The 564,930-nt window shown below is 38.1% G+C and overlaps 4 protein-coding genes, 1 long non-coding RNA gene and 1 pseudogene across 19 annotated transcripts; 3 read left to right on the forward strand and 3 right to left on the reverse strand.

Annotated features, from left to right (window-relative positions):
- Window positions 1-70,510: 70,510 nt before the first annotated feature.
- LVRN (laeverin) lies at window positions 70,511-146,305 on the forward strand. Its single transcript, XM_031666413.1, has 20 exons — window positions 70,511-72,843; window positions 99,562-99,704; window positions 100,834-100,973; window positions 104,074-104,200; window positions 108,364-108,518; window positions 110,005-110,118; window positions 116,366-116,506; window positions 117,031-117,096; window positions 117,191-117,256; window positions 117,665-117,837; window positions 119,425-119,501; window positions 119,827-119,966; window positions 122,196-122,251; window positions 127,603-127,756; window positions 129,219-129,313; window positions 131,257-131,364; window positions 132,094-132,261; window positions 132,452-132,589; window positions 139,510-139,585; window positions 143,406-146,305. Exons 1-20 carry the CDS (start codon window positions 72,149-72,151, stop codon window positions 143,544-143,546), a joined length of 2,973 nt encoding a protein of 990 aa, XP_031522273.1. The 5' UTR covers window positions 70,511-72,148; the 3' UTR covers window positions 143,547-146,305.
- A 23,032-nt stretch (window positions 146,306-169,337) lies between these two features.
- Window positions 169,338-175,873, forward strand: ARL14EPL (ADP ribosylation factor like GTPase 14 effector protein like). Its single transcript, XM_003900015.5, has 3 exons — window positions 169,338-169,616; window positions 171,523-171,662; window positions 174,646-175,873. The coding sequence occupies exons 1-3, from the start codon at window positions 169,521-169,523 to the stop codon at window positions 174,866-174,868; spliced, it is 459 nt and encodes a 152-aa protein (XP_003900064.1). The 5' UTR covers window positions 169,338-169,520; the 3' UTR covers window positions 174,869-175,873.
- A 23,240-nt stretch (window positions 175,874-199,113) lies between these two features.
- On the reverse strand, window positions 199,114-200,613 carry LOC103885345. Of its 2 annotated transcripts, none has more exons than XR_001903659.3 (2): window positions 200,504-200,613; window positions 199,114-199,836 (listed from the first exon to the last, which is right to left on the reverse strand). XR_001903659.3 is itself a non-coding variant. In XM_017959797.3 (2 exons), exons 1-2 carry the CDS (start codon window positions 200,338-200,340, stop codon window positions 199,521-199,523), a joined length of 483 nt encoding a protein of 160 aa, XP_017815286.2. In that variant the 5' UTR covers window positions 200,341-200,367; the 3' UTR covers window positions 199,114-199,520. The 2 variants fall into 2 exon arrangements, 1 of the variants encoding a protein (XP_017815286.2); XM_017959797.3 differs by lacking the exon at window positions 200,504-200,613 and adding an exon at window positions 200,174-200,367.
- COMMD10 (COMM domain containing 10) lies at window positions 199,846-447,518 on the forward strand. 14 transcript variants are annotated; one of them, XR_002522695.2, is made up of 12 exons: window positions 199,846-200,432; window positions 202,816-202,906; window positions 206,702-206,812; window positions 208,140-208,295; window positions 274,811-274,921; window positions 333,702-333,763; window positions 434,371-434,430; window positions 435,302-435,411; window positions 440,298-440,444; window positions 444,446-444,817; window positions 445,580-445,733; window positions 447,478-447,518. XR_002522695.2 is itself a non-coding variant. In XM_021939605.2 (8 exons), exons 1-8 carry the CDS (start codon window positions 200,392-200,394, stop codon window positions 435,303-435,305), a joined length of 636 nt encoding a protein of 211 aa, XP_021795297.1. In that variant the 5' UTR covers window positions 199,846-200,391; the 3' UTR covers window positions 435,306-436,453. The 14 variants fall into 14 exon arrangements, 7 of the variants coding, with proteins under 7 accessions (XP_021795297.1, XP_003900065.1, XP_021795300.1 ...); XR_002522694.2 differs by lacking the exon at window positions 447,478-447,518 and having other exon boundaries at window positions 445,580-447,464; XR_002522696.2 differs by lacking the exon at window positions 447,478-447,518 and having other exon boundaries at window positions 444,446-444,647; window positions 445,580-447,463.
- On the reverse strand, window positions 328,422-328,513 carry LOC116275100 (annotated as a pseudogene).
- On the reverse strand, window positions 353,394-379,630 carry LOC108586389. The gene is made up of 4 exons (XR_002522698.2): window positions 379,460-379,630; window positions 376,803-376,857; window positions 373,322-373,409; window positions 353,394-353,477 (listed from the first exon to the last, which is right to left on the reverse strand). It is a non-coding gene; the product is annotated as an uncharacterized LOC108586389 (long non-coding RNA).
- Window positions 447,519-564,930: the final 117,412 nt, after the last annotated feature.

Consider the following 564,930-nt stretch of genomic DNA (forward strand, 5'->3'; position numbering starts at 1 on the left):
TTTCATTTTCCACTGTTGACCAATGCCTTTCCCTCAGCTCCTGGGTAAGACAATGGTGAGCAGAAACCCGTCCAATGGGCAGAACTTTTGAGTTGTACACATGGGCGTCCACTGGGTAAGAAAGTAAAAGCGGCCCAAGGTAAAACTACATGTGGAAGCATAGCTAATGACTTGGCTGGTTAGTTAACGGATCAGATCAGAAACAAGGAGGTTTGGGTAAGAGGCATGTGGGTGAGTCTACGGGAATAAACATGAAAGTAAAATCTTTCTTTTTGTTTGGTATCTGAAAAGTCTGAATCGTATGTTACCTGACAGAGAGCATCTATCACAAAAGAGGTGCTTACACAATGGAATAGACAGAATGGCTCACCAGAATGTCAGTCTGCCTCTGTTATTGGCCACTGCAGTGTTGGCACAATAGGAACATGAGTAGAGAAGCCATAGTGACGGGGATGGAGGCTGCACATGGGCCTAACAGCAGGGGCTCCTGCTCTCCAAGGCTGATTAAGCTACTGCTTATGTCAAATATCCCATCTACCACTAACAGAGAGCAAGGCTCAGCCCCTGATTCAGCACCTTCCTTTGAGGAAACCAAGCAACCACTTGGTGTCAAGTAACTTTGGCCATCTTGAAAAGGGAGCAAATTGATTCTGACTGGAATTGATACATATTCTGGGTATGAACTTTCCCTTCCTGGCTGCATGGCCTCAGCCAACCTCATTATCCAAGGACCTACAAAGGGTTTGATCCACCTACCTAGGATCCTACCTAACCTCACAAAGGACCAAGGAATTCACTTTACAACAAAGGAGGTACAGCAGTGAATATAGATCAGTGAGACTGGTCTTGTCACAAGCCACGAAACCTAGAAGCTGCTGGATGGAGTAATGAAATGGCCTTTTAAAGGGACACCTGAACACCAGCTTGGAGATGAAACCTTGTGAAGGGGGACATATTCTACAGGATGTAACATATACCCTAAATCATAACAAATCTATGGTGCTGTTTCTCCAGTAGGTAGACTCCATAGGTCCAGGCACCAAGAGGTAAAAGTAGGAGCGGCCCCACTTCTGCCAGTGATCCGCTTGGGAAATTTGTGCTTCTGGTCCTCACAAGTCTAGGATCTATGGGTATAGAAGTCTTAAGCAGAACAAGAGTCATATTAGCTTTTAGTCTACAGCTGCCCTCTAGTCCTCTGGCTCCTCAAATCAGGAGACCAGTAGGCAAAGAAAGGAGTTCGCATCCGCTGTTACTCCACAGCTTACTGAAGATTGACCAAAAGAGTGTCTTTCAGAGTACCATAAATAGTAGCTATAATGGCTCATCTAGTGGAAATCACAGCCATTTTGGAGACAGATTTCATTAGGACTCTGCTACTACTGACAATACAGCTCACTCAGTAAGATGCCAGAACCAAAATATTTAACCTACTTTACCTCCTCACACTATATGTGTGTGTGTGTGTGTGTGTGTGTGTATGTATATATGTGTGTGTATATATATTATATATAACCTATCAAGTTACCCACTACATATATATATGTATGTATATATTATAACCTATTATATATTAGGTAACTACCTGTGTAAGATCACAGGATTTGGGAAATATAGTTTCCATGTTATAACTAGCTTCTATAATAGATTGCTTAGTAAAATGAACAGAACTGGGAAAAAAATAAAAAGAAACTTACTGACGGCTGGGTGCGGTGTCTCATGCCTGTAATCCCAGCACTTTGGGAGGTCGAGGCTGGCAGATCATGAGATCAGGAGATTGAGACCATCTAGCCAACATGGTGAAACCCCGTCTCTACTAAAAAATGCAAAAAATTAGCTGGGCTTGGTGGTGGGCGCCTGCAGTCCCAGCTACTCGAGAGGCTGAGGCAGGGGAATTGCTTGAACCCAGGAGGCGGAGGTTGCAGTGAGCAGAGATTGTGCCACTGCACTCCAGCCCAGCAACACTGCAAGATTCTGTCTCAAAAAAAAAACAAAGAAAAAAGAAAAAAAAGAAACTCACTGATATTTCTCATTTCAACCATCCACACCATAACAATTCCCTTTACTTTGAGCCCATCATAAAATAAACCATTGACAGTGCTTGAAAGAATTCCATGTACTGCATATCCCAGAGTGATTCATTACATGGCTTCTAGAGTCAAAAACACCTGATTTCTAAACCTAGTTTCGTCTTTTAATGAAACCAAATAATCTCTGTAAGCCTGTTTACTCATCTGTAAATGGGAATGCCAGTGGTACTTACCTCATAGAACTATTGTGATGATTACATGCCATATAGAGTGCTTAGCACTGTGCCAAACACAAAGAAGTTCAGCATTTCATAAAATGGTAGCTTTTTTTTTTTTCTTTTAACTTATATGCCTTTGCTTCAGCAGTAAGACCATACAAATACAGAAGGAACAAGTCACTGGTTACTAAATAGTTTTTCACTTTCAATTGTTTGTTCCTTGAAACATGCTCATCTGGAACCTTGTCTTTCTGATACTGTTCGTAACTATTCAAGCTCCCGAATTTTGGTGTGCTAAGACCTTTCCTCACCACCACTCCAGTCTCTCTTAGGATTGGGGAGAGACTGCATATTGCAACACAGAAATTAAGATCAGAGTATTTTCCACAGTAAAGCTATTTTAGTTTGAAGGGGCAGAGGTTCTAATTATTACGTTTAAAACTCCCTTTGTAGTTTATCTTCCACTTCCTGGAGTTTATTTTTATAGGCTCTTTCATGTTCCAATGAAACTAGAAGAGATACTATACACAAACCTAAAAAACTTTTATTCTAGGATTATTAGCAATACATGTTACATTTGTTTTTGAAAGACCTCTCCCCTCAATATGGAGGCTAAAATAGATTATTTTCATATTCCATCCTTTGACACTAACCACCACCACTCTGTCCCCACCCCCACTCCAACGAGCTGGCCCTGGAAATGTGGCCTGGACCTCCCAGAAAGTTGTCCCTCGATGGCTTTAATTAGATATTATTTCCCAAGCATGAGGTATATTTTATGCTAGTTATTAGTGGAAACAACAGACGCTGGTTACTGACTATTCCTTCTACCTTTAAGCTGCCTTCTAGTGCCCTACAATGGGCCATATAGGATTAGAGACACTGGTAAAGTTATTTTTTGAGCAAAAAGAGCTTCTAAACAGCTTTATAATGTGAAAGTCATTATCTTTTCAGTTTTCACTGGACTAGTACTACCTATGCCCTGTTCAAATGATCTTTAAATGTACTTTAAATGTGATTGCAGTAAAATCTACTAACCTAAAATGTATGTTTAGATGACAGATATTAGCTACCCTGCAGTTCCGGAGATTTGAAACAATTTGCAGATTTGTTTGTTTAGTTGACTGACAGTGGCAACCTGGAATAGGCCACCATGTGCCAAGATGATCTTTTGCACATATCCACAATCACCACTTTCAGATTCACTATATAATAAACTCTTTTTAATGCAGTCATCACTTATCAAAAACCTAATTCATAAGAGCTTATAATGTTTTACACCAGGTAGTAGAGGCATAGTTTTGGAGCACAGGGAAGACACAGCCGGGGAACAATTTCAAAAGAGATTGAACTACTGCTGGACACAACTGACTGAGAGAAGATCCAGCTAGAGCAGGATCTTTCAACCTCTGCACTTACATTTTGGGCTGGATAATTCATCATTGTTGGGGGGTGTCCTGTGCATTGCAGGATGATTAGCAGCAGCATCCCTGGTTTCTACCCACTAAATGCCAGTAACAGCACACCCTCCAAGTTGTAACAGCAAAAATATCTCCAGACACGCCCAACATTCTCTGGGTTGCAAAGCCAACCTCAGTTGAGAACTACTGACAGAGAGAATTCAGAGTTCTAGAGAAACACTTGGTATATAGTCTGTACTTTATTAGAGCCCTGATGGCAGTGGCACCAACTATGAAGTAGTAGCACCAACCAGCTACTAAGAGGCATTTATCATATGCTGTCAAGAGGCTGACATTTAAAGCCCCTTTCAGTTGCATCCCAGTCTACACTTCTCAGAGTCTACTCTCTTCCTTGAATGCCAGTGTTTCATACTCATTCAGGGGTTATGCAATCTATTTAGTGGGTCCTAATCAACATTTTTAAAAAAATGAAATAATGGAATAGAATAAAATAATACAGAAAATATCAATACATTTTGTGGAATAATACTGATTTGCAAGAAATTTTTTATTCTGTGTGTGTACACAACTGTATGTTTATTCATATTGTTACCAGAAAGGAGTCCGGATCCAGACCCCAAGAGAGGGTCCTTGGATCTCATGCAAGAATGAATTCAGGGCAAGTCCGTGGTGCAAAGTGAAAGCAAGTTTATTAAGAATGTAAAGGAATAAAAGAATGGCTACTCTATAGACAGAGCAGCCACGGGGGCTGCTGGTTGCCCTTTTTTTTTGCCATTATTGTACTCTTTAAGTTCTAGGTACATGTGCATAACGCAGGTTTATTATGTATACTTGTGCCATGTTGCTGTGTGCTGCACCCATCAACCTCGTCAGCACCCATCAACTCGTCATTTACATCAGGTATAACTCCCCAATGCAATCCTCCCTCTCCCCCACCCTCCCCCATGATAGGGGCCCTCCCGGTGTGTGATGTTCCCCTTCCAGAGTCCAAGTGATCTCATTGTTCAGTTCCCACCTATGAGTGAGAACATGCAGTGTTTGGTTTTCTGTTCCTTGTGATAGTTTGCTAATGATGGTTTCAGCTGCATCCATGTCCCTACAAAGGACACAAACTCATCCTTTTTATGGCTGCATAGTATTCCATGGTAGTATATATGTGCCACATTTTCTTTTAATCCACTCTGTCACTGGATGGACATTTAAGTTGATTCCAGTCTTGTTATTGTGAATAGTGCTGCAATAAACATACGTGCATGTGTGTCTTTATAGCAGCATGATTTTATAATCCTTTTGGGTATATCCCCAGTAATGGGATGGCTGTCATATGGTACATCTAGTTCTAGATCCTGAGGAATCGCCATACCGTCTCCAGCAATGGTTGAACTAGTTTACAATCCCACCAACAGTGTAAAAGTGTTCCTATTTCTCCACATCCTCTCCAGTTAACCTGTTGTTTCCTGACTTTAATGATCGCCATTCTTAACTGGTGTGAGATGGTATCTCATTGTGGTTTTGATTTCCAGAAATTTCTGATGGCCAGTGATGATGGTACTTTTTCCTGTGTCTGTTGGCTGTATGAATGTCTTCTTTTGCGAAACGTCTGTTCATATCCTTTTGCCCACTTTTGATGTGGCTGCTTGTTTTTTCTGTAAATTTGTTTTGAGTTCTTGTAGGTCCTGGATATGAGCCTTTTGTCAGATGAGTAGATTGCAAAAAATTTTCTCCCATTCTGTAGGTTGCCTGTTCACTCTGATGGTAAGATTCCTTTTGCTGTGCAGTTTCTAGTTTAATTGTGATCCCATTTGTCTATTTTGGGCTTTTAAGGTCGCTTGTTTTTGGTGTTTGCACATGAAGTCTTTGCACATGCCTATGTCCTGAATGGTACTACCTAGGGTTTTCCTCTAGGGTTTTTATGGTATTAGGCCCAACATTTAAGTCTCTCTAATCCATCTTGAATTAATTTTTCAGATAAGGAGTAAGGAAAGATCCAGTTTCAGCTTTCTACTTATGGTTGGGCCAATCTTCCCAGCACCATTTATTAAATAGGGAATCCTTTCCCCATTTTGCTCTCTCAGGTTTGTCAAAGATCAGATGGCTGTAGATGTGTACTATTTCTGTTCCATTGGTCTATATCTTCTGTTAAGTGTACCAGTACCATGCTGTTTTGGTTACTGTAGCCTTGTAGTATAGTTTGAAGTCAGGTAGCTGGATGCCTGTGCCTTTGTTCTTTGACTTAGGATTGTCTTGAGATGCGGGCTCTTTTTGGTTCCATATGAACTTTTAAAGCAGGTTTTTCCACCCTGTGAAGAAACTCATTGGTAGCTTGATGGGGATGGTGGCATTGAATCTATAAATTACCTTGGGCAGTATGGCCATTTTCAAGGATATTGATTGTTCCATCCATGAGCATGGTATGTCTCTTCCCATTTGTTTGTGTCCTCTTTGATTTCACTGAGCAGTGGTTTGTAGTTCTCCTTGAAGAGGTCCCTTTACATCCCTTGTAAGTTGGATTCCTAGGTATTTGGATTCTCTTTGAAGCAATTCGAATGGAAGTTCATTCATGATTTACTTCTGTTTGTCTGTTACTGTGTATATGAATGCCTGCATTTTGCACATTAATTTTGTATCCTGAGACTTTCATGAAGTTGCTTATCAGCTTAAGGAGATTTTTTGAGCTGAGACAATGGGATTTGCTAAATATACAATCATGTCATCTGCAAAGAGGACAATTTGACTTCTTTCCCAACTGAATAATTCTTGATTTCTTTCTCTTGCCTGATTGCCCTAGCCAGAACTTCCAACACTATGTTGAATAGGAGTGGTGAGAGAGGAGTATCCTGTCTTGTGCCAGTTTTCAAAGGGAATTCTTTCCAGTTTTTGCCCATTCAGTATGATATTGGCTGTGGGTTTGTCATAAATAGCTCTATTATTTTGAGGTAACGCTCCATCAATACCGAATTTATTGAGCAGTTTTTAGCATGAAGGGCTGTGCTGAATTTTGGTCAAAAAGCCTTTTCTGCATCTATTGAGATAATCATGTGGTTCTTGTCTTGGTTCTGTTTATATGCTGGATTATGCCTATTGATTTGCGAATGTTGAACCAGCCCCATCCCAGGGATGGCCTACTTTGATCATGGTGGATAAGCTTTTTGATGAATCCGTTTTGCCACAGTACTTTATTGAGGATTTTACATCGATGTTCACTGTATTGGTCTAAAATTCTCTTTTTTTGTTGTGTCTCAAGCAGCTTGTATCAGGGATGATGTTGGCCTCTTATAAAATGAGTGCTAGGAGACTCTTTTCTATTGATTGAATAATTTCAGAAGGAATGGTACCAGCTCTCCTGAACTCTGTAGAATTCAGCTGTGAATCCATCTGGTCCTGACTTTTTTGGTTGGTAGGCTATTAATTATTGCCTCAATTTCCTGTATTTTTCCGCTATTGGTCTGCTATTCAGGGATTCAACTTCCTCCTGGTTTAGTCTTGAAGAGTGTAAGTGTCCAGAAAAATTATCCATTTCTTCTAGATTTTCTAGTTTATTTGCATAGAGGTGTTTATATAGTATTCTCTTGATGGTAGTTTATATTTCAGGGTCGGTGGTGTATCCCCTTTATCATTTTTACGTATCAATTTGATTCTTTTCTCTCTCTTTTCTTCTTTATTAGTCTTGCTAGTAGCTCCATTTATTTTGTTGATCCTTTCAAAACTAGCTCCTTGGATTCATTTCGATTTTTGAGGGTTTTTTGTGCCCCCTATCTCCTCAGTTCCGCTCTGATCTTGCCATTTCTTGCCTTCTCTGCCAGCTTTGAATGCGCTTGTCCTTTGTTTCTAGTTCTTTAATTGTGATGGGAGTGTCAATTTTAGGATCTTCCCTATCTCTGTGGGCATTTATGCCATAAATTCTCCCCACACACTGCTTAAATGTGTCTCAGATTCTGCAGTATGTTGTATCTTTGTTCCATTGGTTTCAAAGAACATCTTATTTCGCCTCATTTCTGTTATGTACCCAGTAGTCATTCAGGAGCAGGTTGTTCTAGTCGTAGTTGAGCAGTTTTGATTGAGTTTCTTAGTCCTGAGTTCTAGTTTGATTGCACTGTGGTCTGAGAGACAGTTTGTTATAATTTCTGTTCTTGTACATTTGCTGAGGAGTGCTTTGCTTCCAATTATGTGTGGTTGCCCATTTTTATGGTTATTTGGGGTGCATTATTCATGCCTCCCCTTGTTAGACAATATAGGGTAACTTCCTGATGTTGCCATGGCATTTGTAAACTGTCATGGTGCTGGTGGGATTGTAGCAGTGAGGACGAGCAGAAGTCACTCTTGTTGCCATTTTGGTTTTGGTGAGTTTTGGCTGGCTCTTTTACTGTGTTATAAGGTTTTGGTGCACAAAAGAAATAGCACTCACATATAAATTTTTGTTTTTAATTCTCAGCAAGGCAAGGTACTTCTACAGAAGGGTGCACCCTTACAGATGGAGCAATGGTGAGTGCACACTTGGACAAGGGAGGGGAAGGGGTTCTTATCCCTGACGCACGTGGCCCCTGCTGCTGTGTGGTTCCCCTATTGACCAGGGTTAGACAGCACAGGCTAAATTAGTTCTGACTGGCTAATTTAAAGAGAGTGACAGGGTGAGTGGTTTGGCAGGAAAAATGGTTATGACAGAGCAAGTAATTGGAATGAGTCAGGGTGGAGTAGGTAATCAGAATGAGTCAGGGTGCATAAGGTGATCGGAATGAGTTAGGGTGGAGCAGGTAATCGGAATGAGCCAGGGTGCGTCAGGTAATCGGAATGAGTCAGGGTGGAGCAGGTAGTCGGAATGAGTCAGGGTGCATTAGGTAATCGGAATGAGCCAGGGTGCATCAGGTAACTGGAATGAGTCAGGGTGGAGCAGGTAATTGGAATGAATCAGGGTGGAGTGGGTAATCAGAATGAGGGTGCAGCAGGTAATTGGAACGAGTCGGGGTGGAGCAAGCAGTCGGGGTGGAGCAAGCAATCGGAATGAATCAGGGTGCGTCCGGTAATCGGAATGAATCAGGGTGCATCCGGTAATCGGAATGAATCAGGGTGCAGCAGGTAATTGGAATGAGTCAGGGTGGAGTAGGCAATTGAAAAAGGTTGCTTTACGAGGAAGTTAAGTTTAAAAGTAGGCAAAGAATTGAACGTACTGACATTGATTCTTTGAAAAGAAATTTAGACCTCATATCTAACAATTGCAACCTGTTTTATCAGCAAGGTCTTTATGACCTGCATTTTGTGCTAACCTCCTATCTCATCCTGTGACTTAGAATGCCTTCACCGTCTGGGAATGCAGCCCAGTAGGTTTCAGCCTCATTTTACCCAGCTCCTATTTAAGATGGAATTGCTCTGGTTCACACACCTCTGACAATATTGGATATTGATGTAAAATGTATTCCTTATCAAAAGTTGCAGTCAAAAAAGTTTGAGAATCCCTGTTCTATTTTAACATATCCCCTGGACATACACTTCTCCCCAATGCCTAACATATCAATGTCCTATTGCTGAAACAGATTATTACAAGTTTAGCAGCTTGAAACAAGGCAAGTTTATTCTCTTGCAGGAGGTCAGAAATCTAAAATCAGTTTCACTGCTCTAAAGACAAAATGAAAGGCTGGTTCCTGGAGGCTCCAAGGGAGAATGTTTTCTTTGTCTTTTCCAGTTTCTAGAGCTGTGTTCCTTACATTCCCTGGTTTATGGCCCCTTTCTCCATCTTCCAAGTCAGCAGTATAGCATCTTCAAATCTCTCTCTGCTTCTCTTCATATTGTCTCCTTTTTCTCTGATCTTCTGCCTCCCTCTTCTAGGGCCTCCTGTGATTACATAGAACCCCCTAGGATAACCCAAGGTAATCTCCCCACCTGAAGATCCTTCAATGAATCACTTTTGCCAAGCACCTTTTAGCATATAAAGCAACACTTACAAATTCCAAGAATTAGGACATGGACATCTTCACACCTAATCTGTGCTCTACTTGTGTGAGAAGCCCATTGTTCTCTGTACTGACTCAAATCAACCCCTCAATTAAGGCTTTCATCTCACTTCCCAGAATTGGACATGTTGAGTAAGAAAGGTCCTTATGTTTCTAATCCATAAGATGAGGCTAGGCTAAATCATTGGTGTTCAAGCTCCTTTTCTGAAGCTCTTGAAATTTTGGTTCACACACAATTTTTCTTGGTATGACAATATGCCAATAAGATGAAAGTTGAACTGCTCTGTTCCCCCACAGTGACCTGCCCAGTTTCTCATAGTGGAGCCATCCCACTTGCATCTCTAGCTGTTAGAGCCAGGGACACCTGAGAAATTTTCACATTAAATGCCTACCTTTGCTATGCAGTAAGTGAGGGCTACAGAGGTGAAATAACTCTGTGGTATTGGCTCTGCTGTTAATCGGTGGAGTCACTGGCATATACTCTCTGAGCCTCAATTTTGGTAGCTACGAAAAGGAGCTTTGAAAGACTTTGTAAAGAAGTGGGATGTGAGAGAGATTTTGAGAAGCATTTAAATAGATAGGAAGGAGTAGGATATTCTGATATGTAGAATTTTTAAGATAGTCCCCCAGATCCCGCATCCTAGTGTACAAACCCTGAATAATCCCCTCCCCGTTGTGTGGGCAAGATGTGGGAATACGAAACGACTTTACTTCTGTCACTAGATTACATTATGTGGCAAAGGTAAAGTGATTTTTGTAGATGTAATTAAGGTTCCAGTTGACTTTGAATTAACAAAGAGGAATATTTTCCTGGATGGATCCAGTCTAATCAGGCAAGTTTTAAAAAAAGAGGGTAGAGTCCAAGCATTTGGGGCAGGGAGAGATTTGAAGCAAGAGAGACATACTTTTGCTAGCCTCGGAGAAGCAAACAGCTATGTTGTAGAGTGGGCCACATGGCAGGAAGCAGCAGCTGAGGATAGCCGAGGAGGTGAGAGAGATGCTCAGTCGACAGCCAGCAAGACAACAAAGACCTTGATCCTATAGTGGAATTCTGCCAACTGAATTCTGCCAACAACCAATGAGCTTAGAAGAGGATCATGAGCCTCAGATGAGATTGTAGCCCTGGACAACACTGGTTGCAACTTGGTGAGACCTTAAGCAGAGGATGGATTCCAGGACCATGGAAACTTTGAGGTTACGATGGGAATTGTGTTAAGCTCGTAAGTTTATGGTAATTTGTTATACAGCAATAAAAAAGCTAATAATAGTATTCAAGGGATTCACCAGAGCAGAATCTAAACTATGCAGGTGTGGTATATGAATATGAATATTAAGTGATTTTATCCAACAACATGGAGAAATCTCAAATGCATTTTTGCTAATTGAAATAAACCAGACCCCAAAGGCTGCGTACTGTATGAGTCCTTTTAGATGACATTCTGGGGAAGACAAAACTATAGGGATGAAGAACAGTGGTTATCAAAGGTTGGGAATAGGGGAAGGAGTTGGCTACAAAGGGCAGCAGGCGTGAACAAAGGTAAGTGACCTGTTCTGTACTATGACTGTATGTTCTGTATTATAATAACATACAGGCTTATTAGAAACATGCCATGCTGCTTTGACCAGTGTCTCACAGCTGCATATGGCGATCAGGAACATTCATGTGGCACACATGCAAGTTCAGACTAACTGTGTTCCACTGATGGCCAAGGAGTCACTGGCATCACACACAGTTATCCAGTGTTCCTTAAGATAATATGACCCAATAGTGTAAATAAACAGGAAAAATGGTGTTAGTCATTCCTAGCAGCTCGGTCATGGTAATCATGACTGGTTATTCTTTTGAGATGGGAAGAGTAAAGTATGGCAGCTAAAATCTGTGAGCCAAGGTCAAGTTTATGCAATGCTTAGCCACAAGGCTTATCTTTGAAGTACTTAGTCTCCAACCGTAAATGCCATGTCTTTTGACCTAGCACTTGCACGCTTGCTTTTATTCACCCCAAAAAATCCCAAAGAATTCCATCTTCTGTTAAAATCAAGTTTAAATTATTCTGCAAACCTTAAAATGTTTTCCTAAAGCTTGCCTGCTTTGTAGGTCCCTCCATTACTTTTTAATACCACTAAATATAGTAGAACAAAGTTCTTAATGTGAAACTTCAAAGCTTATTTATGCCATGATGATAAAAGTGTTTACTATTAAGACATTTCCTTTTTACTCAATAAACTTCTGACTTATATACAAAGGATTCATTGCTCAAAACGATCACATTACCAAATAAAAATGAAATGATTTATTGTATTCTGTGGGCTGCATCTACAAAGATGAAAGTATCCTCAATAGAGAATTTATTAATTTATAAAGAATGTAGACTATCCATGAGAGTTCCCTGTAAATTAACAGTCAGGCAGGAATATTAAAATCCAGGGATTCAATTTCCATTTGCTGAGTGGGGAGGATGCTGCCCTACCTATCTCTGGTTTGATGACCATCGAAGTTTTCAATGCAGGAATCCCAGAGTTTGCAGCCAAATAGAAACAATTTTGTGGTAACCTTTACAGTAGCCTTTTCCCCTCATTTAATCTACTTTGTCATCGAGTGAATATAAAAAATAACTAACAAGCTAAATCCCCATACTTATTTCAGGGCTGGTCCTATATATGAGATCATCTGGCATTATGTGAGCAAGAATACCGAAGCTGGAATGAATTGGCTTATTAAAGCAAGGAAAGATCAGGCTTTCAGGAGTGGAAGGCTGCAGAGATGGAGTGGTGGGTGTGTTGTTTGAAAAGCAAACTAGACCTTGAAAATTAGGCTGAGGAGTTCTGATGTTATTCCCTGAAAGTTTTTAAGCACATTGACAATTTTTTTGATAAATGCACATTCAACCAGTGTTTGACTATCTAGCTTCATCAATTTGGAAAAGAAACACTTAAGAAATCATTATGTGTTCCAGTTAAACATAATTGAATAAGCATTCTTAGTACATCATTCTCCTCAAAACTCACTCAAAAATCTAACAATAATAGGACAGAAACAAAAAGATCCTCCCACTGCTGCAAACCAAAACCAAACCAAAACAAAAAAACCCTCTATCTTCAATAAAATAAAGAAATGGTCTTAAGTCCAGGCCACAAACTTAAAGCATACTTGAAATATCGTGAAAGCAAAGTGAGGGAGAAAAGTGAAAATTAAACCTACCTTCTAAGAGCTTTAGCTGGAAACATTTTCTTGCAAGGAATTGTTATGTTGTAGAAAGGTTTATCTAAAAAAATATTTTAGTGTGGTCATGCCTAAGGATGTCGATGGCCCGGGGGAGAAGCAGAGAATCCCTCGAGACAGTTTAGGAACCACAGGACGCCGGGCCGTGGGGCTGAAGGAGAGCTTTGCTGATGTGCCGCCCTCACCCACATCAAGCCTTCTTGTCTGGGGAGATCACATGAATCCACATTTGAAGACCTGCTCTTCGGATACCAGCACACAGAGCCTGGGTCTTCAAGCTTGGGGCACCACATTGCCTCTTGAATGCTAACATCTAAAAATTAAAAGAAGACATGCTTCCAAAAAAAATAAGATAAGTTATTATTGAAATAATCTGAGACAAAGAAGACAGCTGCCCTGGGTCACTCTCTCACCCCTCCTCACACTATTTTTTGACCCCAGTTGACAATATAAGCAATGATTTTAAACGAATAACATGGCACATATACATAGATACCACCATAAAAAGGAGTGAGAGAAGAAAAGAGCAAAATGCGCTCAAAGACATAGAAATTAATTAAGCTCTGTAGAGTTCCAAAGAAATGTTGGATAGTATGATTTCTCTAAAAAGAGAACTCGAAGAACAGACAAGAGAATTTAAAGAACATAAGAGAGGAGAAAATAAAAAGACCTGGAGGACTCAAAAAGAAATAAAAGAAAAAATAATTATACTTTAGAAGAGATGCAGGAAGGAAGGGAGGAATGGAAGAAATAAAGATTAGGACGAAAGAAAAAACTAGCTTGAGAAAAATCATACAATGAGACAAAAAAAACAAAGGACATAAAAATTGATTCTAGAGAATGTGATAATTATGGAAGATAAAGGAACTTCAACAGTCACACAATTAGTATTTCTAAAGTACGGAACTGAATAAATAGAACCCCAAACATATTTAAGAATATGATTTTTTAAAAATAAACTTTGTAGATGTAAACAAAATTTTGAATCTGCAGGCTGAAAGGGCCCGTGAGATGCAAGAAAAAAATATATATGCCCATATATACACAAATTCACTCCAGTACAGGGTCTGGTGGAGTTGCTAAATTTCAAAGGTAAGAAAATTGATAGGAAAAGTGAGTTATGTAGAAAAGGGGAAAATCAGGTTCTCTTTATACTTCTCCATGGTTGTATCATCTACAAAATATATCGTAATGGATTAGAATTGGAGACATCTGTGGGAACTCATGTTTAGCTGAATATAGATACAACTGGATATATAGAGAAATATGTATACATATGCTTATTGTGATACTATGATTATGTATAATCATAATATATATTATATATTTTATGTAGGTGTATATATATAATCATCATACTGAAAGGACACAAAGATAGATGTGTACCCGCCCCCCACCCGCTACACCCTTGTTCTGCTCTCTAATCTTTGCACATACCAGAGATTTCGTAAGTTCTGTGAGTACCTGGTTTTCTGCACGTACCAGAGATTTTGTTTTGCACATACCAGAGATTTTGTAAGTTCTGAGGCAAGGTCACAAGATGTGTTTAAGTAAGATAAACTCTTGCTGCCATAAACCCTTGCTGCCATAAACCTGCTCTCCCGCCTCAAAGTTTGAACCAAAATATCAGAAATGGCGGGAACCAATCATAGTTAGCCAAATCGCCTTGTTCAAACACTAGCCAATCATATATCTGATTTGTATAATAACTCTATGCCCACTTTTCTTATACTATATAACATTGTTCGGAGCTCAGTGGGGGGGCTCTCCTGCCCGTCTCGTTTCTCGAGCGAGGGAGAGTTCCAGGTTCGAACCTGCAATAAAGATCCTTGCTGCTTAGCTTTGACTCTGGACTCTGGTGGTCTTCTTCGGGGAATAAACGGTCTGGGCATAACAATACATATATGAAATAGGCTTTTGTCCAAATTTCCTGGCTCATAACTCCCATAGCCCTTGTTACACTTGTTATAGTCTTTTGTTATAATCTTGAGGCACTTCAGGCCTCAGGAAACAGAATCTCTCTCTCTCTCACCTTTTCCTGTCCTCCTCTTGATAGAGGAGGCATTCATTTGCCTTCCAGGCATTGCCACCCCTACGGGCTCAAAATCCTTTAAGTTTGCCTTGTCACTACTTAAAAATTTACTATTCTTTGTTGATGATGCTATTTAGCTGGAATTCAAAGCCACTTTTTTGAAAACTACTCATTCCCTGGGTGTCTCCCACGTATATATGAAATACATACATATATATATATATATATATATATATATAAACATTTGCTTGTTTTTCTCTGGTTAATCTGCCTTTTGTTACAGGGAGCTGTTCTAACTAAGAACCTATGAGGGTTGAAGAAAAATTTATTTTTCTTCTCCTACAACTCAAAGCAGCAAAGGTGGCCAGATCTCTCACCTTTCAAAATTTTATGTTAATTGGAGGTAGATTTTTAAACTGCAGAACTTTAGTACTGGTAGAAATAATCAAGATCAACCCAAGAGTCTAAGCCCTTCATGTTGCAGATGAGGAACAAAAGATTTTCATACTCACTTTTTGTTTTTGTTTTTTGAGACAGTCTCCCTCTGTCGCCCAGGCTGGAGTATAGTGGAGCAATCTCGGCTTACTGCAACTTCCGTCTCCTGGGCTCAAGGGATTCTTTTGCCTCAGCCACCCCAATAGCTGGGATTACAGCCGTGCACCACCACACCTGGCTAATTTTTGTATTTTTACTAGAGATGTGGTTTTATCATGTTGGCCAGGCTGGTCTCGAACTCCTGGCCTCAAGAGATCTGCCCACCTCAGCTTCCCAAAATGCTGGGATACAGGCGTGAGCCACTGCACCCATCCTTCATGCTTAGTTTTAAGGAAACCTGATAAACCTAATTCTGCTGGCAAAATAGATAAATTGAGGTAGATATTCATTTTACAAAATGATCCAATGCAGTATTCTTTTAAATATGCCCCCTGTATGTTTTAAAAGTATTATTCAATTTATAAAGATGTAATTCACACACAACTTTCAGGAATTCACCTACATTTAGCAAATACATTTCTGTAATGTCTCCTGTGTACAAAGCTCTGTGTTAGACACCACAGGGACTACAGAACCCCAGCTCCACTACGAAGTAATATATGACCTTGAAGAAAACTTTATTCATCCTATGAACTGACAATGCTCTCACAACAAGATGCAATGGTTTTCAGAAATCATCAGAGTCCAGGGACAAACAACAAAACCATTGTCTGAGCCTCACTGCCATTTCCTGGTGCCTTCGTCCTCCTCCACATCTCCTTCCCTGTCAATGCTTTCCTCCTGCACCAGGCCAAAAGCTTGCAAACATCTGAGTAAGAGGTCACACATGCAAATTTCCAAGAAAAAAAAAAAAAAAAAACCCAAATAGAAATGAACTAGAAAGGAGATAAATATTAAATAACTCCTTTACTCTTCAACTGGCCTTCATTTAGGGTTTCTATTGTATGGTGGGCATGTGTCTTAACATTTTAATTAACTCAGATGACTGGCATGTAATTTTCAGGAAATCCTACATTCTGGGATTCAATATTATTCTGCTGTTGGTCTTGCTAAAAGGAGTGTTTTAAGATTTTACTAGCAGGCGGAATGTGAAAACCATTGTAAGTATCAGGGCATTATCTTGAAGGTTTCACCTTATTCGAAGTTATTTGCCCGTAGATAATCATAGACTGTCAAAGTTCTATGATTATAAATTTATGAAACCAATAGATCAAATCAAATTTGATAAAATGAATTTTCTATGATTATGAATTTATAAAACCAATAGATCAAATCTAGGACTAGGGATAAAGATGAAAAGGAAACAAAATTTAATTCTTAATTTACAGAAGCAAAGCAGCTGTGTTTAAGTCAAGGTGTGATTATTCATAAAGGATCCATAATTGGGGTAGAAATGATAAAGGTAAAGTGTTCCTCATCACATCATTGTTACCACTCAGGCACTTTTTTTGTCTTCTTTTTGAGAGGGAGTCTCACTCTGTTGCCCAGGCTGGAGTAGAGTGGTGTGATCTCTGCTCGCTGCAACCTCCACCTTTCAGGTTCAAGCAATTCTCCTGCCTCAAACTCCCAAGTAGCTGGGACTACAGGCGCCTGCCACCATGCCTGGCAAATTTTTTGTGTTTTTAGTAGAGACAGGATTTCACCGTATTAGCCAGGATGGTCTCAATCTCTTGACCTCATGATCGACCTGCCTCGACCTCCCAAAGTGCTAGGATTACAGGCGTGAGCCACCACACCCGGCCCAACCACTAAGGCACTTTTATGGTAGTGGAAAGATCCAGGCAGATCCTATAGGAGTTTAATGAGATGAAATTCAAGTGTATATAACACATCTAGACCCATTTCTAAGTAACAGTAGAATGATCAGAATTTGTCTGATTGTTCTTGATTCTCTTCCCTGCCTCCCAAAGCTACCATCTTCCAGGCTCACAGAATCTGTGGTGGCAGCATTTTTCTTTTTGAGGTGTGTCCAAGGTCAAGGTTTGAAGTAGTTAGGAAGAAAATCTGACAAGAAGAAAAACAAAACCCAACAATGAAAACAACACACGGAATAGGGAGAAAAGTCAAGGAGAATTTACATTTCTAAAGATGCTAATCTTCTGGCCAGGCGAAATAATACATTTTGCCAGTTGGCTTCATGGTGTCCCAGTCTGGGCCCAGGCACAGATGGAACAGATGTTGGAGCTTCTTCCTGGAACTGTATGGCCAGACTCTTATCCCTTAGGATTCTCTAACTTAATTCTTGAAGAAATTGGAACTTCCTGGCCTCTGAATTCATGCATGTTCTTATCCAGAGGTAACAATGCTGGCTGTGCTCTGCTCCTATGGGACTAACAAGTGCACCATGTTCTTGGCAGTCTCTCTTTCTTTCTTTCTTTTTTTTTTTGAGATGGAGTCTCGCTCTGTCGCCCAGGCTGGAGTGCAGTAGCACAATCTCGGCTCACTGCAACCTCCACCTCCCAGGTTCAAGCAATTCTCCTGCCTCAGCCTCCTGAGTAGCTATTACAGGTGCCTGCCACCATGCTCAGCTAATTTTTGTATTTTTAGTAGAGACGGGTTTTCACCATATTGGTCAAGCTGGTCTCGAACCCCTGACCTCGTGATCCACCCACCTCAGCCTCCCAAAGTGCTGGGATTACAGGCGTGAGCCACCGCGCCTGGCCAGCAGTCCCTCTTTCTTAATGCATCCCTTAGATACTGCCGCTCCTGGGAAGTTGCTTATGTTTCAGCTTCACCCTTTCCCTCCCTCTTCCTGTCAGTCAGACATGCCTTTCTCACCACAATGGGAATTACCCTTGACTTTTGTTAGAAAGAGTCAGTGCACAGCCAACATTTGTGGGCCTAGCCATATCCACATGTCCTTAGCAAACTAGAAATCTCGATAGGCTTGAAGAAAAGTTAATGAAACATGAACTGACCACCCTAACATTTCACAACCAGGAAAGTCTTATAGAAATGAAATGGAAAATAAATTAAAATATCAATATTGAGGCTTAAAAAAAATGCGAGAAGAGCACTGACATCCCATGTGGAAAGCATATATACTGTTCCAGTTATTTTAGGAAGAGTCAGCTCACAACTGAGAGATGCTCACAGTTGAGTGTTCTGAGCAACTTGCACACTGGGGCAGGGGGAGGAAGGGCAGAAGGAGAAGATGTGAACTGTCGGCCCGAGCATTTCATGGACATTCATCTCATAGCAGAGCTCCTGAGCTGCTAGGAATCTTTAGTTCAAGTTGAGTCATCTGAGTTCATACTTAAAATAATAATGATAATAATAATAATAATAGCAACCTATATGAATCATATTGTACTTAAGTTTCAATTTCTTTTCTTTTTATTATACTTTAAGTTCTAGGGTACATGTGCACAACATGCAAGTTTGTTACATATGTATACATATGACATGTTGATTTGCTGCACCCATTAATTTGTCATTTACGTTAGGTATTTCTCCTAATGCTATCCCTCCCCCATCCCCCCACCCCACAACAGGCTCCAGTGTATGATGTTCCCTGCCCTGTGTCCAGGTGTTCTCATTGTTCGGTTCCCACCTATGAGTGAGAACATGCAGTGTTTGGTTTTCTGTCCTTGTGATAGTTTGCTCAGAATTATGGTTTCCAGCTTCATCCATGTCCCTGAAAAGGACATGAACTCATCCTTTTTTATGGCTGCATAGTATTCCATGGTGTATATATGCCACATTTTCGTAATCCAGTCTATCACTGATGGACACTTGGGTTGGTTCCAAGTCTTTGCTATTGTGAATAGTGCCACAATAAACATACGTGTGCATGTGTCTTTATAGTAGAATGATTTATAATCCTTTGGGTATATACCCAGTAATGGGATGGCTGGGTCAAATGGTATTTCTAGTTCTAGATCCTTAAGGAATCGCCATACTGTCTTCCATAACGGTTGAACTAGTTTACAGTCCCACCTACAGTGTAAAAGTGTTCCTGTTTCTTCACATCCTCTCCAGCACCTGTTGTTTCCTGACTTTTGAATGATCACCATTCTAACTGGCCTGAGAAGGTATCTCATTGTGGTTTTGATTTGCATTTCTCTGATGATGAGCATTTTTTCCTGTGTCTGTTGGCTGCATAAAGGTTTTCTTTTGTAAAGTGTCTGTTCATATCCTTTGCCCACTTTTTTATACAGTTTGACTTTTTCTTATAAATTTGTTTAAGTTATTTGTAGATTCTGGATATTAGCCCTTTGTCAGATGAGTAGATTGCAAAAATCTTCTTCCATTCTGTAGGTTGCCAGTTCACTCTGATGGTAGTTTCTTTTGCTGTGCAGAAGTTCTTTAGTTTAATTAGATCACATTTGTCTATTTTGGCTTTTGTCGCCATTGCTTTTGGTGTTTTAGTCATGAAGTCCTTACCCATGCCTATGTTCTGAATGGTATTGCCTAGGTTTTCTTCTAGGATTTTTATGGTTTTAGGTCTGACATTTAAGTCTTTAATACATCTTGGATTAATTTTTCTATGAGGTGTAAGGAAGGGATCCAGTTTCAGCTTTCTACATATGGCTAGCCAGTTTTCCCAGCACCATTTATTAAATAGGGAATCTTTTCCCCATTTCTTGTTTCTCTCAGGTTTGCCAAAGATCAGATGGTTGTAGATGTGTGGTGTTATTTCTGAGGGCTCTGTTCTGTTCCATTGGTCTATATCTCTGTTTTGGCACCAGTACCATGCTGTTTTGGTTACTGATGCCTTGTAGTATAGTTTGAAGTCAGGTAGCGTGATGCCTCCAACTTTGCTCTTTTGGCTTAGGATTGTCTTGGCAATGAGGGCTCTTTTTTCATTCCATATGAACTTTAAAGTAGTTTTTTCCAGTTCTGTGAAGAGAGTCATTGGTAGCTTGTTGGGGATGGCATTGAATCTATAAATTACCTTGGGCAGTATGACCATTCTCACGATATTGATTGTTCCTATCCATGAGCATGGAATGCTCTTCCATTTGTTTGTGTCCTCTTTTATTTCACTGAGCAGTGGTTTATAGTTCTCCTTGAAGAGGTCTTTCACATCCCTTGTAAGTTGGATTCCTAGGTATTTTATTCTCTTAGTAGCAATTGTGAATGGGAGTTCACTCATGATTTGGCTTTCTGTCTGTTATTAGTGTTTAAGAATGCTTGTGATTTTTCTGCATTGATTTTGTATCCTGAGACTTTGCTGAAGTTGCTTATCAGCTTAAGGAGATTTTGAGCTGAGACAATGTAGTTTTCTAAATATACAATCTTGTCATTTGCAAACAGGGACAATTTGACTTCCTCTTTTCCTAATTGAATACCCTTTATTTCTTTCTCTTGCCTGATTGCCCTGGCCAGAACTTCCAATGCTATGTTGAATAGAAGTGGTGAGAGAAGGCATCCATGTCTTGTGCTGGTTTTCAAAAGGAATTTTTCCAGTTGTTGCCCATTCAGTATGTTATTGGCTGTGGGTTTGTCATAAATAGCTCTTATTATTTTGAGATACATTCCATCAATACTTAGGTTATTTAGAGTTTTTAGCATGAAAGCCTATTGAATTTTGTCAAAGGCCTTCTCTGCATCTATTGAGATAATCATGTCGTTTTTGTCTTTGGTTCTGTTTATGTGATGGATTACATTTATTGATTTGTGTATGTTGAACCAGCCTTGCATCCCACGGATGAAACCAACTTGATTGTGGTGGATAAACATTTTGATGTGCTGCTGGATTCGGTTTGCCAGTATTTTACTGAGGATTTTCACATCAATATTCATCAGGGATATTGGTCTACAATTCTCTTTTGTGTGTGTGTGTGTCTCTGCCAGGCTTTGGTATCAGGATGACGCTGGCCTCATAAAATGAGTTAGGGAGGATCCCCTCTTTTTCTATTGATTGGAATAGTTTCAGAAGGAATGGTACCAGCTCATCTTTGTACCTCTGTAGAATTCAGCTGTGAATCCGTCTGGTCCTGGTTGTTTTTTCATTGGTAGGCTATTAATTATTGCCTCAATTTCAGAGCCTGTTATTGGTCTATTCAGGGATTCAGCATCTTCCTGGTTTAGTCTTGAGGGTGTATGTGTCCTGGAATTTATCCATTTTTTTCTAGATTTTCTAGTTTATTTGCATAGAAGTGTTTATAGTATTCTCTAATGGTAGTTTGCATTTCTGTGGGGTTGGTGGTGATATCCCCTTTATCATTTTTTATTGCATCAATTTGATTCTTCTCTCTTTTCTTCTTTATTAGTCTTCCTAGCAGTCTATCAATTTTGTTGATCTTTTCAAAAAACCAGCTCCTGGATTCATTGATTTTTTTGAAGGGTTTTTTCTGTGTCTCTATCCCTTCATTTCTGCTTTAATCTTAGTTATTTCTTGCCTTGGACTAGCTTTTGAATTTGTTTGCTCTTGCTTCTCTAGTTCTTTTGATTGCGATGTTAGGGTGTCAATTTTAGATCTTTCCTTCTTTCACTTGTGGGCATTTAGTGCTACAAATTTCCCTCTACACACTGCTTTAAATGTGTCCCAGAGATTCTGGTACATTGTATCTTTGTACTCGTTGGTTTCAAAGAACATCTTTATTTCAGCCCTCATTTCATTATGTACCCAGTAGTCATTCTGGAGTAGGTTATTCAGTTTCCATGCAGTTGTGTGATTTTGAGTGAGTTTCTTAATCCTAAACTCTAATTTGATTGCAGTGTGGTCTGAGAGACAGTTTGTTGTGATTTTGGTTCTTTTCCATTTGCTGAGGAGTGCTTTACTTCCAACTATGTGGTCAGTTTTGGAATAAGTGTGATGTAGTGCTGAGAAGAATGTATATTCTGTTGATTTGGGGTGTAGAGTTCTGTAGCTCTCTGTTAGGTCTGCTTGTTGCAGAGCTGAGTTCAACTCCTGGATATCCTTGTTAACCTTTTGTCTCGTTGATCTGTCTAATATTGACAGTGGGGTGTTAAAGTCTCCCATTATTATTGTGTGGGAATCTAAGTCTCTTTGTAGGTCTCTAAGGACTTGCTTTATGAATCTCGGTTCTCCTATATTGGGTGCATATATATTTAGGATAGTTAGCTCTTCTTGTTGAATTGATCTCTTTACCATTATGTAATGGCCTTCTTCGTCTCTTTTGATCTTTGTTGGCTTAAAGTCTGTTTTGTCAGAGACTAGGATTGCAAACCCTGCTTTTTTTTTTTTTTTTTTTTCTTTCCATTTGCCATTTGCTTGGTAGATCTTCCTCCATCCCTTTATTTTGAGCCTATGTGTGTCTCTGCACGTGAGATGGGTCTCCTGAATACATCACCCTGATGGTTCTTGATTCTTTATCCAATTTGCCAGTGTGTGTCTTTTAATTGGGGCATTTAGACCATTTATATTTAAGGTTAATATTGTTATGTGTGAATTTGATCCTGTCATTGTAATGTTAGCTGGTTATTTTGCCCATTAGTTGATGCAGTTTCTTCATAGTCTTGATGGTCTTTACAATTTGGTATGTTTTTTGCAGTGGCTGGTACCAGTTTTTCCTTTCCATGTTTAGTGCTTCCTTCAGGAGCTCTTGTAAGGCAGGCCTGGTGGTGACAAAATCTCTCAGCATTTGCTTGTCTTTAAAGGATTTTATTTCTCCTTTGCTTATGAAGCGTAGTGTGGCTGGATATGAAATTCTGGGTTGAAAATTCTTTCCTTTAAGAATGTCAAATATAGACTCCCATTCTCTTCTGGCTTGTAGAGTTTCTGCCAAGAGATCCGCTGTTAGTCTGATGGGCTTCCCTTTGTGGGTAACCCAACCTTTCTCTCTGGCTGGCCTTAATATTTTTTCCTTCATTTCAACCTCGGTGAATCTGACAATTACGTGTCTTGGGGTTGCTCTTCTCGAGGAGTATCTTTGTGGTGTTCTCTTTATTTCCTGAATTTGTATGCTGGCCTGTCTTGCTAGTTTGGGAAAGTTCTCCTGGATAATATCCTGAAGAGTGTTTTCCAACTTGGTTCCATTCTCCCTGTCACTTTCAGGTACACCAATCAAACGTAGATGTGGATTTTTCCCATAGTCCCATATTATGTGTAGGAGTTGTTCATTTCTTTTTACTCTTTTTTCTCTAAACTTCTCTTCTCACTTCATTTCATTAATTTGATCTTCAATCACTGATAACCTTTCTTCCACTTGATCGAATCAGCTACTGAAGCTTGTGCACATGTCACGTAGTTTTTGTGCCATGGTTTTCAGCTCCATCAGGTCATTTAAGGTCTTCTCTACACTGTTTATTTTAGTCAGCCATTCATCTAATCTTTTTACAAGGATTTTAGCTTCCTTGCAATGGGTTTGAACATCCTCCTTTAGCTCAGAGAAGTTTGTTATTACTGACTTTCTGAAGCCTACTTCTGTCAACTCGTCAAAGTCATCCTCTGTCTAGCTTTGTTCCATTGCTAGTGAGGAGCTGGGATCCTTTGGAGGAGAAGAGGTGCTCTGGTTTTTAGAATTTTCAGCTTTTCTGCTCTGGTTTCTCCCCATCTTTCTGGTTTTATCTACCTTTGGTCTTTGATGATGGTGACCTACAGACAGGATTTTGGTGTGGATGTCCTTTTTGTTGATGTTGATGCTATTTCTTTCTGTTTGTTAGTTTTCCTTCTAAGAGTCAGGTCCCTCAGCTGCAGGTCTGTTGGAGTTTGCTGGAGATCCTCTCCAGACCCTGTTTGCCTGAGTTTCACCAGCAGAGGCTGCAGAACAGCAAATATTGTAGAACAGCAAATATTGCTGCCTGATCCTTTCTCAGGAGGCTTCATCTCAGAGGGACACTTGGCTGTATGAGGTGTCAGTCGGCCCCTACTAGGAGGTGTCTCCCAGTTAAGCTACATGAGGATCTGGGACCCAGTTGAAGAGGCAGTCTGTCCGTTCTCAGAACTCAAACACCATGCTGGGAGAACCAGTGCTTTCTTCAGAGCTGTCAGACAGGGACATTTAAGTCTGCAGAAGTTTCTACTGCCTTTTCTTCAGCTATGCCCAGCCCACAGAGGTGGAGTCTACAGAGTCAGCCAGGCCTCATTGAGCTGCAGTGGGCTCCACCCAGCTCGAGCTTCCTGGCCGCTTTATTTACCTACTCAAGCCTCAGCAATGGTGGAAGTCCCTCCCCCAGCCAGTCTGCTACCTCGCAGTTTGATATTTTTAGTATCACTTTGCTCCAAAGAAGTTTATTCAGTGCTGATAGACTGAGTTCCCAAGAGGCATGTAGAAAACCCTTTTTCTCCATTTTTGGATAATACCAGGAATGCTACAGATTAGTATATTTATGGTTCCCAACCAGCTGCATGTTTAGAATTCCACTTTTGTATTTTATCAGCTGGTGAATCAGGAGGCAGAAATGGATCTCCCTAACCCTCTCTTCAGGGTCTAAGGAAAACCAAACCCTCAGAAGCAAACAGCATCATGCTGAAGGAGATTCTTAGAGGTCAGAAACTGCTGACATTCAACTAGGAGACCTCTGAACTCTTGGTCTGTTGGGATGAGCCAAGATAGAATGAAGGTATCTATAATGGTAGAAAGAAGACCCACAGGGACTGAAGAGCTAGCTGCCCTGTAGTGCAGAGGAGACCTTGTCAACCCTGTTATTCTTGAGGAAACTAAGGATCTCAACTCTTAGAGCATTCATGTAGTGTACCCATTTCCTGTCATGCAAATTCAGGGTATATCAACTAGGACAAGATTCCTTAATATATTTTCTCCTGTTCATCAAGAGTCACTCCCATTGTGACTGTATTTAAACTAATGGCCACAAACTGTGGCACGGATCACTTTTCATCTTTTCCACCAGAACAGAATAGTAGTTCTGGTATTTGAATATCACTTTGCAACTTTAAAATGCACTAGGGTTGAATTTATGCCGCAGATGCCTGGTAGACAAAGTGTCATCTGTTTGTGGGGACAGGGTGTAAGGTATAAGAGAGGAGTCCTTGGGCTGTATTTTTTGCCTAGGTATTTTTCAGCAAGGATTTTAGCAATCCTTAAGGCCAAGAGTTTTCGGTTGTTTCTATGTTCAACAAGAGCAGCTTCTTTTCTTCTTTTCTTTTTTAAAAAAATGTTTTGAAGCCAAGTGTAGTGGCTCACGCCTGCAATCCCAACACTTTGGGAGGCCGAGGCAGGCAGATAATGAGGTCAGGAGTTCAAGACCATCCTGGCTAACATGGTGAAACCCCATCTCCACTAAAAATACAAAAAAATTACCCGGGCGTGGGGGCACATGCCTGTAGTCCCAGCTACTTGGGAGGCTGAGGCAGGAGAGTTGCTTGAACCTGGGATGCAGAGGTTGCAGTGAGTTGAGATTGTGTCACTGCACTCCAGCCTCAGCGACAGAGCACAACTCTGTCTCTAAAAGAAAAAAAAAAAGTGTTGAATAACAAGTGTTATGCTTTACAAGGAAAAATTTGAAAACTTCTGAAATACAATAATACCTTCATCCTCACAGATGACAACTGTGCAGTTCCAAGAGGTTTAGGCCTTACCAGGATGCTTGCAGCTGTCTCTCTTTGGAAGTGATGAGCTGGATCCAAGTGGCCTTTCTCTCAGTCCAGTGCTCTGGTTTCCACACTACTCTGTTTCTTGACATTCCATGCAAACGGAGCTAGTCTGCCTCTTGTTTTATTTCTTTCATCTGTTTGGAAAAGATGTCATTTTAAAGGAAGGGCACCGTTCATAGAAACCTGAAAGGAGCCCTGGCTGCAGAAGGGAAGAGCATGTGGCAAAGGAGAAATGGAAGTATGAACATCTGGACAGCTGACTCAGCCTATGCCTTGGCACCATGTCAGCCTAACATTTGACAAGCTCTCTTATCTTTCAGTATTTCCTCTGAGCCTCATGCTGAATTCTTTGGGGAGACTCCTGTTTCTATAATGTTGGAGGATTTAGGGGAAGGAGAAGGAGAGCATAGAGCTTAAGGCTTCCATAGCTTTAGGTAGTCCTGAGAGATCATGTCCACTATAGCTGGGTGCAGTGTAGTGCAAGCTACTTGGGAGGTTGAGGTGCATGGATTGCTTGAACCCAGGAGTTTGAGACCCACCTAGGCCGCATAGTGAAACCCTTACCTCTGGAAAAAAAAAAAAAAAAATCATGTCCACTGTCCCTTGGATCCCAGGTCACCTCTAGGCTTCTCTCCCAGTAAAAAGAATATATCCTTCTTCAAAGGAAAATAGAAAAGGTGATTGAGAATTGAGCATCTGTTGGAACCATTTTTCTCAATTTCCACATTGCCTGATCCAGAGATGGCGTAAATGATGCAGAGACACTGACAGGAAGCTCTCTGTTTGCTCTACATCATTACAGCTCAAGCCTGATATGGTGTGTATTGTGTGGTGGACTTCTAGTACCATCATTCCTTCTGTGACTACCCTCAATTGTTGACTCATTTTGTGGAGTTGGGAATTGTTGAGACATACCAGACCTAATTCAATGAATTAGCAAGAAATGACAGCAAGGAGGCCTAAAGAATATCTAAGTAAGGCACAGATAGGTAGGTGCTTATGGCGGAACCAGCTAGGGATCACCAATTGTCCATGAACTTGTCTACATTTCCCAGTCTCCTTTGCAGTTAAGATGGGACATGTGACTAGTTCTGGCCTATAGACTATGAGCAGAAGTAGAAGTCATGTATGGCACCTCTGGGCTGAGGAACTTAGGAGCTGTGGGCTTCCTCCACAATCTCTCTTCTCCTATTCCAATGTACTTGAGGACCACAGGTTCAAAGTGATGAAGCAACAAAATGGATAAACACCATTCAAGTTGCATTAAATATCTTTTCTCTTCCTGCCTTCCTTGGTTCCTAGAGCCTCTTTGAGCTTTCTTTTCTTCATGCACCCCAACTCCCTTTTTCTCCATTACATATTTCCTTGGTAAAGAGGCCAGGAGTAGCACTTTACAGAACAATATATGTGAGTAATATAAGACTCAGAGGCATACCACCCCGTGTGGAATTTGTCTATGCCACAATAATTTCATGTTCGCCTATGTTGCCTGTGTCTCTGTGAGGCTCATGATGTCACAGCAGAACCCCATCATGCATGTTTTTATTGTTACTTCTACAACTAATGCTTTAACATGATTCTTTTAACTAGGACTCATGTAATTTTAACTTTTCTCCAGGAGAATGCCCACTTGGTCAGATTTCTGCAATTAATGATAGGATATATTTACACGTCAATTATTATTTTAAGAACAATTTATTACTCTTGTTTTTTTCAAGCTAATAAAATTTTATTTCCATTTGATGATATTTATTGTAACTGAGCAAATCCTTAGTCTTTTCTAAATCAGGATAAAAATAAACATAGTAAGTTACTCTATTATATAGGTATCATCAAAAGAGTTACTGTTTAATCCACTGACTATGAAAAATCAGCCTCTCATACTCTTTTATCTGTATTCCAGACTGAAATTCTGTCACAGGTTAGCAAAAGTAGAGACCTTTATATATGACATTTGAACAAAGAAGAGCCTCAGGGCCCAACTGTAGATTTTCAGTGTTATATAAAATATGGACCTTAACTCCTAGCTCTGTATCCAACATGAATTCCCTCATGGTGCCTGGTGTGTTCTTCTGGCTGCTACTGCCCTTGCTCACTCCACAACAAGAACATCAGGACTCCAAGGACACCGTGCCTCCTGGATTCGACAGAGGATCCTGCAGAGCCTGGCTTCCCCATGGCGTCCACATCAGTCATTGTCCTCTTCTCTCATTCCACTCCACCCCCTTTTCCAGCTGTCATGTAGGAATACTTGCCAGCTCCTTGTTATTATTGCTTTTTGGAGTCTTTTCAGTTTAAGGATTGGGTAAGTTTGCAATTTAAACCTCATGGGTTTGAATTTTCAAGTTATGAATTTTGGTGATTACTCTTGTCCAAATGCAGCTCCTTGCCCTCGTGGAAAAAAAAAGTCTCCAGAGACATTTGGACATCTATTGCAAAAGATATTTGGACACCTATTGCAAAAGAACATATTGTTGATGATCTAAGTATAAAGGAACCAGAAATATATGGATTATATTTCCTCTTAAATGAGCATGATTTTTTGAAATGAAAGAAGTGAGTGAATTATTTGGCAATATTGAGTTTGGAGCTGGTCAATATTCAACTATTGGAAAAGTGAGACAGAAAACCAGGCCTGCTTTTAGGATTCTTCCTCCTTGGGTGGCAGGGAGTTACTATATTTTGTTCTGTTGAGGCCACACCCCAGCTGTGAGAACTATTGCACAGCCATCTCCTAGCATCCATTGGAAGACTGCCACAATTCAAGGTCATTATTGAGTGATGGCTTATCACTCAAATGCATTTAACCCTTGTAAATAAGTGGTTCGTAAATATAGGATATAACACTAATGGGAGTATTAAGCAGTTGAAGCCATTGTAACAGATCAGCTACCAGCTTAGTCTTTATTTTTTTAAAATATATTTTATTTTTTGGAACAATTTTAGGTTCATAGCAAAATTGAGTGGAAGGTATGGAGATTTCTCATATACTCCCTACCTCCATACATTTGTAGCTTCTATCATTATGAACCTAACATTGACACACCACAACCATCCAAAGTTCATAGTTTACATCAGGGTTCACACTTGGTATGGTCTGTTCCATGGGTTTGGACAAATGCTATGTGTCCACCAATATAGTATCATACAGAGTTGTTTCACTGCCCCAAAAATTCTCTGTGCTCCACCTATTCATCTGTCTCTCCCCACATCCCCTAGAAACTACTGATCTTTTTACTGTCTCCATGGTTTTGCCTTTTCCAGAATGTCATCAAATTGGAATGACAGTATGTAGCCTTTTCAGATTTAGTCCCATCTTTGTAAACAGAAAGATCTGGTTTCAAATCCTGGTTAAGTGACCTTGGACAAGTTCTTTTGCTTTTCTGGGACTGTTTCCTCATCTCTGAGAATTAAATAAGACAATGTTTATCAAGTGCCAGGTTCAGACCTTGAAACATTCATTACCGTGCAGATTTACTTGATTCCTCAATAGAGAGAGAGGTGATTTTTTTGGTCAAGGAGCACAACTATAGTAGGAAAAATCATTATAGCACTCCTTATGACCGACCCGATATGACATAGATGTGTGTTTCCAAAGTTTACACAATATGTAGAGATTGGTCAGCGACCTGACTTAGCAAGTATCTTCAGATCACCAAGTGGGGCTTCCTGCATTTCTCTTTAGGCATCATTAGTTATTGGCTTCCCTTGGAATTTTGTCACAAAGAAGGAAAACCAGATAGAAGAAGGCCAGAAATGCCATAAACCCATAAGATGAAGTCATCCAATACGTGTGATACTGTTCCACAAATATAAATGTCTTAGAATCAACAAGAACAACTATACAGATCATGCAAAGTCACAAAAAAGCAAGCTAAATGTGCAGAGTTGTAGGGCGATGCTGATGGGGCTGGGCAGGCATGAACTGATGGTATAACTATCTTTGTATTTCAAAGTTTGGTAAAATAGTAAAAGTGAAAAATCTACATTTGAAATTGCTACAAGAATTATTGAGCAGAACTTATGTGCAACACAGGGAGTTAACTCAGTGGGAATGCAGATATTGAGGTAAGCCAGCCAGGACCTGCATTCAACAGACAGAATTCAAGAAAGTCCTGCAGCAACAAAAACATTATATTATAAATGACCTGCCATTTAGCTCTCTGGGGAAAGTGGAAGCTTTCCTTCTACTTCTAAATTTCTGTGGGGTTGTAGCAGCCTCTGAAATCTGGTCCCTGATGTGTTCTGTCATTCTAAAACAAGCCCAGGTCCCCAAGAAGCAGGGACCCCACCTGGCCTTCTGTGGGAAAAGCAGTCTCACATCACCATTTTCTGATCACTTCATTAAAAATGTGCCTCCTTCACTGTCACTAAAGAGAAAACACGTTTAAAGCTGCCTTCTCCCACTGGCCCAAATAGGTTACCTTGGAAATAACTTGGACTCATTCCTTTACTTCATTTCCCATTGCACCAAACTGTCACACCTTGTTAACTTTTTTTTTTTTTGAGACAGAGTCTTGTTCCCATCTATGTTGGAATGCAGTGGTGTGATTATAGCTCACTGTAATCACAGTGATCACAGCTCAAAAGATCCTCCCACTTCAGCCTCACAAGAAGCTGAGATTACAGGCACAAGCCACCATGCCCAGCTAATTTTTAAATGTTTTGCAGAGACAGCATCTCATTATGTTGCCCATGCTGGTCTCAAACTCCTGGGCTCAAGAGATTCTCCTGCCTCGGCCTCCCAAAGTGCTGGGATTACAGATGTGAGCCACTGCACCCAGCCCTGTTGACTTAAAAAAAAAAAAACTTTATTGAGATGTAATTTATATATCCTACAACTCACTCACTTAAGGTATGCAATTTAACAGTTTTTAGTGTAATCACAGATATGTGCAACCATCACCATAGTTAATTTTAGAACATTTTCATCACCTCAAAAAAAACTCCGTATTTTTAGCTCCATGCTCTCCTGTGCCCTGTACCCCAGCCCTAAGCAACAACTAACCTATATGCTGTATCTATAATCTGCATATTCTGAATTTTCATATGAATATAATTACACAATATGTGGTCTTTCGTGACTGACTCCTTTCACTTGGCCTAATGTTTTTGAGGTTCATCCATGTTATAGCACATATCAGTACTCATTTCTTTTTATGGCCAAATAATATTCCATTGTATGGATATACACATTTTGTTTATTCATGCATCAGCTGATGGACATTTGGGTTGTTTCCAATTTTTGGCTATCATAAATAATGCTGCTGTAAACACTAGCGTACAAATTTGTGTGTGGAAATATGTTTTTCTTGTGCACATACTTGGGGTGGAATTGCTGGGTCATATAGTAACTCTAAGTTTAATCATTTGAGGAACTGTACCTCAATGATTAAGCTCTACCGTTTTACATTCCCATGAACAGTGTATGAGAGTTCCGATTTCTCCACATCTTCTTCAACACTTGTTATTATTTGATATTTTGATTCTATCTATGCTGTTGCCTTTTATAAAATTATTTTCCTCTGAAAAAAGGCAACATCTCTCTTACCTAGTTTTCTCGTTTCCTGATGTAGTCACCTCAGTCTAGCTCTTCATCATCTCATACAGAATTCTGAAGTCAAATCTGCTTTTTGTTTTCCCCTTTCCAGATCACATTGCAGCCCTGCCAAACTCTATGTGAGAAATATATTTTCATTTCCATTTAGTCTTCCTCAGATCTCTTCAGTGGCTTCTAACTTGCTATCACTCCATCACTGAACAACTCTTGTTAGCTTTCCAGGTACCCCTGGAAAATTTGCCCGCACTCATCCTACTTAGCACAGATCCTCCTCCCTGACGAATTTTCCAGATGGCGCTCACTCTCCTCACTTTTTTCTGCTCACTTTTGCAGTGATGCTGCCTGTTTACTTTTGCCTCCTCAGCATTAGACTCCTCAACCATGAATACCACCTTTTCTGTTTCCCTTGAACAGAAAACACCATAGCTTTCAAGAAGATTTCTCTGACTTTTTGCCCCTTCTTTTCCATGTCCAAGGGGTGGCTATAGCCAACCATGTGTTAAAGGTGTAGGCCAATCTTGTACTTTTTCCCTGGATTGCAAATCTGAGACAAGTGATACAGGATTGAAAAATGGTGACAGTGGTCTCCCAAAGACACTCCTCATTAATTTTATATGTATCTCCAAGGACATCTGCCCAGCAACTGCCTGTCCAACCTCAGACTGGCATTACCCTTGTTATTGATCTTCGTAGACAAGGATACATATTTTAAAATAATTATGTAATCCTCATTTTTTCCTTTAGAAATCTTTGTCTTCCTTTACCTTCCTAAATATGCACATGGTTTCTTATAGCATGCATATTCCCATTACAATGCTCTATTCCCAAATAAATATCTTTTCTATTAGAAAGCCCCTCTCTGTTACTTGGTTGACAGTACGAATCAATTTCTTTTTATTTGTTTGTTTGCTTATATTAGCCAAAGTCAGTCTCTATTGATTAAACCAGATAATCCTAACAGATACACCAAGCTCAATAATACTAGTAGGACTATTTCTTTTTTTTTTTTTTTTTAATTTATTTATTATTATTATACTTCCTTACCATGTAAAATAAAGTTTTTTTTTCAGCCAACCTGTAGGTTTGTTAAGCATATGTATATTTGTGCCATGTTGGTCTGCTGCACCCCATCAACTTTGTCATTTTACATCAGGTGGCACCCCAATGCAATCCCTCCCTCCTCCTCCCCATGATAGGCCCTGGTGTGTGATGTTCCCCTTCCTGAGTCCAAGTGATCTCTGCCGAAACTCAGTTCCCACTCATGAGTGAGAACATGCGTGCTTCGGCTCTTTTCTGTTCTGTGATAGTTTCATAAGAACGAGTGTTTCCAGCTGCATCCATGTCCCTACAAAGGATCTACAGAACTCATCCTTTTTTATGGCTGTGAGCAGGGGTATTCATGGTGTATATGTTACATTTTCAATTAATCCAACTATTAATTGATGGACATCTGGGTTTATCCAAGTCCCCAAGGAGTTAGAATAGTGCTGCAATAAACAGCATGTGCATGTGTCTTTATAGCAGCATACAATTTATAATTCCTTTTGGGGTATATCCCCAGTAATGGATGCATAATATATGGTACATCTAGTTCTAGATCCTTTTGAGGAATCGCCTTACTGTCTTCCATAATGGTTGAACTAGTTTACAATCCCCACCAACAGTGTAAAAGTGTTCCTATTTCTCCACATCCTTCCAGCACCTGTTGTTTCTAACTTTTTAATGACTGCCATTCTAACTGGTGTGAGACAGGTCTGTGGTTTTGATTTTGTACTCTCTCTGATGCACAGTACATGATGAGCATTTTTTTCATGTGTCTGCTGGCTGTATGAATGTCTCTTGAGTAAAATGTCTGTCATGCATCCTTTGCCCACTTTTAGATGGGGCTGTTTGTTTTTTCTTGTAAATTTGTTTATTCTTTGTAGGTTCTGGATATTCAGCTCCCTTTGTCAGATGAGATTGCAAAAATTTTCTCCCATTCTGTAGGTTACCACCACTCTGATGGTAGTTTCCTTTTGCTGTGCAGAAGCTCTTAGTTTAATTAGATCCCATTTGTCAATTTTAGCTGCTGCTGTTGCTTTTGGTGCTTGCATGAAGTCTTTGCCCATGCCTATATGTCCTGAATGGTACTACTCTAGTTTCAGGGATTTTATGGTATTAGGTCTAACATTTAAGTCTCTAATCCATCTTGAATTAATTTTATGTATATATGAGTAAGGAAAGGATCCAGTTTCAGCTTTCTACTTATGGTGGCTAGCCAATTTTCCCAGCACCATTTATTAAATAGGGAATCCTCTTTTCCTACTTTGTTTCTCTCAGGTTTGTCAAAGATCAGATGGCTGTAGATGTGGTATTATTTCGAGGACTCTGTTCTGTTCCATTGGTCTATATCTCTGTTTTGGTACCAGTACCATGCTGTTTGGTTACTGTAGCCTTGTGGCAGTTTTAAAGTCAGGTATGGATGCCTCCAGCTTTGTTCTTTGACTTAGGATTGTCTTGAGATGTGGGCTCTTTGTTGGTTCCATATGAACTTTTAAAGCAGTTTTTTTCCAATTCTGTGAAGGAACCATTGTGAAGCTTGATGGGGATGGTACTAATCTATAAATTACCTTTGGGCAGTATGGCCATTTTCATGATATTAATATTGATTGTTCCTATCCATGAGCATGGTATGCCTTCCATTTGTTTGTGTCCTCTTTATTTCACTGAGCAGTGGTTTGTAGTTCTCCTTGAAGAGGTCCTTACATGCCTTGTGTTGGATTCCTAGGTATTTTATTCTTTGAAGCTAATGGAAGCTCATCCATGACGGTTTGTGTTTGTCTGTTATTATGTATATGAATGTTGTGATTTTTGCACATTAATTTTGTATCCTGAGACTTTACAGTTGCTTATCAGCTTAAGGAGATTTTGGCTGAGACAATGGGGTTTCTATACAATCATGTCATCTGCAAAGAGGGACACTCTGACTTCTTCTTTTCCTAACTGAATACCCCTGATTTCTTTCTTTGCCTAATTCGCTCTAGCCAGAACTTCCCAACACTATGTTGAATAGAGGTGAGAGGGCATCCCCTGTTCCGCCAGTTTTCAAAGGAATTTCTTCCAGTTTTGCCCATTCAGTATGGATATTGGCTGTGGGTTTGTCATAAATAGCTCACATTTTGAGGTTCTCCATCAATACCGAATTTATTGAGCGTTTTAGCATGAAGGGCTGTTGAATTTTGTCAAAAGCTCTTCATCTATTGAGATAACGGCGGTATTCTTGTCTTTGGTTCTGTTTATGCTGGATTATGTTTATTGATTTTATGAAATGTTGTTCAGCTCTGCAATCCCAGGATGAAGCCCACTTGATCATGGTGGATAAGCTTTTGATGTGTTGTTGAATCCGGTTTGCCAGCATTTATTGAGGATTTTGCATCAATGTTCATCAGGGATATTGGTCTAAAATTTTTTGTTGTGTCTCTGCCAGGCTTTGGGTATCAGGATGATGTTGGCCTCTATGCCATAGGAGACTTTTCTATTGGATTGGAATAGTTTCAGAAGGAATGGTACCAACTCCTCCTTATACCTCTGGTAGAATTCAGCTGTGAATCCATCTGTCCTGACTTGGTTGGTAGGCTATTAATGATTGCCTCAATTTCAGAGCTCCTGCTATTGGTCTATTCAGGATTCAACTTTCCTGGTTTCATTCCTTTGAAGAGTGTAAGTGTCCAGGAAATTATCCATTTTCTAGATTTTCCAGTTTATTTTGCGTAGAGGTGTTTATAGTATTCTCTGATGGTAGTTTTGTATTTCTGTGGGTCGGTGGTGATATCCTTTTATCATTTTTATTAAGGCCGATTTGATTCTTTCTCTTTCTTCTTATTAGTCTTGTTAGTGGTCTGTCAATTTTGTTGATCTTTTTCTCAAAACCAACTCCTGGATTCATTGATTTCTTTTGAGTGGTTTTTGTGTCTCTATTCCTTCAGTTCTGTTCTTGATCTTAGTTATTTCTTTGCCTTCTCTGCTAGCTTTCTGAATGTAGTTGTTTTGTTTCAGTTCTTGACTGCTATGTTAGAGTGTCAATTTTTGATCTTTTCCGTTTCTCTTGTGGGCATTTAGTGCTATAAATTTCCTCTACACAATTTGCTTTTAAATGTGTCCCAGAGATTCCGGTATGTTGTATCTTTTGTTCTCATTGGTTTCAAAGAACACTTTTATTTCTGCCTCTTCATTCTGTTATGTACCCAGAACACCAGGGAGCAGGTTGTTCAGTTTCCGCCGTGAAGTTGAGCGGTTTTGATTTGAGCTCTTAGTCCTGAGTTCTAGTTTGATTGCACTGTGGTCTGAGAGACAGCCTGTTATAATTTCGTTCTTGTACATTTGGCCGAGGAGTGCTTTACTTCCACCTGGCGGGTCAGGCCTTGGGAGTAAGGCAAATGGATGGTGCTGAGAAGAATGTATATTCTGTTGATTTGGGGTGGAGAGTTCTATGATGTTCATTAGGTCTGCTTTGCGGCAGAGATGAGTTCAATTCCTGATATCCTCGGTTAATCCTTTCTGTCTCGCTGATCTGTCTTGTCGTTGATAGTGGAGGTGTTGAAGTTCCCATTGCTGGGAGTCTGGTGCCTCTTTGTAAGTCTCTATGATCGGTTTTATGAATCTGGGTGCTCCTGTATTGGTGTGCATATATATTTAGGATAGTTAGCTCTTCCTGTTGAATCTTTGATCCCTTTTACCATTATGTAATGGCCTTTAGTTCTTTGATCTTTGATGGTTTAAAGTCTGCTCTATCAGAGACTAGTATTGCAACCCCCTGCTTTTTTTGTTCTCCATTTGCTTGGTAAATCTTCCTCCATCCCTTTATTTTGAGCCTATGTATGTCTCTGCGTGTGAGATGGGTCTCCTGAATACAGCAGACTTCCGATGGGCCTCTTGACTCTTTATCCAGTTTGCCAGTTCAGGCTCCTTTCAAATGGAGCATTTAGTCCATTTACATTTGGCAAGTTAAGATTGTTATGTGAACTTGGATCCTGCCATTATGATATTGAATTTGTTATTTTGCTCGTTAGTTGATGCAGCTCTTCCCAGCCTCATTTTGTCTTTACATTTTATGTTTTGCAGTAATGGCTGGTACCCCTGCTTGTTCTTTCCATGTTGAGCGCTTCCTTCAGTGGTCTCTTGTAAGGCAGGCCTGGTGGTGACAAAATTTAAGCATTTGCTTATCTGTAAAGGATTTTATTTCTCCTTCACTTATGAAACTTAGTTTGCTGGATATGAAATTCTGGGTTTAAAATTCTTTTGTTTAAGAATGTTGAATATTGGCCCCACTCTCTTTCTCTGGCTTGTAGAGTTTCTGCCGAGATCTGTTGTGGTGAGTCTGATGGGCTTCCTTTGTGGGTAACCCTGACCTTTCTCTGGCTGCCCTTAAGATTTTTTCTCATTTCAACTTTTGGTGAATCTGGCAATTATGTGTCTTGGAGTTGCTCTTTCCTCGAGGAGTATCTTTGTCTTGATGATATCCTGAAGAGTGTTTCAACCGGTTCTCTCTCTCTCACTTTCAGGGCACCCCCATCCGACGGGGATTTATCTTTTACATCCCATACTTCATTTTTGTTTCTTCGCTTCATTTCATCCATTTGATCCTCAATCACTGATAATTCTTCCAGTTGATCGAGTCGGTTACTGAAGCTTGTGTATCGACACAGATTTCGGTCATGGTTTCATCTCTTTTCATTTTGTTTATGACCTTCTCTGCATTTTCACCACTTAGCTGGCTAATTCTTCCACTTTTTCCAAAGATTTTGTTTTTATGGGCCTGCAATGAATTCCTCCTTAGCTCTGAGAAATTTGATGGATCTAAGCTCTTCTCTCATCTCACAAAGTCATTCTCCTCATTCAGCTTGATCCAAGCAGCCATGCATGAGCTGCGCCCTTGGCCGGGAGATGTGCTCTTATTTTGAATCTCCAGCTTTTCTGCCCTGCTTTTTCCCCCATCTTTGTGGTTTTACCTGCCTCTCTGGTCTTTGATGATGGTGATGTACTGATGGGGTTTTGTAGGTGTCCTTCCTGCTTGATAGTTTTCTCTAACAGTCAGGACCTCAGCTGTAGGTCTGTTGGAGATTGCTGAGGTCCACCCAGACCCTGTTTGCCTGGGTATCAGCAGCAGAGGCTGCAGAAGATAGAATATTTCTGAACAGCTGAAAGTGCCCTGTCTATTCCATTGAAGCTTCAGGGGTGTACTCCTGTGAGGTGGGTGTCATCAGGACTGCCCTAGTGGGGGGATGTTCCCAGTTATTACCATGGGTCAGGGACCCTGGAGCAGGGAGTCTGTCCCTCTCAGATCCTTCAACCTGTGTGTTGGGAGTATCCCACTGCTCTCTCAAAGCCGTCAGACAGAGTCGCTTAAGGCCTGCAGAGGTGTCTGCTGCTTGTTATTGCTTACTGTGCCCTGCCCCCAGAGGTGGAGCTTCACAGAGACAGGCAGGTTTCTTGAGCTGCTGTGAGACCATGAAGCCTCGAGCTTCCCAGCAGCTTTGTTTACCTACTTAAGCCTCAGCAATGGCGCTCTCCCCCAGCCTCGCTGTTGCCTTGCCTGTAGATCACAGATCAAGTTGTGCTAGCAATGAGGGAGGCCTGTAGCGTGGGGACCCCTCCCGGCCAGGTGTGGATATGATCTCCTGGTGTGCCTCTTTGCTTAAAGCGCAACATTGGGGTGGGAGTTACCCGATTTCTTCCAGGTGTTGTGTGTCTCAGTTCCCCCTGGCTAGGAAAGGACTCTCCCCGCGAAAGCCTCCCAGGTGAGGCGATGCCTCGCCTAAGCTTCAGCTCGGGTTACAGCAGCTGAGCAGCACCGATCAGTCTGGCACTCTGGTGAGATGAACCCAGTACCTCAGTTGAAAAATGCAGAAATCACTGGTCTTCTGTGTCGCTCGCGCTGGGAGTTGGAGACTGGAGCTGTTCCTATTCGGCCATCTTGCTCAGGACTATTTCTTTAGCACTGCTGTGGACAAGGCACCATGTAGATTATTTTAGTTAATCTTCATAAGCAACCTGTGAAGTAAGCAGCATTTTTTCTCCCTTTTATGCACGAGGCAATTATATCTTTGAGAAGCAATAAACTTGTCCCAGACAATGCAACTGATTATTTGCAAAGATAGGTTGAATCCAGGTTTGCCTGGTTCCCAAGTCTATGTGCTTAGCTATTATGCAGTTAGGCCTCCCCTGGCATCTGTCTGACAGTCAGTGAAGGATCCTTTCTAGAGAGTGCCTTCTACTTCTTGGTGTTGTAATTCAATACCAAGAGCTATATTCTTGGTATTGAATGTAGCTCACAGTCTTCTGATCGCAATTGCATTTCATCATGTATTATAATTATTTGTGTACATGTCTTGACTTCCCTAGCCCAGAATCTGGCATATATATAACAAATATTTCTCAATAGATAATTGTGTCTAAAGAAAACCAAATGAAATTCCAATTATAATTGAAGTAAATTGCTTCGATAGAGCAAGTAGAGGGCCCTCACTGTGGCAAATATGGCAGCAGCTACTCTTTTCCCACGAATGTACTTATTATTTCTTTTTTTTTTTTTTTATGGTTTTTGTGTAAACATGTTTTTTTTTTTTTTTTTTTTTTAGGTTTTTGTGTAAACATGTTTTATTTCTTTTTTTATTTCTTTTTTCTTTTTTTATTTTTTATTTATTATTATTATTATACTTTAAGTTCTAGGGTACATGTGCATAACGTGCAGGTTTGTTATTTCTTTTTTAAAAAGCTTGTCATGGTTATTACAAAATACGTATCTCATTTCCAGTGCTTTTCACACAAACATTTAATAGTAGATTGTGGTTTTGGTCAACAAGGCCACTTTAATTAAATTCAGTAGCTATAGCAAATACTTGTGGCAAAATTTTCCCCAAGATATATCATCGGCCAGTGTTGCAAACTGCTTTTCACCAGCGTCTCTCTGCTGGGAGGTTTTCCTCCTTTGTTTTGTCATTAATTTTCTTTCTTTTCATCTTGCTTCTCCTGGACTTTTATGATGACCCAGCTGAACTAGCTGCTTCTCTCCTCATAACTTTAATGCTGAACCCTGGAGACATTGAATAAGAAACAGTTCCCCAAGTGACTATTGTTAAACATACTAATAAATGAAGGGGAGTGGCCCTGTTGGAATGAGATGATGCCAGGCTAGCTGGCTAGTCCTAAGTGGAATGAAGCAAGGTGGCACAGACCAGCACAGATGATGTCAGTAATAACATTGTAGTGTTTCCACAAAGTGCATGAGTTGTCTAATTGATTTTTTAAAACTTCCATGGAAAACATGCAAAATCTAACTTTTCCTTTTACATATCCCCAGCTGCTACCATTTATTCTCCAGGCTTTGGTGGTTTAAGGATTTATGTCCCTCATATTAGGGCCATGAAACACAACATTGTTTCATAACCCCTTTGGTAATATAGAATGCTTTAAACTGTTCCATCAGATTAACCTTGTGATACAAAACCAACCTAGAATGCTGCCATTATGAGAAAGTGGAACTGATAGTGTAACTGGAGATGAAAGAGAATGGCTGAGGCAGAGCCTGGACTCAGGTAACTTCAAGGAAAAAGGAAGTCAGTCAAAGAAGGTCAATAAGAATAATGAAACTTGAAGATATCAAAAAATCTCCTTTGTTTTTAAAAAATATATTCTACACATTTTAAATGTTTCTTTTTGCTTCATTTAAATGCCATTTTCAAACAGTAGTGAGTAAACAGAATAATTCTTAAGAGACACATGCTGAGTGATGGAAGTAGCATGGATTTCAGGCAGGGCTCAGAGACCTGGGTTTAAATCCTGACTCTGCCTTTTATCAGCTCTGTATTTTTGAGCAAATTGCTGAAATTCATTGAGCCCCAGTTTCCATTCTTGTTCAATGGAGATAAAAACAAAGGCCTGTAGAACTGTTATAAGGAATAAATGAAATGCATATACATTAAAGTGCTTGCTAGAGTGAGTGGCACATAAGAGCTCCACATGAGATAGCAATATATGTGCTCTTCTGCTACATATATTGGTAGAACCAGCACATTGGTAACAATTTGTCAAACTGAACACCAGCCTCTTTTTCCATGATCAATGAAGTGGGCATGATAGATTTACCATTTCTTATGCAAAGAAAGGAAGAAAGTTAAAAGATTAGGTAGAAATGCTTCTGTAACAAAGAACACTTTTAAAGACATATTTTTCTAGTTTATAATGTTTATGGCACTATAGAAGTGTCCAAACATCTCTTATGTAGCAATTGATGCAACTGCACCTTTCAAGCAGAACTGCAGACTATGTAGATCAAGTAAAGTTGAGCTGCCTAGTTTGTAAGGACTTTATGACCTCAATATAGTTGTAACAATTTTAATTCTTGCTAATTCAAGCCTGTGTGAACACTTAGAAAAGCTAAACTGGGTCATATGGCACTTCTAGTTCTAGATCCTTGAGGAATCGCCATACTGTTTTCCATAATGGTTGAACTAGTTTACAATCCCACCAACAGTGTAAAAGCGTTCCTATTTCTCCACATCCTCTCCAGCACCTGTTGCTTCCTGACTTTTTAATGATTGCCATTCTAACTGGTGTGAGATGGTATCTCATTATGGTTTTGATTTGCATTTCTGTGATGGCTAGTGATGATGAGCATTTTATCATGTGTCTGTTGGCTGTATGAATGTCCTCTTTTGAGAAATGTCTGTTCATATCCTTTGCCCACTTTTTGATGGGGTTGTTTGTTTTTTTCTTGTAAATTTGTTTGAGTTCTTTGTAGGTTCTGGATATTAGCCCTTTGTCAGATGAGTAGATTGCAAAAATTTTCTCCCATTCTGTAGGTTGCCTGTTCACTCTGATGGTAGATTCTTTTGCTGTGCAGAAGCTCTTTAGTTTAATTAGATCCCATTTGTCTATTTTGGCTTTTGCTGCCGTTGCTTTTGGTGTTTTAGACATGAAGTTTTTGCCCATGCCTATGTCCTGAATGGTATTACCTACGTTTTCTTCTAGGGTTTTTATGGTATTAGGTCTAACATTTAAGTCTCTAATCCATCTTGAATTAATTTTTGTATAAGGAGTAAAGAAAGGATCCAGTTTCAGCTTTCTACTTATGGCTAGCCAATTATCCCAGCAAAAAAAGGATGAGTTTGTGTCCTTTGTAGGGACATGGATGCAGCTGGAAACCATCATTCTCAGCAAACTATCGCAAGAACAAAACCAAACACCGCATGTTCTCACTCATAGGTGGGAACTGAGCAATGAGATCACTCGGACTCGGGAAGGGGAACATCACACACCGGGTCCTATCATGGGGAGGGGGGAGGGGGGAGGGATTGCATTGGGAGTTATACCTGATGTAAATGACGAGTTGATGGGTGCAGCACACCAACATGGCAGAATATACATATGTAACAAACCTGCACGTTATGCACATGTACCCTAGAACTTAAAATATAATTTAAAAAACCATAGACCTTTTGATTTTATCTTCAAAGACAGATTTAATTTAGATTTAAACATTTTCATTATATGCAATAATCTTATCTTCTCCAGCCCTCTGGTTTTTGAAAATGATTCTTAGTCTTAGTAATAACATTCTCGAAACTGAATCTATGCTAGTAGATGTAACTTCTGTGGCAATAGAGTTGAAACAAAGAAGAGAAAGTGGACTGTCAAAACCTGTTCATTGAATTTGTGACTTTTTCCATTAAACAATAACTTACAGTTTATCAGGTATTCCTAGGAAAAATGAACTGCTCTACCTAAACAAATTTTGTAGGCAAGAACCCTACCCCCCTCCAATTTTTTATATTAACTATTTCTGTAAGAAAATCTTACATTTTCAGTCTCCTAAAACAGGGTAGGCAGAATATAACGAAATACCTCTGTTGATTTTATCCTGGACAACTCAGGATAATCTCTTTACTACTCAGTGTGCTAGTTTCTACTCCCACCTCTACCTGTTTATAGCCTGCTGCTCCTGGTGAATGATAGTTATAACCTAGGCAGAATTCCAGGATTTCCAGGGGAAGCTAAATAAAGTGCTTAGGGCAGTAAGATTAAGTTTGTGTATATTACTGCATTAATAGGTCCTATCTGCGACAATGAGGGAAAAAGGGACTGGAATGGGAGCCGGAAGCCTGGAGTTCTAGATATTACTCTTCCACCAACCAGCTGTGTGATGGGGGCAAGTAACATGATTTCCCCATCTGTATCCCTCCTGCCCTCCAAGGTTCTGAAGATATCTTCATAGGACTGCGGTAATGCAAAGTACGTAAATTTGTGACATCTTTTGCTCTCATTATTGGGAAGATTTTTTTCTTGTTTTTGAATTTGGGCCTAAGTGAAAGATATGTTTGCTTAAAGTGAAATCGTAGTTAATTGGAATTCAAGAATCTTATATTCTTTCCCAAATTTTAGAAGAGATTTATTAGGCATATACTATGCCAAGCAGTGTAACAGGAACAGTAAATAAAGTGATGAATAGGACAGCTCTTATCTTTGCCTTCATGGAGTAAACAGTCCTGTGGATAAGATGGGCCTCGAAATGAGCAATCCTGTATGAGGAGAAAAGTGAAGAGGCTTTTGCAGTGCACAAGGTCAGGGGTGATGTTAGCCTAGCAGGGGAGTGTGTTGAGGCACTGAAGAGAGAGAATATTAAAGAGATATCTTGGAGGTACAACTGATAAACTTAGCAATTGATTCCATGTGAGGAGTGAAGAAGAGGGAGGAAACATGGCTAACTCCCAACTTTCTGGCTTGAGCAATTAGGGGTGGGAAGAGAGATACCATTTCCCAAGAGAGAAAACATTGGAGGAATTGGAAGAGCAGCAGATATTGTGGGGTGAGAGGTTGAGAGAAAGAACTGAGCCCAGTTCAGACTGAGGAGCCTGTGACACAGTCAGCACCAATGCCAAGGAGCCAGTGGATACAAGGGTTGAGGTTGCAGACATAAATGCAGGATTCATCAGCATATGTGTGGTTTCTGAACCTGTAGGACAGGATGGCATCACTCAGGGAAAGAGCACAGAGTCAGAAGAAAATATGATGCAAGACCAGGCCTTGAAGAACTCCTATATTTAATGTTTGGGTAGAAGAAAAGGCAAACAAAGGTATCTGAAAAGATGGGCCAGAGAAGAGAGAATCAACTAAGGGGAGATGGTCCCAGAAGTCAAACAGAAGGGAGGGATTCACTGTTATGAATGCTGCAGAGGCCAAATAAGGTGGGAACTTTGGCTTTAGCCATGTGGGCATTATAGTGATCTTAGAGTGTGGAGTTTCAAGAGATGATAGGATTGGAATATCATTGGGAATAATTTGAAGAGTAACAGGTGAGAAAATAGAGACAACAAAAGCACATACTCTTTAAAGAAGTTTTGCTATACAGGAGATAGAATAATAGATGGACAGGCATAGGAGATCAAGGAAGCATCTTTTTAAAAACTACAGACGTCAGCATGTTTAAATGAGAAGAGAGAGTGTGGCAGAGCGGGAGAGGAAAGAAAGTTGAAGTAAGAGTGAGAAAGAGTAAGATTAATAGCATAATATAGCTGGGCGAGGTGGCTCACGCCTGTAATCTCAGCACTTTGGGAGGCCAAGGCGGGTGTATCACGAGGTCAAGAGGATCGAAACCACCCTGGCCAACATGGTGAAACCCTGTCTGTACTAAAAATACAAAAATTAGCCGGGTGTGGTGGCGCATGCCTGTAATCAGCTACTTGGGTGGTTGAGGCAGAAGAAGAATCTCTTGAACCTAGGAGGTGGAGGTTGCAGTGAGCCAAGATCGTGCCACTGCACTCCAGCCTGGGTGACAGAGAGAGACTCCGTCTTAAAAAAAAAAAAAAAAAAAAAAGCATAAGATTTCCAAGAAAATGTGACAGAATAAAATTCAGAGCCTAAGTGAATGAACTGACCTTAGACAAGAAGCACATGTTATTTGTTGTGTCTGGAGAGAAAAAAAGATGGGTGTGGATGAAGATAGGTCTGGTATGGAAAGTTGAAGTGGTTCCCAGTTACTGACTTCCGTGTTCTCTGTGAAGTAGGAGGCAAGGGGGAAGGAGGAGGAAATTGTAAGTGAGGAAGGTGGTGAAGGTGTGAAAATAGTGGCAGATAGTGAAAAAGCAAGACGTTAGAGAAAAGTGGTAGGACTGGAGGCATAACAGGGGTTGGTCACTGGTCACTACGAATCCATAGCGTTATCAACCTGCCTTCTCCTGGAGCCCTGGGCAGGTGTGGAGACAGCTAGCAGTTGGATTCATGGTGCGTTGTGGCCTTGACCAGTGGTAGGAGGCATCCACAGGTGAGGAGTGGTGGGGCAGTATGCAGAGGATGGTAAGCAACTGAGGAAACACCTTGAAACATTATGGCTGATTTTTGTATCTTCATACTTCTCGATTTGAATTTTACAATAAAACAAAAGTTTGCAGCAGATATTTGTTGTTTGCTTACCCAGCATCTGTTCCCTGTCCTCCAGAAATAGCTCCAAATTTTCATTTAAAGACCCTCTCCCACCTGCTCTCTCAGTCCATAGGGTCCAGATGTGGCTCCAGGAGGAGGAACAGTGCAGTATGTGACTCATCCTGGCCAATCAAAGTACTACATCTTCTGGCCAGAGTGACAGGGGCTCGGATTGGATGATGTCACAAGCTGGCCCAATCAGAGTGACTATCAGGACTTTTGAGGAGGTGGGGAAAAGAGACCTCCGTGGGAAGAGGTAAGGCTGAAACTGCCGCAGCCATCTTGTGACCATGACAAGGCGCCAACCGAGCACTGACTGAAAGAGCAGATGTTGCTGAGGATGGAGAGAGAGAGAAATCCGGTTTTGGTGACATTGCGCCCTGGACCTAGCAATGCCTGAAACGATACCCTGTGCTTTTCAGATCCATAAGCCAATAAGTTTCCCTTTTTACTTGTGCTAGTTTATGTTCAGTTTTCAAGCGGCTTTTTCCCTGATGGAAGATTTTAATTTGTTTAAAAGGAGCTACCCCTATATCCCAGTCATCTCTTGTTTGGAGATACCTTTGCTGTCCATGCGAGTATTAAGAATCAGTGGGGATGATCATAGGTCCTTGTTAGGCTTAGAATGGAGATCAGAGGAATGTTATAAAACTACTAAAATAGTTGAGAAAAACCGTTTTTGGAATGATACTATGTTAAAAAAAAAAGTAGAATTTAAATTGTTTGTAAAATCTAATTACAATGCTGTTTTTAAATTAAAGATGAAGTAAATATAACAAACTCTTACAACGATTGTTTGGGTATTGAAACTATGGTTTATTTCCCCACTCCCACGTTTTCTGCTATTTTCTGCATCACTTGCATAGATTTATGTACTTATTTAACTTCGAAATTAATTTATATTTTTGCTAATGTATATACATAATTTTAAAAAATCAAATACTAAAAAGCTTATAATAAAAAACAGCAATCTTTTACCAGACCCCCTCTCCACACCCTTCCCAATGCTGTGTTAGTTGTTTGTTCTACCTTTGCCTCCATATGTCTAAATACTAGGCATAGACTGCTATTTTTTATTTGTCAATTTTAGAAAGTACCCTTTGAAATTCTGTTACATCAAATGGTGACTTAAGGTCTCTGCTACACCACCCTTTTTCAGTCCCTTTCTTCTCATCCTCCTAATATGGTTATACCACAGTTTAGGTTAGAACTGTAATGATGTATATGCACATTGTTCACTGCTAAGCCAACAGTAGAGTCACAAATATATTTGTTTTGAGATAACTTTTTTCTTCTTCCTGGAGTTAATGTTAGCTTGTTTTTTCATTTTCTTGTTTTCATTTGTTTCCAAGTATTCATTGCAATTTTCTTTAAAAGGTCCAGTAGAGCTGTCAAACTTGCGGCAATAATGTTTATTAAAGCATAGAATGCATTGGATAATCCTGCCATCACCCCACCCCTCACCTCTCCTGGAGCTGACACAGGTTTCCACGCTGCTGGGCTGGTTTCTTTCTAGGTGGGCTCCACAGCCTCACCCGCAGGATATTGGATCCCTTGTTTCCTGAGTCCCATGTCTTTATCTTTCTGCAGTGTGTGGGGAAGCACATTTTTCACTGGCTTTTTAAGAAAGAATGAAGCAATTTTTTTAGTACTTACATATTCGAAAATTTCAGATATTTACTATCATACTTGATTGATACTTTAGCTGGATATAGAATTCTAGCTTGAAAATAATTTTCACTATGAATTTTAAAGGAACTGCTGAATCTTATTCTGTCTTCTAGCAATATTGTGGGAAGTCTCATGCCATTCTGATTCTTGTTCATTTTGTTCTTTCTCTGGGTTCTTTTTAAGGTGGTCTACTTTTGGTGCCTTGAATTCACAGTGAAATGCCTTGGTGTAGGCCTTGAGTTGTTGTTGTTATTTTCCAATTAATTGTGCTGGTCATACAGTATGTGCTTTCAGTCTAGATTTATATGAATGTGTCAATAATTGTCTCCTTTATTGCCTCGATTCTCTTTCTAATCCTCTAATTTTCTTACCTATTTTCCTCTAATTTTCTATCTCTTTGAACACCTTGTTTCTCTCTTAGGAGATTTCTGTGATTATCTCTTTGAACACCTTGTTTCTTTTTTAGGAGATTTCTTTGACTTTAATATCTAAATCTTTATACTAAATATTTTATTTCAGCTACTATATGTTTAATTTCCAAGAGCTTAATCTTGATTTTCTATCGTTTCTATTTTCATTCTTGTTTTATGTTCACAATATTATTTCTTATCTCAATAGCAATATTAATTGCTAAGTTAAAACATTAAATTCTGCTTCTCACATTTTCTATTTCCTTAGTTCCTCTTTGCTATTCAATTTGGGTTTTTTTCTTCTTTCATTTTGGAGGTTTTTTTCAAATGACCATTGATTCTTAGCTACTATTCATATATAAGAACATGGTTCTACATTGTCAATTAGAAGTTTTGTGTGTTGAGGTGGGGAGGAAGTCCCTGGGGGGGATGGGTTGACTAGTGACCTTCACTCAGTGGTCATCAGGACACGCATGAGCTGCTCTTTCCTTAATGTCTTTTTCTAGAGATCTTCTCTCTGAATTGTTTCGTTTCTAAGGAGAAACTCCTCTCACCTTATGTCTGGGGTATATGCCCTGCTGCTAGAATTTTGTGAGCAAACCAGGAAGTCAGCCCTTCCATTCAGTGTATAGACTTTCCCTAAATCATTCACTATTTCATTAGCAAATACTTGTTTAATACCTATTATGTTCCAGGCACTATTTTATGCACTTTGAATCCATCAGTAAACAAAATAGGGAAGGATCCCTGTACTCATGAAGCTTAGTGTCTAGCAACCTGGAGACATACAATAAGCAGTATATACAGGAAATAAGCAAATTAAATAGTATCCTAGTAGGTCATAAGTTTTATAGAAAAGGAAAAATAATAGTGCAGAATAAGGGAGATAAGGAGTGTTACATGGTTGCAATTGTAAATAGGGTGGTCAGGATAGACCTTATTAAGAAACTGATTTTTGAACAAAAAGACTTGATGAAAGCAAGTGAGTTAGAGCAGTTGAGTCAGAGGAATAGGAATGGCAAGTGCAAAGGCCCTGAGGTGGAAGCAGATTTGTTATGTAAGAGGAACAGAAAAAAAAGATTGATATAATAGTTGGAGAGTAATCGAGGAGGAAAAAGGGAGAGGAGGGTGGAGAAGTGAAAGGAAGACCTTGTGAGTGATGGGACGACTTTTACTGAAGGTAGCATGGTGCTATTATGTGCTTTGAAGTGGAAGCATGACAGGCTCTGACCTCAGATTTCAAAGAATCACTTGGCACCAAGCACTGACTGAAAGAGCAGGTGTTGCTGAGGATGGAGAGAGATGTCTATGTTGAGAATAGACAATAGAATCAGGGAGACCAGTTAGGAGGCTATTCCAGTAATCCAGGAGAAAACCAGAAAGTGGCTTACACCAGGGTGGCTGAAATAAAGGTGGTGAGAAGTAGTCAGATTCTGGATTTATCTTATCAAGAGGTCCTGATAAAATAGGTATGAAGTATAGGAGAAAGAGAGGCATCAAGGAGGACTCCCAGGTTTGTGGGTTGTGCACCTGGAAGGAAGAAATTGCCATCTGCTAAAATGAGAGGAGGGTCCAGAGTTCAGTTTGTGTATGTTGAGTCTTCCTATTTCCATTCCCATGGCCTACCCTTGCCCTTTGCTGGGTGCAGTGTCTTGAGATCAGAGCCATTTCCGTTCAATTCTGCCAAAGAACAAGTCTCTAGTTTATGTGTATGTGTGGAGGTGGGTGGGGCTGTACTGTGAAGTCTTTGGGCCACAAAAAATGAATAAAATGTTGTGTGGGGAGTCAGGCTGCTCCATTTGTGTTCATGCAAGCCCCATCCCTATTCCCACAGCATATTGCTGCCTTCCATAGAAACAGATATGTCCAAATCCTAAGCCTTTCTGGGGTTCTCTGGAGTGGAGCCCCCTGCTTCTCATTGCTCTTCTCCTCACAGGAGTTTTAACATCCTGAGCTTTTTGAACTGTTCAAAAAATGTGTTGAAATTTCCTATTCACTCTTGCCTTTAATCATCCTTGTGCAATTATCTTTTAAAATTCGTTTTCTGTGTTTTGGGTTTGGAGAACAAGAGGATATAATGTGTGGGGCGATCTGCAGTGTTGAACTGGATTCTTGCATTAGAGGAAGAAAATTCTTTTTTTTCCAAATTATTATTTATTTCTTATTTATTTATTTATTTTTGAGATGGAGTCTCGCTCTGTTGCCCAGGCTGGAGTGCAGTGGCGTGATCTTGGCTTACTGCAACCTCCGCCTCCTGGGTTCAAGCTATTCTCCTGCCTCAGCCTCCCGAGTAGCTGGGACTACAGGCGCCCACCACCACACCCGGCTAATTTTTGTATTTTAAATAGAGATGGGGTTTCACCATATTGGCCAGGCTGGTCTCGAACTCCTGACCTTGTAATCCACCTGCCTCAGCCGCCAAAGTGCTGGGATTATAGGAGTGATCCACTGTGCCTGGCTCAGAAAACTCCTTTTAAAAAGCCTATTTGATTTTTATATCATCTCACTTTTTTCCTTTTTAAAGAATTTTTTAAATCCCACGTTGAGATTTTAATTATTATTGTTGATAAATTACTTGCAAGTTACCTCACAGCTCATTGAGATTCTGCAGTTCAGCTCCAGCTTTGAGCATAGAACAGAACATCATGAAACCACAGTTTTAGGACTTCTCTCATTCCCAAGAAAACTCTTTTACTGAGAGGCTAAACTCTGGTTTGGAGTTCAAAAATGAAACATGGTATTGTTAAGCAGGTGGTTATCATATTAAGTTCTGAGAATGCATTGTTCAGAGTGGATAACCTAAAATAACATCTTCAAATGTATTCAATTCCAGCAAAAGGAAGCTGAGCTATATTCCTGTGGATTGGGACATTTTTCAACTTCTGTTCTTCATGAATTAAATTATTATGAAAAGACATCTGTGCAGATGCTCATAACTTTTCTGTTTTTCCCCTTAGTATCTAGTACTTGACCTCTCTAATCAATTGATACAAACATCTCTCAGTTCCATCCACAAAACGTTTATTCTGAGCACCTTTGAAGATAGCTTGTTTTACCCCAGTTTGCCAAAGTAAACACAATCTCTAGTTTTGCTAGAATAATCTAATCTTCCAAAAGGAACAGTTGTAACTTCATCTGACAACAAACTTCTATTTTGCATGAAAAAGTACAAAGTTTATTTTAATATTTTCTCAGTGGAAGAGAAGCTTTCATAAGACCTATATTCAAGTAAAAGCATTGTTGATCCACATAGAGTAAATGGATTATATTAATTTATTATAGTTAATTGATAAGTTGAAAAACATTTGGATTGAGGATGTTTTAAAAATTTTTGTTTATATTTTGAAAGCATCTGATAGTGAGACACACTTGCTTATTAGGATTATGTTTGTATACTCTGTTTTACTACCCACAAGTAAAAAAATTGGTCTCTCTCCTTCATAGTAAAGATTTTTCTCAAATGTCTGGTGGCCCTTGGCCTATGCTTGGTGCTAGATGGTTTTCATTGTCCTGTGACACAAGGAGCTAAGCTGCCTTTTATGAAGAAAGGGTCTGCCAGAGTCGGTTTCTGGAGATGTGTTCTCTGTAGCTATTCAGTTTCTCCAGAGAAATATCCTTCAGTATCCTTCTTGCTTAAGACAAATAAATGTGCCTAAGTGACAGGATAGTCTGAAAGGAAAAAAGAACCTTTGTTTCCTATCCACTCTTTTCAGTAAATTTGCAGCCTGAGATTGTATGGGGTGGAGGAATGGAGGTGGGACAAAGTGAGGGTAAGGCAAAACAAACAGAAGAGTTGTCAACTTCTCTTTGATGTGAATACCTATATGTTGGCCAATCAACCAATTCCACCATGTCATACCTTCAGCTTTTCTCCTACTTTCTGTTTATTCCAGAAATAACCAATTTATTTAGCATTGCAAACTGAAGAATCACGAGGTTGATAAATTTGGAAAGGAGAGCTTTATTTTTCATAAAGAGTTTCAGGCCGGCCATCCTGCAGGCTGGGAAGTGTAGCCTCTGGCAGAAGCCAAGAGCAAGCACTTTGAGGGAAGGGTAGAAGGAACAGAAATTGATGCTGAGCAAGGTGGCCAACTATGCATATTTAATAAGCTATAGGAAGAGTCATAAGTATTTATGAAAGGAGAAGCATGCACATGCACAATTGAGCTTCATGCCTCTTCGTGGGGTACATGTTCAAAAAATAGCAGTGTTAGCATGATAGGAGGGTAGAATTTTCAGCCCTCTGATGTCAAAAGGTGAAGCAGAGGACAAAAAAAAAACCTCACTGTGCATTCTTTATGAGCTAGCCAAAACTGGTCTAGAGATGGTGATCAGTTTTTAGGAAACGGGGTCAAGTGGTAATTTCAGCAGGAACACTGGAGAACTGAAGGTGCAGTTGGCAGGTCTGACTTCACATTTTGGGGCCTATGGCTCATAAACTGTGTAACAAATGATAGCAGCACAGAGCACTTTCTGAGCATCCTTAGGTAAAAATAATGCTTTTCACTACACAACATTTTCCCGGAGGTTTAGCTTTGTGGGATCTTCCTTTTTATAAGTGTATTCTTTAAATCCTGAGTACAGAATGACTGTATTAAACTGCTTTTGTCAAGTATGGCAAAGACTGCTTATTGCTCCCCAATATCCATTCTTTCCTTCCTCCTTTTAATTTTTATTTTTATGCATTATTATTTTTTTCTATAGTACTTTGTTATGGCACTTCCTCCTTTTAGTAACAGAAATTCCCCATAGAATTTTAGAGGCATAGCTAGCCTTCCTTACAGCTAGATATGGCCATATGATTTCCTTACCATTGGAATGTGAACAAAAAACTGATGTGCAGCAGCATATGCATCATTTCTCTAAAACACTTGCCTTCCACTTTCTCTTTTTTCCCTTTATGGGGCCAACTTGCAGACATGGTGTTGGTGAGCCAGGCAAGGACCACCTCCATGGGGGGCGAATTATGTCATGGAAGAGAGCCACCTGCTCATCCTGCATCCTTTACTTACCTCTGAACTATAGTGTGAAAAAAATGAACTCCTGTCTTGCCTGAGCCAGTGCTTTGGGGGGTCTTTTTGTTACAGCAGCTTAGCCTAAACCTTAACTAACACATTAGGACTCATTTAGCAGTAACATATTGCAATTGATTGTTTCATGCAAATTTTGTCTGAGGAGTTCTCCAGTAATCCTTAATTTCTCATATACATAGGTGACCAAACAAAATATTTTATTGAAAATCAAATTTTAATGTGATTTAATATAACTAAATGGATAGCTAAAAAAAGAACACATATTTTAATATGTGTTCCTAGTATTACTATCTAGGATGCCTTGCTATTTCATGTATTTTTTTCCTTACCTTTTTGGTCAGTGTTTTTCACATTCATGGTTCTACACCAGATTGTGTGCTTGATACTGCAGAGAAGAAACCACCCATGATTTTACACTCCTCTTCTTTATGGTTAATTCTCAATCATATGTCAATTGCAAGTCAGGCAGTGTTTTTTTTTGTTTGTTTAGGAAAGAGGGGTGACTTACACACAGTTGATCTTTATTTAAAACACATTACTTTAGTGACTAAAGTAATTTTACTAGAGTGACTAAACATTTTACTAGAGTGACTAAAATGTTATATGTGGTATGACAGAGTAGGAGAAACAAAATCCTAGGAATCTAATCATTTGAATCCAATTATTCATTCCACAAACATTTACTGAAACTATTATACTATGAGGAAGGTAGCACAGTGCTTCATTAATACTTAAGCCATGGTCTCTATAACAAATGCCTTTAATGTATGGAAGGAAGGAGAAGCTATTTGCATGTGCCTTGTATAAAACTATGAGTGATTCAGTGGAGATGTCTTTAAGACAGCATCTCACAAGACCTCCTGATTGCAACCTCCCCCAGCTTGTCACTAAAATACCTAATCAGCTTAGAAAAGGATAAAAATACTCTGTTAAAAATTAGGAGTAACAACTATTGATAGGATTTGAAAAAGTTTCTAGTTGCTGCTGGATCCATGCAGTCAGAAACAGGGCAAATCTCCCTACCTGGAAGTAAGAAGGAAGCCCTCCAGCCCAACTAACCACTCCATAGATCAGAAACAGAACTATTCTAACTAGAGACTGACAGGTGTCACCTGCATTACAAGGGTGGCTTTTGGGAGCAGCCATTGCTTCCCAGTCCTCTTTCCCTTCGACCTTCTCTTTCCCTCTTTTATTACATTCAGTAAATAATTACAACTCCTAGGAAGCTGAGGAGAGGTATCCATGGAGTGATATACATCCAAGGTGATATCCCCAGAGACAGGAGTCAGTAAAGCCTTTGAGCATTATTGTTTTCTTTATTTTCCATCTGTTCAGTGTGAGAGAGTCAGACAGTGGTGATGGCACTAGTAGGGACAGGAAGTAGAGACTTCATTTCGGCCTCATGAAGCTGCAATAGATGACAGAAAGTTGTGTTAGACCCACTTTCATCGTCTCCAGGGGAGCAGGACTCTTCATTCCACTCCCTATCTACTTGGTTATATATTTTTCAGTACCAAACTTAAATACTGTCCTTGCCCAAGCTGCAATACTGAACAGGTTTTTTTCTTTTGTGTAACTACATTGTGCGAAGGAAACACTTGATAAATTCTCTAATAATTACAGAGAAAAAAATGACATACAATAAAAATAAAGAGAAAAGAGTAGGAATCAACATGGCAGACTAGATGCAGACAGGAAGAGCTGCTCCCACTGGCAGACCAGACCATCGTGGAGGACAAGTTAAATACGTTGAACGTGGACACAAACAATGGTCACCAAGTCCCGGAATGAATTGTGTGAGCCCCTTGAGGCATTCATCCAGCCCTGTTTCAGAGAAATCTCTATTTCAATCTATTCCTATATGTTACTTATGGAAAAACAACAGTCAATCGCAAAAGCAGGTTGACCTTTTTGTGTTCCTTGAGCCCAGTTGCAAAGGGCCCACGTGACTAGGCCTCATGCCAAACAACTCGTGACAAAAAGAGCCAGGGCCCTAGACTGCACCGAAGCTTCATGAGACCGCTCCTCGTCTGTGCGTGGACGATGACTCTAGGGCCCAGACTGGTGCCCTGGTCTGGTGTCGAATCCTCCATAGTCTGGTGAGTGTAAAAAAAATATATATATATATATATATACACACACACACACACACATATTTTTCTTTTCCTCCTCTTCCCATTGCAATTTGCTTATTATCATTTGCTTATTATATCTGTATTGCCATATACTTGGGATAAAGGCTGTTTACCCTTAAAAGTATTCTGTGTGCCTTTTCTTTTCCCCTCACGTGTTTCCCGCACAGAACAACCATCAAGAAGACCAGCATACACTGAACAGATCTTAGGAAAGAATTAAAAGGGTGGGAAGCTGGGAATGAAAGGGTGGGAAGCTGGGAACTCTGCATGAAAGCTGGGAACTCTGCATGGGGTTGCCGATCATCAGGACTCAGTCCTGGCCCCAGGCAACTCCTGGTCCAATGGGTTCATTTTGCCCACAGCCGGAAAGGGATGTCATCATCTTTGTTTCAAAGTTAAAGTATAAACTAAATTCCTCTGAAAGTTAGTTTGGCTTATGCCTGGGAATGAACAAGGACAGCTTAGAGGTTAGAAGCAAGGTGGAGACAGGTCAGATCTCTTCACTGATGATTTTTGCAAAGATGGTTTCATTAGGGAAGGGAGTGCGTGAAATAGGCAATTAGTGGTCCACTTCTTCCACAGACCTCCAGAATCCTAGCTAAAGGAGACCCCACACTCTCCATGGACACTTGAGCTGGCAGGGAGAACTGCCCAGAGCATTGACAGAGGCAGAACTCCAGCCTGCATGGAGCCCAGAGGGTTTGGCATGGGAATGGCTGTAGTGGAGCAGAGCCATGGGCACCCATCCCTCAAGGCCCACCATGCTCCTTTAGGTGGCTTTAGCCTTCGTTAGCTGCTACACCTGGACCTGAGCAGGGCTACCTTGCCCATGGGATGGGGCAGTGTGATCTAAGCACCTGTCATCTGTTGGCCTATCCAGGAGTCCCTGCCTAGCCGTGCAAGGCACAGCAGCATTCTTAGTTTAGAGGGTATATGTTTTGGTTAGAAAACTAAAAGAGAAATGTAAAAATTAAAAATAAATATAACAACAATAAAAAATAAAAATAAGATTGGCCCCTAAAAATCCCAGTAATAACACAGATTTTTCCATAGGCCCCTTACCTCACTGCCCATAGTGAATTCCAGTTTTACAAATACCCATGGCATTTGTTCTGTGGTTTAAATGCTCTGTGATTCTTTTTTAGGTCTCTGAAGAAAAGTAACCAGTAATCAGGAATTATTTGTGATTTGGGGAAATAACTTGTTTTATGAAGTCATTCAAAGGTCCTTTTCTTTTTCTTTTACTTGAATGTCCAATAACGATTTGAAGTTATCCCTTTGATAATTTCAATCTACTTATCATACTAACCTCAATCCTGCCTTTTTACTAGCAAACAACTTGGCTGATAAACTAGCAGAAAATGGAGGAATTCAATGAAAAATGCACCCAAATGTATTTTATAAACTATAGCAAGCATGAGGTATTTATGACACCTTGATTATTGAGATTTAGCTCTTTCGGTATAAAAGAACATTCCTGTTCCAAAAACCTGAGAAGGAAAGATGGCAGTAAGGATCGAACCAGTTGAGCAAGCAGCTGTTTAATCAACAAGAAAGACCTGGTATAACCCACAATTCTGATTAGTAAGAGCAAGAGAAAGGACACTAAGAAACCAAGGTGGCTACATAGGGAGTCCCTGAGGGGACAAGTTTTACAGGTACATATTTTAAAAAGAAAGTAGGAGCATAGAGTCTAGGAGAAATGCAACAGACTGACATGAATCTTTAAGAGTGTCTAGAAGATCAAAGTCAAAAATGGGCTGAGGCTTAAGAAAAAGTCAGAAAACAACAAGAGGGACCTTTTTGTTTGATCTGACAAAAAACAGTAAGAACAGTAGAACTCAAAGTAGATAAGGCTATGCTAAGGATGCACCTGCTTGCTTTGAATAAATGCAAACCTCCAAGCTCAGAGAAAAAATGGACACAATACAGCAGCAAATGTGAGTAAAGAATCTGTCAATAATTATTTGAAAAAGTACAGTGAATTAGAGACATAAAAGATCTGGACAAAAGAAAACATTGCCTCAGTAAGAGTGGTGCCTGGTACACTGATAATATGGATTTACCTTTGTGTCACATTGTTCATGTTCAGCCATCCTTATATGCTGTCTCTCACATTGTCATCTGTCACACATAAATCTGCTCCAGAATGGATGCACATATCATTTTCCAAAAGCTCTTGATTACCAGTTACAGAAGATGCTGAATGTATCCCCAACCACATAATGCAAATACTTTAAAATATAACGTGTTGTTCTACTTCCAAGAATTTTCTTTTGCTAATGCTCTTAGCTAAATATAATACCTGCTTCCAATAACTTCCCACCCCAGGGGTGATTTCTCTTCTATGTCTGCAGCTGAGCAGGCTTCTCTTCCATGTGTCTCCTCCTGTCTCTATCCCTCATCCTTTTCCTCTTTCATTTTCTCTTTCTGCTGAGAAGTAGAGTGCTTCATATTCCTTCCCTTTTTTGTTGGAGAGAATTAATTCCAGCTTTGAGTCTAAGGTCAAAACAAATTCTCCAATAGGCAGCACTGAGAGCATCTTATTTCCTGAGTACCACTAATAAGTATCCTATCCAACAAGGCCATCACCAGGGTATGAGGGGCACTTGGCAATTAATTTTGCAGGGCCTCATCTAAGGCTAGCAGTTTGGTTCTTTAAAACACAATACTAATTCATGGGCTCATGTAAAGTATGGTGATTTTTCGATGAAGGGACAGAATGATGAGTAGAAAAGAGAAACATATTAGTTTCTTTTCCAATCAGTGCATATGAAGATTCTTCTTAGTGTTCAAGCACCATCTCTTCCTGTCCAGGAACAGGAATCATCAATTCACATTCTTTATTGTCGTAGGCATAATTCCTGGCTCTTTCGTACTGCCTCCTGGGAGAAAAAGGTAGGAATGCTGTTATTACTCACAATGCTATGGCTCTTCAGACCTGTTTGTATTTTTTTTTAATATAGGCCTATCTTCTTCTTCAGTTCCTTAACTCCATTTATTTAATACTGATTACATTATTACTCCTGACACTGCATCATTCATTGTGCTGCCTATAAATACTGGCTTCTAATGACTCAAACAAAAGTTGTTATTGTGCTTCATTGACAATGCCTACACATGCAAGTTTTACTCATAGGATCCACAAAAATGTAAATGATAATTTATTTTCTGACTGTGTTAAATTTATTTCTCAAATTTGTATGGTGTAAAACAAAACAACACATCTTACAATCCTAGGTCTTCTTTAAACTCTTTGGAACGTAATCCTGGCATTCCTAGAATGTGGTCCTTTTCCATGTTGACCACACTCTTACCTTCCACACATTGCCACCCAGGTGAGGGCTAAAAGGAGTGTTTCCATTGGGGCAAGAAATGTCTCTTCGTTATCCAACATACCTTAAGACCAAGCTGGGAGAGCATGATGTCACCACGTCGATCAGAGGCAAGAGAGGACATCAGTTGGAAGGGCCCACTGGCACTGCAGAGCCACAGTCTGAAAATGCTTATGAGCAAATAGATGCCGCCACTCCCAGGGGTGGGCAAGTATATAGTATGGAGCCCATGGAGGGGATGGGGCAACTGTCTTGGTTGTCAGTAGCAGGGGGGTCATGAATAAATGACACCTGCCTCCCATCTTGCTGCCTTCAGATATTGCAGACTGGGGATGATCTTGCTGTCATAAAATGGATAAGCAAGAGCCAATACATGGATTCAGATACATAGCTCAAGTCCAAGGGATAGTAGTGGACAACAGGTACTCCAGGGCCCTGAACTCATCCTGTATACAAGATGTTTGAGAGTTACCCAGAATGATCACATGAGCGCCATTCTGGTAGCCAAATCTTGTATAAGCTCACAAAGGAAATACTACATGAGCTTTCAGGAGTGATCAGCTTATGAAGCTACCCTTCTGGAACCAGGGTCTAGTCATTTGAGCCCAGCCGTGGACCATAGGATGCTCCCATAGGTGCAAATACCACAGGTACTCAGGTCCTCTGGTTAATCTGTCATGTAGGTCAAAGAGCTGCAAATACCTCAAAAAGGAGAAAATGAGACTGAGGCTCATGCATGTCCCAATCCAGTCTCAGAGATCTCTGATTGGATGGCCTGCCAGCCCCTGCTTTCACTGTATCCCATAAGTGTTGGTATGTTGTGTTTTTGTTTTCATTCAACCCTAAGTATTTTCTAATTGCCCTTGTGATTTCTCTTTTGACCCATTGGTTGTTTAAGAGTATGCTGTTTAATTTCCACATATTTATGAGTTCTGCAATTTTCCTTCTGGTATTCTAACTTCATCCTATTGTCGTTGAAGATGTTTTGTATGATATATATCTTTTAAAGTATATTAAGACTTGTTTTCTGGCCTAACATATGGTCTATCCATGAAGAAGTCTCATGTTCACTTAAGAAGAATGTATATTCTGCTATCATTGGATAGAGTGTTACGTATATGTCTTTTAGGCCTAATAGGTTTATTGTGTTGTTCAAGTTCTCTATTTTCTTATCATGTCTGGTTAATCATCCATTAATGAAAGTTGGGTGCCGAAGTGTTCAACTATTATTGTAGAACTATTTGTCTCCTGAATACTGTCAATTTTTGCTTCATATTTTGAGAATATGGTATATAGGTGTGTAAATGCTTATAATTATATCTTGTATCAAACCTTTTATTAATATGTAATATCCTTGTCTCTTATATCTTTTTTTTATTTAAGGTCTATTTTATTTAATATTAGTATACCTGACTTAGCTCTCTTTTGGTTACTATTTGCATGAAATATCTTTTTTCCTCCTTTTACTCTCAACCTATGCATTTGGATCTAAACTGAGTCTCTTGTAGGCAGCATATAGTTAGGTCTACTTATAGATCTATACTATAGATCTTCAGATGTTTAAAAACATCTATTCTGCCAATCTCTTTTGGAGAATTTAATGCATTTACATTTGAAGTAATTAGAAATAAGGAAAGATTTACTTCAGCCATTTTGCTATTTGTTTATATATAGATGCCTTGTAGTTTTTTCTTGTTGTTCCTCCTTTCATCCATTATTGCCTTCTTTTGTGTTTAGTTGATTTTTTGTATAAAACATTTAGATTATCTTCTCATTTCTTTATGTGAATATTCTATAGATATTTACTGGTTGCCATAGGAATTATGTTTAACGTCTTAATATTATAATATCCTAATGTGAATTTATACTAACTTAGCTTCAATAGCATATGAAGACTCTGTTCCTATAGAGTTCTGTTCCCTGCTTTGGTTATTGATGTCACAGATTACATCTTTATGTTTTGTGTGTCCTGTAACATATATTAATAATTGTTTCTATGCATTTGTTTTTTAAATGACATAAAAAATCAAAAGTGGAGTTGCAAACCAAAATTATAAAAATGTTAGCTTGTATAATTGCCCACATATTATCTTTACCAAAGATCTTTATATCTTCATGACTTTGAGTTACTGCCTACTGTCTTTTCATTTTATCTGAAAAACTCCCATTAGCATTTCCTGCGGTTCAGGTCTAGTGGTAACAAACTTCGTCAGTTCTTGTTTATTTGGGAATATCTTAATTTTTCCTTCATTTTGAAGAGTAATTTTGCTGTATATAGAATTTCCAGAAATAGGACTTTTCTTTCACTACTTTGAATATATTAACCCACTACTTTCTAATCTCTAAGGTTTTGGAGAAATCAGCTGATTGTCTTATTGAGAATTCTTTGTATGTGACAAGTCACTTCTCTCTTGCTGCTTTCAAGATTCTCTCATTGTATCTAGCATCTATAATTTGATTACAATGTGTTTTGGTATGGGCCTCTGATTTTTATCCCACCTGAAGTTGAGCTTTTTGGATTTGTAGATTCATAACTTGCACCAAATTTGGGAAATTTGTGGCCATTATTTCTTCAAATAATCTCTCTATCTCCTTTTCTTTCTCTTCTACTGTTGGAACTTCCACAGTGTGTGTGTTGGTCTGCTTGATAGTGTCTCACAAGTCCCTTAGGCTCTGTTCATGTTTCTTCATTTTTTCTTTCTGTGCCTCAGACTGAATAATTTCATATGACCTATCTTCAGTTTCATTGATTCTTTCTTCTTTCTGATAAAACCTACTGTTAGGTCCACTTACTGAATTTTTTATTTCAGTTATTGTACTTTCAACTCCAGAGTTTCTATTGGTTTTTCTTAAATATTTTCTCTCTCTTTATTGGTATTACCATGAGAGAATATAATAATAATGAGATATTACTCTTATATTTACCTTTAGTTCTTTAGACATGATTTCCTTTACTTCTTTTAACATATTTAAAAAGCTAATTTAAGAGTTGGTTCTAAGGTGGCCAAATAGGAACAGCTCCAATCTGCAGCTCCTAGCGTGACTGACACAGAAGACGGGTGATTTCTGCATTTCCAACTGAGGTACCTGGTTCATCTCATTGGGACTGGTTGGACAGTGGGTGAAGCCCACAGAGGCCAAGCTGAAGCAGGGCAGGGCATCGCTTCACCTGGGAAGTGCAAGGGGTCGGGGGAATTCCCTTTCCTAGCCAAGGGAAGCCATGACAGACTGTACCTCAAAAAACAGGACACTCTGCCCAAATACTACGCTTTTCCCAAGGTGTTAGCAACCAGAAGACCAGGAGATTCTTTCCCACGCCTGGCTTAGTGAGTCCCAGGCCCATGCAGCCTTACTCACTGCGAGCACAGCAGTCGGAGACCAAACTGAAAGGCAGCAGCCTGGCTACAGGAGGAGCGTCTGCCATTGGTGAGGCTTAAGTAGGTAAACAAAGTGTCCAGGAAGCTTGAACTGGCCATAGCCCACTACAGCTCAGCAGCTCAGCAAGGCCTACTGCCTCTACAGACTCCAACTCTGTAAGCAGGGCATAGCTGAACAAATGGCAGCAGACAACTTCTGCAGACTTAAACATACCTGTCTGACAGCTCTGAAGAAAGCAGTGGTTCTCCAAGCATGGTGTTTGAGCTCTGAGAACAGACAGACTGCCTCCTCAAGTGGGTCCCTGATCCTGTGTAGCCTAACTGGGAGACATCTCTCAGTAGGGGCTGACAGACACCTCATATAGGTGGGTGACCCTCTGGGAGGAAGCTTCCAGAGGAATGATCTGGTAGCAATATTTGCTGTTCCACAATATTTGCTATCTGGTGATACCCAGGCAAACAGGGTCTGGAGTGGACCTCCAGCAAACTCCAACAGACCTGCAGCTGAGGGACCTGACTCTTAGGAGGAAAACTAACAAACAGAAAGGAATAGCATCAACATCAACAAAAAGGACATCTACACCAAAACCCCATCTGTAGGTCACCAACATCAAAGACCAAAGATAGATAAAACCAGAAAGATGGGGAGAAACCAGAGTAGAAAAGCTGAAAATTCTAAAAACCAGAGCACCTCTTATCCTCCAAAGGATTGCAGCTCCTCACCAAGAATAGCACAAAGCTGGACAGAGAATGACTTTGATGAGTTGACAGAAGTAGGCTTCAGAAGGTCTGTAACAACAAACTATTCTGAGCTAAAGGAGCATGTTTGAACCCATCACAAGAAAGCTAAAAACCTTGAAAAAAGGTTAGACAAATGGCTAACTAAATAAACAGTGTAGAGAATACCTTAAATGACCTGATGGAGGTGAAAACCATGGCACAAGAACTTCGTGACACATGCACAAGCTTCAATAGTTGATTCAATAAAGTGGAAAAAAGGGTGTCAGTAACTGAAGATCAAATTAATGAAATAAAGTAAGAAGACAAGTGAGAAAAAAGAGTAAAAAGAAATGAACAAAGTCTCCAAGAAATAAGGGACAATGTGAAAAGACCAAATCTATGTTTAATTGGTGTACCTGAAAGTGATGGGGAAAATGGAACCAAGCTGGAAAACACACTTCAGGATATTATCCAGGAGAACTTCCCCAACTTAGCTAGGCAGGCCAACATTCTAGTTCAGGAAATAAAGAGAACACCACAAAGATACTTCTCGAGAATAGCAACCCCAGGGCACATAATTGTCAGATTCACCAAGGTTGAAATGAAGGAAAAAATGTTAAGGGCAGCCAGAGAGGAAGGTTGGGTTACCCACAAAGGGAAGCCCATCAAACTAACAGCAGATCTCTCAGCAGAAACCCTACAAGCCAGAAGAGAGGAGGGGCCAATATTTAACATTTTTAAAGAAAAGAATTTTCAACCCAGAATATTATATCCAGCCAAACTAAGTCTCATACATGAAGGAAAAACAAAATCCTTTACAGATAAGCAAATGCTGAGAGATTATGTCACCACCAGGCCTGCTTTACAAGAGCTCCTGAAGGATGCACTAAACATGGAAAGAAACAACAGTACCAGTCACTGCAAAAACAGGCCAAATTGTAAAGACCATTAATGCTGTGAAAAAACGGCATCAATTAATGGGCAAAATAACCCACTAACATCATAATGACAGTATCAAATTCACACATAACAATATTAACCTTGAATGTGAATGGGTTAAATGTCCCAATTAAAAGACACAGACTGGCAAATTTGATAGAGTCAAGATCCATCAGTGTGCTGTATTCAGGAGACCATCTCATGCGCAAAGACGCATATAGGCTCAAAATCAAGGGATGGAGGAAGATCTATCAAGCAAATGCAAAGCAAAAATAAGGAGGGGTTGCAATCCTAGTCTCTGATAAAGCAGGCTTTACATAAACAGAGATCAAAATAGACAAAGAATGGCATTACATAGTGGTAAAGGTATCAATTCAATAAGATGAGTGAATTCTCATAAATATATATGCAACCAATACAGGAGCACCAAGATTCATAAAGCAAGTCCTAGAGACCTACAAAGAGACTTAAGACTCACACACAATAATAATGGGAGACGTTAACACCCACTGACAATATTAGACAGATCAGTGAGACATAAGGTTAACAAGGATATCCAGGACTTGAACTCAGCTCTGCAATAAGCAGAACTAGCAGACCGCTACAGAACTCTACACCCCAAATCAACAGAATGTACATTCTTCCCAGCACCACATCACACTTATTCTAAAACTCACCACATAATTGGAAGTGAAGCACTCCTCAACAAATGGAAAAGAACAGAAATCACAACAAACTGTCTCTCAGATCACACTGCAATCAAATTAGAACTCAGGATTAAGAAACTCACTCAAAACCGCTCAACTACATGGAAACTGAGCAACCTACTCCTGAATGACTATTGGGTAAATAACGAAATGAAGGCAGAAATAAAGATGTTCTTTGAAACCAATGAGAACAAACACACAACATACCAGAATCTCTGGGACACATTTAATGCAATTTGTAGAGGGAAATTTATAGCACTAAATGACCACAAGAAAAAGAAGGACAGATCTAAAATCAGCACCCAAACATCACAATTAAAAGAACTACAGAAGCAAGAGCAAACACATTCAAAAGCAAGCAGAAGGCAAACAACTAAGATCAGAGCAGAACTGAAAGAGATAGAGACACAAGAACCCTTCAAAAAAATCAGTGAATCCAGGAGCTGGTTTTTTTAAAGATCAACAAAATTGATAGACCTCTACCAAGACTAATAAAGAAGAAAAGAGAGAAGAATCAAATAGATGCAATAAAAAATGATAAAGGGGATATCACCACCAATCCCACAGAAATACAACCTACTATCAGAGAATACTATAAACACCACTACACAAATAAACTAGAAAATCTAGAAGAAATGGATAAATTCCTGGACACATACACCTCCCAAGACTAAACCAGGAAGACATTGAATCCCTGAATAGACCAATAACAGGTTCTGAAATTCAGTCAATAATTAATAGCCTACCAACCAAAAAGAGTCCAGGACCAGACAGATTCACAACCAAAGTCTACCAGAGGTACAAAGAGGAGCTGGTACTATTCCTTCTGAAACTATTCCAATCAATAGAAAAAGAGAGAATCCTCCCTAACTCATTTTATGAGGCCAGCATCATCCTGATACCAACGCCTGGCAGAGACACATACACAAAAAAAGAGAATTGTAGACCAATATCCCTGATGAACATAGAAGTGAAAATCCTCAATAAAATACTGGCAAATCAAATCCAGCAGCACATCAAAAAGCTTATCCACCATGATCAAGTTAGTTTCATCCCTGGGATGCAAAGCTGGTTCAACATACACAAATCAATAAATGTAATCCATCACATAAACAAAACCAATGAAAAAAAACCACATGATTATCTCAATACATCAGAAAAGGCCTTTGGCAAAATTCAACAGCACTTCATGCTAAAAACTCTCAATAAACTAGGTATTGATGGAATGTATCTCAAAATATTAAGAGTTATTTATGACAAACCCACAACCAATATCATACTGAATGGGTGAAAACTGGAAGCATTCCCTTTGACAACCGGCACAAGACCAGGATGCCCACTCCCATTCAACATAGTGTTGGAAGTCCTGGCCAGGGCAATCAGTCAAGAGAAAGAAAAAAAGGTATTCAATTAGGAAAAGAAGAAGTCAAATTGTCCGTGTTTGCAGATGACATGATTGTATATTTAGAAAACCCCATCGTCTCAGCCCCAAATCTCCTTAAGCTGATAAGCAACTTTAGCAAAGTCTCAGGATACAAAATCAATATGCAAAAATCACAAGCATTCCTATACACCAGTAACAGACAGAGAGCCAATCATGAGTGAACTCCCATTCACAATTGCTTCAAAGAGAATAAAATACCTAGGAATCCAACTTACAAGGGATGTGAAGGACCTCTTCAAGGAGAACTACAAACCACTGCTCAACAAAATAAAAGAGGACACAAACAAATGGAAGAACATTCCATGCCCATAGATAGGAAGACTCAATATCGTGAAAATGGCCACACTGCCCAAGGTAATTTATAGATTCAATGCCACTTCCATCAAGCTGCCAATGACTTTTTTCACAGAATTGGAAAAACTAAAAATTCTAAAAAAAAAAACAACAAAAAAAACCCCACAAAAACTAAACTAAAAATCTTAAAGTTCATACAGAACCAAAAAAGAGCCCGCATTGCCAAGACAATCCTAAACAAAAAGAACCAAGCAGGAGGCATCATGCTACCTGACTTCAAACTATACTACAAGGCTACAGTAACCAAAACAGCATGGTACTGGTACCAAAACAGAGATATAGACCAATGGAACAGAACAGATGCCTCAGAAATAACACCAGACATCTTCAATCATTTGATCTTTGACAAATCTGACAAAAACAAGAAATGGGGAAAGGATTCCCTATTTAATAAATGGTGCTGGGAAAACTGGCTAGCCATATGTAGAAAGCTGAAACTGGATCTCTTTTTACACCTTGTACAAAAATTAATTCTAGGTGAATTAAATACTTAAATGTCAGACCTAAAATCATAAAAACTCTAGAAGAAAACCTAGGCAATACCATTCAGGACATAGGTACGGGCAAGGACTTCATGACTAAAACACCAAAAGCAATGGCAACAAAAGCCAAAATGGACAAATGGGATCTAATTAAACTAAGGAGCTTCTGCATGGCAAAAGAATCTACCATCAGAGTGAAGAGGCAACCTACAGAATGGAAAAAAAATTTTGCAATCTACCCATCTGACAAAGGGCTAATATACAGAATCCACAAAGAACTCAAATAAATTTACAAGAAAAAAAACAACTCCATTAAAAAGTGGGCAAAGGATATGAGCAGACACTTCTCAAAAGAAGATAATTATGCAGCCAATAGACACATGAAAATATGCTCATCATCACTGGTCATCAGAGAAATGCAAATCAAAACTGCAATGAGTTACCATCTCACACCAGTTAGAATGGTGATCATTAAAATGCCAGGAAACAACAGATGCTGGAGAGGATGTGGAGAAATAAGAATGCTTTTACACTGTTGGGGGGAGCGTAAATTAGTTCAACCACTGGGGAAGACAGTGTGGTGATTCCTCAAGGATCTAGAACTAGAATATCATTTGACCCAGCAATCCCATTACTGCATGTATACCCAAAGGATTATAAATCATGCTGCTATAAAGACACATGCACACGTATGTTTATTGCAGCACTATTCACTATAGCAAAGACTTGGGACCAAACCAAATGTCCATCAGTGATAGAATGGATTAAGAAAATGTGGCACATCACATGGAATACTATGCAGCCATAAAAAAGGATGAGTTCATGTCCTTTGCAGGGACATGGATGAAACTGGAAATCATCATTCTCAGCAAACTCTTACAAGGACAGAAAACCAAATGCCGCCTGTTCTTACTCATAGGTGGGAATTGAACGATGAGATCACTTGACACAGGGCATGGAACATCACACACTGGGCCCTCTCGGGGGATGGGGGGCTAGGGGAGGGATAGCTGTAGGAGAAATACCTAATGTAAATGATGAGTTAATGGGTGCAGCAAACCAACATGGCACATGTATACCTATGTATCAAACCTGCACGTTGGGCACATGTACCCTAGAACTTAAAGTATAATAAAAAATAAAAAGCTAATTTAAAGCCTTTGTCTAGTTTTGTCTAGTGTCTGACATTCCTTAGGCACACTCATTGACTGCTTTTTTCCTGCTTATGGGCATACTTTCTTGCTTCTTTGCATGTCTCATCATTTCTTTGTTGGAAACATGACATTTTACATAATGTGACAACTCTGAAAATCAGATTATCTTTCTCCAGGGTTTCTTGTGGTGGCCACTGATGTCCTTGCTCAGTTTGGTTAGTAGTCAACTGATAATTAAACAGAGATTTCCTTAAGTGCCTAGGACCAAAAAGTCATCTCCCAGTCTTTGAGAAGGGGCTCTGTGTGTGTGCTGAGGCATCCCATCAACAGTTAGCAGGCAATTGACAACTCTACCTTAGTCTTCATATCCAGCTCTAGCAGTGCTTCAAGGTTAGCTAGAAGTGAGAGCTTAGGGACTTTTCAGGTATTTCCCGAGTACATATACAGTCCTGGTCATATGTATAGTTCTATATATGTATATGGTCTTACAGATTTTCAGAAATACTTTGGAGCTTTTCAAAGCCCCCTACAGATATCTCATTCCTGAGCTTTTCTTTTTAAGCTTTTTAATGAGTTTATTATTTACCCCAGTTGTTTGTCCATCTCAGGTAGTTGCAATGCTAAACAACTGCCTCTTGTTTTCAACCAATGACCCTGAGGAAAGGCTGTTCACACTGCATGAACTCTGAGTATATCAAATAAAGACAGCCTTGTAAATGAGGTCTTCCAGGAAATTACCAAATAGTTCAAATAATGACAATTCTGTGAGGCTTTAAAGGGACTCAGACACCTTTCTGCTCTTTCCAGTAGCTGCCAGTTTTTGATGTGGTGATGAAGGTCTGAAATTCTCTCTGGAACCTCCCAGGTTGTTTTTTAAACTTGATGGTTTGCAACTGGACTTATGGGTCTGAAAAACTTGGCTTGATTACTTAAAGGACTAGTAATTTCACCTTTTGATACTGCCTTTGCAAAAATTCTAACAGTGGGAAAACTATGACAGTGAAAGAGATCTGACCTAACCAACTCCATCTTGCTTCTAACCTCCAGTCTGTCCCTGTTTATTCCTGAGCATAGGCCAAACTAGCTTTGAGAGAAACTTAGTTTATAGGTTAACTTTGAAACAAAGATAATAATAACTTCCTCATGAAATAAACCTCCTTCTTACCTAGAGACCACACTGTCTTTGTAAGACTAATCAATTAGCCATAATATAAGAAATTATTGTTTCATGCAGCTAGAGGCCATAAGATTCTGAACCTCCCCAGTTGCTCCTAGGCATAACATCACTATTGCAAAACCTAAAATTGGTGCTTGAGATGTTTTTTGGACCCTAAGTTCTGAGATACTAGCTGGTGCCACCCAGACTGGTAATTTGGCCTACCCAGTTTTGCAATCCTACCCAGGAAAAGAAGACAGCAAGAAGAAGCCCCTTTCAGCCCCTATGACTTCATCTTTTATCCAATCAATCGGCACTCCCTACTCCCTGATCCCTACCAAATTCTCCTTAAAAGCCCTGGTCTCCAAATGTTCAAGGTGACTGTTTTGAGTAATAAAACTCTAGTCTCCCATTTAGCTGTTTGTCTGTGAATTAAATTCTTTCTCTACAGCAATTCTCCTGTCTTGATACATTAGCTCTATCTGGGCAGCGGGCAAGGAGAACTCATTGGGCCATTTCACTATAAGGTCTTTCTAGAAAAGATTCCTCTCACAGAGATTGGTAGCTCAAGTTGGTGACACAGCATGGTCATTTGTGCAAATAAGGGCTCTTCTTTCTTTGCACATTGGATGTCTCTCTAACCTCCGGTACTTGCCTGTACTCTCTTTCTCTTGCTATACCGTATCCTTTGCCTTTAAATAAACACCTATATGAATATACTCTGTGGAGTCTGGTGAATCCATGCAAATAACCAAACTGGGGAAATCTTTGCAATGGTATGTCTGTACAATATAATACTATACAGCTGCAGAAAAGTATGTGAAATGTATCTGTGGACTGATATGAAAAGATATCTAGAATATATTGTTAAATGAAAATGCAGGTGAGGAACTACAATATAATATACTGTTTTTCTTGTAAGAAAGAGAGAAATACAAGGGCATATAATTCTATTCTCTTGATTTGCATGAGGAAACACTGGAAGTTTACACAAAAAAATACTATTAAAAATGATTAACTATGGAAGTGGTGGAAGCAAGATATCTTAATGTATAAATTTTCATATTGAAGATACTTGCACACACATGTTTATAGCAGCACAATTCACAGTTGCAAAATCATGGAAGCAACTCAAATGCCCATCAATCAACGAGCGGATAAAGAAACTGTAGTGTATATATACAATGGAATACTACTCAGTCATAAAAAGGAATGAATTAACAGCATTTGGAATGACCTGGATGAGACTGGAGACTATTATTCTAAGTAACTCAGGAATGGAAAGAGACTATTATTCTAAGTGAAGTAACTCAGGAATGGAAAACCAAACATTGTATGTTCCCACTGATATGTGGGAGCTAAGTCATGAGGATGCAAAGGCATAAGAATGATATAATGGACTCTGGAAACACGCAGGAAAGAGTGGGAGGGAGTGAAGGATAAAAGACAACAAATATGGTGCAGTGTATACCACCTGGGTGATAGGTGCACCAGGATCTCACAAATCACCACCAAAGAACTACTCATGTAACCAAATACCACCTGTATCCCCAATAACTTATGGAAAAATAATAATTAAAAAGTAAAAAAATTTCATATTGTTTTGATTTTTGAAACTTATATTACCCACTCAAAAAATTAAAATTTCAGAGTAAACAAAAAAGAAAAGAAAAAATCAAGTTATGTGGTCTAAGAGATATAATAAAATATTATAGGGTTTCATAATAAGTACCAAGAAATAAAGATGGCAAAATAATAGACATGCCAAAGTATAAACATAAACAACAAAAGTAAACAGCAGCACAAGATACAAAGCTGAAGTTTTACCTGGGTAGCATGTAAAAGGATTATTGCTTTAGTTCAGGATTTCTGAACAGCAGCACTAATGACATTTTGGGCAGGATACTTCTTTGTTGTGGCAGGCTGTCCAGTGCATTATTAGAGGACAGCTAGCCTCTACTCACTAAATACCAGTAGCACTTCCTCCCCTGAGTTGTGACAACCAAAAATATCTCCAAACATTGTCAAATGAGGTGCTGAGAGTGGCAAGGGCACAAAAATTATGCCCAGTTGAGAATCACCGTTTTCATTGCTCTGAATAAGCAGATTTTCTGAGCAGCTCTAGAAAATGTTTTCCTAGCAACTGGTCTATATTCCCGAACTACTTTTTCATTGAGATGTCAAATATTTCATATAATACTTTTCCAGTTCTTTATTATTATAATCTTGACTCAACCAGTATGTTATTTTGCAACGTCTTTGGAGTGACATGATTTATCAGAAATATTTTCCCTTTAATAAGATACTTGAACTGCTGAATCATTTGGTGTGACTATTACTTTGAAACTTTTTGTGTGGAAGCCAATCTCTATTTCTTTAATCATATTAGAAAAATAGAATTAAATGCTAATGCCCATATACAATTAATGTACTTAATTGAGGGGAATACCTTTAATATGTTTGAAATAATAGTGTTACTGACTACCTTTCTTTTTTATCTTTCCTTGAGTGTCTGGAAATCCTTCGAAATCCTTCAAGAAATTGTCCACGGGTTGTTAAGGCCAGTAATTAGTTAATTAGTGCCACAGCTGTCACAATCCCAATCTGAACATGATCTAAACTGAGATGCCCCTGCTAGCGCAGTAGCTCACAATTCTGGCAGCACAACTTGTGGTAGGTATATAGAAATAGATGGAGCTTCTCCCTCAGCTGTATTCATGATCTTCTGAGAATGATGCATGTGGTCATAATTATTTTTAAATATAATCCTTAAGTTTCTGAAGAAAGCAAATCCAAAAAAATAAATCATACGGTCTTAATGTGGACTGGTCCACAGATTATAGCACAACTATCTGCGTGAGCTTGATGCCAAATCTTCTTCCACTTCCCTGTCTTATTCCAGAGGGTGATGGTGGTGGTGTTCATGTGATTCACTTCAGTTGAAGGAACAAGAAAGCACGCATTTCCCAGGAGAATCACCATGGTCTACCCCATCTCCGAACCCAGGCGAAAGGGTTTCCTCATTGAAAATGAGATACAGTCAAAGCAGTAGTAAAGCGAACACCGTTTTATAGCTGCTATGGAAAAAATTATTGTATTTTCGCTGTAACACACACACACACACACACACACACACACACACACACACACACTGCAGTCTCAAGACAGGATAGTTTAAAATCTTCAACTTGCAGTGGGATCTAACTACCTTCCCTTCCGTCCCCAGTGCCTCCTGATGTTTGCAATCTCATTTCCAATTCACCAGCGTGCATGAACGCAGACTCCAGATCCAGCGCAGAGCCAAGAATTCGCTCAGGGGCACCAGCTAAATAGCAAACATATGCCATGTCAAACATGTGAAAGCTTCAGCGACTAGGGTACTGCCGGAAAAACCAGTTCCAGCCCAGGAATTTCTAGGTGGAAACACTGACCGCCAAGTTGTTTTATTCTCTTTGCTTGATTCAGGCCGGTTTTGAAAGCAGGTGTCCCCTCTACCCCAGCTTCAGGAAGGGAAATCCCAGCCCCTGGCAGCTGCAGAGCTAAGAAAAACCATCCCGCCACCCCTTCCTGTGGTAACGTGGTCCTAACCCTGCTCTGCCCCACAACCCCACTTCACCCGGAGACGCAGACGCCAGGCTACCTAGCACTTAGTCGCCTCTTCCTCCAGCCTGGTTTTATAAGCTCTGGAAACCAGGACGTTGTTTCCATCTTCGCCTTCGCTGCCTGGGCCGCATGCCTCCCGGGCTTATTTAGGAAGCGACGTTAGGGCTACACTTTTGGCTCCAGGAATTTGTTCAGACGGCGCAGCCGACGCCCTGCAGGGTCATTTCCGAACGCATTCCCGAATATCCTGGTCCTCTAGCCCTTACCACCCCCTAGCACACGAAACCCCGCCTGGCGGTGAAGCAGGTGTGTTGCTGGTGGCTCGTCGCTGGCTTGGAGATAGAGGTGCTCCGTACCTGTCCCCTTTCTGACACCACCTGAAACCGTACCGGGGCACATCCCTCATCCAAACATCCACTTTTAAGGTGTACGAATTCGAGTTTGGCCTGAACGCCCCCGCCCCGTGCCGACCCTGGAGGCATCTTCCGTGGGGTCTTTCTCTTCGAACCCAAAGGGGTAAGCTCCTGGGTGCGCCAGGTCCGCCTCTTCCCTGGCGCTGGCAGGGGGCGGGAGTGGATAGGCTGGGACCTGTGTCTGATTAGCTGGGAGGGGGAAGCCATGGTCCCAACCGCTGTCTGCTGCGTTCCAGTCCGTCCAGGCTCTTCCAGGAGGAAGAGGCACGTTACAAGAGAGGAGGGGCAGGGGTCCCAGCACTGAATACCCTGGCCGGGGTTTTGACAGCTGCCACAGTCTCTGAGCTCCTGCCTCGCGCCCGAAGCCGGTCCCTGCCATGGGGCCCCCTTCCAACTCAGGCTTCTATGTGAGCCGCGCGGTGGCTCTGCTGCTGGCGGGGCTGGTAGCCGCCCTCCTGCTGGCGCTGGCCGTACTCGCCGCCTTGTACGGCCACTGCGAGCGCGTCCCACCTTCGGGGCTGCCTGGACTCGGGGACTCGGAAGCCGAGTCCTCCCCTCCCCTCAGGCAGAAGCCGACGCGGACCCCGAAACCCAGCAGTGCACGCGAGCTAGCGGTGACGACCACCCCGAGCGACTGGCGACCCCCGGGGCCCTGGGACCAGTTACGCCTGCCGCCCTGGCTCGTGCCGCTGCACTACGACCTGGAGCTGTGGCCGCAGCTGAGGCCCGACCACCTTCCTGCCGGGTCTTTGCTCTTCACTGGCCGCGTGAACATCACGGTGCGCTGCACGGTGGCCACCTCTCGCCTGCTGCTGCATAGCCTGTTACAGGACTGCGAGCGCGCCGAGGTGCGGGGCCCCCTGTCCCCGGGCACTGGGAACGCCACAGTGGGCCGCGTGCCCGTGGACGACGTGTGGTTCGCGGTGGACACGGAATACATGGTGCTGGAGCTCAGTGAGCCCCTGAAACCTGGTAGCAGCTACGAGCTGCAGCTCAGCTTCTCCGGCCTGGTGTATGAAGACCTCAAGGAGGGACTCTTCCTCAACGTCTACACCGACCAGGGCGAGCGCAGGTAAGGGCTGTACAGCCCGTGGCCCCTTTCGGCCCCCGCCCCTGCGTCCCGGTGCAGGCTGCGGGTCCAGCTGACTACCATGTCCAGGTGCGCGTCTGCTGCCTTTTCCAAAGCATCCCCTTGCGACGTTTTATTTATTTATTTATTTAATTTTTATTATACTTTAAGTTCCAGGGTATATGTGCACAACGTGCCGGTTTGTTACATATGTATACATGTGCCATGTTGGTGTGCTGCACCCATTAACTCGTCGTTTACATTGGGTATATCTCCTAATGCAAACTCTCACAAGGACAAAAAACCAAACACCTCATGTTCTCACTCGTAGGTGGGAACTGAACAATGAGAACACTTGGACACAGGAAGGGGAACATCAGACACCGCGACGTTTTCTTTCAAAGCCAAACAGAGGGCGAGCGCCTCCTTTCTCCCTTTTCCTAAAACCTTACTCCGAATAAAGAGACGGCGGAGACCGCGGTCCTTCCTCTGGCCAGTTTTCAACCCTGTATCTGCTCATCCAGTTTGCTTCTATTGCTGCCCCTTTTTAGGTCGCTGGTACCCCAGAAGCTTATCGTTTTCTTCAGAAAGCACCTTTCCTCTCTAGCAGGAAATTTCTTCACCCCATTCAACAAACCCCTTGCCCCTCAAAGGTTGGTCCTTGGACCAGCAGCAGCGGTAAGGGAGCTTGTTAGAAATGCAGACATGTGTTCTTTCTACACTCATTTGAGATAATATCTCCTACACGGGAAGTTTCCTGCCCCTGCACAAGAAGAATTGTCTCTTTCCACGCTCTGAGACCACAATACTGTCCTCCGGCGAACGCCGGGGAAATAGCTTAAGTGGGAGATATCAAAATTTATTTTTTTTCCAACCGGCGATCTCTTTGTCCACTCACACACTGGTGGAGCATTTGCGCCGAACACAACTGCATGTACTTTGCCCTTTATTATTAGAGAAAATGTTCTCAGATGTTTTCTGAGGGAAAGAATCCCACTAAATTACACCCTACACCATCTCCTGCACTACTTTCAAAATTTCAAAGGTTTTTAAAATAAATTTAAAGAGTTGCTCTCGTGGATGTATAATCTATAACTTTTGTTTTTAAGGGCAGCGTGCTTGGTTTTTCTTTTAAACAATACATCATTGCTTGAAAAACTAGTTTTGAAATTTTCTTATTCAGATGATGTGTTACTCAACTTGTGAAGGAATCTTTTGAAATTACTGTGTAGGTCAGGGTGCAAAGTATTTCAGAGGAAAAAATAGAAACACTTTACCTACATATCTGACTTTTTTTTTTTCTTGCTGTAGGTCGGTAAATCCTCCTCTGTTCACCTACCTCTTCCTTGGTCCTGTTTCAGTGGGACTATGGCCCAGACAAGCTTGCAAAAATGGGAAAGGAAAGTCCCATTCAATTTTTCTATTGTGTTGCTAACTCTAGTGTTAACTAGAAACCATATTTTCAGAACATTAAAATTCAAGCAAGAAGAAATCTTAATAAAGTTCTACAGATGTTCATAAACCAAGGTTAGTCTCCAAAACTGTGATGTTTTGGAAGAGTTGTTACTCTCTGGGTCTCTGCTTCTGAAACCACAAGGAAAAGACAACTAAGGTTAAGCTTGAAGCCAGAGTCATGAAGAACCTGCAACAGAAGGATGGCTTGTGGTACGCCAGATTCTGGGAGCCCAGCAGGCCTAAGTTTGAACCTGAGCTGTGTCAATTGAGCTAGTCTCTTAACCTCTCTGAGTCTGTTTCCTCATTCACAGAATAGATACAACAATTGTCAACTATTAGAGTACTGTGAGAATTAAATGAAAAAGGGAGTACACAGTGACACATACAGCCTGGGTAGTGGTAACTGCTATCCTTAGGTCAGATTATCATTATGATCAGCTTCTTTGCTATCTAAACACGGAACCTGCCAAGTTCCTGGTATATATGAGTCTAAGAAGATTCCCAGAGGAGAAGGCAAAGCCGGGGAGTGGGGAGTTATTGCTTAGTGGGTATAGATTGTAGTTTTGTAAGATGATAAGAGTTCTGGAGATAGATTGACAACAGTGTGAATGTTCTTAACACTACTGAACTTATACACTTAAAAATGGTTAAAGTGATAAACTTTATGTTATGTGTATTTTACTAGAATTAAAAGTTTTTAACAAGCAAAAATAAATTATAGATCAGTGAGTTTAGAATAGGGTTTAGAAATTTATATGTTTTGACAATTGTCACAGTTAATTCTGATGCCTACTATAGGCACCTGATATGGTTTTGTTGTGTCCCCACCCAAATCTCATCTTGAATTGTAGTTCCCATAACCCGGTGGGAGGTAATTGGAAAAAGGGGGTGGTTTCCTCCATGCGGTTCTCCTGATAGTGAATGAGTCTCATGAGATCTGATGGTTTTATAAGAATCTGACATTTCCCCTGCTTGCGCTCACTCTGTCTTGCTGCCCTGTGAAGAAAGTGCCTTTCTTCCCCTTTCTTCCCCTTCATCTCCTGCCATGACTATAAGTTTCCCAAGGCCTTCCCAGCCATGCAGAACTGTCAGTCAATTAAACCTCTTTTCTTTATAAATTACCCAGTCTTGAGTATTTCTTCATAGCAGCATGAATACGGACGAATACGGTATCTCATCCTTTTTTCTAACTTTTTATTTTGAAATAATTATAGATTCACCAGAAGTTGCAAAGATAACATAGAGAGGTCCTAGGTGCACTTCATCTAGTTTATCTTATATAATTATAGTATAATATCAAAAGCAAGAATTTGACATTGATACTATGCATATATATGTTTTTATGTCATTCATCATATGCATATATTTGTGCAAAAACTACCATAATAAAGATACAGAACTGTTCCACCTTAAAGATCATTCCCATACTTCTTTATATGCACTCATGCCACTCCCTAATCATCTCTAACTCCTGACAACCACTAATCTGTTCTCCATCTTTGTAATTTTGTCATTTTGAGAATGTTCTATAAATGAAATTATATAGCATGTGACCTTTAGAGACTGGTTTTTCTAACTCAGCATAATGCCCTTGCGATCCATCCAAGTATGCATCAATAGTTTGAGTCTTTTCATTGCTAAGTACTATTCCATAGTATGGATGTATGAAAGTTTATTTAGTCATTCATCTATTGAGCGGTATTTTGGTTGTTTCCAGTTTTTGGTTTTACAAATAAATCTTTTATGAATAATTGTGTCCAGATTTTTCTCTTTAAGAGGCAGGATCCCTCTATGTTGCCCAGGCTAGCCTCAAACTTCTGGCCCCAAGGGATCCTGCTATCTTTGCCTCCCAAAGCACTTGTACAGGTTTTTGTATGAACACAGTGTTCATTTCATTGGGACAAATGTTCACAATTATCATTGCTGGATCATGAGGTAGTTGCATGTTTAGTTCTTAAGAAATTGCCAAATTGTTTTTCAAAGTGGCTATACCATTTTATACTCCTACCAGCAATATATGAGTGATAGAGGTCCTCTGTATCATGGCCATCATTTGGTTTTGTCACTATATTTTAGCTGTCCTGATAAGTGTATGGTAATATCTCATTGTGGTTTTAATTTGCATGTCTCCAATGACTAATGATGTTAAACGTCTTTTTGTGTGCTTATTTGCCATCTGTGTATCAGTCAGTGAAATGTCTTTTCATGCCTTTTCCTATTTTCTGATAGATTTTATTTTTTACTGTTGAATTCTGGAAGTTCTCTATATATTCTAGATCTAAGTCCTTTGTGAGTTATATATCATTTGCAAATACGTTCTCCCAGCTTATAGCTTGTCTTTTCATCATCTTAATAAGGTCTTTCAGAGAATAAAATTTTTAAATAAAAGTTTCAATTTAATTTTGATGAAGTCCAAATTGTCTATTTTTTTTTTGTTTTTCCCATATACTTGTTTTTTTATTAATTATACTTTATGTTCTAGGGTACATGTGCACAATGTGCAGGTTTGTTACATATGTATACATGTGCCATGTTGGTGTGCTGCACCCATTAACTTGTCATTTACATTAGGTATATCTCCTAATGCTATCCCTCTCCCCTCTCCCCACCCCAGGACAGGCCTTGGGGTGTGATATTCCCCTTCCTGTGTCCAAGTGTTCTTATTGTTCAATTCCCACCTATGAGTGAGAACATGCAGTGTTTGGTTTACTGTTCTTGCAATAGTTTGCTGAGAATGATGGTTTCCAGCTGCATCCATGTCCCTACAAAGGACATGAACTCATCCTTTTTATGGCTGCATAGTATACCGTGGTGTATATGTGCCACATTTTCTTAATCCAGTCTGTCACTGATGGACATTTGCACTGGTCCAAGTCTTTGCTATTGTGAATAGTGCCGCAGTAAGCACTATTGTGCATGTGTCTTTATAGCAGCATGATTTGTAATCCTTTGGGTATATACCCAGTAATGGGGTGGCTGGGTCAAATGGTATTTCTAGTTCTAGATCCTTGAGGAATCACCACACTGTCTTCCACAATGGTTGAACTAGTTTACAGTCCCAACAACAGTGTAAAAGTGTTCCTATTTCTCCACATCCTCTCCAGCACTTGTTGTTTCCTGACTTTTTAATGATCACTATTCTAACTGGTGTGAGATGGTATCTCATTGTGGTTTTCATTTGCATTTCTCTGATGGCTAGTGATGACAAGCATTTTTTCATGTGTCTGTTGGCTGCATAAATGTCTTCTTTTGAGAAGTGTCTGTTCATATCCTTTGCCCACTCTTTGATGGGGTTTTTTTTTTTTTTTTTGTAAATTTGAGTTCTTCGTAGGTTCTAGATATTAGCCCTTTGTCAGATGAGTAGATTGCAAAAATTTTCTCCCATTCTGTAGGTTGCCTGTTCACTCTGATGGTAGATTCTTTTGCTGTGCAGAAGCTCTTTAGTTTAATTAGATCCCATTTGTCCATTTTGGCTTTTGTTGCCATTGCTTTTGCTGTTTTAGACATGAAGTCCTTGCCCATGCCTATGTCCTGAATGGTATTGTCTAGGTTTTCTTCTAGGGTTTTTATGGTTTTAGGTCTAACAGTTAAGTCTCTAATCCATCTTGAATTAATTTTTGTATAAGGTGTAAGGAAGGGATCCAGTTTCAACTTTCTACTTATGGCTAGCTAGTTTTCCCAGCACCATTTATTAAATAGGGAATCCTTTCCCCATTTCCTGTTTTTGTCAGATTTGTCAGAGATTAGATGGTTGTAGATGTGTGGTATTATTTCTGAGGACTCTGTTCTGTTCCACTGGTCTATATCTCTGTTTTGGTACCAGTACCAGGCTGTTTTGGTTACTGTAGCCTTGTAGTATGGTTTGAGGTTAGGTAGCGTGATACCTCCAGCTTTGTTCTTTTGGCTTAGGATTGCCTTGGCAATGCGGGTTCTTTTTTGGTTCCATATGAACTTTAAAGTAGTATTTTCCAATTCTGTGAAGAAAGTCATTGATAGCTTAATGGGGGTGGCATTGAATCTATAAATTACATTGGGCAGTATGGCCATTTTCACGATATTGATTGTTCCTATCCATGAGCATGGAATGATCTTCCATTTGTTTGTGTCCTCTTTTATTTCATTGAGCAGTGGTTTATAGTCATCCTTGAAGAGGTCCTTAACATCCCTTGTAAGTTGGATTCCTAGGTATTTTATTCTCTTTGAAGCTGTTGTGAATGGGAGTTCACTCATGATTTGGCTCTCTGTTTGTCTGTTATTGGTATATAAGAATGCTAGTGACTTTTGCACATTGATTTTGTATCCTGAGACTTTGCTGAAGTTGTTTATCAACTTAAGGAGATTTGGGGCTGAGACGATGGGGTTTTCCAAATATGCAATCATGTCATCTGCAAACAGGAACAATTTGACTTCCTCTTTTCCTAATTGAATACCCTTGATTTCTTTCTCTTGCCTGATTGCCCTGGCCTGAACTTCCAAAACTATGTTGAATAGGAGTGGTGACAAGAGGGCATCCTTGTCTTGTGCCAGTTTTCAAGGGGAATGCTTCTAGTTTTTGCCCATTCAGTATGATATTGACTGTGGGTTTGTCATAAATAGCTCTTATTATTTTGGGATATGTTCCATCAATACCGAATTTATTGAGAGTTTTTAGCATGAAGGGCTGTTGAATTTTGTCAAAAGCCTTTTCTGCATCTATTAAGATAATTATGTGGTTTTTGTCTTTGGTTCTGTTTATATGCTGGATTACGTTTATTGATTTGTGTATGTTGAACCAGCCTTGCATCCCAGGGATGAAACCCACTTGATCATGGTGGATAAGCTTTTTGATGTGCTGCTGGGTTTGGTTTGCCAGTATTTTATTGAGGATTTTTGCATCAATGTTCATCAGGGATATTGGTCTAAAATTCTCTTTTTTTGTGTATGTGTCTCTGCCAGGCTTTAGTATCAGGATGATATTGGCCTCATGAAATGAGTTAGGGAGGATTCCCTCTTTTTCTATTGATTGGAATAATTTCAGCAGGAATGGTACCAGCTCCTCCTTGTACCTTTGGTAGAATTCGGCTGTGAATCCGTCTGGTCCTGGACTTTTTTTCATTGGTAGGCTATTAATTATTGCCTCAATTTCAGATCCTGCTATTGGTCTATTCAGGGATCCAAATTCTTCCTGGTTTAGTCTTGGGAGAGTGTATGTGTCCAGGAATTTATCCATTTCTTCTAGGTTTTCTAGTTTATTTTCATAGAGGTGTTTATAGTATTCTCTGATGGTAGTTTGTATTTCTGTGGGGTTGGTGGTGATATCCCCTTTATCATTTCTTATTGTGTCTATTTGATTCTTCTCTCTTTTCTTCTTTTTAGTCTTGCTAGTATTCTATCAATTTTGTCAATCTTTTCAAAAAACCAGCTCCTGGATTCATTGATTGATTGATTGATTGATTGATTGATTGATTTTTTAAATTTATTTATTATTATTATACTTTAAGTTGTAGGGTACATGTGCATAACATGCAGGTTTGTTACATATGTATACTTGTGCCATGTTGGTCTGCTGCACCCATCATTGATATTTTTGAAGGGTTTTTTGTGTCTCTATCTCCTTCAGTTCTGCTCTGATCTTAGTTATTTCTTGCCTTCTGTTAGCTTTTGAAAGTTTTTGCTCTTGCTTCTCTAGTTCTTTTAATTGTGATGTTAGGGTGTCAAATTTAGATCTTTCCTGCTTTCTCTTGTGGGCATTTAGTGCTATAAATCTCCCTGTACACACGGCTTTAAATGTGTCCAAGAGATTCTGGTATGTTGTATCTCTTTTCTCATTGGTTTCAAAGAACATCTTTATTTCTGCCTTCATTTCGTTATATACCCACTTGTCATTCAGGAGCAGATTGTTCCATTTCCATGTAGTTGAGTGGTTTTGATTGAGTTTCTTAATCCTGAGTTCTAGTTTGATTGCACTGTGGTCTGAGAGACAGTTTGTTATAATTTCAGTTCTTTTCCATTTGCTTAGGAGTGCTTTACTTCCAACTAATTGGTCAATTTTGAAATAAGTGCGATGTGGTGCTGAGAAGAATGTATATTCTGTTGATTTGGGGTGGAGAGTTCTGTAGATATCTATTAGGTCTGCTTGATGCAGAGTTGAATTAAATTCCTGAATATCCTTTTTAACTTTCTGTCTTGATCTGTCTAATGTTGACAGTAGGGTGTTAAAGTCTCCCATTATTATTGTATGGGAGTCTAAGTCTCTTTGTAAGTCTCTAAAGACTTGCTTTATGAATCTGGGTGATCCTGTATTGGGTGCATATATATTTAGGATAGTTAGCTCTTCTTGTTGAATTGATCCCTTTACCATTATGTAATGGCCTTCTTTGTCTCTCTTGATCTTGTTGGTTTAAAGCCTGTTTTATCAGATACTAGGATTGCAATCCCTGCCTTTTTTTGTTTTCCATTTGCTTGGTAGATCTTCCTCAATCCCTTTGTTTTGAGGCTATGTGTGTCTCTGCACATGAGATGGGTTGCCTGAATATAGCAAACTGATGGGTCTTGACTCTATCCAATTTGCCAGTCTGTGTCTTTTAATTGGAGTATTTAGCCCATTTACATTTAAGGTTAATATTGTTATGTGTGAACTTGATCCTGTCATTATGATGTTAGCTGGTTATTTTGCCTGTTAGTTGATGCAGTTTCTTCCTAGTATTGATGGTCTTTACATTTTGGCATGTTTTTGCAGTGGCTGGTACCGGTTGTTCCTTTCCATGTTCAGTGCTTCCTTCAGGAGCTCTTGTAGGGCAGGCCTGGTGGTGACAAAATCTCTCAGCATTTGCTTGTCTGTAAAGGATTTTATTTCCCCTTCACTGATGAAACTTAGTTTGGCTGCATATGAAATTCTGGGTTGAAAATTCTTTTCTTTAAGAATGTTGAATATTGGCCCCTACTCTCTTCTGGCTTGTAGAGTTTCTGCCGAGAGATCCACTGTTAGTCTTATGGTCTTCCTGTTGTGGGTAACCTGACCTTTCTCTCTGGCTGCCCTTAACATTTTTTCCTTCATCAACTTTGGTGAATCTGACAATTATGTGTCTTGGAGTTGCTCTTCTCGAGGAATATCTTTGTGGCCTTCTCTGTATTTCCTGAATTTGAATGTTGGCCTCCCTTACTAGGTTCGGGAAGTTCTCCTGGATAATATCCTGCAGAGTGTTTTCCAACTTGGTTCCATTCTCCCTGTCACTTTCAGGTACACCAATCAGACATAGATTTGGTCTTTTCACATAGTCCCATATTTCATGGAAGCTTTGTTAATTTCTTTTTACTCTTTTTTCTCTAAACTTCTCTTCTCGCTTCATTTCATTCATTTGATCTTCAATCACTGATACCCTTTCTTCCAGTTGATCGAGTCAGTTACTGAAGCTTGTGCATTTGTCATGTATTTCTTGTGTCATGGTTTTCATCTCTATCAGGTTGTTTAAGGACTTCTCTACAATGGTTATTCCAGTTAGCCATTCGTCAAGTCTTTTTTCAAGGTTTTTAGTTTCTTCACGCTAGGTTTGTAATTCCTCCTTTAGCTTGGAGAAGTTTGATTGTCTGAAGCCTTCTTCTCTCAACTCTTCAAAGTCATTCTCCATCCAGCTTTGTTCCATTGCTGGTGAGGAGCTGCATTCCTTTGGAGGGGGAGAGGCACTCTGATTTTTAGAATTTCCAGCTTTTATGTACTGCTTTTTCCCCATCTTTGTGGTTTTATCTACCTTTGGTCTTTGATGATGGTGACATACAGATGGGGTTTTGGTGTGGATGTCCTTTCTGTTTGTTATTTTCCCTTCTAACAGCCAGGACCCTCAGCTGCAAGTCTGTTGGAGTTTGCTAGAGGTCTACTCCAGATGCTGTTTGCCTGGGTATCAGCAGCGGAGGCTACAGAAGAGTGAATATTGCTGAACAGCAAATGTTGCTGTCTGATTGTTCCTCTGGAAGCTTCGTCTCAGAGGTGTACCCAACCCTCTGAGGTGTGAGGTGTCAGTCTGCCCCTAGTGGGGAATGTCTCCCAGTTAGGCTACTCAGGGTTCAGGGACCCACTTGCGCAGATGGTCTGTCCATTCTCAGATCTCAAACTCCATGCTGGGTGAACCACTACTCTCTTCAAAGCTGTCAGACAGGGATATTTACATCTGCAGAGGTTTTTGCTGCCTTTTTTTTTTTTGGCTATGCCTTGTCCTCAGAGGTGGAGTCTACAGAGGCAGGCAGGCCTCCTTGAGCTATGGTAGGCTCCACCCAGTTCGAGCTTCCCGGCTGCTTTGTTTACCTACTTAAGCCCCAGCAATGGCAGGCGCCCCTCCCCCAGCCTCACTGCCACCTTGCAGTTAGATCTCAGACTGCTGTGCTGGCAATGAGGGAGGCCTCGTGGGCATGGGACCCTCTGAGCCAGACGCAGAATATAATCTCCTGGTGTGCCATTTGCTAAGACCCTTGGTAAAACCCAGTATTAGGGTGGGAGTGACCCGATTTTCCAGGTGTTGTGTGTCACGGTTTCCCTTGGCTAGGAAAGGGAATTCCCTTTCCCCTTGCACTTCCCAGGTAAGGCAATGCCTCACCCTGCTTCTTCTCTTGCTCATTGGGCTGCACCCACTGTCCAACACACCCCAGTGAGATGAACCCAGTACCTCAGTTGGAAATGCAGAAATCACCCGTCTTCTGTGTCGCTCACACTGGGAGCTGGAGGCTGGAGCTGTTCCTGTTCAGCCATCTTGGTGCCCAGTTTCCAGTTTGTCTATTTTTTAATGGGTCATGCTGTTGGTGTCATGCCTGAGACCTCTTCACCAAGCCCTAGGTTCTGCAGATTTTCTATATTGTCTTCCAAAAGTGTTTTACATTTAAATCTATAATCCACTTTGATAATTTTTTAAGATGTTATGTTTAGGTTGGAGTTAATTCTTTTGCCTCTGGATATCCATTTTTTTTCCAGCATCATTTGTTGAAAAGACTATCCTCCCACTATTGAATTGCTTTTGCACCTTTGTCAAAAATCTGTTGGCCACACTACTACTGGATTCTCTATTCTGTTCGTCAACATAGGTGTTGATTCCTCTGCCAGTACTACATAGTCTTGCTTACTGTAGCTATACATTAAGTCTTGAAATTGTCTTCTTTTTTTGGAATTGTTTTAACTATTTTAGTTCCTTTGTCTTTCCTTATATATTTTATGATATTCTTATATATAGCTACTAAAAATCTTATTAGGCTTTTGATAGGACCTATGTTAAACCTTTATGTAAATTTAGGGAGAATTGATAGCTTTGCTATCCTTAATCTTCCATTCTCTGAGCATGAAATGTCCATTTATTTAGATCTTTGATTTATTTCATCAGAATTTTATCATTTTTAGCATACAAAGCCTACATGTTTTGTTAGATTCACACTCAAATATTTAAGTTTATTTCAGAAATGGTATATGGTATTATATGTTTAATTTTGGTTTTCTACATGTCTTTTGCTACTATATAGAAAAACTGCTTTGTATGTTGATCTTGTATCCTGTTCCCTTGCTGAACTCATGAGATCTAGAGCTTTGTGTTTTTTATTTTGTAGAGCCTTTGGAATTGTCTACATAGACCATCATGTTGTCAACAAATAGAGACAGTTTTATTTCTTCCATTTCAATCTATCTGCCATTTATTTTCTTTTCCTGCTTTATTGTGTTGGCTAAAACTTCCAGCACTATGTTAAACATGAGTGGTAAAAATGAACATTCTTGCTTTTTTCTCCTCATTTTAGGGGGAAAGTTTTTAGCCTTTACTACTGAGTATAATATTAAATGTAGGTTTCTGTATATGTTTTTTATCAAGTTGAGAATGTTGTCTTCTATTCATGTTTTTTTCTGAGAGTTTTTTTTTGGCATGAATGCATGTTGAATTTTTCTAACACCTTTTCTGCATAAATTGATATAATCATGTGATTTTTTTTCTTCTTAAGCCTGTTAATATAGCTATTATATTGATTGATTTTTGAAAATATTGAGACAGCCTTAGTTCTCCAGCCTTTTTTTTTTTTTTTTTTTTTTCCCTGAGATGGGATCTCACTCTGTCACCCAGGCTGGAGTACAGGAGCACGATCATAGCTCACTGCAGCCTCAAACTCTCAGGCCCAAGTGATCCTCTTGTCTCAGCCTCCTGACTAGCTAGAAGGACAGGTGCCAATCTGGTCCCCCACCCTTTTTTTTTTTTTTTTTTTTTTGAGACTGAGTCTCCCTCTGTTGCCCAGGCTGGAGTGCAGTGGCGCAATCTCAGCTCACTGCAAGCTCCGCCTCCCAGGTTCACACCATTCTTCTGCCTCAGCCTCCCATGTAGCTGGGACTACAGGGGCCCGCCACCACACCTGGCTAAGTTTTTGTATTTTTAGTAGAGACGGGGTTTCACCGTGTTAGCCAGGATGGTCTCGATCTCCTGATCTCGTGATCCACCCTTCTCGGCCTCCCAAAGTGCTGGGATTATAGGCGTGAGCCACTGTGCCCCACCGCCCCCCCCTTTTTGATAAGAGTGCTTGCTATATAGTAGAGGAGAGTGGACAGTCCTTATAATGCAGGGAGGAAGGTGGGGGAAGACAGAGAAAAGAACAAATGGAGAAGGCAAGAGTCTACTTTCTCCCCTCCTCCTTCTGACAAGGTATAACCCTCAGACAAAGTTTTCTACGGAAGTAATTTTTCAGTAAGTATTCCCAGGAAAAATCAGCTGGAGAATGGGCAAGCGCGACTGAGAAACGAAGGAGGCCAAGCTGGGATATGCAGTTAAACAAAGTCCCATGGAGGAAAGTTCTATAGAGTGTGACTGGTTATCCAAGATGTGACTTGGAAAGGAATTACAACCAGGCTCAGAGACCTGGCCATTCAAGCAGTAGCCCAGATGAGGGCCCCATCATCAATGGAAAGCACTAAGCCTTGACTATTATGAAGCAATGGTTCACAAGTCACACCATCTGATGAATTCAAAGTCTTCCCCTTTCAAGAGGCCTCTTTCTTTCCCCTTTCTCAATATAGCCTTTGTGTACAGGAGGAAGTGTCTTAGTTCTCATGTCTTAAGGAAATAAGAGAGCCCTGGTTTATCCTGTTTTGGGGTTCACTGAGCTTCTTGTATCTGCGAATTTAAGGTTTTCTTCACATTTGGAAAAACTTTCAACCATTATTAATTTTTTTTCCTGTTTCGTACTTTTTTTCTCCTCTTATTCTGGGACTTCGATTACCTGTTAGGCTGCCTGACATTACAGGCACGTCCTGAGGTTCTTTTCATTGTTTTTTAGTATGTTTTCTCTGTGTGTTTGATTTTGGATAGTTCCCATTGTTCTGTCTTCAATTTCATTAATTATTTTCATCTGCAGTGTTTAGTTTGCTTTTAGTCTCATCCAGTGAAATTGTCATTTAAGATATTGTAATTTTTGGCCTGGTATGGTGGCTCACGCCTGTAATCCCAGCACTTTGGGAGGCTGAGGCAGGTGGATCATGAGGTCAGGAGATCGAGGCCTGGCTAACACAGTGAAACCCCGTCTCTACTAAAAATAAGACAAAAAATTAGCCAGGTGTGGTGGCATTTACCTGTAGTCCCAGCTACTCAGGAGACTGAGGCAGGAGAATCACTTGAACTTGGGAGGCAGAGATTGCAGTGAACTGAGATCATGCCACTGCACTCCAGCCTGGGCAACAGAGCGAGACTCCATCTCAAAAAAAAAGAAAAAGATACTGCAATTTTTATCTTTAACATTTCTACATTCTTATTTATATCTTTCATACCATCTTTCATACCATTATCCTTGAGCATATTAGACATATTTATAATAGCTGTTTTAATGTTCTTAGCTGCTAAGTTTAGCATCTCTGTCATTTTTTGTTTTGTTTCTATTGACTTCTTTTTCCTGGGTTATCATGCACATTTTCTTGCTGCTTTGTATTTCTAGTGATTTTTAAAACAGCTTTATTAAAGTATAACTGACATACAATACACTGCACATATTTAAAGTGTAAAACTTGGTAAGTTTTGGCATATGTATACATATGTGCTGGTGAAACCACCACTACAATCAACATTAATAAACATATTCATCATGTCCAAAAGTTTCTTCTGCTCTTTATAATCTCTCCTTTCTACATCACTATAACCTTCTTATCTTCAGGCAACTATGGATCTGCTTTCTGTAGATTAATTTGCATTTTGTAGTGTTTTATATGAATAGAATCATACAATATGTACTCTCATGTCTAACTTCTTTCGTTCAGCAGAATTACTTTGAAATACATTCTTTTTTTTTTTTCTTTTAAACAGAGTCTTGCTCTGTCGCCAGGATGGAGTACAGTGGTGCAATCTCAGCTCACTGCAACCTCCGCCTCATGGGTTCAAGTGATTCCCCTGCCTCAGCCTCCCAAGTAGCTGGGATTACAGGTGCACACCACCACACCTGGCTAATTTTTTTTTTTTTTGTATTTCAGTAGAGATGGGGTTTCACCATGTTGGCCAAGATGACCTCGCTCTTCTGACCTTGTGATCCACTCGCCTTGGCCTCCCAAAGGGCTGGGGTTACAGGAGTGAGCCACCACGCCCATCTGAAGTACATTCTTTTTGTGTGTGTCAGTTCTTTTGTATTACTGATAGCATTTCATTATATTGATATAACACAATTTGTTTATCCAACAAATTACCAAGACATTTTGGTTGTTTTCAGTTTTGAGCTGTTTACAAATAAAGCTTCCAGGAATACTCATATACAAGTCTTTTTATGAATTCATTTTTCTTGAGTAAATACCTAAGAGTGGAGTGGTTAAATCATATGAATATTTAGTTTTTTAAGAAAATACAAAACTGTTTTCCAAGAAATTTGGTCATTTAAAATTTTTATCAACATATGGGAGAATTCTAGTTGTTCCAAATCCTTATCAGCACTTGGTATTGCCAGATTTTTTCATTTTAGCCATTCTAATAGGTGTATAGTGTTCTTTATTACGGTTTTAATTTATATTTTCCTAATGACTAAAAATGTTGTGCATCACTTCCTGTAACTATTTGTCATCCATGTATTTTAGCAAAATGTCTGATAAAATCTTCAGTCCATTTTTCTCTTGCGCTGTTTATTTTCTTACTGTTGAATTTAGAGAGGATCTCTTCTCAAATACATGATTTGCAAATAATTTTTCAGTTGTGGCTTGTCTTTGTATTTTTTTAATAGTGTCTTTCAAACAGCAGAAGTTTTACATTTTAATGAAGTTCAGTTTATCAATGTTTCCTTATATATATATCAGGCTTTTGGTGTTGTATCTATGAAAACATTGTCTATCCCAAGCTCATACAAATTTTCTTCTATGCCTTCTTTCAGAAGTTTTATAGTTAGATGTATGATCCATTTTGAGTTAATTTTTGCATATTGTGTGAGGTATGGATTAAAGAGTTATTTGCATATGGGCATTGAACTGTACCACTGCCATTTGTTAAAAAGTCTATGCTATCTGTACTGAGTTGTGTCTGTACTTTTGTAAAAAAAGTCAGTTTTTCTCATATATATGGTATATTTTTTGATTATCTAGCCTGTTCTATTGATCTATTTGTGTATTTTTATGCCAATTCTGTATTGTCTTGATTACTGTAGCTTTATAATAAATCTTGAAACTAGGTGTTATTCATCTACCAACTTTTTTCCAGTTATTTACGATATTCTAGGTCCTTTGCATTTCCATATTAATTTTAGAATTAATTTTAGAATTAGAATTTCCATATTAATTAGAATTAGAATTAGATCCCCTGCTGGGATCTTGACTGAGATTATGTTGACTCTATAGAAAAATTTGAGGAGAATTCAAATGTTAAAAATATTGAATCTTCTAACCCATAAATATGGTATATCTCTCTACTTATTTAGGTCTTCTTTACTCAGTTTTGAGCTGTTACAAATAAAGTTTCCAGGAATATTCATGAATAAGTCTTTTTATGAATTCAGTTGTAAATTCAAGTATTTTTATTAATTCAGATGAAAATTTGTATGAGCTTGGGATAGACAATGTTTTCATAGATACAACATCAAAAGCTTGATATATATAAGCAAACATTGATAAACTGAGCTTCATTAAAATGTAAATCTTCTGCTCTTTGAAAGACACTGTTAAAAGAATACAAAGACAAACCACAACTGAAAAATAGGTTCATAACTATTTTATGAATTCAGGTTTTATATTTTTTACTGTATATATCTTGCACATATTTTGTCAGATTCATTCCTAGATATTTTATATTTTAAATATCTATTGTTAATGATATTTTTAAGAATTCCAATTTCTAATTGTTTGTTGCTAATTAATTTTTGCTTATTGATCTTGTATGCTACAACTTTGCTAAATCACTTCTTCATTTAGCATCTTTTTATTTTAAAAAAAGCTTTTAATTTTCCATTAAATTCTCTATGTATGTTGTCATACTGTCTTGAATAAAGACAGTTTTACTTCTATTTAGTTTTGATGCCTTTTATTTATTTTTCTTGCCTTATTTCAATGTCTAGAGCCTCTAATACAGTGTTGAATAGAAAAAGTAATTAAAGATATTCTAGTCTCATTTCTTATTGTAGGGTGAAAGCATTCAGTCTTCCACCATTAATTATTAATTATGATTTTTCCTGTAAGGTTTTTTTTTTTTTGGTAGATTCTTTTCATTAGGTTGAGAACATTTCCTTTTATTTATAATTTTCTGAGAGCTGTGATCAGGAATGGATGTCATATTTTTTCAAATGTGTATTCTGCATCTTTTGAGATAATTATATAGTTTTTATTACTTAATTTGTTAATATGGTAAATTAATTTGATTTTCTAATGATAAACTAGCCTTCCAATTTTTTTTTTTTTTTTTCAGTGTCTCACTTCTGGTACCCAGGCTGGAGTGCGGTGGTGCAATCACAGCTCACTGCAGCCTTGACTTCCAGGGCTCAGGTGATTCTCCTACCTCGGCCTCCTGAGTAGCTGAGACTACAGGCACATGCTGCCATGCCTACCTAATTTTTTGTATTTTTAGTAGGGATAGGGTTTTGCCATGTTGCCCTGGCTGGTCTCAAACTCCTGAGCTCAAGCAATCCATCTCCCTTGGCCTCCCAAAGTGTTGGAATTACAGGCATGAGCCACTGCACCCAGTCTACCTTGAATTCTTGAAATAAATTCCAGTTGTTCTTGATGCATTAGCCTTTTTATATATTATTAGATTTGATTTGCTAAAATTTTGCTTAGAATTTTTGCTCTATGTTCATGAGACTTATTGACTTGTAGTTGTAGCTTTCTTGCAATGTATTTGTCCGATTTTGATGTCAAAGTAACACTGGCTTCAAATATTGCATTCAGAAGTACTCCCTTTTCCTTGATTTTCAGAAAGGATTTATATAAAATTGGTAATATTTCTTCCTTAACCATCTGATTGAATGTAACGCATGAGGCTACCTGGGCCTGGAAATTCTTTGTGGGATGGTCCTTAACTATAAGTTAAATTTATTTAATAGATACAGGGCTATTTAGGTTATCTATTTCTTCATTAGTATACTAAGGTAGTTTGTCTCTTTCTAGGAACTCATCCATTTAATCAAAGTTGCCAAATGTATAAGTACAAAATTGTTCAAAATATTTCCTTATTATTTTAAACATCTATAAACTCTGTAGTGACATCACCTCTTTTATTCCTGATATTGGAAATTTGTGTCTTCTCTCTTTGGGAGCTGGAGCCCTTATCTAGTACCACTCTAACACTTACTAGTTGTCTAACCAGTTTCTTCAGTTTTCATAGGTTTCTTCAGCTTCTAATATTCAATAATTTTATTTGGTCTGCCTTGAGATTTATCTTTTTTCAGGCTGGTAAATATGGACTTTTTATTATGGAAAATTCTTTAAACATATACAGAATATAATAAGCCCCCATTCATAACCCAGCTTTGGGAACACCTTTTTCAAAAATACTTCATCTAGCATTTCTGTTGAGTTTGAAGTAGGAGGTAAAGTTTCCTGTTTTAACTCAGTCCACCATCATAGTAGAAAGTTCTTTGCTTTTAACACTTCATCTAGTCCCTTTCTAGACATTTCAGTTAGTCTTTTGATATACAAATATTTTAGACATACTTATAGAATGCATTCATAGAAAAGAAATTGCCAGATCAAAAGGCCTATGTATTTGTAATTTATACATTACCAAGTTGTTCATAGGAGGTTATACCAATCTATACACCTACCAACTCTAAAGATACATTCACTAGACTTTAGGTAGTAGTAAAAGAGTAACACCTAACAATTTATTATGTTAAAAACTCTTAGAGGTAATACCGATTGCAGTATAAACACTAATGAAGCCTAGTTTAAGAAAGCAGGCATTTGAAGGTATATGTGTTATTAAAGTTTTACATCTGGTAAGCTAGTAACACTTTTCAACAAAAGATCTTAATAAAACTTCTTGGGCCTTCCTTGAAGTCTTCCCATTTCCTTTTTAGTTGTTGATGTGCCTCGTGTCTCTCAGCCATTGATGCTAACTCCTTTGGAACATTCTGGTTTGCTGTTTCTAAAATATTAATCAATTGGGTGGCAACCCTCAAATCATTTCTAGTCACAGGTGTAATTGACACTCCAGTCCTTCCGGCTCTTCCTGTGCACCCTATTTAGTGTACATATTCTTCAGTGTTCCATGGAAAATTGTAATTATATATATCTGTAATATCATGGACATCAAGACCTCAGGAGGCTATGTCAGTAGCAATTAATGTTCACTTGACCTATTTTAAAATTCTCCAATGCTCTCTCCCAACCAATCTCTCTGTTCTCTATCACCATGCAGAGACTCTACTGATATATTTCCAAGTATTAGGTCACTTGATAAATGATCTGCAACTGCCTTTTGGGAAATGAAGACAATCACTTTGTCTCTGGGTGAAATACTGTCTAGAAAACTTTAGATATAAATTCATTTTTCTTCCTCTGTGGTGATCATTATATTTGCTTCACTAAACTTATGGCAACCAGATCCAGTGTACCAGCACAGACAAGCATGGGCTCTTTCAAATAAGATTGTATGAGTCAATGAACTGAATATGATCAAGTTGCCTGGTCATAATATTCTGCCTATCTGGGTGCACATCTAACAAAATCTTCATTGTCTTGGGTTCAAACCCCATGTCCAGCATCTTGTCTGCTTCGTCTAAAATCAAGTAGGTTATGCTTCGCAGGCTGACAAAGTTATTCATTTGCAGATCATTCAGTCTTTTGGGAGTTGCAATTATGATATCAACACCTTTCCTAAGGTCTTCTATTTCTTTGTCTCCATCTCCACCACCATATACACAAATACTTCTAAACTGTTATTGCATCACTCAGCTTCCACTTAAAGAGTTAGCTCCTGAGTAGGCATAAGGACTAACATGCAGGTCTATTCCTTTTTCCTCTATGTGTTGGAAGTCCAGATGAATATATCCAGGCATTAAATAGCATAATGTCTTTCCCGTCCTAGTTTGGGATACCACTCTCAGATCTTTTCCTCGCAGAGCAATTGGCCATGTCTGTGACTGAATAGGTGTTGGTTTTTGAAAACCTGCCTTTTTAATGTTTTCCATAACTTCAGAATAACATTGAAAGGCATCATCAAATGTGCAAGTAGAATTGGGGATAGGACATTTCTTATCATTTTTCAAGTCATCACACACTATATTAAAATTTTCCTTCCTCCAGTTGTCTACTTGCACTTGGGACATTGAACTTGTTGACTCTTTGTAAAAGGTTTTCTCAATTGGTGATAAATCAATTCTGCGTTCTGAATTGTAATTTGCTTTTTTAAAAAACACATTTATCTATTACTACTTTTGCTTTTGTTTGCAACGCCTTGCTGCCAAAAATGTTGACTAATGATTCCAGATGTCCTTTTATTATTTGGATTCTGATGTTTGTTGTGCTTTGGCTATCTTTCATTTTTGACCCACCATGACTGATCACTGCACCAACTAAGTCGTTCTTCAATCTGAAACAGAGCAGTGGCTCCCAGTGACTGACGGCTACAGCCTCCAGGGATATAGAGGGGTCTCTTCGGTGCCACTTCTGCCACCCCTATATCCTTCACAACCTCTTTGATTCAGTTCCTCTGCCAACCTCCTCTCTGGTGCTCAGGATACTGTTGAGCTTCACCAGGTAGCAACAACCCAGGTAATGGCATTGGCTCCTACTTTTTGGTTAGATGAGAGTAAGTGCATCTGACCAGCTCTGCACTACCTGACAGTGCTGTTGTAGGACTTGTGTCAAGATGTATCTATTTTACTAATCTTCTTGTAGAATCAGTTTTTGGCTTCATTGATTTTCTCTATTGATTTGCTGTTTTTTATTTCAATGATTTATATTTTGATCTTTATTATCCCCTTTCTTCTTACTTTGGCCTTTATTTTTACTTGTTCTGTATTATGGTTGACACAAACTCATTACTTTAATACCCTTTTATTTCTCATATAGGCATTTAATATGATAAATTTTCCCCCTAACTATTGCTTTAATGCCATGCCACAAATGATGTTATGCTGTTTCTTTTCTTTCTTTTTTTTTTTTTTTGGTAGTTCAGAATACTTTCTAATTTCCATTTTGATTTCATCTTTGACTCCTGTGTTTTTAGAACTGCATTATTTGCTTTCCAAATGTTTGGGTATTTTCTCATTTTTTATCGAATGTCTGACATTTAAACTTTTATGTTGTTGAATGCTGGATTTGGTTATATTGCTTAGAGAATGCTGGCCCTTTTGTATAGTAACTGAAGTTACTTGGTGATCCTGTTGATCCTTGTTTGATTCTCTTGAGCCGTGTTTTTAAGCTCTTTGAGAATGACTCTAAAGAAGACTTTACTCTAGGGCTACTTTAGGTGACTACTCAGGCATCACCCATCTGGACTCCCTCTGTTGAATAATCTATATATTCTGAAGATTTCAATACTCTGGCTTGAGAAAATTCCACCAACTCCAAACAGTATGTGAACTCTGGGAAGTGTTCAGCTTACCCTTCCCTGGTACGTATTCTTTCCCCAACAGCTTCTCTTTGCCTGACCTCATGATGATTAATATTTGACCAAAGATTTGAGGGGAATCCTATGCAGATTTCTGGAAGTCTTTCTCTGCATAGTTACCTCTTCTTTTATACTCTACTCTGCAAATTCTAGCTGTCTAGGTGTCCCTGAACTCTAACGTCTGTCTCTTCAACTCAGTGAGACTACTGAATTGTTTCAGTTTCTGTTTCCTGTGCTGCAGTTTAGAAACTGCTTCAAGGCAGAAAAACAGGGTAATTGGAGCCTTTGCCTTGTTTGTTTCTCTTCTCTTGAGGATCACAGTCCTGTGCTTCTGGTTATCTTATGTCTGAAATAGTTGCTTTATATATTTTGTCAGGTTTTAAAACTGTTTTCAGCAGAAGGCTGATTTGAGCCTATGTTACTCCCTTGTCGTGGCAAACAGAAGTCTCATTATCTTTAGATTTGGGAATGCTATTAATTATAAAGTTAATCTCTAGTCATCTTCATGACATCTTAGTTTAGTTTAGTTTTAGTATTATTACATTATGTACTTCAAAGCAGGCAATGCATTGGAAAGGACCCCAGGCTTGGGAGCTGGAGCCTTGATTCTGGTACCACTGTGCGCTTGCTGGCTGTCTAATCAGTTGCATAAACTCGTGGGGAGTCACTTTTCACATCTGTAAATTAAGATAGTGGGACTCTTTAAGGTGTCTTCACTTTTGAAATTTAGTAAGAGAACTCATGTAATCCCATTTTTGTTCAAAGATTTCCAGAATACTTCTTGCATTTTTGAGTCTAGCATTCCCTTGATTAAAGAAAAGAAGGAACTGAAAGATATTTAAAGAAATGAACATAGAAAGATCAAGATCAAATAAGGAAAGTGTGAAATAGTTGGTGAAAATTAGGATATTTTGTGGTGCCAAATAAAGGTGAAAGCAGCATGATTAAAATCAATAAATTTGTGCAGGTATAGACAGAGTGGACAGAGAATAGAAAGACTTCCTTGCAGTTGCAGTTTATGCTAGGAAATCTGGCATGGTGATTAGGGTATGACATACAAGAGAGAAATTTGAGCAGTATTAGCAAAAGAATTTGTAAGTCTCAAAACAAGGTTGGAGACCTCAAGTGCCAGACACATGATGCTGATGTCACAGAGGAAAATGTCATTTCATTATCCTATAAAAGTGTCAAACCCACATATTTCATGTGGCTGAGCAGTTCTCTCTGGGAGATGGTTTTGCACAGCAAAGATTCAGATCCTGTGTCTTTTGAAAATGGGTATAGCTAGCATATTGAAAAAGCACAGCTTATAGAATAGTAAAAACACAACTTTGTTTTTCTGTTGTCGTTTTACAGTGGGAAATTTAGTCCATGGGGTAACTTCTCTGCTCTGCATGAGGACCCCAGCAGCCTATAAGTTCCTGCTTATTCTTAGGTGACAGGTGATCTACAGTAGCTAAGTCACAAATAAGTTAGATGTGAAAATTAGAAAATCTAGTTCTGTGTAATATTCAAACCTTCAAACTTAATTTACTGTTAAACCTCCTTCTCCTCCACCTCCATTTTCTCCCATTCTCCACTCCCTACTCTTGGGCTGGTTTTTAGGATGGAAGTCTGCAGTAAGGTAGAGGGTGGTAGTCCTTCTTTTCTCTACCTCATGTTTCTACTGTTCTTTGCCTGTCTTGATAGCTGCTATTTTGATTCCATGGGGGTCCATGGGGCTGGGGTGACAGGGAGAGGTGATGCATAGGACTTCTTACTTGAGCTGGCACTGTTGTCATTTTTTCTCATTCTGGTCTTACAGATGCATTTTCCCCTTGAGATGTCATTTTCCTGGATTATTCATTGTTTTCCCTCTTTTTTCCTACAATTTCCTTGACTCAGCAACTTCTCCTATTTCTTTGTTCTGATAGTCATCATGACTTCTTCCTTAGCCCATAGACACCGAGCAGCATATCTCAAAGCTCCTCCCGACTCCTCCAGGTGGCTCTATTGGACTAACCCAAGACAGTCCCCATACTGGCTCACTTTGTGTGGTAGGGGACACAGCTCTTGCAAGGAACACTCATGCATCCCTGGCCTGAGACTGGCATGAGTCCCAGGGCAGCAGCACTCCAAAGAAGTCAGCCATTCTCATGCCTTTTAGATCCCCACCTGGTAGGAGTTAGACCTTGGCCATACTGTCAACTTCATCTTTCTCAAAAGTAAGTTGGGCTTCTAAGCCTCTCAGCCTGAGGAAACACTTTCACTGCTCTCTGAGGGATTCTCTCCTCCAAGCCCAGTTAGAAGGTTGCCCCTCCTCCCCACTCCCTGAGAGCATGGAAAGCTTGGCAAAATAATGCTTACCCCTCCCATCCATCAAGAGATATCTTCTATGATCTCTTTTGTCTCCATTCTCTGACCCTTCTTCTGTGGCGCTCATGTAGCTGAGAAGCCCAACAGGAAAACCCAGGTTCTCAAGGCCATTTATTTTGAAAATCTTCATAACATCTTTTGGCACCTTTCTGTGGAATTTTACATCTATTATGTTTTGTTGCCTGGTGAAAACTTCAGTTTTCAGATTCTATTACACAAGTAATAAACGAACATGATTCCTAAGCCAACCCTTGAACCACATGGATGTGGTTCACTGGATGTTACACAGTCCAGTAAGTGTAACATCTGGCTCTACTAAACATTTTGATTTCTGAGTGTGTTATTGTGTAAAAAAAACTGTGTGGGAGGACAACTTTCCTAAGAGTTTTATTTAACACTTGTCCAACTATGCTATTCAGCACCTGTTAACTGGAGCTGTAGGCATACAAAGTTCATAAAATAATTTGGAATGAAATAGCTTACTGAATGGATGTAGTAGATTTTTTTAATGTGGTAGTAGATTTATTATCCAAGGGTGTCATGTGGTTCTTGACTACAAAGAAACCAGTGAGTCCATGATCCACTTCCAGCACGAGAAAACAGTGAGTCCATGATTCTCTTTCTAGACAAGAGGGCAGTAAATTTGCTCTGCAATACTGACCCACAAGGAGACAAATTCTCCAAAATTAACTCCCTCACCAGCTGACCATTCTAAACACAGACTTAATGGACACCATAATAGCATGTTTCAGTGAGATTTGAAGGGAGGAGAGGCTGGTGGATGGTTCTATTTTCTGAGGTCAGAATATCTTTAGAGGGTTGCTTGAGTCCAAAGCACAGAGAAAAGGGAAGGAAACACCACTGTGAGGTTCCCAGAGGTGGCATAATTAGATCATATGTGCTGCTGGTTAGACCTGACTTCTGCAGTTAAGGTTGAGAGCCAGAGACTGTGTGTTGTAGGGATTTTCCCCTAACTTTTTGTTTGTTTGCATCAAACTAGGGAGGGAAATAGTTGAATTAAATTTGAGAGACTTTATTTTACTTATTTGGAGACCTGAATCATGGAATTGGAAGATGCTTGCTTGATGTTTGATTTGCTAAAGTGGTGACTCTTTAAGCTAGCATCTCCACCTGCTTTTACGCTCTAGGTTCACTTTTGGAATCTGTAAAATAAAGTTTCCCACTTCCTTAAAGAGTCTAATTTTCTCTCCGCTCCCCACCTTGCAGCCTTTTTGAGATTCATAAGCTTTGTGAGGTCATGGCAGCTGAGAACGTATGATCAAGCTTTACCTCCTATAGTTTCTGTTACAAAGACAATAGGCATTTGTTGGCTTTTAAAAAATACATAAGCATATATTTTTTAATATGCCACTAGTTGTACGAAATATCCTATAATTTCAGAGGGCTCAAAGACCTCCTGAAGGCCATGCATGAACCTGGAAGGGGGTTGTTTCTCCCAACTTTAGATGACTCATGGGCTCTTTTTCCATCTTGCTGGATATCTTAATCTCTCTTAGAATCACAGTTTTAGGGTTCTGAGTGGCCTTAGAGATCATCTACATTTTATAGAAAATTTAAGTGGTATATTAAGCAACTTTCCCAAAGTTACACAACAGCCTTTACAGATTCCAAGCAAGAACCTAGGTGGCTGAATTTCCTGTTCATGCCTGTCCTTTCTACTATATTGTCAATGGCTTGAATTTTCTCTACTTTGTCCCATCCCCTTACAGACAGTAACTAAAACCATAAAACAAATGCCAGTATAACAAACTCTGCCAAAGTACTTTATATTCTTTTGCATATGCTGATATCATGCTGCTTTTATTTTATATTAGTTCTCGGCTAAACAGATACTTATACAATTGCTGTGAACTCAGATTTCTGTCAACTCATACAGAAGAAAAAGATACATAACCTCTCATTTCTAGCAGTTTCAAATTTACTGGGGAGACAAATATAACTCATGTTTAACCTGTGGTCAGCTGTAGCCCCTAGAACATTTTTTTTCAATTTTGAATTTTTGTAGGTATAATAGTAGTTATATATATGTGTGGGGGTACATGAGATACTTCGATGTAGGCATGGAATGCATGATAATCACATCATGGAGAATGGGGTATGCATCCCCTCAAGCATTTATCCTTTATGTGACAAACTAATTATACTCTAGTTAATTTTAAAAGTACAATTAAATTATTTTGACTATAGTCACCCTGTTGTGCTATTAAATACTAGTTATTATTCATTCTTTCTGTTTTTCTTTTGGTACCCATTAACCATTCCCACCTTCCCTAACCCTGGGACATTTAAAGATGCATCTGAAACTAGTGATTTCCGAACCTCCATTCCATCCTGTAACTTATCCCTCTTTGAATTCTTCTATAGTTCATCTGTATCAAGAATGATTTATGAGATTGGAAGGGATATAGGAGAATTCAAAGGGGATTTATTGGTCAATTTAATTACCAATAATTTAAAAGCTCAAACAGCAGTACAAGGTAAATAGGGTCATTATTTTCTAGGTGGAGGAACTGGGACTTAACAAGATTATGTACTGTCCAGGATTTCTCAGTTGGTAGTAGATGGAGTGGAGTACGGTCTTGCAGTGAAAGTAGCTGATGTCAGAGCCCACAGGGCTCCGTCCAGTCTATGCAAGTAAGCATATAATGATGTGGGCAAGAGCAAATAAGCCAAACAGGCCTTACTATAAATTATTGTTTTTGTCAATACAATGAGGTTATGACACCTCAAAATAGCTGACTGAGAGGTGTTTGCATGTGCCAACTGTCCTGCGTGTCCTTCCTAAAGCTGTGTGAATTTTTATACGAGCAGCAGTCTTATGATGGTGAAGGAGGGATCACAAGGGTAAGTAATGGATGGCATACACTCTTGAGATATCTTTGTTGAATTCACCTTTCATTTATTCAAGAATTGGGCCTGATGCAAAAACAAATGTATCAGAGACTTTAAGTCTCAGGACCTTAGTTGAAAAAGGAATTTAGCATCCACAGTTGTCATCTAAAGACAGGTTCCCAGGTAAACAAGTCTTCACAAATGGGATAATGAGACTGCAGGGTTTGTGTGTGTGTGTGTGTGTGTGTGTGTGTGTGTGTGTGTGTGTGTTTGTTTGTTTTGAGAAGGAAGTTGTTTGCTGGGACCTATGCTGTCATCAGACTCAGGCAGTGGTAGCAGAGGGTATACCTGACATCTTCTTGTCTGCTCAGGGTATTCTTGTCCCTAAGTTTTTCCCTGTGAGTCACCAGTGTGTGGTGGGATTATGTCACTCTTTGTATTTTGTGTGGTGGGATAATGTCACTCTTTGCATTTTGCCATGGAGATAGAGGAACAATCAGTAGGGGTTTGATACATTTACCCATATATAATGGAAAGTTGTTTTGTTCAATCAGCATGTACCCATATTGTTTACTCCCAAGGGTGTCCAAAATGAAACTTTTTGTAAGTTTTTAGCTAGAAAGAAGAGGAGGCATGTGAGAAAAAGAAAAAAATGTAGACATTCTTCCACTGACTTTTACTTTAGTGGAAGATGAAAGCAATGGACCATTCTCAAAGACGTACTCCTAGCTTTATAAAGACCTGGTTCTCAAAAGACTGGTGTTGCATATTTGCTATATTTGTTTCTATTCTGTTTGTAAAAGGTTTTAAAGGTTTACGACGTAATAAAGCAAATACTATTTTGTGGTTGAAAAGTAAAGAGTGTGCTTGTATTTAGGTCTTAGGAGAATTCTAAGGTGCCATGATAATTGGAATGTGTTGGTGTGATGGGGTGGGCAGTGAGGAAGATGAGAGGAAATTTCCTCTAACACACCAGTCTAACTTACAAACCATCATCTCAACACTTTTTTTTATTCTACTGGGTTGAGATAAAAATAAATAAAAATTTCCCCAAAATGTATTTCAGGGCCCTGTTAGCATCCCAGCTGGAACCAACATTTGCCAGGTATGTTTTCCCTTGTTTTGATGAGCCAGCTCTGAAGGCAACTTTTAATATTACAATTATTCATCATCCAAGTTATGTGGCCCTTTCCAACATGCCAAAGCTAGGTAAGTAATGCTTTCTGTCTATATCTAGCTGTCTGTGTATATAAGTTTTGTAATCACATTTACACCAGTAGCTTTTTCAGGCAGTGTATCATGGTGTGTTACAATTACGGTCTACTATAATTAGGTAGAGCAGTCACCTGGGGTATGTGTCAGCATCCACATCTTAGAGATGGTAAATCCTGATTCCTTTCGTATTAGAAGCTGCGGATTTTATACTGTTCTTATATATAGGCAGTCTGTCTGCCTCTTAGTTTGGGCTTCAACTGTTGATCATTAGTGATAACAAGCTGGTGGGCTTAGACTGAATCTGGTGCACAGCTGTGTTTCATTTGGCTCATGTGCCGTTTTTTCTTTTTGTTAAATCAGTTTCCAACTTTAAAATATCCAGAGATTTTACATAAAAATTTAAATGTGAAAACTTAGAAGTTCTAACAACACTGTACCTACAGCTCTTACGTGGCAGTGATCAGTTACATTTGAGAAGAGGCTTTAAGTTAGTTGAAAGGGAATTTAGCATCCACAATTGTCATCTAAAGGCAGGTTCCCAGGTGGACAAGTCTTGCTGTCTCCAGCAGGAGGTTGGTTGCCTCCTGCAGCCTCTTCTCAGATGATCCTCACCACTCCCTATTAGCGTACACCAACCCATTTTACTTCAGGTGCCTGGCCCTTGTAGGCATTTGAGTTTGTGATTTCAGCTTTAAAGGCCCCAGATTGCTTCCACTAAAGTCTTAGTTGAAACCTGAGAGTAGTAGAATTGCACCTTGTTGACCTACCATGGGGCCTGGGCAGCTCTAGATTAAGTGTTGTGAGAAATTGGCTGGACTAGAAAACAATAGAATTAGGTGGGAGAGAAAGGAGGCAGATTGGGGACTAAGCTTATAGTGCTCATGGATTTGGCCCTCAATCAAGCCCATATTATTCGAAATGCTGATTCAGGCCCAAGATGCTGTTCTGAGATTTTCCTAATGTAGTTTTGGATAGCTTAGGAGTAGGTGGAGAAATCTGAACTGCTAGACTATGAGGAATAGCTGGAAAGGAGTAGCTGGGTGACAATTGACTTGACAAATTATTTCAAAGACATGTTATTGCTTAGATTTGCTGCGATTTGAACTAAAATAAATTTCTCTAGGTCAGTCTGTAAAAGAAGATGTGAATGGAAGCAAATGGACTGTTACTACCTTTTCCACTACGCCCCACATGCCAACTTACTTAGTTGCATTTGTTATATGCGACTATGACCATGTCAACAGAACAGAAAGGGGCAAGGAGGTGAGTGAGGAAGATTCTTTGGTAAGGGAGAGTGTACTGGCTGCAGATTATTCATCTATTCTTTTCTGTATCCAGTAGTTATGCCTGCATATCCCAAATCAATTCCTAGTTCTCTCTCCCAAGTCCTGTAAAAGTTCTTAGTGTGGCTTTGCAGAATGGGACATAACATTTCCTATTGCCATTCTTTGGATAGGTTTTCATGGAAAGACTCCATATTAAACCCACTCCTCAAGGCAAGGTCTGTGCCCCCTCTTCCCCATGTGTTTCTGCTTTTGCAGAAGACAGGAGAGAATGGGGAGCACTGCTGCACTGGCACCTTGATGTTTGGGTTTAGTGTGTGATGTGTACTTATCCCAGGGTTAATGGAGTCTTGAAGCTTGGGTGATATTCAAAACAGTTAGCAACCAGCGTGGCTGGGCATCAACCAATCAAAACAGACACCAGCCAGGAACAACTGCTATGGCTGAAATGGTGCATGCAGGTTAAAATATTATCCCTGTTGTTCTGTGAAAGGGCCATATAACAAAACGACCCCCAAATGCAGAAGGAGCTGAGAGACTGAGGAAGGAGGCAGACAAATCTAGTTTGTTGGTTTGGGATGTTTTATTAGGGGAACTTAAAGACAGAAGCATGGTCTTGACTGGCTGCAAGACAAGTAGATCTTTGCTGTGCAATTCCCCAGACCCAGGGCTTATATCTTCGGGAAAAAGCATACATGCTCTGGAAGAAATGTGTAGTTGGCCACATCACAGCCTATGATTTCCAGAACAACAAAGGTGGTTTTGAAGGAAACTTACTATGAATAGGTGTTTCTACATAATGAGTTAACACGTTAAGTAGACATTTAGAGGCACTCTTAGACTCAAGGTTAGTCAGAAGTTACATAGTGGATTAGCATTTAAAATAAAGTCGCTCTTGTCCCTATACCTATCCAGAAGCTGAACTGCCATATTCTTCAGTTCTGGAGCATGCAACGCTGTGTCTGAGTTGTGTAAAGTTGGCACTCTGTCCTGAAACAGCTGGTTTTCACCCAATTACCTCCTTTATAATAATCCTTTAGGAAAATATGGAGGTTATACTGGCAGTGCTTTATATACTGGTTCACTCCCTATCACAGTGGGCCTTAGGCCCAGTTCTTTCTAGACACATAGACTTCATCGAACTGAGAAAAATCAGGCCCTGTAGCTCGCTAACATACTCTCCTGGGCCCTAGATCTTCCAGGTTTGCACCGTTGACATGTGGAGAAAAGGAAGCTGTGGGTGAGCTAAGTCCCTCATCAGGGGAGAATCACTCAAAGCTACTCCTCCTTTACAACTCCTAACCTAGTGATGAATTAATAATATTGTGTTGGCTGAGCAATTCCCAAAGCTCCTCCTAACTTAATGAATTAATAATACTGTGTTAGATGCAAATGACAGCTTGTTATCTTCCTAAGCTGTTGGCTCCAGTTTGATTTTCCTATTGAATAATTACTAGTAGATCCTTGTCATCTACAGATATAACACTGGCCAAGTTAAACGTGCATGGCTCATATTGTTAAATCTGCTCAGGCATGATTTGGAAGCATGTGCTTTTAGTTTGGCAAGGAGGAATGGGCCCCATGGCTCCCATAGGTAATGACAGACCAAAGGTGATTCCTCGGCTTCCATTATCTCAAGTGCCTTGTTGTGGTAAGTGCTGCCACACAGTCAGCAATTCTTGTAGAGGGATGATATCTATTTATCGGTGAAAGATCACCCCGGAAAGGATGCCAGCTGCCATAGAAGCAACAAGGAAATGCAGCATGCCTAAGAAAGTCATGTTCTTAGCCAGCACACTGAAGTTTGGCATGAGTCTATCAGTGGAATGTGAACATTTGGCTACAGCTCAGCTTTACAAAGTTAATGAGTCCATTACACACTCTGCAGAGGAACAAAAATAAACACTTGGAATAGAGTCCAACCCGTTTACAAATTTCTCATTAAGTAACAGATAAAGATTTTGTGAAATGGAAAGTGTGGTTCATGTGTGGCATGAGAATAAACATAAGAAACATGTAAGTAGTTCAGAATTTACATAATTCTAGAAATACTTTTAAGCAGAAATAAAAGCACAGTAAGACGAATATGTTCTTGGAGGGCACAAATCTGTAAATACTGTGATTCTTTCATTTCCTTAGTATTTTCTCTAACGTTTCGCAGAGTGTTCTTTCTTAAATTAACTGCATTCACAACAGGGCGAATATTTTAATTATCTCACTTGGTAACTTTCATTCCAAGATCTTTAAGTTTTATGCATGTTCTTTAACATTAATGCTGGCAATTTTATTAAAAATTGCCTACCTTTTGTTTTTGTAGAGTTTACAATACTTTCAATTTACAGTAAAAATTAATGTTAAAACAATAGGATATTACTTACCAAAATCACACAAATAAGCTCCAATTACCCAAACAATAGAGTGGTCACACAAAACGGACAAAACATGGCAGAGATTTCCTTTTCCTTGCTAAAGTGGAAGTGTCATTTTGCAATAGAATAACAAAAGAATTATAATTTACTTGCTTCAACAGCTTTAAAATTATGAGACATTTGATGAACTTTTTTAAATTAGAAGAATTAACCTTATTTCAAATTTTGAAAGTAAAGTAGGACTATTAATGTTGTAACTGCCAAACCATTTTAAATTTGCATGATTTAAATATGCTTAATATGTACCATACTATATAACCTCCACTCACAGTGCAATTCTGTTTTGGATCATTAGTAATATATCCTAAAATGGGAAGCAAGGGCCTAAAGTGCACAAAATGCCTATAGAGTATACACTTACTGTAGGGATAGATGGTGGTACAACACATTCCAAGGGTTGTTTTATGATTCCAGATTGTACATGCTATTGTCAAAGATTGAAATACGCTTTCGGGGGAATCACTGTTCATAACTTAGTGAACAGCCTTCAGAGGTTTTCTCAGGACATGTAGGCATGCAAACATTTTATTGTGTAGCTTCTTCTGAAAAGGTAAGACTTTGACTCAGCAGTAGGGAATTGGAGCAAGCAGACTACCTTTTTACAAAATCACTACTGGTTTTCCTAATCACTGCTTAACTGTTTTGATTTAGATACGTATCTGGGCCCGGAAAGATGCCATTGCAAATGGAAGTGTAGACTTTGCTTTGAACATCACAGGTCCCACCTTCTCTTTTCTGGAGGATTTGTTTAATATCAGTTACTCTCTTCCAAAAGCAGGTGAGGTAATCTTTTCCTTTCAGTGCATTTGGTTTCCTGTTATTTGGGCCCTTGGTTGAGGCCTCAAGATACACAGACAAACCCATAAGGATCCACTGTCACCATTTAGCTGCTGTTTTGGACTTAGCCTCCTGACCTATGTCTTATACCTTCTGAAACACACAGAGGCCCGCCGGTTCTTTCTCTGTACAGAGCCATGTGCTCAGCAGCTGCTGGGGAGCTCTCAGACTTTTTAGGTCTCTCCTGGCTACTCAATGGAAGCCTCCCATCCTCTAGACCCTGCTTTCTCTTTCGTGTTCAGGCGTTTTCTCTCATACTGCAAGTTTGCAATGCTGTGTCTGGATCACTTTAGCTAGTGGGCTTTCAGAAGTTGCTTCAGTTCCCTTTACTAAGTTGTACTTTTAAAAATATCCATTAGCTGTGAATCACTGAATTAGGACTTAGTGGTCCCAACTGTGAATTTTCATTGTATAAAATTGGAATGATATGTGAATATGATATGATCCTTAAGAAAATACGTAAATATTTAACCTTTCATAGATCTATGTGGTATGTCCTTAAAATTGTATGAGTCACTCAGCTCAGAAAGTTGTTCAATGTTTTTTCTCTCTAAATTGAAAGTATCATGTAAATGTATTTTGTTCCTCTGACACCTTAGTTGAAGACTCGAAAAAAGTATGCTCTGCCTATACTGGCAGATAGTGGAAGAAGGTGGGGAGTAAATATTTGGGAGCTTGAGCCTTCTGAACCCCAGGAAGTCAGGGTCTCTGCAGCTTGAGCATTCTGGCTAAGGAGGAATGGGGAATGAAGGGATGGAAACCACCCTTGGCCCATACAGAAATCCTGGAGGTAACACCTATAATTCAGGGATTTGGACGCAGCAGGAGCTCAGGCATGGAGACTAAGCTCCTGGCATTTCTGGGGCTTGAAGCTCCCAAGATGCCCCCTGTCTTGGCAAGAAAAGTTCTATTTGTATTTATTTAGATGAGAAGTCCCGAGTCATCCTTGACACCCTGTTCCCTTGAAGCACACCCTCGATCTAATTAGTCGCCTTATCATCCCCTACATCCATCCATCCATCCATTCACTTCTTACTGTCCCCTTGGTTCTCCCTAGTTTTCATCATCATCTCCACAACAGCTGTACTCTCATAGCTTCTCCATATTCCCTCCAAGCCATCCTTCATATGAAACCAGAAGGATCTTTCCAGAGAAAATCTGATCATGTTACTGTTCTCTTTAAAACCTCTGTGTGACCTCCCATTGCCCTGAGGGTTAAGTCCGAAGTCAGTACCATGTCTTTCTAAAGGTGCTTCTCTTACCAACCTCTCAGGGCTTTTGGCAGTTCCTGAGTGGAAAGGATGCTCTAGCACTGTCTCTGCTCACTCCTATGTGTTCACCTTCCTCGTGTCTCCACCAGGCTCTTACACATGCAGTTTGCACATCCTGAAATGCCTTCTATCCACTGCTTAGTTCAATTCTGTTTCTCAACTCAGTGCCTCCTCATCCAGGAAGCCTTCCCTGACTTCTTTTCTCACACTTCCACAGCATCCTGCGTATTCCTCCATTTGAACTCTTGACCAATTGTATTTTAATTATCTCCCTCATTAGATCTTGGAGTTAGGATCTGAAGGGTCTTTTTCTTTGTGTCTCTAGAACCCATGGCAGTCAGGTGGTCAACAGCAAACTTTTTGGGGGATGGAGGAAATAAATATATGCGATTAGTTCAGTAATTCCACTTAAATTCTGACCAGATTATTAATTCCTGGACATCAGGGATACATTTGATACTTTCTTTGTAACCTTCATAGCATCTCAACTGATGTTACCCTATGAGCGCTCATAGGAGGCACTCAATCAAAACCTTATTTTTATTGATAGGTGATTAAAATAAAGAGTTCCTCTATTACTGGGTTTTTAGGAGAAAGATAACTAATGTTTCCTAATTGCTTTAACTCTTTGCTGAGTCACAAACAAAACAAAACAAATGCCTCCCCTACCAGCATTTCCCACATATGCCATACCCTTACCGTCAGTGAGCTGGGTGAAAAACAATTTGGTTTATTTCTTCTGTGTTGTTCTTTTAGCTTATTTTCTTGTAGCTTGCTCAGTGAATTCTAAACTTTAGAATCTAAGATTATATGAACGGTGTTCCTGTATCCCTTATACAGAACAGTATTTTTTCTCATGTTGCTATCATTTTAATTCACTCTCAAGTCAAAAGTTGGACTGAATATCAAAATATTATAGTGACTGATAGAGCTAGGTGTTTGGGTTATTATTGTGCCAGTTGACACTTTACCTGTAGGCTATGTGCCAAATTTCCTATACCTACACATATTAATTATTAGACTCCTATGTATTTTAAAGATAAATCATCTTAATTTTTGATTTTTGATGATTAATGATGACCATTTTAAATAAGATTTTTGGCTGTTTGAAGTATTTCTTTGGTGCATTGTTCATGTTTGGTTTTTTCTCTGTTTTCTCAGAGTTCTTTAAATATTAAAAAGTTGTCTAATTGTTTGTGGTATATGCTTTAAGTATTTTTCCCTATATTATTCTTTGCCTTTCAAATTTGTTTATAGTGTATTTTGGTGAACTAAAATATTTATTTTTATTTGTTCATTTTTTTGAGACGGCATCTGACTCTATCACCCAGCCTGGAGTGCAGTGGCGCAATCTCCCCTCACTGACACCTCCGTCCCCCAAGTTCAAGTGATTCTCCTGCCTCGGCCTCCCCAGTAGCTGGGATTACAGGTGCGCACCACCATGCCCAGGTAATTTTTCTATTTTTAGTAGAGACAGGGTTTCACCATGTTGACCAGGCTGGTCTTGAACTCCTGATCTCAAGTGATCCGCCCGCCTCACCCTCCCAAAGTGCTGAGATGATGCACATGAGCCACCATGCCTGACTAAAGTATTTAATATAAATAGACTATTTTTAGAGCAGTTTTAGGTTTACAGGAAGATTGTGTAAAAAATAGAGTTCTCATATATTCTCTCTTTCCTTCCATCTCCCTCCTTTCTCCTGTTGTCAACATCTTGCATTAGTATGGTATACTTGCTACAGTATTGAAACATTATTGTTAACTAACCTCCCTAGTTTATCTTACGGCTCAGTTTTTGCATTGTACAGCAATATGGGTTTTGGCAAGTGTATAATGACCAGTATCAACAATTGCAGTATCATACAGAATAGTTTCACTGCCATAAAAACCCCCTGTGCTCCATCGATTTATCTTCCCCTGCTTCCCCTGAATCCCTGACAACCACCAATCTTTCTATTATCTTTATAGTTTTGCCTATTCCCAAATGTCATATAGTTGGAACTGCATAGTATGTAGCTTTCCCAGACCAGCTTCTTTCACTTAGCAACATGCACTTAAAATTTCCCATATCTTTTCCTAGCATGATCCATCGTTTCTCATCACTGAATAATACTCTGTTGTATTGATGTACTGCAGTTTGTTTATGTATTAGCCTATTTAAGGGCATCTTGGTTGCTTCCAACTTTTAGCAATTATGAATAGAGCTTCTATAGACATTTGTGTGCAGGTTTTTGGGTGGGCATAAGATTTCAGGTCATTTGGGTTAATTCCAAGGAATGTAATTGTCAGATCTTATGGTCAACTTATAGTGACTGTACCATTTTGCATCCCCACAAGCAATGAATGAGAGTCCCTGTTGCTCCACATCCTCATCCGCATTTGGTGTTGCCAGTGTTTTGGATTTTAGCCATTCGAGTAGGTGTGTGGTAGTATCTCATTGTTTTAATTTAAAATTCTCTAATGACAATTGATGTTGAGCATCTTTTCATATGTGTATTTGCCATTTATATATCTTCTTTAGTGAGGTGTATGTTCAGATCTTTTGCCCATTTTGTAGTTGGGTTGTTTGTTTCCTTACTGCTGAGTTATAAGCATTCTTTGTATATTTGAATACAAGTCCTTTATCAAGAATATTTTATTTTAACATAGTCAAAATAATTTATTTGCTGGCTTTTGTCTTTGGTATTAGTCTTTAAAAAGCTTTCTCTGCCTTCAGTTTATAAATATTCTCTTGTATTTTTTGGCAATTTTATGATTTCATTTTGAGATATTTAAAAAATCCCATTTTTTGGAAAATATTATTTTATATTCTCCTCCATTTAAATCCACTTAGATATAATTGCCTTGCCTAGTTTTGACAACCGTGCAATGGAAAACTGGGGACTCATGATATTTGATGAATCAGTATTGTTGTTGGAACCAAAAGATCAACTGACAGAAAAAAAGATTCTGATCTCCTACATTGTCTCCCACGAGATTGGACACCAGGCATGTGGTAAAATGTTCTTTCTATTTCACGTGAAGTTATTTTCCAGGTGCGCTACCAAAATAGCATAAAAACCCCAATAAGACCCTGCCATCTTTTAAAATACCATATTTTAAAAAGAAAAACATCACAAAGTATGACAGTGAGTAAAAATGGGGAAGACTCAGATTCAGGGGGGATTTGAACTACTGGTGACAGATCATAGGAAGGAGACTGTACAGTTTGTCTGAGGGCTGGGTATTTACATCCAACAATTAACTTTGCTCCGCAAAGTCCTCTTCAGGAAAAGTAAGCCATGCAGACACAGGAGTATTTTATTTTCATTTCACCTAAACTAAGGGCTATTCAAAAGGATCACTGAAAGCTATGCACATTTCATCAGCAGATTGTTATAAATTTCTAGTTGTTGTTGCTGTTGTTGGAGAGAGGTTAAATGGATGCAGGTAATACATTAGCAAGGTGGCAATAATTAACCCTTGAGCTGCATTCCCAATGGTTGTGTAAACGACAATCCATTTAATCAGATCTATTTGCTTTTGCATTGGGATTTTAGAAGTCTAGCTGTTTAATTTGATGAAGATTTTCATATCTGCATTTCAGTGTCTGCTCCATTAATACAAATCTGTTAAGAAAGAAATAATCTCAACGATGTTATCTTAGTAATGAGGCTCCATAAGAAGTTTTGGAAAAGAGCGGTTTACTAGGATTGACTGATACCCTGGTGCACAGTAAAACACACACATTCACAAGTTTTATTAAGTCACCCAAAGTGTCCTTTTTTAATGATAGCCTAAGTGACACATTGTTTTGCAATACAGGCTATTAGTAATTATAGCTGTTATAAGAATTTGGTTAAATACCAGGCCTTGGGTTTGTTAGTTTGGAAATCATTGTTTTTCTTTCCTAATCCTGTTCATCATCCATTTGGCACTGTGTTTTTTTTTTGTTTGTTTTTTTTTTTCTGTTCAGTTCAAACAGAAAATAATTACAGCTGAACCATATTGCAGAACATATGATTACTTGAGTGATTTGTACATGGCACAGATCAAATTATGTTCTTAAAATATAAACAACTGCTTAAAGTAAAATCCAGTTGCAGCCTATTTAGAGTATAAGGTACTAGAATTAGTAGGTGGCAAGTCAGCATTCAGGGCTTCTGTTTTATGGAACTAAAAACAACTTTTGAGCCAAGTGGACAGTTTAAGAAATGCTATTCTAACTGACCTTATGTTTAAACATCGCAGTTTTAAAACAAAAATTGCTTTTAATCACTGAACATGGAATATTTCTGAGAAATGCATGACTAATATCTCCTTATGTGAAAACAACAACTTGTTTTTTTGCTGTCCTGTCTTCAAGTTTTGTTATTGATGACAAATAAATTTTAATTATGTCTTTTGACCTTACATTTACTTAACATGCAATTACAATGAATATAACTTAAAAATTAAATTTAAGAAAGCTCTTTTTTCTTCTCATTTCCAAAAGTGGTTTGGAAACTTGGTTACCATGAATTGGTGGAACAACATCTGGCTCAAGGAGGGTTTTGCATCTTATTTTGAGTTTGAAGTAATTAACTACTTTAATCCTAAACTCCCAAGAGTAAGTATGTTTATTAAGTTTATTTAACATTTTTTCTCCTAATTATAGAAGTAATGCATATTAATTCTTGAAAATGTATAAAATACAGGAAAATTCAAGAAATAATAAATTACCTATAATACCAAAAATAATTTGTGTTATCGTTTTGATATATGTTTTTTAAAAATTCCAGGCTTTTTATCTATTGTAAATGTTGTTGAAAGTGGGAATTACATAAAATTTTATATTGCTTTTTTTACTTCATATTCTACTTCATATTTCTACCTATTCGTATTTCCACTTCATAATCCTGAGCATTTCTACAAATCATTAGATCTTTTTTAAAAAGATTTTAAATGACTACCTAAGATTATTTTCACTTATTCCTACTATATATATTTCTTATTCCTACTATATGGACTATATATGTATATAGTCTAGGTCTTGCTCTGTCACCCAGGCTGGAGACAGGGTCTTGCTCTGTCACCCAAGCTGGAGTGTGGTGGTGCGATCTTGACTTACTGCAGTCTCGACCTCCTGGACTCAAGCAGTTCTCCCACCTCAGCCTTCCGAATAGCTGGGACTACAGGCGTGTGCCACGATGCCCAGATAATTTTTGTATTTTTTTGTAGAGATGGGGTTTCGCCATATTGCCCAGACTGGTCTCAAACTCCTGGACTCAAAGGTCCACCAGCATCGGCCTCCTAAGTAGTGGGATTACAGGCGTGAGCTACCGTGCCCAACCTAGACTTTATTTTAAAGCAACTGTAACAGTAGTGTATGGCTTTTATGATAAGTAATATGATACTTCATATTTAATACTATTGCTGATATTGTTTTGCTAATTTGAGTAAATAGTAATATTGAAAAATAAATACATCCATGTGCAAATCTAATTCTTTCAACTGTAGGTTTTACTTCTGATATTTAATTTATTTAGGGTAATTATGTAGTGCTTTTAGAATGCCATGATAAAACCAAATTGATTTGATTTAACTATCTAAATGTTTAGACTTAATGTTATCTTTTGGTATAAACCTCACTTCTTTTACAAACCAGAGGTCCTTTCTTGGTTTGCATCTTCTTCCCCTCCTCTCTTCTGTCTCCTGTAACCTCTCTGGTCCTCAGGATTGCTCCTTCCTGCCTCTTTGCTGGTCCCCGTCTCATCTCAGCTCCCGTTGTTCCAAGGCTGGATTATTGACCTCTTTTCTCCTCCCTGCCTTCACTCATTCAAAGTGTTTATTAATATTTAATGCTATCTCTACTTGCTGGATCTTCTTTACAGGCTAAATCTATTCATTCTGAAGGAAATTCTAAGATGATATTCTTTCTATTATTTTGGAAGTAAGCTTTCCTTCTTTTATGAAACTTGATAATGGACGGTAGGTAGATGGTACTTGTTTTGGTTGATAGTTTGGCAGGAAAAAGAAGTTGACAAGCCTATCTTAGTGCCACAGAAACCTTTTAAAAAATCTCTTTTTATCTGTTTGTGAAATCACAGATCTGGCAGGCACTGATGTAGTGCAGTCTTTTAACACCTGAGTTCCATGCCACCTCCCTGCCCTTTACAGACATCCTATAAGAGTCCCCCAGCCCAGTCACTCGGCAGCGCCTCTCTCTTCCTCCCCCTGGACTATGCACAGGCCCTACTTGTCCTGGAGGAAAGTTTGGATGTCATTATATAGATCAGGAGACTGAAGTACTGAAAGGTTAAATGACTTGCCCAAGGTCATTTGCCCAATCGGGACAGGCCTGATTTTATAACCAGCTATCTGGGTCTAGTCTGATGACAAGCATGATGATAACAACAATAATACTGTATTTACCATGCAGTGAGTACTTAGAACTTAAGTGCCAGGCAGTGTGAGCACTATACATACATCATCTTATTCAGTCCTCAAACCAACCATATGAGTGCTGTTGTTATTTCGATTTTAAACATGAGGAAACTGAGGTATAGAAGCATTAAGTAAGTTGCTCAAGGTCTCATAGTTATTAAATGTCAGAACTGAGATTCAATTCCAGGTCATGCCAGCTGCAAAGCCCATGCTTTTAACCACTGTGCTCTATGGCAAAAACACACTGGATTGTTCTTATCCTCAAGAAGCTAATGGTGTGTGTGTGTCTTCAATATACAATTCTTTTCATACATATACTTTATCTACATATAGTATGTGTTTATTGTCTTAGCTGTCTCCAACAGTCCTTTCCACTTACTCTATGCCTACAAAATCATTTCTATCTCTCTTTCATAACTTTTATTCACTCATGGTTAGTGCCATCTCTAACTTCTTTCAAAAGCAGTTGGATATGTCCTAAGTTAACTCTGTGGATAGAGTTAATAAGGGAAAAAGTTTAATTCCCGTAAGACAATGAAATTTACTCTATTTTCTTAAGTAGATAGAATACATCATGAACATCAATTTCAGTTACCTCTTATAACAACTAAAATGGTTAAGGTTTTATCAGTATCTCGCAAAACTTGCCAAAAACATCTTCCTGGTATTTTTGAAGCTAAGATTACAATGTTAGTCTCTTTTTGTACCTTTTAATTATTTCTTTTTATCATTAGTTTGTTAGTCACTCTTTTCTATATCTCTTAGTTGCTTGTGGAGCTGAGTGAAAGCGTCAGATCCTGGCGATTGAGGACATTGCCACGTTCTTTGTTCTTAAAAAGCTTAGCTTTCCTTTCAAAGATTTTTGGAGATCAAGAACTTTAACCTCCTTTTAATCTAATAATGTGATTGAAATTGAGTAACAGAATCATAGACCCTTAGGCAGAAACAGATTTTCAATTTCTTTCTATTTCGAGGTCTAGTTTCAGCTGATATGAATGGATTATGCTCAAGGGTCAGAACATTAAGGACAAAGGCTTTCTGGAACTCTGAAGCTCTAGCCCTGACATTGCCACTCACTGACTTTCCTCCACCTTCCTGCTGCCTGATCTAAGAAAGCAGCAGACTTGGTGAAGGGAAAAGGTACACATGGGCACTGCAGCCATCAGATGTTACTCTGCCTTTACTATGATGGTAAGCTGAGGCAGGCAGATGAACACCTCTGAGCTTTACTTCCTCATTTGTAAAATGGGTTTCATGCAGTCATTCAACAGATGATAATGGCATCTGCTAGGTACTGTTGAGGCAACTACCACTAACTAGGTGCTAGTTTTATGTACTTAAATAGAATTATTTATATTATCTCATTCAATCCTCAGAACAATTCTGAAGGATAATAATAAAAATAATGATAAGTAATCACCGCAGTGGTTAACCCTTATGGAGCATGTCCTATTTGCTATCTGTTGTGCTTGTAACGTTATGAAAATTAATTTAGTCCTCATAATAATCCTTTGAAGACATTGTTGTTTTACCCATTTTCAGATGGCAACTGAGTTTCAGAGAGATAAAGTTGGTGGTCTTTGATGAGTCACCTAACTCCTAAAGGACGGAGGAAGGATTTGTACACAGGCACTTTAACTCCAGATTCTGTGGTTTTTGTTGTTGTTGTTGTTGTTTTTTTTTTTGAGACGGAGTCTCACTCTGTCGCCCAGGCTGGAGTGCAGTGGCCGGATCTCAGCTCACTGCAAGCTCCGCCTCCTGGGTTTACGCCATTCTCCTGCCTCAGCCTCCCGAGTAGCTGGGACTACAGGCGCCCGCCATCACGCCCGGCTAGTTTTTTGTATTTTTTCAGTAGAGACGGGATTTTGCCATGTTAGCCAGGATGGTCTCGATCTCCTGACCTCGTGATCCGCCCGTCTCGGCCTCCCAAAGTGCTGGGATTGCAGGCTTGAGCCACCGCGCCCGGCCCAGATTCTGTGTTTTTAATCATCATGATACTCTGTACAAATTTATTACAATAAATAGTGTTATATTTCTAAGGATAACAGTAGATTCTATGCTGTGTGTGGTGGCTCACACCTGTAATTCCAACACTTTGGGAGGCCAAGGTGGGAGAATCTCTTAAGCTGAGGAGTTTAAGACCAGCCTGGGCAACATAGCGAAATCTCGTTTCTACTAAATTTTTTTTTAGTTAGCTGGGCATGGTGGTGCACCCTTGTAGTCCCAGCTACTCAGGAGGCTGCAGTGAGACGATTGCTTGAGCCTAGGAAATTGAAGCTGCGGCAAGCTATGACCACACCAGTGCACTCCAGCCTGGGCAACAGAGTGAGACTGTCTCCAAAAAAAAAAAAGGAAGAAATTTTAATAGGCCTTCTCTGACATATTGCAGCTCGTGGGACAAATTAATGGTGAATATTCAGATTCACATTATCTAATCACTATATGCAGTAGGTAGTTCTTTTTGTTGTTGTTGTTTTTGTTTTTTTTTTTAAGCTGACATCATGTTTTATGTAATGTTTCCCTCCAATAGAACTGAAACAGGCTACGGACAGCATCACCTTATGGGAGGCCCAGAGTAGAAAGACCTCTAGGGTGTTGAGGAAGAGGTGTCTGTCTCATTAATTACCTTGTATGGTTATAGTGATATCAAGAAGATTACATAAAACCTTATGCCAGGCAGGCAGAAGAAAGAAAAACAATCTGTTCTGATAGGGTTAAGGGAGACCCACAAAATGTAGAGAAGCAGTATGTGCAAAAATGTTCATTAAAACTGGTTAAAACAGCAAAAAGCTGAAAGTAACTTAAATGCCTAGCTAATAAAAGGGAAATGATTGAATCAATTATGGGCCATTGACCCGATGGGTTATTTTGCAGCTATGTATTTATATAGTTTAAGGTTTTTCTTTTGCAAAATTTTTATCTGCTGTACTTTGAAAAGAAGAAAATCATCTTGATTTGATCACACTGAGATAATCACTATTAAATTTTGGTTTGTTTTCTTTCAATTTATGTTTCTGTTTTCTTTATAATGCAGCAGCCATTATAAGGGATAATTATAAAGATGAGGTAGCAAAATTGTAAAATGCTATAATAAGTAAACGAGCAAGATAAAAAGTTTTTACAACTATGGGAATAAATAGTACATAGGAAAAATGATGGAAAAGAACTACACTAACATTTTAACGGTGGTGATCTGAGGGTGCGATATTACGAGTGATTTTATTTTCTCTATTTTCTACATTGTGCTTATAGGTCACCAGTGAGACACTCTCAAGATGCCTTGAGTGTTAAACTAATAAAATCTATGCTTACTGATGACTCCTCCAAATCCTTGCTACTCAGTGTGATTCTCAAACTAGCAGCATCAGCATCATCGGGTTGTTTATTAGAAATACAGGCTCCAACCCAAACCAACTGAATCAGAAGATGATTTTGACAAAATCCCCTGGTGATCCTTATTCATGTTAAAATTTGAGATGTATTGCTCTAAATGATAGGTTTCCTTATTTCCAGAAAAGCAGAGTTTGATAATAGCCTAATTAATGGTATTACTAGCCTAAAAATAATGTTCTTATAGAAAGGGATTGATAAGAACATTGGCAAATGGAAGTGAAACAGGTTTTGAAAATCTGACGCTGTCGAAGGCTGAGAGAGTCAACTTGCAGATCCCAAAGATAGTCAGTAGGGACTTGAGGGTTCCTGTGGATCATGAGGGGTTCACCTGGTTCTCCAGGCTATGAACATGTGTCAGTATAACTTCTCCACTGGTCTTTGCTCTAGCTCTGTCATCACAAGGCTCTCTGGCTATAAACTGGTTTTTCTTCTAGCTTTACTTCAGGGAGAAATTGCCCTTATCATGTGTCTGAGAGAGAGCTAGTCTTTTGAAGAGTCCTGTGATTCTCATTAAAGTGTAATAAATTGCCTTATCTTAATGCATGAGCCATAAACTGTAGTATCCAGATTTATTTTCAATTTTCATTTATTACATCAGCATCTTTGTGAATTTGTAGATCTGGCATGCTTTTAGTTTGTAAATATTCATGAAAGAGAGGCTGATTAATTTTAAGGAGTTATTGATAAAATTACTGATGAAATTTTAGATAATTAAAACCACCTTAAGGAAGGCCCTTTCAGGATGGCATGGACCTCCCTGTGGGAAATGTAGGTGGCTTTTGGAAACTGTATTAACTTTGTAATTGACTTTTTAAAAACTGAAATGAAAAAGGATACAAATGGGAAAGAAAGTGTCTTATAGTTTTGTTATTCAAGGAATCCTGACTTATTTGGCATCTTTCAATTCAATTGACACTTCTCAATTACTGAATTTTCTCCCTCTTCAATATCAGTTTTTGAAAGTATTTGAGGACCATAGAATTTTGGTTTTCTGTGACACCTCAGGAGTTAATGTTGCTCAATCTTTTCCTTTATAGAATGAGATCTTTTTTTCCGACATTTTACATAATATCCTCAGAGAAGATCACGCCCTGGTGACTAGAGCTGTGGCCTTGAAGGTGGAACATTTCAAAACAAGTGAAATAGAGGAACTCTATGACTTATTTACTTACAGCAAGGTAAAAGCAGTTAGAAATTTCCTTTGGCTTTGTACTCTTGTAGAAAGTTGCATAAAATGGATTCTAAGGGTCCTATATCAATATACAACTTAAAACTTTTTATGAAAATAACCTTATTTTAATTCAATACATAGGTTTCAGAAAACATGATTAAATTAATTCTCACCTTGCAAATATCAATCAAGCCCATATTAATGCTTGGATCCATCAACCATAGACTTTAACAACTTGCTACTTTTAAGGTGAACCCTTCTGCTTGATGGAAATTTATTCTTGCTATGTAAAGATCTCAATTTTTAAAAATGTTATGTACTCTGCACTCTTTACATGTAGGACATCTGCTTACCTTTTACCTCTTAATTAGTGTACTATTTTATTAGCACATTCCGAAATAATTCAAACATTCAACTAAAATGCAAAATGTAATCAGGAGCACAGCTCAGAATATTGCTTATAAATATGGAATGTGTCAGTATGGGGATATTGAATTTCGTTCAAATAACGGAGAGCTTCTTTTTTCCTAGGGAGCGTCTATGGCCCGGATGCTTTCTGGTTTCTTGAATGAGCATTTATTTGTCAGTGCACTCAAGGTGAGCTTGCAAAATAGTTGTTACCTGGATGGCAGTAAACAGAAATTGCTTTGGCATGTTATTTATTTTAACCTTAACTTTTCTATTTTTACAGTCATATTTGAACACGTTTTCCTACTCAAATGCTGAGCAAGATGATCTGTGGAGGCATTTTCAAATGGTAATTGTCCTACTTTCTGACATGTTCTTGCTGAGTTGTTTTGTATGATACTGGAAAAGACTGGGAGGCCATGGGTGAATGGCAGTTCCACAGAAAAACAACTTTGTCTTGTTGTAGAACTCCCTTAGGTCATGGGTAGTGTCTTTAGTCTTCACTATATTTCCAGTGCCCAGAACAGAGCATGGAACATGTTAGATCAATAAATATGTGTTCATATTTATTGAATGAATTAATTAAAGAACCATTCATATATAAACAGAGTTCCAAATTTGCCCCAGAGGATCACCCACTGCAGGACTACTACATAAGCGAGGAAGAGAATAGCTACCGAGCTTCTTTTTGGACATTGCTACTTCAAAATGTTTCACTGATAACCTTACCTGCTTTTGTGATGATTTTTTAAAACAGGCCATAGATGACCAGAGTACAGTTATTTTGCCGGCAACAATAAAAAAAATAATGGACAGTTGGACACACCAGAGTGGTTTTCCAGTGATCACTTTAAATGTGTCTACTGGCATCATGAAACAGGAGCCATTTTATCTTGAAAAGGTTAAAAATCAGACTCTTCTAACCAGCAAGTAGGTAGCTTTGCTCTTCTTTGTCTTCACTTTCCTTGGGGTGAGCTCTGACCCAATGGAATCCAGCCTGTGGGTGAAGAAGCATTACGCCCGCTGGGCATACACACTTCTGCAATGTGACTGTGTACTAGGGTGAAGCAGAGTCCTTGTGTCCAGGCAAGGCTAGAGACCCACAGTTAGGGATTCAAGACACAGTGCCCCTACCCTGGGATTTAGGGTTACATCAACGACCCAAGCTGTGGGGTATTGTGTGTTCCTCTTCGTCCCTCAGACAGAGGTAATGAATTACTTGGGATTCTAAGTTGGAGACAATAAGATAGAGCCATAGATTGCCACATGTTAGTGAAGAGGAAAGGAAGTCTTATTGCAGAGTAGTCTTCTCTTCCTTAAAAATGAAACTGAATGGTAACTATTTCCTTGAGGAATAGTTCTGTGCGGGGGTGTGCACATATGTGTGTGGATGCGTGCATTTGTGTGTTTGTAGCCATACCCACAACATTAGAATGATGGCCTTTAGATTCTGTTAGACCTGGGTTCAGATATTGACTTCTCAAAAATTCAAACCTTAGGTGTTATTTAAGCTCTGTGAGTTTCAGTTGCCTTATCTATAAAATACACGCAGTAGCATGTATCCCAAAAGATTGTGTAAAAGTGAAAAGAGTATAAAATAGCCTAGACTATATCCCTTTCTTCTTCTCTTCCCTTTCTTAATTTATTAGCTGATTTTCAACAGTTTTTGGTAGTTTTAATCTTCACATTTCATTGCAGTATCAGCACAAATGAGTAATTAATTTTCAAATACCATCACCAAAATTTTCAGATAGTTCTACTCTTTCTTTAAAGCCTTAGGAGAGAGAAATGGGACACTCAAAAGTTCCTTCTCCCTGTATTACTCTGCGATTTTTGAGAAGACCTGTGTGTCTTCGCTATGCAGATAAACACAGACCCACAGCTGACAGTCTTCAAGACACCAGGCTTGTGAGAGCTTAACAAGATTGGAAATATTGCCCAAACTCTGAGTAGAGTATCTCTTCCGATGATGAATGTGCTTCCTGTGGTTGGCTACTTCATCCAGGTCACATCCAGCAATGTGGGAAGAATGCAGACATTCAATAAATATAAATGTCATGGATGATTCCTGTTGAATACTTTTCAGATGGGGAGAATGCTTGAGGCTGAAAGTATTTTGAAGTGATTGTCAAGCTCTTTCTTCTAAACTACTTTTCACCTCTCTGGGCATGGATGGATTTGGGTCTGTTTGCAGCATTTGAACTACCCTTGAGTGAAGCCAGGTGTCTATAATTTAACATACACAGGCCTTGAAGGTTTCAGACATAAGAGTTTTAGTAGCTACCTAAGTTATAAAAGGAAGTAAATCCATAAGACATAACAGGAGAGAGGAGTAAACAATAGCGAAAGTAAAACTAGCTTGTAAAAACAGTGGTGAGTAATCCTCTCTGCATATCCAGGGAGAATGACCAAAGAACCCGAGTTCTGTGTGCTATTTCATCGTCTCTTTAATCGTGGCTCAGAGTGTATGTTTTTATGTGCGAAAAGTAACTAAAGTTTTTATTTTCTTCCAATAAGTGACACATGGATTGTCCCTATTCTTTGGATAAAAAATGGAACTACGCAATCTTTAGTTTGGCTAGATCAAAGAAGCAGTAAGTAACAAATTTTAAAAACATCTTTACATATATGCACATCTAAAGGCAGGGAATAAAATACTGAAATGTCTAGCTTTTGAAAAGCTATCTCATTTCAAACTTAAATATTCTTGTTGAACATAGAGTTTTAAAGAAAAGTGTCAAATCAAAAGCTATTACATGTGAAAAATATATAATGACCTGGTAAGAGCAATATATATTTTAGAATTCCTTTAATTTTTTGTTTTATTGTTTATTGTTTAGAATTGAGTATGTAGTATAAATAGGTATTAAAACCTTTTTTAAATGTACCATTTCAAATTATTCCCATATTCCTTTATAGAAGTATTCCCTGAAATGCAAGTTTCAGATTCTGACCATGACTGGGTGATTTTGAATTTGAATATGACTGGATATTATAGAGTTAATTATGATAAATTAGGTTGGAAGAAACTAAATCAACAACTTGAAAAGGATCCTAAGGTAACGTTACTTTTGATACTTTTAATTAAATATAATTTATAATGCCTTCTCTAGTGTTTTAGAGGTTGAACATTCTGGTAGGAAGAGATTCTACCTTCATCCCCGCCCCTCACCTCCAGGCTTACAAAAGATTTTTTTTTTCTTATTCTTAGCAAGTGGAGATTTTGATTAAATGTGTTGTGTTTTTGAACATTCATCTTGCTTTTCCAAAACAACCTTTCCAGGTAGGAATCAGGATGCATTTTCCTATTAATCATTAGTTTTGTGATCTTCGGCAAATGACTTAAATGTCCTGGTTGCATTTCTTCGTTTTAAAATGAGAATATTATTCTATTTTATTCATCATGAGGATTAGAGATGATGTAGGTGAAAGTATACTTAAAATTTCTAAACCCATAATAGGTACTCAGTAAATGCTAGAAAATACTAATTTTACTTCTAAAAACATATTTCCACTCTCCCTCAGAAGAGAGAAGTTAATTCACAAAACATCAGTAATAATCCAATATCACTTTATATCATAAAAAAACTGTAAGTAATTATGCAGTGTATAAACACTAAAATGTTGGCCAGTTCTAATCAATCAGATTTTAACTGGATTAAACTAAATTTCCATGAGTGGAGCTGGACGCCGGCTTAGGAGTCAGTACTGTTGTCTCTGCTGTGACTTGCTGTGAGCCCTTGGGTGGTTCATTTAGACTCCATTTACGAAACTGGAGTGTTGAACTAAAAGATGTCTCTGTGGTAAGTGTCTCTGTGTTTGAAGGTTCTCTGAGACACACAGCAGTTTCTCTAGCATATTGGTTTAGAGCTTAGATTCTGGGTCAGGAAGACTTATGTTCCTGTTTTGTTCATTGTTTGCCAGATGTATGGCACCTTCGAGCCAAATCTCCCCTTTTTAAGAATATGTGAAAAAACAAAACAAACCAAAACAAACAAACAAACAAACAAAAAACTCTCTTCAGTATTCCTGGAGGTGAGGGGTGGGAGTGGAGGTGGAGTCTCTTCCTAACAGAAAGATCAACCATTAAAAGGCTAGAGAAGGCATCCTGGTTGTACCTCAATTTCTTATATGTGTAATAATGGGTGTAATATACCAAACTTAAAGGCTTATCGTGAAAATTAAATAAGATAATATATGTATTATGTTTAACAAAGGCCTGACACAATTCAGGGATTCATAACATATTCTGTAATTAAAACAAATTATTGGGATTTTGAATAAAGCTACAAAGGCCACTTACAATAATATTTTCTTTTCAAATCTTTTCAAAGCGTCTAAATTCTTATTACATTTTGAAGGGCATTCTAAGCCATGAAAGCACGAGGTTATACCATTATAGTAATGATTTATTGAAACCATTATAGATTTACTTATTGAAAAACAGAGGCAAATTATTTCTACAACATAATTGGTGAGCAAATAAAAGAGAATCTTTATGATTAATATTAATCTAGAAAACGTGTTAGTATTGCCAGAAAAGAAATTAGACTATACCAGCTGAAGAATTTAACTTGACTTGCTCGGACCCTTAAAGAAATGCTGTGAAGATAAAGTTTTTGAACCAAATAGATCACAGTGCTGAGAGGTGCTGAAGGTATGATGTAGGAGGCCTTGGGCCCCCTTAGGGACTGAGCTGACAGCAGAGTCTTATGGCCTGGCAATGCCAGGGAATTCAAATAGGAGTCTAAAGAATTACACTGGCAATTGGCCCCTGCCGTTCCACAGATATAAAGGGAACTGTTGGTGGCATTCTGTCACATCAGTAAAATCTTAAGATAAATACCATGTGAAAAATTATAGTACCTCAATGTTACCAAAAGAGCACTAAATAATACTTATTTAAGGGCTTCTATGCCAAAAACGTCCCTGAAAATAATTTGGATGTTGAAATACAATTTAATGTATACTTGGTTTGGAGAGGCCTTTTAAAATTGGTTGCCTATTTTATTTTTTAACACGATATGTTTCCAGAGTATTTTGGCAAAACTCTCTGCTGTATTTAAACCTTATGATTGATATCCAGAGGGTTCATTTATTTAAAAAACAGATGTATGATAAATAAATTATGGGGACTATCCTCAGTAATTATTGTTTCTCTGCAGATGAGATAATTCACATGAAGGTGTTTTATAGGCAGCAGTAATCTTTAAATTGTTGTTATTTTGAAAATGTTACTGAAAAATGTTCTCATCTTCTTCTGGACATATTTGGGTCTAATTCTGCAGGCTATTCCTGTTATTCACAGACTGCAGTTGATTGATGATGCCTTTTCCTTGTCTAAGTGAGTATATTTTCTTCTTTCATGGTTTTAGAATATACCTCGAGACCTTTATAAAAATAATAGCTTCATCACTATGAATTTGATTATTTAGTATATATAGGCCATAACTGATTCAGAATAGGATGCAATTCTGTAGCTGCAATGGAATTTTATAATATAATGAGTTGCTGGAAATAAAAAGACTACCAATTGAGATTTGGCAGTGATTTCTGTTATCCAAAGGTGATGGCTACAATTTTAATGCAGTCTCGCCTGTATTTTAATATATTGCACAATTATTTATTTTATTTATATTAGATTTACTCAGTGTAAGATATGCTGCTAAGTGTTTATAACCAGGTAAATTAATAAATATTCAGAGTTTAAATTTTCAGTCAATAAAATTAGGAATATATGTAGTAAATTATCTAGTATTTTTTCTTTCTTTAGCCAGACATATTGCTTGAGTAAATGTCTACTTATTTTATCCTTCTTTACTCCTTTTTCCCTCTGTGACTTGCAGTACATTTCCTTGTCTAATACTTTGCTGAAATTTCTCTCTCTCTAAGATCACCATGACTTTACTATAATTGACTACATCCTCCTAAAATGTCATTTTGGCTTCCTTAGACTCTGATATGCAAACCTGGTTCTCCTTGTGTATCTGACTCCTCTTCTACTACTGTGAGCTTCTTAGGACCAATCATGGTTATATTACTTTCTTCTATCTTTCGTTTGATAACTCATTCACTCTTGGGTTTTGGTGACCATTTTATTGCGTATCTGTAGAGTGCCAGCAGATGTAAGGTCCTCAGTAAATGTTTGTGGAAGAACATGTTGATGACTTCCAAATCTACATTGTTACTTATCTTTCCTCCTGTCTTAGGTTTATCCTGTGGTCATATGAATTCAGTACCTTAAACCCTGAACTTCATTTTTGTCTCTACCTTGCTCTTGCTATCAATTTCTCCCTGCATGGCAAAGGTACTCTTCTTTTCATCACCCAAACTTGAAACCTCAGAGATATCCTTGATTCCTCTCTTTACTTCATCTTACATGCACAGTCACCAAGTCTTATCTCTTCATTCTTAGAAATGTCTTTCGGAGGCTCACTTTACCACTTTCACTGCTTCCACACTAAGCCAAGCTTTCTTCATCTCTTGCCTGGCCTATTAGATTGGCCTCCTGTCTTCAGTCCTTTTGAATTTCATTCTGTCTTCTGTAACACTATTGCAATAAAATTGTTAGACGTCAATTTCATTATGCTTTTCCAATTGTTTAAATGCCTAGAGTACCTTTCCACCTAAACTCTTCATCCTGACATTCAAGGATCTGCACAGGCTTGAGCCGACTTACCTATTAGGCCCTATTTCTCACTATACACAAAGGAAATCCCCTGCCTCAGTTAGCTTCATCTGCCCATCACACTAATTCCCACCTTATCTTATTTGTCCTGGGCTGCCCTCCTCTTTTTCTACCTATTTTAATCCTATGCATCCTTCACTGCTCTTCCCAAGTTTCTCCTCCATGAAGCCTTCCTTGACTTTTCTATCTTATCCCTGACTTTTCTACATGCATATTTTCCTTCTTTGCTACTTTACAGTATTCACTGCCTTTTCTGGGACTTTTCATTACTGGTTTCTTATGCATAAGTCTCAGCTCTTCATTGAAGCTCCTCAATGGTAGGCAAGTGCAGTGTCATATGTACTACAGGCATACCTTGTTTTATTGTGCTTCGCTTTAAGACTTCACAGATATTGCATTTGTTACAAATTAAAGATTTGTGGCAACCCTGAGTCAAGCAAGTCTATCGGCATCATTTTCCAGCAGCATGTGCTCATGTTATGTCTCTGGGTCACATTTTAGTAATTCTTACAATATTTCAAACTTTTTCATTATTGTTATATCTGTTACAGTAATCTGTGAACAGGAATTGTTGATGTTATGACTGTAATTGTTTTGGGGTGCAATGAATTGTGCCTGTATAAGGCTGCAAACTTAATAATTGTGTGTGTTCTGACTGCTCCACTGGCTAGCCATTCCTCCATCTCTCTCCCTCTTCTTTGGCCTTTCCATTCCCTGAGAATCAGTAATATTGAAATTAGGGCTGGGCGCGGTGACTCACGCCTGTAATCCCAGCACTTTGGGAGGCCAAGGCGGGCAGATTGTGAGATCAGGGGGTCAAGACCATCCTGGCTAACACGGTGCAAACCACGTCTCTACTAAAAATACAAAAAAATTAGCTGGGCATGGTGGTGGGCACCTGTAATCCCAGCTACATGGGAGGCTGAGGCAGGAGAAAGGAATGAACCCAGGAGGCAGAGCTTGCAATGAGCCGAGATCACGCAACTGCACTCCAGCCTGGGTGACAGAGCGAGACTCTGTCTAAAAATAAAAAATAAAATAAAATTAGGCCAATTAATAACCCTACAATGGCCTTTAGGAGTTTAAGTAAAAGGGGGAGTCCTGCGTCTTTCACTTTAAATCAAAAGCTAGAAATGATTAAGTTTAGTGAGGAAGGCATGTTGAAACTGAGATAGGCTGAAACTAGGCCTCTTGCACCAAACAGCCAAATTGTAGATGCAAAGGATAAGTTCTTTAAGGAAATTAAAAAGTACTACTCCAGTGAATACATGAATGATTTTTTTAAAAAAAGTGAAACAGCCTTATTGCTGATAGGGAGAAAGTTTCAGTGATTTGAATAAAAGATCAAACCGGCCACAGTATTCCCTTAAACCAAAGCCTAATCCAGAGCAAGGTCCTAACTCTCTTCAATTCTATTTAGGCTAACAGAGGTGAGGAAGGTACAGGAAAAGGTGCTAGTTTAAAGCTAGCAGAGGTTAGTTCATGAAGATTAAGGAAAGAAGCCATCTGCACAACAAAGTACATGGTGAAGCAGCAAATGTTGATGTAGAAGTTATAGTAAGTTATCCAGAAAATCTAGCTAAGATAATTGTTAAAATGGCTGCACCACTGGGCGCAGTGGCTCACGCCTATAATCCCAGGACTTTGGGAGGCTGAGGCAGGCAGATCACGAGGTCAGGAGATCGAGACCATGGTGAAACCCCGTCTCAACTAAAAATACAAAAAATTAGCCTGGTGTGGTGGTGTGCGCCTGTGGTCCCAGCTACTCAGGAGGCTGAGGCAGGAGAATGGCGTGAACCTGGGAGGCAGAGCTTGCAGTGAGCTGAGATCATGCCACTGCACTCCAGCCTGGGTGCAGAGCGAAAGTCCATTTCAAAAAAAAAAAACAAAAAACGGCTGCACCAAACAACAGGTTTTTCTGTTTTTTTTTTTTTTTTAGCATTATTATATTTTAAGTTCTAGGGTACATGTGCACAACATGCAGGTTTGTTACCTATGTATACATGTGCCATGTTGGTGTGCTGCACCCATTAACTTGTCATTTACATTAGGTATATCTCCTAATGCTATCCCTCCCCCCTCCCCCTACCCCAGGACAGGCCCCGGGGTGTGATGTTCCCCTTCCTGTGTCCAAGTGTTCTCATTGTTCAATTCCCATCTATGAGTGAGAACATGCGGTGTTTGGTTTTTTGTCCCAACAACAGGTTTTTCAATATGAAACAGTCTTATATAAGAAGAAGATGCCCTCTAGGCCTTTTATAGCTAGAGAGGACAAGTCAATGCCTGGCTTCAAAGTTTCAAAGGACAAGCTGACTCTCTTATTAGGGGCTAATGCAGCTGGTAGCTTTAAGTCGAAGCCCATGCTCATTTACCATTCTGTAAATCCTAGTGTCCTTAAACATTACCTAAATCAACTCTGCTTGTGCTCTGTAAGTGGAAAAACAAAGCCTGAATGACAGCATATCTGTTTACAGTATGGTGTGCTGAATATTTTAAGCCCATCGCTTAGATCTACCGCTCAGGAAAAAAAAAAAGAAGGTTCCTTCCAAAATATTACTGCTCATTGACGATGCACTTGATTACACAAGCACTATGATGGAGATGTACGAGATTAATGCTGTTTTCATGCCTACTAACATAACATCAATTCTTCAGTCCATAGATCAAGGAGTAATTTCTTTCTTTCTGTTAACTCTTACTATTTAAGAAATATATTTTATAAGGCTATAGCTTCCATAGATAATGATCCTTCTGATGAATCTGGCCAAAGTAAATTGCAAATCTTCTGGAAGGGATGAATCATTCCAAATGCCATTACGAACATTTGTGATGCATGAAAGGAGGTAAAAAAAAAATCAATATAAACAGGAGTTTTGAGGAAGTTTTCAATCCTCATTGATGACTTCAAGGGGTTAGGATTTCAGTAGAGGAAGTCACTTCAGATACGGTGGGAATAGCAATAGAACTAGAATTAGAAGTGGAGCCTGAAGATGCGACTGAATTGCTGCAATCTCATGATCAAACTTGAGTGGATGAGAAGTTGCTTCTTATGGACGAGCAAGGAAAGTTGTTTCTTGAGAAAGAATCTAATCCTGGTGAAGATGCTATGACCATTGTTGAAATGACATCAAAGGATTGAGAATATTATGTATACTTAGTTGTTAAAGCAGCAGCAGGGTGTGTGACAGGATTGACTCCAATTTTGAAAGAAGTTTTGCTGTGGGTAAAATGCTGTTAAACAGCGTTGCATACTACAGAGGAATCTTTTGTGAAAGGAAACTGAGCAATGTGGCAAACTTTATTGTTGCTTATTTTAAGAAATTACCATAGTCACCCCAGCTTCCGCAACTACCACCCTGATCAGTTAGCAGCCAAGGTTATGACTTGCTGAAGTCTCAGATTGTTGTTAGCATTTGTTGACAGTAAACTACTTTTAAATTAAGGTGTGCATACTGTTTTTCTTAGACATAATGCCATTGCTACTTAATAGGCTACAGTATAGTGTAAACATAAGTTTTATATGCACTGGAAAATAAAAAAATCTGTGTGACTTGCTTTATTATGATATTTGCTTTATTGTGTCTGAAACAGAATCCACAATATCTCTGAGGTATGCCTGTAGTTGGTGTGCACATCAGCAGCTGTCAGAGCATTAGATAGAGAATGACTTCTAATTAATACTTGTTGAATGCAAACTATGCTGTCACAAGAATGCATACAGAATGCATAACTGCTCTATTTCCTAATAATCAGTCCAACATTTGGCCTGAATTTTCTCTAGCCTTCAAGACTTTGGACACTTGAAAGTACCAAATTGAAATGGAAGGCCTGTCAACTTTGCTTGGGTTTCATTCTTTCTATAAGATGAGACAATTACCTTCTCATTTCTTGACTTATTCACATGCCTTATTGAAGTCAGGCATTGAATCATGGAACAAATATCGAACGCATGCAAATTACTTAGCAAGTGAAGGTTTTTTGAGTGTGTGTGTTTTTAAATCAAACAGAAACAATTATATTGAGATTGAAACAGCACTTGAGTTAACCAAGTACCTTGCTGAAGAAGATGAAATTATAGTATGGCATACAGTCTTGGTAAACTTGGTAACCAGGGATCTTGTTTCTGATGTGAACAACTATGATATATACCCATTATTAAAGGTAATTTCATTCTTTCTTATGTAGTTTTTAAATAAATCCTCTCTTCTTCTTTTTCATATTTTAGCCAGCATCTGTGAGACAGGTCTTTTCCAAAGTAATAGTCTTAGTTCCATATATATATATCCATTTCCTTAACAATGGCTGATTGATCTTGGAAGAAAATACCTTAGTCATAGACCTGGTCTAGGAGATGAGTGAGGTTTGGAAGGGTACTTCATTGTTGGTGAAGTGGCAGTGTGTCCTAAGAAACCAGAAGTGGATGGAAATGGTATGACTGTTTTTTTAGGGAAAAGAATAGTATTTATTAGCAACTATTTTCCTAAGAGATTGTTAGGTAACCAGAATGAATTGTAACAACTCTGTGTCTATAATTGCAATATTCTGACTCATAGGAACAGCACTTAAATCCAGAGAGATATGTTCCAGAAAATGTAAAAATTTGAAGATGCTTTTGATCTTTTGAAAGGGAGAAATCAGAATTACTGAACAGAGAAATGACATGCCATCATAAATTTAAAAATATATTTTCCATTGTTAGATCTTAAATAGTAATTACAGGAAAAAATAGCAAAGGTGAAATCAAAGCAAAAGTTAGGTAGCCCTCTTTGGGGAGTTACGGGTCACACAAACCAAAAAGTATGTTAGGTGATGATTTCAAGTGAATTTCTGGGCCATTCGGAGGGTGAGATCACAAATACCTCTAATGGTCCCAGACTTTCTTTTTCCTAGTGGCCAAAGTACCAACGGGAATTTAGCTGACCTTGGGATGGTGATTAATAAAAGAAGGCACTAAAATTTTGGTGAAATTGAGGAGGCTCATTGATAACATCTGATGACTTGTTCTGGGTAAAGAAGTAAAACTAATACTTGTTTTTAAAGAATTTCAATGAACAGCATCTAGTTAATTCTTAGGGATATATTAGTAAATGTCTAATTTCTATAATTTTATATTTACCAGCGGATAGCTTATGTTGATTTTAAAATTAGGGCTTCGGTTTGTCCAGGACATAAACCAGTTCTTTTTTTTTTTTTTTTTTTTTGAGGAATGTATACTTAGTATGGATGTTTTATGGTAGAAAGACTGTTTTATATTTTTACATTTCTTCTCTGTTTTGAACATAACTGGAAATGTATGCAATGATGTTAAATGATAATTATAGCTAATTTTTTTTGAGTTATTGCTTTGTGCCAGGCAATGTGCTTGCAATATATTATATTATTTAATCCTCATAATACACTGTAACATTGGTATTATGGTAAACCACGTTTTATGTAAAATGGAACTAAACCCAAAAAGGTTAAAAAATAAACCAGTTATATATTTAGTAACAGATAAAGATAATTTCTGAAGAAGTATCTGCCACTTGCCTATCAATGTCTTTTCAGATAAATAAATAGAACACAGTGAAAATTCAGTGTTTGCAAGCCAGAATTAATAGTGTATTTTCTTTGTTGTTTATAGAAGTACCTATTAAAGAGACTTAATTTAATATGGAATATTTATTCAACTATAATTCGTGAAAATGTTTTGGCATTACAAGATGACTACTTAGCTCTGTAAGTATGTTTTCAGAAGTGATAATTGAGTAAAACGCATTCATATTAATAGGCTTCCAGAAGTAATAAAATAAAACCTTCATACCTGTTATTCATTGAGATATTTTATATGCTATTATTATTTGAGAACAATAGCTCAGAGGTTGGTGGGCAACATGTATTCTAACAGAAAATAGTCGTTTTAGATCTTAATTTACCTGCAAAGCATGTGCATGTACACATAGGAACTTACAGCTCTATGTTCTCAAAGCCTAGACTACTGATTGAAATTATAAATGTTTCCTACCATTGGTGAAGGTGTGCTAAGCAAAGCTAGCCTATACCAGTGAGTTGAAGGGCATGGGGAAGCCACAGGGGAAAAGGTCCCCTCTGTATATTATTGTTAACATAAATTCAGTCATTATGCAGATAAGATGAGGTAGGTGGACAGTGATATAGATCAGTCACTGTGTGTGAGCACAGGTTAGTATCACAAATGACTTTTATATTACCAGTTTGGTGAGGAGAGTAAGCACATTGTCATGGTGGTCTAGGAAGGAGGCAAGAGGCAAAATGGGGTGGTAGTATTTCCGTCTTCCTTGTGTCCTAAGTTTTGTGCATAGGATGGTCTCTAGATTTAGGGAGGGACTCTGTAGCCAGTAACAGGATAGGGATTATACCTACAACTTCTGGCCAACATCAAGTTCAAATCAATTAGACCAAGCAAGAAATACAAAATATACAAAGTATGATTATTCTGACTCAATAGTACTATTCTGGGAGGGCAGAAATTTTAGTGCTAAGGGATGTGACTGGAAGGACATAAAATGTAATGGATGAGTAGGTGGACAATGGTAAGGAATAGCTGGGATCGAGAGTGGCTAGGCAATTTGTATGAATGAATGGGAAGGCAAAACTGTGCTCAATCAGGCAGCATATTTGTTAACCAGACATATCCTTGGCTCTCCTAAATCGGACTGAAGTAGCCTACTCTTTATAGCATCCCAGGGACAGTTCTCTTCAGAGCAGCTCTAGGGAGTTCGACTGCACTTCCACAGAACTCCAGCTTGTTGTTACCAGCTTTAGATTAGGATGGGTGAGGAGAGGGAGTGAGTAGAGTACGTAAATGAATACCTAGAACTGTCTCTCAGAGGACCTCCACCCTTACACATTCCTCTTCAGCTTATCAGAAGGTCAGGCCAGGCTGGGTTGAAACTGGAAGATGGAGTAACAGAGATTTGGCGCTTGCATTTTCTGGAAACCTATGGCCAATTTGGGTTTCTTTACCCTGACCCCAAACTGGAGTAGGGACCACAAGGCATCACTTACCTGGATTTATTATTGGTCTTCACTCTATTCTTTTGAACTTATTTTGTTTTAAAGTACAGTGTATACCCCTGCTCAGCTGTAAAAACAAACCAAACCAACCAAATACCTCTATTCTTCTTCTGAACATGTATATAACAGCCAGGAGGAGTAGAAGAAACACACTAAAGCAAGAGAAAGCAAATTGTAGAAGGGGAGAAATGAACTCTTCCCTTTCCCTTTCTTGTATAGAGAAAGAACTTTATTTTAAAGTCTATTAGATCAGATACTCTAAAATCATTTTTTATCCATAAGGCAATTCTAGTAAAAGAGAGGAAAAATAAATTGACAACAGCTGTGGAGTGTGTGTACACCCATGTGTGTTTGAGGGAGATGAAGGATGGCAGTAATTTGTTTCTCAGTTTCAAAAAATACTGGTCTTAGGAGCTTTTTTTGGTGCCTAGGAGCCTCTCAGTAAATATTTCTCTGAATCTTAAATATCTCTGTCATCCACAAAAGCAATTTTTTTAAACAAACCCAATGTCATTGAAAGGATATTTAAAAATACCCATCTTTTTATGAAACACACATTTTTGGAAGCAGAGAAAATGAAGGTGGTAATGCAAAATAAACTGTTTTTCTTTGACTTTTTCTTCAAGAATATCACTGGGAAAACTTTTTGGAACTGCGTGTTGGTTGGGCCTTGAAGACTGCCTTCAGCTGTCAAAAGAACTCTTCACTAAATGGGTGGACCATCCAGAAAATGAGTGAGAGTAATATTGTAATTCCTCTTGTTTTTGTCCTATTTAAGCACCAGCAATTTCCCTTTTTGATGTACTCACTGTGGGAATGAGTGTTTTGCTTTCACTTGGTTAGGCGCTCTCTCCTACTATTCTTTTCAAATACCTTTTTAAAAAAACCAATGTTTAATGTGGGTCTGTGTATAACAATAGACTAGAATTTATACAATGAATTGTCACCTAGGACCTTTCACTGCCAATGCATTCTTCCAATAAGCACTTATTTGGAGCTGTCTCTGCTTGATTTGAGTCTTAATAGGTTGTTCTTTATGATTGTTTGTGATTGTTATATCTATGAGTGCAGCAGAGCACCTCCCTCTCCATCTCTCTCTTAGTTTGTTGCCTCACTGAGCGCTGAGACTCTCATTTTGGTTTTATTACCTTTAATATACCACCTTAGATGGACTCTTAGGAAATGTGATAATGAGATATGAGATACAAGACCAACTTGTATTATCAATATACTCTATACTATTCTAATTTCCTTCTTTCTTAAAGCCCCTTAGTTTGGAATTGATGATCTCTTCTCATGGAATTAATGCTAATGACAGTTCTGACAATTGCCTCTCTAGATTCCTACTTTTGACCTTTATATCTGTGACTACAAATATTTTTTCTAGATTCATACTCTAAAATTTGATAACCTGGGGAAACAAAACTACTATGAAAAATATCATTTTATGTTATATTTTACAGAATACCTTATCCAATTAAAGATGTGGTTTTATGTTATGGCATTGCCTTGGGAAGTGATAAAGAGTGGGACATCTTGTTAAATACTTACACTAATACAACAAAGGAAGAAGAAAAGATTCAACTTGCTTATGCAATGAGCTGCAGCAAAGACCCATGGATACTTAACAGGTGATTATGCTCAACTTACCTTGAAAGTTCCTGGAAATGGAAAAAAATAGAAATGTGCTAATGTAAGTATTAAAACGATGCATATTTGTGCTGCACCATCTTAGAACCATGTGATTTTGATTTCATTTATTTAAATTAACTCTTTAGGTTAGATGTTTAAAATGTATTTTTTGCAAATGCACTTTTGCAGATTTATGGAGTATGCCATCAGCACATCTCCATTCACTTCTAATGCAACAAATGTAATTGAGATTGTGGCAGCATCTGAAGTTGGCCGGTATGTCGCAAAAGACTTCTTAGTCGACAACTGGCAAGCTGTGAGTAAAAGGTAAGAAGGAGAGTGAGACCTTTCTTTCATTTAGGTCACTGGTTTGGCGCTGGAAGCTCAGCTGTAGTCTAGCTAGGTCACAAAAGTCCTTTGCATTGACTAGAAAAGTGATCATTTTTCCTTCGTTTAGTCTCACTACAAACTGCCTGTGTTATGGAAGAGCAATGCATGAACTTTTAACTATGGCTTGAATATTTTTATCTTTTAGTTGACAACATGCCATACTCATAAAATAGATGCCTATGCTACTTCTGATAAATTTGCCTTAGTTCACTTTTCTTGCACATTCTGCACAAAAAGTGTTTCAGACTCAAATTAATTTGCTCTCTACATCTTATGCATTTGTTTTTAGGGCTTAGTTTATAGTCAGCAGTTTTGCTCAATTTTGCTAATACTTTTGTTTGAATAGACAGTAACATTATTTATGGATTGTAAGAAGGAAATAAAAGTTCAACTTAATAATTAAAATTTTATTTATAGTCAAAATGGCACAGGAACATTTACTTAGTTCTTTGTACATCTGAATATTTAATTATCACTAATTAAACAGATATATTTGACATGATAATATGTATGTCACTAGTCCTAATGTAATGATAAAGGTAGTATAAAATTATAAGTAAAAATGCTTATGCCAGATTAAATTTTATATTAATGATATGGAAAGTATCTATACTGAATTTGCTAAAATGTGACTGATCACTAACAAGTTAGCACTTCGTTTTTCTTACACATATTCCACTGTATGCTACTCTTGAAGATGGGGATGAAAAACCTTTTGGGACAGATGGAGACAATAGCTCCCTCAGTTCTGAAACTGTTTTAACCCTCACTTTTGCAGACTCACAGTGCATTTTAGCATTATAAAGTATCCAAGAAGCCCTGCAGAAGAAAACTTAGAGTTTTCCATACAGTTTGACTACACAACATCTTCTAGGTGTAGTTCTTCCAAACTCCAGCTTGGGATATGCTGATGTAAACAAAATGTCATTTTGCCAGTAGACCAGTTGTTCCAGAAGAAAGACAGATGGGAGAAACAAAATTTTCCAACCCTCTCATTTGGTTCTGAAACTTAAAAAAACCCATTAGTTAACATTTAGGCCTTGTTTTCTTCTTCTATAGAATAATAGATGTATTCGATAAATGTAAGATTCTTTCTAGTAATAAAAAGTTTTAGTTTTTCTACATCAAGATGCAGTTCAAATTGTTATTGGAGATGTAAAGGGATTAGGACTTGGTATCTGATAAATGCTGTAGAGGAGAGATGACAAGGGCTTTTGGGGATTTAAGGGGAAGAAAGGGATGTGCATGTGATTTGAACAAGCATAGTTGCAAATCTCCTCCTTCTTCCTGGAGGACAGAACATCAGGAAATGCCTGGAGGCAGAGCTGGGAGGCCAACTTGGGACTAGTCACAGTAACTGGCAGGAGCTTAGCGCACTGGAGAGGAGATGGGGTGGGAAGGTAAGTTGAGGGTCAGAGAGAAGGATGGGTGATAACAGGCCCTGAATATCATGTGAAGGAGTTTTATTTTGTGTGCTCTTCATTGGTGACGTCCTGTTTCTAACTGGTGTCGTATGTGAAACACACACACAGGCTGTCCTGATTATGACAGTGTGTTAACACTATTGGGGGTCAGTTCTAGAACTGGGGGATGGGGATAGACTTAACTAGAGCAGTATAGCAAAGTGGTGGTTTCTTCCTCTAAGAACTATAGAAAGTGTCTCTTCATTACTGTCCTTTGTCCTTTTATTTATTGTGCTTTAGTTTTTCATGTATCCACTAGAGACATGGTATGTCAAAGAGTTAAGGCAATAGAATCTAGAATCAGATCAAGCATAGGATAAGGAGAGTGCTAAATATGTAACCTTAAACAAGATTTTTAACCTAAGCTTCAGCTTTCTCATTCATAAAATGAGGATAATAATGAATAGGCTTTAAGATAATTTAATAATGTGCTATTTAAGGTGATTGGTACACAATAAATGTTTAATGTTCATTATTATTATCTTAGTGAGATAATATGATGTATGTGCTTTATTACAAGTCCCTATATCCTTCACTTTATTTCTTTTTCTCAATATTATCAATTTCTATTTTTATGTTATTGATAACATCCCTCAGCAGTATTAGAGTCTCATGTTTAGAATGAAAAACACACATTGATGTTGTTCTTTAAAATAACATGTTTAGTCTGGGCATGGTGGCTCATGCCTATAATCCCAGCACTTTGCGAGGCCAGGGCAGGAGGATCATTATAGCCCAGGAGTTTGAGAACAGGCTGGGCAACATAGCAAGACTCTATTTCTACCAAAAAATTAAAAAACAAAATAATGTGTTTATATATGCAATAATTACAGTTTTCACAGCCACCCATAAAATAATTACCAATTAATAACCAAGACTCAGAAGTTAAATAACTTAAAGTCAATACCTAGTAAATAAACAAACTTGAATTAGAAAGCGTGTCCCCTGGCTCTGATTCCTGGCTCTCTATTTACTTCCTCCTAAGTAAGAAAATGCATACTTCATAATTTTTTTTTTGAGAGTACTACTGAAAATATTTAATCTTTCAATGTGTTCTTAACTAATGCCTCATCTACATTTTCAGTGGCTCACGCCTATAATAATCCCAGCACTTTGGGAGGCCAAGGCAGGCAGATCACCTGAGGTCGGGAGTTCATGACCAGCCTGACCAACAGGGAGAAACACCGTCTTTACTAAAAATACGAAAGTAGCCAGGCATGGTGGCACATGCCTGCAATCCCAGCTACTCGGAAAGCCAAGACAGGAGAATCGCTTGAACCCGGGAGGCAGAGGTTACAGTGAGCCAAGATCGACCCATTGCCCTCCAGCCTGAGTAGGCAACAAGAACAAAATTCTATTTTTTTTAAAGATATGCTATATCCTTTAAACATTTTGAGATGCCAAGATTTGTTCAAATATTTTAAATTTGTTTTACTTAGAAAGCCCTTCTCATGATGTGATTTATTTATCTCAATTCCAGAAAATGTTTAAATAAATGAAGTGGCTTTTCAGTTGATTTTTAAAAAATTAATAAACTTAATTTTTTAGGATAGTTTTAAGTTCACAGCAAAATTGAGCAGACAGAGTTCCCATATATCCCTGTCAGCACACAGGCACAAGCTCCCCCTCTATCAACATCCTGCATCAAAGCTACACATTTACAGTCACATGTTGATTAACAACAGAAATACATTCTGAGAAATGCATCCTTAGATGATTTAGTCTTTGTGTGAACAGCATAGACTGTACTTACACAAACCTAGATGGTAGAGCCTACCACACACCTGGGTTCTAGGGTATAGTCTATTGCTCCTAGTTTACAAACCTGTACAGCATGTTACTGAATACTGGAAGCAGTAGTAACACAACTGTAAGTATTTGTGGTTTTTTTGTTTGTTTGTTTTTAGTTTATTGTTTTTTGAGAGGGAGTCTTGCCCTGTCGCCCAGGCTGGAATATAGTGGCGCCATCTCGGCTCACTGCAATTTCCGCCTCCTGGGTTCACACCATTCTCCTGCCTCAGCCTCCGGAGTAGCTGGGACTACAGGCGCCTGCCACCACGTCTGGCTAATTTTTTTGTCTTTTTTAGTAGAGACAGGGTTTCACTGTGTTAGCCAGGATGGTCTTGATCTCCTGACCTCGTGATCCACCCGCCTCGGCCTCCCAAAGTGCTGGGATTACAGGCGTGAGCCACCACACCCAGCCAGTATTTGTGTATTTAAACATATCTAAACATAGAAAAGGTAATGCATTATGCTACAATGTTACAATGACTATGACATTGCTAGGGGATAAGAATTTTTCGGCTCCTTTTTAATGTTGTCCATTGTTGACTGAAACATTGTTATGTGGCTCATAGCTGTACTATAATTGATTAACATAAACAGGCACATCATTATCACCCAAAGTCCCTAGTTTACATTAGGGTTTACTCTTGGTGTTGCACATTCTATGGGTGTTGATGTATTAATGTATAATGATGCATATTCACCATTGTAGCATCATACGGAATACTTTCACTACCCTAAAAATCCTCTGTGCTGTGCATATTCATCCTTCCCTCTGCCCATAGTCAGTTGCTTTTTTATGAAAAAGTTTGAATAATCTACTTCTTATTCCAGAAGTTTTCATTTTATTTTTGTTTTTGCTTTTTAATGTGTTGAGCTTTTGGTTGCTGGTTTGGTCTTGGCTGTGGGAGCTAGAATCAGGGGGAGTACGAGCAGAGCGGCTTTGCACCCCTCCCATAAGGTGGTATCTTGCTGGGATCTTATGCTCCATTTCTACAGGGTGAGAGACAGGCTGGCAGAGGCAGCTTGCCTAAATGCAAAAACAAAAAAATACCATCTTATGTCCAGCTTGGCCCTAAGCATGAAGTGACCAGTGCTGTGGTTTTGAGTACATCCCTCCCTTATCTCAGAGCACTGATGGGCATATGTCTCACAGTGACATGCAGGCAAGCTCACAGACATCGTCTCCACACCAAGGCACATGTTGGAGTTGAGTATATCGCCAATAGCGGCGCAGGAACCGCTGTTCTTTTCAGCCAGGCCCAGAATTCTTCCCAGGAAGCCTAATCTGGAAATACATTTTGGAATATTTGATTGAATAAAACAACTTTTGGCTTGGTCTTGCCCCTCACTGTCATGTACAGGGCATTGCACTGGTTGGTGTCGGAAAATTTAGTTAATTATTGGGCCAAAGATAATCTCTTGAATACTCATTCCAATGAGAAAGACTCCATTGGTCATGGAGCTATATTTCAAGTTACAGAAAAGTCAGTAGGTACACATAGCTATGAATAGGTCCTATGGAAGCATATGAATAGAGATGAAGCAATAGTATTTTTGGGACTTTTCAATGGATGTGGTAGAAGCATTATTTGTGTCATTATTATCTCTGTTAAATGGGTTTCACAGCATACAGAAAAGCCAGTTTTATCTCAATATAGGATACAGAGTATGATCAGTTTTAAACTCATCCTGTCCAAAATGAATCTTACCTTCTTATTAAGCACTTGATTTTTTTCTCCACATGTTATTGTATTGCTTAAAGTCTTAAGCTTAAAAACATGGAATCATTTTCACTTCTAGTTGGTTGTATTTCGTGATGGGGAACACAGCCGAAAAGGCTAAACAGGAGCACAAGCAAAGTGAGAGGTTATCAGAGTGGAGGGTCCAAGCACTGGGGAGTCTATTCCCACGGCATGGATCAGGCTGGATGCCTTGGTGTCCCCATGCTTGCCGTGTGGCCATCCTTGCCAGAAGGAATCTGACATGGCAGGGGAGATGAAGGGAGGGGTAATGTGAGAAGAGGGAGGGGCAGAAAGGAGAGCCAGACTGGAGTACTGAAATCACTGTTCCCACACTAATGTTAGATGTTATCAACTTTTTAAAAAGGATTACTATATTGACTCATATTGGCTTTTGACTTCATATTAATTAGAATGTATTTGAACACTAATGGGGGTAAACTATTTGTAATGCAGTTTTGTTGAGTAATATTTGAAAGAGATTGCCCTCTCAACAAGAATGATAAATCATCTGTTTCAAAAATAGCCACTCTTGAAGTTGACAAGAGCAGGAAGGAATGAAGTGTGCCAGGTAATCTAATAGGTGCTTCCATATACATTATCTCATTTACGCTCCAGAACAATGCTTCTAAGTATCTGTTATTCTCCATTTTTACAATTTATAAATTTTCCAAGGTAATGTCAAACCCAGCCCTGCCTCCTCAGGTACCTTTCTCCTGTGTCTGGCAGAAATTAACACATTTAGCACCATAGGTAGATTTCCTCTGTTTTCTATTTTTATTTTTAAGGTTGGAATTTGAGTTCTTTGGAACTCAAGTTTCTTGAGTCATTTTATAGGTTTTTTCTGCCTAGTTGGCCAATTAAAATAGAGAACTAAGAATGTTTACTCTTTCTTCATAAAAACAGTTTCGCTTGCCTCAATTATATGCAGAGTTCTATTGTCCTTCACGTTGCTCAGGTAGACACAGCGTAAGTTACAGCTAGGAACTTAGAAAAACAGCAGCACTATTTTCTCTCACCTTTATTAGTATATTATGCCAAAGTTAACTCTTATAATTTTTAATTTCAAGTACATATTTTTGAAGTAAATCAATTGTGTATATTAACTATTCAACCATCTCTTGGTCAGTCCATTATAATAACCCTATTTTAATTTTTCTTTCTTTTTTAATGCACCCAAAAGTCTTTTATTTACTTTTTTAACTACAGCCACACTTTGAGCAGGTAAGTATCTGCTCTTTTTTCATAGCAATACTTCACAGTTATTTTAAGATTTTTTTTGCTAGATATTCAGGGACACTAAACTAGAGGGAAAGTTTCCATTACCACACCTATTGAAACAAGCACAGGTAGGGCCATGGTGCTCAGCCTTCAGGGTCACCAACATTTAGAGAACATCGGAAGACACGGATCTTCTCTCCAAAAAAGCACGCACCGAAACAACATTTTAAATACACCTTCAGGGGGCTTTAGTCAGCAGTTCTGAAATGGATCCTCTATTAACTACTGTTTTTTACGGGATACAATTTATATATTTATTTATTCCTTTAGAAATTGTATTGAGACATGTGACATGTATTCCAACTACCTCATTTTAATAGATAATGGTTGTTTTTAAGAAGAACTTTTTAGATTTAGATAACAGATTTGTGTAACACATATAAGTATTTAACTATCAATATTTCCTTAGTGTTAATAGGATTTTCTATTGAAAGATGAAACTAAACTAGTTCATACATGTTTTTACTTAGATTTGGGACATAGGAATTAATAGGGGCCGTACACTTGGCATTCATCTGCTGTATAAAATATAGCTTTATTTTGCAAAATGCTTTCCACCCTTGATTAACATCTTATTGCCTTGTAGGTATGGCACACAATCATTGATCAATCTAATATATGCAATAGGGAGAGCCATAACTACAGATTTACAGATTGTGGAGGTAAGCACTTTAAATATTATGAAATACAATGATAATTTGGAAACCACTTTTTTTTTTTTTTTTTTTTGAGACAGAGTCTCGCTCTGTCGCCCAGGCTGGAGTGCAGTGGCGCAATCTCAGCTCACTGCAAGCTCCGCCTCCCGGGTTCACGCCATTCTCCTGCCTCAGCCTCCTGAGTAGCTGGGACTACAGGCGCCCGCCACCGCGCCCGGCTAATTTTTTGTATTTTTAGTACAAACGGGGTTTCACCGTGGTCTCGATCTCCTGACCTTGTGATCCGCCCGCCTCGGCCTCCCAAAGTGCTGGGATTACAGGCGTGAGCCACCGCGCCCGGCTGGAAACCACTTTTTATGCAATTTGGACTTGTTAAAATTAAAAATAATAATACGCTTATCTGAATTATTACAGTCTATGCTTCTGTTGCTGCTGTATCACTGTGAAGAAGTGTTTTTAATTGTATCCTCCTCCTGAAATAGAGATCACCTGTTCATGGAGGGTGGCACTTCATCCTTTCTCACCTGAATGCAGGGGACTCTCGCCCAGGGTTCCTGTCCCAGATTGGGCTTCCTTCTATCCCACCTTTGCCATCACTGCCAGTCATTGCTGTGTTCCAGAGCTTCAGTAGCTTTTCATAGTTTTTCAAAGAAATTTTGAAATCCTGTGATTAGCATGAGGCCCTTCATGATCTGGCCCCTATGCTACAGTTTGGCTTCATTTTTGCTCACCTCACCACCAAGTGTCAGAGGGCAAGAGAGATGGACAGACACCCCTAAACACGTTTCCTCTAGCTATACTGTACCACTTACAAATTTTCTTGAATTATTGTATAGCTTCACATTTTCTGGATTTCAGAAACACTCTACTTTTTGTCTAGAGAACATTCTTCATCCCAGTTCCTGGCTGGATAATTCCTAATCATCTTTTAAGATTCTGCTCCTATTATCTATTCTGGGAACTTTTTAATGAAGGATTTATACCCTTTCCTCACCTATACTTTCAAGTAATCCTATGAATATATTTTTACGATAGTGCTTATTACCTTATAGTGTAATCACTGGTAAATATGTCTACCCCATGAGGCTACAATAAGTTCCCTGAGGACAGAGATGATATCTTAGTTTTGTCTATTCTAGATTCTTACCGTTTCCTGGCTTTGCTTTCCTCTAGGCTGAATTTTTATTAGGCAGTCTTTTTCCATGTGGAGAGAAGCATAGCTCCCTGCTTATATAATCCTCAGCACTCCCAGCTGCAGAAGGAAGGATACTTTCTCACAGCTTCAAGAGTTCCTGCCCTGAAAAAAGCACTTTGGTTGGTCCTGCTTGGGTCAGAGGCAGCAATCACTGTGTCCAGGGGAAATGGAATACTCTGATTGGTCTAGCCAGGGTCGAACAGCCCCACCCAAGTCACAGGCACTGGGAAGGGGAAGGGGAAGTTCTGAAAGGACAAAGGGCTGTAACCAGAAAGTAAACGAAGCGGACAAAAGCAAATGTCTACAAAAAGATACTTTCACACAAAGTAAAACAAGGATACAATATAAATACAACCTGTACACACCCAGTAGCGTAGGTAAAATTAGACAGATTTATGGTACCAAATGGTGGCAAAGATATGGAGCAACTGGAACTCTTTTATCCTGCTGGGAGGAATGTAACATGACACAACCATGTCAGGAAACAGGCAGTTTTTTTAAATGTTAACTGGAAACCATCTAAATGCCCATCCATAGGTAAATGAATAAGGAAAAGTAATATACCCACACAATGGAATACTATCCTGAAATTTTTAAAATTTGTGTAGCAACATGGATGAATATCAAGGTGATTATGTTTGGTAAAAGAAACCAGTCACATTCTGGGTAATGCAAATGGATCTATAGTGACAAAGGGCAGATCGGTGGTTGCCTGGGACAGAGAGAGATGGACTGCAAGAGGGCCTGAGGACCCTTTTTCAGGGTAGAGGAAATGTACTTGATTGTGTCTATGGTTTCAAAGGGGTACACATTGGTCAAAATTCACTGACTTGTACAGTTTAAGTATATCTAGTTTATTGTACATAAATTAAATCCCAATAAAATTGATTAAAATTAAACACCAGGGCCTGAAACTATGTTAATAAGAACAAGAAGAGCCTTTGTGAATAAAGGTAAATCAACTCTCCCTAAGCAAATAAACAAATACATGTATAGGTCATAAAGGCCTGAACTTTGATCCTAAGCAAAAAAAAAGGACAAGTAGAAGTCATATAATTGTTATCATGAGAGAAGCAGAACTGCTAATTCCCAAAGAAATTATCTTTTTTTGAGTTTTGGCCTGCCTCAGGCTGAGCTGTCAGGACCTGATTTATCAGGGATTCCCTGGACAAGGGAAAGAAAAGCACACTACAGCCAGAACATGCTGATACAAAAGCTCCGCCAATCAAGATTCAGTGTGTGTTTTTATCTTCTAAAATTCGTTAGTTCAATCTTTGCCTCTACAGAATCTAGTGAAGTTTTGTTGTTGTTAATGAATAATAAATGAGGTTCGTATAAATTTAGCAATCTTCAAAATTTCAAAATTCTAGTCACTGACAGCTTTTCAAAATTGGAAAAATGGATTTAGCAGTAGTTAAATTGTTGCAATTTAAAAAAATAAATGAATGAGCTAAGATGAATATCCTTGCCAACAACTGTTAATGTCCAGCAGTCCTGCTAGGCTGCATCAGTTCACAGGGTGATATCTAAAATAAATAATAAAAAAGAAAGTGAAAATGAAATCATTTGCCTCCCTTGTCCCTCTCCAAAGGCACAATTTTCAAACACCTTCCGCATCTCTGGCTCTGGTTTTTATGTTCCCCTGCTAGACATACTCTCAAGCACACATAAAGCCCACCTACAAGCCGAAACACCATCGCCACTCCCCTCCCACCACTACAGGAGCCCAATCCTGGGCACACTGTCCGTGATGTGGAGTTGTGGGCTGTTGGTTACCACCTCCTGGCAGGTGTGAGCAGGGAAGGAAAGAGTGGAGGAGGATTGTTCCTGGCTCTTTAACTTACTTTTCCCTAAAACATTTCTTTCACATTGTAATTAGGCTTGATAGCCCTATTACTATGCAATTTTGAGTATATTAGGGTTGAAGTGAGCTGTTGTGAACTGGAATGCGCATCTTCATCTTACGGCTGTAAGTGTTTGGAGTTCTAATCCACTGATACAAAAAGAGACTTTTGGTAAAATGAAAATTGAAAAAACTTATAACTTATTTATATTTTGGAATATAACTTATTATTCACTTGGAGTCTGACTTATACATAATATTACAACAAATGTTCTGATAACTGAATGCTTGACCTGACCCAATGAGGTAATTCAGCCAATGGACGAATTCATTATCTAAGTGTTCTCAAATAAAGAATGACAGTTGTAAAGATGCAACTATTATGTACCAATTTTGAGCTTTGGAAGTTTCAGTTTCTTTTGAGATTAAAAAAAGTGAGGGGGTTCACTGTATCTCTGTCTGCAAATCTTAGAGAACACTCTATTTGCCTTCAGTAAATATTCATTGAGACTTAATATGTGCTTTGGGAATAGAGCAATGAATAAGGCATAGTTTCTGCTTCATGGACCTTCCTGTCTACATCTGCTTCTTTGGGGTAGGTGTGGTGTTCATCACATTGTCTCAGTCACAGTCTCCCCAGGGACACACAATCTGGGAGTATACATTTCTACTCATTCCAACCATCATCACCAATTTACAAAATCATGTTGCTGCTTAGCATTTAGATATTTGTTTTGTCCAAATGGGAAGTTAGATTGCACTGATCATCTGTCTCTCTGTCCTTCCAGCTGCAGCAGTTTTTCAGTAACATGTTGGAGGAACACTTGAGGATCAGCGTTCATGCCAAATTACAGACAATAAAGAATGAAAATCTGAAAAACAAGAAGCAAAGTGCCAGGATGGCTGCATGGCTAAGGAGAAACACATAGCTTGTGGCTATCTTTCAGCACTCCTCTTGCCTATTATAATGTAGTTTGCTCACAGTTTTGTCTTCCAATACTTTATGAGTCTGGAAAACCATACATTTTGTTTGTATTTCAGTCACATTTATTACTCAGAGTGCCTTTCTTCTCATATTGTCATGTTTGGCCCTGAGGTTGGGTGATTGCTGACAATTTTGCCAATGCTGCTGTATTTCTGGGAAAGATGTCACTTCACGTTGGGCTGTAATCCCACAGAATTCACTTTAAATGTTGTGTAAAAACAAATTAACCTAAGAAAGTCTTGCTTATTTTGTTGTGAAGGCCAGTGGAATATAAAATCATTGGCATTAATGAATAGCACATTCTTTGCTGAGGGAAATAACAGTTTAGCGAGGCCCGAGGGTTTATTTAGTTCAACATTGAAAATTGAAAAGACTAATGAGAAGATAACATGACAATATGAAAAGACAGAAACTCAAAAAGTATATTCACTGAAGATAGAAGAGCCAAAGAAAAGCAGTTGAAAAAGAAAGAGGAGACAATTTAACGAGCCCTAAAGGCAAGAAATGTGTCTTCTCCTGCCCATTTCTCTCTCCCACAGTATATCCTGCATTGAATCACGCGTTGCTAGTTACTGAATTTTATGGTGTCACAAAAAGACAAATGATTGTAGGATCCATGGAAGTGCACTTAGGCTTGCTGTGGTGGAGGCCACAGTGGAGATGAAGGCTTTGCTCTGAAGCTCTTGATTGTGTATTCACCAGTGGGATGGACACCCTTTCGGCCTAAGTGTATGAGTGAAAATAATGATGTCAAAAGACAATAGCAAGTATGGGCTACTATTTAGGGCAAAAGGAATCCTAAAATCAAGGAAACAGAACTACAGGCTAACTGGAGCATAATCTTACAGTTTTGCACTCAGGGGATTAAGTTTGAAACATGGTGTCTTTTGGCCAAATTGAACCTACTTGTAATGTGGACTAACTTACTTTACACATTTTGGTCAGTCCCAGTGTATGGAATTAGCTTAGTTTTCTCATGCTTGATTAAAACAAGACAACTAAAGCCAATCATTCCTCTTATAGACTTTGTGTATATGATTTAATCTTTTATTGTATTTTTATTTTTGTAGAATGGGGGTAAAACTACAGATCTCCACCTCAGGGTGATATTTGTAAAGGTTACGGAGTGTGACATCAATTAACAGTCTTTAAAGATGTTACATAAGCTCAAAGCAATGTGACCTAAGACGTTTTTCCTATTTCTTGTATAAGTTAAGGCAGCCATAAATGAAAATACGAAACAAAATTTTGCTTTTATATTTGCTTCACAAGAGGGTTCTCCCTGAGTGTCAGGGGGAGGCTGTGGGACTTCACCGTGTGGACAAACGAAAGCACAGGTCAGAGAATTTCTTCAAATTTAGAAATGTAAATTTTCAGCAATAAAATATCTGCATGCCTTCAAAGTGTTGTAGGTGAGACACTTTCCTGTTTTTTTTCTTAAACACTCATTCTATATTTCCCATATTTCCTCTGATAATGAATCTCATCTTTCAATAACTTTGTCTTCATGTGTCCTCTCAACTGCTTTTCTCTTCCTCCTCTTCCTCTCTGTCTTCGTCCATTTTGTGCTGCTGTCACAGAATACCTTAGACTGGGTAATTTGTGAAGAACAGAGATGTGTTTCTTATCATTCTGGAGGCTGGAGATTCCAAGGTCCAGGGGCCTGCATCTCACTAGGGCCTTCTTGCTGTGTCATCCCCCATGGTGAAAGGCAAGAGGGCAAGAGAAAGAAGAGAGAAGAGGACTGAACTCATCCTTTTTATCAAGAACCCTCTCCCATGACGACTAGCCAACTCCCATGATAAGAGCATTAATCTATTCATGAAGGCAGAACCTTCATGACCTAATCACCTCTTGAAAGTCCCACCTCTCAACATTGCATTGAGGATTAAGTTTTCAACACATCACCTTGGAGGGACATATTCAAACCATACATAGCTCTCTCCTCTATTTCCACTCCCGTTGTTTCTCTCTCAAGCTCCCTCTTCCCTTCTCCCCTTTTCCCCTTTCTCCTCTTTCCAGTGACCTCTGCCTTCCTTCTGCCTGGTTGTTCTTATCCTCACTCCTTGGTCTTCCCACGCAACCATGGTCTCAGTCCACCAAGTGTGCTTTGAAGCTGACACTCAGGGTCAAGAAGGCTCTGATGCCTGGTATTGGGTGATGCCAAGAACTACTGATCTTGCCAAAAGAGCATGTAGGCTGGTCTTTCCAGACAGTTAAAAGTTAAACTGAATCCTAGTACATCTTAGCTTCTGTGGTAATTAAATACTGCTGAAGGTGTTTCTCCAAAATCAAATGCCCAAATATTTGATTAATAGTCTTTCCTCTAAATATGAGAAAAAAAATAGATGATATAACATTTTTACTTACTTGGATGAAGCTGGTTACTTAAGCACTGCATTTTATTATGCTTTACCTTATACAAAGTATAAAAACAGGTAATTGTTGATTGGTTTCTGTGGTAGCAATAATGCAGTAACAGGTCAGGGAGTGGTACTGAGGCTGATTTGTCTGTGTGGCATTAATACTTTATTAACCAATAAAAACTGCTTGTCTATTATCACCCCAACTATAAAATGATTTCCCTGACCCAGTCCATTTATTGTATACCTTTCTTCCTGAAAATAATTAGCAATGTATACAATATAGTCATGATTTTTTCCAATTTCATTATTAGAAATTAAATTTTTTCTCACAATCTTACGCCTTTTTTTTTTTTTTTTTTTTTTTTGCCCAAACCCATTCAGTGACTTGTCATTGTTGACTTTAAATGAAAGAACAAATGCCTTAGTGTGATGTTCAACATCTTTTGTAATTTAGATCTCTGGGACCAATCTGTATAGCAATTTATTCTGGGGAAGGCATGAAGAAGCAAAGTGAGATGAGATTTAAAATGCAGTTCATCTTAGTTACTTCTCGTGTTTAATCCATTCTTTGCTCCAATAAAAGCTATTTTTTTCTCATGCAAACTGTAGCAGGATTACCATGTTCAAAGCAAAGCCTTAAGGGATGCTTACAAGTAAATATAACTGCCTCCCCCATGTAAAGAATGATTTAGCACAGTTAGCAGCATTTGAAACCATACATATGTTGCCTTTGGCTCATTCTTCTCTCTAATTCAACAAGATTTAGCAAAGGTTATCTCTACAACACACATTTTTAGGAGTTATTTGGGCTCTTCCTCTTCCCTTCCCTTCATAAATAAGTCAGTCCTAGAGGTGAAATAGAGCAAGGTGGCCTATGACTTGAAGTGGGCATTAAGAGTTTGAATGGCGTGAAGAAAGAATCCACACAGAGGAGGGGAGATCACAGCAGGATATCAGAACCCAGACAGGGTGAATAAGGTTACCACACGGTGGTGGAGGGGATTATGACATGGTGACTTAGAGCCCAGATAGGGTGAGAAGGGCATCTAATGGGGGTTGTGCAACCCAAAATGGGCAGTTCAAGTCCTTGTGGGGTAAAGAGGATATCCATATGTTGGAAGGTGGCCTAGTATGAGGTATCAGAGCCTGGGGAGGGTAAGGAGGGAATCCACATGGGGAGGGAGAGAGGCAGATATAAAAGGTGAGTTGCCATAGGGTTATGGATCAAACAAGAAAATACATCCATGATAATAGGATCCAGGCTTCTCATAGTTGGAGAAGGGAGTTGCAGATATTCAAATGAAGGGAACAAGAATGAACTGTTCTGGTATGGAATTGGAAGTATTTGTGTGGACTCATAGTTTTCAATATATAGATAGATTTATAAGTATTTGTGAAGTGTGTAATAAACAGCTGTAATATGTGTAGATATATTTTGCTCTTTATCTGAATATACATAGATATAGATATAGTTTTTGCCATTACTTTTAGTGGCAAAAACCACAATTACTTTTGCACCAATCTAATATATCTATATCTACATCATCTCTATCTATCTCTATTTATACAGAGATAGAGAAAGAGTAAAAGTAATGGCAAAACTTGCAATTACTTTTGCACCAACCTAATGGATTTAGACTCTAGCTTCCCTCCTGAGAGAGAGTAGCAGCAGCAACATCTAGTTATGGACTGAATGTATCCCCCAACAATTCATATGTTGAAGCTCTAACCCCCAAAGTAATGGTATTCAGAGGTGAGGACTTTGGGAGGTAATTAGGTTTAGATGAGGTCTTAAGGTTGGAGCCCACATGATGTGATAAGTGCTCTTACAAGAAGAGGAAGAGACACCAGAGCATTCTCTCTCCCTCCATGTGTGTGCACCAAAAACGGCAAGTGAACACAGAGAGAGGATGCGGCTGCCTACAGGCCAAGAGGAGCACTCTCACCAGGAACCGAAGCTGCTGGCACCTTGATATTGGACCTTCCAGTCTCCAGAACTGTGAGAAAGAAATGTCTATTGCTTAAACCACCCAGTCTATAGTATATTGTTATGGCAGTTCAAACTAAGACAACCCTAATAATAAGCACAGCTATTGCCCATATCTTGACTTCTAGATGCCATTCTCCACTAAAAGAGCCAAAGTTCCTTGAAGAAATGGCTGATTTCAGGGCCAGGACAGGACAGGAAAGGGGCAATTAAAAGTGGAACATGTTTTGAAGCAAAAAGTAAGGAAGTACTACAAAAAATAATGGGGACATACCAAATGGGCCCAAAAGCCAGCTTGAAGGAAACCCCACTGGCCTAATCTGGGAAAGTTTGAGAATCATAATAATAAAGGCAGTAAGGGAATAAAATGAGAAATCATGAGCTAAATAACAATTAAAATTTTGATGAGGAAGGGTATTTACACAATTTCAAAGTTCTTTCCCACAAAGTACAGTTGAATAATGAAGGCAAAATGAGTAATTTACAATGGGAAAAGCCTGGCAGATGTCACCTCACTCAAGTGATCAGTTCCAATGATATTCCATCACAGTGGGATAAATAGAAATTTTATTCCATTTAATAAGATGAAATGACAAAACTACATCATTATTCTTGTTCTACTTCTAACAAAGCTGCAAACATGAATCTAATAATGAAGAAAAAAGCAAATTGAGGGACATGCCGCAACAATAATACCCAAAAGTCTCAAGGTCATGAAAGTCAAGGAAAGACAGAGGATCCGTTCTAGACTGGAGGAGCTTAGAGACATGACAACTGAATGTTGTGTGTGGTCCTAAACTGGTTCCTTTTGCCATAAAAGACTAATGTTACAGGGACAATTGGCAAAACTTGGGTGGAGTCTGAAGATTAGATGCTATCATTGTTAATTTCTCAACTTTGATAGTTTGTTGTATTTATGTAGAAAATATTTTGGTTGTGAGAAATATACATCAAGGAGTGAAACAATAACCTGTTGATTCAGGAAAAAAATATTTTTATAGTAACTCCAGCTTTTCTATGAGTTTCTGAATAAATTAAACTTAAATAAAAGAGTTATTTGTTACTGGAACTGCAATGCACTTTCATTTCAAGTCACTTTTTTCTTTAAAATTTGGTAATGGCCACAGCCACAATCCTGAAGTTATCTACTAAACATTTTAATAATTATGTCCAAGTTGGAAATGCAAGTTGTCCGAAAAGACTTAATTTCTTGTTTCAGTCAACATTTCCTATCTTCAACCAGAGGGACTAAAAACTTAAAATTTTAAAATGTATTACTCAAAATCAACAAAGCTATATAAATGTAAAATAAACGTAAGTCATTACACTTTTAAATAAAGTTTGTTTGAAACTTTTATATAAAAATTTGTAGCCTTTATACTTCCAAAAGTATTCAATCTTACAATTTCACTAAGACTTTTGGGAAGACCTTTACATATATATGGGTGAATCATGTAACTTGAACTTATTATGCCAAAACTTGACTTAGTCCATGTTACAGTAATAGCTAATAATATTTTACCATTTTATATAATCAGTGATAAACAGTACACATCTACAAGTATAGTAAAGTAGTCTTCCCTTAGCTGCAGTTTCATTTTCCACAGTTTCAGTTACTCAGGGTCAACTATAGTTCAAAAATATTACATCACTACCCTGTGTTTTGGGGCCACTATTAAGTACAATAAGGGTCACTTGAACACAAGCACTGCAATACTGCAACAGTTGCTCTAATCGCCAAGGTGACTACATGGTGACTCATTGCCATCCAGTGGGCCGAAGCAGGAGGGCAAGAGATTTCATTGCACCACTAAGAACAGTGCACAATTTGAAACTTAAGGGTTGTTTATTTCTGGAATTTTCCACCTATGTCACAATACCTGTGTTATTGCCCTCACTTCATCCCATCACGTAGCCATTTTACCATTTTACATCATCACAAGAAGGGTGAGTACAGTACAATAAGATATTCTGAAAGAGAAAGATACCATATTTGCATATTTTTAATTACAATATACTGTTATAATTGTTCTATTTTATTGTTAGTTACTGTTGTTCATTTCTTACTGTGCCTAATTTATAAATTAACTTTATCCTAAGTACGTATGTACAGGAAAAACAGTCGTGTATATAGAGTACGATAATATCCACAGTTTTAGGCTGGGGGACCTTGGAAGGTAGCATATAATTCCTGATACATAGCTATGTATTCTGGGATTTTTGTTGTGGTGGTTTTTGTTTTTGTTTTTGTTTTTTTGAAACAAGGTGTCACTCTGTCACCCAGGCTGGAATGCAGTGCTGCCATCTCCGCTCACCGCAGCCTTGACTTCCTAGGCTCAAATGATTCTCCCACCTCAGCCTCCGGAGTAGCTGAGACTACAGGCATACACCACCATACCCGGGCAATTTCTTGTATTTTTAGTTGAGACGGGGTTTCACCATGTTGCCCAGGCTGGTCTTGAGCTCCTGGGCTCAAGTGATCCAACTGCCTCGGCCTGCCAAAATGCTGGGTGTGAGCCCCCACGCCCGGCCCATAGCTAAGTATTCTTAATTGTTACTATCTAGTAGAAATGAAATAACAACTCTCTGCTAGGTGCATATTACCACCTCCTTTCACTAAGACAATCCCGACTTACCGTGGTTTGAGTTACTATTTTTTTACTTTACAATGGTGCAAAAGTGACACAAATTCAATCGTAACCATACTTTGACTACCCACAGAGCTGTTCTGTTTTTTTTCATTTTCAGTGTAGTTTTCCATGAATTACATGAGATATTCAACATTTTATTATAAAATAGGCTTTGTGTTAAATGATGTTGCCCAACTGGAGGCTAATGTAAGTGTTCTCAGAGCATTTGAGGTAGACTATGCAAAGCTATGATGTTTGGTGCATTAACTGCATTTTCAACTTACTATAGGTTTATGGGGACATAACTTCATCATAAATTAAGATCACCTGTAATTTTTTCATTGAAGAAAATCTAACTAGATGAATAAAATTATCTTGATTTGGGTGCTACAACATGACTTCAAAATTCTAAATGGAATTTAGAGGCACAGAATGAAAAACACAGGTAGATATTATCTACTCTATTTTTAAAATGTAGATCCTTGGATCAGGATTTTCAAAATAATAAGTTTCAGGCTTTTTAATAGAAACTCTTTCTACCGGCCGGGCTCAAGCTGTCCCAACTACTGGGAGGTGGCAGAGGCAGGCCGGGATCCGAGGTCAGGGAGGTCCCGAGACCATCTGGCTGCTCCCGCAGGGTGAAACCCGTCTCTACTAAAAATACAAAGAAAAACCGGCAGGCCGAGGTGGTAGCCTGTAGTCTCGGGAGGCTGGGAGCAGAGAGCAGTGAACCCGGGCGGAGGAGCTTGCAGTGAGCGAGATCGCTGCACTCCAGCCTGGGAGCTGAGAGCAAGACTCGATCAAAAAAAAAAAAAAGAAACTCTTTCTACCCAAGCTATGTTCTTAAAAGTATGTTATAACTTATTTTGCTTGCTAAGGAACATTTGAAAGAGCTGTGTGTGTATTTATAATAGAGTATATGTTTGTGAGAATAGTGTGTATGTGAATACTTGCCTGTCCTTGGCTGAACTGCACTTTAATTATTTTGATTGCCATGGAAAAGAAATAGCAGGATATAAAGGCTTCCTCACTGTCTTTGCTTTCTTTCACAAACAATACCAAGCAATGAGATGAGGCTGTCACCTTCTCTGCTCTCAGGCTTCTACTGAAGGTGGACGATTTTGATGACGTGATGAGTCCTCTCAGGATTCATAGATACACATCAGAGGATTAAAGGGGCTCTAAGCATGGAGTTTGCAAGAGTTTGGGGTTTTCTATCCTCTGTGAAATGATCACCTTGTCTTTGAGAATAGTTCTTTAGTGTTTGCATGTCTTACTTGAGATCAACACAGGTGGTTAGTCCCATCATTTCCTATGGGTAGGGACAATCCTTAGTGATGCCAGGGCTCTTAGGGTTCATTTAGGAGATTGTCCTGAGAATTCTCCATAACAGAGAATAGCTCTGGTTTCTTCCAGAAAGTGTTCCTTTGACTTGTCAATAGTGAGCAGGAGACCTTTCTGATCACCTAGCACTAGAGGGTGGCCTCAGTGTTTATAGATTCCTGTGAGAGGGAGGCAGGGTGAAAGTACTAGTAGTAGCACTAGAAATGAATTATCATTCATTTCTTCACAAGGTTGATATTTTCCTTCATTTCCCCCAACACATACCCCCATTTTTAGAGAAATGTTACCTCCTTTTATAAATAAGTTCAGAGAGAAGTTTTGACCTGCTCGACTAGAAGTAGCACAACGAAGTAAGGAAAAGATGTGGTCAGCAGGGAAATTCTACTACCTGCTGAGTGTCTTCTGTGGCTGATATACCATACTGAGCTCTGTGCTATATGTGCCTTGTCTCAGACTCAAAATAACCCTATAAGGCAGTGTGTCCAGTAGGCTTCAGTTAGAAAAACAGAAGCCAGATCAATTTTATTTGCTTGTTTTAGCAAAGAGATTTTAATGTTAAGGATTTGTTAAACAAGTATTAGGGAAGTGAAAAAAACAAAAGAAGAACCCCAAGTTATAGTTCAGGAAGTAGTTCTCAGCCTCAAAACGGGGGAATAATGGGCAAAAGTTAAAGTTACCAGGATGTAGAAGTTTGGATGAAGGAGTATAAGATTTTCTGTTTTGTTTGATTTCACCCAGATGTCCTTATTCCAAATCTCAGGATCTCTCTCCTTCCCAACCAATCTTCTAATGCTCACACCTGAGCCTTGGCAAGGCTGTGAATTCAACTTGCATTGTAATGATGTATCCCACAGAGCAACTACAAAACTTAAGGGACTCTTTTACAGCTGCCTTAGAAGTTTTCTGGTTCTCTGACCATGTCTCAAGTTGGTCATTTTCATCTCGTAAGCACTCCAGTGCACACAGAAATAGCTATCTCACCATATGATCCTCATAGTGGTTAAACAAAGCAGCCACTTGGTCCCAGAAGGCACTTGCTTGAGTAGGTATTTCATTTGTAATCAACCACAGGTGATTGCTGATTAATCGTGGGAGTACTAGGAGTCAGCACTGTGTTCAAACCCAAAGTCATGATCAAGCCTAAGCTCAGAATCTTATCTTGAAAATCTATTTCCTAGAATTCTCTATAGTTGGTCAGGAAATCAGAAACCAAATCGGCTTTTTTGAATGAGAACTGTTTACAAGGAATTGGTATTGGAGAACCAAAATGACAAAAGAGTAAGGCCGAGATAACATCGAGACAGGAACTACAAGAAACAGTTAGCACTTCTAGGGCAGGGGTAACAAGGGAGGAGGTGGAGTTATTAGAACCTAGAAGCTGGTGTGGCTACTTCAGAATCTCAGAGACAGGGCTCAGCCCAGCCAGGATCCAGACCTTAAGGAGAGGGTCAGCTTGACTGGGGCTGATGCCTCAAAAACTCAGAGGAAAGCCCCTTGGAGCTGGACTCATACCTCTGAGGAGGCGGCTCTGGCCAGCTGCTGCTGGTATCTCTGTGGGGAACTTACTAAGCTGGTCTGGGAGACTGAGGGAAGAATCCTGAGAACTGGAATCCAACAGCCACTGCCAGAAGGAAAAACCATTGCTGGGGTGATGCCGACAGAAACTAGAAGCAAACAGGAAGGAGCAAGCAAGCCCCTTCTTTCTCTTCCAACCTTCCATGTCCCTTGAGAAGCCTGTTGGCAGAGCTGGCAAAGCTAAAATGTGGTTTACATAGTCTGAGTCCTAACATCACAAAGCAGAGCATTAAAAGGTGGTTTTGGAACTGAGAGACAATGGCTTATTAACCAACTCAGGTCAGTATAATTGTTCTGATCTCAACACTTGGGGAAATAGGGGTTTAAGGTCACAGTGCTAGCAGAAGCAGAAGCTAGAATTTAAGACCCATGCTCTCTACTGCTAAACCCCATTCGCCTTTGGGTTTTCCTTTTATTTATTAATTTAGGACATGGTTAAGATACTATTACACTCTGAGAAGCCTCTCTGAAAGCTTTAAAAAAAAAAAAACATACATCTTCCATAAACCAGAAATAATATAGTGTCAAGTGGGAAGCTCCTGGAAATAACACGCAGTGCTTCATATAGAAATGGGTGTTCAAAACAAAGGAAAATTTCTAAGATAATTATCATAAGAATAGTTAAATTTGGACTTGTTCTAAAAAGAAACTTTAGGTAAATGCATTTAAATAGATTGTTGCATCTACTTTGCAAACATTATTTAGATATATTTTTAGGAGCTTATAGAAACTCTAAAATGACTAGCTTCATACTGTCAAGTCACTATTTGTTTGGGTTTATAGTTGCATTGAAAAATTATAGACTGTGCAGGAATTACAACCTAGGGATTTTTTTTGATATAAATAAACTTTATTTGTAAAAATATAACCTAGAAATATGCTTACACTTCTCATGAAAGCTCATGTTAGCCGAAATGCTGTTTCCTATAGTTTTTGTAAACCATTATAACTATAAACCAGATTTAAATGAATCCAGTGTTTAAAATATGAGAAATTTAATATATCATAAATTCCAGTTTCAGATGTCAAATTTGTGAAAACATCTGTACTAAATTTATTGATGCATTTTGAATATTCTTATTGATGTTTTCCTTTAAAGGCAATTAAGACTTTTTTTTTTTTGCTTTTTATATGTTTTTCCATTTTTAATTTGCAACTCTCCTCTGAGCAGCCCTTTTCTCAGCAGTAAAATGAAACCACTGCATTAGGGGTTTTCTCTAGGGAAAACCAAGAGTGGAAGTATTTTATGGTTTCCATAAATGTTGATTAAGTATAGCCAGTTATTGACTATGTCAGCTACAAGGGGTGGGGCTATGCTGGGACAAAGAGAAGGACCAGCATGGCCCTTGCCTCCCATCCCATCCCCTGCTTTAAATAGGAGAGATTCACTTTTGTTGGTTTCATACATTGAAGTTTATTTAGGAAAAAAAATGGTAAAAACATTGTCTGAAAACACACGGACTATATGGGCTCCAAAGCCCTCTCCAGATGTAACACCGCATTAATACACAGCTTGTCCACTTTTCGAGAATGTTTTGCACAGTCCAACTTGCCCTGCAGCCTCTGCAGGTCCCACACATCCTGCATATCACAAAGGCCCCTTCCTTTCCTCTGGCACGACTCACCTTTGATTATAGCAGAGACAAACAAATCATACCTAATGGAGATGAAGATTCTGGAAGCAGTGTCCATTTTGGCTGATTCCTGGTCACTAAGATACATGCCCTTCACATGGCATTCTTCAAGTAGCAAGTTTTTTTTTGTTTGTTTGTTTTTTTAACTGTTTTAATTCTGGATTAGGGATTTTGTGCCATCTGCTGGACATACTTATTTCATACATACAGGAGAGTTCTACATTATTCTTAGAAGTATTTTTAAAATATTAATACCTTTAAAAATTGTGAAATATATGCTTATTATAGGAAATGAGTAAATACAGGAAATGATAAAGTATAAAAAAAAATCCAGAGATACCTACTATTAATATCTGTTTTCTTACCTGCACATAAGAATGTGCTTTGTTTGGTTTTAGTTGTGGTTTTTATTTTAACACCAATTTGAGATCAACACTGCATTGATATACGTTATAGCAATAGCAGGAAGAGCGGATGCATTGCAAATGTAAGGTTCATGGAGAGGAAATGCTCTCAGTCACTGTTGTGTTTGTGAACCTTAAAGCTTGCATTGCCTATCATGCAAAGCAGGAATCTTATGCTCCAATTTAACAGAGCAAGGTAGGAGGAGAGGTAGGGATGGCGGAGTGGGTTAGAACCTGAAAAAAAATGCCTTATATTGCTCAGACTCCTGGGAAATAGATCACTAAATTACTATTCACAGTGAAGAATGTGCCATTGATCCTTTCTATTAGTGGGTATGCATGAGTACCAATGTGCTAGTTGCTGTGGCAGATGATGCCATAGAAATGAATAAGTCATATAGATCCTGCCTTGAAGTGGGAGAGGTCTGATAGGGGAGACAAGTGTGTAAATAACTGTGAACAAGCTTGCAAACATAGAAACAGAGGTGCTTATTCTAACTGAGCAGTGGGGATGATTACACAATGGTGATTTTAGACATACACTGGGGAAAGCGTAAGTGGGTCCTGGAAGTGGGAACATTCTAGCACTCTAGCTAGAATTTAGTGTCAGGGTAATGGAAGGATGCAGTGACAATGAGGCTGGGAAGGTAGAGTTTGGTCATGTCATGGAAGGCCTAAAATCTCACACTGAGGACCACAAAGTACCACAAAGGTTTTGGAGGAGGAAAGTGACACAATGCAGACAAGAATTTTAAGGAGAATAACTTCAGCAGCGAAGTGTGGAGATTGAAAGGACTTAAGGCAGGGAAACTAGGTTAGGTTAGAAGTTAGCCTGGGAAACATGGGGTGGGGAGGGCGGGTGTGAAAAAGATGAAAATTCAATGCACTAAGGAAATAGAGCACATTCTGAAAAACACAATCTATGACTAACTACTTCTAAAAAACAAAATTTAGACCCAGTTGTTAAAGAAATCTGAGAGCAAATACATGTTTCTGTGGATCTTTAACAGGAGGCAGAACCTTCCAAAATTAAGTGGCTTACCCTGAGAGGCCAAATCTGTAACACTTTGTAATTACAAGCCCCAGACAGCCTTTCAGGGAGTCCCTGGGGCCCAGAGGCGGCGGAGGAAATGAAGCAGAATGAGGAAATGCACAGAAAAATCGTGTTTGCTTTCTGGTGGCAGGGTGGGGGAAGAAGGTGGGTGGCAGTCAGCTCTGCAGTTACTGGTCTTGACCCATAAGAGGACAGGAAACATTTTAGACTCAGTTGTACCCCAGGAGGGAATGTAAGCCTGGGGCAGAGGGTCATGTCCTGAACAGGGTTTGGTGGGAAGGCTTCCAAGTCAACACACCTAACCACTTGCTCTCTTAAGCTCATCCACTCCTGATCCCCGGTCCTCTTCCTATAATCTTTCAACATATAGGTGTCTCGGAAAGGATGGCCTTCGTGCAAAGATCACAGATTGAACAGAAAGAACCAGAATGGGGTCTCTACAAAGGTACCAGGAAAATCAAATAGCCAGTAAGGGACACATAGAAGAACAAATACACTATAAAGCAGAACAAAAGACCAAAAATCTTCTCCATGGAACAAAAACATTAAGAAAACACTTCTTCTTTGAAACAAGTGATCAGATCAAAGATAGAGATATGATAAAAGGAGAGATGATACAAAGCTGCGCAGGCAGGGAAAAACCTAATGAGATTTATATCCCCAAATACTTACATTAAGGGGAAAAAAAGAATGAAAACTAATGAGCTAACCATACATCTTAGAACAACAGAACATCAAAATATACTCAAAGTTCTTAGAAGAATATGACGTAGAAAAAAACAAGCTGAAACTCAGTTCTTTGAGAAGATGAGAAATCTCCGAGAGAAAAGGTACAAATAAACAGTGTTATGAATACATTACATAATTACAGATGCTGCAGACATCAATGATAACATGATGACATTATGAACAAATTTATGCCAATAAAATTGAAAACTTAGAAGAAATGGTTACGTTCCTAGAAAAATATGATATACTAAACTGTCTCACAAATTTTAAAGCCCTCTGCATTCTCAGACCTGCTTTTGTAACAACAATGTGTATCAATCTTTCTTCTTAACAAATATGTTTCCACAACATTATTTTAATGACTCCTTCATATCACATTATTTTGTTTTGACAATTAAGTTGCTGCCAAACTTTTTATTCTACCAACTTAGCAACTCGATGCCTGGCAATTAATACAAGATTTACTCTTGTAGCTAAATTTTTGCGAAGATCTTTATCTTTCCTTAGAATAAATTTCCCAAAGAGGAATTGCTGGGTCAAAGATAATGTCTATTTTAAAACTTTTGATATATACCAAATGGCTATATATGATTTCTATTATAGCCATTTGGTTTAATCACTCCTTTAATGCCTTCCCTTCACTCCTGTTATATACCAAATGGCCATAATAGAAATTATATAATTTATATAGAATAATAGAAATTATAGCCATTTGGTATATAACAAGAGTGAAGGGAAGGCATTAAAGGAGTGATTAAAGAGTGACAGGAAGGCATTTCTGGAAAAGAGAATAAAGGCACATTTAGGTACAGCAAGAACAAAATGTGTCCTAAGACTGGGACGTAGTGCACGATATTAGTAAGTGAAATTAGTAACACAATATTAGCATAATAGTTGTGTTAAAAGTAGTAGTAAATATAATAGTAATAATAGTAAAATAAGGAAAATAATTTCTTTTAATATAAAACAATTAAACTGAACATTATATTCACTTATACCATTCTCTGTTTCAAATTAGAACTTGTGTAAAAAGTTTTTATGTTGTGCATCAAAAAACACAATAGAATATTTTTTAGAGAGGTTTTAGTTTTATAGAAAAAATTGAACAAAAAGCACAGAGAGTTCTCACGTATTCTCTTATTATCCCCCAACAGTTTCCCTGATTATTAACATCACGCATTAGTATGGTACTTTTGTTATAATTCATGAGCCAATATTGATAAAGTTCACAGTTTATATTAGGGTTTGTTCTTTGTCTATTGCATCCTATTCTATGGCTTTTGGCAAATGTATAATGACATATATCCACCACTGAAGTATCATACAGAATACTTTCACTGCTTTATTATTATTTTTCAATATATAAAAATATATGTATTTATTTACTGGCATATAAGGCATGCCAGTTCTACAAGGAAGTTTTGGGGGAAAACACTGAAGCAGTTTTTAATCCTATTTTTTGTTTTGTTTTTGTTTCTTTGTTTTTTAAATTGTTTTAATGATTTTCCAAAATGGATCTGCTGGAGGTCCTGAAATTGCATAACTCTGCTTACTCTCCTCTCTGTTGACTTTATTTCATTTGCCTGCTGGCCACTCCATTTTTGTCACTGGGAATGATACTCATTAGAGTCTATATACACACACAGAAGCTACTGGAGTGCACTTTGCAGTTTAGCCATGTCAGAGCCCAGACAACCCCTAACACCCCCATTAGAGCACTCTGAAATCTGTAGATTTCTCCTTCTTTAAACTCTTGCTCACAGCAGCTCCAGTCACTTAGAATGTCCTTCTCCCTCCCTCTTTACCTGAGTTTTCCCTGTGCATTTTTCAAGATTCACCAACTGGCATCTTTTCTAGTGAGTCTTTTTTAAAACAAATTTTTTTGAGACAGAGTCTCACTGTGTCACCCAAGCTGGAATGCACTGACTCAATCACGGCTCACTGCAGCCTCAACTTCCCAGGCTCAAGCGATCCTCCTGCCTCGGCCTCCTGAGTAGCTGTGATTACAGGCATGAGCCACCATGCTCGGCTATTTTTTTTATGTTTTGTAAAGATGGGGGTCTCACCATGTTGTCTAGGCTGGTCTCGAGTGTCTGGGTGCAGGCAATTCTCCCACCTTGGCCTCCCAATATGCTGAGATTACAGGTGTGAGCCACAATGTCCGACCAGGAGTCTTTCTTGACACCTTGATTCCCAGGGACAGCACACTAGTCCCTCCACCCCCTCTGCCCCTCTCAGCTCCGCAGTGCCTTGAATACTTGTGATGCACATCTTGTACTTATTTGATTACATATCTTCTTCTTTTGGACCTGTAAGCACTTTGAAGAAAGGAACTGTGTCTTATTTGCCCTTTTATTATTGGCACATTGTCTGGCTCATTAAGAAGTATTGATTTGAAGGGCAGTGTGGACAGATACCCTTGAGTACATCCAGTGATGGAGCCACTGGTCCTGGCTAAGGTCTATAGTATTCTATATCAGTGCCATCCACTTCTGGACTCCCATGAAGACTCACACTAGAAAGTGTACCTTTTCAAAAATACAACTTGTAACACCTTCACAGTAGAATAGCAGCTTGATAAAACAGTAACCACAGCGTACCAGAAGTAATAGCACCCCGACAATAAGGGTTGTTTTTCTTGGATCCTTTCAATTAGAGGATTGGAGCAGCCCAGTGAGAGCTTGTTCAATAAGTGCTAAGAAAGATGCTAACAGCTTTAGGAAGATAAAACTAGAGAGTTTCCTACTGTAGCCCCTCCCTGGATGCTTATAACTCCCAAAGCCAGCAACTTTTTAATTATTTCACAAGCCACACCCTGTATCATATAGAATTTATTAAAATTACTTGGCTACAGTAAGAATTTTCTTATAATCCTTCTTCATTACATGAAGGATAGTATCCTACAAATACTCTTTGTACTCTGCTTTTTAAATTTAACAATATATTTTGGAAATTATCTTATACAACTCCATAAAAATCTTCCTTATTCTTTTTTTTTTAACAGATGTGTAGTACTACATGTTTATGGTACATGTGGATGTACCATAATTTTTTCAACCACTGTCCTATGTATGGGCAGTCGAATATTTCACAGCTATAAACAATGCTGCAATGGATAAGCTTATGAGTTGTGTCACTTTTAAGTACAGAGTATATTCCAAATTAATATATAGACAGCTAAAAACTGGTAAAATAAATTTAGTTTGGGGCAAAAGTAATTGCAATTTTGCCATTGAAAGTAACGGCAAAAACTGCAATCACCTTTGTACCACCAACCTGATAATACCACTCACAACTCATAAGCGTGAAGATTTTACTTTCTGAGAAGTAAAGGGTAAACTGAGGAGTGTTTTAGTATGTGAATCCTTCATTTGAAAAAGCAACCAATTTTACATTACATTCAACTTATTCTCTAAGAAACCTGAGAATATCTGAAGATGAAAAAATATAATTTTATAGCAAAAATCATGTCAGAAGTTCAATAATTTCTGGACTTGCAAATTTAATGAGGTATTATTACCTTTGAAAAATACTCTTCAGTCTTTTAAAAGGAAATTATCTTTTAAAAAGTGAGATAAAGTTCTCCTGAAGATTTATCAGTTAAACCATTATTTCAAAAACTATATTAAGTTTTGCTTAAGAAACTTGTAAATAGTACAGGATAATTATTTTGTATGACTTATTTTCTCACTTAAATTAGAAAAATAAAAGGAAGTAATGTTCAGTGCCGTGGTGCACTGTTATTTCCTGGCACTTTAATTTTAAAAAAACTTTAAGTTGGGACTTTTCTTGGTTGGTTACAAACCTTATCTGTTAGAAAATTTTCCTCTGTCTAGTTTTAAGAGCGTTGCTGTCTTTGCCCTCGGCCCTTGATGTGTTTGCTGTATTTCAGTGCTACTTTAGTACATTAGCTAAGACCCCCTTCTCCTGCTAATTGTCTAAAAGCAAAGTCAAACATTGTCCAAAGAATTTATTTTGTAGGAAGTGATTGACTGTGGAAAAGTCTGGTAGGATTTTTACCAGCTTTGAATTTTATCACTCTGGAACTGGCAAGATGGAACACATTTTTACTTATGCAAAATTTGCTGTGTAATCTCAAAATATAGCAAAGGCTTAATACATAAGCAGTGGCTTAATACATAAAAGTTCAGGTCAAGTATATTTATTCTGGAACCACCTTAGGATTTTTGCATCATTGCCAGATGGGTTGCAAGCTCTTATAATTGAAGACTGTTTCCTTTCCTTGTTCTTTGCAGTAAAAGTAATTAGTAATGAAATGGCAGTTTTTACCCTATAATTCACAAGTGAACAGAGCAAGTATTAGCCTGCCAGTGAAGTGGGTTTTAATGACTCACAACATAATGTCCAAATCCAGGTGGCAGAGGACAATGTTTAGAGGGTGGCAATTTAGAGATTAGTATATGTCTTAGACACAGTTTATAAACATGGTTTAGTTTTCTCTTGGGAAAACAGCTTTTTCTTAAATGGCTTTAACATTTAAGAAAAACATTATATATGTGTGTGTGTATATATATGTGTGTGTGTGTGTAGTGCTATTAGTGCTATTTGCACTGAAGTACAAAATAGCAAAGGGGACAATTTGGTATTAATATTAGTTAAACTTTTGAAGTTGAGATATGAGACTGAACAGTAGAGTAAAAACTTAACTCTAGATTAACTGGTTATTGTGAACGGAAGATGGGAGAGAAGGTGAACTCTCATAATCCGATTTCATATGATTTTAGAATGGAGTCATGGTGGAAGAGTGAGTTAAATTTACATCCATCCCCTCCTTCATTTTCTACCTCCCCTCATCCCAGCCATTATTATACAGGATTAAACTGTAGAAGCACCTTTGAGACCTTCTCATTTTCCCATGAGGGTTCTATGGTTTCTCAGCAAAACAAAGAAAAGAAGGCAGTACAGTTTTCCTTTCTTTCCAGTATTCTTTCCTTCTTTTTCATCCAACTTAAAGGTATGTGTTCTTTCTCTTTACCACCCTACTAGTTCATCTTCACGAGGCAACTCACATTAAGAAGCAGGAAGTAATAGAACTGTGAAACTTCATCATTTGAAAGGTGCACCTTTACAAATGATGCATCCTAAACCCGATGCCCTCTGAGGCTGGTAGAGAAGGAAGAGGTAAAACAAGCCACATTACATAGATTCTGAATATATATTGCTATATTAATGTGTTATACTTAAGAGTGAAAGACAATTGGAGTTCCTTTATTGCAGTGTAAATGAAAATAAAAATAAAAACTAAGAAATGAGCATAATAGGGCCATTGGGATTTGGAAGAAAGAACCGCCACACTTAAATATTTGAGATGAGTGCTTTTGAAGGATGTTTATCAGGAAAATGCTGAATATATTTACCAGAATAATGCTGAAAGTAGCACAGTATTCTGGTCTCATAGAAGAGTTTTCATCCTTTTCCACTCTCCATTAGTGGAGGAGGGTAAACAGACAGGGTTGGTTTTTTACAAACTTTAAAATTGCAGGAAATAATTTGAATGTATAATTCAAGAGATCCATGGTACAAATAAGGTGTAGTAGAGAGGCCCTTTTAGATGCTGATCTGTCAGTGACCCAGACAAGCCGTTTAAGGGAGTTGGTTTTAAAGTGATGCCAGACTGTAGCCTTTGTGGCATTAGCAATAGCAACTATTTGGTGGCGTTGTGTTCCACAGATGATGAAATTCTCTGCTGAGTGCACTTTCAAATTATTTTAAATATACTGTATGTGTTTTCACATTGTTTCATATTGAGCCACAGAAGTATGTGTGTGTGTGTGTGTGTGTGTGTGTAGGAAAATACAACTACAAATGTATCTCTAGTAATCTGTGGATATTGTAGATACAGTTGCTTCTAGAGTGTTAATATTGATTATCTAACAATGCTCTCAAAGGCTTAAATCAAAGTTACTTTTAATTCTAAAGGACAAATGGCAGTGGAGATTTTTTAGAGGTTATTGTCTTGTGGTTTTGAAAACAACTGAAACAGCTTGGAGAGGGCAGCAAGGGAATGACTTAATTGACCACCTGCACAGGTATCCTTTCTCTTTACCAGATATGCCCCTGGTGATATTGACTCATCTGTCAATTATCTCAGTGACCCATAAATTTAGCAAGTATAGGAACTCAGACTAGAGACCGAATGAGATTAAAATAGCTTGACTCTCTTGTCTTGTATATATGTGTGTGTATCTTTCACTTCCAAATATATTCCAAGAGATATCTTACAGATAGTGTCCCTGAATAAGTGACATTATCTGCTATGAGTAAGAACAGAGACCAACTTTTAGGCTAGAATTTAAATGGAACTTTTCTTTCTTTGATAATTTGCTAGTGTCCATAGGGGTAATGATGGAAAATTATTCATTCTATCCCATGCAAGACACAATCAACCGACGTAAATTCAACTCTACCTGCCACGGCATCCTAAACATAAATGGAAGCGATAAACGTATGAGTCATTTTGCCTAGAGTTCCTCTCAATGACCTGTGCCTCAGAGTTAGTGTGAAGATAGAGGTGTGGACCTGTGCCATTCCCTCAAGGGATGTGGTTCCTGAGGCCTCCACAGGATGAGCACCTTGCCAGGGTGTGGGATTCTGAGGCTTAAAAGTAAACATCATGTATCCATCATGGATAATTCAGCCATCATGGCTCCTATGTATAAGCCAGCTGCTTCATCTGATGCTGACCCTAAGGAATGACAATCTGTTCCAGTGCTAAAGAAATGCCTGGCTTTGTTGGGCTATTTCAATGTAGCATTTTCTGAAGGGATTTTCAAGGGTAATTTCATCTGTATATGACTGCTATTGACTTCACTGTGTCCTCTCCAAATTCATAATTGAAGCCCGAATTCCAGCATGACTATATTGAGATAGGGCCTTTGGGAGGTAATTAAGTTTAAATGAGGTCCTAGGGTGTGGACCTAATCTGATAGAATTGCTGGTCTTGTAAGAAGAGGAAAACAGCCTCTCTTTCTCCGTGTGCATACCAAGAAAAGGCCTTGTGAGGACTTAGCGAGAAGCAGGCACTCTGCAAGCCAGAAAGAGCCTGACCAAAAGCTGACTCAGTTGGCACCTTGATCTTGGACATCCCAGCCTCTAAAGCTATGAGAAATAAATGTCTGTTGTTTAAGCCACTCAGTCTGTGATATTTGTTATAGCAGCCTGAGAAGACTAATATAGTGACTTTCTTCAGAATCCAATCCTGAAGTCAGACGTGGCTCATATGCCCTAAACAGGGGGCTTTTCTTTCCTAGTATACGCTTTGAGTGTCGTGTTACTGAAGAAGAGCTGAAGGAGGAAAACTTGAGATTATTTATAGTGCATCCTTTACTATTCCTTCCCCAGGCTTCTGTGTAGAGATGGTAATCACCAATAAAATAAACCTTGGAGAAGTGTTTCATTCTTAAAAGGGCATAGTGTTGGGGGTCACCTAAATCTGAGATCCAAACTCATGCAGCCTGTTAGTATCTTTGTGACTCAGATGATCTTTCTGAGCCTTGGTTTCCTCAGCTGTAAAATACAGAAAATTGTACTGCTTAGGTTCAACAAGGTATGGACAGCTGTATAAAACTATGATTGGACAAAAATGTATGATCTAATGCTAATAGACCGAGTGGGGAAACCCAGCAAGTCCCATCTCTACATTCTCCCCGGCCCCTCTGAGCACGTATTCCTTCCTTCTGGGTATAAGGCAGGACCTGGAATGGGTCTTATGACCTACAGTCAAACAAGGTGGGTCAGATATTAATGATTTCTTTATGGTCAGTTTTTACACAGATGGGGTGGAGGGAAAGATAGAGTAATACTTTAAGGTTTTATGACTGGCCTTGGAGAAAAGGGGTGCTGGTTTCTCTAACCCACCTTGGGGAAGAGGGATTCTAGTTTCTATGGCCAGACTCAAAAGAGAATGGGACTGAGAGAGAAGAGGGCCTAAGATAGAGAGAGGCTATTTCTGAAGCCTTCATTTTGACAGATTGTTTTTAAAACCCCAACACTACCCAACATGCGTAATGAAGTGGTTGATTTCTATTCTGACCCAAGCTTCTTTTCTTTCCCTATACTGGTACTAAACAGTTGCCCCATCTTCAGAGCACACTTTGACCACCTCTGTTCTAGCAGTCTGTGTTAAAAGTCTAGGAGTCTGATGCTTGGGGGAGCCTCTTCTCTTTGTATTAGAACACTTTATGGCTCTTTCATAGGCAATCTGACATAATGTCAGGACAAATCAGTTTATTAACCCGATTTCATACTTTTTGTATCCCCATCAAATGCAATAGCTTAGCGTACATGTGGCCCTGCTTGAAGATGAGCATCTTCTATAGTTTGAATGATCCTGAGCTGGGAACTGTTGTTTCTCATCACCATCATCAGTGGAGATGGTGGCAGTAGGTTCTCCCTGCCTTTTGGCAGTTCTTAATCTTATTTTTGTATCACAGATCCCTTTGGCAGACAGTGATATCTATGGACCATTTCTCAGAATGTTATTTTTAATTGTATAATATAAAACCTGTAAGTTAAGAAAGGAAACCAATTATACTGAAATATGCTTATCAAAATATTGTGACAGTAATATATGTGTCCAATTGTTAACACATCAAACACGATCTAGTAGCATGTCTAAGAGCTGCTATTATCTTGAAGAAGTGGTGAACATAAGTAAAACTTTGACATCTATGGCAACTCTAGTGGGTTATGAAAATCTGTTTTCATACTCGACAATGTCACAGGTACTGCTAACACTACTGTGGTTTGTTGGTTACATTATAATAGAAGGAAACAGAAGAATTTCAGTTAGAAATTAGTGAAAACGAGTATGTACTTTTTACTCATTCAAGTTCAAGAACCCCCTGCATTCTCTGGTTAGGAATCCCTGCTTTGGGCATACCCAGTGAGAGAAAAGTTGGTGGGGGGTGTGGAGAGGGGTGCGTTCTGAAGCTTTTTACTACTTTTCCTGGGACAGATATTTTGAGCTTGTAATAAAATCCAATGACAATTTCAGTCCCCAGTGAAATTTTATTGTAATTTCCTTTTGCTTTATTTGGAATACACAGAAGCAAGTTTTGCTCCTAACTTGCTTGTAGAGGCCTACAGTTCACTAAAGATTTAAACAAAGGTACATCAGGCATCATAAGATATTCACTTTCTCCCAGTTAAGTCTATCTAATATATTTGCAGGAAAAGTTCTTGTTTGCAAAGATGCTCGTAGTCTAATGGTCACATCTATTCCCATGAGGAGGAAAATTTGCTACATGAGGAATCTAGAGGATTTGGGACCCCTTTCTGGGAATTTTATTGAAGAAGTTCCAAACAGCCCAAGAAAGAAAAGGATCTTTGTGAATCGGAAAGGTCTTCTTAGAGGATGGAGCAGAAGCAGAGCTTAAAATTGAAAGATTTAGTTAGGTAAGAATTAGGAGGTCAATGGGAGTAATGGGATCAGGTAGCTTTGGTCCAAGTGTAGGTATGACAGAATATGAGCCTATAAAGTTTAGAGACAGCTATGATGAACCTTCACTGATATACCAGAGGGGTGGGATATTATTGGCAGAGAGGAGTCATTGAAGTATTTTAATAAGAATGAGATAAAGAGATTCCTGATTTTGGAATACTCGCAGGACTGGAATGTATTAAATGAATTATGGTGTCGGGGATGGGGAGATAATACAGTGTTTCTCTATTTATGGTCAGGTTACGTACTGATAAACTGAAAATATTTTTAAGTAGAAAGTGCATTTTTGGCATATGATATTTTCAATTTACTATGGGTTTATTTGGACATAGCCCACGGCAAATCAAGGAGCATGCTTTCACACCATCATAAAGTCAAAAAGTTCTAAGTCAAACCATCTTCAGTCAGGGACCATCTATATGGACAGTAGTTTTACCATCAGACTGCATGGAGAAAATTACACCTATTTTTCCTACCCTAGTATTTCCTTTAATTGCCTAATGATAAGGTTCATCTAGAGAACTTATTAATTATGCAGAATACCAGATTCTTTCCTGCAAATTACAACTGCAGTAGGTCTGAGATTCAGAAGAAAATTGGTGATTTTTGAAACAACTCCATATGATTTTTATCTTCTACAAGTTGAAAAATTCTTCATAGGAATGTTTGGCTGATCAGGTCTGACATTGCATGTGAGGATATCAAAGTAGAAACTGATATAGACAAAGTGTAATTAATTAAATTTAATTAATTAATTTTTCTTTCCTTTTCAACTTTTATTTTAGAATCAGGAAGTACCTGTGCAGGTTTGTTACAGAAGTATATTGCATGATACTGAGGTTTGGATTATGATGGAACTCATTATCTTGGTAAAGAGCTAAGTACCAAATAGGTAGTTTTTCAGCCCTTGCCCTCCTTGCCTTCCTTGCCATCTTTTAAATGTGTCCTTTCTTTCATTCATAATATGTTAAGCCAACAAATAGTTTGAAGGACCATAAAAGAAATATAAGTTGGCTATGAGAGGGCAGTAAGAAACTCCAGCAGCGCTATAAAACACCACATGTAAGTCTTTATGGCACTGTATTTTCCAATTAGAAATAATAGTTATTATAAATTACGTTTTTTCACAGCCCTAAGTATTTATGTAACATGCACAAAAAAGTAAATTAAAATTCTCCAAAATAATGGCAGTAGAAATTATGGCAGCAAATGCAAAGACTGAAAAGTCAAGATAAACAAAATTAAATTAACCATTGAGGCTTCAATGTGTTTATTTCATATATACATATATATGTGAATATATATATCTGCTTATGAATTCTATTAATGAATAGATGCATTTTAAAATAGCTGTTATTTACTTTTCCTGAGAACGACTGTTTGAATTTTATAAGGAGAAATAAAAAGGTGATTTTTTAAAAAAATGTGAATATTGTATTTCTTTACTTTCAAGTTTTATTTTAGACACAGGGAGTACATATGCAGGTTTGTTACGGGGGATAATGCACCTAGGTAATGAGCATCGTACCCAATAGGTAGTTTTTCAACCCATTTCCCCCCATCCCAGTAGCCCCCAGTGTCTATTGTTACCATCTTTCTGTCCATGTGTAGCCAGGGTTTAGCTCCCACATAAGAAAGAACATGCAGTATTTGGTTTTCTTTTTCCGTGTTAGTTCACTTCAGATAACGGCTTCCAACTGTATCCATGTCGCCCAAAAGAGATGATTTAGGTCTTTTTATGGCTGCATAGTATTCCATGGTGCATACTTACACACTGTTGGTGAGAATGTAAATTAGTCCAGTCACTGTCGAGAGCAGTTTGGAGATTTCCCATTGATAGAAATGGAATTTCCAATTGGTCGGCAATTGGAGGTGCTGCTCAATGAGTCAAGCCAACATGGTAACACGTAACTCTTAAGTTCCTTTGGTAGAAATGGTACCCTGTAGTCAGCATTGGTAGTACATGAGAGTCAGGGAAAACAGCAGGGCTTGTGGAAGCTTCCTCTGGAGAGTGGTCTCTTCTGATAGAACATTGCAGACCACCCCTGGGCTGTCACTCATGATTAGCATCTTGTGTGGGCTCCATCTCTCTCTCTCTCTCTCTCTCACACACACACACACACACACACACACACACACACCCCCTGTATATATACTACTGAAGTAATTTAGAAGAAGTTACAGGTATTTTAGCAGTGGGGTTTTATGAAAAACTGATTACCATTTAGCACAAGTTGCGTTAGAAATTTATCAGTTGAATAAGGAGGTCAAGGCTTTGGGGAGTCACTGTGGGAATGATATATGAAGAGGTGTCAGCTGAAACCATGGGAGTGGATGAGCTTTTCACAACATTACTGGATATGTATGGCATTAACGTATCATACCTTTTCTTTCAAGAGTGTGTGTAAAGAAGGAAGAATGGAGTTCTAAAAACTCAGAGTCTTCTTAATCCTGCTTCAGAGAGGTTTATGATGCTAAGGACTGTCAAATGTACAGTTGATTTTTCTCCTGGAACCCCTGGCAGAGGAGAGCCACAGTAGAGTGGTCTGGGGGAGTCAGATGCAAGGTTTCACAGTGAGTGGGAGAAAAGGTGCTGGGAGTACAGATGGAGTCTGACTTTGAAAAAAGTGAGACGTGGAGGGAGAGTAGAAAAGAATCACCAGATAAAGTTACTGGGAATAGATGATACTAATATGTTTCGTTTTTTCCAATTACTTTTTTAGTGATCAGAAATGAGTGAACAATCAGAGAAAAACAATTCCATTCAAGAGGGACACACAGATCATAGTTTTCCTGAGAAGAACTGTCAAATTGGACAGAAACAACTGGTATGGCACACAGATGTTATGATTCCATGCTACTGGGGAGTGCTGCCTCGAGGATCTCTGAGATGCCCATGGATGTAGGTGGGAAGGTGGGCCCAGGCAGGGCTTCACAGAGAGGAGCTCTGCCGCCCAGGCTGATAGAGCTTTCCCTCCACCCCACTGCTCAGTGCGGGCTGCTCTCGCCTCACCTATCTCCTCTCCACCTCCTGTGTACCCTGATTTTTAGCCCAGTGTTCTGTACAGTAAAATTCTGCTTTTTGTGGAGAATATATACAAATGTTTTTATTTAATGAATCTTTATTTTGTTCTTATTATGTCATGTTATGGCTCTAAAACTGTATGTATTAACTCATCTAATCCTTTTCACACCATACTATTGTTAACTCCATTTTACAAAGGGAGAAACTGGGGCCTAGAGATATAGGAATTTGCTCAAGGCCCACCACTAGTACGTGGCAGAGCCAAGGCTTGAGCACAGGCAGGTGATCCTGCATCTCTATTCTTAACCTTACTGTGCTACTTGGAATAGTGATCGATGGTACTAAGTTGTACATATTTCATAACCATACCTAATGCAGAACAGTTTAAGGTTAAGTTTATGAAACAAACCCATATACAGATACCAAGATGACATTTAAAAGAAACATTGTATTATTTTAGACTGACTAGACTGGTATTAAACTAAATAAACTGCAGAAAAGCCCATGACATTCTGTTACTAATTTGTTACATTGAAATTCCTATATTGAAAGGTTCCCTTTTGTTTACAGGTGGAGTATTTCATGTATATGTCAGCCTATATGTTTTTGTGCTTCCGAGATTATTTTCTTCTATAATCCTTCAAAAGAGCATTTTCTTCCCTGATGACACGTGCTACATGTTCACAATAAGTAATCAGTACAATTTGATTGAAGCATTTTGTTGTTTGTCTTCCAGCTCAGGCCCCATTTAATTTCTAATTGTCTTTCAGCTCAGGCCCCATTTAATTTCTAATTACAGTGGCTCACACCCGTAATCCCAGTGCTTTGAGAGCCCAAGGTAGATCCCTTGAGCCCAGGAATTCAAGGCCAGCCTGGGCAACATGGTGAAACCCCATCTGTACTGCATATGTACACAAAAATTAGCCAAGCATTGTGGTGCGTCCTGTAGTCCCACCCACATGGGAGGCTGAGGTGGGAGGATCACTTTAGCCTGGGGGGAATGAGGCTGCAGTGAGCCATGATCATGCCATAGCACTCCAGCCTGGGTGACAGAGCAAGACCCTATCTCAAAAAAAAAAAAAAAAAACTCCGGAGACTTTTGAAAATGTCCCCCTGTGCCCTAGAAAGTCATCCTAGCAATATTTCTCTTGTTCCAATCTGGCTTTGACTGAAAGTCAGTCCTTCAGGTGGCTGAGTTCTGAATGGGAGCCCCACGTGGAGGCCAGTCCTGGGTAGGGAGTAGCTCCGAAATGCGTCCCAGGGCACTGAAGGGGAGTGCTGGATCTACTCTGGGTTCTCACTGTGGTTTGAGACACTACATGGGCTTCTTTAGCTAACAGCTGAGGAAGGGCCTCTACTCCTTTGTCCTTACCCACATCAAATGCTAGTTCTGATGTGCATCCTCATCAAATTTGGAAAGCTGAGTGCCGTTTTGCAGTTTTAAAGAGAATTCGTCTATTCCCCTTGATTGTTTTTCACATTTTATTTTATGAGTGTTATACTATTTCTTTATTCAGAAAGAATGGCCCAACTTGAGAAAATGTATACCGTCTTTTGAAACTTAATTAGATTAAACCGTTTATTTCTTTGTGTAAAACATATATACTTTCATGCCATTATGGTGAAAGTTACAGAAAGTTCATTTTGGGGAAAAGTAAAACTTAAAACTATCTGATTCTTACTACTAATACATTTTATTTGTTTAATAGCAACAAATAGAGCGGCAGTTAAAATGCTTGGCATTTCAAAACCCTGGACCACAGGTAGCAGACTTTAATCCTGAAACAAGGCAGCAGAAAAAGAAAGCCCGGATGTCAAAGATGAATGAATATTTTTCTACAAAATACAAGTAAGATTCTGACTTATTATATTTGGTCTGTGGGATTATGAAATGCATGAGTTCTCCTTGACAAAGCAATTAAAGGTTCCCTCTTTTTATAATTTATTATTTAAAAATATCTCTTCTAAAATACAATAGTATCCATGTGTCTGGACGTTAGCAACCTTAAGAAACAGAAAAATAGACTATAATCCCGATTTAGGAATCAATTTCTTTTAAAAAGGCTTCAATAGCCCTGTAATAGAGTAATGGCTTTAGTAGGAAAGATGATTTAAAAGTAACGAAGATGTATCATTAGAAGGATAAATAATATAACCATGGGAATGAATTCGGGATATCAAATGGGCACAGCACTTTCATCAAGTACAATGATTGTTAGCACATCCTAAGTATAAACTAAGCAAACTGGCTGGGCGTGGTGTCTCACGCCTGTAATTCCAGTACCTTGGGAGGCCAAAGTGGGTGGATCACTAGGTCAGGAGATCTAGACCATCCTGGCTAACATGGTGAAACCCCATCTCTACTAAAAATACAAAAAATTAGCTGGGCATGGTGGCACGCGCCTGTAATCCCAGCTACTTGGGAGGCCGAGGCAGGAGAATCGCTTGAACCTGAGAGGAGGCGGAGGTTGCAGTGAGCAGAGATCACACCACTGCACTCCAGCCTGGGTGACAGAGCAAGACTGCATCTCCACAAAAAAAATTAATTAATTAATTAATAATAATAAACTAAGCAAACTATAAAGGAAAAGGATAAATGTGACTATATTAAAATTAATATGCCCATTACAACTCCATAAAAACACTGAAAGACACATCATAAAGTAGGAGTTATTTATAATATAAAAAATCAGTATCCAAAATATATGAAGAATCTTACAAGTCAATAAGAAAACTATAAATATCCTAATAGAAAAATTAATAAACTGATAAACGCATTTCATAGAAGAAACAACAAATAAACATTCAGGATATAGAACCTCATCAGCACATGCAGAGAAGTGCCATACTCCCCAGGGAGTCAGAATTTAGTCTGTCGACATCAAAGCTGATGAAGCTATGGGATATAAATTAAGTGTAAAACGCTACAACCACTATTTAAAAACAGCTTAGTGTTACCTATGTGCCTTATGACCTAACATCTTCACTCCTGAGTATATATTAATATCTGGAAAAAGTCTAATACACGTATAGGGAAATATGTTTAAGAAGTTTCATGGCATCACTGAAATAGCAAAGAAAATAAACTGTTAATAATCCAAATGTCCATCAACAATTGAAAAGATAAATAACTTGTGGTATATTTATACAGTGGAATACATATAGAAGTGAAAATATTTGAACAGCTACATGTACCATCATGGAAGAATCTCAACTCATGACCAGAATTACAAAGAAAATTACAAAAGAAAAATCACAATATGTTTAGGGACACCTACATATGTGTCATAACTAAAAGCAAAACAAGGAAGTGACTTTTATAACATCAAGGTACAGTTCCTTTCTGAGGGGAGGGTAGAGGGATGCAATGGGTGGGGAATGAAGAAGACTTCACAGCTGTAACACTCTTTTGTTAAGCTGGACAGTGGGCACACCGGTTTGTTTTATTCTTCTTTATCTATGCATGTAGTATATATATTTTGCATGCTTTGATGTGTATAATTCAGGATTTTACAAAAAAAAAAAAAAAAGCATCAAATAGGCAGGAAACCATAAAACCTTACCAACACAGGAGAGTATTTGAGTTAAGGCAAAGGGAGGACAGAATCTGACCTGTGCTATAGGTTAGTTTCAGGGCCATCTACTCCATCATTCTTATAATAGATTTAAAATATCCTCTTCTGCTAAATTTCCTGGGGGGTGCTTAGGAAGAGTTTCATTCCACAAATAAAGCACTTCAAACGTGAATCTTCATTAGAAGGCATTCTTGCTAAAGCGTGATCATCAGGCAGCAAGTACACATAATGACTAATCAATCCTTTCCCTTCCCTGCATTCTTAGGAAAGGGAAGAGGATGGAACGATATTACTTAGCTGAATAGAAGGAGTGGAGGTATTGTGCCTGCTTGGGGACAAAGGGTTCAGGAGTATTATTTATAATTTTGTCATACTAGCTTGGGACCACCAGTCATTTGGACTCCAGTGGTAATAATGGCTAAAAGTTATACAGAGGTATTTTTGTTATTCTCAGGTTTTGAAGCAACTCAGTTTTGAAGGATTTATTTCAAAATGGTTGGGTTTGAGAATGTGGTAGGATTCCTGTGAAAGTCCTTTGTCCCTGGCCATGTTGTAGAGGCTGACAGAGAAAGTCTGGACTCTGCACTGTCCTCTAGGACAGAGCATCTCACCTTTGCTCAGAGCTTATGATGTATGATCCTCCATTCCTGATCACCTCCTTTCTGCCTCCACACTGGGTAAAAAGCAGAATCAGAAAGGAACAGAAGAAATGGCACTTGGAGACTGTTAGCAAAGGTGCTTTTCTTTCTTTAAATGATTATGGTGTAGTAACTGACAGTTCTAATTTTAGGTAACAAAAATGTGGTAGTTGCATTTGGCATGGTGCTTTTAAGAAAAAAAAAATAATTTGCTAGGGAAAAGTCCATCAAGAATGGTAATATTTTAAAGAAAACTTTGGAGCAATTTGTTGGAGGAAGTTTTAGTTCGGTATTCCTCATAATTTTCTTAGGTAGATCGCTGCATTTCCCAGCAATGCTAGAAAAATGAAGTGTTACTCTAGATGACAAGCCTGGCTGCACTGGAAGTTGTTTGATCTCATATTGACTGAATTTCCCATGACGTCACTGCCATCGAATATTCTGGAGTGTTTCTGGTAATCTCTGGAATTCTGGTCCAGCGTAGCAATGTTTCTAGTAATCTCTGGAGTTCTGGCTCAGGGTAAAATAGTCACGTGTATGATGTTTATTGTACACTCATTTATTCTCAATGTTGAGGATGATTGCACTGTCATGTTAATGTCATGCTTTTCCTTTGTAGAGTAATGAGGAAGTATGACAAAAGTGGCAGGCTCCTCTGTAATAATGTTGACCTGTGTGATTGTCTAGAGAAGAACTGCCTGGGCTGCTTCTACCCATGCCCCAAGTGTAACTCCAACAAGTGTGGGCCCGAGTGCCGCTGCAACCGACGGTGGGTTTACGATGCCATCGTCACCGAGTCTGGAGAGGTCATCAGCACGCTGCCATTTAATGTTCCTGACTAGGTGTTCTTGCATATGGAATGATTTGTTTCTTCTTCTTATACATTTAAGTCAACCTCTTTCTCTTGGGTGAATTTTAGGGCTTGGGGGAAATATTGAAAAAAACATACTGAAGACTCATGTTCTGTCAAGCCCCAGAACAATGTAGAATGGGCAATAATTCTGTAACCTTCTTAACTGTGTCAACAAGTTTCAAGTTCCTTAACTTACAACTGAAGAATGTAACAATGGAGGGATCAGCATTTCTCATCAGCACCCTCATCTCTACTCTGCCTTCAAATTAAAACTCTCTTCCCTCTTTGCTGATATCTGAGAAAATGTAGCTTTAAGATTTTGAAAACTCTGTGGCTGAGAGCTTTTCTTACATGGAACATAGAACCTTAAATGTATAATATCTAGTTATCCTTAGAATCTTATACATCACTAGCTGTAAATCAGAATTGACATTTGAATTAAAAAAAACAAACAAACCTGTGACTGCACTGTATACCCATAGCGTCATTTTTTATTGTTCATGTTTTAATAACATAAAAGTGAAATTTAGTAATACTTGGTAGTATTTTTAATCATTAAAAATTTGTATTGTACTTGTAAAATTGAGAAGTCAGGAATTTAATATCCTAAAAGCCAGGAGTTTACATATTTTTGATTTCAGAAATACTATTTCAGGATTTTTTCATAGAGAGGAAACAAGTTATACAAAAATGATTTTCTGTATGTTTGCTAATTGAGTCTGTTGATAAGCAATTGACTAGATACATGATGTGGTCTTTTCAATTTTGATACATTATCAGAGCTATAAAAATTGAATTCAGCTTTCTTTGAATTCATTTTTTTTATGACAGTCTTTTTTTAACCCTAAGTCAGTGGTTCTCATTCATCAGAATTGCCTGGAAGACTTGTCAAAACATAGATTTGTGTGGCCCCACACTCAGAATCTGGGCCAGAGCTCAATCATCTGTTCCATGTTCCCAGGTGATGTTGACGCTGCTGATGTGGGGACCACACTTTGAGAACCACTTCTCTAAATTATTTTAGATACTTAATGTAAGGAAGTATTTAAACCTCATTGACTATGATACTGCCACGGCACAAAGCTGGAAGTATTTAAATAAAGTAATGTAACAAAAATTTAAAAGTAAATAAGAGCATTTAAGTTTTAAAATAAATTAGAAATATTATAGAGGGGTTTTGTTGTTGTTGTTGTTTCTTCTTCTTCTTCTTTTTTTTTTTTTTTAGATGGAGTTTCCCTTTGTCACCCAGGCTGCAGTGCAGTAGCGCAGTCTCGGTTCACTGCAACCCCCGCCTCTGTGACTCAAGCCATTCTCGTGCCTCAGCCTCTCAAGTGCCTGGGATTACAGGCTTGCACCACCATGCCTGGTTAATTTTTCTATTTTTATTAGAGATGGAGTTTCACCATGTTGACCAGGCTGGTCTCAAACTCCTGACCTCAAGTGATCAGATCGCCTCACCTCCTAAAGTGCTGGGATTAGAGGTGTGAGCAACTGTGACCAGCCTTCTATAAATAGAGTTTTCAGGATTTATTTTTCCTTCATAATCAGTTTTTAACACTCACTTCTGCACAATCTACTTGTGCCAGGGAACATTTCTGACAATTCTGGATTTGTTGCTTAACGTATGCTTCAGGACTAAAATAAGCAAAGTCCTAAAAGTAATGGTGTGACTAAGTATACCTGTCCACAGAGCAAGAGAACTTACATTCTTCTGCATCATTCTCCATAGAATTTACTGAGTTTTCCAGATTCCACTTACTTTTACTGAGCATACACTGTGAACTAAACATTGTGTTAACACGGTAATGAATTGCATTACCTTTAACAGTCACAGTCCAGTAAGGAAGACATAAAATCAAATTACTCAACTCACATCCTTTGAAATGCTCACCAGGAATGTGCAGCCCGGAAACCAGTAAAAACAAGCAGGGCCTTTTTCAGTTTATATCTTGTTTTATTTTTGAGAATAATTATTATTTTGTAATTGGCAGACCAAATGCATTTATTACTTCTTCGTTTTAAAGTCATATAATCTTAGAGCCAAGAAGAGCCTTGTAGCTCATCCATATAGTGAATTAGTCGACAAATACTAACAGAGAGACTGCTCTGTGACAGGCAGCAGGCTAGGTGCAGGGGATCAGGCAGTGAACAAAATCTGCCTGGCGCCTGTCTTCATGGGGTTTGTGGACTACGGCCAAACTCTTTTTGTTTTTTGTTGTTTTTGTACCTTTGCAACTGAGGAGATTTAGACCCAGTAAGATTACATGACTCAGGTAAGCACGCACAGAAGAACTGGCAGCCCTGGTGTTTTGAACACTAATACTAGGTCAGAGTTCTTTCAATGATGCCACGTATTTCCTACACTGCACTCATTAAGTGCTTTTAATATAATACACATTCCTAAGACGCATCCCAAACCTCAGGAATCAGAACCTGTAGGAGTGAGACCTGGGATTCCATAATTTTAAACAAGCATTGCAGTTAAGTCTCATGATCTGATACATCTGAGAAACACTGCCCTATATCATCAGTTGTCCAATTTTCATGCTAAAAAATAATCCTAGGCAAATTAGCGTTAAAGCCTCCTTCCTTTCTGTCTCCTCTTGTCACTCAGTCTTAAGGATTAGATAAAGGAATCTCATTTAAAATGATCTGGCTTAAAAAGTGTGTTGAAAAATTATGTTGGTAAATTTTCCAAGTAAGGCAAAAAATAAAGTAAAAACCTGCATAATTAAGTAAGCAGACACCCTAATACTGCTATTATGGAAGCCTAGTACATTTGATGAAGTACAGTTTCAGAATCAGGTTATTTCTTCTTGATCTAATGCCACTTCAATGTATTTTTTAAAAGTCTCTTGCAATAAATAACTATTACAAAAATAAATTTATGTGAATTGTCCAAAACTTATTTTGCAAGTGTATAATTTTTATCACAAAGTGAATAAAGCTCTTTAGCTATTTGAACTAAATTCAGATTAACAAGGAATGCAGCTGTACTATCTGATTACATTACCCAAGGAAATTGTCTTGTCAGTGTGATAGGACTTTATTCTGCTCGGCTATCTTTCAATGCTGACAGCATGTCTTCATGAATATGTATAAAATGGAAGGAAACCTATTTTACAAAAGGTTATTTAAATTAAACCAGTGCATACCAAAGGATTTAGACAAATTATCCTGTGCCCAATTATGCAAGGATTTTGGACTAGAATGCCATATCACGTCAATTTGTGTGACAACTTTGAATGTAATTTGTAAGAGTTACAGAATATCTGTACACTGTCTGAGATAATCCTTCTGTACCTCCCCTTCCAGCTACCCCCACCCAAGACACAACATCCTGGATCCATTGCAGGTATAGATGTTGGGATGCTAACTCACAGAAAAATCGTTTAACGTCTATTTTTATAAAAGTGAACAATGCCATTTTGGATAGTCTGTGGATGTCATAGACGGTAGTTACGTAATGAAAGCTTTGGACATTTTTAAACATTTACACATGCAAGGCTTCAGTGTTTGGCCATGCAGGGACATTTGCTACTTAAGGGTAGAGCATGTATTGACATTTACTTTGTGTTAGACATTGTGTGCTTTAGGTTGGTTCATATTATTATATAAAATACTTTTTTAAAAACGCCTGTGTGTCCTCTCTCTTCTGTCTGCTTTTTCTTTTTTCCTTCATTCTCTGTAACATTCTTTACATGCTCTGGAACATGCTCTACGCTTTCCTGCCACAGACCCTGCAACACGCTGTTCACTCTGCCAAAAACATTCTCCTTTCTGAATGAAACATCATTCTTCTGATGTCTGTAACAGCAGAAGATAGTTTTGAGGTTACTTAGGACAAAAGTCTCTATATATGATTTAACATACACAGTTTTTCTACTACTTTTTCCTTGTCAGAACCTATATTTTAATCTTGGACTTAAAATACTCTTTTTAATGTTCACAGATTCCTAAAATTCTGTATTTTTCTTCACTCTGTGGAAGGGAAATGACTCTCTTATTACTATTCATGTCTAATAATGTATTACTTAAGATGCATATTCAATTTGAAAAATGTTTCTTTTGTGTTTACAATTTGTAGTTTTAACAGATTATTTTTTCCTCACTATTGTATGGCTGTCTGTATATTATTTTTAAGCTGGCCAAAGCTTAGGTCAGATACAATAAATTCAGCGAGATCAGTGACTGAGTTTGTTTTTCCTTCAATAGTGCAATCAATAGCATAGTGCACTTAATAGATACACTACTTAGTGACCCATTATTCATTTATTCATTCATTTACCAAGCACCTCTTATATGCCAGACAGTTTGCTAGGTGCTAAGGATACAATGGATAAGGAAAAAAATGCTCAAACATGGTCTCTACTCTTACAGACTTTTACAGAATAGTCATGTGGGGAGAGAGACATAGAATAATAATTTCATGACACAAATGAGTGTGGAAAGAGTAATGGGTGAGAGGAGTTATTAAGGACCTCTTTACATGGGTGGTCACAGAAGTCTTTCCTAAAGGAGTAATCACAGTTCCAGGGCTTGAAAAGTGAGAAAAAAGTCGCAGAGAAGATGGGGGTGGGGGAGAATGTTTTTGGCAGAGTAAAGAGCATGTTGAAGGGTCTATGGCAGGAAAGGGTAGAGCATGTTCCAGACACTAGAAGAAGCCTGGGTGGGTGGAGGGAAAAGCATGAGAAGCCTCTGCAGAGCAGAGAGTACTCATATCAGGGGAGGCCTTTTAGGCACATTAAGGAAGTTGAGGCCAAGTGTGGTGGCTCACACCTGTAATCCCAGCACTTTGGGAGGCTGAGGTGAGAAGATCTCTTGAGCCCAGAAATTTGAGACCATTCTGGGCAACATAGTGAGATCTTGTCTCTACTAAAAATAAAACTAAAAAATTTACTGGGCCTGGTAGTGCGTGCCTATAGTCCCAGATACTCGGGAGGCTGAAGTGGGAAGATCGCTTGAGCCCAGGAGATCAAGGCTGTGGTGAGCCATGTTTGTGCCACTGTACTCCAGCCTGGGCAATAGAGTGACACCCAAACTGCCAAAATGTTTTCCAGAGTGGCTGTACCCTTTTGCATTCCCACCAGCAATGTATGAGGGATCCCCTTATTCTAATCCTCACCAGCAATTAGTAGTGCTACTATTTTTTATTTTAACCATTTGGATTGGTAATTGGTGATATCTCATTGTAGTCTTACTTTGCATTTCCCTAATGACTGATACTTTCATGTGTTAATTTGCTATCTGTATGTAATCAGAATGAAATGTTTCTTCATATCTTTTGCCCATTTTCTAACTAGATTATTTGATGTTTTTAATACTGTGTTCTGAGAATTTTTTATATATTCTAGCTACAAGTTCTTTGTCAGATATATGTTTGCAAACATTTTTCTCTCTACAGCTTGTTTTCATCCTCCTAATAAGGTCTTTCACAGAGCAATAGTTTTAATTCTAATGAAGTTTAATTTATAAATTTTTGTCTTTTACAGATTGTGCTTTTGGTGTTATGTCTAAGAACTCTTATCCAAGCCCTCGTTACCAAAGATTTTCTCCTATATTATCTTCTAAAGGTTTTATGTGATCCATTTTGAGTTAATTTTTGTATGAGATGTGAGATGCGAGGTTTAGGTCGAGGTTCCTTTTTGCCTATGGATATCCAACTGTTTTTCGGCACCACTTATTGAAAAGACTATCCTTCCTCCACTGAATTGTTTTTGCATTGTTGTAAAAAGTCAGGTGGTCATACTTGTGCTGGGCTATTTCTGGGTCCTCTAGACTGTTACACTGATCTATGCATCTATTCATCTGACAATACCACATAGTCTTTGTGATGGCAGATACATAATACAGTTGGCCCTTGAACAGTGCAGAGGTCAGAGGTACCAATGCATATTTTGTATGTTATATATTTACAGACTGTATTCTTACAATAAAGTAAGCTAAAGAGAAGAAAATGTTAAGAAAATCATCACGAAGGGGAAATATATTTACTATTCATTACATGGAAGTGGATCATCATAAAGGTCTTCATCCTTCTCATCTTCACATTGAGTAGGCTGAGAAGGAGGATGAAGAGAAGGGGTTGGTTTTCTCCTGCTGAGGCAGGAGAAAATCTGTGTATATGTGGACCCAGGCAGTTCAAGCTTGTTGTTCAAGGGCCAACTGCAAGTTTTAAAATTAGGTAAAATAATTCCCCCCATTTTGCTTTTTCTTTCAAACATCGTTTTAACTACTATAATTCATTTACTTTTCCATATACATTTTAGATTAAACTTGTCTATATCCACAAAAAAATCTTGCTAGCATTTTAATAGGAATGTGTTAAATCTGTGTGTCAATTTGGGAAGAACTGACATCTCTACTACCTTGAGTCTCCCTTCCAGTTCATGAACACAGCATGTCCTTTCGTATATTTATTCCATTTATCACTCCATCCATATTCCATTATAGGTTTTTTCCATTATCATTTCATAGTTCTTGGCTTACAAGTCTTATATGTATTTTGTTAGATTTACAACCGCGTGTCTCATTTTTCTCGACAATTGTAAATGGTACCATATTTTAAATTTCAGTGTTTATTGATAGCATGTAGAAATAAAATAGATGTTTGTATGTTGATCTTGTATCCTGCAACTTTGTTGAAGTCCCTTATTAGTTTTAGAAGGCTGTTCATAGATTAAAAAAAATCTTTGTAAATTTTTTTGGAATTTTCTATGTAGATCGAATTTGTCATCTGCAAACAGGGACAGTTTTCTTTCTTTCTTTCTAATGTGTATGCATTATCTGTCCACTTCTCTCATTATTACTCTGGCGAGACCTCCCATTACTCTCATAGCAGTTGTGGGAGCAAACAGCCTTACCTCGTTCTTGATTTTGGGGATCTCATTTAAAACATTTTTTGCTACTTTCTTCCAGCTTCCAGTGTTTCTGAAGAGAAACCTGTCTTTTGAATTGTTTTTTTCCCAGAAGTAATGCATTGTTTCTCTCTGGTTGCTTTAAAAAAAATTGTTTTCCAGCTTTCAGAGGTTGAGTGGTGATATATGTTGGTGAGTATGTGTTCCGTTGTTGGGGTACTTCATTACAGCCTAGCCAGGGTGGAAGTCCAGGTTCCCTATTCAGCCTTTGCTGGTGGGAGTGAGGGCACAGTTTCCTTCTGTGATTGTTGGTGGAGTAGAGGGGTTATTGTTTAAAACTTTTCTGTCTTGCTGGGCTGCCTATTTCTTGGTTCTCTGGCTACAGAGACCAAGGTTTTGGGGGCTTTTTCCATCTGTGCCCATTGGCATTTCTGGCTTGCTGACATCTCCATTACCCAGTTTTCATACACCCAAGGATGTATGAAGTAAAAAGAAACCCAGGGTACTTACTGCTCTGTTGTTCCTCATGTCCCAGGTCCCTAGCCAGTCTGCCTCCTTCTCTCTGCCTTTCAGAGTCATCTTGTATTTGTTGTATTCATAATGTCCAGAGTTTGTAACTGTACGTAGTGAGAAGAATAGAAAAAAAGCATGTCTACTCATTTTTCTGCAAATGGAAGTCCTCGTTGGGCTTTCAGGTCAAGGTGATGCTCGCCACATAAAAGGAGACGGTGAACACTTTCTTTTCTCTACAAGTCTTTGTTTCAGGTGAAACTGTTCATCCTCACATGTTTATTGGAACTTGCCAGTGAGGCCAGTTGGACCTGAAGGGATTTTTTTTGTTGTTTTCTTTCTCTCTCTCTCTCTTTTTTTTAATAGGAAGGTTGTCAATAATACATTCGTTTTTAAAATAGTTATATTCTGTTTTCTTCTATTTTTGTTATGTATTACATATTACATATATATCTTTCTATAAGTTATCTATTTTATATAAATTTTCAAATTTGTGAACGTAAAGTTATACAAAATATATTGTCATTTTTAAATATCAACAATTTCCCCCAAATATTTATAAATTATTGAAAGGATAGTACTAACCAGCATTCTTTCAGTAAATTATTTCCCCCGCTTGGTTAGCCAGAGTTGGTCAGAGTTGGATTCTCTTACTTATAAACAAAACACCTTAACTAATGCAGTTATTGTCCAGAAAATGGAGAGACATGTATGGTGTAGTTGCGGCAAATTCTTTGTCAACAAATTTCCACAAAAATGATTTCCTTCTGTTTCCTGAGAGATACCTAGAGCCTGATTTAAGAGGTGTGAGCTAAGGCCCTCCCGTTTCTTTTCAACACACTGCTAACAATTGTGTTCTCAGCAATAGGAACTGAAAAAGTGTTCACATAACTCATAAAATGTTCCCACTTCAATAGAACACAAATTATTTTGCTTTTCAGGAGTTACTACAGAAAAGTCCTAGAGAAAGAAAAAAGAAAAAAACAAAAACCCAAAAAAGTCCTAGAGAGTGAGAGGAAGGAATACTTTTTCAGTTGCTTCACATTTAGAATCCCATTCTAGCTTTGAATTTTCCATACAGTACTTGGCATAGAGTAGCACTAAATATATGATTTCTATGATTTTTGCATATATTCTTGAATGATGAGGGTTATTTGCATTTTGTAATTTTTATTAATCCACTTTCCTAAAAACGATTTACAAATGAAATACATACATGGTTTTGGCTCCCTCTGCTGGCCATTTGTATGTACTTTAGGTTTTACACAGAACAAAATCAAGACCACTATTTTTCAAATGGATTTGGAATTTTTTCAAAAAGATTATTTAAGGCTGGGTTCAATGAGATTTTTATATTTTCTTTGGAATAAAAGATGATTTCTCAAGATTTTGTTTCTTTTTTTAAAAGTCAGGGTCTCACTTTGTTGCCCAGGCTGGAGTGCACAATCATAGCTCACTGTAACCTCAAATTCCTGGGCTCAAATGAGCCTCCCGCTTTAGCCTCCTGAGTAGCTGGGACTACAGGTGACAGCCACCACGCCCGGTTAACTTTTAATTTTATTTAGCTTTTTAAGATGAGGGCTCAAGCGCTATGTTGCCTTGGCTAGTCTCTAATGCCTGGCCTCAAGTGATCCACCTGCCTCAGTTCCCCAAAGCCCTGAGATTACAGGTGTGAGTCACCATGCCTGGCACTATTTAAACTTTTCAATTTAATTTTTCAAATTTATACTTTAAAAAACTTTAACATTATAACTGTTATAACATTATAACTTTAAAAAAGGATACATTTAGCACAATAAGTAAAGTTTAGAAAATGTTTTAGATAAAAGGCCTGATTCCTGCTGTGTCTCTTTCTCAGGCTGTCTGTGGTGAAGGTACCCAGTTATACAGACTGATGCCATTCCATATTGCCATAACAATGCCTCCCTCAGTCCAGTCAACTACTCGGCCATTCTCCAAAGCAGCTATGTAAACGTTTGGCCTCTTTAACTCCCCACTTCTTTATCCTCTCCTCAATGCTGCTGTTTTCTTGGAAATGATAGAGGCCATCTGATACATAACTTTGACAGGCTGATTCTTTCTCCTGCCCCCAATCCTAGTAAGAATCTCTATCCATACTTTTTTTTTTTTTGCCTCCATTCTTGTAGTTTCAGTGAAACAAGTTTCTCTCCTGTTAAAGGCCAGTCAGTTGGGATGGATCCCTTTTCCCTGGGTTCTTTAGGAACAGCACTGTATCAAATATTATCATCTCTCTCTTTCCTATATCTTTGCACTCTTATTCTTTGTTGGCTTTTCATGCTCATATGATTATATTCTTATTATTTATGTCAGCTGGGATCTTTCAACTGCAAACAGCTCTGGCTAAGTTACACACACACACAAAAAAAGGGGGCCTACCAGATCTAAGAAAATGTAGAAAAGCTTGGCCTCAGGACGAAAAGATACCAGGCCAGTTTTATGAGCTGGGTAGTCACACATCATGAACCAGGAACCAACCATCAGAAACCTTGCTGAGCTGGGGGAGAGAGAGCTGAACTGTCAGGTGTCAAACTAGTTAAAACCACAAGCCAAATATGAAAGAGGTAAGCATGTAATCACTTACTGTGAAGGTATATGCAAGAATCGAAAAGGAGATTGCTGTGAGATTTAAGGAAATAATGCTTGTAAAGCATCAGAAACAATCCTGGGTACACGGCAAACATAACTTGATAAATGACGGCTATCATCATGTATTCAGAGCATCCACAGTGCCCTGTACTCACATGAATCATGACACTTTTTCACTTCACTGTTGTTTTGTGGCCTCATACCGATGTGTAAGTTCCTTAGAATTGGGATGGTGTTTTTTAAGTGCAAGATCCCTAGCACAGAGCTTGGCACAAGGTAGATATTCAATAAATGCATGGTGGATAATGACAACATGGATTACATGTTAAGGGCATATGAAAGTAAAGTAAAATAGGCATGGTTACCAAAGGTCCTCTGGGTTTCCTAGAGAGTAGCATAAATTATTTTCATTAAAATATTTGGTTATTAACAGGCATGGAGGGGCATGCCTGTAATCCCAGCTACTGGAGAGGCTTAGGCAGGTGGACCCCCCTGAGCCCAGGTGTTTGAGACCAGCCTGGGCAACATAGTCAGACCCCATCTCAACCATCTCATCTTGTTTATCATTTTTACTTTTTCATATACTGACTCCTTGTTTAAATAGAATTCGAGAGTCTGTTAGACAAAAATTTTTCCTTTCCTTTGTTGTCCTATGACCACACCATCAGCATCATCATTGCCAAGATAATTGTCTTCAAGTACTTTAAGCAATCATTGAATAATAATCTTCTTGGTTAGTTTGTCCAGCAAGAAATCCCTGTTGCACGTTAGATTCCTCAGGAAGCAGAATCTGAGATGAGATTCACAGGCAGGAGGTTGAGTGCTGTTGAGTCAAATGCTTAGAAGGGATGGAAAGGAAGCAGGGTTGGGTAGAGGGAGAGATTGGGCTGCAATGCAGTCATAATAAGCTCTCAGCTGGCCCCCCAGGAGCTGTGAATTTGAAATGGCTCCTCAATGTTGTCCCAAGTTGATATCAAAAGGACACAGTGATGTGCTAGAGCCGGCTCATTCCAGCTTGGGAGGTGATTGTATGCATCTCTTCCCCAGTGGGCATTCATTGATCGCACTTTGGTACTTGATATGGGCTATAGTGGAAACATCAACACTATAGAAACTGGTTAAATGCTACAAACAAGGGCACTGGTTTTTCTCTCTTCAGAGATCTGGTCGTTAAATATTACCAGTCAGATACAAACTGCACTGAGAAGTGGACGTGGCCTTGTGCTAAGTGGTACTCTTTAGGTGAGACAATTCCTGAAGAGAACTGACAGCTCAGCAGTGTCAGCCAGCACCCTTCACTGCAGCTGTGGGAATACATCCTTCCTCCAAAGGGAGGCTTTGGGTGGCACCGCACAGCACTCACAATGGTACCCGTGACCTATTTGTGCTGCTACGGAAAGTGTAACAGTGATAATGTTTCTAAGTTTTGTAAGTGTCATTTTGACAGTAGTACTCCTTTCATAATTCAAAAAGTTGAAAATAGTTAATAGGTTTAAAACAAATATACTTTATCTTATACAACTGTTTTAGAAATAGAAAAATTGTGAAGACTGTAAAAAGTGGCCATATACCCCACACCCAATCTCCCATATTACTGACAAATGAGTGTGGCATATTTGTTACAGTAAAGGAGCTAATAATAAGAAATCATTGTTAGCCAAAGTCCACGCTTTATCTGTATTTCTTAGTTATTGCCCAATGCCCTTTTTGTGTTCCAGGATCCCACTGAAAATACCACATTACATTTAGTCATCATGTCTTTTTAGGCTCTTCTAGACTGTGGCAGTTTCTTGTGCTTTTCTTGTTTTTGATGACTTTGACAGTTTTGAGGACTCCTAGTCAAGTATTTTGTAGAATGTCCCCAAATTGGAATTTGTCTGATGTTTTTCTCATAATGAAACCAGAATTATGGGCTTCTGGAAGAAGACACGAAGACCAATTGCCATTTTCATGACACCATACCAAGAGTACTTACTACCAACATGATTAATCACTGATAATGTGGCCTTGATCATCTGGTTGAGGTGGTGTTTGTCAGGATTCTTCACCGTAAAGTGACTCTATCCCTACCACCCTTACAAACTGCACTCTAGAAAGAAGTCACTGTGTGTAGCCTGTAATGAAGGAGTAGAGAGTTATGCTTCCCTCTTTTTAGGGATGGCTATTTATATAAATTATTTGTAATTTTATGCAGGAAATTTTGTCTTCTCTCCTTATTTACTCAATAATTATTCAATTATTTAAATAATGGAATAATTTATTAAATGATTTGTTTATATCAGTACGGACTTGTGGATATTTATTTTATTCTTTGGTTTTAAGTTATTAGGAGTTTTTTTCAGTTGCGTTCTATGGTCCTTTAACATATCTGAATCATTATGAGTTTTAACATTTTATTTTAATTTCTCAGCACTTCCTTACTCCCTGCACTACAAGATGTCCCAGGCTCATTCTGTACTTACTGCCCCAGTCCTAGAATCAGCCATTTCTCCAACAAGTCCAGGTTTTTTTATCGGAGAATGATATTAGAAACCAAGATTGGGGCACTAGGTGTGATTGAGTTAATAGGCTTTCACACTAAAGTTATACCTCAAATCAAATGTTCCGCAATTATATATTTACCAAGTTGACCTTGATGAACAAATTCTGTCATACAAAAATAAGGAAAAGCCATGAGGAAATTAAAAAAAAAAAACATTTTATAGACACATTTGGAACAGAGTATTTTAACATTAGTTTGTCAAAACATGAAAGTATTGTGAAGTGTCTTGAGTTCTGGAAAGACAGCTATGAAAATACAGTATTGCAACTCATTTTTCAAGATCTCAATAAAACTTACTAATTTCAAAGTAGAATAAATCAAGGAATCACATAAAATATGTGTTTAGGGATACACACTATTTCTCTTTCAATATAGCATTCACAGATTTCTGCACCTTTAGACATACCATTTAACTAAATTGGCTGTCCAACTGAGATGTTAAATCTTCACTGTAAAAGGGTCTGAAATAGTTTTATTTTATCTATCCCAGGCACCCGTATGATAACAGGCATGACAAAGTCTCTGAAGAAGTCTACAATGGATCTATGCCTTTACAACAGTTGGCTAATGAAGAAAGGCAATCATATAGAATTACTTGCTAAAATGTTTGCTTTATATAAGAAACCCTCTCAAAGTTCCAGAGAAGAACATGAGTAGGTGGTGTACATTTTAGGAAGTGTGAACTGAGTTGGATCTTGAAGTCTTGAAGGTTTGGTTTCTCCACACAGATGCTATTGGCACTTTGGGTGGATAATTCATCATTGTGTGAGACTGTGATTCCTGTTATGTATCAGTAACATTTGCAAGGCCTTGGAACAACCCAAACACCTCTACATATTCCCTTCTGGAGAGGTAGGAACTGTGGGTAGAGTATATTACAAAGAAGAGAATACAAAACTAGACACAGAACTGAGAAGGGGTATGGCATGCTGGAACAACGAGGAGACTCGGTAGAGTCATTCAAATAATCTGTATTTACCTATGGCTCTAAGGGGCAGATTGGAACCTCTCGAGCTCTTTGGCTTGTTAGAAGCACCACTTTGTCTTTAGCAAATGCCACGCTGACTCTGATCCTGAAGGAAAGTAACTGCACCCATCTTGTTATTTTACTAATCTAAGCAAACATTAAAGAAAAAAACCTTTTAAAATCTTGTGTAAATAAAAAATAGGCAGTCACACTGAAGAGATACATGTTTGCCTTTTTTCCAAATGCAATAATATTAATAATTTACTTTAGATCTTTCATTTAACACACACAAATCTTAAGTATATTTTAATAATAATAAATTAATATTATTTACAAATTTCCATAAGACTGATGTTAATGTTAGGTCCCCCAAATAATTTTTCTTGGCGTGTAAACTATTTTAGCACCTAATATAAAATATCCTGGGCACATAACTAATTATCTTTGTCTTCATGATCTTTTGAATAGTAACTGATGGTGAAAATAATTAATGCTCATCATTGGAAATTTAAGTAATACAGAGAAGGTAAAAACTTACAGAAAATCTCACCAGCCTGAAATAATTGTGGACATTAACCAAACCTAATTCTAGTAATCACTGTATGCATATTTATATCTAGATCACAATCTATATGCTATATATCTAATATATATGGTACAGATATATAGAAATGATTTTATTAAAGTGGAAAAGAGAAGGAAAAGAAACTATAGAAATTGCTGTATATTAGAGAGTTGTTTCCTTAACAAAGAGATGTTTGTCCCTAAAGTATTCCTCTAAGATGGGGGTCATAAACTTAAATGCCTTTAGGCATAGTGACTATATGATTCATGCAGCAAACTAAAAAATTAAGTTTCTTCTATTGTTTTCAAATAAGAATCTCTCTGGTTACATTGTTTATGTCACTCCTGAGTAGGTTAAACAAAATAAGCAAGCACAGTATTTCTATAGCCCATGAGCCATATTCAGACTACAGCTCTCTACACTGCCACCTCTGCAAATGTTTAAAAAGATTATGGAAACATCTGGGGCCGGGCGTGGTGGTTCATGCCTGTAATCCCAGCACTTTGGGAGGCCGAGGCGGGCAGATCACGAGGTCAGGAGATCGAGACGATCCTGGCCAACATGGTGAAACTCTGTCTCTACTAAAAATACAAAAAATTAGCCAGGCTTGGTGGTGGGCGCCTGTAGTCCCAGCTACTCGGGAGGCTAAGGCAGGAGAATGGCGTGAACCCGGGAGGCAGAGCTGCAGTGGGCAACAGAGTGAGACTCCGACTCAAAAGAAAAAAAAAAAGATTATGGAAACATTTTAAGAAGTTATGATCAATTCATTTTTTAAATAATGTATTTCATTTTAATTTTTTAAAATTTTGTTGGGACATAGTAGGTATAGATATTTATGGGGTACTGTTGTATTTCTTTAAGAGAACGTTTGATTCATAGCATTTGCTTTGAAAGATAAAGAAATAAGTACTCTTAAAACTTTATTCCACCCAATTTTGTCCATTTAAAAATTAGTTCTCTAAGCTATATGTTGATTCCATATTATCAAACATTACAACATTTCTACTTAACTTCATAAATTAACTACATTTTAGTTTTATATGGATTTAATGTTCACTACATGTCACAGCATCTCTGCTCCTGAGTTCTTTATTTTCATTAATCTCTTGGTTGGCTTGTTCTCAACTATTAGTTTTTATAAAAAGAGCCCATGAAAACTATGAATGCAATCATATTTAGTAAGATCTGACTTTTGCTTTAATATTGAATAGCATGTTGGCAGGACATGATACACTTTTCTCAACACTTTGTAGACATTGCTATGAAGAAGTCTGAAAGTTGTTGATTATTTTACTCTTGTAAGTGGCATGCTTTTTTTCACCACGCCGCTTGAAGAAATTTTTCTTTATCCTTGGAATTTGATAATTTTACCAGAATCTGTCCCAGAATCATCATATTCTATCAGTTTTTCCAAAAAATAATTTGCTCTTTCATTAGACTGTATATTCAGTTTTTCTAACATTGCAGAGAAATCGTCTTCTATTAATTTGTTTTGATCATCCTACAGAGGCAAAATGGATTTTGTACCCTAAATTTGGTTAGGTGTTGATGTGGTTTGGCTGTGTCCCCACCCAAGTCTCACCTTGAATTGTAGCTCCCATAATTCCCTCGTGTTGTGGGAGGGACCCAGTGGGAGATAATTAAATCATGGGGGCGGTTCCCCCATACTGTTCTTGGGGTAGTGAATAAGTCTCATGAGATCTGATGGTTTTATAAGGGGAAACCACTTTCACTTGGCTCATTCTTGTCTGCTGCCACCTGAGACATGACTTTTGCCTTCTGCCTTCTGCCATGATTGTGAGGCCTCCCCAGCCACGTGGAACTATGAGTCCATTAAACCTCCTTCTTTTGTAAATTGCCCAGTCTTGGGTATGTCTTTATCAGCAGAGTGAAAACAGTCTGATACAGGTGTCTAGACTGATGATGCCATTCATGCAGCAGGGAGGTATGTAACAAGATTTATTACTTACATAATGAGGTTTTCTGGGGAGAGCAGAGCAGACTCTCAAGCAAAACCAAAAACGGCTTAAGACAGCAGGGAAGGTCAACTGGCCTGGGGCTTTATGGTGGTTGGGGTGCGGGCCAGGATGAGGGTTCCCTGATGCAGTCATGGGCTTATGTGGTTTGAATTTGCCATCAGTGCCAGAGAAGGAAACAGCTGGGCTTCTTTAACACTTTGCCCAGATGTGGGGCAGAAGGTGAAGAGGGAGTGGTGGGGCTTGAAATCTGCCAGCAAACATAAAAAATGGAGTCAGACTCTTTATTATCATATTTGAAAGTATTTTTGTGTCTATTTGTTGGGTTATTTGCCTTGGGGACACAGTAATCTTTAGGTTGGTTTTTGTTATTAGTATCTACTTTGTGTTTGTCTCATTCTTTGCATTCACTATGAATAGCCCCTCTGCTCTGTTCATAATTTAGTTTAAAATTGTGTGTAGTCTTTTCCTTGCAGTTTCTAATTTACATCACAAGAAATGATGTTTTTAGTCTTGACTTTCTTTCTTTGGTTTCTGTGCTCTACATCTAATTTTGATATTTTGTCAAGTTGTCTTTTAGCTCTTGTTTCACTGAATTAATTTCTTTCTTAAGTTCTATCTCAAGAGCATTCAGGTGGAATTTTTGTTTTTTGCATACTCTATAGCTTTCCTTTATATATGTTCCTGTAAAATTATTACACAACTGTCATGGCATTTCTTCCTATCCTACTTGTGTTTAGCATGAACAGCTCTGCCCAGACCTCTATTTTCTCTGATATGTCTTCTTTGTTCTTTTTAATGTGAGATTGATTTGTCTTTCCATCTATGCTAGCTTGATGGCTCAATATTCCATTCTACTATTTAATAAAAGCTTGGGGTTGAGGGTAGCATTTGTTAGTGGATTTAGTTTTTACTTTCTTAGCTCTGAGATTTTGTCAACTGTCCTGTATCAAGATTCACTTGACTGGTACAGGCATGTCCAATAGCTGATGGGGTATCCCCCAGGTTTCAGATCAGTCCTCCTTTAATTGTGGAGTACCGGAATCTCTGATTCTTCCTGAGTCAGCCCTGGTTTTTGCTTCCCCATTTCATTCTTTCATTTCCACTTAATATAGAGAAAGAATCAGAGCACCTGTGGGTTTCAGCCAGTGTTAACATTAAGGCAGGGAGGGTTAGGGAAGGCTATTTTCACTGTAGCTTCAATGTAATCTTTTCCACTGGCTTTTTGCATGGGTGTCTTTTTAAAAAATTTTTTCTTTTATCTTCAAATTTCATAGCTTCCTATTCATCATTTGAGATATCCTTAGATGTATTTTTTTTTTTCTGCCTTTTTGCTCTACTTTTTCCCTCACTCAGATACATCAAAAGAGTGACCCCTGGAGCTTCCTCTGGACTCCGCTAGTCCTGTGTCAGCCTCAGGCATCTATATTCTCCAGGGATTTCCCATGATTTCTTCTTGGCTGACTATATACCTCCAATTCTGCTCCTCTCCAAGTCTGGGGATATAAAGATAACTCTCATGGTTTTGTGGAAACCTTATTTTCCTAGCACAGTTTCAGAAAGTTGGGAACCACCTTTAGAATCCAGCTTAGCTAAGGCAGAAGTTCTGTTTCTTTTCTCATCAGATCATTTTTCAAGTGTAGTATTAACTTATGCTTGTTTCCTGTTAATGATTTGACTTCTTTTTCCTGTTGTCTATTTATGGTGTTTACTCTTTTTTTTACTAGCCGTGAGGTAAAAGGCAGTCTGTAATCTTGCCTTGCTCTGACATGTCCACCGATTCTTTTCAAATGGTGCTCACAGGTGAAAATTACTGAAGAAAGCACTTTGTCTTTCACACATCCTATGTGTAAATATCAGTCCTGTTAATGGCACAGGTCTCTGGGAGGTAGGACGGGGAAAACTAGGTGCAAATGAAAATGGATGAGTGATAATTTGAGATGGTTTTCAACTTTAAGTTTGAGAACACATTATGAGGGGATCTGTTCATATATTACAAAGTGTATTTTTGCTACATTTTAATAAATGTTTACCTCTCATCCTGTTCTTCCCCACCCTCCATTTGGTTAAGGGTGGGAGAACATAAATATTGTTTTTTCTGGGAAAATGTGGCCTACAACCTGGATACTATTCTCTTTCTGTTTCTTGCTTCTGTTTTTTTTTTTTTTTTTTTTTTTTTTTTTTTGAGACAGAGTCTCACTCTGTTACCAGGCTGGAGTGCAGTGGCACGATCTCAGCCCACTGCAACCTCCTCCTCCCAGATTCAAGCGATTCTCCTGCCTTAGCCTCCTGAGTAGCTGGGATTATAGGCGCGCATGTACCACCATGCCCAGCTAATTTTTGTATTTTTGTAGAGACGAGGTTTCACCATGTTGGCCGGGATGGTCTCGATCTCTTGACCTCATGATCTGCCCTCCTCGGTCTCCCAAAGTGCTGGGATTACAGGCGTGAACCACTGTGCCTGGCCATTTCTTGCTTCTTTCTACAGTACAGCCTGTTGTGCAAATATTCAGAGAATAGATTATGTTCAAGCATTCTTTATCCCCTATGTGTATCACGTTAAACAGGAATATTTACATACGTAACTCAAAAATAAAGATTATGTAATTTAAAAACTTTATCCCCCTAGGACTCTGGGGAGGCAATGTGAAATGAACAATTACATGTTTACCATCTAGAAGGCTGTTCTTCAGCTCCACTTCAATTGATTCTCTCACACCTATGAGGCAAGTGCTGACTGCAGAGCTAAAAACAGGGCTAGAAACTGCATGTGTGTGACGGTAAGGAGAGGAAGACCATGTGCACTGCAGGGTGGGAAAGAGGAAAACTGGGCCAACAGTGTCTGCAGGTGAATGTGACAAAGCTGTTGAATATGAAGTTTGTGTTTTATAGTCAGTCCAGCAGTCAGGCATGGGTAGCAGATAGTTTTAGTCTCCTGCCTTTATATGTCTATTTGCTAGATGCATCTGATGAACTCAGGATAAGTTGTAGGACTTCAGGCTTTCATAATGTTAAAGAACTGGGTCACATAGTTGGCCAATCCTTTGCCAGAACAATCTGAGGTATATAATAAAATGCCTGCATCCCCCTATTTGAGAATATACATCAAAAACTTATTTAAAAGATCATTTCAGCTGGACTAGGTTTCTGGGGACACGATTCTGGTGGGTGAATAGGTGTTACTCTTCCTCCAAAGATAATCATTTGCATTTGGGACTGGAATGTCGAAGGATAGATTTGGGTGAGGCTCCCTGGTGTCTTCAGAGTTCCCTTAGGGTTGGGGGAGACTTCTGGGAGAAAAACATCCCAGATCTTGGCTTTACTTCACTGGGTGTCAAAAATATAAATCATGCCTAATGGGGGGAGGGGGAGAACACAGTGGGGCTGTAGGTAGAGGCCACAAAGGAGCCCTTCCAAACAGGACAAAGCTCACACTCAGAGGAAGCGTTAGCTTCCAGGATACAGGGAGGGCTGACACCAGAGCTTACTCCAAGTTGTGCCATGATGTACTTTGGGAAAATTACGTGAATATGAATTGGAAAAGCTGCATAATAAAGACTGAAGCAGTTAGGGCCCAAGCAACTCCTGTTTTGAGACTCCACTAAAGGCTATAACTGTCTCTAAGTTATGTCCCTCCCCAGGTAAGTTCAGCCCCACTTGTTTCCAAGGCTTCAGCATGTTGTTCTACTTTCCTGACAAAATGGCCCCTGGAAACTCTTGATAGTCCCATGGTTTAAAGCCCCTGTCACTCACTGCCACCCTTGGCAGGGCAGAGGGAGGGGGATCGAGAAGGGGCTATGGGCAGGGATTGAACCACGGGTTCCTCTTCTGCTATAGCTTCAGGACTCAGTTCCTATTCTACTGGGCCCACGGAAGCTCTGCATTTTCCAGTGGGGCTGCCTAGAGGCACCAGGTGACATATCCTGGAAATCTAGGAGCATGAGATATAGGACAGATTTTGATGAAGAAAGAAAAAATTGGAAAGAGTTCAATTTCTTTCTTCCACTCCAACCCCATGTTGTTCTAAGACACAGTGATTCCGAATAGCCTCTCTGGAAATATCCCAGAGTACTGAGAAATAAGCTAGGTTTTGAAGCTGTAACCAGTTCGATAACATGCCACCCTGTATTTGCTTTCTCTCTACCTTTCCTTAGTTTCCTTTTGCCTGCATTCCTACTCCCTTGCAATTATAGTTCCCAATTGAGCATGTATAATAGCTAGGCTTATTTTCTAGAAAAGTCAGGCTAATACAGAATGTAATAAAAGGTGGACTTCATAAAAGTTTGCAATGGATATTTTACTTGGCTGGCAAGATGGCCGAATAACAGCTCCAGTATGCAGCTCCCAGCCAGACCAATGCAGAAAGTGGTGGTTTCTGCATTTCCAACTGAGGTACCTGGTTCATCTCATTGGGACTAGTTAGACAGTGGGTGCAGCCCACAGAAGGTGAGCAGAAGCAGGGTGGGGCATTGTCTCACCCCGGAAGCGTAAGGGGCCAGGGAACTCCCTTCCCTAGCCAAGGGAAGCCGTGAGGGACGGTGCCATGAGGGATGGTGCCATCCGGCCCAGATACTACTCTTTTCCCAGGGTCATCGCAACCTGCAGACTAGGAGATTCCCTTGGGTACCTACACCACCAGGTCCCTGGGTTTCAAGCACAAAATTGGGAGGCTATTGGGGCAGATACCTCGCTAGCTGCAGGAGTTTTTTTTGTACTCCAGTGGCGCCTGGAATGGCAGCGAGACAGAACTGTTTACTCCTCTGGAAAGGGGGCTGAAGCCAGGGAGCAAAGTGGTCTAGCTCAGTGGATCCCACCCCCATGGAGTCCAGCAAGCTACGGTCCACTGACTTGAAATTCTCACTACTAGCACAGCAGTCTGAAGTCGACCTGGGATGCTTGAGCTTGGTGGACAGAGGGGCGTCCGCCATTACTGAGACTTGAGTAGGCGGTTTTCCCCTCAGGGTAAACAAAGCCGCTGGGAAGTTCCAACTGGGTGCAAACCCACCACAGCTTGGCAAAGCCACTGTAGCCAGACTGCCTCTCTAGGTTCCTCTTTTCTGGGCAGGGCATCTCCGAAAGAAAGGCAGCAGCCCCAGTCAGGGGCTTATAGATAAAACCCCCATCTCCCTGGGACAGAGCACCTGGGGAAAAGGGTGGCTGTGGGTGCAGCTTCAGCTGACTTAAAACATTCCTGCCTGCTGGCTCTGAAGAGAGAAGTGGATCTCCCAGCATAGCACTTGAGCTCTGCTAAGGGACAGACTGCCTCCTCAAGTGGGTCCCTGACCCCCGTGCCTCCTGACTGGGAGACACCTCCCAGCAGGGGTAGACAGACACCTCCAGCTGTCATCTGGTGGGTACCCTCTGGGACAAAGTTTCCACAGGAAGGGGCAGGCAACAATCTTTGCTGTTCTGCAGCTTCTGCTGGTGATACCCAGGCAAACAGCATCTGGAGTGGACCTCCAGAAAACTCCAGCAGACCTGCAGAAGAGGGGTCTGTTAGAAGGAAAACTAACAAACAAAAAACAATGGCATCAACATCAACAAAAAGGACACCCACACAAAAACCCCATCTGAAGGTCAACAACATCAAAGACCAAAGGTAGATAAATCCACGAAGGTGAGAAAAAACCAGTGCAGAAAGGCTGAAAATTCCAAAAACCAGAATGCCTCTTCTCATTCAAAGGATCGCAAGTCCTCACCAGCAAGGGAACAAAACTGGATGGAGAATGAGTTTGACAAATTGATAGAACTAGGCTTCAGAAGGTGGGTAATAACAAACTCCTCTGAGCTAAAGGAGCATGTTCTAACCCAATGCAAAGAAGCTAAGAACCTTGATAAAATGTTACAGGAACTGTTAACTAGAATAACAAGTTTAGAAAAGAATATAAATGACCTGATGGAACTGAAAAACACAGCAAGATAACTTTGTGAAGTATACACAAGTATCAGTAGCTGTATCAATCAAGTGGGAGAAAGGATATCCGAGATTGGAGATCAACTTAATGAAATAAAGCATTAAGACAAGATTAGAGAAAAAAGAGTGAAAAGGAACGAACAAAGCCTCCAAGAAATATGGGACTATGTGAAAAGACCAAACCTATGTTTGATTAGTGTACCTGAAAGTGATGGGGAGAATGTAACCAAGTTGGAAAACACTCTTCAGGATATTATCCATGAGAACTTTTCCAACCTAGCAAGGCAGGCCAACATTCAAGTTCAGGAAATACATAGAACACCACAAAGATACTCCTCGAGAAGAGCAACCCCAAGACACATAGTCAGATTCACCAAGGCTGAAATGAAGGAAAACATTTTAAGGGCAGCCAGAGAGAAAAGTCAGCTTACCCACAAAGGGAAACCCATCAGACTAACAGCACATCTCTCTGCAGAAACCCTACAAACCAGAAGAGAGTGGGGGCCAATATTCAACATTCTTAAAGAAAAGAATTTTCAACCCAGAATTTCATATCCAGCCACACTAAGCCTCATAAGCGAAGGAGAAATAAAATCCTTTACAGACAAGCAAATGCTGAGGGATTTTGTCACCACCAGCTTGCCTCATAAGAGCTCCTGAAGGAAGCATTAAACATGGAAAGGAACAACCAGTACCAGCCATTGCAAAAACATACCAAAATGTAAAGACCATCGACACTGTGAAGCAACTGCATCAACTAATGGGCAAAATAGCCAGCTAGTATCATAAGACAGGATCAAATTCAGACATAACAATATTAACCTTAAATGTAAATGGACTAAATGCCCCAATTAAAACACAGACTGGCAAATTGGGTAAAGAAGCAAGATCTATCGGTGTGTTGTATTCAGGAGACCCATCTCGCGTGCAAAGACACACATAGGCTCAAAATAAAGGGATGGAAAAATATTTACCAAGCAAATGGAAAGCAAAAAGAAGCCAGGGTTGCAATCCTAGTCTCTAATAAAACAGACTTTAAACCAACAAAGATCAAAAAAGACAAAGAAGGGCATTACATAATGGTAAAGGGATCAAGGCAACAAGAAGAGCTAACTATCCTAAATATATATGCACCCAATATAGGAGCAACCACATTCTAAAGCAAGTTCTTGAAGAGCCTACAAAGAGACTTAAGACTCCCACACAATAATAGCAGGCAACTAAAAGGACTTTTCATGGACATAGATGCCTATACTCCAGAGAATGCAGAAATGTCTTGGGTGAGGTTCTCATTTGGGGTGTGAAACTATTCACAGCATCACGCCTTTATAGAAACACGTGGTAATAAGAAGTAATCAGTTCATCATTGAAAATGAAGAGAATTAGAGTAAGTGGCCTCTGTGTCTACTGGAGACTTGCTTTTGTGAAAACCTTAGAGGTCTGGGTTTTGTGTTCTAAGGAGGGTAGAGTATTTATTTTACACACGTATCACATTATTTAAATCGCATTAAGATCCAGAGGAACAGACATTATTCTCATCCCCATTACAGATTGAGAATAAGAAACTTGTTGAGGTTAAGTACTTTGTCCAAGGTTACATGGATTTGGGATTTGAGCTATCTTGATGCTCTTTTGCTCAAAATTCTGGCTGTATATTTTTAAGGCAATCAGAGGGTGAACTTCATTAGGGATTTGAAACAATTTTAGTTGGTTAGTGGTTCTACTTCAGGAAAGGAATCAAGACAAAAGGGAAATGATTCAAAGAATGAGGGAACTGGGACCCTTTTAAGTTGCAGATGAGGTAATCTGTGTTTGGATCAGAGACCTATAATTTATGTAGATTCACATACATCTTTTTCAGATATGCATACATTGGGGACCGTAGAGTGTTGTGGAACTAAATGTATTTGTATGTGTTCAACACATTGTATAATTGACTCAATTATCCATGTGGAGATTATTCACATTTAATTTGCAATCTGGTTTCTCCTTTCAGTTAGGTGGTTCTTGGGCTGCTCCAGGAATGCCAACTAATTTAAATAATAATTTAAGTAAAACATAATTAGGAAGGAAAATTCAATTTTTTGGCAGCTCTTGAATATTCTACTGCTGAAATGTAACTAATCCATCCACTATCTTTTAATTCACCAATGCCTTTTTAGTACCACAGGATTTTATTGCTTTCCATAGATTATTGCAGTAGTTTCCAGGTAGCCCTCCTGCTTACCTCTTTCCACTCCAATCATCATTCTGCTGACAGCAACCTTCAAAAAACCAACTCCCATTGCAAAATTTCTTCGCTTCAAAACATTTAATGGATAGAAAAAACATTTAATGGCTACCCATTTCTCACCAGATTAAGTGCACATGCCACAACCAGTCATTAAAGGCTTTTTCGAGTCTAAATTCCTGTTCTTCAAACGTCAAACCGTCCTTCTGCTCTACTGACTTGAAACACATTGCCTCACCCTCCACACCTCCACATCTCTGCAGACCCACCGCATTTGCCTCCTGCCCTAGGAAGCTTTTCCTGATCTTACCTCTGATGCCTTTCACTGCTCCCACATCTGAATTCCTTTAACTCACTCCATGTTTTTCTCAAAGGCAGATCAAGGTATTTATGCAAACATGGTGTCTCCCTAGTCTTGGATGAGGTCCTTGACATCACTCACTGCAGCGATTCATCTCCCCTGCTCTGTAGTGTCAGACTCTAAAGAAGGGTGCAACAAATACTTGTCCATTTAGACTGCTGGCAAACCCTGAGAGCAGGAATTTTGGCCTTTTGTATCTCCCGTGCCTAGAACAGCGCTTGGTACACAGTAGGCGCTCATTCATTGAACATTGCTGAAGGAATTGAACGTACATACTACAAGCCCTGCAGATGCAGATACAGGAGGGGTTGATGGCACGGTGCTTAGGGTGGAACTGGAGGCACCACCTCTCCTGAGGGGTGATGCGCAGCTTCCTGGGCAGGCTCAGGGGAGCTGGCTGAACCGCCTGCCTCTCCGCAGGCCAAACGCTGGAAAAAAAAATACCCACACATTACCTATCCAAGTATGTACACACAGGCTCACTTAAACCTGCCCTATTAAAAAAATACACCCACACACGCACACACCACGTATCCAAGCATCAAGCATGTACACATGGGCTTGCTTAAACCTGCCCTATTAAAAATAATATATATATATATGCACATACATACACACACGTATCTATCCAGGTCTGTACATGGACTTGCTTAAACCTGCCCTATTAAACACACACACACACACACACACACACACACACACACCTGTCCACGTATGTACATAAATATATGATACATAAATATAAAGACATATATATGCACAGACTTAAGTCCAACACGATTGTAGTGTCGGGAGGACAACTGGGCCGCCCTCTCCGCCCTCCAGGACTGCGGGACAGGTCTCCGGGCGTCGGGGTCGCAGAAGCCCCAGAGCGCTAAAGCGGCCCCGGCGCGGCTTGGGCCTTCCGGCTTTCCGTCCGCCGCGGCCGCCATTGTCTGGCTTCGGCGCAGCTGACAGACGGCGGCAGTGCGAGAAAATCGAGGATGGCGGTGCCGGCGGCGCTGATCCTACGGGAGAGCCCCAGGTAGCTGATCCGCTAAGCTCCTGCGGTAGCCGCGCCCAGGAAGGCGCGGATCAGGCTCGCATAAGGCTGACCTTGCTGCCTGCCGCCTGGCCGCCGCGGCGGACCCGGTTGGGTGGGGTGGGCTGCCGAGGTCGCGATGCTGGGTCTGCGGAGTGCGTGGGGCCGTGTAGCGCCTCTACCTTCACGGTGGTCCACCTGTGGGGCTCACAGTGCGCTTGGCAGCTGAGGTCTGTATGGAAGCGTGTGGTCTGCAAGCAGGGGGTCTGCGTCACTGTTTGCGGAGTTTGGTATCAGAAGTTCCCGGGCGCTGCCTTGAGTGCTGCTGAATCACGTGGGATGGTATTCCGTTTCCGATTTCAGTTCCGGTTCGGACCCTGTGGTGAGAAAGGCTCACACTGGTGCTGGACCAACATGTGTTAATACCCCTTTTAAATCAGGATCGAATATGGGACCGAATTTTTGATTGGTAACAGAATCTAGCCTGGCTTTGGTAGCATTTGCTTTTGTTTGCATTTTAAACAAATTTTTAGTTAATTTCTACTTACGGTAGATTAAGCTGGTTGTCCATGGTGGTGACATACAGTTCCCCTTTAACATTATTTAAGTAAAAAAAGACTTAATTTGTGAAAAAATAAGTAATAGTGCAGGTAGTGTGTGGATACAGAAAAAGTACTGAAGTATATAGGCAAAATAGTGTTCGGAAATAATTTCTTTGTGCTTGGATTGGGCGGGAATCTTCCAGAAGAAAAGAGTTATTTTAAAGTTTTTCCTTCTTCCTGGATTCCTTTTGTTACCAGTGGAGGGTGTCCAGGTTCTTGGCGTCTTGAACAAAGAATTGGAGAAGACGCACAAACAAAGCGAGGAAAGAATGCAGAAATTTATTGAAAATGAAACTACACTCTACAGTGTGGAAATTGCCTGAGCATAGGGGCTGAAGGGCCTCTACAGAATTTTTGGGAATTTAAATAACCTCTAGAGGATTCCATTGGTTACTTGGTGTACTCCCTATGTAAATGAAGAGGATGAAGTAAAGTTACAAAGTCATTTACTCTGCCTATGCCCTATATAGAGGACATTTCCTGTCATAGCTGAAGTGTGAATCAGCCTTATGTTCCCAGCCTCCCGACCCTATTTTCCTGCCTCACTTTGGTTCTGATTGCCAGTTTCTTTCCTCATACCAATGTCTTGGGGAACACTGCTACATCAATAAACAGTATCCAATATGGTGCAGTAAAGAATTGTTCTCATCACATCATTTAAAGTTGATTATTAAAGGACAGGTGCTGTGGCTCATGCCTGTAATCCCAGCACTTTGGGAGACTGAGGCGGGCAGATGTCTCTTTTTTTTTTTTTTTCCTGAGAAGGCGTTTCCCTCTTGTGCAGGCTGGAGGGCAATGGCGCCATCTTGGCTCACTGCAGCCTCCCCCTCTTGTGTTCAAGCGATTCTCGTCCCTCAGCCTCCCAAGTAGCTGGGATTACAGGCGCCCACTGCCTTGCCCAGCTAATTTTTTTTTGTATTTTTAGTAAAGATGGGGTTTCACTATGTTGGCTAGGCTGGTCTGGAACTCCTTGCTTCAGGTGATACGTCCTCCCTGGCCTTGCAAAGTGCTGGGATTATAGGTGTGAGCCACCGCAGGACTGATTGAGCTCAGGAGTTAAGAGACCAGCCTGGACAACAGGGCGAAACCCCATTTCTACAAAAAATACAAAAATTAGCCAGCGTTGTGGCCTGTGCATGTAGTTCTAGCTACTTGGGAAGCTGAGGCACGAGGATTCCTAGAACCCAGGAGACAGAGGCTGTAGTGAAGTGAGATCATGCCACTGCACTCCAACCTGGGTGACAGAGCGAGACCCTATCTCAAAATTGATTATTATTGTAATAATGAAGTTGATTATTACAATCGAAAGAGGGTTTTAAAATAACTATGTCCTTAGTGACCCCAAATGATTTTGTACGTAGTATTTGAAAAGTTACTTGCCTTGTAGTATTCTTTGTTTTTGGTGTAATTGCCATAATTGCTATTCCTCTCCTCCCACCACTTTCAGAGTTCCGTTTTTGGGTTAAGTGGTTATATAAACACTCTACTAGATTAATGCGCTTCCGCTGCAGAGTACAAGCTTTCCCTAGTACTCTGGTTTGCCCACAAGCAAGAGAAAATTTGCCAAATTGACCTTTTCAGCAGAAGTAATTTTGGGGGCATCTTTTTGGAAATGTTCAGGTTGCCCTGCCCTTTTTGCTGGCTGTCATCTGTTTTTCTTTATTTCACTCAGATTTACCATATAGCAATCAGAGTTGTTGGAATGAAAACTTATAGACAACTATAGAAAGTACAGTTCAACTTGGAAAGCTCATTTTACAACTTTGTTTTATAATTTTCTTTAGCATGAAGAAAGCAGTGTCACTGATCAATGCAATAGATATAGGAAGATTTCCACGGTTGCTCACTCGGATTCTTCAAAAACTTCACCTGAAGGTTTGTATTTTTGTGTTTCCACACCTTGTAATCTTCCTTCTGATTTAATTGAAAGTCTGATTATTTGGAGAACTTTTTGCAAAGCCCTAACTTTTCCAGTATGTTCTTAGGGACACTGGTTCTGTGGAAGATTTGATAATGTTTTGTGGTCAAAAGTTTGAGAAACTCTCTCTTCAATAAAGTTAAATTTTTTAAATTATGGAACTTTTCAGAGTATTTTAGATGCTAGTGTTTGTGGTACGTATGTGAGGGTGATTATGGCAGGTAACATTTTCCAAATGTGTTTTGACCTTGGATCTGTTTTATTTTGGTATGTATTTTGGGACTAATGTTCTACAAAATCTACTTTAGGGAAAAATTCTGATGTCTTGGTTTGATTTTTCCCCTTAAAAATAATTCTGTGGTTTTTTTCTATCAACTAGTATTTAATCTTTCAGTTAATTTTGTTCTTCTTTCACTTTTATTTTAAGGGTATGGTTGTTTTGGATATGCGAATGCTTTGTAATTCTCTACCTGACCCAATCCAAGTTAATTTCTTTATCAAGTTATAAAAATTTGATTCCATCTGACGTATTTATGGAGCACACACTAACTGCTCTATGCAGTGCCGGGTATCATCATCCAGTGAGAACCAAGACTCTTACTCTTTCCTCTTCTTTTTCCTCACCAAGAGCCAGCCTCAAAACCATGCCTTTCCCCTTCGAAGTGTCTTTCAAATCCAAGTTCTCACAATTCTAGGTCAAATCCTTATTACCTGTTTTTTAGATGACAATAGTTACCTTCAAACTGATTTCCCTGCCTATAGTCTTCTTGTTTTCTACTGCTTCATAATACTATGTAAATTACTTTCTAATTTTTTTTCCCCTAAAACAAAGGTGGATTATAATTTTCACAGTGTTCAAAACCATCAGTGACTATCCATTGCCCCATGGAGAAAAGTTTAAAATGCTTAACATTGTGTACAAGTCCCATTATAATATGGCTGCAGTCTACAGTCTCATTTTGTAAGTGCTCCAGTTACACTGGATGGTGCCTATTTACTACAACATGCCATGAACTTTTTCAGCAATGTATCTATGCATATATTCTTTCCCTTGCCTATAAATGGCCTTCTTCTCTTTACTGAGTAACCTGTTCATCCTTCAAGGATTTCACAGTCTCAGGCTCAGCAATTTGTTCTTTCTTCTGTGCTTTAATTCATTCTCACCTAATTTTAGTACTGCCTCATAAGTATTTGTTTCATGATTAGAAGGCAACCAAATCCCTTAAACCTATTAATGGGTCTTCCTCTGGTTTTAAATATCTTGAGGATTATGTCTTACTCATCTTTATAGTTCCCATTCCTAATACATTGCTACTAGTATAGTTGGCACTCAGTAAATATTCTTAGAGTTAATTATTTTCCTTGCTGTAGAAAACACAAAACAAACCTCAGTCTTCTATAATATATTCCTTTTTCTAAGGAATTTGTGATGTAGATGGAGAGAAAGGAGAAACTGCAATGATAGCAGCAACATTCTGTGGTATTTGCTATTCATAAAGTTACATTGGTTTCTTTTTCACTGGTGTGATGCTAATGGCTTTGTGTTACTAGCTCATCTAATCCTTACGGCAACTTGAAAAAGTAGGTACTGTGGTCATCTCTGGTCATCTTCATTTTATCTATGAGGTAACCAAGATAGAGACAGAGATTGGTTAAGTAACTTTCCCAAGGTCACACAGCTAGCTAGTAAGGCAGCTTGGCTCCGTAACTCTGTCCCTTATTACACGAAACCTCAAGAAAGGGTATAGAACATTTCATAAATTGGCCCAAAAGCGAATGATGTGGGCTATACAGATATTCTGCTTTATTTCTTGAGCTGGTGGGTGCTTGCTTGTGTGTAACAATATGGGACAAGAAACTCTTACACACATCTTTTGTTCTTCACACTGAGGGAGAGTGGAGCACTTGCACAGAAAATTGTGATGTTTGTCTTTGACGTTCTCAGTCATGTATGGAGTTGAGAATGAGTTAGTATCTATCTTAGAGTTAACTGAGTGGCTGAAGAATTCCATGGAGGAGCTTGAATGCTTTGTCATCAGAGGTAGGGGAGTGGAGAGGAATAGAGGTGCTTGTTGAAAAGTGAAGTTACCGGTCCTGCTGGCATTTAATGTCCAGGTACTTTTAAATAAAGAAACATATATATGTGAATACTTGCCTGCTAAGAAAATGTCAGGAAAGGTGTAATTGTTTTTCTCCTGTACAGTTTCAGGGGATCATCTTTTAGAGGGGCTCCTATTTTGATAAGGGCTCTTCAGTCAAGTTTGCACTGCATTTCAGGATCTGCCAACTTTCTTTTATGTGCCCCGACTCCATCAAGTTGGCCTTTGCCTTGAGGCAGAATTCTTAGAATAGTGAAACTGAGGCAGGCAGATTGGTGAAGAGGTTTTGGGATTTTGTTGCCCCTCTACTGGTACTTTTATTTTACCAAGTTTGATCTGTTTATGGGCAGAAGATATGTTTTTGTCCAGACTGATTCCTTGGAATCCCGAGTAGGAATCAGTATGAGGGAACAAAGACAACTTAGGTATAGAATGTGGGCATGCCAGATTATGGATCTGGGAGTCCTCTTTGGCCGTCTTCCTGGCTCATCCTGGCATATACAAATACATGGAGATTTTGTTTGTTTGTTTGTTACAATGTGTGGAGGCTGCTGCTGGTATTTAATGTCCAGGGACTTTAGAAATATTTTGCAGTGTTGGCCGGGCGCAGTGGCTCACGCCTGTAATCCCAGCACTTTGGGAGGCCGAGATGGGCGGATCACGAGGTGAGGAGATCGAGACCATCCTGGCTAACATGGTGAAACTCCATCTCTACTAAAAATACAAAAAATTAGCCGGGCGTGGTAGCAGGTGCCTGTAATCCCAGCTACTTGGGAGGCTGAGGCAGGAGAATGGCGTGAACCTGGGAGGTGGAGCTTGCAGTGAGCCGAGATTGCGCCGCTGCAGTCCAGCCTGGGTGACAGAGCGAGACTCCGTCTCAAAAAATATATATATTTTGCAGTGTTTAGGGCAGTCCTGCACAAAGAATTGTCTCATTCAGCGTGCCAGCAGTTTGCATTGGGAAATACTAATGGAAGTCAGATGAACTTCCATAGCTGGGAACTTGGAAATAAACATTCGTGGCCTTTGCACTTCAAAAATAACTGTCACAGCTCATGCAATGAAAAAACTCATGTACTTGCCTTCATAGGAGAGACTTTGAGGCCCTCACATGAAGCCTGTTGAGGTAACAGTGCTGTATATCTAGTTTTGAGAGGTCAGTTCTCTGGGTTCCTGACCATGGCACACTAAAAATAGCAAACTGGGGGTTGGTTTGAAGATGCTGTCATGGGGCATGTAGGCAGCTTTAAGAAATGACTGCTGATCATGAGATGAAATGGAAGAGTTATGACAATCAGACCCAAGAAACATAAAAGGACAGAAGTCTTAGATTTGTTTTTGCTCTAGTTAAAAATCATCCATGTATCTCAGCAGTTCTTTAGGATACATGAGCCCCTTAGCACAGGGCTCTGATGCTCGTAATTATGACCTGAGTCACCGCAAGATATTTGTTTAATCTAATTTATTTTGTTTACAAAGGTCTAGAAATGAGCATCATATATTTTATAAATTTACATGCACATCAATTTCTTTTCACCATGTATTTTCCTTTAAAGTTCTCATCTCATATACGAATAAATGAATCTTCTGTCAAGTATGAATTTTGAATGTCTGAATATGTGCTAATATAATAGATTGCTATTTGTATTATAGGCTGAGAGCAGTTTCAGTGAAGAAGAGGAAGAAAAACTTCAAGTGGCATTTTCTCTAGAGAAACAAGATCTTCACCTAGTTCTTGAAACAATATCATTTATTTTAGAACAGGTATTTTTGTTGCCTCAAATTTTCTAACCATGATTTGTTTACTGCATATTTGTATTGTTATGATATCTTTAACATTCTGTTTTTTTAATTAAAAAGTATGCAAGATGGAAGCTGTGAATATATTTTAGTTAACAATTTCAATGTAAAAATACCTGAATATTATAAGGTATTTGAAAATATGAATTGAGACTTCATTGATTTGAGACAGTTATGAAAGATTTTAATTCGTTGGTACTTGGTATAATGGAAAAATGGACGTATTTTACTTAAGATATTAAATGATTTGGGGGATGTATTGACTAGGCTGGTAAGACAGACATTTAGAAAAGAAGTATTGTCATGTTATGTGCTACTAAGCTGCCTTCTGCATCCCTTTTTCTCATCTAAATTCACTTCATGATTTAAGCTCCTATTCAAGGCTCATCTCCTTTACTTGAGCTGTGACCCCTTATACTTTCAGTCTTCCTTTATTTGGATTTTTAAAAATCCTTGACTCATCACAGTAGAGCACACTGTTAGTCTTTCAGCAGTTCATATATGTTAGTTATGCCTCCTTCACCAGATTCTAATTTGTGGGGAGGAGGATCATATTTTTGTGTATCTTATATAAGCCTAACACATTGGTGGGCTTAAAATAGATCCTCATAAATTCTTGTTGGTTGATTAAAAATAATATTTGTGAAATAAAAGTTTAAATAGTTTTGTAACTTCATGAGCATTTTAATGAACATATTAGGACAAGCTGCCAGTTATCTAGTACAGCCTTAAATATATTATAGATCACAAAGATAAATGCGGTTCTAATTTTTGGTGGGTGTTCAGTAGGAGAAAAGGATCATTGAGTAGGACAGCATAGCATGGTGTTCCAGAAGAATGTAAGAAACAGAACTGGTATCACTGTTTAAGTTTTTTACAACTTTTAATTATATAGCCTGTAGAAAATTGATAGATAAGGTAATTTTGAGAAAGTGCTTCTTGGAAAAAAAATGTTAGTTGGGAAACAAAACTGTTGTATACTTATTTGAAATGATTAAGTGAAATAAATGAAATTTTCATTAGGGTACTATTTACATAGCCAAAGCAAAGCATAGGCAAAAATGAAAAAAAAATCATCTTGAATAATTTAGGCCATTTAATCTTGAATCTTCCAGCTCTTGGTCGTGTATTTTATTATTTGTAAAATAACCAAAAATGTCTGTAATAGGACCATGAGGTTTTTTTTTTTTTTTTTGACTTAAGTCATTTAAAAATAATTTTGTATTTATTATAGTTTAAGGTTTCTGTATGAAGATGAGGGACATATGTAATTTTTTTTTCTTTTTAATAGGCAGTATATCACAATGTGAAGCCAGCAGCTTTGCAGCAGCAATTAGAGAACATTCATCTTAGACAAGACAAAGCTGAAGCATTTGTCAATACGTGGTCTTCTATGGGTCAAGAAACAGTTGAAAAGTTCAGGCAGAGAATTCTGGCTCCGTATAAGGTATAGAACATACTATCTTAAATATGTTTTTCAGTAATGTATGGCATGAATTATTACACCTGAAGAGTTTTTAAAGTGATAATATTTTGATTTGAAAGGTAGAGTCAGGCGAAAGAAACACAGATGCTCCTCAACTTACAGTGGCCTTACATCCTGATAAACCTGTTGCAAATTGAAAATATCCTAGGTCAAAAATAGGGTACACTCTAGAGAATCAGTGATCAGAACCTTGTCATCACATGACTGACTGGAAGCTGTAGCTCACTGCCATTGCCCAGCATCATGAGAGAATATCGTACATATTGCTAGCCCAGGAAAACAGAATTGCTAGCCCAAGAATTCAAAATTTGAAGTATAGTTTTTACTGAATACATATGCTTTCACACTGTTATAAAGTCAGAAAATTGTCTGATATGGTCCCTGACTTAAGTTTAGATTTTACAGTGGTGCAAAACTATTGCAATTTTGACATACTTTTACTTTTGATCTCTTCCTGGGCTAGTGATGTGTGGTACATAAGATACTCCTTTTTTTTGGAGGCTTTTGAAGATGGCTGACTAGAGGCACAGGACACTTCTCCACAAAGAAGAACCAAAATAGTGAGTAGGTAATCACACTTTAAATAAAACATCTAAAAGAGAATGCTAGAGTTCGGCAGAGAAGTGACCGGAAACACTTGAGGAGAGGGAGGAGAGGTGGACAGCCTTGCTAGGATCAACCAGAAGCCTGGAGAGGCTCCTCAGTGTAGAGTTGGGGTAAGTGAGAGATCCCTAGGTGTCCACATTCTTGCTGCAGACTCCTGTAATCCTAACTGTGGGAGAGTTCTTGAACCCCATGGGCCCCAAGACTGGCACAGGGAGCTCCCTGAAGTTCGTGCAATGGCATTGCTCTAGAAAGGGTGCACTTGCTGGATTCTATGCACCCCCTGAGTCTTAGGCAGCTGGAGCATGGCTCCATTTTAAGAGTCTAGTCCCTGTCAGAAACAGAATAATCTTAAAATTTGTGTGAAACCAAAAAATAACCCAAATAGCCAAAGCAATCCTAAGCAAAAAGAACAAAGCTGGAGGCATCATCTTCCCTGATTTCAACATTTATTACAAGGCTATAGTAACCAAAACAGCATGGTGTTGATATGAAAGCAGACATATATACCAATGGAACAGCATAAAATATCCAGAAGTAAACCCATGTATTTATAGCCAACTGATTGATTACAAAGGTGCCAAGAGCATACACTGGGGAAAGGACACCACCTTTAATAAATGGTGCTCGGAAAACTGGATAACTATGCAAAAGAATGAAATGGCCCTTCTCTCTCACCATATAAAAAATCAACTCAAAATCGATTAAAGACTTAAAGACTTAAACATAAGACCCACAACTATTAAAATACTAGAAGAAAATAGGAGAAACACTCCAGGACATTTGTCTAGGCAAAAGTTTTATGGCTGACATTCCTAAAACATGGACCAAAAAAACCCAAAATAGACAAATGGAAGTATATTAAACTAAAAATCTTCTGTACATTAGAGGAAACAATCAACAAAATGAAGACCCAACCTGACAAATGGGAGACAATTTTACAAACTATTGACTTAGCAAATGACTAATATCCAGACTATGCAAGGAACTTAAACACCTCAACTTCAAAGGAACTAATCCCATTTAATGTGGACAAAGGATCTAAACAAATGCTTCTTGAAAGACGATATATAAATGGCTTACAGGTATATGAAAAAATGCTTAACATCACTAATTATCAGAGAAATGCAAGTCAGAACCAAACATGCCGTATCATCTTACCCCAGGTAGAATGGCTATTAAAAAGAGAAAAAAATAATGGATGCAGGTGAGGATGTGGAGAAAAGGGAATTCTCATATGCTTTTGGTGACAGTGTATATTAGTACAGCCATTATGCAAAAGCAGTATGGAGATTTCTCAAAAAACTAAAATTAGAACTACCACACAGTCCAGTAATTCCACTATTTGGTATATATTCAAAGGAAAGGAAATCAGTATATTAAAGAAATATTTGTACCCCTGTGTTTATTGCAACAGTAAGAAATCAACCTAAGTGTCCATCAGTGGATGGATGAATAAAGGGAATTTGGTATAATTACACACGAGAATAATATTCAACCATAGAAGAGAATGAAGTGTTGTTTGCAGCAACATGGATAGAACTAGAGATCATTGTGTTACATGAAATAAGCTAGACACAGACAAATATAACAGGCACTCACTCCTATGTGGGAGCTAAACAAGTTGATGTCATGAAGATAGAGAGTAGAATGGTAGTCACCAGAGGCCGAGAAGGATGCATGGGATGTGGGGCCGGAGGGTGGATGAATGGAAGTTGGTTAATGGGTACAAACATATAATCAGAAGTAATAAGTTTAATGTTTGATCGTTTAGTATGGTGCTTATAGTTGACATCAATATATTGGTCATTTCAAAGTAGCTAGAATTGAGGAAGTGAAATGTTCTGAACATGCACAAATGATAAATGCTCATGGTGGTGAATATATTAAATACCCTGACATGATCATTACAGAGTCTATGCATACGAGAAAATATCACACATATCTCATAAATATGCAAAAGTGTTATGTATTGATGAATAAATAGGCTTTGTATTAGATGATTTGGCTCAACCATAGGCTAATGTAAGTATACTGAACATGTCCAAGGTCAGCTAGGCTAAGCTGTGATGTTTGGTAGATTAAGTGTATTAAATGCATTTGTCAATTATTATGTTTTAACTTACAGTAGATTAATTGAGGCATAAGCCCATTGTCAGTCAAGGAGCATCTGTATATTCTCTAGAAGTCTTCTGTGAGATATATGATTTGCACATATTTTCTCCTAATCTATAGTTTTCATTTTCATTCTCTTTAACAGTATCTTTCTCAGAACAAAACCGTTAACTTTGATGAAATCTGTTGTTTTTTTTTTCTCTTTTCGTGATCCTACTTTTGGTTTTCTAAGAATTTGCAGCCTAATCATGACACAAATATTTTCTCTTTTGTTTTCTTCTAAATGTTTTACATGTATATATTTTATGTTTGGATCTAAAATCCATTTAACGTTAATTTTGTGTGACACATAAAGTGCAGGTCAAAGTTCATTTTTTCTACGTGTGGATGTTCATTTGATCCAATGTGATTTGTTGTTAAAATTATCATTTTGTCATTGAATTACAATGTGTTTGTCTAACATTTGATATTTCTGTGTGAGTCTTTTTCTGGAATCTCTCTTTGATTTCATCGACCTATTTGTCTGTGCCAATATCACACTGACTTAATTATTATAGCTTAAAAGTAAGTCTTAAAATCAGGTATTGTGAACCCACTGACTTTTTTCTTCTTTTTCGTAATTGTTTGGGCAATCCTAGTTTCTTTGCCTTTTCGTATACATTTGAAAATCAGCTTTTGTATGTCTATAAAAAATCCTGCTGGGGTATTGATTGGGGTTGTGTTTAATTTGTAAATAACTTTATTGAGAAATGACTTTTTAACAAGTATTGAGTATATCTATTTATTTGGATCTTCTTTGATTTCTTTTATCAGTGTCTTTTATTTTCAGCATATCAATCCTGTACATATTTTCTTAGGTTTGTACCTTAAGTACTTTTTCTTTCTTTCTTTTTTTTTTTTTTTTTTTTGTTGTTGTTGCACTATTGGTAGTATTTTTCAAATTTTGTTTTCCAGTGGCTTATTGCTAGTATATGGAAATATAATAGATTTTCTATACTGATCTTTATCCTATAACCTTGGTACATTCACTAATTACTTTTAGCAGCTTTAGGTTTTTTTTTATTTCCTTTGTAGACAGTCACATTGTCTGCAAATACAGTTAGTTTCATTTCTTCCTTTTCAATCTGTACAGCTTTTATTTTTCTTGCTTTATTTTACTGACAAGGACTTCCCACATGATGCTGAATAGGAGTGGTAAGTCTGAATATCCTTGCCTTGTTCTCAATTTTAGGGTGAAAGCATTCAGGCTCTTACTAAGTAGGATGTTAGAAAATGCCCCTTTATTCTTTTCACTTCTCTACTTCCCTTTTTAAACATTCTGTATTCTTACTGCTCTCAAGTGTCTTCTATGTCATTGCCTCATTTTTTATCATTTTAAATTCTACTTTTTCCTATATCCTGTACAGATTTTAAGCCTTCCATTTCTTTCCCTGCAATTCTTTTTTTAAGCCATTTTCCTTTTTAAAAATTCTTGTTTTTTAATAGTAGCCTATTCTGTCTTTATATTTTTCCTATATTTTATAGTCCATTTTTTTCCTTGCACATTAGTTGTCAAACAGTTAAAAATACTTTTGTTTTCTACTTCTAATAGTAAGTTACTTTTTAGTGTCTTCATGATGACAGTTTGTTTTTTTAAAAGTAGTATTTTTCCCATAGCTGCATTACAGAAGCTTCTGTTTAAGAAATAAATTAATCATTTGTTATCTAAAATATGCAAATAAAGAGGTTGGAAGGCCCTGATTAATTGTACATTGTCCCATTGAGAATGCTGGACATTATCTTTTGGTAATTCTGGGTATATCATAGGATAGCTAATACACTCTTTTAAAGTCTGGAATGCTTAAATAAGATACTGTAATAATAACAAACATTTATTGTGCTTATTGTGGGTCAGATGTTATAATGAATTCTTTGTATTGTACAAAACCCATTCATAGTTCTAGTTTATACATGCACTTATAAAATTGAGGCTTAGAGAGGTTTAAAAAGTTGCCCCTGGTTGTACAGCTAAATAAGTAGCCGAGTTGGGATTTGACAAGAATAGTCACACTCCTAAGCTATTATACTATCCTGACACATAGATGTTAGCTGCGAAATTTTTCTGCATCAGGCATTATGCAGGGTGATTTATATAGTTGTTTGTATGTACTTCATATTAGTCCATTCTCGCATTGCTATAAATACCTGAAATAGGGTAATTATATAAAGAAAAGAGGTGTAATTTGCCCGTGGTTCTGAAGGCTGTACAGGAAGCATGATGTGCTGGCGTCTGCTTGGCTTCTGGGGAGGCCTCAGGAAACTTACATCATGGTGGAAGGTGAATGGGGAGCAGGTGTCTTTCATGGCAGGAGCAGGAACAAGAGAGAGAGGGAGGAGGGAGGTGCTACATACTTTTAAACAAGCAGATCCTGCGAGAACTCAACTACCACAAGAACAGCACTAAAGGGATGGTGCTAAACCATTCATGAAAAGCCTGCCCCCATCCCATGATCCAGTCACCTCCTACCAGGCCCCACCTCCAACACTGGAGATTACAGTTGCACATGAGATTTGTTGTGATCACAGATCCAAACCATGTCACATATCTTTGAAAGTGAGGAAATAAAACTTTAGAAAATATTAGTCACTTTATCATGTTATCCCAAGTGGTCCATGATGAAACTGAGGTGAGGATTGGATCTGTCTATCTAAGTCTTACTCTTTTTATATCTTGCTACCTCTGGCAGCTATAATGCTATCTTTCTTTTTTATTCTGAGAACTGTTTAGGATACTGTGGCCAAAATAGCCAGATGTGAAAACAGATCATGCCATTTAAATTGTAACAAAAATATATTACACTGACTTATATGATGAAAAAAGGTGTACATGCAATGACTTTAACTGTTTCATGGTAACTTAGGGTCTTACCCACATAAACTGTGTAAACTGTGTGGTGCTTGCAGCAGAACACATGTTGGTAGTACAGTCAACCCTCTGTATCCCTGGATTTCGTATTCATGGATTAAACTTGCAGCAGATCAAGAATATTTGGGAAACAAAAAATTCTAAAAAGTGAAACTTGAATTTGCCATGTGTCGAGTACTATATTAAATCCCCACAAATGAAGTGATGTGTTGTCATTGTATTAGTTATTATAAATAATCTAGAGATGATTTAAAGTATAAAGGAGGATATGTGGAGGTTATTTTCAAATACTATGTCATTTTATATGAGGGACTTGAGTATCTGCAGTTTTGGGTATCTGTAGGGGGTCCTGGAACCAGTCCTCCCTAGATACTGAGGAAAGACTGTAATTCTGAATTCAAAGAGGGTAAGATTCAATGAAATAATGTTAAAAAAATCAAAAGGTGTTTATTTTTATTCCGTTTTAAAAAATGCTTATTTTTAAAGCTTTATCAAGGTATAATTGATAAACAAAAAGTATGTGTATTCAGGGTGTGCAATGTGATGATTTGATAGCTTTATACATTGTGTAATGATTACCATAATCAAATTAATCAACATATCCATCACCACACAGTTACCCCCTTTTATGTGTGGTATGTGTGTGCGTGAGGACATTTAAGATCTGCTATCTTTGAAAACTTTAAACAACGTGGTATTTTTAACTGTAGTCACCATAATGTACATTAGATTCCCAGAACTTAATTTGTTTTAGGCTAAAAGTTGTACCCTTTGACCAGCATCTCCTCATTTCACCCATACCCCATTCCCTGGCAACTGCCATTCTGTTCTCTGCTTCAATGAGTTAAACTTTTGTAGTATGCATATAAATTAGCTCATACAATGTTTTGTCTTTCTGATCCTGGCTTATTTCACTTAGTATAATGCCCTCCAAGTTCATCCATTTTGTCACAAATGGCAGTGTTTCCTTTTTAAAGGTTGAGTAATATTCCATTAATTATCTATTCATTTGTTGACAGACACTTAGGTTGTTTCCATATGTTGGCCATTGTGAATAATACTGCAGTGAACATGTGGGTGCAGATATTGCTTCAAGATACTGATTTCATTTCCTTTGGATATATACCAGAAGTGGGATTGTTGGATTGTATGATAGTTTTATTTTTAACATTTTGAGGAACCTCCATACTGGTTTTCATAAATGCTGTACCAATTAACATTCCCACAAACACTGTACAAGGGTTTCTTTTTCTCTGCTCTCTTGCTATCACTTGCTATCTCTGGTCTTTTTGATAATAGCTATTTTAACAGATGTAAGGTCATCTTGTATTATGCTTTTGATTTGCATTTCTTTGATGATTAGTGATATTGACCACTTTTTTATATACCTGCTGATCATTTTTATGCCTTTTTTTGGGGGATAGGGGAGAATGTCTATTCAGTTCCTTTGCCCAGTTTTTAAATGGGTTATTAGTTTTTCTGTTATTGAGCTTGTGAGTTCCTTACATATTTTGTATATTAACCCCTTATACATGGTTTACAAATACAGGTTGGGTATCACATATCTGAAATGCTTGGGACCAGAAGTGTTTTGGGTTTTGGATTTTTTGGATTTTGGAATATTTGCATATACATAATGAGATGTCTTGGGAATGGTAAGCAAGTCTAAACACTGAATTCAATTATGTTTCAAATATACCTTATATACATAGCCTAAAGATAATCTTATAGAATATTTTAAATAATTTTGCATATGAAACAAAGTTTTGACTATGATCTGTCTCATGAGATCAGGTGGAAATTTTCTATTTACGGTGTTATGTTGGAGTTCAAAGAGTTTCAGATTTTGGAGCATTTTAGATTTTGGATTTTTGTATTAGGGATACCGAACCTCTGTTTTCTCACATTCTATAGGTTGTCTGTTCATTTTGTTAAGTTTCCTTTGTTGTGTAGAAGCTTTTTAGTTTGATGTAATCACGCCTGTTTGTTTTTGCTTTTGTTACGTATTTCATGTCCAAAAAGTGATACGCTTTTGGTGTCATATCCAGAAAATCATTGCCAAGGCCAGTGTTAAGGAGCTTTTTTTCCTGTATTTTTTTCCGGAAGTTTCATAGTCTCAGATCTTTCATTTAAGTCTTTAATCCATTTTTAGTTAATTTTTGTAGATGGTATAAGATAAAGGTCCAGTTCCATTTTTTTTACATGTAGGTTTCGAGTTTTCTCAGTACCATTACTTGAAAAGGCTTTTTCCCATGGTCTATTCTTGGTCCCCTTATGAAAGATTACTTGGAAGGCCCCTCTTGTTATCTTTTGTTGTTCAGATCTAATAAATGAGAGGGCCAGGTGAAAAATAACTTGATATTAATAGGTTTTTGCAAAATATGATTGAAGAAATTTTAAAATTTCATCTCATCTCACTTTTTAATACATCTGTTTTTTGCCATTTATTTTTATTTGGGTAAATTTATGGTGTCCAATTGAAATTTTGTTACATGCATAAATTTCATAATGGTGAATTCAGGACTTTTAGGTAATTTCTCATCACCCTCACAGCACCTCCTCTCCCTTCTGAGTCTCCATTGTCTATCATTCTACTCTTTACATCCATGTGTACACATTATTTAGCTACCACTTATGAGTAAGAATATGCAGTATTTGTCTTTCTGTGTCTGACTTGTTTCACTTAAGATAATGGCCTCCAGTTTCATCCGTGTTGCTGCAAAAGATATGATTCTGTTCTTTTTTATGGCTGAATAGTGTTCCATTGTCTATATATACACACCATATTTTCTTTATCCTGTCATCCATTGATGGACATTTAGGTTGATCCCATATTGTTATTATTGTGAATACTGTGATAAACATGAGTGTAGGTACCTTTTTGATATACTGATTTCTTTTCCTTTGGGTAGATGCCCCATTGAGGGATTGCTGGATTGAATGTAACTTATAGTTTTAGTTATTTGAGAAATCGCTATACTATTTTCCATAGAGTTCTGTTTTCTATACTATTTTCCATAAGAGTTTTCTCTTTTCTCCACATTCTTGTTAACATTTATTGTTTTTTCACTTGTTTTTGTTTGTTTTCGAGACAGAGTCTTGCTCTGTCACCCAGGCTGGAGTGCAGTGGTGCGATCTTGGCTCACTGCTCCCAGATTCAAGCAATTCTCCTGCCTCAGTCTCCTGAGTAGCTGGGATTACAGGCGCATACCAGCATGCCTGGCTAATTTTTTGTATTTTTAGTAGAGACGGGGTTTCACCATGTTGGTCAGGCTGGTCTTGAACTCCTGACCTCATGATCCACTTGCCTCGGCCTTCCAAAGCGTGGGATTACAGGCGTGAGCCACCATGCCCGGCCTTTTTTTCACTTTTTGATAGCCACTCTGACTAGGGTAAGATGGTATCTCATTGTGGTTTTGATTTACATTTCTCTGATTAATGATGTTGAGCATTTTTAAATGCATCTGTTGGCCATTTTTATGTCTTCTTTTGAAAAATGTCTATTCCTGTCCTTTGCCCTGTGTCCACTTTCTAACGAGATTATTTTTGTTGTTGTTGTTGAGTCGTTTGGGTTCTTTGTATATTCTGGATATTGGTCCTCTGTCAGGTACAAATATTTTTGCAAATATTTTCTCCCATTTTGCAGGTTGTCTTTGTACTATGTTGATTATTTCTTTTCCTGGGCAAATCTTCTTAGTTTAAGTTCCATTTGTGTATTTTTTTTATTGTTTTCTGTGCTTTTAAGATCTTAGTCATGAATTCTTTACCTAGAACAATGTCCAAAAGAGTTTTCGCTAGGTTTTCTTCTAGTATTTTAAGTTTCAAGTCTTCCATTGAAGTCTCTGATTCATCTTGAGATTTTTTTTATATGATCAGAGACAGGGGTCTAGTCTCATTCTTCTGCCTATGGCAAGCCAATTTTCTCAGCACCATTTATTGAAAAAGTTGTCATTTCCTCAATATAGGTTCTTGTTGACTTTGTCAAAGAAGACTTAAATGTTAATATGTAGCTTCATTTCTGGGTTTTCTATTCCATTCTGTTGATCTATGTGTCTATCTTTATACTAGTATCATGCTGTTTTGGTTATTACAGCCTTGCAGTTTAATTTGAAGTCAGAGAGCGTAAGGCCTCCAAGTTTGTTCTTTTTGCTTAGGACTGCTTTGGCCATTCAGGTTCTTCATTGGTTCCATATGAATTTTAGGCTTGTTTTTCCTAATTTAGTGAAAAATGACAATGGTTTTTTGATAAGGATTGCATTGAATCTGTAGATTGCTTTGGGCAGTGTAGTCATTTTTAATAATAATTCCTTTATTATATTTCTAGTTCTGGGAGTACATGTGCAGGATGTGCAGGTTTGTTACATAGGTATACATGTGCCATGGTGGTTTGCTGCACCCATCAACCTGTCATCTACATTAGGTATTTCTCCTAATGCTGTCCCTCCCTCAGCCCCCGACCCCCTGACAGGCCCCATTGTGTGATGCCCCCACCCCTTATGTCCATCTGTTCTCATTGTTCAGCTCCCCCTTATGAGTGAGAACATGTGGTGTTTGGTTTTCTGTTCTTGTGTTAGTTTGCTGAGAATGCTGGTTTCCAGCTTCATCCATGTCCCTGCAAAGGACATGAACTCATCCTTTTTTATGGCTGCGTAGTATTCCATGGTATATGTACCACATTTTCTTTATCCAGTCTATCATTGATGGGCATTTGGGTTGGTTCCAAGTCTTTACTGTTGTGGACAGTGCTGCAATAAAGATACGTCTGCATGTGTCTTTATAGTAGAATGATTTATAATCCTTTGGGTATATACCCAGTAATGGGATGGCTGGGTCAAATGGTATTTCTAGTTCTAGATCCTTGAGGAATCGCCACACTGTCTTCCACAGTGGTTGAACTAATTTACACTCCCACCAACAGTGTAAAAGCATTCCTGTTTCTCCACATCCTCTCCAGCACCTGGCGTTTCCTGACTTTTTAATGATCGCCATTCTAACTGGAGGGAGATGGTATCTCATTGTGGTTTTGATTTGCATTTCTCTGATGGCTAGTGATGATGAGCATTTTTTCATGTGTCTGTTGGCTGCATAAATGTCTTCTTTTGCGAAAGGTCTGTTCATATTCTTCGCCCACTTTTTGTTGGTTTTTTTTTTTTCTTGTAAATTTGTTTAAGTTCCTCGTAGATTCTGCATATTAGCCCTTTGTCAGATGCATGGATTGCAAAAATTTTCTCCCATTCTGTGGGTTGCCTGTTCACGCTGATGATAGTTTCTTTTGCTGTGCAGAAACTCTTCAGTTTAGTTAGATCCCATTTGTCAATTTTGGCTTTTGTTGCCATTGCTTTTGGTGTTTTAGTCATGAAGTCCTTGCCTATGGCTATGTCCTGAATGGTATTGTGTAGGTTTTTTTCCTAGAGTTTTTATGGTTTTAGGTCTTAAGTTTAAGTCTTTAATCCATCTTGAGTTAATTTTTGTATGGGTGTAGGGAAGGGATCCATTTTCAGTTTTCTGCATATGGTTAGCCAGTTTTCCCAACACCATTTATTAAATAGGGAATCCTTTCCCCATTTCTTGTTTTTGTCATGTTTGTCAAAGATCCGATGGTTTTAGATGTGTGGTGTTATTTCTGAGGCCTCTGTTCTGTTCCATTGGTCTATATATCTGTATGGTACCAGTACCATGCTGTTTTGGTTACTGTAGCTTTGTACTATAGTTTGAAGTCAGGTAGCATGATGCCTCCAGCTTTGTTCTTTTTGCTTAGGATTGTCTTGACTGTGCGGGCTCCTTTTTGGTTCCATATGAACTTTAAAGTAGTTTTTTCCAGTGCTGTGAAGAAAGTCATTGGTAGCTTGATGGAGATAGCATTGAATCTATAAATTACTTTGGGCAGTATGACCATTTTCACGATATTGATTCTTCCTATCCATGAGCCTGGAATGTTTTTCCATTTGTTTGTGTCCTCTCTTATTTCCTTGAGCAGTGGTTTGTAATTCTTGAAGAGGCCCTTCAAATCCGTTGTAAGTTGTATTACTAGGCATTGTATCCTCTTTGTAGCAGTTGTGAATGGGAGTTCACTCATGATTTGTCTCCCTGTTTGTCTGTTATTGGTGTATAGGAATGCTTGTGAGTTTTGCATCTTGATTTTGTATCCTGAGACTTTGCTGAAGTTGCTTAAGGAGATTTTGGGTTGAGATGATGGGATTTTCTAAATATACAATCGTGTTATCTGTAAACAGGGACAATTTGGCTTCCTGTTTTCCTAAATGAATACCATTTATTTCTTTCTCTTGTCTGATTGCCCTGGCCAGAACTTCCAACACCATGTTGAATAGGAGTGGTGGGAGAGGGCATCACTGTCTTGTGCCAGTTTTCAAAGGGAATGCTTCCAGTTTTTGCCCATTCAGTATGATATTGGCTGTGGGTTGTCATGAATAGCTCTTATTATTCTGAGATGCATTCCATCAATATCTAGTTTATTGAGAGTTTTTTTAGATTGAAGGGCTGTTGAATTTCATCAAAGGGCTTCACTGCATCTATTGCAATAATCTTGTGGTTTTTTCATTGGTTCCGTTTATGTGATTGATTATGTTTATTGATTTGCATATCTTGAACCAGCCTTGCATCCCAGGGATGAAGCCGACCTGATCATGGTGGGTAAGCTATTTGATGTGATGGTGGATTTGGTTTGCCAGGATTTTATTGAGGATTTTCACGTTGATGTTCATCAGGGATATTGGCCTGAAATTTTCTTTTTTTTGTTGTGTCTCTGCCAGCTTTCAGTATTAGGATGATGCTGGCCTCATAAAATGAATTAGGGAGGATTCCCTCTTTTTCTATTGTTTGGAATAGTTTCAGAAGGAATGATACCAGCTTCTCTTTGTACCTCTGGTAGAATTCAGCTGTCATTCCATCTGGTCCTGGACTTTTTTTGGTTGGTAGGGTATTAACTACTGCCTCAATTTCAGAACGTCTTTTTGGTGTATTCAGGGATTCGAATTTTTCCTAGTTTAGTGTTGGGAGGGTGTATGTGTCCAGGAATTTATCCATTTCTTCTAGATTTTCTGGTTTATTTGCGTAGAGGTGTTTATAGTACTTTCTGGTGATAGTTTGTATTTCTGTAGGATCAGTGGTGATATCCCTTTTTATCATTTTTTATTACATCTATTTGATTATTCTCTCTTTTCTTCTTTATTAATTTGTCTAGGGGTCTATTTTGTTGAGCTTTTCAAATAACCAGCTCCTGGATTCATTGATTTTTTTGAACGGCTTTTCATGTCTCTATCTACTTCAATTTTGCTCTAATCTTAGTTATTTCTTGTCTTATGCTAGGTTTTCAATTTGTTTGCTCTTGCTTCTCTAGTTCTTTTAATTGTGATGTTAGGGTGTTGATTTTAGATCTTTCCTGTTTTTTCTTGTGGGCATTTAGTGCTATAAATTTCCCTCTACACACTGCTTTAAATATGTCTTGGAGATTCTGGTATGTTGTGTCTTCGTTCTCATTAGTTTCAAAGAAAATCTTTAGTTTTCCTTAATTTCTTTTTTTACTCATTAGTCATTCAGCAGCAGGTTGTTCAGTTTCCACGTAGTTGTGTGGTTTTGAGTGAGTTTTTAATCCTGAATTCTAATTTGATTGTACTGTGGTCTGAGAGACTGTTCGTTTTGATTTCCGTTCTTTTGCATTTGCTGAGGAGTGTTTAACTTCCAATTATGTGGTCAGTTTTAGAATAAGTGCGATGTGGTGCTGAGTCGAATGTGTATTCAGTTGATTTGGGGTGGAAAGGTCTGTAGATGTCTGTTATGTCCACTTGGTCCGGAGCTGAGTTCATGTCCTGGATATCTTTGCTAATTTTCTGTCTTTTTGATCTGTCTAACATTGACAGTGGAGTGTTAAAGTCTCTCACGATTGTTGTGTGGTAGTCTAAGTCTCCTTGTAGGTCTCTAAAAACTTGCTTTATCAATCTAGGTCCTCCTGTATTGGGTGCATATATGTTTAGGATTGATAACTCTTGTTGCATTGATCCCTTTAGCATTATTTAATGCCCTTCTTTGTCTCTTTTGATCTTAGTTGGTTTAAAGTCTGTTTTATCAGAGACTAGGATTGCAAACCCTGCTTTTTTTAGCTTTCCATTTGCTTTGTAAATATTCCTCCATCCCTTTATTTTGAGCCTAGGTGTGTCTTTGCATGTGAGATGGGTCTCGTGAATACAGCACACCAATGGGTCTTGACTCTTTATCCAATTTGCCAGTCTGTGTCTTTTAATCGTGGCATTTAGCTCGTTCACATTAAAGGTTAATATTGTTATGTGTTAATTTGATCCTGTCATTATGATGGTAAGCTGTTTATTTTGCCTGTTAAGGTTTCTGTTGAGAGATCTCTGATGGGCTTCCCTTTGTGGGTAACTTGACCTTTCTCTCTGGCTGCCCTTAACATTTTTTCCTTCATTTCCACCTTGGTGAATCTGATGATTATGTTTCTTGGGGTTGCTTTTCTCAAGGAGTGTCTTTGTGGTGTTCTCTGTATTTACTGAATTTGAATGTTGGCCTGCCTTTCCAGGTTGGGGAAGTTCTCCTGGATAATACCCTGATGTGTGTTTTCCATCTTCATTCCATTCTCCCCATCACTTTCAGGTACACCAATGAAACGTAGATTTGGTCTTTTCACATAGTCCCATATTTATTGGTGGCTTTGTTTGTTTTTTTTCACTCTTCTCTAATCTTGTTTTCTTACTTTATTTCATTGAGTTGATCTTCAGTGTCCGATATCCTTTCTTTTGCTTGATCGATTCAGCTGTTGATACTTGTGTATGCTTCACGAAGTTCTCATGCTGTGTTTTTCAGCTCCTTCAGGTCATTTATGTTCTTCTCTGATCTGGTTGTTCTAGTTAGCAATTTGTCTTACCTTTTTTCAACGTTCTTAGCTTTCCTGCATTTGGTTAGAACATGCTCCTTTAGCTCGGAGGAGTTTGTTATTCCCCACCTTCTGAAGCCTACTTCTGTCAATTTGCCAAACTCATTCTCTATACAGTTTTGTTCCTTTGCTGGCCAGGAGTTGTGATCCTTTGGAGGAGAAGAGCCATTCTGGTTTCTGGAATTTTCAGCCTTTCTACTCTGGTTTCTCCCCATCTCTGTGGATTTATCTACCTTTGTTCTTTGATGTTGGTGACCTTTGGATGAGCTCTCTGAGTGGATGTCCTTTTTGTTGATGTTGATGCTATTGTTTTTTGTTTGTTAGTTTTTCTTCTGTTAGGCCTTTCTGCTGCAGGTCTGCTGGAGTTTGCTGGATGTCCACTCCAGACCCTGTTTGCCTGGGTATCACCAGTGGAGGCTGCAGAACAGCAAAGATTGCTGCCTGTTCCTTCCTCCTGAAGCTTCTTCCCAGAGGGGCACCCACCAGATGCCAGTAAGAGCTCTCCTGTATGAGGTGTCTTTCGACCCCTACTGTGAGGTTTCTTCCAGTGACTACTCCTTGAGGAGGCAGTCTGTCCCTGGATCAGAGCTCGAATGCTGTGCTGGGAGATCTACTGCTCTTTCCAGAGCTGTCAGGCAGGGACATTTAAGTCTGCCGGAGCTGCACCCACAGCCACCCCTTTTCCCAGGTGCTCTGTCCCAGGGAGATGGAGGTTTTACTTATAGGTCCCTGACTGAGGCTGCTGCCTTTTTTTCAGAGATGTCCTGCCCAGAAAGGAGGAATCTAGAGAGGCAGTCTGGCTGCAGTGGCCTTTTTGAGCTGTGGTAGGCTCTGCCCAGTTCAAACTTCCTGGTGGGTTTCCTATGAGGGTAAAAGCACTTACTCAAGCCTCAGCAATGGCGGATGTCCCTCCGCCCACCAAGCTTGAGTTTCCCAGGTCCACCTCAGACTGCTGTAATAGCAGTGAGAATTTCAAGCCAGTGGATCTTAGCTTGCTGGCCTCTGTGGGGGTGGGACCCACCAAGCCAGACCACTTAGCTCCCTGGCTTCATCCCCCTTTCCAGGAGAGTGAACAGTTCTTTTTCACTGGCATTCCAGGTGCCATTGGGGTATGAAAAAAAACACGCACACAAAAAAAACTCCTGCAGCTGGCTTTGTGTCTGCCCAAATAGCCACCCAGTTTTATGCTTGAAACCCAGGGCCTAGGTGGCGCAGGCATCAGAGGGAATCTCCTGGTCTGCAGGTTGTTAAGACCATCGGAAAAGTGCAGTATCTGGACCAGAGTGCACCGTTCCTCTGGGTACAGCCTCTCACATCTTCCCTTAGCTGGGAGAGGGAGATCCCCTGACCCCTTGTGCTTCCCAGGTGAGGCGATGCCCCATCCTGCATCTGCTCAGCCTCCGTGGGCTGCACCCACTGTCCATCTAGTCCCAATGAGATGAACCAGGTACCTCAGTTGGAAATGCAGAAATCTTTTGCCTTTTGTGTCGATCTCGCTGGGAGCTGCAGACCGGAACTGTTCCTATTCGGCCATCTTGCCAACAAATCATCAATAATTCTTTTGACCCATGAGTATGGGATGTTTTTCCATTTGTTTATGTCCTGTTCAATTTCCTTTCATCAGTGTTTTGTAGTTCTCCTAATCAGATCATTCAGCTCGTTGATTAAAAAATATTCCTGTGTATTTGGCTGAGCACTGTGGTTCATGCCTGTAGTTTCAGCACTTTGAGAGGCTAAGGTGGGTGGATCACCACTCCTGGGTGATCACCAGGAGTTTTAAGACCAGCCTGGCCAACATGGTGAAACACCATCTATACTAAAAATACAAAAATTAGCCAGGTGTGCTGGTGCATGTCTGTAATCCCACCTACTTGGGAGGCTGAGGCCTGAGAATTGCTTGAACCTGGGAGGGGGAGGTTGCAGTGAGCTGAGATTGTGCCACTGCACTCCAGCCTGGATGACAGAATGAGACTCTGTCTCAAAAACAAACAAAACATTTCTGTGTATTGTATTTTTCTTGTAGCCATTGTAAATGGGATTGTTTTCTTGAATTTGTTCTCAACTAGATTGTTACTGATGTAAGAAATGCTACTGACTTTTTATTTTGATTTTGTGTTGTGCGACTTTACTACATTCATTTATTAAGTATGAGAGTTTTTCATGAATCTTTAGCTTTTCCTAGGTATGTTATATCTTAAGTAAACAGGAATAATTTTCCTTTCTCTCTTCCAATTTAGAAGCCTTTTATCTCTTGCCTGATGGCTGTGGCTAGGACTTCCAGTACTCTGTTAAATAGGAGTAGTGAAAATGGGCATCCTTGTCTTGTCCAAGGTTTTAGAGGAAATGTTTTCAACTTTTCCCTGTTGAGTATGATGTTGGCTGTGGGCTTGTCATATATGGCATTTATTGTTATGATGCATATTTCTTCTATGCCCACTTTGTTGATAGTTTGTATCACGAAGGGGTACTGAATTTTGTCAAATGCTATTTCTCAGGCTATTGATTTGATCATATAGTTTTTCTCCTTCATTCTTTTTATGTGATGAATTACATTTATTGACTTGTGTATTTTGAACCACTCTTACATCTCTTGAATAAAACACACTTGATTGTGGTGTATTATCTTTTTAATATGCTGTTGGACTCTGTTTCCTAGTATTTTGTTTACGATTTTTGTGTCTGTGTTCATCAGGGTTATTGGTCTTTAGTTTTCTTTATTTTTGAGTCCTTGTTTGGTTTTAGTTTTGGGATGATACTGGAGAATGAGTTAGGGAGAATTCCTTTCCCCCGTTCCAACTTTTTGGAACAGTTTTACAAGAATTGGTATTAGTTCTTTGTATGTTTGGCAGAATTCAGGTGTGAATCCATCTGGTCCTACGTCTTTTGGGGTAGGATTTTGTTACTGATTTAATCTCACTACCCGTTATTGGTCTGTTCAAGCTATTTCTTCTTTGTTCAATCTTTGGAGGTTATGTATTAGTCCATTCTTACATTGCTACACAGAAATACCTGCGACTGGGTAATTTATAAAGAAAAGAGGTTTAATTGGCTTATGGTTCTGCAGGCTGTACTGGAAGCATGATGCTAGTAGCATCTGGGGAGGCCTTGAGAAATGAACAATCATGGCAAAAGGTGAAGGGGGAGCAAACCCATCACATGGCCAGAGCAGGAACAAGAGAGAGAAGGGGGAGGTGCTACACACTTTTAAACCACCAGATCTTGAGAGAATTCACTATTGTGAGGACAATACTAAGAGGGATGGTGCTAAATCATTCATGAGAAACCTGCCTCCATGATCCAACCACCTCCCAATAGGCCCCACCTCTAACATTGGATATTACATTTCAATATGAGATTTGGACTGGAACATAGATCCAAACTATATCAGGTTATATGTCGCCAGGAATTTATCTATTTTCTCCAAGTTTTCTAGTTTATGAACATATAGTTGTTCATAATAGTCTCTGATAATCTTTTGAATTTTTCTCATATCATTTGTAACATCTCCATTTTGATTTCTTATTTTATTTGGATCTTCTGGTTAGTTTTGCTAGCAGTTGATCAATTTTATCTTTTTAAAGAACTAGTTTTTTGTTTCATTAATTTTTTTAATTTTTATTTTTAGTCTCTATTTCATTTAGTTTTGCTCTGATCCCTGTTACTTCTTTACTTCTGCTAATTTTGTGTTTGATTTGTTCTTTCTTTTCTTGTTCCTTTAGGTGTGTTGTTAGATTGTTAATTTACAGTCTTTCTACTTTTTCGATGTAGGTATTTGTTGCTGCAAACTTCCTTCTTAGCACTGGTTTTGCTGTGTCCTGCAGGTTTTTGTATGTTGTGTTTCCAATTTCATTTGTTTCATAAAATTTTTAAATTCTCTTCTTAATTTTTTCATTGATCCAAAGGTCGTTCAGGAGCATATTGTTTAATTTTTCTGTATTTATATAGTTTCCAAAGTTTTTCTTGATATTGATTTCTTGGTATTGGTTTTATTCTGCTGTGGTCTGAGAAGATACTTGATGTCATTTGATTTTTAAAAATTTGTGGAGGCTTGTTTTGTGGCATAACATGTGGTCTATATTGGAGAATATCCCATGTGTTGATGAGAAGAATATTTATTATCCAGTTGTTGGATAGAATATTCTGTAAATGTGTGTTAGGTACATTTTGTCTGAAGTCCAATTTAAGTCCGATGTTTGTTGATTTTGTGTCTCAGTGATTTGTCTAATGCTGTGAGTGGGATGTTGATGTCCCCTATTATTATTGTTTTTCTGTGTATCTCTCTTTAGGTCTAACAATATATGAATTTGGGTACTCAAATGTTGGATGCATGTATGTTTAGAATTGTTATGTCCTCTTGTAGAACTGATACCTTTAATACTTTTGTGTTTTCCTGATGGGTTGCCCTGTTTCTTCCAAGTTTATGATTCCTTTGAATATTTATTGTAGAACTGGTCTAGTTTTGACAAATTTTTTTAGTGTTCTGTTGTCTGGGAAAGAAGATTATTTCTACTTCATTTATGGAGTTTGATATTTCTGGATATAGAACTTGGCTGATAATGACTTCCTTTATTATTTTTTACATTTTTATTTTAAAGTATGTTTTATCTGATACAAATATAGCTACCTCTGCTTGCTTTGGATTTTCGTTGACCCATAATATCAATCAATGCCTTTTTCCACCCCTTTACTTTTAGTCTGTGTGTCTTCGCAGATAAGGTGGGTTTCTTGTAAGTAGCATATAGCTGATTTTTTCTTTTTTTTGAGATGGAGTCTCACGCTATTGCCAGGCTGGAGTGCAGTGGCGCAATCTCAGCTCACTGCAACCTCCGTCTTCCAGGTTCAAGCAATTCTCCTGCCTCAGCCTCCCGAGTAGCTGTGACTACAGGTGTACGCCACCACGCACAGCTAATTTTTGTACTTTTAGTAGAGACAGGGTTTCACCATGTTGGCCAGAATGGTCTCGATCTCTTGACCTCATGATCCACCTGCCTCAGCCTCCCAAAGTGCTGGGATTACAGGCGTGAGCCATCACGCCTGCCCTATAGTTGATTTTTTAATTCATTCAGCAAATGTATATTTTTTAGTAGAACTTTTAATCCATTTACATTTGAGGTAGTATTTGAGATTTTGTTCCTGTCATACTGTTTTTTTCATCATTTTGTAAACTTTTGGGTTTTTTTGTCTGTCTTTATGGTTTGTTGAAATTCTGTAGTGGTTTCATTTGATTCTTTTCCTTCTTTGTATGATATATTTACTAGTGTATTTTATATTTTTGTGTGTTTTCACAGTGATAAATATTGTCCTATCTCTTCCAAGTTTAGGACTCCTTTGAGCATTTCCTGTAGGACTGGTCTAGTTTTCATGAATTCCCTCAGTATTTGATTGTCTGGGAAAGACTATTTCTCCTTTACTTATGAAGCTTAATACCACCTGGATATACAATTCATGGCTGATAGTTGTTTTCTTTCACACTTTGATTGTGTCATCCCATTTTTTTCTGCCTCGTAAGGTTTCTGCTGGGTAGTCTGCTGTTGGTTTGATGGACTTTCCTTTATAGATGACACTTTTCTCTTGATTTTATAATATGTTCTTTCACTTTGACATTAGACACTCATTATAATATGCTGTATTGAAGTCCCTTTTACACTGTATTTGCCTGCAGATCATGGAGCCTCCTGTATCTATTATGTGTGTATCTCTTGCTAGCCTTGGGCCACCCAGCTGCCCAAGAGCTCATGAACCCACTCACTTGCCTAGTACACTACTACCAAAACTGGTATTCAAGACAGCCACCCAGAGCCCCAATAATCAGCCTGCATAGAACTGCCAACACATGTGCCAGCACACGCTGCACCATATATAGACCTACTTAGACAACCACTGCTACCACTAAAACCTGAAGAAGGACTTATCAAGCATTCCAGTCCCTGGCAAAATTTCACCACATCTTCCATCAAAACCCACACCCTACCTAACACACAAAGGAATCCACAGATACCAATAACAATGTTTACAGCCAAGATTGTTGGGAGTTTTTAATGTATTATTTTGTCAGAGATTTTTGATGTTTCTGTCCCTTTGGGAATACCAGTAATTCATAAGTTCAATTGCTTTATGTAGTCCAAAAACACTTAGAAAGCTTTGTTCATTTTTTCTTATTTTTAAAATTTTCATCAGACTGTACTGTTTGAAAAGGCCTGTCTTCATGTTCTGAAATCTTTTCTTCTGCTTGGCCAGGTCTATTATTGGAGCTTCCATGTATTTTGTATCTCCTTCAGTGAATTTTTTAGTTCCAGAAATTTTTAAAAGACATCTATCACCTTGGTAAGTTTCTCATTCGTATCCTGAATTGATTTTCTGATTTCTTTGTATTAGTTTTCAGATTTCTCTTGCATCTCATTGAACTTAATTTAAATCAAATATTGAATTCTTTATCTGGGGTTGTAAGGATTTCTTTTTGGTTCTGCTCTATTGTTGGAGAATTATTGTGTTCCTTTGATGGTGTCATATTGCTGTGCGTTTTTATGTTTCTTGTGTTTTTATGTTCATTCCAGTACATCTGGAACAACAATTGCTTTTCTTTTTTTAATTTAACTTTTGTTGGAAGTAGACTTTGCTGCTGTATATGTGACTTTGATGTTGGTTGGGGAGGGCCACTTGTTTTTATTTCTGGGTGTGTGCATTGGTGAATATTTTATGATTTTCTTGGCTGTAAATATTGTTATTGGTATCTGTGGATTCCTTTGTGTGTTAGGTAGGGTGTGGGTTTTGATGGAGGATGTGGTGAAATTTTGCCAGGGACTGGAATGCTTGATAGGTACTTCTTCAGGTTTCAGTGGTAGCAGTGGTTGTCTAAGTAGGTCTATATATGAGGCAGTGTGTGCTGGCACATGTGTTGGCAGTTCTATGCAGGCTGATTATTGGGGCTCTGGGTGGCTGTCTTGGATACCAGTTTTGGTAGCAGTGTACTGGGCAAGTGAATGGGCTCATGAGCTCTTGGGCAGCTGGGTGGCCTCAGTGATGGTGGTTGCAGTGGTGGTGAGATGCTCTCCCCAGTGCGCTTGTGTTGGGAGTGATTGTAATTGGCGTGTGGGCTGACCTCCAGGCCATATGACACTTGCAGATAGAAACCAACTGAGGTAGTAATGGCAGGGTTTTTATGCCAAACACTGTCTCCTTGGAGAAGTACGTGGGTGTCTCAGGCAGTGGGCTGGACCGTGGGACCTCCAGAAGCCCAGATCCTGCATTGTGTCTCAGAGAGTAGGGCAAAGCTGGGTATATCTGGATTGGGAAAGCCTGGGCTTGTCCTATGAAATGCTTGCATGAGGGGTGACAACACCTTTGCTAAAGTACTGCCATGATGGGAGAGTGGGGCTACTGGTCCCAGTGGTTGCAGCATTGGCTGGCAAGTTGGGAATCTGTGTCCCTCTCATGTTCCAGTCCTGGTGGGGCTTCCTTCCCTATCCCCGTTCTTGCAGCTGATCCTGTAGTTTAGTCAGACTGGGCAGTTCTCACTTATCTCATAACTTAGCCCTGCCCAGGTCAGGTCCAGACTGCTTTGACGGCTGTTATGCTACTCACATCTTGGGGATTGCCTAGCTCCCAAGCTGGGGGCTGGAGTTTATGTCATGCTTGCTTTTCAGTCCTGGTTGCAGAATCCCATTTCCTACACAGGCCCCAGTTCAGCAAAGCACAGGCTGAGTTACTCTAATGCTCAGGACTGGTGCCATAGGTTCCCAGGTCACACAATTTGTTAAGCCCTAGGATTGAGAATGGCATCTTACTGTAGCTGCTCAGGGAAGGCATGGAACCCAGGGTGTGTTATTTCCCTGTAGCAGTTCCTTTATACAGTCGCCTGGTTGCTTCCCAAGTCAGATTCAAGGTTTGGGAGGGTCAAGATACACTCCCATGGCCTGGATTATACAATTGATTCTCCAGTAGGAAAGTGGACCACAGAAAGACACTCAGTTGCCTTCTCCCATGTTGCAGACTCCCTTTTGGTTGCCAGCCTGTCCCGTCTACATTAGCTGTTTGTTCTCCTCCTCTCTTGATTTTGGAGTTTCTGTTTGCTTTTCTGTTGAACGCCTGTTGGAACATTTACATAATAAGCATGACTTTAACACTTTATCTTAACCTCTTTGGAGACTTGAGACTGAAATGTCACTATAACTTATTAGAATTTGTATTCTTTCCTCTTGAATCCATGTTGACTGTTAGCAATGTTCTTCTAACAGAGTTTTCTGTTTGATTTTGTTGTTATAATACCTGTGTGTTCATAACATCTACTAAATCATGAATTCTTTTCAGACAGAAATTGAATGCTATGTTTAATTTTATTCCTGAAATTCTGTTCAGAGCTCTTTTACCTATATTTCTACCATACTAAATGTAAAAACTGACATGTCAAATGTTTTTGATGTCAATATTTCTTTTTTGGGAGATACCTAAAGGAAACAACTTGAGTTCTTTTACATATATTTTCTAAAATATTTTTACAAATAAGATTATGAGACATATATGTAAGTCATATTTTAAGCACTTCTGAGTAGCTTGCTCTTTAAAGCATGCATTTATTGACTCCTTTTCTTAAAATGCACTTATGGTTTTGTTAGGGAGTTTTAAAATATAAATTTAACAGTTGTATCTAGTTTGAATGTTTAAAATGTGTTTAATGTTATTTTCTTCTGTTAAGAATGTTCTTTACTTTGCCGAGTACATGGCAGATTTTTCCATAATATAAACTATTATATAGTGAAACTTTGTATTTTATTCTTACAGATTCTTGAGAAGTCTACATTAAAAAAATGGATAGACAATAGTTCTAAGATAATAATGTTCCTGTAACATTAAAAAATCCCCATTAAGCCATTGTAAGATTTACTGTTAACAACTAGTTGTTTCATTAATTATTGAATATCTATCTTTTATATGGAGTATAAGAAATTAGAAATTGTTACTTTAAAAACGTGTTCTCTTGTTTTATTATTTTCTTTAATTTGATTTCATTTCTTTTGGCATTCTATGGATGGTCGAATGGCTTCATCCTAAAGAGGACAGAAAAAGCATACTTTATGTAGCTAAAGCTTGAAGCACAATATGTAACTGTGAATACATATCTGAGAGCTTCTTCAAGATTTAAATGCTTCTGAACATTATTGTCTTTGTTTATCGCAAGGGTATTTTGTTATAATTATGTTCACATACAATTCAAATTTCTGCCGTTTTTGTTACTTTAGTGTCGGTATGTTATGTAAAAGGCATAGTTTTTCTGTATGCTTAAATTAACTGACTATATGTGGTTGTGAACTTTAAATGCTGCTATGTATACTCTTCACTACTTTTTACTGAAATGTTTTTCTGCAGTAAAATGCAGAGATTTTAAGTGTTCGGTTTGATGGGTTTCAGAAGTTATATACACACATTTAATTATGATACATAACAAAGTATAGAAAATCTTCATCAGCAGGAAAGTGCCCAGTTTTAGTCAATTCCTTTCAACCTCATCCTCACTTTTTTATTTCTGTCACCACAGATTAGTTTTGTCTGCTCTTGGATTTAGTGTAATGAACTCATATAATATGTATTTGACTGTCACTCAGAATAATTTTTTCGATTCATTCATATTATTACATTTATTAGTAATTCTTTTATTGCTAAGTGTCATTCCATTATAGGAAAATATCACAATTTGTTTATCCGTATTTCTGTTCATGTATGTTTGGGTTGTTTACAGTTTCTGGCTAATATGAATAAGATTGCTATGAATGTTTGTGTTCCAATCATTTTATAGATATTATGTTTTTTTCCCTTGGGTAAATATCTAGTGATGGGGATTGCTGACCCCTCGAGCCAAAAAGTTTGAGACTTTCTATTTGAGTTTTAGTCTCCCCATGCTACATGGATTGGGAAAGTCATATATATGTGAATCTCACCTTGAATAGTTTCCTTTAAGAGTCAAATTTCCTTTAACTTTTGCCTAACTTTAGTCATTTTTTTTTTTTTGAGATGGGGTCTTGCTCTGTTGCCCAGGCTGGAGTGTGCAGTGGCACAATTTTGGCTCACTGCAACCTCTACCTCCTGGGTTCAAGCGATTCTGTGTCTCAGCCTCCCGAGTAGTTGGGATTACAGGCATGCACCACCATGCCTGGCTAATTTTTTTGTATTTTAGTAGAGGTGGGGTTTCGCCATGTTGGCCAGCCTGGTCTTGAACTCCTGAACTTAAGTGATCTGCCTGCCTTGGCCTCCCAAAGTGCTGGGATTACAGGTGTGAGCCACCACACCCAGCCTGATTTTAGTCATTCTTAATGCATTCAAATTGTTGTTTTAAAAAAGCATTTTGTATAGAGATTATACATTTTTATCTTCAAGGAGGATATAAGCTATTTCCCAACCATTACTAGACTAAGAACTCCAAAAGTGATTTTTAAAAAATGTGTCTTATTTTATCCACCCCACTCCATTTCCATTTTAGGGTTTCCATGTTACTAATTGTAGAAGTTGGAGTTCTTACAATTGTCTTTAAGGACTGCATGATCTGTTGTCTCCTCAGCCCACAACCTACATTGTTGACCATCTCCTTTTAACATCCTCTATTCTGGCTTATTGAATACCTCTAATCTCCTTACTTCAAAAGTTCTACTGGATGTTCATAGGGCTGGCTTGCTTCCTTTCTCCAGGTGTTTGTTTAAATGCGACATTTATCAGTGAATCTTTCCCTGATAGTGCCACCTCCTCTGTGGCATTTTATTATCTTATTTTTCTCCATAATACTTATTTTTTTGTGGCCCACTATATATTTTGCTTATTTACTTTTTTGTCTGTCTCTACCACCAGAATATAAGCTCCTCCAGGGCAGGAATTTTTGTCTGTTTGTTTACTGCTGTTATTTTCACTATTTTTGGTCTTTGGGAGATAGTAGAGTGTCAATAAATATTTGTTCAATGAGTACATGTGCAATATCCCTGCCTTACAAACTGTGCTATTTTTAAGTTCACTTTATTCAGTTTTTTTATGAAGAGGGGTATTTTTATTTATTGATAGAGAAAAGGACAATTAAAGGAGGAGACTATGAACTGCATTTTGTATTTCCTAATATTCTTTTGTGTTTTCATTTTTGGTTGTACTTTAAGCCTTTTTGTGGTTCATTTATTTTATGACTCTTGAATTTTGCTAGAGTACTAGATTCTAGTCATTTAAAAAATTTTCTCTTTAAAAGTGAAAATATAGAAAGAATTGCTTTAGCTTGAAACAGGTGGAAATTCTCCAGAAAAAAAAAAGTGATGGACTTAGCTGTTGATGCAGAAATCAATTTAAAAAGCTTTAGATCTAAGAGACTCTTAATCATTCTTATTTGAAACAGAATGTATTTCTCCGCTTCATAAGTAATTGGCTGAAACCAGAACCATTAACAAATTGAATAAAGATTTCGTTAATGCCAGGGAACTGTGCTGTTAGCAAAATTACTCTTATTATGTCACAGTATTCAAAGGTGTGCATTTGTTAAATAGAATTGATGTACTTTTTCAGAGTGTTGCCAATTGTGAGAACATTTGTTGAATGACATTTCAGCGTCCTCAAACTTGTGCTATTATCTTCATATATTCTTGGTATGCAGAGGTGACAAACAGTTTGAAAAAAAAAATACATTGATGATTCCCCTCAATTTCTTCCATCTTGAATGTGAAGGCCAGTCTTATGATTTGGTACTTTGGTCAATTGATATAGTTAAGTTCCTTGTCACCCTAACAGTGGGACTAGGCTGACTTTTGTGGTGTCTGAACTTGAGGATATTGGTTAGGGAATATCCCTGAATTGTGTTTGTAATAAAGTGTTTGCACTTCTTATTATGATTTGATGTAGCAGCCAAATTAAAAGTACAGAGTGCCAAAATGAATGTGTTGGCTTAGTCACTGTTGGAGTTTTGCAGGGGGCAACAGATTCCTGAAGTCTTCTGGAGCCTGCCTAATCTCTGTTGGAGATTTGTGCAATATGTCTTATGAAAGTAGGCAGTCACTTGGGTGTAAGATATGGTAATAGATTCACATCTGTGTAATATAGGTTATATATTGTATACCAGTCATCTCTGATATCGTGGCCCTGGCATCTTATTGTTTTATTTTTTTCCAGAGACAGCGTTTTGCTCAGTTACTCAGTCTGGAGTGTGTGGTGGCTTGTGGTGTGATCATAGCTCACTGTAGCCTTAAACTCCTGGGCTCAAGGGATCCTCCTGCCTTGGCTTCTCAAGTAACCAGGACTACAAGTGTATGCTATCATGCCTAGATAATTTTTAAAAAACATTTTCACAGAGAGAGTGTCTTGCCATTTTGCTCAAGCTGGTCTTGAACTCTTGGCCTCAAGCAATTGGTCCTCCTGCCTCAGCCTCCCGAAGTGCTAGGATTACAAGTGTGAGTCACTATGCCTGCCTTGTATCTTTAAAAAATAATGTTCTAAAATTATAATTTGCATGGTATACCCTGTATTCTTTTGAATTGTATGGTTCCATGAATTTTGATTGATGTATGTCCATGAGATCACCATGGTAATCAAGATACAGGGCATTATGTTTATAGCGGCACGATTTGCAATTGCAATGAATGGAACCAACCTAAGTGCCCATCAACCAACAACTGAATAAAGAAAATACGGTATATATACACTATGGAGAACTACTTAGCCATAAAGAAGGAATGAAGTAGCATTTTTTGCAACAACTTGGGTGGAACTGGAGGCCATTATTCTAGATGAAGTAATTCAGGAATGGAAAACCAAATATCTTATATTCTCCCTTATTGGGAGCTAAGCTTCATATGAGGTTATGAGGGCATGAGAATGATATAATGGACTTTGGGGATTTGGGGGGCAAGATTGGGAGGAGGATGAGGGATAAAAGACTACACATTGGATACAGTGCACTCTGCTTGGGTGACGGTTGCACTAAAATCTCAGAAATCACTGCTAAAGAACTTATCCATGTAAACAAATACCACCTGTACCCCCAAACGATTGAAATAAAATTTAAAAAAATTTTTTTTAAAGACACAGATTATTTTCATTACCCTCAAAAGTTTCATTTTCCTTTGCAGTCCGTTCCTGCCCTAACCTGGCCCAAAGCAACCCCAGATCTACATTCTGTCACTATAGATGGCATTCTCTAGTATTTTATGTAAATGGACTTACAGATACACTTTTTGTATGTGTCTGGTTTCATTCACTGATTATAATGATTTTGAGACTGATCCATTTTGTTACTTGTCTTAGTACTTTGTTCTTTTTTTATTACAGAGTAGTATTCTACCATATGGATATACCTGCTTATCCGTTCACCTGTTTGTGGATATCTGGGCTATTTCTAGGTTTTGGCTATTATGAATAAACCTAATTAATGTTTATCTGTGATTAACATTTATTTTGTATGTTTTTGTATATGTTTATGTATATGTTTTGTATATGTATATGTATATGTTTTTGTATGGGCCCTTATTTTCTTTTTTAAAATTATACTTTAAGTTCTAGGGTACATGTGCACAACATGCAGGCTTGTTACATAGATATATGTGTGCCATGTTGGTGTACTGCACCCATTAACTCATCATTTACATTAGATATTTCTCCTAATGCTGTCTCTCCCCCTTGCCCCCACCCGACAACAGGACCCCGTGTGTGATGTTCCCCGCCCTGTGTCCAAGTGTTCTCATTGTTCAGTTCCCACCTATGAGTGATAACATACAGTGTTTGATTTTCTGTCCTTGTGATAGCTTGCTGAGAATGATAGTTTCTGACTTCGTCTGTGTTCCTGCAAAGGACATGAACTCATCCTTTTTTATGGCTGCATAGTATTCCATGGTGTATATCTGCCACATTTTCTTAATCCGGTCTATCATTGATGGACATTTGGGTTGGTTCCAAGTTTTTGCTATTGTGAATAGTGCCGCAATAATCATACATGTGCATGTGTCTTTATAGTAGCATGATTATAATCCTTTGGGTATATGCACAGTAATGGAATGGCTGGATCAAATGGTATTTCTAGTTCTAGATCCTTGAGGAATCGCCATACTGTCTTCCACAATGGTTGAACTGGTTTACACTCCCACCAACAGTGTAAAAGTGTTCCTGTTTCTCCACATCCTCTCCAGCATCTTTTTTTTTCCTGACTTTTTAATGATCACCATTCTAACTAGTGTGAGATGGTATCATTGTGGTTTTGATTTGCATTTCGCTGAAGACCTGTGATGATGAACATTTTTTCATGTGTCTGTTGGCTGCATAGATGTCTTCTCTTGAGGAGTGTCTGTTCATATCCTTTGCCTACTCTTTGATGGTTTTTTTTTTTTTTTTTTTTTTTTTGTAAATTTGTTTGAGTTCTTTGTAGATTCTGGATATTAGCCCTTTGTCAGATGGGTAGATTGCACAAATTTTCTCCCATTCTGTAGGTTGCCTGTTCACTCTGCTGGTAGTTTCTTTTCCTGTGCAGAAGTTCTTTACTTTAATTAGATTCCATTTGTCTACTTTGGCTTTTGTTGCCACTGCTTTTGTTGCTTTAGTCATGAAGCCCTTGTCCATGACTATGTCCTGAATGGTATTGCCTAGGTTTTCTTCTAGGGTTTTTATGGTTTTAAGTCTAACATTTCGATGTTTAATCCATCTTTAATTAATCCATCTTGAATTAATTTTTGCATAAGGTGTAAGGAAGGGATCCAGTTTTAGCTTTCTGCATATGGCTAGCCAGTTTTCCCAGCACCATTTATTAAACAAGGAATCCTTTCCCTATTTCTTGTTTTTGTCGGGTTTGTCAAAGATCAAATGGTTTTAGATATGTGGTGTTATTTCTGAGGCCTCTGTTCTGTTCCATTGGTCTATATCTCTGTTTTGGTACCAGTACCATGCTGTTTTGGTTACTGTAGCCTTGTAGTATAGTTTGAAGTCGGGTAGCATGATACCTCCAGCTTTGTTCTTTTGACTTAGGATTGTCTTGACTATGCAGGCTCCCTTTTGGTTCCATATGAACTTTAAAGTAGTATTTTCCAATTTTGTAAAGAAAGTCATTGGTAGCTTGATGAGGATGGCATTGAATCTATAAATTACCTTGGGCAGTATGGCCATTTTCATGACATTGATTGTTCCTATACATGAGCATGGAATGTTCTTCCATTTGTTTGTGTACTCTTTTATATCATTGAGTAGTGGTTTCTGGTTCTCCTTGAAGAGGTCCTTCACATCCCTTGTAAGTTGGATTCCTTGGTATTTTATTCTCTTTGTAGCAATTGTGAATGGGAGTTCACTCATGATTTGTCTCTCTTTTTGTCTGTTACTGGTGTATAGGAATGCTTGTGATTTTTGCACATTGATTTTGTATCCCGAGACTTTGCTCAAGTTGCTTATCAGCTTAAGCAGATTTTGAGCTGAGACGAGTGGGTTTTCTAAGTATACGATCATATCATCTGCAAACAGGGACAATTTGACTTCCTCTTTTCCTAATTGAATACACTTTATTTCTTTCTCTTGCCTGATTGTCCTGGCCAGAACTTCCAATGCTGTGTTGAATAGGAGTGGTGAGAGAGGGCATCCCTGTCTTGTGCCAGTTTTCAAAGGGAATGCTTCCAGTTTTTGCCCATTCAGTATGATATTGGCTGTGGGTTTGTCATAAATAGCTCTTATTATTTTGAGATACTTTCCATCAATACCTAGTTTAGTGAGAGTTTTTAGCATGAAGCGCTGTTGAATTTTATCGAAGGCCTTTTCTGCATCTACTGAGATAATTGTGGTTTTTGTCGTTGGTTCTGTTTATGTGATGGATTACGTTTATTGATTTGTGGATGTTGAACCAGCCTTGCATCCCAGGGATGAAGCCGACTTAATAGTGGTGGATAACTTTTTTGATGTGCTGGTGAATTCGGTTTGCTAGTATTTTATTGAGAATTTTTGCATCAATGTTCATCAGGGACATTGATCTAAAATTCTCTATTTTTGTTGTGTCTGTGCCAGGCTTTGATATCAGGATGATGTTGGCCTCATAAAATGAGTAGGGAGGATTCCATCTTTTTCTGTTGTTTGGAATAGTTTTGGAAGGAATGGTACCAGCTGCTCTTTGTACCTCTGGTAGATTTCAGCTATTAATCTGTGTGGTCCTTTTTTGGTTGGTAGGCTATTAATTATTGCCTCAAGTTCAGAACCTGTTATTGGTCTATTCAGAGATTCAGCTTCTTTCTGGTGTAGTCTTGTGAGGGTGTATGTGTCCAGGAATGTATCTATTTCTTCTAGATTGTCTAGTTTATTTGCATAGAGTTGTTTATAGTATTCTCTGATGGTAGTTTGTATTTCTGTGGGATCAGTGGTGATATCCCCTTTATCATTTTTTTCCGTGTCTATGTGATTCTTCTCTCTTTTCTTCTGTATTAGTCTTGCTAGCAGTCTATCAATTTTGTTCATCTTTTCAAAAAACCGGTTTCTGGATTCATTGATTTTTTTTTTTTGAAGGGTTTTTTCTGTCTCTGTCTTCTTCAGTTCTGCTCTGATCTTAGTTATTTCTTGCGTTCTGCTAGCTTTTGAATGTGTTTGCTCTTGCTTCTCTAGTTCTTTTAATTGTAATGTTAGGGTGTTGATTTTAGGTCTTTCCTGCTTTCTCTTGTGGGCATTTAGTGCTATAAGTTTCCTTCTACATAATGCTTTATTTGTGTCCCAGAGATTCTGGTACGTTGTGTCTTTGTTCTCATTAGTTTCAAAGAACATCTTTATTTCTGCCTTCATTTCGTTTTTTACCCAATAGTCATTCAGGACCAGGTTGTTCAGTTTCCATGTAGTTGTGAAGTTTTGAGTGAGTTTCTTAATCCTGAGTTCTAATTTGATTGCACTGTAGTCTGAGAGACAGTTTTTGTGATTTCTGTTCCTTTCCATTTGCTAAGGGGTGCTTTACTTCCAACTGTGTGGTCAGTTTTGGAATAAGTGCGATGTGGTGCTGAGCAGAATGTATATTCTGTTGATTTGGGGTACAGAGTTCTGTAGATATGTCTATTAAGTCCACTTGGTGCAGAGCTGACTTCAAGTCCTGGATATTGTTCTTAACTTTCTGTCTCGTTGATCCATCTGATATTAATAGTGGGGTGTTAAAGTCTCTGATTATTGTTGTGTGTGAGTCTTAAGTCTCTTTGCAGATCTCTAAGGACTTGCTTTATGAATCTGGGTGCTCCTGTATTGGGTATGTATATATATTTAGGATAGTTAGCTCTTTTTGTTGAATTGATCCCTTTACTATTATGTAATGGCCTTCTTAGTCTCTTTTGATCTTTGTTGGTATACAATCTGTTTTATCAGAGACTAGGATTGCAACCCCTCCTTATTTTTGTTTTTCATTTGCTTGGTAGACCTTCCTCCATCCCTTTATTTTGAGCCAATGTGTGTCTCTGCACGTCAGATGGTTCTCCTGAATATAGCTCACTGTTGGATCTTGACTCTTTATCCAATTTGCCAGTCTGTGTCTTTTAATTGGGGCATTTAGCACATTTACTTTTAAGGTTAATATTGTTATGTGTGAATTTGATCCTCTCATTATGATGTTACCTGGTTATTTTGCCCATTAGTTGATGCAGTTTCTTCCTAGCATCGATGGTCTTTACATTTTGGCATGTTTTTGCAATGGCTGGTACTGGTTGTTCCTTTCCATGTTTAGTGCTTCCTTCAGGAGCTCTTGTAAGGCAGGCCTGGTGGTGACAGAATCTCTCAGCATTTGCTTGTCTGTAAAGGATTTCATTTCTCCTTCACTTCTGAAGCTTAGTTTGACTGGATATGAAATTCTGGGTTGAAAATTCTTTTCTTTAAGAATGTTGAGTATCGGTCTCCACTCTCTTCTGGCTTGTAGAGTTTCTGCTGAGAGATCTGCTGTTAGTCTGTTGGACTTCCCTTTGTGAGTAACCCGACCTTTCTCTCTGACTGCCCTTAACATGTTTTCCTTCACTTCGACCTTGGTAAATTTGACAGTTATGTGTCTTGAGGTTGCTCTTCTTTAGGAGTATCTTTGTGGTGTTCTCTGTATTTCCTGAATTTAAATGTTGGTCTGCCTTGCCAGGTTGGGGAAGTTCTCCTGGATAATATCCTGAAGAGTGTTTTCCAACTTGGTTCCATTTTCCCCATCACTTTCAGGTACACCAATCAAATGTAGATTTGGTCTGTTCACATAGTCCTATATTTTTGGAAGCTTTGTTTGTTTGTTTTTACTTTTTCTCTCTAAACTTCTCTTCTAGCTTTATATCGTTAATTTGATCTTCAATCACTGATACTCTTTCTTCCACTTGATTGAATTGGCTATTGAAGCTTGTGCATGTGTCACGTGGTTCTTGTGCCATGGTTTTTAGCTCCATCAGGTCATTTAAGGTCTACACTGTTTATTCTAGTTAGCCATTCATCTAATCTTTTCTCAAGGTTTTTAGCTTCCTTGCAATGGGTGCGAACATCATCCGTTAGCTTAGAGAAGTTTGTAATTATTGACCTTCTGAAACCTACTTTTGTCAAGTCATCAAAGTCATTCTTCATCCAGCTTTGTTCCGTTGCTGGCAAGAAGGTAAGTTCCTTTGGAGTAGAAGAGGAGCTCTGGTTTTTAGAATTTTCAGCTTTTGTGCACTGATTTCTCCCCATCTTTGTGGTTTTATCTACCTTTGGTCTTTGATGCTGGTGACCTACAGATGGAGTTTTGGTATGGATGTCCTTTTTGTTGATGTTGATGCTATTCCTTTCTGTTTGTTAGTTTTCCTTCTAAGAGTCAGGTCCCTCAGCTGCAGGTCTGTTGCAGTTTGCTGGAGGTCCACTACAGATCCCGTTTGCCTGGGTATCACCAGCAGAGGCTGCACAACAGCAAATATTGTAGAACCGCAAATATTGCTGCCTGGTTGTTCCCCTGGAAGCTTCGGCCCAGAGGGGCACCTGCCTGTATGAAGGTGTCAGTCAGCCCCCACTGGGACGTGTCTCCCAGTTTGGCTATGTGGGAGTCAGGGTCCCACTTGAGGAGGCAGTCTGTCCATCCTCAGAGCTCTAACACTGTGCTGGGAGAACCACTGCTTCTCTTCAGAGCTGTCAGACAGGGATGTTTAAGTCTGCAGAACTGTCTGCTGCCTTTAGTTCAGCTATGCCCTGCCCCCAGAGGTGGGGTCTACAGAGGCAGCAGGCCTTGCAGAGCTGTGGTGGGATCTGCCCAGTTCCAGCGTCCCTGGCTGCTTTGTTTACCTACTGAAGCATCAGCAGCAGCAGACGCCCTTCCCCCTGCCAGGCTGCTGCCTCACAGGTCAATCTCAGATTGCTGCACTAGCAGGGAGCAAGGCTCTGTGGGTGTGGGACCCCCCTGAGTCAGGCGCAGGACATAATCTGCTTGTGTGTCGTTTCTAAGACATTTGGAAAAGTGCAGTATTTGGGCTGGAGTGTCCGATTTTCCAGGTGCAGTCTGTCATGGCTTCCCTTGGCTAGGAAAGGGAAAACTCCTGATGCCTTGTACTTCCCAGATGAGGCGATGACCTGCCCTGCTTTGGCTCGCCCTCTGTGGGCTGCACCCACTGTGCAAGCAGTTCCAATGAGATGAACCAAGTTACTCAGTTGGAAATGCTTCAACCACCATCTTCTGTGTCGATCACACTGGGCGCTGCAGACTGGAGCTGTTCCTATTTGGCCATCTTGGAATGGAATCCTCATAAGGGCCTATATTTTCATTCCTCTAAGGTGTATACCTAGGAGTTGATTGGCTGAGTTACAGAGTAGGGATAGGTTTAACTTTATAAGAAACTGCCCAACAATTTTCCAAGGTGATTATACCATTTTATATTGTAACCTGCACTTGCTGTTTTTCTGGCTAACACTTGGGTGGTATAGTGGGTGTAGAGTGGTATTTGATGACTTTTTTCATTTTCATTATGCTAAGGGTGTTGAATATCTTTTATGTGTTTATTGGCCACTGTATAGCTTCTTTTGTGAATTCTGTTCATATTTTTGCCCATTCTTGTACAGATTTCTGTTTTCTTATTATTGACTGGTAAGAATTCTTTATATATTTTATGTACAAGTCCTTTGTAGTGAATATTTTGTCAGTGAATATTTATAGTGAATATTTTCTCAGTTTATGGTATGCCTTTTCTTTTTCTTCATGGTTGCTTTTGAAGAACAGAATTTTAAAATATTGGTGAATTTCAGTTTATGTTTTTTCTTTGTTTTATGGTTTATACTTATAGTGTCCTAACTGAAATCTCTGCTTATTCCAAGATCACAAAGATTTTCTTTTGTGTAGAAGTTTGATAGTTTTATAGCATTTATGTTTAGGTCTGTGATCCATTTTGAGTTAGTTTTTATGTTTGCTGTGAGCTAGAGGTTGTTCTCTTTTCTGTACATATTTACAGTTTTAGCATTATTTACTTTGTCACCTTTGTCAGAAATCAATTGGTATATCTGTGTGTCTGTCCTAGCCAATGCCACATTATCTTAATTGTTGTAAGTATTGAAGTTAGGTAGTGTAACTCCTCCAACTTTTTTTTTTTTAATTGCTTTGGCTCTTTTATGTTATTCCATTTCTGTTTAAATGTTAAAATCAGCCTGTCAGTTTCTATTTTTTTAAAAATCCTTGCTGGGAATTTAATTGGCATTGCCCTACATCTGTTGATCACTTTAGGAAGAACTGACATCTTATGTCAGTTGAGCCTTCAAATTTATTAACATGGTATATCTCTCAATTTGTTGGTTTCTTCTTTAATTTATTCCAGCATAGTGTAGTTTTTTCATGATAATGACTTGCATAAATTTTGTCAAATTTATCCTTATGTATTTGTATGATTTTGGTTGCTACTATAAATGGAATTGCATTTTGTATGTTCTCCAGTTTGTTTCTAGTGTATTGAAATAGTATTGATTTTTCATATTAAACTTTTTGCTGTAAGCTTCCTAAAATCACCTATTAGTGTAAGTAACTTTTGTGCAGCTTTCTACCTATATGGTGGCATATTATATCAAAGTCATTTTCTTACCTGTTTATCTTTGCCATTAGACTTGGAGCTTTTTGGACAGAAATTCTGGGTTTGTTTTTGTCTCCCCAACATTCATGATAGTATAAAAGTCAAGTCCATACTCTTATGAGTTTTTTCTCCTTTCTAGGAACTTCTTTCAATCACATTTGCTACTTTCTCCTCATTTCCACAGTCTCTAAGTTTTGCAGTATGCCAGGACTCAATCCCTGGTCTTTTTTCTTCCTTTTTTCCCCCCCGTCTATATGTACTTCCTTGGTAATCTCATGTAGGCCTCCTTTAGTCTTTAAATTATTATTTCTTTTTTTCTGTATCCTGGGCCTGCCTACTTGATAACTTCATTGAATGTCTAATAGGCATCTCAAACAACACTAGAAAAATAAATTGAGGCCGGGTGCAGTGGTTCATGCCTGCATTCCCAGCACTTTGGGAGGCTGAGGCGGGCTGATCGTGAGGTCAAGAGATCGAGACCATCCTGGCCAACATGGTGAAATCCTATCTCTACTGAAAATACAAAAATTAGCTGGGCGTGGTGGTGCGTGCTGTTATCCCAGCTACTCGGGAGACTGAGGCCGGAGAATCGCTTGAACGTGGGAGGCAGAGGTTGCAGTGAGCTGTGATCGTGCCACTGCACTCCAGCCTGGTGACAGAGTGAGAGTCCATCTCAAAAAATAAAATAAAATAAACTGAGCTTTGGAGCTTTCTCCTTAAAACTGTTCTTCTTGTAGCTTTTCTATCTCAGTTAATGGTAACTCAGGTTTTTAAAAAAATTTATTTTTTCGTTTGCTGAGGCCAAAAGCCTTTGCAGTCATTATTGATGCTTTGTTTCAGTTACAGTATATATCCAATTCATTCAAATAGTTCTTAAAGTGTCCTGAGATAATCTGACATTTTCTCAGCACTTCCAGTGATATCTGCCCTTGGATCAGACTATTTCTTCCCTAGATTTTTGCAGTCACTTCCTAGATGATCCTCTCTGCTTCTATCCTTGCTGTCATCATAATAGTCAAACTGGTCCTGTCAAGACCTAAGTGAAATGATGTCATTTTTCTGCCCACAGTCTTTTGATGACTTCTCATTGCACTTTTAATAACCCGAAGTTTTTTCAGTGGCCTATAAAGTCTTATATGGCCTTACGTGGCCTATAAGAGCTTATTAACTTGTCTTTTACTACTCTGCCTCTTGATCACTCTGTTCTAGTCTTACTGTCCTCTTTCTTATTGTCATGCCAGCTTGATTTAAGGACTTTGCATTTGGTGTTTCCTCTGGCTAGAATGGTTTCACCCTAGAAAGCTAATGTTTACCCTCTTATCTTTTTTAGGTTTTTGTTCAACTTTGCTGGCTTCTTAATGAGGTCATTTCTGGCCACTTAAAAAAAAAATTACATACCCTCTTCATGACTTTTTAATCCCACTCTGTTTTTGTTTTCCTCTGTAGCTGTTGATACCAACTACATTGTTTACTCATTTATCTTTAATGTCTCTTTTGGCCCGCTTGAATGTAAGCTGTATGAAGGTAGTTATTTCTGCTGATTTTTTTACACTGCTATAACCTCCAGCCTAAAATAGTACTTAGGACTGAGTAGGTACTCAGTAAATCCTTATTGAGTTAATTCTTAGAAGAATAACAGCATGGAGAAGGCAATGCCAAAGAGTTTTGGTATCTAACAAACAATGGGAAGTGATAGTAACATACTGTCAGTCCAGAATATACTGATAGCTCTATGATGAACATCATTGCTTATAGCTGTGACAAGGGTGAAAGGGGTTTCTGAACTGGTAGGAGTGTCCAGGTTATAGATGTCAGGCCTTTGGCTTTAATGTGACCAACTTTTCAGCTACTGGTATCTCATTGGCTTTTGGGTGAATCTCAGTGTTAAGCTTCTATTCTCTCACTCTTTTAAGTCCCTTGATGGACAGGGTAGGTAGCACCTTTATTTCAATACCTTCATTTCTCCCAAAGGCGAAAAGAAGTAGAGGCCATGAACCGAGAGTGAATTTATTTACACAGGTGGTTATTGTTCATCCATACCACTAAAATTATTTTAGTTTGCTAAATGCAAACTTCCATTCATCAGCTAACTAATAAACGTTTTTAAGTATCGCCTTCTCTGTTTCTTGCAGTTAAAACTTAAACATTAACAGCATTGCCCACTTTATACTGCAGTGATGGTTGATGTAATTTTTATATCATTTTGCCATCTTTAAAAAAATTAATAGAAAAATTAAGATGAAAGTCTGATTCTACTGATAAATATAGGTTTCATAAACTTAATACAATTTACATAGAAGTAAGAATCATTAGTATCCTGAAAACACCAGGCTTTTTCTCAAATTGAATGCTTGTGCCTTTAGGACTGATATATGTGTATATAATATTTAAGAAAACCACATATATAAAATGCTGAAAATTAAAGATTTGTCTTAATGTCATGGTGTAATTTGTTTTTAGCTATTGAGTGGGGGTAGTGGAACCTCTTTTATTATTTTTTGAGTTTTAGACATTCCTCTGGTTAGGAATCTACTATATACAAAAAACCAGGGAACTACCTGCATCCTTTCTATTAAATTCATTGGTAATTTAATCACCACTTACAATGTTATTCTGTTTGCAAATTTGTTCTGACTTTCAAACAAGTATGCTTTTAGAATGCAACTTTGTAAGTTGAGCCTTGTCAGCCTAAAAATGGATAAATTTGGGATTTCCTGGAGGGCTTCCAAGTAACATTTTTAAAACTTTGCTCACTAGATTAGTGAACCTATTTTAGCTGATTGTAAATATCTTCCTTATATTCTATAGCATTTATTTTCCAAAGAAAATAAGATACAAAACTGAGGTGTGATCATCTGTGCTATAATATTTTGCTCTGGTATACAGAATGTTGTTTCCAACAACCTGTATTCCTAAATTGGTGGTGTCTTCTTGTTTCCTTTGGCAAACTTTCATTTCCTGAGGAAATTAGTCTTCATATAGTATGGTGGAAAGAATGGAAAATTCTTTATTTTAGACATATTCTCTTGGCTCAGCCCACTGCATGATCCTCCCTAAACTACCACAGCTGATGCTCTCTTGAAAGCAACACCTCCTGGCAGGAAGCCAACCAGCACAAAAATAATGCATTATACAACCCAAACTAAGGACCCTCAGAGTATCTTTCACTACCCTGCCACCTCCACAGGAGCAGGTGCTGGTATCCACAGCTGAGAGACCTGAAAATGGTTCACATCACAGGACTCTGTGCAGAAAACCCCCAGTGCCAGCCCTGAGCCTGGGAGTTCTGCTGGGTGGCCAAATCCAGAAGAGATACAACAATCACTATAGCTCAGCTCTCAGGAAGCCACATCCCTAGGAAAAGGGGGAGAGTGCTAGATGAAGAGAACACCCCATGGGACAAAAGAATCTGAACAGCATCCTTGAGCCCCAGATCTTCCTTCTGACATAGTCTACCCAAATGAGAAGGAACCAGAAAAATAATTCTGGTAATATTACCAAATAAGGTTCTTTAAGTCCCCTGAAAAAATTACTTTAGCTCACCAGCAATGGATCCAGCCAAGAAGTCGTCTCTGATTTACCTGATAAAGGACTCAGAAGGTCAGTTATTAAGCCAATCAAGGAGGCACCAGAGCAAGGTGAAGTCCAATTTAAGGAAAAAAAAAATTATACAAGAGATGAGGGGAGAAATCTTCAGTGAAATAGATAGCATAAATAAAAAAACAATCACAACTTTAGGAAATAAAGGACACACTTAACAAAAAACAAAATGTTCTGGAAAGTCTCAGCAATAGGATTGAACAAGCAGAAGAAAGAACTTCACAGCTCACAGACAAGGTTTTCAATTTAACCCAATCCAAAAAAGGCAGTGAAAAAAGAATTAATAAAAATGAACAAAGCATCCAAGAAGTTTGGGATTATGTTGAACGACCAAACCCAAAAATAATTGATGTTCCTGAGAAAGAAGAGAAATTTAAAATTTGGGAAATATATTTGGGGAAATAATCAAGGAAAACTTCCCCAGCATTGCTAGAGATATAGACATCCAAATACAAGAAGCTCAGAGAACACCTGGGAGATTCATCACAAAAGATACTCACCTAGGCATATTGTCATCAGGTTATCTAAAGTCAAGACGAAAGAAAGAATCTTAAGAGCTGTGAGGCAAAAGCACCAGGTAACCTATGAGGGGAAACCTATCAGATTAACAGCAGATTTCTCAACAGAAACCCTACAAGCTAGAGGGGATTGGGACCCTATCTTAAGCCTCCTTAAACACAACAATATTCAGCCAAGAATTTTGTACCAGTGAAGCTAAGCTTCAAAAATGAAGGAAAGATACAGTCATTTGCAGACAAACAAATGCTGAGAAAATTTGTCACTACCAAGCCAGCATTACAAGAACTGCTAAAAGGAGCTCTAAATCTTGCAGTAAGTCCTGGAAACATATCAAAATAGAACCTCTTCAAAGCATGGATCTCACAGGACCTACAAAACAAAAATACAATTAAAAAAAAGTATGCATGCAACAAATAGCACAATGAATGGAATAGTACCTCATATCTCAGTACTAACGTTGAATGTAAATTGCCTAAATGCTCCACTTAAAAAATACAGCATTGCAGAATGAATAAGAATTCACTAAGTGTCTGCTGCCTTCAAGAGACTCACCTAACGCATAATGACTAACATGAACTTAAAGTAAAGGGGTGGAAAAAGACATTCTATGCAGATGGACACCAAAAGCAAACAGGAGTAGCTATTCTTACATCAGACAAAGCAAACTTTAAAGCAACAGCAGTTAAAAAAGACAAAGAGGGACATTATATAATGATAAAAGGCCTTGTTTAACAGGAAAATACCAGAATCCTTAATATATATGCACCTAACACTGGAGCTTCCAAATTTATAAAACAATTACTATTATACCTAAAATATGAGATAGCAACACAGTAATTGTGGGGGACTTTAATACTCTACTGATAGTACAAGACAAGTCATCAAGACAGTCAACAAATAAAAAATGGATTTAAACTATACCCTGGGACAAATGGACTTAACAGATATTTACAGAACATTCCAGCCAACAACTGCAGAATATACATTCTATTCATCAGCATGTGGAACTTTCTCCAAGATGGACCATATGATAAAACCAGGAAGTGATGTAACAAAAACAAAACAAAACAAAACAAAAAACTACAGACCAGTATTCCCAATGAACATGGATGCAGAAATACTAAACAAAATACTAACTACCCAAATCCAGCAGCATATCAAAAAGAGATAATTCACCATGATCAAGTAGGTTTCATATCAGGAATGCAGGGATGGTTTAACATATGCATGTCAGTAAGTGAGATATACCACATAAACAGAATTAAAATAAATCACATGACCATCTCAAAAGATGCAGAAAAAGCATTTGACAAAATCCAACATCTTTTTATGATTAAAACCATCAGCAAAATTTGGCATACAAGCGACATACCTCAATGTAATAAAAGCCATCTATGACCAACCCGTAGGCAACAGAATACTGAATAGGGAAAAGTTGCAAGCATTTCCTCTGAGAATTGGAACAAGACAAAGATGCCTACTCTCACCACTTCTATTCAACGTAGCACTGAAAGTCCTAGCCAGAGCAGTCAAACAACAGAAAGAAACAAAGGGCATCCAAATCAGTAAAGAGGAAGTCAAACTGTCACTGTTTGCGGATGATATGATTGTATACCTAGAAAACCCTAAAGACTCCTCCAGAACTGATGATGAATTCAGCAAAATTAATGTACACAAATCAGTAGCTCTGTTGTACACCAACAGTGACCAAGCTGAGAATCAAATCAAGAACTCAAACTCTTTTACAATAGCTGCAATAAAATAAAATAACTTAGGAATATACCTAACCATGGAGGTGAAAGAACTCTACAAGGAAAGTTACAAAACACTGCTGAAATAAATCATAGAAAACACAAACAAATGGAAGCACGTCCCATGCTGATGGATTGGTAGAATCAATATTGTGAAAATGACCGTACTCACAAAAGCAGTCTACAAATTGAATACAATTCCCATCAAAATGCCACCCTCATTCTTTAGAATTAGAAAAAAAATCCTAAAATTCACCTGGAATGAATAAAGAGCCTGCATAGCCAAAGCAAGACTAAGCAAAAAGAACAAATCTGGAGGCATCATGTTACCTGATTTCAAACTATACTGTAAGGCAATCACCAAAACAGCACAGTACTGATATAAAAATAGGCATATAGACCAGTGGAACAGAATAGAGAACCCAGAAATAAACCCAAATACTTACAGCCAACTGATCTTTGACAGGGTAAACAAAAACATAAAGTGAGGAAAGGATACCCTCTTCAACAAATATTGCTGGGATAATTGGTAAACCACATGTAGGAGAATGAAACTGGATCCTCATCTCTTACCTTATACAAAAATCAACTCAAGATGGGTTAAGAACTTAAATCTAAAACCTGAAACTATAAAAGTTCTAGAAGATAACATCGGAAAAACCCTTCTAGACATTATCTTAGGTGAAGACTTCATGACCAAGAACCCAAAAGCAAATGCAACAAAAACAAAGATAAATAGGTGGGACTTAATTAAACTAAGGAGGTTTTGCACAACAAAAGGAACAGTCAGCAGAATAAACAGACAACCCACAGAGTGGGAGAAAATCTTCACAATCTGTACATCTGACAAAGGACTAATATCCAGAATCTACAAGGAACTCAAACAAATTAGTAAGAAAAAAGCTGACAATCTCATCAAAATGTAGGCTAAGGACATGAATAGACAATTCTCAGAAGAAGATATTCAAATAGCCAATAAACATGAAAAAATGCTAAACATTACTAATGATCAGGGAAATGCACATCAAAACTACAATGCAATACCACCTTACTCTTGCAAGAATGGCTATTATCAAAAAAAAAAAAAAAAAAAAAAAGATATTAGCATGGGTGTGGTGAAAAGGGAACACTTCTACACTGCTGGTGGGAATGTAAACTAGTATAGCCTCTATGGAAAACACTGTGGAGATTCCTTAAAGAAGTAAAAATAGAACTACCATTTGATCCAGCAGTCCCACTACTGAGTATCTACCCAGAAGAAAAGAAGTCATTATACGAAAATGATACTTGCACATGCATGTTTATAGAAGCACAATTTGCAATTGCAAAAATGTGGAACCAGCCCAAACGTTCATGAATCAACCAGTAGATAAAGAAACTGGTGTATATATATATGGTGGAATACTACTCAGCCATAAAAAGGAATGAATTACTGGCATTCGTGGCAACCTCCATGGGTTTGGAGACTGTTATTCCAAGTGAAGTAACTCAAGAATGGAAAATCAAACATTATATGTTCTAACTCATAAGTGGGAGCTAAGCTATGAGGATGCAAAGGCATAAGAATGATACAATGGACTTTGGGGACTAAGGAGAAAAGGGTGGCAGGGGAGGGATAAAAGTCTACAAACTACGAATTGGGTTCAGGGTATACTGCTTGTGTGATGGGTGCACCAAAATCAAATCATGACTAAAGAACTCATGTAACCAAATGCCACCTGTTCCCCAAAAACCTATAGAAATAAAACATTTTTAAAAAATCAACAATGCAAAAATAAAAAGTACGTATAAAAATAGTTTGCATAAGCATTTAACCTGGAAGGACATTTGAATTATTGTTGGCTGTTACAAATAAAGTTGCTATCAACATTTGTATATAGGTTTTTATGTGAGCATAAGTTTTTATATCTGTGGAATAGATGCTCAGGAGTACAAATTGCTGCATCATGTGGTAGTTGTAAATTTAGTTTGATAAGAAAGTACCGTTTTCCAGAGTGGCTGTATCATTTTGAAATCTCACCAGCACTATTTTAGGGATCCACTTTCTCTATATGCTTGCCAGCATTTGTGTTGTCACTATTTTTTATTTTAACTGTTCTGATAAGGTGTATAGTATTATCTCATTGTGGTTTTAATTAGCGTTTCTCAGATGACTAATGACATTGAACACTTTTTCTTGTGCTCATTTACAATTTGCATGTCCTCTTCAGTGAAATGCCTCTTTATGTCTTGCACATTTGCTAATTGGATTAATTGGTTTTTTGATGTTGAATTTTGGAGTTCGTTATATATTTTAGATACTAACCCTTTGTTGGATATTTGGTTTGGAAACATTTTCTCCTAGTCTGTAGGTTGACTTCCATCTTCTTAATAGGGTCTTTTGCAAAGCAGAATTTTTTCATTTTGGTGAAGACCTGTTAATTATTACTTTTATAGATTATGCTTTTGGTGTTGTCTAAGGATTCTTTTGCCTATCCCTAGATTTTCTGGAACTGTTACTTTTTTATAAAAATGAAATTGTCTAATTTTATGTTTTTATTTATGTTCATGATCCCTTTTGAGTTAAGTTTTTATATAAGTATGTGAGTTCAGTTGAGGCTGATTTTTTTGCTGTGGTTCTTGAGGTAGAAACTTGGATAATTAACTTGAGCTCCCAAAGTGCTAAGATTACATGTGTGAGCTACGGTGCCCAATCCTTTTCCCTTCTTTAAACAATCTTTCTCTCCCATTTTATCAAATGTAAGTATTTGGTGCTTATAGTTTCCCTTTTAGCATTGCTTTTGGCTGTAACCCACAAATTTTGATACAGTGTGTATTCATTTTCAATTAGTTCAATGTATATTTTTATTTCCTTTAAGACTCCTTGACAAATGGATTATTAAAAAATGTGTTGTTTATCTTTCAGAGTTTGGAGATTTTCCCATTATCTTTCTGTTATTGATTTATAGTTTGATACCATGTAGTCAGAGAACAGACTCTGTATGTGTATACAGAAATAACATACGTATATAGTAAATAGATCACACAGTGAGATTTAAATAGCAATAAAAGCAGAAAATGTAATATAAAATCATTCAGAACAGAGATCAGACATCTTTATAACAATGAATAGAAATGAGCAAATCACCTCCTTAAAGAAAATTCCTTGGACAGTGAATCATAAAGAACAACTTTGTGGGCTTTACACAAGAGATATATCCAAAACAAATTTATATAGCACATTTACAGACAAACAGGTATGTTATTTTCAAAGGAAACACATGTGAAGAAGGGAAACTGGAGTTCCATGCCAAGAATCAGAGAGTATGCTAATACATTGAAAGAATAAGGCTGGAACATAGTTACTGATTATCAGAGATTTGTTGTAGCAATGGCATTTAAGAGAAGTAAAGCGATATAAAGCTTTCTTTATGTTTAGAAGTGAATCCTGGAATTAAATACACAGGAGGGGGAGAAGTTTCTACCCTAAAGTACTTTTGAAGAGATCATTTTGATTACAGTTTTGCACAAAAAAGGAAAACCTGCCGTGAAATAAATTAGACAAACATGAAGAGGTATTGCTTCACTTGTTTACAATTTTTTAAAAGTCTTAAAAGAGACTGCACAGTATTACTATGGGAATAATTGATATTGATTTTAAAGGGAAAGGGGAAACTGTGAAGTAACTTGTATTTTGAATGTGTTTGTCAGATGATGTGCTGATACTTTTACATATTATTCTCTAGCTTATACCCACAAAAACTCAATGCAGTCGTTAAATTAGCATTCCTCTATTTTATCCAATGTCAAGAAACCCAGGATTAGAAGGATTAGTTTGCCCAAAAACATGAAACTAGGAGTAGTGGGCCAGAAATTTAAATACAGGTTTAGCTGGTTAAAAACAATGATGTTATGATGGAGGCTCAGAGATTTCACCAAAAACTAAAAAATGTTGGGTAAGTTCACATTCAGAATTTAAAACTTAGATTAAAAAAATCAGCCCTTAAGATGATTAAAAAAGAGGTTATACAATACTTGAGATTATGATTCCTATTCCCTGATGTTTGCCTCCATCTCTCAAGCTGTCATTTAAAAAAGATAGTTTAGGTTTGCCCAAAAACATGTTTAAAGAAATGTGCCCTAATGCAGCAAGTCTTGTTAACCTCTATCTTTGCAGTGTTCTTTGAAAATCTTTATTCTTCCTAACATACCCCTTCCTTCCTTCTTTTTTTTTTGTTCTTGTTTTGAGACAGGATCTTGCTCTGTTACCTAGGCTGGAGTGTGGTGGCACAATCGTAGCTCATTGCAGCCTTGAATCCCTGGGCCCAATCAGTCTTCCCACCTCTGCCTCCCAACTTGCTGGGACTACGGGTGCCTATCACTATGCCTGGCTTATTTTTTAAATCTGTGGAAATGGGGTCGTGCTGTATTGCCTGGGCTGGCCTTGGACTCCTGGCCTCAGGTGATCCTTCCACCTCCATCTACAAAAGTGCTAGTGTGACCCACTGTGTCTGGCCCCCTTCCTTTTCTTTTTTAAGAGACAGGATCTTACTGTGTTGCCCAGGCTGGTGATCATGGCTCATTACAGCTTCAGCCACCTCAGCTGATACAATCACCCAGCTTCAGCCTCCTGAGTAGCTGGGATTACAGGTACATGCCTCCACACCCAGCTAATTATTATTATTTTTTGGAGAAATGGTGTCTTGCTGCATTGCCCAGGCTGATCTTGAACTCCTAGCGTGAAGTGATCCTCCTGCCTTGGAATCCCAAAGTGCTGAGATTACATGTGTGAGCCATTGGGGTCGGCCCCTTTCCCTTCTTTAAATAATCTTCCTCTCCCATCAATTATCAGTATTGAAGAAAATAATAGATATTTCTTTCAAAATTTGTATACATGAAAAAAATAAGTTCTACTTTTTACCATTTCTCTTCTGTTATATGAAGTGTCAGGTTCCAGCCCAAGCTGAGGTCCAAGGGGAATAGGTAGATGGGTAGTGGGTAGCTGAAAGAACACTTTGGGGGCTGTAGGCAGGTGAAATATATGGCTTTATTATGCTCTCTCTCTCCGTCAATCTTTGTCTTGACTGCCTGCTGTGGCCGCACCCCTTCTCAGCAGCCAACTCTGTGACTCCTGCTGCCCCCACCCCTACAGCCACACTTCCTATTGTGTCTGCCCTTTCCTGGCTCCCCACTGTCCACCTGCAAGGTGGATAGCTCTGGCTCTATTATGCATGTAGTAGCAGCAGCAGCACTATTCGCAGCATCAGCTGTTTTGCTCTCTCTCTCTTTGCCCTCCCCCACCCCACTGTCCAGTGGCAGCAGGACAGTTACACTCCTTACAGACAGTAGTGGCTCAGAGCCAGGTATGAGCTTATACAAACAGGTTATATAATGAGCGGAGTTGTATGCCTGCACTCCATACTCGCTGAGTCATGCTGGACTGGATGTCTGCTTTGGCCTATTCTTGACTGAAGCACATCCATTTTCCTTACATCCACCCGCCAGGGGAAGTTGTATTATGGACCCAGATAGCCTATATACTGACATTTGAAGCATACCCTGTTTTATAATTCTATCAATTTTTTCTTTGTGTGTTGTAAGGCACATACATGTGTTTGATTATTATGCCTTACCTATAAACGATCTTTAAGAATGCTTTTTGACTTGAAGTCTGTTTTATCACGTATAAATACATGTATATATGTATATGTGTGTATGTGTGTGTATATATGTGATATAGTCAGTACAGCATTCTTATGCTTGTTTGCATGGTATATTTTTTTCCCATCTGTTTACTTTGATACTATCTATGTCATTTTATTTAAGATAAATCTTTGGCTGTGTGTTGTTGTATCTTGTGTTTTTAGATCCAATCTAGCAATTTCTGTCTTTATTTGGGACATTTAGACCCTATTAATGTTTAATGTGATTATTGATGTGGGTAGATTTAGGTATACAGTTTCATTATTTGTTTTCTGTTTGTCTTCCTCAGTGTTTTGTTCTGCTCTTTCCGTCCCCCATTTTTGTCTTCTTTTGGGTTGTTTTTTTTAAAAAAAGAATTTTATCTATTGGCTTTTAATTTGTATCTCTATGCATTATATTTTAGTGACTGTTTCAGAGAGTACTTCCTTTGCACAATCTTTTGATTCTGTTGTCACGTTTGTACATATGTAGTTACACTATATAATGTGTTGTATCATGCATATGTGTATATACATATGTACATATGTGTGTATATGTATACACACTATAATGTGTGTGTTATATATGCATACATTGTAAATCTCATAAGACATAGTGAGGATTTTTTAAATTTTACGCCATGTCTGTTTTAATGAAATTAAAAGGAAAAATAAATTTTATATTTGCCCATGTATTTAGCACTTTGAATGGTCTTTATTCATTCCTGAAGATCTGAGTTTCCCTTTGGCGTTATTTCCTGTAAACTTGAAAAACCTTTTTTGATGTATCTCTTTGTATTGTCTAATGGCAGCAAAATTCTCTTAAGTTATTATTTACCTAAAAGTGTATGTATTTCACTTTCATTTTTGAACATATTTATATGGAATATTGAAATCTGGTTTGATTTTTTTTTTTTTGTAGAACTCTAAAGATAATCCTTCCATTGTCTTTCTTATTCTGTTGTTTCTGATGGGAACTTCATAGTCCTTCACGTGAGTTTTGTGTGTTATATGTCATTTTTCTCTTGGTGTTTTTAAGTATTTTTCTTTACTTTTGGTTTCTAATCGCTTGTCTCTGGGGTACCTGCGTGTGGAGTTTCTTCCAGTTTACTATGATTGAGGTTTTCTGAGCTTCTTAAATGTGTAAATTTATATTTTTCACTGTATTTGGGATGTTTTCTGTCATTATTTTTTCCTGAAATATTTTTCTCCTCCACTCTTTCTTTTCTCTCATTCTTGGACTATGTTTGCCCATATTTTTTATCTTTTAAAATTGTCCCAAAGTTTCTTGAGATTCTTTAAATTAAAACAAAAAACGAAAAACTTTTTCTCCATTTTTTTCTTGAAAGACTTCATTTTATCTGTTTTCAAGTTTATTGAGTCTTCTGTCATCTTATTTTGCTGTTAAACTAACCTGATGAATTATACATTTAAGGTATTATATTTTTCAATTCTAAAGTTTTTACTTTTCTTCTGTAATTTTTATTTTACTGACAGAATTTTCTATCTTTTCTTCTTTTATGAACAATTTCATTTACTTGAGTGGATGTAGTTATAGTAGCTACTTTATAATCCTTGTCTGAAAACTTCAGTAGATTGTATTGGGGTTGGCACATATTGATTATGTTTTCTTTTGAGGCTAGATCACATTTGTCTGGCCCTTCTCATATTGATTAATTTTGCATTATATTCTAGACAATATGAATATTATGTTCTTGATTTTTTTTATTTTTTCCCTGAGACAGGGCCTCTCTCTCTCATTCAGCTTGGAGTGCAGTGGTTTGATCATAGCTGACTGCAGCCTCCACCTCTTGGGCTCAAGTGATCCTTCCACTTAAGCCTCCTGAGTAGCTGGGACTACAGGCATACTCTATTGTGCCTGGCTAATTTTTTCTATTTTTTTTGTAGAGATGGAGTCGCAGTATGTTGTTCGGGCTGGTCTTGAATTCCTGGGCTCAAGCGATCCTGTCACCTCATCCTCCCAAAATGCTGGGATTACAGGCATAAGCCACTAAGTTATAATTGGAAGTTATTCACCAAGTTATTGGTGGTGAATCTGCATGGGTCTGCTGTAACCTCAGTTCTTGCCCCTTCAGAAGAAAGAATTTGACTGAGGAGCATAAGGCAGAAAAAGATATCAGGGCAAGTTTCAGAGCAGGAGTGGAAGTTTATTTAAAAAGCTTTAGAGAAGGGGGAAAACAAAAAAGGAAATTTACACTTGGAAGAGATCCAAGTGGGCAATTTGAAGAACAAGTGTGGTGGTTAACTGTCATCCTAGGACTTTATAGGCTGACCCCTTTCCTGTGAATCCTCCTTTAGGGTGGGCTGCCCGTATATGCAGTGCCCTCCCTACACTTGGGAGGTGAGCGTGTGTAGTGTTTTTAGGAAGTTGTATGCATGCTCATCTGAGGCTTTTTTCCCTTTTCCGGTGGTGTGCCCCTGGCAGATCATACTCTGCCATTTTGTTTCTTAATGCTCATGCCCAGGAAGTTGCGTCTCCTTGGTGTCTCTGCATTCAATTAACACTTCAGTGCAATAGGTGAGGACCATCAGGAAATGGCCTCTCCCTGGGGCCAGCTGCCAATTTACTACTTTTAGAGAGGCAACGTGATATTTGCCAAACCCTTACCTGGCATTCCTAGTGGGTGGGAGAGAGTCCTCTCCTACCCTGTTCATGCCTAACTACCCGTAACACCTGTGCCCGGCCCTTTTCTTGATTTTGTTATGTTGCTCTGATATTTTTCTTTTAGGGCAGTAAACTTGGTGTGTCTCAAACTGCAATCTGCCATTCCTTTGTGAGTGGTGACTTAAATCTCCCTTCAGTACTTTAAATCTTAGCTGCAAGCTACTTTCTGTTTTCCACTTGTCTTTGTTAATGTAGGAGTCATCCAGACACCTGGGCTGAAATTAAAAACAGAATTTGAGGGTTCTTTCATCTCTTACTGAGATTCCCCTCTTACTCTCTGGAGGTTCTTGTTGTCCTGTGCTCCTTTGTCTAGTTCCTTCACCCACAAAGATGGCGAGCTCATATTTGTAGTTGTCTCCCAAACTGCTGCCTTAGTGACCAGTGACTGTGACTACCTCAAGGCAGAGTCACAAAACATGGGTAACTTGGTTTCATGGTATTTTGTTTCAATTCTTGGTATCTTGCTATCTTACATTATGTTTTGATTCTCCAAAATCAGTTTGCCTTATAGAGCTCTCAGGTACGGGTTTTTTTTTTTTTTTTTTTTTTTTTTTTTTTTTTTGGGGGGTTTTTTTAGTTTTTAGGGGAAGTTTTTTTTTTTTTTTTGGATGCAAACTTGATACCAGAACACATTGTTTTATAAGTTGAGAATTTTCTATAATCAATAGATTGAATAGGAAGAAGTCAATGAGGTCAGGAAAAAATGTTTGGAGTAAGATTTAGCTTAGCCTTATAAATAGTTATTCATGTTCTATATTAAACATTTAATCAACTTTGTAATTTTTACATTTCTTAGAAAGAAATAGTGGCATATACAGGCATACCTCATTTTATTTCACTTTGCTGATATTGGGTTTTTTTTTTGTTTTTGTTTTGAGACAGAGTCCTGCCGCTCTGTCGCCCAGACTGGAATGCAGTGGCGCCATCTCAGTTCGCTGTAACCTCTGCTTCCCAGGTTCAAGTGATTCACCTGCCTCAGCTTCCAGAGTAGCTGGGATTACAGGCATGCACCACCATGCCCAGTTAATTTTTTTTTGTATTTTTAGTAGAGATGGGCTTTTGCCGTGTTAACCAGGCTGTTCTTGAACTCCTGAGCTCAGGTGATCCGCCCACCTCAGCCTCCCAAAGTGCTGGAATTACAGGCATGAACCACTGCCCCCGGCCCGATACTGCATTTTTCACAAATTGAAGACCTATGACCACCTCACTTCGTGTCTCTGTGTCACATTTTGGTATTTCTTGCAATATTTCCGACTTTTTTTTACTGTGGTTATATCTGTTATGGTGATCTATGATCAGTGATCTCTGATGTTTCTGTTGTGATTGTTTTGGGATGCCACAAACCATGCCCATATAAGATGGTAAACTTACTTGATAAATGGGTATGTTCTGACTGCTCCACCAACCAGCCATTCCTCAGTCTCTCTCCTTTTCTTTGGGCTTCCCTGTTCCCTGAGACACAGTTTTGAAATTAGGACAGTTAAGAATCCTACAATGGCCTTTAAGTGTACAAGTGAAAGAAAGAGTTGCATATCTCTCAGTTTAAATGAAAAGCTAGAAATGATTAAGCTTAGTGAGTAAAGAGTGTTGAAACCTGAGATAGGCTGAAAGTTAGGCCTCTTGTGCCAATGGTTAGCCAAGTTGTAAATGCAAAGTAAAAGTTATTGAGGGACATTAAAATGCTACTTCAGTGAACACATGAATAATAAGCAAATGAAACAGCCTTTTGCTGATAATAGGAAAATTTGAGTGGTCTGGATAGAAGATCAGACTAGCCACAATATTTTCTTAATCCAAAGCCTAATTCAAAGGAAAGCCCTAATTTTCTTCAGTTCCATGAAGGCTCAGAGAGGTGAGGAAGCTGCAGAAGAAAAATTGGAAGCTAGCAGAAGTTGGTTCATGAGGCTTAAGGAAAGAAGCCATCTCCAGAGCATAAAAGTGTGAGGTGAAGCAGCAAGTGCTGATGTAGAAACTACAGCAAGTTAGAAGACCTAGCAGAGATCACTGATGAAGGTGACTACATTAAAGAGCAAATTTTCAATGGAGACAAAACAGTCTTCTACTGGGAGAAGATGCTGTCTAAGACTTTCGCAGCTACAGAGGTCAATACCTGACTTCAAAGTTTCAAAGGACAGACTGACTGCCTTGTTAGGGGCTAATGTGGCCATTGACTTTAAGTTGAACCCAGTGCTCATTTGCCATTTCAAAAATCCCAGAGTGAGAATTATACTAAATCTATTCTTCCTATAAATGGAACAACAAAGCCTGGATGACATATCTGTTTACAGCATGGTTCATAGAATATTTTAAGACTACTTTTGAGACCTACTCCTCAGAAAAAAAGATTCCTTTCAAAATATGACTGCTCATTGACAGTGCACTTGGTCACCTATGTCCTCTGATGAGGATGTACAGGGAGATTAATGTTTTGTTTTGTTTTGTTCTCCCAGCCTTTTAACACAACATTCATTCTTCAGCCCATGGATCAAAGAAAAATTTTGACTTTGAAGTCTATTACCTAAGAAATACACTTTGTAAGGGTATAGCTGCCATAGACAGTGATTACTTATGGGTGGTGATGAATCTTGGCAAAGTAAGATGAAAACCTTCTGTAAAGGATTCTCTATCTAGATGTCATTAAGAACATTTGTGATTCATGGGAGGAGGTCAAAATATCAACAAGAATAGATGTTTTGAAGAAGTTGATCCAGCCTTCATGGATGACTTTGAGAGGTTCAAGATTTTGTGGAGGAAGTCATTGCAAATGTGATGGAAATAGCAAGAGAATTATAATTAGAGGTGGAGCCTGCAGCTGGGACTGATTTGCTATAGTCTCATGATAAAGCTTGAATGGATGAGGAGTTGCTTCTTGTTGGATAGGCAATGAAATTGGTTGAGATGAAATCTACTCCTGGTGAAGATACTGTAAACATTGTTGAAATGACAAGAAAGATATAGAATATTAATAAATGTAGTCGATAATACAGTGGCATGGTTTGAGAGGATTGACTTCAATTTTGAAAGAAGTTCTGTGGATAAAATGCTGTCAAGCAGCATTGTATGCTACAGAGAAATCTTTCATGAAAATGTCACTTGATGTGAGGAAACATCATTGCTGTCTTCTTTTAAGAAGTTGGCACAGCCACCCCAATCTTCAGTAGCCACCACCCTGATCAGTCAGCAGCCATCAACCTTGAGACAAGACCCTCAGCCAGCAAAAAGATTTTGACTCACTGAGGGCTTAGATGATTGTTAGTGTTTTTTAGCAATAAAGTTTTTAAATTCAGGGGTGTATTTTTAAAGACATAATGTTCTTGTGCATTTAATAGACTACAGCATAGTGTAAACCAAAAAATTTATGTGACTCATTTTATTTCGGCTTTATTGCAGTGGTCAGAAAACTGAACCTGTGATATCTCTGAGGTATGGCTGTAGTTTGTGTAATGAACTATACATATATAGAATTTCCACTTATGGCATTTGGCAGTTATAAAATAAATGGTGGATTATAACAAAGTAACATAGATGATGTTTTCAGATTTAGTAGTTTTGGCTCTAACTTTATGTTTTTATGATTTATTATAATAAATAATAACTGTTTCATGAATGTTCACACATACATAGTTTTTACAACTCATTCAGTATTTCTAAACATTGTTTTTCAAACTGTAGATGACCTGTTCTATTAGTGGGTAATGAAGTCAATTTAAAGGTTTCTGAAATAGCATTTAAAAAAAAAGAAGAGAAACATAACAGAGATTATCAGAGAACACTGCTCTAGATAAAAATTGTTTTGTGAAACTTTTGTGTATGTGTATCAGTTTGCAGCATAAAAAGTATTCTTGCTGTGGGACATAGTCCAAAAAACTTTAATGCTACTATTTTTAGAGAGCTACTAGTAAAAATTTCGCTGGTAACTTTACATTTTCTTTTCATGTTTTAAAGAGTTAGTGTGACCCGGTGCGGTGGCTGACGCCTGTAATCCCAGCACTTTGGGAGGCCGAGGTGGGTGGATCACAAGGTCAGGAGTTCAAGACCAGCCTGACTAACATGGTGAAACCCCCATCTGTACTTAAAGATACAAAAATTACCCGGGTGTTGTGACGTGTGCCTGTAATCCTAGCTACTGGGGAGGCTGAGGCAGGAGAATCGTTTGAACCCTGGAGGCAGAGGTGGCAGTGAGCTGAGATCACGTCACTGCATTTCAGCCTGGGTGACAGGGCGAGACTCTCTCAGAAAAAAAGAGTTAATATAGTAATTTTGGCTAATTTGAGATGTGCTTAGAATTTTAATTTACAGAGCAATTGAAAGAATTTAAGATTATATTGAAATTATAATATTTTGAGCTGACATTTTAGTAACATTCTCAGGTAAAAGGTAATGTAAGTGAGATGCCTAACTATTGTGTTAACAGTTTTGGCATGGGTTGAAAACCATTGTAAATATTAGTGGCTTTCTTTCCTGTGTTTTATATTATTTTGATCATATTTAAACCTAGGACATTAAAGTGTAAGGACCCTCAGATTTAAATTTGAATATGAAATAATAAAACAAATTACATTAATATAGTTCACTGGTATGATATACACAGGGTAGAGTTTTATTTTAAATAGAAGCAAATATAATTAGCTAACTGAAGGCAAAACCCTATACTGAATTTTATTTCACATGTAACTAAAATATTGGTGATTGTCTTATTTGCTTAGTTATGAGTCTCAGGAATAATTAAATGGTATAAGATTTTTCACCTTAGCAGAGTAACTGTATCTTGTTTATATCGCCAATGCCTACTATAGACCTGGTAAATAGAATGTATAATAATATATAGTAAGCAATGTAAGGAATTACTTATTCCCTTAGCTTTTAGGACATTGATATTTCTGAAGGATACATGCCACTTATTTTATGGGGTATCCCTCAATTTTAATTTGTCTGTTGTTTCTTCGTGATCAGATGTAGATTCTGATTTTTTGGTTAGAATACTGTGTAAGTGACATTGTGACTTTTGCAGAATATCACACCTACAGGTACTAGATGTTCATTAGCTACTTTTTGGTAATGTTAATTTTGATCCCTTGGGTAAGGTGAGGTTCTCCACTCTGTTACTACTCTTTTGTTTTATAAATAAAGAGCAATCGCGGGTAGATACTTTGTGACTGTGTAAACATAAAATTCACATGAGACTTTCTCCAGTTTGATTCAGTATCTTCTGATGATTCTCACTTGACTGAACTTGTAACTTTTGATTTTGATAGAATTTTAAACTTACAGAAAAGTTGCAATAATGATGTAAGGAAGCCCCATATATTCTTTATCCTGATTCACCAATTGTTTACGTTTGTTTTACCTTTTTAATCTGTAAAATGGGGATAATAAGTGTTACCTGTCTCACAGGGTTGTTAGTTTTCTTTGTCTTCTTTTTTCATTGAAAAGAGAGGTTTTTAAATTGCATTATGTAGCTATAAAGTATTAGGTTGTAATACTAGTTATCCTTTCTATATTTTCTCTTCATTTAAGCTTTCTGAATACTGATTATTTTCTGTGAAACTTTTTTTTTTTTAGTAATTGTAAATTTGCAAAGAATAAGAAATAAGATTCATGTTCAGGAAATATTTTATATTGCATTATTATGGCTATATATGTGTACATATTATGCATCAAAAGGATGAAATCATTTTCACTTAAAAAATTTTACAACAGGCCGGGCGCGGTGGCTCAAGCCTGTAATCCCAGCACTTTGGGAGGCCGAGACGGGCGGATCACGAGGTCAGGAGATCGAGACCAGCTTGGCTAACACGGTGAAACCCCGTCTCCACTAAAAAAAAATACAAAAAACTAGCCGGGCGAGATGGCAGGCGCCTGTAGTCCCAGCTACTCGGGAGGCTGAGGCAGGAGAATGGCGTAGACCCGGGAAGCGGAGCTTGCAGTGAGCTGAGATTCGGCCACTGCACTCCAGCCTGGGCGACAGAACGAGACTCCGTCTCAAAAAAAAAAAAAAAAAAAAAAAAAAATTTTACAACTGTTGTCATGTTATATCTAATTTGTACCTATAGAGTATTTCTTTTTTTTTTTTTTATTATTATTATACTTTAAGTTCTAGGGTACATGTGTACAACGTGCAGGTTTGTTACATATGTATACTTGTGCCAGATTGGTGTGCTGCACCCATCAACTCATCAGCACCCATCAACTCATCATTTACATCAGGTATTACTTCCAGTGCAATCCCTCCCCCCACCCCCCTCCCCATAATAGGCCCCAGTGTGTGATGTTCCCCTTCCCGAGTCCAAGTGTTCTCATTGTTCAATTCCCACCTATGAGTGAGAACATGTGGTGTTTGGTTTTGTGTTCTTGCAATAGTTTGCTGAGAATTATGGTTTCCAGCTGCATCCATGTCCCTACAAAGGGCACAAACTCATCCTTTTTTATGGCTGCGTAGTATTCCATGGTGTATATGTGCCACATTTTCTTAATCCACTCTGTCACTGCTGGACATTTGGGTTGATTCCAAGTCTTTGCTATTGTGAATACTGCCACAATGAATATACATGTGCATGTGTCTTTATAGCAGCATGATTTATAATCCTTTGGGTATATACCCAGTAATGGGATGGCTGGGTCATATGGTACTTCTAGTTCTGGATCCTTGAAGAATCGCCACGCTGTTTTCCATAATGGTTGGACTAGTTCACAATCCCACCAACAGTGTAAAAGTGTTCCTATTTCTCCACATCCTCTCCAGCACCTGTTGTTTCCTGACTTTTTAATGATTGCCATTCTAAAAGGTGTGAGATGGTATCTCATTGTGGTTTTGATTTGCATTTCTCTGATGGCCAGTGATGATGAGCATTTTTTCATGTGTCTGTTGGCTGTATGCACATCTTCTTTTGAGAAATGTCTGTTCATATCCTTTGCCCACTTTTTGATGGGGTTGTTTGTTTTTTTCTTGTAAATTTGTTTGAATTCTTTGTAGGTTCTGGATATTAGCCCTTTGTCAGATGAGTAGATTGCAAAAATTTTCTCCCATTCTGTAGGTTGCCTGTTCACTCTGATAGTAGTTTCTTTTGCTGTGCAGAAGCTCTTTAGTTTAATTAGTTCCCATTTGTCAATTTTGGCTTTTGTCGCCGTTGCTTTTGGTGTTTTAGACATGAAGTCCTTGCCCATGCCTCTGTCCTGAATGGTATTACCTAGGTTTTCTTCTAGGGTTTTTATGGTATTGGGTCTAACATTTAAGTCTCTAATCCATCTTGAATTAATTTTCGTATAAGGAGTAAGGAAAGGATCCAGTTTCAGCTTTCTACCTATGGCTAGCCGATTTTCCCAGCACCATTTATTAAATAGGGAATCTTTTCCCCATTTCTTGTTTTTTTCAGGTTTGTCAAAGATCAGATGGCTGTAGATGTGTGGTATTATTTCTGAGGACTCTGTTCTGTTCCATTGGTCTATATCTCTGTTTTGGTACCAGTACCATGCTGTTTTGGTTACTGTAGCCTTGTAGTATAGTTTGACATCAGGTAGTGTGATGCCTCCAGCTTTGTTCTTTTGACTTAGAATTGTCTTGGCAATGCGGGCTCTTTTTTGGTTCTTTATGAACTTTAAAGCAGTTTTTTCTAATTCTGTGAAGAAACTCATTGGTAACTTGATGGGGATGGCATTGAATGTATAAATTACCTTGGGCAGTATGGCTATTTTCACAATATTGGTTCTTCCTATCCATGAGCATGGTATGTTCTTCCATTTGTTTGTATCCTCTTTTATTTCACTGGGCAGTGGTTTGTAGTTCTCCTTGAAAAGGTCCTTTACATCCCTTATAAGTTGGATTCCTAAGTATTTTATTCTCTTTGAAGCAATTGTGGATAGAAGTTCATTCCTGATTTGGCTCTCTGTTTGTCTATTACTGGCGTATAAGATTGCTTGTGATTTTTGCACATTAATTTTGTATCCTGAGACTTTGCTGAAGTTGCTTATCAGCTTAAGGAGATTTGGGCTGAGATGATGGGGTTTTCTAAATATACAATCATGTCATCTGCAAAGAGGGACAATTTGACTTCTTCTTTTCCTAACTGAATACCCTTGATTTCTTTCTCTTGCCTGATTGCCCTAGCCAGAACTTCCAACACTATGTTGAATAGGAGTGGTGAGAGAGGGCATCCTGTGTTGTGCCAGTTTTCAAAGGGAATGCTTCCAGTTCTTGCCCATTCAGTATGATATTAGCTGTGGGTTTGTCATAAATAGCTCTTATTATTTTGAGATATATTACATCAATACTGAATTTATTGAGAGTTTTTAGCATGAAGGGCTGTTGAATTTTGTCAAAGGCCTTTTCTGCATCTATTGAGATAATCATGTGGTTTTTGTCTTGGGTTCTGTTTATATGCTGGATTACGTTTATTGATTTGCGTATGTTGAACCAGCTTTGCATCCCAGGGATGAAGCCCACTTGATCATGGTGGATAAGCTTTTTGATGTGCTGCTGGATTCGGTTTGCCAGTATTTTATTGAGGATTTTTGCATCAATGTTCATCAGGGATATTGGTCTAAAATTCTCTTTTTTTGTTGTGTCTCTGCCAGGCTTTGGTATCAGGATGATGTTGGCCTCATAAAATGAGTTAGGGAGGATTCTCTCTTTTTCTGTTGATTGGAATAGTTTCAGAAGGAATGGTACCAGCTCCTCCTTGTACCTCTGGTAGAATTCAGCTGTGAATCTGTCTGGTCTTGGACTTTTTTTGGTTGGTAAGCTATTAATTATTGCCTCAATTTCAGAGCCTGCTATTAGTCTATTCAGGGATTCAACTTCTTCCTGGTTTAGTCTTGGGAGAGTATAAGTGTCCAGGAAATTATCCGTTTCTTCTAGATTTTCTAGTTTATTTGTGTAGAGGTGTTTATAGTATTCTCTGATGGTAGTTTGTATTTCTGTGGGGTCGGTGGTGATATCCCCTTTATCATTTTTTATTGCGTCTATTTGATTCTTCTCTCTTCTTCTTTATTAGTCTTGCTAGCAGTCTATCAATTTTGTTGATCTTTTCAAAAAACCAGCTCCTGGATTCATTGATTTTTGGAGGTTTTTTTTGTGTCTCTATCTCCTTCAGTTCTGCTGTGATCTTAGTTATTTCTTGCCTTGGACTAGCTTTTGAATGTGTTTGCTCTTGCTTCTCTAGTTCTTTTAATTGTGATGTTAGAGTGTCAATTTTAGATCTTTCCAGCTTTCTCTTATGGGCATTTAGTGCTATAAATTTCCCTCTACACACTGCTTTAAATGTGTCCCAGAGTTTCTGGTATGTCGTATCTTTGTTCTCATTGGTTTCAAAGAACATCTTTATTTCTGCATTCGTTTCGTTATGTACCCAGTAGTCATTCAGGAGCAGGTTGTTCAGTTTCCATGTAGTTGAGCAGTTTTGATTGAGTTTCTTAGTCCTGAGTTCTAGTTTGATTGCACTGTGGTCTGAGAGACAGTTTGTTATAATTTCTGTTCTTGTACATTTGCTGAGGAGTGCTTTACTTCCAATTATGTGATCAGTTTTGGAATAAGTGCGATGTAGTACTGAGCAGAATGTATATTCTGTTGATTTGGGGTGGAGAGTTCTGTAGATGTCTATTAGGTCCGCTAGGTGCAGAGTTGAGTTCAATTCCTGGATATCCTTGTTAACTTTCTGTCTCGTTGATATGTCTAGTGTTGACAGTGGAGTGTTGAAGTCTCCCATTATTATTGTATGGGAGTCTAAGTCTCTTTGTAAGTCTCTAAGGACTTGCTTTATGAATCTGGGTGCTCCTGTATTGGTTGCATATATATTTAAGATAGTTAGCTCTTCCTGTTAAATTGATCCCTTTACCATTATGTAATGGCCTTTGTCTCTTTTGATCTTTAATGATTTTTAAAGTCTGTTTTATCAGAGACTAGTATTGCAACCCCTGCTTTTTTTTGTTCTCCTTTTGCTTGGTAGATCTTCCCCCATCCCTTTATTTTGAGCCTATGTGTGTCTCTGCATGTGAGATGGGTCTTGTGAGTATAGCAAACTGATGGGTCTTGACTCTTTATCCAGTTTGCCAGTCTGTGTCTTTTAATTGGACCATCTAGTCCATTTACATTTAAGATTAATATAGTTATGTGTGAACTTGATCCTGTCATTGTGATATTAGCTGGTTGTTTTGCTCGTTAGTTGATGCAGTTTCTTCCTAGCCTCGATGGTCTTTACCTTTTGGCATGTTTTTGCAATGGCTGGTACCGGTTGTGCCTTTCCATGTTTAGTGCTTCCTTCAGGAGCTCTTGTGGGGCAGGTCTGGTGGTGACAAAATCTCTAAGCATTTGCTTGTCTGTAAAGGAATTTATTTCTCCTTCACTTATGAAACTTAGTTTGGCTGGATATGAAATTCAGGGTTGAAAATTCTTTTCTTTAAGAATGTTGAATATTGGCCCCCACTCTCTTCTGGCTTGTAGAGTTTCTGCGAAGACAGCTGCTGTTAGCATGATGGGCTTCCCTTTGTGGGTAACCCGACCTTTCTCTCTGGCTGCCCTCAAGATTTTTTCCTTCATTTCAACTTTGGTGAATCTGGCAATTATGTGTCTTGGAGTTGCTCTTCTCGAGGAGTATCTTTGTGGTGTTCTCTGTATTTCCTGAATTTGAATGTTGGCCTGCCTTACTAGGTTGGGGAAGTTCTCCTGAATGATATCCTGAAGAGTGTTTTCCAACTTGTTTCCATTTTCCCCCTCACTTTCAGGCACCCCAATCAGACATAGATTTGGTCTTTTCACATAATCCCATACTTCTTGAAGGCTTTGTTCATTTCTTTTTCCTCTTTTTTCTTTAGACTTCTCTTCTCGCTTCATTTCATTCATTTGATCCTCAATCGCTGATACTCTTTCTTCCAGTTGATCGAGTCGGTTACTGAAGCTTGTGCATTTGTCACGTATTTCTCGTGTCATGGTTTTTATCTCTGTCAGTTCATTTATGGCCTTCTTTGCATTGATTGTTCTAGTTATCTATTCTTCCATTATTTTTTCAAGATTTTTAGTTTCTTTGCGCTGGGTACATAATTCCTCCTTTAGCTCTGAGAAGTTTGATGGACTGAAGCCTTCTTCTCTCAACTGGACAAAGTCATTCTCCGTCCAACTTTGATCCGTTGCTGGTGATGAGCTGCATTCCTTTTGAGGGGGAGATGCGCTCTTATTTTTTGAATTTCCAGCTTTTCTGCCCTGCTTTTTCCCCATCTTTGTGGTTTTATCTGCCTTTGGTCTTTGATGATGGTGATATACTGATGGGGTTTTAGTGTGGGTGTCCTTTCTGTTTGTTAGTTTTCCTTCTGACAGTCAGGACCCTCAGCTGTAGATCTGTTGGAGATTGCTTGAGGTCCACTCCAGACGCTGTTTGCCTGGTTATCAGCAGCAGAGGCTGCAGAAGATAGAATATTTCTGAACAGCGACTGTTCCTGTCTGATTGTTGCTCTGGAAGCTTCCTCTCGGGGGTGTACCCCACCGTGTGAGGTGTGGGATGTCGGTCTGCACCTAGTGGGCAATGTCTCTCAGTTAGGCTACTCAGGGGTCAGGGACCAAGTTGAGCAGGCAGTCTGTTCATTCTCAGATCTCAGCCTCTTCTGTGAAACTTTATGTGTGGGTGTATGCATGCACAAACACATACGAGGTCAGCAATTTTATTTACTTTTTTTATTACTCTGTCATGTGGCCATGGAACAAATATTTTTCAATGACAAAATTTAGTAGAAAAGGCTCTGGAAATTAAGAAAGCCAATCCATGAACACCTAAAACCATGACTTTTAAAAATTACCTTCCTTGTGCATACTCTTTATTTCAATTCAGTTCTACAGATAGATGTAGAATGTGCCTACTGTGTGCTGGGCATTATTCTAAGTGCTCCAATATAGCACTGATAAAAAGGACAAAAACCTTTTTTCTCAAGGAGTTTAGAATATTAAGTGGTAGTCAACAAATAAATAAATACTATATGTTATGATAGATGGTAAAAAGCCCTAGGAAAATAAAGCAAGGCAAGTAGTGACACAGTTCACTTATTAGTTCTCTGTTATCCAGGGACTGAGAATACAGTTTGTTAATTTATTGACCCTGCTTCCCTGTCTTCTGGACATTTGTTATGTTAGTCATTCTTACTGTTAGTTGAAGTCAAAGAAACTCTAATCTAGAAATTGTTTACTTGGTTCTACTTAGGGAGTGGATAGTAAATAAGTCTTTCAAAATTTGATGCAATTATCCAAAATTAGTGAATGTGTATGCACTTTTCTGAGATAAATTTCTATACTTTTCATTCAGTTATCAAATAGTCTGTGACCCAAAATATTTTAGTGGTGACTCTAAGTTATCCTTTCTTCTGGCCACATGGCTAAGTAGTTTTGTGAATGAGTAACACAGTCTTGATTAACATGAGGTTTGCAGGTAGCCTTTGTGTACCTATCTGTAGTTAGTAACTTTTAAAATTAGAGTTGTATCTTTTTGTCAGATGGCTTTTTAATAATCTTCTAAAATGAATATAATAACGTTCTAAATGTGTTTAAAATATGCAATTTTGTTTGTACTTTTAAAATCAAAATACTTGATAGTTTCTTGTGTGATGATATATATTTTAAGTTGTATTTTCCAAAGACAATTTATAATATCAACAAGGAAGGCTAACTCATGGCCTGATATAAATACACACATATCTAGTTGGGGAAAGAATATACAGATTGGACAGAACACCTCATTGGAGAAATTGGGAAAGGAAGTGCCACTAACTCAATATTTGACAATGCACCATTTAACCCTTTACAACTTAGTGAGGCAGGTATTATTGTCTCCATTTTGCAGATGAGAAAACTGAGGCTCAAAGAGGTGAATAGAATATGTAACTTGCTTAAGGTCAATTAGTATGCAACTTCACAGCCCACACTCAGCTGCCACTTAGCAAACCAAATGAAAGCTAGGGTAATGTTTACTCATTATAAAAAGGATTTCTGGACATGCTTTGGCCTGCAGATAATATTGTATGTGTGACAGGTGGGGGTGTGTGTGTGTGTATGTATGTATGTATGTATGTGTATGTGAAGAACCAACCAAATATTAGCTCTATAGGTTGCAATCCTGCCTCCTACCAAAGCCATAGCCAAGTGGAAATAAAACTTTATTTTCTTCCTCTTTCATACATTCATTTTCATGTGAATACTTCTCCTTGAAAGTTTGTGTATGTTATGTGATTGATCACTTGTCTGAGAGGAATCTTTAATGTTGACTCTGTCAGAGGCTGTTGTAGGTCACAAGGATATAAAGGTGAATAAGACTCCAGCTGTCTCCTAATGGAGATTACACTCTACTCTGAGGAGATAGACATGTAGACAAATTATTGCAATAAACCGATCTAAATGTTTTTTTTTTTTTTTTAATTTATTTATTATTATTATACTTTAAGTTGTAGGGTACATGTGCATAACGTGCAGGTTTGTTACATATGTATACTTGTGCCATGTTGGTCTGCTGCACCCATCAACTCGTCATTTACATCAGGTATAACTCCCAATGCAATCCCTCCCCCCTCCCCCCTCCCCATGATAGGCCCCGGTGTGTGATGTTCCCCTTCCCGAGTCCAAGTGATCTCATTGTTCAGTTCCCACCTATGAGTGAGAACATGCGGTGTTTGGTTTTCTGTTCTTGTGATAGTTTGCTAAGAATGATGGTTTCCAGCTGCATCCATGTCCCTACAAAGGACGCAAACTCATCCTTTTTTATGGCTGCATAGTATTCCATGGTGTATATGTGCCACATTTTCTTAATCCAATCTGTCACTGATGGACATTTGGGTTGATTCCAAGTCTTTGCTATTGTGAATAGTGCTGCAATAAACATACGTGTGCATGTGTCTTTATAGCAGCATAATTTATAATCCTTTGGGTATATCCCCAGTAATGGGATGGCTGGGTCATATGGTACATCTAGTTCTAGATCCTTGAGGAATCGCCATACTGTTTTCCATAATGGTTGAACTAGTTTACAATCCCACCAACAGTGTAAAAGTGTTCCTATTTCTCCACATCCTCTCCAGCACCTGTTGTTTCCTGACTTTTTAATGATCGCCATTCTAACTGGTGTGAGATGGTATCTCATTGTGGTTTTGATTTGCATTTCTCTGATGGCCAGTGATGATGAGCATTTTTTCATATGTCTGTTGGCTGTATGAATGTCTTCTTTTGAGAAATGTCTGTTCATATCCTTTGCCCACTTTTTGATGGGGTTGTTTGTTTTTTTTCTTGTAAATTTGTTTGAGTTCTTTGTAGGTTCTGGATATTAGCCCTTTGTCAGATGAGTAGATTGCAAAAATTTTCTCCCATTCTGTAGGTTGCCTGTTCACTCTGATAGTAGTTTCTTTTGCCGTGCAGAAGCTCTTTAGTTTAATTAACCGATCTAAATGTTAATAGAGAAAGATATAGAGTGCTGAGGGAACAGAGTAGCAGACTACAGAGGGAAGGGAAAGGAAAAAATAACAGAGGAGGTGACATTGGAGCCAAAGAAGAGATATGTGAAACAGCGTAGTGTGTTCTGGGAATCTTATTTGGTTCACTGTGGCTAAATTATAGATAATTAGGAATATGTTTTAGAACATAGGACTGGAAAGGTTGTTATCACGTCCTGAGGGGTTTTGTATACTAGACTTAGGACTTTAGAGTTTGGATTTTATTTTGTAGGTAGTAAGGAGCTATTGGAGACTTTTAAGAAGGGAAGTGGGTGATGGGATGAGGTTCTATAGGAGGCAGGTAGCCCAGTTAGAAGACTATTGTGATAGTCTGGGAATATGTGGATGTGGATGATGAGAGTCTGAAATCAGTCATGAATTTTGGAATATATTTGAAAAATATTTAGAAGATACTATAGAACAAATTAGGTGACCAAAATGTCTTATATTTATACTACTTTATAGTTGCCAAAATCCTTTAAGTGTGCATGTTATTGGATATTATCAGTAACCCAGAAAAGTAGGTAGTTCAGATGGATTGATTTCCATTTTGTATGAGGAAATTGAATCTTGAACGATGTGGCTCAGCCATGGTCACATAGCTAGTGATAGTTTAAGCGTGAACCAAATCATAAGCTTCAAATTCAGGGTTCTTTTTAATTTGTCTGCATCATCTCTATGCAGTGCTTAAGCATACATTAGTTAATATCAAGGCCTGATCATGGTGGGGTGTGCGTTTTAATTTATTCACTTAATATTTCTCTTCATTAGTTATGTTAAGTGCCTAATGGAGAGGGATAGGATCAATTAAATAAGGTAAATGCAACATTTTACAGGTCAATGTAAATACCTAGAATGTGCTTTTCAATTAAGACGACATGTATGCCAGTGCTTTTTTAATATATGAGAATGGTTATGACATTTATTCCTATTTTATTGGAAAGTCTGTTGCATGGGACTTGATAATAGTGTCAGGCTGGTATCAGAGACTGTGCTTACTGCAATCAGTGTTAAAGATCAGTATATAAAGAATCCTTACTTAACATGTACCATTAAATTGATTTTGTATTAGGTATTATAGAGATATTGTAGATTATATCTCTACAACATCTTCCTTCTTTTTACCCATAACCTCTAAAAGGTTTAGTGCCAGAAGGAACAGAACTGTATCTTTATTTTCTCATCACATCCTCTCTCAAATAGATAATACTTTCTTTGCTCTCTTTCCAACTTGGCTTTGAGTCACTGCTGTGATTCTAGCTGTTGAACAGTCTTTCAAATTAAGTGATTAGTATTCTAGTCAAGGAAAAATTGTTGTGAGCCTGCCATTCTTACCCAGTATTGTTAAGGTAGTTTTACTAAATCTATTATATTAGGGTCATGTTCTCAGAGGCATATGACTATTGCGTTTCACAAAACTTCCCTAAATATTGATACTTGAGATTTACAGGAAATTAAATCTAAAACCTTACACTTTTGAAGCTGGAGGCACCAATAAGCTGCTGAAGTTCAGTATAAAGCCACATCTGTGCTCCTTAATACTTTATAAGAAAAGTTTCTCTGCCTTAGTCTTCCTTTACTATTTTTGTCTTACTTGATTAAAATTTTGCTGTTGTATTAACTAATAAATTCAAAGGAAATGTTCTGATTAGTTTCTGTCATAACTGGGAACGATATGTAAGAGTACCTTGGAAAGTATGATAGTCTGTTGCGTAACACTTGCTAGGTAGTAGATATGAGTTCTCTGCCTGACTATTTCAATCTCATTGTATCTAAAGGTGTGAACTTCTTACCATCTGGATACTTTAGTTTCCCTCTAAATTAAAAAGAAAAAAAGTAAATCTTACCTGTATAGTACCTAATGCAAAGGTTTTTGAAAGATGATGGGAAGTCATTAAAGTGCTTTTCAACAATTTATGCTATTTACTAGTTGAAATTTGTAACTATTTAAAAACCATTAGTTTTAAAAAATATTATTTTAAAATAGTAATATATTGTTTAATATTTAAAAACATTGGATCTTTTAATATATTTCACTGCTTGGTATTAGAATTTTTTATTTTTAGAATAGAGTATATTTAAAGATGACTTTTGCTGTTAAATTTGACAGGCGTGGCAGGAGGCCCATCTAGTAAGCCCAAAGGGAGAATTCGCAGAGTATGTAGGTTAAAGGAGCCCTGGAACTGACTTTCTATGAAGCCCAGCCTACCCATACACATTCCTGCAGAGTGGAGATTTGCTTAAAGTTGACTGTTTTCTTCCTTCTGTACCATCTGATTCAAATCTGCACCTGTCTTTTAAAGCTAGAGACGGTTGGATGGCAGCTTAACCTTCAGATGGCTCACTCTGCTCAAGCAAAACTAAAATCTCCTCAAGCTGTGTTACAACTTGGAGTGAACAATGAAGATTCAAAGGTAAGAAATGGTATCCCATTAAAAGGATGTATTTTGTTTGTTGAGACTTAAACTTTTTATTCTTAGCAGTCTTTGCTCTCTGGATTTAAATTTTAAACATAATTCAGTTAAACAATTATTAATAAGTGGATCTTTTTTGACAGATTTTGATGTCAGATATAAATATCACTGTTATTTATCTCAAGAAATAGCTTATCTTGCAAAGTGCCTTTCATACAAAAACATTTCATAATGTCTTCTTTTAAATTCTGCAGTGAAAAAAAATTGGTGAAGACCACATAAAATCATGATTTTAATGTTTTAGGTATTTGCGAATATTCCTGAGTGTTTCATGTTTTAAGCTGAATATATATGGTAGAGGGAATATTGTTTGCTGTCCAGCTAGTGCCTGGAACAATAAATATGATGGAGACCTGAATTGTATTTTTGTGTGTGTAGTAGTATAGTATGCTTGCATGTGTTTAAATCCCAGCTTTTGAGAAATAGAATTTTTTTTTAATACCACAGGGTGATTTTTACTTTATTATTAATTTCAGAACAACTTGAACATGATTATTAAAGATCAAAGCATTGCTATGAAATAGTTTTTGTTACTGCAACATATAGGGAAATATGTCTTTCAGATATGACAAGAGCTTTTTATCATATTTTATATTGTAATTGATTATCTTTTAAGATAGAAAAGGGGGAGTGACTTTTTCCTCCTAAGTAGATAAGACTATCTCATCTTCAGACAAAATAGAATTGAGAATGAGGTATTAGAGAATATCTGAGGAAGGAGATTACAGTGACTGAAGTGATAATAGAATAATGGAAGAAATGTTATTATTAATAACAGGAATTGAAGAATGGGAATATTATTACTTTTTTGTTAAAACTTTCACTATTCATTCTATTACGCATGTTTCTGGCTTCTTTCAGAAGTACCTAGCCCAGGTTATATGACAATAAAATTCTGTGGAATTGACTTGAGTCTTATATATAATGTATTAGTTTATTACAGTGTTTCAAAAGTATCATTTTATTTCACAGATTTTCGCTGGAAAGTAATATGAACTTAGTGGTTAGAGTCAAGCTGTTAGAGTATGTCTAGTGGTTTCCCTTTATCTGCAGTTTCACTTTCCGTAGTTTCAGTTACCCATTGCTGTTTGAAATAAGTGAGTACAGTACAGTAAGATGAGAGAAAGAGACTACGTCCACATAACTTTATTACACTATGTTGTTATGGTTGTTCTATTTTCTTATGACTGTTGTTAATCTCTTACAGTGCCTAATTTATAAATTAGACTTTATCATAAGTTTGTGTATATGGGAAAAAACAGTATATACTGGGTTCAGTATTATCCATGGTTTCAGGCCTCCACTGGGAGTTTTGGAATATATCCTCCCACCGTGGGCAGGGAGACTACTGTGTGCTCTGCAGTTTAGTGTAGTGTAACCTTAGGCAAATTACTTAATCCTTGATTCTCAGTTTCTTTATCTGTAAAATATAGGTAGCAGTATCTATCCACACAATCTTTATGAAGACTAAATACCTAGTATATGTAAAGTGTTTAGTCCAGTGCCCAGTAGTACAGCATGTGCTCAATAAATGCTGGCTGCTACCATGATCATCAATAAAACTGTTTTGTTTCTAGCTAAAATAAAGAAATCAATCCATTTGTTTTAATTCAAAGTTCTATTTCCTGATGAAATTATTACCTCTTCCCTTGTTCCTTGCATTCCCTCTCCCCCCTTTTTTTTTTTGATTATATTTTTCATATATATCCTTACTAGAAATTAGGGAGGGGAAAAGGAGCCTGGAAAGTCCCTTTTATTTCTTCTGTGAACTAAGTAAGGTATTCCTTTAGGTGTAGGATGATGATCTGGAACTCACTAGTGTAGACTGGAACTATTCCATGAGTGAAAATACATGCATACATGCACATTCCAAGTAGCTATATACTTCCTCTGTTTTACTTTTCATGACTACCTAATGTTAAGTCTACATAGCTAAAAACATTTTATATGTTGGAAGTATACTATTTTGACCACATACATTGGATATGCTTTAAGCATCATGAGTTCAGCAATGCTTGTCTTTGGGATTCTCAAGTCCTCCTAACTTCTTTGTTACATCTTCAAAGTATGCCTATGTGTCTGTTACATTTTTAGGCAGCAGGAATAAAAGAATAATGCTGCTTGTAAGACAGCCATGTTAATAAGACATTCAGATTATTCAGGAAGATGTGAATATCTAGATGTGAAATCTAACTCATTTGAAATATGAGCTTGAGTACATTTAAGTTTTTCTGTGTGTTTGTATTTTGAAATTTTGAATAAATGTATATATGCATCTTGATTAATCTTGTAACTTGCAGTTCTAGAGCACCGTTTTCATTAACAAATATGCTGAGGAAGAAGAGCAGAAGCACACATACGTAAAAGATATTTCCCTTTCATCTTGTATGTAGACTTAAGTGACTTCTTTGTATTGCCTTTCTCTTTTATGGCATTGTACACATTTTGTGCCTGTGTCTTTTATCTCCTAAAAAATAGACACGTAATGAGGTATAGAGCTACCATCACCTAGGCAGAAACATACCATCTCCAAGTGATACGGTGTGCCCTAGCTATAAAGGACCGGTTAACTACTATACCTGTTTTCCTCAATGTACTGCTGGCTGGAATTACTGCTTGCTCTTGTGTTTACCTTCTCCTTGATTTTAGGATTTTGTATTCTGTTCTTTGTACTCTTCATCTTGTTCCTTATGTTAGTTTTTATGTGACTCCTGTTATTAAGGACTACTAACTACTTTTCTCTCAAATAGTTACTCTGTTATGAAATGAGAATTCTTCACAGGTTGGAATATTAAGTAAAAGGAATGAGGGTATAGAGCATGTTTTAAAAAACAAGTTTATTAAGGGAAAGGAAAGCTTTTACCAAAAGGGAGATTAAATGTTATCACTGCGTAGTTTAGGATATAAAGTATCTTAAAGTACAAAACTGTCATACTTATGAAGTTGGTGTTTGTTTAAAACAGGAAGCATTGAGTACAGTTCTCACAAATGTGTATTTTACAGGGTAGTTATCCTGAAAATATACATATATTAAACTGTTGGGAGGATTAGAGTGACTGTAAATTGTGAGGGAGTATTTTGGTGGTGTTTACTTTCGAGCTGTTGAACTGAAAACTTACTGTAATTCACTGAAGAGTGTGGTTTATGAGGAGCTCCTTGTCTTCTTTTTCACTTCTAACATACACATGAAAAATGTAGCCTGCAGTGAAGTTTTAATTGCTATCACACTGGATAACACTGTTTGACTGTAGTCTCCTTTCTTAGAACACTTCTGTCTCGAGGCTTTCCTGTTTTGCTACTAATTTTATCACAAAAACTGGGTGATTGTAGCTTTCCTGCAGTATTTTGATATGTATTCTAGTTGTTTTTGGTTAATTGTCTTAGTGTTTGTCTACTGTGTTTAGGAAAGTGAGATTATTTTCCTGTTCCACAGATACCTCAAATTGAGTTTTCTGACTTAAAGTTTTTTTCATTAGGGGGCAGTAGAGTGCTTTGCTTACCGAGCCTTTTCTGGCATTCACAGTGTTATCTGAAATAACATTCAAAATAATTTGTAAAGTCAGTAGTTGAACAAATGCTAAGTGTTTACATTTCTAATCTGTATAGAACAATAGAGTTCCCTTATTTATTTCCATAAACAAAATTAATGCTTATTAATCATTTATGTATAGAACAAATAAATGAAATCATCATGATTTGACTTTTGAAATTTGTATATGATCATTTGCCAAAATGAAATATATTAAAAGCTTTCTGCATTATTGACTTTTTTGTTACATTATGTCACTTATATTAATTTCTTCATGAGAAAAAAGATAAAATAGTCCATAAGATAATTGAATGGCACTATTAGGTTATGATGTAACTAGTTCTAGGCCCATTGTAGTTTTATTTAGAGAGAGTAATGTCATTTGTAACAAATGTTGATAATATTGTCTGACACCAACACTTTAACTTTGAATATCTTAGAATACTTTAATTTTGCTATTAATCTTTGTACACTTTTTCCCCAGTAAATTTCCTGTTAAAGACAAACCTGTTTTGTTAATACAGGGATTCCAAATTTTATTTGTACATCTTTGAGGAAGGATCCTTGTGTTTCATTTTTTTTCTTCTGCAATAACTGTGGTAAAATCACCCTGATAGAACTTTTATTTATCTTAATGTTAAATTAGATTATAATCAGGTTGCAGAAAGTACTTTATGTAAAAGTAATTATGATTTTGAATGAATTTGGGACTCTTAATACTAATTTTCTGACTTAGAGCTCTTCATTCTTATTTCCAAAATATGTGACAAATTCTGTTTAGTGTGAAAAAAAATGGGCAAAAGTTCTTTTTTAAGTGTTTACTCTGTGCTATACATGGTATCACCTCTTTTTATGTTTAAAACATCTCTTCCAGGTATGATTTCTTATTATTCTTATTTTATTGATAAGTGGAAATGTAGAAGCACAGAGAAGTTAAATAATATTCCCAAGTTATACAGATAGTAAACAGTAGACCTAGGGTTTGAATCCAGGCAATTTTATTTGAGTTCCAGTTTATCAGTAGGATGCTGTATCATCTTGTTAATTTAATAACTTAGCAGTTGATCTTGTAATATGTGTATATGTTTCAAGGTGTTGAAAGCTATTCTAAAATGTAAGGTTGTTCATAGGATTATAGTTACACGGATTCTAGATTTAATTTTTCTCTTTCCTCTTTATTTGACTAAGTTGAAACAATTTTACATTTTTAGTCCATTAGAAACACCATTTACTCTCATGTAGTAAGTAAAGTTATAAATGATGTCAGTTCAACAGAGGCTGCCTTTTATTAACAAATATTATTGTAAGGGCTACATGACATCAATGATGTTGATGTCTTGTGAGCAAGTAAGCTATATCAGTTAAAAGAAAAGATGCCCTCAGATCTATTTAGGACAGATTTCTCAGAGACAAATATGTATGCTATTCAAATCATGAATTCTTGTTATAGAAATTTACATCTTTTCATCTTAAAGGTGGTGTTAGTATTAACTGATTTGGAAGGACCTTCACATTTTTTAGCCTTATGTAAGTTGGTCTGCATTTTCCTTTTTTTTTCTTGAGGTATCCCATATCATATCTTTATTAGAATAAATCACACTAAGGAGTACTTTCTCACCCTTGATTACACATACAAACGAGATAATTCAACTGATAGGACATAATTCAAATATAAATAAAATCATTCTCTCACATATTTAACATTGTTGAGTGGCTTTTTAAATTGTATATATTTAAGGTATACAACATGCTGTTTTGATATAAATATACATCGTAAAATGATTGCTACTATTAAGAAAATTAATCCATCCATCACCTGCCATAATTACATTTTTTTTGTGTTTGGCAAAAGCACCTAAAATCTATTTTCCTAGCAAAATTTCAGTTTACGATACAATATTATTAACTATAGTCCTCGTGCTGTACATCAGATCTCCAGACTTATTTATCCTACATAACTGCAAGTTCATATGCTTTGACCTGCTTCCCATTTTCTCCCTTTCCTTGTCTCTGATAATCACTGTTCTACTAGGCATTTTGTAAAAATTCCACATATAAGTGAGATCATGCAGTATTTTTCTTTCTATGTCTGGCTTATTTCACTTACCATAATGTCCTCCAGATTCATCTATTTTGTTGCAAATGGCACTATATCCTTTTTTCAAGGCTGACTCATATTCCTATGTGTGTGTATATGTGTCTGTGTCTGTTTGTATGTATGTATATGTATGCATGTATATATGGACACATATATATATCACAATTTATCCATTGATAGATACTTACATTGTTTCCATATCATGGCTATTATGAATAATGCTGCAGCAAACATGGGGGTGCAGATATCTCTTTAACATACTGGATTCATCTTCTTTGGATATATACCAAGCAGGAGATTCCTGGTAGTTCTAATTTGAATTTTTTGAGGAACCTTCAAACTGTTGTCCTTAATGGCTATACCAATTTACATTTCCACCATCAGTGTACAGGGATTCCCTTTTCTCCACATTCTCACCAGTGTTTGTTATCTCTTGTCTTTTTGATAATAGTCATTCTAACAGTTGTGAGATAATATTTCATTTTGGTTTTGTTTGCATTTCCCTAATGGTTAGTGATATTGAACATCTTTTCATTTATCTGTTGGCCATTTTTATGTCGTCTTTGGAGAATTTCTATTTAGGTCCTTTGTCCCTTTTAAAATCAATTAATCTTAGTACATTGTTATTATTTTGCTATTGAATTGTGTGAGTTCCTTATACATGTTGGATATTAACCCCTTATCAGATATGTGGTTTGCAAATTTTTCTTCCAATCCATAGACTGTATTTTTTGTTGATGGTTTCCTTTTCTGTACAGGAGCTTTTAGTTTGATGTAGTTCTACTTATTTTTTGCTTTTGTTCCTCAAGCTTTTGGTGTGATAATTCAATGACTAGGATGAACATCAAGGAGCTTTTTCTCTGTGCTTTCTTCTAGGAGTTTTATGGTTTCAGATCTTATGTTTAGGTCTTTTATCTCTTTTGAGTTTGGTTTTTGTGTATGGTGTAAAGGTCCAGTTTCATTGTTTTGCACGTGGGTATTCAGTTTTCCCAGCACCATTTATTAAAGAGACAATTCTTTCTTTATTGCATCTTCTTGGTGGTCTTGACAAAAATTAATTGAACATGTATGCTTGGGTTATTTCTGGGCTGTCTGTAGTATTCCTTTTGTCTGTGTGTCTGGCTTTATACCAGTACCATACTGTTTTGGTAACTATAACTTTATAATGTAATTTAAAATTAGAAAGTGTGATACCTCTAACTTTGTTTTACTTTCTCAAGATTATTTTGGTTATTCAGGGTCTTTCGTGATTCCATGTGAATTTTATGATTTTTTTCTCTATTTCTGTAAAAAATGCCATTGGAATTTTCATAGGGTTGCAGTGAATCTGTATATTGCTTTGGGTAGTATGGACATTTTAAGAGTATTAATTCTTCCAATTCATGAACATGGGCTATCTTACTATTTAATTAGGTCGTCTTCAATTTCTTTAATCAGTGTGTTATAGTTTTCAGATCTTTCACTTCTTTGGCTATATTTATTTATAGGCATTTTATTCTTTTTGCTCTCCTAGCAGTGTTATAGTAGCAGGGTCTGGGAAGAGTGGCGGTGGCTGGGAAAGTGGGGGCACGTAAATAAGATTGTTTTCTTGTTTTTTTTTTTGTTTGTTTGTTTGTTTTTCAGCTAGATCATTATTTTTGTGAAGAAATCCATCTGATTTTTGTATGGTGATTTTGTAAGGTGTATGTTACTTTACTGAATTTATTTGTTCATTTTAACTTTTTTTGTGGCATTTTAAGGGTTCTTTTTTTTTTTTTTTAAAAAAAAGAACATATAGGATAATGTCATCTGCAAACAGGAATAATTTTATTGTCCTCTCTCAAGTGAAATGATTTTTTAATATTGCCTGCCTTTTAAAAAAAACCATCATGATTCATTTTTCTGTTACCAAAGCTGTATGTGCTTACTGTAGAAAACTTAGAAATTATAGAAACATGAAAGGAAAAGCTGTTAGACTTACCACAAAGATGCAGGCAATTTGTTTTATTTTTATTTTTTTCAGTGTTTATTCGATACAAACTTCTCCAGAGTCTGATTGTAGGACTTGTTTGATTTTATATTCTGCCTTTTTTTACTTAATGCTGTGACAAATCATTTTTTATATTATCTCAAACTCATCATTAATATATTTTAAATTACTGCATTATATTATGGCTATGACAGACATATTAGGATTTCTTAATAATTCTTCCCCTGTCAAATAGTGGGTTTGTTTCTAGTATTTTCCTGTTACATTGTAATAAACATCTTTGTGTATATATACTTAGATGCTCAGTAAATCTTTATCCATTATGAGTGAATTAATGAAGCCTTCTTAGGATTTAGGGTTATTCCTCAAGAGGATGATTACTAGGTAAAAGGGTATAAACCAAAATAAAACAAAACATCTTACTTAGTTTGATAAATGGCTTTTCTGAAATCATTTTGGGGAATACACACAGAAACACAAACGTTGCATTCAGAAGATTTCATAGCTTCTAGAGAAAGATGTAACAGTATTTCAAAAATAGGTTCTTTAATAAGTGGGTAATTAATTAATTTGGATTTTAGGAGGCCAGTAAAAAGCCCAGATATTTTTGTAATACTATAACGCCCCCTCTTTTAAGCTTTTGTATTACATGAGTGCACGCATTAAACAAGCTTTTGTTATGTATATTTTGTTTTTATTATAGAACATGTAGAAACAATCTGATCAAATACTCAAGCAGTTAGAGAAAATAGAAATAACTCTTGTTTGTTAGATAATTGCCAAGATACTTTGAAAACAAAATCTGCTTCTTTGGAATCAAATGTGTTTAAATATTTTTAAGGCTTTGTGACTCTGGTTTTCTGATTCTTTGTTTTATATCCTTTTCCATTGTGATCAATTTCTCAATGAAATTATCCTTCAAGGTTTTATGTTTTCTAAATAACAGCAATACAGAAATGTTTTCCCTCAATTTAATGTTTTTTGTTTTTGGTTTTTGGTTTTGTGGTCAACATGACTTTTTAAAAGACAATATTATGTAGTCAAGTATATTGATAAAAATCATATGTGTATAACTTCTGCATAACGCAATGGAAACCTCCTCCATATATGTGGGTGTGTGTGTAAGTTTTTTTTTCCCCCCCATATTTCAGGCTGTCAAGTGGAGAGTCTGCATTTATCCATAGTAAGACTTTATAAGCTAACAAAAAATATTGTTTCAGATGCTACTTGTCTTTGATGAGTGAAAATACACAGTATTAATACACCATTAGAGGTTAGTATTTATGTGGAGAAAATAGAGACTTGGAAGAGAAAAATGTCTGTTAAAAATACTCCAAACATTTTAGGCAATTTAGAATTAAAATATCATTGTTTTACTAAAATTTTTTTTAAAAATTTTGTGGGATTGCGTAGTAAGGAAACAAATACTATCTTCACTTGTCTTTTCTAACTTCTGAATCCCGTAGTCTCTGAAACCCAGAGGCAGTTGATAAATACAGAATTTTTAAAACAGAATATGTTTTAGAAGTACCTTTAAATTTCATTAGATACCTTTTCATGTATTATAAATGACAATAATGTAAATGAATGATATAAATATTTTGATACAAAAGTATTAACAATGAATTAGACATCTGGACAAGTAAAATGCTAAATTCAATAAAGTAAATATGCACTAACTTTTTAAACATCTTGAATTCAGTTCAAGAAATATTTTTTAAACATTTACTACATGTGAGTTACTAGGCAAGGTATTTGTGATATAGGCAGGTTTATTTTCTGTCATGGAGCTTATGGGCTAGCAGGAAATACATACATTAAGCCAGTAAATGTAAGTTTGATTACTAGTACAAAGGAGGAAACATGGAAACCAATAGCAAGAAATTAGAAACTATGAGAGGCACAGAAGCTTTCAGATGGAGGAAAAAGCACCTGAAAGAGGACAGAGGTTTATTTTTTGAGAATTTCAAATATGGAGGTACTTGAGATATCCAGGTGGAGATTGTCAGGTTTGTAGTCTGAGACATGGGAGAAAATTGTAAACTAGAAATTGAGGTTTGCAAATCATTGCGATTATAATTTCAGTCTTGGGAATGGAAGAGATCACTTAGAAGATATAGTAGAACTAACATTTAAATGACAAGTAGAATTGAAAGAGCTTATGACAGTGATTGGGAAGGAACAGCCGAATACCAAAGGAAGAGAGCATCTTAGGGGTGAATCATGTCACATGTTGCGACTAAGTAAAGTTAGAGGGAAGCAGGGGCAGAGAGAGAAGATAATAATTCTGACAGCCATGAAGTAGGTGCTAGTATTTTCCTATTAAGTAGATCAAGAAACCCAGACTCAGTGGTTAAGTGTCTTTCTCTAAATTGGATACTAGAAAGAAAGTGATGGTGCCATAATTTGAACCCAGGTCTGTCTGACTCTCTAGCCTGAGCTTATAATCACTTCATAGTGTTAAAAAATGAATTTAGTGACATGGAGATCATTGGTGATCACTTTGTGGGACAGGAGAAGGAAATATTTCAAGATGGAGGGCAGTACTGAATGCTATTTGAGAGGTCAGAAAAGAGAAGAACAGACATGTGACTGTTGGATTTGGTAAAATGGACTTCTCTGATGACCTAGACAATTATGATTTCAATAGCAATTGAGAGGAGGAGAAAGAAACTTGATTGGGATAAACTGACTAAAGAATATGAGGTGAGAGTGGAAGTAGTGATACAGGTAACTGTTTTGGAAATAGGACAGTTCATGTAGGGGAATGTGGATTCAGTGACTGGAGGTATTAGAGGAGGTTTGTATGCAGATGCCACAGATCCACTGGGGGAGAAAATGATGCAGAATGGAGAGGGATATATTAATACATTTCTTGAGAAAGTGAGATGTGAGATTCAGAGCACAAACGGAAAGGTTGAATTCAATCAGAGTGGGAACGTTTCTTTTGTCTTCATAGAGGAAAAAGAGGATGGGTCAGGGAGGTGGTTTTGATGGTGGAAAGAGAAAGTTGTAATGATCTGATTGCTTCTATTTTCTCAGTGCTGCTGTCATGAGGTTGGGAGAATGGGGTGGTCCTAGTAGGTTTGAAAACAGAGGACAAAGTGTGAAATAGTTATTTTGGATATTGGACAATTGAACAAAGTAGGTAATTTTAGGGTATTTTACTGTTACTACACAGTGTTGATTGCCCAGTTGTGATTTGTGATCATGAATTTGAGATGAGAACTGTTGGCAGGTTGTGTATTTTTCTTCATCTATTTTTAATTGCTCAGGTGCACATGTGGAGTAGGTGGATAATTGGGTTTAATCATGCTTTTATCTTTGCCAGGTGTTTTTAGTGAAGGGTGAAAAGGACAAAGGGTGTGCCTATGTCTACGAAAGAGTAAATTTTAGTAACTGACCCTGGAGTCTAAATTGGGCCAGGTGGAAAGTGAGGGTATTGTGTATGTGTGTTCAGGGATAGGGTGGTAAGTGATGAGAGGGAGAAACTGTCTAGAAATATGCTGGAATGTAGCCATAGTCTCTGATATGATTAGGCTTTGTGTCTGCACCCAGATCTCATCTTGAATTGTAATCCTCACAATTCCCATAATCCCCGTGTGTCAAGGGAGAGACCAGGTGGAGGTAATTGAATCATGAGGGTGGTTCCCCCATGCTGTTCTCCTGATAGTGAGTGAGTTCTCACGAGATGTGATAGTTTTATAAGGGGTTCTTACCCCTTGCCTTGGCACTTCTCCTTACTGCCAACTTGAGAAGAAGGTGTCTTGCTTGCCCTTTGCTTTCTGCTATAATTGTAAGTTTCTTGAGGCCTCCCCAGCCATGCTGAACTATGAGTCAATTAAACCTCTTTCTTTTATAAATTACCCTTTCTTGGGCAGTTCTTAATAGCAGTATGAAAATGCAGTAATACAGCTTCCCTTGAGGTTTATAGAGGAGCCTCATGTAGATGCATTATTTTCCAGGATCACTCAGTGACTTTTAATTTGAGTCTTGAGATGTCTGTGGCTTGATCAGATGTATAGTTTATGTGTTAAGAGAGAGAAGTGGATACATGTAAAACTGGAAAGCTAGTCTTTTCCGAACCTTTACCCTGCATCAGCTTGGAAACTGAAGTGGTCTAATTATATGAAGATTTATTCTGTATCCTAGGAATTCACAATGTGTGTTTGGTGGCTACCCCTTGATCTCTTGCTTCCTTGGTTGATAATATACCCAGCATCTGCTGGAAATAGTGGAGTATTAATTTCATAATGAGCCCACTACGTCAGTGATACTATATCCAGAAATCAATTAAAATGTGAGAATTTTGTATGTTGTTTGAATTATATTAGCTTTTGAACATCAGTGGTGATTTTTTGAATTGCTTTTCTGAATCTGGTATTATAATTTTAGGGTATTATTGTAAATTTTACTTCAAGACAAAGATGTCTAGATTGTTTTCTTATAAGTAATTTGCATTATTGGATATTGAATCCAGTCCCAATTATTTTGGCAGTAAAAGGGGTTGAGAAACACTCTTTTTTCCTGGCATAGTTTAAATAAGATTTTAAGCATGTTTACAATGTTAGTTACTATGTGACTACTTAAATATGTCTTTAATGGATTGTGCAGATTATAGTCTTTTCAGATTTTTTCTTTCCTTCATATGAGAATTATTTAGAGGAAGTTAAAGTTATATGAAGAGGAAGAATAATTGTAACCATATATTTCTCAGAACAAATTATTGGGCACTTTTGGCCGTTTTGATGGTATTGGGAAAAGTGAAGGTTCTTCTATTAAGTTTTCATATAAAATATTTTTGTTTTTCAAAGTTTCTCAGCTGTCCTTAATATTTATGATCCAAAGCTGCAATCTTTCATAAATGCCATGTCCATATTTTAAAAAACTAAAATACTTTAAGGATTTAATCAGATCCTCAAGTCTTACATCATAGGACTTATTTGGAAATGTGGCCATCCCAAGATGCCTAATGATTATGAGTCTGGTTTGGGTGTTTTCTTTTTGGGTATTTAGCATCAGCCTAGCACCATCAGTTCTGTGTTTTTGGACTGTATCTGGATGATATATTTGAGGATCTGCTGAAGACAGCTGTTTGGTTAGTGCACAAGGAACAGTCAATTTTATTACTTTATCATATGCTGGAGAATGATATTCATAAGACAGTGGGAGTATACCATAACTAGGGCCATAGGTGAACAAAGGGATAGAAATAGGGTTGATGAAGCAGTGTTATCCTTTATCTCACCAATTATCCTACCCTTTGCTACCAGCACAAAGGAGAAACAGGCAGGATTAATATCTAATTTTTACAAACCCTTTTAACTTGCTAGTTTCATAAATGTTTGATTCCTAAGTATAGTCAATGAAATAGCAAATTATACAGTATTTTTTAAAATATCATATTTTAAGCTTTTAAAAATTGGTTGACTATCTGGAATTTATATAAATTTTGCTTATAGTCAATAACTGCTATTACAACATCAGTGAAACTATATGTTGTGATTGTTGTGGCTGGTTAACTAAAACATGTATTTCACAAATTACATATACTGGGTGAAGATGAAATGTAATAGTAAATGAATGTGTGGAAAGAAATTCTTGTTTATAAATTTCATGTTTAAAGAACCTTGATTTTATCTTTTTAAAAATTCTTTTGTACTTTTAAAAAATTAAGTAATTTACATTGAGGAAAAATCAGAAAATGTAAGAAAATAAAATTCACCTACAATCCTACCTAGAGGTAATCACTTTGAGTGACATATTTAATTGGCATATATCTTTCCAAATGTGTCCATTGTAAACTAGTTGTCTTTCCCCATAAAGCATTATATTGTAAACAACATCTTTTATTGTCAGTAAATGCGCTTCTACTCAGCAACATCATTTTAAATGACTACATAGGATTCTGTTGTTTTTATGTTACATTTCTTATTTCTTTTTTTGGTAAATATGATTTATTTATTAAAATAGTCCTTCAGCAGTGCATTTGCCTTTAAAGCCATATTTAAAATACTGTATACTAACATGTTGACTAAAGTGATGGAAGAAGATTTTAGAAATTCTATTCATGTAAATTCTGTTGGAATTCTAGTAATTGCTAAAATATCAGATTTTTATTGCTGGGAGACTTCCTTTTTCAGGGATTAACATGTTTAGACATATAGTTTAGAATGTCTAAACATAGTGTTAAAAAAACTATGTGTGTGTTTATTAATTCATGAGGTTTCTAAACCATGAGATTTTGAGATTTTGCTCCTTCCCTTTCCTCCTCTCTTTCTCTTTCCCCCTCTTGGTTTCTTCTTTATATTAGAGTAGATAAGAAGTCTCTTTCAGACATAAAGAAGTTCTACCCGCCGGGCGCGGTGGCTCAAGCCTGTAATCCCAGCACTTTGGGAGGCCGAGATGGGCGGATCACGAGGTCAGGAGATCGAGACCATCCTGGCTAACACGGTGAAACCCCGTCTCTACTAAAAATACAAAAAACTAGCCGGGCGAGGTGGCAGGCGCCTGTAGTCCCAGCTACCTCGGGAGGCCATGCAGGAGAATGGCATGAACCCGGGAGGGCGGAGCTTGCAGTGAGCTGAGATCCGGCCACTGGTATCACTCCCAGCCTGGTCGGCAGAGCAAGACCGCCTCAAAAAAAAAGAAGTTCTACCCTATCCATTATAAAGGGGTAATTTTACCATATTTAATGTGCTGCTGCTTCCTTGGTGAGAGCAGTACCATAAATATCCCAGCATAACATCTTTGTTGTTCTCAACAGTAAAATGACCAGAATTGTCCAGGTACAACTTGATTTATGGAATTAGCAAAGGCTTGTGGAATTTCCTAGCCGAAAGGGATCTTAAGTGGATTTGTCAATGGATTCTTTTTTTTTTTTTTCCTGCCAATGTATTCTTAATATGACACCAAAAAGCATTAATGATGAAACCAGTGAGAAAGATAAATTGACGATTAAATGGAAAATTTTTTGGTAGTATCAAAGAAATACTGGTCAAGAAATTATAAATCCAGGAGAATGGGAGAAAACATTTTAAAGTTACATAAATTATATTATGGGATTTGTATTTAGAATGAATAAAGAACTCTTACAACTCAATAACAACAAAAAAACATGAAACCCTAATTTTATTTATTTTATTTATTAATATTTTTTCAGATAGGGTGGCCCTGTCACCCAGTCTGGAGTGCAGTGGCATGGTCTAAGGCCTCACTTCCAGCCCCCAGCCTTCTGGAGACTCATGCACTCTCCCTGTCAGTGATTCCCAGGTAGCTGGGACTACAGGCACCTGTCACCATGCCTGGCTAAATAAATACAATTTTTTTGGTAAAGACAGGAGCTCACTTTGTTGCCCAGGCTGGTCTTGAACTCCTGGGCTCAAGCTATCTTCCCACCTAGGCCTCTAAGTGCTAGGATTAGAGGTGTGAGCCACTGTACCTGGCCAGCAACCTAATTTTTAAAATGGGCAAAGGACTTGAATAGACATTTCTCCAAAGAAGATATGCAAATGGCCAATAAACATGAAAAGATGCTCAACATCATTAGTCGTTATGGCAATGGAAATCAAAACCACAAGGATATATCATTTCATACCCACTAGAATGGCTATAATTTTTTTTTTTTTTGATAAGGAAAATAAGTGTTGGAAAGGATGTGGAGAAATTGGGACACTCATAAATTGCTGGTGGGAACATAAAATATAGCAGCTTCTGTGGAAAACAGTTTGGTGGTTCCTCCAAAATTTAAATATAGAATTACTCTAGGACCCTGCAATTCCACTCCTAGGTATATACTCAAAAGAATTAAAAACAAAGGCTCAAACATGAACATGTACACAGATATTTATAGCAGCACTATTCATAGCTAAAAGGTAGCAATAACCCTGTCTCAGTCCATTTGTGCTGCTATAACAAAATACCTGAGGTTAGGTAATTTATAAGAAACATAAACGTATCTCTTACAATACTGGAGGCTGAAAAGTTCAAAATGTAGGGACTGGCATCCAGTGTCTGGTGAGGGCCTTCTTGCTGTGTCTTTACATAGCAGAAGAGCAAGAAGAAGTGAGCACACCCTTTCCTTCAAGCTTTTTTTAAGTGTCTTAATCCCTTCCATGAGGGCTTTACCCTCATAACTGTATCACCTCTGAAAGGCCCCACCTTTTAATACTATTATGTTTGTGATTTTGTTTCAACATATAAGTTTTAAGGAATGCATTCAGATCATAGCAAACCCAAGTGTCTCTCAGTGAATGATAAACTGTGTTATATACATAGAATGGGATATTACTGAGCTGTAAAAAAGGTTGATGTACTGATATGTGCTATAATGTGGATGAACCTTGAAAATGTTATACTGTGTAATAGAAGCCAGACACAAAAGATCACTTATTGTATGAATCTATTTATATGAAAAATCCAGGTTAGGCAAATCCATAGAAATAGCAGATTTGTAGTTGCAGGATCTGGGAGGAGGAAAGAATGGAGAGTTGACCTTAATGGGTATGAGTTTCTTCTTGGTGTGGTAAAAGTGTTCTGTAATTAGAAAGCATTGTGGTTGTATTGGAAGCTACTAAATTGTACACTTTAAAGTGATTAAAATGGTAAATTTTATAAAAAGGCACACACACACACATCCCTCTTAGAAATAAATCAACCCTTTAAGTTTACTGATGAGAAAATTCAGTCCCAGTCCCAGTGAGGCTAAATGATGTGTAAGTTGATTATTGGCACAGCTAGATGAGAACTTAATCTGATATAATGGAGAGAACATTGGACTTGAAGTGAGAAAGCTGAATTTAAATTTTTAGACTGTGGGAAATTTTCTATGGTAAATACCCCAGTTTGAAAATGTGTTGGTAATACTTGCCTTGTAGGGTTGATAGAGTTAAATGAAATAATGTTTGTGAAATGCCTATTATGGCTCTCACATCGTGACTAAAGTTAATGTTAGTTGAATTTGAATTTGCAGTGCTGTAGTTTATTATTAGGAACATGAGTTGCTCTGGAAAATAATTTTTATGATGAATATATTATCTTGAAGAATAGCTGGATACTGGCTTGGTGGGTTATACAATAATTTGCTCTTTGAAAAAAACAAACAAACCTGTGCAGTAGTACAGTAATCTGCTTTTTAACCTGGCTATTAGAATTGAGACTGAGTTGTCTGTAGCCATCATTTTTAACAAATCACTGTTCCTTTTCTCTTTAGTAGAAATGATTCTTAAATGAATATAGAGGAAGAATACCACTTCCTTAATTACTAATATTCTATTGTAGGCTGCTTGAACTCCCTCCCTGTGGGATTTTTTTTCACAGTGACCTTTCAGAGAGTATGAGCCGTGAAAGAAGAAATCCACAGGGATAGTATGGCAATGTGCCAACTGTAAATGTAGATCAAAAATTTGGCTTCTATGTCATCATCCTTAATTTTAATACTTTGTATTTACTTAGTAGCTTTCAGCTATAGGACTCAAAAGTCTACACATAGCCTCAAAACACCGCATTGAGACAGGCATAAAGTAATAATTATTTTTTGTTAAAAGAGGAAGTGAATGGTATTATTTAATTTTCAATTTTAGATTAAGAGAATAAATCATCTTTTAAAAATATGCTGCTAGTTACAGCATGGTCTTTTTTAAAAATGAGAAACCAGAAGTTTTTCTCCATCATGTTAATGATAGTCCAGTTTTCATCCCCATTTTAATTTGGTTATTTTTGCCACCTTTTTACTGATTGTAATTATGTGTTGATCTCATTTGATTCTAAAATACAAGAAAATATGAAAATTTTGGCTGGGCGCGGTGGCTCACGCCTGTAATCCCAGCACTTTGGGAGGCCGAGACGGGCGGATCACGAGGTCAGGAGATCGAGACCATCCTGGCTAACATAGTGAAACCCCGTCTCTACTAAAAAATGCAAAAACTAGCTGGCTGGGCACGGTGGCGGGCGCCTGTAGTCCCAGCTACTCGGGAGGCTGAGGCAGGAGAATGGCGTAAATCCGGGAGGTGGAGCTTGCAGTGAGCTGAGATCCAGCCACTGCACTCCAGCCTGGGCGACAGAGCGAGACTCCGTCTCAAAAAAAAAAAAAAAAAAAGAAAATTATAAGCATACACCTTAAGTAGTTTCATTGACCTATTTTAATTTGTGAAATCTTTTTTTGCTATAAACAGATGAGTACAATAATTTGTAGATAGCTTTGTGAGTGGGTATTTTGTTTCCAGCTATACAGAAGTTGCATAATAGCTACCCACTCAGGTATTTTAGATTGACATGGTAGTGACTGTTTAATAATAAGACTGCTACCGCATAATAGCATATTTGTGCGTCTTTTCAACAGTACACATGAATGACCTTTATGAATAAAATAGTGCTACCTAATTCTATATATTTTGGCTGTATGTTTCCTAAAAGCGATAATCTTTGGAGACTGACAGATCTTATATAGGTTAAGATACAAGATAAGTTTAAAAATACAAATTAAAATGGAATCTAATTAATAGTCATTCCTGAAAAAGTATAAGCATTTCTCATGAGGACATTTTCTGTCAAGAGGTAAGTGTGGGTCAGGGCTCCCCTTTGGAGGCTGAGGGGATATCTGATTTCTTTATAATATTACATAAAATTTGCAAGTGGCTGAGCTACCTTATTGTTTCTTCTGTGGATAAGGGCCTGCTGCCTTGAATTCTAGTCAGCCTGGATGGGTGGGGCTGATCAAAGCTGAGGGTCTTGATACCTGCAGAGCATACAGTAATCACTGTACCTGATACCACCATATTCAAAGACAATAATGATAATAGATAAGCATTTATTGACCGATTAATACGTGCCAGGTATTGTTCTGTGGGCTTTTATGTTTTTTTTCTCATTGGGCCTTTGCAATTAATAAGCAGTGAGTTACTTCTTTTATTGGCCCAGAGCGCTGAAAATAATTTGCAGCTTAATAAAGTAGCCACTTTGCTTCCATAGTGATTGCTTTGCCACCTGTTTAAGTGTGGTCCATGGCTTCTCTAATAAACCCTATTCTCATAATCTTTATCTTGCTCTTAAACATTTTGTTTTGATACCCACGAAACCCTCCTCAGGGTAGATGATTTATTTCCATTTGCCAAATGTGAAGAGTGAGAGAATGACCTTGATAAAGGGTTGGGTTGAGAATTGTTCCTGTTTTTTTTTCTGGTGGGGCTTTCTGGGTGATGGAGCACTTATAGTACTAGAGAATCAGAGAATTTGGGGGCATAAAATAGAATCCATACTGGAGATTTTTAGAGCTTAGCTACTCAACTGCAATACAAGTAGGCAGGAGGTCAGCTGAGATACTGATTGACTTCATATGCCCTTGGGGCAGCCAGGCAGTGTCTGAGGGGACCTGAGTTCCCAGCCACCCAGCCTCAAGCTGCGTTGTTACTTAACTGCTTTGTAGAGTGTAAACATTATCATTTTCTGTCAGTGCCAGAATGTGAGTTAGGTTTGGGAAGCATAATTTCACTTAGAAATGGAAAGAAGAAGAAATTTTATTTTATTACTTTTATTTTTAACCTAGTTCTCTCTCCCATTGTTTAATTGCTGATCAGATATATAAACTATTCATATTGGATTTATAACTTGAAATTTATACTGGGTAGTTTATTGTTAGTGATCTCAAAAGTTAATAGCAGCGACTTGCATAAAAGTGTAAACATTTCCTGAGCAATGCATTATGTGACCACCAATCAGTTGTGTTAGTTGACAGAGGGCAAGCATGACCTGTTTTCTGAGAGTGCTGTTCACCTGGGTGCTTTTCATTTTCAATACTCCTTTTGGAGAAGTTTGGTTTACTAGTAGTTTCAGGAAATAGTTTAGGTAAGACTTATACATTAAGGGATTTATGTGGCAAGTTGGCCCAAAGCCATATATAAAGGCCACCTTTATTTGTCACACATAGTTTTCCTTAATCCTCATCTCTGCCAGCCTTGACCACAGAATTTACTTTTCTTTTTCTTTTTGCACATAATTTTAAAATGAGTGATAGCCCCCCCTTTTTTTCTTTATAATATACAGTGGGATCTCATTTTAGGGAGGGATGGAATTTAGGGTCTCACTTTAGTGCAAAAGGTGATAATCTCAGAGACAAGGCTGTTCTTGAGAGGGAGAGGGAGTGCCTTGGGAAAGTACCACATTGAATCCCAGTATAACATTTCTAAATAAGTCCGTGGCGGCTATGTTATGTTTCTTTAGCAATTTTGTTGGAACTGTTGCTATTTTTTTAGTTAAGCACTCAGAATACATGTATGTATCTTTTAACATTGGTGTCATCTTTAGCACACATGAGATCCTGGAAACATACAAGACCTTGGCATGCATTGACTGAGTAAACAGCAGATTCATGTTTTCCATCTTACACTCACTCCAGAGCTTACACTTTTTCAGGGGAAGTGTGGACTTAATTGTCTGTATTATTTAGTTATTCTATTTCTGGTTGCAGAGTTTATAGTTGAATTAATACACATGAATCATAGTTAAATTCACATAAATATGAAGTTTCTATTAACTAGTGACTTGGGTTGTTTGTGCGTTGTCGTTATGTTTTACTTACATATGCCATCAGAATCTTCAGATTCTCTCTCATTTCTTTGCATTTAAAAACACTACTATTTTCATTAAGAAAGCCTCCTATTTCCATTTTCTACTGATTTATAGCATCAGAGCCTGTTAGGAGAGATAAAAGGTTCTTAAATATATGTTCTATATTTGTTAGATATATGTTTGTAAAAATTTTGTAGATAAATAGGCATCCTGTGTATTCTGGTGAGAAAAAGAGGATAGTATAGATGATAGGTGCTAATTTTTAAATTGACAAAGGGAGGAATGTGACTATATTGTTTTAATGAGTGCCTAATTTGAAGAATTCTGACATGATTGTTTTTTCCCGTCCACATACATTGATTGTGATTCTTTTGCTTTCAGCCAAATTATTTTAATTAGATTTAGATTCAGGTATGACTGCCTCTCACAGTTTCTACTCTTGTAGGTTTTACTTACACTGCTTTAGACAATAGGGGTTTACCTTTATATTAGTAGCATTAATTATCCATTAATTTTTCTTCATTTAAAACTGTTAAATTTAATATATAACATTTATTAGTATAAGAAGAAATTATAGAAGTCAATTATCTTAAATTGAGGTCCTACAATTTTTGAGAAGTATAAGTTTATTATATTTAAAAACGTCTAGCTGAGGATTACTATTTGTGGTTTCTTTTTTCTTCATGTTAATAATAATGTAGAGAGTGCTTACATTTTGTTACTAAATAGCTGTGTGCCCTGAGACCAAAGCATTTCACCTCCCTGACCTTCCTGCATTTATGTACGAAATAAAGGGTTAAGCTGTCCTACTATCCAATTCCAAAATAACTCTGTATTGTATTTTTGACAAATAATAGAGAATAAGGTGAAGGACCAGTGGTGGCACTGGTATGTAGTAAAAACAGCACAAGCTTTTTATCACACTGTCTGACACTTCGGAAGTTGCTGGAGGTTGTCAAGCAGATTACTTACCTGATTGAGGCTCAAATTCTGATCTGAAAATTGGGACAATAGCTACCTCACAAGGTTGTTCTGGAAATTAAATATGATAGCAAATATAAAAGCATCTATTACAGTACAGTTTCATTCATTGATATCTTCATTTCCTTGAAGATGTCTTTCCAGATTAGGGCTGGAGAATTAAAATGCCCAGCTTCTTACATCACCATTATTTGAGCTGGAAAATATGCCCTTTAAGCAACATTTTCATCCTACTTCGTATCTATAGAAAGTTGGGGGCCTGGAGGCCTTTTGAATTTCGAATAGTTTCCATCTCTTTTAGTCTAAGTGGTATCACTTTGGCCAGTACAACTCTTAAGATTTTTGTAGGCCTTCTTTAATCTAATTCCATAACCCCCTCAAGTTGGAATAAGTTCTTTATAATTCTTTTAGAGACATTAACAAAGGGTTTTACAGTTACTCTTCTGCTTTGATCTACTGTCCCAGACTATATTGTATTTGGAGACTATTTTGCCAGCTTATACACTGGAGATGAGAAGCAGTTGTGTTTTGCAACCCCGCACAGTCCTTGCCCCCCTTTATTTTTTTCTAAATTCCCCTTGTAACTGATGAGTTTTCTGTTTAGCTTATTTCTTTGTTGCCATATTGCCTTATGGTGTACAGTTAGGAACAACCAGTTTATTTTCAATATTCTGCCTAGAGATCTCAGGCAAATCCAAATGTTTATTAAGTAAATATTTCATCCTCTGAGTTTTATAGGGAACACAATTTTGCCATTTTTTTGTTACTGCATGTCACAAGTTCCTATTTTTTCAGCCTCTGATAACAATTTTTTAATGAATTTCTAGTTTTTCCGAATAGATCGCTCACTGTTTTTCAAGCCGAAGGCCACTATTTAATTCCAAAGCCAATACTACATATTTTATTTTTAAAAAATTATGGCAGGACCTTACCTTTGGTAACATCAGTTAGCTATTGCTAATAACATACCATTTCAAAATTTAGTGGTTTAAAACAATAACCATTTATTATTGTTCACAAGTCTGTAGGTGGGCAAGGTAGTTGTCTGGCTGGGCTTGGCTGATCTAAGGCTGACTTACTCATGTTTCAACAGTTTGCCGAGTCTAGTTTGGGATGATTTTAATCAGTGGGATGACTGGACTTTATGTCTGTTATCATTTAGCAGGTTACCCTGGGCTGTTCACTTTGTTCAGAGAGAGCACAAAGGACATAGGATAGGCCTTTTGAGGTCTAGTACAGAACAGGCACATTGTTATTTTCATCATATTCTGTTGGCCAAAGGAATTTGAAAGAATAAGCCAGATTTAAGGAATAGGGAAATAGATTCTAATTGTTGATGAACATGCTGCAAAGTCATACTTCAAAGGTTATGTTTGTAGTGAGAGGTGAAGATTTGGAGTCATTTCTGCAATTTACCAAAATATATGTGTTTAATTTTAAAGTAGTTGTACAGTTTATACTCCCACCAGCAGCGAATACAAGTTGTGATTGTTCTACATCATTTCCAGAACTTGCTAGTAATAGTCTTTTTAGTTTTAGCTATTTTAGTGGGTGTCTGGTGGTATTTTATTGTGGTTCTAATAGTCTCTTAATTGCTAAGATGACTTGCCTTTACTTTTTTTTTTAGTCAACCATTTGAATATCTACTTTTGTGAAAGGATGGGGAGGTGTGCCTCCAAAGTCTGTGTTACCTTCTTGGGCTGCCATTTCTTCTAGATCCTGGCCTGTAAATCATTACTTTGTGGTTAACTCTCCAAGGCTTTCAAGCAGATCCTTGCCTGCCTGCCTGCCTGCAGATTCCTTCCTTCCTTCCTCCCTCCCTTTCCCTTCCCCCTTCCCCTCCCTCCCTTCCCACTTCCCCTCCCTCCTTTCCCCCTTCCCCTCCCTCCCTCCCTTCCCCTCCCTCCCTCCCTTCCCCCTTCCCCTCCCTCCCTCCTCCCTCCCCCTCCCTCCCTTCCCCCTTCCCCTCCCTCCATCCTCTCTCACCCTCTTCTCTCACCCTCCTCTCTCTCTCTTTCCCTTCTTCTTCCTCTTCCTCTTTCTCCCCCAGACGGAAGTGCAATGGCATGATCATAACTAACTGGAGCCTTGATCTCCTGGGCTCAAGCAGTCCTCTGGCCTAAGCCTCTCAAAGTGCTGGGATTATAGGAATGGGACACCATGCCTGGACAGCAAAAGTTTTAAAATTTACATTTTAAATTATATTTTCTTAAGTATTTTTACTTAATCCTTAGTGTGAAAATCTCCTATTACTGAAAGACTAATTCGTTTCTGTCTTTGTAGTTTTGACTTTCATTAATCTGATGGATTTGAGGATCCATATCTAAAGCTTTAAGAATTAATGTACATTATGTAAAGACCTTTGTAAATGAAGTGTCATTTGCCTTGCTAACAGTTGTTTGTTTTTGTTTTTGTTTTTTCTGAGATCAGACTAATTTATTGACAGTTTTGTTGTACTTGACAAGTAACAGGTGCTAACATCTTTTTCAGTCTTGTCACAGGGACTAGAGGGTCTAGGTCACCATGTTCATTAATGAAGTCCAGGAAATTTTATTTCTCCTGTGGCTAATCATTTACGTTTGACATGAATCTCTCATCTGTGCCTCTAGTCTCTCTGCTTCTACCTTTGTCTTCTATAGTGTGTTGCTCTCACAATAGTCATACTTTTAAAATATAATTCAGATTATTTCTTTGCTCTGTATATTTTACAGGTTTTCCTTGTAACTCGGAGTAAAACCCAAAGGCCTGTAAGAACCTACATGATCTAAACTCATGCTGCCTATTTGATTTCACCTCTTACCTTGTTCCCCCAGCCCCTCCACTCTGTTATGACCATAGAAGTTGCCTTGTGTTTCCTGACACTCCAAAATGTTCTTGCCTCGTGGCCTTTGCACTTTTCATTTTCTCCTCTAGAATGCTTCTTCCCTGGATATCCACATGGATTGCTGTTTCCCTTCTGTTAGGTCTCTACTTGAGTATCATCAGAGAGGCCTTCCCTGAGCATACATTGCAAATAATTGCAGTGTCCCTCCTGTCACTCTTTATCCAAGTTCTGAGGTAGGTGCTGAGGAGATAAAAAGGATATTAAGGTTCCTGCTCTGGACAAACTCAGTAATGTGAGAGAAAAAGGCTTTATGCAGTGCAGTTAATTGAGAAATGTGTCAAGCACCTAAAGTGGTGCCCCAAACACTGGATGCTTATACATGATAATGAACTATGGAGGTTTATTCCAAGTACAGGCTGAGTGCAAGATGCATGGGGTTGATATTGTCTAGATCCATAGAGAAGACTCCACAGAGGAAAACTCATTTGAATTAGGCCTTAAACAGTAAGTGAAAAAAGGAATACATGGTCTGGGTAAAAGGAAGAGTATACACAATGACTAAATTTATTAATATTGAAACTTAAATGTATTGCCTGGAAAAATGTTTAATTCACCTCCCTAGTGGCTTAAAAAATAGTTAGAAAACATGTCATTTACAATATGAATAGATTGTTCCAGTAACACTGTATTATGACTTTTCAGGATGGAAGAGTTATGGACCAGGAATTGGAGGCAGTGAAGTACCTAATGTGATGTTGATATGCTAGACGCTTATAAATGGTAGTGAATTATAGAGTTCCGTTTCAAGTGCAGTGAGATAGCAAACAAGAAGTTGTTTTCTGCCCATTTGCCTCCTTTACTAGACCCTTGAACTTATTTTCTGCCTAACAAGTAAATGAGACTAGAAATAGAGATATGAGAGAGACTGTAATGAGTATTTGGATATATGTGTTGCAGAATCGTTAACGACTTTTGCTGCAGGTTACTGTTTTGAGGACAAACTATGAATTTTTAAAAAATATAAATTTACTCTGAAAATTTAGCTCAAATTCATTTGTTAATGAATTTGTTCCTGCATTCGGCAATGAGCTGAATCCATTGTATTTTGACCTTCTCATAGTAACTTAGCATCCTAATATCAGATGCTGTATTAAAACATGAGGAAGACAAGGTACTCTTTTTAATTAAATGTGATAGATAAAGCTAGAAAGACAGGAATGCAACTGAAGATGGATGAGTCTCTTAGGTACAAGGTAATAGATTTATACTCTTTAACAGCTGTTTTGATTGCATCACATCTAAAGATTTTATTTGAAGAAAAAGCCTAAGGAAGAACTGCTCTCTGAAAGTACAAAGTAATACCTGTATTGAAATGAACAATCCGCTGATACCAGAAACTTCTTTATTTTTAAAGCCTCTATAATTTTCTTGGTCATCAGAACCTTGGCATATAAAAATTTAAGAAATCCCGTGGCTTTAGTGAAGACAACATGCATTCTCATCACCTTTGTAATGAAAGTAGGAAGAGGATGTAGGAGAATGTTTCAGGTTCTGTGTTCTGCCTCTCTTACGGGAAGCAGTGTGATTCAGTACAATTGTTCTCATTTGCCAGTTGGTGAACCTGTGCTCTTCTGTGTTGAAAATATTGGTATAAGGCTTTTTTCCCCAGGAGGCTTGTTTCTTAATTTCAGGTACTTTTTGTTCATGTTAATATCAGTTTTTAAAATAATACTGATGGTAAATAGTAGGGCTTTGAAAAAATATCTCATTTCTTGGGAAATAAAATATTGATGGCTCCATGAAGTCTGCCAGTTGGTTGGTTTGTTTTTGGTAAATGTGTATGTGCATGTGTATCTGTGTATTGTACTGGTCTGTGAAATCTAAATGTCTGGAAACTACTGATTACGTAGAAAGATCACAGGCTTTGGATTCAGCATACCTGGTTTAAATTCTTTCTCTGCTATGTTCTTATCTTTGTCATCTTTAAAATTGGGATGTGAATACTTATCTCCTAGGGTGGTTGTGAGAATTGACGAAGATAATGTATATATAATGGTGTAGTGCCAGGTGTACAGTAGAAGCTGAATAAATGTATTTCTTCCTTTTTCTTATAAGTGGTTGAGAATAGAATCTCAGGGGAACTTACAAGTACAGTTGACCCTTGAACAATGCCGGGACTAGGGGCACTAGCCCCTGTGCAGTGAAAAATCAGCATGTGACTTTTGACTCCCCAAGACCTTTATTACTAGTTGCCTACTGTTGACCAGAAGCCTCACCAATAACAGTCAACATATATTTCATATATTATATATATTATGTACTGTATTTTAGCAATAAAGTAAGTTAGAGAAAGGAAAATGTTATTAAGAAAATCATAAGGAAGAGAAAATATATTATTTCTTCATAAAGTGAAAGTGGAAGCAGATCTTCATAAAGATCTTCATCCTCATCATCTTCATGTTGAATAGTAGGAGGAAGAGAAAGGGTTGGTCTTGCCATCTCAGGTGGCAGAGGCAGAATAGATGGAGAAGGTGGAAGGGGAGGCACGAGAGGCAGGTGCATTTCATATAACTTTTATGGGGGAAAAAAACCCTCATGTACAAGTGGACCCCTGCAGTGCACACCTGTGTTCTGTGGGCTTTTAAATAATCTTTTGAAAATATGCTGCTAGTTACGGTGTGGTCTTTTTTAAAATGAGAAATCAGAAGTTTTTCTCCCTCACGTTAATGATGGTCCAATTTTCATCCCCATTTAAATTTGGTTATTTTCGCCACTTTTTGACTGATTGTAATATATGTTGACCTCATTTGATTCTAAAGTACAAGAAAATATGAAAATTATAAGCATGCACCTTAAGTAGTTTCATTGACCTATTGAAATTTATGAAATCTTTTTTGCTATAAACAGATGAGTACAATAATTTATAGATAGCTTTGTGAGTGTGGGTATTTTGTTTCCGGTTATACAGAAGTTGCATAATAGTCACCCACTCAGGTATTTTAGATTGGCATGGTAGTGACTGTTTAATAAGACTGCTACTACGTAATAGCACACACAGATAAGTGATATATCTATATATGTACATATATAGATTTTCTTTTTTTATTTATTCTCTATAATTGAACTTGCCAATTGAGAACTAATTTGGTTGAAAACATTAAATTGTAGATAACACTATAATTAACAACAAAAGTGTGTACTTTGCTTGAGAAATCTAAGTGTTTTAGAGACAGTGGTAAATGTCTCCATCAGTGTTTGGTTATCGCACAGAACACCTTATAGGGTCTACTTCAGAGTAGTAGTTTTGGAACTATTTTAGATACAACACCTTTTCAAAAAATTTATCAGATATTCAGAGTCTTAATATGTATCTGACAAAAATGGAGCAACTCTTGCTTGGTGAATGGGAGTGAAGGAGCCAGGCATTGTTAAGGATTTGTCCTGCTTATACTCCTCTGTCAGTTTCTAGAAACCTCTCTGCCACCTGTGGGGCTTCTTTACCAATTCTTTAGAGGTTCAGATAAGAAGAGTCTTGACTTAAGACTAAGCTAAAGGAATAAATAATTATTTTACTGTAGTGAGGAATTTTTAGATAATTCAGCATTAGATATATACAAGTAACTTTTAATATCGAGAGGTAAAACATATTTCTCTACTAGCTGGATCTTAGATTTTTAAAAGCATCTTTGTAATTAAAAAAATTGGCCTTTTCTTCTTAAAAATGTCTTATAATTTAAAAAAGATAAACCAGGGCCAGGCACGGTAGCTCACTCCTGTAATCCCAGCACTTTGGGAGGCTGAGGCAGGCAGATCACCCGAGGTCAGGAGTTGGAGACTAGCCTGGCCAACATGGTGAAACCCCACCTTTAGTAAAACAAACAAACAAACAAAAAATACAAAAAATGAGCCAGACGTGGTGGCGGATGCCTGTAATCCCAGCTACTCGGGAGGCAGGGAATCGCTTGCACCCGGGAGGTGGACGTTGCAGTGAGCCAAGATCGTGCCACTGCACTCCAGCCTGGGCAATAATAGCAACACTCTGTCTCCAAAAAAAAAAAAAAAAAATGGATGAACTAAAAAATCAACACAAGGAAACTATCTGGATGATTTTGTGAATAGTTTATAGTATATAGGATTAATTTTATGGTATGGCATTCTTGAATTAGTAGAGATTATTATTGTATTATTATAATATAAAGCACTAAGTTATGTCTTCTTCAACCATTTTTTGTTTAGAATGCTTTCTATGCTTTTGAGAAAAGATGAAATTATATGTCTCTTTTAATTTTTTAAATTAAATGATGTTCAAGGGAAAACCCACCCAGTTTCCATTTGTGTGAAATTTATGTATGTTTTTGGTGTTGTCTTGTATATAAGTAAATAAGCATAGTTTCTACCCTTTCTCATTAGAAGTTACAGGTTTATGTACAAAGGGGTGATGGAAATACTTTGTGTAACTATTTTCCTTAGTCAATATAACACTCTGAGGCCAGGCCTGGTGACTCACGTCTGTAATCCCGGCACTTTGGGAGGCTAAGAAGGGCAGATCACCTGACGTCAGGAGTTTGAGACCAGCTCTGCAAACATGGTAAAAACCCCGCCTCTACTAAAAATACAAAAAAAAAAAAATTTGTATTTTTTTTCTGGGTATGGTGGCACATGCTTGTAATTCCAGCTACCCAGGAGGCTGAGGCAGGAGAACTGCTTGAACCCAGGAGGTGGAGGTTTCAGTGAGCCGAGATTGGGCCATTCACTGCATTCCAGCCTGGGCACCACAGTGAGACTTGGTCTCAAAAAAAATAAAAATGAAAAACCACTCTGAATTAATTTCTGTTTTGTATTTCTGGTTAATTTTTCCCCGACTTCCAAATAATTGGGGGTAATTGACAGTTGTTCACACAGAAGTTTAGATAATTCTATGATTAATTTTTCATTGGTTTAGAAAACCGTCTCAGTGAGCATGCCTGTGTTGTCAAATGTTCATGCCATTACTGCTAATGAAATAAAAATGTTAAGCAAAAATAGTAACTGTCTATTTTAGTAACTGTCTATTTTCAGTTAGCTTTTAAAACACTAATTATAAAAGCTAACTTGTGGTTTACAAATGACCACATATATCTTTATTTCAAGGAAATTCTGGGTTACTTCATCTATTTACTCATAATAATGTCTGAAATAGTAAAAAGAGTGTGGATCTGGGTTTCACCACTAATTAAGAGTTAGTTGCAAAATTTTTGGGAAAAATTTATAACGTTCTTAGGTGGGTTGTGTTGTACAGCCCAAAGACGATATTTTACGTACTTTCACTTAATAAGCTGTAATGTGCCCTTGGCAAAGGAGGATGAAGAGGAGGTATAGCCTGAGCCCTGGAATTTGTCTGAAGTTCTTGGAGACTAAAGCACCCATGAAGACTTGGATCTACACAGAATGAATCATGGCCAAGACATGAAAAGTCAGTGATAAAGTCAGTATTGATCTCAGTCTATCGCTTACAGCTTTTCTAATTTTTTAAACATATTTAAAGAAAGTGTGTATCCTTCTCAAGTTTCTGACATGTCCTTATGCTGTTGAGGACCGAAGAGAATCCCTGAGACTAAGATGAGAATTGGCAATGAACAATGAAAAGGAATTAAAATGAGAAAAGTCTGAATTATCTGGTTGCATTGATGAGGGAGTGCCTATGGTGAAAAGCATACCTCAGGCTATTTTAAATATCCTCTTAATCAGGTTCTCCTGGCTTTCATGCTTTGCTTGAAACACAGCTCTGATAATGCGTATTGTTGGTAATTGTATTTAAGGAGTATTTTTGGTAATTGTAATTTCTTATTACAAATTAACAGCCACTCACATGCTGCTTATGTACTTGGTGTATTAGTTGGCTAGGGCTGCCAAAACATCACAGAGTGGATAGTTTGAAAAACAGGCATTTATTTCTCACAGTTCTGGAAGAAAGTTTAAAATCAAGGTCTTGGGAAATTTGGTTTCTGGTGAGGGCTGTCTTTCTAGCTTGTAGATGCCTGCCTGCCTTGTCCTCACATAATCTTTCCTAGGGGTGTGTGTGCGTGCACATGCGCGTGCGCAGAGTTGATAGCGAGTGAGCTCTCAGGTGTCTTTTATTTACTTAAGTTTCTTTTTCTTTTATCTTCTTATTTTCTAATCTAGTCTTCAGAGAGATGGTGTCTTTTCTTATAAAGGCACTCATTCTAACAGATCAGTGCTGTACCCTTGTGACCTTATTTAACCTTAAATACTTCCTTAGAGGCCCCATCTCCAAATGCAACCACACTGGTGTTTACGGCTGTAAAATGAATTTTGGAGTATACAAGAATTCAGTTAATAATACTTGATTACCCTGTATCTGCCCTGGAGAGGTAGTTTATCTTACCCTTTTTTAGTCTAATCACATTTGGTGACATGCATTGAGGTGGGTCAGCTATGGTGGCAAACTCACTAAGAGTGTCATCCTGAACTATCCTGCATCGCTTGTGGCATGCCTAGACATTGTATGGCTGAATAAGCTAGCACATTTAAATAATTCTGTGGTTTTATTCCTTGGCACATGGACTTCAGTCCCTTTGTCTGTAAAACGGTGATGATAATAGTTGTTCCTTAAAGTTGTTATTGGTCATAGTTGTTTAAGGGAATATATATTTTGAATTATAAGATGCAAAGATTATTTTTTATAAAAATGTACAATGTTCCTTTTTCTATTATTTGCAGAGCTTAAGGACTTGAATCCAGATCTTCTAATTACTTAGAGTATAAGACTCTAAGTAGCCAAACATAACCATTTTTTCCAGGATAATTGGAATTCTCCATAGACAAGCACTCTAAGGGAAGTTCTGGCAAGTTTTTATTTGCACCATCTAATGCATTGAAATAAATTGCACCATCTAATAAATTGATATGCTGTGCTTCTAGCACTCGAGCTCTGTTAAGGGACAGACTACCTCTTCAAGTGGGTCCCTGGCCCCTGTGCCTCCTGATGGGGAGATACCTCCCAGCAGGAATTGACAGGCACCTCAGACAGGAGAGATCTAGCTGGCATCTGGCGGGTGCTGCTCTGAGACAAAGCTTCCAGAGGAAGGAACAGGCAGCAATCTTTGCTGTTCTACAGCCTCCTCTGGTGATACCCAGGCAAACGGAGTCTGGAGTGGACCTCCACCAAACTCCAGCAGACTTGCAGCAGAGGGGCCTGAGTGTTAGAAGGAAAACTAAAAAACAGAAAGGAATAGAATCAACATCAACAAAAAGGACATCCACACAAAAACCCCATCCAAAGGTCACCAACATCAAAGACCAAAGGTAGATAAATCCATGAAGATGAGGAAAAACCAATGCAGAAAGACTGAAAATTCCCCAAACCAGAATGCCCCTTCTCTTCCAAAGGATCACAATTCCTCACCAGCAAGGGAACAAAACTGGATGGAGGGTGAGTTTGACAAATTGACAGAAGTAGGTTTCAGAAGAAATGGGTTATAACAAACTTCTCCGAGCTGAAGGAGCATGTTCTAACCCAATGCAAGGAAGCTAAGAACCTTGAAAAAAGGTCACAGAAATTGCTAACTAAAATAACCAGTTTAGACAAGAACATAAATGACTTGATGGAGCTGAAAAACACAGCACGAGAACTTCGTGAAGCATACACAGGTATCAATAGCTGAATCAATCAAGCGGAAGTAAGGATATCAGATTGAATATCAACTTAATGAAATAAAGCGTGAAGACAAGAATAGAGAAAAAAGAATGAAAAGGAATGAACAAAAACTCCAAGAAATACAGGGCTATGCGAAAAGACCAAACCTATGTTTGATTGGTGTACCTGAAAGTGGCGGGGAGAGTGGAACCAAGTTGGAAAACACTCTTCAGGATGTTATGCAGGAGAACTTCCCCAACCTAGCAAGACAGGACAACATTCAAATTCAGGAAATACAGACACCACCACAAAGATACTGCTCGTGAAGAGCAACCCCAAGACACATAATCATCAGATTCACCAAGGTGGACATGAAGGAAAAAATGTTAAGGGCAGCCAGAGAGACAGGTCAAGGAAGCCCATCAGACGAACAGCGGATGCCTCAGAAGAAACCCTACAAGCCAGAAGAGAGTGGGGACCAAGATTCAACACTCTTAAAGAAAAGAATTTTCAACCCAGAATTTCATATCGAGCCAAACTAAGCTCCACAAGCGAAGGAGAAATAAAATCCTTTACAGACAACCAGATGCTAAGGGATTTTGTCACCACCAGGGAGGGCTGCCTTACAAGAGCTCCTGAAGGAAGCACTAAATGTGGAAAGGAAAAACTGGTACCAGCCACTGCAGAAACATACAAAATTGTAAAGACCGTCGACACTATGAAGAAACTGCATCAACTAACAGGCAAAATAACCAGCTACCATCATAATAACAGGATTAAATTCACATGTAACAATATTAACCTTAAATGTAAATGGGCTAAATGCCCCAATTAAAAGACACACACTGGCAAATTGGATAGAGTCAAGACCCATTGGTGTGCTGTATTCAGGAGACCCATCTCACGTGCAAAGACACACATAGGCTCAAAATAAAGGGATGGAGGAATATTTACCAACAAAATGGAAAGAAAAAAAAAAGCAGGGGTTGCAGTCCTAGTATCTGATAAAACAGACTTTAAAGCAACAGATTAAAAAAGACAAAGGTCATTACATAATGAAAAGGGATCAATGCAACACAAGAAGAGCTAACTTTCCTAAATATATGTGCACTCAATACAGGAGCACCCAGATTCATAAAGCAAGTTCTTAGAGACCTATGAAGAGACTTAGACTCCCACACAATAATAGTGGGAGACTTTAACACCACACTTTCGATACTAGATCAATGAGACAGAAATTTAATAAGGATATTCAGGACTTGAACTCAGTGCTGGACCAAGCAGACCTAATAGACATCTGCAGAACTCTCCACTCCAGTCAACAAAATATATATTCTTCTCAGCACCACATCCCACACTTATTCTGAAATTGACCACATAATTGGAAGTAAAATACTCCTCAGCAAATGCAAAAGAATGGAAATCATAAGAAACAGACTCTCAGACCACAGTGCAATCAAATTAGAACTCAGGATTTAAAAACTCACTCAAAACCACACAACTCTATGGAAACTGAACAACCTGCTGTTGAATGGCTACTGGGTAAATAATGAAATGAAGGCAGAAATAAAAAGTTCTTGGAAACCAATGAGAACAAAGACACAACCTACCAGAATCTCTGGGACACAGCTAAAGCAGTGTTTAGAAGGAAATTTATAGCACTAACTGCCCACAGGAGAAAGCAGGGAAGATCTAAAATTGACACCCGACCATCACAATTAAAAGACCATCACAATTAAGAGAAGCAGGAGCAAACAAATTCAAAAGCTAGCAGAAGACAAGAAATAACTAAGATCAGAGCAGAACTGAAGGAGACAGAGACATGAAAAACCAATTCAAAAACTAAATTGATTCAAAAAAATCAGTGAATCCATGATTTAACAAAATAGATAGGCTTCTAGCCACACTAATAAAGAAGAAAAGAGAGAAGAATTAAATAGACACAATAAAAAATGATAAAGGGTATATCACCACTGATCTCACAGAAATACAAACGACCATCAGAGAATACTATAAACACCTCTACACAAATAAAGTAGAAAATCTAGAAGAAATGGATACCTTCCTAGACGCATACACCTCCCAAGACTAAACCAGGAAGAAGTTGAATCTCTGAATAGACCAATAGCAAGTTTTGAAATTGAGTCAGTAATTAATGACCTACCAACCAAAAAAAGCCCAGGACCAGACAGCTTCATAGCCGAATTCTACCAGAGGTACAAAGAGGAGCTGGTACCATTCCTTCTGAAACTGATCCGAACAATAGAAAAAGAGGGACTCCTCCCTAACTCATTTTATGAGACTAGCATTATCCTGATATCAAAACCTGGCAGAGACAAACAAAAAAAGAAAATGTTGACTGGGTGCAGTGGCTCATGCCTGTAATCCCAGCACTTTGGGAGGCCAAGGTGGGTGGATCATGAGGTCAGGATATCGAGATCATCCTGGCTAACATGGTGAAACCCTGTCTCTACTAAAAAATACAAAAAAATTAGCCGGGTGTGGTCGTAGGCGCCTGTAGTCCTAGCTATTCGGGAGGCTGAGGCAGGAGAATGACGTTAACCCAGGAGGCGGAGCTTGCAGTGAGCTGAGATCGTGCCACTGCACTCCAGCCTGGGTGACAGAGTGACAGAGTGAGACTCTCAAAAATAAATAATTAATAAAATAAAATAAAATGTCAGGCCAGTATTCCTGATGAACATTGATGCAAAAATCCCTATAAAATACTGGCAAACTGAATCCAGCAGCACATCAAATAGCTTATCCACCATGATCAAGTCAGCTTCATCTCTGGGATGCAAGGCTGGCTCAACCTATGCAAATCAATAAATGTAATCATTCACATAAACAGAACCAATGACAAAAACCACACGATTATCTCAATAGGTGTAGAAAAGGCCTTCGATAAAATTCAGCACCTCTTCATGCTAAAAACACTCAATAAACTAGGTATTGCTGGAACGTATCTCAAAATGATAAGAGCTATTTATGACAAACCCACAGCCAATATCGTACTGAATGGGCAAAAGCTGGAAGTATTTTCTTTGAAAACTGGCAAAAGACAAGGATGTCCTCTCTCACCACCCCTATTCATCATAGCATGGGAAACCCTGGTCAGGGCAATCAGGGAAGAGAAAGAAATAAAGGTATTCAAATAGAAACGGAGGAAGTCAAATTCTCTTTTTGCACATGACATGATTGTATATTTAGAAACTACATTGTCTCAGCCCAAAATCTCCTTAAACTGATAAGCAACTTCAGCAAAGTCTCAGGACACAAAATCAATGTGCAAGCATTCCTATACACCAATATAGAGAGCCAAATTGTGAGCGAATTTCCATTCACAATTGCTACAAAGAGAACAAAATACCTAGGAATACAGCTTACAAGGGAAGTGAAAGACCTCGTCAAGGGAAACTGCAAATGACTGCTCAAGGAAATAAGAGAGGACACAAACAAATGAAAAACATTCCATGCTCATGGATAGGAAGAATCAGTATCATGATAATGGTAATACTGCCGAAAGTACTTTATAGATTCAATGCCATCCCCATCAAGCTACCATTGAACTTCTTCACAGAATTAGAGAAAACTACTTTAAATTTCATATGGAACCAAAAAAAGAACCCGTACAGCCAAGACAATCCTAAGCAAAATGAACGAAGCTGGAGGCATCACATTACCTAACTTCAAACTATACTACAAGGCTACAGTAACCAAAACAGCATGGTACTGGTACCAAAACAGATACACACACACACACACACACACACACACACACACACACACACCCCCAGTGGAACAGAACAGAGGCCTCAGAAATAATGCCACACATCTACAACCATCTGATCTTTGACAAACCTGACAAAAACAAGGAATGGGGAAAGGGTATTCTGTTTAATAAATGATGTTAGTAAAACTGGCTAGCCATATGCAGAAAACTGAAACTGGACCCCTTCCTTACACCTTATATAAAAATTAACTCAAGATGGATTAAAGACTTAAATGTTAGACCTAAAACCATAAAAACCCTAGAAAAAAACCTTGGCAGTGCCATTCAGGATATAGGCATGGGCAAAGATTTCATGGCTAAAACACCAAAAGCAATTGACAAATGGGATCTAATTAAACTAAAGAGCTTCTGCACAGCAAAAGAAACCATCATCAGACTGAACAGGCAACCTACAGAATGAGAGAAAAATTTTGCAATCTGTCCATCTGAGAAAGGTCTAATATCCAGAATCTACAAAGAGCTTAAATAAATTTACAAGAAGAAAACAACCCCATCAGAAAGTGGGCAAAGGATATGAACAGACAATTCTTAAAAGAAGACATTTATGCAGCCAACAGACATACGAAAAACAGCTCATCATCAGTGGTCATTAGAGAATTGCAAATCAACACCACATTGAGATACCATCTCACGCCAGTTGGAATGGCGATCATTAAAAAGTCAGGAAACACCAGATGCTGGAGAGGATGTGGATTAATGGGAATGCTTTTACATTGTTGGTGAGAGTGTAAATTAATTCAACCATTGTGGATGACAGTGTGGCGATTCCTCAAGGATCTAGAACCAGAAATACCATTTTATCCAGCGGTCCCATTACTGGGTATATACCCAAAGGATTGTAAATCATTCTCCTGTAAAGACACATGCACATGTATGTTTATTGCAGCACAATTTACAATAGCAAAGACTTGCATCCAACCCAAATGCCCATCAATGATACATTGGATAAAGAAAATGTCCATGTATACACCATGGAATACTATGCAGCCATAAAAAAGGATGAGTTTATGTCCTTTGCAGCATCATGGATAAAGGTGGAAACCATCATTCTCAGCAAACTAACACAGGAACAGAAAACCAAAGGCTGCATGCTCTCACTCATAAGGGGGAGTTGAACAGTGAGAACACATGGACACAGGGAGGGGGACATCACACACCAGGGCCTGTCATCATGTGTGGGGATAGGGGAGGGATAGCATTAGGAGAAATACCTAATGAAGATGATGGGTTGATGGGTGCAGCAAAGCACCATGCACGTGTATACTTATGTAACAAACTGCACATTCTGCACATGTATCCCAGAACTTACAATAAAATCTGCCCATTATTTTGTGAATTATCGTATTTAAACTCAGTTGCTGCTGGTTGATGTCCAAAATAAGATTTTGCTTAGTGGTATGTCCACAGCTTACAAAAGATTAGAAAAATATATCTTTCAGCCCAGCAACTTTATATAGTACGTATGGTAAACTGTGTTGAATGTTAAGAAAACATCCCATATTGGCTTAACAGCTGCTATTTTTATAGCAAGAGGATTTTATTTAATATGTAAGGCTGAAGGGAGGGAGGAGAGGAAAATAAAGAAAAGCTTTGGATTATTAAAGGTGTGCGAAGGCTGTCACTTACACTGCTTCAGGGATAAACAGGAGGAAAGGAGTACTCAGAGGGAGTGAGCAATTAAAGAAAAATACTACGATGATGCTAATTGTGTTCTGTAGGAATATTGATGCTTCCTCTTTGTCTCTAAATGTGCTACCCTGAATTACAAGTTACCTTTAGCTTTTTGATTCTACAAAATCATAGGAGGTCCCTCAAATCTGGAGCATTTGCTCAGACTAACTATTGCTTTATGTTATCTACCCTAGGTAGGAAATATTTAAGTGTTTTTTCTTCAGTCCTACAGAGTTTTAGTCTGATACCTAGGAAACAGAGCTGAGTTCCTATTTGAAAAGATTTACTCAGTGTTTTGTGTTATGAAGTCATACTCCAGGGTATCTTTTAGAGCCATAGCCCTGAACCAAGCTAGGAGGCATGGAGAAGAGGAGCACAGGGCTTCTGAATCCTGGCTGTGCATAGATGTAGTTTAAAATTGAAATATTACTAACCTTTACTCATCTGAGATAGTAAGATTTTGGAGCTTAAACTCTTCATGCTTTTTAATTACAAAAAAATACGATGAAATTTCAATGTTGCTATTTTTGCAAAAATTTGAGTAATACAAGAATTGACAATATTAGAGGATGTCTTTAATAATTTTATGCAACACAATCAGATCTTTAACTTTTGCTCACGTAAAGTTTGTAAAATATAAACTGCTTAAAATAATGGCAGTATTAGAGTACTGAGATTCATAATAATGTAAATTAATACATATAATCCTTTCTTTTGTTTGTATATTATCTTTTAATATATAATGAAAATATTTAGGTAGTAAGTATTGAGGTTAAGGCAAAGTCATATAATCTTAATTCATCTAACAGCTGCCTCTTGTTTCATATTTATTCCATTTTTGAAGTAGTTACAAATGAAAAAAAATTGTATTAATGCCTTGGCATTGAACAGCAGTTCTTAGAAATCAGGAAATTTCTAAGTTATACTTCCTCTAGCAGCAATGTATCAACATTATTTCTATGAGTTTAGTTATATTCAATTTTCCTGTTATATATACACCTTTAAAATGTTATATAAGCCAATTTAAGCAAGTTACTATTAGAGTAGAAGTGTAAACTTCGGAATTTCCTGATTTTTAACATTTTACTTTCTATGTTATTTTGGTGAACTGGATCATCCAACTTAATTTATACAGTTAATATGAAAATACAAAGAGCTAGGTTTTTTCAGCCATCATATTATGAATAGCTTTTTTGAAAAAAATACTATTTCATCCTCTATAATGAAGTACTTAGTGTTTGCCCTTCACTTTTGGTAGCTTTTAATTTTTACCTCTCCAGCTATGATCTGAAGTCATTCCAAAACTTATGGTCGGTTCTTTGTTTTCAGTAGAAGAATTATAGTTTCATTAATTATCCACCTACTCTAGATGCATTGTAGAGATACAAATAGAATTGCATATACTAACTGCAGAAGCCAAAGCATTGGTTATCACCTTCCTTGTTGATCCATTTTTTCTCCAACTGTTTTGGGGTTTTTGTTTTGTTTTGTTTTTATTTTTTGGAATAAGGACAGTCATAGTAATATGAATTCATTCCTTAATTCTTCTATTCAACAAACATCTATTGAAAATGTGCCATGTGCCATATACTTCCAGGTATTGAAGATACAGTGGTAACCAAAGCAAAGTCCTTTTCTCTCAGAGCATTCATTCTAGTAAGTGGAAAAATAACGTAGATTGAGTAAGTGTATACTCCATCAGGTTGTGATAAACACTATGAAGAAAAATTAAGTAGGTTATGGAGATGGAGACCAATAAAGGTACTATTTAGACTGGGTAGCTAGGGAATGCTTTTCTTCCTGGTAAGATAATATCTAACTAGATACCCAAAAGAGATGTGCATGTCTTAAGGAAAAACAATCCAGTAAGTAGGAACACCAAATGCAGAGACCCTGAGATGGAAGTGTGCTTGCTAAATTCCCAGAAGGAGGCTAGTGTGGCAGGAGTAGAGTGTGTGGGAAGAGAGGTTCAGATGATAAGTTGAGAGTAATAATGGGTATGGGAGGACATGGAATTCTATATTGCCTTATAGGCCTTGATAAAGACTTTGAATTTTCCCCAAAATGGAGGATGTTGAGCAGAAAAGATACATGTTCTGAAGTATAGTCTACAAGGTTCACTATAACTACTGCACAGAAAACAGATTGCAAGGGAGCAATGATATAACTGATGGATAATCAATTAATAGAATAACCATTCAGTCAAGAGATGGTAGTGGTTTCGTCCAGAATGATGATGGTGGAGGTAGTGAAAGGGGAAATTCCAAAATACTTTGAAGGTGGAGATGATAGGATTTGTTGGTTAGATACAAAGTGTGGGACAAAGTGAGTCATTAAAGATAACTCCAAAATTTACCTGGATAACTTGTGTCTCTCTTACTTGCGTATAGTTGTCTTTACAGAAATCCTCTCCTAACCATTTTGGATTTTCTCTAGGTAGTAGCCACTCTTACTCCATTTTTAATCAAAGCTAACAGTTGCCTTTGAAGTCTGTTAATGTGTCCCATAACTTCTCTATAAAGAAATGGTCAATTTCTAAATGTTTACTTAAGTTTGAAACTCCTTTAAGCAATTTAAAACATCAGATTAACTTTTCTTTCTTTTAAATAATTGTACCTTATGGCAGATATAATATAGCTGGCTGATTAAGAGATGTGGAGAACCAGTTTGCTGGGGAACAGAGCTCTTTGTGGTCTCTCATAACTATTTCCTTCCTGAAGATCTTTCTAAATGCCACATTCAGAGTGACTTTTCTCACCACCACATTTCAAACACTCTCGCATTACTTTCTACCTCGTTACCTTGTTTTATTTGTCTCAGTTGTATTTAATATATGATATATATATTTGTTTTTAATTTTTGTGTCTGTATCACCTCACTAAAATACAAATTTCGTAAGGGCAGTGGCTTAAAAAAAAAAAACTGCTGCAGCTCAGTGGGCTAGGTAGTTAGTAACTTACTGTAAATGAATTGAATGAATAGTCGGTTTTAAGTAGATGTCCTTATGTCACATAATGGGTGTTTATTAAATGGCAGCATGAAAAGAATAATGGGCATCCTTGTACATTGCCAGTGTGAATGAATGTAAAAGTGTATAGCCACTCTGGAAAACAATATGGCACTTCATAAAAAAATTATATATAGAATTACCATATGACCCAGCATTGCTACTTCTGGGTGTATATTCAAAAGAATAGCAAGGACTCAGATATTTATACACCCATGTTTGTAGCAGCAGAATTCACAATAGCCAAAAGGTGGAGGCACCCCAGGTATCCATTGGCAGATGCATGGATAAACAAAATATGGTATATACATGCAATGGGATATTATTTTGTCTTAAAAAGGAATGAAATTCTGCCATATGCTGCAACATGGATGAAACTTGAAGACATTACGCTATGTAAAACAAACCAGTCACAAAAGGACAAATGTTGTATGATTTTATTTTATGAGGTACATAGAGCAGTCAAATTCATAGAGACAGAAAGTAGAATGGTAGTTGCTAGAGGCCGGGGGAATGAAGAGTAGGGAGTTATTGTTTACTGGGTACAGAATTTCAGTTAAAGAAGATGAAAAAGTCTGGAGATGGATGGTGGTGATGGTTGCACAATATGAATGTACTTGATGCCACAGAACTGTATACTTAAAATGGCTAATTTGGTAAATTTTATGTTACGTATATTTTACCACAATTTAGAAAAAGATAAAAATGTTCTGAGCTTGAATCTCACGTTCACCTTGTTGGCTTTTTGGACTTATTCACTGTTTGTTTGTTGAGACAGATCGTCTCTGTCTCCCAGGCTGGAGTGCAGTGGCGCAATCTTGGTTCTCTGCAACCTCCACCTACAAGATTCAAGCAATTCTCATGCGTCAGCCTCCAGAGTAGCTGGGATTACAGGCATGTGCCACCACATCCTGCTGATTTTTTTTTGTTTTTAGTAGAGACAGGGTTTGCCAGGCTGACCAGGCTGGACTCAAATTCCTGGCTTCAAGTGATCCGCCCTCCTCGACCTCCCAAAGTGTTCGAATTACAGGTGTGAGCCACCGTGCCCAGCCTGGACTTATTCACTGTTCTGCTTTAGGCTTTTACAAATAGAATCTGAAACATTTAACCTAACACCTGAGATGTGGGTTTGCCACTATTATTCCAAGTCCTTTAATTTTGTATGTCTTCATTTTAAAGTCCCTAAAGCTCATGTTATTAATGGTTATTTTCCTATATGTTTTACTTTATCTTGTATATAAAATTCATATTTTAAAGTCTTAAATTCTGTTTTCTGATGTTGAGGTCCTATAAGGTTGTACTCTTAATGGGTATAATAATAATTAAATAATTTTCTCATTTAATTATTATTTTTAAAAAATTTCCTAGTTACTGATTCTCATGTTGTTATTCTGTGTTATAAATTATTTATTTCTTATGATTGTTGTCAGTATCTCCCTAAATCTAATAAGGAGACAGAAATCACAAAGTAATTTTAAACAGGGGAAGTTTAATATAAAGGATTATGAAGCTGTGATATGTGAGTAACTATAAAAGTGTAAAGAGAACTGGAACAAACATACTAGGCCTGAAGGAGGAGAGTCTTTAAGGAAAGAACAACTTGGAAGAGGGTCCTTCCCCAAAGTTAAGAGTTCAGACCTTGTTAGAGAAGGTATAGTCTGCTGGGGCCAGAGTTGGTCTGTAGTTGCTGGACAAGCAGGAAACAATCTTTTTGGGGTTGCAGTCAAGCTGAGGCTCCTGCATGGGCTTGCAAAGGTAGTCACAGTGCCACTGACTGGTAGCATGTTCTAGAACACGTATTGTGTTGGAAGAGCCTTAGGTGATTAAGACAGGGATCCAATGGACAAAGGGTCTGAATGGAGATGGGAAACGGGAGGGATTGATGGTATTGGGTGGACCAGAAATAAGCTGGGACATTTGGAATGGTTTTTGAGAAAGGAAAGAAAGAGACGACTGTATTTTTCTTCCTCCTCTCATCTTATATTTAAAATACATGTAAATGTAAATGCTCTTTCCATTAATATGTTTTCATCTTCATTGCTTTAACTGAAGCTTTTATTATCTCCATCCTAAGGGACTGCATTATTCTCCTAATTTATCTTCCTGCCTTCAGAATCTTCCTCTTCCAACCTAGTGTCATTTTTCTGAAACAAAGTTCTGATATGATACTTTCCTGCTTAAAATGTCTAAGTGACCCTCCCCCCGCCAACTGCAGAATAATGAGACTTTGTAGGATCAGATCTCTGCCTACTCTGTTTCTTTTCATCCCACTTTCCCATAGTCATCCTGGGAACCTTCTGCATTCAATTTTTCAAAGATTTTCAAGCATCATTTTCTTCTCCTTTGCATATTTTATCTCTTCTCTTCTCCCTTACCTTTGCATCTGGAAAAATCTATCAGTCCTTTAAAACTTATATGCCACCTAGTGTTTCCTTGTTTGCCCAAACCTTCCTCAGTGCTAAGTGGCCATTTTACTTTGAACATGCTTTCATTTGTATATGTATCTCTCATCCCACTTCATACTGAGTTTTGTTTCCTTATTCATATTTTTCCTTTTGGAATTTACACAGCACATAGTGGGTGCTTAATAAACGTTTATTATCTGAACAAATAAACCTGCATTCTTGGCTTTAATATTCTTTTACTCAGATAATATGAGCATGTACCCTAACTTAAAAAGATAGGGTTCAGAATGGTACACATTATACTTGAGAGTTATTTGGACTCTTGTGTGTTTTGTGCCTGCAAAAGAAATAAAACCCTATTTCTATAATTACTTCATTTTCCTAATGTTTAGATATATAGCTGTATGATAGATAAAGCAAGTTAGAGATAAGGAAAGTAAGGTGAAAATGAGCCATCTGCTGAAATGAATGATGGAGTTGAAATAGAAACCATTTCATTTTGGATTGTCTTCCTTTATTTGCACTAGTATTACAAGATCGCTTAGATAAATATTTATTTATTGAGCCTCTACTATGTAACGAACATTGTGTTAGACCTGTGATTCTAGGTTCTTTCCCACCTCTAAGATTCTGTGATTAATTAGTAAGATTTAAGCCTTAAACAAAACTTACTGTATAAAATTGTTCCAAAGTAGATAATTACATTACGTATTTGGAGTTATTATACAATTACTATAAAATTAACACATATTAAAGTACAGTAAAACCCCTGAAGACACCAAAAATGTACCTTGGGTTTGCAAATGTACATGTGTAAATATTTATAATTTTAAAAATTTGTGCATAACTATAATAACGGGGATGATGCCCCCTGTTTGAGTTCCTGTTCCTAAAAATATTCACTATTCTAATAATTCCTAAGAAGCACTTAATATTGTATATAGCACCAGGAGATATATATCATCTCAGGCCAAGTTTACTTTCTAGCTAGATGGGCCTTTTGCAGTTAGTTGACTCTGCTTTGCTTTGCTTTTTTTTTTTTTTTCTTTTTTTGAGATGGAATCTTGCTCTTTTGCCTAGGCTGGAGTGCAATAGTACGATCTTGGCCCACTGCAACCTCCGCCTCCCAAGTTCAAGCAATTCTCCTGCCTTAGCCTCCTAAGTAGCTGGGATTACAGGCACGTGCCACCCTGCCCGGCTAATTTTTTTTTTTTTTTTGTATTTTTAGTAGAGACAGGGTTTCACCATGTTGGTCAGGCTGGTCTTGAATTCCTGACCTTGTGATCCACCCGCCTCAGCCTCCCAAAGGGCTGGGATTACAAGCGTGAGCCACCACGCCTGGCCCCAACTCTGCTTTTCTTAGTAGCATTAAGGAAAGTTGGTTTATAGTAAGGTTTTAGCACAAAGGTTAATGCCCTGATTTATTCTCAGAAGTGGTTAGCTGTAGTTGATGCAGATGGTCATTAGGATGTATTAATATAAATATCTTCCATTCCAAAGTGTTAAGAAAATATAACATTGTATACTTTAATTATTCAATTACATTAGATACATGTTATTTAATAATATACCTGAACCAGAGACTTAGGGATTTCAGATGCTCTTTGTTAAAGGAATACAAAATAAGCTTGTTTTAAAATGTAATACATCATGCTTCTGGCCCCATGTTTACCCATGTAATTTTATGATTCCATAGATAAAATAGCTGAAAGAGAACCATTATGTTATCAAACACTGTGTCATGCTTGCTGAGTTTGCAAAAATATAAAACATACAATACGTAACTTTTATCTTCGGGAAGTTTATAACCTAGTAAATAAGATTCAATACACATAAAATCTTTAATGTATGATTAAGTGATAAAGCATTAAGACTATAAGTGTTCTAGGAGTTAAATAATTTTAAAACAGATTTTAGAAACAATCTAATACCTCATTTTTTTGATGAGGAAACAAAAGTCTAGACTAGCTGTTTAACTCAAAAATCCGCCCAGAGTTACACTACTGGATAATGTCAGAACCAGAGTAAGAACACAGGTTTCCTGACTTTGGCCTGGTACTCTTTCCGTTTGTAAATACCCATGAGCCTGTGTGGAATGGGCTTGATTCAAAGCATACAGAAGAAATGAGACATTGAAGATATGGGTAGATGGTGGGGAGAAGAGCTCTTCCACAATGGAAGGAGCAAGAAGGAAGCTTAAAAGACCTGGCACAGAGCATAGGGGATGGCCTAATGAGAGTAGAAGGTACACAATAGGAATTAATTTCAGTTAGTAACCTGGGCCTGGATTGAAGAGGTCCTTGCAAACCAGGTAGTTTTTATGGGATAGGCACCAGAATGCTTTTATAGATTTCTTGAGCAGAATGACTTGATAAAAATTATATGAGTTTTATCAACTGGAAGGTCAGTGTGATGGTAACCATGAAAGACTGAAGTAATATTGAGGCAGGAAAAGGTAGTAGTAGTAGGAATGAAGTAGAAAACTGAAATCTATAAGATGTTTCTTGGAGGAAAATGATTGAACAAGATGGCAGTTTTCTATAGAAAATAAAGGGAAGAAGAGTGTAGCAAGCAGAATGCTATTTCCATGGACAGAAATAAAATAACTTGGAAGGAGGGCTGGGATGAATTGAGGTTTTAGGGTTAATAGTTGATTATATCTGTTGTATACACTCAGAGGCGCTTAGGTTATCTCTGTACATTTTCAGTTATATGTATAAAACATTTTTGAATGGAATAATACATTCAGGTTTATAGAAACCTTGATGGAGATGGTTTAATACAAATTAGCAATAGTATATCTAAATTTGTAATTGTCACTGATCTATTGCTTAGAATATATTTTAAAATGTGTTCACTAAATTATGTTTTCAGTTATTCATTTATCTTTTGTTTAGATCCTAAGCCACTGAAATGGAGTACGAGAGAAGTGTATATTTTTTCTAATTTGATTTTTTTCCTGTATTAGTCTTGGAATAATGGATTTGATTTTTATACATAATTTTAGTGCCTCATATTTTTAATAATAGTTGCCTAGAGAATACAATTTATTGTGAAATTTTCTATTAGCAATTCATTCTAACTGTTTAAGAAATTATACATTTTCTCTTTTTGTGACCTTCATTCTTAAAAGTTTGTTTGAAAAACAATTTTAGTGAAACTAAAATTAAAAAAAAAAACAAAAAAAACCCTGGCTGAAAAAATGTATTTTTAAAGCTATTTTTATAAAAATCAATTTTTTTTTGACTTGGGGTCATTTAGGGGGATTGTATATATTGTAGTATATCAACTGTTGACTACATTTTAATTCTTATCATTTTAATGAATTTTTTGTTGTAATTTTTAGGAGAAAATGAGGAAATGCTTATTTTAAAAGTCTTAATTATCCATATGTGGTGGCTCCTGTCTCTCATCCCAGCACTTTGGGAGGCTGAGGTGGGCAGATTGCCTGAGCTCAGTAGTTTGAGACCAGCCTGGACAACATGGTGAAACCCTGTTTCTACGAAAATTACCTGGGCATGATGACACACACTTGTAGTTCCAGCTACTTGGTGGGCTGAGGTGGGAGGATCACTTGAGCTCAGGAGGTTGAAGCTACAGTGAGCTGAGACTGTGCCGCTGTACTCTGGCCTGGGCGACAGAGTGAGACCCTGTCTCCAAAAATATAAAATAAAATTTTAAAAAAGTGTTTTATTATTCTTGCTGCACTTTCATTTTAATTAGAAATCTATTTTATTTCTCTAATGTACTTCTCTGTTGGATTACATTGAGATCTCTGGAAGTGGTATGTGAATGTATGGTCAGTTGATATTCAATATGTGAATTCTAAATGCTGACGTTTATGCTTTTGGGATGTTTGTTTACCAGCATTCATATTATTGACCAAGATTATGCTTTATATCTTCTGTTTTCTGAAGTTGTGTGAAACAGTGATACAGTGTAAATTAAAGCTGAACTAGTTTTTTACAACTAATATGAAAGAAATTAGCAGAAATCAGAGTAGTTTAAACCTATCTACATTATTGCTACTGGGTTTTGAGTCATAGATTTTAAAAAAAGTATGAAACATGGTTAATCATAAAAATCCACATAAAGAAGGAAATAATAATAGGAAGTCTGTTTTGTTGAATTCTAGAAATATTTTTAGAGAAATATTATTTTGAAATGTGCTGGATACTTCTGGTCCAAGGACCATACTTTGAGAATCACTGTTATAGATCATGGTGGAACCATTTGACCTAATCAAGATGAAAATGAGAAGGAAGGTTTTTTAATTTAAGAAAGTGATCTTTAACTTCCGGCACTGTGCTCTTGCTTATCACGGTAGTAGGATATTATAAAATTAGCCAACATCTCAGCATTTCTTTAGCTAAACTTTCTACTATATTCATTTATTCAGTAAATATTTAGTAAACATCTAATATGTGCCAGGCATATTTAGAACTGGAGATAGAGTAGGATAGACATAGCTCCTGCCCTCATGGAGTTTATATTCTCTTAGGGGACATATATATGGACAAAAACAGGTAAACAGGCAAATTATGTAGTTGCCAGTTGAAATATGCCATGTGAAGGACAAGAACAAGGTGATAATTGATACTGTTAGCAAACTATTTTAGGTGTGGTGATCTCTGAGGAGATGGCATTGCAATTGAGACCCACAGAAGAGAAGCAACTAGGTCTATTAGGAGGGAGGCGCAATATTCGAGTAGACAATTGAATGTATGCAGACTCTGAGGAAGAAACAAAGTTTCTTTAGTCTAAGAACTGATAGTACTCTAGCTCTAGGCTACCATTTAATATTAAGGTTATGGATGGAAGGCAGGGAGGGAGGTGAAAGAGAAAGGAGAGAAATTAAGAACAATAGGTTACTGGTTTATGTAAATTAACGAATGGTAGTATTGTTTACTGAAATGGGGAAGAGGTGTGGGGGATGGATGTTGGGGATCTCAGCTGTGTTTTGAGAGAGTTTGAGCAAAAAACAGTCAGTTGAGGTGATTAAAAATTGATACATTAAAGTGAGAAAGAAACTTTGTTGCTGAGAAATTTAGAATATTTCTCAGATATTAATAAAATTTAGAGAAAACAGCATTTTAGAGAAAACACAAAGATTATCAATTAAGAGGAAAACAATCTATTTGAGGAGGTTTAAGGGAATGTTGACATATACAAATCTTAAAAAGTTAGAAAGCCAAGTAAAAAGGGATTAAAATTCTATCTCCGAGTGGAAAAAATCAGATTGTCCAGAAAATAATAAATGATTGATGTGGTTTGACTGTGTCTCCCCAACCAAAATCTCATCTTTAATTGTAATCCCCATAATCCTCTCATGTCAAGGGCGGGATCAAGTAGATGTAATTGAATCATGGGGGCAGTTTCCCCCATGCTCTCCTTATAATAGTGAGTCTCATGAGATCTGATGGTTTTATAAGCATCAAGTATTTCCCCTGCTTGCACTCACTCCATCCTGCCACCCTGTGAAGAAGGTGCCTGCTTCTCCTTTGCCTTCTCCCATGATTGTAAGTTTCCTGAGGCCTCCCCAGCAATGCAGAACTGTGAGTCAGTGAAACCGCTTTCCTTTGCAAATTACCCAGTCTTGGGTATTTCTTCATAGCAGTGTAAGAACAGACTAATATGATGATCATAAAGAGATCGTTGATGAGAGAGGCCATTGACTCACCAGAGAACCTAGAAATAAATTACCATGGGCATATAATATCTAACATTATATTGAGTTAGTCAAAATATGAAATGTTAATATTTATAGGAGAGACTAAGGATGATGCAAGAACCGAAAGAAAAATGTTCCTAGAAGATCTAAAACCTAAAGATCTTAGCAGACTCCTTGAGAAAAATGTAAATGACCGAAGTAGTTTTGAAAATCTGGTTTTAGCTAGCTCATGCCCTAGAATTTCAATGACTACATAGACTCATTAAAATGAAAGTCAATCTTTTTTTTATTTTTAACGTATCTTTCAGTTATCCAAGGGACTATTAGGAGGACTTAAATAACCCATATCCTTATGAAAGTGAATTATAAGCCTCCTTGAAATTAATAAAAATCTTCAAAGTAGTATTTAATTTAAACTTGTAACTTTCTTTGTGTTCTGAGAGAATGCCGTTTCTGTATATTTTAAAGAAATAGACCATTTCTGTTTTGTTCACCAATATATTCACTGCACTTAGCACACTGCCTGCCACAGAGTAACCATTTAATAAATACTTTTTGAATGAATGTAGAAATATAAATTTTACATTTAGTTTTGAGTTACCTGGATAGCTGATAATTAATGAAGCAGTTCCTTTGTTGCCCTTAGGAAATGTCTCTACTGTGATCATACTCAAGTATATTTGGTGGCAGGCTATACGTGAATAGAACTAGTGCTTATTAGAAATGTGGTAGGATGTTTTTGAGATTTATGTTTCCATGCACTGCAGAGCATACTGGTGTTATTTTAAACAAAATATAACTTTTAGATGTTGTGTGGATTTTAATTATTTTAATCAGTCTCCTGTTAAGGGTTAATAATCACAGTTAACTATGTTGTTCTCAAATTCCAAATACTAAATTACTGAGGTCATGGTGCTTTTGGGAACAAATACTATTAATGACTAGTAAAATAAGTTTTATGGATCTCACATCGTTTCTGGAAGACCAATAGATATATTTATTACCATAATAACACATAGAAAAAGGACAGACATTTCTATGTGGTCCTTAGTTCTCGCTCTCTCTCTTTTTTTAATCCAGCATGTCATTCCTTTTGTATTCACTCCCTAATTATGTATTTACGTTTTCTTTAGTTTTCTTAACTATATATCTGACCTTTATTTTTTTTTCTGAAGGTCTTGATTAAAATCAGCTTTACTCTACAATGAGTTGAATTGATTTGGGCTTCTTTTTCTCATGAGCCTATTATTTAGTGACTGTTTTCTTCAAATATTTGTTTCCGTGACTTTTGTTACTTCTTCATAGACATATTTTTAGTAGTTGCAATTTCACCTCCACCCAGCCTTTCTGGGTTGATAATATTGGTTAACACTGACTCCTAGGGTACAATCTCATCAGTGTTGGTTTAGAATTAAGATATAATGAACACCAAACCTAAAAAATCAGTGTCAACTTTTACTCCAGTAGCAGTGGAGTTGTTATTTATCAAAAGAAAACAGATTCAGCAGTGATCTGTTAGAAATGCCTATGTTATGCCCTATTAATCTAAAATAGTTACATGATAATTCTCTAGGGTTGAGCTGTTTTTAATAGTATGTATGAGAAAACATTTTATGGGCTTTTAGCCAGAAGATTTTATATATAAATGGTAGTAGAGGAACATTGTTAAATTGATGAGTCTTGGAGGCAATGTGATATAATCAATTTTGGGGCTTTGAAATCAGCTTTGAATCCTGATCACTTCACTTATTAACTTTGTGACTGTAGGCAAGTTACTTGACCTCTCTGGGCCTTAACTTCCTATTTTGCAAAATGAGAATAATATCACTTCCTGAAAAGAATTTTGCAAGAATAGAAGGCAGTTATACAAAATGTGTGACAAAAGTTTTGGCACGTACAGGTTTCTTCCCAAAGATGAACAAGTCCTACTGCTAAGTATAGAAAAGGAGATACAAGTAAAGTTTCTTTGTTATTTCTTAGAGGTTTGTGCCCATAGATCTTTATATTGTCTTAACCTGTGTGATCTACAATGACCCATACTAGAATGTGTGTCTTAAGAAAGCATAGAATTTTTACGCTTTTGTTCAGTTTGAACAAAAATGGTCAGTTGTGCCCTGAGTCCTAGGTGTCTTCTAGATATAAGTATGTGGGAAGGACAAAGACAAGGGGCATTTAACAGAACCTTAGGTCCTACTTCTAACAGATACGTTTCTGTTTTACCATTTGTATTTCTATGTAAGATATTGATTGAACAAAGGGGTCTGTGTATTACAAAAAGGCTTGAAAAAATACAAGCAAGGTCAAGCAGTCTATTTCTTGGCTTTCCTTTTTCTCAGATCCCACCCTGCTTTCTCCTTGGCATTTTAAAGTTTGTGAGAATGGGTGGGAGTTAGAATGGGGAAGTAGGGAGGAATTCCATTCTGTCTTACTGCGTGGAGTTCTCAGAGAACAAAACATAGCAAAAGGACAAGGGTCCTGTGCAAAGAGGGCATTCCTGGTGGAAAAATTCCTTGACCTCCTTAGCTCTTGCGTTGAACTCTACCCACAAAGAGCCATGTTTTGAGCCTTCATTACAAATTTTACAACTGTTAAATAACAAATACAGATATCTTGCCTCTGATTACTTCCTCCTCTGACTACAATGAGATCTCTTTATTAGATCCTTACTATTTTCATTATTTTCTTATCTTAGACTCTAATCACTTTACTCTCATTTCAGTGTCTGCAAGTTCTTTTCTCATTAGTCTTATCCGTAACAACCAGCAAGAACTCTGACCCTGGATGAATCTTACCTGACTTTACTGCCATCAAGCATTTTTGGAGAAAATAACACATTGGGCTAATGGTTACCTATAATTTCCTGAGGTCTGGGTTCCACCCCTTTTAATCATCTGAGGAATTTTTCTTTCCTCCATCTTCATTATCTTTCTCCTTGTAGAATTTTTACTGTCAACATTTAAACATGTTCAAATAAATCCAAGCATCAAATGAAGGTAACAAATAATCAACTTGTTGGTTCAGCTGCAACTCTGTTTCTCACCCCACAGTCAAACTTTTTAAACAAATTGTTTATTTTCATTGTCTTTAGCCCATTCCAATACAGCTTCTGCTCCCATAAGCCAAACTGCTTTTGTAAATTTGTTTCACTTCCCTACTTAGCATTTAACAGATTTCTCATTACTTTCTGATAGTCTCATATCCCTAACATTATATTTATACAATTCTATCTCTCCTTTCTAGGTATAAGCACTTTTCTCATTTCATGAAATATAGTTAATATTCTCCTTCTCCTCTGGGTTTTTTCAGGTTCTATCCTTTAACTGGTGAACACTCTCTGCCTTCCTCAACTCCTCCCACCTAACTGTTCAGTTATCAGATGTCGTCTTCTGAAGGAGGTTTACCGTGACCTGAACTGGCTGAGTTCTCCTACTTTATACCTTCTCTTCACAGCACTTGTCACATTTGTAATAATGTATTTATCATTCTCCCTGTGCCTTTTAATGTTGGCTTCTAGAGAGTAGAGATCCCACTGGTTATAGGACTGGATACCAGAAAGGAGCTCAAGAAATATTTGTTGAAGAAATGACTGAATAAATTAACAACTGTAGCTTTTCCAAGTTCAGTGCATCAGTTGTGTCCTTGGCCTTATTAGAGTGTCTTTTCCTTAGCAGCATAATGAATTTTAAGTGGATAAAAACTATTAGTGATTCCACTAGAGTTATTAAGCACTGTAGCCAGTAATGCATCATAGGTGCACAACTATATACTTTTCCTATATTGTCCTCTCCTTTTTGCTTTAAAAATAACTATAAATATGTAATAATTTCAAATATTAGGAAGCTGAGTATTTTGTTTCTTATGGCACTTTTAATCAAATCTCATTATTTATTGAGTACTACTCAGTGTATATCCTAAAGTAAAAAAGAAAAAAAAAAAAAAGGTTTCTAAAAACCAAAACAAAACACTTTAAAAACAGTATAGGAATACATGTGTTCTAAAGAGACCCCAGAAAGTCTGTTTTCTTCCTGAATATATTAGACCCTTTTCAGCTCCCAATGCTGTAGAATAAATGAAATATTATGAAACTTAGGAACTATCTGAAAGCTAAATGTTTAGCTAAAATGTATGATAAATTAATGAACATACAAAGGAACAGATAGCAGTGGCAGTGTATTTGTTTTGTAAGTTTTATTTACATGCAAAATAATTGTATATGCATTTAAATATAATTGAATGGTATACATATGTATAGAGATTGCTGCCATATTTGATGGATTGATAAATAGTATTAGAATTAATTTCTGAAGAAATTTTAGTGTAAAGATTTTGATGTAAAAAAAATATCCAGCAACCTATCTATTTATGGCTGTAACAAGGAAGAGTGATTTGGACTACTGCTACAAAGTAGATTAAATGATCTCTAAATTTCTTCATGTATTAACATTCTCTAAATTACTTCATATATTAATATTTACATATAATATATTTGTAGTATATTCTAATTTAAATATGCAACAGAAATTTGGAAATGAATATAGTTTGTATTCAACTGTGTTGAGAAAGCGTAGTATAATAAATAAATTCTTCTTTTCAACCAAACATTTTTATAAATAAAATTGCTGGATTCCAAGTATTTACACTTAAATAACTTTATGTTATAAACAGTGTTTTTTAAAATACTTTCTTTATGTCTTATACTTTATTTTATTTAAGTTATAGTCATGTGTCTTGGGTAGAATTCTGAGAGAATAATAAGGGACTTTACCCTGTAATCACAGAAGCAGTTTGGTAATATAGGAACCAAGTGACAGCTTTTCTTTTTCAAGTATAGATTCAGATCTGGACCGGAATCTTTAGGGGTGACCTAAAACATCATTATGTCAGTTTACAGCAGAAGGCTTACTCTGTTAGTTTCTAGTAGCTATAATGGAAACTAACCTAGATGAACATTGGTACCTACTTTGCAGTTAGTGGCTGATTTTATTTGACCAATTAGCACTCATGAGGGAAAGGAAAATAAATTGTCCATGACCTGTCATGATTAACTCCTAAGGGACAAGCTTTGATTACCTGTTAGGTTTGTTGTTTTTGCCTTATCAAGTCTACTTGACTTCAAGTATGTTCTACAGGCAGAATACACTGGGGGTGGCAGGCATGGAATTTTTTTTTGCTATAATTAGAGCCAATAAGGTTGATTTAAGTAATCAGTTTTTGCCTCTGTTCTACCAACAATTGTGTGATGTTAGGAATATCTTTCTTGTGTTTCTTTTTAATAGTTTTTATTTTATTTTTTAAAAAATGGAACACTTCATAAATTTGTGCAGGGGCCATGCTAATCTTACCTGTACCTTTCCAATTTTAGTATATACGCTACTGAAGTAAATGAGCATATGATTTTAATCTTTCTTTTCTTTTTTCTTTTGCTTTTCTTTCTTTTCTTTCTGACAAGGTCTGGCTCTATCATCCTCCAGGCTGGAGTGCAGTGGCACAATCTCAGCTCAACTTCCACCTCTCTGCTCAAGCAATCCTCCCACCTCAGCCTCCTGAGTAGCTGAGACTACATCTGTGCACCACCACACTTGACTAATCTTTGTATTTTTTTGTAGAGAGGGGGTTTCTCCATGTTGCCCAGGCTAGTTGTGAACTCGTGAGCTCAAGCAATTCACCCACCTTGGCCTTCCAGAGTTCTGGGATTACAGGCGTGAGCCACTGCACCCAGCCCATGTGTTTGTTATTAATGAAGATTGTGCTATCAGTCACATAATGTCATTGTGAAAACAACATTTGCCACATAATTCCTTAAAGTATTTTACAAGAATAAAAATTTTCTTGATGCCTCATTGTATGTTAGGGTTTATGCTGAGTGCCTTAGGTTCCACCTCCCTCTGCGGGAGCCAAAGTGGGGCAGATAGTTCCTCTCATAACTCCTGTGACAGCTAGAGTTTGGGGCATATGACCTCCTGTGACAGCTAGAGTTTCTGTCAACCAGTTGGAAATCTCTGCATGAGACTTCACATCTAGGAAAAGTAATGCAAAGAAGTAGGGACAGTTTAGACTTTATTCTTCTAGTGGTTTCCAATTCCCGGGCTCAAGCAGTCCTCCCACCTCAGCCTCTAGTGGCTAGAGCAGCATCCAGTATCTCATACCAGTGGAGATACTGGTTCCAGCAGTGGTGGTGGTGCCATATTCTCAGCAGAGGCTTCCTAGGCTGTCCTTTTTTCCGGCATGATTTTGGTTGCAGTTCTGGCTTCCTCATCTTCTTTAGTGCCATCTTGTTTCCCAAGTCTGTTCTTCAGCTTCATCATTTTGTGTTCCATCTGCATTCTTTCCTGCTTAACTTAACCAGAAATCACTTCCATTCTTTGTGACCAACAACTGGACTAGTACAATTCCCTTGGAAAAAGCTAGGGTCTTAATGCCTAGCTGTTTGGAAATATCTTACTACCTTTTTATAGCCACAGCTGCCAAAACCCTAAATTTCAGTTAACACTGTAAAGGGAATTTAAGAAAGAGGAAATAAAAGTTTACATCATTTAAGTCATGGCATCAGAAGAAAACAGTAGTGAAAATCTAATGAACAGTACTGTCTTCAAGAAATTGTTCATATATTTTAGCAAGATGAAAACAACTTAAAGCATGTTTTTAGTTGTTACTGTTTATTAATATTATCTTTATTATGAAAGGAAATAATTTGTACTAGGCATGTACTCCTGACCTTCTGAAAAAACATCCCTTGATTTTTCTTTGAAGAATCTTTCCCTTTCCTGCTGTTAGAGTAAAGCTACCTCCACCAACTCAGAGATGATGTATGTGACCTATGCCTAAGCAGTCATCACGCTTTATCTCCTTCAACACAGTGATTGGTTGAGATTGGATGAGTATATATCAGGATACCTCCACTGAACGATGGCAGTTGCAGCTTCAAGCACCGCAGCCTCACACATCACATGGAGCTGAGAAGAAGACCAAAATATCAGAAAGTAGAACTGAGAGGATGGAGGGAGAGAAACTGAGTCCTGATGGTATATTTTGAGGCCTAAATATATACCTAGTAGAAAATGTTATGAAACTTTTATGATTAGGAACTGTTTGAAAGTTAAATATGCAGCTAAAATATATGATTGATTAATATACGGAGGAACAGATAATAGTGACAGTGTATTTATGTTGTGGAATTCTATTTATATACAAAATAATTTTATGTGCATTTAAATACAACTGAGTGGTACACATATGTACAGAAATTGCTACCATATTTTATAGTTTGATAAATATCCAGCTATTTCTAAAACTATTTCCAATCCTACAATTTCAGTTACATGACCCATTGCACTGCCTTTTTGCCTACGCCAGTTTGGGTTAGATTTTCTGTCATTGGCAACCAAGGGTTCTCTGTTTCTTTGGAATATAAATGCTAAATCATCTTGAGTTGGAATCGTAAAGTATTGCTACCACGTTTTGAGGAATACCTCTTATTTATATTTTAGTTACATGTAACTTTTGTACCTGAAATATTATTGACAAGGAAAGTAACTAATAATTTTAAGCTGAAATACTAATCCTGAAAGATAAGAATGAAAACTCAGACCTTAAGTTCTATAAAACTTTGAGATAGCTACATGTTTACTTTCAGGATAATTTAAATTGATAGAGTACAAGTTGGGAAACAAACACTTTAAGTGAATATTTAAGTCATGTAAAATATGTATTTTTAAAAGTCAAATTAAACATATTACCAAATTTGCTAGAACTAAATATTCTATTTATAATAAGCACTTTGCTACATTTTACACCCCGTTGCCTTATATAACTTTCCACAGTTTTGACATTATAATATTGTGATTTTCTGTCAAACATCATGAATGAAAATACGAGTTTATGGATGACAGAAGCATGCTATTTCCAGATTTTGGTATATATTCTAAGTAGGCAAATATATTTATCAATACTTTCTTTAACTTTCCCAACACCATTCATAAATGCCTGTATTTAGCATTTACTTGTCATTCCTGATCTGAAATTGAAATTTTCTTCATTTTCCTTCTTGCTTGTACCATATCTGTGGGTGTTGAAATGGGTAAAGAAAAGAACTTCCAAAAGCACTGCCTAGAAAACACGACCTCAAGAGTCTTCTAAGTGAGGGCTCTTTTGAGTGCTGGCACCGGAGACCTAACACAGATTAACGTAATCAAATATAGGAAACTGATTGGCTCAAACAGCTACATTGAAACAAGAGGTGAATCTCTAGCCTCAGCCATGGCAGAATCCAGGGGTTCCAGCACCACACAGTTTTGTTTCTGCATTCTTCGGTTTTGCTTTCCTCTGTGTTGGCTTTATTCTCTGACAGGGCTTCTCCATGGACTGCCTATGTGCACATGTGTATCATTCTTACAGTTCTGCATTTCAAATAAGTATGACTGACTGTTGTTTTCCCCAATGGCGATTAGTAATTTACAGGGGGGAAAATGTACTGGCCCTGCTTGGTTCTCATGACTACTAGAGTTTGTGTAAGGAAGGCCACATGATTGATGAGTCTCTCAGTATCACACTGAATGGCGTAGTGGTATTTCTGAAAAAGAAAAGATGCACTCAGACAGGTATAGATGTCTTCTTAAGTAGGGCTTAAGTTTCCCATTGAAAACTGCCCTCCTTACTTTTGTTTCACTACCTAATATACCATAATTGAATTCAGTTGGGTTAACTTGCTTTCTTTTTTAGATGATGAAAACACTACTTCTGGCAAGATTGAGTCATTTATATCCAGTGTGAATTAGATCAGAATGGTTTCTCCTATTATGTAGCTGGGATCACTTTTATTGAAGGATTAGGAATTTTGGCCATGGGAAGGAAGGTGGGTATTTTGAAGCCTGGCAGTGTAGGAAAGTGGTAGATGGCATGGACTTTAGAAGTTATGTGGACCTAAGTGTGAGTCCTGGGACCCTACCACTTCTAATCTATGTGACCTTAGCCAAGTCACTTAGTTTTTCAAAAGACCATTTTTTAACCTGTAAAATGAAAATAATAATACCTATCTCATAGAGTAGTTATGGAAATTAAATCAACTAGGTAAAGCATTTATTACGATCCTTAGACATGGTAGGTGTTCCATAATATTATTATGGCGGCTGATATTGTTACCACCGGTACTATTAATGGTACTAATAAACACTGCCCTTTTGCTACGCCTGTTCCTGATGGTCCCCAGCTAGCTAGAATTAAGAGGTCAAAAGTGTTCTGTTGTTCAACTAAGAACACATTAAATAAAATCTCACATTAAATTTTATAAACTAGTCTGGAAGTCTAACTACTACTCATAACATTATTTCTGTGGGGAAATTGGTTTAAAATTTTTTCAACTTAAAGAAAATATATTTTTGTAATGTAATGCATTTTTCAATGAGATGTGCCTGTGTGTGTGTTAAAAATCATGTATAGTTTTTCTTGTGAGGGGCAGCCAGTCAAGTAAGTGAGGGTCAGAATCTGTTTAAAAATAAACAGAGTCAAAGTAGATTCTATCAGAATAAAGTATATTTGCAGGGGCTGCTAACTGCTATACAAAGTTGCATTATGATCTTATGGCTTGCTTGGGGGGTCTGCTCAACTTGGACTAATTAAGCTACAAATAAAATTTCAAGCATTTTCATTTTGTTTTTGTATTCAGATATTTAGCACTTCACTTTAAAAGTCCTATCATAACTTGTGGCCCTTTAGAGTGGTAGGCTGATTGAGTCAGTATTAGGAAATGTTATAATAAGCAAAGAATTCCCCTTAATTTGAGACTGTGCATTACGAAAACCGATCTCAATGAAAGCTCCACAGATATGCCAGGATAAATGTACATAGCCACATAGATGGTGGGCAAGTCAGCCTATTGTCCTTGTTTTTATTAATAACGTACAGTACAGAGGAACATTTTAAAAGCTATTCATATTCACAGAATTTAGAATAATTGATACATATTTGAAAAAGATATTTACCACTTGCCACCGTTATCAAGGAAAATAAGTTCGTGGATAAATAATCTTAGACATACAGAGCTGTAATATTACTTTCTATATTAAAAAACTTGCTCTTGCCAGATTATGGCAGATGGGAGGCAGGACTAGATTGCAGCTCTGGACAGAGCAGCGTGTGGTGGCTTGCATTGTGAATTTTAGCTCCAGATTGACTACAAGAACAAACCAGCAATCCCGGAGGACCCACAGACCCTCTGAAGGAAGCAGACTGCTCCCGCAGGACCCAGGAGACACCCCAAATACTGCGAGTGCCCCAACTGCGGAAGTGGGAAAGGGAGACCCTCTTGTCCCAAACACACACCCCCACTGGAGAAGCTGAAGGTCCTTTTGTAGGAGAAGTTTCTGACCTTAATTAGAGCTGAGTCCATTTAGAGAGCTGAACAAAATATAGGGGTGAAGGAAGCAGCAGAAAGGCCCTGGAGCTCGCTGGGTCCCCTAGCAGGCCATTCCTGCATGACACCACAGGGATCCATCAGGAGAGTGGCCAGGGGAGCAGGGGATAAAACTCCACAGAGAGAAGGAAATCTCTAGCTGAACTTTGTAACAATTTGAACAGGGTGAGAAGCCTCCTGGCCAGAACTCAGGGGAGGACACAAATCTGGTGTGCACACTCAACAGGTAAGGGAACCAAGCCCTTTTCTTTTACAGCTGGGAGGCAGATAGCCTGGGGCAAGTTTTCAAGCCTGTCTCGCCCACCACCTCGAAACAGACCTGGGGCTGTTGGGGGGCTCTGTGGGAGTGAGACTGGCCCTTTGGTTTGCATAAAAGCTGGGTGATGCCTGTGACTGCCAACTTTCCCCCACTTGCCTGACAACCTGCATGACTCAGCAGAGGCATCCATAATCCTCCTAGGTACACAGCTCTAGTGACCTGGGAATCTCACCCCCTTCCCCAACAGCAACCGCAGCAGTGACCCACCCAAGGAGAGTCTGAGCTCAGACATACCTAGCCCTGCCCCCACCGATGGTCCTTCCCTACCCACCCTAGTAATGGAAGACAAAGGGCATATAATCTTGGGAGTTCTAAGCTTCTGTCTACCGCTGGTCCCTTTCCATACAACTATAGCTGATGGTCTCTGGGAAAATGCCACATCTTGGCAGGAGGCCAACCAGCACTAAAATAGAGAATTAAACCACCAAAGCTAAGAACCTTCATGGAGTCCATTGCACCCCCCACCCCCCAGTCCCCCATTCTGCCCCACCCCCGCTACCTCCACTGGAACAGGCGCTGGTATCCACAGAGAAGAGACCCATAGATAGTTCACGTCACAGGACGTGATACTGTGCAGACAACCCCCAGTACCAGCCAGGAGCTGGGTAGACTTGCTGGGTGGCTGGACCCAGAAGACAGTAATCACTGCAGTTCGGCTCACAGGAAACCACGTCCATAGGAAAATGGAGAGAGTACTACATCAAGGGAACACCCCGTGGGACAAAAGAATCTGAACAACAGCCCTCAGCCCTAGACCATCCCTCTGACAGAGTCTACCTAAATGAGAAGGAACCAGAAAACCAATTCTGGTAATATGACAAAACAAGGCTCTTTAACACGTCCCCACAAAATCACACTAGTTCACCAGCAATGGATCCAAACCAAGAAGAAATCCCTGGTTTACCTGAAGAAGAATTCAGGAGGTGAGTTATTTAGGTAATCAGAGAGGCACCAGAGAAAAGTGAAGCCCAATGCAAGGAAATCCAAAAAACAATACAAGAAGTGAAGGGAGAAATATTCAAGGAAATAGATACTTTAAAGAAAAAATAATCAAAAATTCAGGAAACTTTGTACAAACTTATAGAAATGCAAAATGCTCCAGAAAGTCTCAGCAATAAAATTGAACAATTATAAGAAAGAAATTCAGAGCTCAAAGACAAGGTCTTCAAATTAATCCAATCCAACAAAGACAAAGAAAAAAGAAAATATGAACAAAGTTTCCAAAAAGTCTGGGATTATGTTAAACAACCAAACCTAAGAATAATAGGTGTTCCTGAAGAAGAAGAGAATTCTGAAAGCTTGGAATGCATATTTGATGGAATAATCTGGGAAAACTTCCCCAGCCTTGCTAGAAACGTAGACATCCAAACACAAGAAGCACAAAGAACACCTGGAAAATTCATCACAAAAAGATCATGACACACTGTCATCAGGTTATCCAAAGTTAAGACAAAAGAAAGAATCTTAAGAGCTGTGCGACAGAAGCACCAGGTAACTAACTTATAAAGGAAACCCTATCGGATTAACAGCAGATTTCTCAGCAGAAACCCTATGAGCTAGAAGGGATTGGGGCCCTATCTTCAGCCTCCTCACACAAAACAATTAGCCAAGAATTTTGTGTCCAGTGAAACTAAGCATCATATATGAAGGAAAGATAGTCTTTTTCGGAAAAACAAATGCTGAGAGAATTCGCCATTACCAAGCCACCACTACAAGAATTGCTAAAAAGAGATCTAAATCTGGAAACAAATTCTGGAAACACATTAAAACAGAACCTCTTTAAAGAATAAATCACACAGGACCTATAAAACAAAAATACACATTAAAAAGCAAAAACAAAAAAACAAAGTATGCAGGCAACAAAGAGCATGATGAATGCAATGGTACCTCACATATCAATACTGACATTGAATGTAAATGGCCTAAATGTTCCACTTAAAAGATACAGAACCACAGAATGGATAAGAACTCTCAACAAACTATCTGCTGCCTTCAGGAGACTCACCTAACACATAAGGACTCACATAAACTGAAAGTAAAGGGGTGGAAAAAGGCATTTCATGCAAATGGACACCAAAAGCAAATGGGAAGCTATTCTTATATCAGACAAAACAAACTTTAAAGCAACAGCAGTTAAAGAGACATTATATAATGGTAGAAGGCCTTGTCCAACAGGAAAATATCACAATCCTAAACATATGCACCTAACACTGGAGCTCCCAAATATATAAAACAATTGCTAATAGACCTAAAAAATGAGATAGACAACAACACAATAATAGTGGAGGACTTCAGTACTCCACTGACGGCACTAGACAGGTCATCAAGACAGAAAGTCAACATAGAAACAATGAATTTAAACTATACCTTGGAACAAATGGACTTAGCAGATACATACGGAACATTTTATCCAACAACCACAGAATATGCATTCTGTTCAACAGTGCATGAACTCTATCCAAGATAGACCATATGATTGAGGCCATAAAACGAGCCTCAATAAATTTAAGAAAATTGAAATTATATCAAGCCACTCTCTCAGACCACAGTGGAATAAAACTGGAAATCGACTCCAAAAGGAAAAAAAACGATGCAAATACATGGAAATTAAATAACTTGCTCCCGAATGAGCATTGGGTAAAAACGAAATCAAGATGGAAATTAAGAAATTCTTTAAACTGAACGACAATAATGACACGACCTATCAAAACCTCTGGGATACAGCAAAGGCAGTGCTAAGAGGAAAGTTCATTGCCCCAAATGCCTAAATCAAAAAGACTGAAAGAGCACAAACTGACATTCCAAGGTCACACCTCAAGGAACTAGAGAAACAAGAACAAACCAAACCCCAACCCAGCAAAAGAAAGGAAATAACCAAGATCAGAGCAGAACTAAATGAAATTGAAACAAAAACAGTACAAAAGATACATGAAACAAAAAGCTGCTTCTTTGAAAAGATAAATAAATTTGATAGACCATTGGCAAGCTTAACCAAGAAAAGAAGAGAGAAAATCCAAATAACCTCACTAAGAAACAAAACAGGAGATATTACAGCTGACACCCCTGAACTGCAAAAGATCATTCAAGGCTGTTTTGAACACGTTTATGCACATAAACGAGAAAACCAAGATGAGATGGAGAAATTTCTGGAAAGATACAGCTCTTAGCTGCTTACATCAGGAAGAATTGGATTCCCTGAACAGACCAATAACAGGCAGTGAGATTGAAATGGTTAAGTTAAAAAATTACCAACAAGAAAAGTCCAGGACCAGATGGATTCACAGCAGAATTCTACCAGATATTCAAAGAATTGATACCTATCCTTTTGACACTATTCCACAAGATAAAGAAGGAGCCCTTCCTAATTAATTCTATGAAGCTGGCGTCACCCTAATACCAAAACCAGGAAAGGACATAACCAAAAAAGAAAACTACAGACCGATATCCTTGATGAACACAGATGCTAAAATCCTTTACAAAATACCAGCTAACCAAATCCAACAACATATCAAAAAGATAATCCACTATGATCAAGTGGTTTTCATACCAGGGATGCAGGTATGGCTTAACATACACAAGTCAGTAAATGTGATTCACCATGTAAACAGAATTAAAAACAAAAATCATGTATTTATCTCCATAAATACAGAAAAAGCATTCAGCAAAATCTAGCATTTTTTACAGTTAAAACTCTCAGCAAAATCAGCATACAAGGGACGTACCATAATATAATAAAAGTCATCTGTGACAAACCCACAGCCCACATAATACTGAATGGAGAAAAGTTGAAAGCATTTCCTCTGAGAACTGGAACAAGACAAGGATACCTACTCTCACTACTCCTTTTCAGTATAGTACTGGGAGTCCTGGCCAGAGCAATCAGACAAGAGAAAGAAATAAAGAACATCCAAATTGGTAAAGAGGAATTCAGACCATCAGTGTTTGACGATATGATTGTTTACCTTGAAAACCCTAAGAACTCCTCCAGAAAGCTTCTAGAACTGATAAAAGAATTCAGCAAAGTTTCCAGATACAAGATTAATGTACACAAATCAGTAGCTATTCTATACACCAAGAGCGACCAAGCAGAGAATCAAATCAAGAACTCAACCCCTTTTAGAATAACAAATAAATAAATAAAATACTTAGGAATATACCTAACCAAGGAGTCAAAGACCTCTACAAGAAAAATTACAAAATACTGCTGAAAGAAATCATAGATGTCACAAACAAATGGAAACACATCCCATGCTCATGGTTGGGCAGAATCAATATTGTAGAAATGACCACACTGCCAAAAGCAATCTACAGATTCAACAGAATCTCCATCAAAATACCACCAGCATTCTTCACAGAATTAGAAAAAACAATTCTGACATTCATATGGAACCAAAACAGAGCCCTCATAGCCAAGGCAAGACTAAACAAAAAGAACAAATCTGGAGGCATCATACTACCTGATTTCAAACTATACTATAAGGCCATAGTCACCAAAACAGCATGGTACTGGTATAAAAATAGGCACAGAGACCAATGGAACAGAATAGAGAACCAGAAATAAACCCGAATACTTACAGCCAACTTATCTTTGACAAAGCAAACAAAAACATAAAGTGGGGGAAAGGACACCCTTTTTAACAAATGGTGCTGGGATAATTGGCTAGCCACATGTAGCAGAATGAAACTGGATCCTTATCTCTCCCCTTATACAAAAATCAACTCAAGATGGATTAAGGACTTAGACCTGACACTATAAAAATTCTAGAAGATAACATTGGAAAACCCTTCTAGACATTGGCCTAGGCAAGAATTTCATGACCAGGAACCCAAAAGCAAATGCAATTAAAAAAAGATAAATAGCTGGGACCTAATTAAACTAAAGAGCTTTTGCATGGCAAAAGGAACAGTCAGCAGAGTAAACAGACAGCCCACAGAGTGGGAGAAAATCTTCACAGTCTACGCCTCTGACAAAGGACTAATACCTAGTATCTACAATGAAACTCAAATCAGTAAGAAAAAAACAATCCCATCAAAAAGTGGACTAAAGACATGAATACACAATTATCAAAAGAAGATACAACAAATGGCCAACAAACATATGCAAAAATGCTCAACATCACTAATGATCAGGGAAATACAAATCAAAACCACAATGCAATGCCACCTTACTCCTGCAAGAACAGCCATAATCAGAAAATCAGTGAACAGTAGATGTTGGCATGGATGCAGTGATCAGGGAACACTTCTACACTGCTGGTGGGAATGTAAACTAGTACAGCCACTGTGGAAAACAGTGTGGAGATTCCTTAAAGAATTAAAAGCAGAATTACCATTTGATCCAGCAGTCCCACTACTGGGTATCTACCCAGAGGAAAAGAAGTCATTATTTGAAAAAGATACTTGCTCACACACACGTTTATAGCAGCACAATTCACAATTGCAAAGTCATAGAACCAACCCAAATGCCGATCAGCCAACGAGTGGATAAAGAAACTGGTGTGTGTGTGTGTGTGTGTGTGTGTGTGTGTGTGTGTGTGTGATGGAATACTACTCAGTCATAAAAAGGAATGAATTAACAGCATTTTCAGTGACCTGGATGAGATTGGAGACTATTATTCTAAGTGAAGTAACTCAAGAGTGGAAAACCAACCATTGTGTGTTCTCACTGTTTTGTGGGTGCTAAACTATGAGGACACAGAGGCATTAGAGTGATACAGTGGACTTTGAGGACTTGGGGTGAGGAGGATGTGGTGAGGGGTAAAAGACTACAAATATAATGCAGTGTATACTGCTTGAGTGATAGGTGCACCAAAATTGCACAAATCTCTGCTAAAGAACTTACTCATGTAACCAAATACCACCTCTACCCCGATAACTTATGGAAAAATAAATATGTTTAAAAAAACAAAACAAAACTTAATAGCCAAATCTGTTAACTCTGTGATTCCTGCTTTGGTTAATGTATTATCACATGATATTAAAGAGTCAGGATTATGGAGTTGATGTTTTACTGGTGCTTTTTTTTTTTGAAAGAAAAAAAATGTTTATTATTTAAGGCTGTGCACAGTACATACTTATATTCAAACATCCCTTTTGCCGTTAGTCACAGAAATACTAAATATGTATATGAATGGCTTTTCACAGTCTGTATGATGACTGGAAAAATAGCTAATATAGTATATTCTAAATGATAAATCTTCATCTTCATATATAAAGACATCATATTACTAATTTTCAAATTTATCAAGAAGACACTGAACAAAACCTTAAAAAAGTGGATATTATTTTAATGTGATGTATGATTTACTAAATTAAGCTTAAGAGCATTGCTATATCTGTATTTCTCTCTTTCAATATGTGCTTACATACAAATAACAAGTTTGTGAGTATTTTCTCCTTACAGATTTTCAGTAATTTATATCAGAAGTATATAATCAAGAAAGTTTAGTGTTTCTGTCACATAAATATTTTATTTATTCTAAAGTAAACCGTTTTAGCGTTTTTTAATGTGGGGTTGCCTTATCAAATTTTGCATAGCCTACATTACAATCATAGAATTTTGAGTTTTGGAAGAGACTGTAAAATTCATTTCATTCATTCAGCATCCATTTGGTAGTAGTGTGCTTTGAAGACTTAGTAAGACATTAACACCTAGGACAACATTTATTACTTTGCACAATGTCATTGTATTAATATTTTACCCAAACAGTACATGAAATTACAGTACTTTTTTTCTTTTTCTTGCCAAATTATAAGTGGAGTTGAAAACAGAATTATTTTTTGGAGATATGATCTTGCCCTGTTGCCCACGCTGGAATGCAGTGGTGTGATCTTGGCTCACTGCAACCTCTACCTCCTGGGCTCAAGTGATCCATCCACCTCAGCCTCCTGAGTAGCTGGGACTTGAGTGCCACCAATCCTGGCTAATTTTTATTTTATTTTATTTTTGTAGAGACAGGTTCTCACTGTGTTGCTCAGGCTGGTCTCAAACTGAGCACAAACAATCCATCCGCCTCAGCCTCCCTGCATGCTGGGATTACAGATGTCAGCCACCGTGCTTGGCACCAGAATTTTATTTTCTTTGAAATAGAAAATTCATGGAAGGATTCTGCCACTTTATTCACCTTTCTGACAGTGTAGTAAAGTGCAGATTAAAGTATAGTTCCCTGTGAAATAGCCAATTACCCACTGAGTAGAATCACATAAAGAAGTACAGGGAGATCACATGACTTGCCTAGGTTATATATTGAGTCAGTAGGAGAAGTAGAAATACTAAGTGCAGATTCCCAAGTCAGTTTAGCCCAGAGCTGTGGGTACTTTCCTTGTGGTTATTACCCGGAAGGCTTTACAACCACTGATGCGCCCTCCTGGCTCCCTCGTCTCACTTAACACATGTGCAGTCTTGATTGTTTTGATAATTTTTCTACAACATTTATACACACCTCACACATAATTTTCATTGTTTTTTTAAACCTCAGTTTATAGCCTTAAATCAAGTTATACTCAGGAATGTACATTGTACCCTTAAGCAGAAAGACCTTAATATTAGTTACAGCTGAAGACAGAGCTTAATTTTTAAGTACATTTTGGTTTTTCCCTTTCTGTATGCCTTTTATAGGTGTTCATCTTTAGAAGCGAGTCTCTTGACTTCGCCTAATACTATAAAGAATTGCAAACATTGTATTGACATAATTGGTTGTTATGGAAGTCATTTTTAATAGAATGACCATACCTTATTTATTAAAAAATAATAGACTTTATTTTTTAGAGCAATGTTAGGTTAACAGTAAAACTGATAGGAAGGTATAGAGATATCCCATATATTCCTTTCCCCTATGCGTGCATAGCCTATCCAATTATCAATATCCCCCATTAGAGTGATATGTTTGTCACAATAGAAGAACCTATATAATTATCACTGAAGACCCCAGTTAATATTAGGGTTCACTTTTGGTATCATACATTTCATGGATTTGAACAAGTGTGTAATGACAATATATCCACCATTGTAGTACTATATAGCATAATTTCTACTACACTGAAAATCCTCTACACTCCTGTTTTGCATTTTCAGAAATGTCATATAGCTGGGATCCTACAGTATGAAGTCTTTTCAGATTTGCTGCTTTCACTTAGTAGTATGCATTTAAGGTTTCTCTGTGTCTTTTCATGCATTGATAGCTCATTTATTTTTAGTACTAAATAATCTCTTGTCTGAAGGTACCACAGTTTATTCATTCACCTACTGAAGGACATCTTGATTGCTTCTAAGTTTTGCTAAGTATAAATAAAGCTGCTGTACCTTCCATGTGCAAATTTTTGTATACATGTAAGTCTTCAACTCCTTTGGATAAATACCAAGGAACATGTTTGCTGGATTGTATGGTAACAGCATGTTTAGTTTTGTGAGAAACTACCAAACTGTCTTCCAAGGTGGTTGTATCATTTTGCATTTCCAATAACAATGAAATGAGGGTTCTTGTTGCTCCACATCCTCACCAGCACTTGGTAGTGTCAATGTTCTAGATTTTGGCCGTTTTAGTAAGTGTGTAGTAGTTTCTCATTTTTGTTTTAATTTGGATTTCTCTACTGACATACGGTGTGGAGTATCTTTTTATATATTTATTTGGCATCTGTGTAACTTCTTTGATGAAGTATCTGTTTAGGTCTTTGGCTCACTTTTAAGCTGTGTTGTTTTCTTATTGTTGAGTTTTGAGAGTTCTTTATATATTTTGGATAACGTTCCTTTATATCGGACATGTCATTTACAGATATTCTGTCCCAGTCATCTTTGGCTTGTCTTTTTTATTCTCTTAACAGTGTCTTCCCCAGTATAGATTTTTTGTTTTTAACTTAATGAAGTCCAGCTTGTCACTCCTTTCTCTTATGGACTGTAGCTTTGATATTGTATCTAAAAAGTCTGTTTGTTCAAAATAATAATGATTTGGATCTGTTAGATCAATTAAGAATGAAAAAAAGTTATTTTGCCTTTATGTGTTCTTTCCCTAATGCTCCCTCTTTATGTGGATGTGAGTTTCTGACGTATCTCCTTTAAAGTCATAGTGTAAAAATTCCAAGGCACATCCCTGCATGTTCTTTGCTTTGCTGTCTTTCTATCTCTTATCTTACTCTGTATGAATAAACACCTATTGCAACATTAGAGGCTGTTGATCACCTAATAAATTCTTCAAACTACCTCCTCCCTTGAGGTCTTGACATACTTCGCCTATGCACTCAAGTTACTCTCCTACTTTTTACGTCTTTTCAGTGGATGCCACCAAAAACTCATCCTTAAGATTATAGCCACATTTCCCTCTATAGCCACATATAATCTTAAGGGTGTCTGTGCAAATGAACATACATCTTTCCTTAACATCAAATCCAGTTTTCATTCTGTGCATATGACTTCCTCAGGTTTCCACAAATTCTAACTGATTATTTACCTCAAGTCAATTTTGATACCAGTTTCTGCATCATTCCCAAAATAAAACATTTGTCTTCACCTAAAAAAAAAAAAAAAAAAAAATAACATCTTTCTAAAGAACTTCAAAAACCATTTCTTGTGAGGCAGGTCCACTAGCCTAAAATTTTCTTGATTTTTATTTGCCTGAGAGGATATTTATTTCTCCTTCACTTTTTAAAATAAACAGGGTCTCGTCATGCTGCCCAGGTTGGTCTTCAACTCCTGGGCTCAAGCAATCCTCCCAAGTATCTGGGATTACAGGTATGTGGCACCATGCCTGGCTTTCTTCTTCACTTTTAAAGGGTAATTTCAAAGGGCACAGAATTTTAGGGTGGTGGGTTTTTTCCTCAACACTAAATATTTTACTCCACTCTTTTTGTGTTTTTAATATTTGTGGATACATAGTAGGTGTATATATTTATGGGGAACTTGTGATGTTTTGATACAAGCATGCAATGTGTCATAATCACATCGTGGAGAATGGGGTATCTTTCCTCTCAAAGCATTTATCCCTTGTGTTACAGATAATCCAATTATATTATTTTAGTTATTTTTAAATGCACAATTAAATTATTATTGACTGTGGTCTCCTTGTTATGCCATCAAACAGTAGGTCTTATTCATTTTTTCTACATATATATTTTTGTACCCATTGCTCCACCCTTTTTGCTTGCACTGTTTCTGAGGAAAAATTGGATGTAATTATCTTTGCTCCTCTGTAAGATTTTTTTTCCCCCACTCTGGCGTCTTCCAGGATTGGTCTTTATCTTTGATATTCTGTAATTTGAATATGATATCCTTAGGTGTAGTTTCTTTGGCATTTACCTCGTTTGGTGCTCTGTGAGCTCCATGGATTTGTGGTTTCATGTCTGACATTAACCTGAGGACATTTTTAGTCATTATTGCTTTACATTTTTTTCTGTTCTTTTCTCTTTCTTCTAGAATTTTTATCACACATATGTTATACTTTTTGTAGTTGTCCCACATTTCCTCCTGGGTTTTGTTTTTGTTGTTGTTGTTGTTGTGTTGTGGTTTTTTTTTTTTTTTTTTTTTGTCTTTGCATTTCAGTTTTGAAGTTTTCTTTTGAGATATTTTCAAACTCAGAGGTTGTTTCCTGAGTTTTGTCCATTCAACGGCATTCTTGATTTCTGTTACAGTATTTTTGGTCTCTAGCATTTCTTTTGGTTCTTTCTTAGATCTCTCTGCTTGTACTTCTCATCTGTTATTGCTGTCTTCTTTATCCCTTAGAGCCCTTAGCATATTAATCACAGTTGTTTTAAATTCCTGGTCTTATAATTCCAACATCCCTGCCATAGCTGTGTTTGGTTCTGATGCTCCTTCTGTCCTCTTCAAACTGTGTTTTTATGTTGGGAGAAGAGAAGTGTTCTATTGTCCTATGATTAAGTATCAGTTTTTTAGCAAGCCTGTGCCTCTTGACTGTGAACTTCACAAGTGCTTCTCAGTGTTTTCATCCCTTCTCCAGTTGGACAGATGGCTAGAGTGAGCTGGAGTTGGGTATTTTCTGTCTCCCACCTGGAAGGCTAGTGCCAACTGGAGTTGGATATTTTCCTTCCTGTAAGTCAGTTAGGCTCTGTAGAACTCCAATAGGTTAAGCTCTGTTTAAATAGTTTCCTCTGTGGATTGACCTTGGTGAGAAGAACAGAATGATCTGGCATATTTAAAAAATGGTGTGTCCTTTCCTTTGCTGGAAGCACGAGTGGATTTTTCTCCGGTATTCACTGTGAGAACCAGATCAGGCTTCTGGAGGTTAAACTCAACAGAAGTGAGGCGCCTCCTTATGGAGGCTCCTGCATTTTTCAGTTTTTACAGTTGTCCACACTGACTCCAGCAGTTAATTGCTGTTTAAGTTTTCTTACACTGGCACTAGTTCCCATGGAGGTTTCTGCTTCTGGGTTTCTACTCCAATAAGTTATAATTCTCTGTATTTATATCTGTCTCTCCAATCTGGGGGGCAATGGTTTACCCTATGACTTTACTTCTCTCATAGATCCAAGAAGAATTGTTGATTTTTCAGTTTGTTGAGATTTTTATTTGTTGTTAGGATGAAATGGTGACTTCGAAGCTTCTTACATGCTAGACCAGAAACCAGAAATCCCAGCTGAATGTCACAGACTGACATGGACTACACTGAAGCATTAAAGAGAATAATAAGTTGTGGTTAGTTGTGGTTGGGTTTTAAGTCGGTGAAACAAAGTAAGGTTTTTAATTTATCCAAAGTTACACATCCTGCTAGTGACACAGGTGGGAATAGAATCTAAATATTTGGACTCCCAATTAAATTATCTTTCTATGTCACTAAATTCTACTTTTCTGAAAGGTGGTATGAAGGGTTCATATAGGGAAATATTACAGCAAGGCTTAAGTTATTGTTTCTAATACCATATTCATTTAGATGTTTTCTCCCTCCCCCCTCCTTTTTTTTTTAACCTTCTTTAATAATTTTCCTTTTAGTTCTGGTTCCTGATGGTACTGAATATTAAGAAGATTATCTGCCATTTTTGAGGAGGAAATATCTAATAGTATAATCTTCCTCTGTGTTACAGCCAGAAGTATAACTGAAGCACCAATCTGCCTTTCCCCTTTATTTTGATTTACAGAATATGTTAAAATCAATAATAAGATGCAAACAAAAAATCATTCATTGAAACTTAATAAGCTTAATACAAATTCAGCACCATAATTGCAAGTTTAACATTATACTCCATTTTAATATTAATATTTGATCATACAATGGATGTCTGCATGTGAACCTTTTATTTACTGTGGAGGTCGTGGTATACGGTACTAAAGAAGACGTTTAACTAGAGCTCAGTTTTTTTGATGAGCTCCCAGGTTCCCATCGCAATTTTAGACAACACATGCTGTTTTACTGGAAGAGTAACTAGAGGATATAGTCTGATCACTCTCTACCTCCCGTGGTAAACCTTCTGTTTGTTTTGTGAATTTGGTAGTTAAACTTGCCATCTCTGTTAGATGCTGCTAAATCAAACTAATAAAATGACTGCCAAGCTCCAGCCGCTCTTTGTTTTATTCCTTTAAACATAGATTCCTAAATGGTCATGATCTGGTTTGTCCAAAACCACCTTAACTCTGAAAGCACTAATATCAAAAATATAAATTTTAAATTCTAAATGAAAGAGAGGAAGGAACCTCTTCATAAGTGAAAGCATTCCTTAAACAAATGAAAGCAAGCAGAATTTTTCACGGACATTTATTTTCACTTTTCTGACCATTATATGATTTTCCTAGCAATAAAAAACAATTCCCTGCAGTCCCTCCATATTTAGTTGTTTAAAGAGAAAAGTACATTAAATCTTAATGAGTATACTACCTGTATTAGCGTCTGGTGTTACTGAATTTTTACCGTCATCTAAAAGCAGTAATCATTCTTTACCTGGAGGAAGTTTCTAGTAATCTGTTTTATTAGCTGACTTTTCTAGCCTTCCTTTCAGTTACAGGATTTATTGAAAACTACCTCATATACATATGCACATATACACATATATGCATATATATATACACATATGCCTTTAGATCTCTGTGTATGTACACATATAGACACGTGCATGCATGTTTTTGTGTGTATATGTTTTATGTGTATCTGTATGCTCCTTTCTAAATAGCATTCTATTTCATACCTTGGAAAAATATAAAATTAAAAAATGAGGTCAAGATGGCTCCTTTTTAGAAATAAGTTGTTATAACAGTTCCTTTCAGCTTCACATCATAGGTGTTAAGAACACTTGAGTATTTTTAATTTAAACATATTTTAGCATCTATTTGATTTTTACTTTATTTTCTTGATACTTTCAGTTACATATTTGCTTTATATTATTCTCAGTGTTTCTTATTTCCCTAAAACACTTGGAATCATTTCCACTGATTCTTTTTCCTCCTTTGTTAATTTATGTGTATCATTTGTATGATAGTGTCTGGAAGTAAAAGAGCACTTTAGAAACAAAATTGAATAAAATTTCATCATACTTAATTCTGAAAATTGTTTTCTGAAATTATTAGCTCATTGCTGAAATATCTTCAAATCAAACGTTTGGGACATCAGCTCCCAAGGAGCTTCATATTTAATTTATGGTAGGGTATGATTGTGTATTTCACAAAAGTCATGAAGGAAATTTCTACAAATTTATTATGGATTTTAGGCCAGTAGAACTGTTTACGTTTCCTAATCTGTTTGTTCCATTGAGTAGCCTTAGAGTTGAAACAGCAGTTTCCATTTTTCTCATGGGTAGATAAACCCATATGCACATTTATCATTTATTTCTAGCACTGGAAAAGCATAGAAATTGGAGACAGTGGTCAGGCACGGTGGCTCATGCCTGTAATCCCAGCACTTTGGGAGGCCAAGGTGGGCAGATCACCTGAAGTCAGGAGTTCAAGACCAGCCTGGCTAACATGGTGAAACCCCGTTTGTATTAAAAATGCAAAAAAGTCAACCGGGTGTGGTAGTGCATGCCTGTAATCCCAGCTACTCGGGAGGCTGAGGCAGGATAATTGCTTGAATCCAGGAGGCAGAGGTTGCAGTGAGTCGAGATAGTGCCATTGCACTCCATCTTGGGCAACAAGAGTGAAACTCCATCTCAAAAAAAAAAAAAAAAAGAAAGAAAGGAAAGGAAAGAAAGGGAAAGGAAAAGGAAAAGGGAAGGAATTAGAGACAGTTGTTCATGTATTTGAAGAAAGAAAGAAATTGGAGGTAGTTGTTCACGTATTTAAAGGAGGGAGAATATTCTTGGAGAATATCATTGATGAAATAAAAATAAAATTCATATGTACTCTATGGAAAATAAACTGCAATAAGCAAACCTTTTTGGCAGATTTTAAAATCAGATACATATTCCAGCCAGTGTGGGATATTCAGTCTAATTTCCTTTGAGAACCCCATTCTGTTGGATTGGTAGGCATGAGGAAGCAACAGCTCTTCTCTCTCCATCTCCTCAAAAAATTGTAAATAGAAATGTTGTATGAAAAAAACTTCAAAGATACAATCTAGTTTTTCTCTTTTGCTATTTTAATAGGCTTTTTTATTTTTTTAAGAACTAAGGTTAGTGAACATTTGAGAGAATCAGAAGTACTTTTCATATGTTTTTTCCCTTCTTGAACTGAATTATTTGAATCAGGTAAATTTCTCTATTAATTATAATTATTATATCACGATGTGTGTTATATTCAATCTAGAATACTTGCTTTTTTTTTACTCCCATGATTTTGAAATAAGCATATAGGCATTTAAGTTTTATGAGTTATAAATGTCCAATAGCTTGTTTTATATTGATACGAATTGCATTTTGTTTTATTACTAATAGTTTAGATGAATCTGTATATCCAAGTTGTGAACCACTGAAATGAGTAATTCCCTGTCTTAGAGAAGTACATGAGTATAGTGAGAGATCTCTTACTTTCTAGATTCTTCTTTTTGGTCCTTCAAGAAGTTATACAAAGATAATATTGATGTTCTCTTTTATTCATCAGTTTATCTCAACTGGTTTCAGAATATTGCAGTATCAGAGAGGGGAAAGAAATCAGTATTTCAGCATTTTTTTTTTTTTTTTCTTGAGACAAAGTCTCACTCTGTCACCCAAGCTGGAGTGCAGTGGTATGATCTGGGCTCACTGCAACCTCCGCCTCCCAGGTTCAAGCAATTCTTATGCCTCAGCCTCCCAAGTAGCTGGGAACCCAGGCGCGCACCACCACACCCAGCCAATTTTTGTATTTTTAGTAGAGATGAGGTTTCACCACATTGGCCAGGCTAGTCTCTAACTCCCAGTGATCTACCTGCCTCAGCCCCGCAAAGTGCTGGGATTACAGGTGTGAGCCACCATGCCCAGCCAAAAATCAGTATTTTCTGTCTATCACACTGCCAACCTTTAACATTGCCTCCCATTCTTTCTTTTGGCTGTTATTTAATGAGAGTCTGCTATGGGTGGGACATTGTGTAAACCTCTGGGAATGAGAGACCTTCATATTCCTGCTATTATGCAGTTGCAGTTTAGTAGAGATGGTAGGTAAGAACATGGGCTCCTGAATTGCATTGCCTAGGTTCTATTCTTGGTTGTGGTTGTACTGCTTACTAGTTAAGTTGAACAAGTCACTTCATTATTTGTTTCAGTTTCCTTCTTGCTGAAATAAATATAACTCTACCTTAAATAAGAGAATGTATAGGTTAAACAATCCAAGTAAAACATTTAGCACTAATGTTAGAAAAGGGAACATACAGATTAGTATCTCTAACCATGTTGTAAAAGTGATTTGACCAGCCGTAGTCAGTTATAAACATTTTATTGCACTTTTGGAGCCTTTTCCAAGTCCTGTGTAGCCTTTGGAATACCCTCTGTTCACCTCCCCACACCAAAAAACCTCCTGTAAGTCCATCACTTCTTGGAAGCTTTCTCATTTCATATCTCCTGGCTAGCCATTCCTATACATGAAGGAGCCACGACTCCTCGTTATGCACTGTGCAGTAATGAACAGTTATTTCCTCCTTGTACATGTTGGTAATGTGGATTATTTATTTGAGTTCTGACTCTTTGTAATCCCTTTGTTTATAATTTTAAGTTCTTAGAAGGATAGGGACCATAGTAATCTACCTTGGTCTATGTGACATTTACACCTTAAGTATTTAATAATTGAAATACATAAAAGTAATTTCAGTGGAGGTGAACACAAGCTTTCTTTTTTCACTGTGTGAGTAGAGATAGAGGTGACCACATATTTTTTCTCATTTTGCTTTTTTACTAAGTTTTCTCTGATTGAGAACAAGCAGGGAAGTCTGAACAGTTTCCTGTTATTTTATCTTTTGGTTGTAGAAGCATACAAATTTCTGTTGAATGCTTTGTAAGGGTTACCTCTTTTATTATTTTTTTTAAATATATACTTTAAGTTCTAGGGTACATGTGCACAACGTGCAGGTTTGTTACATATGTATACATGTACCATGTTGGTGTGCTGCACCCATTAACTCACTATTTACATTAGGTATATCTCGTAATGCTATCCCTCCCCCCACCCCACAACAGGCCCCGGTGTGTGATGTTCCCCTTCCTGTGTCCAGGTGTTCTCATTGTTCAGTTCCCACCTATGAGTGAGAACATGCGGTGTTTGGTTTTTTTTTTTTTGTTTTTTTGTTTTTGTCTTTGCTTTAGTTTGCTGAGAATGGTGGTTTCCAGCTTCATCCATGTCCCTACAAAGGACATGAACTCATCCATTTTTATGGCTGCATAGTATTCCATTGTATATATGTGCCACATTTTCTTAATCCAGTCTATCATTGATGGACATTCGGATTGGTTCCAAGTCTATGCTGTTGTGAAAAGTGCCACAGTAAACATATGTGTGCATGTGTCTTTATAGCAGCATGATTGATAATCCTTTGGGTATATACCCAGTAATAGAATGGCTGGATCAAATGGTATTTCTAGTTCTAGATCCTTGAGGAATCGCCACACTGTCTTCCACAATGGTTGAACTAGTTTACACTCCCACGAACAGTGTAAAAGTGTTCCTTTTTCTCCACATCCTCTCCAACATCTGTTGTTCCTAACTTTTTAATTATTGCCATTCTAACTGGTGTGAGATGGTATCTCATTGTGGTTTTGTTTGCATTTGTCTGATGGCCAGTGATGATGAGCATTTTTTCATGTGTCTTTTGGCTGCGTAAATATCTTTTGAGAAGTGTCTATTCATATCCTTTGCCCACTTTTTGATGGGGTTGTTTTTGTTTTTCTTGTAAATTTGTTTGAGTTCTTTGTAGGTTCTGGGTATTAGTCCTTTGTCAGATGAGTAGATTGCAAAAATTTACTCCCATTCCATAGGTTGCCTGTCACTCTAATGATAGTTTCTTTTGCTGTGCAGGAGTTCTTTAATTAGATCCCATTTGTCCATTTTGGCTTTTATTGCCATTGGTTTTGGTGTTTTAGACATGAAGTCCTTGCCCATGCCTATGTCCTGAATGGTATTGCCTAGGTTTTCTTCTAAGGTTTTTATGGTTTTAGGTCTAACATGTAAGTCTTTAATCCATCTTGAATTAATTTTTGTATAAGGTGCAAGGAAAGGATCCAGTTTCTGCTTTCTACATATGGCTAGCCAATTTTCCCAGCACGATTTATTAAATAGGGAATCCTTTCCCCATTTCTTGTTTTTCTCAGGTTTGTCAAAGATCAGATGGCTATAGATGTGTGGTATTATTTCTGAGACCTCTGTTTTGTTCCATTGGTCTATATCTCTGTTTTGGTACCAGTACCATGCTGTTTTGGTTACTGTAGCCTTGTAGTATAGTTTGAAGTCAGGTAGCGTGATGCCTCCAGTTTTGTTCTTTTGGCTTAGGATTGTCTTGGCAGTGCGGGCTCTTTTTTGGTTCCATATGAACTTTAAAGTAGTTTTTTCCAATTCTGTGAAGAAAGTAATTGGTAACTTGATGGGGATGGCATTGAATCTATAAATTACCTTGGGCAGTATGGCCATTTTCACGATATTGATTCTTCCTCTCCATGAGCATGGTATGTTCTTCCATTTGTTTGTGTCCTCTTTTATTTCATTGAGGAGTCGTTTGTAGTTCTCCAAGTTCTCCTTGAAGAGGTCCTTCACATCCCTTGTAAGTCGGATTCCTAGGTATTTTATTCTTTGAAGCTATTGTATATGGGAGTTCATTCCTGATTTGGCTCTCTGTTTGTCTGTTACTGGTGTATAAGAATGCTTGTGATTTTTGCACATTGATTTTGTATCCTGAGACTTTGCTGAAATTGCTTATCAGCTTAAGGAGATTTTGGGCTGAGATGATGGGGTTTTCTAAATATACAGTCATGTCATCTGCAAAGAGGGACAATTTGACTTCCTCTTTTCCTAATTGAATACCGTTTATTTCTTTCTCCTGCCTGATTGCCCTGGCCAGAACTTCCAACACTATGTTGAATAGGAGTGGTGATACTTAAACTTTTACACAGTTACAGCTGTGTATTTATGGGATGCAGGTACTGTTTATCCATTGTAATTGTAGTTTGTTTGTTAGATCAAATATTGGGAAAATCTTTTGTTGTGAGTGGTGATTTTCTAAATTTTTACTTTTATTTTTTTATTTATTTGCCAGATTCTGTCTCTCTTTTCTTTGTTCTTGGTGTACTAATTTGATTCCTCTTCCATGGCTATTCCACTTTTTCCAAGTCTTACCCTAAAGCCTTTCAAAGCGATATGATTAGATCAACTTTTTTTTTCTTTTTGTTTGTGGTTTGCACATCATATGCTGTACTTTGACTAATTTAATAATTTTTTCTATAATTCTGTGGAAATTTTAACTTTAATTTTGTTTTCCCCGACCTTTATAAAAACAAGGTATTAAATATAATATTTTCTAGTTACTGATTCAGGCTTTGTAAATTTGGCACTTAATACTTTCACTGTTTTACAACAGAAAAGATTATCTTAACTGACCACTAACAACGTAATTGCCAGTTTGGTGCATGAAATCTGTAGTTAGTACTAATTTCAAAATAGTGTTTCTTGGCAGATAAACCCAAAGCTCAGAATATTCTGTATGATTTTTAGTTCTAAAGAAGTACCTTGCAAGTATTACTGTTAGTCTTGTTTTGTGCAGGAAGTAATAGACCAGGAGAGTTAAAAAGACTTATTTGTTTATTCATATGGCTAGTATGTGTGGTACTACTGAACTGAACCCATGCTTCTGCCTCCTAGTTAAATGGTCTTAAAACACTAAGAAAAAAAGCCAACATATAAAATTCAATAGCGGTTAGTAGCAAGGAATTCAGTGTTATCTGAAGTCATAGCATGCTTGTTAAAATATTTTCAGTTAATTTTCTCCATGCATCACTTAAATATGTTTTTATATATATTTAAAATTTTTTTGTACAGATCTATTTAGCAATCTTCTTTAAGATATTGTTAGCTACTCATTCACAAAAATGGTGACATCTTATTTTTAAAAAACATTTTATATAGTTACTCTATTCTGGTGCAATAATAATACTACACACTGGGTAATTTGTAAAGAAAAAAGATTTATTTGACCCATAATTCTGAAGGCTGAGAAGTCTGACAGCAGGATTCTGGCATCTGATAAGGGCCGTCTTGCTGCATCATTATGTGGCAGAAGGCATCACATGAAGAGGAGTTGTGCTTAGGAGACAGAGAAAAAATCGGGGCCAAACTTATTCTTTTTATAACTAACCCACTTCCTTGATAACTAACTCACTCCTGCAATAACAGTCTTAATCCATTCATAAGGGTAGTACTCACATGAACTAATCACCTCCTCAAGGTCCCACCTCTTAATACATTTGCAATGGCAGTTAAATTTCAATGTGAGTTTTTGAGGAAACAAACCATAGCAGTTACGTATTTTGTTAAACTTAAGCATTTTGCACTATTAAAATTATGTGTGTATATATACATATATATATGCACACAAGCACATATATACAGGCATACTAATGTGTTTATATGTGTGTTTATAGATCTTTTTCCTTGGAAGATGAATAATTATATTTTAAAAGTCATTAATGGTAGGGATGACAGCAGAGGAAGCTGTGAAATACAATCTAAGTAATATAGAGAATAAGGTAAGTATTTTGAAAACTGCTCAGTAAATTAGGGTGTATTTGTTGACAAGTAATAGATCACATTACAAACTTACCATTAGACATTGTTATTTATCTAGTAAGCATTTATGAATAGTCTGTGGTGATCTGTGTGTTTATATTCCACGTACGGTCTGTCAACAAATCCTGTCATCTCTACTTTCGGGTTATATGCTAAATGCAACTACTTCTTACTACGTTTATCTCTGCCACCTTATTTCAAAACCAGGTTTTACTTATTTACTATACAATCTCGTCCAAGTGTTTATAGTGTTGGGATTTTTCTTTTCACAATCATTCATCGTAGGTAAAGAACTTATTTTTCTCTCACATGGTACATTAAAAGTAGAAGCAAGCAGGTAATTTTCTTAAAAACATTTTTTTACTTTGTCTAATATTATTATTATTCCTCTAGAAAAAATAATAATAACACATAGTTACAAGAACAGAATTGAGGAAGGTGACTTAATATTTGGAATTATTATTATATTTAATACTATTTTAGCTTTTTATCAATGCTTGGTATATTTTTTTAATAATTTAAATGTTGCTAAATTTTGGGCAAAATTACAATGGATTCATTAGGTTAGAGTTCTTCAGATAAATTGAACCAATAAGAGATGGTTATATCTCTGTATAATTATGTTTATGTGTGTGTGTATGTATATGTACATATATTTGTATGTATATGCAGTTGTGCATCACTTAATGACAGGGATACATTCTAAGAAATGTGTTTTAGGCAATCTGATCCTTGTATAAATGTCATAGAGTATACTTACATAAACCTAGATGGTATAGCCTACTACACACCTATGCTGTATCATATAGCCTGTTACTCCAAGACTATAAACCTATACAGCATGTTACTGTGCTGAATACTATAGGCAATTGCAAGACAATGTTAAGTATTTGTATATTTAAACATAGAAAAGGTAATGGATTGCACTACCACATTATGATGGCTACAGCATCACTAGGCCATAGGAAATTTTGGTTCTATTTTAATCTTATGGGGCCACCATTGTATGTGCAGTTCATCATTGACCAAAACATCATTATTCAGTGCATGACTGTATGTATATATTTGTTACTTATTAGCACATTAATATGGATTTGTATAAAGAAATTTCTAGTAATGCCCAAATAACATACATAGATGCATTTTTAATTGCTTCTGGAATAGATGGAGAATTTTAAATAAGTAGATTCCAAAGGTCAAAACAAGTTTAATATATGCCTATTTGCAGCTACATTAAACACATACACACACACACTCTCACTCACATACTCACAGAGGCAGTCAACTGTTCATGAAATATTAATAAGATTATATTTTACAATGATATTTAAAACTTGAAACATACATACAAGACAATGAAGTGTGATAGCTCAGAGCACAGGCTTGGATCAGATAGAACAACAGTTGACTTCTAGCTCTGGACTTTCTGAGCCTTGGTTTTCTTATGTGTCAAGTAATGATAATATCTACTTCTTTGTGTTGATTAAATGAGAATATATGTAAACTACTTGCCATGGTGCCCTGTACACACCATACACAATAAACTATTGTCATCAGTATTTTAATTCAAAATTCCTTCCCCTGAACACAACTTGATAAATATCCTTTGGGTTTCTGTTCCAGCTTTCAAAAGTTGATTTAGTTTGTAATGTAACTTAGTGTAGTATAAATAATACCATAGAGTGAAACAACCATCTGTAGCAGTGGTTTGATGGGAAAATACAGTCACAACTACAGTTTGAAAAGCCAGAAACTGTATTTTTCCCTCCTGAAGTTATAAAAGTAGAAGTAGTAATCCTCTCTCCAGGCATCCTTTTATCTTTTGAAGAATAGAAGTAAATATATCTACATATCCAAGCCAGTAGTTGTCCTTCTGGATTGGGGCTTTTTGCAGAGCAGGCCTGCAAGGGGAATGAAGATCAGAAATGGAAATGAGGTTCCAATGACAGAAGGTAGTGAAATGCTGTGTGTGTGTATGTGTGTAGAATGCAAGGGGAGTTGGATAGAGAGGATCATGTGGGTGTAAAGTGGAAAGATAGGCCTAGGCCAGGGTGATAGATGTATAGAACTTCTTATGTTATGTTATGTTATGTTATGTTATGTTATGTTATGTTATGTGTAATGTTATGTTATGTTATGTTATGTTATGTTATGTTATGTTATGTTATTTTTTGAGACGGAGTCTCGCTGTGTCGCCCAGGCTGGAGTGCAGTGGCCAGATCTCGGCTCACTGCAAGTTCCGCCTCCCGGGTTTACGCCATTCTCCTGCATCAGCCTCCTGAGTAGCTGGGACTACAGGCGCCCGCCTCCTTGCTCGGCTAGTTTTTTGTATTTTTTTAGTAGACGGGGTTTCACCGTGTTAGCCAGGATGGTCTCGATCTCCTGACCTCGTGATCCGCCCGTCTCGGCCTCCCAAAGTGCTGGGATTACAGGCTTGAGCCACTGTGCCCGGCCCAGAACTTCTGATTTTAAAATAAGCGTGTAAGCTGTACACTATTTCATGAAGTTACTCTTGACATTTTGTTGAAATTAAATAATGAATTCATCATATTTTATGAGATCAACTTTAAGAAAACTAGCTGGATTTTTAATGGTTTGCTTCAACATAATAGTGGTATATAACAGTACAATCATCGAAGGCTATCAGAAAATCTATGTTAGAATTTTAATGATTATAGAAACTGGAATATTCTGTATATATCTAACACTTATAATTACTTGTTCTGGGGTATCCATAATAAAATTTATGTTATGTGGTTTTTGGGGTCAGTACTTTCAGGCATAAGCCTGGTGTATAACAGTGAATGCTCTTAGAAGATTGGGTCTGTATCTTTTATATCTGTAAATTACACAATGATAGGAAGTTAATATGTTAGGGATTTAATAAGTATGTTAATGATCTATAAAGATAATATGCTTTATTTTTTGATTGGTTTGTCATGTTTTATTGGTCTGCTTTCTGCGGGAATACCATTATGATATAACTTGCCAAGGAGTCCTAGGGTGTGAAAAAACAGTCTTCCCTTTTTTATTATGAGAAGTTCAGAGACCTTCTGAATATGTTAATGATTACCACTAAAGCAATTCTTTATAATTTTTCTACTAATATGGGTTGTAAAGTTGCCAGACTCACACAGATGTGAATACTAGGCTCCCTTGCTAGTTGAGTTCTTGTTACTGAACAGCAGTCTTACAGCTTTCTGTTAGTATGATTCAAATGTGGGTCTTAGCAAAATGACAAATTAGCATAGACCCTGGACCTCTGGGTCATGGTAAAAATAATCCCTGAATATTAAGGATCTATGTAAAGATTCTTAACCTGTGTAGGGTCTATATTCAGAAGATCTGTGAAACTCCTGAAATTGTCTGCCGTATTTTGTGTATATGTGCACACATTTTTTCTGTGAAGCATGTGTGAGTACTTTCAAGTCTATAACCCATGAAAGGTTAAGGACCAATGGATTTGTAACCTCTTCAGAAGTCTTTTACATTGAGTAACCATTTGCCATCTCATTTCCTCGCTATATTGCATATACTTCTGGAAAAATGTAGATACCATGTATTTTTTTATCAGTCTTATTTTTATTTTCCAGAAAATTGTGGCCTTTTCATAATATGGTGTTATTTTTTATGTGATTCGTATTTTAGTACAAATACCATGTTAATGTGATTGATAAAATGTGAATGATTTATGAAATTATACTTACATATCCAAATTTGTTGTTAAAAGGGACAAAAATGAATTTTTTTGTATTTTACATTCAGTCCTTTTCATGGAATAGAATATTTTAAAACAACTTTGGCTTGAATTTTTATTTATCATATTTAGAAAAACCTGCTTTTATGAAAATACAGAACCCCCACTCTGTGGCTCACAGATAGTAGTAGTGCATTATATAGGGTAGCCTAAACAGTGGTTGATTATTGTGTTTGGGAATGTTTCATTCTCTCTGAACTGCACTTGAGAGTCAAACTTTGTCTTTAAACCTTTAGCTATTGCTTTCTGGACCTTTGTATTGCGTAAGGGATGCAAACTTCTTGGAAAGTAGAACCACACAGTTGTAAATGAGCAAGGGAAGAAATAGAAAATATAATTATTATCTTCATTAATGTTTTTGAAGTAGACAATGAGTAATTTCATAATTACAGTATTCACTCTCATGAAATTTACCAACTACATTAATGAGCAAATGTGAAGCTGTTTTGCTAATTGTGGAAATTAAATTTTTGAAAACAAAAATTTTTTATTCTGTCACCAAAGAAAGCAGCACATTGGTTATGTTAATAAATAAAAATAATAGAATGAACAGTCATTCATTGGATGTTTAATTGTTACAGGCACTTTTATATATTACCTTATTCGATCTTAACCACTATAAGAATTAAATAATATTGCCATTTTGATGAGGAAACTAAAACATATAGAAGTTTCTTCAAGGTGTTGTATGTGACCTTCAAAACCAGGCAATAAATGGTTGCTCAGTATTTGCTAAATTAATTGCATTGAAACATCTTTTTATCTCTGATCTTTTCATTGGTATTTTCATTTCCTCATTTATCTGCACTTAAATTATGGCCTCAATTTTGGGACTCCAGACCTCAGTATACATAACATAGGAAATATACCCAGTTAAATGTCTACTGCATTGTTTCCTGCAGTGATTCTTCTTTTTATAATCAAAGCAGTGTGTAGCAAGCTTTTATCATAATATTTTAGAGAAATATGATCTCTTTTATAATCCTGTTAGTGAAGTGAAACAGATTTTCTATACTTTCATCCCCACTTATTAGTCACAAATTATGGGGCTGGAGATCAGTTGAGATATTAGAAGTCTTTTCTGCACAGTCTTCTATGCAAATAGAGAAGGATTTTCATTTTTTCTTAATAGTTCGTGTTGTTTTTCCTAAAAAGTAATCCTTAATATAGTTTTTACCCACATTGGTTTAGTTTGAAAGAAAATATATTTTATTGATATATAATAATTATACTTTTGCTATTTCTCATTTTAAGGTATTGGCATCATTTTTAAATAGTGTTTGAATCTGCAAATGGATATCAAATATGAGTGTTATCCAATATAAGAAAAAGAAATGAATACTTGTATAGTCAACATTTTATACAAATGTAAGTACATAAAGTTTATATTAAAGAAAATACTTCAAAGTATTTTAAGTATTATAGCTAGTATTGATGCAGTATGGTCAAATTCATTTAGTGAAGGAGTCATTACTGCTACATCTAGCTTTTATAAAATTTGAAAAATTCATGAAGATTATATTAAATATTTTACCAATTTGGGAGACCAAGGCGGGTGGATCACGAGGTCAGGAGATCCAGACCATCCTGGCCAACATGGTGAAACTCCATCTCTACTAAAAATACAAAAATTAGCCAAGCGTGGTGGCATGTGCCTGTAGTTTCAACTACTCAGGAGGCTGAGGCAGAAGAATTGCTTGAACCCGAAGGCAGAGGTTGCAGTGAGCCAAGATCATGCCACTGCACTCCAGCCTGGGCGAAAGAGCGAGACTCCATCTAAAATATATATACACGTATATATATAATTTATATAAATATAGTACTTAATTTAAAAATAGCATTTCCGCTTATTCTCATTTGTTTATAATTATACTTCTAATATTTCTTATTGTAATTAATATGGAGTCTTTTAAAAAAACATTGCTTTTGTGAAGAAAATTTGGAGATGAATATTGGAAAATATACTGAATACCTGGAAGGAAAATAATTTTTTTTTGTCCTTCTTAATATAGAGGTCAAAATAGAAAAGCAATTTCTAAAGTTGCCATTCGTGGGAAAGGAAAGGCCTTATCATTTATAGAATTTGATATCAAGGGAACAGTTCTGAAGTAAAACAATCCAGACCATTACCACACTGATAATTTTCTCCAATTAGGCAGATTAGAGGTTTAATCCTAAAAGAACCCCAGTATCCAATACTTTTGCCTACATTTTTAACATTAAGGAAATCCTTTTTTAAAATTTATATTTTTAACCATCACACGAGATTTTTATTATTGGAAAAAGAACAGACGACAAATTAGAAGGTTTCTCATTGAGGACGATTGAGTTTTTAAATGTATGTTAACAGAAAGTAGGAAAACTGATCACACTTAGCATGTATACAGTACTTATATGGACTGGAAAGTTTGTTCTTGTGCTTTCAGTAGAAACATAAAACAAATATGATGTTCTCACAGAAATAGTTTCATAATAGGTTATGTTTTTGTATAAGTCCCATATTTTCACCAGAACTATTACAAACATTATAGTCATCAGCAAATGTCACACATGTCTAGCATAGAAATTTCTTTTGTTGTTGTTGTTGTTTGTTTGTTTGAGACGCAGTCTTGCTCTGTCACCAAGCTGGAGTTCACTGGCGCGATCTCTGCTCACTACAACCTCCACCTCCCTGGGGTTCAAGTGATTTTCCTGCCTCAGCCTCCCGAGTAGCTGGAACTACAGGTGCACGCCACCACACCCAGCTTATTTTTGTATTTTTAGTAGAGATGGAGTTTCACCATGTTGGCCAGGATGATCTTGATCTCTTGACCTCGTGATCCACCTGCCTTAGCCTCCCAAAGTGCTGGGAATAGAGGCGTGAGCCATCGCACCCGGTCCTAGCCTAGAAATTTCTAAAGTGTATATAAATTAATCATATCAATTCTAAATTACAATTTTCTTAACATTTTTTAACCTGTTCTTCAGTTTTTACACTATATTTTTAGTCCAAAAAAAGATGATAGGATTTATTAGGATATTTTGAGGGGAAAGATTTTTAAATAGGTCATTTTGAAGATACTTTTGAGTAGACATAGTCATTACATAGTTATTAAAAACCAGAACTTTATATATTTTTATAAAAGGATTTCTAAATTCTAAAAGTAATAAATGACCTTAGGGAAGATTTGGAAAATACAAACAAGTATAAAGAAGAAAAAAAAGTTCCCCCAATCCCACTGTGCAAATCAACCACTCTTTTTTATTTTTTCCAGGCCAAACTGTAGCCAGCTTTATTAAAGATACTTTCCATAAACAGTCATGGTATTTCAGGCAGGACATGGGCAGACATTCATTAACAGTATACAACAACTTTCAAACTCCCTTCTTCAATGGACTACCGAAAATCAGAAAGCCACTATAAAATCCAATGAAGTCTTCATCTGATGCTCTGAACAGGCAAAGTTTGGAGTGAGGGTTGACATTTCACATTTAGCATGTTGTTTAACAACTTTTCACAAGCTAACCCTGACTTTCAGAAAGTGAAATGAAAATGGTAGAATTTATCTGAAGATCCACAATCTAGAAACGGAGCCACTGCTCTTTTGACAGGTGCCATCTCAGTGGCATCACTGGAAAGTCCAGATTGCCTGACACACTGGTAACCAATGAGTGGGGGTCAGGTCCCAACAGATGTCTGGGTTTAAGGGAGTTAAGTCTATGCTGAAAGGTGGAAAGGGAGAAGAGAACATAAAAACTAATTTGTTTTTCCATACCACAAGGCTTTTGTGCCAAAGTGGCCATGTGTGTCAAAGTCAGGGAATCCCTCCTCCTGGAAGCCAAGAGGACGTCTCTCAGAACTAAAAGGGAAAGGTGTTTTCCCCACATCAATCCAGCTTCGAAGACACTCTGTTAGTGACGTATGCCCCTTCTCCTCAAAACAACAATGAAGTGTTCTGTGTGCTAACAATATAGCTTAAAAAAAAAGTAAAACAAAATTCTGCATTTTTATGAAACTTGATAAAAATTGTATTTCAAACTGTACAGTCACCAGAAGTACAGTTATCAAAAATACACATACTTCACTTGGCATCTCCATCCAGCACCTTCAGCTTTCTGTGCCTGGTCTGTTTTGACATCCCCATTTTCCCCTCCTTGCCAGCATCAGCTTTTCCCTTTTTCCCTTTGGGTACCTTCTCTCCCTTCTTGGCAGGGGACTTTTTAGGCCTGAGCTCTGGCTTTGGAGGAGCAGTTTTAGCAGACAACCTCACAGATCTTCTCTGTGGTTCGTCTTTTACCTTGACTTTATCTCCTTTAGCATCCCCTTCAGTCTTTCTCTTGTGATGGTGGTAGAACATAGGTGCTGGGCATAGGATGCAGCGGCATGCGGGCTTTGGTCGGTCTAGGGGTCGTTCCTCCCTCTTCTTCACACTGCTCCAAATCAACCACTCTTAATAGTGAACTCTTTATAAATACCACTGTGTACATTTAAGTTGTTTATTATTTTTCACTGTTAAAAATAGTTTTTCCTCATACAATTTCTAAGGATGCTTCCTGATGACAGCAAAATGCAGTTTTCTAAAGAAATTTATCCAACTTGATAAAAGCAAGAGTTCTTCACTTAGGACAGGTATATGGGCTAGCTGTAAGCGCTTCCCTAATCTCTGTTTGACACAAATTTTCTTGGAAGTAAGGAAAGTAGAACCATATTCCCAGGAAGCATTCTCTTGGTGAGAGAGAATAGAAGAAAGAATACATACTATGAGAACATTTTAGGGACAATTCTGAATAGTAGAAGAGTAGTAAGGTCTCCAAAAGAACTTACATTCCTTCTTTTGTCACTGGAAAATCCCAGCTAGCTTTGAATAGGGCGTTGACTCTACCCCCATATTAATATTCTTAGAGTGTGTTATAGATTGAATTGTGCTTCCTCAAAATTTGTATGTTGAAGCTATCTTTCCCAATGTGTCTGTATATGGAGATAGGGCCTTTAATGAGGTAATTAAGGTTAAATGAGGTCATAAGGTAGGGCTGTAATCCAGTATGACTGGTGGCTTTGTAAGAAAAAGACTAGCTACCAGGTGTCTGCTTTAATAGAGAAAACCTATGAGACAAGACCATCCAAAAGCCAAGGAGAGAAGCCACAGGAGAAACCAGCCCTGCGGACAACTTGATCTTGGACTTTGAGCCTCCAGAACGGAAAGTCTGGAGACTGTTGTTGAAAATCTGGAGACTGTTGTTGGTGGCTGTTGTTTAAACCACCCAGTCTGTGGCGTTTTCTTATGGCAGCCCTAGCAAACCAATACAGATAGTTTTCTTTCTTCTTTTTTTTTTTTTTTTTAAACTAGTAGTGCTGTAGGCAGAATAACAGCTCCCCACAGATAGAAACTGCTAATCTGTGGACTATGTAAGCGTTAACTTAAAAGGAAAAAAGATTGGGAGACTCTCCTGGGTTATCTAGGTAGGCCATAAGCACAATAATAAATGTCCTTATAAGAGAGAGGCAGAGGGAGATTTGACACAGACATATGTAAGAGAAGTTGCTGCGATCACTAAGGCAGAGACTAGGATAATGGCCACAAGTCAAGAAATGCTGGCAGCTAGAAGGAGGAAGAGGCAAGAAGCAGATTCCCAAGAGGGAATGCAGCCCTCCTGACTCCTTGTTTTCTGCCCCGTGAAACTGTTTTTGGACTTTGTGAAGGAATACATTTCTTTTCGTTTAAGCTATTGAGTTTGTAGTAATTTGCCTTCAGCAGCCATAGGTAACTAATGCAAATAGCTGCTGAAAATACCAAATACTTTTCAGTGTCTAATGATGTAATCTTATGGTTTTTGAATCATATCATGTTTGCTTTCTAATTTGTGAAGAAATTAACTATGTCAATATACTTTTCTATTTTTTTGTAAACTCTAACTCATGCTGGTATTTTTTTTTCATACATTGACTGATTTGATAATATTTTGATAGAGGTTTTTTATTAAGGAATTAAATAGTCTCTACTTTTTCTTTTTTATACTGTCTTTGTCAGGTTTGACTCATAAGGTTATATGTTAAATTGTTTTGGATACACAGTGGGAGCCCCGGTTATTCTAACCTTGAAAGTCAGTTATCAAAGCTGAAGCTTCCTATGATAGACAATTGGGAGATAATTTTGGCTCTTAAGTAGAAGAAGCCATATTAAAGTGTGTTTTTAAGATAATAAGACATAACAGTACATCCAAAAATTGCTTATAGGTACTTAGGGAGCAAAATCAGGCATTAAAGTTTCAGAAAACAATCTAGGTACTGAGTTTCTCAAACACATTCTGCCTCATTCATGTTCTTCAGGAGTGAAGACTACGTGACTTGAGTTGGGGGGGATTTAATCAGGAAGTAAAGGAATTCTAAGCCCCTAGAGAATGTCACAGTAGATGACTGAGAGGTGATCATGTTTATCTTTTCCCTGTAATTCTTTTATTCCTTTGAAAGAGGTGAACATCATAGATAATAAACTTTGAGAATGTTAGGGTACGGCAGGGAACATATCTGTATAGGTCAGAATTTCTGAGCTTGGCAGCCTTGGACTTTTTGTGAGAGAAAGAAGAGTAGAGTTATAAGGATCCATGGATACATATGTAACCCAAGTATTGTATAAACACGGGAAAAATAATACAACTTACATGTCTATTATTCCAGATTTTCAAATATACTTAATTACTTCGTAAATCTAAATCATCAACGGAAAAATTATGTTTCTAAATTTGTGGCACCTTTAGTTAATGCTTTCAAACAACAAATAATAAGAGCTTATACCTGTTACCCTATGGGAATCTGTAAAGTGAGTTTAAAATAATTATTTTAAAGGTACCATCTTCTAAATGAAACCCTCCCTATAAACTTATAAAATTAATCAGGGAAGAAGGGATAGCGAGAAACAAAACCAAGCTTGCAGCACATTCAGCATTAATCACTAGGTCAGGCTTGCTCTCTGATCTGCTTCTTCACAGTTGTTTGGTGCCTATTGTCCTAGAATCACACGGACCTTAGATTATAGTTCTCCTTAACTGCTCCATAGATAACAACTTGAACATTATGAAACATTAAGTTTTCCCTTTGAGATATTCTTTTTTTTTTTTTTAAAGTGTTCCAAAGGCACATTGGCACCTTTAAGATATTCTTTCAGGTCCTGCATACCAGTGAAACTATAGGCACCAGCTGGTCTGATGGTGAGCTGACTCAGCAAAGAACACACTCTGTATCCTCATGATTTCATCTCCCTTACTCCAACCAATCAATGACCCCAATTTTCCAACCCCTTGCCCTCTACTATCCCCTTAAAATCCCTGGCCCAGAACTCCCCTGGGAGATGGATTTGGGGGTCTCCTCTCATCTCCTTTCTCAGCCACCCTGTAGTCATTAAATTCTTTCTGTGTTACAAACCCTGCTGTCTCAGTATATTGGTCTGTTACTGTACAGCAGGCATACAAATTTGTTGGTCTTGAATATAAACACCAGTCCCTTAATCTTATTACTGAGGATACTCTTGGCTGTATAGTTACTCATGGTTACATTGCTAGTTAGTTACAGAACCCTGGTGAGAGCCTGTGTTTTCAAGATCTCTTCAAAATGCTGTGAAGAAAAGATCTTAGGTTTAGGTCTTAGTAGTGATTATTTTGTTTGACTTTGGAAAAGTGTAGATACCTGCATCTCCTCACTGTGAGCTATGCACAGATGAAATGTTGCATTATTACTTTTTGAAAGATGCAGGATAGCTTCTGTTTTTGAACATTATGCTTTAGTAGTTGTAGCCACCATTCTTTATTTAAATGAGTAGAAAATCAAGAGGAAAGTAAGGATGGATTTTTGCAGTCCTTTGCTTATTTTCCAACATTTTTTCTTACCAGAGAAAACATAACTTAGATAGGTAGATAGGAAGGGAGGGAGGTAGATAGGCAGGTAGTTAGTTCAACCAGAAAAAAATAAAGTCTGTTTTAGCAGGTTGTGAGAAGATGAACTGAATCTGTCAATGTGCGCATCTTCTTTAGTTAGCAGGAGTGGATGTGGGTAAGCCTTGGTGCAGCAAATAATACTAATAAGTGCCTATGTTCCAAATAGAGATGTGGTCATAGGAGGGGGAAAAAATGTTAATGCTATCTGGGGTGTTAAGAAGTTAGGGAAAGGCACAGAGCATAATTGAGATGAAATTGCAACTTCTTACTCTCTTCAGTGATAGCTAAATCTAATTTAAGTCTGTTACTCTGTTCTCATGAAAATATTCTCAAGAGTTGAAGAAAATAGTAAGGCAATCTATGTGGACCTTAACAAAACTTAGTTTTGACTATTGGAATTAAATTTTAATATTTTAATTTGGAAATCTACTCATCCTGAAATCTCTTTTAGTAAAAACATGGAATCTTTTAATATGCATTAGAATTATTTTGGTCAATAATTATAGTTTCTGTACCAATTAGGGTATCAAACTCTTATATTTAAATTATATTAAATTGACTCATTGACTCATCTAGTTAAATGGGAATATGCTTTCAGAAGTAGAATGAAGTCTACTTGTATTTGTAAAGTTGACACAATGTTTTATGAGGGAATTTAATATTCTTTTCAGGAACATGAGGCTGGACAGAAAGATAGTCGTGCAAAAAATTATCTCAGTTTTTCATTTTGGCCTTTTGTTCACAAAAGAGCTAGAATTCAAAAGAAAACAACATTTAGCCTATTTATTTATTTATTATTTTTTGAGACGGTGTCTTGCTCTGTTGCTCAGGCTGGAGTGCAGTGGCACGATCTCGGCTCACTGCAACCTCCGCCTCCCAGGTTCAAGCAATTCTCCTGCCTCTGCCTCCTGAGTAGCTGGGACTACAGGTGTGCACCACCATGCCTGGCTAATTTTTTGTATTTTTAGTAGAGACAGGGTTTTACCATGTTGATCTGGCTTGTCTTGAGCTCCTGACCTTGTGATCTGCCTGCCTCGACCTCCAAAGTGCTGGGATTATGAGCATGAGCCACTGCTCCTGGCCCCCCTTTTTAATATTATGGTTATTTTAGTTGATATCTTCAGATTCCTCTTGATTGGAGTATATAAAATATGGAATAGCATTGTGTTATTTTAATTTTACTTGTCTATGTTCTTATTTCTTTGAAGTTGCTATTTTTCACTATATTTTGCCGTCACCTATAAATTATAAATATCAGTCTTAACAGGAGTCAGGTATTTTCTATATTGAATATTTTTTTTTAAAAAAGGAGATAGGATAAAATATGACGAAGTCAAATCTAAGAATTACTTTAGAAAAAAAAGTCAGAGGATTTTTATTTAGTATTGAGAAGTATAAGGTAAATTAAATTTATAGATCAGAGAAAAAAGTTTTTATTACAATGTAATATGTGAGACAAAAAAATAGGATATGATTATCTACATTTTATTTGAATATCATTTATTAAACAAATATTTACTTAGCTCCAAATTATGTAGTAGAAAGTGTCTCAGGCTCTGGGAATATATTTGCAAACATACTGGTCAGTGAAACATTAAATTTCTAATTAGAAATTTTAGAAGTTCTAAGAAAGCAGAAAGCTCATGGTCCTTTTGGAACATAGTCTAGGGAGATTTAACGTTATCCAGAGAAGCTCGGGAAAAATTTATGTGACAGAGACCATAGGGTTGAGTCAGAGAGGGACAGAAGGGGTTTGGAGAGAATGTTATTGGAATGCAGGAATCGTATGTTCAAAAACTCTGAAGAGACTATAATGTATCTTTCAGGTAAGATACCCTGAAAGAAGTTCATGATCACAGGAGTGGAGTCAGTGAGAAGAGGTGTAACTAGACTGGAATGGTTCAAAGACAACACTTGAAATTATCTGATTAAAATAAGCCACTGAACATAGCCTTAAGAATGATGGTTATTCCATTTGGTATTCTTTGCTGAACTGCTTAACAGTATTTTTATGTTTCCATGTGCTGGATTCATTTTAGAAATGTGTTAAAAAGTAAAGCATGTATTAGAAGCACCAGTATAAGACCATGGAAATAGTTTTACTGTTTGTCTCTTTTGTTTTATATTTTTTAAGAACAAAGCTTCCATTTTCAGCTTCCATCTCTTGGACTATTCATTTAACCTTGATCTTTTGGTTTCTCAATCCAAGTTCTAAGGATTCTGAGGTTGGTCGTTTAACTCTTAATCCTTTTAAAAAATTGAAGCAATGTATTTTTTCAGTGAAAGATAGTTCATAAATCTTGCTGCTCAAATAAATCATTAGTCTATATGAGGACTTCAGTTGGGAATTGGTTTATTCTTGTTCACTAGAATTAGGAAACCCTATGTAGATAGGAGCCATCTCTGTTTATACTTGTTGTCTCTACAGTTCCCAGCCATTGCCTAGTATATTAATCCATTTTTGTTGCTATAAAGGAATACCTGAGACTGGGTAATTTACAAAGGAATGATATTTATTTTAGCTCATGGTTCTGCAGACTGTACAGGAAGTATAGTGCTAGCATCTGCTTCTGGTAAGACCTCAAGAAGCTTACAATCATGCTGGAAGGCAAAGGGGGAGTTGGCATATCACATGGTGAAAGGGAACAAGGGGCGGCTCACTCTTCTAAACAATCAGATCTCATATGAACTCAGCGAGAACTCATTTATTGTGAGGACAGCACCAAGCCATTCATGAGGGCTCTTCCCCCAAGCCCCAAACACCTCTCCCTAGGCCCACCTCCAGCATCAGACATCCCATTTCAACATGAGGTTTGGAGGGGACAAAATATTCAAACCATGTCACCTGGGATATTATTGATGCACTTATTTGTTGATTGAATTAATCATAATTTTTGTTGGCATTACATTTTATTTTGACTTTAAATGCTGATTAGTATTTGATAGTTCCATGGTTCTGCGATAACATTTAGGCTTGTAGTGAATGAAACATTGCAATATTGTTTAACCTTTTCTTTTAAATTTAAATAAAAGATGGATAAGAATGTTACTTTAAAATTTTATATAATATCCTTTAACAATCTGTAGGCTAATCTTTAGTTTATGGGACTCCCCATAAACTAGGGTAATTTCTCCTAACCCATCATGCAGTTTTACTGATTCTTCTGCCATTTCCAATTTGTTGCTGTGCCCATTTGGTGAATATTTTATTTCACTTATTATACTTTTTAGATCTAGAGTTTTCTTTTTTTCGTTTCTGTTTTTCTCTTGAGATTTATTCTGTGTTCACTCACTGATAGCATATTTTTCTTCAGTTCTTTGAATATATTTATAATAGCTTTTTTGAATTATTTTACTTGCTAAATACAACATCTGAGCCCAGTTAGAGTCATTTGTATTGAGTGTATTTTTTCCTAATTTCTTGAAGACTTTCCTGTTTGTTTTGGGGGATTTTTGTTTGTTTGTTTGTTTGTTTTGTGGTGTATGTAGAAATTTCTGGTTAAAGACTAGACACTGGGAAACACGTGGTGAAATGACTCTGGGTTCTGTTATATTCTTTCGAGGACCTTGGCTTTTTGTTCTAGTAGGCAATTGACTTCCTTGGGTTGAAACCACAAACTGTCTCCTGTGAGGTATTCAGCTTACACCTTTCCTCTGCTGCTTTGTTAACCTGAACACCTGTAGGTCCCCCTTGTACATGCAGATGCTCATCTTCTCTGTTGTTTCTTTGTGTCTCAGAATTTCCTCCTAATTGACAGTAGCTATGCCAGCTTTGGGCCCTGTACTCTGACACATCAAGCCTGTCTAGATTCATCTTTCTACCACTCAAGCTGTAAATGATTGAAGAATGTTCTCAGTTAATAAAAGAATCACTGATTTTAAAATGTGTTTTTTTTTTTTTCTCTTCCTGCTTTTTCACTAGGCTTCATAGGCCTCCCTTGCTCATGTGTAATTTTTGTTGTCCGCCAGGAATTTGTGTAGTTTGTGCTCTAAATTTGAGTCTCGTGCCTTCTGAGATTAGCTTGGTGCTAAGATTTTTCCTTTAAATTTTCAGCTGTTTTTCCAGCTCTCAACTCTTAAGTTCTAGCATCTTTAGCCAGTGCGATGCCATTTTTTTCTTCTCCTTTTTTGTAGCTGTAGCTATGGAGTTTGGTCAGTGCCCTGGAGCCAGTATGAACTCTCAATTCTTACCCCTTCTAGTTTTCAAAATAAAACTCTCTTCAGCCTTATGTCTGCATTTGAAAGTTTAAAGTATCTTTAAGTAGTTTGTTTGCTTTAATCTAGTATCTTATTATTGGTATCTCTGGGGTTTTGTATGGCCACGTCAGTTTTTCTAATAACCAGAAGTTAAACTACTTCATCCCTATTGATTTCAAATAGTACATTTAAAACAAGAGCTTCTAAACATTCAATAAAATTCAAATGATATTTTAGACATTAACTTACATCTCAACTCTTCCAAGTTTGTAAGTTCATGTTTATACTTTGTACTTCCCCTGTTTTTTTTTTTTTTTTTTTTTTTAAGATCAGCAAATTATATTTTAGCTGATGGACTTTTCTCAGTTTGTGTTAATTACATGGGTATCTCTATTTAGTAGTGCATTTAGAGTCACTATTTTTTACTGCTGCAGGTATCTAGACATTTGATTGGAAAATAGTTTGTCATTGAACTTAGTAGCAATATTGGGGGACTTGGTACTAAAAGGCACCAATCAACTTAGAAAACCAAGCCCTGTAGTAACACAAGGAAAAAAAAAATTTTTTTCCTGAAGCCAATACCTTGGGAAATAAAGATAATAGAAATGAAATCACCTAAGTGGATGACCTTAATATTTCTGAATATGTTCCATAACCTTCACAGGTAATAGTGGACTGGCAGCTGGGAGACAGAGGACAAAACATAAATGTAGAATTTCAAGGATCTTCCTATTTTCTGTTAAAGTAGCAGGAAGTATGAATTACTAGAGACTTTAGGTATAGTCAGATTGCTGAGTTTCAGTTTCAGATATTTTTCAGACGTTCTCCCACTTCACTCTCATTTCGTATGAGTTCATATTATTTTATGCCCCAGGCCCAAAGGGTAGATAAGTGTACTGCTCTAATGTATACTGTTTAGCTGATTCACTCTCCCCCTCTTTTGCCTTCTGGTTTCACAGAGTGGTAAGCAGGAAAGCAGGGTCTGTATCTATCTGTACTATAGGTTCACTATCCTTGCCATAAATTAAGTTGATCACTTAAAAAGTATCACTACTTTAGTACTGGATTTAGCTCACTTTTAACAGAAATTTCATGGTGATCTTTTCTTATTTCAAGGCCCTTAGATCTTACCCAATTTTCTCGTTAATGAAGCATCTCATTCTCCTTCAACAGGGCTTGGGTTTCCTTTGAACAAACATTATTCCTACCAATAATTCTGATTACTTTCTGGTAATTTAATTGTGGTTACCCATCCTCTTTATTCTCCATCAGTTCATTTTAGATATCCTTCTGATTTCCTTTTGTCTTTCACAAGATCTTTGAATCTCATTTTCTCTACATCTTTAATATGACTTGCAAAAAAAGTTCGTTCAATTTGTATGTCCTGCCACCAAATAGTACTCTGCTTGAAATTCCACATTTATGTTTTGTCTTCTCTGACACAGGTAATAACCAGTCCACTATTATCTGTGGGGGTTATGGAACATGTCCAGAAATACTAAGGCTGCCCACTTAGGTGATTTTATTCTTATTATCTTCATTATCCAAGGTATTGGCTTCAGAATGTTTTTTCTCCTCATGTTTTCTGACTTGATTCGTGATACCAAGCATTCACACAGCTTTTCAGTTTCTCAGCTTAGATGCAAGGAATGTTCAAAAGTTACTATCAGTGCCTTTAATCATGAAAAAGACAAGTAGAAGGAATTAGTTCTCTCGCCCAGGGACATCAGTGTGTATATATACCAGTGGGAATCAGACATCATGTCTAGGTAAAATCACTTATCACACTGCAGCTACTTTTTTCAACTGGTAATTTTAGCCAAACTAGGTCATGTTATAAATGTCAGCAAGGCAAAAGAGAGAATAAAATGTCATCAGAATAATGCACATACATTTCAGTGGAGCTTAAAATCTTTTATAGGAGACAGGATTATGAGGTACGAGGTTTTTTTCATTGCAGTGATAAATGTGAATACAGTTACTATGATTCTTTCTTAAGGTATTCACTTTGGCCTCATTCCTGCTTTCCTTAAAAGTCAAGTTAGCTTGTAGATAAGAGTTTTAAGCCAAATAAATAACAGTTATTGTAGTGATTTGGTTGAAAAATACACTTCTGCCGGGCGCGGTGGCTCAAGCCTGTAATCCCAGCACTTTGGGAGGCCGAGACGGGCGGATCACGAGGTCAGGAGATCGAGACCATCCTGGCTAACACGGTGAAACCCCGTCTCTATTAAGAAATACAAAAAACTAGCCGGGCGAGGTGGCGGGCGCCTGTAGTCCCAGCTACTCAGGAGGCTGAGGCAGGAGAATGGCGTGAACCCGGGAGGCGGAGCTTGCAGTGAGCTGAAATCCGGCCACTGCACTCCAGCCTGGGCGACAGAGCGAGACTCCAAAAAAAAAAAAAAAAAAAAAAAGAAAAATACACTTCTAATTCCCCTTTAAAAACTGAGAAGAAATATAGTGCAATGTCAGCCACAAAATCATTATTTTGATAGCTAACATCATTTGTATTCTAGGCTAGAATTTTAAAACAAAGTTCAAAAAAATAAAATTTTATTCACATTGTTGATTTTACCAAATGACACAAGCTATATGTTAATATTAAATTAATATAGGCAAATTAAAGAAAATATCACATTTATCACTTTCATATGTAGTAATTTTTATTTCAATAACCAGAATTGTAGATTTTAAAAAACGTTTGAAAATTTGCTTTAATAGGTTTGACAAAGAACCTTTAATAGACCACCGCTTTTTATTTCAAATTTTCAGTTAAACCTCAAGAAATAATATGGTCCTGCTGTGATTTTTAAATGAATGCTTTTGTAGTTGCATAAATTGTGTTTTTTCATGAATATTAGGATTGTAAAAATTAAGTCTGAATTCTGATCCTTTTCCTTTCAGGCTTATTAAAATAAGATCTTTTAGGATCACTGTGACTCTCTCCTTGTTAGTCTTATGTTGTAACTTAGCCCTGATTATAAACAAACTTTAACTGTTTCTTAATTCAGTTTTTTCTTTTGTCATGAGCAAAGAAAAATTACTGAAATGAGTAAGCATTGAGACATATTCTTGTATTTGAAAACTTAATGTGGGAGTCATATTTTTGACTCCCGGCTCAGGATAGGATTAAGTAGGGTAGATTATTTTATCTTTTTATAAAATATGTAAAATAAATATTTGCCTATAGACATTACAATTTATAGTAGAGGAGTTTCACATTAAAAAGATGCTGATTTGCCTTTACATTTAGGCATAAAAGGAGTATATAGAGAGCATTTATAATTTATCCACTTTAAACATAATTATTTTTTATTATTTCCCTTTGTACTATTTTTAATCCTACTCATAGAATGAAAGATGGGGCATCAAACTTGTATCTAAGATTGATGATATGTTTTGAGTCAGGGGCAGACAAATACAGTAATGGCTTAGTCTGATATACAGGCATTTTGGGTTCAATCTCTAGGGACAGGTATTCATATGTAATAAAACTTACCACTTGAACTGGCATTGACTGTCATTGTTAAAAATCCTAGCAGGATCAGCATTCACCGAGTAAATATAAAGATCGAATTTACCTTCTTCTGGCAAAGTAGGCAGAGAAGCAGGACAAAGCATAAAGACTTGTTAGCATTACATCTATTCAACTGTACTTCAAAGAAAAGAAGTGGCAATGATTAAGGGTACTGTTCAATTCAACAAGCAATTATTGAGCAGTTCTATAGCCCAACATTGTGTTAGCTGCTAAAGGATACAAAAGGAGAAGACAGTATGATTTTGCACTAAAGTAGTTTATCATCTAATTTGGAAGACAAATGTTTCGTATATGAAACAGCTAGAAAATAAATTATGACAGTATGTAATTGAATGTAGTTGTTCATGCAACAGAATACAAGCACAATTTATTTGTCCAGCAAGTGAAAAGATATATCTTTATTATGTTAAATTTTGTGTGGCAACATAAAGTAACATAGCCTGAGTTAATTCAGATCTTTGGTTATTTAAGATGAAAAAAACCCCAGCAATTTAAATGGTATTTATTTAAAATATCCTTTATTTTATTTATAGTCCTTTATTTAGACCACCTAAAAACACTAATTAGATATATGATTACTCATACCTGAGCCACCCCCCCAAAAAAAATCAAGAATAGCTTACTCACTGTTAATGATACAGTCCATTGAGTATAAACTTTATTAGGTTTGGTTCACTATTGATTCTTTGCCTCATATATCATAAAGGTTCATTCTGTCTGTTTTGCAGTATTTTCCAATGTCTAGGTATTCTGAATTATGGTCATTGAAAAGTAGGTCTCAAAGAGCATAGTAGTCTCCTTAGGTTTGCATAAGGAAGCGCCATGTAGCAAAGCAGCCTTACTATGTTTTTGTTTTTGCATTTGTTTTATTTTTATCTCCATTACTTGTTAAGTGGTAATAGTGTAGTAGCGTCTTAAAATACCATATTATTAAGATTCAGCCGGGGAACCTTCTCCTATTCTTTGCTCCTCGGATATTTCTCTACTGTACCCCCATAGCTCTTGAACATCTTATGACATATAACATTGTATTTTAATTTAATAAATTCATTTGTCTATTCACTAGACTGGCTTCTTTGCATTATAACCAGGATTTCACATAGATGCTGGTACCTCGTAGATTTCTAATAAATACCTGCTGAATTAAGGAAACATGAATTTATGTTCTACGTCATGATGCTAGTGAAAATTTGTTACTGTGTTTATTTCTCACAATAAAAAAACATGGGGTGCATCCTGTAGTTGCGTCCAGTAGGAATCAATTATTGATACCCAGTGATGTAGACCTTGTTTTAAAAAAAGAAAAGGAAGGAAGGCAGCCTCTTCTTTTACCAGTCTCCACCTCAACTATATAATTTTCTTTAAGAAAACTGATTTCAAAAGCTGTGATATCCATTTCTCTTTACTATAAACAGTTCTTGAAGTTGCCTTGACAAGCACAGATTCCTTGAATCAGTCCAAATACATGATATATAGATATATAATATGTGTGTGTGTTGACATCTTTAGTAGAAACAGCTTTTCAGATATTGATTTCATATCGTCTTCCTCCCACCTTTCCTTGCCTTCATGATTTCAGATACAGTTTCAAACTGCATCTTAATTGTAGGGAGTGGGGATACTATTTAGCCTCTGGGTCCTCTTTTTAAAGGTTATTTCTGATACTGCCTTGGAGTGGTTCAAACCCAAAATAAATGCAGTTTACTGCCTATCACTCCATACTTTTAAGATAGTTTTGCCAGCTTTTAGAGACTCTCAGATGTTCTAAAGTAAGGTCCGGCTGATTCTACATCCTGTTGGTGGTAGGTGTTAGTGCTGTCACTTTGGCAAAGTGTTTTTGACTTGAGATAGAATCATTAATCCAGGGATATCTTGTTAATAAATTTACTGACCACTCACTTGGAATTTTTGATGTAGCAGTTTTTAATAATACAGCTTTTTCACGTCAACAAGAGTACATTCTGACTAGTTCTATTTATAAAAGGATACAATACTAATGTTTAATATTAGAACAGTTAGCAGTAGTTAACTTTGGAGAACAAAAATGGTAGAGGTAAGGGGTCAGTAAGAGGACTTCTGAGGATGCAAGTAATGTGTTATTTATTCAGCGAGAGGTAGTCATATGGGTATGTTTATTTTGTGGTAACTCATTGAGCTATATGAATGCTATACTTCACTAAAATCTATGGAGATCAAAGGCTACTTTAGCAGCTTTAGTCTGATGACAAACATTATTTCTTAAACAATGGGCAAAATTTTCTTCTGACTTGCAGATTCCTACAGTCTAAAGGGAAAGATAAAACTATTTTAGTATGATAGCTAAAATGCTTTTGCTCTTTTAAAATTGTCATTATAAAGTGTATTGTTTATTTTAACTTTCATATGACTGGTATTGGCTACTTAAAATTCTTTAAAGAAATTAATTGGGAAATAACAATTGAACATGAATACGAGAGTACTTACTTCAAGACAATCCAGAAAAAAAAAGCAGAATATAAAATGTAATGTGTTTAACAAAAAACAAATGTCATTTTGTATTTAAAGAACAGTTTAAGATATGTTTAAAACAACTACTTCTGGACTGAATGATATTACTTCACACCCCCTCCATGGCAAAGAGGTCATCTAAGTTAGTTGTAGTCAACTGCACCAAGCTGAAGAGCCACTTTACACTGAACTGAATTTTGTATGGCAGCTGGAAAGAACCACAGACTTTAGTAACACATTCTAATTGGCAGAAACCCTGCTTCTGATGCTAAACAGCATGCCAGGATTGCATACTATATCAATTTCAGAAGTCCAAGTTACATTTGGATTTATTGTTTATCCAGCCACAAGTAAGCTGCCTTTTGTAACTTACCCATTGGCTTACTGGGTTATGAATTTCTAATTAGAAATGGAGGACTTTGAGATGTTATAAGTGGGGGCCCAATAATGAGTACTGCAGACACACAGATTGAATATCACTGTCCTTAAAAAAAAAAAAAAAAAAAAAGAAGGTCTTTTAAATTGAAATATCAAAATCATGATTAAAATCAAAAAGTAGACAAATGAGGTAGGATAAATTCAATCCATGGTGTTGGTACCAGTACTCTTCACATGAAAAAGGACTTTGGCATAAATATTCAGAAATAACAAAGATCAACCACCTTGGCCAACATGGAGAAACTCCTTCTCTACTAAAAATACAAAAATTAGCTAGATGTGGTAGCGGGTGCCTGTAATCCCAGCTACTCTGGAGGCTGAGACAAGAGAATTGCTTAAACCCCAGGGGGCAGAGATTGCAGTGAGCCAAGGTCACACCACTGCACCCCAGCCTGGGCAACAGCAAGACTCCGTCTCAAAAAAGTAAAAATAAATAAGAAAAAAGATCAATAAGCTGAAAAATACTATAAATTTGATGTTGAATAATTCGTTAGACATAAAATTACAGAGTACTTACATTTGTCAGGTACTCTTTTAATTGCTTTACATATATTGTTTAATTCTCAAACAACCTATGAGATACAGGATAAACAAAGAGAAGTTAAGTACATGTATAAGGTCACCCAAATGACATTTAAATCCAGGCAGTCTGATTGTAATTCTGTGCTCTTACCCTTAAAGGGATTGGGCAATTCCAGCTAAATGGTGTGCCTGAATAAAATGTGGAGCACGATAGCATTTATAATATTTATTCATTCAACAAATATTTATTCAGTGCTTACGACTAGGCCAGGCACTATGCTGGGTATTTAGGATATAATATTCCCCCACTTATCCATGGTTTTACTTTGCACAGTTTCAGTTACCTGTGGTTATCTGTGGTCTGAAAATAGGTGAATACAGTACAATAAGATAATGTATGTGTGAGAGAGAAAGACTACATTCTCGTGATTCGTATTACAGTATATAGTTATAATTATTCTGTTTTATTATTGTTAATCTTTTACAGTTCTTAATATACAAATTAAACTTATCATAGGTATGTATAATAGGAAAAAACTTAGTATATGTAAGGCTCAGTGCTTCTGGCAGTTTCAGGCATCTGCTGGGGGACTTGAAATATATCTCCCACAGATAAGGGGGAACTACACATAACAGTTTATGAAAGTCCTTGACCCTTGTGAAGTCGTATTCTAGTAGAGGTTTACAGACAATAAGCAAAAAAGTAAAACAACTAGGTTGTCTAATAAAATATTTACTTTCAAGCTATGAAGGGGACTGTAATTTCATAAGGTGGTCAAGGAAGCCCTCACTGATAAGGTGACATTTGAGTAAAGATTTGAAAGATGTGAGAGGATAACCCATGAGGAATGTTCTTGAAGTAGAACATTCCAGGTAAAGAAATCAGCAAGGGCAAAGTCCCTGAGAAGAAAATGAGCTTGGTATCTTCATGAACAAGGAGAGAGTTTTACTGAAGCACAGTAAACAAGAGGGAGATTGGAAGAGGAGAGGTGAGAGGATTGTAGTAAGACAGATGATGTAAAGCCATTGTTAGGATTTTTAGCTATTGTTTTCAAATGGGAAGCCATTTGCATAGAAAATCAGACCTCAAAATGTTGAAAGAAGGGTTCTAGAAGAATCCTTGATAACTGGAAAGATGAAGTTTTTACATTAACAGAGGAGGTAAAGAGTAATAATCAAACATAGGAAGATCTTCAGTCAGTGATGCTAAAGTGTCTGAAGAGTCAGGGTCCCCAGTAGGGGAAGGAGGAGAAAGACAGTGAAAGGAGTCTAAAATTTTCACTGGCATTGTAGGTAGAAAGACTAGGCTTTGAGTGGACATCTGCTATGGAAGTCAGGTGACAGTGGAGGCCAGAGTAACAAAGGCAGGCAGGGAAATTCTCAGAAGCATCAGAGTAATACAATGAAATTCCTCATAGAAATACTATCAAGGAAAGACAGAAAAAGCCATTGGACAGCTATGTCAATCAACTAGGGCAGCTTTGCTAATGAACACACTCTTAAATCTGGCAATTGAAAGGCTGCCTGTTTCAAAACAAACAAAAAAGTAATGAATAGCAATGAAAAGAAAAACATTTCAATTTTAGAATAATTATTAGTACAAGGTCACATGGACGGGAACAATTACCCATTGTTTACATAAATTCTCATGGTAGCAATAATCTAATGCATATGGCTTTGAAGATGAGTAAAATTATTACTTTAATACAGCAAAACTGGTAAATCATGAATGATGTAGACTGCTTATGCAAATATATTTGAAGTAAAGTAAAATTCAGTGTTCAAATGGAGAAACCATTGAAGTGTCCAGTAATGATGCATTTAAATAAGGTAATTTGGCTGCAACTCCATTCATCCGTAAATAATTTACACACAGATCGAGTTAGGAACTTCCGAAAAAATAGTACTCATTCTAAAAACATACCCAATTGGATAATTTCACCTATAAAGTTAAAGAGTACTGATTTTAAAGGATTCTCAGAGTCCGTTTTGTGAAGAGATCCCTTAAAGTATAATGGTGGCAGAGCACAGGGAAGAGCTCACGTGCAGCCGCAGGAGTGCTGGGGGAAAAGGGCAGCAGCTCCACTAAGCAGCCACTTAGAAAAGAGTTGGATAAGAGCAGTCTCTTCAGAGTCTGACACCTTTCATTTTACTGGAAAATCCCCACCTAGTCTGTCTACATCTTACCAGTGAACTTCTTCAAATGTAAAGGTATTTGTAAGAGGACATAAAAATCAATCATTTGTGTAATATAATTTCAGATCTGTGCCTTTCATATGTATTTTTACCACTTATTTTTTCCATTTGTGAAATGTGCTGGCACCTACTTTAACAAACTGATACAATCGAGAAGAGAGAGTGTGGGCTACTAATAAGCTCATCAGTCAAAACATAGTCAAAAACAGAGAACAGGTTGATAACAAATACTTAATTCTTTTTAGGAGTGTTTTTGGTCCTACAGGATTCAGAATGATAAAAGCTGTAATTCCATTTGGCTGCAAATTGTAGGAATGTTGCTTGCTTGTTCCATTTTGAATTCCAGGTTGAATCAGTTGCTTTCTTGAACAGTTGGAAAGCTGTCATTTAAGCATTTCAGGTATTTCACTTTCCTATTACAGTCCTGGGTTAGATTTGTTATTTCATAGCTCTCACCTCTTCATCTATTACAATTTTCCCCGTCATTTAATTGGAGTATATCCTCAAAGATCTTCCACAGAAAAGGCACACTGGAGATACAATTTCAGAGTTCTTGAAGGTCTGAATTATCTCTGTTTGCTTTCATATTTAATAGATAGTTCGGGTATGTAGACTTCTGTTTTCAAAATCATTCTCCTGTAGAACCTTGATATTTCCTCCATTGTGTCCTGGAATTTAGGGTTGCTGATGAAAAATAGAATCCCAATTTGATTCACATTCTTTTGTTGGTAACATCTTTTTCCCTCCTTGGAATCTCTTAGGATTTTCTTCTTTATCTTCGGTGGATAAAACTTCAAGAGAGTATATTTGGATTCGAGTATTTTATTCATTCAGTCTGCTTGATAACTTGCTCAGCCTTTGCATCTTAAGATTAATAGTTTTCTTCAAGTCTGGTAGTTTTAAAAAATTATTTCCCTGATTTTCTTCTATAGCACACATACATTATTTGTGCCCACCTGTTATCTTTGGTTATCTTTGAACACTCTATGTTTCATTTGCCACATATATTTCCTTAGAAATAAGAACATTATATAGTTTGTTAGAAAATGATACATGTTATTGTAACAGAAGAAGTAGAGCAGAGGAGAAAACCTAGATAACCTTGGGTATGGAAGCATCCAAGATGTCTTCCAGAGGATAAGTAAACTTGGTATATCAGGACAATGGAATATTATTCAGTGCTAAAAAATGATTCGGCTGGGTGCGGTAGCTCACACCTGTAATCCCAGCACTTTGGGAGGCTGAGGTGGGTGGATCACCTGAGCTCAGGAGTTCGAGACCAGCCTGGCCAACATGGTGAAACCCCGTCTCTACTAAAAATACAAAAATTAGGTGGGTGTGGTGGCGGGCACCTGTAATCCTAGCTACTAGGGAGGCTGAGGCAGGAGAATAGCTTGGACCTGGGAGGCGGACGTTGCAGTGAGCCGAGATCATGCCACTGTACTCCAGCCTGGGCGACACGAGCAAGACTCCATCTGAAAAAAGAAAAATAAAAGAAATGATCCATCGGGCCATGAAAGACATGGAGACCCGTTAAATACGCATTACTAACTCAAAGAAGCCGATGTGAAAACACTCTATACTTCACGATTCCAATTATATAACATTCTGGAAGAGGCAAACCTGTGAAGAGAGTAAAAAAGATCAGGGGTTGGGGGTGGGAGATGAGTAGATGGAACACAGATGATTTTTAGGGCTCCAGTAAATACTATGTATGATACTTACAATTTATCCAAACTCACAGAATTTACAACACCAAGAGTGAACCCTAATGTAAACTATGGACGTTGGGTGATTATGAGGTGTCAGTATAGGTTCATTGACTATAACAAATGTACTACTGTGGTGGGGGATACTGATAGTAGGGGTTATATGGGAAATTTCTATATCTTCCTCTCAATTTTGCTGTGAAACTAAAACCAATCTGAAAGAGATTTTTTTAAGAAGTAGAACAAAGGAGTTAATGTATTGGGGTGGGGGTATGCAAATTGCGATTATTGAATAGAATGATCGAGGTAGGCCTCATTGAGAAGCTGACGTGAGCACTGAGCAAAGATTGTGGCTATCTGAATGAAGAATGTTACAGGCAGAGGATATAACTAGTACAAGGACCCTAAAGTAGCATGTTTCTGGTATGTTTGATGAACAGCAAGCAGGTTAATGTGGCTCAAGTAAATTGAGTGAGGGAGAGAGAATGGTGGGAAATAAGATCAGAGAGGTAAATTGAAATGGGCTACATCACTAGTCTAGACTTTGTAGGCTAGTGTAGAGATTTCTTAGTGTGAGAGAGATGGGAAGTGTTTACAGAGTAGAATAGTAATGGTTAACTTTGAGCATTTTTCTCTTTGGTAGTTTTATTAAAACAGATGTAACATTACAGTTTTAAAAATCACATGATTTTCAATTTAGTTCTATCATAAGTTCATAAACTTGAAAAAAAATACTACACCAAGCTTTTATTTTAAAATGTAGATAAATGTTACAGAAAAAAAAATTGCCAGGCACAGTGGCACATGCTGTAGTCCAGCTACTTGGGAGGCTGAGCTGGGAGGATTGCCAGAGCCCAAACGTTTGAGACTAGCCTGGGCAACATAGTGCTACCCTGCTTCTAGGAAAAAAAAAAAAAAAAGCAAGATTTGTAACCTGAAGTTCTCTTAAGAAGTATTTCAATCACATGAGCAGGTATTATCTTTAATCTGCTTTTTATTATGGTTAAATTATGAGCAAAGCTCATAAAATGCAATCAATACATTTTGTATGTCTTGCAAGTTAGCAGTGGTGTTAAATCTTACATCCTCTGATCTGTACTAATATCATCAACTCCTACTGAGAAGAGTTAGAATAACAGTAGAAACGTCAGGAAAGATTTTAAATGACAACAAAGCTAAGGGGTCAGAATGTCATTGTTTCAAAGCAATTTTCTTAGTTGTAATAAAGATAAATTTAATAAAAGTAAAAGCAATCTGCTCCCAGAATGTTACTGTATTTTGTTTTGAATAAATTTATATTATCTGTAAATCAGTATGGCTCATGTTGCACACAAACAAGGTCAGAAAATAGTAATGCCCTAGAGTACCAATAGGAGGCCATCTTCTTGAACTGTTTAGACCAATATGAAAGATTACTTCCTGGAAGAAACAATGCTTCTCAGCAAGATATGTCTTAAAATACCATTTCCAGAATTATTTGTAGCCACTATAATAAAACATTATCAGGAAATTGTCAGATTGTTCATGGCATTGGTGATAGAAAAACTGCTCATATTTACTGGACTGCATGACAATTAAGAACAGAATTTTTCATGATTAATGGGTTAAAAGGCAAGAGTTTTGAATGAACTTAAATTAGGCAATTCTCAAATCTTTGATGATTTTATTATATGTCATCCTGACCACTTTTAACTGGTTTAATGTAATTTTGAAATGTTTCCCTAAATGTTACATGTTAATAATTAGAAACCAGCTTAAATTCCCATGAAGTTTTATTCGACAAACCTCAGGCTTCTGTTCTGAGAACCTCATAAGTAAGTACCCTATGTGCCATAGAAGGACTAATATTATACTTCAACATTTTACAGTTGGTTTTGAAAATTAAAAAATATGTAGGCTCCCCAGGAGGTCATATTCAATTTAACAATATCAATTCTACTTAAGACATAAAAATCTATTTCTACTGGCAACAAGATGAAAACTCTCAGTTCATACTCCTTATATGGGGTAAACACCCAGGGAATGATTCCAGCAGAGCACAGAACCAGGTTTGTGAAGGAGAGACTGGGCTTTGACATAGTACCACTGGATAGTACATAAACCAGTAATTGTTTCTGTCACTTACAAATATGGATCTGTTTAATGTCTTCAGTTGTTTAGACTAACGATTTGGATGTTCCTAAATTTCTTTGAAACTTTTACATTTAGATTTCCAAAAATTTGTTTTTCTCCAAGATTAAAGCAATTCTAGCATAGTAGCAGCATACTGCATCAACAAGTTGATTTTTTTTTAAAGTGTATGTCTTCTATTGAAGAGCTCAATGAAGTTCTTAACTGTTGTCTCTTTAATTAAACAGAACAGCAAAGCTTGTGTTTTTGCCAATCGCAAATTTATACTCAATTTAAACCATGGCTTTCAACCAAAATTCCTATACCAAAATAACTCTTTTCACACAAGAATCATAGTGGATTTTTTATACGTTCTTGGTTAACCAGCAAAACTCACAAAATTTATTGGCATTAGTAACAAATACTTTTTAAATCAGCTTCTATTTCTCCCATCAAAACTTTGATTTCCCTTCAAAGAAGCCTCATCATAGACTTAGTCACACATTTGTGAGAGTTATTAGAATTGCCATAATCAATGGATACTGAAGAAAAGGGGAGAAAATTGGAGAGTTTTTTTTTCTTTTTTTAATTTTTAAAAAACTCATGATTCTGGAGCTAAAAGCAGCTCACATGGGCCTTATATGAGCTTTACCTCTCTTTGAGCAATACATTTTAAAAGTCAGGAAGAAAATAAAATCTGACTATTGTAACATTTAGCTTTGTATTGGAGTGGCCTTTTCAGGTAATGCCAACTTCCACGACATTTAGAAGATTCATAAAATGCTGGTCAAAACAATGGAAACAATAGCAGCTGTCATTTGATCAGAATCCATGTGCAAACCAATTAAAAGCCCTGTCATAACTATTTAAGCATATAAGGTGATTTACGATTACCTTTCATAAATTAATGAATTCTACCAATAAGAGGAGGGTGCTACGTTGGGTGCTCCTGTTCTCACAGAGTTTACAGCTATACATGACATGAGGACTGCTCCAGGTTTACCGTGTTTAAATGATTGACAAGGCAGAAACTTTCTCTTTTCTTCAACTGATTGGCACTATCTACTTATAACTTATAACTTAGCTTATTTTTCACTCCCCTCGAAGAGAATAGAGTCCAGAATGGCTGGTAGTAGTATCAGAGTAGAAGAGTTGAGGTGTCATAACATAAGGACACCCTGAATTTATTTCTCCTATACTTTGCTTCATAAAAGTGAGCACAAGGACAGACAGGCAGAAAATAGTAGATCGCTATGTGAGGCCAGAGTGAGTCCTCTTTCAGGTTCAACAAAGGAAAGATAGAAGGCAAGGGTACATAAATATAAGAACATAAAGTGTAGGCAGGCAGATAATGAAAAAAGAGAGAAATGGAAGAAGTAACAAAAAATAAAAAAAGATGAAGAAAAATATGGGAAGAGAGAGGTAAAGTGACATGAGGAGGGCAAAATAAACAGAATGGAGAAGAGAGAAAAGAATGGAGGCAAAGGAAAGAGGGGAGAATACAGCAATCTCCTCCTGAAATCTGCCTATCCCAAGCATAAAGATTAATTGTAATATTTTAATTATAAATTAGCTTTTCCTGAGAAAACTTCATAAACACATAATTCTTATAAATTGTGATATCTCAAATATTTAAAATATTTTCTAGTCAAACATTTGGCAGGGAGGGGGTGGGGTGGGCGGTCCATCATTCTCCAAAACTAGCTAACCTTATGCAGCTGATAGGAGTTCTTCACAGCTGTTCTTTAGCCATGTTGCATAAGAACTTTGCACAGAGAACCTGAGAAGTTCCACTTTAAGAGTTTCTCCCACTTCGGTGTCCTAGGCAAGAAATCAGGAGAAAGGAATGAGAAAGAAGAATCACTAGTGTCAACAGACACATCAAACTCCAGTAAATCTGGCTATTACTTAGGTCAACTAGCGTAATTCAACTTAAAGGTTAAATAGTGGTTAAGGTTTTAAAAGCCAAGTGGTGATTTCAAACTTGTAGCTATTGTTCTAATATGATGGGTAATCACTTTCTGCATAGTGTACTGTTTATAAACTGCTGGCTCCTTAAAATGTAAATAAAGAAAAATTATTCCAGGCTACAAGATTAATTTTCCTCTACATCTTTAACCTGATGTGGATCCATTTTTTGTTAAAACAGACTTTTTATATTTATTTAGTCAAATTCCTCATATGAAGAAGGAGGAATCTGAGGCCCAGTAAGATTAAGTGACTAGTTTATGGTCCTTGGGTAGAACAGGAATGAAGCAGAGGTTTCCATTCCTAGGTCACTTCAGGACTACTAATTGAAGTTCATCAGAAAAAAGACGTAAGCCAAAGAAATTAGAACATGAAGTTGAGTATCATCTTTAGTAAAAAGGATCTAGTTGTTGCTTCCTTATAATATTGAAAAGTAGTTTTAACTGTATGTGGACATTTCTTTGAAATAGTTTCTACCATTAAAAATAAAACTGAAGACAGAGGATTAGGTTAGACTCTGGAGCAAAATCAAAACAGCTTATTTCGCCTGAGAACTAAGGCAAAATTAACTAAACCGCAAATACCTACATATCTGTAATTTTGTGAGCCACCATAAAATCTGCATACTCTGTATCAAAGTAAAAAACTTCACTTACTGACACAACCTTTACTAAAAAGTGCCACAGACTGTATGTGAAATAAAATATAAGCAGTCTATTTCTTAATGTGGTAAAACTATCTTCTCACACTCTGCTTTAATTTGTTATTTATTTATTCGTTTATTTTTTTTATTTTGAAACGGAATCTCACTCCATCGCCCAGGCTGGAGTGCTTTGGTGCGATCTTGGCTCACTGCAAACTCCCCCTCCCGGGTTCTTGCCATTCTCTTGCCTCAGCCTCCCGAGTAGCTGGGACTACAGGCACCTGCCACCATGCCCGGCTAATTTTTTGTATTTTCTTTTTAGTAGAGACAGGGTTTCACTGTGTTAGCCAGGATGGTCTCGATCTCCTGACCTTGTGATCTGCCTCGGGCTCCCAAAGTGCTGGGATTACAGGCGTGAGCCACCGTGCCTGGCCAATTTGGCTTTTAGTGAGCCTGGGTAAATTTAACCTCTCAGAAGATCCCTCAACTTGTGAAAAAATCCTTAATAGTTTCTGTCTTACATTAAACTAAAAGGCAGACCTATGTCACCTGCAGTCATAGGACCCTGAGTTATCTCCTAAGGTGACTCTAATACACATTCCTTAACTCTGAAGATAACAGCTATGAAGGTGAATGCCGATAGCTGCTGTAGGTTTCATAGAGAGACTCAATGATTATGAAGATTCTGACCATATCTAATAACAGACAACCGATAATTGTACAGTAAGATTTAGGGGAAAAAGTCATTTCAGTTTTAAAAGTTTTGTTAAGGTATATATATGCATATCTGTTGCCTATTAGTATGATAATATAGTAGACAGATTGCCTTTGTCAGGTTTTAGTTTTGGCTCTGCCATTAATTAGCTATGTGGTTTTTGAGAATTTCAGTCACTTTAACAAATGTTTATTGAGGGTTACATACCAGGCACTGTGCAAGTCATTTTAACAGTTATCTTAGGAAATCCTCTCAGCAACCCTAAGGATTTGACACTATTATTATTATCATCTTACAGGTAATGGAACTGGAGTTTAGATTGAATTCTCAAGGTTCAATAGCTAGTGGCCTGCTTCCAAAGCTTATATTATTTTGAACAACAGCCAGTTTCTGGGACTATGTCCTTAACAGGTACTTTTGACCCAGTGGGAATGAAAGGGGAGAGCAGAAAGAGGTATATAGGATTCCAGCCCTCCTACTTCTGCTTCAGCCAGAGAAGTTGCCTGTTCATTGTTTTAATATATTGAGCTTTTCAGATAAGATTTTAGAGGTGAAAGGGTTCTGTAGCATAAAATACCTGATCTCACAATATTATGCTTCACTAGAATAAAGGTGTAAAAATAATAAAGGTGTTAAGATAATATAAGAACAGTAAATAATAATTCTCGTTGGATAGGCTTCAAAAAAGAAATGCATTTGAGATGGACCTTGACAAGCAGATAAAATCTTGATTTAGTTGAGGGACTCCATCTGGGGAAACATTAATGAAAGTGCTTAAGTTTTCAAGTGCTAATTAAAATGTTTATTTTTAAAATGTTTCTTTTGATCCTATTTTTCTTCATTAAATAATGCCCTGGACAGGATTAAGAGCACAGCCTGAAGTGATTGTGATGTCCAAGAAGTACTACTAATGGAACAGATAGACAACTTGTCATATTTCAAAATTAAATGCTGACTGCACTATGAATATAGAAAAGTACAGTGGTAACCACTACATTCTGTACCATGTAACATCCTCTATATGATTTCAGTTCCTTTCAAGACCACCAGACTATAGTTACAAGAAAGCCAAGATCTGACTGACTCAATTTGCATTACAAACGTGTTCAGGGATAGCCTAGTTAAGGAAAACAGAAACTTTAAATTTTACTCTTTTAAACTGAATTCAAGAATGTCTTATATCCACTGCCAGAAAATATCACCCCAGAAGTGAAAACTTAGATATTTTAATTTCTGAAATAATGACTTTGAGGAAAATAGTTAGAAATTATAAAACATACAAATTCCTATTTGTCAGACTATGGAGACGTTGGAGAATATGATTCTCCAAGTATCTTGATGTTTAAACAATTAAATAAAAATATAGTTCAGCCAGAAATAAACTAGCTCACATGAAAAAGCTGTAGTATTAAAAGCTGCTACATCAAAAAGTCCAAGTGAGTATTCAGTAAATTTATTAACAAGTTATCCCTAGATTAATGATTCTATCTCAAGTCAAAAACATTTTGCCAAAGTGACAGCACTAATACCTACCACTAATAGGATGTAGAATCAGCTTGACCTTATTTTAGAACATCTGAGAGGCTCTAAAAGCTGGCAAAACCATCTTAAGAATATGGAGTGATAGGCAGTAAACTGCATTTATTTTGGGTTTAACCACTCCAAGGCAGTCTCAGAAATAACCTTAAAAAACAGGAGCCAGAGACTAAATACCATCCCCACGCCCCACAATTAAGATGCAATTTGAAACTGTATCTGAAATCATTAAGTCAATGGAAAGCTGAGAGGAAGACAATGTTAAGTCAGTATCTGAAAAGCTGTTTCTACTAAAGATGTCTACACATACACATTATTATCTATATGTCATGTATTTGGACTGATTCAAGAAGTCTGTGCTTGTCAAGGCAACTTCAAGAACTGTTGATGGTACAGAGAAATTGATATCACAGCTTTTTTCTTAAATAAAATTACATGGTTGAGGTGGGGACTGGTAAAAGAAGAGACTGCTTTCCTTCATTTTTTTCTTTTTTAAAACAACTTGTCTACATCACTGGGTATCAATAATTGATTCCCACTGGACACAGGATACACCCCATGTTTATTCATTGTCAGAAATAAACACAATAACAAATTTTCACTAGCATCGTGATATAGAACATAAATTCATGTTTCCTTAATTCAGTAGGTATTTATTAGAAATCTACGAGGTCCTAGCATCTATGTGAAGTCCTGTTCATAATGCAAAGAAGCCAGTCTAGTGAATAGACAAATGCATTTATTAAATTAAAATACAATGATATATGTCACGAGATGTACAAGAACTATGGGGGTACAATAGAGAAGTATCTGAGGAGGGGTAAAGAATAGGAGAAGGTTCCCCAGCTGAATCTTAAAAGTAACGTATTTTAAGATGCTACTGCACCATTACCACCTAACAAGTAATGGGGAAAAAAAATCACACACACACACACACACACACACACACACACACACACACACACGCGCGCCATACGATTACACGGAAATAGAATACCTTCTCCTGAATGATTTGTGGGTAGATAATGAAATTAAGGCAGGAAATCAAGAAGTTATTTTAAACTACTGAGAACAGAGATACAAAATACTAGAATCTCTGGAACCCAACTAAGGCAATATTAGGAGGGAAATGTATAGCACTAAATGCCCATATCAAAAGTTAGAAAGATCTCAAGTTAACTTACAACTTAACATCACAACTAAAAGAACTAGCAAACCAAGAGCAAACAAATCCCAAAGCTAGCAGAAGACAAGAAATAACCAAAATCAGAGCTGAACTGAAGGAGATTGAGATACAAAAAATCACTCAAAGCATCAACAAATCTCGAGCTGGTTTTTTGAAAAAAAAAATTAATAAAATACATAGGTCACTAGCTAGACTAATAAAGAAGAAAAGAGAGAATATTCAGATAAACACAGAATATTCAAATAAACACAATCAGAAATGACAAGGGGAGATTACCACTGACCCCATAGAAATACAAATAACCATCAGAGGATGTTATGAACACCTCTGCGCACATAAACTAGAACATCTAGAAGCAATGGATAAATTCCTCAACACATCTTCCCTCCCAAGACTGAACCAAGAAGAAACTGGATCTCTGAACAGACGATACCGAGCTTGGAAATTGAGATAGTTATAAATAGCTTACCAACCAATAATGTCCAGGACCAGACAGATTCACAGCTGAATTCTACCAGATGTACGAAGAGCTGGTACCATTTCTACTGAAACCATTTCAAAAGTTGAGGAGCAACTCCTCCCTAACTCATCCTATGAGGCCAGCATCACCCTAATACCAAAACCTGGCCAAAATGAAACAAAAAAAAGAAAACCTCAGGTCACTATGCTTGATGAACATTGATACAAAAGTCCTCAACAAAATACTGGCAAAAGAAATCCAGCAGCACATCAAAAAGCTTACCTACAACCCTCAAGTAGGCTTTATCCCTGGGTTGCAAGGTTGGTTCAATATACGCAAATCAATAAATGTGATTCATCACATAAGCAGAACTAAAGACAAAAACCACATGATTATCTCAATAGATGCAGAAAAGGCATTTGATAAAATTCATCCCTTCATGTTTAAAACTCTCAGTAAACTAGGTATTGAAGGAACATACTTCAAAATAATGAGAGTCTTCTATGACAAACCCACAGCCAACATCATACTGAATGAGCAAAAGCTGGAAGCATTCCCCTTAAAAATTGGCATAAAACAAGGATGCCCTCTCTCACCACTCCTATTCAACATAGTATTGGAAGTCCTGGCCAGGGCAAACAGGCAAGAGAAAGAAAGAAAGGACATCCAAATAGGAAGAGAGGAAGTCAGACTATCCCTGTTTGCAGATGAAACGATCCAATTTCTAGAAAACCACATAGTCTCAGCCAAAAGCTTCTTAAGCTGATAAACAACTTCAGCAGAGTCTCAGGATACAACATCAGTGTGCAAAAATCACTTGCATTTCTACACATCAACAGCAGTCAATCCAAGAGCCAAATCAAGAACACACTACCACTCACAATGGCCACAAAAAGATGAAAATACCTAAGAATACAGCTAACTAGGGAAGCAAAATATCTCTACAAGTAAAACTACAAAACACTGCTCAAAGAAATCAGAAGTGACACAAACAAATGGAAAAACATTTCATGCTCATGAACAAGAAGAATCAATATTTAAAATGGCATACTTCACAAAGCAATTTATAGATTCAGTGCTATTCCTATTAAACCCCCATTGAGATTCTTCATAGAACTAGAAAAAAACTATCTTACAGTTCATATGGAGCCAAAAAAGAGACTGAATACCCACGGCAATTTTAAGCAAAAAGAACAAAGCTGGAAGTATCCTGTTACTTGACTTCAAACTATATGACAGGGCTACAATAATCAAAACAGCACGGTACTAGTACAAAAACAGACACATAGCCTAATGGAACAGAATAGAGAACCCAGAAATTAGGCCACATACCTACAACTATCTGATCTTCAACAAACCTGACAAAAGCAAGCAATGGGGAAATGATTTCTATTAAATAAATAGTGCTGGGATAATTGGCTAGCCATATGCAGAAGGTTGAAACTGGACCCTTTCCTTACACCATAAACAAAAATTAAGGTGGATTAAAGACTGAAATGTAAAACACAAAAGTATAAAACCCCTGGAAGACAACCTAGGCAATACCATGCAGGATAATGGCACAGGCAAAGATTTCATGATGAAGACACCAAAAGCAATTGCAACAAAAGCAAAAATTGATAAATGGGATCTGATTAAAGAGCTTCAGTACAGCAAAAGAAGCTATCAACAGAGTGAACAAAGAACCTAAAGAATAGGAGAAAATCTTTGCAAACTATGCATCCAATAAAGGTCTAATATCCAGTATCTATATGGAACTTAAATTTCCAAAGAAAAAACAAACAATCTCATTAAAAACTGGGCAAAGGATATAAACAGATACTTTTCAAAAGAAGACATACATATGGTCAACAGTCATATGAAAAAAAGCTCAGCATCACTGATCATTAGGGAAATGCAAATCAAAGCCACAATGAGATACCCATCTCAGAAAGATTATTATTGAAAAGTCAAAAAAATAACATTTGTTGGTGAGGTTGCAGAGAAAAGAGAACACTTATACACTATTGTGGAAGTGTAAATTGGTCGAACCATTGTGGAAGACAGTGTGGTGATTCCTTGAAGACCTACAGCAGAAATACCATTCAACCCAACAATCTCATTACTGTGTATATACCCAAAGGAATATATTAATAAGCCATTCTATTATAAAGACACATGTGTATGTTCATTGCAGCACTATTCACAATAGCAAAGACAGGGAATCAAGCTAAACACCTGTCACTGGATAAAGAAAATGTACATATACACCATGGAATACTATGCAGCCATAAAAAGAACAAGATCATGTCCTTTGCAGGGACAGGGATGGAGCTGGAGGCCATTATCTTTAGCAAACTAACGCAGGAACAGAAAACAAAAACCTTATGTTCTCCCTTGTAAGTGGGAGCTAAATGATGAGAACACATGGACACATAGAAGGGAACAACACACACTGGGGTCTATTGGAGGGTGGAGGGTGGGAGGAAGGAGAGGATCAGGAAAAATAACTAATGGGTAGTAGGCTTAATATCAGGGTGATGAAATAATCTGTACAACAGACCCCCATGACACAAGTTTACCTATGTAACAAATATGCATATGTACCCCTGAACTCAAAAGTTAAAAAGATAACACTTACAATATCAAAATTATGCAATAGCTATAAATTTAATAAAAGTTGTACATAGAATTATTGATGGAAATTTCAAGACCTAAGCAAACAAAAGAATCATATTCACTGACCAAAAATACCACTTTTACTGCTGTGAGTAGAAAATACTGTGCTAAGCCAAAAAATAAATGAGCATTTTTCTTTAAGCTCTATACAAGCCAGCATGTGCTCACATCAGAATATTTATTAAATAGTCATCCTTCTATGACCTTGAATTTCTCTTAATTACAATTTAGGAGTGTATAAATTGACTTAAGTGTAGCTTTTGGACAGCACTGAAAGTTTCAGTTCAGATACAGATGGATACAGATGGAACTACAAGGCAGCCCTGTGAGGGGTAATTAGAAAAAGTATAATGTTAAGAGTTAGGCATTTGTAAAGCAGGTAGCCTGTTTGACAGAGAAAGAATTAAAGTCATTTACAATGAAGACTTGGGAAAGGTAAAGGAAAATACGAGAAAGTAAAGCCCTTAATGCTGATCTATGCCAGGTGTGCCAGACCCTAGTAAGGCATCAAAATAGCCTGTGAAGTTCCGTTTTTGTTGTAATTTTGTTTTGTTTTGTTTTAATACATTTGTCCTGGTCTAAAGACTTGCACAATTTCTGGGAGTGGCCTTCCGTGTAGCAGTTATTCATACAGGTCTCTATTGGTTCTGTTAGAGACAAAGTTGAGTTACTATGGCCTGGCTGTGCAAATATTCTTGTTTTCCTTTTCTACCAACTTTAAAAAAACACTAAAATAAAAACAAAATCTGTCATGTGAAGCAACTCATGTATGTTGCTATCTCTTGGATCCAGAAATATACTGACAAAATTGAAATGGAATACCAGAGACAGAAAAAAACATAAAAGCAATTTCTCACCATGCATATTATTAGAAACAAAAGGAATTTAAGTTACTGACATCTTGTTTGAACATCCTGGAGATTTCTAAAACCAAGTAATAATAAGTAACAGTAAATGGTATTGTGCCCATTATTATAGTTTTAAGCTGTGTTAAATGTTAATGATATTGTCTTTAGCAATTTTTATTGTTTTTAGTGAAAGAAAAATATATTCACATCAGAGCATGGTTACCATCCATATTCTTCCTTTAAAGTCATATTTTTCATTTTTCATCATACATTCTCATTACCTTGGTATATTTGGGACTGCTATGGTTGGGGCTGTTTCAGATAACAGATAATTACAAAGAAGTATTTACTTTTTATTGAAATATTCTTTATTTTTGTTTTATGAAAATATTGAGGTATGTCCTCAAACATTATTTCAGTGATTATTGTGGATTTGTGTTTGTATCTTTTATCTGTTGGGTATCTGGATAAATCAAATGGCCTGGCCATGGCAAACCACAAAATCCAGTTTTGTAGTGCTCATTTGTTTCAATGGAAGATTTTAATTAATCATATTTGTTGCATCACAATGATTTGGAAGTTACTTTGATATTAAATAAAAAGGAATTCTTATTTGTAATGGTAGTAAAGTACTAAAGTATTAATAAAATATTGAGAATTTGAAATTGACTAGAGAATTTAGAAATGAGAAGAGACTAGTCAGGGTTAATTCCCCCATGTTCACATCTATACCTTATGGGTTACAAACATTTGAATTTTGAAAGATAATGCTGGCACGACTGTGATGGTCAATGGATTTATATCAAATAAACTGTATTATAGTTTATAAAATAGTTTTCTCTTACTATAGCCAATTAAAATCTTAAAAATAGAGTGTGTAATGTAGTACAGATTTTTAGTTGCCTTTATATGGCTTATGCTTCTTGTTATATTTGTGTTTTTTGGGGGAATTCTTGGCAACAGGTTAGGTCCACATCTGATTTTATGAAATGAACCAACAATGACAGTAAAGTAATAAAGTCAACATAATGATTTAATTACCTATGATTCACATAAGTCACTTAACAATTATATTTGTTTAGTGGTATGTTTATCATAAAGTTAATGTTTCCAGAATGTTCAAGTTTTATATTGTTATATTTTTCAAATTTCATTTTATGAATAATGATAATTTATATTCCCTCAAACTTCCATGTATTACCATAGTTGATCTTTTTTATTCATTCCCTGTTTTGAAAGAAATCTAGCTTTTTGCTCTCAAACATCTAGTTTTCATTATCTTGGAGCTAATTCAATCACTGTGATAACTGGAAAAAATTACATTTTTATCTTTTAGTTTGTAAGGAAACTTTTGAACCTGAAACAGAAACTGAATCTTTTTGAGATTCACTAGATGAATTGGTTTTCTTAATTATGCATTGGGTATAGTAATAATAATGTGTTATCTTTCAGGTATAATTTTCAATTCATATACAATTTATATTAAATTGAAATGCTGTGGCATTTTTATTTGTTCTTAGAAAGGGTAGCTGTTCTATGGGTTAGCAGACAAGATTTGTATACACAATTGGAGATACTACATGGAAGTAGTTTGGCTAAAAAGGAAAAAAAAATTCTATTTGATTGAAGATGGAGGACTGAGCATACATGATGACTTCTTATCCTTCCTGACACCTCACTAAAACAAAGGCATAGAGGCATATACATAAAAGAATACATCCATGGAGCAAAGAAAATCAGACTTACTAGCACTTGTATGTTTTCAAGAAATTACTAGAAGGAAAAATGGGAATGAGCTAACTGATGGAACAAGCAGTGCAGAGGAGGAGATGGGAGGGAAATGATCAGCCTGCCTGAACCCTGGAGAGTCTCTGGTCTGAGAATCTGCAAGGATGAAGATATAGAGCTCAAAACAGGAGACTCAATTAAAAGACCATATCTGAAACTGGGGCAATTGGCTCCCCTACTTCACTTTTGCAACCCAGATTAGAAACCAGTCTGATCTTAGTTCTTCTGAGCAACGAACCATATGGGAAAGAGTGACATTTCTGTCATGCCTCTTGGCATGCCACAACAAAGCCTACGTTATTCTGGCTTGGGTTGTGGGTGGGGGAGGTGCACTTTTCCTACCAGTTCATTTAAGTTCCTGCCTAAAGCGAAGCTTGCCAGTGTCCAAAGCTACCCATGTGCGCAGAGCTCCTAATTGATGCTACCAAGTAGGCAAGAAGATAGGTGCAACCTGTTTTTATTATTATGCTTGTTCATTGTTTTCTGAAGCTGGCTGTTTAAATGCTTGATTTTTCCATTATGTTCTTACCACCTTCAGTTTATTGTTCATTAAGTATTTGTTCCCCATTATACAGATATTTCACAAATTAAAGCAGACTCTATTTTCAAGAGAAGTAGTCGAATCTTAAGCGTCTACAGAAACTACTGTTTCCTCTGAAGACATTTGCTAATATATTGATGAGATATAATTTAGGAACAGTTAGATAGTCTTTATATTTTATAATCTTAGTTTGAATTTAATAATAGCATAAGCTAACACTGTTATTTAATAGTGTACATATATGCTAACTGAATATATGTATTCAGTTACTTATTCTTCATATCTTACAGGCAAAAAAGATACAACCCATGAATGCTTACTTTTTCGGATTGTATCTTTTTTGCCTGTAAAACATAAAGAATATTTTATTAAAACATTAAGAAATGTTAGTCTCATTAAGTAGAAAAGAAGAACATAATTCTTATCTTTAAACCATTTAGTAGTGGGAATTGAATGTAGTGTTCAGAAACATTGCAGTTAGATCCACTCTTAATTTTTCTCATTTTCTTAAATTTCATGGATATGCATATTGAGCTATTTTTGTATTCAATCTCAGCTAAATAAATTAGCCCAAATATGCATGACTGATATTACCTTCTATAAAAAATTTCCAAAAGCATTTGAAAAATATCCCAAGGGTGATGTCTGTAATATTTTATTTTATTAAAATGCTGTACCTGTCTTCTGAATGGATATCTAAGAAGAAGAAAAGAATCTACAATATAATGAGAGTTAACCATGTTTCGTCCAAAATGATTTTGAATCACCAAATGAGACTGATCTTGGAGACGAGTGGAAACTTCAAATGGTGGTATAGAACTTCTGTTCATTTTGAGGTTATTGAGTATATGAAGAATATTATTTTTCTGTGTCTGACAGTCAGTAGCTTTAATATGATTATAGTGAAGTTTAATTTAGGTGTTGGTTTTAATCTATAATAGACTGTAACACCTTGTATTTTGGGTGCTATAGAAATTCCTTTTGCATGTCTATGACAGTTAAGATCTGAATAATCTTGATTAAAGGTTCTTGGATTTATATTTAAAGAAATCAAAGGATGGGCATTTTTCTCATCTCCATCTTTGGCATTTGAAACAATATACAGGTTGAGTATTCCTTATCCAAAATGCTTGGAACCAGAAATGTTTCAGATTTTGGATTTTTTTGTATTTTGTAATGTTTTCATACACATAATGAGATATGTTGGAATGGGACCCAAGTCTCAACGTGAATTCATTTTTTATGTATACCATAAACATGTAGCTTGAAGATAATTTAATGTAATCTTTTAAATAATTTTGCACATTAAACAAAGTTTGCATACATTGAGTCATCAGAAAGCAAAGGTATCCCTGTCTCAGCCAGCCATGTGGACACTCTGTGGTGTTTGGCATCACTATCATTCCTGACTCTGAATTTGTATGTTACTGATAACCATTTTCTTAGACTTACACATATGTGCTTAACAGTGAAAAAAATGAGTTCAGAGTAACTAAGCAGCATAATAGCATCACCAGAATACCTGTGTCAGCTGTTAAAACAATAACAACAACAAACAATGGCAGGCTTTCAGACTTTACCTACAATGCTGTTTTTATTGAAAGGTTACTCTACACTGCATTTTTTTTTTATTTTTTAGATAAGAAGACATACTGGAAACACTTGAGGGACCAAGAAATGGGTCCTGTAGGGATGAGGAGACATTCTGAATAAACTATGTGCTGTGTTCCTTCATTTTGACTGCATCCCATCACATGAGGTCACTTACGGAATTTTCTACTTGTAGTGCCATGTCAGTGCTCAAAAACTTTCAGATTTTGGAGAATTTCAGATTTTTAGATTAGGGATGCTCAACCTTTACAAAGGGCCTTTATAGAGATTTTTAAATATATAGCTTGTTGTCTACTGAGTAAAAAGATGGACTGCTTCTGTTTTTCTCCTAATAATATTTTCAACTTCTATACTAACCAGTTCCAGATACTCCATGGTATAGAAGTATTTATTTATTTTCATATGAAATTTATGAAAGTAAAATGCATAGGAGGGCATTTAAGCGAAACAATAAGACAAAACAGCTTTTGACAGGTGGTTTGCTCTTAATGAGTACACAGGAGTACACAGTAAATAGAAGGCTCATTTAGACCCTCAGCATTTTTCTTAGCAGGGGGCCCTTTACCTGAAATCATGGTATTAGTTTAAGACTTCATGTTCTTTTTTGTAAACACATTTAAGGCGATCAACTCTTTTCAAAATTAGGTTAATTTTTCAGAAAGAAATAATATATCAAAAGGAATATTATGGTGGGTTCAGATCAATTTTAATTGAAATATCAGCAACAGAAAATTCTAAGATTCCTAATATGTGGACCACTTTGTATAATGTGCCTAGAAGATAAAGATTTTGTGGTCATCTGAATTTGGGGAGAAGTAATTTTCCAAGAATTAATCCTGAAGTTTTTTGAATCACAGTTTTATATACTCAATTTCATTATTTGGTTCTGTGCCATGTAGAATGTTCAAGGCTATCTGTAATCATTTTTGTCCAATTTGTTTTAAAGAGGGTTCAGCAGCCCCAGGAATGGTATAATGGTAAATAATGTTTACATATCAATACAGATCTACAAATGTGAGTATATTTGAAGAAAAGCAAATTCATATTGAATTTAAAGGCATGTAAATTGGATTTCTTTTCCATTCATGGACATCTGCTTGTTTAAAGAATAAAAATTGTATTTTGAACACATCTGAAACCTTCACTCTTACTGAATGTCAATACTCATTTCTAACGATGTCTTAAATTTTGTAGCATATCTATTCCTCCCCTAGACAAGATCTATAGCACATTTATTCTCTTCCTCCCTGTTACTATTCTAGAATACTTTTGTATTTTAATTTTAGATTATTTCCTTTTAAAATTATGCATAAATAATTATTTAAATTTACTACTTTTTGGACACCACCACATCTTTTTTTCTCTAAATTGATTTTTTTTTTTGTTTTACTAGACTTGATCATTTAATAATTCTTAGATTGTATCTGAAGGTATTAAACTAGCCTGTCTTTGCATGACTGAAAATGTATATTTATTCTCATTTCATTGCTAATTATACTTGACATAGAGTTCTGTGTTTAAGTAATTTGATCTCAGATCTTTGAAAATACTATTCTATTGACTTTTCTAATATTGCTAAAAAGAATTCTGATATCAATATAATTTTTGTACCACTGTAAATGATTCTTTTTCATCCCTTCGTCTTCTTTCTTTCTCTTTGGAAAATTTTGGAATTTTTATCCTTGGGGTTTGATATTATACTAGGATGCCATATTATTAATGCTTTTCCTTAGCTGCCTCTCCCTGTACCTCTGCTTTTTTCTGAAACCTGAATCTACCTTTAGCTAAGGGAAATTTTCTTCTTTTATTTCTGTGATTACTTTTTCTACTCAGTTCTCTCTGTTTTATTCTTTCATTCAGTAGCTACTAGAACTAGATCTATCCTCCTTTTCTCTTACTTTATATTTGCTCATTTTGCAGTGGATTCTAAATGATCTTTTGTCTTTGTCTTATAGCTCCTCTAGGTCCTTTATTTATTTATTTAGTTAGTTAGTTAGTTAGTTAGTTAGTTTTTCTGAGAGTCTCGCTGTGTCACCCAGGCTGGAATGCATTGATACAATCTTGGCTCACGGCAACCTCTGCTTTCTGGGTTCAAGTGATTCTCCCACCTCAGCCTCCAGAGTAGCTGGGATTACAGGTGCACACCACCATGTGTGGCCAATTTTTGTATTTTTAGTACAGACGGGGTCTTACCATGTTGGCCAGTCTGGTCTCAAAGGTCCTTTAATTTTTCAGTTTCTTTTTTAAGACTTTGTATTGTCATTATTTTGTTAGTCATGTTTTTAATTTTGTAGCGCTCTTTTTCATAATTGTTCTTTTTGTCAGTGTGCTATCTTTTCAAATCTCACTGAGAATGGCAATTATATTTAACATTTTCCTCTGTTTCTTTTACTCTGCTGAGTGTTATTTCTTCAATATGTTAAGTTTGGTGACTTTCTTGCTAATTTTTCCCCAAGTGTTTGGTGATTTTTGGTTGGTTGTTGTTTGCTGAATAGTTGAGAGCCTAGACTAAACAGTCTTGGTGGCTGGAGAGTATATATTTCATCAGCCCAAATGAGAATCCCTTTATACTTCTTGGGGTATGTAGATTCTCATTACAGAAGCCTTCATCCAGTAACTGTAGGGCAAAAGAAGTGGGTATGGCTGGGCAGGGTATTCCTGGTTGCAGAAGTTTTTCACGTGGGTTTGGGACTACCTTTGTATAAATTGGCTGCCACCTTGTTCTGTTTCTCTAATCTGGGACTCTCCACAGTCAGAAATCACATTTGGGAAAATATACTCCTGCTTTTGTTATTTATTGACCGTGAGCTTTGAGTTTCTCTGAGCCTCTATAGCAGACTCACACTTTCTTGTTTTAACTGCATTTTCTCAAATCTGATTTTGCCTTTAAACTAATCACATCTCCTCTGATTTTGTTGTTGTTGTTGTTTATAGAACTTCTTCAGAATTTTTGGTCTGCAGTGGTATTATTTTCCTGCACTATCATTGTGTCTTCTTTTTAGAAATATATTTTATATGGAATTTGAGGGGAAAGAAAAGAAGTATATGTGTCCTCATTTGCCATCCATTCTTTTTTAAAGTAAAACGTAAAAATACAGATTTTGAAATTAAGAGAACTAAGAGATGATGAAACCATTTCAATGGAGGCTTATCAACATATTTTAAAGGGAGAAAAATGTGCTGAATATTGCTGGTGTTTAATGAATTTAGAGAGGACATTTATTTAGCATTAGCCTCTATCACCAATTTATTATTTTTCCCTGTGGAAACCACTGACTTAGGAGAAATTTCTTGGGTAATGTTTATTGTTAGTCATCCTGTTTAAGAACACCTTGCGTAAGGTGATATTTTTATTTCTTGGTAGCAAATGGATAGTTTTGACGTATTCAATATTGAACCATTTAGTAGGCATGTTATTTTCAAAAGTGCCATGGCATGTCAGTATCTTGAAAATTTTAACTTACCAATATTAAAGAAGTAAACCCTCATGTACTTTAATGGAAATTATAAAAGAACCTCACTGTCTTGCTCTAGGCAAGATTTAGTAAAAAGAGAAAATTAGGTGTTATATTAATGGTCCTGCAGAGCAGTAGCTCATCTGTACAAGAAAATTAACGGTCTTCTAAAATGGGCAGAGATTTGTTTATAACCACATTTTAATTAATTACATTTTTGGAAAATGAATTTAATATTAGACCCCAGGCTTGAATTTGTCATATTTTTTATACTAGTATTTTGAAACAAAGTTTGCTAATAGGCATTTAAAAGAGAATAAGAAAAGAGTTTCATTTATATAGTTAGGGTTTATTTGTGGAATAAGTATTGTATGTTTGTCATTATTCAAAAATAGAAAAAAGTTGTGAAGAAACATGTTCTCTTTGTGAATGTTGAAAATTACTAACAAACCTTTGCAATTGGTTTTGTATGCCTTGTGAAGACTTGCCAAATCTGGCTTTATTTTTCTCTTTTACTTTTTTCTAGTAAAGCCAAGTCCTACTTGAGAAACATCAGTAGCCTATGGAAATTTGTTGCTTTACTTTTAAAAGTGCACCTGCATCCAAAACTGAGTAAAAACATATTTCACAAAGAAAACTGCTATAACTAATTAAATTTCTTAGTACTACCTAATTTGCCAACATAACTAGTTTTGGTTAAAAAGAAGTCGATTATAATGTTCACAACTGTTTATTGAACAGAAAAGCTGGATGCAATCAGAAAGCATAGGTGTACTCATGGAGATAAAAATTGTAGATGTGACCATTGCTGTTTCCTTTTAAGGTTTACTAATCTTGCCTAGGGTGTACCCACTGAGTTCTGTGGGTATTTGGAGGATTTTCTTGTTGCAGGTGGTGGTGATCCTCCTTATTTTATATTTATTTTTTGGTAAGGCTTTGAGTAATATAGATGTATATTCTTATCATAACTTAGTAAAACTCTTTTATCAAATTGGTCAGTGCAGCCTGCAGCTGGGTATCTCCAAAAACATGTTACCATGACTAGAAATGTTTATTTCAGTGCACTTATTTGACATCTTTCTGGTTATTATTGACCAAAACACCCAACTCCTGCCTCTTCTTTCTTTTTATCCATTTTGTTGTCTTTATTTTCCATATTTTTGTATATGTACAGATTTCTGGCTTCTTCATTCCTATAAACAACCAGACTTTTAGTGGTCTAACTTGTATCTTCGCTTATCAACTTAAACTGTTCTTTCTGAAATCTTACCAGTAGGTTCAGTGCTCCTGTATCTGTTCTCTGTCTTCTGGATCTCTCTTCAACCTTTGGTTCCACTGGCCAGCCATTCTTAGCTGTTTTGGTTTCAGAAATATTTTTTCCCTTGAGACTTATAATAATAATTAGCTAATTTTTATTGAGCACTTACTTTGTATCTTTGACTATTCTAAGCACTTTACATGTCATATGATCTTTAACACAATCCTTTGAGGTAAGTTTGTATTATTTTTTCCAGTTACAGGTAAGGAAAATAAGGCACAGAGAGGTTAATTACTTTGTTTGAGGCCACACTAATAAGTGGTAGAATCAGGATTCAGACACAGGCAGTCTGACTAAAGAGCTGGTACTTTTCCTCTTCAGATGCTATGCTGTTCTGATCAGTGTCTCCTCTGATCTTGTTCTGTTTGGATCTAGTTTTGTATATTTTCATTTGCCCTACACTTACCTGTTAGATTAAAATTTCTACACCCTCAAAACTGCTGAAGTATCAGTTAATAATATAGTTTTCAACAGAATAGAAGTTTAATACATGTTATGAACCAATTTCTTCGTGTTGCCTTTTGAAATTAACTTTAAAGAGAACAGTCATTAACGGCTCAAAGTTAGAACTAAGAGGATTTACAGGTGATGCGCATACGTGTTTTTGTTTTATCCATAATTCTTCAGTTTCTTAATTACCAATACTATACCAAAACAAATGCCTGCATTTCATCATTAGCAATTAAAATATGATTTTCTTAGAGTTGAAGATTGAATTTAGGGCCAGTTTTTTCAAGTATGTTAATTATGTTTAAATGTATAACTCTACTCATTATAAAAATGAATTATTTTGTAAGTGTTGGTTATTAAGTCATGTATTCCCAAGTCTTTTCACTCTAAAGTGAGCTGAAGATAAAATACGTAAGCATTTTGTCCTTTATATTTTGTACCAGCAAAATGAAGATCATTTTTTATAGCCTCATTATTGCTGATTCTCAAAATGATTTGAGGTACCAGTTAGGCCCATTTGCACAATATCTGGCAATATTTCTATGTCAAATATGTTACAATCTGGCATTTAAAATGGCCAATGTAAGTATTATCAGACACTATTGTTTCCTTTTGAAAAAAAGTATAAAATTTGAAAATAGTGCTTTGGAAATTGTATCTTTAGTGGCTGTAATATAAATAGTTAACCTTACAAAGGGAAAACATGAAATTGTTGGAAATTGGTTTATACTGGTTGTCATGCTAAACATATTTTTTAATTGTTTGCTTATTTGGTTTGATATTGGTTGCCATCATTTAAAATGTCTATGGTTGTGTAGAAATTCTTCACGAATATATAAGCAGTTTTTACTTATACATACATATATTTTAGAAAATGAATAGTTTATATTTTTGCTGTTGGAGGACTTTTTAAAAACATCTATGAAACACTAAGATACATTTGAATTGGAGCTGAGGACTAAGCTCTGATTTTTTAATCTTACCCAAATTCCTACCTAAGGGATCTAGAGAGTTATGCCCTAAAACAATAAATTCTCATCATGTGGGTTTTATTTGACTCTATGTATCGTGACTTACTTTTCAATCTGACTCTGGCATAACATTGTGAGACAAGGAAAAAATATTTAGCCCCAAAATATATTTCCTTGCCATACCTTGAAATTGCCCTGCAAAGTCTCTTGTGAGAAAAATCCACATCTTATAGAGAATCCCCTTTCCCGTTTGTTTTCCTTCCTTTCTTTCCAGATCCGGGAGATAATCAGCTAAGAGCCAGACAACCTTTTAGGTACGATAAGAATCTCTCTGAGAGATTCCTCTGCACAATAAAACTTGGTCTCCACAATCATTTATCTTAACCTGAACATTCCTTTCCATTGATCCCAGGTCTTGAGATAAACTCCACCAATTGTCAACTAGAAAATGTTTAAATTTACCTATAGCCTGAAAGCCCTCCCCGCCCCACCCACTTTGCTTTGTCCTGCCTTTCTGAACCAAACTAATGTATTTCTTAAAGGTATTTGATTGATATCTCATGCCTCCCTAAAAATATATAAAACCAAAATGTACCCCAACCACCTTGGGCACATGTTCTCAGGACCTCCTGAGGGCTATGTCACAAGCCATGGTCACTCATATTTGGCTCAGAATAAATCCTTTAAAATATTTTACAGAGTTTGACTCTTTTTGTTGACAGAGCAAACTGTACTTCCTGAAAAGATTTTTAGAGAGCCAGACTTTATTCAGAATGTGAACCTATATACCTATTATGTAAAATGCGGGAGCTTTAACTAAAGGAGTGGCCCCTAAATCGAGTCAAACTCTTCTATTTCCCAACTACCTCTTGCTGTATAGAATCCATCTGGTCCTGCTTTCTCAGGTGTACATTCTTCTTAGAGGAATTTTAGTGATTAAAGTACAGAACTTGGTGCTGGGGGAAGAAAGAGGGTTTTCTTCTGCAGGTTTGTTGAGCTGTAATTCAGGTCAAATTTTGAATATACGTGTGAAGCCATAGAAGTGTTTAATATTTTAGTTTATTCCCTTTAGTAGTTACAAAAATTACTGCTTAGTGAAAGCTCAGCATCAGGATGTCCCTTCACTAAAATCTAGGTCTGTAATTTGACAATTCATTTCACAGCAACTGATATTACTGTTACATTCACTGTAGCACTTAGCATGCAAAGATTATATTTTCTACAACTCTGTGTCTCTTCTGTTATCAGATCATGCAAGAGCGTTAACTACAAAGTCATGTAAAGGTCAAGTCAAGGCTTGATTTGAAAACAGAAGCCTGAGGCCCACCTGTTTACATAACAGACACAGCATTGTAATCTCCTATATGACTGATAGGTCTGAGCACTGCCCCATATTGCTAATTTCTCACATGCTTTTCTTAACATTTTTTTTCTTTAGGTGCTTGATGGAGAGATATACCATTTCTGTCAGATTTTGCAAAATATCTTGAGCTCCTTGAAAAATAGGTGTCATGTAAATGCAAAGTATGGTCAGTTCTTTTAGCCTAAGACATTATTTGATTTTTATAGCAAGTCCGTTCCATGTAAATGACATGCAGTCATATAGCTTATCATGAATATGTTCATGTCCTAAAAATCTCAGATACTGCCTATATTCAGAGTAGCTAACATTTCATTTTGTCTTCATGTGTTCTTTAAAAAAAGTAGGGAAAATGTTTTTGATATTATTATGGCTTAATCTCTGGATGTGGTCACCAGTGAAATGAATTTCATAGCCTCATTCTATTACAGGCATTTTGTCTGCTTCACAAAATAACACAATTTTGCATTATTGGTGGTCTGTGTTCAAGAGACATTACATCTAAAGAGAGCTAGAAATTGCAACTTAATAAGCAATGTGATGTGGGAAAGGAGGCCAGCTCTCCACATGCTCTTTCTGCTACAGCATAATATTCTGCATATTGGCTTTTTTTTTTTTACTGTCCCCAAAAGTCAAGATTTTTCATTAAATTCTGGTAGTACTGTTGAAATTGACCTTGATTATTTATGTAAAGGGCCTCTCAGACAACCTATAGGTATGAGAATAGCTGTCAGAATAGTAATCATATTTAGGTTATATTCAAGCAGTGATGTTACATACTTTCCAAAAAGTAATTTTTTGGGACATTTACATAACTATCTATGTACTTAAGTTTATCTACTTATTGCTTATTTAAAACATTACATATGAGAGTTTTTGTTTTCCTTACTCAGCATTTTCCGCATGGCTTTATTTTCCACTTAGTTTGAAAACTTAAAAAAATTCAAGTTAACAAGCATTTATTAAACATCTGTTGTATTCAAGGCCCTGGGCTACGTACATGTGGAACATAAAAAATGATGATGATGACAGTGATTGCAAACACTTGAAATAAGTCCTCATATCCCTGTCAAGTAGGTGCTGTTATTATCCCATATTACAAATGAAGCAGATGAGCCATAGAATATTTCACAATTTGCTCAAGGTCACACAGCCAGCGATTTGGGAAGACTGGCTTAAACACATGCAGTTTGACACCAGAGATCACACTCTTAACCACTGTGCTATACTAAAACGAAGACAAGATCCTACCCTTAAGAAGCTTTCATCCTACTAGAAAAGTGGTAATACATATTCAGGGGAAAAAAAAAAAGCAGTAAGGCAGTATGTGTTAGGTGCTGCATTACTGGCTCAGATATGGAAGACACTGGTGCTCAGAAAGAGATGCATTCCTTTTGGGAGGTGGGGAAGGCCTCATGGAAGAAATGTTTTAACTGATCCTTAAAAAATGGGCAGGATTTTGTCAAGTGAAATTAATTAGAGGAAAACCTTCTCCGTAAGGGAGCAATCAGAACAAAGGATTGTTTTGAGGAAAATGCAGTGCCCAAAGTTAATTTGACTATATGAAAAAGAAAAATATTTATGCCTATGCAGACCTTTGAATGTAATGCATGTTTTCATTTAAAATTAGAAATTTATATAATTTTTGAGGTATTATGGATTCAAATTATAGATTTTTTAAAAGTTAAGCTGTTATATTTTTCTTTTTGACTAAAGAGGTATATTTCAATGGAAAGGAGTTAACCAAACTGAAATCTGGCAAAGATGCTAAGGATTAACATTTATTTTATATGAAAATGTTATAAAATATTTTATGGGTATTATGTTTTACATCTAATCTTAACATTATCTGTAAGCTGATCTAATAGATCTGAGTTGATGCAGCAGTAGTAAACCTACTTTCTATAGGAACTACTTCTATTACGCTCTTTAATTTAAATCTCTTTCCATAATCTGTCAATATTTAAAGTACAACAAAAGATAGTTCCACTCAGAATAAAAATTTGTTTTTACTATCGTGAATTTTTCCCACATTTATGTTTGTTAAAAACTGACATAAACAAAACTTGTATAAAAAATACACTTTATTATACACTTTATTTCAAAGTACTGAAATAGTGTTTTCTGATCATAGTATTTCTAGAGGAAAGATTTTCTCCTAAGCCTTTAAGGGGAAAGCTAATCCACTTGGAGAAATTTTGGGCCACCCACCAAACCTATGATTTCCTGCCCCAATTTATGAACCAAGTTATACTGAGATTGTTAAATGGTATGATTTCTCCTGATGACTTTCACATTTTACTTTATAGGTTATATTGACTTTTAGATTTTAGGCAGTAAAATAAAAAATCTTATGTAGTTCAAGTTGGAAAAATTGGATTAGTCCAAGCCATATTTTTACCTGGTATTTTTTTCAGGCATTTTAGTGTTACTTTTTATGGTATTTGTATAATTATATGTTTTAAATTGTATGGTTTTCCCTTATCTTGTGTACTGATTCATCTCAAGTATTTTAACCTCTTAAGTTTCCCTTTCCTCCCAGCTTTTCCATAAGTGCACAAAAGAAAGCATGATTTTTGCCAATTATTTTGGTTGCTGAGGTTGTAAGCCATCTTGGTTCGCATACATATAGGTTATTTAAAGCACCCTTCCTAGTCTGACTTGCCAGTCTTCTCAACTTTTTGTTAGAGGAATAAGGGATGAGGATGAGAGAATTAATATATACTTTTTACCCCATTTCTGCGTATTTTAATCCCATCTCCAGAAACTAGGTTAATTTCACCTCTGTCACAAGTTTGAAAGGAAGGGAAAAGATGTATTAATTGCCATTTTTATTGTTATTTTCTGACTTTCAAGCCTTCTAATCTAAGGTTAGTAAATGGATAGCATTTTTAGAAATTATTCTTATTGTGACATAATGAAGAATTATGTTTTTATATTTTTAAGTATTTTGTTCCTTGTTTCTTATTTCCTACTTTACATTTTTATTTACAGCAAGGTTTTTATCCTTTTACTAAAGGGAAGGAGATGGGATAAATGGCACACTTTAACTGGATGCTTTATTTAGGCTTTTCAAAAGCAAAAAAGTTAATACGTTGTTATATCTCGGTGTTGGGTTACAGGGTATCTGTTATATTCATTTATTAGTTCCTGTTATTTTAACATTTTAAATATTTCATAATTGAAAAAGGAAAAATTAGACTGGGACCAGTTTATAGAAAGCTTTAAATTCTAGGCAAAAAAGGTAGAACTTTACAGTTGGTTATGGAAAAGATATTGACTATCTTTTGTAGAGAGTGGCATTTCGAAAAACTGAATTTGGCATCTGCATTTAGAATGGTCTAGAGAATGGAGATACTGAAGAAAAGGAATTTTAGCAAATTCAGCATTCTGATTTCTGAAGAATGAGTGCTTAGATTAGGTAGTGGCATGGGGACTAGAAAGAAAAGGGATGCTGCTGCTTTATGTAATCATTCCCATTATATAAAGGTTATATATAAATTAGGCTGGGCACGGTGACTCACACCTGTAATCCCAGCACTTTGGGAGGCCGAGGTGGATGGATCACCTGAGGTCAGGAGTTTGCAACCAGCCTGATGAACTTGGTGAAACCCCACCTCTACTGAATTTACAGAAGAATTAGCTGGGCTTGATGGTACGTGCCTGTAATCCGAGCTACTTGGGAGGCTGAGACAGGAGAATAACTTGTGTCTGGGAGGCGGAGGTTGCAGTGAGCCGAGATCACACCATTACACTCTAGTCTGGGCAATGAGTGAAACCCGGTCTCAAATAAAGATAATAAAGATTATATATAAATTATATATATACACATGTATATTTATGATTATATATAGATTCTATATCTTTATATATACTAATTCTGCTTAGTACCCTTTGTGTACTTTTATTTCCTATCTCAAATCTAGTTTCTACTACATAAGTATAAGTACTCTCCATGAATTGGATTAACATTCTAAACCATGACCAGACTGAGAGCATGATGTTTTTTAATGTGGTTTTTACTCTTAAGCTACCAGGATGGAAGATCAACATTTAAGAAGGGCATTAGTCATCTCTGTTACTAAAAATAATGGTTTCACATTAGTCTAGACCAATTAGAAGGAGCTTATGTCTGCTTGGAAGAGTTCTGATTTGCAGCATAGTCCTTGGCAGCTTCTACAAGATTTGGCAAACTTTTATTTAAGTCAGCCCCTGCTTAAATGTCTAAAAGGAAACTCTTAGGCCATTATTTCACCCTACTTTAAGTCATATTGCTCCATACAAACATTCCACTTTTACAAAATCATTTACTTTTTCTCAACTCCATGATACAAATGAGTTATTTTTGCGTAACCACCAACCTCTCAGTTTTATATTTGTTAGCTCAGATCTGACATGAAAGTAAAACTTACTTTCAACTACTTTGGGATTACACAAATTTAACCTGTTTCCATGTTGTATTCAGTCATCTATGGAATATGAGGGTACTTCAAAAAGGTCAAGGAAAAATTGAATTAAAATATAAAAATAAAAGATACAAATTTTATTTCTCAACATAGCCTCCATGAAGGTCAAGACACTTTTGTAAGCAATAATACCAGCCATTTAGACCATCCCTTAGTTCTTTTGGAATTGAGGAATTTAGCCATATCAGTGTAGTCTTTTTGTATATTACTAACTGAAGAAAAATGGATGTTCTTTATAGAATTTTTTAAGATCAGGAAATAAAAAGTCAGAGGAGCCTAATCAGGTCTGTAAGGTGGATGCTTAATGACTTCCTATTGAAATTCTTGTAAAATTGTTCTGTGTGATGAGAGGAATGAGCAGGAGCATTGTCGTGGCAGAGGAGGACTCTAGTGAAGCTTTCTTAGGTGTTTTTCTGCCAAAGTTTTTGCTAATGCTCTCAAAACACTTTCCTAATAAGCATATGTTATCATTCTTTGGCCTCCCAGAAAGTCAGTAGGCAAAATGACTTGAACATCCCAGAACACTGTTGCCATAACCTTTCTCGTGACTGGACCACTTTCATCTCTTGGTAGCCATTGTTCTGATTGTGCTTTGTCTTCAGGATCATACCGGTAATGCCATATTACATATCCTGTTACCATTCTTGGACAAAATGCTTCAGAATCTTTACCCCACTCATTTAAATTTTCATGGAAAGCTCTGTTCTTATCTGCAGTTGATCTGGGTGTTGTAAGAGTTTTGGCATCCATCTAGTGGACAGTTTGTTGAACTTATTTTTCAATCAGAATTGTGTAAGCTGAACCAATTGAGATGTCTGTGGTGTTGGCTCTGGTTTCTGCTGTTAATTTTCAGTTCTCTTAGGGCATGAACAAGATTATTTTTTTCCTCCTAAATGGATGTGGATGGTCTGTCACTGTGGGCTTCATCTTCAACGTTGTCTCATCCCTTCTTAAAACAAGTTATCCATTTGGAAACTGCTAATGTCTTTTGGGCATTGTCTCCATCAAGTCTTTATAATATAAACACCAATGATTTCACCACATTTCACCCACAATTCATCATAAATGTGATGTTTATTCTTGCTTCACTTTTAGAAGAATTCATTTTGCTCTGATAGGGGCTATTTTTAAATGGATGTCTTATCCTTCTTGGTGCCTCAAAGTAGATTCTGCTCAGACATACTGTAAAAAAGTTAGTGTATTTTGGTGCAAAAGAATTTTGAAATCCATGCATAGTTTTTTCTTAATATGCATTTTCCATGAGCTTTTTGAAGAACACTCCTCGTAATCTGTCTTAATTCCCTATTCCATTAAATATATGATTTTGAACCAGCCATATGTGACCTGTAATCAAAAAGCGATGTTTGATAGATGCTCTCACCATTCTGTCATTTTTCCTCATCCAAGATAGAAGATGTCTTTGAAACCTTTGTATATTTTCCAGCCCTATGAAAGAATTCTATAAAACAATTTCAAGTTCAAAATTATTATTGAGAACTTTTAAACAGGATATTTAAAAGTTTGTTTTATTAACTTGGCCTAGGTCACAAAACTCATTAATATTAATGACTAGACTACAGACGCATGTAGTCTGTCTAATCATTAACAGATACAAAACATTAAACCAAATTGTGAAGCTTCATTATGCTATGAGTCATTCCAGGCAAAGACCAGTATAACAAGCAAAAGCTGAACAGCCCAATTGAAATGTTTCTGATCTAAGCCTTTGACTTCTTTTTGTAGATGAACTGGAGTTTTAAAACTGACACTCAAATTTTTTATTGACTTCATGTGAATAAATGACTCATTAAAATAAAATACTTGAAACTAACTAAAGTCATTGTTCAAAAAAAAGTGTTTATTATTAATAAACTATAGAAAACAGAGAAAACTTAAGGGTACAATTTACTTTTTTTAAAGTATCAATCTGAAAATTGCATTTGTTTTCTCTTAGAGAATTTTAGATTATATCGGTCATTGCTAATGTCATAAAATGTATGTAAATATGAGCTAAGTGATGTATTTTATTTACCCAAAGATATGTTCTATCAACCTCTGCAACTGTCACCAACCTTTCTCATAAAACAGCAATATATTAAATGAGCGTGAAGAGGATCTGAAATTTCAGCCTTGAGATGAGCAATTAGACTGTATTCAGTACAGCAGATTTTTACTTAGTTCCACTTATATATCAACAACAGGTCTTTCTAACTGGCAAGTCTCATAGTAAACATGAGAAATATGGATGCTTATTAGGTCACTTTTGGTAAATAGAACTAATAACTTGAGACATTTGTCTACAATAGAGGTTGGCAAACTTTCTTCCGTAAAGGGCCAAATAGTAAATATTTTAAACTTGCAGACCATACAGCTCTGCTGGTTACAACATAAAAGTAGGCTTAGACAGTATATAAAAGAATGAGTGTGGCTGTGTTCCAATAAACCTTTATTTACAAAAACTGAAAGCAGGTCAGATTTTGCCCAAAAACTGAAAGCAGGTCACACTTGGCCTGCAGACTATCAATCTCTGATCTACATTTGCTTGATTTCCTTGCCGTATACTCATTCCTCTATTCAGCTGGGCTTGGCTTTTCCCCATCACTACACCAAAATACTTTTGCCAATATCAGTAGCATTCTCATCGTTGAATTAAAATGAAAACTTACTAGTCCTTGTCTCATTTGGATTCTTGGGAGCAGTTGACATTCTAATCAATCTCTCCTTAGAAGTTTTTCTTTCTTTAGTGTCCGTGAACTACCTCTAGTTTTTAACCTACCTCTCAAGGCAGTCTCTTAATTATTGGTGTGCCTTAAGGATTTATTATTGATCTTCTTGACACATTTGCCTTAGGCAGTACTTTGTGTTACTATAGTTCTAATTTCTGACTGTTTTTCTCCCTCCTGAGCACACTTAAGTATTAATCTGTATCAGATTCCTAATTTAAATACTGAGTTTGTATATCTAATGGCCTGCTGGTATTTTCTACATGCTTATCCAAAGATACTTTGAAATACATGTCTTAAACTGAACTCGTAATTCCCAACCTCTTTTTCATCCCCAAGATTACTTCCCTCAACCCACATTCTATCTTAGTGAATGGCCCTACCCTTCTTTCACTTGCCCAAGGCAGATACTTGTGCTTCATCTTTGATTCCTAACTCTTCATCTCACCCATTTCTTTCATCGAAAGAATCAGAGTTTTGTGGATGTGCCTCCAAAATAGCTCTTAAATCTATATATTTCTGTTATATTCTGTTGCTTCTATGCTAGTTCAAGCCACCATCATCACAAATTTAAATTACCAGTAGACTGGTCTGCTTTTCCCTTTCATGTTCTCTTTTGCTGGTAGGAATATCCTCCACCCTACTTTATTACCAATAATTTATCTTTCAGGTATCAGATTACATATCAGTTCTACTAGGAATCCTTTATTGACTCCAGAATGTAGGTGTAGTGTTTGTTCTCTGTGCCCTATACTTTGCCTGTTACGGCACTTACATTATTTTGTAACCTCAGTTTATTTGTCTCTATTGGACTCGTAAGCTCAAGAAAAGCAAAGATTGTATGCATTGTCTTCATCATTGCTGTAACCCCAACACTTTAGCATGTTGCTCGTAAATCTGTGTTGAAAACAAGTGAAATTAGTCTCAATATCCATAAAATACACCATGTTCTGTACAAATCAAAGCACCAGAACATATCTGATGGCTTAATTTGCAATCAAAGTAAGTATATAATTAGAAAGTTGAATAAATTAATGAAGTAAAGATGTCATACTTCACAAAGGTGTTTTGTTTTATGTAGAACATCAGATCCTAAATCATAAGGCATAAGCTGCTAATGGCCAGATTTGTTTCGCCATATGTTAATGAGCATACAAGTAATCACTGTGCTTAGAAGTAATATAAGTATCCCCTATTGTTATTTAATCCTGGCTCCTTTTAGAGGGAAAGTAAAGAAATAAACTACCCTTGACCTCAAGGAACACACTGTGTTTTGGAAGCCTTCATTGTAAAGTGATCATAAGTACTAACACAGGTATTCTTACTGTGCTGTACAGCACCAAAGCAAGCAACAGGTGGACAGAAGGGGGAAAGGAAATCAGGCGAGGTTTTGCAGAGGAGGTAACACTTCAGAAGAGTCTTAAAATACGAATAAGACATTGCCAGAAAGAAAAATAAAAATTAATTTCAAATACAATATATATAAGCATGTGAAGCATGATTCAGAAATACCCTTTTTTTTTTTTTTTCTTTTTTGAGATGGACTTTTGCTTTTGTCACCCAGGCTGTAGTGCAATGGCATTATTTCAACTTACTGCAACCTCCGCCTCCCGGGTTCAAGCAATTTTCCTGCCCCAGCCTCCCAAGTGGTTGGGATTAGAGATACCTGCTACCACACCTGGCTAATTTTTGTATTTTTGGTAGAGACAGAGTTTTACCATTTTGCCATCTTGGTCTCAAACTCCTGACCTCAGCTGATCCACCCACCTCAGCCTCCCAAAGTGCTGAGATTACAGGCGTGAGCCACCACGCCCAGCCGTATCTTCTTAATTGTCAAAGGAAAATCAAAGTGTGTTAGTAGCATTATCATATATTATGTGTAAGCATGTGTTTGTGTCATACATGACTTTTTTAATTCTAAATTTTAAAATCTAACCTTAACAATTCAGTTGCTTAAATTGAGATACAAACCTTGCTAAACAGAATTTATACTGATACATGATACAACATGGATACATCTCGAAAATATTATACTACATGAATGAAACTGGTCATAAAAAAACACATATATGATTCCATTTAAAATTGATAGGGTTTCCAGAATAAGCAATCTGTTAGAATAAAGTAGATTATTGGTTGCCTAGGACCTGGAGAGGAGGGAGCAGGGGGTAAGACAGGAGAGTTGGTGGAAAATAAGTAAAGGGCATGGGTATCTTTTGGGGATGATGAAAATGTTCTAAAATTAATTGTGGTGATAGTTGCACAACTGTATGAACATTCTATAAACCATTGAATTATACACTTTAAGTGGGTGAATTGTGTGGGACATGAATATTTCCATAAAGCTGTTACCAAAAAATATAAGTTAAATTCTCCAGTGTTGTTATTTTCATGAAGTTACGAATAAAACCCATGTTCCATCCGTTATTCAGATATCATTGTACAAACTGAACTATCAGCTGTTGCTGCATTGAATTCACAGTGGTACACAACAGACATTATATTTCAAACACAAAATGAAATCCTTATTTGTGAGCTTCAGATATACTAAGGATTATAGAAATATATCAACTCATTTAAACCATGTACTTTTTAGAATATGCATCATTTGTTCACTTGATTCCAAGAAGATTTTGTGAATCATAATCTGGTAATTAGGTTAGCAGAGAGCTAATGTGCATGGAAAAATGAATTCCAGTTTTTATCAGTCATATATATTTGGAAGAGCATCATTAGAGGTTAAAATTTTCTTCTGGATAGTTACTGCCTTAAATTAACCACATATCCTATCAAATTAGTTATTGTACCTGCCTGTCTTTAGGAATTTGATTCCACAAGTGTTGGAGGTAAAATAGGATGTTTCCTATTATTATACTACAGTTTACAATGGATTTTCAGTTGCCTGTTGTATGATAAACTCAATGCCCTTCATAACTTGAAGTAAATGCTGAACTCGCCCTTTTTATTTTGCTGAAACAGAGCTGCTATTCACCGATGAGAAGTGTAAATTTAACCAAATTGTCAAATCAACACTCATTTAGGTGCGCACATTGGTCCTGTTTTCCTTGAAGACTTATGTGGCAACACAAGATAGAAAAAAATTAAGCCTGCACATGTTTTTAATTACCTTTTTCTTACTCTGTGAATTACATTAAGTTATTTAATTTAGGATGCCAAATACATAGTAGCTTTTGAAAGTACACATGCATCATTTAAATTTCTGTTTATGAATCTATTGCAGTCATTTTATAAAGAAAAGAGAAACCTAAATTTGAATGTTGAGATCATAATCTTTAAAACTACACACTAGAAACAACAGAATTTCAATTTGTTATTTATAATTTACCTAGAATCCCTCAGCCAAGATAGTAACACATCTTGAGAAGTTCAATAATGTACCTATTACAAATGATAATGTTTCAGAAATCAGATAAATACTTATCCTTAGAATAAATTATAAATACTTATCAATAGAAAATATAGCATTACCTATAGTATTTAGTACAGAAAAAGGTCCATTGTTTTTAGCTGCCAATGCTCTTTTCAACCTAGTTTCTCACTGTTTGAAAAGCTTCAAATAATCATATTCAAAACCTCTTATCTTGCTGATTCTATTCAGCAACCAAAGCTAAATATTTCAGTACCAAAGCTGAAAATCATAATGGCAATATCAGCACACACATAATAAATTACAGTTAATACTGTACGAGGTGTGTTTTGATTGGCTCCAAGTTAATGATCTGCTCATGCATAGCACATTGTATTTTTAAGAGGAAGGAAAATATGGTGATGATATGACTGCCAAGCATATTTTATCTACACTGGAGCAAAGTAGTATTTTAGCCAAACCAAAAATATAATATATAGACAACAAGTCAAGTGACCTAAGAGCCAAAATGAATGTATCTAATTAAACATTTCATGAAAATATTTGACGCACACTCTTACACAGTTTTTATATTGAATAAAGGTTTCTGGTCAAAGACAGTTTGTTATGTTGACAGCTAAAAAACTGTTGTATTTTTTAGCTAAACATGTATAAAACACAAAAGCATTTGCTTTAACCATCTTGAGGTGGGGACCTTCAAGAGTGTGGTGCTACTTTTTAAGCTAACTACAGAATAAATACTTAGAGTTTAATTACTGCACTATTTAGCCCATGTATTTTCTGAGTAAACAAGACTCATAAGACCTGTAAGACTACTATCATTGGGGTCAAATACTACAATATAATTAGAAAATATTGAAATCATTTAGACAAAATGCACTTATTCTGGTATTTTCCATATCTGATATTTTTTTCCTTTGGGAAAAATGACATGATGTCAACTGAACTATACTAAAAGATCTAGCTAAATGAAATCACTGGTGTGTGCATGTGTGCACTAGGATGTGCATTCATGCAATTGGAAGCACTGTTGGGAGAACACAAGAGACAGCATGAAAAAGGACCCAGAGAGCAGTATGTAAAACCCTACTGGTACTTCCATACTGCCTGCACATGCAGTGCATTAAAAAGATATTGAGAGATGCGTCTGTAAGAGTCATGGGCCAGAGTTTGGAAGTCTTGAACGCTATGCTAACAAGTTTAGAATTTTTGCTGCTTACATTCTTAAATAGGTAATCATTTTGTTAAACTGTACTTTTCAAAAATTAAAAGTTATAAGTTGATTGATTTAACACTGGGAAAATGCCTTTTGTGGTGTATTCCATGTATTTGTTGCAGTTGTCCTTTTGTAACTTTTATCAAATGTTGATGTAAGCTCGGGAGTTTGTGTTTGTCCAGTGCCCCTCTTAAAGAGTGGGGACATTCCTGTGAGGTTTTGGAAACTGCTGGACTGCATAATATTTTAATGAAGTCTTCGGAATCACAGGGCTTGAGGTAGCAACAGAGATGAGCTGAAATTCAGGTGAAAATGATCAGTATGTAGTATATTTACTGGACTAACTTTTTTTATTTGTTTGGTATTAGAATTTTAACTTTAACAAAACCTGACTTTTTAAATTTGGCAATGGTATTGTATTAGTATTTGTAAAATATTCACAGTGGCTGTGAAAATGTTGTTAGTCTAATTGGTGTAACATACAAAGAGATTTGATTATATTTTTTCAGACCATTTTTGAGAAATTAAAGACTTTAACCTAGCATTACCTCTTATTACTTAAGACAGTGTGACACCCCATCAGCTATATTTATCAAAATATTTACCCTCAGCAAAGCTTTTACATATTTCTGTGTAGAATGAGTTATTTAATGGAAGTAATTGCACAAACTGATTAGGACCTAAGTTCTAAGTATTATCTTGATATACAGGTGAAAGTGCTGTAACAATCTCAAGTTACCATAGTAATGCAATGGAAAGAACAATGACATGTTTCACTTTTATATATTTTATATATTTTATGAGTTATTTCACCTTTACAGGCACCATTTTTCTCATTATTAAATAGGAGGATTGGGCAAGGATATTGCTTAAGTGTTTTCTTAATGACATTTCGTGGTTCTGCCTACTTCCATTCACTAGTTTAACTTGCATACATAGATGTACTTTTCAACATTCTTGAATCATAGAATTGGAAAGAATCTTGGGAGATCATGTAGTCAGGCTGCCTCACAGAAAAGTAGAAATTTGTTCATTCACTCTGCATAGGATGCTTTGCTTGTACCTTCTCATGCTGGTGCCCTTTGAGCCACAGCTGGTTGTGACATCAATTATTGATTGCCCCTTTGGTTGCCAAGATTGATTTCATGGATTGGAGGGATGGGAAGAGAATCCTTTTCTCCCTCACTGCCTCATGTACCGTTCTTCCCATATTTGGGAGCTTAGTTATAAAAGGCAACTTGCAAACATAGAGGAGGATCTTTCTTTGGTCAAGAGTCTATTCCTTGCCATGGCACATTCATCTTTGTATCATGAGCACGTTTCTTGGACAGCACTTGTTACTCTATTTGTTTACTGAATGACTGAATATAGTGTGTGACAGAAATGACTAACAGTTGTAATCATGAGTAGAGTTTCATGGTTTATTTAGCCTAAGGTGGAGCTGAAATTATATCTCTAGGTTTTTAAACAATAATACTTAGTAAATATTGTCAACAAATAATAATAGAGATACTGGAATATGTTTACAGTCTCTATATAGTTATAGGAGTATATCTGTAGACATATTTAATAAATGGTGCCTAATGAGTTTTGTTTTATAAACTCATTTAGTACGACTTGAATTGTTATTTACATTTTATCTCTGCCTTTTATTTCTATAACTAAAAAGAAAACTTCCTCTCTAAGTACCTAGCCAAGTATTGTTACATTCAACTTGGACAAGAGTTTAGTACTATTTCTTTTACTGAAATATTCTATCTCCTGATTTTCTAGGTGAAAAGATAATTGTATCATTTCTGATTCTGATATCCAATTTCAGGTTTAAAGCTAAGCAATGTAAATTTGGTTTAATTCTTATCTAGTTTATATCTGTATTATTTAGAGGATATTTTTGCTTGGGTAATTTGTGAAGAGGTTAATGCATTTCTCTCTTGAAAAATGTATATGTGTTCCTAATTCCTAACTAATGGGAAAACAGAGGGTATTTTTAGTGTCAGCTTTCATCAAGTCAGACTTTTCTGAAGACCTTACTGAATTCTATTTCCATGGGAATTGTGCTAATGGGTATGTGCAACATTATCTAGGTACTCATAGATAGGATTACAAATTAGAAATGAAAAGGAATGGGTGAACAAACACATCTTTCTTCTCTTTTAAGAAATTGACAGAATATTAATCTTTGCACTTTCATTTTCACTTTGCACTGTTTTTAGATTAGATGCAGAAAGTCCGAGTTTAGTACTAATGCATGACATCAGCATAGACAATATAAGTAATGGATTTATTAAGTAAGTTCTTAGTTGTAATCTTACATGTACAAGCAGAAGAGAGAGAGAAAGTCTTCAGTCTCTGTATATTTAGTTAACAATATTAGTGACTTCAATGGGTTTTACAGGAAAATGGAAGACTTAAAAATAAGCCATCCAGTTGTATTGCCTGTATACTCATTTACTGATTTGTTTTGATTCGTGTAATGCATGTCCACTGTACATTTCAAAATACTGTGCAGAAAACATTAATGAAGCTGATGATACTCAACATTTATTGAACACCTGCATACCCTGGATATTGGAATTTCCTTGTGGCTCAGCCTCAGGCTACCTCTCTTTTCATACTACTTTTTTTTTTTGGTCCCATATGATCTGGAAAAATACATTCTTTTCCTGGGCAATTTCATGCACTTTTGTGGTTTTAAATATCATCAATATATCAGTGACTTCCAAATGTATATCCCTTACCTAAATCTCCTTTTTGGCTCTCCAGACATGTATTTTCAAGGAAATCTTGCAGACATATCAAGCTAATTGTGTCTGAAACTGTATTTTGGATCCTGCCCTTCTTCAGATCTGCAGCTCTAAGAGTTTGTAGTCTCAGTTCCATCCCTCCAGCTTCTGCCAGAAACCTGAGAGTCATTTTTGACTCCTTTTATTTTTTCACTACCCTTCATCCCAATTCAAATCTGTCATCAAGTGCTGTCTCATCTCCCTCTAAACACTACTTCAAAATTTTTCGCTTTTCTCTATCATTGCTGCCATCACATTTGTCTTGCCTGGACTAATGTAGTAGCCTCCAAACTGGTTTCTCCACATACGGTTCAGGCAGTTCTAATTCATTTCCAAATAAAAACCAAAGTGAGTTCTTAAATATGTAAACATAATTATATCACTCATATATCTAAAACTCTATAATGGTTTTACATTGCTCTTATGATAAGGATCTCTTTTATCTATCCCAGAAGAGGTGATTGGTCTTACATTAGCTTGCTAGGGCAGCCATAACAAAGTAACACAAATGAGATAGCTTAAACAACAGAAAATTATTTTTTCACAATTCTGGAGGCTAGAAATCTAAAATCCATTTGGTTTCTTCTAAAGTCTTTCTCCTTGGCTTGCAAATGGTTGTCTTTCTCTGGTGCCTTTGCATAGTCTTCCCTTTGTATCCTTGTCTCTTAATAAGGATACCATTCATTTGGATTAGGGGCCATCCTCATGACTACATTTTACCTTAATTACCTCCAAGCTCTATCTCCAAATAAAGTCACCTCCTGAGGTACTAGGGGTTAGGACTTCCAACTTACAAATTTTGAGGACACACAATTCAGACCATAATAGAGCCTAAACTCATAGTTGATAGATGAGGAATAAACATATGCACATAGGAGTAGAGACTTCTGGTGGTTTTGTGGGAACTAAGAAAGTTAGATTAGACAAGATTCTGTAGAACCAAGAATGGAAGACTAAGAAAAATGTTATCCTGCTTTATTCTCCCTTGAGCAGGTATCATTTTGCAGTAGCCTCCAAAATATCTCACATATAAATACTTTTATCTCAAGAGGAATCATGCAATACTGCAGATGACTCAGTACAAATCCATCACCTCTCCTACAAAAACAACCATTCTACCTACAACAAAAACAATGACAGCAATAAAACAAAAACCCTACCTTATTTACTGACTTCATCTTTATGTTTTAAAACTTACTCATTTGTGTGGAAGGCTGTGTATGTATATCAGTATCTTGGGCTTTCTAGCTATCACAAATTTACAACCTTTTTTTTTTTTTTTTTTTTTTTTTTTTAAGACAGTGTCTTGCTCTGTCACCCAGGCTGAAGCGCAGAGGCACAATCTTGGCTCACTGCAACCTCCACCTCCCGAGTTCAAGCGATTCTCCTGCCTCATCCTCCCGAGTAGCTCTGATTACAGGCACCCACCACCACACCCGGCTAATTTTTGTATTTTTAGTAGAGACAGGGTTTCACCATGTTGTCCAGGCTGGTCTCGAACTGCTGACCACAGGTAATCCGCCCACGTTGGCCTCCCAAAGTGCTGGTATTACAGGTGTAAGCCACTGTGCCCAGCCTCAAAATAACTTTTTAACCAAATCTGATAAATGTTTCCTATTAGTCTTACTACATAATGGCAGTATCCATTGATATTGCTGTTAAACAACCAACAAAAAGTCCCTCCAGAAATAATTTGTATTACATATCCAGTTACTATATTCCTTTGAAAGACTTCCTGTTGCAATTATCAGCAAAGGCCAGGTGCAGTGGCTCATACCTGTAATCCCAACACTTTGGGAGGCTAAGGTGGGAGGATCACTTGAGCTCAGGAGTTTGAAACCAGCTTGGGCAATATAGTGAGACCCTGTCTCTACAAACAATAAAAATAACTTACTGGATGTGGTAGTATACTTCTAGTCCCAGCTACTCACAGGCTGAGGCAGGAGGATCGTTTACACCCAGGAGTCAGTACGAGGCTGCAGTGAGCTGTGATCATACCATTGCACTCCAGCCTGGGCAACAGAGCAAGACTCCATCTCAGAAAAAAAAAAAAAAAAGAATGATCAGCAAATTTAATTTCTTTAAAATCTTTTAACCTAAAATCCAATTTTGCATTATATGAAAATATCCTTGTATCTGGTTTCTGGAAGAATGGAGATGTAATGTCATTAACTTTTATGCTAAAGACAGCTATTTTTAAAAACTAGGCATAGTATCATCTAAAGGAGTGTGTGTGTGTGTGTGTGTGTGTGTGTACATATATATATATGTATGTATTTAGATAGACATACTTTCTTTGGTTTAATTCAAGATAGTTTTGGTTTATGGATGACAAGATGCAGATGCATTTTCATAACTCACAGCTATAGTTTCTGCCATTAGGGTATTTCTCTTCTTATTCAGTATGACATAATATCCTACATTTTATTATCCAGTCTTTCTGACTCTGAGGAAAAAAATAGGGCCAAATAGTCAAGTTCCATTATCTAATGACAGCGATAGGCAGGAAGCACATGGATAATTATATACATTGTCAGATTCAGCCTATAAAACTACTTTAACCAGGAGTTTCTACATTTTTCTCCATGAAGTCTGTTAGAGTTGCTACTGATAACTAAGATGACAGGTCTGAATTTCATTTTATTTTCTCTTCTTCTTCCCTTAACAAAGATACAAATGAACTGTGGGTTGACTCAAAGACCAGAAGTATATAAAATTAAGGATGAAATATGTAGAACCTAGACAATCCAAAGAGAAGCACCCTTTAATACTAGTAATTGAACTTTCATTGAACTCAATGCTTTTCATATATCTGTGGGGGCTGCCACTGATTTGTGTTCAAACTGAAGATAAATTATTTGAAAATATACTTAATTAATGGATAAAACCTTCCATACATTTTATGACAAGTAAAAAATGAAGTTAGTTGATTCTGGTTTTATAAGCAAACTTGCGACTTCCTAGTTATAGTCCTAAGGAAAGCTGAATATGTTTTCCTCCTAAAAATGCAGTGGCTCCAGGGTAGCTTTTGATCAGACCCACTCTTAATATTTGTAAGACCTGAAGCAAGAGTAAAAATGGAGACCCATATCATACATAAAAATGTAAAAGTCACACCTTAAATGTGCTCTACACTCCTTACTTGATAAGATATCTTCATGATATCTTAGAAAGACAGATTCAAATTTAAAAATTTTGGACTCTTTGGGGGATTCCATGTCAGAACATGATAATGTGGGGAGTTGGTCCTTGTCCTGCCACCCTTTCCTTTTTGTCTTGCACATCTAAGCTCCCCACAAAACAACTTCCCCACAAAACAACTGCCCTGGGCCACCCCTTGGAAGACTGTGGAGTGTATGCTGTCTAAATATAGACAAAACACTTACCACTGCTGTATTCCCCATGGTCTTCTGTAAGTCATTATGGATTGAAAGACAAATGGCAATGACTATGACAGACATAAGTCAGATGCTTTTCTGTATCAATTCAGGTGATTATGTGTCTTTCCACCTTTATTCTGTTAATGCAGTGTAATACATCAATCCATTTTCATATGCTGAACCATGCTTGCAATGTAGAAATAACTACTACTTGTATAATGATATTTATTATACCATGGTGTATAAGCCTTTTAATGTGCTCTTGACTTTAGTTTGCTAGTGTTTTGTTGAGGATTTTTGCATCAATACTTATCATGGATATTGGTCTGTAGTTTTCTTGTAGTGTCTTTGGCTTTGGAACCAGGATAATACTGGCCTCATTAGAATAAGGTTGGGAGTATCTCCTCTTTTTCAAGGTTTTGGAAGAGTTGCAGGACAATGTATGTTAATTCTTTCAATGTTTCGTAGAATTCTTCAGTGAAACCATCTGGTCCTGGGCATTTCTTTGTTGAGGGGTTTTTAACTACTGATTCAGTCTCCTTATTCTTTATTGATCTGTTCATATTTTCTATTTATTCATGATTTAGTCTTAGTAGGTTGGTTGTAGGAATTTATCCATCTTGTCTAGGTTATTCAACTTGTTAGCAAACAGTTGTTCATAGTGTTCTTTTATAACACTTTTTTATTTCTATGGCATCTGTTACAATGTCCTGTCTTTTATTTTTAATGTTAGTTATTTGGGTCTTGTCTCTTTTTTTCTTAATTAGTCTAGTTAAGGGTTTGTAAATTTTGTTGATCTTTTTAAAAAGCTAACTCTTAATTTCTTTGAATTTTTATATTTTTTTTTATTTTCTATGCCATTTATCTGTTATAGTCTATATTATTTTCTTCTTCCTGCTCACTTTGACCTGAGGTTGGTTTGGTTTTTTTTTTTTTTCTAGTTTCTTGAGTGTAAAGTTAGGTTGTTAACTTGAGATATATATATATATATATATATTTTTTTTACATTATACATTTAACAGCTATAAACTTAACCCTTTAACACTAGTTTCATTCCATCCCCAAATTTTGGCATGTTGTGTTTTCACTTTCATTTGTCTTAAGGTATTTTCCCAGTTCCAGTTACCCTTGTGACTTATTTGACCCATTGCTTGTATGAGAATGTGTTTAATTTCCACATATTTTTAGATTTCCCAGTTTTCCTTGGGCTACTGGTTTCTAGTTGTATTCCATTGTAATCAGAAAAGATACTTTGACTTCAGACTTCTGGAATTTAAGATTTGCTTTGTAGCCCAACGCATGGTCTTATCCCAGAGAATGTTCCATGGGTACTCAACAATATATATTCTGCTATTTTTGATTGGAGTGTTCTGTATATGTCTGTTAGGTCTCATTGGTCTATAGGGTTTTTTAAATCTTGTTTCCTTATTGATTTTCTGTATAATTCTGTTCACTGTTGAAAGTGGAATATTGAAGTCTCCTATTATTTATTGTGTTGTTGCCAATTTCTTCAATCCTGCCAAAGTTTGTTCCATATATTTAGATTCATAGAAATACAGTAAGTCCTCATATAACATTGTGATAGGTTCTTGGAAACTGCATCTTTAAGCAAAACAGTGTACAGCAGGCTTTTAAATAATGTCATTTTGTTCAATGTCCTTTCGTCATCATGGTGGGGGAAAAATGACTTTGTTATTTGTCATTGTACTTAAAGTTACGATTTTCAAAAACCTATGACAACATTAAGTGAGAAATTACTGTATTTATGCACCAAAGCTATGAGGTTTGGTACATAAATACTTATAATTGTTATATTTTCCTGGTAAATTGACCCTTTTATTATTATATAATGTCTTTCTTTGTCTCTTGTAATGGTTTTTTATTTAAAGTATATATATATATATTTTTTAATTATTTTACTTTAAGTTCTAGGGTACATGTGCATAACGTGCAGGTTTGTTACATATGTACACTAGTGCCATGTTGGTGTGCTGCACCCATCAACTCTTCGGCACCCATCAACTCGTCGTTTACATCAGGTATAACTCCCAGTGTGAACCTCCCACCTCCACCCCTCCCTAGCGATAGGCCCCGCTGTGTGATGTTCCCTTCCCCGAGTCCAAGATTCATTGTTCAGTTCCCACCGGTAAGTGAGAACAGTGTGTTTGGTTTTCTGTTCTTAAGGAGAAGTTTGCTGAGAAAGACGGTTTCCAGCTGCATCCATGTCCCTACAAAGGACACACAACGCATCCTTTTATGGCTGCATTCCATGGTGTATATGTGCCACATTTTCGTGAATCCAGTCTGTCACTGATGGACATTGGGTTGATTCCAAGTCTTTGCTATTGTGAATAGTGTGCCGCAATAAACATACGTGCATGTGTCTTTATAGCAGCATACATTTATAATCCTTTGGGTATATCCCCAGTAATGGGATGGTTGGGTCATATGGTACTAGCTCTAGATCCTGAGGAATCGCCATATTGTTTTCCATAATAGTTGAACTAGTTTACAATCCCACCAACAGTGTAAAAGTGTTCATTTTCCACATCCTCCAGCACCTGTTGTTTCCTGACTTTTAATGATCGCCATTCTAACTGGTGTGAGATGGTGTATCTCATTGTGGTTTTGATTTGCATTTCTCTGATGACGAAAGCATTTTTTTCATGTGTCTGTTGGTTACAAATGTCTTTGAGAAAATGCCTGTTCATATCCTTTGCCCACTTTTGGATGGGGTTGTTTTTTCTTGTAAATTTGTTTGAGTCTTTGTAGGTTCTGGATATTAGCCTCCCTTGTCAGATGAGAATTGCAAAAAATTTTCTCCCATTCTGTAGGTTGCATGTTCACTCTGATGGTAGTTTCTTTTGCTGTGCAGAAGCTCTTAGTTTAATTAAATCCTACTGTCAATTTCTGGCTTTCTATGCTAGCTTTTGGTGTTTTAGACATGAAGTCCTCAGCATGCCTATGTTCTGAATGGTATCAATACCTAGGTTTTCTTCTAGGTTTTGGTATTGGTCTAACATTTAAGTCTCTTAATCCATCTTGAATTAATTTCTCGTATAAGGAGTAAGGAAAGGATCCAGTTTCTTTGGCTTTCTACTTATGGCTAGCCAATTTCTCCCAGCACCATTTTTAAATAGGGAATCCTTTCCCCATTTCTTGTTTCCTGTGGTTTGCCAAAGATCAGATGGCTGTAGTATGTGTGGTATTATTTCTGAGGACTCTGTTCTGCCCCATTGGTCTATATCTCTGTTTTGGTACCAATACCAGGCTGTTGGTTACTGTAGTCTTGTATATATAGTTTGAAGTCAGAAGGATGCCTCCAGCTTGTTCTTTTGACTTAGGATTGTTCGTATAATGCGGACTTTTTGGTTCCAAATGAACTTTAAAGCAGTTTTTTCCAATTCTGTGAAGAAACCATTGGTAGCTTGATGGGGATGGCATTGAATCTTACAAATTGCCTTAAGCAGTATGGCCATTTTCATGATATTGATTGTTCCCTATCCATGAGCATGGTATGTTCTTCCATTTGTTTGTGTCCTCTTTTTTACTTCACTGAGCAGTGGTTTGTAGTTCTCTTGAAGAGGTCTCTGCACCTTGTAAGTGGATTCCTAGGTATTTATTCTTGAAGCAATGTGAATGGAAGTTCATTCATGATTTGGCTCTCTGTTTGTCTGTTACTGGTGTACAAGAATGCTTTGTGATTTTTGCAGATTAATTTTGTATCCTGAGACTTTGCTGAAGTTGCTATCAGCTTACGAGATTTTGGCTGAGACAATGGGGTTTTCTATATAATCATGTCATCTGCAACAGGGACAATTTGACTTCTTCTTTCCTAACTGAATACCCTTTATTTCTTTCTCTTGCCTGATTGCCTTAGTCAGAACTTCCAACATTATGTTGAATAGAGTGGTGAGAGAGGCATCCCGCGGTTCGTGCCAAGCCAAAGGGAATTTTTCCAGTTTTTGCCCATTCATATGATATTGGCTGTGGGTTTGTCATAGCCAGCTCTTATTATTTTGAGATATCATCAATACCTAATTTATTGTTTTAGCATGAAGGGCGAATTTGCCGCGCGCCTTTTCCATCTATTGAGATAATCAATATGTAGTTTTTGTCTTGGTTCTGTTGATGTTGGATTACGCTTATTGATTTATGTGATAAGTTGGAACCAGCTCTGCATCCCAGGGATGAAGCCTTAATTTGAATGGTGGATAAGTTTTGATATGCTGCTGGATCCGGGTTTTGCCAGTATTTTATTGAGGATTTTGCATCTATGTTCATCATGATATTGGTCTAAATTCTCTTTTTTGTTGTGTCTCTACCAGGCTTTGTATCACATGATGTTGGCCTCATAAAATGAGTTAGGGAGGATTCTCTCTTTTTCTGTTGGATTGGAATAGTTTCAGAAGGAATGCACCAGCCCTCCTTGTACCTCTGGTGGTGAATTCAACTGTGAATCTGTCTGGTCCTGACTTTTTTGGTTGTATTATAAATTATTGCTCCCACTTGTATACCTGCTATTGGTCTATTCAGGGATTCAGCTTCTTCCTGGTTTAGTCTAGGGAGAGTGTATGTCCAGGAAATTATCCATTCTCTTTCTAGATTTTCTAGTTCATTTTATGAGGTGTTTATAGTATTCTCTGGATGGTAGTTTGTATTTGTGGGGTCGGTGGTGATATCCCTTTAATATTTTTTATTGCGCCTATTTGATTCTCTCTTCTCTCTTTTCTTCTTTATTAGTCTCATAGCAGTCTATCAATTTGTTGATCTTTTCAAAACCAACCTGATCCATTGATTTTGATCTAAGTTTTTTGTGTCTCTATCTCCCTTCAGTTCTGCTCCGATCTTAGTTATTTCTGCCTCTCTGCTAGCTTTTGAATGTGTTTCCTCTGTTTCTAGTTCTTTTAATTGTGATGTTAGAGTGTCAATTATAGATCTTTTCCAGCTTCTTTGTGTGCATTTAGTGCTATAACTTCCTCTTACACACTGCTTTTAAATGTGTCCCAGAGGATTCTGGTATGTTACCCTTTGTTCTCATTGGTTCTTAAAGAACATCTTTATTTCTGCTCTCTTCATTCTCGCTATGTACCCAGTAGTCATTCAGACCAGGTTATTCAGTCATGTAGTTGAGCAGTTTTGATTGAGTTTCTTAGTCCTGGAGTTCTAGTTTGATTGCACTGTGGTCTGAGAGACAGTTTTGTTATAATTTTGCTCCTTGTACATTTGCTGAGGAGTGCTTTACTTCCACTATGTGGTCAATTTTGAATAAGTGTGATGTGGTGCTGAGAAGAATGTATATTCTGTTGATTGAGGTGGAGAGTTCTAGATGTTCATTAGGTCTGCTTGCTGCAGAGATGAGTTCAATTCCTGGATATCCTTGTTAACTTTCTGTCTCATTGATCTGTCTAATGTGTTGACAGTAGGGTGTTGAAGTTCCCATTATTATTGTATGGGAGTCTAAGTCTCTTTGTGAAGTCTCTAAGGACTTGCTTTATGAATCTGGGTGCTCCTGTATTAAGTATATATTCAGGATAGTTAGCTCTTCCTGTTGAATTGATCCTTTACCATTATGTAATGGCCTTCTTTGTCTCTTTTTTGATCTTTGATGGTTTAAAGTCTGTTTTATCAGAGACTAGTATTGTAACCCCAGCTTTTTGTTCTCCATTTGCTTGGTAGATCTTCCTCCATCCCTTTATTTTGAGCCTATGTATGTCTCTGCATGTGAGATGGGTCTCCTGGAATACAGCAGACTGATGGGTCTTGACTTTATCTAGTTGAACTGTGTCTTTAATTGGACCATTTAGTCCATTTCATTTCTATAAGTTAATATAGTTATGTGTGAACTTGATCCTGCTCATTATGATATTAACTGGTTGTTTTGCCTCGCTAGTTGATGAAATTCTTCCTAGCCTCGATGGTCTTTACATTTTGGCATTGCTTTTGCAATGGCTGGTCCGTTGTTCCTTTCCATGTTGAGTGCTTCCTTCAGGGTCTCTTGTAAGGCAGGCCTGGTGGTGACAAAATCTCTAAGCATTTGCTTTATTCAGTAAAGGGATTTTATTTCTCCTTTCCACTCATGAAATTTAGTTTGGCTGGATATGAAATTATGGGTTGAAAAATTCTTTTCTTTTAAAGAATGCTGAATATTGGCCCCCACTCTTCTTGGCTTCTTTGTAGAGTTTCTGCCGAGATCTGCTGTTAATCTGATGGGCTTCCTTTGTGTAACCCGACCTTTCTCTCTGGCTGTCTCTTTAACATTTTTTCCTCTTCATTTCAACTTCTGTGAATCTGGCAATTATATGTCTTGGAGTTCTTTCCGAGAAGTATCTTTGTGGCGCTCTTCTGTATTTCCTGAGACGAATGTTATCGCCCTACTAGGGTTGGGAAGTTCTCCTGGATGATATCCTGAAGAGGTTTTCCAACTTAATTCCATTTTCCCTCACTTTTTAGGCACCCCAATCAGATTTAGGTTTGGTCTTTACATAATCCCATAATTTCTTGTAGTTATCTATTTTTTCTTCTTTTTTCAGATTTCTTCTGCTTCATTTCATTCATTTGATCCTCACTGTTGATACTCTTTTCTTCCAGTTGATCAGTCGGTTACTGAAGCTTTCATGCATTTGTCGCATTTCTCGCGGTCATGGTTTTCATCTCTGTCATTTCGCTTATGGTCTTCTGTACACTATTCTAGTTATCAATTCCTAATTTTTTTCAAGATTTTGTTTTATGCTTGCACGTAATTCTCCTTTTAGCTCTGAGAAGTCTGATGACTGAAGCCTTTCCTCATCTCACAAAAGTCATTCTCCGTCTCAGCTTTGATCCGCTATTGGCGAGCAGCCATGCTCCTTTGCAGGTGGATGTGCTCTTATTTTTTGAATTTCCAGCTTTTCTGCCCTGCTTTTTCCCCATCTTTTTGGTTTTATTTGCCTCTGGTCTTTGATGATGGTGATGTACTGATGGGATTTTGGTGTGGGTGTCCTTCCTGTTTGTTAGTTTTCCTTCTAACAGTCAGGACCCTCAGCTGTAGGTCAGTTGGAGATTGCTTGAGGTCCACTCCAGACCCTGTTTGCCTGGGTATCAGCAGCAGAGAATGCAGAAGATAGAATATTGCTGAACAGTGAGTGTACCTGTCTGATTCTTGCTTTGGAAGCTTCCTCTCGGGGGTGTACTCCACCGTGTGAGGTGTGGGGTGTCGGTCTGCCCCAGTGGGGGATGTCTCCCAGTTAGGCTACTCAGGGGTCAGGGACCCACTTGAGCAGGCAGTCTGTCCGTTCTCAGATCTCAACCTCCGTGTTGGGAGAACGATCCACTGCTCTCCTCAAAGCTGTCAGACAGAGTCGTTTGTGTCTGCAGAGGTTTCTGCTGCTTTTGTTGTTTTTGTTGTTTAGCTATGCCCTGTCCCCAGAGGTGAAGTCTACAGAGACAGGCACACCTCCTTGAGCTGCTGTGAGATCCACCCAATTCGAGCTTCCCAGCAGCTTTGTTTACCTACTTAAACCTCAGCAATTGTGGGTGCCCCTCCCCCAGCCTCGTTGCTGCCTTGCACTTAGATCGCAGACTGCTGTGCTAGCAATGAGGGAAGCTCCGTGGGTGTGGGACCCTCCCAGCCAGTTGTGAGATAAAGTCTCCTGGTGTGCCCGTTTGCTAAGACCCTTGGTAAAACGCAGTACTGGGGTGGGAGTCACCCGATTTTCCAGGTGTTGTGTGTCTCAGTTCCCCTGGCTAGGAAAAGGGATTCCCTTCCCCCTTGCGCTTCCCAAGTGAGGTGATGCGTCGCCCTGCTTCAGTTCTGGCTGGTCGGGCTGCAGCAACTGACCAGCACCGATTGTCCGGCACTCCCTAGTGAGATGAAGCCAGTACCTCAGTTGAAAATGCAGAAATCACCTATCTTCTGTGTCAGTCGCGCTGGGAGCTGGAGACTGGAGCTGTTCCAATTCGACCATCTTGCTCTGCTCCCTAAACTATATTTTGTCTGATTTTAGTGTAGCCACTTCTGCTCTTTTGTTACCATTTACATGGAATATATTTTTCCATCCTTTCACTTTCAGCCTATATGTATTGTTAGATTTAAAGTGTGTCTCTTATAGACAGCATATAGTTGGATTCTGTTATTTAATCCAGTCAACCAGCCTATGTCTATTGATTGGGGAGTTTAATCTGTTTACATTTAAAATAATTACTAATACGCAAGGACTTATTGCCATTTTGTTAGTTGCTGGCTATGTCTTGTTCCCTTCCTCTCTCATTGCCTTCCTTTGCGTTTCATTGATTTTTTTTCTAGTGATATGCTTTCATTCCCTTCTCACTTCCTTTTGTGTGTATTCTATAGTTATTTTCTTTGTGGTTACCATTGTAAATCCATAAAACATCTCAAAGTTATAGCGTTCTATTTCAAAGTGATAACAACCTAACTTTAATCACATACAAAAACTTTCTCCTTTACTGCTGCACTTCTTCATTTGTTATTGATGTTACAAATTACGTTTCTATATATTATATATACATTAACATAGATTTATGGTTTTTTGTTTTGTTTTGGAGTTTTTTTTTTCATTTAAACTTCACATACTAAATTTACAGTAGTACCTATTACTATATTTTTCCATGTATTTACCTTTATTAGAGAAACTTATATTTTTATACATCTTTGTGTTTTTGCTTGCTGTCCTTTCATTTCAACTTAAAGTACTTCCTTTAGCATTTTGTATAGAGTAGCTCCAGGTAATGAACTCCCATGGCTTTTCTTTATCTGGGAAAATATTAATTTCTTCTTCACTTTTGAATAACTGTTTTGCCAGATACAGTATTCCTGATTAATAGTTTTTTTGTTTTTGTTTTTGTTTTTGTTTCCTTTCAGCACTTTGAGTATATCATCCGACTCCTTTCTGGCCTTCAAAGTTTCTGCTGAGAAATTTGCTGATAATATTATGGAAGCTCCCTCATATGTGATAAATCACTTTTCTCTTGCTGCTCTTAAGTTTCTGTCTTTGACTTTACATAGTTTGACTATAGTATGTCTTAGTATGGTTATCTTTGGATTTTCCTAGTTGGAGTTCTTTGAATTTCTTGATCTGTATGTACATTTCTGTCCACTCGTGGGGGAATTTTTCAGCCATTTTTTCTTCAGATAAGCTCTCTTAATAAGTTTTTCTCTCTTACTTTCCATTCTGGAATACCCATCATGCATATACGGACCTGCTTGATACTGTCCTAAATCCCTTAGCATCACTTCACATTTCTTCTTTCTTTTTTCTCCTCTGCTCGGTGATTTCAGATAACTTGTCTACAAGTTCACTGATTCTTCATTTTGCCTAAGACTGTCGTTGAATACCTCTAATAACTTTTTCTGTTCAGTTATTGTATTTTTCAGCTCCAGGATTTCTGTTTGGTTCTTTTTCATAGTTTCTGTGTTTTTGTTCATGTATCACTTTCCTGATTGTTTTCAATAGTCTGTGTTCTCTCTGTTGTTTTGAGACAGCCTCACTTTACCACCCAGGTTGGAGTGCAGTGGCGCGATCTTGGCTCACTGCAACCTCTGCCTTCTGGGTTCAAGTGATTCTCCTGCCTCAGGCTCCCGAGTAGCTGAGATTAAAGGTGCATGCCACCATGCCTGGCTAATTTTTGTATTTTTAGTAGAGGAATTTCACCATGTTGGCCAGACTGGTCTCGAACTCCTGACCTCAGGTGATCCACCTGCCTTGGCCTCCCAAAGTACTGGGATTACAGATGTGAGCTACTGCTCCCAGCCCTCTTTTAGCTCATTAAACATCCCTATAATAGTTATTTTAAATTCCCTGTCAGGTAGCTTATAGACCTTTGTTTTTTCAGGGTAAGTTTCCAGAGTTTTATTTTGTTCATTTGATTATTAGGGTGTATTTCCCTATTGCTTTGTATGCTTTGTGATTTTTGCTGGGCATTTTGAAAGACAACTACCTCCTCCAGTCTTTGCATACTGACCTTGCGCAGGGAAAGACCTTCACTAATCAGCCCAGCTGGGAGTTCTAGCGCCTCTCAAATGTTTTCTGATATCTTGCTCCCTCTGGCACCTGCCTGTGGATCTGCGGCTCTAATATGCCTCTCACCTCTGTTTTCAGTGCCTTCCAAACGCTGGTGCTGGGCCTGTGAGTGCCTTTCTTTAAGTGATACAGAAACCAGTTCCTTGGGAATCCCCCAGAAAGCCAGAATGTTGGATGTATGGTTCATTCTTTTGTTTCTGTCCTGAGGGAAAAGCTCTGGCATGGGGGTTGGGGGGTTCTTCTTGGTTGCTCCAACTGTTCTACATGGGAGAAGATATCAGCATGGATACACTGAACACTGTGAAATTAATTTCCTACCATTTTCATTGGAATTTCTTCTTGGTTTTATAATGGCATGGGTGCTGTAGCTTCTCAACTGGTCTCTTAAGTTCTCACAAGGGTATTCTGATCCATGTATTGTTAACTTGGTATCTTAGTGGTGGAAAGAGGGCCTCTAGCTTCCTAATCTACCACTATAGCTATTGTTCTTTTAAGAAGTGTGTTTTCAAATTTAAATTTATTCTCTTTCGTCAATGTAACATTTTAGAAACACCACCTTAAAACAAAGCAAAGCAAAATACAGAAAACAAGAACGTGGCTTGACTGCTACCTTTAGGGGTACATCAAATCAGTTGTTTACACACTGATTCAGCCTTCATTCTCTCCTATCTTTTTGGATGGAGGTGAGAGTAATGAACTTGTCTTGCTTTTCTCAGAAATTTAGGGTATCATCCTTCCTTAACTGCTAGGAGGACATATAGTATGTATAGATGATGCTGATTAAATCTTTGGAGCTTTAATGATATATGACAGCCAATGAATTTTTCTAATATAGTATAAAAACTTTATGATTTTATATCATTCTTAAGGGAAGAGGTTTTAAAGCAGATGTACTTCTTTATTCATTTTAAAGCTTAAGTACTTAGAAGTATGGAAATTTGATCCTGTACACTTAGCTTCATGAAAAGTGAGATACATTTTCTGAACATAGCCCCATTGACTCTTCTGGAATTAGTTAGAGATACTTTGGTTTGAAATGTCGGCTTTGTAAATAGAAATGGATATCATTAAAACAGATAAACAAAAGTGAACATAGGAACTGGGAACTAGAATAAATAGTATGTTGGAAATGACCATAAACAATTAATTATGTGGCTCAATTTTGCATCAATTTTCTACTTCTTTAGTTCATGATGCCCATTTTATATCATGTGATTGCAGCAGTGTGATCAGAGCAGTTAGCATATTCTTGGCATTGTCCCCTCATTAATTTTCACTTCTTCAGAGGGACCTTGAATAAAATAAATACATTTGAGCAGTCTTAAGCAACTTGTTTGAATTGTTTCCTCAGTGTATGGAGTCAACCAAAAGTAGGTTGGATTGAGTTGAGTTGGGTTTAGTTTAATATCATACTTTACTACAGCATCATACATACATACACAATATTACTTAGCATCTGTAGCACCCATAAAGGATTCTCCAATGCATGTGAAGTAAAAGGAAAGAGAGTGTTTAAGTCCTGGCTTTGAAACTGTTGTGTTAATTGTGAACTTTTGCTGAGTCTGTACATTAAAGAACGTAACCCTCAGCATGTTGAGATCACAACTGCTATATTAGTGCTTGGAGGCAGTAGCTGTGCTGATGTGAGGCATTAATGGCTGGATGAGTTCAATCAGATATCCTGCCTCCAGTGTCTTTGTGTAATGGTATTTACTAGATTTCAAACAGACTGCTGAGAAAGATGAAATATAATCTCATGTATTATCTCTGTCTTGAAAAAAATTAGATAAGGAAGTTGTTCTCTTACTGGCATATGTTTTATTAACCTTCGTAGAGTCAACTTGAAGGACAGATGTCTCTGTAGAGTTGAAACCTTTTGCTAAAGTAGAGTGTTGTTAAGTGCATTTTTGAGTTCTAAGAATCATGGGGTTGAGTAGAGCGGGTAAGCATTTTTAAAAACCACTCAGAGGACAATCTTATGTCATATTCTAGGATTATCTGGAGAGAAAAAATGTGATGTAAATTGTGTGCAGCTACATTCTTTTTGTTGTTTTTCTTCCTTACAGAGCCTGGAGAAAGTTCTTGTGGAATTCAGTCACGAGGAGTTGTTTGATTTCTATAACAAGGTCTATATTTTTAAAATAATTTTCTAATATGTGGGGTTTTTTTCATAATATTTTGTTTTCATTTTATGAATTATTATTTTTAAATGTCCTATTATGGAACTAAGTTCTTTAAACTTCCCTTATAAACACCTTATATTTCACAGGGGGAAGTATAGGAGAAATGAAGAGAGTCTGAAAAACTAAATCAGGAAGAAAAGGAAAATAGTTTTAATTAAAGCAATAGGATTGCTCCTTTAATATAAAACATTAAGTAATGAACTTTGTGATTCCTAGCCACACTGACACTTTAAATATATATGTCAAATACTTTAATTTCTGGGCCCAAAGGTAAAGGGAAACATGCCTTTAGAGATTTATCTGTGAGCATATTTCATGTTTCTTTCTGAAGACTGATTTTGTAATCCAGGAAAATATACTCCCTCCACCCCCAACTTTAAAAATCTTATAAAGTAGGCAGTTCTTCTGCCCAGCCCACTGCCACTGGACCATGCATGTGGTTATCCTGTTCAGCCCACCACCACTGTACTCACTCCCTCGTACATAAACCTCCAATAAAACCCCATGTCTCATTAAAAACAAAATTATGTAGTGATAATTTAAAATGAAACAGCTGAAGACACTTAACAGTATTACGAAATCTTCTTTCTTTGAAAATTTGAAAACTTAAATTTTCAAGCACAAATTCTAATATCTTCACATAAAAAGAAAAATATTCTAACTGGTAATTTTATTGCTATGTGAATGGATTTAATATTCATAGTTACCAATGCCATTTTTTCCTTTCTATTTGCATGTGTCTAAATAACAATTGATATGAGTTTCATTCCCTTCACTAATGTCTTTTTTTTTTTTTTTTTGTCTTTGTAAATAGCTAGAGACTATACAAGCACAACTGGACTCCCTTACATGATGTTTTCGAAGACTGTTTTTTTCATCACGCTCCTGCCACCTCATTATTTTGCATTGAAGATACATTGCCAGGTTGTGTTTTCTGAAGGATTCAGTGGCTTGCTTTCTGTAAATTATATGGCTTATCACTTCTTAGACAAATAACAACCAAGAGAGATCATTGTTAAGAGTACTGAGGTTCTAATATACTTTCTTTAGTTCTGTCAGCCAACAGTAATTATTAAGAACACTTCCGCTTTAAAGGAAACAAAAGTGAATACCATATTGTTTTTACTGTCATAGTGTTGCTTTCTTGCCTGTCCTGCTTAGTTTTTAAAACTTGCTTGATGATACCATAATGTATCAAGGAGGGTCCATGGATACAAGATAAGATGTGTACCTTAGTAGAATACAGAGCTTTGGTAATTACATAAATAAAATTAAGAAAGTAGCCACATACAATCAAATACACTATGGCATTTTTATTTGAATATGATGAGTATATTTTGCTTCAGAAATAATAGAGGAAAGAAATGTAAAATAGTGAGTAGTATGGTATCAGTTAATTCCAGTCTGAGCTTCTCTGTCAACTTCAGTTTCTCTCTGAGTTTAATGATTTAATAATAGTCCAGGTTTTTGTGTGTTTTTCTTTATGCTGCAAATTAATAATGATTCACTTTATAGTTTGGGAGACAGAATCAGGTCTTGAATAAAATAATCGTAATGCGTGCTAAATGGGCACCATTATTCAAATCAGATACCTTTTATATTCTCTTTCTATAAATATGTTGAATTCTGTTAATAAAATTTTAGTGTCTTAGGATTGGTTGAAGTGTACTTTTTTTATTTTATACATTTATAGTATATTTTATGCCATGAATGTTTGTAAATGAGTACATTTACATACATTTGTTTAAAAAAACTTGCATTTTTTATGAATGAAATATCTATATTGTTCCCAAAAAGAGAGAGAATCAAACATGACTTTCTTCACATGAAGAAATTTGATTTCAGAAATGTCCTATATTTAAATAACCGAAGTCATTGAAATTGAAGCACATTTCTTATTTGAAATATCTGGGAAATACAACTGTTAAATATCTCTCAAATATTCAGTATATGGAATTTATACCCACATTTGTTTGTGTATCTATTTGTAAGCTGTTGCTTAGAAGAATTGAGAGTTTGGATTATTTCACAATACAACTATTCCAGTTTTCCATAGTTGATTGATTTTAAAAGTTTTTAAACTCAAACTTTCATTGGTAGAATATCTGGAAGGCATGTTTTTAATGTAATGTGGCTTGTAGGATCTCTCCTACTTTTTTATGCTCTGTTTTGCCAGTTCTCAGAGGTAAACACCTGAAGTCCTAGAGGTACTATAAACATTTTGGTTAACATTCTTTCAGACTTTTTCTCATGTACATATAAATATACATCATCCCAAGTTAAATTTGATAGGCCTTCCTGACAGTAGCCGTATAGATAAACAGAAGTTTTCATTGGTTTAGTGACCAAACTGAATTCTTGATGTAGGTATCCAAGTTAAATATGATGGTTAGAAATGAAGTTTTCTGAAAGTAGTTCGTTACATGCTCCCTAAAAGAAATATCTTTAAACCTATGCAAAAATATGGGAAATAGTATTCTTTCCATTAGTCTGGTTCAACAAAGTCTGACTCAGAGACACTAAATAAAGGGCAAGTAGAAGGTCTAATGCCAACTAAGAAGATAATTATTTCTGAAATATTTAGTTGAAGATAACTTTCTTTCTTTCTTAAAACATTACTGTTGTTATGATGCACAAGTCAAAGAACATGTGGCATTTCTAAAGAGTATTAAGTGCATGTTGCTTTTTTATAAAAGTAAGATGAATGAGGAGATTAATGGGGCCTGGAACTGCAATCTTGGCAAGTAAATTTACTGTATGTCTTTCACGAGTGTGTGACATGAGGATTGAATAGACATAGAATTGCTTGTTAGAAAGAGGAACTAATTTTTATATCTATTACAAATTATATTTGTAATTATTCCCTAATTATAAATTATTACAATTATTTTTATTAAGGAAATACCAAAAAATCATAAATAACTAATCTAAACTTATCGAATCCTATCATCCAAAAATGGCCATTAATGATAGTTTGATAGATTTATTGCAGTTTTTTTGTATCCATTTATCTTTCTTGTTCATTTTTTCTTCTTTCCTAACAAATTGAAGTAATGCCATAAATTGTTTCATACTTTGCTTTATGTACCCTTACAGCATGAGCATTTTTCATATCCTTATTGCGCAAACATAATTTTAATGTATATTAAATATTTCATCATTTGAATGATCTATACTTTATATACTTTATATGTCTCGAAATAATTACATTATCCAAATTTTGGCACATTTAGATTATTCTAATTTTTTAACATAAGGAACTCACTGATAAATATAATTATACATAAACCCTAGACCACATCTCTCATGATATTTAGTATAGATTCCTAGAAGTAGAGTTGCTGTGTCAAAAGTATGAAGATTTATTTTCTGTTTTTATCTTTAATAGAATTTCCATTATAAAATGAGGCCAGGTTTGGTGGCTCATGCCTGTAATCCCAACACTTTGGGAGGCTGAGGCAGGAGGATCACCTGAGCCCAGGAGTTTAAGAACAGTCTAGGCGACATGGCAAAGCCTTATTTCTATTAAAAAATACAAAAATTATCCAGGCTTGGTTGTGAATGCCTGTAGTCTCAGCTACTCAGGAGGCTGAAGTGGGAGGATCACCTGAGCCTGGAAGGTTGAGGCTACAGAGTCATTCTATCACCCCACTGTACTTCAGCCTAGGTGACAAAATGATACCTTTTCTCATACATATATATATATATAGTTGCTCATTAAAACAAAGTTGCTCCATTTTGCCATCTCACTTCCTGGAAGTTCCTACCTAATACTGCAAACATTTGGTGGGTGCTGTGGTTCATGTCTATAATCCTAGCACTTTGGGAGGCTGAGGTGGGCAGATTGCTTGAGCCCAGGAGATTGAGACCAGCATGGGCAACATAGCGAGTCCTGTCTCTACAAAAAATAATAGTAATAAATTAGCCAGGTGTGGCACACACAGGTGGTCCCAACTACTTGGGAGGCTGAGGTGGGAGAACTGCTTGAGCCCAGGCAGTTGAGGCTGTAGTGAGCCATGATCATGCCACTGCCCTTTAGCATGGGCAACAGAGCAAAACCCCATCTCAACAAACAAAAAAACAGACATCTTATAATACAAATATACAAACCTCTTGTGTATTTTCAAAAATACATTTACGTGTTTCAAGGCCTTTGATATATATTGCTGAATTGTTTCTACAAAGGGTTATATTAATTTGTACTCTCACAATTAATGAGAACTCACTTGCTTCAAGCCACCTTCAGCAGCCCCTTCTTCCTTCTATACATTTCACCCTCAACATTCTTTATAACCTAAGATTAATGCTGGTTTAGGAAGAGTGATGGGACATATTGAGATATGTCATGTTGATAACTATAGAAGGATTGAAAAGGAAATCTCTTTAAAAAATCAGCAAATATGAGAGCCAATAACTCAGTATTTAAGTGTAAGGGCTTATATAATAAGGCCTATATAATAATATATAATAATCTTCAAAATAAATAACTCATGTTATTTAGATTACTATTCCTATTATTATAACTCATTACATTACATGAGTTATTATTTTGAAGATATTTTGAAGATTCAGTGAAATTCATGTTAAACATTTAGCATAATCCTTGAATCTCAATCATATAATAAGCATTAGCTGACATTTTTGTAATCACTAAGAAAATTAGCAGGCTTTCTGTTGAAATTTTTCCAGGTGAAGTTTGAATTAGAGTCAAAATTGTAGAAAGCTTGCTATGAAGCCCCTTCACTTTAAACTTATTTGGCATTCTAATAACAACTCCATTTTATAATCACAGATTCTAATACAATGCCAATTCTGCTTTTATTTTTTATTTAAAAAATGAGGTAATACATGTATTATGGGACCAGAATGAAAAAAATATTTTTTTCTGAGTACCTTTCCACATGGCCCTTCTGGCTCTGAGAAATCTAACTTTTTCTCTACTCAATGAACTTTGATTTCTTCTTACCTTAAATAATGTCTTCTACACTTCATTCATTATACCAAGGGTCAGCAAATGATAGACATGACCTACTGCTTGTCTTTGTAAATAAAGTTTTATTGGAACACAGCTGTCTTGCTACCAAGCTCACTCTTGAGACTTTCTCTCTTCTTTGCATTGAAGAAATAATACCATGTTATAAGAGAGGCTGTGGATAGGGCTACATGGCAAGGAACTGAGGGTGACCTCTAGGGGCTGAGAGAGAACAACAGCCACCAAGAAATTGAGGCCCTTAGCCTTATAACCTCAAGGAAGTAAATTCTGCAAACAACCTTGAATTAGCCTGGAAATAGTTTTTGTTGTTGTTGTTTTGTTTTTGGTTTTTTCCCTGTTAAGCTTCTAGATGAGAACACAGTCCAACTGACTCTTATTGTAGCCTTGTGAGATTCTAAACAAAGGACCCAAATAAACTATGCTTGAACTCTGCCCATGGTAATTGTGAGATGAAAACTTTGTTGTTTTAAACCTCTAACTTTGTAATAATTTGTTATGCTGCAATAGATAACTAAAACAACAGCCATGTTCATTTGTTTACATGTAGTCTGTAGCTACTTTTGAACAACAGAGTTGAGTAGTTGCAGCAGAGACCATATGGCCCACAAAGCCTAAAACCTGGCCCTTTATAGAAAGAAAAGATGCAGCACCCTGCTTTGTACTGTGCTTTCTAAACTGGAGCATTCCTAGAGGAATAAAGAGGTAGTTGGTAGGGAACACAAAAAGTCATAAGATGGACATTGTATATATTTCAATAGCATCACTTCTACTTTTTGTCAGAGGTAGAAGAAATTACATTTTCCATCCTCTTTTGCAGCTACTGCAGCCATGGAACTAAGTGTCGCTAATGAATTGTGAATGGAAGTGATCCTTTATCTCCAGTTGTCTTCCCCTTTCTGTGACTGAAACCCAAATTTGGAGCTGAGTCAGCTTTGAGCAGACAAGAATGCTAATGCTTTAAGAGGTAGGGAGCAACAAGATAGAAGGAACCTGGGTCCCTGAATATCCTTGTAGAACACAACTGTCTCCATGCCCTTGACAGAAATAAAATATCTTGTTTGAGTAGTTAAATTTGGAATCAGTTTAGGCTATACACAGCAATTTTGCCTGTAGCCTAACTAATATGGTGGCAACATTATTTTATTGTAATTGCAGTAATGTAAAACATATTTTAAAATGGAGATTAACATTTTATGGCAAAATACATATAAATGTTCAAGAGGAAATGGGAAACTTTAAAAAACAAAACAAAACAAAACCTTTGTGCTTGCAGCCTGCAACTTCAGGCTAAATTCTCAGTGCTACTAGGAACCTATATTCACCTCCCTCCCTCAGTGTGGTTATTTTGAGACAAAAGTTTTGAGAAACCGTAAGAGTATATTGTAAATTTCCCACAAAGTCTTTCCATAATTCTTTTTCTACTGTTGAGTAAGACGACTGGGATGGTTCTGATTTACTGAGATGCATTAGTCAGAAGCTACTCAGGAATTAGAATTTAAATTTCAGATCAATTTTGCTTCCCTAAAACTTTGATTTTTTTTTTTTTTTTGCCATCATTATGCAAATAGTCCTACTCAATAGACCAGCCTCATTTAATGCTAAAATTAGGAACACTTTAATTTGAGGTATTTTATAGTAAAGCTTAATGGCATTTTTAATTTTGGAGAATTTTAAGGATTTTTAACCATTGCTTCCATCTCCCCACATGCACACTCTTGAAGTCTTTTTGAAGCTCTTTTGCTTTTCTCTGAAGTATAAGGTTGTACTAGCTGTTATGGAGACCTACAATCCAAATCTAAGTGATGGCAGTTTTAATAGCCTCCTTTGTTTTATTTGAAATGGAAAATTACTGATTTTTCTTTCAAAAGAAACAATCTGCAAAGACAAGAAAGGTGAAGCAAGTCCAGTCTATAAATCTGTAAGGAAGAAGGTGCTACAGGCTTAGAGAGGCTGTTTTAATCTCCAAGGCAGAAAAAATAATGAATATATGATAATGTTCCTTTAGTGAAACCAGAGTTCAGTCATTTTTAGCATCTTTTAATGAGAATCTGATTTTTTAATGAGTTTTAAAGATTTTTTTCCTTCAAAAAATCTAGGTAAAGGAAAGCAGTTAATAGTAAATTTAATAGCTGCATTTATTTTTTTCTGACTTGTGTTTGTATTTTTTAATTGGCAAATAAAAATTAAAAACACTGTACATTCTACCCAAAACTTTAAAGGAAAAGTCAATAATAAAGTTTTTTTAATCTATAAAAAATATAGACTTGCTGTAAGGCAAGGAGTGCGGTGATTTCTCAAGGCCTTTCCTCATCTCTCCTTCCTTCTGAGATTTCTGAGTTTCCTTTGTGCACTACTTCTAGTGCACATTTCAAACTCTTCTGCAGTTTCAACCAGACTACATAAGGGGACAAAGGAAAAAGCTGCTGGCCCCTGGAAAAGGCTGCTTTAACACATCAGCCTTAGAAGCGCCAGCGTTCCTTTCCATCCCAAGAATGTGGTTATGGTTTGGCAGAGGAGCACAGTAATTTCCAGCTGATTAGAGAAAAGGTGACTTGTGTATTCTAGAGCATGTGCTCTGCTTTGCAGTTCAGCTTCTCACTCTCTTCCATGCTGATGCAAGTAGTTCTATCAACATTGGGGTGCTTTAGAAATACTGACTGAATCAATTAATAGACTACGTAAATAGTTTTTCTCTACCTTTGGCTCTCTCCATTTATTTGCACAGTAGCATCTAAATTCTTAAAATAATTGTAAACTTAAAGTTGTGCAAAAGTAGATTTCAAACTGGTTTAGCCAGATATGCTGGTATTTGGTAATTCCATTAGAGAATAGCCACATCCCTTCTAGGGAGTATCTCCTGAGGTCACTGAACCTTTTATTCATCATCCAGGAGATAAACATGAGAATAAAAGCCTTATAACCAACCAGAGACCCAGATTTCTGCCCTCCAGAAGGCTAGAGCAAGTTCTCCCATTGCTGTGAAAAGATTTATGGTATTCATGAAGTTGACCTACACATGCTTCTGGGTACTGATGCTGCAAAGACTGAAAACAGTTACATTCCTAGCAATTTCAGAGTTGATTTATGTGACAGGGTCAAAATGAAGTGCTCCGGAGAGACATCAACAACATTCTTATATTGAAATATAGGTACAGTGTGTATAGATTTTCTGAGCTCATTACCCAGAAGATTTTAATTTCCTGCTGAAAAGAGTATCTTGATTAAAGACATACACACACTCCTATACACACTGCCTACAAACAGGCTTTCCTCACTGATGTGGGACAATTCTGACAAAGTTTTTTTAAGTCTCCCTTTACGTGGCACAGATTGTTCCAGCTTATCACAAATGTACCAGCTGGACAAAAATCAGATGTTGACATAGATAGTACAGAATGCAGGCAAGATAAACAGAGCCACACAGAAAGCTGTTCAGTAATAGTTTAGTTTAATTTTAGTTTAAAATTTCCCTATGCAACTAAGACTGTGCCCTTAGATGTGGAGCCCAATGTGAAGGATCAGTTTCTTATGATAGAGTAATGATTTATAACATCTAACTTTTCTACCTTGTGGCAGAATGCCCTGTGAATCCTTGAAACTCAAGGCCCTCTTTGTCAGAGTTTTGGTTCTTACTGCAAAGTGTGTTCTTTCCTTATGTCATCCAAACAAAGTAACTAGAGTAGTAAAAAGAAACTGAGTTTGGATGCATCGGCTTTCTGGACTTGCAAATTATCCAGCACAGGCATTTCTCGCACAGCAGGCTTGGAGGACTCTGGGGGTGGCCATCTTTGCTAGATATGCTGTTAACCTCCTTTATATGGTTGGGTCAGTGATCTTGTAAAGTTCTGCTTGGCAGGGTCATACGTGTTGATAGGTGCCCTAAACTGATGGACCAGTAGAGTGTGGCCACCACCTGTGAGATTATTTCTTCAGGCCCTCAATAGGCATTTACCCAAATGCCCTGATTTTACAGTGCTGTGGTTCTGTACTGGTTCCCATGAAGCACTCTTCCCGTCTCTAATTTTCCAGGATCATTTTCCTTAAGTTAATGCCATTCCTGTAAATGCATTTCTACTCTTTGATACCTTTTCTTTAGTTTACTCTTTCAGTTAAACCTGTAACCAAGATAATCTTTGACAATTCTTTTAATTCATGTTTATATTTAGCTCGAGAGTCTATGTAAGGAGATCCAGGGTTACAAGAGTCTACTTGAACAAACAGAGCCACAACAGGTCAAATTTTCTTTCCATAGGATTGTATTTTTTGAAATGTTAAAAATTCTCCTATAATTAAATATTTAAACCTTATTTCATCATTTTTGTAAGGGTTTTAACTTTAGGGTCTACTAAAGGAAGCCAAATCAATTTCATAAACTTCTCTGTATAGGATTTCAAATAGAACATTTTTATGGAAAGAAGGTGAATATGTTATAGAAGAAGAAATGCTTCTGCCTCTCTGCCTACTTCCCTATTGGCCCTCTCTGGTTCTCCCACATCCTTTAGGGAAGAATGACTTGCCATTCTGTTTGGTCAGTTAAAGTATTGGTTGGCCGTGTTTATCGATGACCAGATTGACTGTAAAAAGACCATGCCCTTGGATGGTGCTGCTCTTGCATCTCTTGCTTCCACTCCATGGGTTGGATAGAGATAGTCCAGATTTTGAGGAGAAGCTGAGGTGTGTGGGGAAGAGGGGCAGGTAGGGAGGGAGTGTCTTTCTTAGGCCTTAAGAATGAACATATGCTCTTACACAACCTTACCAAGCTCTGAAAGATAATTGTCATTTTGGTTCCCAGTTGCTATCAATCTTTCTACGTGTAGCTCTTTTGGAAATGTCAGCATCAGGAGTGAATGGCAGGTTAAGATTTGGGCATTTGAAAATTTTCTAGTCAGGTTCCATTAATACAATCACAATTTCAGCCTCTGTCCTTTATAGGTCTTCTTAGCAGATCTGTCTTTTTTTTTTCAGTGATAAACATGCAGAGAGCTATAGGCAAAAATATCAAAGGTATCATTCGTACCTTTCAACTCTCAAGTGACCCTCCAGTAAGAGAAGAAGGCTTTGAAATCAGTGACTGACTCCCAAAGAAGACCTGCTTGACACTTCTAACCCTCCATTCTAAATGAGCAAAAATTTCACCTCCCTGAAAGCTGAGGGAAGACATTGCTGGGTCAGTATCAAAGGCTCATTGGCTACCTTCCTGCCACAGTGGACCATTGAGAGTCTGCTCCCAGTTCCTGGCATGGTGGAAATTGACCTTACACTCACTTTCCTCTATATGCTTCTGAGTGAGAACTTGAACTTCAACATCCCCGTCTAGCTCCCTAGGAAAGTGAGGAGGTATGGAATATGCCCTTAGTAGCCTGGCTTGATTCTGTCTTTTGGCTGTTTGCTGCATTTGTAGAAGAAAAAGAACAGTACAAAACATTGCTCCTCTCTTTCCAGACTAAGCATTTACAGTGCAACATAGCTAAGTAGGAAACCAAGAAAAAGAGAGGATGAGATGTTAACTGATGGATCAAGTTACTCTTGTGTGCTCCAGTAACAGATGTCTAGGCGGCTTCAGGGCTACCTTTGTGCCTCCTTTTTTAAACGTATTTGATCATCTACAAGTTGGAATGATTTACATCATTTGAAACCCATGAGATGTGCTTGAGGCAGGGGAATGAATGAATGAAAGGCTTTTTCCATGTTATTTTCACCCTGAAGTATTTAACCTATCCCAGTGTGTATCAAAAGCAGAAGAAACTGATTCTGCAATGCCAAGTCATTTCTGCCTTGGACAATTAACTACTACCATACCTGAATATATATGCGTCTTTTTTTTTTTTTTCTTCTGAGCTTCATCCACAAAACGTGTTACAGGCAGTACAAAAAAATTTATTTAAATTAAATTAGTGATATTTAGCTTTAAAGAACATGCAACATTTCAGTTCCCTGCAGGGGCGTCTGAAATGTCCCACGATATGTTTCAGAACCATTCAGCTTGTTTGCCTCTTTCTGCTTCTCCTTTCTGACCACTGTTGTGGGGGCAGAGAGCCGGATGGCAGGAGGTTCCTTTCCCAAACCAATTAGCATGTCCTCATATTTTGCCCTCTTCAGCCACAGCTTGTTCTCGGCTGTCGCCCTGCGTGAATCAACAGCGGTCCCAGGACAGGCAGAGACCATCAGGAACTTACCCTTCACACAGAGAGAGACTCCAGATCTCAGAGAGCAGTGCCCAAGATGCCAAGACAGAACCCTGGTATTTTCTACTGTGAGTTTCAGGCTGCAAATACACAAATAACAGCTATTTTGTATATATACTCAGGATTTCTTCATTTATTTGAAAAGAAGGAGGAAGGAATGGAGGAAACTGTACAGAGGTAGTGTTGTGTGTGTGTGTGCATGCATGTGTGTGTGTGAAAAGGCATTATATTTAAAGAACAATGGTTTTTGATAGCCTTATAATTATTGTATTCTAATAGGATGCTGAGCACGGCCTTGGCCGGGTAACTCTATTTGCTTAGTCATTCATTCATTTATACATGTATTTACCCATTAACTAATAGGCCAGTCAAATGAGGTTACTTCTGGAGTGCTCTAGTTCTGCTTGCATATCAGGAGCTACAATAAAAGCATTGCCTTAGGTCCTCAGGTAGAGGTTGATCAGAGGGCAAAAAGGCTCTTCCTACGGACTCCACCAGCAGCATTCTGGTAAGATGAAAAATGGGGAAAGATTAGTGTGTGCCACCCTTGAGAGACTATGGTTAATCATGACTGAGTAGACACAGCAATACCTTCATGAGACTATCCATCAAGAAATAAGTTTTTTAAACTGTAGTTCTGGTAACAAAGACAAACCTCTTTATTTTGTTTAAGTAAGTGTACTAGGTGCTAGGGATTCGAAATAAGATAGGGGGTCATCTCTTTGGCCTTAATTCCAGACTAAACATTACTCAGCTTGATGGTAAGTGTAATACTGAATACAACTACCACAGCAATGACCCACTGGAAATGTGTAGCACTTTACAGTTTATAAAGTCCTTTCATATGCTTGTTCTCATTTGATCCTTGCATTATTCTTTAGTTAATTGAGCAAGTGTTATTTCCATTTCGTAAGTGAATAAACTAAAAACTAAGACACCTAAGTCACTTGCCTCAGATTACACAGCTGAACTCAGACTAGAACTCAGAATATCTAAGCCCTAGTTTAAGGCTCTTTTGATACTTCACTGTGCCAATTATCAATTTTTGCCCCTCCAAATTTTCCCTTGAGTACTTGCTCTGCTGTTAATGGTTGGAATCCCTTTAAGCTCTCCTCCTTTATGTGAGTACCATATTAAGTTTTCTAAGTAGAGGGTGCTGGAGGGACAATGCAGGAGGAAGGGACTTCTCTCGTAGGCTCCAGCAGCTGCACTTTGTTCACTGGTATGAGTGTGAGTGCATCTGGTGGTACTGTGCCCCAGCCAGAGCACATAGTCCCTTGGTAAGCTTGCAGCCCTGGCCTAGCCTAGTCATCACCTTCCTGTAGCCCTCCCAACACAGACACTGGAAATTCTAGCCCTCTTGCCCAGAGCAGTACCTCCAGCCCCTCTGCATGCCCACTCACCTGCTCATCAATTGTGACCCACTGGTACCCAGCCCCTCAGATTTGCCCTCCTGACATGGACACCAGGAGTGCCAAGCCTTCTACCCAACAGTGATTCCCAGTGTATCTATCTGTGCATACCCAATCACTGGCTGTGGCTCAGGTACTTCCTAGAGAGTAGCTTTCTTCTTGCTCAGTGACTGTGAACCAGCTGTGGCATGAACAGGTCAGCAAACCTGTCTTCCATCCATTGAACTGCAAGTAGACCTGCAGCAAGATATGAATCTGAGCCTTGAGGAGAGCCCTTCCAATTTCATCCTTCTTTGAGCACTCTCCCTCAGCCCCCTATAGAACATTATAAAGTTCTCTTACATCTTATAGTTACTGTTCTATTATAGCTTAATCTTTTTTTTTTTTTTTTTTGAGATAGGGTCTCACTCTGTTGCCCAGGCTGGAGTACAGTGGCGTGGTCTTGGCTCACTGAAGCCTCTGCCTCCCAGGTTCAAGTGATTCTCCTGCCTCAGCCTCCCAAGTAACTGGGATTACAGGTATGCACCACTGTGCCCAGCTAACTTTTGTATTTTTAGTAGAGACGGGTTTCACCATGTTGGCTAGGCTGGTCTTGAACTCCTGACCTCAGGTGATCTGTCCACCTTGGCCTCCCAAAGTGCTGGAATTACAGGTGTGAGCCACCATGCATAGCCAGCTTAATCATTCTTTATATTAAACTTCCCTTATTTAAATCACTGTTTGGTTCCTGTCTCCTGACTGGACCCCAGTTGATGCACTCACTAAATGTTGGTGTGAAGTCACAGACAAGGTAAAGTTTCTTATGGGCGGGGACTTTATCATATATCTCAGATCACTACAGGCACTTGCCTATTTTGATGCCTGACACATAGAAAGTCTTGAATAAGTTCTGATTAATTGAGCACAATTTGAGTTAATTTTAACACCCCTATTTGTTGAGATGTAATAACAGCCTACTGAGAGGTCTAGCATGCTGAAAGGAAAGCGTCACAAATTTGTTCATGTGTGTGATCATTTATTTGTTCAGTAATGTTGATCAATAATGTTGACTGGGATAAGCAGCATTGGCTCCAACTGCAGGTCAAACAGCAGAATTGCCCCCAACTGGGAGGTGGAGTGAATGATTGCTGTTAAGGACAAGCTAAGGGAACATTCAGAAGGAAAGAATGAAAACAACACAGACCCAGAAAGAACCAGGGAAATACAAAGTGCTCTAACCACTTGTAAGGCTCAGAGGGGACAAATGACCTGTCCCATGTCATGTAGCCCTCTTGGCAGAGCCGAGAGTAGACAGCAGATTCTATAATCCTCAGTCTAAACCCTTGACATTACATTGCATTGCCTCTCCAAGTGGGGCGGGAAGCGGTGGTAATACAAACTGCCATTTCGGGAAGTGGTTAAAAAAAAATACCTTAAAACATGGTTATCCTTTACCTAGTAGTTCTAAAGGAGTCCATTTTTGGGATCTAAGAAATTCCTCTGCCAATGCTGTTACCTTTTGGAAAACAACTAGCAGTCTGTCAAATATGCTGGATTTGGGGTTTGATGCCCCTCACGGTAATCAAAGTATCCCTCATTTCTCTGATGTAGTCTCACACCCGTATGTACAGCCTCTCTATCACTCCTTTCCAACATCTGTAGCTTAATTATGCTAATGATCTTCCTTTATCATGTTGGTTTACTTATCAAGACGTTTTCCTATTTCTGGTCAGATGTTTTTCCAGGGAGCCAAGGCATGGAATCCTTTATTAAGTGGGAAAGAATCAATAGAATTTGTTCCACATATTCCTCTGACACATCCCCAAAAGCATGACTTCTAGCCTGAATCCTACAATGAATGTATGGGCATATGTGACACACTGTGTTTCATTAATTTTTCATCAACAGATGGGTCACATATGAGCCAAAGATGAATGTAGATATTGCAAGGTCTGTATGAGCAAAGCCAAACCATGTTTAGAATGTCTTTGTTGGCTGTCATTGGGAATGAGTGCATGCTGATTAACTGATTTGAGATGTGCATACGCCTGTGTGCTGAGAAGCAAGAAACACGTAGTTTGTATGTGTTGAGTAGTTTATCCATCTTCTAGATTTTCCAATTTGTTGGCATGTAGTTGTTCATAATTGTTTCTAATGATTCTATTTCTTTCTCCTTTTTTTTTTTTTTTTTTTTTTTTTTGAGATGGAGTTTTACTCTCCACCCAGGCTGGAGTGCAGTGGCTTGATCTCAGCTCACTGCAGCCTCCGCTTCCTGGTTTCAAGTGATTCTCCTGCCTCAGCCTCCCGAATACCTGGGACTTCGGGTGCCCGCCACCATGCCCAGCTATTTTTTGTTTTTGTTTTTAATAGGGATGGGGTTTCAACATGTTGACCAGGCTTGCCTCGAACTCCTGACCTCAGGTGATCCACCCACTTCGACCTCCCAAAGTGCTGAGATTACAGGTGTGAGCCACCACGCCCAGCCTTCTGTTTCTGAGGCTTCAATTATTATGTCTCCTTTTTAGTTTCTTATTTTATTTATTTGTATCTTCTCTCATTTTTTCTTAGTTTAGGTAAAGTTTGTTGATTTTGTTTATCTTTTAAAAAGCCCATCTTTTTATTTTTTTGATCTTCTGTATTTTTTAATATCTATTTCATTTATTTCTGCTGTGATCTTCATTATTTCTTCTACTGATTTGGAATGTGGTTTGTTCTTGCTTTTCTAGTTTCTGAAGATTCATTGTTATAATGTTTATGGAAGTATTTTTGCCTTGTTTTTGTTTTTGTTTTGCCCAGACTGGAGTGCAGTGGCATGATCACAACTCACTGTAGCCTCAACTTCCCAGGCTTAGATGATTCTCCCATCTCAGCCTCCTGAGTAGCTAATTTTTGTATTTTTTGTAGATATGGGATTTCGCCTTATTGCCCAGGCTGGTCTCAAATTTTTGGGCTCAGGCAATCCACCTGCCTTGGCCTCCCAAAGCACTGGAATTTACAGGCGTGAGCCACACACTCAGGCTCTTTCTGCTTTTATGATACAGCCATTTATCCCTGTAAACTTCCCTCTTAGGACTGCTTTTGCTGGATCTCACAGATTTTGGTATTTTGTATTTCCATTTTCATGTGTTTTAAGAAAGTTTTGATTTTCTTCTTAATTTCTTTATTGATCCATTGGTAATTTGGGGGCATTTTGTTTAATTTCCATGTATTCATGTATTCTCTGAGGTTCCTTTTGTTACTGATTTCTAGTTTGATTTCATTATGTTCAGAAAAGATTACTGATATGACTTCTGTTTTTTTTTTTTAAATGTGTTCAGACTTGTTTTATGACCTAAGATGTAATCTATTTTGGAGAATGTCCCATGTTTTAATGAAAATAACGTGTATTCTGCAGCAGTTGGGTGAAATGTTCTATAAATGTCAGAGAGGCCTATTAGATTTGGTGTGCACTTTAACTCTGCTGGTTCATTGTTGATTTTCTGTCTGGATAATATGTCCATTACTGAGAGTGGGCTGTTAAAGTCCCCTACTATTATTGTATTGCAGTCTATCTCTCTTTTTAAGTCTATTAATGTTTGCTTTATACTTTCTGCTCTGATGTTGGCTGCATAGCTATTTATAATTGTTATATCCTCTTGCTAAATTGATTCCTTTATCATTATGTAGTGACCTTCTTCATCTCTTTTTACGATCTTAGATTCATAGTCTATTTTATCTAAGTATAGCTACTCCTGCTGTTTTTTTGGTTTCCAGTTGCAAGAAATAGCTTTTTCTACACTTTCAGTTTGTGTGGGTCTTTATAGATGAGATGCATTTCTTGAAGGCAGCATATAGTTGAGGCTTCTTTATCCTGAATTTTAGTTTTTTTCCCTCTCAGGTAGCTAGTCATAGAGAACTTTCCATATGGCCTGATAGATGTGGCAGACCCCGGTCTCATAAACATCACTTCCATCCAATAATGGATTGTTTCTTCGCCTGCTCACCTTTATAGATAGGGAGAGCAGAGAGCACTCATGGTGAATAGTTTGGATCCTGTGGTCACCGCTTTCCCCTGTTCAAAATCCCTCAGAGCCCAGTAAGGACTCAAAGGAGAAGGCCTTGCTTCAAAACCTTAAAGGCCTCACCACAGGCTTGAGATGATACTCCAAGCTTCTACAGATACCGCAAGCTCTTTTGGAATTCACAGGGTCACTAGCACTGATGTCTAGGCGTAATAGAGCCTTATCTTGCCTTAAGACCTACTCAAATCTCAAATGTTACAGTTTTTTTTGTTTTTGTTTTTGTTTTTTAAAAAAAGCATATGTCAAATAAAGGCTAAGTAGAAAAAGCATGTGCTTAGTAGAAGAAAGAGAGATAGATAAACAGAAAGAGCAATAGTGACTAATTTATCTTTATGAATGTATCTAGATTTCTGAAATGTAGAAAAAAATTGTTTAATTTTAACAAACACATATATTATGCCTTTTCATAAGTTAAAGTTTTGTTTTAGATCACATAGTAGGGTAGAAAATCATTTCAGTACTTAGGTCAACACAAGGTTTTAATCAGGTATTTGGTGAATAGACCAAAGCAGCCACCCATTGAAAACTATATTGCCTCCAGAAACGAAGCAAGTCCAGCAAGCATTATGCCCCTTCTGTCTTGGAATGAGCACAAGATTCCGCGACTTGTCTGGCATATATGTGACCACTGATCAGGTTCTCATGTATTTAACTGAGGTGAAAGGTCCCTATATTTTCATGGATATAGTGAAGTGGCATCTTTGTCTGGGGAAATACCCGAGATTCGTTGTCTTGCACCAAGAAGATTAATGTCACAAACACACACACATGGAGTGGGTTAAGGAGTGGAAAGTTTAATAGGCAAAATAAAGAAGAGAGGAGAGCAGCTCTCTTTCTCTCATGAGAGAGAGGCATCCGAAAGAGAAAGGCTGCCTGCAGCAGATTGTACCAGATTTTATAGGCAGGCTTGAGGAGGTGGTGTCTGATTTACCTAGGGCCCACAGATTGGTTCCATCATGGTGCACAAGGGAGGCTGGTCGCCCCACCCTAATCTTATGCAAGCGGGCTTTCTACTTGGCCAGGGACATCTTGCCTATTCCATACTGTACACATGGCTGGCAGAGAGAAGAGAAGATGTAGCTGCCATTTTGAACATGCCTATTCCCAAGTAGCTTCTTTCTATTGGCACAACCGCCGACATTCACCTGTGCAAGCTTCTAGCTTGCTTGTCTATGTTTGTAGCTCGATTTTACAGGCTGCTCTTTGTTACAAAAGAAAATGATTGGGGGGCTGCTTTTCATTAAAAGGAAAACCTTACCAAGTACTCCTGTGCCCTCACTATCTGCCTAAGTGATTTCTTTTTAACTCCTGTATCAATAGCTTTTTCCTGTTGACACATATATCTTTTAAATTCTTTAAGCTGTAAGCAGCCTAGTTGAGGGTTCAAAAATCCTCTAAGGTTTACTCCAATATGATAGAGAAATATATCTTGTGTGTAGGATGATGTGAGAAAAAGTTTGGGAGGCACTGAGGTAAGTAATATGAGGTAATGGTGACATTTGGTAAAAAGAGTTTTTAACATTACCTTAGAGGCTCTAGTGAATTTTTCTGTAAACTGTATGGTATTCTCTTCTCAGAGAAAATTAAATATTTCCAAAAATGCATTCTTCTTTAATAGTTATAGTTTTGTTTTTAAAAAGCCTTAATATTAGCTAGTTCATTCCTAAGGAAAACTTAAGGCCTGTGCTTATTTGTCCACCACAGGGATCACCATACAGCTGAAGACAGTCCCCTAAATTCAGTTCTTGAGCATAGAAACAGTTCGTCAGGCTCTATACAGTTTGTTCTCATAATTCAAAGCTTTCTGTTATTGAGAATGCCACTTTAGGAGAAAGGAAATCTTAACTATATTACCAAAAACTATACTACTGTATACTTGTGGTTATCCTGCTCTGCGTTTTGGACTGGTACGTCTTATCAGTCACTTGACTATGGCCAGAGGGTGGGAAGAGTCCTTTTATCTCTTAACTCCCAAAATGATGCCTGGAACCACAGTGGTTTCTGGAATCCATGGCAAATCACAAAAAAATACTTTTTTTTTTTTTGTCCTGGGACTCATTCCTGGGTCTCCAAGGAGGTGGTTTTCAGTTTCATCTTTTCAGTTATCTCACCAGCATTGACACATAAAAAGTTGTTTTTTTGTTTTGTTTTCTCCCTGAGCCTTTTTTAATTTAAAGAATTACAGGGAGGAAAGATCACAGAGAGATTCCCAGAGATAAAGCAAAAAAGACAAATAACAAGTGGCCGCACATGTTTTTAAAGTTCAAAACATGATCTCCTGAGGTATTAGGAAAGTCACACACGCCCCCTTCTCCACTCGACATGATTTCCACAGGTAGGGCTGGGCTACCTCGTGAGGCTCAGAGAAGGGAAACATCAAAGAGCCGTCCTCAGTCCCATCTCTTCGTCCTGGGTCCTCTCAATGCAGGGAGCTATAAAGGTTACCCTCGGCACTTTTTCCAGAAGTGGTACTTTTTCCAGACCCAGACACCATTAAGTGGGCACAGGGTGCAGCTCTTTTGTTTGCTTACTCCCCAACAGTAGAGCCTTGTAAGTCCTAGATATTCTTTCCTATGGGGAACAGTCCCCAGGATACTTTTTGCTGCATTCCGATGAGAGCTAATAGCTAATCTTTAAAACCATTAAGCTGCACTTAACTGAGCCTTCACTTACAGATTCTGGGAGACCCTTTACTATTACACAGTGGAATAAAACTTCGTGAGGTCACACGTGTAGTCACATAAGCCTTTTCTATGAGAAATCAGTGAGACATACATTTCCTCAATCTCAGTGCTCAGGTGGAGTATATGCTTTGCTGCCTTTTGTCTAAAACATAAATTTTTAGAAGGTTTTTAATCCTAACATCCCCCTGAATTGTTAATAGAGTTACTCATTTAAATTGAATTGTATTAAAATTTCAATGTTTTCACCTTCAAGACATAGCAGGAGACCTGGAGTAGGGTAGACAAGTAAGGCACTTACCTCAGACACAAAATTTAAAGGAAGTTCAGCAATCAAGATAAATAATATTTTAAGGCAATATTTTTAAAAACAAAGATTAACAAAAAATAATAATGAAGAAAATATCAAAATTTTAAAAAAGGCTGGGTCAGGAACAGTGCCATTCTGAGCCACAGTGGAACCTGAGGCAAATGAAATCTCAGTAATATTTTGTTCATCATGGATACATAGTCTCTTAGAGATTCTACTTATTATTGCTTTGTCCTTTTGCGGAGGTCATGGTTCCCTGCTTGCTGTTGTTTCTTGTGGGTACAGATTTATGTGTTTGCATTGAAAGATTAGTTATTTACTCCATTTTATTGTGTTCAGCTTATTTTGGTTTTTATTGGATATATTGGCTAGCAAATATTTAGTGCTAAGTTGCTGCCTCTTTTTTGGCTTTAAGTGGTACCTTAAGCCCAGGTTCACCTTGGCATTAATAAATGATCAGAGCTCTGCCTGTCATGAATCTGGGCAGTCCCAAAGGGATTATCACATCAGTGTGTCGAGGCTGATTGGCTAGGGGGTTTGTGCCCAGGAGACCTGTAGAACATACCTCCTACAGCATGGTGCTGTTGAACAACCTCTTTCATATGGTGTCTCCTTTGGCCAAGTAACAGAGCAGAGTTTCCAGGCTGTGGATGACAGTCTCCCCTCCCTCTTTTGTCTCTGCCTGTCCTCAGGGTTATTTCTCCCTTTGAGGAGTCACTGTGCTTCCCACGGGTCAAGGCAAAGACAGGTCTCCTGCCAAGGCACCCAAGATGGTGGGTAAGCTAATTGATCACTTCAGTCTCACTTTTTCTAGTGGAAATTCTGAGTTTGGGGGAGATTTTCCATGCATTTAGTGCTGGGTAGAGGTGGGGGACACATCACATATGTGAAAGTCCAGTTCTCTAACCATTTGCTCAGAGTTTTTTACTCTTCTGTGGCCCCGGGAGCTGTCTTATCCTCATATTTGAGTTCTGGATTGTTGCTGGTAAAAATGTTGTTGCTGTATATTTGTTTATGGTTTTATATTGTGGGAAGTGAAGCCAGCTTGCTTCTATGCTACCATTTTGGAACCAAAAGTCTGTAATTTGTTTTAAGATAATTTTGATAAATGATGTGAGAGAGAGCCTAGGTTCACTTCTTTCTAAATGGATATCCCATTTTTCCAGCATCATTTGTTAAACAGATCATTTTTCCCCTCTGAGTTATCTTAACACCTTTGTCAAAATCGTTTGGCCATTGATTATGTAGGTCTCTTTGGTTCCATATACTGTATATGTTTATTCTTATACCAAATGCACATACTACTTGATAACAGTAGCTATACAGTAAGTTATGAAATAAACTTCATTACAATTTTTAGCTGAAATAATATTTTAAAAATCAGACAGAAATCTTGAAAATGAGAAACACATTTGCTGAACTGAAGAATTCATTAGAGGCTCTCAACAGTAGAATGGACCAGGCAGAGGAAAGAATAGGTGAGCTCAAAGACTGGGTTTTTGGTGGGTTTTTCTATTGGCTATTTGAAAATACACAGTCAGAGGAGAGAAAAAAAAAAGGAATGGAAGCCACCTGGAAAATACAGAAATTACCACAAAAAAAACCCCAAATCTATGAATTATTGCTGTTTCAGAGGAAGCTGAGCAAGAGCAAGGGGTTGAAATCTTAGATTAGATGATTACAGAGGATATTGCATATGTTGGCAGCTACAAATGCAAGAAATGGTCAGCTACAGTATTATAGTCCTACTCAAGGTATCTGGAAAGATAGTAGAGTAGTAATATCTTCCCAGTAATCAGAACTTTGATCTGTACATATTGTTGTTCATTTGCTGGGAAGTGGAGATGGCCTAAGTCCAGGAACACAATCTATGCTAATTCCGGAGGCATTTGAATCTTGCACAAAGATTGAAAACAATTGGAATTTTTACAGTTAAATGTGTGAAGTACATAAAGGCCCTGGCAACCACACAGTGCTTGTCCATCTACATACATCAGCCTAAGTGATTCCAAGCCAGGTTTTACAAGTTTTACCTGTTATAGTGACAGAATGAAAAATATGTCCTTGGATAGTTGTGGTAAAGTAGCCGAATTTTTCATAAGAGTCAGTCCCAACAGACACCTACTAATTATCAGTTCCTGTGATATTCCTGATAGCCCCACATGAGGCGTGATTTTGAACCCATTCTGACCTGAAGAGCTGGAACATGGAGGATCATACTTTAGATTTACACTCAAATTGCACACTGTGTAACATGTGCAACATGTCTGTGTTGTGTGGTGGCTTGGTTCTCTGAAGTTCAACTGCACACTGCTTCCCGTTTCTCCCATTCACGCATGTTCATTGACTAGCCATAGACATGAGCTGTTTCCATCGCTGGCCCTCTGTTTTCCAAGGTTCTCCTTTCATTCTTCAGTGGCTATGGTTGTCTCTGGATGTTTTCCCTGCTTCTTCTGGACAATAAGTTTAAGGGGGTTTTTCTATTGGCATTTTGGAGACCTAGCACTGTTGACACTATGTCTATTGCTGCCTTCAGGGCAAAGCAATATAAAAATGGGAGATTCACTCTGCTGGTCACTTTTCAAAGTTCAGCTGTCCTTCATAATCAGCCTGTGTTTTTCTATTTCCAGAGCCTTTTGATAGTTTTTTTCTCTTTGTTTTGTGCTTTTCCAGGGTTTATATAAAGCTGCCATTTGAAAGAGGATTAGTTGTATGAGAAGCTCATCCCTTCTATACTAGAAGCAGAGCCTCCCAGATACTGTATTTTACAGTTCCAAAATGTCAGTTTAATTATTTTAACATATAGATTCCCTGTAACAAAATTTCATGTTTCCATACCTATGTTTTATCTTTTTTTTTCTATTTTATTTGTATAGTAATCTTATTTATTTTGAAGTCCTTGTTTGCAAGCCTGGTATCTAGTTCATTTCTCAGTCCACTTCTATTATCTGTTTAATCTCTTTATTATCAGTCACTTTTCTGCTTCTTAACTCTAGTTTAATTGTATTGTATGCTGGACATAGTGGATTTTAAAAATTTTAGAGGCTTCAAATGATGCATATCTTTCACCAGAGTTGACTCATCCTTTATTAGACGTATAAAGTGAGAACTGATTACTTAATCTGATCAGGAGCTAAGAAAATGTTTAGTTGCAGTTTTTATAAGTCTCAGTCTACCTACTGTTTATTCCTGTTCTTAGGGTATAACTCTTCAGATTTTTTCCATTGAGAACCTGGTATGGCCATGGTGACCCCCATTTTGGCAAATCGTGAACTCTTTCTTTGTTTCCTTAACACAGTGATACTTCCCCAGTGTCCATTCTGCTTTTATATGGCCTTCTGCTTAAGCTTTTTAGGCCCCCAACTAATGTAGCTTCAGAATTTGGCAAATGTCTTTAGGGAAAAACTGGAAGTATGTTGAGGGCCCTTTGGTCTCCAGCTCTGTAGTACTTCCAAAAAGTTCTGCTGGTTTCTCTGCCTCTGCGCAGTCAAAGCTTCGTTCTCAGGCTCTTGGCCTTTGGCCCAAATCAAAAAATGCCTCCAGAGAAAAAGCGGCTACAGGGGATCAGCTTCTTTCTCTTCCTTCAGTTTCTCTCCAGAATCTTGACCCTCAGATGTCTTTATACAAATAATTTACAAAGCAGTTAAAAATTCATATGACTTTTTGTTATAAACGTAATCAATGGGAGCCTTAATTTGTCACAAGTCAGAAGCCTGTCTACGAGAAAAAGTAATAGATACATAAATAAAAACCTGAGCATACCAATTGTGATACCATTTCATAAACGAAGGAGTATGATTCATTGTAATCTCTGCACTTTCTCTACACAGCCAAAATAGGAAAGAAAAAACGGAGAGAGAGAAACTATTTCACAAACATGTTCTACAATCTTATGCCTCCCAAAATTATCACATGCTGTTCCCTCTGCTAGAAATATACAAATTCTCAAACAAGACAAGACACGACAGACAGTAAGACCTCACATTTTGGCTATAAAGGTGAAGTGTGAGTCCATCAGAGAAGGCATATCTTTGATAAGAGGAGGGGTGAGCCGCATCTGGGTTAATTTCCTTCTCTTTACCATAACCTCAGCAATGGAAGGGATATGTGTAACACTCCTCTGCATTGTGTCCAGAAATATACTAGGCAGTGAAGGCACAGAAATAAAATACAAATCTCTGCCCCAGAGGAGTTCTCAACTCTTTATCACAGCTTTTTTTGCATTATTGAGAGCCTAGTAGGGAAGAGTTTTAGTAATATGCTCAATGAGATGTTCTTTGTTTTTTCTTCCTTCTTGTACCTTCTGCCAACTTTATACTTCTTCATTTAGAGCTGACCAGGCAGAAAGTTGTAAGCAAGAGAATTGTGAAAGTTTTGTGCTTCTCATCATCTGAAACTAACGCCACAGGCTATTATACTGTGCCCAGTATATTAATATATTATCAGAGCTTTAAAACTGTGTTGAAAATGGGAAAGAAAACCTTTTATGGTGTTTATTATATCAACCTGATCCAATCAGACCTGGGTCCTTTTTTGTTAAGGTAAATGGAGAGATTACTCTCTAATGATTTTCAGACAGTAGTAGTTAAACTGCATATTTGTATCTAAATAAAAGGTTAACACTACTGGCATGCAGAGATTACAGAAATGTACATTTTATCATGAGAAACAATCCCAATTGTGTAGCTTTAAAAAATACAAAATTCTACTTGCAATTATTTTCAGAGACTTAAAAATTAAATTTCCATCCCTGTAGTATTTTAGCTGTCAGAATGGCTACTTCCATTATGTACCCATCCAAAATTATTCAGTTGATTTAATACCTGCAAAATTAGTAAATTTTTACCATGGGATTTAGCCTGGGGATTTTTCCAGCTATGCTGATATCAACATTTAAGGTGATTATGAATAGACTATTTCTATTCCACTAGTTCATCGTAGGAAATAGTGTTTTCACAATTTATCTTCAGTGGAAAAGAGATCAGGACTGGTTATGCTATCAGGATTCAGCTCTGTGCCATTCATTGGAAAAAATAACCACAAAAATTGCTGCTGAGCTCCCTCCATCAGTGTATTCTCTTCCCAAAATCCTGCTATTCTTCTGCCAGAGCTGTTCACAGGTCAGAGAAGAGTAGGGTGTTAGGTTATTGACATAAGAAAGCTTGGATAGGCTAGAGAATATTTGTAGATATAGTCAGAGGTCTTTATAATAATATAGTTTCTCTGAGCATCTCTGTTCAGAGTGATAGGAGACAAGGAGAGAGAATGAACAGCATTGTTTTGTTATCCCACATTGTTTTCAATAACATGAGGTAGTGAGAATTGGCTCAGTAAAGTTATAGAGGTTAAATTCTAAGCCCTATTTACAAGAGACAGAGTGCGCAATAGATTTTTACCTAACCTTTATAAAGCTGGACCATTTATTATACTCAGGTACTAGCCCCTTTCATCTTGCATTTCTTGCTTTATGTTGAACAGGATCCAGAGAGCAGAAATTTTGTTGGCTATAAAAAACTTAGATATAAACTTGAATGGCTTATTTCTAAGAATAGAATATATTTTAGCCTTAGTCAATTTTATGCTACTGTAACAGAATACCTAAGACTGGGTAATTTATAATGAACAGAAAATTTATTGGCTTACAGTTTTCTCTAGAACTGGGAAGTCCAAGATCAAGGCACCTGCATCTGGTAAGGGCCTTGCTGCATCATTACATGGCAGGAGGTAGAAGGGAAAGTGCTCAAAAGAGCAAACCCACTCCTGTGAGCCCATATTATAATTTCATTAATTTATTCATGAAGGCAAAGACCTTATGATCTAAACACTTCCCATTGTGCCCCGCCTTCCAACACTGTTTTTTTTTTTTGTGGGGGTGGGGGGGATTAAATTTCAACATGAGTTTTGGAGGGAACAAAAACATTCAAACCATAGTAAAATGCTTAATACTTAAATATTTTCAAATATATTTCTTAAAAATAACTGTAGGTAACTTAAGTCTTTGGGATTTGAAAAGTTGAAGGCAAAAACATGATGCAACATTTCTGCATCTCTTTCCATCTCCATTAAACATAGATATAGTGACTTCTCCTTCTGCTTACAAAGCATTAACTGCCATAGAAGTGTTCATGGAGTCCCTTGCAACTTTGGTTGATTATCAGTCTGTGCATACTCTGTTTGTTAAAGGAATTAAAGGAAAGCATAAATATGATGAGGAGAGAAATGGAAGATACACCACAAAGTTGGGCAATAACAACTTCCAAAGTAAAATAACTATAAGGAAACTTTAAAATAAACAATTCCCAGAGCTCACAGAGGACTGGTATTGTTTGACTAATGTTTCCCAGTCACAGTGAAGAGACATTATTTATTTCAAGGACATTCAGTAGAGACTTGAGAAGGGTCAGGTCTTAGAAATGGGACAAAATCACCCCAAAACAAGGGCTTCTCTGTGTGATCTTAAGTAGAGATTTTAAAAAACAACTCAAGTGACTGGGCACAGTGGCTCACATCTGTAATCTCAGCACTTTGGGAGACTGAGGTGGGCGGATTACTTGAACCTAGGAGTTTGAAACTAGCCTGGGCAACATGGTAAAACCCTGACTCTACCAAAAATGCAAAAATTAGCCAGTCTCATAACCCAGTCTTAGAATAAATAAATAGATTAAAAATTTTTTAAAAACCTCAAAATGGATAAATTTATGTGAAAGTAACATAACTACCCCCTAGAAAGTGCTTAACACTAAAGGGATACAACAAAATTGAGCACTCTACAATGTGAAATTCACAATGTCTGAGTATCAATAAAAATTATTTTACAGAATATATTTTATACAGAAAATAAAATTATACAAAAATTTTATTTACTTATATAACATTTTCTTTTATACAAAAAAATTATACAGAATAAGAATCTGAAAAATGCAATCCATACCTGGGAGAAAAGTCCATCAGTACGAATAAATCTGGAAATGACACAGATGGTGGAATTATCAGAAAAGTGTATTTAAAAAGCCATTATAAATACGCTATATTTGTCCAAATTTTTAAAATATGGCCACAATGAGGGGAGAAATTGAAGAAATGAAGAATTAAATGGGACTTCAAGCAATGAAAAATACAGTAGCTGAAATGAAAAATATACTGAATTCAAGAGCAGATTAAACACTGAAAAAAGAAAGATCAGTGAACTTGAAGTTAGACAAATGTAAATGACCCCAAATTAAACAGAAAAAAAAAACAGACTTGAAAAAATGAACAGAGCATCAGTGAGTTATGAGACAATGGGACAATATTAAACAGTCAAACGTGCAATTGCAACTAGAAGAAGAGGAAGTGAGGGGGATCAGAAAAGATATTTGAAGAAGTAATAGCTAAAACATTTTATTCCTTGACAAAAACTTTAAACCCACAGATCCAAGAAATTCAATAAACCCCAAGCAAAAGAAACATAACAAGGCTGGGTAAAATGACTCATGCCTGTAATTCTAGCACTTTGAGAGGCCTACGTAGGAGTAGGATCTTTTGAGCCCCAGAGTTCATGACCATCTTGGGCAACATAAGGAGACCCTGTCTCCATAATTTTTTTTTTTCCGGAGACCATGTCCCACTCTTATCACCCAGCACCCAGGCTGGAGTACATGGCACGATCTCAGCTCACTGCAACATCTGCCTCCCGGGTTCAAGCAATTCTTGTGCCTCAGCCTCCCTAGTAGCTTGTATTACAGGTGTGCACCACCACACCCAGCTAAATTTTTTTCTTTTTGGATTTTTAGTAGAGATGGGGTTTCACCATTTTGCCCAGGTGGGTCTCAAATTCCTGAGCTCAGGCAATTCTGCCTCAGCCTCCCAAAGTGGTAGAATTAAAGGTGTGAGCCACCGCACCTGGCCCCCATTTTTAAAAAATTACCTATGCGTGGTAGTTCACTCCTATAGTCTTAGCTACTCAAGAGGCTGAGGTGAAAGGATTGCTTGAACCTAGGAAGTCAAGGCTGCAATGAGCTATGGTCACATCACATTACAGAGGGAAACTCTGTCTAAAGACAAAAAAAAAAAAAACATAAAAAAAAACCAAGGTTCATCATAATCAAATTGCTGACAACTAGTGATAAAGAGAAACATCTTAAAAAGCCTCCAGACTTCTGGTTTCAGGTTCAGCATGTAAAGAGCTTGAAAGTCATCACTCCATCTTAACAAGTACAAAGCTGAACAAGAGGAATGAGGTCCTGGGAAAACCACTGCCTCCAAAGCTGGAGAAACAGAGGACAAATACAGAGAATCACAACTCACCAGAGCAGAAACCTGCAAGCAGAACCCTCTGCTGGAACCAGTACCAGGGTAGGAAAACCTAAGCTATAATTAACAAATTGCCGGAAGCCCGATGTGCACAAGTCTGAGATGGGGAACAGTTTAGTCAGAGCCTAAGTAACCTGGGTGAAGGGAAGCCAACTTCAGCATATTGTAGATGTTCTGTCCCACCTGAGCTTGGAGATAAAACTGAGAAGCTCTTGTCAAGTTCACAGCCCAAAGGCTCACTAAGAGACTGAGACCTAATCATAGAACTATAGAATGCTTCCCCTTTTCTAATGCCTTATTGTCACATAATAAAAGGCCTATTTACCAGAATTTCTTTTAACCCAGTATGGCATGTTTGGCTTTCAACAAAAAATTATGAGACATACTAAAAGGCAAAAACACAGTTCGAGGAGACAGAACAAGCATCATAACCAGACTTAAATACGGCAAGGATGTCGGAATTATTGGAATTTAAAACAATTATAATATGCTAAGGGCTCTAATTTAAAAAGTAGAAATGTTAAAAATGAAAAACACTAATAGAAATGAAGCATGTCTTTGGTGGGCTCATTAGTAGACTGAACACAGCTGAGGGAAGAATCTCTGAGCCTGAGGTTATATCAATAAAAACTTCAAAAACTGAAAAAGACTAACAAATTTGAAACAGAGTATCAAAGAACTCTGGGACAATTACAAAATGTGTAGCATATATATAATGGGGATACCAGAAGGAGAAAAGAGAACAGAAGAAATATTTGAAGGAATAATGGCTGAAAATTTTCTCAAATTAATGTCAGATACTAAACCACAGATCTAGAAAGCTCAGAGAATGCCAAAGATAAATGCAAAAATCAAGCAAAGAAATGACACCTAGGCATATCATATTTAAAGTGCTGAAAATGAAAACTAAGAATTCTTGGAAGAAGCAAGAGGATAAAAACATCTATAGATACGCAAAGATAAGAATTGCATCTTTTGCCTCAGAAGCCATGCAAGCAAGAAGAGAAGACAGTGCAATATTTAAACTGCTATGAGAAGAAAACCCGCCAACCTAGAGTTTTGTATTTTCTGATTTTATCATTCAAAGGTCCCTTGGTCAGTTTGGGCTGCTAAAACAAATTATTATAGACTAGTTGGCTTATAAACAACAGAAATTTATTTTTCGCAGTTCTGGAGGCTGGAAGTCCAACATCAGGTTGCCAGAATAGTTATGTTTTGATGAGGGGCCCTTTTCCAGGCTGCAGATGGCCAACTTCTTGTATCTACACAGGGAAGTAAGAGAATTAACTAGCTCTCTGGCCTTTCTTATAAGTGCACTAATCCCATTCATGAATGCTCCACCCTCATGACCTAATTAACTACCAAAGGCACCATCTCTATAAACTATTACATTGAGGTTAGAGTTTCAACATATGAATTTTAGGAGGACACAAACATTCAGTCCACAACAAAAGGTGAAGGAGAAATAAAGGCTTCATCAGACAAATAAAAATTGAGGGAATTTATTATCAGTAGACCTGTTTTGCAAGAAATGTTAGAAGTTTTACAGCGAGAAGGAAAATGATACATGTCAGAAACTTAGACTATATAAGGAAAGGAAGAGTATTAGAAAAGAAATAAGTAAAAATGAAAGCATCCAGAGTAAAAATATACATTATATATAGAGAAATAAAGATAAATATGACAGAAAACTTTTTGAGAACACATTTTAAAATGACATCTTTACAGAGTGTATGGAGGCGGGTGAGTGAAAGATCTGTCAACCTAAAGTTCTAAACCTAATGAAAACATCATTACAAGATGAAGGCAATAAAGACTTCAGACAAAAGCTAAGAAAATTCATTGGTACCAGGTCTACGCTAGTAAGCAATGTTAAAGGGAGTTTTGGCTAAAGTGAAATGGTTTCTGATGGAAATTTGAAACCACACACATACTACACACATTCATTCTCTCTCTCTATATCTCTCTCTCTCTCTCTATCTCTCTCTCTCTCTCTATCTCTCTCTCTCTCTCCCCCCACTAAAGAACTGGAAATAGCAAATGTGTGGGTAAATATTTCAAAAAATACTCTTAATTTTTACTGTATGGAAATATACTTGACTTTTAAACAAAAATAATAATAGTGTTTTGTGGAACTTATAGGTTATAGTAAATGTATGGAAATAGCACAAAAGATGGGAGGAGGGAAATGGAAGTATACTACTATTATAAATTTTTACAATATAATGTGAAAGTAGGCTGTGATAAATTGTAGCTATATATATTAAACCTTGGCACAACCATTAAAAATAAATATAAAAAAGATATTGCTAAATAAACTAATAATAGAGATAAAATGGGATACTAAAAACATTCAATTAATACCAAAAAAGTCGGGAAAGTAGATGAAGAAGCAAAGAGTAAATGTGACAAGTAGAAAACCAGTAAAGATGTGGTATATATAAACCCAATCATATTTATAATTAAATATAAGTTGTCTGAGCATGCCAGTTAACAGAGAGTGCAAGCTGGGTATGGTAGGACATGCCTATAGTCCTAGCTATTGGGAGGCTAAGGTGGGAGGATAGCTTGAGTTCAAGAGTTTGAGGCTGCAGTGAGCCATAATCTCACCACTGTACTCAAGCCTGGGTGACAGAGTGAGACTCCGTATTTTCTTTTCTTTAAAAAGGAGTTTATAAAATAAAAATAATAACCAACTTTGTAGCAGTTTACAAAAACCCTTTTCCAATATAAAGACAGAGATAGGTTAAAAGCAAGGGAAGAGAAAATATTTACCATATAAACAGTAACCAAGAGAAATTTAGGGTGGTGTATTAGTCTGTTCTCGGGCTAGTAATAAAGACATATCCGAGACTGGGTAATTTATAAAGGAAAGAGGCTTACTTGACTCACAGTTCCACATGACCAGGGAGGCCTCACAGTCGTGGTGGAAGGTAAAGGAGAAGCAAAGACATGTTTTACATGGCAGCAGGCAACAGAGTGTGTGCAGGGGAACTGCCCTTTATAAAACCATCAGATCTCGTGAGACTTAGTCACTATCATGAGAACGGCAAGGGAAAGACCCACCCCCATGATTCAATTATCTCCCACCGGTTTCCCCTTCATGACACGTGGGAATTATGGGAGCTACAATTCAAGATGAGATTTGGGTGAGGACACAGCCAAACCATTTTCTGCCCTGTCCCCTCCCAAATCTCATGTCCTTACTTTTCAAATCCAATCGTGCCTTTCCAACAGTCCCCCAAAGTCTGAACTTATTCAAAGTCTCATCTGAGACAAGCCAAGTCCTTTCCATCTGTGAGCATGTAAAATCAAAAGCAAGTTAGTTACTTCCCAGATACAATGGGGGTACAGGCATTGGGTAAATATACCCATTCCAAATGGGAGAAATTGACCAAAACAAAGGGGCTATAGGCCCCATGTGAGTCTGAAATCCAATAGGACCATCATTAAACCTTACATTTTAAAAATGATCTCCTTTGACACCATATCTCACATCCAGCTCATGCTGATGCAAGAGGTGGGCACCCATGGCCTTGGGCAGCCCTGCCTCTGTGGCTTTGCAGGGTAAAGCCCTTCTCCTGGTTGCTTTCATGGGCTAGCATTGAGTGTCTGTGGCTTTTCCAGGTGCATGATGCAAGCTGTCAGTGGATCTACCATTCTGGAGTCTGGAGGACAGTGACCCTCTTCTCACAGCTCCACTAGACGTTGCCCCAGTGGAGACTTTGTATGGGAACTCCAACCCCACATTTCCCTTCCACACTGTCCTAGCAGAGTTTCTCCATGAGGACCCCACCCCTGCAGTAAACTTCTGCTTGGACATCCAGGCATTTCTATACAACCCCTGAAATCTAGGTAGAGGTTCCCAAACCTTATTTATTGACTTCTTTGTACCCATAGCCTAACACCATGTGTAAGCTGCAGAGGCATGGAGCTTGCACCCTCTGAAACAATGGCCTGAGCTGTACGATGGCCCCTTCTAGCCATGGCTAGAGCTGAAACAGCTGGGATGCAGGGTACTATGTTTGAAGGCTGCATAGAGAAGGGGGACCCTGGGCCCAGCCCATAAAACCATTTTTTCCTCCTAGACTTCCAGGCCTGTGATGGGAGGAGCTGCCATGAAGGTCTCTAACATGCCCTGGAGACATTTTCCCCATTATCTTGGTGATTAACAATGGCCTCCTTGTTACTTATGCAAATTCTGTAGCCAGCTTGAATTTATCCCCAGAAAATGGGGTTTTCCTTTTCTGTAACATCTTCAGGCTGCAAATTTTCCAAACTTTTATGCTCTGCTTCCTCTTGAATACTTTGCTTCTTAGAAATTTCTTCTGCCAGATACCTCAAATCATCTCTCTCAAGTTCAGAATTCCACATATCTCTAGGGCAAAAAGCTGCCAGTCTCTTTGCTAAAGCACAGCAAGAGTCACCTTTGCTCCAGTTCCCAAAAAGTTCCTCATCTCCATCTGAGACCACGTCAGCCTGGACTTTATTGTCCATGTCACTATCAGTATTTTGGTTGAAGCCATTCAACACGTCTCTAGGAAGTTCAAAACTTTCCCACATCTTCCTCTCTTCTGAGTCCTCCAAGTCTCTAGGAAGTTCCAAACTTTCCCACATCTTCCTATCTTTCTGAGCCCTCCAAACTGTTCCAACCTCTGCCTGTTACCCAGTTCTAAAGTAGCTTCCACATTTTCAGTTATCTTTATAGCAGTTCCCCACCCTACCAGTAGCAATTTACTGTATTAGTCTATTCTCACACTGCTAATAAAGACATACCTGAGACTGGGTAATTTATAAAGGAAAGGAATTTAATTGACTCACAGTTCCACATGGCTGGGGAGGCCTCATAATCATGGCAGAAGGTGGAGGAGCAAAATCATGCCTTACATGGCGGCAGCACAGGCAAACAAACGTGTGCAGGGGAACTCCCCTTTATGAAACCATCAGATCTTGTGAGACTCAGTCACTATCACTAGAATAGCATGGGAAAGACCTGCCCTCGTGATTCAATTACCTCCCACCAGGTTCCTCCTACAACGTATGGGAATTATGGGAGCTAAAATTCAAGATGAGATTTGGGTGGGGACACAGCCAAACCATACCAGGTGGCTATATAATACAAAATAAGTCTCAGATCCAGGAATGTTTACAGGAATAAACATGGCAGCTACATAATTATAAAGAAGTCAAAATATCAACAAAGAATAACATTGTTATATATGTATGCACCTAATTACAGACTTTCAAAACACATGAAGCAAAAACTGATAGAATGGAAAAGAAAAAAGACAAATCGGCAGAAAGAGTTGAAGATTTCAATTGGTAGAACCAATAGACCAAAAAAAAAAAAAAAATTGTCAGTATGTAAGAGATTCGAGCAACACTGTCAACCAACTTCATCTATTTGCCTTAAAAAATGTGCCACCAAAAATTAGAAACATGGAGAAAAATGTTTCCAAGATTTTATAAAATTACAAGAAGAAATCATGTGAAAATAATTATATTTTTAAATTTTTAGAGTAGAGAAAATCTAACTGTAATACATAACTTAAGGAACATAATAAAATAATATAAATATAACCATATGAAGTTAAAAATTCCTTCAGGGCAAAAATCATAAATGAAGTCAAAATATAAAAAGGGAAATATATGCTACTGCAATCATATATAAAACAGATAATCTTATTATATAAAGTGATTCAGCAGATAAATAAGAAACAGCCCTGTAGCTCAAAAGAGAAATAAACCAAGGGCATAAAAAAATAGCTCCTGGGAAAGAAATGTTCTTAAATATATGAAAGGATACTCAGTCTTATACACAGTATCATTTTTGCCAGTCAAATTGCTGACAGTTAAAATGTTTGCTAATATTCTGCATAGATGAGGATAGTGTAAAAGCTGATTGTGGATGTCTCTTACCAACTCCACATACAATGGCTTTATGTTGATATCTTAAAATCAGCCATGGTGGCGGATGCAGTGGCTCACGCCTGTAATCCCAGCACTTTAGGAGGCCAAGGCAGGCGGATCACGAGGTCAGGAGTTGGAGACCAACCTGGTCAACGTGGTAAAACCCTGTCTCTACTAAAAATACAAAAACTAGCTGGGCCTAGTGATGCACACCTGTAGTCTCAGTTACTCGGGAGGCTGAGGCAGGAGAATTGCTTGAACCTGGGAGGTGGAGGTTGCAGTGAGCCAAGATCACGCCACTGCACTCCAGCCTGGGCAACAGAGTGAGACTCTGTCTCCAAAAAAAAAAAGCCATCGTAAATGTATTTATATCATGGAAATTGACAAATGCTACAAATCAAGTCCCTCTTTCTCTCTCTCAGAAAGCCAGTTGTCAATTATTTACCAGTACATCAGCAGATGAAAGTGTGGAAATATAGGCACTCTCATTCTGTTGTTATTTTTAATATAAAGCAGCATAATCTCCACAGAGCATTTTGTTAATACAACAAAGTTACTGACTACACACATCTTTTGCAGTAACAAATCTACTTCTAGGAATGTGGCCTTAATATTTTTGCATATATGTGTAATGATACATTTGTTTTGCAGTAGCACAAATGTTTGTCAGTAGAAGATTGGTTTGAAAAATTGTAGAACATTTTACACAATGGAATGCCAATCAGCTGTTAAAGTATATGAGAACAAAGGGACATTATCAAGATGGCAACTAGACTTACTAGACTTGCCTGGTGCTCGGTTTGTGCCCCACTCCCCCCACCACAAGGGGACCAAAACAAATAAACAAGTATATCTCAACTGGAGAGTCTGAGAAAGTATACTGGGGAGCACCAGGAGAGCAGTCAGATCCCTGTGGAGCATGGAAGTGCACATAGCACCACAGAGAGGGGAGCAAGGCATCCTACCTCTCCAACACTGTCTACCCTGCCATGCGTGTCCTGGAGCCAAGGGGACTTCTTCTTATGGGGAGATGGTAAGAAGGAGATCCTTGGCAGTTTGCCATCACCACCACAAACACTGGCAGCATTTCCTACAAGAGGGTCCTCCAGTCTTCAAAGGCCACAGATCTTGTGTGGACAGTTGTCACACAACTACACAGCTGCATTGCCCGAGAGAAGGAACCTCTGGGACAGCCCCCACCCCTGTGACCTAAGCTGCCATGGCACAGTGCCATCCTGAAAACTGGATGCACTGCTGGAATGTGGCCTGCCCTGGGAGACAGTAGGTACCAAATACCCCATCCCTGTGGCCCCACTGTCATTTCACTCTGTTCACACAAGTGCCTACACCACAAATACCCTGACTGCCTAGAATGTAGACTTGAAAAAATGACTAAGATCCTGATGTTCAAACCCAGGAGGCACTCTATCCTCCAGGGAAACAAGATGACCTACACAGTGTGAAAGCCTCATGCAATGGTCAAGCATATGTGCACCCACCCCTATCACCATAGGCATCCAGAAGGCAGCTTTGCCCCACTGGAGAGGATCCTGTGCAGCCATTGGCCCACTCCCTGCCCAACAGCCAACTCAGAGTTGACCCTGTCTTCCTAGAGTGATCGCTGTGTAGCTGCCACATCCACCTGTCCCCAGCCCTACAGCTGTCCCAGAGACAGCTTCACCCCACCAGAGAGCCCTGTGCATCTAGCTGCCTGGTCCACATGCACTCAGCACCCATGCTGAGTCTGACAGCCAGCTCATTGGTAGCCATGGCCTCCCAGAGAGCCTGCCACACAGCCTGCTGGCCAATTACACCAACATGCACCCAGCTTGACAACAAACCCAGCACCTCTGCACCATCAAAACTGCACCACCACTGTCACAAACTCCCACAGACTATGCCACTGAGACAATTGCAGGTATTGCAAATGACAAATTACAGACAATGAATCTACAAAGACCACAATACTGAGTCCACCCAGAACCACAGCCAATGCACCATTCCCAACAGACACTCTAAGATCCATCTACCAAGAAAAAAAAAAAAAAAGCCTCTTGTTTCAAAAGCCACTTTGTAAATTGGAAAAGATGACCATTCCAGTAGAGGTCCAGATGTCAATGTAGAAACCCAATAAACATGAAAAAGCAAGGAAACATGACATCTCCAAAGGAACAAAATAAGACTCCTATAAGAGACCCTCAAAAAAGGATATTTACAAAATGCCTGAAAAGGAATTCAACACAATGATCTTAAAAAAACTCAGTGCAATACACAGGAACACAAACAATTCAATGAAATTAATAAAATAATCCATGATCTTAATTAGAAATTCAACAAAGATATATCACAAAGAACCAAACAGAAAGTTTGATGCTAAAGGATGAAATGAATAAAATTTAAAAATCAATTGAGAACTTCAACAACAGACTGAATAAAGAGGAAAATATTTCCTGAAAATGAAGATAGGTCTTTTAAGATAACTCAGTCAGAGATAAAAAGGAAATAAGAATAAAAACAATGAAGAAGGGTCACATGACTTACAGGACACCATTAGTGAAAAAAATATTTGCATTATAGAATTGTCAGTGGGGTGGAGCAAGATGGCCAAATAAGAACAGCTCCAGTCTCCAGCTTCCAGCGCGAGTGACACAAAAGACGGGTGACTTCTGCATTTTCAAATGAGGTACTGGGTTCATCTCACTAGGGAGTGCCGGACAATCAGTGCTGGTCAGCTGCTGTAGCCCGACCAGCGAGAGCTGAAGCAGGGCGAGGCATCACCTCCCCTGGAAAGTGCAAGGGGGAAGGGAATCTCTTTTCCTAGCCAGGGGAACTGAGACACACAACACCTGGAAAATCGGGTAACTCCCACCCCAATACTGCGCTTTAAGCAAACAGGCACACCAGGAGATTATATCCCACACCTAGCTGGGAGGGTCCCACGCCCATGAAGCCTCCCTCATTGCTAGCACAGCAGTCTGCAATCTAACAGCAAGGCAGCAGCGACGCTGGGGGAGGGGTGCCTGCCATTGCTGAGGCTTAAGTGGTAAACAAAGCCACTGGGAAGCTCGAACAGGGTGGAGCCCACAGCAGCTCAAGGAGGCCTGCCTGTCTCTGTAGACTCCACCTCTGGGGACAGGGCACAGCTAAACAAACAAACAAAAAAAGCAGCAGAAACCTCTGCAGACACAAATGACCCTGTCTGACAGCTTTGAAGAGGGCAATGGATCTCCCAACACAGAGGTTGAGATCTGAGAACGGACAGACTGCCTGTTCAAGTGGGTCCCTGACCCCTGAGTAGCCTAATTGGGAGACATCCCCCACTAGGGGCAGACCGACACCCCACACCTCACACGGTGGAGTACACCCCTGAGATGAAGCTTCCAAAGCAAGAATCAGGTACACTCACTGTTCAGCAATATTCTATCTTCTGCAGCCTCTGCTGCTGATACCCAGGCAAACAGGGTCTGGAGTGGACCTCAAGCAATCTCCAACTGACCTCCAGCTGAGGGTCCTGACTGTTAGAAGGAAAACTAACAAACAGGAAGGACACCCACACCAAAACCCCATCCGTACATCACCATAATCAAAGACCAGAGACAGATAAAACCACAAAGATGGGGAAAAAGCAGGGCAGAAAAGCTGGAAATTCAAAAAATAAGAGCGCATCTCCCTCTCCAAAGGAACACAGCTCATCGCCAGCAACGGATCAAAGCTGGACGGAGAATGACTTTGACGAGATGAGAGAAGAAGGCTTCAGTCCATCAAACTTCTCAGAGCTAAAGAAGGAATTATGCACCCAGTACAAAGAACTAAAAAATCTGAAAAAGAATACCAGGAAGAATGGATAACCAGAATACCAATGCAGAGAAGGCCCTACACTTAACCGGATACAGAGATAAAACCACATTGGCCAAGAAAATGACAAATGCACAAGCCTCTGAGTAACTGACCTCAATCAACCGGAAGAAAATATGAGCCATTGAGGATCAAATGAATGAAATGAAGGAGAAGAGAAGTCGAAGAAAAAGAGGAAAAAGAAAACAGCAGCCTTCAAGAAGTATGGGATTATGAAGACCAAATCTATCGCCTAGGTGCCTGAAATTGGAGGCGTGAAATGGAACCAAGTTAAACACTTCAGGATATCATCCAGGAAGAACTTCCCAACTTAGTAGGGCAGGCCAATATTCAATTCAGGGAAATATGAGAAATTACAAGATAGTCCTTGAGAAGAGTAACTCTAAGATATATATCATTGATCTTACCAGTTGAAGGAAGGAACAGTATAGGCATTGAGTATTTGACGCACGGTGCCCATCAGACTGAGGCAGATCCCCCGGCAGAACTCCACAAGCCAGAAGAGTGGGGGGCCACATTCAATAATTATCTAAGAAAAAGAATTTTCAACCCAACATTCTTACATCCTGTTTTTGCCCTAAGTTTCATAAGTGAAGGAGAAGAAAATCCTAATAGATAAGCAAATGCTTTAGAGATTTTATACTACCAGGCCTGCCTTACAGAGACCCTGAAGGAAGCACTCAGCATGAAAGGAACAACTCTGCACCACATTGCAAAATATGCCAAAATGTAAAGACCATCAATGAAGTAGTAAAGAAAACAATAACTAACCAGCTTAAATAACTAGTTAATATCATAATGATAGGATCAAAGTTCACAGACAATAATCTTAACCTTTAAATGTAAATGGACTAATGTCTAAATTAAAAGATACAGACTGGCAAACTGGATAAAGAGCCTAAGACCCACTGGGGTTTGCTGCATTCAGGAGACCCATCACACGCAGAGACACACAGTCTACAAAAATAAAGGGATGGGGAAGATCTACCTGCCAAAATGGAGAACAAAAAAGCAGGGCTGCAATACTTGCCCCCTGATAAACAGACTCTTAAACCATCAAAGACTGCAGACAGCAAGGCCACACACAACAGTAAAGGACTAATTCAACAAGTGAAGAGCCAACTATCCTAAAATATTATACCCCACAGGAGCAAGTGATCTAAGTAAAGCAGGGTCCTTAGGAGACTTACAAAGAGACTCAGACTCCCATACAATAATAATGGGGACTCTGTCACTAGAAAGATCACCAAGACAGTAGTTTAACATGATATCCCAGGAATTGAACTCTGTCTCGTACCAAGTGGACTCCATAGGACATCTAAGGAACCTCCATTCTAAATAGAATATACATTCTTTCCTAAATGCCAACGTGACTTTATTCCAAAATCACACCCCATAATTGAAAGTAAAGCACTCCCTGCAATTGTGCAAAACAGAAATTATAACTAACTGTCTCTCACTACAGTGCAAATCAAACCTAGAATCTAAGATCAGAACTTAATTCAAATTGCTTCCAATCTATATGAAACTGAATTTGCTCCTGAAATGATTAATTGGGTGGTTAAAGAAATGAAGGTAGAAATAAAGATGTTCTCTGAAACCAATGAGAACAAGATACAATATACCTAGAATTTGGGATACATTTAAAGTAGTGTAGAGGGAATTTAAAAATAAATGCCCCATGAGAAAGCAGGAAAGATCTAAAATTGACATTCTAACATCACAATTAAAAAGAACTATAAGCAAGAGCATATCTGAAAGCTAGCAGAAGGCAAGAAATAACTAAGATCAGAGCAGAACTGAAGGACAAAACCCTCCAAAAAATCAATGAATCCAGGAGTGGGTTTTGAAGATCAACAAAATTGATAGGACTACAAAGTGCAAGACTAATAGAAAGAAGAAAAGAGAGAAGAACTCAAATAGGATGCAATAAAATGATAAAGGGATATCACCACCGACCCCACACAGAAAATAGAAAACTACCACCGAGAATACTATAAACACCTCTACGCAAATGAACTAGAAAAATCCAGGAAGAAATGATAATTTCCTGACACTTATACTCCCAAGACTAAACTACAGGAAGCAGCGTTGAACTCTTGAATAGACCACATAGGCTCTGAATCTTCGAGGCAACAATTAATAGCCTACCAACCAAAAAAAAAAGTCCAGGACCAGATGGATCTGTTGTTGCACTGAGGTACAAGGGAAGAGCTTGCACTATCTCTGAAACTATTCCTAACTGGAATAGGAGAAAGAGGGAATCCTCCCTAACCCATTTTATGAGGCCACATCATCCTGATACTCAGCCTGGCAGAGACAAAAAAAAGAGAATTTTAGACCAACATCCGTGATGAACTTTGATGCAAAAATCCTCAATAAAATACTGGCAAACCAAATCCAGCAGCACATCAAAAAGCTTATCCACCATGATCAAGTGGGCTTTATCCCTGGGATGCAAGGCTGGTTCAACATACGCAAATCAATAAATGTAATCCAGCATATAAACAGAACCAAAGACAAAAACCACATGACTATCTCAATAGATGCAGAAAAGGCCTTTAACAAAATTCAATAGCCCTTCATGCTAAAAACTCTCAATAAATTCGGTATTGATGGAACGTACCTCAAAATAATGAGAGCTATTTATGACAAACCCACAGCCAATATCATACTGAATGGGCAAAAACTGGAAGCATTCCCTCTGAAAACTGGCACAAGACAGGGATGCCCTCTCTCACCACTCCTATTCAACATAGTGTTGAAAGTTCTGGCTAGGGCAATCAGGCAAGAGAAAGAATTCAAGCGTATTCAGTTAGGAAAAGAAGAAGTCAAATTGTCCCTGTTTGCAGATGACATGATTGTATATTTAGACAACCCCATCATGTCAGCCCACAATCTCCTTCAGCTGATAAGCAACTTCAGAAAAGTCTCAGGATACAAAATTAATGTGCAAAAATCACAAGCAATCTTATAGAAAAATCACAAGCTTTCATATATCTGTTCTTATACACCAGTAACAGACAAACAGAGAGCCAAATCATGAATGAACTTTTATTCACAATTGCTTCAAAGAGAATAAAATACCTAGGAATCCAACTTACAAGGGATGTAAAAGACCTCTTCAAGAGGAGGAGGAACTACAGCCACTGCTCAGTGAATAAAAAAGGACAAGGAAACAAATGGAAGAACATATCATGCTTATGGATAGGAAGAATCAATATCATTGAAAATGGCCATACTGCCCAGGTAATTTACAGATTCAATGCCATCCCCATCAAGCTACCAATGACTTTCTTCACAGAATTGGAAAAACTGCTTTAAGTTCATATGGAACAAAAACCCCGCATTCAAGACAATCCTAAGTCAAAGAGACAGCTGGAGGCATCCAGCTACCTGACTTCAAACTGTACTACAAGACTACAGTAACCAAAAGCAACATGGTACTGGTACCAAAACAGAGATATAGACCAATGGAACAGAACAGGAGTCTCAGAAATAATACACATCTACAGCCATCTGATCTTTGACAAACCTAGAAAAACAAGAAATGGGGAAAGGATTCTATTTAAAAAATAGTGCTGGGAAAATTGGCCATACATAAGTAGAAAGCTGAAACTGGATCCTTTCCTTACTCCTTATACGAAAATTAATTCAAGATGGATTAGAGACTTAAATGTTAAGATAATACCATAAAAACCTAGAAAGAAAACGTAGGTAATACCATTCAGGACAGAGGCATGGGCAGGACTTCATGTCTGAAACACCAAAAGCAACGGCAACAAAAGCCAAAATTGACAGTAGGATCTGATAAACTAAAAACTTCTGCACAGCAAAGAAACTACCATCAAGTGAACAGGCAACCTACAGAATGGGAAAAAATTTTGCAATCTACTCGTCTCTAAAAGGGCTAATATCAGAACCTACAGGCAAAACAAATTTACAAAGAAAAACAAACAACCCCATCAAAAAAGTGGGCAAGAGATATGAACGAACATTTCTCAAAGAGAACGCATACAGCCAACAGAGACATGAAAAATGCTCATCATCACTGGCCATCAGAGAAATGCAAATCAAAACCACAGTGAGATACCATCTCACACCTTTAGAATGGCAATCATTAAAAGAATCAGGAAACAACAGGTGCTGGGAGGATGTGGAGAAATAGGAACACTTTTTACACTGTTGGTGGGAGAGTAAACTAGTTCAACCATTATGGAAAACAGTATGGTATTCCTCAAGGATCTAGAACTAGATGTACCATATGACCCAACCATCCCATTACTGGATATATACCCAAAAGTTCTAAATCATGCTGCTATAAAGACACATGCACATGTATGTTCATTCTGACACTATTCACAATATAAAGTCTTGGAATCAACCCAAATGTCCATCAGTGACAGACTGGATTAAGAAAATGTGGCACATATACACCATGGAGATACTATGCAGCCATAAAAGGATGAGTTTGTGTCCTTTGTAGGGACATGGATGCAGCTGGAAACCATCATTCTCAGCAAACTATGGCAAGAAGAACAGAGAAACCAAAACACTGCATGTTCTCACTCATAGGTGGGAACTGAACAATGGGATCACTTGGATCTGGAAGGAGAACATCATACCAAGGCCTATTATTGGGAGGAAGGGAGGAATTGCCATTGAGAGTTATACCTGATGTAAGCCGGTAGGTTGATGGGTGCTGATGAGTTGATGGGTGCAGCACACCAACTTTATGGCACAAGTATGCATATGTGAAACAAACCTGCGTTATGCATGTACCCTAAAACTTAAAGTATAATAAAAAAAAAAAAAAGAAAAGTGTCAGAGGGAAAAGAAACAGAGAAAGGCACAGAAAACCTATTTAATGAAATAATAACTGAAAACTTCCAAAGTCTGAAGAAAGCTGTGAACATCCAGATCCAGGAAGCTCAAAGATTCTCAGTGTGATTCAGTATCCCCCAAATCATCTCTGAAGCATATTATAATAGGACGGTCAAAAGTCCCTGACAAATGGAGAATTCTAAAAGCTTCAAGAGAAAAATATTGAGTCACATATAAGGGAATCTCCATTAGACTATCAATAAATTTCTCAGCAAAAACCTTGCAGACCAGGAGAGAGTGCAAAAATACATTCCAATCATTGAAATAAAAAAAACTGTCAGTCAATAATACTATATTCTTTTAAGCTATCCTTCAGAAATGAAGGAGAAATAAAGTCCTTTCTGGATAAGCAAAAACTGAATAAATTCATCAGCACTAACTGGCTTTACAAGAAATGCTTCAGAGGGTGCTGACTGGGAATTAAAAGATGATAATTACTACCATGGAAGCATGTGAAAGTATAAAATATATTCATCTAGGTAAATCCATAATTATACTCGGAACACCCCAGTGCATTAATGGTGCTATGTAAATCTTTCAGTCCTCCTATAACAATGTCGAAAGTCAAAAGGGTCAAAAACATCAGCTGCTACAATTAGTGGCTAAAAATACTCTAGACTTTTTTCTCTCCCCATCCCACAATTTGTATTTTGGTTGCCTTAATTTACATCTTTAGAAAATTAAGACAACCAAAATAGAAATTGTAGGATAGGGAAAGGAAAAAGTCTGTCTTCTATACGTAAGAGTAAAAGTTGTTATCAACCTAAAATATTCTACCTACAAGACTCTTTATTTTAGCCCCACCATAAAGAAAGAAAAAAAGAGCAGGTACACAAGTAATAACATGGCCAGATGTGTAAGTTTGTACCTGTAGTCTAAATACTAATGATGTTGTGGTGGGAGGATCACTGGAGGCCAGGAGTACAAGGGTGTCGTAGGGTACTATGATCAGACCTGCAGATAACCACTACATTCCAGCCTGGGCAACACAGTTGGGCCCTGTCTCTAAAAAAAATTTAAAAAAACAACAATGAAACCCAGCTGTATTTTGCCCAGAAGAGAACTACCTTACCATTAAAGACAAATATAGATTGAAAATGAAACAATGGGAAAAGATATCCCATGCACATGGAAACCAAAAGCAAGCAGGAGTTGCCATACTTATATCAGATAAATTGGGCTTTAAGTCAAAAATTGTTTTTAAAAAAAGAAAGTCATTATATAATGATAATTCAATGACAGGATATAACAATTCTAAAAAATATATACACCCAACACCAGAGTACACAAATATATAAAGCATATATTATTAGAGCTAAAAGGAATGACATCCTGCAATATAATAATAGGGGACTTTAACACCCCACTTTCCACAATGAACAGATCAACTAGATAGAAAACCAACAAAGAAACATTGGAGTTACAATGACATACACCAAATGAACCTAGCAGACATATACAGAAGATTCAACCCAACAGCTATGGAATACACATTCTCCTCAACTGCACATGAAACATTTTTCAGGATAGATCATATTTCAGGCCACAAAACAAGTCTTAACAAATTGAATAAGATAGAGATAATAAAAGTATTTTTTTTAGGCCACAATGGCATAAAACTAGAAGTCAATCATAACAAAAACAGAAACTTCAGTAACCTTACTAATACATGGGAAATTAAACAAGATGCTCCCAAATAACCAAAAGGCCAAAGAAGAAATTAAAAGGAAAATTAAACCTTTCTTTGAGACAAATGTACATGGAAACACGTCATATCAAACCCTACAAGACACAGGAAAAGCTGTTCAGAGAGGGCAGTTTATAACAATAAATGCCTACATGAAAAAAAAAAAAAAAAGAATTTCTAATGAACAACCTAACCATGCACCTCAAGAAACTAAAAGACAAGAACAAAGTAAACCCAAAATTGGTAGAAGGAAAACAATAGTAAAGCTCAGAGCAGAAATGAACAAATAGAAGCTAAAGAAACAATTCAAAAGATCAATAAAAGGAAGAGTTGCTTTTTTGAAAAGATAAGCAAAATAAGAAACCTTTAACCTAGACTAAGAAGAAAAAGGATCTAAATTAGTAAAATCAGAGATTAAAAAGGAGGTATTACAACTGATGTCACAGAAATACAAAAGATCGTAAAAGATCATTATCAACAACTGTACACCAACACACTTGAGAATATAGGAGAAATGAATAAATTCCTGAACACATACAACCTACCAAGATTAAGTTTTGAAGAAATAGAAAATGTATTGATTCTGAAAAGGCCAATAAGCAGTGAGGATATTGAGTCAGTAATAAGGAGTCATCTTCCATTAAAAAACAAACAAACAAAATACCAGCCCAGGACTTGATGGTTTCACTGCTGAATTCACCTAAATATTTAAAGAAAAACTAGTACCAATTCTCCTTAAACTATTCCAGAAAATCAAGGAGGGAATACTTCCAAACTCATTTATAAAGCCAGCATTACATTGATTTCAAAACCGGACAAGGACACAACAGCAACAACAACAAAGAAAATTATAGGCCAATATTTCTGGTGAACATAGATGCAAAAATTCTCAGCAAGATACTAGCAAACTGAATAACAGTAGATTAAAAAGATAATTCTCTATAATCAAGTAGGATTCATCCCAGAGATGCAAGGATGACTCAACTCTATGCAAATCAATAAACGTGAAACACCGAAAGACAAAAACCATGTGATCATTTCAATAGATGCAGAAAAACGTTTGACAAAATTCAACATATTTTCATGATTAAAAAAAAAAAAAAAACTCTTAACAAATTAGGTATAGAAGACTCTCAACAAATTGGGTACCTCATCATAATAGAGGCCATATATAACAAACCCACAGCTAAGATCATGCTGAACAAGGAAAAAAGACTAGAATACTCACTTTCACCAGTCCTATTCAACATAGTACTGAAAGTCCTAGCCAGTGCAATTAGCCAAAAGAAAGAAAGAAAAGCCATCTAATTTGGAAAGGAGGAAGTCAAATTGTTCCTGCTTGCAGATAACATAATCTTATATATAGAAAACCCTGATGACTCCACCGAAAAAAAAAAAAAAAAAAAATTCTAGAAGTAATAAATTCAGCAAAGTCACAGCAAAAAAAAATCAGCATACAAAAATTAATAGCATTTCTACATGCTGATAGCAAACTATCTGAAAAATAAATCAAGAAACCAATTTTATTTACTATAGCTACCAAACAAATAAGATACCTAAGAATAAACTTAACTAAGAAGGTGAAAGATGTTGACATTGAAACTATAAAACATTGATGAAATAAATTGAAGAAGACACAAATAAATGGAAAGCTAATCCATGCTCATAGATTGGAAGAACTCACATTTTTAAAATGGCCATACTACCCCAAATGATCTATAGATTTAATGTAATCTCTATAAAAATATCAATGATATTCTTCACAGAAATAGAAAAAAAAAACCCTCAAATTCATATGAAAGCACAAAAGGCCCTCAATAGCCAAAATAGTTATGAGCAAAAAAATAAAACTGGAGGCATCAAGCTGTCTGATTTCACAATATACTGCAAAGCTATCGTAACAAAAACAGCATGGTACTGGCATAAAGGCAGACTTGTAGAACAGTGAAATAGAATAGAGAACCCAGAAATTAATGGACACACATACAGCCAACTGATTTTCAACAGCAGTGCCAAGAACACACCTTGGAGAAAAGGCAGTCTTTTCAATAAATGGTGCTGGGAAAATTGGATATCCATATGTGGAAGGATAAGACTAGACCCCCACTTCTCACCATATACAAAAATCAACTCAAAATGGATTAAAGACTTAAATGTAAAACCTGAAACTATGAAACTACTAGAAGAAAACATATGGGAAATGCTTTATAACACTGGGCTATGCAAGGATTTTTAAAATAAGACTTGAAAACCCAGGCAACAAAAGCAAAAATAGACAAATGTGATTACATCAAACTAAAAAGCTTTTGCACAGCAAACAAGTAACAGAGTGAGGAGACAACCTACAGAATAGGAGAAAATATCTGCATACTATCTATCTAACAAGGGGTTAATATCCGGATATATAAGAAACTTAAATAACAGCAAAAAATAATAATAATAAATAACCCAATTTAAAAATGGGCAAAAGAAAGACCTTAACTGACATTTCTCAATGAAGACATACAAATGGCCAGGAGGTACACAAAAAAAGAAAATGCTCAACATCACGAATCACCAGGGAAACATAAAAACACAATGAGAAAACACTTCAATTAGAGTGGCTACTATCAAAAAGACAACAGAAAACATGTGCCAGTGAGGATCTAAAGAAAAGTGAACACTTATACACTGTTGGAAGAATTGTAAATTAGTACAGCCACTATAGAAAACAGTATGGCGATTCCTGAAAAAACTAAAAATAGAACTACCATGTAATCCAGCAATGTCATTCCTGGTATATATGCAAAGGAAATGAAATCAGAATGTTGAAGAGATATCTGCACTCTGTGTTTATTGTAACACTATTTACAATAGCTAAACTATGGAATCAACCTAAATGCCCAACAACTAATGAATGGATGAAGAAAATGTGGTATATACACAATGGAGTACTACTTATCCATAAAAAGAATGAAATTTTGTCATTTGAAACATTGAGGGACCTGGAGGACATCATGTTAAGTGCAATAAGCCAGGTACAGAAAGACCAATACCACATGATCTCAGTTATATGTGGAACTGAAAAAAAAAAAAAAGTTGTTATTACAGAAGCAGAAAGTAGAACAGGGGTTACCAAAGACTGGAAAGGTGGGGAAAGAGGAGGACGGAGAAAGATTGGTCAACAGGCACAAAGTTACAATTAGAAGGAATCTGGTGCTCTATTGGACGGTAGAGTGACTATGGTTAATAGTATGGTATTGTGCATTACAAAATAGCTTTGAGTGTTATCACCACAAAGAAATGATAAATACATGAAATGATAGATATGCTAAATGCCCTGATTTTATAATTATACTGTTGTATAATTATATGTATAAATATGTATCAAACATCAAATTTTACCCCATAAATATGTACAATTACAATGTGTCAATAAAAATGAACAAAGGTACATACAGTATTTTAAAACAAAACAAAAATATATAAAAACACCTTTATGTCCTAATATGACATGAGATCCATTCAATATTATTAGCTGAAATAAGCAAGATTGTAAGGGGAGAAGAGAATATATTTACATATATTTGCTAACACATGCACAAAATGTCTTTGAAAGTATTCACAAGAAGTATCAGTTGCCTCTGTGGAGGGTGATGCCTGGAGGACCAGAGTGGAAGGGAAAGTTTCACTGCTTTTGAATTTTTAAAACATTTTGCACTATATACAGTATTATTTATACAACAGGTAAATACAATTTAAATTTAAATGTCCTAACACCAATGTATTGTGAGGTAGGCTGTTTGATACACTATTGGTGATATTCTGGGTTGGAATAATCTTTCTTGAAAGCAGTTTAATAACATGAAACAAGAATCTTTAAGCAGTTTCACTTTTTAACATAGCAAATATACTTTCTGGTATCTATCCTCAGAAAATATGCAGAGATAAAATAAAATGTTTATCATGGTGTTATTTATAACCATGAAAAATTAGAAATAACCTAAATGTCCAATGAAATTGGAACAAATAAATTTGATGTAGTCATACAACAGAATAACATACAGCTATTTAAAACCATTTCGAATGAATATTTAACAACATGCTCAAAATATTGTGAATACAAAAGTAAGGTGCAAGGTTTCACACATGGCATGACCCTAATTTTCCCCAAAAGCTATGTATGTAAATACTCACATGTTTATGATGTGGTTCAGGATATGCTACCCCAAAATGTAACACCTTGGCTTGGAGGAAACAGCAGAAACAAGACATTCACTCTTACCTCTTTCACCTGTCTTCGCCTGAGGCAGGACATACAAGGAATCTGTCTTTCCTATGAAGTAGTCATAAAACCTTCATTCCAGAGGTGTCCTCCGTATATCCAGAGGAAAGGAACATCCTTATCCTCCAAGACACAGAGACACAAAGAACAATCTGAATGGTTTCCCAAGTTTAATACCATTAGGTTATATCTTCTTTTGTCCAATCAGACCTTTGCAAAACCGACCACTCTTCATCAAACCTAAGCATAACAATACAGTTTTCCCTGTTTCTCTGGATCTTCATTTCTGAAGTCCCCTGTGTGTCATGTAAAACTTAAATAAATTTGTGTGTTTTTCTCTTGTAAATGTGTCTTTTGTTACAAGGGTCTCACCATGAATCCATCAATGAATGAGAAAAAAAATCAATTTTCTCTTATACTTCTTCTCTTGCATACACATACAAACAGAAGAAAGAAACCCCACAACATATTAAGATAATTATCTCTGGATGCTAATTCAGTATCACTGAATTTCAATATCTCCTAGATATGATTTTCAGTGTCATGTTGCAAATTGCTGATATTTTACAAATTTTCTATGATGCAGATGTATTATTCTTGTCAACTTAAAGGATATTTAGAAAAAATTGAAATATTTAATGCTTTACAACATTTTAAACGTAAAGAAATACCTTGGGTCATATCATAAATTCTCCTCCCAATAATTCTGTACATTGTAACAAAACATCTGGAGTTACAAAACATATCACTTATAAAAGTAAAGACAAAAATAAAATTATATTTACTCTTACTAGATCATGTTATGAAAAGTAAGGGTTCCAGAAAGAGAAGAGTTCTGTGGTCAAATAAGTTAAAGAAACATTAGAGCTACATTTCATAGCCTCCTCTTAGAGATAATGAATTAATTAATGTTATCATATTAATGCTTCTGAGAGATCCTGCAGTAGGGAAAATTGTTTAACCATTTAACCTAAAGTTTCTCTCTCTTCCTCTCTCTCCTTCTCTAAATATCTAAATATACCCTAGTATTCCAAAGAACATAGTTAAGAAGATGATGAGCTTGGGAACCTTTAAGACCCCTCTGTCTAATCTCTAATACTTTCTGGTTCTGTGGCACTGGCTCACTGCAACCTCAGTGACAACCATAGTGTGAGGGCTATCCTAACTCTCTCCTGATTTCCCCAAGACAAGGTATCACACCTGATCACTTTATTGTCCATATCCACCCTCCCTTCCCCAGTAGGGTTTACCTGCACAGTATCACTTCTACCTATCAGCATATCAGAAAAACTTGAACACATACTAAAACACTGTGCAACTGTGTTTCTGATGGGACAAAAATTATTAGTGTAAGAGAATCTCCACCATTTCCACTTTCTTTAGAAGACAGGTCAGTTTTTTAATTTCCTGTGCTCAGTTTTTTCTCTCCCTTGCCCTCCAAGAAAGTCTCTGCCATTTTTCTTTCAGCTTTAACGATGCAGATTTGGGAGAATGGGAAAAAGAAGTGGTAGGCAAGCTGCAAAGAAAAATACTGGAAAAGAAATAGAAGGGGAAACAGTTGAGAGCAGTAGAAGAAAGTGGAGTTTTAAGAATTGTTGCTGTGGATCACGTATTGTCCTTGTAATGTTTAAAAAATAATAAGAAAGAAATATGGAAGAAAGTGTCACAGGACTTTCCCTTAGTTCAGCAAAGATGGGGTCCTTATCCGTCTCATGGCCACAAAAATGTAGGCTCACAGATGGTTTAAAGGTGAGTGAAGCAGGGTTTTATTGGGTGAAAAGGAAGAAAGTGGGGAAACAGGGACTCGCGCTAGGCCAGAGTCCCTGCTAGAGTGCTTCCCGCCCAGCAGTTATTCAAATCCCAGGTTCCACACAGGAAGAGGAGGATCCAGGCTCCTGAACTTCGCTCAGCTCCACCTCATTGGGAAGGCTGGTTGGAGCTTCTCCAGGAACCCCCTCCCACCTGGCTGTCTTATTCTCCCCTCTAAAAAATACATCTAGCTGCCGTTAGATTCAGGATAAGGACAAAGACCAATCTTAAGAGCTTCCTGCTGAAAGAGGGCACTACTGTTGTGGGGAAATGACAGTCAGAGCTCCCTCAGAGGCCTATTTGAGGGTCTCCAGCAGAAGGGCCCATCGTCAGAGGCTCCAGTTGCATGACTGTGTGGATTTGATGGCCTGAAGGCAAGAACGGACAAACTGGATTATTAGAAAACATGTATCAAAATGAAACAAGGTGGGGGTAAGAACAGCTCAAAAATTCCAAGGCTTTTTACCAGTTTGCACATGGAAAGGGAGGCCAAAATCCCGACTGGCAAAAAAAAAAAAAACCTTATCCTTTTGCCAGCATGTTGGGCTTCTGGGTTCCCTTCCACTGGGCCCTATCCTAACCCAACCAGTTTAAGGTTTGGGAAATTAACTCTTTCCAGTTTGGAGGATGCATCTGAGGGGAGTGTCCCATAGTACAGAGACCCAATTACCTATTAGTGAAGAGAAAATCGAGGAGACGAGAGGAAAAAGAAGGCATTTTAAAAAGGCGTCCCAAAGGTTCAGGATGCATTCGAAAGGGGTACAGACTGAAGAGGAATGGCTACCCATTTACAAAGGGGAAGCAGGCATCCCTGTTTCCCTTCTCTTCCTAGCAGATACCCAGCAGTAAGTGAGGGAGAGAGAGAAGAGTGTCTATTTTCCCTCTTCCATCCTTGCATCCCCAAGTTCTGGTGACCTTGGCAGGTGCCACCATGGGTGTAAAAGCAACTTGCACCCATGAAATAGAGGGCCCTCGAGAATAAGAATTACCGACTCTCACCTGTCTCTTTCCTGCCTACTGTCAGTAGCCTTCAAATTCTCTAGACCTCATTTATGCCATGAATATTAACATGGCCTTTATCCATGAAACAGGAATCTTAGTGTTGGCTTATTTGGCAGGAATCAGCCATGCTCACCTGCCCTATGCCTTTCAACCTCTCTTGTCATTTGCTTCTGGATCCCTCAGATCCAATTTTCTTTCCTAGGGCTTTGACCCTAAGCTTGGAATTGCATCTGGGACAAAAATGTATCTCGGGGGCAGGGGAGAGGGGAGTCGCATGGACTCCTTATCATAAGCCAAATGCTAAGGTGAAACTGCAGAACTGAGTCCTCCTCCAGGGGAGAGGAAAAGGGTGTCTTTTGACATACCCAGATAACTGGTAGCTGTAGTTATGCTTGCTAGGATTTGGGTGCACGGTACTTGGCTTTGGTTAGCTCCCTTGGTTATACTTTCCCAAAAAGAAACCTCTGAGTGACGGGCATCCTATTTATTCCAGTCACCTGGCAGTATTTGTAGGATAATTGCTCAGAACTAGAATATGGATCTGGATTTCTATATTACCCATCCCTTTTGTTCTTTACGAACTGCAGCCAGCGATTGCTGGTTGGTTCACAGGAGCAAGCAGAGTTAGTCTAAAATGTAGGCAAAAACTTAAAAACTAATAATGAGTTTAGAATTTAATGACAAATGTATGATAAGTTTTGAAACATTATTTATCTCTCTCTAGTCCTCATGTTTGTTAAAAAACAATTCATTGTAGGACTGAGTGGTTTGCAAAATAGACTTAAGTTTTATAACTGGCCTGATTATTTGCATAAATTAAAGCAAGAATAATTATTTCTACGTAGGTCTTTTGGATTGCCTTGATGGAATTCTGTTCCACAAAGAATCTCAGATAAAACCTTTTAAAGCTGAGCCCAACCATGGGTTTGTGTCCTCAAATACCTGTGAGTTGGGTGATCCTCTCCTCTTAAGGTCGCAAGATAAACTTGGAGCTCCCGGACCTGTTAGAAAGTGACATTCTTTACTAACCACAGGTCAGGAACCCTATACATGGACTGTGTAGATGAGGGTATGAGGCCACTTTCTCCAGTGGGCTTTTATTGACTCTGCAGGTTGAGATTGACTCCTAAAAGGGAAGCATATCCTTCCAGTCAAACCTTTGGTAAAATAACCATTTTCTCCAGTTATATTCTCTTGCAAGAGAAAAATGGATTCTTATTGCACTGATGCAACTAATTATATTGCCATAAAAGAACTCACAAGTAGTTTTCAAATTGTACAGGAGCCAGGCAGAGAGAAACAAACATACTCCAAATTTTGATCACAGGAGTGTACACCTTACTTAATTATTAAAGGCCATAAATAGTTCAAAATAAGTTTCCTTGACTCTGAAAAACAAAACATGGGTCAGCAATATTCCAAGCAAAAGTCAAAAACGTTGCTTCAGCTTTCTGAGTTCAGTCCATTTAGTGAACTCTTGTTTTGGTTGATATTCATGAGCATTTCAGCTCTTCATGAGACCTGTACATTTTCCTTTATTCCAATGTCACAATCTCCAAAGTTATCAGAAGCCTGTATTTGAGAGCACTTGTTAAAGTTCTATAGCTTATTATAAGCCATCTTTTGAAAAGGATTAAAATAAGACAACAATTTTCCGTGAATAGCAAAATGTCCAGGGTAGTCACAGTTAAAAACACAATTGTCAAATAAGTTTGGTTGTCTCTGTGGCTTCCAATAACATAACATAACAACCTTATTATTGATAGCATATACTCAGATATTAAAATTCTAGAAATCCCATACAGTTTTGGAACATACATTAGCATTATTCACCAAGATATAACCTAAAGAAGATTGAACATCATTTTGGCAATTTCATATACCTAAATATGTCAAATAATCCTGTTTACCTCTGTCTTCTGGACATTCCAGGGGTTCTCTGGACTATCCAAAAAGCCAGGTGTCAGGGAAGATAATTTTCAAACTGAAGTTTGATTTGGGGAAGGCTTTAAAATATGTTTAAAGCACTTGATGTTATGAAATAGTATTCCAGATTACCATAAGTTATTTATTTTGCTAAAATGATGACTCAGAAATTTTAAAGAAGCGAAAAGTTTGTATAACCCTTTTGAATGTAGTCAATATGTTCACATAGAGAACCTCCTCTGCAAGATTAATTTCCACAATTCATCTACCACTTTTTTGAACCTTCAGCTTTTTCCTAATTTAACTCAAAACAATCCTTTAACCCTAGGCAAAAGTTTACATTTCCATGCCTTCATATAACCTTTTACTAAAAAACACATTTTACTGTTTTTACACACCTTGCATGTAAATATATTTTCAGTAGTTTCTATTATGTGTTATAATGGTAACTCCTATCAATTTTTAATTTTAAGATAAAACTTAGTAAATTGCTTTAATTGTGTGCTAAGTGCATCTAAGGTCTGCCTTCTTAGTTAAGGGCATGGTTAGTTCCATAAGTCCCCAGGCCTAAACAATTGTAAAGCAGGCAAGACAGACAGTGCTCAAAATCCAAAAAGCGTTTGTAACCTTAAAACATTCAGCAAACCTTGCGTCTGAGCTGCATAGGTTAGTTTACCTATTTACATTTTGATGACAACTACATTTTACCAATAATCTTTAAGGCTGCTTTTATTTTTCAAAGATTAAAGTCATATGAACTGAAAGGTTTCACAGCTCTTAACTTCCCTTTAAAAAATATTAGATACAAGCACTTGTCTTTCTTTAGGCCAAATTAATTAGAGCTCCCTTTACAGACATCATACACAGTACATACACAGACAGGCAGAAGAAAACCCAGTCACTGGGTGGGGTCCTCCAGGAGACAGAGCTAGGAAAACATGCAGATATGAACCAGAGGAGACTCATCCTCTAAGGCAGTATTGCTAAACCAAGCCTTGCCAAGTGGTTACTGGCCATGCCCCAAGGATGTAAAGCAAGATGGAGGCTTGCAGGACAAGCCACACAGACATGCAAAGCACACCAGATTTGGCCACAGCCCAAGACTAGCTCCACAAATCCTTCTTCATAATTAAAGCTTTACAGAAAATATGAACAGTGATAGTTGGGGGACCTGGTCTAGTAAAGGGGGAAAAAAACTTTAAAAGTTAACTGCTGACGGGGTGGAGAAGAGGAAAGAAAAAACAATTTAATTCCTTGGGAAGAACCTCTTATTCTTATGCAGCTGGGTACTCCACCTGGGAGAAAAGATGAAGGGGAAGGCCGCCTCAGCCTGGCTAGGAACCCTTTGGCTGGTGAAGGGGAAGGTCGCCTCAGCCTGGCTGGGAACCCTTTGGCTGGTGAAGGGGAAGGCCGCCTCAGCCTGGCTGGGAACTGGCCTGCAGATTGTGCAGAACACTTGGGCCATGTGTACCAGCCCCAGCAGGGAGTGGGGAGTGGTGGGGAGCTGCTGCTTACTGGTCCCTCCTGAAAGATGAAGGAAAAGGCCATGAAAAAGCCTGGGAGTGACAGGGCAGGTGGGGACGCTGTTTCCCCCACCCTCAGAAGTCTGAGTATGAAAAGACTTAGAAGCAACAGTGAGAGGTTTTGAGTCCCCATTTCACTCACCACTTCTCAAGCCCCACATTGGGTGCCAAAAATGTTGCAGGGCTTTTCCTTAGTTCAGCTAAAAATGGGGTCCTTTTGCATCCCATGACCATGAAAATTTAGGCTCACAGACAGTTTGAAGGGTGCACGAAGTAGGGTTTTATTGGTTGAAAAGGAAGAAAAGGAGAAAATGGACTAAGCCAGAGTCCCTGCTAGGATGCTTCCTGCCTAGTGGTTCATATTCCAGGTTCCACCCAGGCTCCTTCCTGCTGCAAATGTCGTGAACTTCCCAAGGCTCTACCTCAGTGGGCAGGCTGGTTGGGGCTTATCCAGGGACCCCCTCCCCAACCTGGCTGTCTCAAAATGAAAGAAGAAGAGAATAAAAGAAGAAGGGAAGGAATAAGGAAGGTAGGAAAGAAAAAAGAAAGGAAGACAGTATTATCTTAAAAATTGTGTTGTGGTTTCTAGACTGAAGTTATTTAACCATACCACAGCTTTTAAATGGACCATGCAAGTCACTTTTAATAGTGTAACAAGCTGGCCAGGCGTGGTGGCTCATGCCTGTAATCCCAGCACTTTGGGAGGCCGAGGCGGGCAGATCACAAGGTCAGGAGATCGAGACCATCCTGGCTAACATGGTGAAACCCCATCTCCACTAAAAATACAAAAAATTAACTGGGCATGGTGATGGGCACCTGTAGTCCCAGCTACCCGGGAGGCTGAGGCAGGAGAATGGTGTGAACCCAGGAGGCAGAGCTTGCAGTGAGCCGAGATCATGCCACTGCACTCCAGCCTGGGCAACAGAGGGAGACTCTGTCTCAAAAAAAAAAAAAAAAAAAAATAGTGTAACAAGCTTAGAAGCTCACACACTCTAAGTAGAAGATTATGTAGGCCTGGAAAAAATGGTAGGTTACTGCCAGTCATGCAGCATCTTTATTAGAAAATTCATTGATTAGAAAGGAGAGAGGAAGTGAGCAGATTCTGGAGCATAAAAAGGGGAAAGAATAGCAGCTCTGAAATTAGCATATTTGCTTAAATTTCCGAGTCTATAAAACACTATAAAATCTATGAAGTAACTTCATAATCTATAAAATCTACTTCACAGTTATTACAAAGATTAGATGAGCTAATACATTGAAAATTCATGCACATAGTAAGTACTCACTCAGGTAAGCGCATCCTAATCAGAACATGTGGTTTAGGAGAGATTCTCAGTGATCCTGTATCCTGAAGAATGCTTTCTGTTCTGAAAGGAAACATAATCAAAAAGCTTGTCTTGGCCGGGCGCGGTGGCTCAAGCCTGTAATCCCAGCACTTTGGGAGGCCAAGACGAGCGGATCACGAGGTCAGGAGATCGAGACCATCCTGGCTAACACAGTGAAACCCCGTCTCTACTAAAAAATACAAAAAGCTAGCTGGGCGTGGTGGCGGCGCCTGTAGTCCCAGCTACTCGGGAGGCTGAGGCTGGAGAATGGCGTGAACCCGGGACGCGGAGCTTGCAGTGAGCTGAGATCTGACCACTGCACTCCAGCCTGGGCGGCAGAGCAAGACTCCGTCTCAAAAAAAATAATAATAATAAAAATAAAAAAAGCTTGTCTCCTTGGGACAAACTGATGGAGAGGAAAAAGCAGGGTCAAAGCCAAGGCTTAACAGAGGAAATGCAGCAATTGGGAATCGGACAGCTGATTAGACACTAGTAGCTCAATAAGCACTATTGGAAAACAAATGCAAAAAAGTGAGAATCCTATTTTTCAATGCTCAAGTATCAGAAAAGGAAAATATTGACAAAACTCAATGCTAAAAAGGATGTCAATACATAGGCACTTTTATAAACTAATGGAGGGTTTGTGAATTGGTAAACTTGTTTTTGGAGGACAGATTAGCAATTGTACCAAAATCTATAATTTTAAATGCATATACATGGAAGTTCTCTTTGTAGGAATTTTCTCTGAGAAAATAAATAAGCAAGTACATAAAGATGTTTATCAAGAATTTTTAAAAGTTATTTTATATATAATAAAACTGAGTAATTTAATTATCCATCAGTAGAGGGCTTAGTTTAATAAATTAAATATATCCAGATAGTGGTATACTGTTCGACATAGTTCTTATAAGCATAGATTTTGGAGTCAGTCTGTCTGAGTTTAAATCTAGTCCTACCTCTTACTACTTGTATGATTTTGATCACATTATTTATCTTTGCTTAAATTTCCTAGTCTATAAAACACTTTATAAAATCTATAAAGTAACTTCATAATCTATAAAATCTACTTCACAGAGTTATTACAGAGATTAGATGAGCTAATACATTAAAAATTCATGCACATAGTAAATACTCAATATGTGTTAGATATAAATACAGTTGAACAACATGGGGGTTGGGGAACTCACCCCAGTGCAGTCAAAAATCCTTGTATAGATTTAGACTCTCCCAAAACTTAACTTCCAATAGCCTACTGTTGACTGGAAGCCTTAACAATAACATAAACAGTCGATTAATGCATACTTTGTAAGCTACTGGTATTATATATTGTATTCTTAGAATAAAGTATGCTAGAGAAAATAAAATGTTATTAGGAAAATAATATGAAAGAGAAAATACATTTACTATTCATTGAGTGGAAGTGGATTGTCATAAAAGTCTTCATACTCTTCATCTTCACATCAAATAGGCTAAGGAGGAGGAAGAAGAGGAGACATTGGTCTTGCAGTTTCAGGAGTGGCAGATGTGGAAGGTAGAAGCAGAGGCAGGGAAGGCAGGTACACTTGGCATAACTTTACGAAAACACATCTGACTCTTTTTCCTTTTTTTTTCTCGAAAATATGTTTCTTTATAGTACCAATCCTTCTACCACCGTTTGCTTTAGTTTCATATCATAAAAGAGTCCATGTCATTAATGTCAAAAGCAGTCTTGAATAATCAGAACCATTCTGCATGATTGTCTAACATCAATTTGTTTTCTGGCATCGCATCTTCTATGTCTTCTTCCTCATAATTTGTCATTGATTTGGAAGCACTCCTGTCCATCAAGTTGTCTTCTGTTAATTCCTCTGGTGTGGTATCTATTGGCTCTTAAATTTCTCCAAGATTCTTATCTTGAAATCCTTCACCTCCTACATTTTTTAACTTCCATATCCACAGTCTCTTTTATAATTTCCTTGACTGGCTCTGTTGTAAATTATGTAAAATCATGTACAATATCTAGACACAGTTTTCTCCAGCAGGAATTTTATGTTTCTGCTCAATGGTATTCATGGCTTTTTCTATAATGACGGCATCTTCAATTGAATTATGCCATTGAAGATAATTCTTTTAAACTTTCATGATGTTATTTCTATCAGGGTTCTCTTCCACAGTGTTGATAATCTTTTTCATAGAGTACTGTGTCTAATGAGCCTTAAAGGTCCTTATGACCCTCTGATTTTGAGACTGCGTTAGAGATGTTGTGTTTGGGGGTAGGTGGACCACTTTGATGCCTTAAGTGTTGACCTCATGGTGTTCTGGGTGGGCAGGGGCATGTCTAATAAAAGGTAGTATCTTACTGGCAAAGTACTTTCTGACTTCAGAGATAAAGCACTGATGGAACCAGTTCGGAAAAAAAGAGTTCTTGTTGTCCAGGCCTTCATATTGTACAATCTTAAAACTGGAAGCCTGTGTTTATCTTTTCCATCATGGCTAAGGAATTAGCAGATTTATAGGTGATGACAATCCCGATCATAAACCTGACTGTGTTTTCACACAATAGTAGAGTTAGCCTATCCCTTCCTGCCTTAAATCCTGGTGCTCACTTCTTTACCTTACTATAATAATAAATTTTCTTTGTGGCATTATTTTCCAGGATAAGCCACTTTCATCTACTAAAATCATATACTAAAAACCTTTTTGGGCAGTATCTTTTCTCCTCAATGATTTTCTTAATGATGTGTGGGAACTCATCTGCTGCTTCTTGGTCAGCAAAAACTGCTTCTCCTGTTATCTTGACATTTTTAAATCCAAACCTTTTTCTAAAATTATTAAACCATCCTTTGCTGACATTGAATTCTCCAGCTTTAGATTCTTCATCTTTCTTTTGTGTAAAGTTTTCATATGATGACTTTGCTTTTTCTCAAATCATATTACAGCCTACAGGTATGTCTTTGTGTTTTCTTTCACTTTTTTTAGGGACCCAGGCTGGAGTGCAGTGGCGTGATCATGGCTCACTGCAGCCTCAACCTCCTGAATTCAAATAATGCTTCCACCTCAGTCTCCCAAGTAGCTGGGACTACAGGGCATGCCTTTCTTAGAGCAATCCTGGTGCCACTAAAAGCTGCATTTTCAATATGAGATAAAAGTGTATTTTATAAAAAGTGCAAGATGTTCATGCCTGCTGGCATAGCTGCAACAGTGGCTTGTGTGAAAGATCACTTTTTACAGCAATACCCAATTTACTGGACAAACAAACTGCTCAAGCAAGCATGATTAGCATTGTATGGCATTTTAAAAGGATGCTTTCAATGCTTGATCTTACCACAGTAGCAACAGGAGGTAGCTACAAAATTGTTACAATAGGAGAGTATGGTACCACAGTTAATTTTACGCAGTTATAATTTAATACTGCATCTTTATGTTTGTTCACATTTCTCTGGACTGTGAATGGCACTATGCATGGTCTGTGTTTGTGTAGATTTTGATTAATGTTAACTTTTTATAATAGAGTTGTATATATCTTATGGTAGTAAATAAATGATAAAGTAGAGTATTATATACATGTATGAATTCATGACATAGTTTTTTCTTAATTTTTCGGTATCTGTAGGCTACACAGTTCATCTGTGAGTTTTCAGATTGTTGCAAATCTTCCACAAATTTTCTAATATAGCTTTTGAAAAAAATCCATCTATCAGTGGACCCCTGAAGTTCGAACTCATGTTTATCAAGGGACAACTGCATTATTATGCAAACATTATAAGTTACAATAGCTAAGTTAACTTGAAAAATAAACATGTTGAGCAAAAGTTACAGGGTAGATAATTATACAGGTTTCCATTTATATAGAATAATTTATGTGTGATTGCTTGTGTATAAAGGGTTCTGAAAATATTCTTACTAAAAGGTTAATACTGGATGGTGGGATTTTGGAAGATTTTTCTTTTCTTTTTTTCTTATTTTCTAGTATAATATTTTTTACTAACATATAATATAATAACTCCTAAAATTGCAAGCTAGGACATTTAGAGCAACTTTTCTGCTGAGGAAAACTAAAAATCTACATGCAATATAAAAATAACAATCTTAAAGCACTAAAGAGGCAACTAGATAGTGTGTGCACCCCACCATCCTAAAGCTGGTGGTTTGACGGAATAGTGAAATGGCCTTTTGAAGACTACAGCACCAGCTAGGTGGCAATGCCTTGCAGGGTTGAGGCAAGGTTTTCCAGAAAGCTGTATGTGTCCTGAATAGAGCAATACAAGGTGTTGTTTCTCCCACAGTCCGGATTGCTGAATCAAAGGGTGAAAATGAGAGTGGCACCACTTACTCTTCTGCCCAGTGACCTCTACTTGCAAAAATTGTTCTTCTGTTCCCATGACTTTATGCTCTCCTGGCTTAGAGGTCTTAGTTCCAAAGGAGGAAATACTTCCACAAGGAAATATAGCAATAATTCCACTGAACTGGAAGTTAAGACTGCCACCCAGAAACTTCGGACTCTTCATGCCTCTGAATGAACAGAAAAGAAGACAATTACTGTGCTGGCTGAAGTGATTAATCCTGACTACAAAGGACAAATTGGACTGCTATTCTGCCATGGAGGTAAGGAAGAGTATATGTGGAATATGGCAGATCCCTTAGGGCATCTTAGTATTACCATGCCCTGTGATTAAAGTCAATGGAAAACTACAACCCAATCTAAGCGGGACCACGAACAGCCCAGACCTTTCAAGAATAAAAGTTTGGATCACCCTACTGGGTAAAGAACCACAACCAGCCAAGATGCTTGCTGAAAGCAAAGGGAATGCAGAGTGGGTGGCAGAAAGTAATTATAAATACCAGCTATAATTACATGACCAGTTACAGAAATGAAGACTATAATTGTCAAGCATATTTTCTCATTTTGTTGGAATATGTGTGTGTATCTCTTTGTTTTCTTTCTTCTTTCATTCCCTTATGTAACATAAAATATATTGACTTTATATCATAGTATTTAGTACTGATAATTTTATATGAGAGTATTTAAGTTATGAATATCAAGAAGAAAAGTAAATATCACTCAAGAACTTTACCTTTTCTTCTAGGGCAGAGGCTAGTGCATTTTTGGTTGTATGCAGAATAGTTATATCACATTAGGTGGAATTTTGACCTTATTTGTCTTTATTTGAAGATTAAGTATGGCTTAAGGAGACATGTATGAGTGCCAAGTTGACAATGGATGGACTTGTGATGGTTAATTTTATGTGTCAACTTGATGGCCATAAGATGCCCAGTAGCTGGCTAAACATTATTTCTGAGTGTGTCTGTGAGGGTGTTTCTGGAAGAAATTAGCATTTGAATTGGTAGACTGAGTAAAGCAGATGACCCTTCCAATGTGGGTGACCATCAAACAATCCAAAAGGGCCTAAGTAAAACAGAAAGGTGGAAGAAGGTTGAATTAATTCTGCCTGATTGACTGAGCTGGGAAATGGATCTTCTCTGTCCTTGGTGCTCCTGGTTCTCAGGCCTTCAGACCTAGATAGGAATCTACACTATTGATTCTCAGGCTTTTTAACTACACTGCTGGTTTTCCTGGGTCTCCAGCTTGCATGTATATATACATATATGTTCAGACACAATGACCAGCATGCAACAGATAACCAGATAGACAAGGAAATAAGACATGAAAATATAAATAAATTTAAAATATTGGAATTGTCAAACACAGACTATAAAACTTCTAAGCCATAAAAGTCAACTTGATCTGCAGAAAACAGGAAGTAATAAAATGTGATATAGCAGATATTTAAAAGAAACAAAAGAATGTCTAGAACTAAAAATGGTATAACTTAAATTAAGAATTAAATAATGGGTTAACTACCATAGTAGACCCAACTGAAGACAGGATTAGTATATTGGAAAATACATCAGAAGAAATTATCTAAAACAGCACAGAAAAATAAAAAAATATAAAAAAGAAAAGTAAAAAAGAGAGGATAAGAGACACATGTGGCAGAATATGAATCTCAGTAGGAGAGACAAGTAAAAATGGGGCAGAGGCAAATTTAAAGAGATAATTGCTAACAATTTGCTGTAACAAAACCCGCAGATTTAAGGAGGGCATCACATGTCAAATGGTATATTTTTTTTAAAAAAACCCACCCCATCAAAATGAAGCTACAAAAAAAAAAAAAAAATCAAAGAGCAAATATTTTAAAACATGTAGAGAAAAAGATGCAACTTACCATCAAAGGCACTACAATTACACAGACAGTTGACTTTTCAACAGCCACATAGACGATTAGTGAGTAGTAGAAGAACATGGAGTCAAAGTGTTAAAAAAAAATCTACTGACCTAGAATTCTATACCAAACTAAGATATTCTTCAAGATTACAGAAGAAATGAGAACAAACACGAACACTATCAGACTTACACCAAAGAAAATTCTAAAGGATATGATTTAGAAAGATAGTAATCCCAGATGGGAAGTCTAACATGTAAGAAGGAATAAAGAACAAACACAGTGAAAAATATGTAGGTAAACCTAAATGAACTTTGATTGTATAAAAAATAAGAGTATCTTAAAAAGTGTATCTTATAAAGTATCTTATAAAGTATCTTATAAGATACTTATAAAGAGTATCTTATAAAGTATCTTATAAGATACTTATAAAGAGTATCTTATAAAGTGTTTACAATAAAGTGTATATACACATATACACATATATAATGAATAACTGGAGATTTAACATCATTCTTCTCTTGAGTCTTAGGTGAATTTGGTAAGAATGCCACCTATCAGTGTAAGAAGAATAAGCACAGGAAAGTTATCTGAAAGACTCCTTGAGCCACAGCAGCTTTAAGCAGTTACATATTTGGAGAGAAATACCATGTTGTGGTCAAGGAAAGAATAGTGGACATCAAGGGGTGTTTTGTTTTGTTTTTCCTGTAATCACCTTCCTTTAATCTTGGAATAACACCTTCCTTGTCCTTGGGAAAACTCATTCCCCATTCGTGTGTGTTTTTTTATGCTGTCAATCATAAATACCAGTAGTCATGAGGATGGGCATCTAGTCTAAGCCAAGTCAATCATCATTTTTCCCTAGAATTTTTTTTTTTCAATTGGTGCTATAAAATGGCATAAATCTCCCCCTGATGAAAGCATGTGAGTCAAGGGAGTGGCTGATAGTCAATTCCCAACCAAGTGAAGGAAGCTGATCTTAAAAAATGAACTGGACAACAGAGAGGAGTAAAGAAGGAATCGCAAGAAGAGAAACTTAGTAGCATTCAAGTCCTTTGTTCCATTAGCTCTGAGGGTTAGCTCCTTCTCTTACGAAATATTTACCTTTTTACCGAAGCCAATTCAAGTCATAATTGTTCTGTGAAACGCAAAGCGAGGCAAGCAGTGCTGATGACCGTGCTTAAGGATAAGTTTAAGGTATTAAAACTAAACCACAGAAACAGATCAGAGACCAGGAGAATGGAGGCAGATGACTCACTTAATTGGGATGGATCAAAGCAATTGAACAACTGTTTAGAATTGGCTAGAGGCCCATTTCTGAGTTTTTTGTGTCTTTTTTTGCCATCTGCATTTTATGGGGACAGAAGAAACACTGAAGAAGCCTTTGGATGTTGCACAGAACTATTTTAAAAACTTTTATTTTAGGTTCAGTGGATATGTGCTGATTTGTTATATAGGTAAATTCATATCACAGGGGTTTGGTGCACAGATTAGAACTCTTGATACTAAAGTCCCAGGTTATCTGTGGCAGTTATGGAGAACCAAGAGACCTGGATTTAAAAATAGAATGGTTTTGAGATGATACATGGAATAAACATAAACAAGTTGAAAACAGTTTACACTAGTCTGAAAGCATTTATTTTTAACTATTAATTATTAGTTTTTAAATTTTGCTAGATAGCTATGTTAACTCACTGCTTAGGGATTAAAATTAGCACTAATTTATGCTATAGCAGTTATAAAGAATTAGATAACTTTTGAAAATGTTGCACTACTTGGGAGCAATATCAGTCCCAGGCATAAATACCCAGGAATGGAGCCAAGGGAAGGAGAGACAGGGCTTAGCTGTGTTCTCCTTTATTCTTGTACCTCACATCTACTCTATCTGCCTGGGTCAAAAGCTCCCACCAGGGCCAGTGGTTCCAGATAGATCCAACTTCCTCACAGCAACATATGAGAATGATGAGCAAATTCAGAAGCAGGTGTATTTTCCTGGCTTGATACCTTAGACTTACTTCCTGGGGAAATGAACCATTAACCATGTTGCTAGATCAGACCTGCAAACCTCCAACCTCCAATATACCTCTTTGGAAGCCCAGACTTAACTTAAGTGTTCCATGGCTTAATCTCTGTGTCCTCTCACACACCACTCACCACAGTTCTTTTTTTCAAGTAAAGGTTCCATAAGTGTTTGGGGTCAGTATAATTTATGGAGAATTTAGTTTGCATGTGTTCCTTTGTACTTATCTTTTCTTCACCCTTGTTAGCAGGGATCTAGGGCCTTATTATTTCTGTGCCATAGAAGTTTTTGCAAGGCAGAAAGCAAAAGCTATGGAAGGTAAAAGACTGTCCTTTGCAAAAGCCTAAGGTAATTAAAGAAAGAATATGAACAGCCTATGTTCATTTCCAAGGGCTGCTCTAAGAAATTGCGCATAAACCTGGTGGCTTAAAACAACAGAAATTTATTATTTCATAGCTCTGGAGTACAGAAGTCCAAAATTAAGGTATCACAGGGTTGGTTTCTTCTGGAGCCTCTGAGACGGCGTCTGTTTCATGCCTCTCTCCCAGCTCCTGGTGACTGTTGCAACTTCCGGCATTCTTTGGCTCTGTCTTCACGTGGCTTCCACACTGGGTCTCTGTTTTCTTTGATAAGGACACTTGTCATTGGATTTGGGACCCACCCTAATGCAAGATGATCTCATATTGAGATCCTTACCTTAGTTCCATCTGAAAAAAATCTTATTCCAAATAGATACATACTGAGGGTCCAAGTGGACATACCTTTTAGAGGAATACCACTGAACCACTATAGAGCCTCAGTGGTCGATGAGTGAGAAGAAGGAGAGATTTTTCTCCTGATTAAATGATTTTGGAGCTATGGGGAGGGAGAGAGTGAAACCACATTACCATTTGGTAGCCATATCCCAAGGAGGAGATGAAATTCGGAGGGGAAGGCAGCATGGTACACCTACACATAAGCAGACTGAGCCCAAGGCCCTGCCTCCTCAACCCCCAGTCTGACAGTGAATCTGTCACTCAGCCAAGAGCAATCAGACTTCCAGGGATTGCTGTGGGTTTGGCCATAAGAGGTGAGAGGCAATCTTGATATCCAGGCAGTTGGAGACTCTTGCTCACTATCTTCTGAGCCAGATAAGCCTCCCCAGATTCCTGTGCAGCCTAGGAAGGGAGGGGCCCGACAGCTACTGGACTGAATCTCTCACCAGACACTTGAATTGGCAGCTCAGAGTTGGACTTTTAAGTTTGAAGAAAATACAGCTAAATTTTCCAGACTGAGATTCATTGCTGCTCTGTTAAACGAAATCCCCAAATATAAGCTCCATGGATTTATAGTAGTTGGCCTGGTTTTCCCAGGTTTTAGCCATGTGGCTCCCCCTTCCTGCTATCCTTGTGAGTGCTGAGGTCTGCTGGTTAGCTCTGGGGAAGAGAACACAGCAGATGCTGGGCCACACTGGTGGGTTGTGGTGGTATCAGATCTATGGACAGAGGTGGTGGCCAAGACCAGCTCCAGGGACTGAGCCTCCAAAAGGACACTGGGATACCTTCCTTTCTAGTTGGAATCCACCCATCACTTTTCATCTGGAATCATTTCTGTAACAAAAAGAGGGTAGGTAGGAAAGAGAAAAGACGGACCTTGTTGGTGAAATGCAAGGGGAGCCAAGTTCAGGTATCGTGCAAGGCTATGGAGTAGGAAAAGAACAGAGCTGGGTGATCATTTCCACTATGTGGATGCAATACAGTTGATGTGTACTTTGGGCTGGTTTGGTTTTTTAAATGGAACATTTCCCCTGCTAATAAGCTAGAGAACTCAGTTCCTCTTTTTATAAGTGGGTGTGGATGACGTAGTTCTATTGACACTTTGCTATGTTTTTTTCCAACTGTAGCTCTTTTATCTTCTCACACCTTTCAGCTACAGATTTATTCCTCATATTCACTCCTCTCTTTCCTACCTCCCTATTTCTATAGGTGTTTATGTCCTTTTAACGAGCTCAGCACAAAGCTGCTGCCATTTATTGAGTTCTGACTGTGTGCCAGGTATGTGTTCAACACCATACACGTGCATATTTCTCTTAATCTTCCTTGCAACTTTAAATGTATTATGTGTATTATCTCCAGTTTACAAATGAGGAAATAAGCCCAGAGAGGTTCAGTAACTTGCTCAAGATTGCACAGCTCATAAGAGGTAGAACTGGAATTTGAGGTAATATCTGTCTGATATAAGGCCAAGCTTGCAGCACTGCTTCCTGGCACTGTGCTGTTCTCTGAAGTAAGAGGCAGTTCTTGGAATTCTCACTTTAGTATCTGTAATGTTGGTGGAAGGTGAATGACTATTGCATCTCAGCTGCTGCTCCCAGGTAGTAGCAGGACCAAACTGCCCAGGGCTCTGGGTGTTTGCTGTTGGCAGGAGCTCCTCCCGGGCTGCCTGATGCTCCAAGTAGGCAGGCCATTAGGGAGCCCCCCAAGGTGATGGCTGTTATTTTCAGCTCAGGGATCCGAGCAGAACCCCCAAAGAAAGAGTTATTTCAAACTGGGCCTTTGTTCCTTCCTCTTCCAGTGATTGCAATTCTGGGCCCCAGCTGGAGGTCTAGATTGCAAGATCAGGAAGGAGCTGGGCCAGTTTTCTGGTTGCTTCTTGGCACTAAGCTCTTGTGTTTTCACAGCAGCCGCAGGCCCTACATCCTTCCTGGAGACCCCAGGGTGGAACACAAGCAAATTCATCTCTTTTCACTTCCCCAGCCCCTGGCATGGTGACTCTTGATTTGCTATGCTCAGAGCCTGTCATTGTTGGGTAGGGGCTTCCATATGGCCCCCATTTGAAATGGATGGTTTTTGAGGGGCTCCTGGAAATGTGTTACAGGTGAGCTCCTGGACACTTGGCTTGCCTACTGCTTCTTCAGCTCTGTGTGCTTTGCCTAATTGTGTTTTCTCTGCCGATCTGTCTGAGTAAAGTTTTTCTATCCCACTTTGTCCGAAGTCTACATGATACATCTGGTACCCATTTGGCTGAGGTGGGGGCAGGAGCAGGGTGATTAATTGAATGCTTGGCACAGGGCTGCAAGAAGAAAACTGAGAAGAAAGGCAAGAACTGAGAGAGCTTAGAGAATGCTCTAATGCTTGGAGCCTTTGCACAGTCCTGAAACTCCACAATCTCTGTTCCTCCACTTGGTTTCTGTTTAGAAACAGAGCCTCAAAAAGGGCAAGAGAAAGACTTTGATGAGATTCTGAAACTAGATTGCAACTCCTGTTTTAGTATAAACCCCGCAGTGCTCCATCTTTCTCCTACAGGGCCCATGGCTTCTCGGTAGGTGGCTAGGGTATCACTAAGCTCTGATTGTGGAAGGGGAGAAAGAAAGAGCTGGGAAAGATCACCTGTCTGTGTCTATTTTTGTACCCATCTAATTTGGAGCCTCTCGTTCTGCAGTGGGAATTTTGGCTCCCGATCTTGGTCTGGTTCCCAGGATACTGAGTAGAAGTAAAAGTGAAGCGGCACTACTTGGAATCCCTGCTTCTGGCAGGGGTCCAGGGCCAGCCCAGGCACTGCATGGGCTCTTTCTGCCTGTTTACCTGTCGGTCTGTCTCGTTCTGTGCTTCTGATTTTGAAAAACCAAAAAGAGCATGGACCCTAGAGTCACAAAGTGTAAGTTTCAGATCTCAGCTCCTGCTAGTTGTGTCATCTGGAAAGTGCCTATTAACTTTTTGGAGCCTCAGTTTCCCCCCTATAAAATGTGACAATTCACACGTTGTTCCAAGGAGTAGATGACATGATTCAAAACACATGTCAGCTCTGCACCTCTCTAAGGACTCTCCACTCAACCCTAAAAGGAAAATAGTGTCATCACCGTCAGCATCCCTGTTTTATGGAGGAGGAAACTGAGACACAGAGATGTTAAGTGACCTGTCCGTGGTCTCACAACCAGTAAGTGGCAGAAGTGGCCAGAGTCCAGGAAGGGAGTCTGGCCCAGAGCCTGCGCAGGGAAGCCTGCTCTGCTGCCTTTGTAAAGCTGGGGTGCTCCGGTGCTGGACCTGGACAGAGGAGGCACCCACTCAACAGCAGCCCTGACTCTTACCACCCCGGGGATGCCGAAGCTGCAGCCTATTATTCCAGCCGCCGCCTGTAAGAACAATGGCCCTGGGGGCCAGCAAGCAGAGAACAAGAGCGACTCAAGGAGAGGAAACCACGGCAGGGGCTGAGGCTCTCACAAAAGTAAGGGCAGCGGGGGCAGCCCGAGGAGGTGGGGAAGGGCACACGGGAAACGAGGTCGGCGCGCAGGCCTGCCTTGGTCGCCCTCCCTCCCTCCGCAGGCCCTGGGGCTCCTCCGGGTGGCGCTCTTGAAATTCATCGTCAGCTTCCGAGCGGCCCTCGCACAACCGCAGCCAGCACCGGCGGCTCCTTGCCTGCCTGCGTACCCTTGAGGCGACTGCTGTCTTCCCTAAACGGCTCCAGATTTAGGACTCCTCCATCTCATTGCTCTTCCCCAGCCGCCTGGCGCTTTCAACTGGGCCCGACACGCTTCTGGGACTTGGTCACAGTCCCTGCCTCTCCTGATGAGAGCCCGCGCCTCTAATTCGGGTCCCCCCTGCACCCTCCCTGAGCCCTGCCCGCGCTGTCATTACGGTGCTTCCCGCAGGAAGCAGGCGGCGGCAGCTCTCTCTAGCCCGAGGCCAGACCCAGGCCCGCTACGCCGCCACCGCGCGGAGTGGATCCAACCCCTGCGGACAGGCAACCTGCTTGGGTGTTGTTCCTGAAGTGCACAGGGAGGCTCCTGGGAAGAGAGGGAGACTTTAAGAAGGAGAAAGGTGCGTTTACAGGATGGATTTGAAACAATCACACTTTTCTGGTCTGCCCAAGACACCTCACACCCAAAAGAAGCAAAGAGGTGTTCTGGAGGGAGGACAGAGGGAGATGCTGCAGGTGCCCTATGGCTGGCCATGTCATGATCTGACACCTTGGCAGTGTCTGGGTACACGATTCCTTATGTATTTTGCATGCAAATCTAGTCAGATTGGGCCTTGAAAGGAGCCCTGCCTGGTAGACTTCACCCCCTTGGGCAATCTGGGTGTGAACTCTGGCTCAGCAAGTTAGTTATCTGCTCTGAACTTATTTCCTCTTATGAAAATGAGGATAACAGTGGCACTGTCGTGTGGAAATGACAAGTCACCCGAACTACCTGGCACATAATAGGTCCTCAAGAAATGATAGGCCCTTCTTTGTTAAGGTCTCTGGCCCCCATACTACTATGCATAACTTTTGGTCCATCTGTCTCTCTTACCTTCTCCCCAAGGCCAGCACCGAAATGGTACTCACACTGTGCTAGACTCTATTGGCTTGATGGGTTGGATTGCTGCTAGCTAGCCAGTGAGGGTAGGGAGGTCTATGTCTGAACCTCGGGATATCTACAGGAGTGACTTTCAGTGTTCTCTTGCCCCATAATGATGGCAGACCCACAATTCCACAACCATGGCAAGGGAAGGGTATGTAAGGGATCAGACCTCTTAGGGATAAGGGTCTCTGTCACTGCACTAAACAAGCAACTTACACTAACTAAACACTGACCAAGGACGAGGGAAATGGAGAACGGGTGGTAGAAAGCAAGTATGGCCTTGAGATCAGCTGTGGCAGGGGATCAGAGCTTGTGTCACTCATACTCTTGCACTAAGTCCTGGTAAAGGCTGCAGCCTTGAAAAAGACTCAGATTAGGTTTAGAGGGTCCATGACAGATAGGCAAGGTACAAGGGATATCTCTTGTGCCCCATTTCAAATCCTCCCAGTGTCACTCCCTACTCTTCTGACCGTTACAGTGGCCACTTCTGCAAAGGTGTCAGAACAGCTTTGCTCTGCAGCAATGTGGCACTGTCTGCCCCAGGACCCCTCTGAAGCTGCTGTGTGGAATGCCTGTGCAATCCACTGGGCACTCACCCATGGACAGCCTGGAGATGTGAGGAAGTTAGTGTCAAGAACCACCTTTGACCAATGGAAGGCAGGATCCTATGGATAAACGCTCAACCATTTTACTCCCCAAGCAGATAAATACAAGCTGCATCCTATCAGGATCTTCAGAAGGTCCCATGGAATTGACCATCTGTTGTCCTAGGAGCAGCCCATTCACTTATGCATCATTGCCCTTCCGCTGTTTCACTCCTCGGATCCTGTCTCTGGATCCCTAGGATCACTTTTTATAACAACTACCTTGGGGTAAGTCTTTGTTTTAGGCATGACTTTTAGGGGAACCCAGGCTAAGCTAGCCATTTATAAAGTTTAAGGACAAAAGGGAAGATGCGAAGAAAATATTTTCACAAAGTGGACACATTAAAGAAGTATCATAAAACTGCCAGGTGTGCTGAGTGCCTATTTGGGGTATGCAGTAATGTGATGAAGGTAAACTTATTAGCATCTTTGTGTTTTCTGCCACAACTTTGAGCTCCTCAGGTGTAGTCACAAGATATGTGGCTATAGACTTAATCTTGAATGTGCATTTACCAGATGAGTTTGACAGAAAGAGAAAGGTTAGAAAAACAACAGAATGCACAAAGCAGTAATTATAATGGTGAACCAAGGAATTAAGCAGAACAAGAAGGTACGTGAGGATAAAGAGAAGAACATATGTAATGTATCTTTTGTATATTTATAACGAGATAAAAATGGTAGGGTCAATAGATTGATTTCAGAGCATGGGGAGTACTGAAATACAGATTTTGGAAATGGTGCCTTAACTGGTGGTGACAGGGTTAGGGACACAATCATGAGAGTGTGGCTGAGGTGAAATAGAGATTAATGATTGTTGGAGGTGAGGAGGTCAGGGAACTCAGAGGGCAAGGTATTCCACTATTCTACAAGGTTTTTAAATTTACCAAGAATGGTGATAGGAATGGGGGTAGAGCACCAGGTGTTAAAGTTATTAATGAATGAAGGGAGTGAGTTGGTAGATGACAGTAGCAGATATGGATGGCAGATGGTCAAGTTTGGTGACATGAATTGCAGAGGATCTAGGGGCTTTGAAGGAGGGGAGAAGATAACTGAATTTAAAGTGCAATGTCACATTTATTCCACTTTCACTCTGATATAAGGAGAATAAGGTGGGACAGGAATTGTCTCCATTTGAGATGCTGCAGATGAAGGGGACAGCCAAATTTCCATTAAGGCAAGATATAAAGAGACCTTATGAAAAGGGACAAAAGATATAGGGGAACTTGGTGATGGTGGATCCTGAGCCTCAGGATGCATAGTATGTGAAGATTGGCAACATGGATAGGGAGTGAGAAATGGAGATAATACTTGTCTTATAGGACTATTGCAAATACGAGAGATAATTGTATGTAATGTTGCCAGTAGAATGTCTGATGAAGATGATGATGATGATGATGATGATGATGATGATGATGATCATTGCCAGAAGAACAAGAGTTAAAGGGGAAGCACTGGTAATGTCAGAAGAAGCACTCATTTGGGAATCAGAATGTTCTCAGGTCTCTTCCTGGCTCTACTATTAACTAGCTGTGTAGCCTTAGGCAAATCAATCACCTTTCTTCTGTGGGCCATGTATAAAAGGAAAGAGTTAGATAACATCAGTGATTGTCCACTAGGAGGTGGCAGGGTGGTCATGTGTCAAATACATAATGATAATTTCCTAAAGCACTTTTTCAAAACATGTGTATTTGGGGTCCCCCAATAGGTCAAATTTCATTTTCTGGGGGTAAGAACCCAGAAAATGCATTTCAAAAAAGTTTTTCAGGTAATTTAATAAATGCTCCCTCCACGCTCAGCCCCATTTTTTTTTTTTTTTTTTCCTTCGGGAAACTGCTTTGCCAAGAAGCTAGTCTTTTCTCTCCCAATGTCATAACTCATGAAAATGTCCGAAAATGATAGCGAGAAAGACATGGTTTGTCCATCAGAGCTGGGTCAGAGCATTTATCAGAAGAGACAGATGGCCTGAGATCTTCCCTCAGTGGGTGGATGGCCAATGGGCAAGTAGCAATATTTTTACAGCTTCATTCTTTGGGCATTTCCCCCATCCAAATACGTAAGAATGAGAATTAAGTCAGCACAGTGCAGGAATTTTTTTGTTTGTTTAATGTCAGACCACACCATTTGCTGCTGCACAGCCTAGCCATTGGCTTGCTTTGAGGAAGGTGGCTCCTTGGGGAGAAGGGGGTCTGAGAAAAGCACAGGAAGACTGGGGCAGAAATGGGGAGTGAACCCAGCACACAGAGCACAGACCAGTGTCTTACTCATCTCTGTATCCTCAGCACCTAGGAAGGTGTCCAACTCATAGTGGGAACTCAACAAATATTTGTTAAACTGAAATCTAAGGAAAAGCAGCACCAGAACAAAAATAACAGCAATTTAGGGGAATTCATTGGTTTTCAACTGCTGAAAAGAGAACAGCTGCAAGAAAACTACTGTTTTATGCTGAGCCAAACTACCATTAAAGTTGAAGGGCAAAATAAAATCACTGACATGCAAGGACTGGAAAGATTACCACCCACAGACCCTCTCTAAGCAGATATCCTCAAGAATTTCTAGCAAAAGAAAAAGGAAGCTAAGAAAGTGGTCAATAAGTAACAAAGTGTTAAACAAACTTGTAAAATTATAAGTTAAATCTAAAAAGTTGTTGATAGCACAATGTAAAAAATAATTAATAGAACTAAACTAAAACTAAAATTTCAAATGATCTTAAATAGTGGCTTTGGAATGGAGGGATAGGATATGGGGAAAGTGAAAGTAGGCTAATTTGGAATTGTGTCAAATCAATAGGTAACTATCCAGGGAGAGTATAGAGATATTGACTAATACCAGATATTCATAGAAAAATATATGCTTAAATGTGTGTTAAAATTGAAGGATAATCACCAAGAAAAAATAAAAATAAGATGTATAATATCCAATGTTCTCCAGAAAAAAATCAAAGTATTTAAATGTAAACAAATGGTAAAAAGGGAAGACTTTTCTTAAAACTAGGATAGATGGGCCAGGCGTGGTGGCTCACACCTGTAATCTCAGCACTCTGGGAGGCCGAGGCAGGTGGATCACCTGAGGTTGGGAGTTCAAGACCAGCCTGACCAACATGGAGAAACCCCATCTCTACCAAAAATGCAAAATTAGCAGGGCGGGTGGAACATCCCTGTAATCCCAGCTACTCAGAAGGCTGAGGCAGGAGAATCGCTTGAACCCAGGAGGCAGAAGTTGCAGTGAGCCGAGATTGCACCACTGCACTCCAGCTTAAGCAACAAGAGTGAAACTCTGTCTCAAAAAAAAAAAAAAAAAAAATTCAGGATAGATGGAAAACATAAAATAAGATTATGGAAATACATCCAATTATATTAGTAATTACAATATATGTAAACGGGTTAAATTTGTATGATTATTTGACAAAAACATTAGGCTTTACCACTAGAAGGTAAGCTCTGTGAAGTCTCAGTTCATGTTTTATATTCTCTTTTTCTCTCATTGTCATATCATATACATCATATATCATACAATGATAAGAGAGAGAATACAAGACATATCTTATTGTGGTTTTAATTTTCATTTCCTGATGACTGGAAATGTTAATATTTATATATATTTGTATATTTATATTAATATTTGATTGGCCAATACATTTATAAAAAGTTGAATATCAATATTGAAACATTAATATTAAAATAATATTAAATATTCAACTCCTTTTTATAATTTTTTTTGGAGATGAAGTCTCTGCATTCAGGCTAGAGTGCAGTGGTGCAACCTCAGCTCACTATAACCTCCACCTCCTAAGTTCAAGCGATTCTCCTGCCTCTGCCTCCAGAGTAGCTGGGATTACAGGCACCTGCCACCCACACCCGGCTAATTTTTGTGTTTTCAGTAGAGATGAGGTTTGGCCATGTTGGCCAGGCTGGTCTCGAGTTCCTGACCTCAAGTGATCCACCTGCCTCAGCCTCCCAAAGGGCTGGGATTACAGGCATGAACCACTGTGCCCGACTCCCTTTTTGTAAATTTATTGTCCAATCAAGTATCTACTTTTGTGAAGTACTTGTTTAAATTTAGATTTATTTTATAACAGATTGTTTGTCTTTTCATTAATAATTTGTGGAAATATTATATATATTCTAGATACATCTACCAGGAAATTTTAACATAGATTTCTAAATAATTTCTGCGTTAAAAAGGAAATCTTACTGAGATTAAAAACAATTTGGGACTAAATGAAAATGTGAGAACAGCACTTTACAACAAACTACACTCAGAAGTTGTATACAAAATTATACTCAGAGGACATTTTATAGCTTTAAATGTTCTAATTTGACAATGAGAAAAGTTTGTAAAAATGCATTAAGCTTATGCATTAAGAAGCTCGTGACAAAATAATTAGGTAATGCCCCACCGAAAAAATAGACGGAAAGAATAAATAAACATATGAAATGCAGGAATTAATGGAGTAAAAGCAAAAAAGAAAAATTGATCAAGGCTGCAGTTATGAAAAAGGAGGACTTTCACAAAACAATGTTAGAAATAAAGGAGACTAAGATCCTGTTAGGAGATTTAAAACGTTAAAAGATACCATGTTCAACTTCATTACAATCAATTTGAAAATCTACATTAAAAAATAGATGCTTTTCTAGGTAAATATAAATTCTGACACTGACTGAAAAGAGGTAATTACAGAAACATTATAAAGTGAATCAAAGCTAGCCAGAAGGCTCAGGTCACCAATGACAGATAATTTGGGGGCTATATCACTTCTTTCAGAACATAGAATAAAATGGGAAGCTTCTCTACTCATTTATGATGATTGCATAACCGTATACCAAGACTAAACAAGGATAACGTGGGAAAAGAAAACTGTAGATCAATCACATTCCTGAACAAAGGTACACAAATCCTAAATAAAACATTAGCAAATTAAATTCTTTTGTATATTAAAAGTATAATACATCTTAATTAAGTAGGGCTTATCCTTGGAATGCCAGCATTTTTCAACATTAGGAAATCTATCAATGTAATTCGTTTGATCAAGAATTAAGAGGATCAAATCATCACATCATTTTGATAGATTTAGAAGAAAATTTTTAATGAATTAAAGACCCATTAATGATTAGAAAACTTAAAATAGAAATCAAAATGAAAACAGCTTTATTTTCATAAAGGAAAGAAACCCTATGCAAATATCATACTCAGTGGTGAATCACCACTTTGAAATCAGAAACAAAGACAATAAGGACACACTAGTATTGCTCAAAATCCTCACTAATGGTATAAAATAATAAAAAGAAATAAAACATAAGTGTTGAAAAAGAACAGACAAAACTGTTTTTACTTGCAGACATGATAATTATCTATGTAGAAAATCCATGCAAATCAACTGAAAAATGATTTCAACTAATAAGAGAATTCAGCAAGTTGGCCAGATACTATACCCAATTAATAAGCAATTTTGAAAATGTCATGAGGAAAAAAAGATGACATTTACAAAACTGTAAGCTATCCAGGAATAAACTTAATAAAAAATATGTAAGACCTACATGGAAATAAATCAGAAATGATTTTCTAAAGATATAAGGACACCTAAGGAAGAATTACTTAGGTATCAATGTACTTAGGAATTCTATCTGGGTGAAATTGGTCCACACTGTAATATTCAACCATTGACTTCCTATAAAGACCACGAGTTTACTTTTCCTCTTATAAATTTGCCAAAATCTAAAGTAACAATTCCATCTACCTGTCAAAATTAGATATTTTTTACTTTAGCCCCTTATCCTGAGGATGCCAGGCTGTTGTATTTTTGTTTGTTTTGATTTGATTTGCTAGGTTTTGCAGAAGTGAAAGGTATCCCTCAAAATGTCCTCTAACCAAGTAGTCACTGGTCAGTTACAGCATGTCATACAATTGTTCTAGTTTCTAGGAAGAAAGACAGTATGCTGGAAGGTGAAGACAGTTCTTGGGGGGTCTTCAGGCAGCAGAGAAAGACAGATTGGCTACAATATGACTTGGTAATGCCAATGATCCCAGGAGCCATGGAGTTAATGCTATCAAAGAATACAGGGGTTTTAATGGAACCCCTAGTCTCTGGTTACACTGAGATAATTGTCTCAGCATCTCTTGTGGACTGTGTGTGCATTTTCTCTATTACAAAGGCAGGCTGGCACTGAGAAATGCAGCTATCAAGCTCTCATGGTTTATATGTATGTGCCATATATTTGAACCTAGCCTTGCAGACTAATCAGGGCCTAATTATCATGTCAGAGCTGGGAACTCCAAGATATCAGGACAGGAGATTTGGGGAGTCCATTTTCACAAGGGGCTTTGAAATTTTGGGAAAGAAACAGTCAAAGAGACTTTGATGTTTATGGCACTTGGAACACTGAGAATCAAGCAGCTGAATTCAGAGAGAAGATGAATGCCGATCCCAAACTTTGAAGTTTAAGTGTTAGAATAGAGAAGTTTCCTGAGAAGTTAGTAGCTTAGGAAAGAGGCAGGAGGAAGTCACAAAGACATGCACCTTGTTAAGGCTGGGATGACCTGAAAACATCGTGGTAACATAAAGCACTCTAACAACATAACTCCGGATTCCAGGAGGAAACTACCAAGGATGTGGTTGTAGGATTGCTGCTTTATACTTGCTTCATTTGTTGGTTTGTCCAGGGAATGGTGTTGGCATATCTACCCGGTTCCAGTCCTTAAAGCACAATTCAGGCTGATAAGTTTAGAAATAACATCCTACCAGGAACAGTTACAGCTGCTTTGGTGATTTGTCCATGTCTGCTAACCACATTCCTCAACACAGATAATGGAGACTGTGTAGCTAAGGTGATCTTCAGTTGGGGATAGGAGGCCAGGACCGCATTCTTGTTCATTCTCCTTCTCCCAATTCCACTCTTACCCTGAGAGCGAAGCAGGAAAACACCTGCCTACCTCAGGCTCATTTTGAATGTGGCAGATGACAGGCAGCAGCAGAAACAGTAGTAGGTAGATTTCTGGTTTTAGAACAAAAAACAACAAAATACCGTGTTTGACTAAGCTTAAGGGAAGCTGGCGAGCTCTGGAACAGGTGAGCTGTTAATTTTCCTTCTTTATACTCAATAAACTGGGCTTTTGTGTTCTACTCCATGAACCCCATATCTCCTACCTGGTTTGGTGTAGTGAACAGCCCTGTCTGACACCCAGGCAAGGGTTCTTTTTGAACACCAGCAAGCCAGGCACTGTTTCTGCTCCATTTCAGGTTTTGCATCTGATCTCAAGTTCACTGCTTAGCTTTTCCTTCAGTCAAGTTAGGATAATGACATGTATTGTCTTTGCTTGAAGATACTTTGCATCCTGTGGGGAAGGAGGCTGAATAAGTTAGTTTCAAAATATGATGAACAGGTCCATGCAACAAATGGACGAGCCCATTATTCAGCTGTCCAGATTACTTTTAGGTAAAAGGGAAACCACAGCCACAATCTCTCAAGTGGAGACTTTAAAGCAATAACATCCAAGCACTTAGACAGATATTTTAAAGCCACAATTTAAAATTATAATCATATTAAAAAACCAACAGGTTTGGCAGTAATGAGATTTTTTTTTTTTTTCAGAATTCTTGTTTTGCATACGACCCTTAATGCGCCTGCCTCACCTTCTCTTTGGAATATAAATTGTCAGATTATTCATGGGTTTTTGACATAAAGTTCATTTGGCTCTAGCCACCTTGGAAAAGGGAGACTTGTTTCTTTTTTTTTTTTCTTTTAAGTTCTACATGCTCTCTGGGGCATTTGGAAAGGGTGGTTGAGTAGAATTCGGTATATTTGTAAGACTTTAAAAAATTAAACATCATAGGATGAAAAGGAAGGCCACAAAAAGGAAATACTGTTTGCATAAAACTGACGTTCCTGACTTTGCCAAATTTTGTTCCAGAGGTTAATAACCTTCTGTTTCAAAACAGGAAAGAAGCTGAATCACAGGGAGTCACCTCCACATGGGCTTTGCTAGATAATTATTCAGCTGACAGTTTAGAGAGCTTTATAAACCCTGCTTTATGGTCTCTGAAGACTGAAATCATTACGTCTTAAACCAAAAAAAAAAAAAAAAAATCCCATTAGAATTTTCAGATCTTCATACTTTCTTTAAATATGTGGTTTACCTGTTTAAAGACTTGGCAAAGAGGATTTTAAAAATGCCTTTCTTAACAGTTACATCTCAGACTTTAATTATTCCTATTTTTGATCTTCTAGCTGTAGATCTAGAATTAAACAGTCTTCCTTTAATGTGGGTAGCTACTTTAAAAAAAAAGAAAGCATTTTTCAGCTTGCAGACTTAAATTTTTTGTCTGTATGAACAGCTTGGGTGGAGAGAGAAAAGAAAGTGCCAATTTATGGCCTTTTGTTTTACTGGGAAGCTGATGGGTAACTTTTTGGAAATGTCTGGAGTATCTTGTGCTATACAGGCTGGGAAAGGCATGAGGAGTGCTCAGAGTTACCCATGTCTCTCACCAGAGCTTTACATGAAGACTTTGCTGCCAAGAACCTCTGTGGGCCAGGAAGACTGGGGTCTGATAGGGAGATGGTATTGTGTGGTGTTTTGGAATATTATTCCCGTAAGTTTTACCTTGGAGAACTCTTTCAACTCAACTCCCTTGTTGTTGTAGCTTTAAAAAAGATAGCTGTTGAGGGGAAATATTTTAAAAGCCCAAAGCAGTCTCCTAGGCGCCACCCACATTTAGGGAGAATTAGGAACATAGCAGAGAGCTGCCCTTTTCCTTGGGTGATATTGGTAGGGTTGACATATTTGAGTATTTGGTTTCTTTTAAGTTAAGTTTATATCTTTTTGTAAAATGTGAATATGTATTTCTCTCTGTGTGGAGAAGGGTGGATATACAGAAATATGAGTAAACAGATAGTTCCAGAAAAAGAGGAACTGTCCCAAGAACAGGAAGGATGGAGCCACTCTAGGATCACAATAAACAGGCAGGAAGAGAGTCCAACTGTGTATTGCAAGATGATGGATTAATTCAATGTCCAGAGTGAAGAGCTGACTGGGCAGTGTCTGTCCCCTCTCTTTTGAAAGATGAAACCCCTGAAGAACTCTGCTAATTATGAGATGTCACTCAGGCAAAAGGAAGCAATAATAAAAGAGTCAACACATATGCTACTAACTGTAATCCAGACACTGTTGTGAGTGCTTTACCTGCATAAATGCATTGAATCCTCACAAGATCCCTACTAAGGAAGAGTGATTTTTACCCTCATTTTACAGATGTGGGCACTGAGACAAGTGGTACAGCAGTATTTTAGCTTAGATAGTGTAAGACCAGAGTCCATGCTATTAATGACTGCAAGTCTAATAGTAAGAAAAAATTAAGTAAACAGCAAGTCAAAGTGGGAAATGCTATGACAAGACTCGAAGGACATCAGATGGAGCAAGTCCCCTGGAAGAAACTGGAGATATTCAAGAGACAAGGAGACTTTCTCTGTGTGCTACCAGAACCAGAATCCCTACTGAGTCAGTCCCTGCCAGATTCCAGCTGGATGTGGCCTCTCTCTAGGGGCAAGGGACAGCCAATGGGAATCATGGGAAAGTAGTTCCTTCTCTTTTGGCTCCAACTCACTCCCAGCCTGACTACATGTGTGCGACTGGGACATGTACCTCCTGCTGGTGTTGGATTTGAAATCTCTCAGGTACTGCCCATGGTGCAAGTTGAAGACAGGTCCTAGGAGAGAATGAGCTGCCTGCTTGTGGTTGCCAATGATGAGGAGATACCAAATGGTTAACAGACTTGCCTACCTAAGCCATCAGGTCTGTGGAGAGAAGTGCAGTGAACCCAGTAGCAACAAATACTTTCCTACAGAACACTGTCCCCATCATGACCCTAGGAAGGCTTTTACCTTCTTCTCTTTATAAAGAAGGACATGTAGGCTTGGAGAGGTTCAACAGCTTACCCACATTTCTGCAGCTGCCAAACGACAGATCCAGGATGAGTGAATCATGACTGCTCCCTTGATCCTCCTAGTTCACCCACAGGTGCCACACTAAGACTCAGGCTATTCTTCTTTGCATGACATTATACAACTCTTTCTTTTCTAATTAAGCTTGGGTGCATTTGACTGCCCAAACCCTAACTAAAAGCTATTTTATGTTTCACATGGAACACTAATGAACATAGGTATGTTTAAAATTATCAGAGCTTTGAGGAAGGTGGCAAAAAGGACTCATTTCTCACCTCTACAAATGGCAGGGGTGGTACTTTGGGACTTTGGAGTGAAGTGAAATCACAGGTGCAAAATTCAGAGGTCTTGGCTTACAACCAGGGAACTGGTTCATGCCCACTCCAAACCAGAAAGTTCCACAGCCCCCTACTCCTTCTCACAGATGAGACATGTAGGTTGAATCAAAACTTAGCTCTGGTGTTACCTTGTTCTCATGGGAGAATTTCAGGGGGCAGATAAAGCATGGGTTTTAGGATCCTTGGGATACAACATAAGCAAGAACTACACATTACAAAATACTTTCTACATGCCTTTTCCTTGGCATGAATTGTCTCATTGAATTTGTACACCACACTTATGAAGTGAAGACTTTTCCTAGGCCCATTTTATAGATGAGGAGACTAAAGTTAAAGTAGATGAAGTCACTTAATCAAGTTATGTGACCCCAGAGCTTAAGAGGGTAACTGTTAGAAATATTCTCTCTTCCACTTTGATTACGTTTGTGATGGCTAATATTGAGTGTCAACTTGATTGGATTGAAAGATGCAAAGTATTGATCCTGGGTTTGTCTGTGAGGGTGTTGCCAGAGGAGATTAACATTTGAGTCAGTGGGCTGGGAAAGGCAGACCCACCCTTAATCTGGGTGGGCACCATCTAATCCACCTGCCAGCATGGCCAGGATATAAGCAGGCAGAAAAATATGAAAAGGCTAGACTGTCCTAGCCTTCAAGCCTGTATCTTTCTCCTGTGCTGGTTGCTTCCTGCTGTTGAACATCAGACTCCAAGTTCTTCAGCTTTGGGTCTTGGACTGGCTTTCTTGCTCCTCAGCTTGCAGATGGCCTATTGTGGGATCTTGTGATCATGTGAGTTAATACTACTTCATAAACTCCCATATATATACACACACACACACACACACACATATATACACATACACACACACTCACACAATCATATATATATATAAATACTCACATAATCATGTATATATCTCCTACTAGTTCTATCCCTGTAGAGAACGCTGACTAATACAACATTACATTACACATACCTGTTACAGTGGATAGAGTACTCGTGGTCTGTGGTCTAAAGGGAAACCTGATTCTGCCCTGTTTCTCAGGCTCTTGAACCTTGGCCTCTGAGGTCGTGGGAGTCCTAAAGAGGGAGCTCACTCAGCCCCAAGAGGAAGGAAGAACCTCATCATTTCCCCAAATGGAGCCTCCCACTTCCTCACCTCCACATGGATTTGGAAGAACTCTGGGTTTGCTTGGCTTGGAATTAAGGGTCTGAAAGATAGAAAATGATTTGGGGGCTATATAATTTCGAGTCTGGTCAGGGGGCCCCCACTGTGGATAGAATATATTTTTAAAGGCCAACTCTGACTGACTGGGTGGAACCGTCAATTCTTTCCGTGACTAAAAGAAAAGCTTTGTGAACTAGAACTAGCCATGCAGGCATATGATGTCAGATGCAGTTTCCCCCACAGGGCAAAATTGTAATGCAGAGCATGGGATTCAGTCAAATGTATCCAAATGTATCCACTTCTACAACTTACCTGGAGTTCAGGGCTAAACATCAAGACAAGCAGCCTCTTAAGTTTTCTCTCCAAATCATGGTACAGCATTTTGGAAGTGAGCTAATCTTTAGAGACAGATCATTTGATAAATGCAATCTCTTTATTTTATCCATTTTACAACTGAGGATACTGAGATGTGGGGGCTTTTCTGGGGCCATTCCTTGAGTGACAGGTCTGGGACTTGAACCCATGTCTCTTAACTCCCTTGTCCAAATCCCAACAGTTGCTTATGTCTAATGGCTCGCTCATGCCTTTGAGTGCTTGATGCTCTCGCCTAGCTCAGGGACATTGGGCAAATCCATCCTCATAGTCTCTCTTCTCAGAAGAGAATATGATGTTCGGGCTGTTGTACAGTCTTAAAACATGATTAGTGTCTCATAGGTGGGCATTGAAACATCCAGTTCCCTGGTTCCATGAAAATAAAACAGAAACTTCTCTTGTTGCAAATCTTTCCAAAAATGTGCAGCCACTTCCATGCCTTAGTAAGTAGAGTTTAATGAGCATAACATTTTCACATTATTCAAGGTGCACAATACCTCAAGGTCATCATCCTAGAGGTCTCTGTGTGCAGCTTATATGTCATAACCTAGTTTGACATTTTTAATTGATTTATTTGTCATTTGATTTTTTGTGTTTATAAAAGTAGAAAGTAAAAATATCTGGTTAATTGAGAGGTATGGGTTTGTTAAATCCTTCTGATTAGTTGAGGTCTTTTCACAGTATATGGACTGCTCAATCTTTGTCCTACCAGCCTCCTCAAACAAGTTGTGAAGAATATTTAATGACATAGACTTTTTGATATTTATAAAAATACTGTGCATTCTCCTTAGCCGACAGCATGTCCATTGTAAATCAAACAGGAAAGAGATAAAACACCTAAGAGACTGACACCCAGCCTAGAATATGAATCTACCTGACTCTCCAGCATGCTCTCATCTTCTGTCAGGTTCTGAGAGGCTGATGGAATCAGGCAGAAGAGAGTTTTGACCTCTTCCTAGGCCGGGTCTGCTGTGGTGCCCAGTGTTGCTGGCCCTGCCCAAGAGCCCTGAGAGCTGCCTGGCATTACTTCAGTTTCTCGAGTTTCCCTATGGACAGCAGTTCCAGTGTGAGGGATCAGACACATGTCTTTCTCCCTCACAGGCAATCAGGTTCCTGTCTGTAGAAAGGCACTGCCTCTAGCTCTCTGTATCCTCCTCTCTGGGTCTGGTGATTGTCTCATAAATCAGCGCTTTTGTCTTCCTTCCTTTAATCAAATAGAACAGCAACAATTAAATGTATTCTTAATGTAATCACTCTTTTCTTGTTAGGCCCCGGGAAGCTAGTCTCCTCAAGATGGCTTTTATTGTTTTTCCAGGCTTGTTTTCAGGGAAGGGACAGAGGTCTTTTCAAGCTAGGTTAAGTAAAGGGGAATTCATGTTGAGATGGATATGGAGCAATGAAAAAGACCAGAGGCTCCTGGGAATCCTAGAACAGAAAGTAAGGTATAGCTGGGTCACCTGCAACTAGAAGAGAAGGATTCAAGGGAGCAGGGGGCGGGGGCTCTAGCAGCCATGGCCAGAGATTCTGGAGGGTCTTCACCCATGTGCTCACTATTAAGATGAAACACCTACACTCTGCGTGACGTCTCCTCTCTCACTCCCGGCCACCATTGACTCCTTGTGCTTCCCACTGCTCCAGCTCACCTTTAATTTTGGCCTCTTTAGTTCTAGGTTTACTTCTGCCAGTAGGAGATTCTTTTCTGATTAATGGTTCACATGACAGAGAATTTAATTTGTTCAGTTCTTTATCCTCCTCTTCCTTTTTTTTTTTTTTTTTTGTTTGTTTGTTTTTAAATGTGTATATCATGGGTCATTGGAAGTTTTCAATTGGTTCATTGTGAGTTAGGTCTACAATCCCTGATCCAATCAGCTATGTGGGAGGGGTGGGGATGGAAAGGAATGGGTCAAAATTAGACCACCTAAACAGCAAGGGCTTTACGTGGGCCAGATTTCCTTTGTGTAAAGTGTGATTCAAGCAGGCACCACACACCCATCAATATAGCCAACATATATGAGCATTAGAGAGTCTTCCTAGAACCATAAGCCACCCATAAGCCACCATTTCCACAAAAGATCTGATTCCATAGGAAAACCTAGGAGAAGGAGAAAAATGACAGTCCGACATACATAAATAACTCCAATAGTCCAGCATACGTTTTCAATTCCAGAACAAGGCCATGGACAGTCTGGCAATTTCAGAATTGAATGAAAGAGAAATACCCTGTCAAGCCCTGCTCTGGAATCAAAACAATATGTCTTCATCATGTATGTCTGTGTCTGTGTGCACACACACAGACACACACAATGGGAGATGGGGTGCTGGGATGATGTGAAACTTCCTTGCAGCCTTGATGAAAAATCTCCTGATGCCCCTTTCTTGTTGGCCTGAACCTGAGAAGCAGGCATGCAGCTCCTGCCCTTTCAGACAGAAATGCCTACAGAGCTGCTATTGTTTCCCTCAGGTAACAAATGCCACAAGCCTGGGCCAGCCAAGCTGTCCTGAAAGCCAGCTGCTTCCGCACCATCAAATGAGAAGGGTGCTTTGTTTTAATTGTCACATTTGTTGTTTGGAAGGATGCTGTTTGACCACGTAGTTTTCTGGGTGACCTTTCATAAGAATTGCATGCAAATGTCCTGGCAAAAGGTTGCGGGGATTGGTCTGGAAAGGTTATCTCCATTCGTCTAGACTGCTGTCTTCACAAAAAGAGAAAGTGCAGGCAAGGAGCCCAGGGCTGGAGAACAGTGGAGGATAAAGGGCATCTAGTCTACCACCCTTCGTCCTCTGGGCCCCACCTACAGGTGTCCACTTCCATGAGCTTCTGGCCTTCCGCGTTTCACCCCGGCCTAGAATAACCCCTCTGGCTGAGGCACCATCCTGGAGCTTCCTGCAGATCGCCTGGTCCCTCAGAACAGGCTCTCTTTCAGCGGACGTAATAACATCCCCCAATTGCCCTGAGATAGGCCATGCGGAGGAATCGCCTCTCTGAACAACTGAGGCTCTGTTAATAGGTTCTTAAAGGGTTTTTTGAGGGGAAAACGTATTAATGGTTTGTCCTCCAAACAACCCTTTTTAAATAACTGCCCTTTCTGAACCAGAAAAAAAAAAAATCTTTCTGGAAACTAGGTTGAGATTAATGGGTTCCTTATTGCCACAGAGCGGTCTGATAACCCCTTATCCGCAGTCTCAGGCGGCAATGGGTGAGAGATGGATTTTAAATGAGACATACTCAGATTTAGGCTGCTAAAGAAAAAGGCCTATGCTGTGATTTATGCGTGTGTGGGGTGGACTTCTTGCCCCTCTCTCCCCTATCCAGTGACTCCTGGCAAAATCAGATTGTTTATTTTCCTTCTGGGTGGAGGCCTTGAGGCAGCATAATTAACCTCAGAGGTGGTGTCAGGCTAGGGTGGGCGAGGGGAAACAGGGAGCAGGAAGCCTGTGGACCGGGCTGAGTGTGAGGTGTGAGGAGATTGCAGCAGAGGAGTGTGAAGTTCTAATGAATCATGTCAGCTGTTGACTTGGGATTCACAACAAACAGCTGTGTGTGCAGGCCACGGCCTGGTCCTTGGGGAAGCAGGTGGTGGTGACGTGGGGGGATGGCCTGCCCCAACCTGCCTCCATTAGCTGTAATTATGCTTGTGACTTCTGCTCGGGGGCAGCAAGCGGGAGCAATCAAGGCCTGCCGTGACTACCAGGGACCCTTTTTAGACGGTGGTCAGTCAGCTGTAAAATGGGCCACAGTTGGCAACGACAGAAGGAGACTGAAGCCTGAAGCAATTTTTCTTTGAAATCAGCTTCTAAATTGCAGGGAGTCCAAATAAATTGACACATTTACTAGCTTGAGCTCCTTTCGCATTCTGACTTCATCGCCTCAGCCGGGCCTCTCCTTGCTGAAGCAGTTCTCAGAAGTGGGGGTGGGCTTCCCAGCATGGGGTAGGAGGAGGCTCTGATCTGTCAGGAGGGCGGTCACAGGCTGGACACTGAGGTGATGATTTCAGTGTGCATGCACATGTCATTACCTGCATTGATGAGTGCATTTCAACCTTATAAACGGAACATATTTCTCACAAAAGAAACTTGCAATCTACAAGGGAAATCTCTATTCGACAAAAAGCAAAAAGGGACCAAGTGCTTATTCCAAATAAATACTACAGGCTCTCGTCCCCGATCCACCCTCCTGCATAGAGAAAGCACCTTCTTAGGCAGCAAAATTCTCTTATTGTTTAGCTGGTTTAAATTCTAGGATATTTTCTTTGCTACTCAAAACTGAAATTAAATGACGGAAAGCCTCGTGGGTTTAACATTTGATTGGTGGCTTATCATTTGCAGCGACATCTCCCTCACTAGGATTTTGCACTGCAGGCCTGAGTGGGCAGACCTCAAGCAGTTAGGGAGGAACAGGTCATTGACAGTAGACTCATCTCTGTGCAGTGGAGAGCTGAGGGATGGAGCTGCAGGCACAGGCATGAGTTCTGGCTGTTACGAATTCAAGTCCCAGTTTGGCCACTTACGAGCTGGGTGACCTTAGGCAAGGCATTTCATCTTTCTAAGCCTCAGATGCCTTATCCATGAATGGGGATAATAATAACTCTGTAGTGGTGAGTTTGGGATTCCGTGATGGACGCAATAGCACTAGCATGTCATAAATGATTAGTGAGTGTCAGCTATTTTGAATCATTATTGGAAATCAGCAGGAGCTCATTTTCCAGTCACCATGCTGGGAGAGCTCAGGCAGTCTTTGTGTCATCCTTTCTGTGAACTCCAACTTTGTCCTCTCATCCTCTGTGCAAAGCCTCAAAAACAGATGAGTTAGGGCCTTCCTGTTGCCCCCAATGGGCCTTTTGAACTCTGACTTCTGCTTCTTTGCCAGTGTCTTCCTCTTTATCTCTCTTCTTCCTGTCTATGTTCTGGCATCGGCTGAACTCTCACCTCCTTTGGGAAGCGTTCCCTGAAGCCACCTGTAAGGATCTCTCCTTTGGAATTCCTATGGTATTTATTAGCACTCCCTGCCACTTACCAAAATGTAACACTGTGGTGTTTATTAGCTTCAGATGAATTTAGATGTCACTTCTTAAGCCAGTTGACTATAATTTCAGAGCATGAGTGACTTTTACTGCCTCTTTGCATTCTTCTCAGTATCCAGCCCAGTGTTTGGCTCAAAATAGATGCTCAGTTAATGCTTGCTAATTCAGAGATGATGTAAAAACAGACAGAATGGGGCTGAAGACTTGAGCACAGGTCAGAGTTTCTTCTGATTATCTCTGGCATTGACTTATTCAACCAAAATTTACTCAGAATCTTCTAGGCATAGGGATACAGCAGTGAGCAAAACACACATAATTCCTTGCTTCCGGGGGTCTTACAGTCTCATAGTGGGTGTTGATGAATGCATCATATTTAGGTCAGTATTTCTTCAGCAAATGAGGATGAGGGATATAGAGCTGGAAGGTCACAGTCAACAAGTATTATAGTGGTTTGTACTGTATGAACCTAGCTAAACTAAAGTTACAGTCCCCTATGTTCCCTGCTTTGCATGGTTCCTGATGAGCCCTGGCTACATGAGACATTTTGAATAAAATTTTGGAAGGTGGAGGTGAAGCAAGAACCATAGTTCTTAAGCTCTGAACGTGGGTGCAGGGCACCAAGCACACGTGGGTGCTGATCGGCAGGTGTTGTAGGCCAGCACCTGCTTCTGCAGGTCTGCCAGCTCTGACCAGGTCTCCTTTTTCAGCTTCTCTGAGTCCTGTGCCAGGTGATTATGCCATTATGTGGCAATGGACACCAGCTTCTCCTGTAGGTCACCCATAGCACTGAGGTGGTAAGAGGCAGAAATGGGTTTCAACTTGTCCACCTGGGTTCCCGCTGTCATGGGAATCCTAGCTCATCCTTGCAAATTCCAGTTTGTCCTTGTTCTCACCCATATCCCACTCCCTTCTCAACTGACTGACTGGCTGACCCGTAGTGACTGCAGACTCTCAGATACCAGCTGCAAAAGCAACAGCTTGCATAGACTGCATCACCAGCATGGTCTGCCACTACCATTGCAGAAGATCTGACTCCTGCAAGTGCTAAGTCTTTATTCTTTTTTTTTTTTTTTTCTAGATGTAGTCTTGCTCTGTCGCCCAGAACTGGAGTGCAATGGTGTGATCTTGGCTCACTGCAACCTGTCTCCCAGGTTCAAGCAATTCTCCTGCCTCAGCCTCCTGAGTAGCTGGGATTATAGGCACGTGCCACCACGCCCGGCTAATTTTTGTATTTTTAGTAGAAATGGGGTTTCACCATGTTGTCCAGGCTGGTCTCGAACTCCTGGCCTTGTGATCCACCTGCCTTGGCCTCCCAAAGTGTTGGGATTAGAAGCGTGAGCCACCGTGCCTGGCCAAGAGTCTTTATCCACACTTCATCCACAGTGCTTGTGCTTCTCTGATGAAACCTTGCCTGATTCAATTAGTATAGCAGGTAACATTGGTGGAATCCTTGTTATGTGCAGACTCCAATGTCATGCCTTGTCTAAGAGAGCTTACATGCAAATGAGTGCAATGGGAATCCTTAAATCCCTCACTTCAGGAGTTAGATCCAATTAGTATAGTAGTTAACACTGGTGGAGTCCTCGTTATATGCAGACTCCAATGTCATGCCTTGTCTAAGAGAGCTTACATGTGAATGAGTGCAGTGGGAACCCTTAAATCCCCCATTTCAGGGATTAGGGACTGAGGCACCAACCTCTCCCTGTTATTCCTGGGCTGTTCAGGTTAGGATTGGGGTTGATGTCAATGTGGCAGGATTTCTGCACGTGACTACAACTGGAGAAACAACCTGTTCAACACAAAACTGGGATGGCAAAGATGCAGAAGCGGCTTCGGATTGCCATGACTGGAGGTGAGCGATGTACACAGCAGTTTCTTTTCAGTTCAGCAGATATTTGTTGCCTGTCTCCTGTGAACCAGTGATGGGAAGAAATACCAAGGAATCTCATTTCCAAGATTTGGGGATGCATTTGCCTTTTTAAGGGACAGCAGCCCCCCTGGTCTTTGAATGATGTGGCCCAGAAGACAGTGAGGGGCAGCAAACATTTCCTTAGGAGTGACCCTCTGAGAGGCTGTGCTGGAGGACGTTTCCGTGCTGTGCAGGAGTAAAGGCTCCCAGCCATCACTGAGCAACAAGGCTGTGTGAATCTAAAGCGGGATGAGATGAGGTAAAAACATCCAAAATTCAAGTAAAATATTCGACAATGTACATATTCATGTGAGGAAAACATGGAGACGTGGAGAAAGAAGAGGAACAGAAACAGCACACCTCCCAAAGCACACTTTTATAGAGCAATAAAATGAAACCTCAATGTCTGTCACCATTCAAAGTGCCATAATTTTATCATCCTTCCCACGCAATGCTGTGCTATTTTGAGTTCTGTTATTTTTTTTCCTCTCTCACCTCAGTAAGCCCAAGATGTCTGACAAACGAATGTGTAAGAAAGTGCTTTATTTTTCTCGGCAAGGATGGAGAATTTATTATGAGATGCACATCTCAGCACATGCTGCCTCCTTCATGTCGTCATGCCCTGCCCAGCAATAGATTGCGGCTGAGAGCAGAAAGCCAATTGATTTGCCTCATATGGTCTCGTGCCCAGAAACTGAAACCCTGTTGCTCTTTGCTAGTGATTCCTTTCCTTAGTCATGGATCCAAGCAGAACAGAAGAATGCCAGCTACCCTTCTGCAAAGACAATATACCTCCCTTCTCCCTTACACATAGTGTGCCAAAGATTTCTATGCTCTGCTTTGTCTAGTTTCCTTTGTTAAAAAAACAAGAGCAAAACAAAACAAAAAATCCTTGGAACTCTCTTGAGGACAAGGAAGGAGAGCCAGAGGAAGTGGAAGCATTTGATGTTATCTTATTACCATCTGTTCACCTAAGTTTGATATTTAATCAAATGAACAACTGAGAATCCGTGTAAACCAGGAGACTGATGATCGTCCTCATTTATCCTGCTCCTTCCCCCACTGTGCTTTCTGACCAGGCCTCCTCCATTTCAGGACCACTGAAACTGTAACACATGTGTGTATCTTACCACTGTTGGCCAGGCCAGAGCTGTAGGCTAGGCTCAGGCAGGTCCTGGAGTTGCATTGCTGCTTGAACTACATTGTCCGGGCTTGTGAGGTGCCAGGAAAAGCAAGATCACCCTGCCTGCAATGCTGGGGCTGAGACGGCCCTGAATTGAGCACCAGAGGCCACATTGTTGTAAGAATGGTGTTTTCAGCAGAGGAACAAGCCATTAAACTTAAGGAGATAAAGCTGCTAGCCATCTCCAGCAGGGAATGCGTTCACTGCGACTCACAGCTAGAGACATGGTCATAGACTTGTCAGCTTGAACAGCCAGCCATCTGCTAAGACCAAGCCATTTGTCTTTGCAATTTCATGACACTTCACCTTAAAAAGGGAACTGAGCCAGTTTGAGGCATGGGCTTGGGTCTATTCTAAGTATGATAATAAAAAGTTATGTTTCCCTGGGAAGGTTTTGAAGCCACAGCAAAAAGTTGAGTACCTGGGTTTAATTCTCCATTGCTATGTGCCCCCAATCCCCCTCATTTGTTCTAGCACCCCAAGCAGATGTTCTTACAACCTGCCATGTGTGTGCTTCTCTGTGGGGGAATCAGACCTAAATGAGTCCTATCATGCTTGAAAGATTTATTTTACAACATAAATACATTATCCCCTCTCTCCAAACATGTTCAATCCTAGCTCACAGTTCCCCTAAAACTCTTTTTGCTGGACATTTTACTGTTCTTGTAAGTGGTGTGCTTCTTTGTTACTTCTAAGATCACATCATCTCTACCTGGAAAGCTCATCTGAGAGTTCCAGTTTCCCAAACTTACTCATTCTTAAGGTTGAGCACAAATACCATGTTCTCCCTGAAGCCTTGCCTGACACCCCCCTGCCTCCATCCCCCACCCCAGAGCATCGCCTTCTCCTCTAGACTCCTATAGCAATTTATTTTTGCCTGTTTTAGAGATCTCATTCATTTCTGCATCAATTAATGGTTGTCTAGTGATATGGTTAGGCTGTGTTCCCACCCAAATCTCATCTTGAATTGTAGCTCCCACAATTCCCTCATGTACTGGAATGAGGGACCTGATGGGAGATAATTGAGTCATGGGGACAGATCCCTTATACTGTTTTCAGGGTAGTGAATAAGTCTCACAAGATGTGATGGTTTTATAAGGAGTTTCCTCTTCTGCTTGGCTCTCATTGTCTCTTGCCTGCTGCCACGTAAGACGTGCCTTTCACCTTCTGACATGACTGTGAGGCCTCCCCAGCCATGTGGAACTGTGAATGCATTAAACTTTTTTTTTTTTTTAAATAAATTACCCAGTCTCGGGTTATGTCTTTATCAGCAGTGTGAAAACTGACTAATACATCTAGTTTCAGAGTATAGTGGTCAAGTATATGGATTCTGGAGGCAGCTTTCTGGGTACACACCCTGGCCTAGGCATTTATTGTGCATCACTTTCTTTATCTGAAAGATGAGGATAATAACAGTAACTACCACATGGGACTGTTGTGCAAATCAAATGAGTAAAACCAAGCTGAGTATGCAGAACAGAGACTGGCAGTGCTCAGCAATGTTAGTTGTGGTTATTACTGTATTAAGTATTATTATTATATCTTCTTTAAATTTCTAGATGGTAGGGGCTCATCTTGTCTGTCTTTGTGCTCTACCACAGAGCACCTTGCATATTGATACATGTTTATAAAATAAATAAGTAGATAGCCAAAGAATAAATAAGATTTCTATATTTTACAAGTTGATTCAATTTTCCTCCATTAGTTTTGAGGTACAGGGAACTTGTTAAAACCGATTTAAATTTCAGATGACACTATGACCACATTGTCTTAAATGTAATACATCAGATGATCATCCTGTGAAGCAGGTTCACTGTGCACTGCTTACCAACTTGTCTGTATTCAGTAGGTCAAAACACCCTGCCCCCAACAAGTTGCATGAAGTGGGTTTATTACTTACAGATAGGCAGCAAGACACAACAGAGGCCTAAGATTTACTGCCAGTCAGTCCCCCAAGGCTCAGAAATGCTCCAGGTATCCTGCCTAGGAGGAATGGAGTCTCCACTTACATTGCAGCTGAGGGCCTTGGGACAGCAGCCCACACTGGGTTTTGTACCCCGGGTGAAAACACTGAAAGTCATCCTGTTTTGGGGGGGTACTGGAACAGAGCCCAGGCTGTTCAGGCCAGCTCCCCTGTAGCTCAGGATGTTGCACTCCCACTCCCAGCACCATCTGTAGTTCTTCTTATTTGTATTATTATTTTTTTTTTTTTTTTGAGACAGAGTTTTGCTCTTGTTGCCCAGGCTGGAGTGCAATGGTGAGATCTCAGCTCACTGCAACCTCTGCCTCCCAAGTTTAATCAATTCTCCTGCCTCAGCCTCCTGAGTAGCCGGGATTACAGGGGCCCATCACCATGCCTGGCTGATTTTTTGTATTTTTAGTAGAGATGGGGTTTCTCCATGCTGGTCAGGCTGGTCTCGAACTGCCGACCTCAGGTGATCTGCTTGCCTCGGCCTCCCAAAGTGCTGGGATTACAGGTGATGAGCCACCTCGCCTGGCTTCTAGTTATTCTTGAAAACCACAAGCAAGAAAGAGGGAGAACTGGGTGGGTCTAAGGCCACCAGGAAAGCTGTCCTGCACTTTCCATCTCAGAATGTCATCTCATGCTATCACTGCCCAAAGGCAATACTGAGACCCCCTCGCTGGCATTATGTGGAGGTGGCCTAAAGCCAGTCCTGGCCCACTAAGTCTATAGCCCAAACCAAACCTTGTAGCTATAGCCCAGTAATAAATAAATCACTGCTGGGCTTAGCCTATCTAGTAGTGTTGGCATCTGGCAATATTGCCTGGCTCACTGTGTCGAGATTGGCCAGTTAGGCCAGAGGTGGAGTCTGGAAGTAGAAGTTCAAGATATGGGAGCACCTCAGATCTAGGAAGGGCCTTGGAGAAGCCATGGAATTTCATCGTAGACATAGTGTGACCCCTCACATTTTGGGGGTGTCCCTACACAAGTACTGAAGATCATTTTGTAAAAAGACCTAGTTGTTTCTCTTAAGCCTGGGACCTTTGAAGTTTCTGTCCCGCCTCTCTGGAATTCTAGGGCAGATGGGAGAAAAATGTCTTCATAGGAAAAAGAAGGGAAAGGGGTAGGGTGCGGAGGGAGAGAGAGAAAGGGAGAATGCTGTTGTTGGAGTTTTGGAGAGGAATAACCACAGAGAAAATTACCAGGAAGAAAAAGAAGAAATTTCAATTTTGATATATTTTTCTACCGTTGCTACCATGAACACAAGAACAATGGAACCTGTCTGAAATACTGATCAACCGAAGGAGGGTGAAGAAGGCATGCTCCCAGAGAAGACAGGCTGTGTAAGTGCTGGCCCAGACAGGCCAGTCTGTGGGGCAGAGTGCAGCTCCGGGTGGATGTGGGTGATGGAGGTGTCATGGAGCTGAGTTATACAGGGGCACTCATAGTTCTGTTCTTTCTTGATGAAAAATTTGCGATTTTTATACCGTGGCAGAGCAAATGGAACTGTGACTTATGATTCACAATTTATGTAGTTTGACACCTCTATCATGTTTCTTGAGGGCACAAAGCTTTATTGCACTCCAAGAAGCTGCGGAGGCAAGAGAAGGAACCGTGCCCACTTCATCTCTGAAGTCATGTTTATGGCAGGTGTTTGTTTATTTATTTAAATTCATTCATTCAACTAAAAAGCATTCTTTGAGCAGGGTTTGAGTCTGGGGTTGCTTACAGAACTATGCAGGAAAGTGCGTGGACTCAGGAAGTTGACTGGAAAACAAGGAAGGAAGCGGAGTCTTGAATAAATTATGAGTTCGAATCCTGCCCAGCAATAGCCTAGACTTGATTGTAATGCAGCATAAAATTTCTCTATTTTTTGATTTATTTGACTTCAGTTAATAAGCACTAGGGAAAGGCAAATGTGTGCCCTTCGTGCTAAGATGACTCTCTATGAGGGGATCCAAACAGAACCCGAAGCAGCAGCGAGCCAGCCCAGAGGCTTCTTTTAGTCAGCTTTCAAACTTCTGAATACAGCAGATTTCTATTGAAAACAAATATGATTACATTGTTTTAAATAACTTCAGGACCAAATAATATCTTGGCAGACTCAGTTGCGGTCTTAAGCACAAATGTCTCTCGAGCTAGCAGTTAATTGCCACCCAGATCACAGGGAAAGTGGGGCTGCACCGAGGGGGCTGCTTCTGCCGCAGTATTGCCTGTGCGTACAATCCAAGAAGGTGGTGTCCCTCGAGGTTTCAGGGCAAGGTGTGGCTGATGCCAACCTGACTTCTCTTCCTGCTCAGCTGTGGCAGACACAAGACAGTGGGAAGGGAATTGTGTCAGCAACTGAGCTGTGTGGCAGCCTGAATATTCCATGTGGTAATTACCTCCCTGGCCAGGCCCTTTGTCTCACCCCCCCCATTGGAAATCAAGATTGCATTGTGTTGGGAGCTCACAAGTTGGAGGCTCCATGTTATGAGGGAGGGGTGCCAAGTCCCATATCATGGCCTGAGGTCATCCCAAGTAATACTCTCTGTGATGACCTAGAGCTCCTCGTCCATGATCGGGGTCCACTTCCTTGCCTGAGATAGTGTCACAAAGGGTCCGCTCTCTGCCTAGCCAAGGTCCACCTGCATTTCTTGAGGGCTGCAGAAATCCTGGTCCACAGCACACCCCATAGAAGATCCCAGAACCCCCATGACCACCTTACCCCTAGCCCATCAACTAACATGACCCTCAGGAGGAACCAGACAATGTCATGTAAAAGGTAGCTAAACTGTCTCTTATTTATTGGATGATAGACAAAGTTGGGAGTGCAAAATAGAGGGGATTCTGGCAATGTCTGTCTGCATTTTAGAGGAATTTACCCCGCACCTAGCAACCCCATTTCTGGGAATCTATTTACAGATATACCTGTACATGTATTCAGTATGTAAAAGACTATTCACTGTGATATTATAAGTCAAAGATTAGAATCAAACTGAGTGCCCATTAATAAGGAACTGTTTAAGTAAGGTACATCTACACAATGGAATACTATGCTGCTATAAAAATAATGAGGTAACTCTGGATGAATTGATACGGAAATATCTCTAGGATATCTTGCAAAGTGAAAAAAGCAAGGTGCAGGACAGCATATATTGTGTGCTGCTTTTTATGACAGTGTTCTCAACCTTTTTAAAAATCATTATCACTTCCCTAAGAAGCCATTTTAAAACATTTTTCCTAATCCGCACCCTCCCATGAAATTTTAATACCATGCATATTTGTTTATGTAGTATATGTGTTATGCGTATCTGTGATTTATACATAAAAAGAGTAAGAATTTTTCACTCCCAGAAACCAATTATCACCATCTTGGGGGTGATATTACCCCCATTGAGAATGGCTGTTCAATAAGAAAAGGAGAAAATAAGCATATTATATAACAAAATGGAAGGGTACATAAGAAATTAATAAAAAGGAGGGGAGAGAATAAGGAGCTGAAGGCATACGTGTGAGCAAGATTTCTCTATGTATTCATTTTTATATGGTTTTGGTTTTTCAACTATGCAAGTGCATTGCCTATTCAAAAAATTAAATCTAAAGACATATAAATTCACTTTTTCTAAAATAAAATGAACAAATAAAACAGACATCTGAGGAACTCCCAAACAAAACAAACAAGCAAAACCCCCAGCTCTATTACTGTTCTCCTTCAAACCACTCAAAGCCCCTCCCCAGCTTGGAATCCGCCTTCTGTTCACAGCTGTGCATCCCGACCACACCCCACAAGGGGACTTCTGCTCTCTAACAGAGTCTTTTGTCCCCCCATGTTGATTTTTCAGCACCAAGGGAAGCTGAGAACACATCCTGCACTGTTATGGGGGCTCTCCTGGTGTGGGTTAGTTTGGAAGACTGTAGCCTGCATTTTAAAATCATCAGGGTGTTTCAAAGCAGGAGGAAGAGGCTGCAAAGGAGCTGTGAGGAAGCGAGTGCCAGCCCTTCCGAGAGAACGGGAAATGAGGGAGGAACATGCTTGCGTCCTCTCTTCCTCCCAAGTGCACACACAGGTTCTCATTAGGGAGGGACTGGGATTCTGGTAGTGGCAGGTATAAGGGCAGAGATCCTGGGCCTGCTCAGATTCCATGTCATTCAAAGTCAGCTGGCCCAGTTGGCTTCCTCCAACAGAGAGTATTTCCTTTTTCCTGAGGGCGCGCTCCAGAGGCGGAAAGGCCAGGCTGAAGGTTGATTAGTAGACCAGAAACTCCATTGTGGGATTAACAAAACAAGACGAAACAAAGCAAAACAAAACACTGAGGCTCACACTTCAGTGTATCACCAACTTTAATTTGATGTGTAATGAGGCACGATAAATAAGATTTGCATGATTGCACCCTTTCCTTTGCTTAAATATCAAACATTGCAATGAATATTTGGAATAAATGGCTGCCTTTGAATTGAGTTTTGTTTTAAAAATGCTTCAATAAGTCACCTAGAGAGAAGAGAGTCAGCACATTTAAGTCAAGTCCTGATTGTTGCCCAAACTTCAATTTCCTCATCTGTAGAATGGGTATAATAATGGTTCACTGTAACTACAGTTGGTCTCCTTCCACCCAGTATCTGTGGGTTCCAATTGTGAGTTGAAAATATTTATTAAAAAGGGGTGGTTGCATCTGTAGTGAACATATAAGACTTTTTTTCCTTGTTATTATTCCCTGAACAATACAGTATAACAATTGTTTATATTGTATTAAGTATTAAAGGTAATCTAGAGATGATTTAAAGTACATGGGAGGATGTGTGTGGTTTATATGCAAATACTATACCATTTTATATAAGGGACTTAAGCATGCATGGACTTTGGTATCCTCAGGCAGTTTTGAAATCAGTTCCCCATGGATACTGAGGGATGACTATACATGAGAATGCTGCTGTAAAGAGTGAATGATATAAGAAATGTTTCATAACAGTAAGATACTGTCATTGTTGACATTGCCATTTCTAGGAGGGGGTAGGAACTTTGCTTTTTAGAACTCCATAGAGGACAATCAACAAACATGTTGGGCTGAATTGTTGAGCTAAATTGAAATCTTTCTGTTCCATTGAGGGAGATTCTAGAACAAATATATCTCTTCAGTAATATGAATTTGTTTCTCAACTTTTAAAAAATACAGAGAGATATCCACGTGGATATCCATAGATACGCTGTATATCCATGTAGAGGATTTAGATATCCAGGGGTTGCATGGAAAATGGCAGTTATTATTAATGCTTTTGGTGCTGGATTTTATGCCCTGTTGTCACTATCTTTCTGTTGGGCCTCAGGTTTGTCACTTAAAAGTTCTGATTTCTCTCCTCTTTCCCTCCCTAGGTGTTGCTCTTTGGACCACACACTGGGAAATACAACTTGTCTTAGGAAGCAAATGATCTTTTTTCTGCTAGGCTACACTAACCCTGGGTTCTAGACTGTAAACACTGGGCTGCTTCTTTCAGAATTGCCTTGTCCTTTAGCATCATCATTTCATATCTGAATTACCATCAAACCTGCTTACCTTACTACCTTAAGTTCCTAGCAGAAGATTCAGAGCTTTTTCTGTTTTTTTTGTTTTGTTTTTTTTTTTTTTTCGAGATAGAGTCTCGCTGTGTTGCCCAGGCTGGAGTGCAGTGGCGCGATCTCAGTTCACTGCAAGCTCTGCCTCCCGGGTTCACACCATTTTCCTGCCTCAGCCTCCCAAGTAGCTGGGACTACAGGCGCCCGCCACCACACCCAGCTAATTTTTGTATTTTTACTAGAGACGGGGTTTCACTTTGTTAGCCAGGATGGTCTCGATCTCCTGACCTTGTGATCCACCCACCTCGGCCTCCTAAAGTGCTGGGATTAAGGCGTGAGCCACCACGCCAGGCCGCTTTTTCTATTTTAAATTAAATTTCTAAAATGCTTATTGTAGAAAGAAGTTTTCAAATAAGCATGTAAAATAAGCATGAAAGAAATAGAAATTACTCATAATCATACTACTTAGATATATAGAATGTTAATATCAGGTGTGTAGACATCTGTGTACAGTCATGTGCTACATAATTATGTTTTGGTCAGTGACAGATGGCATAAACAGTTGTGATCCCATAATATTATAATACTGTATTTTTACTGTACCTTTTCTATGTTTAGATATGTGTAAATACACAAATACATACCGTTGTGTTACAACTGCCTACAGTATTCAGTGTGGTAACATGCTGTGTAGGTTTGTTGCCTGAGAGCAATGGGCTATACCATATAACCTAAGTATGTAGTAGGCTGTACATCTAGGTTTGTGTCAGTATAGATGATCTTTGAACAACTTGGGTTTGAACTGCTCATGTCCACTTACAAACATGGACTTTATTTCAATAAATCTCTCCTGCCTCCCTTTCCACTTCCTCCACCTCTTCCATCTCTTCCATCTCTGCCATCCCTGAGACAGCAAAACCAATCCCTGCTTCCTTCTCCTCCTCAGCCTAATCCATGTGAAGACTATGAGGATGGGGACCTATATGATAATCCACTTCCACTTAAGGAATCGTGAATGCATTTTCTCTTCCTTATGATTATCTTAATAACATTTTCTTTTCTCTAGTTTACTTTGCTGTAAGAATACAGTATATAATACATGTAACCTACAACATATGTGTTAATTGATTGTTTATATTATTAGTAAGGCTTCTGGTCAATAGCAGGCTATTAGTAGCTAAGGTTTTGGGGAAGTCAAAACTTATATGTGTATTTTCATGGGGGACTGGAGCCCTTAACCCCTTCAATGTTCAAGGGTTAAGTGTACACTCTATGATGAACACAACAGTAAAATCACCTAACAATACATTTCTCAGAAGATTTCTCCTTTGTTAAGTGACACATGACTGTGTTCAGTTATATATATACTTGAGTAGATATACATATATATGTGTGTGTATATATACATTTATATGTGTGTAGAGAGAGAAATGTATGTTTAGGTATGTGTTTATATATTTATACATGTATTGACTCATTTTGCTTTTATATGCAAATAGGATCACACAACACATACTGTTTTGTGATATGCTCTATGCCTTTAAAAAGACTTGATAATATGGCAAACAACTTTCCATATCAATAAACGTATTTCTTATCCATTGTTCTCGGCCTCCAACTTTAAAAATTTATTTTAATTTTTGACCAAGATAGGCTTGATATAATAAATATCCTTGCACAAATTCTTTGTACAGACTCTTAATTCTTTCTTTAGGATAAGTTCTGAAAGGTAGACTTACCTGCTGGGTCAAAAGTCTGCACATGATAGCAAATACAGAACATACACCAATTTGTACTCTTACCAGCAGTGTATGATAGTGCCCCTTTGCCTATTAGCATTGGCTTTTATCTTTTTATTTAAGCTTGCCAACTTGTATTTTTTAACTTTCTTTGTGTGTGTGTGTAGGAAGTTATATATTTTCTCATTTTTTTTTCCTGCAACATGCTTAATATTGTCCTTTTCAAGGAGGGTATTCGTTATTTTCTTGTAGATTTGTAAGATCTCTTGATTTTTAACACATGTCAGTTGCTGTCTTAGTCTGCTCAGTCTGCTATTACAGACCATAGACTAGTCTATGGTTTATATTTTAAGCCATACACCAGGTGGCTTATAAACAGTAAATATATTTATTTATTTATTTATTTTAAATATTAAGTATATAGATTTAAATATATACACACACACACACGTGCACACACACACATACACACACACATTCTCACAGTTCTGGAGGCTGGGAAGTCCAAGAAGAAGGTGCTGGCAGATCACTGTTTGGTAAAGGCCCACTTCCTGGTTCATGGGCAGCTGTCTTCTCACTTGGTAGAAGGGATGAAGCAGCTCTCTGGGGTTTCTTTTATAAGGGCACCAATCCCATTCATGAGGACACCACCTTCATGACCTAATCACCTCCTAAACATCCCACCTCCTAATACCATCACACTGGGGGTTAGGTTTTTGACATGAAATTTGGGGGATATAACATTCAGTCTATAGTAGTTGCCCAGTCTAGCACTCAGCGTTGGCTATCCCTTCTGGCCTGTGTGTTCTGCATCCAGTCCAAGTACTACTACCAGACTAATTTTCGTAAAACTCTAACAAAAGGAGGCTGAACGTAAAAGCCTGCGATTTCCCCATAGTTTCACCCAATGTTTTCTCTATGTTGTTTATTGATTCCATTTGCTTTCTCATCTCAACTCAACCAGAAATTTCATTTTTCCCAGCCAATTAAAGCAAGGTCATTCCTACCCCTAAGTTTCCAATTCAGTTGTTCCCATTTCTCAAGTTCTAGACCAAATATCACTTCTTCCAGGAAGTTTCTCTGATTTTTCCAGCTCTCATTGTTCTCCCTTTGCCCTTTGAGCTCCTGGAAAATTTGCTGTCTCTATCACATATTTTAGCAGTTTGGCTAAATATTATTTTATATAATTTGTTCATTCATATGTATTTTTTCATTGATTGAAGAAGGACCCAAGGATTTCTTGCATTTTATTTTTAATTGACAAAATTATATATATTTATGGTATACAATATGGTGTTTTAAAATATGTATACATTGTAGAATAGCTAAATTGAGCTAAATAATATATGCATTATGTCACATACTTGGCTTTTTTTTTTGTAGTGAGAACACCTCAAATCTATCTTGGCTATTTTCAAGCGTTCAATACATCAGGATTAACTATAGTCACTATATTGTACGATAAATCTCAAATCTTGCAGTAATACTTGAAAGGACAGTATTTTTAATATTCCTAAATGTCCTTTAGAGATTGAGGCAGAGATGATCAGTTGTTAACCTGACTGGCTAATTCACTGGTTGAGAAAGAAAGGCCTTGAACTTCTGTGCTCAAAAGCAAAGCTGGAATACTTAAGAATATAGAAGGTAACTATCAATGATGAATTTTTTTACCTTTTTTTTCTGGCAAAACATATACAACACTCTAGTAAATCAGAGAGCAAGATATTTAAAGGGAGATTTAAAAGGTCTTCCTAACTGTATCTGGTTCAGCTCCACATTGCAAATGCTTCATAAAGAATCATATAAAAGTGGGCAATTCTTTGATTGTCTTTGTAATACTTAGAAGGGGACATAGGTATGGTTGGTTCATTGCCAGAAAGCAAGTTTGTCCATTCACCAATTATGAGTGCTCGTGGGGCCCCAAGAATTGCAGAGGGGCGTGAGTATCCAGGTGTCACACCAGAGAGATGCTGAGTATGTTGTTGTAAGAGGATTTGGGCTCCGTTTATTCACAGTAAGTCATCTGCTAGCAAAACAGCCTTAAGGATATTGACTCCCTCTCAGGGGCAAAACTTTAAAAGTCTACTATGATAATGAAGGCTTTGAATATTTGCTCTAACTTCCTGTGAAGGAATGAATAGAAGAAGGAAAGAAGGGGAAGAGGAGAAAAGAAAGTCTCATTTTGCCACAGGACAGAAAAAGAATGTATGCAGAGGGATAGAGGAGGCAGCGTGAAGTGATATTAAGATGAGACCCCCAAGATCCAAATCCTAAGCCTGAATGCAGGTGGGGGCTCTGAGCAGTTTCAAACTTTTCCTTCCTCAGTTTCAATCCATACAATGAAATGAGGAAAACAGTAGACATCTCTGGTACTTCACAGAGATATGGCTAGAGTATGATGCCATGAGAATACTGAGGTTTTGTAATAAGGCCAATAACTATTATTTCAGCGTGCAGTGATGAAGCTGTCATGACTGTTTGTTTTGAGAGGAGCTCGGAATGCTTAAGGGCTGTCATTCTTCCATCATGGCCACATGAGGCAAAAGTGGGTGTCATTTTACCATGTCTTGTTTCAGATTCTACAGCTGACAAGGATATGGGAACTTGTTCTTGACCAGAAATGGTGATTATGGAGGGGCCAAAATTGTTGGTCACATCTGTGGATCTGTGGCTCTGTGAATTCTACATATTGCAGAAAGAGCAAATCTGTTCTTCAGCCTCAAGGCTCTCTGGAGCTGGCTGCTCTACATGGCTGTGCCAGGTGAGGCTCCCGGGCATTGCTGGTATGGATGAGGAGGTAGGGGAACTAGCTGGGGTGTGCAGGGGTGTGCAGAACCACATAAAGTGGTTCTGCAGGCTTCACTGTACCAGGGCCTGCAGGACCACCTCCCTGCAGAGCAGAGGAGGCACAAAGGAGACCCCTGCGTGTGTTTTTCCTACAAAACTACTCTTTTAAAACCTGAGCCAACCATTGTAAATGGAACCTTTCACTTACAAACACAGATTTCCTGCTTCTCTTGAAAGGTCAGCCGACCTGAAGACATTGGATGTGCATCCTCTCATGAAGTTGCTGTCCATTTGCTTCAGTCCCCACTTGCCTGCTCCAGTCCCTTCTGATACCTGCTGGAGCTCACAGTGGACTTCAGGGAAGAAAAAAGCGGCCTCCAGGGTGGGAGGTGCCCTCTGCTGCCCGACCCCTAACCCCTTTAGAAACAGAACTGGGAGCAGAGCATGCTATAAAAAAGAGATCGGGGACTGTTGGGCAGCGTGGTTTTCCACACTCTCCCTTCTCCCTCTGAAGAAGCAGATGACAGCAGGGAAGATGCGCTGAGCTGCTAAGGAGAGTGGATCTGGACACCACAGCGTTTCCTGTTCACGCGAGCTCCGTGAGAACAACGTAGGCCTGAAGCTTTCCTGAATCGCGGAGCTTGTCCGGGTTTGCTTTCCCAAGTGGAGCAGCAGCACAGCTGGGACGCTGTGGGGTCGGTCCTCAGGCTTTAATTGGAGTGAGGCATTCAGCCCTCCATGCCTCTCCAGTGAGCACTGCCAGCTTTCAAGGACCCCTGGGACACCTATTCAGGAGGGAGACAGGAGGAGAGGCACTTCTGTCGCCTGAATCCCCCTGGCTTCTGACATTGGCCTTTTTTTTTTTTTTTTTTTTTGCCCTAGAAATATTTTGCATCTGTACGCATCCCGTGCTGCTCTCAGCTAGCTCTTTACAATTCTGTGGCTGTCATGTCTTTTCTGGCTAGGGTGACTGCGGCTGCTCTGAGGCCTTCTGATAGTTCTTGTTTACCTCTAGGGGGTATTCCTTCTTTTAAGACAGGATTATGTAGCACACTCAGCTCTATGCAAGCTGTTACATTCATTTCCCGGGGCTAGGCAGCGGCTCCTCCAATTCCCAGGCCTCAGAATGCAAAGTTTCCTGAGCCTCCTTCTAGGTTGCACTCTGTCCCCTGAAGGCCCCTACCCCAGGGGGTAACCGAGTATCTGTTTCTACTCTTCTAGAAGCTGGCTTTATGAGGAAGAAAGGCCAGGAAGGGTGAGGTGAAGTGTCCTTGCAAGAGTCAGGGAGAAAATGCTGCCAATTTCTGAAAAGCTAAACAGCAATTTGAGAGTCATGCCATAGAACCTGCCTGCAGTTAATGTTCCAGGCAGGCAAAAGCAGCTCATGGCTGTTTGGGAGCGTAAGGTTCTGCTTCTCAGAAAGGAAGAATGGAGAAGGTTTATCTTCCTGGAGCACAAGTTAGTAACTATTTTTGGATCATGATTCTCTCAAGATATAAGAAAGCTATGGGCCCTGTAAGGTCCCAGTAGAGACCAACAGGGGACTAATAAGGTTCCCAAGAGGGATTCTCATTGGTACATACACAATACGTATGATGCAGACACATCCCAAATAATTTCAGGAGGTTCGTGGACCCATTCACACCTGATCGAAGCTCAGCTGGGGGTCCGGAGCCCAGGAAAAATTTCCAGTTTTCATTGGTGGGTGGCACAAAGCCCCAAAGGGCAACTCTTCCCTCATCAAGCCAAGCAGAGGAGGCCATTTTCTGGATAATTTAGGTAGAACCTCCTCTCCCTCCCCACAGTATTTCTTTACACTTGGAATTCAAACCAAAAGTGTGTTGCTTGCCAGGTAAGTGGCACCTTCTCTGCTGGCCCTAGACTCCTGGGAACCACGGCCGTAGCTTCATGCACAGCTCCTGCTGGAGAGGGCTCTACAATGCTGTGAGGACATGCGCTAATCAACTGAGATTTATGAACTAGAAAATAAATCCTGCAGCACTGGCTCTGTGTTTGGCCTGTGATAAGAAGAGTCCCTTATGGCCTTGAAGCTGGTGTCTTTGTACTGATTTATCATGCAGACTGTGGGGAGCCATAGGCCCCCTCTGCTAGCAGAGAAAGAAGCCTTCTTGACTACATTTTGAATACATTTCTCTCCCAGTGGCAGGACAAGCTTCATGGACCCAGACCAAATCCCTTGGCAGTGTTGCTGGTGGTGACCTTGGCTTCGGGCTGTCTATCAGCTCCAGCACCTGGCCAGAGGCCTGGGGCCAGGCCAGCGATGGGAGGACACTGGGTGGGCAACATGAGGTGGTTCTTCAGGCTTCACTGTACCTGGCAAGTTATGGCCCAAAGCCTCAGGGCCAACCAGAAGGGGGAAAGGGGGTTCCAGTTTCAGTAAGTTGGGACCCAGATTTGGCCATAGGCAAAGCTGCAGAGCCTGAGTTAGTTTGTTCTTAACTCTTCCGGCTTCTTTCTCAGCCGCCTCTGTGACCACCTGCTTAAATGTGTATTCCTCCCGAGGATGGCCTAGCTGCTTTTTGGAAGAGCCCCCACTTTGTCCAGCTCCGGCAGCACCCCATACCTCCCTCAAAACATACACGTTAATAAAGTTCTTGCTTCAGAATTGAAAGGTTCTTCCACATTTGAGCTTCAAAATAGACCTGTGAAGTAGACCGACTTAGTCCCTGCCTACCTTTTTCCCCCAATTCACCCCTGATTTTACAGATAAGGGATTCAAGATGGTGAGAAGGCAGGGAGTTAGTGTTTATTAGGCGAAGGTGTGGCTTCTGCACAGCCTTTCTTTTGGGGTGAAAAGGGCCTGGATTCAAATTGAGGCCTTGCCCCTGGCTTGCAAGGTTGCTTCTTTAAAGTTTTTTGGACTATTCTGAGCCTAAATGTTTTCTTTTTTAATCTATAAAATAGAGATAATATAATACATTGGGACTGATATGAAGATTAAATTAAAAAAAAAAACATGGCAGGTGTTCAATCATAGGGGTCATACTGGCTGTCTCTTCCACAGCCCACGCACTGTGTTGTTTTATTTTTTGTTGCTCAAATGCCGCTCATGTGCCATATCTTTACAGGGCCATTTACCATTAATGATAACCCAATGTGAGCATCTCCCAGGGTCCACACTGAAAGGCCCCAGAGTCATTTATTTTGTTTCTATGCTACTTTAAGTAGCATGAACACAAAGGCACTTTCCATTCTCATGTATTTGGCAAATCACTTTGTGCATATTGCCAGAATCTCCTTGATTACTCTCAGGTATGGGTTGTGAAATATGTTAATATCAAGGCAGACAGAGCTGAGCTAAAGATTTCATATTTTCACAGTATACATTTTTTTTCTTTTAACTCAGAACTCTCTATTAAAGCCTCTTATGACCTCCTGTCCTTTGCGTTTGCAGTTGTCAGTTCTATCTCCCACACTCCCACTGTCACAGGTTGGTCAGTCCTCTGATCGAACACTTGGCACTCCGTATCACCTACAGAATCAAGTCTCAATCCTTAGTTTGTCTTCTGGACTATACAAACGTTGTGCTTAAGTGGCCAAACACAATCTATGATGCCCACTAAAGGATGCTCTTTCTGCCCACTATTCACTCCATCTGCAATGCCTTCTTCACCAGCAACTCCACTGCCCTGCCTTCGCAGATAGAATTTCCTTTCCAAAGTCCTCTCTCATCCATAGCTGGAAGCAACCTCCCTCCCTCAGAAGCCCCTAGCACTTAATTGTGTCTTTCCTATACTATTTAATCACTTTCTACCTTGGAGAATATTCATTCTAATCTACCTGGTTTAGCACCTCTCTCACAGAAATCTCCTTGAAGGCAAATTCCCTGCCTTATTCATCTTGGTAGCCTCATGATACCAAGCACAGTACCCTTCACATGTTTTCAAATGAATTAGTGAGTTACATAGATAGATTAAAAAGGTTTAAGTACAGAATAAAATGGTGGAACTAGTTTGGATGATTGAAACGGGTGAATATATTTGAAGCAATGTAGTCATATTACTTTTAAGTATATGTCTTCTACTAGGCTGACCTAGTCTTGCTTCAGCCATATCTTTAGGGAACATGTTTTAATGAATAATTTATTTGTTATTAATAATATATACATAATTTATGTGTACTTTGTGCTTCTAAAATACTTCTCAGCTCTTTGGAAAGTCTTTTCCCCCAAAGTATTTTCATATTTCTATTGAAAATAGAAATCTGGTTTACACTATTAATTTTTTGTTCCATAGATTGTGCGTAGGTATTTCAGCCCAACTCCTGTCTGAATGACCAAAATACATTTGGCAAAACACCAGTCCTGAGAGAAGCTCCATGAAAACAATGTATGTTGTGATCAAATACTTTTAGGAAATAGTGTATCCTATTCCTTCCTCTTGGAGATTGCCATGTACTAGTTTTCTATAGAAATGCTGCATTATTGGGTTCCACAGTAGGGAGGTTTTTGTTTTTACTGACCTCTTATCAATATGAGTAGGCTTCCTCTTCAACGCAGTCACCATTTGTTGGACTAGAGGGTGCGTATTCATTTCTGAACCCTCTTCCTGCTCACACAGCACCCCCCATAGAGGGGACAGACAGAGCTCTCCCTATTCCACTCAGCTCCACTCACTACCACCCTTGCCATGCCTACCTCCCACCATAGGCAAATTGCAGAGACTCCCACCTTCCAAGCCTTCCTAGTAGGTAATTTTAGGCTAAACCATACGAAATTGCCAGTAGTCGATCAACTTCATCTTGTTAACCTAAAAATGGCAATTTCATATAGTTCAACTCAATTCTTCTTCTCTGACTTCAGTGACACTCCACTCAGGGTAATGGACAAGATGGAGTTTGCAGAGGCGAGGAAAACACATGTCCTCTATGGGCGCCTCTCACACCACCTCTCTGATCATCTTCTTCAGCCCTTTTTTTGGAAGCTCCTCCTCTTCTCATTCCTCAGGTAGGAATGTTTTCCACAACTCCACTTCATTTGGTCCTTACCTTTTAATACTCAGAGCTCATCCCCTCACAGTTTTGACTGGCCACTTTACGGAGACCCCACAGCTAACCTCACTCTCTCCTGAGATGCAGCCCTACATTTTACACTGCCAAGGAGACACTACCATAGTCTTGCAGAGAGGAAAAGAATGTGATGGTTGTGTCCCACCCTGTGATGGCCCCCACCCACCAAGGCCAGAGTGTGGATGGACCAGCACACCATTCCCCCGCTGGAGACACGGCTGAGGCCCCTGCTCCCCTACTCCCGAAAGGTGCCATGGTTCAATGGCTCTTTGTCCTTCATACAACTCCCTTTAGGCAGTGACTGTCAGGCAGAGGGTAAATCTCTTTCTACAGACAGGAAACTGAGGCACTGAGGAGTAAAACACCTATTGAGCATAGCAGACAAGGCAAGAGCCTCACTCAAGCCTAGAGCTCAAGCAGTATTATCAGCTTGGATTTAAAAAAAAAACCAGAATGAATTAAAAACCAGCTCTCTTGTTGGTAATGGCATAATTATCATGTGATCATGTGATCACTAGCTGCAATATGATATGAGGGGCCCCAGGAGACCGCGAGGCCTTGCCCAGTGGGGAATGGGTTCCATAAGCAAGTGGAGAAATCATGCTGGACACGTCAGAACACATTTCTGGCTTCAGCTACCTGAGGAATGAAATATTCTCATATATGTAGTGGTCATATTTTATGCAACGGATGCTGTTTTGAGGGCCTTGCATAACTCAAGACAAATTTTCCCATAGCAATAAATGTAAAGTTGGATGTGTTCCAGAAGAACATAAATCTCTAATTATTGTGTTGCCTTTTTGCTTTAAAGCTGCTCTTTATTTTCTTAGCATTATTTTTAATAATTTGCAGAGCCTTTTCCCACATTAACAGCACATCAGAGAGTGAGGATGGGCTTCATTGTGGTGTTTTACCACATGTAACTTCCTCCGCAAAGATTTTGATTTGGGAGAGATTTTTACCAGCTTTAGCATGAACATCCGCATTCAGGAGTCTTTTAGATGATACCACTCTAATAGATTTTTAAAAGATAATAAATTAAATTAGTAAAGATTATAATATTAGCAAAATTATCACACAGATACTAATGAATTCTTTGGTATATGTAAACAGTAACAAGATTCACAGATGACAGAGCCTGGAAAAAGATGGCTGACATTTCTGTGGCCTAACACATGGGAAAAGTATATACTGTTTCCAAGACCTTTCCCAGTCTTGGAATTCTGCAATTCTTGATGGATTTTTTTTTTTTTTTAATTTTGGAGGATTGTCATTGATTCCAATTCTGTGTATAATATGAGACTTTACCAATACTATTCTATATGGCATGGCTTCAGAACTGCACAATTAACATTTTTATTCAGTGTGAGCATGCTGTGCTAAGAGGGTCCCATGTGCCCTACCAGTTGGTCTGCACTGACAACAAGGCAATGAAAACCAATAAATTGCCTCTTCTGCCCCCACTGCAAAACACCTAGGCGGGATATTTTAAGTGTGTGGATTCCCTGAATAGCTCTAGGGCGGGGGCTCTCAAAATGTAGTCCCTGATCAGCAACATTAGCCCCCACTACAGATCTGGTTGCAGTGGAGATTCTGATTTAGTACTGCCGAGGTGGAGCCTGAGAGATTCTGCCTTCCTCATAAGCCCTCAGGGGATGCAGATGCTGCTGGTTCACGGACCACACTTTGAGTAGCAAGGCTGTGGAGTGCTTTGGGGGCCCTTCCCTGCCTCCCATAGCTCTTCACTTACTTGCAAGTTCCTAAATCTACCTTTATTGTACAATTAAAAAGACAGTTTAATGCAGCTGAAGTAACAGTATCAGTGATGAATCCTTCCTCAGGACAAAATAACCGATGACTTGCAAAGCACTCTCTCTTTTCGATGGTGGAGGGAGGATGAGGGCCCTGACTTCTGCCTGGGCGAGAAGCTAGATAAAGGAATCTAGGTAAGCTGGAATCGCTTTTGAAGACTTGACTGATCATTCTATGCAGGGCCGGCCGAACACGTACTAGGGACCACTGCAGCCTAGAATGTCTCAAGTTTCATGCTGCTTTTGTTATTTAATATGTCTGACTTCATATAAAGGAGCTTTGTTTAGGGGTGTGAGCTAATTGAGCATCAAGGTATATGATATAGACATTGCCCTCAAGGAATGTAATGAAATTTTTAACTGTTTCCAGAACAAGACTTAAGTAAACTAACTCTGTTCAGAAACCACGGCGATTTGTTTTCCGTTTTTAAGTACTTTTTCATTCTAGACAGAGAAGTTGAAAATCATGAAGGAGCATGCTTTCTTCTCCAAAAGCCATGGGTCCATTCCATGTCAGAATATATTCAGCTTCTTGGGGAAATGAGATGACAACTAATTTTCACATAAAATTCATTCTGTTATTCACACAAAGTCCAGCAGGCAATATGCAGTGACGAAGTAGCTGTGTGTGGGATTACTGAGATTGATTTTTCTTCTTTAAACATTCCTTTAACTGTGGATTTAATGATGTTTATACAGTAAAAACATTCATTTTAGAAGGCCAAATAGTCTCTGAACTGTTTCTATTGTGCATTGTATTGGTAGGGATAGAATAAGCTCATTATTCCCATACAGTCAGGAGAGCGGAAAGTGATTAAACCTTTTGATAAGAAGATAAATGATAGGAAATCCATCTGAAAGCCCACACTGCCCCGAGTCAGAGCTTCCACACGGAGCTAGCACAAAGCCTTCCTTCTGTGCAGGGCACCCTGGGCAGCCTCGTCCTTCCAGCTGTTGTCCCATGTTGGCTGTGACACTCTTAGAGATTCACACCTGGGGCTGTAGTGTTTTCCCAGGAGGACCTGGGAGACTAGGCCAGGCTCCTTGGTATGCTCCACTTCAATACTCATCACTCTTGGAAGGATTTGTTGAATGTGTGCTTCCCTGGTGCTATGTACTCCCAGATGTCAAAGATTGTGTCTCATCTGCACAGTCTGCCACACGAGGGTATTTGCTGGATGGATGGATGAATGGATGGATGGATGGATGGATCGATGGATGGATGGATGGATGAATGGAATGCATAGAAGGACAGACAGATGGACAGACAAATGGAAGGAAGGATGGATGGAACCTTATCAAGCTTTAAAGAAGTCTTCATTGAATGTTTGGCCCTAGGCCAGACCTCTAGTTCTAAGGCTGGTAATTGGTAAACTTGGATGTAGTCCTGCCTTCTCATTAGACTAGTAAGCTGCATAAGTCCCTTGCCCCTCCAAGGCATAGGCTTCTCATTGGGGAAGTCAGGGGAAGCCCATCTTTCTCAGGAAGTTTGTGTGAACACAGTGATTTATGTGATGATGCATTGAAAATTATATCCATCCATCCCTATGCTCTCAAACAGCTTGAACCACCTTCAGCGTGTCCGTTTCTGGCCCCAGAACTTTCATTCAGGGCCTTGAAGGCACTCAGGGCATGCGGACCCTCCAGCTCCGAACTCCCTCTCACTTCATCTCAGGCCATGGCAGAGCGAGGTATGAACTCCCAATCCCAAGTTTAATCTGCATTAAGCAAGGAGTTGAGTTCAGAGATTACGGAAATCCCTCTCTGTTTGTGTCAGAGCACACCTGCCCACCATTGCTGTGCTTTCGCTCTTCCGGTAAGGGATTGAGGGATTCGACCTGGGACTGGCCAACCACCAGGATGAACTGGCGCTTCACTGAAGCTTCATAGTTTTGTGTAGCAGGGATACAGATTTTTAAAAATCTGGTTGTCATTTCTCTAAGGAAAACCTTTTTCTTTTCTTATGTACAAGAAAATAAATAAAACAAGAGAAAATCCCCAAACTTCACATTAGAATGTCTTTTGTTGTTCGTTTATATTTAATTCTGTTTTATTTTAAGTTCCGGGATACACGTGCAGGACGTGCAGGTTTGCACATTAGACTTTCTACTTACGCTCTTGATCTCTTGTCTGACAAATTAACAACTTCGTCACTTCCACAAGCCTTATTAAGCTCTCTTTACTTTTGGAATTAATTGTGATAGGTTGACAAAACTCCAGAGAGCATTGAAGAATAGATTTGACTCTATTGCCAGCTTACTCTAAATTTGTCTCACTCATGTGAAAGCAATGGCGCTTTGTAATCTGGAATCAGGAATTTATCAAATTAGAGCTTTCTCTAGTGTCAGAGTAAATTAGAGCACAAATGATTTTTTTGAATAATACTAATAAAATGAGGCTGATGGTTCCATTTGCCATCTTGTATATGAAATGATCTTGTTTACATGAGTTTATTTTTAGCAGACTCTTTACTGAAGAGTTCAGGATAAATTCAGTGTTTGGACCTAAATTTACCCTATTTATACTGGCTAGCACATTTTAAAAGAGATACATCAATGAAATTACTTTGTGCCTACGCAAATCTTTGGTTTAGGAATCAAAAGATGTAAGTTCTAATCCTGGTTTTGCCATTTACTTACTGGCTCTACGTCCAGAGGAGACATCTGCTGTTTTTGCCTGTCTATGGCCCTCCTCCCTGTTTCCAAGTAACAATAGCTCTTTCTCACTCCTGGTCCATGTTTTCTTTGGAGCTGATTCCTCCTGCCTTAGGGACATTCAGGGTCATGGTGATTAGTTTAGCACTGGACAATGCAATTTAATCTAGGTTAATGAAATTTAATCTGTGACTTTCACTGGAACTATGGAGAAAAGTACTTAATTTCACTGAGACTACCCAGTTAGTTAGACTATAAGGCTAGAGCCTCTGGTCACCATTTTTTGTCACCTCATAGAAAGGCAAATGCATTAGTAAGAAATGGAGAAATATACATTTTGGACATTAATTGAGCACCTGGCTGCGGCCATACATGCAACGAGTAATGCTTGGACTTTCCCAATGTTAATAAATGATCTCTTTCCTCTCCAGTTTTCTTTTGTTCTCCCTCCTTTTTTCCCCTCCTTCCTTCCTTCTTTCTTTCCTTCCTTTCTTCCTGTTTCTGGCTTAGTTTTGTCATTTGCAATCAAAAGAATAGTGACCTTAGTAAATGCCTTAACCTCTCTGTACTTTAGTATGTAATTGATAAAATGAAATGAAATTTTTTTTTTTTTTTTTTGGTCTAAGAGTATTTATGACTCAAATATACATTCTAGTGAAGCACTTTTGGAAGTATATTTGTTCCGGGACACCAACTAAACATTCAGGGACTGGAAAGAGGCAACACATCTCCAAATGTCCCTCAGCTATGCCTCTAGGATCAGTGACTTCATTGTCATCATGGGCCATCTCATATGTCCAGCTGGGTTTGTGAATTGACAAAATGCTGTCACCAAATCACATCTGTACCAGAGGGTGGTACCTAAATCACTGCTAACACACTGCTGTCCCTGAAGAGGAAGTAACTGGTACATTGAATGACTTGAGCTCGGGAGAGTGCAGGCAGGTAACAATTTTATTCTTTCTCACTGTAGATAATTTTTCCTCACTCATGAGATAAATGATCAAGCAAGTCCCATGGTTTTTCCTGTCATTCTTAGATAAGAAAAAGTTCTCAGGCCACTTTAAGTTATAAGAATAGCTTAATTTCAATAATTAAAATATTCAGTCTGCCCTAATCATTAACACTTCAAACTTAATGCCAATCTTAAATCTTCTCTCTCCTCCCACCCTGGGCCAGAGCAGTGGGGGAGGGAGAATGGTTGGCTTCTTCTCCATTCCCCCTCTGCCTTGTCCTTCTCCTCCTCCCTACATCACCAGGCTGCTTCAGGCTCCTGCGGGGCTTTGAGATGGTGGAGAGGAGAGGTAAGGAATTGGAAACTTTGTCATATTTGACTTCCATAGCCGTAACCCACGTTATTACCTTCTGGTTGGACAGATTCCCAATGGAGACCTTTCGGTTGGTCTCTGTGGGGGTCATTCTCTTCTTTGGAAACTTTAACTGCAATGGAAATCACCTTTCCTCCTTCAGCCCTTGCTCATTCAGCACTCCACTGGCCCCGTTGGGTCCCATCTCCCTTCCAGGTGGTCCATATGAGACTGGTCTAAGATTTTGCCAAGCCAGCTCCCTTCCTAGGATCCCACATCTAATCTTTGAAAAACTGCCATTGAGGAAGTGTAATTGGCCCTCAATGGCAGTTATTCCTCTACCCTGCCACCCTGTCTCAGCAAGCTTCCTGCCTGTGGGCTTCTTCAGGTGTGAGTCTGACCCCACCTACTGAAGGGGACACAGGTCAAGCTCTCCAAGTGGTTCTTTTAAAGCCTATCTCAGCTGGATTGAAAAGAGGGGAGTCACCCTTCCTTCTCAACCCCAGTGCATGGAGAGAGCATTTGCCCAGAAGACTCAGAGCACACTCTCAACTCTCTTGGAAGGAAGGCAGCTTCCTTAACCCCAACCACGTTACAGCCTCCAGGCAGATTATGGCCAGGGGACAAAACTTAATAATGGCTGCCATAGGTGGTCTAGAACTTCACTTTGGATTGAGGCTTTCTTGGCTTCTAATGTTCACTGATACTTCTCAGTCTCTGGAGCCTCAGCCAAAACTGAAATACAGTGAGTCTCATTTTAATATCCCAGTCCATGCCTCATGGTTCATGTCAGAATTTTCTGGCTCTGCTTCTATCTGTAAATGGAAAGTTCTGGGTGGAGGAATCTCCCATCCCATCCTTGGGATATTCCCCAAATCATCTCTGTCCAGGAACCAAGAGGATCTTGGCCACAGTGGTTCTAGGAATGAGAAGCATTTACCTTCTACAGGACTATTTCTTCAGATGCGTTTTCCTGTGTTTGGGAGAATTTCAGTCACATCTGATGGGACTTCTAGCTAATCTTCTCTAACATAAATTATTGGTCGTAACACTTTCATAAGTCAGACTCACAAAAGGAGGCCCAGAGAGGTTAAGTAGCTCTCCCAAGGTCACACAGCAGAACTGTGGCAAGAACCCAAACCACAACCACCAGTCTTTTACTCTGGCCTCTACGCCTTGCAAACTCCTTCTAAGCTCATTATCATCTGTTAAAATACCATCTCTCATTTTGCACACAGCAGCCGACATGTCTGTGGATTGATATTAAAAAGAATGCAAACATTTCCAGAATTCATTTCCATTTCCATTTCCAGCTCTGAGGAGGTGTTAACTTCAGAGTACTTCGCTGATCATTTTTTTCTCCAGCAGCAATAATTGTTTTGAAGAACTTGACACACATTTCACCAGGGCTCGGTGCTACTGAGCAGGCCGGGAGCAGTAAGGAACTGAATTCCAAGAGCCAAATTTGCATTGTGCTGCGCCTCTAGAGAAAGCCAAACACCTCAGTCCCATTAACAATAATGATAGGTGTGCGCTAAGCTCTTCCTTCATGCCAGAAATATATCTCATCCTTTGGGGATCTGTTCTGATCCTTGGCCCTTCTGTGCACCCAACCTCCACAGCATTTGCTCTATAATTTATAAAAGATGTGTGTTGCACCTGGGTGTCTCAAAAAATTTAAAATAATTTAAAAGCATTCAACACCAGCGTTAAATTAAAGCTCCCCGAATCCCTTGCCTGACGAGTGTAATTAAACTCAGACCTACACAGGTGAGTCTTTGAATACATCCTAGGGATCAGGAGGCCTGGGCTGGGTTTGAGGTAGGAGCAATTCCAGAGATTGGAGGTAGTGAATGATCATTCTGCAGGCAGCTTGGCATACTAAGGGCAGACCAGGGAGTTTAAAGATAAAGCTAGAGAGAGCGCCATTATTCCAAGGTGCTCTTCAGTGTAACAGACATAATCTTCTTCATCTTACTACACCTGTCAAGGAGGCCCAGCTTCTACTCCCAGCAAAGTTCATATTGGCTTGGCCTCTAGCTTCTCAGCAGAGCAGGAACATGAAGGAGTCAGAGTTTCTCCTAGTGCTGGTCAGCTTGCTCAGCCAAGGGAGTCTTTGATGTGCAAAGCACTTGAGGCTGGGATCTGAAAAATCTGCTAAAACATTAACAAAAACAACACTTCCCACCCTGCCTTAGACTTTATTTTCTAGAGCAGTTATTTTTAAGCCCAAGTCCCTGGAACCTTGGAGTGCCTTGAAAAGCACCAATTTTGGAATGAAAGGGACAGTGGTTTGAATCTTGGCCCTACCACCCACTAAGTGAGTGATATCCAGCAAGTCACCTCACCCCCCTGCCTCAGTTTCCCAATCTGTAGGGGGCAAGAGGATAATGATGCATATCCTGCAACAGTTATCTTAACAGATAAACAAGATCACATATATGACTGCCTGGCACGGGGCTGGAGAGTATTGTGAGTTTTCACAATTTCAGAGTTGTCCTACCTCCATGGCACAAGCTGGGTAAATTTATATGATGCTGAATCACTTGGCACATTTTCTTAGAGTGGCAAATCATTCCAGTCTTCCTCTTATTTTCAAATCTAAAAGTGAAGGTTGCTCCCTAAGCTCCCAAGTAAGAACATCCTTGGGCTCTAAGATAATTGAAGTTTGGATTCTAGAGAAACAAAATCGCTCAATTTGGACAGTAAAGAAAAAGGTGAGCTTAGGGCCTGAGTGATCTGGATAATGGCTTTAACTATGTACTTGGTGGGACTGAAGGCTCCCATTGGGTTAGTCCCTAAAGTTGCACAGTCCAGTATGGTAGCCATTAGGCTATTGAGCACTGGAGATGTGGCTAGTCAAAAACCTGTAAGGGATACACATCAGGTTTTGAAGGTTTTAAAATATTTTGTTGAACATTTTTGTATTGATCACATGTTGGTGTGGTAATATTTTAGATATTGGAAACCTCAGAACTTAATCCCCAGTGTGGTGCAGCTTACAGTAACTAGATCTAGAAGGTGTTCCTGGATTCACAGTGACTCAAACGCCTTGGGCAGTAGGGTCAGAAAGTACCTACAATCCAGCCTGGCACAGCAACTCCTTCTCCTGTCTTCTTGCTCCTCCCACTACCAACATCTCTCCATATTTCCTGTTTCTATTCCAGAGGGAGAGGTGGAAGATATCAGACTGACCTAGTTAATGTCATTATTTGTAGTTAGAAGAACTTTTCCTATCAGGCCAAAAGTCAACTGGTCATGTGAGTGACATGTGAGTGTCTCTGAGCCAATCAGCTGTGCTCTTGTGTGGGAAGATCAGCCATAGGATTCAGGTTAACCATCTCTGATCAGAGAACAGCCTGGGCCACTTCCCTCCTCTGTGGCTGTGAGAGGGACTGGCGCCATGATTGCCTAGTCCAATACAATCTGTGCTTTAAAACTATTAGCTAAATTAAACTCAAGAAAAGGAGATCAGGTTCACAGTCTGATAGTGAAAAATGCCCTGGAGTGGAGATTAGGGAGGGAGGGAGTAGTGATTCCTCCGTGACCATGTGGCTGAATCTGACCTCCCTCAGCTTGCTTTTCTCTTTGCACCTGATTGTTGTTTGGATTTGGGACAAAGCACAGAGAGCAGCCCAGGTGAGAATGAGTGGAAATCACGCGCCGCAGAGAGTGGCCTTGTTATGGGCTGAATCATCTCCATTCTAAAGTTGATATGTTGGCCGGGCACGGTGGCTCATGCCTGTAATCCCAGCACTTTGAGAGGCCGAGGTGGGTGGATTCGCCTGACTCAGGAGTTCGAGACCAGCCTGGCCAACATGGTGAAACTCCATCTCTACTAAAAATACAAAAATTAGCTGGGTGCGGTAGCACATGCCTGTAATCCCAGCTACTTGGGAGGCTGAAGCAGATGAATTGCTTGAACCCTGGAAGCGTAAGTTGCAGTGAGCTGAGATCACACCACTGAACCCCAGACTGAGCAACAGAGCAAGACTCTGTCTCAAAAAAAAAAAAAAATCGTATGTTGAAGTCCTGACTACCCCACCACCACCACCCACCCCACTGCCAGTTACCTCAGAATATGACTGTATTTGGAGATGGGGTCTTTAAAAAGGTAATTGAGTTAAAATGAGGTCATCAGGGTAGGCCCTAATCTAATGTGACTGGTGTCCTTATAAGAAGAGGGGATTAGGACACAGATACACATGGGGGAAGGCCGTATGAAGGCATAGGGAGAAGATGGCCATTACAAGTCAAGGAGGAAGCCTTAGAAGAAGCCAACCCTGCTGAAACCTTGATCTCAGACTTCTGGCCACCAGAATAGTAAGAAAAAATAATTCTGCTGTGTAGGCCACTCAGTCTGTGTACTTTGTTATGGCAGCCCTAGCAAATGAATATAGCACCGAAAGACAAACCTGCCTCATGTCAAGTTTTTTCTGCCTGCTCAGCTGCTTGGGCTTCAAACTTGTGACTGATGCAGGCAGCCCATGAGGTTCTAAGACAGGAAGACAGGTGAGCAGACCACCCAGGTGTTCAGCCCTCCCTACAAACATAGCTGGAGGAACTGGCTGGAGTGGGGAGTCTTCCCAACCCCCTTGCTATGGTGGGACGTCAGCCAGTAGCTCCTTTCTGCTCCATTAGCTCCTGGAGGACGGCTTCAGTCTCCACACCTGCTGTTTACTTCATCTTTCCCTTCTGAGTTGGCAACAGGAATACAAGGACTCCCCTGGCTTCTCAGCAACTGAGATGCAGCCATTTTTGCTTTGAAAGTCAGAAACCTGGGAGATGCAAGAACTATCACCTTTTTGATGGAATAGGCCCAAAAGAGCAGGTGGCAAGGAAGCCACGTGCCAAGAGAAAGCTTAGTTGTCATCTGAGGCCTTGAAACTTTTAAAGTGATTCAGCAAAGCTGTGTACACAAAACTTTATCAATTACGCATCATAAATAAGTCATTTAAATGCACAATGTACTAATTGAATATCATTTTAATTCATAGTAATAGAGAGTAATTATAAACCCCACCCCCATTTATTTTCAGAATGCAAAGATGAGCAAAATAGACTGCCCTTCAGAGGCCTTGCAGTCGGGGGAAAATGCCCAGCAAATATAGAAATGTGAGTCAGTGGAGAGGTGAGGAATGCTTGGGTTTTTTAGTCCGTCTCTGTTCCTGCCTTTCTCTGCCTGTCCTGTGATTGCAGAAATCCGGTGCAGCAAAGCTTCGTTTCTCCTCTCTGTTGAGTTTTTTAGTTCAAGGAAGGGCCAGTGGGTTTGGCTCCCAACAGTAGGTGGACCCTCTCACCAGCATTGGCCATGGAAGGGCACACTTGGGCGTGCAATGTGTGTGCCCAGCACTGCCTTCCACAGAGCCTCCACCTTCACCTCTGTAACCCAGGGCCATCTGGAACCCATGGCCTGGGACAGTGTTGGAATGGTCCTCATGTAAACCACTTGCCAGGTGTCTTGTTATAGTGAAAGAAAGCTGTTTAATAAGAAATAGATGGCAGAGAAATTCGGTTTTTAATGAGAACTGAGATGCTTACAGATATTCATTTATAGTGGTTATCTCTGGGAGGTGAAATTACTTGGTAATTTTTCAGTTTTCTTTCCTTTTCTTAGTATCAGCATATATTCATTTTCTAACAATAATAAAATAAACAAAGCGTATAGATGTTTCCTTTCTTGAATCAGACGCCCTGCACTGTGGCTGTAGTCCATCATCCAAACTACATGGAGTCTCAGACGGTATCCAAGTCATGTGACCTGCCAAAGCCCATCACTTGCAGTCCTGTTGCCAAATGGGCCTGTGAGTTGGAGACAGCATCCGTAGGAGGGAAAATTCAAAATGTAACCTCTGGCAAGGGAGAGGCCTCTGGGCAGAGCAGGCTGGGAAGTGAAGCCTTGGCCGCCTGTTGCAGCCCAACTTTCTGTGCCCTTGTCTGACCCTGTGTCCATCTGTGAGGTCTACTCCTTATGGGTGGTTTCCCCAGCAGTGTTGCAAAATGTTCCTGTCTGTAAGGCCTGGAGGGGCAGGGCTGAAAGGAGTATGGCTGCCTGTGAAAACCACAGCTAAGCCTCTGGCCTTCCCTCCGTCTCCACCCCCAACCCTTTCATGGCAGCCACCCACTCTCCTTCCTCCTCCTGCTGGCTTGTACATTGGAAGGAGGAAGGGAAGGGAACAAGGGAATGAACAGTCAGTATTTGTCAGCTGTGAGCCAAGTGCTCTACATAAAATAAACTGTCTGAATTGTCACAAGAATTCTGGCAGATTGGTGTAGCAATCTACTTCTAAAAATGAGGAAACTAAGAAAGACGTAAGATCCAAGTCAATGTATATCATGCAGCAAAGAAATGAGATAGTGAAGATTTGAATCCAGGTCTTCTGACTTTAATATTCAGGCTCATGTCTTGACTTCTGGTGCATCCTTTAGGGTTACAATTAGTTCTAAGACTCTAAGTCTGTGATTTTTCTGAAATTCAGTTTTATGGTCTGAGAGTCCCTTTTGCCTGACTTTGAGATAGACATCAATAAAGAGACATAGATATATAGTCTACAGAGAATTATTGTGTAAGAGTAGCTGGAAGGTGCCCAAACCAGAGCTAGAGAATTGGAGATAAAGCAGGTTGTGCAGCTTTAACAGCTCTTTCCCTCCCTAGATGAGGCCACCAAGAGAGTGGAGAGAGTGTTGTCTTTCTCCACCGGCCCCCTACTCTGGCCCCTCCCCACTATGGCACCTAGTAATGCTCCTTCCTTTAGTAGAAGTTTAAATGGTGTTGAACTGCACTCAAAGTTGTGAACAGATTAGCCTTTTATTTTATGCCCTACTGTGAGGTCTACCCATGAAGTGTGTATTAAATCACATAAAACTTGCATCACCACTGTGGCACACTTATAATATAGCTAATTGTTCTTGTAGCATAGTTTGGGAAGTTAGTGTGAGCCTAATTGCCTGGTCACCATTCTTACAAAGCCAACTATAACTTTCTGAGTCCAGTCAGTCAAGGGTGAGAGGTGAAAGCAAGAAAAACAAAACTGGATACTCTGAGGAAATCTGGTCCAGAGAAGCAGACCTCATTGAAGACCTCAGAGTGATAACCAGGAGCAGAATTTGCCAAATTTCCTTTCTTTCTTTACCATCTTTATGATTTTTGTTATTATAATAGGTCACTGAGCTATTATTTATTTGCTATTTTAATTTAGATGGACTCACTTTTTTTTCTTTTTTTTCTTGAGACAGGGTCTCACTCTGTCACCCAGGCTGGAGTATACTGGCATGATCATGGCTCACTGCAGCCTCGACTTCCCAGGACCAAGAGATATTCCCACCTCAGCCTCCCAAGTAGCTGGGACCACAGGTATGTGCTACCATGCCAAGCTAATTTTTAAATTTTTGTAGAGGCAGAGTCTCCCTATGTTGCCCAGGCTGATCTCAAACTCTTGAGCTCAAGCAATGCTCCCACCTTGGCCTCCCAAAGTGTTGGGATTACCGGGGGGAGCCACAGCTCTTGGCCTGATAGATTCACTTTTGAAGTATTTTGGTTTCATCTTTAGCAATACTAGTCATGAAATTACTTATTAGTTATATGTTTGTCTAAAACACTCTGACATTGGAACATGACAATTGAAATTAAAAATGTTTGTGTAGCACTAAAAAATCGTCTGAAGTGCCACACTTTGGTAATCAATGCCAAAGGGGACCAAGAACTCTTTCTTCAACTATAGGGAACCCTCTGTACTCAGGGCTCTGAGAACTGGAATCTCTAAGCTGCTGCCCTGTCACCTTCTCACCACCCTCCCTCTCAGCCATGGGTGAGGACAGTGCAAGCACCTGCACTGCACTATACCTGGCCAGCTCCCACTCTCTATATAGGAACTGCTTTTCTGGAAAATAAAAGCTAGCTTGATTATAACTTTACCTACGGTAGCTATATTTTCAGAATCCCAAATCAGGTTACATGTTTTGGTCACAGGACAGAATATTTAAAAGTGAGACAGTCCCAGAAAACATGGGGGAGTGAAGTGGTTGTCCTCAAACGGCTTGTGAGTGGAAACTCTTCTCTTGCCTCTTCATGGGCTTTGTTCTTAGGGGAAAACTGGATCCACCTGGAGACAGTTTGTGCTGTTTGATGCTTGCTGGGTTTTTATCGGCTGGCTTTCAAGTAGCTGGGCATTTTCCAAAACTTGAATTGCTTGTTTCTTGTTACTTGTTGGCCTTGACACCTGAGGCTCTTTCACAAGCATGCACTATTGTGGTCAAAACTAACTGGAGAGAAGGAGAGAGAGAGAGATTGAGGAAGACAGAAAGAGGAGAGAGGGAGAGAGAGAGGAGCTGGGTTGATGCATTAGGCTCAGTAATGGGAGGGATGGTAACAGGCGTGGTCAGGATTTGCCTACCAGTGCCGTTTTCTATCTCGAAGAAGGCTGCGAGGTGGCTGGAAGAGAAAATGAAAGAGTGCCAACTGGGGTGGGAGTCTTTGTAATATTTATGCAAAGAATGGAACTATTTACCATGTGCTTTTCCTGCCACAGTCACTCAGGACATTTTATTTTGTCTGTGTTTGTCAGTTAGGACTCTTGGCTGCAAATGACCAAAAAAAGCCAACTCAAATTGTCTTCAGCCAAAACAGAATTATATTGATTCATGTAGGCTGCAATGCACAAGGGGTAGGGTGGCTGGGGCCAAGACAACGTCCTCAAGACTCATTTTCTTTCCATTTATCAGTGTATTGGCTTCTGTCTTGACTTTATGTATTTATTTAGAGATATGGTCTTCCTCTGTGGCCCAGGCTGGCTGCTATGATGCAGTCATAACTTGCTGCAGCCTACAACTCCTGGGCTCAGGTGATCCTATTCTCCCACTTCAGTGTCCCCGAGTAGCTGGGACTACAGGTGCGTACCACCATGCCTGGCTAATTTTTAAATTTTTTGTAGAGACCAGCCGTGTTACCCGGGCTGGTTCCAAACTGCTGGCCTCAAGTGATCCTCCAGCCTTGGCTTCCCAAAGTGTTGGGATTGCAGGCATGAGCCACTGTGCCCGGCCTTCTGTCTTGACTTTATATGGTGGCAATAGCACCTACATTGTTTTTGGTCTCCAAGATTTATTTGGCTCCAATCCACCTCAATCCACCTTTCTTCAGCATTTTTTTTTTTTTTAGAAGATCCACTGTAGCAAGAAGGTCAAAGGCCATTTCCACCAAGTTCAGCGATAGCTCTGCATGGCAAAAGAGGAAGACTCTTGGAGGGCCATGACCAAACACTAAACCTGGTTCACAAAGATCCCTTTGGTAGTGTTTGCACCTTAATGTGCAAAACAATTTATGAATTGCCATCACCAAATGGGACTGGGCATACCAGGTTTCTATTCAGCTTATAAAATATACAATACAAATATGGTGAAAAGAATTTCTTGAAAGACAACAACACAATAGCGCTTTGCCATGATTGAGACTTCTGGAAACACCCTCTGGGCCAGACATACCTTGGCCAATGATGTCCTGGCATATGCAGGTGCCAGTGAATTTGTCTCCCATCCCCCAGCTCCTGCTCCATTTTCAGGCCATCTCTTTGTTTGGCTTCTCTTTTCTAGCCAACTCTTCTAAATTGTTTTCATTTTAGACTTTCTACTTTTGTCCCTTAATTTATTTGACAACATGACCCAAACATACAGACCAAGTAGGAAACCAGAGGGACTTGGTTTAGAATTTCCTGACAAAGAATATGGAATAATTCAAATTTACTGCTAGACACTGACATTTGTTTTCTCATAGAACCTTTAAAATAAAATCAATATTCTTCATGTATCTGTCTGGAGGAAGGGTCCCAGACAACCTCACAGGTCACCTTTAGTCCTGAGGCTTGACAACTACAGCATTCTGTCCTGAGCTCCTCCTTCTCCATCCTCCCCTCTTCTAACAAGCTCATCTGGTCTTTGCAACCACCTCCTCTGCACTGAACGCAGGCCAGCTGCTGACTTGGCTCAGAGAATCATGGCTTTGCTGCCTGTTTACCTTGCAATAATACAAAATAAAGCTGATTTGACTTTCTCTGGTTTACCAAGAGCTTTTACATTTGATGCCCTCTATCTCATTAGAGATAACATCTATCCCATTAGATTGTCGTAATACTTCCGTGAGGAAGGCTGAGAATAAGAGTGTTCCTAGTTATAACTGCATAACAGCCCCAAAACACAGTGCCTGAAAACACCGACAATCATTACTTACCTCATGGGTTTGCAGTTTGGGAAGTGCTCCACGAGGAAGCTCATCTCTGCTCCATGAAGAATAAGCTGAGACAATTTGACTGAGGGCTGGAAGCTGAACTTCCAAGATGGTTCCCTCACCTGGTTGGCAAGGTGGTGCTGGCCATCCAGTTGGGCTTCTCTGGGGGATACTTGGGTATCCTTACAGCATGGTAATTGGGTCTCTTGAGTAGGCATTTCTAGAGATGTAATGTGAAAATTTGTAGTTTTAAAGACCTAGATCTGGACACTAGCATAGCAGCATTTGTGCCATATTCTAATGGTCCTGCTGTCACAAAGCCCGGATGCAAAGGGAAGGCACAAAGACCTGTACATCTGAATGGGAAGTGTGCCAGAGATTCTGGGAGCCACATTTTAAAATTGCCAAATTGACCAGAGGGGATCAAAGCTCCAAGAAGTTTAGTAACTTGCCTGTAATCACTTCAGTGGACCCTTTTGAGATGCCCATTCACTTCATTGCCAACTTCTCTGAGATTTGCTGTTTACCCATAGGTGACCCTGAAGTCCTTTTTATCTGGAACTGGGCATCACATAGGCATTTCCATGTTCTATGTGAATGGTGCCCCCTGATGTTTTACAATGCTGCCAACCTGAGAGTCTGACTGTGACTGGCTCCCACGAATCTGGAATTGTGATGCAGAGAGGCTGGCACTGCAATTGTCTACGGTTAACATTTCTTGAGCTCTGTTTCAGGATCAGGGGATCTAGGTCCCAGAGCAGGGGGCACCACTGATACCTGTTCATCATGAAGGACATTATTACTTTTCTCTGGGCCTTAGCCTCCTGTATATGAGGAGGTAAATGATGCTAATAGTCTGTTCTCATAATTCAGTGCAGGTCACAATCATGAGATTCTGGCCTCCTAAAACGTTGTCAACATCTTGTCTCCTGATATTTTTATTCCTGTCCTGGCATTGCCAGAGGACTGAGGAGGGGTAAGAGGTAGTTCATTTTGTGATTGATTCAACAATGTGAGGTTATAGACTCTAGATTTCAGAGTTGAAGGCTGAGGCTGAGCTCCTAGGTGCTGAGAGCCCTGGGCAATGGACAGCTCCGGTGGGGCCTGCCTTACCTGGCAGTGCTGCTGTGTGGGGCCAAGGGGATCATGGCTGGAGAGGAACTTATCAACAGTGAGTCACTTCATGACATGTCTTTTGGTGTCATTGCTATAACCCAGTGGTTCTCAACTGAGGTGAATTTTCCCCCATGGGACAATTGGCAATGTCTGAAGACATTTTTGGTTGTCACAAGGTGAGTGAGAGGGTGCTACTGGCATCTTGTTGGTAGAGGACAGGGATGTTGCTAAACATCATATAATGCACTGTACAGCCCCCCAAATAAAGAATTATCTAACCCAAAATATCAAGATTGAGAACCCCTGCTATATCTGAATACCCAAAGGGAAATTTTGAACCTTATAATCTCTATTGAATCAAAGTTAGATTACAGCTGGAGTTTTCAATACTAGGCTTTCTAGTTTTCAATACCGACATAACCTTTCTAGGTTATGGATTTTTGTAATCCAGAGATGACAGCTGAAATCCTTGCATTTTGAGTTAATGTCATGAGATTAATTCAGATGTTCAAGTTCATACCTCCTTGCCCAAGAGTTCACAAACTTCCGAGATTTTGCAAACTTCCATATCTGAGTTTCTGGTCATGGTGTGGTATCTCTGTTATATCCCACATTCGCTCAGATGTGAAACTTATCTTTTATCTCAATATCCATTCAAGTGTGAGTATTTTCCTTCACGTGCCTCTGCTCACACATACCCCATCCACACTGGACAATGTGTGTGTACAGTACTGTGTGTGTGTATATGTATCAGAATATCAGAGGGAATTGGGATAGAGTTGGAGATTTATAATGCACCAGTATCTCTGTTCTGAAGTTTTTTTTTTTTACCTGCTGCATTAACGAGCCTGCATGGAACCAAAAGAGTGGCAACAGTGAGTGTGTAGAGTAGAGGGAGAATGGATATAAGAATAGGTAGCTATGAAAAAAATGACATTTGAAAAATGGAATGTTCTGCAAATAAAAACAAATCAAAGAAAATATTTTTCAAACTTTTTTGAGCATAACTCTCAGGAAAAAACAATCTGACATCTCAGCCCTGTGTACACATCAATACACATAATTTAAACAAACGTTTCATGGAATAAAAACCCCTTATTACATGCAATGCTCTTGGATATTTTATTCCCTTTTCTACTTTATTCTGTAAGAATGCAGCAGCTGACTAACCAACAGCTCTGACCTCTAGTTTGAAAATATGGCCTAAGGTGATATATGTGGGTAAGAGCCTGGCCCCAGGGCAGGTGAGTATGGTGAAGACTAAGGCTGCTGGCACTGAGAAAATTGGAAACTGCAAGTCTCCAGTATTCTATGACCATTCACTGTGGCATCAGGTTCCCGGGGTGTTAGTGGGACCTGTGGATCAGGGAATGTTTGGAATCTCTGAGCCCAAGCCATCAGTGAACATACGGGAGTTATCAGGAGGTCAATGGATGGCTAAAAGGAGAAGGGAGAAAGAGCAGGTTGGAATAAGCCTCAGAGGTTGTGGTTTTCTCTGAATGGAGAAGTATTCGTGGTTTAGAAGAATCCTGATCATCCTTCCAGGCCCAGGCACTCATGGTACAAATCACAGCACAGCTGCTCAACACAGGTGGAAAATCCTTGTTGATAAATTCATTCTTTTGACAAATATGTATTCAGCACAACTAACTTAATATCTGATCCTTACACTTCTGCGTCCTGTTTTGTTTTTCCTAACAGGATCCTATTAAATCTAAAACTTGACGCTAAGGAACTCACAAGTACACCTGGGCACTGTCTGACAACATTATCTTCTTTGTCTCATACCTGCGTTCTGTATTAACACATAACAAGTCAAATGCAGGAAAGCAATTTAAAAACGGAAACATCCAAACTTGTTACATAGGTCTTGAAAATGGCTCCTGATCCTATGGTAACACAGATTCCTAGGATAGAATAGTATAAATCATACAGTCCAAGACTGGTTTAAATGACTGAAAGAGCTCTGGGAATAAGCGAGCAGTGGATTCCCAGTCTAATGAAGAATTCAGGTCACTGGACTCCAATTATTCCTTCAATATAATGTCCCTGCTTCAGGTCCATTAAAAAAAAAAAAAAAAAAAAGACTGCATTTGAAATGATCACAATTTATTTACCTTTTTCCTGGCTCGATATTCATCTGTAGCTCTGAAAGAGACAGAAACGACTCCAGGCTTTGCTCTCTTGGGCTTTAATCTGGTGGCATAGTCTGGAGTATGTTAGACCTGGCACAAATCCTGGCTCAGTCACTCATCGGCTTTCCCATGTGATGAGAAATCTACAATTCCCATTTATGATATTGAGCTTTTGTGAAATAAACACTGGAGCCTGACGCACATAGTAGAGTATCTGGTACAAAGCAAGTACCTAAAACTACTATTTCTTTTGCCACCTTTCCCTTTCTCCTCTGTCCCTATGGTAGGTGGTATTGTTATACTCAATTCTTCACCCCTCTCTGTGTGCCATTTACCATGTAACTTTGACGTTCTTTTTACCAGAGGCAGAATATATTTTTCTGCCTTACTGATATTGGGCTTGGCATGTTGTTTTGGGCTTGGCCATGTGACTTGCTTCAATCATTGAGATATTGGCAGATACGACACAAGTGGAGGCTTGAAATGTGTTTTTGTGGGTCAGTTTATTCTCTTGCACTCCCACTTTTCACCACGAGAACAACACACTTGAAGACACTTCTGGTTCACAGAGAAGGACAGACATGTGTGGGAGACCTGGACCCAGCCCACAGCTTGAGTCAAGTCCAGCTGAACCCAGCCTAGATCACCTGAACCCCAGATGATCTGCAGATGCATAAGAGAGAAATAAATGCTTGTTGTATGTCTCTGAGTTTATGTAGCATTATTATAGCAATAGCTAACAGACAACTACATTATAGCTTCCACACTCCCTAATAAGTGCTGCATATATTAAATAGCAGAGACAGTGATTGTTCCAGGGAAGCGGTAGAACAAAGTGAATCACTGGTGCACAGGAGGGGCTAGAGCTTTATTCTTTTGCTCTGCCCTAAAAACATTTTGTGGTGCCATGTACTGAAACTTCTCATCCATCTTTATTTGTATGTAGGGAATTTCTTATGAGAATGTAACTGTTTGGACATGTCACTATTTCCTTTGAGATAATAATCCCATAATTATTGTTTCTCTAAGAGTAAGGCCAAGCTGTTGTTAATAGAAAAAACAAGCACATGTTGTGTAAAATCAGATTGTATTGACTTTGGAAGAAAACGAACTCTTATTAGCTATTTGTTCTTAGGTAAGGTGGCCTGATCTATCAATAGCGGGGAAACTAAAGTGGATCCCTCCATGCATAGGACAGAGCCTACCTCTCTCCACTTTGCAGCCAGCAAAGGAAAGCAGAGGACAAGAGGTATCACTGGGCACCACTCCAGGAAACTTCATTCACTTTTGCCCTGCAGGCTTGTCTCCCACGGGAAGGGTTGTATCCAAACAGATAGGGGCAAGAAACTGGAAGAAGCAGAGCACAGAGAGGGGCTACAAAAGAAGGGGGATGGAGAAGAGTCCTAGAGATGACCTGGAGACAGAGTCAGGGCCTCCATGTCAGCCTGGGCAATCAAAGCGCTGTGCATCAGCGAGGAGCTGAAGGGGTGAGTAAGGACGTGAGTCCAGCTGAAGCTCCACTTACCAAGCCAGGTGTCAGGCTCATAGAGCAGTGGAGGACCATCTAGAAGGGGAGATTTCTTTATTTTTCTAATTCTCACAGAGGCACAGCATGAACTAACAGCTTCCCTGGGCAAGAACAAAGCACTGTATGTGTGGGACATCCTCAGAAGGTCCAAACTCTGGCTTTGTTCTCCTACCCCCAACCTTGCATGGGGCAAGGGACAGCATTAGTTCGATAAAGCCTTATCTTCAGGCTCATCTACTGAGTCTACCTTAGGATACCTTCAATCCAACGTCCTGCTGAGTTCAGAGTGGGTGCATTCTGGGTGGTGGTTTTTCCAAAGAGGAAGCACCTGTTTCCTGATCACCTGGCAGCAGCATCCAGCCCTTCCCCTTTGGACTGCTAGAAGGAGTCCATTACAGATCAGAGACAATTCCGCAAGCTCGAGGGACCATAAAGTGTATTTCTTTGCTGGCCCTGGATCCCCCTTAGGTAATGAGGGACATCCCCTTGTCTGACAGAAAGAAGGAGGATCCAGACACACCCAGGTTACAAGTCTATTCTATTCCAAAAGTAAAAATTTTTAGTTTTTGATTTTGTTTAGAGAACACCCATCTTTGGGTTTCCTAGTTTTATTTCTCTTTCCTCTGTTTGTGTTACATTTGGGGAGAGATCCAAGTTTTGTGGGGCCCAATGCTTACATAATTTGAGGGCCTGCTTGATGAAAAACATAGAAAATAACAATATGACATTAGGTATAGAATTGAATCTTTATAGATTATGAGGCTGGAAAGGGGCCGGTGCAAGTACAGGCCTCGAAGCTTGAGCCTTATCAGCCTCCTAGTACATCTGTGTCTGGCTACATTTCCCATTTCTCTCCCCTTTGTCTAGGAGGGTGATAGCCAGGAGCCAGAGCCTTGCTGAGGGGAGAGGGAGGAACCCTTCTCCTGGGCTCTCTAGTTTGTTCTTTACTGTACAGTTGGGGCAGAGTTTCCTGCGGACATGGCAGGCAGCTCTGCTCTTCAGCGTCACCTTGGGGAGGGTGACTGGGGAAGGCTTCGCCAGGCTGCTTGGCAGAGTCATCCTCTTGACCATGAAATGAGTGAGATACTCATGCAGAGGCCTTGGCACATGTCAAATGTTTCCCTCAGCCCTTTGATTGCCCCCTCAGTGGAGTGTATTGGTAAAACTACAGGGAGACCTTGTGTATTAGTCTGTTCTTGCACTGCTGTAAAGAAATGCCTGAGACTGGGTAATTTATAAAGAGGTTTAAATCGGCTCATGGTTCTGCAGGCTGTACAGGAAGCATGATGCTGGCATCTGCTTGACTTCTGGGGAGGCCTCAGGAAGTTTTCAGTCATGGTGGAAGGTGAGGGGGAAGTAGGCACGTCTTAAATGGCTAGAGCAGGAGGAGGGAAGAGTATGGTGGGGTAAGTGGCATACACTTTCAAACAAGCAGATCACACTATTGCAATGATAGCACCAAGACGGGATTGTGTGAAACCATAAGAAACCTCCCCCATGACCGGTCCGGTCTGGTCCGGTCTGATCTGGTCTGATCCGGTTCGGTCCGGTTTGGTCCAGTTTGGTCCGGTCTGGTCCGGTCTGATCCGGTCTGATCCAGTTCGGTCTGGTTTGGTCCGGTCTGGTCCGGTCTGATCCGGTTTGATCCGGTTTGATCCAGTTTGATCCGGTCCGATCTGGTCTGGTCTGGTCTGGTCCGGTTTGATCCGGTTTGATCCAATTTGATCCGGTCTGGTCCGGTTTGATCCAGTCTGGTCCGGTTTGGTCCGGTTTTGTCCGGTTTGGTCTGGTCTGGTCCGGTTTGGTGTGGTCTGATCCGGTCTGGTTGGTCTGGTCTGGTCTCGTGTGCTCTCATCTGGTCTGGTCCGGTTTGGTGTGTTCTGATCCGGTCTGGTCCAGTTTGATCCGGTTTGATCCGGTCTGATTCAGTTTTGTCCGGTCTGATCTGGCTCGATCCGGTCTGAGCCAGTTTGATCCGGTCTGATTCGGTTTGATCCGGTCTGGTCCGGTTTGATCCGGTTTGATCCGGTCTGATCCGGTTTGGTCCGGTTTGGTGTGGAATGATCTGCTCTCGTCTGTTCTGGTCCAGTTTGGTCTGGTCTGGTCCGGTTTTGAATTCGGTTGGGTGTGGTCTGATCTAGTCTTGTCTGTTCTGGTCCAGTTTGGTCTGGTCTGGTCCGGTTTGGTGTGTCTGATCTGGTCTCGTCTGGTCTGGTCCGGTTTGGTCTATTCCAGGTTGGTCCAGTTTGGTCCGGTTCGATCCGGTCTGATCCGCTTTGGTCCGATGTGGTCCGGTTCGATCCGGTCTGAGTCTGTTTGATCCGGTTTGGTCCGGTCTTCTCCGGTTCGATCCAGTTTGCTCCAGTTTGGTGTGGTCTCATCCGGTCTGGTCCGGTTTCATCCGGTTTGATCCGGTCTGATCC

Source organism: Papio anubis, chromosome 5, assembly GCF_008728515.1.
Source record: "Papio anubis isolate 15944 chromosome 5, Panubis1.0, whole genome shotgun sequence".
NCBI lineage: Eukaryota > Metazoa > Chordata > Mammalia > Primates > Cercopithecidae > Papio > Papio anubis.

Bases quoted from the DNA above. Each gene is read 5' to 3' on its own strand.
- COMMD10 (XM_021939605.2), top strand. From the start codon at position 200,392: ATGGCGGTGCCGGCGGCGCTGATCCTACGGGAGAGCCCCAG. The intron at 208,296-274,810 runs GTATAGAACATA...TGTCTTTTAAAG, and splicing joins GAATTCTGGCTCCGTATAAG to CTAGAGACGGTTGGATGGCA. The intron at 333,764-434,370 runs GTAAGGGAACCA...TCTTCCTTACAG, and splicing joins CTGGTGTGCACACTCAACAG to AGCCTGGAGAAAGTTCTTGT.
- LVRN (XM_031666413.1), top strand. From the start codon at position 72,149: ATGGGGCCCCCTTCCAACTCAGGCTTCTATGTGAGCCGCGCGGTGGCT. The intron at 104,201-108,363 runs GTGAGGTAATCT...AAATCCACTTAG, and splicing joins TTACTCTCTTCCAAAAGCAG to ATATAATTGCCTTGCCTAGT. The intron at 122,252-127,602 runs GTGAGTATATTT...TAAATCAAACAG, and splicing joins GATGCCTTTTCCTTGTCTAA to AAACAATTATATTGAGATTG.
- LOC103885345 (XM_017959797.3), bottom strand. From the start codon at position 200,340: ATGGCGGCCGCGGCGGACGGAAAGCCGGAAGGCCCAAGCCGCGCCGGG. The intron at 199,837-200,173 runs GTCTGTGCATAT...TTTTTTTTCCAG, and splicing joins TACAATCGTGTTGGACTTAA to CGTTTGGCCTGCGGAGAGGC.
- ARL14EPL (XM_003900015.5), top strand. From the start codon at position 169,521: ATGAGTGAACAATCAGAGAAAAACAATTCCATTCAAGAGGGACACACA. The intron at 169,617-171,522 runs GTATGGCACACA...TTTGTTTAATAG, and splicing joins AAATTGGACAGAAACAACTG to CAACAAATAGAGCGGCAGTT. The intron at 171,663-174,645 runs GTAAGATTCTGA...TTTCCTTTGTAG, and splicing joins TATTTTTCTACAAAATACAA to AGTAATGAGGAAGTATGACA.